This window comes from Pleurodeles waltl, chromosome 1_2 (genome assembly GCF_031143425.1).
Source record: "Pleurodeles waltl isolate 20211129_DDA chromosome 1_2, aPleWal1.hap1.20221129, whole genome shotgun sequence".
Taxonomy (NCBI): domain Eukaryota; kingdom Metazoa; phylum Chordata; class Amphibia; order Caudata; family Salamandridae; genus Pleurodeles; species Pleurodeles waltl.
The window spans coordinates 1,197,308,802-1,197,885,517 of NC_090437.1; the positions used below are offsets into that span (position 1 = coordinate 1,197,308,802).

Sequence of the window (576,716 nt, forward strand, 5' to 3'; positions counted from 1 at the left end):
GACATGTACATGGAATGTCATGTGCGCAATGCTTGTCATAGGTGTGGCACTTGTGCTGTCTATGTTCTGCTTATGTGGAACTCTAGTCACAGATAGTCCTTGCAAAGATAGGTGCTGTACGACTTACTGCTGATAAGGGTCTGGTCATACATTCCTGTTACCAATGCAATAGCAGATCCACTGCCTCATGTATGAGGCATTTTTTCCCTTATAGACTGATGGTGTCTTAGTTGTGTGCCATATGCTGCGATGGACCATATTGCCAACATGTATGTGTGAAATAGGTGTGGTCCTCTGCTATTGCCCTTCAAAGGTGAAATGTACAAGATGTATGTAATTTACAGTGTGTGTGTATGTGACTGTTGTGTAATACGCATCACAATTGCTTTGGAATGTTCTGGGTCCTGATCGGTATATCAGCAATGCTCCATGAGGCTACACTGTTATTCTGATAGTTAGAGATAAAGGTGAGCAAAAATGATTACCCAGACCATGATATGGTGATTATTATCTGTGTTTATTTACATATGTTGCTACAGTGGTGATGGTGAGTTGTTTTAAAAGAAATTGTTCACAATATGTTGGCACTTACGCAATCCAGCAGCTGTGTTTTGTTTTTCCCCCTCACGTTGCAGGCCTGATTCCTCCTCTTCCTCCTCTTCCTCCTCTTCAAGCATTTGTGGCTCTGGTTCTAATAGGGGAATGTTCCTTCGTATGCAAATGTTGTGCAGGATGGCACATGTTAAAATGATCTTATGGACCATTTCTGGTGAATATAGGAGGCTGCCACCAGTGATGTCGAGGCACCTGAATCTCGACTTGAGGATGCCGAAGGTCCTCTCCACTATGGTGCATGTCCTCCTATGTGCCTCATTGTAGGCACGCTCTGCTGCAGTGCTTGGGTTGCCAAATGGTGTCATAATCCATGGCTGGATCCCAAACCCCTGATCAGCTGAAAGAGAAAATGATTGGGATCATGTTGATGTAGCTTGCCCCATTAATATCACCTTGCATGGCAGTAGTTGTCTTGTGTTGTCTATGACTCTTTTGTGTTGTTGTGTTGATTGCTAGGCTTCTAGGATGTCCCATCTGCATTGGGTTGTTTCCTTGGCTGAACGAGTGTTTGCCTGCTGACCAGTTGTCAGCAGTATGTTTTGGGATTTGCAGTACAGTGTGAACTCCCTAGCATTATGACTTGTGATACAGGTGTCCCTGTGTCTTCACTGGGGGTGAGATGATAATTCCATACACAGATTCAAATTGATAGTGGTGGTAACACGTTAGCGTCTATGTACCCTGGACATCCCATACCTTTAGACACATGCAATGGATTCATTTTAACATCAGTGAGATGCTTACATTTTGCAAGGTGACAATTAGCCAAACCTCTCCATACGTTGTGATCATTGACGTATTGACATTAGACTGTACACTAATTTCAGATGTGTGACAGGTTCACTGCAGACCTATCAAACATGGCTAGCGGTGTCACAACCTCAGTGTGTTCCTGTCCATATGTTGCGGTCATGGTGTATGTGTTGTGTGTCCTAGAGGGTTGCTGTGCAGTGTGTATATAAGTAGGTTTCTGTACTTACCAACAAGTAGTCCATTGCCATATCGTCCATCCTGGAAGTGTTGATTGATGGTAGAGTGACGGAAGATGAATGAGTCATGGACACTCCCAGGATACTTTGCCACAATATTGGTGATCAATCCTTGGTGATCGACAATGGCCTGCACATTGATGGAGTGTGTGTGCTTCCTGTTGCGGTAGAGGTGTTCAGTTGCAGCAGGTGGCACAAGGCGTACATGTGTGCAGTCAATAGCACCAAGGACGTGTGGGAATCCACTAACAAGGTAAAACCCCTGTTTTGTCTCCTGCTGCTTCTGCTGTGTGTTTGGGAAGCAGATGTGGCGGTGTGTGAGTCCAATGATGGCATCCAGTACTCTGGGCAAGAAGGCAGAGAATTATGGCTGTGATATTCCAGCAACCAGGGCGCTAGTGCTTTGAAAGGAGCCACTTGCCAACATGTGAAGTACAGCTAGCAGCTTGTTTCTGTTGGGATGATGCGTGGTGTCAGCAAGGTGGGTGCCAACTGTGGCTCAATGTTGCGCAGCAGCTGCTGAATGGCCTGCCAGTTCAGCCTGTACCTCTGGATGATGTCATGTTCCCTGAGGCCATGAAGGGTAGTTCTGGTGCAGAATATCCTCTCCTGCCTTCTGCGCTGCCTTTGGGGTCCCTGCTGGTGTTGTGGTAGCTGCTGTTGTTGTTGCTGGGCTCTGCGTCTGCGTGTACGCTGGATGAGAAGCACCTCCATGTCTCCCTTTTGCTGCTCTGCTGTTGCTTCTGTGTGTTCTGATTAAATACGGGTGTGTTTGCCCCATTTTAACGCCTGCCCTGACCCAGACGTTAATTTTTGACGCTAATCAGGCTGTGCGTCATTTTCCGCCTCCGCCTCCCAGCCGTTCAGGATTTTTGCCCAGAAGCATAAATACGACGGACAACCGTTTACGTCTTTTTTTGGACGGGAACGCCAACCTTGCATATGATTAACGCAATGCAGTTTCCCGCATCCAGAAAATGATGCACATGGCGGGATTTTGTCGTCCGCGGGCTTGGGCGTCAAAGCTTAAATATGGGGCAAGATTTGTGCCGATTGTGTGTCAAAAATTTTGACGCACATTAGGCGCAGACGGAGAATAAATATGCCCCTTAGGGTGGCACAGTTTGGTATGGTTTCACTGTGTGTGTGAGAAAAATCCTTCAAAAGCAAATTCCTCAAACCTGAAACACAGGCATGAATGACATAATTTAAATCCAAGAGTTATGCTAATAGAGAAAGAAAAGTCACGTAAATGCTCTTTTAAAATTGCACTGTCACTTTTTGTAGTACTTGAACTTAATAACGCGTCCCTTTATGATAATATATTACACATCAGGACTCGTTTTAGGCCAATGAGTCTTTTGACCCAGTTGAGAGACACCTTAGGATGAGATAGCTAATCAATATGTCAAACAATACGTCAATAATGTAATTAATATTTATCACAACAATGCATTTCACTTCAGTCAAAGTCATTAATCAATTCAAAACACTACCATGACATTGCAGTCATGAATAACCACACCAGTTTAATAAACTTTTATGAGTTTTATTCCCTATTACTTACAATTCTAAAAGCAGATGTGTTAATCTCAAAACCAAGAAACATAATAGCATAGTCACGATATGGCAACTTTGAAAAGATTTCATTTTGGCGAGAAACACAAACATCCAAACATAACACGGCGTAAACATAGATCAATTTAGCAGAGTGTAAATAACGCGTCAATTCAACAAAACATAGATTCAGTCGTTTGTCTATTTGCGTCAGATTAATGAACACCTGTCCTAACCACTGATTAGCATTGGCATGTTGGGCTTCATGCAAAACGATTTAGAACATCAATTTGGAAAACATCTAAACTATGGTCCCCGTCAAAAGTAAGCAGTTGGTACCTAGAAAGGAAAAGCAAACAGACAAATTACAGTTTCAATGTCATAGTTACCCTCCAAGATTTAGGTCAGAGTACAGGCTCAGCCTTCGTCCTCAGGACACCCGTCAAATCGCCATCAATCAGAACTCAGCTCTGGGGCAAAAGGGGCACTTCCCTCATAGGGAGGTAAAGTATAAAATGGGCTGTTCTAAGTAAAGGATGGTTCAAGTAAAACCAAAGTAAGTCACCAAACAGAGTGACAAAGTTTCCGGATAAATCAATAGCATTCCCTAACCCACCTAAATGGCTCCCCGTGTCATGGGTTTTTATCCCTTTTTCGTTGTACATTCCCCTAAAATTCTATTGGTCATTGGTTATAACCCACTATCTTTACCCAATTAGAAGATGGATTATGTCATTAATCTTTCACCCCATATTATATTACAAGCTTTTTATTGGTCCATATGATTGACGTCTTCAGAGGTAGCACGTCCGGTATGATTTCATCCTATTGTAATTCTTTGCACATCTTTTGGTCAGTGACTCCATTGTCTTCACCGGTTTGAACGACCTTGTATATTATATTAATCTACACTGTTTCATTTTGTCTAATATTTTCTACAACCAATGTGAATTTCATGGGAATGGATCTACTATGGTTACATTCAGCTTCTAGTTTGGTGAAAAACAAGAGGTCATGTCCTTTTGTGAATCAGCACACTGCACGTTAGGAAAAATACATTTAATATGAGAGCCAGGCAGCTAAGCTTCGCTCATGCTAACTTAAGGCCTACAAGGATTTCAGCACAAATTCAATAACGCAATCATTAATAATTAATATAAAACTTATTCTTTTATAGTAATTTATAACATTAGTCATTTTTATTAGTCCACGTATACATTGACGGCCACTCCCCGTGGTCACATTTCAAGTGCATGTTTAAGCAAAACTCATTACTACAGTTTCTATACAGCATTATCACACATTAATATATAAACATTTCATGTTAATATAGATTCTATAAGCTACGCTCTCTCAGTCCCTCATCTGATGACGTTTGTCATCACACAAACCTTTCCCTTTTGATCTTTCATCTTTAGTTTTTCACCTTGCGCATAATACGCATTTCAACATCTTGTCCCTTGTGTGAACTTTCCCAAATTTAATTAAACATTTTCTCCCTTTCACTTTCCTCATTTCTCTTTGTCCAATTTCTTTTAATTGTGTCATTCATTTTGCATGCTCCCCATAAACCTAATAAACAGACCAGAACAATTAATAGACCCCCTAGTATTTTTGCAAAAACCCCATTCCAAAAGTTGCTATTCCTTTTCCCACTTTCTCCCACACTCCAGGTTCCTTCAAATCCTTCAAATCTGCACTATCTCTAGTTAGGTTAGTAAGCATACCTCTAATCTTTTTACTATTGTCTGGTATAAACGAGCAACAATGACGCTCGTTGAGCATCTTGCAGACTCCGCCGCTCTTTGCTAAAAGAATGTCTAAAGCAAGCCGATTTTGAAGAGTCATAGCTCTTTCCGCAGCAAGTTCAGTATCCATCAGGAGTATGGCCCCTGTGAAATTTGTCAGCATGTTATCCACAATAGTAGACAACTTTTGAATCTTTATGGAGTTTAGAATAACCCCTACTGAAGGAATTATGGCTCCAAATATGTCACCAACGACAGCAGCCACTGTTTCTCATTTTTGTCTAACATGTTGTAATTCAGACGCTTTAGGTATTTGCTTTAAGTCATCAATCTGGTAAATCTTTGGGAAGACTATCCCCAAATAACATGTCCCATACCATCCCTTAGGGAGACGGTAATAAGCATTTAGTCAACAGATATAATAGATCGCTGGATCCTGTCCATTTAACATGAATGTCCATATACTCTGAAACAAAAACGCTTGCCTGCATTCACTCGTTCCCACAAATAAAGTGTCATGCTCAGATTTTGGCCTATATATACAAAGCCTTCCTACACGTAATGCATCTATAGCTAATTTGCCTTTATTGCGGTGTAAGCATAATCATTTGCATATGTGCGTTTCTCTAGCCCTTTTTCTAATCTTTCTTTCAGTGCTTTGCGTCTATCATCAGTATGATCTAAGAAGCTTTTCTCTACAGGTGTTAATAAGCAAGTCAGATTGTTGCGGTGTGCATAAGCTGTCCCAAATGTAAGTGTCGGTTCAAAGAAGCCTCTAACTATTTTTATACTATGCTCCTTAGCTAATTTGTTCAGAAACTCAATCACAGGCACAAAGGAAAACACCACATCCAAGTTAGAATAAAAATATTGCAATTGCTCCTGGTCATAGAATCTTGTTAATAGAAAACTACAACTTATCCCATAGGTTAACGGCAAGCTATGGTAGGTGACCCCTTCTTGCACTGATGAAGGAATCTTTGTGCACACATAACTATTTCTCGCATCCAGGGTTTCAACATATTCATTCAGCAAGCGACAGAAGACGTTAGTGGAAAGTTCTCCTTTTGAATTAGTTCCCTCATGCAAGTGTTTTGTATCTTGTTCAAACTTTTCCCACGGTGTTAGTGTTGTAGTCTCAGGTTTTGAAGCATTGTTAGTCGCTTTCTTATCCAACCACGGCATTCCCACAATCACACCTACAATTATTATTGCACACACAATACCTAATGCAACGCTTAACCAACCACACACCTTACCCTTCTTGCTACTACCTCTATTATGAGCCATGGTCTGTAAAGAATCAGATAGCAGAACAAAGTAAAAAAATCAATCAACTTGAGGATGATTTAAAAGCTCTTTTTTTTTCTTGATGCAAAGTCTCCCTTTCTATCAGCGTGTATTTACAGTGTTCCACTCACTTCAGGATCCTTTTGTCAAATTAGGTTAGCAGCTTGTCATAATCGGGTTTTAAAGTCAATTCAGGTTATCAGTGTCACATCCAGTAATTTATAAGTCTCTTTCTCAGCTTTTAATTTCAATTTCAGTTTTAACACAGTCTCTTTCTCTGATTGATTTCAGGTACCTTAGTATTGGCCTGGTACTTCTCGATCAAAACAGAACGCTAAGAATTCTTGTTGCCATTCAGATGTCGTTGCATATGCCCATTCAGGACCTGTGTACCTTCTATTTGCGGTTCTTTTTCTTTTCAGCCTGCGTTCACTTTGCAATTCTCCTTCACTTAGATCCTCTATTCTGGTTGTATCGATTTCATCTGTTATTGTTTCACCGGGCACGACCTTTTCTTTGGCAACTTGTTTCTTTGGCCAGTTATCACCTTTATGCATCTTTTTCCAGCTTGGCCTTTCAGGACGCTGAACAGCACCCTCCTCTTGTGCTATGGTGTTTTCTCTTGACGGACCTGCAACTGGCTCGGGAGATGCTGATGTGCTTTGACCTCCCTCTATTATTTCCCCTTCTTCCTCTGGGTCTGTAACGGGTTCAAGCTCTAACCCGTATCCGTCTACTTCTGGGAGAAATTCTCCTTGGCTTAGTTTTCCTGCTGCCTCTACTGAGATAGGCTCACTGTCCCCTCTCTAGAACTCGTTTACTGTTTGAGGGACTAGGCTGTTCTCAGTGGGCTCTCCTGTAGTCTCAGTTCCCCCTTGGCTATTTTCTGGCCCTGAGACTTCCTTCTCTGGAATTGCTGAGTCGGAAACTTCAAGTTCCTCATCAGTCGGACATGTTACCTTCTTTGTGTGACTGGCATGTATCCAGTTTGGAACGCCTGCACATTTCACAGCAGTGGTTGTTGTCAGTATTACTTGATATGGCCCCTTCCAGCGTGGCTCCAAACACGACTTTCTCACATGCTTCTTGACAACCACCCAGTCACCGGTTTGCAGAGTGTGACCTGGATCACTGATCGGTGGCAATGTGTTGGCTTCCACCTGGTGGGAAAAAGAGCGAACCACATCAGCCAAGCCTTTGCAGTAGTCCAACACCATATCATCCGTGATATTCACAACAGCATTTGCGGGTACTGCGGGCAGCCTCATAGCTCTGCCCATAAGGATCTCATCGGGTGATAGTCCTGTCTTCTTATCAGAGGTGTTTCTCATCGACATCAGCACTAAGGGCAATGCATCTGGCCATTTCATATTGGTAGCTGCGCACATTTTTGCCGTTCTCGACTTCAAGGTACCATTCATTTGTTCTACTAGTCCTGATGCTTCAGGGCGGTAGCTACAATGCAACTTCTGTTCCATGTCTAATGCAGCACACAAGAGCTTAATCACCTCATTGTCGAAGTGCCTGCCCCTATCTGATTCTAAAGAGACTGGAAAACAGAACCTGGGTATTAGTTCTCTAAGCAACAGCTTTGCAACTGTGAGACTGTCATTCCTACGTGTGGGGTAAGCTTCAATCCAGTGGCTGAAAACACACATAATCACCAACACGTACCTCAATCCTCCACAAACAGGGATCTTGATGAAATCCATTTGCATCTTGCTAAATGGACCGCCAGCTCTCCCTATGTGGCTCAAAGTTACCACAGTCCCTTTACCTGCATTCATCTGTTGACAGATGATGCACCTGTGACAAGTAACTTCTGCGGCTTGTCTGAATTTCGGGTTAAACCAGTCAATTTTGAATAACCTGATCATTGCATCTCTCCCAAGATGTGCCTGTCCATGATAAAGCCTTGCAAATTGTGACAGAAGACTGTTTAGCAAAACCAGCTTCCCCTCCTCTGAGACCCACAAGTCGTCAGCTCTTTGTACACATTGCATTCTCTGCCAGGAGCGTTTTTCCTCCCTGCTTGCACGGCCCTGCAGTGATTTGAACTCATCCAGTGTGTCAACAACTCTAAATGCAAAGTTCAGACATGTTTAATTTTCTGTTTGCGGTAACAATTCCCACTGATCCTTGAACAATATACAGTTCAATGCGCAAAACCTTGCGACTAGATCTGCATAGCCGTTTCCCATTGACACAAAGTCTTGTGATTTAACATGAGCATTGCATTTCACCATGGCAATTTCAAGAGGTAACTGAATCGCATGTTACAAATCCTTAATCTGTTTGCCATTTCTGACTGGAGAACCAGAAGAGGTCATAAAACCTCTCTGTGACCACAATTAGCCAAAATCATGTACAATGCCAAATCCGTATCTGCTGTCAGTGTAAATAGTGACTTTCCGATTTTCAGCTGCGTGGCATGCCTTAGTAAGGGCAATTAATTCTGCCACTTGTGCGGAATATGCTCTCTCAAGCCAGGAAGCTTCAATAATACCAGCTATTGTACATACAGCATAACCGTCTCTCAGTATTCCGACTGAGTCTCTCAAACAAGATCCATCAACAAACATAATGCAGTCATTTTCTTTTAACTGCGTATCTTGAATGTCAGGTCGGGGCTTGGTACATAGTTCTGTTACCTCAAGACAATCATGCTCCACTTCCTCATCATTATTAATCTCAGTACTTTCAACAGGAAGTAGAGTTGCCGGGTTCAAAACAGTACATCTCTTTAAGGAGACATTAGGTGACCCCAAAATAATTGTCTCATATCGGATAAGTCGGGCATTTGTCATATGCTGGATTTTAGTTCGAGTCAACAGAATTTCAACTGAATGTAGAACCATCACTATGCCTTCACACTGTGTGAGGCTTTGACCAACTGCTGCAACTGCGCGCAAACAACCCGGTAAGGCTGCTGCGACGGGGTCCAGAGTAGCTGAAAAATATGCTACAGGACGGTTTGCACCTCCATGGACCTGTGTCAAGACAGACAAAGAACAAGCATCACGTTCATGACAAAACAGTAGAAAAGGCTTTGTATAATCAGACATACCTAAAGCTGGTTCTCTGCACATGCACTCCCTCAATTCCACGAATGACTCAAGCTCTTCTTTGGACAGAGTTATGGTATACGGGCCATCCTTAGTTTCCTTGCCTGTCAGCTTTATCAATGGTTTAGAGATAATTGAAAAGTTGGGTATCCACTGGCGACAGTAGCCCACCATTCCCAAAACCATCCTGACATCTGTCTTTGTTGTCGGGGGGTTAATCTGTAAAATGGCTGTCACCCTTTCCTTTGATATTCTCTTGGACCCTCTCTCAATCAAATGTCCTAAGTATTTCACCTCTCTTTGACAGTACTGCAACTTCTTTGGAGACACTTTATGTCCGTTCTTTCCCAAGTGATTCAGTAAGGCAATTGTGTCATATCTGAAGTCATCTTTTGTTCTGGACGCAATCAGTAAGTCGTCAATGTACTGCACTAGAGTCGTACTAAAAGGCAATTCTAGCAACTCCAAATCCTTCTTCAGTATCTGATTGAAAATGGACGGTGACTCAGAAAACACTTGAGGAATTCTGCACCAACTGTACACCTTGTCCAGTAATTTGAAACTGAACAAAAACTGGCTGTCCTCATGAAGAGGCACCGAAAAGAATGCTTGTGACAAGTCCACCACTGTGAATCATTCTGCATCACACGGAACCTGGAACATGATCACTGCTGGGTTCGGCACTATAGGGCAACATTTTACCACAATCTTGTTTATTTTCCTCAAGTCCTGCACAATTCAAACCTTCCCACAAGGCTTTTTCAGACCCATTATTGGTGAATTACATGGGCTGCTCAATACCTCCTTTAGAACTCCCTGCTTTACAAAATCTGAATTATCTGCGACACCTGGATAAGGACATCTTGTGCCATGTGGTACTGCGGCACCTGGGGAAACACTGCATTAGGCTTCACCTGTACTTTAACCGGTTCTACTCCTTTTATCAGTCCCACTTCCTTTCCTGTCAGGTCCCACACTTTCTCTGTCACAGTTCCCTGCAGTTCAGCTGGTAAGTCAGTCACTGTAAGCATCGGGAATAAGGTTATCAAAGGGTAATCTTCATTCTCTGTCTCCGTTTCTGATTCAGTAAATTGCCCATCATCCCCCTCATCATCACTGTTTGTCTGCACTTCAATTCCATCAGTGGAACAGGTAATCGAACATTTTGTTTTGCACAGTAAGTCTCTTCCCAGTAAGGACACAGGACTCGAATCACAGACTACGAACTTATGCAGTCCCTGTAAGTTGCCGATCTCAACTTGAACTGGGTCTGTAATTGGATTTGTTAGGTACTGGTTCGCTACTCCTACCACTCTTATGGTACGCCCTGATAGTGGTCATTTCAGAACCTCTGCACTTCTGACTGTAGAGCGTGTAGCTCCCGTGTCAACCAAAAATGAAACCTTGTGACCCATCACCCTTCCCTCTACATAGGTTCCCCTCTGATCTACTTCTAGGGACGCTGCAAGCCTGCACTCCTCACTGTCTGAACTGTCATCCGACCATTCATCATTCATTCCATCTTCACCACGCAATGGGAATTGCTGTACTGTATTATTTTGGCTCACTACTTGACCTGTGACCTGCTGAGGAAGCATTACCTGTTGCTGTCCCATTGGAGCTAGTGGTAATTGCATTTGCTGTCTAGGTACCATGGGAACCTGCTGTTGTACTTGCTGCATTTGTGCTGGTTGAACACGTAGCATTTGCATTTGCTGCATGGGCTGTAGCCCCTGCATCTGAACCATGTTATTCTGGATGTTCTGATGTTGACCTCTCATTTTTGGGCCTCTAATATTTTGAAACGTACCGACATCAGTACTTTGTTGAACAAGACCATCATGCACCACATTTGGGCATTCCCGCTTCCAATGGCCCACGCCCCGCACGCCTGACATGGTGACATCCTTTTCATCCCCTGTCCATCATTTTGGACCACAACAGTGTTCAAGTCTGGACCGCGATTCACAAAACCTCGGCCTCGGCCTCTCGGTTGTGCCTGAATCACGCTATTCCCTTGCGGTTGCTGCTGTACCATCTGCTGGATTCCATTCCCTTGCATACCTGCCTGCGCTGCCCTTATCTGCATCACCATCACTTTCTCCTTCAATTTTCTCTGCTTCAGCTCAATCTCGTCACTACAGTATTTCGCATACTGTAATACCTCATCAGTCGGCTTTGCGTGCCAACAGATCAAATGATTCTTAATCATCTGGCTAACCTCTGGTCTCAGTCATTCAACAAATCTGAACACAAGATGGTTCATGTATTTCGGCTCAATAGTCTCAGTGCCACTGTAATGTTTGAACGCTTTCAATAACCTCTCATAATAAGCATGGATTGACTCTTTAACCTCCTGTGAGGTCCGGTCGTTTTTCTGCCAATCAGTCACTTTCGGCGACACCTTCTGTTTCAAAAACTCAATCACTTCATGATAGTACTTCATCACCTCCTCAGATGGTGCTCCAGTCACCTTATCCCTTGCCGGCTCCTGTGTTGGCCAGTCTACACCTCTCTTGCACTCAAGCCATAAGTCAGGTGGAACAATGATCTCAAACAAGGTATTTAAATCTTCCCAGAGACACTTCGCAAGCTTCACAAACCTATCTATCTGCTGACACCACTCTATAGGCTTCTCCCTCAACCTGGGATAATCGTTTGTGAATGACAAAATGTCTCCCCTAGACCATGGTACATGAACTAGAACCCCTCCAGCTGTTTCTCTCATCGGGAGTATCTTTACTGTCCCAGTATCTGGTGAGGCTTTAGTCGGACTTGATCCCGGACTGTCGCTTTTTTCCTTATCTCTTTTCTTTGTCCATCTGCCTTCCCACTTTTCTAGGGCTCCCCAGATCTGAGCACTTTGCAGTATTTCTTTAAGGTCCGCCCTTATTCCAGCTGACCTCATGTGATCAAAATCTTTAGAGTCGAAGTCTAGTCTGTAACTTCTTTTAAAATGTTTAGTATTCTCAATGTCAATATTGTTTTTGTCTGCCAGGTTCGCCAACCTCTGATGCACCTTGCCCACCTTCTTTAGTAATCTTGGGGCACAGATACCTTAACTCTGCATCTGTGTATGATTCTAATCTGTTTACCCCTATTGTCCCTTCTACTAGTTCAGCAGCTTCCACACCCATTCTCACAAAGTTCAGGTACTCATCTTTTTCTGACCTTTCTGGCTTCTCTGCAGTTACTGCAGTCTTTTGTGAAGCGTAGGTTTTTTCTAACCATTCATTCAATTGTTGCACCGTAAAACCTTGCAGGGAAATATTCCCTGCATGCATCATTGGCGACTGTGAAGCATTCGTACTCATTGTCTGTGGGGTTAGCACACCTAGCCCTGCCTGTCTCATTGCCTCCAAAGGTGTTTCAGCTGGACCAAGGTCTAACAAAGACCTTGGTCTTTCGACTGATTGCTCTCCCGGGGCCATTAACTGGGGAGTTCCTATGGACCCTCCTCTTATTGCATCTTGGGTCATTACTCCATGGTCACACATACCAGGCTTACCTTGCACATACAATGGTACCGGTGGACCGACAGTAATTGGTAATGATATGGCAGCTGGTGTCTGACTGGTCCCAAACCCCGCGGAGGAGTAACTCCCAGAGCTTGATTCACTGAGGCTGGGGCAGGTACAAATGGAGGTCCTGCTGCTGGACTATACCCCGGAATCAGCTGTTGCTGCGGCAGCAATTGTGGAGTGGGCTCAATCTGCACTAACCTCGATTTTGTATATATCGGGTCAGGTGGCACTATCAGATTCGTAGTAGTCTCTAGTACTGGGACATCTGGATAGATTCTCTGTATCTGCGGTGGAGGTTGCAACTCTATCTGCATGTCTGGCGCAGTGGGTACACTGACACCATTCTGTATCAAACCCGTATCACTAGTCTGTACTGTATCAGTAACTCCCTTCTCCTGTGTCTGGTTCCCAGGACCCGCACTAGTGCTCGGGACATTGTCGTCCACTGCATAAGGTGGCAGGCGATCATGCAATTACTGATTAAGAAACTCTTCATCGTCGGAGTCATCTTCCTCTAGCCAAGACCTCTTAGTCTCTTTAGGCTTATTAGAGTCCTTGTCTGTCTTACAGGTGGCTTTCTTTCCCTGCGTCTCATCTCCCTGTACTATTGCTGGAAACTATTTGAGCCCGTCAACTATTCCCCGTCCCCACATTTTGCTCTCATTGTCCCATCTAGCCTCGGTTAAAGTCTTTTCTGCCCTTTTCATTCTCCTCTCGAATCTCTGCTGTCTTTGTTTAATAGCCATTAAATCCCAGACTGCTAATGCCTCGTACTGAGCTGGCCTTGAAGGTGGCTTTTGTACACTTAACATCCACCTCAAATTCTCTAAGATTCTCGTATTGAACGTTCTGTGCTTTGGAAATGCCAAACATCCCTCCTTTTCTGTCAGTTTGCGCCACTGTTTCATCCATAAGCAAGGCGCAACACCCTTTTCCTCCATGACTATATAAGCTGGAGTACCCTCAGGCGGTGTAGGCTCCCCTTCACTCGCCATAATGCATGCGTCTCCTTTCAGAGCAGTCCTAAAAGCTTTGATAAAGTTAATTTTTGCGTCTTTTCTTTTGCTTGGATTTAATCAGAAAGTGACTTTTAATTCCCAGGATACTCTTCACCCACATTTCTCAACCTATTGCCTCTCACGGACGGCAGCCAATCCGTGCGCGACCCCTCTCGGCAACTGACCGATCTCAGCGCGGCACCACTGACATCACACTCACGCACACTGCAGCTGACAAAGCCTTGCGGCTCATCCGCCCCTCACTAGATTCACACCAAACTAATGCAAATTTCTGCAAGCACCTTTAACAACAACAACAACTAAAATTTGTCGGTTTACTACAGGAAGGGTACACAATCGCTTCAGAACTTTACAGAGATTTCACTTGAAGCCTCAGCCGCTACTCTCTCCTTCTCAGTTCCCAGTCCCGCAAGCAGAATTCGACCTACAAATCCTACTCTCGACTTGTCAATGGTTTGTCCTAGTGCACTTTAGAACTTGCCAAATCTCCTTCTAAGTTTTCACACATACAAATTGACTCAAACTCGACTTGTCAACCACGCCCGATTGACCTAATTAAACCGAACATATTACAACATAAACCCAAGTGTCTCCTACACTTATCAATATACTCCGGAGTCTTAGACCACGACAGGTCCGTATATTAACAACCAACCACGTGGATAATTTTTAGCACAAAGCGCCACACTCACATGAAGTACGCCAACTTCCCTACTCTCATACTGCAGAGTACGCCCACTCCTATTGAAACAACATTACCTGGCCTAAGCACACATAATCTTCACAAATCAACTGCAAAATGCATAAGCTGAGCAATCGCAAATCCTACACCACACATGCTAAGACGCCGCAAACATTCCCAACTCACTTAGGCAGGCTCCGAGATCCCGGGAAAGTCATGAGGAATTTAGAAACACATCATATCTCCAATTTGCATTATCACAGAAAAACAATCTAAACAGTAATTGCCCGTCCTAGGGCCCCAAAGGGCCAAACCGTCGCTCTGCTACCAGAACTGATAACACGTCCCTTCATGATAATTTATTACACATCAGGACTCGTTTTAGGCCCATGAATCTTTTGACCCAGTTGAGAGACACCTTAGGACGAGATAGCTAATCAATATGTCAAACAATATGTCAATAATGTCATTAATATTTATCACAACAATACATTTCACTTCAGTCAAAGTCATTAATCAATTCAAAACACTACCATGACCTTGCAGTCATGAATAACCACTACAGTTTAATATAATTTTATGAGTTTTATTCCCTATTAGTTACAATTCTAAAAGCAGATGTGTTAATCTCAAAAGCAAGAAACATAATAACGAAATGGCAACTTTGATAAGATTTCATTAAGGCGAGAATCACAAACATCAAAACATAACACGGCGTAAACATAGATCAATTTAGCAGAGTGTCAATAACGCGTCAATTCAACAAAACATAGAATCAGTCGTTTGTCTATTTGCGTCAGATTACTGAACACCTGTCCTAACCACTGATTAGCATTGTCATGTTGGGCTTCATGCAAAACGATTTAGAACATCAATTTGGAAAACATCTAAACTATGGTCCCTGTCAAAAGTAAGCAGTTGGTACCTAGAAAGGAAAAGCAAACAGACAAATTACAGTTTCATTGTCAAAGTTACCCTCCAAGATTTAGGTCAGCGCACAGGCTCAGTCTTCCTCCTCAGGCCACCCGTCAAATCACCATCAGTCAGAACTCAGCTCCGGGGCAAAAGGGGCACTTCCCTCATAAGGAGGTAAAGTATAAAATGGGCAGTTCTAAGTAAAGGATGGTTCAAGTAAAACCAAAGTAAGTCACCAAGCAGAGTGACAAAGTTTCTGGATAAATCAATAGCATTCCCTAACCCACCTAAATGGCTCCCCGTGTCATGGGTTTTTATCCCTTTTTCGTTGTACATTCCCCTAAAATTCTATTGGTCATTGGTTATACCTCACTATCTTTACCCAATTAGAAGATGGATTATGTCATTAATCTTTCACCCCATATTATTTTACAAGCTTTTTATTGGTCCATATGATTGATGTCTTTAGAGGTAGCACGTCCGGTATGATTTAATCCTTCTGTAATTCTTTGCTCATCTTTTGGTCAGTGGCTCCATTGTCTTCACCGGTTTGAACGACCTTGTACACTATATTAATTTACACTGTTTCATTTTGTCTAATATTTTCTACAAGCAATGTGAATTTCATGGGAACGGATCGACTATGGTTACATTCAGCTTCTAGTTTGGAGAAAAACAAGAGGTCATGTCCTTTTGTGAGTCAGCACACTGCACGTTAGGAAAAATACATTTAAGATGAGAGCCAGGCAGCTAAGCTTCGCTCATGCTAACTTAAGGCCTACAAGGATTTCAGCACAAATTCAATAACGCAATCATTAATAATTAATATAAAACTTATTCTTTTATAGCAATTTATAACATTAGTCATTTTTATTAGTCCACGTATACATTGACAGCCACTCCCCGTGGTCACATTTCAAGTGCATGTTTAAGCAAAACTCATTACTACAGTTTCTATACAGCATTATCACACATTAATATATAAACATTTCATGTTAATATAGATTCTATAAGCTACGCTCTTTCAAACTCAAGCAGATTTCCTGAAGCACATTTAGGCAAGTAACTACAATAATAATGTAGAATGTTCAGAAATGCATTTGTCTCTTCAAGATAAGCACTCTGCCAAAATACGAGGTCTGATCTACACCAGCTGTTCTAGGAAAGCGTGGCGCTCAAAGACCAAACTCCCTGGAGAATACTAGTCACTTAGCTGTAGTCTTTTCTGGAGTGCTGGAGGAATGCCTGGTGTCAGCTGGTACAGGAAAGAAGAAAAGAATCGCCTCAAAAGTCCTGAATACGAAGATGACAGCAGGGGGTGGACTGCCAAATCAGATGCTGAGATCAGGAAGCAAAACAAAGCCAAGCAGCGAGGCATGCTTCACTCTGCTATTTATATCAAATCAGGAAAGCAGTTGAGTTTCTACATGTGGATGAGTCACCACACCCAATTAGAAGCACATGCCTTCACCACACCCAATTAGAAGCACATGTCTACACCTGCTCTCATTAGCAAACAAGCATTGGAAAAACAAGCATTGATAAAACTAATTATGTAACACAGCACATTATATTTACTTAGAAACATGAAGGTTTAACCAAGAACAGAGATATGATTTAACCCTAATCCCTTGGGATGCTGACAGATATTGCAGGAGGCACCTTGGGGATTCCTGACAATGTGGAGGCCACTTTGCAGTCAGGAGTCAAGTTGGGGCCATGGACATTGCCCCGTGTGCCTGAGGCACCTATTAAAGTTGGACTGGCTGGTAGGCCTATGTTGTTTCTGATCATGTTTATTTTGTAGTTTGCTCTTCATTATATCTGCACCAGGGATACCTTGGTATTGAGGATTGCATACTTGTCCTGGCATTCCTTCAAAATGTATGTGTTGCATATGTATGATATGTTGTGTGTGTGTGTGTTGGTACGGGTGTTTGTTCGCGTGACTGCATGGCAGCCGCTGGCCATGCCAGGTGTTTGTGTTGTGTGTGTGTGTGTACTAATATCTTTCCCTCCAGTGTGTGCTAGGCAGGTGTACTTACAGTTGGTGTCTTTGTCGCTGGTTCTGGAGTTGTATGGCCAGCAAGAGTATTGGGAAGACTTCCAGGTCGGGTTCCATGGCGGCTGCAGATGTGCCTGTGTTCCCTAAGGTGAGTGTCCCCTTTTATGTGGTTCGTTTCCGCCAGCCTTTTCGTGGCGAGGCAACCGCAGTGGAAATCCTGGCGGTGTGCAACCTCGTAATATGGTCAGCGGAAACATGATCCCCGCCGTCTTGGAGATGCCTACCGCCACCCACGGCGGCCAGCCCACACTAGCAGGAATGACAGCGACTTGGCTGTTTTCTGGTCGGAACATCACCATGCTCATAATATGCCAGTCTGCTCCACCGGGCCCGTGGCAATGCGACCACCACCTCCACCGTGGCGGTCCTCAGACCGCCAAAGTCGTATTGAGGGCCCCAGTCTTCAATTGAGAATTTGGTGGTAAAAACCACCAAACGTACACATTCTGTAAATACTGTTTCCAGGGGGATTTAGTAAACAAATTGTGCACTAAATAACACTGATTATGAATTTTTACTGTGTCCAGTGGAATTGGTATTTACCATGTGTTAAATACCGATTGTGTGCTACTTACCGAGTGTTGTAGATACCATACATGGTAAATACCACATGCACAAGACATGAGGGTGTGCCCGTTTACAGCAACAGGAAATTCCTGGAGTGAGAAAATCAATTCCTACCAGCAGAAACAGTCAGGGCACCCCCAAAGCACACCAACATCTCATTCCTGTGCCATTTTGTGTGGCTAGAGCACCTCAAAACAAGCTATACAGAATCCATTGCAATCCTCTGACTTCAGTCAGTCATCACAGCAGAAACAAGACAATCTCTTGCAACAGGAGCCTTGGCAATGTAAGAAAGTACAGGATTTTCAAATCCCCAATTGGAAGCCTTGGCCAAGGAGCTGGTATGACACCATGACTATATAAAGTGTCATCTCATGCTGAAAACAAGATGCCAGTGAAAGAAGATAATCAACAAAATCAAGGCAATTATCAACATACCCACAAGATGCTGAGACTGCCAAAACAGGTCCCAAACCATGAAATGCTAGGTAAGTATGCAAGTCCTGAGGCACAAAAATGAAACATGGCAACTGGTGGTGATTCTCCACCACAGCTCTACCTCAAGCCCTGCGAAGAAGGGAATTAAAAATCATGATCAACCTCAACATGTCAGTAGCGGAAACCATCAATGAAGATCTAAAGGTAGGAAGAATCCAAGGTATGAGACATGAGAGTTGCAATGGAAGAACATGTGGTTGTTAAAAGGTTGACTTGGCTGACAGTAGTCATCATTGTGAAGAGTGACAGATGCAATTTCTTACATATATTTGCAATGATCCATGCACTTGCTGCCCTAACAACTCTCTAATAGCACGACTGGCATGTATTGTGATTGAATTACAGCATTTATAACGTATTGTCAACTTGATGATGAAGGGTTCATTTTTCTGCTACTTGCGAAGCAACCAAGTACATTGAGGGTGAAGTGTCACCATACTATGACTAATGTTTCTCTTCCGTCAGAGCAATGCATTGTGGTTTGATCAGGGACACCTAGCACAGCAGTTTAGTATAACAAGATTAGCATCGCACAGCATTTGCCCATTAATGGTGTGTTCATTTTACACTTGCAGCACACTTGGGTTTTCTTATTTTAGGTCACCAGGTGTACATGAATGCAGTCAATTGACCCTGGGACATCATGAAATCTCACTGTACCATATAGGCTTCCCTTATTAATGATGTCTATGAGGGTGTCCATGTGAATCTGTTTGCTGTCCATCCAGCTTTTCCTAGATGCCAAATTAATTATGGGCAGATATAGAATAGAACATGACCTAAGGTTGACAAAGGTGTTAAAGGATTTGATTGCTAAAGATTTGACAGTTGAGTTTAATAAGTGCAAGTCTGATGTGAAATCATTGAGTTCCCTAGGTCATGAGTTCACTGATTGTGGCATTGTACCAAAGAAAGAGATTGTTGAATCTATAAAGGATTCAACTCTTTCTGCTCCAAAAGATGAAGTCAGATCCTTTTTAGGATTACCAGATTGTCTTTAGAAATTTGTATTTCACAAGTAAAACACATAATTTAGGCAACTGCTCAATGATCGCTAAGAGTTGTTTGCAATGACAGCTTCCATAAAAGTGTATGAGGCTATGAAGGAAGATATTTGTCTGGCTATTCCCTTACAGGTTTTCACTCTGATGCATGTACTGTGATAACCATGAATTCCAGTAGAGAGGGTTTAGGAGCTGTTCTATACCAAATTGCAAGAGATGGTCAAGAACATATCATCTCATTCACATCATGTTCTCTTTCTCCTGCAGAAAAGAAGTATTCTGTAATAGAGAGATAAATACTAGTGTGTATTTGGGGTATGGAGAAGTGTAGGCAGTATGTGTGGGGTTCCAAATTTATTCTTAGAACCAATCTCAAACTGCTCACAAAATTCTTGATGCTAGGTGGCATTTTCAAAACCACGCCATACATTGCAAAGACATTGGATTACAATTACGATTTTCAGTATTTGCCAGGTGCTAAGAATAACGTTGCAGAATACCTGAGTAGATCACCCTTACCCATAATGGAACATGTTCCAAGTATGCGGGTTGAATATTCTGTATCTTAAGTAGACATTAGTGATGATAGTGCAATCTCAGAAAAGACTGGGTTGCAGATTATATTGCAGATGTCCTAGGTAGGGCATGAGAATATTTAAAGAGGGCTGACTTTGTAATAAACAGCCACGTGAAAAATGGAAGAGTTTTGGAGGTCAAAAATGAGTCACCCATAGATGATTTAGGCTTCCTATTGAGGGGGGTGTAGAAATGAACTGCCAATAACTTGAGGCAGAAGATCTTGAGGATTATCCATGAAGGTCATTTAGGCAATGTCAGGTCAAAAAAGAGAGGGAAGGCTCTATGCTGGTGATTGTGTAGAGTGTACTTGTGCCGACAAAATCCCTGGTTGTGTTTAGACTCCATTTGAGTCTCGTGGATTGTCCTGAGAATCCTTATTGCGAAGCTTTAGCAATTGATATTACGGGTTCTATTTTGGAGTTGGTGTGTTATCTAAACATGGTTAGTTTCATTACAGCTTTTCTCTAAATTACCTGAAGCAAATTTTGTGAGTGAAGTTTGCTTGGAGGCAGTGGTCACATTCATAGGTGAGGTATTCTTACAGGAAGGAAATACCAAGTTGATCCTACAATGGACCACAATTATGCCCAGATTGTGAAAGCTGTCACCCAACTCAGCGCAGCAGCCAAAAATGCTGTGTTGCGTGACAATGAGAAAGCAGGAGAGCGCCATATTCACATAGAAATGGCACCCTCCGCCCTAGCGCTAGGGTGTGTGAGGGAGTCTGGCATAGGTTTTGTTCAAGAAATGTATCCATCCTGTACAAAATACAATGCCTAGACAAGTGGAAATGCTTTTCCTACTTTGTATGCGTTGGTACAGTGCAGCACACATGCAAAGTCAGAAAAGCACGGAGAAATAAAAACAGTTATCCATTTAACACCTGCTTCTCAGTGGCGTTAATTTGTGGCACCAAACCCTTTCTACTGATGTTTCAGAATAGGGTTTAGTGACAAAAAGCATGAGTAGTAACAAAGGTATGCCTGTGTACCACCCATGTAATGTCCCCTTGACACAAAGTAATGGAAAGCAGCATTTCATGCTGCTCTGCGTTACTTTGCGTTGGTCTGTGAATCGCAAAAAAAGTTTAGGGTTGGTTTAGCGTTACAAACGTAACGTTAATCCAACACTAAACCTTTGAGAATCTGGGCCTCAGTGTCTGACAATACTAGAAGTTTCTTGTCTCAAAATGGTATTACAGCTAAACCGACATCAGAGTACCATTCAGTAGATAATGGTGCCATGGAATGATTTAACCGAGTTATTATGCATAGTGTCCAGGTAGCCAATAGCAGTGAAAGTTCTGGGAGAAGATCTTAAGAAGGACATTTGGGCATTCAGCATTGCTACCACACTTACAGGATTAAGTCCCATCAAAATACTCAGGGTAGAAAACATTTGACCAGAGTGGGTTGGATATCTATATATAGTTATGAAAAGTGGTTCCCTTCACTTGTCAGGGACAACATTTGGAAAACACAGGTAATCTACAATAACAAACAAATGTCACAAATGTAATCCTAAATACTGGTGGTTGAGTCTGTGACAAAAAAGGGGAGTAGTAAGTTTACTACAGCACGCCAAGTTGTAGAAGTTTATTATAACTAAGCAAAACTGAGTGATTGTAGAGTATGGAAGTTTGGCAAGTTAGCTAGATGCAACAAGATACTGTTTTGGAAGGAAGAGCGAGGATGTGCTGATCTCAGATCCAAAGGCTGGATGTGGGAGCATGGCGTCAGTGACAATATGGATGTGGAAGTTCTGGGAACTAGAGAAGGCAAAGACACTAGTCAGAGCCATAACATTACGGAGGTGAAAGACAAATTTCAGCACTCGGAATTGGCACTAGTAATTTTACTTTGAGGGATGGTGAGAATATTAGTCCTGTAAAAGATAGCGAGGAAAGCGCCTGACAATCTAGTCATACAGCAAGTCAGGTTGGGTGGATACCTAGGAGCATATTTATGAGCACCATGCACCACCTAAGCATCATTTTTTTTAATGTTGCGGCGATGCAGACTACATAATCATATCCATGAGGCCACACAAAGCCAATCTGTGTGTGGCTTTACGTGGCCTCATAGGTATGGAGTAAGGTAAGGTTGTGCAAGTCGCTGAGATGTCTTACTCTGCGCAAGGGATGCGTTCCATGGGCGTTGCATGAGTTTTCCCACGCAACACCCACGGATTTTGACACTGCCCCAGATTTACAAAATCACCTTTGAAAATGTCATTAGGGTCGCGCATGCGTATCGCAGCGAGACGCTTTAGTATTTAGAAAAGGGCTCGGAGCCCTGTCAACTTCACGTCAGTGTTTTTTATTGGTTTGTGGGCTTGCCTAATAAAATCTGCTTGCTTTGATTAGTCGAAGGCACGCATACGTCATGCCTTTTCCGGTAGCTAGCCCTCCTCGAGCGCAGTGACCAAGTACAGAAAACATGCGAGGCTCACTGTTTTCCACCGGGCTGGTGGACTTCTTTTTCTCTAATTTACGAGCGCGATCTCGTTTGGCAGAAGTCGAGCGCTTTACATAGTTAATTTCACTTTTTCGGGTTATGTACATAAATGCACTTTTGCCCGATAGGTGAAAAGTAGGGTTAGGAGTTTACAACACGATCAGCTCTAACATGAGCAAATGCGAGACCCGTTGCATTGTAAATGCTTGTTTTTTTAAAGTTGGCATTTTTCTGTCCTTAGCCCTCTGTGCCTGTAACCTGCCTTAGGTCACATGACTGGGTGCAACTGACAATTGGGGCTTTGTGAATTCACCCCAGACAGTCACACAATAGGGGGATTAGCAGAGCCTGGATGGGCCATTAACTGACTTGATGTTAGGGGCGGGGCGGACGCGGAGCTAACCACAGCCCCACTTGCAACTGAATAGGCTGGGCTCTGCCACCACACAATAGGCTTAACGAACCTGTATTGTCAGTGTATCCAGCTAGGAGCCAGGGCAGGGAAGCCAGGAAATTACTGGAATTTCAGAGAACCCTTCTGGAAACATCTCCCATCTTCTAGGAGCAGGGCACCAGGGTATAAAAAGAGCGCTCTCAGACCTGCTCCTCAGTTCACTACTGGACCTGTGGAAGGACTCTAAGAGGAATGCCTGCTGCTGTGACCTGCTGTGCACTCTGCCAGGCTGCTTCTATACCTGGAAGGACTGTTTTTTTTATGACTGAAGCCTGTTTGGGACCTTCCAGAGACCACCCCTGCTGCAGAGCCCTGCATCACCACCTACACCCAGGACTCCAGAAGTGACTCCAAGGACTAGTTCAGCTGATCTCCTGTTTAGAGCCACAGGGACATAACAGGATCCCACCATCTTAAACCTGCTGCACCTGTATTCAGCCTGATTGAATCCTGCACCCCCAAGAGGTCTCCCCCTACTCCTGGACCCTTGGTTGTGGTGCTAAAAGTGCCCAGGTAGCTATTTTCTAAAACTGAGGACTTGCTATTTTGAACCTTATACTTTAAAATTTAATTGGATTTTGATGGTTTTTGTGTCCAATAATTTATTAAAGATGTATCTATTTTTCTAAATTGATTTGTGATTTTTATTGTGTTGTTTTTTCACTGTGTTTCTGTTTGTATACTGCATAAATACTTAACACATTGCTTCTAAGTTTATCCTGACTGCTTTTTGTGCCTAGCTACCTAGGGTAAAGCACAGGTTATTCTGGTGACGTTTTGGTGGTTCACCCTGCAAGGGATTGTGGCTGTTGCTTAACCAGGGTTCACACCCCAGTCAACCAACAACCCAATTTCTCACACTCATCCAATACTTCTGAATGTAGCACTCTCGGATACAGTTACTCACAGCACAAGTGAAATAAACACTGTTCAATGCATAGTGCATGTGTTGTGACGCCGTGTTTAACTGCGGCGTCTCTGTTTACAACCGCGGTTGGACCGCGATTCTGATTATCGGAGCGCCGTCCTCCGCTCTTTTGCCCAGTTCTTGCAACGCGTGCCGGGAAGCATTTTTTATGCTCCCGGTCGCAACGTCCTTACCTGTCTTTGTAATATTTTTTATTTTCTGTCGGTGGTGGACTCCTTTCCTTTTTCTTTTTCTTCTTTTCTTCTGTTTTTCTGTGCTCTATCTTTTTCTTCTTTCTGGTCTCCATGCTGTCTTCTTGCAGGTTTCCATGTTGTCTTCTTCTGTTCCTTTTTCCCAGCATGCCCTTTTTCTCTTATACTGCTACTTTTTTCCCATTCTCTTCTATGAGCCTTTTCCTAATCCAAGATGGTGTTTCTTTTTCCTGTGTTGTCAGTTCCAGTATATAAGTCACTCAGCCCTGATCTGCCTTGTGTTGCTAACACTTCCTCTTGGTGGTGATCTTCGCTCCTGTTCATCGTTTATTTTCCAGTTCCTGTTCCTCTGATTGTGAATTTTTCCTCTTTTTTCCAGTTTTCATTTCAGCTTTTTCCTCTTTTTCAGGAGTTCCTGTTTTTGATGTTTTTCCCATTTTGCTTTTTTTTTCCTCGGGGACTCCTTCTGGACGGTACGGTCTGCTTTGGCGTTTTCCTGTCAAGCAGCATCGTGGCCTCTATCTTGATCTATCCAGAACCAGGAGAAGACCGGTGCTCTTTCAAACCCTTCTGTCAAAGGTGAGAAATATCGTGCAGACCGTGACATGTGTGGGACTAGATGTGACAGAAGTTCACGTTGCCAATAATATACACCCCGACGGCCCCGCTTCGGTATCACCCATTGTTTAGCGTAGAGGTAGAGCCCAAAATGTGCACCAAACTTCACAAACTCAAATGGGGTGACCGCTACATTGATAAGAAATTCATTGATAAGGAAATAATTGCCCCACAGCACCCTCCACCACTGGCTATCTACTCCACAGAGTTAAAATGACCAGTAAGAAACTTGCTCCGGCATTTCCACATGAACCTGATAAATCTGTCCCACTCAAAGTTGCTGCTAACAGTCCTCAAAAATGAGTCTCATTCATTTATAGTACTATACATTATTCACTTACTAGTGTCCAGCTAGATCAGCCTGGGGAACACATCTAAACCAACAGATACCATACAAGGTGTGGGTGCACTGCTGTGCACAAACAGAACAACTCACCAGGAGCCGACTGCGTCTCATACATTTCTGATTCCTCCACCGTCTCCATTATAATCCGTGGACACTGCACAATTTGGGACTGAGCGACTACTCTAACTGTGGTAGATGTGGCCGGGAGGAAGCAGATTTTATCTACTTGGTGTGGCAGTGTGGGTTCATTATACATTTATTGCTAGAAATAGTTGACACAAGGGTCCAACTATCCCCACTCATATGGCACTGGTGGGGTGGGTCCAAAATATCCCCTCACACTGATCTCTGTAGCTCTTGGTCTGCTGTTGGCTAAAAGGTTAGTGGCTTAGCACTGGGGCCTTGGCAGAGCATCTGCAAAAGAACAATGGCTGCAAGAACGTACATACTGCAGCGAGCAGATGGAACTGTACAACGACCTGACGCCTGGACCCTGTAGACCGCGGGACATCTGGATACCATTTTGGAACTTTCTGCTTGCATCTTACAGCAATGCACAGGTAGAATCATTAATCAAAGCTGCAAAAAAGGACATCGCTGCTGATTCGAGCCACTCTGATGGGTGGGATACTATTGGCATTTAAATACTTATTGTTAGCAAATATATTTGCAATCATGGGGAATATATACTGTATTGTTCACGGCGACCTGCAGTATGCTGCGCCATAATGATGATGCTGTGCTGTGCCATGCTATTACTTAAATAAAAAGCAATTTAAAAAGTGTAGGATAACAGAAGAAAAAGATATGAGGTGGAATGAAAACTTGGCAGCCCTGCTAGCTGGTAATGAATGCATTTCGGCAATGTAACGGGTGTGTTGCTAATAAAAAATCTGTATTTCACATCTGTGTTATATTAGGGCCTGCATATAAACAGCACAAAATAGCACCAGGCATCTGGTCACGTTAAGTAAGACCCGCTTCAAAGTCTGGGGCTTGGACCAGGACCCCATCACGTAATACATCTCTATGCACAGGCCCCAGAGGGGCCAACAGTGCTACGATAACTTTGGAGGCTGTGTAAATAACACCAGTCTATCCTAATGTAATGAGGCAAAGGGGGAAAAAATACAATTTTTCAAAGAAAGGAGCCTGTAGACATGCGAAGTTATTCTCACAAGAAAAAGCCCTCAATCTACAATCATTTTTTGTATCCTCGAGTGACTGATTTTACCGAACTGAAACTTGGCACTTCCCGATGGTGCGTCAGAGGTACTTCTTATATCAGTAGGCAGAAATGATCATTTCGGCAGCCCAGTTAGAGTTCAAGAAAAGGCTTCAGACTTTCAACGTAATGAGGCTGTGGGACTGAAACCTTTTGCGTGTGTTGCTTCTCTGACAGGAAGTCGGGCCTGCTCGAGTTGCATCAGCAGCCAGTGCTGGGGCGCAGGCCTGAGTCACATGTTGGCTCTAATCTCTCCTCAGACGCAGTCATGCGTCAAGCGTGTTAAGGCATAGACCACCTGGGAGCTGGTTACAGGGGGTTTTAGCAGATATTTTGTATACTAAAAGCTTTTGAAAGAAGTTCCCACCACGAGTTTTACTCGCAGTGAAGACTGTAAATAGGCGATATTCGGGAGAAAATCCGAAATCACCATCCCGGTTCACTTTGGTTCTGGCCACATCCTGTTTACCGACGGTGCAAGAACATTTCAAGAATGGGGTGGATTGGAGTAGAATGGGGTGGATTGGATTGGGGTAGAGTGAGGTGGAGTGAATGGGATGTATTGGAGTGGGACGGATTGAAATGGGGTGAGGTGGTTGGGATTGTGGTGTATTTGAGTGGGGTGGGTGGATTAGATTGGACTGGAGTGGGGTGGATAACATTGGACTGAAGCATGGTGGATTGGATTGGAGTGGGGTAGATTGGAGTGGGTGGATTGGATTTGGATGGGCTGGAGGCATTGGAGTGGGGCGGGATGGATGGATTAGATCGTGGTGGACTGAACTGGCGTGGGGTTGATTAGATTGGGCTAGAGTGGGGTGGATTGGAGCGAGGTGGGATGGATTGAAATGTGGTGGGTGGATTGGATTGGGGTGGGGTGGGCTGCAGTGGGATCAATTGGAGTGGGATGGGGTGGATTGGATTGGGGGTGGATGGGAGTGGGATGGATTGCATAGAGATGGGGTGGATTAGAGTGTGGTGGAGCGATTGGATTGGAGTAGAGTGTAATGAACTGGGTTGGGGTCGGTGGGTGGGGTGGATTGCATTTGGCTTGGGTGGATTGGAGTGGGATGAATTTGAGTGGAATGGATTGGATTGGAGTGGGGTGAATTTGAGTGGAATAGGGTGGATGGATTGGATTGGAGTGTGGTAGACTGATCTGGGATGGAGTGGGTGGACTGGGGTGGAGTGGATTGAAATGGGATTGGGTGGAACGGGGTGTGGTGGATTGGAGGGGTGGATTGGGGTGGGGGGTTGATTGGGGTGGTGTGAATTGGACTGGGGAGGATTGCATTGAGGTGAAGTGGATTGAATTGGTGTGGGGTCAATTGGACTGCAGTGGGGTGGACTGGAATGTAGTGCTCTGGAGTAGGGTGGACTGGAGTGTGGTGGGATGTGGTGGATCAGATTGGGGTCAAGTGGGGTGGATTGGAGTGAGGTGGATTGGATTTAGTGGGGTAGATTGGATTGAGTAGGGTGGATTAGGGTATGGTGGGATGGACTGGATTGAATGTGGTGGATTGAACTGGGCGGATTGCATAGGGGTGGGATGGACTAGATTGAGGAGGATTGGAGTGGGTGGGTGGATTGGAGTGGAGTGGACTGTGGTGGATTAGAGTGGGGTGGATTGAATGTAGAGGGGTGTTCTGAATAGCACTGGGTAGATTAAGGTGGTTTGAAGTGGGGTGGACTAGACTGGAGTAGGGTGGATTAATGTGGACTGGAGTGGGTTGGATAAAATTGGTATGGACTGGAGTGGGGTGGATTGTATTAGAGTGAGGTGGATTGGGCAGCGGTGAACTTGATTGGAGTGGGGTGGACTGGATTGGATTGGTGTAGGGTGGGGAGGGGTGATTTGGATTGGAGTAGGGTGGGTTGGATTGGGGTGGGGTAGAATGGAGTGTGGTGGGTTAGATTGGAGTAGGGTGGGTTGGATTGGAGTGGGGTGGATTGGACTGGAGTGGATTTGGGTTGTTTGGATTGGTGGGTGGTAGACTGGATTGGGGGGGGTGGGCTAGACTGTAGTGGGGTGAAGTGTGGTGGATTGGTGTGAGGTGGACTGGATTGGAGAGGGGCGGATTGTTTTGGATTTGCGTGGGTTGTTTGGGATTGTAGTAGGGCAGGATGTTTTGGATTAAAGTGGGACAGATTGTTTTGAACTAGAGTCGGGCAGACTGGAGTGGGGGAGATTGTTTTGGATTGGATTGGGGCAGATTGCAGTGGGGCAAATTGTTTTGGATTGGAGTGGGCCAGATTGTTTGGGATTGTAATGGGGCAGACTGGAGTGGGACAGATTGTTTTGGCTTGGAGTCGGGCAGAGTGTTTTGGATCGGAGTGAGGCAAATTGGAGTGGGGCAGATTGTATTATGGTGGATTGGAGTGGGGTGGATTTGGTTGGTGTGGGATGGATTAGATGGAAGTAGGGAGGACTGGAGTGGGGTGAATTGGAATGTAGTGGGGTGGCTTGGATTGGGATGAGGTGGATTGGATTGGAGTGGGGTGTATTGTTTTGGATTGGATTTGGACAGATTAGGGTGCGACAGACTGTTTTGGATTGACGTGGGTCAGACTGGAGTGTGGTGAACTGGAGTGGGGCAGATTGTTTTGGATTAGAGTGAAGCAGATTTGAGTGAGGTGGACTGGAGTGGGGCAGATTGTTTTGGATTGCAGTTGGGCAGATTGTTTTGGAATGGATTGCAGCAGATTGCAGTGGGGCAGATTGTTTTTTACTGGGACAGATTGGAATGGGCAGATTGTTTTGGATTGTATTGGGGCATATTGTTTTGGAATGGAGCGGGGAAGAATGGATTGGGGCAGATTGTTTTGTTTTGGGGTGGGGTAGATTGTTTTGGATTGCAGTTGGGTAGATTGTTTTGGAATGGAGTGCAGCAGATTGCAGTGGGGTGGGGGGGTTGGAGTGATGCAGACTGTTTTTTATTAGAGTGGGGTGAATTGAAGTAGGGCAGATTAGATTGGGGTGTGCTCAGAGAATTGAAGCAGAGTGGATTGTACTGGAGGGAGTGGTTTGGATTTGAAGTGGAGTGAATTGGTGTGTGGTAAAGGGAGGTGGATTGTAGTGGGGCAGATTGAAGTGGGGTGGATTGTGGTGTGCTACGCATGAATAAAGTCAAAACCGATATGTAGCTCACACTTACACAATTTTAAACTCTTACAGTATTTCCTTTACATAACTTGCTAACCAGTTAAACCACACATCCAGTCCTAACTACCGAGCGTAGACAACAGGAGTCCACATTGGAAATTGGACTAATTTGGGATGCCTCCCAGAGCATGCATGAAGCATACTACATTATGTGGGTTAGGGCTCCTCATCCCATAAGAACTATAAACCTACTTTACTTCTGAGGTTGTAGTACAAGCCCCACTTTTTTTTTTTTTTTTTTGCAAGAAAGTGGAAACCTTTGACCCAGCGCCCTGCCAACTAAATAGCCGTCTAGTCACCCCTGGATTTCTCTGCCTGGTCCTCCTGGACAGACCAAACAAGCGTTGGCCCTGATGGCGCACACCCTGTGCGTCACTGCCATTGTTGCTTGGTATTCTGCTCTTCTCTCAGTGCAGTGGCTGCACTGATGGAGATACTGAAGGCACAGAGGTCGTTGCCAGGCAGGCGGCAGTCTCTACTAATGAGCGGTTTGCATTAGTCTTGCTTCATTGGTGGTCTTATTTTGAGAAGACTGGTATGCGCCTATGAACTTTTTACATGAGAAAAATGTCCTCATTTTATCAGACCAATGGTAAAATAAGGGACGTCATTTAATTTAGGCATTTAAAGGTAATTATTTATTAATATTTACATATACATCCTTTCTCAGGAACCTATTTTGTTCCTGTTTTGAAGGGTACTTCTGATGACGTGCTTACCGTAAGATTAAACGAGTAAGTGACATTTTCAAACTTACCTCATTCTCGGGCGGCATTCACTTTTTCAAGAATCACAGTAAATTGTATATGAGACATCACAAAGAAGAAGCTGACAGGTTTTATATAATGAAATGACCTTTGCCACCATGCTTGTTATTTCATTCAGCACGCTTCAATGCACAAGGCCACGTGTAGTATGATTGACATGCCCCGCAGGCACAGGTGAAAGAGCGTAGCTTAGCTTTGCCATTAGCCTCTGAAATAAGAACGTGAAAGGGTGGTCAATTTCTGGTGGTCACAATTTGGTGGTCATGTTTTGTATAACGATGATGTGCTTTTATATAATTACTGCACTGTAAAGCATATGATTGGAGTGCAACATATTAAGTAACGTTTCATGCATATCTATTTGAAACTAACACTTTGAAAGTATTATTCTGCATGATCATTTTGTATATTCTCACATCATACTTAGAATTAATTTAATTAGAAAGTATATTCATGTTTTATTACCGTGGTCGGAGTGAAGGCCAACACATATATTTTCTTCTTTTCACAGTTAACTTTCAGTGTGAAGATTGTCTTTCTTAATGTTTTCTCTCCGAGATGCAGGTGTTAGGAGTTGAGATGGAGTTAACAAGAAGCTTATTGTGTGTGAGAGATAAGAAAGCCAAAGACAAGCTATGCAATATGCAAGGACGATGAGGAATATTCTAGAAGTTAGTAGCCATAGCTGTTTTGAAAATGCTGAGACCAAAGAGTATCAATCTTAGAAATACAAAGTCTCTAAAGTTGCTTCTAATTAAAATTAATTGGGGGCTCAATCGAGAAGCTTCTACTATGATGTCATTGTCTTGAGAAACTTTGACTTAAAGAAGGTTTAGTTAATGAGAGAACACAGATTGTTTTCACCCTTTGAGCTGAACGGACCCTTCTGAGGTACAGACCTCATATTGTCTATGTCGGTTTATGCCTCTCACCTCTCTTAACAGAATACTATACTGAATTTCTGTTTGCGGACTCTTTCTCAAATACTCTTTTAGAATTAGAATAGTTAGGTTTTAGTTTACATTGTTAGGCAGGTGACGTTGGTTCTGGTGCCCAAGAACCACGTTATTTCTGATTTTCTGTATTGTGGCAATTGACGTCTTGGTCTTGTACATGCTGACTAAGTTTAATTATGTACGAGCTTTAATTCTCCATTGGTGATTTTATATTTCTATACTATGCTTTTGAGATTCATTTATTTATGTAACATTGACTTTGAGTCCGTCATAAAGCCCTGATTCTGGATATTATTGTGTGACTTATTGGGTTGCACTGAAATTGTTTAAATGATTTACTAACTGTATCTTTCTACCTTTTGGAAATGAGATTAAAAGATTCATCAGTCCCCAGAATTAGAGATCCGGCCTTAGGCTGCATAACAGGCCTGTATTGTACGGGGCATTGAAATCCGGACCTATACCCTGAATTCGAGGTTGATCGGTTACCTAGACCCTTACTCTGTAGTGTTATGCACACCTTCTCATGCTAATAAACAGGTATCCCCATTATCCCCTGGAAGTAGAAGGGTGGTCTGAAGTGACCTGTGCTAATGCCCCCATTGTGAAACAGTAATCAGCCAAAGCAGTTGGAGCAGTGTGCTTACCCATTGCCACTGGTTAGTGGTAGCCAAGGGTAGTGGAACTGTGCTTGCTACATAAAGACAGAAGCAGGTGAGATATTTGGACCCATATTTATGGTCTCTTGACACAGGCAGTGCAGCAAGTCACCTTGCTGTGCTGCACTGCCCTTGCCAAAGGGAAAGGGCAGGAGTGCACCGTATCTATGCAATACGGTGCATTTCTGTTCTTTCCCATTGTGTTGGTACCGTTTTGGCAATGCAGGCACCCTTGCACCATGGTTAGATTGGACTGGAGTGGGGTGAATCGGAGTAAAGTGGGTGGGTTAGGGTGGACTGGGGTAGACTGGAATGGGGTGGGTTGGACTGGAGTGGGGAGGGTTGGACTTGAGTGGGGGGGGGTGGTATTCTGTGTTTTTATGTTATCAGTATTTCCTATGCACTTGTCCTGCAGTTAAGAGTTGTATGTATTATGTAAATGTGGTTTACTTGGCTACCTCCTGTCTCTTCGAATTTAGAAGACTATGCTTTGAATGAGCTACAGAGACAAGGACAGGACTGGGAGCTAAGTGGATGGAGTATCCTTGTTACCTTGAATAAACTTTGGACACAGCTTTTCGTTTGCATCTGGAGTTTACTTTCTCACCCACATCTTCACAGGTGGATTGGATTGTAGTGGTTTGGATTGTGGTGGATTGGAGTGGGGTGGATTTGGTGGGGTGGGGTGGGGTGGATTGGAGTGAGGTGGATTGGATTGGAATGGGATGGATTAGAGTGTGGCAGATAGTTTTGGAGTGGAGTGTGTCAGATTGTTTTAGATTGGAGTGGGGCAGATTGTTTTGGAATGGAAGGGGGCAGATTATTTTGGATTACAGTTGGGCAGATTAGAGTGGGGCAGATTGTTTTGGTGTGGGGTGGAGTGAGGTGGGGTGAATTCTGTTGCAGTGAATTGGATTGGAGTGGGTGGATTGGATTAGGCAGGGTGGAATTGATTTGAGTGGTTGGATTGGGTTGGATTGGATTGGATTAGAGTGGGGTGGGTTGGATTGGAGCGGGGTGGGGTGGGTTGTATTGGAATATGTTGGACTGGAGTGGGCGGGTTGGGTAGGACTGGACTAGGATGGATTGGCCTGGAGTTGGGGTGTACTGGAGGGGGTTGAGTTGGACTGAAGTGGGTTGGACTGTAAAGGGGTGGATTGGAGTAGGGTGAATTGGATTCGGGTGAGGCAGGGTTTGATTTGGATTGGGGACAGATGGATTGGACTGGAGTAGGGTAGTATGGATTGGGCTGGATTTAGGTGGATTGAATTTGTGTGGGGTGAATTGGATTTGTGTGGGGTGGATTGCAGTGGGTTGAATTGGATGGCGCACATATGGTGGCGTTAGTGGGGAGCTAAGATGCACAAGAAAAGTGGCGCTGCACTGTGTACAGCGCCACTTTTCCTATATATGCCCCTAAGTACCTTAAAATTTGTTGCTATTTTATTATTTTATGCTAGGGTAATGCCATCATATATCCTTATTGCCTACATCCACGGGTTGTACCAATTGTTAAAGACACTCTATCCAAGTCATAGGCTTCGATTCTCACTATCACTCCAAACCAATTCGCTGATACCGCTGGACTGAATGGGTCATCCTCAGTGCTTAATTTGTAAATAAAACGTGCCAGTGCCCGAAGCTCTCCTCTGAAACACGTGGCTGCTGCATTTAAATGTGCGAGCACAGAATACTGAGGCAGCCTAATCCTGAAGCCACCTCGGGCCTCTTTAATCTGTTTACAGCCACTCTCTGCCCCTTCACCTAACTCTTGTAGCCAGGGCTGGCTTTAGCGGTGATGGCGCCCTGTGCAGCAGTCTTTTTTGGTACCCCCCAACTCCATGAGTGAGTGGAACCATTGTGTGGGAAATTCACCAGGACGTAGAAAAAACACATGAGACACATCATTTTGAACAATGCTACTCATCCTATGGGGTTTCGGGGTAGTCTACACCACTGTTGCAGGTCTCTAGGTAGCCCTGTCACGAGGGGCTGCAGGTTAAGATTCCACGTTAGCTCTAGGAGTATGGAAATATAGATGTAGAGGTACTTAAAGGAAGGTTATGATGCACTGGGTTCCCAGGGTACCACGAATTCCCTTCTGTGGCACATGACATTGGCACCAATATAGATTTGGATTTATTCTTCTGGAGCCCAGAGACTTCCTCATATAGGCGGAGAATGTCCAAACTTCAGGCAGGGGCTTGACGACATTGCGTCTTCCAAGAACAGTAAGAGGTCATCTGTAAATAGGGCTATATGCTTATCAGACCCCCTCCCCAGGACCACCACCTGTATCCAAGCATTGCATCTAATGAGGCGTCCCAGTAGTTCAATTGCTAGAGCCAACAGAAGGAGTGAAATGGGGCAAACCTGATGGGTGACTCTACGGATCAGAAAAGATGACGAGAGGATACTTTTAACCTGGACCCATGCAGTTGTCTTATCATAGAGAAGGGCGACCAGTTTACAGAAAAGAGGCCCAAAGCCAGTCCTCTGCAACACTACCCCCAAGAAGGGCCATGCAACAATGTCACATGCTTTCTCAAAGTCAATTAGAAGCAAGGGCAATAAGACAGTGTGCCTGGGACAGAGCCAGCTGAACTCTGTGTTTACAGTGACGTGTGCTCTTGTGTGTGGCATCAACCCACATTGGGCAGGGTGGAACAAATGTGGGAGGGCCCAACCCAGGTGGGCAGTCAAGATTTTAGTGAACACCTTGTTGTCTGCATTTCTGAGAAAGATAGGCTTATATGAGGAGCGCAGGTCAGATGTTCGCCCTGCCTTGAGTATTACAACAGTAGCCATATCTAAGTCCAGGGGGAAGGACCCTAGGTCTGGTGCTTCCAGGTATAGTTCCAGGAGATACGAAATCAGGAAGGTTAGATAGCGCTTGAGGAATTTGACTGGGAACCCATCCAGGCCATGTGCCTTACCTGAGGCTAACATGACACCATCAATCTCCTCGGCAGTGATTGGCTGAGCGAGGTCATGAGCCATTAACATCTGGGCAGTGGGATCTCTGCCAATAGTGGTGATTCAAGTTCCCGCACCGAGGTGGGTGTTGACGCATAGAGTGTATGGTAATAGTCCACAAAGACCTGTGACACGCTCACCACAACAACCTGAGAAGTTCCAAATGGAGGGTACAATTCTGGATGACACTTCCCTGGTTTCCAGCCCGTAGAAAAGTTTGCCAGATTTTATCTCCATGTTCGTATATACGTTGAGTTTTTACCCTCCTACATTGCCTGGCCTCTTACAAGGAGAGCTATTTTGGTCTGGATTTGGCCAGCATCAATTGATGGGCCAAATCAGCTGACCACCCACAGCATGCCCACCGTTACAGGCAGATGATCTGAGTCTCAAGGTCAGCCACTTGTGCGAATTTCTTAGTTTCTTTGCATGAATATAACCTTTGATCCGGCCCCAGAGGGCAGGTTAGCTAGACACACAAAGGGTTCCAGTGGAGGTCACCGTGCGGGCATTCATTGTGAAGAAGGTCTTGACCTCTTCCTCCACATATTCTGTGCATTCCTGATCCACCAGGTATCAGGGGATAAAACACCACATGAGTCGCAGGCTTCCCTGGAGTTAAATATGGGCTAGTAGAAAATTGACATTCCGGGATAGGACCTTAACCATTAAAGAATGGAGGTGGGTTAGTCAATGTGGTGACTGTGTGTGTAAAAAAGCACAACAAAGAAGCAATAACTACCCCTTCCCCAACTGCCCACACCCCACCCTGCCAACCCTGAAGTATCTGTCACCCAACAACAATTTCAATGTAGCATGGTCATATGGAGACAAAAGAATATTGTCCCTTCCTCTCCGCCCACCCTGTATTGGCTTTTCTAACATTGTCCTGCAATGGGCCATTTCTATACCTTAAAACCTGCCACATATTCGTCCAGGTGGTAATATAAACATCCCAGAAACTACCTGCCTCCTGCAAAGTGTTCCCCGCAGTCCATCCTGTTCCTCAGGATCTTCATCCTCTACTTGGAAACCGTGGCAACAAAGGCACTCAAATCTACCTGAAAATCTCTGCCACTGAAGACATCCAATGAATCAAAACAGATTTAATGTCATTCAGAAATAGATGTCCTGTGTCTTCCTAAACCATAATATGACTAAGGGCCTGATTTAGATCTTGGCGAAGGGGAATACTCTGTCACAAACGTGATGAATATCTCGTCCACAGTGTTACGATCCCATTATGGCCCATGGAGATCGTAATACGGTGGATGGGTTATCCGTCACGTTTATGACGGAGTATTCCATCCGACGAGATCTAAATAAGGCCCAATGTCAGTATTCTTCCAGTTCATCAATAGCAATAAGCAATCACAATTTCAACCCTGGTCTTCGGGAATGAACTTGGACGGGTTCATCCCCTAGTTGACACCAAACGCACAATGACGCAATGCTCCCTTTGACACCAACCTTCACTTCCAAGCATGTACTGACAAAAAGGCCAAGACAGACTAGCAATCATCATCCCTCCTGAAGAAAGCGGAAGCCTCCCTCGCTGAAACAGACTGCAGAACAACAGCCCAAGGCTTAGTCTCACTTAGATGGCCTGCACAGCTCCACACCACCTTCCGTAAAAGTAATCCTCCATACTGCAGCGAATGTCATCAAAGGCCTGAAGACATTCAGGTCTATCACCCCAACAACGATAGAACTTCACACGCTCCCATTCCAAGCCTGAATTACCTTCAAGAGAAACTGCTTCACATACGAGAACTAGCACCCTCTCATACCTGATCGAGAAATTAACTACCTTGGATGGATAGTACCCCATAAGAAACTAGGACAGTGTCAGCCTGAAAACAAAAAACGCAAAGACGACAAAACTAGAAGACAGTGATTCTCCATGAGTACTCCTAAGATCTGCAACAACATACTCATTAACTTTGGAACTGCTCGAACCCTTCAGCAATACAGAAAGGCTGAAAGACTGAAACTCTGCATCTATATACACTGTAGAATTTACCACCCATGGACATTCTTGCCTTACTGTAAATGATCCTGATTTGTAATTCAGTGCTCTCTGTCATTCTTCAGCACCCTGTTGCTGTCTAGCTAGGTTTGTGCTCTACAAATACCTATAAAAACATTCATACCACAGCTACTGAGCCATGTGTTGCAAAGCCACACCTTTATGTAGCTTTACAAATTTCACATGAAAATGGCAAAAATTGAAAATAATAATATAATAGTTTAGAATCCTACAGACCATTGATGTGGTCGCCACTTGTCTCAAGGCAACACGCCTGGGCCTGCAAGGAACCTAGATTTATGGATTGATGCACTTAACCATGGGAATGTTGACTCAGCAAAGTGCTGGAGAGGCGAAAGTGACATCACACACCCTTCACCTCCAGTGACGTCATAGGGTTGGCCCTTTGTCCTGCATTTAGCTTGACAATCCCCTCAGGTTTGATTTTGCCATGCTAGGGTGCGAGCAAGGCGTAGAAATGACAAAAGTAGCCAGAGGGCTCGTGCTAAACGTGTGTGTTTTTCTAGTGCTTTCACAACCCCTGAGGCTAGCAGCTGCAAACCCAGTGGGAGCCGTGTAGTTTACATAGGCGTTTAATATCCGGAATATTTGTATCTTTTCTCTCACGCTGTGTTTTTCACTTCGCGGTCATTTTCCAATTTTTCTTCTTGACTTCCCTTTAAATGTATACAGCACTTGTAATAGGTGACGCTGTTCTGCAGTTTTGCTTTAAAAAACGAACATTTTACTACAGAACATTTGATCTTTTTTTTAAAAAGGCACACAATAAACTTCAATGACCTCGGCCCTGCTGAACTCCGTGGCGCCTTGGAGCTCCAAATAGAATTAACTGACAGTTTACTGCACAAGGAAGTTCCCGCTCAGAAGCTTTGGTGCGTAAGGTTGGATCCCCAGTGCAATTTACAGTAAATCTTTTTTTTCTCTTAACTATTTCCGCAAAGCTCGAGTATTTTTTTTTTTTTGCTTTCAAAGGGTGGAATCCCAGCTTCCTTCGCTGGGCTGGATTCTGGAATGCTTTGAAACCCACCCCAACTTGTCTCAACAATACGTCTGAATTTCCAGTTTGTTTTCCAGGCTTCCCGGGCCGAGCGCAGTGTATCATCGAGAAATTCCCGACCCTTGCCACAGAGGCCTACTCCCTGGTGCCTCCTGAGGCGCGTGCCCCTGGAATCCCCATTTCCTCAAATTTGGCGTGTGGGCGAGATTAACATCATCAGGGTGTGGGAGGGCGGTGTGGGGGCGTCATAGCAAGAGGCAGGACACTGCCAGACTGGAAATGCAAGAGCATACGTGCTAATTAGGGTCCGTCCGTAAATTTCACGGACTGTCTGTAATTACGCCCTGTCGTCTGTTGTCCCTGATGAAAGGCTTAATGGACGGCATTTGTCTGTAATGTTAGCATTTCACCAAAAGGACAAGTAACAGCAGAGCGAGATTAGGGGCAGATCAGTTTCCCCAGTGGGATTGAAAGGCAGGGAGTCTCCTGTGCTCTGAGGGAGGGAGGGGCAGACAGATAAGAAAAGGTCTCTCTGGGGTGTGGGGGGGGGGGGGGGGGGGGGAGGTCTCCTTCCCTAAAGAAATGCAAATGTGCACAACTGCTAAATCTGCAAATGCAAAGGGGCTTGGAAACATTCATTGACTTTAATCAAGTAAGTCCACTTGAAGCTTTCTGATGGCAAAGATATTTTCTTTTAGAGAGGTACTGAAAGGGTGTTTCAAGGTGAGCTGTTGAGTGTGTGGTTTTAATGGAGTGTTATACAATTTTTTTTTAGTTCTAGGTATTAACTGTACATTATTCAAACCTGTATTTGAAAAGCACTTTTTTAATTTAACTTAAATGTATTTGCGCATTTTGTAGCAGCCTATATTATGATGTAATTGTTTTTATATAGCGCTTACTACCCCTGTCAAGGTGACAAATGCATGTTTAGAATAAGGACTACACATTCACAGCTCTTTCAGGGACCTCAGTACCTCATAGTACTAACAAACATTGAAAAAGCCAATAGGTCTCGTCTACGCAAGAGTTATTGGCTTTGCCAATGTGTTTTAGCCATGTTATACACCAGAGTGGCTGCTGTTCATGGCTTAAAGTTAGTGCTATTGTTGTGAAGAGTGGAGTAGAGTGGCATAGGAGCAGTGGCGTAGAACAAAATGGTGCAGAGTATAGTGCAGTTGTTTAGAGTGCATTGGCATAGAGTGCAGTGATTTAGAGTGCAGTGGCATGGAGTGGCGTGGGACAGAGTAGAGTGGCATAGAGTACAGTGGACTAGAATGGCATACAATAGAGTGGCAGAGAGTGCAGTAGTGTAGAGTGGTGCAGTGGCATAGAGTGCAGAGTAGACTAGCGTGGCAGAGAGTGCAGTGGTGTAAAGTGGAGTAGTGTATAGGGGTGCAGAGTAGAGTATAGTGCTGTAGAGTGCAGTTGCGTAGAGTGGAATGATGCAGAGCACAGTGGCATAGAGTGCAGTAGTACAGAGTAGATTGGTGTACAGTACAGTGGCAGAGAGTGCAGTGTTGCAGAGTAGTGTCCATGTAGTGATTTAGAGTGGAGCAGAGTGGCACAGAGAGCAGTGGCGTAGAGTAGAGTGGTGCAGAGTAGAGGGCAGTGGCGTGCAGTTTAGGGTGCATTGGCGCAGAGTGCAGTGGTATAAAGTGGCATGGGGTAGAGTAGCATAGAGTGCAGTGGGGTAGAGTGGCATATAATAGAGTGGCAGTGAGAGCAGTAATGAAGTGTCAGAGTGAAGAGCAGACTCATGGCATAGAGTGCAGTGGTGTAGAGTGGTGCATTGCAGAGTAGAGTATAGTATAGTGCCTAGAGTGCAGTGGCATAGAATGCAGTAGTACAGAGTAGAGTGGTGTTGAGTGCAGGGTTGTACAGTGTCAGTGCAGAGGTGTTGAGTGGTACAGAGAACAGTGGCAAAGAGTACAGTGGTGCATTGCAAAGGGCAGTGGCATACAGTGAAGGTGTTTAGAGTGCACTGGTGTAGAGTGCAGTGGCATAGAGAGGCATGGGGCAGAGTAGAGTGGCATGGAGTGCAGTGGAATAGAGTGTATTGGTGCAGAGTCTAGTAGTACAGATTGGTGGTGCAGAGTATAGTGGCGGCCAGTGCAGTGTTGCAGAGTGGAGTGTCAGTGTGCAGTGGTGTAGAGTGCATTGAACTAGAGTGCAGTGGTCGGAAGGATACTGTAAATGAGATTTAGGCAAGGGAAGGGAAGAACTCAACCTGCATAGCCTAAAACAAATAAAGCCAGCAAATTGTAAAAAACAAAATGTGAGTTACAAACCACAAGGCCAATGGCAAGCAACGTGAGGAATGCATTCCCAAGGAAGCACTATGAATGTACTTATAGTGACCGCGGTGGGATACTTTGTGGGGAAAGTCCAGTATTTTAGTCCAGTTCTTATCTTGCAGAGGTTTGGCCACATCAATCACTCAGGTAGTATGACGAGAAGACCTGGAGTAGTTTCCATGTTGCAGGAAAGGTCTGTACACCCATTCTATCAATTTGCAAACCAGTTCCTATGGTGTAGAGCTTCCTGCACACCTCTTGTAGGGTTAGTGCTAGGTGGCAGACATGAAATAGGGCATTTAATGATTATTTAAGGTGGTTGTAAGTAAGGAGTTTGACCGGGGTGAAGGTGGTAGTCTACCTCTAGGGTTTGGAAATTTAGTAGCTCGCAGTCCAGAAACAAATCTCCCAATTTTAAGACCCCTGCAGCCTGCCACTGATGGAGTTGCTCTGAGCACAGCCGTACTATGCAAGTGGGAAGGCTTAGCAAAGTTAGTGCAGGAGCACAGGGTTTCTTCATGTCAGTAAGTTTATAGGTTCCAACAAGGCAAGAGAAAGCTGTGCATGTTAACCCTGGATGGTGATCCATAAAATGGCCAGTAGGAAACAATGAGCAATGCATTAAGCCTTCCTTAAGTCTTTACTGATAAACCCCATCTCATGCAGGGAGGTAGGCATAAAGCCAGCACGCCACCCTTTGGACCTTTGCAGCAGAATAATAGCATTCTAAGTCCAGAAGACCTAATCCACCCGCAGTCCTGGGTAGCTTTAGAGTGGAAAGAGCTACCCGACGGCGCCGCATCGACCAAATCAGATGTGTGGCATGTCTGTGGAATGAAGGATGTGCAGGGGAAGGTTTGCAAAACATTACTATCATTGGGGTAGCACACCATCTTCACTAGTGCCACGTGGCCCACTACAGAAAACAGAAGAGAAGACCAAAAAGCAAACTGGGCTTGGAGGGACCATAACGCTCTACCGAGATTTCCATCCTGCAAATCAGTGGGAGAATGGTAGATATTAATCACTAGGTATCAAAAGGTAACTGGTTGCCAGTTCAATCTGAGATCCAGTTGTATATAAAGGGGAAAACAGTGCCATATGTTAAAGAAACATTAATTACATTTTAACATTTTTACATTTTGTTTGTTCAATTTACATGCCAAATATTTTGAAGATTCTATGTGTACTTGACACTTAGGGATAACACAGATCACTAGTTTGGCCTTTGCTCAATTTCAAAACCATTTAAATACATCGACAAAGCGGGTAATTGCCTTGCACAACCTTGACCCCTGCTCACCCTTCCCAGGCACAAACAGCGGCCCATTGCACTAGAAGAGTTTGCCAAGGTGGATGGATGTTGCTTGTTCTACCACTTGACAGTGCCTCTTCTGTTTCTCCTATGTGCAGAGACAACTCCCCAGGTACCCAATACCTTCCGTTAGTCTTGGTGGACCCATCTTGTCTGATTTTAGGAATTGTCCCCTGTTCTTCTCTTCCTTATTTATCCAGTTCTTTGCAACAACCCTTTTGCATTTTTGCAGTGGATCTCCCATTTGATCTCGATTTCTTCCTCCTCTTTTATTAGCTTTGATTGGTAGTCTGGGCTCCCATTTCTGAGATAAATGTAGAGCCCAAGACATACACTCTAGTGCTGTGAGACTACAGACAGGTTGTGGGTACCTCACATCCTGACATTAGGTGTGAGACTGTCGCCCACACCATCTACCCTGCCTCATTCTAATTTTTTTTGGTTGAAAGTCCATAGGCGGTTGGGGTGAGCCAGATGTTTTTGTTCAATTTGGTTACTTACCTTAATGTATCCCAAACTGTTTGCCCGGGGTTTTAAAGTGTTCAGAAACATAATCACAATTTTGCTGTTACTTTCTCTTCAAGAAAGATTTGGTAGATTTGGGTACGGGTGATGGCCTTGACACAGTGCTGAACTGCATTAATTTACTACTGAACAAGGATGTAATGTGACACCTGAATGTAGCACACCAGGAGGCAATCACAAAAAGACCACAGTGAATAAATAGTGCTATGTTAAAAAAGAGTAAATAAATGCACTGTCAACATAGTGAGGCATGGCCTCTCTTGGGTCTGTAGGCAAAACTGACGTTTGTTCTTGAATTATTGTCCTGAATTTTGACCCTTTGTCCTGAATGTTTTACAGTCCTGTCCAGAATTTGCCTCAATGCCAGGTGGTCACCCTAGTGCTAATATTTTAGAACAGGAAAGAGGGAGATTCTAAAAAAAGAAATTCTGAGAATGTATTTCGCCCCCCTGCCTTCTATTGTTGCAGTAGAAACAATTTCAGATGGGCGACAGATACAATTAAGTAATTTTTGGCTTAAACAAATATTTGCAATGTAATGGGTCTCGCGTTTGCTCGAGTTAGCGTTATTAGCGTTGTTTTCTTGCCACATAAAGTGAAAATATAAATAAAGTACAACAGCTGACATAAGCAAGTCAATTCAAATCGCCATGGCTGCCATAAGCATCAGCGCGAAGGAGAGATACAAAAGGAAAAAAAAGTTCACCCGCAGTCAAACATATCAGCAAACGTGCAATTATCCATGTAACAGGGTTGGTCCCCAAGGCGGTAACAAAACCGCCCCAGCAAGCATTTACCAATGTCATTAAAGGATTTTTGAAAGGCAAGCCCACGAATGAGTGAAAGTGATGGACAAGATTAAAAGCCCACATAGATACCAAAACGTCAGAAAAGCAGCGCTTGCGCACTACTATGCTCGACTTAAAAATCAGGAGTCTCCCATCTATTGGAATGCATGCAAAAGTTGCGGCGGGGGTGCTTCTTTCAATCTGTGCCGGAAGATTTGCAATAGCAAACTTATCAACATCAGAATTGCCTATACCCTCCCGCAATTCAGAAATATCCTGAAGATCTACCTTATCCAACAGGAATCAATCACCCTCAGACAAACCTGTCTAACTGTAAATGTCTATTAATATACACTAGGGCAGTGGTTCCCAACCTGAAGACTTCTGTGGACCCAAACGTTATCATTGCTGGAACCCGGGGACCCCAACTGAATCATTAGTGGAATCTGGGGACCTCCTACTCAGTCATTACTGGAAGCCGGGGAATCTGGTTTAAACACTGTCGATTATGTGAAATGCAAAAAATACACAAAATATACAGAAAAAAGCAGTCAATAAACACTTACACAAATGATAACGCATTTTATTTGCAAATTTGAATACAAAATTTAGGAGCTTTTCTAAATGCAACTGAAGACCATACTATATATGTTCCATACTATATTCTGTTTGATGCTCCTGAACTGCTCCCGTGAATCAATCTGGGAAACCTAATTTAATTTTTAGCCTCCAATTTCAAATTCCTTGACATTCATAGTACATTTTACAATTATATGCACGTTATTAATCTGTTAATATTATTTAATTTTCTATGCACTCCATGAGGAGGATTCACGGACCTCCAGAGTTCCCTGGATCACAGGTTGGGAATCACTTCCATAGGGTTCATGACCATCTTTCACATACATGCCAACATTTGCAAAGGTGAAAGAGAGAGATTTAAAAAATAATAATCGGGGAATATATTTTCCCCATTGACTTGTATTGAACTGCGGACAATTTCAGGTGGGGTAAAACAAAATTTAAGCCAAATTTGGCTTTAAAAACCGCGAGTCTCTGGCCTGAATTGGGTCTGTTAGCATATAAGTGTTCAGCAGTCCCTTACTCTCGAGCTAGACTACCTAGCATAATATAAAGTTTGCCATAGATGTACAAGCACCTGCAAACTGTAGAAGTACAGCATAAACAACAGCCCAATTCTTTTTTAACTAACCTCCAGGCACGTTTGTAAAGTTAGATGTTCTCATTGCACAGATTTCCCCACAAATGCTTAGGTTGTGTAGTACAGACCATCCACTAACAAAGTATATATCATATTCACGCAGGGAGACCTTTTAATTTTAAAATTAGATTCTGGCACAGCACCAACAGAAAAGATAGAGTATGGACAGGAGCAGTTTCTCTTTCTCGCTCTCTCTTTTTTGTTGTTGTTGGAATAGGGCAACCTCTTCATCTCCTCACACCAAGAATGTTTGGATATGACTCCAATATCTCAAAAAACATTTGTCTGGCGCAAAAAAATCACCACATCAAGTCGATACTGGTGTGCAGTGCACCATGCATACCCCGAAATGGAAGCACCCTTCAACAGAGGAAGACAATATGAAACCTCCGCTAACTAACGGCTTCATGGTATGTGATTTTGTAAATTCAGTGCAATAACTTATCCTCTTATGGCATTAACAATGGAAACGTGAAATGAAAAAAAATATGTAGCCTGAATCAGACTCTTCCATTTGTACGAAATCATCATAAATAATTGAAGAAACAACAAGCTTTGGCAAAGCCAATAGGTCTCGCCTATTCGATTGCATTATAGCCATTTTCTACACCAGTGTGGCTGCTGTTCAGCATGGCTAAACTTTAGTGGTGTAGAGTGGGTGGGGTAGATTGGAATATAGTAGATTGGTGGTAGATTGGAGTGGGGTAGAATGACGTAGAGTAGAGTGGGGTTAGAGGCGGGGAGAATGGTAGATTGGAGTGGGGTAGATTGAAATGGGGTACATTGGCGTGGAGTGTGGTAGAGATTGGGGTGGATTGGAGTGAATGGGATAGATTTGGCTGGGATATATTGGGGTAGATTGGAGTGGAGTGTGGTAGATTGGAGTGGGGTAAATTAGTGTGGAGTGGGGTAGATTGGAGTGAGATAGAGAGGAGTGGGGTGGATTGTGGTAGATTGGAGTGGAGTGCGGTGGATTGGATTCAAGTAGATTAGAGTGGAGTTAGAGTGGTATGGAGTAGATTGGGATGAGGTGAGGTAGAGTGGAGTGGGGTAGATTGGAGTGGGGTGGATTGGGTTACGGTTTGGTAGATTGCAGTGGAGTAGACTGGGATAGATTGGAGTCGGGAGGATTGGATGGGGTAAGGTGAAGTAGGGTGTGGAGTGGGGTAAGGTAGACAGAAGTGGAGTGGATTTGGATGAAGTGGGTTAGATTGGACTGGTGTGGAGTAGATTTGAGTGCCATGTGGCAGTATGGAATGAAGTGGACTGGGGTAGATTGGGTAGAGTAGAACAGAGTGTGGTAGATTGATATAGAGTGGAATGGGGTAGATAGGGTGGATTGGAGTGGGGTAGAGTGGAGTGAAGTGGAGTGGAGTTGGATAGATTGTATTGATGTTGAGATTGGAGTGGAGTGAGATAGATTGGGGAATAGTGGAGTGGAGTGCGGTAAATTAGGGTGGAGTTGGGTAAATTGGGTGGATTAGAGTAGGGTAGATTGAAATAGAGTGGGGGTATATTGGAGTGGGGTAGATTGAAGAGGGATGCTTGGAGTGGGGTAGTGTGGAGTGGGTTAGTTTGGAGTTGGATAGATTGGAATGGGTGGAGAGGGGTGGGGTACAGTGGGGTGGGGTAGATTGGGGAGGGTGGTGTGGGGGTAGACTGGGGTAGAGTAGATTGAAGTGGAGTAGATTGGAGTGGAGTAGATTGGAGGGGGGTAGATTGGGGTCGGTATATTGGGGTGGGCTAAATTGGGGTGGGGTAGACTGAAGTAGGGTAGAGTGGGGTGGGATAGATTCGAATAGGGTGGACTGGGATGGGGTGGGCTAGGTTGGAGTGGGGTAGATCTCAGTGGAGTGTGGTAGATTGGAGTGAAGTGGAGTGAGTTAGGTGTGAGTAGAGTGGAGTGTGGTAGAGTGGAGTAGGATAGACTATGGTTGTGGGGTAGATTGGAGTGGTGTGGGGTAGATTGGAGTGGGGTAGAGTTGGATAGAGTGGGGTAGGGTCGGTAAATTGTGATAGTTTGGAGCAGGGTAGATTGAAGTGGGGTGGGGTAGATTGGGAAAGAGTGGAGTGCAGTGGATTGGGGTAGATTGGAATGGAGTGGGGTAGACTGGAGGGAGGTAGATTGGAATAGCCTACACTGGGGTGGGGTCGATTGGAGTAGGGTATGGTGGGGTGGAGAGGGGTAGGGTGGATTGAAGTGGGGTGGAGTGTGGTAGATTATAGTGGGGTAGATTGGAGTGAAGTGGAGTGGGTTAGATTTGGGTAGAGTGGAATGTGGTAGAGTGGAGTAGGATAGATTAGGGGAGTAGGGTAGATTGGAGTGGAGTTGGGTAGAATGGCAGAGAGTCAGGTAGAGTGGGTAGAGTGGAGTAGATTGGGGTAGTTTGTAGTTGGGTAGACTGGAGTAGGGTAGATTGAATTGGGGTAGAGTGGGGTAGATTGGAGTGAGTGCAGTAGACTGGAGTGGGGTAGGCCACTGTAGAGTGGAGTGAGATATAGTGAGGTAGGTTGGAGCGGGGTAGATTAGGGAAGAGTGAAGTGCAGTGGATTGGGCTAGATTGCAGTGGAGTAGGGTAGACTGTAGTGGGGTAGAGTGGAGTGGAGTGGAGTGGGTTAAACTAGGGTGGAGTGGGATAGATTGGGTGGATTATGTGGGGTAGATTGGAGTGAAGTGGGATAGAGTTGAGTGGGGCAGATTGAAGTGAGATAGACAGGGGTGGGATAGTTTGGAGTGGATTTCTTGGAGGGAAGTGGGGTAGATTGGAGTGGGTGTATTGGATAGGGTAGATTGGAGTTAGGTAGTTTGAGGTGGAGTGAGGTAGGCTGGACTGGAGTTGGGTAGCTTGGGGTGGAGTTGGGTAGGGTAGATTGGAGTGGGTTAGACTGGACTGGAATGGGGTAGATTTGAGTGGCATGTGGTAGATTAGAGTGAAGTGGAGTGAGGTAGATTGGGTAAAGTAGAATGGGGCGTGGTAGACTGGGGTAGGGTGGGGTAGATTGGAGTGGAGCTGGATAGATTGGAGAGAAGTGGAAGGAACTAGATTAGGGAAGAGTGGAGTTGGGTAGACTGGAGTGGAGTGCAGATTAGGGTGGGGTATAGTAGGGTAGATGAGGCAGATTAGAGTAGGGTAGATTGGAATGGAATGAGGTAGACTGGAGTAGGGTAGATTGGAGTGGGGTAGATTGGGCAGGTGTAGGTTGGGGTAGGGTGAGGTAGATTTGAGTGTGGTAGATTGGGATGGATTGAGTTAAACTGGAGTGGAGAGGGGTAGATTTGAGAGGAGTGTGGTAGATTCAAGTGGGGTAGATTGGAGTGAAGTGGAATGGGGTTTATTTGGGTAGAGTGGAGTGGAGTGTGGTAGAGTGGAGTGGGATAGATTGGAGTGGAGTAGATTGTGGTAGACTAGAGCGTAGCTGATTGGAGTGGGGCGTACTGGAGTGGAGTGGGGTAAAATAGAGTGGAGAGGAGTTGGATAGAATGCAGTGGAGTGGTGTGTAATAAATGGGATAGGGGTAGATTGAACTGGAGTGGATTAGAGTACACTGGAGTGGATTATTGTGGATTAGAGTGGAGTGGGTTGAACTGAGGTGCATTTGAGTGGGGTGGATTAGGGTAGATTGGAGTGTGTTAGATTAGATTGGATGGGATTGATTGGATTAAATTGAGGGGAGTGGTGTAGTGTGGAGTATGCATTGTGGGGTAATGCACTGCAATTGCAGAAACACATTTAAATTGAAGTGACCCTTACATTCACACCGAAATATGGTTTTACTGCAGATAAACAATAATGTGTGCAAATGTCATCACCTAGTGAATTGATGTGCCTTGATTTGTATTCAAATATTTGTTTCCACCACACTCCAGAATTACAAATAAAATGCACCTCATCTGTACTAATTCTGATATATTCTGAAAAATCAGCACAGTTCATCTACTTTTTTTGTTGTGTGAGAGAGAAAAAAAGGACATCCCTTCTCATTTTACATGGAAACTCAACAGGTTTGCATACATATTCTCTCACTTTGAAGTCAGCGAAATTAAAATAAACACCAAGCTCCTTGGAAGAGAGAGCCTGACATTTGACCTCTGCCTTTTAATGCACAGCAAATATGACACAATAAGAACAAGATAGAAAGGGCTGTTAACAGAAAGCGAGTTTGTGGAAGAAAACAGTAAACACGATTTAGTCAATGGGAGAGTTGAACTGAACCTGGAGAGCCTAAAGCAAAAAAAGCCAGCAAATAGAAAGCCAGAAAGTGTGAGTTATAAACCACAAAGCCAATGGTAATCAACAAGCGGAATGCATTCCTCGGCCAACAATTTGAAAGTCCCCAAGATGTCTTTAGCAAGCCAGACAGCTGAAACCTAAAAAGATCACTACTGACCCCACAGAAAGTGAATTTTTCTACAAAAGAAACCTCTGCGCCTAGCATAAATCTGGGGAATTAAATCAAAGAAACAAAACAACTATTATGTAGGTTTCTCTTTCGGAATGAGTTGGGCTTTCACAATATCTGCTAATCCCTTTGTGGTATGAACAAAGTCATGACCCTGTACCAATCAGAGACGCATGAGAGACTGCTGTTTTATTTGTGAACGTTTATTGTTGCACATTTGCATAATTGCCTAAAAATATAAGTCATATTTACAAGCGCCACCGGAGCGTCACATTTGTTGACGCTTCTGTGGCACAGTGTGTCGGCCAACATGTACAAGGCCACTCAAAGCCACCTTGCGTGGCTTTTTATGGCCTTGTAAATATGGCTTCTTTTCACACATTACTCTGCATGACTGGGGCATTTCATGTGTGTTGCTGGGTGGGTGCTCCCAAGCAACACCCATCGAATCTGATGCATTCCCAGATTTACAAGGCTGGGAATGCGTCAGATTCCCAGACCACCCAGGGGTGGCGTAAAAGTGGCACCACGAGGAGAGATATCTTTATTTGTCCTTGTTTTTAGGATGAGCAGAGCAGTGTGCAAGCACTGTTTTTCAACCTGTTGTATTCTATTGTGTGGGCTTTAACCACACCTATCACTTTCATTAGCTCCTGGGCCTGCCTTTCAAAAATCCCTTCATTTCATTGGTAAATGCTTTACATTTGTCCTGCCTTGACGCTGTTTTGTTACTCCTTGCAGACTGACCCTGTTACATGGATTTTTGCACGATCATCCATTTACTTTACTGCAGGAGCACTTATTTTGTCTTTTGACTCTCCTATTCTCGCTTTACATGAGTCCACTTAAAGTATTCCTTTTACATTAGGCACAGGTAAATGGAGTGATTTGCCCAGAATGGGATGTTCAGTCGATGGACTCGAACCCTATTTCTCATGTCCACAACGATTAAGCCACATGCTCTTCCTTGGCCATGTAACTGCTTTTCGCAGATGTAGGCATTTTAACTTCAAGACGGCATGTTTTCTTTATTAGTATACTTGGCACTTACACTCACTTATTGTTTTTTTTTTTTTAAGACTTCAAAAGGATCTTTGTTCTCTTTTATGTGCCACCAGAGCCAAATAGCAGGAGCAGAGGCTTGTCTGCAAGCTAAGTTGTGTTTGTTTATTTTCAGTCATTCTGCTCAGATTGCCTTGTGTTACCCCACTGTCTTGACTGTTCTGCATGTCTAATGCTTTCTGTCTTATTCCTGTGGAAGCCCTTTGTACCATTTTCAGGGGTAATTCTGGTGGGCATTGTAACACTTACTGTACCTTCTGTGTAAATGGATTAAGCATATTTTTATATGAGCAAGTGATGCATTTAGAGGAAGTGTGGCTGTACATCTGTTTGAACCATCATTGTCGGGAGACTTTCTGTGACTGTATATTCACCTGTGTGTGTATATGAATTCATATGTTTTTGGGTATATATAGTATATACATGCGCATTTGTGTGCGTGTATTTATAGAAATCTACCTACTTCTTTATACAATACTGCACTGTCTAAGTCTGTTTTGTAGCGCCTGATCGTGATTTACTTTTTTCCCATTGTTTGATTTTTGTGTGCATCTATGGCTTAACTATAGAGTGTTGCGCTTTTTGTGAGAGATGTCTCAAATCCTGTGCGTGATACCTGAAACTTCTACTTAAGCAGTCGTCACTCTCCTGTCCTCTGCTGGACGCTGCTGGTGATGACGTGCCTCTCCGCCAGAGCCTCTGCCTGAAGACTGCGAAACATGTCAGCCACTCACTCTAGCCTCCGGTGGTGCCCGCGGCAGAGTGAACCCAGGCCTGGGAGGGTGAGGAATGAATACTCTCCACTTCTGAAAGTCTTAGAGGAACACCAAGAGGCGACGGCCTCTGACAGCTTCCTTAACAGCAGTCTTCGGGACATATACAAGTGACACCAGTCGTAAGTGTAAAAGGTCATTTATTAGGACAGGATTGTAACAATAACATCTTTAAACTTTAAACGCCTACCCCAACTTTAACAGATCCCCCCCATTAAACCTTTCCCGCTCATCTTTCTACTTCAAACCCCCCCCCTTTTTCCGCTACGCACTCCCCTTTTCTTTTCATGCCCTAGTTGTTTCGTGCATCCCCCACGCTGTGATCCTTTTCCTTGTTCTTTTTCTCCTGGAAGGGTGGCCAAGCCCGCACCTGACTCTCCACCCTCCCCTATCTACTGCTCCCACTCTTCTGTCTTACAACCTGCCCTAACTGACTCCTTCCGGACTTCCTGCCTCCTACAAACGTACCCTTGAAAATAAAACCTTAACTGACTCCTATAAAAACCTGCCGGGTGGGTGGGCCGCCAAACTTTCCCTAACTAGTTTTGGCACGGAAGAGGCAGAGCCCTCCCCCGCGCCGCCTTTTATTCCCTACCTAAGAACCACCCCCGCTTACCTAATATCCTGCCCTACTCCCCCATGTCACTTCCCTTCTGTCCCGAATATGCCCGCGGACACTAGAGCGCGTCTCCTCTCTGCGGGCCCCTCCATCGGGACATATACAAGTGACACCAGTCGTAAGTGTAAAAGGTCATTTATTAGGACAGGATTGTAACAATAACATCTTTAAACGCCTACCCCAACTTTAACAGATCCCCCCCTTTAAACCTTTCCCGCTCATCTTTCTACTTCAAACCCCCCCTTTTTCCGCTACGCACTCCCCTTTTCTTTTCATGCCCTAGTTGTTTCGTGCATCCCCCACGCTCTGATCCTTTTCCTTGTTCTTTTTCTCCTGGAAGGGTGGCCAAGCCCGCACCTGACTCTCCACCCTCCCCTATCTACTGCCCCATCCAGCACAACCCATTTGGCGTTGTGCTGCCCCACCCACATTTGTTTTCTTCGTGTCCCCTCTCTCTTTTTTTAATTTTTTTTTTATACTTTCCTCTGCCCCTCTAACCACATGTCCCCTCCCCACAGATCTCCTACTAGCAGTCTCAATTCCGTTAAATAATAGGCACTCCCCAACTGTGATAGATGCACTCCGTCATCACGGAAAAGACCCGCCTCCTGTTCTTTGATGTCCCCATGCTTCAACACCTTTATACCCTGTGACCAGCAAAAAACCCTCATGGCCCTATTGAGCTTTTTGCGAGCCCGCTCTATGGCTCCATTCCTAACCGCCCCTCTCCAAGCCCTTCTGGGCACAAATTCAGTCCAAACCAGGCAAGTACCGTGCATTTTTTGCTTAAGGAGTTCCAGATCTCTCTGCATGTGCTGCAACAAAACAATTCCTGACAATTTCACGAGGTCATTCTCCCCGAGATGAATCAACAGTAAGTCTGGACAGCCCCAGTTCGGCATGGTTGACGTGATGAACGGCAGCAGATTCCCCCATCTCATGCCGCTTTTCCCCCACCAGATAACTTCGTGTTTATCACTTGGCAGCCCTAAAGCCCGACCGTAAATCTGTCTTTCCGCAAACTTTGCTGCCCAATGTATAAATGAGTGTCCAACCAGCCATGTGGTCGCCTTGTCCCTCTGTGGTCCATACACGCACCCTGAAAAGAAAAAGAGCTGTAACAAAAAACACGTCTCTTCTCTGCCAAACCCTCCCCCTCAACCACCCTCCTTTTAAATTGCCTTCTTGCATGTAACCTACACCTAACAATCACTAAGGTCTCACGTAATGTTCGCAGCACCTAGACTTCCATCTCCCTATGGCCTTGATTTTAGCCCAGTCCCAACCCAGGTGCGCCGCAGCCGTCGCCGCCCCAATCCTGAACGAGTGAGTGCCAAAATCCATAGCCTGCCGCCCTGCTCGCCTAAGCGCCATACGCAACACCTGAAGCAGTTGGAAACTAGTAAGCTTCGCCCCTGACTCGTGCCTGAAAACCCCATTCTCTTCCTTCAAACGCCGTACCCCTTGAAATTGCCTCCACTCTGTTACTGGACATGCGGCCTGATTGCCGCCTCTGTCCAACCATACCCATTTTCCCCTACCTAACTGATCTGTCTTTTAGCGCCTGAGCCAGATCCCCAAACGGTGCCCGTGCAGATATACCTCATTAACTTTCACTCCAACGTCCTTACCTACCCCCAACAACTCAGAAACTCTAAAAGCCCCAAAATAGATCCATACCATGCATAGTCTAAATAAAGCCAGCTCCCATTCGTCAGTACAACAGACCGGTAACACATGTAAAAGCTCTAGTAACAAGTCAAAAGTGATAGGTTCTCTAGCTGGTCTAGTTGTACTCAACCTAATCCTTCCCCATCCCTTTAACATTTTCCCCAACAAATCGTTACGAGCTGGGTCACACCCAAAAAAGAGATTCCCATAAAAGGACACCCCCGCCAGTTCGCCACCTATGGTTGCCGGTGATAAACCTCTCTCGATTAGTGCTAATACAAAACGCAATGCGCGTAACTCTTAACGCCTCCGCTCTCTGACACCAAAATTGACCGTGACAGGATTCAAAGGATTGAAAATCCAACCATGCCAGCCTGTAACTCCGCCGGGTGGATTCCGCTAGGGACATCTCAACCAGTCCCGTGATCGTCACGCCCCCCACTCCCAAATGTCTGCTGGGACCTTGGTCTTGCTCCGCTCAGCTCTTGGCGCCAAAGTGCAAAACCGCTGCCACTGTGAACGAGACAGGGAATCCGCAATCTCATTGTACACCCCAGGTATGTGTGCCAATTTAAACATTACATTCAGCGATAGGCAACGGAGCATGAACTGACGCAACAAACGCAACACCCTGAGATCCCTCGCCTTCTGCCTGTTCACTAAATCCACTACAGTCATGTTGTCTACCTGGAACAGCACGGTTCTGTTTGCTAGCTCGTGTCCCCACACCGCCAAGGCCACCAAGAGGGGGAAAAACTCCAGAAACGCAATGCTCCTCCCCTGTTGCATCCACTGTGTCGGCCATGTTTCTGCACACCACCTCCCGTCCCAGAAAAGCCCGAAACCAGAGGCCCCTGCCGCATCTGAGAAAATTTGCACTTGCCAAACCGTGTTGGTGTCGCAGAAAAACATGGAAGCGCCATTGAAATCTGCCAAAAACTTTTCCCAGACTTTAATATCCTCCCTAACACCTACAGAGACGCGTATCCTGTGGTGCGGCAGCACCGCCCCTGACATGGCTAGCCCTAACCGCCTGCAAAAAGTCCTGCCTCCCCTCACGACCCTGCACGCAAAATTAAGATAGCCTAACAGCTTCTGTGCTGACCTTAGGTCGATCTTGTGGAGTACTTTTATTGTTCCCAAAAATTCCAGCATCTCTTGCACCTTGGGTCTCGGCAATCTCGCCACCATGGTGTCCGTATCCAGTTCAGTGCCTAAAAAGGTTAAAACTGACTGTGGCCCTTCCGTTTTTTCCGGGGCCAGGGGCACCCCAAAATCCTCTGCCAGGTTTTGAAACAGTGTGAGTGCCCTTGCGCAGTCACCTGAAGCGGCATTTCCTACAAAAAGGAAATCGTCCAAATAGTGCGTCACCGTCCGGTGACCACTCAGCTTAACAAAAACCCACTGAATGAAAGTACTAAAGTTTTCAAAAAGTGCACAGGACACTGCACACCCCATGGGAAGCACCCTGTCTACATATATGGCGCCCTCAAATTGCATTCCTAGTAAATCAAAATCATCCGGATGTATTGGCAGCAACCTAAAAGCTGATTGAATATCGCACTTCGCCAGTTCGGCGTGCCTGCCACACCCTCTGACCAATTTGATGGCATCATCCACCGAGGCATACACCACTCTCGTGTCCTCGGGCGCAATGAAATCATTAACGGAGGTACCCTCTGGCCAGGATAAATGGTGTATCAATCGAAACTCACCTGGGGCCTTTTTGGGCACCACTCCCAAAGGTGATATCATCAGCCGTGCACTTGGCCACTCATAGTAAGGCCCGGCAATTCTGCCCAATGCCACTTCCTTATCCACTTTCATGCGCACCATTCGTGGCATCTCCTTGGCAGACCGCAGGTTATCTGCCCATCTCCTTAAACGCGGGCCTTGGTAACCTACCCGAAAGCCCTCCTTAAAACCCCACTCTAGCTTGCAAGCTGCGTCGGTATCCGGATATCTTTATAACCATGGCAAAAGAGCCCTCAGCCTAATTGGCGTAGGAGCCCTTTGTCGCAGGATTGCCCTGCATGCCTCTGCCTTTGTACGCTCTCCATTGCTCGGCTGGGCTGGAGAGCGTAAAACATTGTGTGACCGGATGACGACCCCCGCACTTGGAGCAGTCATGTTTGAATTTACAGGGCTGTCTGGAACAGAAACCTTTATTGAAGTTCCAACACGCACCTGTTGTGGATACCGGGGGTCGCTGCCCCCCACCCGCCCCTCCCTGGGCGGGACGTGCCTGAAAAGGCTTGTATATTACCGGCAAGCCACTCGCGGTGTGCGTAGATGCCGTGGACTGTGCGGATGCCATCCACTGCATCCACAATTCTGGGTCCACGTCCCCCCAGGGCTTGTCTGGATTAATGCTCACCCTGGCCCTGAATTCTTCATCGTAGCTGAGCCACGCGAAGCCTCCAAAGTGCATCTGAGCCTTCCTTATGATATCCATATATTTGAAAAGTGCAATGGCCCTGTCCGGGAACTTCTCGCAGTATATGCTAGCGAAAATCAGAAAGGCTGATGTCCAATTGTCCATCGTTATTGGCACCCTGGGTCTGCGCGCTAGCTCCCATTCCTCCTCTTTTGAGCCCTCCTTTGCCTGAATATCCCTATGTAGCAGCTTGAAAACGTCTACATATTCGTGTCTCCAAATTTTGGCTTTTGTTTTTTCTGCTATGTGTGATCCCAAAGGCATCGCAAGGCCCATGTATGGAAGCCTCTTCTTGTGGCTCCCCCCACCCCTCTTTGTCTTCCGCCCCAGTGGCCCCCTCTGCTGTCTCCTTGCCCGTCTCCTTAGCCGCTGACGTCAAGGATGCTTTTGCTGAACCTTCTTCACCTCCCTTTTTCTCTGTCCCTTCCACCTTGTCATGCACTGAAAAGTCCCCCACTCCTATGGACTTGCTCGTGTGTGTCTCGCCCTGTCCTGGATTATTCCCCCACACCGACCACCATTGCCCCTTACCTCTGCCTTGCCCCGCCAGGGGCCTGGCCACCTTTCTTGCCCCCCGACCTCGGGCCGCGCCGCGCTGCGTCTCCTGTTGGCTGCCACCTTCCATGGGATCCTGTAAAACAGAAGCAGAAACAGGGTTTGCGCTGCACTTGCGCCCTTGTACTCTCCCCTGTGTTCTGTTCGCCTCTAACTCGCGGATTTCTCCCTCTTCCCATTCCTCTACATCCTCCTCATAATCAAGTTCAAGCACTTCCCCTTCAGTCATTTCCCCTGTGTGGCCCGTATTTTCATTCAAACGCATCATATCCGTGGAAAAAACTTCCCGTTCCTTGTGGCGCATACCACCTTTGCGTTCTCTACGTTCCTGCGGTGTAGAGAAGGCCGCCGGCGACCCCTCTAGTGCTTCTGGCCAGCGTTCTGGGGCCGTGCTGCAGCCCGCTGGCTTCAGCATTTTTCCGCCAGCCTCTGCCACTGGCATTGGATGTCCTTGCCCGGTGTGACCATGTGCGCCACTGGGGACTTCCGTGCCATAACTCCCTTCGACCGCCTTAGCCTCCTGCCCCCTTCCTGCACCTGCCTGTGGCACCCAAACCCAACTGCCGGGCCCCCTGTCTGTATACTGTGGGCCCTTGCCTTCCATCCCCACTGCCATCTCCCCCCACTGCCTCCTCCCTGTCCCTACACAACTGGGCCCACTGCTCCTCTGTTTCCGCCACCACTCGGCGCTGCTCTTTTATCCTGGCTTCTAACTCGGTCATCCCACTCTGGTCCCATCTGGCCTGCTGTGCCTCTCCTTTTTTCTTTTGCCCCAGTCTGCCCATCTTGGCCCGAGTTTCCCTTTCCTGACCTGTCTGCTCGCTCCTTTCAGCCTGCTCTGCCAGCTTTTCAACCTGGCTTTTGTCTTCTCCTGTTTTTTCAATGGAGCCCCAGGGCCACTGTGCTCTGACCCCTCCCCTTGGAATGACAGATCCAAAGGGGCCCAGTCCTGATCCTTGTCATCGGATGTCCCCTCCCCAGTCACCATCATTGGGCCCTGCCCCGTGCCCTCTGCCACATTTGTGAGGCCCTCTTGGGCCTGTTCCTCCCCACCGTCTCTCACTGCCCCTTGCCCCGCCTCCTCCGTCGTCCTCTCGGTGCTAACCCTTGCCTGGGTTGCCGTAGTATTGGGCCCGCTGCGCGCCCTACCCCCGCCGCCTTTTTCACTCTTTTTGCCCCCCCCACCCTCTCGGGGGATGTTTCCGTCGAGGAACACGCGGCAACTGCAGCTGCTACCCGGCTCGACGCTTTACGCGTCGCCCGCACCATGCCGACCCAGGCCTGGTCGAGCATAGGTAGGGACCTGAGGAGGTCGGCACGGCCGGCTTCGCCGATCAGGCGAAGCGTGGCCCGAACAGCCTCAGCGTCATGGCCTGTTGCCATGGCGCTGACGCGGAAGCGGCGCGGCCACCGCTTACCTGAATTCAAAAACGCCTGACACCGAGGCCTCGACTCGGGCCCCCTCCCCGCTACACTCACCGTACCAGCTAGTTGCTAGGTGCGCAACCGCGTCTCCCAAGGTGGCCTGCCGTAAAACGGGCCTTTATCGCCAAAAAGGAAACTCCCTACACCAAACTTTCCCTAACTAGTTTTGGCACAGAAGAGGCAGAGCCCTCCCCCGCGTCGCCTTTTATTCCCTACCTAAGACCCACCCCGCTTACCTAATATCCTGCCCTACTCCCCCATGTCACTTCCCTTCTGTCCCGAATATGCCCGCGGAGACTAGAGCGCGTCTCATCTCCGCAGGCCCCTCCATGAGGCCGGTGACAGTCTCTGTCCTACTTCATGCTAGTGCAACAGAAGGGAAGTGGCCTCTCAGCTGAGGAGTAGCGCTGGAAATGATTACGATGTATGAAGGGGTCCATCAACGCTATTTTAAGGTCAAGCATAGTGTGCAGTGTAGGTGTCAACAATGTCTAAACCCTTCCATTCAGAGTAGACACGGCCTGTCTGCTTCACGTCTTCAAGTGCTTGGAACATTATGTTTTCCTCGAGCTCTGTGAATGTTCACCTTATACAGTCTCCGGGGTCATTCTTTGAGACTGATCTTCCATTTTGGCTGGCACAGATCACATTGATGGACTTTATTATTGAGTTGGAAGTTGCACCTCCTCAGCCCAGTTTACTCTTCATAAACTTTGTAATTGTTCTGTGATTTTTGAGTATTTGAAGGCTTTCCAGTGTACTCACTTCCCACTGCATGTCTCCTTAAGGGGCTAGTTCTGACTGAAAACGTCAGTTAGCTAAAATAATGTTTTTTTGTTTCAGATATGATAATTTCAATAAACTGTATCATAAACCTTTACGTGTGCAGCTCATTTTAGAACTGTGCTAACAGTCTAATGCCAAACATTAATCTCTGATAAAGGTTTTTATTGGGTTTACATGATGATTGTATATGTTTTATTAATCTCTACTTATTGCAGTTATGACTATGGTTCAGGCCAATGTAACATCCTTATTACAATATGACTATTTGAATACTCTTGACATGTTTGGGTGACCCTTCTAGTTTATTGCTCTCGTTACTCCTCTGTGGCTGTCTTGTGTCTTTTTGGGGGGAATTGTGTTAGCCAGCCAGCATCTCTGGTGTGAGGTGTTGAAAATGGTATTCTATTGGAGTTAGCATGGCAGATTTAATGAGGATGCTAAATGGCAACATTTTCATTTCTGGCTGCAGATAGAGGAATAAGGTAAATAGAAATGCTTTAGTTATATGCAGGGACACTGGAATTATATGGCAGAAAAGGACCAAATAGTGAGGCATGGTTGACCAATTTATGTGGCAAGAAAAGTCAAATTATGCACTTACAACACCAATAGCTCTACCTCTCGCAAATATGAGACCTATTGCATTGCAAATGCTTGTTTTCTTTCCATTTTGCAGCACACATAGAAGGAGGAAAATGCCATTAATGACTGTTTATGTGCCATAAGCTGTCCCTTCCTGCACATTAAAAATCATCCCTGCAACGCAGTCACCCTTGCACCTTGGGGCAAGCGTGTCTGCATTGGCAATAGGCTGCCAATTGTGCGCCAGCGTTGAGGAAAGTACAGGGTTGTGTCGTAGTGCTGTGAAAGCGACACTTTCCTAATGGCGCATCTCGGTGCTGCAAGATGGCTTGCAGAGCCGGGCAGCGTCATTATTTTGTAAATATGCTCCTATATGCCATGGGAGCCCATAAATGCCTCCTTTCTGGGTCAGAGACACCTAGTCCTCGATTAGCTGATTACCTCCATGTTGTATCCATTAATAAATCTAGTATCCCCTGACCACAACGAACCCCAATATCCCATTCCTGATAGGTGTATGTGTTTTTTTATTTCTTGCCGGACTATTTGAGCTCATACAATTACTGTCCCTAAAAGTGACTTAAATAGTGAGAAGACAGCCTTCCCCAGACCATCAAACACATCCAGAGTAGTTTGGGGCAGTTACATTTTGTAAGGAGTCAGAGATGACTCTCCTTTCCTCCTCTCCCTCCACTTTCATCTGGGCCTCTTTTCTTCAGAAGCAGACACTGGAATGCAGCCAATGTATTTTTAATGCCAAGGCCTGGTGCACCACCTACATCCCTCCTTCCCTTTTGTCAGCGTTTATACTCTAACAAACTGTACATTGATGTATTTGTGTATTCAGTGTGATGAAGTGTGAACTGCTTACGTGTACATGTGTACAAGATGGTCTGGCCATCTGGAGCTACAAATGTCTCTATCCTCCATGCGTGCGGCTACAGAACCCCTATGGGTTGTCATAAACGATTCACCAAACGCTGGAAAGTTACAGGAGCCCCATGCAGCCCCAATGGACATGCCCTAAACTGATTCAAATCTAGGGGGTGGAAAAGGCTATTTTGTCCTTATCAATTGGACTAAGTGGTATCCCCCAGTATTTCTTTGTGAGTTCTTGCATGGAAAAACATTTGGCAGTTTTCTGTCCAACCATCTCACCCATCGAAGGCATCGGATACATATCAAACTAAAATTTCAAATAGATATTTTGAAAATCTTTGCAGACTTGATGCTTTGATCTTCTTTCTGACCAAGATCACTGGGTGTTTGATAAACTTCAGGTCAGTTTAGTAACCCCCATCTTCACCATTTTGTTTACTTCCACCTGGCCCACCTTCTACTCAGCTTCAGGAATTTAAGTGGGCTCTGCTTTCATATTCTTTGGGGTTTGGTGTTGATATAGAAGTAAACTAAATGTGTGCACCCTGATTCTTCCTTAAATACTTGGGATAATTCTTTTGTCGTTTGACTTAATTCTTCTCTTTGTTTTATTTAGATGATTACTTACATTTAGATTTGCTAAGTTATTTCAGGAAAGTTGTCCTCGGGATGATGTTGAAAATCTGTAACTCCTATATCTTAATTTCAGGCTCTTTTGATTGTTTCATTAAATTAACATGATATATATTGTATTCTTTTGCTTTCTGGCCTATTAGTTTAATAAATGACTTCAGTCACTCAGTTTATAACTTTACATTGACGTGAATTCACCAAAATCACAGCGGCAGTGAATGTGATATCACGTGGCATTTGAGTCTAGTGACATCACAGGAAGTGATGTCACATGGCTGTAGAGCCTGGTGACGTCACAAAAGTAATCCCACTAAAGGTTTGGAAAAAAAACATAACTATAAAAGTTTGAAAAACTATTGCAAATGCAAGATCATCAAAAAAGCTACTAAAGTAGACAAAAATATAGTTCCGTTAATACCCATCTACACACTAAGGTGCTGCTGTGATGTGCCATGGGACATCGAGTGCCCAGTTGCAACTGGTGAACTTTTTATCTAATGGGATATAAATACTTGTTCATGGAATGTAACTGTGGAAAATTCACAAGAAAGCAGACAGCTAAAGCATTAACTGTGAAGAAAAAAGTCTATGTGATATCTTAAGACCACTAGCAAAAGATGCAGTTGTTCAATATGTTGCTTAAGAAGTGCTCTAGACTATTTTGGTGATGATAAGGAACATGTACATAGGTTTGATTCGGGGTTTTAAATGCTGCAGACAATGGGGCTCTTTCTTTGGAAGTTGTAAGCACAGTCAAGACCACCGTATTATTGAGTCCAAATTGAGTGTTTTTATACATGGTTATAACTCCCATTCCTTACATTAAAAGGAAGCACAATATTGTATTCCACAAAGCATTGTGGCCATGGAAATTACCGGAGAACTTGTCAAATTTGTCAGCAAAGCTATTGCAATCTGACATTTTAGTCCAAATGAAGTAAACCAAGACTTCACTGGCAGAATACATATATATATTAAAAGGAATGCTCAAGGTTCACTGTTTATCACAATCAAAAGCATTCGTTTTGTGGACCTCCGACAAATGAAAGGTGGAATAGGCCGTGCCAGACATCGAACTTGTCCCCTTCAAGCTATGGGCAGCGGTGTAGCACTTCTCAGGAGATGAAACCACTGTGGGTAGCACATAATATAAGGAAACCATATGCTTCAAAATCAGTCTTTGTTGGCCAGGTGTCAGACCACAGCTGGCAAGTGACCTCATGCCGTGTGCGACACCGGCCAGCCAGTCCTGACTGTTTTTGCTGACAGTACTTTGGATTCTGTGATGCACAATGTTGCTTTTAAGTTAGCATTCTCACTCCTAGTAAACAGTAGTGTGATTTAAAAGGCAGATGTGCACGTGGGAGTCACACCAGCCCACACACAATAGGCAGCTTGATGCAAGTGCTCTTATGATTCCATGGCATGGAGATGATGTCATGCATAATGCATTTAACACATGCACAATTCTATTTACAACTTACTCTCTGAAAAATAATCAGGCTGAGATTTCCACGTATCGTTTTTCGACCCTGGAAAATTCTACTGAGTATTGAAATCTACAGCTTCATGTTTGTGATCTAAATCAAAAATATATATATTTTATAATTGATAAACCAGGAATCCTCGGTGTGTACTATTCCGCAGCCCTGCCAAGTTTCACAGGTCCCTGTGTGATGTGCTAATCTAGCCCGGGTATATTATTTGAATTCTGAGACTTGTAGTCTTGATTATTCCATTGTAGAACAGGACTACAAGTCCCAGAATTCAAAGGAAAATACTGGAGCAGCACATCAGCATGGACCTGGGAAACGTGGCAGATATCATTCTGCAAATTGTATTTTTCCCTTCTGCACAAAGGCAGATGTTGCACCAGTGAACAATTACAAGAAAATGCTTGCTCACAGGTGGAAATCATGTGTTTTCATTTACTGCTCCAAGTGGCATCCACCATCTTGGCGAGGTACAAAAAAAAAGAAAACAGTGCCTGCATTTTTCAGTAGGCACGTGCACCGATGGTGATGCGTGGGTGCACATACGTCATCACTCATAGACATGCCTACATGCCTCCAGCAGACATGATGCCTGCGTGCTCATGTGCATGTCACATCACTACTCCTGTTTTTCGTTTCTTTATTTCTCTTTTGCTGATGATGCACAGCATTGACAAATGCACTTTTTGTCAGTGCTGCACAACAATGGCAAAAAGCGTTGGCAAAGCCAACAGGGCAAAAATGTGAGGCATAATAACTGACAATATGTGTTATTTGCAGTGTCTGTTTTGTGGGCACGAGTCTTGGACTTGTTAAGCTGAGCCAACCTTTCTTCTTCGAAGGGGCCCCTTTGAAAACAGCAGTAAACACATCTCGAGCCGGGCAGCAACCTTCTAGCTTCATCGCCTGCGGCAAGCTCTCTGAGCATGGCACCTCCATGGAGCATAGACAGACATAACAAAGAGCTCTGAGAGGAGGTCACTGACTCTGAGCCTCTGAAGGTCACTGTTGACATCTAGAGCAGCAGTTTTCAGAGATGGCCAAAGGGTCGACACTGTGGAACTGTCATAGCCAAGTTCACCTTCTGATCACAGTACTGCCTTAAAGCCTGAGTCAAAAAGAAAATATTACACCTTCACCACGAGAAGTTTGGAGCACTCCTCTGACCTCTCACCTAACACCAAAACTCTCCTAAAATGAACTACTCTATAAACCAACATTCTACCTAACTGGTAAAACAAAAGGCCTGCTTCTAACTCTTCCCACCAGAAGTGCTTCAGGGCCTTGTTAGGGATAAGGGATGCTTTACAAATGTAACAATGCAATGCTCGTCTGTGGGTTCACTGTATACTGCTCTATGGTAAAGGCGGTCAATTAGTGATGTAGAGGAATCTGTTTGTATTCTCTACGTGCAAAGTGCAAACCTCTTTCACTCGGGCCGTTTATTTATCTCAAAGTGTTACACTTTCTAGATCTTATTTTAAATATTTTTCAATAGCGATACAAACAGGTTTAAAGAAACAGAACCATGTCATGGTCAGGCAACTGTGCACAGTGTGTAGTGTTCATAGGAATCCAGAATATTATACAAAACATACAGCTGTGCATCCATGCACAAGTTCCACCAACACCAGGGTGTGGTGTGGCAGTCTAGTGGCTACATTGTGTAGCCCTGTAATGGGGGCTATAGCTGTAAGGAGAGTATAATTGGGTGATTATATAACAGTTTCGTTTTACAATCAACTATTTGCAACATTTCGTTGCAGAGCAGGGGGTTAACGTTATGCATATTCTGTAAACAAGGATAATATGATTGTAAGAAATGGTTTTATTCATTGAGGTGGGCAAGTACCCATCGCAATTAATAAGTACAGTTATGTTCAAGGTGAACTAGTAAGTCACTGATTAAGCCTAAGATCAACAGCCTGGTAGCTATGGCATTTCATTTAGAGGCATTGTGTAAAGTATGTATGCAGTACTAGAACAGAAACTAAGTCAAAATACAAAACAATAGAAATCCCAATATAGATTGGAAAATTAGAGAAAAAACAATCATTAATAAACAAAATGACACCAAAATGACAAAATCCAAAAAGGGGAACCGGAGATATGAATTTTTAAAGTTTTAAGTAGAAATAGCGCCAAGAAGCTCAAAGTACCAATGATACTCAATGGTCGCAGTAGAACAGAGCTAGGTGCAATTTGACGCTGACTGTGATGGAGTATGAGTCAAACACACTAACAAGGTTTGTCCTGGTCAAAGATTTTACCTTCTGACTTTAGTCCTTTGTGTTCCATTCCAACACAGGAGTACAATTCTAAAGTCTGCCAGGACCTCAGGGGAGGCACTTAGCTACTCACAGAGCAGCAGGCAGAGTCCAGTCCAGGTCCAGGTAAAGGTGCAGGTAAGGCCTCTTGGAGCCTGTTGTATCCCTGTAGCTTGAACAGGAGGTCAGCCCTATGACACTTGGGCCCATATTTCTACTTTTTTAGCTCCGCATTTGCGTAGAAATATGGGCCTTGGTGTTCACTTTTTTGTGCTGGGTGCAAGAGGGAGAGCAGGTCCAATTGTCTAGGCTTTGCTCAGGTCTCAGGCAGCAGGCAGCAGGTTCAGCTCTCTTCTGATCTTCCACAGGTCCAGTAGTGTTCTGTAGTGGGTGCCTGGAGGTGCCACACTTATGCCTTGCCCGAACTAGTGGGAGGAATGACCCTTGGGGACACGTTAACCAATGGGACAAAGGTTCCCGGGGATAACCCTATACACCTTAAGCATTTTCAAGATGGCTTAAGTCTTTGACTACACTAAACTTGGGCTCTGAGGGTTGGGTGTATGTGGAGAGTGTACAATAGTAGTCCTCATATCCTCAATCATCCAACGCAAAAATGATTTTTTTTATACAGCAGCCCCTGCACCCTCACCAAACTAAGAGAAATAAGTCTGGTAAAATCAACTCTGAGCTTTAAGACACCAGAGAGCGGATATGCACAGTGTTTCGACATGAGACAGCTCCCCTTCTCACTGGGGTTGTGCCTGGCTGACTAGAAGGACAAACAGGGTGTCAGGCCCAGGTGTGAGCGACATCTGCCTGTGACCGGGGTTTGGCAGGGAGTCTCTTTTGAAGTGGACCCAGTGTCAGGGTACAGCCCACAAGCCATCCTGCCAAGGGGAGGACAACATCACTTTACACCCACTGTCCCTACCCTGGAAGCAGTTCACCCCTCACCACAGGGGAACCATCAAGCTGCTAAGTGACAATTGAATACTTACAGAAAGACTCCCAGAGGCCTTCAGACCTGCAAAAAGTAACTTTTCTAAATTTCCTTTTCTGTAATAGTTAGACACAATTCAACTTTACCATTACATTGGATTGTAACTATTAAAAAGAGTCTTTGAAACATTTCACTAGCTGTTACCAATCCAAAATTAGCATTTTAAGGTTTTGTAATGTAATCCAGTGTTTTCACACAGAATCAGACAGCCTTGCTATGGTGAATATAGCTTTTATGCTTTTTCACTGTAAGGACACGTGGAATATTACACTTCTACATGTCCTACTTTTAAATACCACGCATCATACACTATGGGCAATGTGGCATTTCTTAGGAGTTACATTATTATTTAAAAAGAAGGTTTAAGCCTATCGAAAGGTTTGTTTAACAGATCGAATTGGCAATTTAAAACAGCCAGGCTTAAATGGTAAGCCTGGAGACACGCTTTAGTCTTTCACTGTAGTGGTTGGCATAAGTGGTGACATTTAACTTACAGGCCCTGGGTTTGTACCATACATTAGAGACTTGGAGGTAACTTAAATGAGCTAATCAGGTGTATACCAATTTTAAACTCTTTTGCTGCTGGTTAACACGGGCAAAGTGCACAGAGTCCTATGGCCAATAGAAACAGGCAAGGCAAAAATCTGGGAAAAATACTGCACAAAAGATGGTCATTTCCAATAATGACCTTCTTGTAGATTTTCAGAACTAATGTGAAGGAACGTCTTGGTTTTATTAAAGATGCAGAGGTAAGGATTATCCCTCTGTCATGTAATCAGTTGATTTGGCCCAACCATTTCCTTAGATTTTTTCTTTATTACAACATGTCTTTCCTCAGAGAGACAGTTTCAAGGACTGAACACAAAGACGGTCTGTCAAATGCACTTCTAGAATGCCAGAGGAAGCAGTCACTCTGCATAATAAACACAGTACCATCCGATACAAAATAATACATATAAAAGGTGGCAGATGTCTCCCTTAGTGGATCACAGCCAGAATGAAATATTCCATTGGCAACCTTTGTGATCCTTTGATTGAAGATGTGCATAGTGCTAGTGATAACTGCAAGGCATCATACTCTTGGCACCAGAAAGGAGCTAAGAGTCAAGCAGAAGAACAGTTCCAAGGAAAGATCATCCAAGCCACAAGGAGTTACCAAACTGCTGGACGAAAAGACACCAACATATAGGTGGTGACAATGCCAAGCAGAAAACAAAAGACCAAAAGGATAATTCACATGGAAAAAAAGTCTGCTCAGGAACAATAAGGGGCAAAAATGAAAACAGGGCGATATAATTAGTGTACCACATGATGGTTTCATTTGTTGTTATATTATAAATACAGGTCAATGTACGAACTGTTTGCTCCTGTACTGCCGCTGGTGTTTCATATGTTATACATAAAATGATATGTAAACACACCTGTAGACAATGTCACCAGTTTGCCTTTTTGTACTGAGCTACACTTTTGTCTTCTCAACAAAAATGGCTTAAAAAAATGATTAAACAGCGGAGCGTTGAGCGTCACAAAAAAATCAGGGAAAGAGCTGCATTTCGATGCAGGAACTGACCTCACCGGAAAAAACTGCACCATCTTGGATTGGGATAGTCCAATTACTTCTGAATGGGCTGACCACCAATTTCGAAAGGCATTTTATAAGACAAAGCTGGGTCCCCGTTTGGAGATTCATGATGTCAGCTCTACCTCGGAGATGGAGCCCAAAATTGTGCATCATGCAGCATTACCCATCGTGCATAAGCGAGCCCCACGTTAGGCTAGGCCAGGGTTCTGCAAAGTCGGTCCTGGAGAGCTGGGTCCATGCAAGATTTTTAGCATATCCACATTTAGAAAAATTTAGTTTTCTGAAACATCTTGGCCCATATTTATACTTTTTTAGCACTGCATTTGCGTCATTTTTTTACACAAAATCGGCACAAACTTACAAAACACATGTATTTTGTAAGTTTGCGCAGATTTTGCTTCAAAAAATGATGCAAATGCAGCACTAAAAAAGTATAAATATGGGCCCTTGTTTCTAAATGTGGATATGCTAAAAATCTGGCATGGACCTGGCTCTCCAGAACCGACTTTACAGAACCCTGGGCTAGACGCAGCGTGCAGCAATGCGCTGATATGAAGCACAGAAGATGCTTCTTCCCCGTCTGAGGCTGTATGAGCCTGGGTAATCGATTAGCACAGCTCTGGGCATAAGAGACCCAGCACTTCTTCCTGCTATCAAGGATTGAACTGTGATGTTCATTTCTACTTAGGACAGATGGAGGGTAGAGTTCTTCAGAGGGATATCTATTCATTCTTCTGCTCAGCAAAGCTTCTTGTTGTAGACGAGGCTTTTAGGATTCGGTTGACTGTGGAATGATGTTGGGTACTCTGTCACCACTGGATCAATATTTTCCCAGTAGATATTGGGAAATGTAGTTCTTCTAGGTACCGTTTATTAAAGGGAGGAAAGAGAAACAACACTTGCCTCCTCAAATCTAGACAAGTCCTCTGGTACCAACATCCTGATTAGAATTCGTCCAAAAGCAAAACATGTAAAACAATTAAAATACAGTAACCAGGAAGTAGTTAAGCAATTGTAACAGCTGCTCTATAAGTGATTGAGTACCCCCTTAAATTGATTAAAACTTACTAAGCGCAGTACATCTTGACCAGCATGCACCCTTCTTTATACTTTTTTAGCGCCGCATTTGCTTCGTTTTTTACGCAAAATCTGCGCAAATTTACAAAATACAATTGTATTTTGGAAGTTTGCGCTGCTTTTGCGTCAAAAAAGACGCAAATGCGGCGCTAAAAAAGTATAAATAAGGCAGTGTTTATCAAGGGTATCTTTAACCGAAGGCGAGGGGACAGTGAACAAGACAAAACCACAAAATCCAATATTTGAGCACTGCTTTCATATGTAAACTCAGCTGAACTTTCAAACAGGATCCCAGGCTCTTGTTTGATTAAAACCGCACTGGTTGCGCCAGGTTGTCTAAGAATATGTGTTCTTTCCTCATCGTGTTTACCTTTTGTCTGCTTAGTAAACACACCTATCACACCATCTTTAACAGTGGTTAGCACTGAGTTTAAGGTATCAAACGTGGTGGCTGCTCTGAAATTTATATTTTTTTGCATCAGTTGTTGTATTTAGTGTTTCATACAGCACTTCTACTCAATGTATACACCACCGAAGAACAGAAGACAAAGTTGGGTGCTTGCTGGTATTCGAACTAGTGACCCACAGCAGATGTCAGTGGTGAGCATTTAAGTCAGTGACCCCTACACAAATCTATGTTTGCTTGCTTTAGTGTCCAAAAAGTGTATCAATAACCGCCTCCAGTGTTTAAGTAAACACGGATAGATCCATTCCAGTCTTCATGCACACTGATCGCCGCCCTTGTAGGTGTTTCCTAAAAATTCCTAGATTCATGTTTATGGCTATATTTTAAAGGAGGTTTGAAATATTTTACTATCACGCTATTAACGGTATGATTACCCCACACTTTTTAAAGCATACCTGTGATTGAGCTTTATACAAAGAAGATTTTGTGGTGAGTGTTAACCATATCCAGAGTGGGGTATTTTGTCTGTTTCTATGCATTCCAACAGGTTAGACACCCTACCGGTCTCCAAACGGCACGGACATATCCTTTGCGGTCCGATATTCTACTTTTGAGTCATCCTTTCCTTCTTAAAGACCTGGGACAGGAGTGGAGCTAATGTCTGCAGCTCCACCATCAGCCCCTGAAGGCAGAGAGACACGTTTAGGGCTTTACAAAACCCCTTAAATGAATAAATGAAGCAGACATACACTTGGGACCTCGTTACGAAAACCAGGTTATTGTGTTTAGTAATCCTGTAACTGGTAACTAACCCTTTCACTGGGCGTCCAACCCTGTTACTAGATGCTGCATTACATCATCAACTCTAGTTTGCACCTCTAAATGGGGGGTGCGTGCAATAATACCACTCTTTCACCACTCTAGGGTGCACAACTGAGAATGAACTGTTTTTACTCAGCATAAATGCCAACAAGTTTTGCCTGGTGGTCTTTGTTTTGAGCAAAAAGTCTACAATTATTGTATTGCGATTGCATTTACTTAGGGCACACTACCCCGCCAGTAGGTTGAATCGATTTACGCCAAACAGCACTGGGTATTAGGAGTAGTTTTGAGATATTAAGGAAACCATCCTGTGCATTTACTCCAGTTTCTCGTGGTAGATTAAATTATAAGGGCCATATTTATACTCCGTTTGCGCCGAAATTGCGTCGTTTTTTTTGACGCAATTTCGACGCAAAACTAACGCCAACTAACGCCATATTTATACTATGGCGTTAGAGGCGAATAGCGCCAAAGTTCCCGGAATGTGCGTCATTTTTTAGCGTGAACCCCTTCCTTGCGTTAATGATATGCAAGGGAGGCGTTCCCGTCTAAAAAATGACTCCCAGGCCTTTACGTGGTATTTATACTCCCGGGCAAAAGAGACGCCCGGGAGTTGGCGTGGCTAAAAACGGCGCATTTGCGCCGCTTTTTAACGCCTGGGTCAGGCATGGCGTTAAGGGACAAGTGGGCTCAAAATGAGCCCAGAGTGCCCTCCCCTGCCCCCAGGGACCCCCCCTGCCACCCTTGCCCACCCCAGGAGGACACCCAAGGCTGGAGGGACCCACCCCAGGGACATTCAGGTAAGTTCAGGTAAGTATTTTTTTTTTTTTTTTTAATAATATTTTGTGGCATAGGGGGGCCTGATTTGTGCCCCCCTACATGCCACTATGCCCAATGACCATGCCCAGGGGACAGAAGTCCCCTGGGCATGGCCATTGGGCAAGGGGGCATGACTCCTATCTTTACAATGATAGGAGTCATGTTGATGGGGGATGGGCGTCGTTAAAAAATGGCGCAAGTCGGGTTAAGACGATTTTTTCGACGTAACCTGACTTGCCCCATTTTAAGACGCCCATGCGCCATTTTCCCCCTACGCCGGCGCTGTCTGGTCTACGTGGTTTTTTCCCACGCAAACCAGGCAGCGCCGGTCTGATTGCGCCGTCTAACGCCATTCCATAAATACGGCGCCCGCATGGCGCTTCAGAATGGCGTTAGACGGCGCAAAACTTTTTGACGCTAAACTGCGTTAGCGCAGTTTAGCGTCAAAAAGTATAAATATGGGCCTAAGTGCGGTGAGTTCACCATCCCTATTCGAGCGCCCCTGCAATGATGCCCTTTGCCTGAATCTCGGTGAGTAGGACCTGTTTTTCGCAGCTGTTGAGGTTTTGTGCTGTCCCTATAACACTGTTGCATCTCAACTCAATGTCCCACCTACACCACCCTGGCCTATGAACAGTGTTTCATGTTTTACATGGCCCTGCTGCAATAAAAATGTTTGTTCTTTGTACAGTGCTGTGCTGCAGCATGGACGGAAGTAACCAGTGTAACTTCTGGCCCCCAGTTTTTCTACAATTAGGCTTCTCTGTTCTGGGAATTTATGCTAGATTCTTTCATTGTGTGTTCAGCACTATATAAATAATGCAACCGGACCACCCAGGAAAGCATGTTAGGCTGTGAAAGTGGTATTGCAAGCACAAAATAAATACCGCAGCAGTTTCTTCATTAGGGTGAGGGAGCATCAACTCACACCGGGTGGGAGCCACGATAAACGTGAAAAATAAAATGACAATGAAATTATTTAATTGCTAATTGTTTTCACCATGAAGCGCCACAGCCGCCAGCCTGTTCCCGAGCAAGGAGAAATGGGGGCGTGTCCCCTGCTGCTAACTGGCAGCAGAGGACTGGAGCAGTGGCTTGACTGTATGATCCAAAGTGCGCATGTCACTTTGGCTGACTGTCTTGCACCAGCCATAGTGACATCCGCACTTTGTAGCTCTCCACCCAGCTGTCTTAGAAAACTGGGTAGAGAACAAGCACAGTCCTCCAAGGCCTGAAGGAGCGTTCAGCCAACCTGCTCCATCTAATTCAGGGGCTTCTCTCATGCTGGTTAGCAGCCTGGGAGCAGCATCTGGATTGGTTAGGGGATCATCCTTAGTGCATCAAACTGCAGAGGAGCACCGTGGAGGACTTGGAACTCGTTGGTAAGTACAATTTTATTTTATTTATTTATTAGGAATATGTTGTGCATGTAAATGTAGTGATTAAGTTAGTAGTTATGTTTTTTTAGGGGATTTGAGTGGAGGGGTTGTTTTTATTTGGGCTTTTGGAGGGAGGAGTTGGTGGTTTTTGACTTTTGGAGGGAGGGGGTTGTTTAATTTAGGGTTTTGGGAAGTGGTGGGGCACTTAGTTTGCCCCACCACTTTCTAAGGCTACCAGCCGCCCCTGAATAAATACCAACATAATACAGACCAATATAAGTAGAGCGGATTTTGTCTGTAAATCACTATTACAATGTTAACGGATTAAGGGCAAGTGTACTAAGTGTTGTTACAAAGGCTCCCATTCACAAATGTGGAGGCGTTTACTTTTGTGAATGTTGACAACAGTTTTTTTCGGAGTAACCAGTAGTACATGGGACCACTGCTTACTCCTAAAAAAAGTTAGTGAAACTTTTCTTTTTTTTTTAAACACATCCTGTTTTCCTTTAAGGAAAAGCATCTGTATTAAAGTAGTATATTACTTTATTTAAAAGCAGTCACAGACATGGTGGTTTGTTGACCCCAGCAGGCCACCAGCCCTTTGATGGTACCCAATCATAGTGGGTCGCAATTTGCAAACTACCTCAAATTATTTTTGTAGTTTTATATCTACCCAAAGGTATTGGAGCACTTTCTGTATGCACCAATTATATTACACAAGTTGATATTCAATTTTTTATTAAGTGATTTACCCAGAACCACAGGATATTGAGCAAAGGCCAAGATTTGAACCTTACACAGTTCCAAAGTCTGCAGATCTGGTCGTAAGTCACACACTCTCCCCTTAATGAATTAATATTCACAAGGTTGGTCGAATTGCCTATGATTACCGTATTTTGTGAACCGACCCATTAGGTTCACAAAAAAGTCACTTTAATTGAATCTTAGTACATCTGGGCCGAAGGGCAGAGAAGATAATTGTTACAAGTCAATTGCTTTAGTGCCACCTAGTGGCACTCCAGGAAGGTGCACTCTAATGTTCAAGGACATTTTCTGTTAAACACAATGGATGTTCCTATTGGCTTGTGTGGTGGTTAATTAAGGTTCTGGACAGACATGATTGGCTGTGTTGTTTTGTACCGTATTACACTATATCGCATAATTCCTATAGTAGACGGATATAACCAAACAAGTTTGTCTGTGTACTTAATATTTCCTGTTCAGGCTCGCATTCCGTAGAGTGACGTACATTCCTATTTGAAAGAAAACATACTTTTGTGTAGAAATCGGAATCCCGTGTTGTCAGACAGTTTGCCACCTGCGGTAATAACTTCACACCCATAATATTCTGGGTACACATTTCGTCGGGAGAAAACGGGGAAAACTATCCAAGTGAAATAATATGGGACAAAAACAAAACAGCAACGCCTTGCCTAACTCCAAGCTGCAGAATTCGGAACAGGCCACATTGTCTACAACCGGTTAATACCCCATTCATGCTGCATCGAAAAATGCCATTATACGTGTGCAGCTCTGCTTTGTTTTAATTCATGGGGTAAACCCTTTTGTCCATGGACAAAAACACTTTCCATAACACCCTCCAATTTTAGGGACGCAGTATGCCCACCCATGCCCCAGAAACAATATTTCATGGTGGAAAATGTGTCAGAAAAAAAGTTTGCGCTCACGTTTGTGGATGTTCCTAAATATTACACAGTGACTCTCCACCAGGACACCCACTCCACACCACTATTGTAGAATTTCCTCGTACCCAATATTAGGCCATCGTGGTCAGTGCTTTAAATGGAAAAAAATAAGTGCAGGTACTCACCAAATTGAGTTGTGGGTTATGGGTGGGGCTTGGGGGTGGGGCTATGGGTGGTGCTAAGGGGCGTGGCCAGAAGCACATATTTAATTTGATTGCTATTTTCTTGGTGTGCAGGTAAGCATAATTATACAGAAGCATTTTTGGTATCTTTGGAGTATTTCATTTGTCCTTTTTTATACAAAATGGTGCATTTAACATTATCTTTTGAATTTTACATGTGGATAGATTGCTTCTCTGCTAGGCACATGAAGGACATTTTGAATGTTTACATTATGTGGATTAATGTATAGTATGGTCACTTTCAGGAGCGGCACCTCCATGAAAGCGGAGGAGCGTCACCCCACTGTTAAAATGCAACAGAGCAGCTGAAAAATAAAATGGTAATAAAGTTTATTTATCACCATTTTATTTTTCAACAACCCATCCTGAACCGAGCTTCAGGAAGGGGTAGGGCAATTGCTGCTGAGTGGCAGCAGGGAGCTCTGCACTTTTACTTAAAGTGCGCATGTCCCTTCGGCCGGCAATCTTGCAACAGCCAGTTTGACATGGGCATTTTAAACTTCTCTAACCAAGCTGTCTTAAGATGCTGAGTTAGAGAAAGCACATGCCTCCAGTGCTCTTAAGAGTGCTGAGAGATGCCACTCCCTCCAATCCTGACACTTCTCTCACGCTGCTTAACAGCATGAAAGCAGCAACAGGACTGAGTAGTGTACTTTCCTGGGTCCAGAGCTTCAAGGAGAGAAGACACCCGAGCAAGGAGGTCGTTTATTGCAAGTGAGGAAGGTAAGTGTCATTTCCTTTTTCTATTATTATTATTTGAATGCTACATGTATTTTGCCCGTCCCACCACTCTAAATACATGGCAGCCACCACTGGTCACTTAAGAAAGAAACCTTGAAAATTATACTCCATAATCTCATTCTATTTAAAAACAGCCTTATCTGTTTATAGCATTATAATAGATATATATTGTACTCAGTGCTCAAAAACTTCAAACCACCTTACATCAACCACGTTGTCTTTAAGCATGTTACTCCACTCTATGACCCTCACAATAGCCAGTGGCATGGTCTCTCTTTTGGCATTAAGATGAAATGTACACCCACCAGCCTATGTACCAAGGTGAAATGCTCCCACATGTTAAAAATTACAATTGTATTTAAAATGTTAATGTTTTCAAGGCTCGACTTCTGCACTTCTCTTAAAGCCAAGCCAGACTCTTAGTTCGGCTCTGACTGGGCTCTCCTTGTTAATTTGTTGGTTGCCCATCTCTGCCTCTCCCAGCTACTCCATTAACCCAAGAGAAAACGGACTATTAAAAACAAAGTACAGTGGTGTTGAGGCACTGCAGAAAAAAACATATCTGCACTTGAGAGACAGAGTGGCGTTGCACTTGCTACAATCGAACATTTTTACGTTTGCTTCACAGCCAAACTGTGTGAATGCAGGGCTTGTCGGGCTGGCAACTATAGAGTTACTGTGCTGGACACTGCAGACAACACTCACGCATACAAGAACACGCACAGTCACTTACAAGCACTCATGCACGCACACGGGGCATTCAATTGTTTTGTTTTTAGAAATGCTTACATAAGCTGATGTCTGTCCACATTACTAAACCTGGATTCCCACCCGCTCTGCCACAGAGTTACTATCACCACCTTCTTCCTCACCATGGCACCAAACAAGTGCTGGCTTACTCTGCTGTACAGCAGGAAGCCTTCACTTAGATTTACCTCAGTTACGATGTATGGCTGTTAGATGGCTCTACTCTCACACCTACAGCGCTATTGACTCCATTGAGCCTGACTGGACACTGTGTTAATAGTCACAGTGTGACTTGGGCCCCTCCCAAACTCCCTGGCACCTATGAATCAATGCATGGGGCCGATGCTTAATTAGCACAGTCTAATCTACCATTAGCACTCGATTTTCAGAGTGCTGCACGGAAACGGGCCGACTTGTTTTTCCGTTGTTTTGTGCTTCTTTCTGAGATACCCATTTGACTGAGGTTGCCTTGTTGCCCCGTGAGTACCGGTACTCTCTTTGGCCATGGAGAAGTTCCGGTACTCAAGGGCAGGAAATTCAGAAGTGCCGGTACTTAGTACCGGTGAGTACCGGCCCATTTAAAGCACTGATCGTGGGGGTAAATAAGTAAACTGATCACATGTGTAATGTGACCATTGTGAATAATTGTCATTGGCCAAACAGGCCATTTGGCACGTAGGTTGAACTTACATATCCACAAGGCTTTGAGAATGTTTTATCTTCGCATGAGCATCAGGAATGATCACCTGGAAAACTAGTATGCTGATGATTTACAACTCTGATTGAAAGTCTCCTCTCTTTCAACCATCCAGCATCAAACAGTGCCTGCACATCATTCAGACCTGGATGTTCAGTCCCTACCTGGAGATCAGCCCAACGAACAACAGAATTCCTATTACTTCCTCAGAGCAACAAACAAGAAACAGTACCAACCTGTCTCAATGACACAAAACTTGACGGCTTAGAACCCCAGCTTTCACAAACTACCAAGTAACCTGGATTCAGTCTGGACACCAAACTCCCCCTTAAGTAGCATGTTGACAGAAAACAAAGATGGCCTGGTACCAGCACTCTCTTCTAAAGAAAGTCAAACAGTTTGTTCCAGAAAGCCACTTAAAAATTGCTGTTTAATCCCTCACACTCTTGCATCTGGGTGGTGGTAATGCCCTGCTCCATGGCCTTGCAGTCTCCACACTGCACCCCAGAGGGGCATCTTATTTGCTATTGCACATCTCATCCAGGGCCTAAAGAAATATGATCACATCACTCCCATTCTGATGGAACTCCATTGGCTTCTCTTGCCGGCCTTCACCATTTGCAAACACAGCTGCATTATTTACAAAGTCATTACAACCAGAATCCAGGCTTGTCTTGCAGACAAGCTCAGCATCTCTGGTGTTTCCTGGCACAACCACAGCCAGAACACCAGCAGACTAAGAATGGAAAAAAGAAAAAAATCCAAGGCAGCAGGCCTTTTCCATCAATCAGGATCTGGATCAACACCCCGTAATCCATCAGGACCACCCCATTGCAGACTGAGTTGAAAATAGAGTTGAAAATTCACCTTTTTAAAGAACACTACATCACAATGCATTAACCATTTACAACCCAGTTTCCTCTACTACTAATCGTCAGCTTTATGCTTGTCTTTGTTCATAAACAGAAATACCAGAGACATACATACAATTATCTTCTTTATGGCATAACACAAGTCTGATGGAGCAGTGAGTTGGTGTCTGCTGGCTGACTCGCTGGGACAGAAGTATATATGATTTCAAGTCTCTTCCAAACACAGGTGCCTAGAAGGACTATGATGGAACAAAGGCAGGCCTCATGGGCTATCATAGGGTTACTTTAGGCCTTAGATCTAGATAGATTTTCAGTGTCTCAGCCTGTTGAGAGTAGGCAAAAGGAGGCCAGCCTATCAATGCTTATCATGCACCTTTGTGGCACCCTGTAAGGACCAAGGATTATGTGATTTTAACATTTGTGTTAATTTATAAAATGACGGTGTAATGCATGACCTTAGAATGAGGTTGACTAGTCATCTTTACCCGGCCAGGCACCACTATGCATGTGCTTTGAAGATAATATGTTGTCACAGTAGCCTCAAGACCACTTGAGGTGGTGTGTGTTTGACACCCAACAGAGGATACACAGGGGAACTGGTGTCATGGTCAGGAGAACCAAGACCTGCATGAAGGTAGCACCTTTCTCACCAAGGCCCATATTTATACTTTTTGACGCAAAACTGCGCTAACGCAGTTTTGCGTAAAAATAATTAGCGCCGGCTAACGCCATTCTGAAGCACCATGCGGGCGCCGTATTTAAGCAATGACGTTAGCCGGCGTTAGCCGCCGGCGCTGCCTGGTGTGCATTGAAAAAAACGACATACACCAGGCAGCGCCGGCATAGGGGGATATGGAGCTTGGGCGTGAAAAAATGGGGCAAGTCAGGCTGAAGCAAATTTTTCGCCTCAATCCGATTTGCGCCATTTTTTTCCACTCCCAACCCCCATAGAAATGACTCCTGTCTTAGCAAAGACAGGAGTCATGCCCCCTTGCCCAATGGCCATGCCCAGGGGACTTCTGTCCCCTGGGCATGGTCATTGGGCATAGTGGCATGTAGGGGGGCACGAATCAGGCCCCCCTATGCCACAATTTTTTTTAAAAAAAAATACTTACCAGAACTTACCTTATTGTCCCTGGGATGGGTCCCTCCAGCCTTGGGTGTCCTCCTGGGGTGGGCAAGGGTGACAGGGGGTGTCCCTGGGGGCATGGGAGGGCACCTCTGGGCTCCTTCCAAGCCCACAGGTCCCTTAACGCCTGCCTTTTCCAGGCGCAAAAAAACGGCGCAAAAGCGGCCGTACGTCATTTTTTTTGACCCGCCCACTCCCGGGCGTGAATTTTGCCCGGGAGTGTAAATACGGCGCACATGCCGCGGAGTCACTTTTTTAGACGGGAACGCCTACCTTGCATATAATTAACGCAAAGTAGGTGTCCACGCTAAAAAAGGACGCAAACTCCATGGACTTTGGCGCTAGACGCGTCTAACGCCAAAGTATAAATATGGAGTTACTTTTGCGTCGGAATTGCGTCAAAAAAAACGACGCAATTCCGGCGCAAACGGAGTATAAATATGCCCCCAAGTGTTTACCAAGCATGAGCAATGGAAAATCAATTGATTTGGCAATAATGTGCAGGACCCACCCACGGAAGCAAGTCAACTTACAGGAGCTGCTGAATGAAGTAGGATTATGGTTTGCCCAGTCTCATTGCTCATGACCTCAGTGATGTTGTTGTGTTCTCTGGTATCATTCATTGTGTCGCCATATGTCCCAGTATTAGGCAACCCAAATGCTTAGTCCCCATGAGTTGATCAAGCATCAATGTGATTAACATCATTGCCCCATCAGTTCATGATGTGAACCAAACTATAGTTCTGAAGCATAAATTCCGAACTGTGAAGATTTTCTTTCCTTTGAAGGTTGCCATTCCCATTCTGCCAGCAGGGACATTTGACACTGTGACCATAGATGAGTATCAGTCTTTTATGTCATGTGAATGTGAGCAAAGGCTCTTCCTAGCAGCCGAACTGCAGAGGATCTTGGTCTTATAAATTTTCCATAATTTCAAGAAAGTGGTGAGCCTCAAGCTTTGCTTGTAGAGTGTGGACATCCTTTGCTCATAGAACGAAGGCCAGTGGACGTGTCTTTACAATAAAAATACTGATTATCGGACTGCGTGTAGTTCAGCATAAAAGTCTTATTTTACTTTACAGTTCCAGCATAATTCAATCTGGATACATTAGTAGAAATGGGAAAATCCCATTGTCAAGATAAAAAAAAAGAGATCCACATAAGATATATGTGGTGGACCTGGCTCTCTCTACAGGGTCATCTGCAAACCTTTTGCCTTCATCTCACCTGTTTTGTGGAACTCTTTTTTGTTGGCATTAGGACTCTGTGCACTTTACCATTGCTAACCATTGCTAAAGTTTTGTGCTCTCTCCTTAAAACGTGGTAAAACCTCCTCGGCCCAAAAAATCCAGCTTCTCCCACTCAGAGCTTTTTCCCACCATTGTCGATAGCTTCATTGAGACTTTGGCCAGGACCCTCCATATTAGTAGGTAATTCATTGAGGTTTTGTCCAGCACTCCTTGGCAATGACGATTCCTCTGATATAATCTGTTGCCTTGCCACGCTGAAGTCTACCTTCTCCTTTCTTCAAGAAATGTTCTATGTCCAAAGCTAAGTCGAGACCGGGTCCAATCCACCCCTTGTATCCAACCTGCACTCCATCGCAGTCAGCTTTAACTTTTGACTTTGCCCCAGGCTTGCATGCCCAGGTCCCGCAGTTGGTACTTTAATCTTGTGGGTGCTGTGTTACACTATAAACTTTAGAAATTCATAACTCTGGCTCTGCTGGTTGGATTTAACTCATTTTGATGTAATTTAATTTATTACAATGTATCATATTTTTCTAAGTTGGTTTAAGATTTTAGTTCTGTCTCTGTACTGCATCATTACTTTACACAGAGCCTTTAAGTTAAAAAAACAGCTGTCAGGGCACCCATGAACATGTAATTAGAAGTGATTGCTGTATCAATCTGCAATGTATATTCGCATCAACACCATGGAGAGTTTCAAGCTCAATTTATTATTGAAACAGAAAAATTCATTATAACAAACACAAGGTTGTCCTTGAAGTCAGTGTTCGTGTAGCAAACACAGCATTGAAGTCAGTATCCATGTAGCACAAACAGCCAACACGTGTTTCGTCCTATGAGAACAGTACTCTCATAGACTTCATCAGGGCTGAAAATAAATGAGAACAATAACTACACCATAATATGTATTCCAAACTGTCAAGAGCAGACCATAGAATTATCTTATCGTGACAATTTGTGAGAACATAAGCTGAAAAACATGCAATTAGTGACTTCATGTGACCAATCTTCTAGTGGGAACTACAATGTTGTCATCCCACCGGAATACAAGTATCACAAAACATGCAATCCACGTTGTCCATACAGTAAAAACACCAAAATGTAAACATATATGTGGATTGACCAAGTGAACAAAGTTTAACATAATATGAGTGTGCATGTCTCCAAGATCATGGGAAAAACCACCTCAGAAAATCCGTCACCACACCACCAAAGTGCGCACTGAATACTAGCCAGCTCAGTGCACACTGTCCACCCCTATTTGAACCCACATTCGACTAACCATCAGAGCTCTTCATATTCACCAGTAAAAAACCCCATAATTCGACACATACCTTAACTTAATTAAGTCTACCGTGTGTAACCAGTCTCCTTAAGCCAAATCCATAGTCTGTGGAAATTAACCATAGATGAACTTTATAGACAACCATGATTTCGTGCATGCCAGAATAGAAAAACATCCCTAAAAAGGGTAACGTGCAGATATGACCAATGGTCTCACACTGACCTGAATAAAGTATAACTAATCCCAATAGGGACGTGTATGAGGTACTCTAAAAACCGTTTCCTAAATGTGAAGAATAAAGAAAACAGAAAGACAAGTTATAAACTAAGTTTTAGGCATGATAAGCCTAACTAACCATGATAACGAACAATCCCCACGAAAACATAATAAGCTAAAAGGTTACTGGGTCCCCAACAACCTAAATTGGTCACTCACCTATCGTCGAGGTCAGTATCAGTATTTCCGAAAGGGCAACACCCGCGGTCAAATTCTCCCGCGGCGTCCTCAGTAACCAGTAACAAAATACAAACGTCAACCCCCCTTTAAGTTAAGCCTGACTGCTTTTGTGTCAAGCTACCAGAGGGTTAAGCACAGGTTAATTTAGTGACTTTTGTGGTTCATCCTGACAAGGATGCTAGACCCTTCTAGAGTAGGGTTTTTAGGTTTTCACCCACCTCAACCGATAACCCAATTTCTTACAACACAAATTGATTTAACAATATAAATATATGGTATCTGTATGCTAATGTGTGCACATAGCTTTAAAAATGTCATAACAGTTTAGAAGTGACACCATTTAAATACCTTCAGCCATATTTCTTTAGTTTTGTATTGTAGTGACATTTATATGTAGTGCGTTCTACCTCCTCATACGGTTCTTTTTTACTGTGTGTAAAGATAGTAAAACATTGTATTGTGGTGGCAAACTGATCGATGAATCATTCATGTTATTGGGCCACAGATAAACGTGTACATCAGTCCTTAGTGGGGTAGGTCCGATTTATGTTCTACGTGAAGTGTAAAAGCATGTGGACTACCTCAAAGTAGGAAGAAGTGAGTTTCAAATGTTGAAAGTGCAGACAAATTAGGTATGTGCTGTATTTTAGGATTTCAAGGTGCAGTAGTTCTTCACTGTGCAACTCCTGTAGACCATCTGAAATTATGAGTTTTTGACCACGTAATCTTGCATATTGTGGCGGATGGGTTTGAAGGTTGTTCAGGATGGTATGAGGATAGTTCAAGCATAGGTGGTGGGGATCCTAGGAGATTTAGGTGAAACAATGAAATCTTAACAGCAGGCACCTGAAATCAGGCAAGCTGCTTTATGTTGAGAGGCATTGAGTAGTACACATCTGCGTCTAGGGAGGTCAGTCACAGTGTATTTCCTTATTCTGGTCTAGAGATACCAGAGTCCAATGATCATTCACTGAGATGCAGTTTTTAATTTGACGTTTTACGTAGTATGCATGGTTGACACTGTGCACCTTTCATTGTGTTTTATTGTGATGGCCAAGGTGACTTTTCGAACACGTGAAGAAATCCAGAGACTTAACTTTGCAGACAGTTTTGAGTGTGGTTTCATTTGATTGACGGTGGGTCTGCCAGTTCTACAGGGGTAGTTCAGAGGACATAGCTGGTAGTAGCTTTAGGACTGAGAGAAAGTCAGACTACGCCATCTAACAGATGCGTCGTACTGGTGATGTGATCCTAGCACAGTCATTGGGTAGGCTTTGTCAACAATAGGGTGTGGACTTCAAAAGGGGCAATGCTATGTGGGGCATTTAGTTAGAGACTCCATCATGGAGGGCTCAAAACGTCATACTGGTGGTCACTGTCCATGTCTGTTTCTCTTAGGATAATGGAAATGATGGCCATAGCTGAAGTAATACAGATACCGCCGGTGACTCTGGAGGTATGAAGTGTGGAGATTTGACATCTAAAAACTGCATAGATGCAATCTGTTCACCTTTTACAAAAAGAGCCTGCAGCATAATGCTATCCGTAGCCTTAGGTCAACGGGACCCCACGCCCAACCACTGAAGAAATCTAGCCTTCGAGTGTACTAGGACCACTTTATCACCTGACCATCACATTCTTTTAGATCATATATCTGGAGGTTGTACCACTTCTTTGTTGTTGTGAGACCCACATAGTGTGAGCGAAAAGGGTCGAAACGCCATCAATTTATTCTCCTTTGCATGAATCTTTGAAAACACCTTATGGGTGGTCATCTAACAAGGAACACATTGCTGCTTCCTGTCTCCTAAATCGATTCAGCCTGGACATGTTTGGCCCAAGTTATCACTAGCTGCTGATTTTTCTGTATTTTTCCTCCAGATCTCGTACCTATTGTAGTATATGCACATTTGTTTTTAAAATGTCCATGTATATAATTAATGACAACTAGAAGAGAACACCTCCCTATGTCTAAGATTATATATTGTAGGAGATACTGTGTACCACATACCATTCTAAAGACATAAATAGGAGCCAAATGATTATGTGGGAACCATCATTTACATTTCTATGTCTTTAAGCCCAGGCTCCCCTTTGGAATAAGGGGTTACCCTGCTTTTATTTTTGTTGACTTTATAGAAGGGATGTTAGACGTCTAGCAGGACAAGGAGGTAGACTTCATCACTGTCTGTGATTCCGCGTGTCGTGTCGCTGATCATCTGTAGTGTGGCTGTTCCCATACTGCATCCTAGCCGGAATCCAAACTGGTGCACCCCTACCAATGATTCATTAATACAGGGTGATCACACTTTTCTAGTCAAATAAGCCAATGGTTACAATAGCACTTACTTAACCCTCAGGCAAGATGGGAATTAGCCGTTTCTAAGGAATGCATTTAGTGATTTCAATGAAAGGTGCTAAAATTGAACTTAGCGGTGGTGTTAGAGAAACTCATCAAAAACGGAAGGCTATGGTTTTTTACAGGCTTTCCATCTATCTTCAATAAAGTGAAATCTGTCCGGGATTAGGTGCTGCCAGTGTTTGACATTTTTCAGGAGAGAGGATTATCTCAGCATAGAGGTTAGGGTTTGTTGTGTGTTTCACAGACTCCATGGGATTTCCATCCCATCTTCTTCAGTTTAGGTTTTGCAGTATTTCAGATGTAGCAGTTATAGATGATGTCCAGGCCATACTTGTGACAATATAGCAGTATACAGATTTCTGTTAATACTACCTGAGCTCCAAGGGGAAACAGAGTACCAAAAATTGAGAGAACCACACTATTACCTTAAATTATAATCCCCCGGACGCAAATTTTTTGAGCCACCTTTTTTTAAACAAACTGTTGCATTTTCAAGATGGCTCATCCACGGTTTTCAACAACAGTACAATAGCATCATTTCAGACTTACGACTGCCACTGTGCGCGTCACGTAGATCTTTCATCCGTCTCTGAATAGTTGTAGTGTTTTGGTTAGCGTGCACTCGTGATGTTGCACTCTGAAGGCATTATAATCACTGTGTGGCAACCCATCTCAAATTTGCATTTAATGTGTTCTTTGAATCTACTCTACCCTTCCCAAGCTCCATCCCCGTGGTGCATCAAGTGTTTTAATATTGAGTGACAGGACAATCCTGCTGGTTTCTTTCTGTGTAGGATGTATGGGGTTTGAACCACTGTGCCCAGCTCGCAGTTGTCAATAGTATCTCGAGGCTCTCTGCCCTTACAATAATCAGCAGCCTGTTAGAAGGGTGGTGTGGGGGGGGGAGGGGATATACATCTAGTGGTCAGATCTCTGGGTTCCTTAGGGAATCCAACAATGCCCCCCAGGTCCCCGCTACCTCCATGGATTTCCCCTCCCCTTCTGGTGTCCCGGAGTCTCACCTCTGCCTCATAATCCGCCCACTTTCTAAATTCTCGCTTCCATACTTGCAAGCTAAGACCTCTCAGGCTGTATCAAAACCTAGCGATCTCCCTTTGAGCAAGGATAAACGGCAAGACCTGTAAGCGGCTGGTGACTTTGTTCTTAGCTGTGTACAGGAACCACCCTAGAAGACAATGTTGAGCTATGCAGGGAACCTCATGCTGTATGCTGAGAGATAGCATTTCTGTGATGCCCTCCCAATAAGCGCCTAGCGTTTGGCAGCTCCAGAACATGTGTTGGAATTTCGCTCCCACCTCCCCGCAGCGTGGACAAGCAGTTTCAGACGGCAGAAAGTATCTTTTAAGTTTCCCCTGGGGGACGTATGCCCTGTGTAGTACAAAAAAGGTGATGAATGGAAACCTGGTGTTTTTGGTCACTTTAGTAGTGTTATAATAGGATATTCCTCCAGTCCTTTTCTCCCACAGCCATGAGGTCCGCTTCCCACTTGCCCTTCAGTGAGGTTTGCGTGGTTAGAATATCCCCTCGATTGTATCTATACAAAAAGGTGACCGCTCTGTATGTCCCTGATTCTGTCAGGATGTATTGGTAGTAAGCAGCTCCCTGTGGTTCAGTTATGCCGGATTTCCAATGCCTATTGATAGCTGCAGTAAGTGTGATATTTAATAGAAAGTGTCCATGAGGCAGGTCATACCTTGATTGTAGTTCATCAAAGGGAAGGAGCACCCCCTCCTCGAAGAGGGCTCCTACTGTAGTCACTCCTGCCTCCCGCCAGGTCCCCAGTCCATTCCACATTCCCCCATGAGGCAATTCCTCAATATATTTGAGCTGTATATTCAGCGAGTAAGGAACTTGGATTTGTGCCTTGCATAGACTGTGAGTCTAGCAAAGTTATGCCAAACGAAACTCCATGGTGTCCCCGGCTGTGGACAGTGGGAGGCCATGTGAGGCCCTAGTCAGTCTAAACATCTTAGAGGCTGATGGTAGAACCTCCCTGGCCGACATCTGCCCACTAGCCACCCACTGCGTGAGCCATTGCAACTGTGCCACCTGGTAGAAGGCTTCAAAATGTGGGATCGTCAGTTCACCATCCGTCACAGGGGGCTGCAGCGTGGCCAAAGCCACCCTATGTCGGCCCGAGCCCCAGATGAACCCGCTAATGATCTTATTAATGTCACGGAAGTAGGAGGCCGGGTTCCAAAAGGAGCATTGCGAAAATATAAAGCATGTGGGGTAATGCCACCATCTTTAGCAGGGCCAATCGTCCCGCACCGAGAGTGGCAGCGTCACCCAGAAGGTGGTGCTGGGTCTGAGAGACCCGATTGCTCTGCCTATGTTCCCTTCTAGTAAGTCGGTAGAGTTGTGGTAGATGAGACTCCTAGATATTGAAAGGAATCAGGTCCCCATAGCAGGGGTCCCAGGTCTTCCGGTAGTTGACCCGAATCAATGAATTGGAAACAGATAAGAATTGCGCCAGTTGACCTTGAGCCCCGATAAAGAGCCATAACGATATAACATATCACGGGCTTCTCTTAATGCATTAAGATCATCGCGAAGGAACAAGAGCAGGTCATCCGCATACAATGCCATATAATGGGTATGGCTTCCCGCTTCTCAATAGATGATTCCAGTGCAGGCCCAACACGCCAGGGGCTCCATTGCCAAAGCGAAGAGCAGGGAAGAGAGCGGGCAGCCCTGTCTGGTCCCTCTCTTTATTACACAGCCCTCTGAAATCAACCACCCTGTGCAGACTCTAGCCACTGGACCAGCATAGAGCAAGCGTGCCCAGGCTACAAAACTCCCTCAGAGGCCCATCCACTCCATTACGTTATAGAGGACGTGTCACTCCAGGCTATCAAAGGCTTTTTCAGTATCTTTTGCCAATATCAATGCTCTTCCCGCCGCTTGAGTATTAGCTCCCAGGATCGTGCCTAGCCGTCTGATGTTATGGGCTGTGTTGCATCCTGGGATAAAGCCAGCCTGGTCCCTGTGGCTAAAGGTCGCCATATGTGACGAGTCGTGTGGCTAATATTCTGCTCAGTATCTTGTAGTCTGTATTGAGCATGGAGAGAACGGTAGGCTCTCTTATGATGCGGCTCCTTCCCAAGTTTCAACAGAGTGACTATTAAGGCTTCCCGAGTGGACTGCTGGAGGAGGCCCCTAATCTTGGCGGCATTTTAAATGTCCACCAATTTAGAGATCAGTATTTCCTAGTTCGTGGCATAAAATTCTATACAGAGTCTATAGGGAGTCTATCCGTTCCGGGTGCTTTGTTCTGGGACATAGCTTTTATGGCCACTCTGACCTCCTGGGGGGTGAATACTTCTCCAAGTTCTTCTGTGTCTTCTCGGGCGAAGATTGGTAAACACAGTGGGTCTAATACCTCAGCTAGACGATACGCAGAGGGTTCGACGACCCAGCTGTATAGTTTGGGGTAGTAGTCGCAAAATTCCCCATTTTATGTCATCCTGATGATATATCCTGCTGCCATCGACAGTTAGCAGTTCTACAATTACTGACCCCTGCTTGGTCAGGTTCACAATCCATGCCAGGAGAGGACTAGTGCGGTCACGATTGTCATGCGTCTGTATCATGTGATTGCAATAATCAAAGCACCACAGACTTTCCACCTTCGTTTCCACCGCCTTGCTGCTTCGAGCAACTCCAGATGCCCCAGGCAATGTCTCTCAGCCAACCTAAGGATCTCCTCCACCTCCAAGGTCTCCTGGAGAAGTGTCTGTTGGACTCTTACTGCCTCCAATATACAGTGTCATCCGAGAACCACCTTGAAGGCATCCCATTCCGATAGCGAGGACTCGGCAGTGCCATGTTGCCCTCAAAATATTGTGTTATGCTTGTCCCGATCGCATGTCTGAAGGCCTGACCATCCAGAGAGTCCGGGCGCGGGCACCATGTGGGTATCTCAGGGTGCCTCCTCTCCCACTGTAGCCCCATCAACAGGGGATTGTGGTAGAGATTGTGCGGGATATTCAGTATTAGTCATCAGTGCGTGCACGACGGGTATGCACAGGAGCACATCTAGCCTCATGTGAAGGTCATGGAGTCCAGTAAAGAAGGAGCAGTTACACTCTTGCTGGTGCTGTTGTCTCCAGGAGTCGAATAGACCCCATTCCCAAGTCATCTCGTGAACAGCTGGGAGACTAATGTGGTGGGTGCCCCTGAAGCAGTGGGTGGGAACGATCCAGCTCCAGGTCTGCCACACAATTAAAGTCACCGCCCAGTAGTACCGAACGCATTAGGTATGGGGGAGCTCTTCATAGAACTCCAACCGTCTGACGTTTGGGCTGTAAATGCTGCCCAATACGATGTTGCGGCCGTCCAATCTTCCTGTTCCTATCATGTAGTGACCGGCTGGATCAATGATCTGGGCAGTGTGCTGAAATGGAACTCCTGCTCTAACCCATATTAGGACTCCATGCGCGTAAGCTGAGTAGGTCGTATAATAAAGTCGCCCTCTCCATCTGCGCTGTAAGGACAACCCATCTGCTGCGGTTAAGTATGTTTGCTGAAGGAGAGTGATCTCCGCTATCCTGTATTGCAAATATGAATGGAATTTGTATCTCTTGGCCATTGAGCACATCCCCTAGATGTTCCAAGTGATAATTTCTATAGGTCATGGGCATCGCTATGGGACTTAGTGAGTAAGTGTCCTACGTGCTGATGCAGCAAATGGCAGCCCCTACCAGCATCTCTCCCTATCACTGTCGTCATAAGAATCAAACACCCTTATGATGCACCACATCATAGTGTCCTTAACAACAAAGAACAATAACTCCTTGAACTCCCCCTCCCAAGGACAAGCAGGATTTCCCTCCTCATCCAAACAGGTGAACACAAATCAGTCAGTGAATTACGGGAGCATGTAGTGCAAGCCCAAATCAAGCTAGCTATCGCCCACAACTCCAGTCCCACCGGGTGCTCCCCCTCCCCCTGCCACCATGAAGGATCAGAGTAACCATCTACCTATTCTCTTTGACATTGCCAGTTCGTCTGCATATGTTCATGCTTGTATGAGGATATGTGTGTAAATGGATGGTCTGGCATGGCCCCCTTCAGTTCTCGGTGCCCTCCTTGTAAACAATCTTAGCAAACTTTAGCACATATGAGTGTCACAAGTGATAGTCCCCTTCGTGGTATATGCTACCTACCGGGCCAGTCAATAGTCTTAAGATTTGTGGTTAAAGTTGGTCCTCTGCAGTGCATAGTGTGATCTGGGGGAGTTCATCATTGGTCAGCCCAGATAGACTTTCAGCACCTGAGGTGAATGAATTTCTGGAGTCATTCCCCCCCCCGGTAATCAGGGAGAGCGATTCCTGGCCCCCTCCGCTTATCACTGCCACTTCCTGCACCGCATGCTGCTGGGCCTTCTGTGCTTCCTCTCCAGATGGAGCAAGCCCACCAGGTGGGCGTTGGCGCTTTTTCTTCTTTGTCATCGGCAGCCGAGCCCCACTGGGAGGCTCCCTCCTGGGTCCTGCGTGCCCCGTGCATGCAGCCAGGACTAGACCTTTTGGGACGTGTGAAAAAATTGCATTCCCTTCTGTGACACTACTCTCAGATTTGCCGGGAATAGCATAGAGTACTTTATCCCCAGTTGCCTGATCCTTCTTTTAGAATCTGTAAACGATGCACACTTTTTTTGAATGGCTTTAGTGAAGTCCAGGAAAATCATAATCTTCTGGTTGTCTGTTCGGATGTCTCCTTTGACTTGGGCACAGGCTAGTATGTGGTCTCAGTCATTGTAATGCAGCAGGCACTCCACCATCAGTCTCAGTGGCGGCCCCTGTGGCGGCAGCCGGGCAGAAGCTCTATAGGCCCGCTCCATGGCATAGAATGGGGAGAGCTCCCTTGGGGCCACCTCCTCGTGCAGCCACATTTTGATGCGCCAGAGCGTCCCTGCCGTCTGTCCTTTACAGTATGCCCACTAGTCATATATTGTTCCTGTGTGATCTGTTCTCCTCGTTCCACACTCTGGTCTCCAGTGTTCTCACCTTGGCTTCCAGTGTAGCCATTTGAGTTCACATTTCAGATTCATCCAGGTAAAGTTCGGATAGCGTGCATTCCGTTGTAATTACACGATTGTTAGGCGCCACTGGTCATCTTGTAAAAGGCTTAGGTCTGCCCCCAGTGTATCAGTTTTAGTTTTCAGCACTTCTCTGGTAGCTGTGACAGCCTGAAATATATCTTGGAGGGTAGGTCCTGGAGGAGAGTCTCTGGTCTGCAACATGTCCTGAGCTGACGATCTCCGGGTCTGAAAGTCTGTGTCGATGTCACGTTTTCTAGCAACCTTCCCCATCTAGGTGCAATTGTACGCCCCGTACCTCAGGGTGATGGGTACTGAGTCTCCTCTAGCTCATTATTGGGCCTTTTGAGGGGCAGCACACAGTCGCTCCTCTTCACCCACGTTATGGGCAGGCCCTAGTCAGCAGCAGGCCCCGCTCTGGAGGCCACCATGCAGGCCCCGCAATCTGCGCCGCTGCCTCTTCAAGTGTGGGTCCTTGATGCTCAGCTAGAGTCAGCTGCCAGGGAGGGCTGGGCCTCAAGTGCCCCGATCTTTCCCTCATCTGTTCTCTCCCATCCACAAGTCAAAGGCAGGGGTATAGCTCAATGCTGCTCGTTGTGGATGCTTGTAAGGGCTAGGAGGACTTGAATGGGGGAGTTCCCCCACAGTGTCCCAGGGCCCACAACATGTTTTTTGTCCCTCACAGTTCGCGTGCTGGTCCTAGAACTGGTGCCTAGTTGATTGTGCATTTGTGGTTGGAGGGTGCCCCCATCAGGTAGTTTGTGCTGTAGTTACTCCTAATCTCTTGGGAAGGGGGGACAAGCCTCTCTCTGTCCTTGTAGCATGGGCAGAGCCTCAGCTTCGTTCAGCCCCCGTGGACAGGCTGTCCCCTCTCTCCTATGGGTGGGTTACTCCATATAGCCAGTCTCTAATAATGGGGTCCATTGCAGTGCGCTTGTGTCCCGCACTCCCTCTTGTGGTCCTCTAGTTGGGGACCCACCACTCTGGGCCACCCCCAGGCCTGTCTCGCTTCGCGGCAGAGGCTGGATTGCGTTCCTCTTGGTCTATGCCCCTCTCTCTGAGATTGGGCCACCGGGATGCCTCTTCTGCCCTGGGCAGTCGGTCCACTACATCTCCTTCTCTGACAGGAGCCGCAGGCCTACCGTTAGCACGCCCTCATGCTCCGTGACTCCAGCCCACAGGAAGTTGCTGTTTCAGGCCACCCTCAGGCCCGCCCAACACAGCGGCCCTCACCTCTGTTCCGCTTGTTAATGAGGGCCAGGGGTCGGCCCAGCTAAATTGTCAGGCCGCAGCACCCAGCCCCCACCTCAGATCTCAGTCAGCTGCGGCCCGCCAGGTCAGTGCACTTATCTCCGCCCGTGGGGGCGCAATGCTCTTCAGGATTTCGATCCCCGTGGCTGATGGACCTGGCTCTGTGCCTAGGCCACAAGGATTCACAGGGTCACCACCATCCTCTGGTGGCTGCCTCCTTCATGGTCAGGAGCCGCGGGGCTGCTGTCAGTAGCCCAGGGAGCGATTCTCACCTTCCGCTGCCATCTTGTCTCACCCGCGGCTCCTCTCTCTTGGGGGCCGCGCCTCTTCTTGGGGCCGTTGTAACTGCAACTCATTCCAACTCCAGCAATTACGGGGTGAGCTTGCTTTTGTGGAGGTGCAGGGGGTTAGGAGGACGCAAAATTAGCCAGGATGTTGGTGGGTAGGGGGTTGCTGGGCGGGAGCCAGCAAGGATGCATCCTACTCCAATTAACACTAGCCACGCCCCGCGTATTTTCTCAGCCAGGCCAGATTTTCCCTCAGATTGTAACATACCTTCTTGGTCCACTGTACATCATTACCTGCTATTAAATATTAAATCAATTACCTTCAGAAGACTGGGATAAAACTGCTTCTTTAATCAGGTTTGATTGAGCCCTTCTAACAACTGACAGTGGCTTAACGCAAAATGATGGTCCCTCCTGCAGAATATGAAGCGGGGCCCTTAGTCTCCCATCTCTCACAGATATTCATTGGCTGTAGACTGAATGGGCCATCCTGAAGGGATGAGTGGCCCCTTGAGGATTGGTGGACTGCACCCCAGGGGCTTGCGTTATGCCCCTGACAACTGACCTTGCACCTAGGGGGCCACTCAGTGGGTCATAGAACTAGCGATTGCGGACCAGTGAGAGATAGCACACATCCATCAGCCAGGGATTATCACCACTTCTTGTTTGGATCTCATGGGGGATGTCTGTACATTAGAGAAATATGAACATGCCTAATATTACAAACGCTGCCTATTTGCAGATGGCTCAGACGCAGACAGTGTCTACTAACTATGCAGGAGATCTTTGACAGTCCAATAACAGATGCTCACGTAAGATTCCGGTTACTTGATTTCGGTGACCAAGCATGATCCATTTGCAAAGCCACCTATGTCACTTCCATAAATTGATAAATCTACAGACTTAGCTGAACATGCCTTGACAATTGCACCGGCTAACTTTGCAACACATTTATGACTACATCAAGTAACCAAGCTTATTCTAAATGTGAGATGTAGGTGTTCAAAATAAAATGTGCTACAGGCCTCCTTTGTATGAACATGACAGCCAACAAATCTGATGGTATGGCAAGTGACACAATTAACACTGGCAAAAATCTTTCTATTGGCCAAGTGAATGTTTTTAGATGGGGTGGTTGTATGTACTGATGTATAGATCAGTGTGAGAATTGAAATAGGAATGAATGAATGAATGTGAGGACAGACATGAAAATAGGGTAAAATGGTGAATGGATGAACAGTTGAATGAATGTGAGGGTGGCGGGATGAGAATATCATTCATAGGTGCAATAAGATTGTGAGCTTTCACAATCCACACTAAACTTTTTTCATACTTGTTAGAAGAGGAATTACTTTAGAGGCAAAAGGGAGATGTTTTCCAGTTGTCTGTAACACAACCTCACCACTTCGACAAACATCTTTGGGGCAAGCATGCCGGCCTGAGATTCTCACTAGAGTTGGCTTTATGGATGTAGCATTCATATGCTTTAATCTAATGGAGTTAATCACAGATGGGTAAAGAGACTGATTGGCTGAGCTGCCGCCATTTTGGTTCCGGCATAGAATTTGGCACTCCTAAAGCACACAACGTTTTAACTGGTTGTTGGACCTGACAACCTTGGTGTGGTTTTCCCCCAACGTTTTGCCTTCCATCCTCTTGTTTTTGATGACTTAGTTTATGCTGGCTTTCAGTCTCTGTGCACTTTACCACTGCTATCCAGTGCTAAAATGTTTTTGCTTTCTTCTTTAAAAATAGGAAAACTTAGCTTACACCCAAGTGGCACATTGAATTTACTTGTAGGTCCTTAGTAAGGTGGTACTACATGTACCTGGGGCCTGTAAGTTAAAAGCTACTAGTGAGACTGCAGCACTTGTTGTGTGATCCACTTACATAGCCTTATAAAGCATGTTTCAGGCATGCCATTGCAGCCCGTGTATGCAGGTTTAAATAGCCATTTCGACCTGGGAAATAAACCTTTTACCAGGCCTAATCCGTCCTTTTTGATACATATAAGACATCAATATGGTAGGCCCCAAACAGCCATATGGCAGGGTGCAGTGTAATTGAAAAGTTGGACATGTACTTTTAACTTTTACATGCCCTGGAAGTGAAAAACCTCTTAAATTAGTTTTTCACTGTTGCAAGACTTACCTCTCCAAAGGATAAGTTACCGTAGTACAATTAAGTGCTAACTTACAATTGAGAGAGTGGTGGAACATTGAGTTGGTGTCTAAAAATTGAATTTCTAACCCATTTGAATGATAAAGTTGGATCTTAAATCACAATTCTGAAAATGCCACTTTTAGAAAGTTTTCATTTTCTTGTCCTAACCATTTGGTGCCTGCAACCTGTATCCTAGGTCACATGACTAGGTATAGCTGACAGTTGATCTTTGTGTATTAATCCCAGACAGTGAGTCAAAGGGACAGTAGATGTTGACAGGATGGGCCTTTTTTGATTTAATAGGGGGAAGGAGCTTTCACCTACCCAACTTGCACATCACAAATCATGCCTGAGCACACTCTCAGTTTGACACTGGCCTTTTGTGCCCCCCAGACAAGCAGGGGCCAGGGTGAGGCGGCAGGAAATTCCAAGCTCTTACGGGGGTGGAAACTTCCAGAACCTTCTCCTACTTCAAAGCTAGCACCAGGTATAAATATTGGACCCTCAGACTCAACTCTTCAGTACACTTCTGAAAGACTCAGGAGGACTGCCGTGCTGCTCTATGAGGACTGCTACTCTGCTGCTTGAGTGAAAAGCACTGGACCTGCATCTTGAGCCCATCAAAACCAGAATGACTCCAAGGACTAACTGGCACATAATAGGGCAAAGGCACAAAGGCAAAGTGTTTCCTCCATGCTAATTAGGGACCAGCCCCTTAGATCTATGTGCACCGGCGCTATCTGTATTTCAGAAGAGGGAGCATAAGCATCTGTGCTTTCTTCTGTAATACAACAGTGCCCTGGGGCGCAGAAAACAGGCACACATGCTGTTGTGCCCCGGACACTGTTTGTAATAAGGCCCCTGGTATCTCTTTTATGAATGAAAAATTATTGTATGATACCAGAACACCCAAGCTCATCGAAAAGAACTGACCGAGGTAAGTGCCAGTGCAAAGTATGATGGGATATGGATGATGCTGGCTTCTTGAAAGATTAGTATACAGTTTTTAGCTTTGCTATAGTTGCGGCCTATCAGACTGCACAAATTGTATTAAAATATTGTCTGACATAAATATTGTGTCCTAGATTTTGTTTAGAAAGTTTTGTTCTGTGGATTAAATAATAGAAAATCTAAAACAACATGATGTCAATACTTAAACAATATTCATATCAGAGGGTATTTGTGCACATGATATTCTGACATACAACCCAGGCTGTATTTTCTCATCTGATTTTCTATGTTTGCTGTGGTTTATTTTCTGTGCAGCAAAGTTAAGGCTCATGCTGCAATGCAGTTTTTACGATTGTTTATCTGATTTGGAAAACAATACATTTGGAAAACAATACATTCTAAAAAAATGTTCTGGAACTTAAGACTAAGAAAGACCATAAAAGATATTTTTTAATTCTAAAATGTCAGTTTAATTTTTTTTAAATATTAGGATAGATTGGGAGTGTTCCAGGATCCCAGCACGCAAGTGGGAATATTAGAAGGTTTCTAGCTATCAATGAAGATCTTTCGATGCAGGACTGCCCACCCTTTGATAAATGGGCTAAGCATGGAATGAATTTGACTGCAAACTGCAACTGCTCTATAAAACCAGACAGAAAGCTTGGTTTCTCCTTCCTAATTATTGGTAGAATATAAATGTGGCAGGGACTGATTCCAGCTCTGGGTGTAACTGTGCCATCTGGTCGTGCATTGAGTCTTCAGGAGGTGGTTCCGATAGATATTATGCAGATCTGCCCGAAAGCTTTCATTTGTCTCACCCTTGAGGGCCGTAGACATTGTAGCGGTCACCCTAGTCTGCCTTCTCATCCCTTTGAGATCTAGAGGTCAGCAGATGGTAATTTTCCAGAATCTTAATTGGCATAAAGATTGGGGGTGCCTGTCCGGAAGGCGCCAGTGGAACCCAGTAGCAGTGTATTGCTGTCCCAATAAAGTAAAAAATTAGAAATAGAGAATGGCCATTTGTGGCTGGAGAGACTGCAGAGGCAGGAACCATGGCTGGACACTACAAGAGCTGGGACAGCTCGGCTTGCTCCTGGAAGGTGGTTTACAGTAGGCATGTTGAAAGAACTTTTCCTCCTCTTCACTCTCAATATATGCATTACCTTTAACTAGAGGTACAAAATGGATGAACAACTTCGCTGCGTTAGCGGTTCAAATTACTTCCCAGTGGGCTGTCTTCTTTTTCTCCATCCAGTGTTTAGAATGGGAACTCCTGTGGCCCGTGTATTGCAGTCCACAAACTTGAAGCAAAGGAGACTAGCCTCGCTGTTGACAAGAGGCTCATTGATGAGGGGGTTGTCAACAGAAGTGACAGTGAAAGGAGTCATCAGAAATCAGGTCATTTGTGAGAAAACGCTGAGAGGTCACCGACTGTACTTGTTGTGCTGGCATAAATAAATGTTCAAATATTTACTAGCTGGCAATGCAGATGTTGGTGGGAAATTTGTTTTTGTGCCTTTTTTCCCACTGATAGCCTATCTCTACTGAGAGGAGATCACAGGCACTTTTCCTCACATTCCGGCAGCCATGTTCTGTCATGCGCCTGTCACCAATTTATGTAAAATCAAATCCTCAACATGTACTTTTGTGATCTCTTGGGACCAGGAGACTGACTCCTCATCAGGGAATAAAGAAATTGTAAGCTCAAGGTTCAGTCTCTTTACCATGTCTTTAAACCGAATACCCCTCGGCCACTTGTGGGTAAAGGCAATACACTCAAAGTCACCAGCAAATATAATTTTTTCCACATTACATTTGGTTTTAGTATAATTTTTGTTTGTTGTAGGAGTCTCTTCCAAACTTTTTCTTTTTTTTATTTCTTTGGCGTTTGTGGCAATACGGAGGCACAATATGTCTTGGAAGACCATTACAGTCACCTCGTTCTCAGAGGAATCAAGGTAGTTCATTGATGTACTATCACCATAGAAACAATGGAAAAGCCTTGAAAATGAAGAACACTTCAGTGTCTTGCCATCAACAACTGGTAGGGAGGTCGGCTTAGGCATTTGGCTAACAGAAGTTGGAAAAGAACAAGGGGTATGAGCTAGAGAATACTTACACACCTATAGAGAGGAACACACTGGTCTTTAATCTGCTTCTGAACTTTCAGGCGAAGATGTGCTGGTAGGACATTCCAAAAGGTCAAGGATTGACTGAGAAGGAATATTCTATTTTTTTCTAAACATATGATCAAGCAAAAATAAGTTCTGGATAGCTGACATTAGATACCTGGGCAGATGCCAAAGCCTAGTAAACTTGAAGATCCTACAGTCCTTACAAGGAAGAGACTTGTTGCATTTGTACAATCTTTGCACAAAACGCCATGAGTGTTGAGTTCCATATAGAACTTAAGAGGCAGAATGCAGGCTGTGTTTGAAGAGACAAGACATGTGAAGCAGTTGTTGCTGTGTATCTTCAATAAACTTATAAATCATGTTCTTCGTGTCCTCATTACTTAAAACTGGCGGCAGGGATGGGATTATGAGGTCAGAAGAACAAGCACTAGAAGCATCTACTGGAAATTCTACAATTTACTTTTAGAAACGAACAACCCCTAATTCTTGCTAAAAACCCTGTTTTGGGAGAATCTTCAACCAGGGATTGGCCGAAGACGGGCCACAGCTGTGTGAGTCTGTAATCGTGTTTTGGCAGTGTGAGAGCTTGCAGAGGACTGGACTTGTCGGGGTCCACGGCAAAATTTGCTGGAAGTTATCCGTGCACACACCTGGACTGTTTTGACCAAGTGCGTGAAGAGAGCTGTCTCCCCTCCGGCCCATCTGAAAGAGGGGAGAGTCTCTAATTCTGTGTCAGGACCGGAGGCTTCAGATTATGCTTTCTCTTTCTTTACTGAAAGAAACACAGCAGCCAATAAACGTTTAAAACACACAAAAAATACAATACCCAGCATTCTCAGTAGTCCAATCCAACCAATCTCTGGTCCACAGTCTGTATATATGTCCGTGACCCTGAAGTCCTTCCTCTTTCTTTGCTGCTGCAGCCATTAAGATAAGTCCTGTCGTTGCTTAATATATGTTTTTTCTAAATAGTTAAATAATTGAGGTGTATTTATTGTTTTGGCTGTGGAGCGGGCTGAACGGCACTCCCTTTTTCCTTCATTCGAGTTTCTACAACGTCCGCACTCGCAAGCACGTTTATTCTTACTTTATTAGTGATTGTGTGTGCGGTGAGCGCGGGGTCCTCGGATACACTGCTCACGCTACGGGACTGTCCTGCGGGACTTCCAGGTGTCGGGCATGAGTTTTACCGCTTCTGCCTGAAGCCGTATGGAGTGCTGGCTTAGAGAGGCTAATCCTCTCTTTATTTTCATGATGTGCGCACGCTACCGAGATCAGATAGTAGCAGTTCTGAATCTCAAAAGCAGCGCAGTGTGAGCCATAAAATTGCTATTTTTGTCCCTTGAGAGCGCCCGGCGGGGTGGAAAATACAAGTTAGGGCTTTGCTCTAGGGAAATATTTGCAGTTACTCCCTCCACTTCATATTGGGCCTAAATTGAGAGATTTTTCTCTCAGTTGAGCTGGAGTTCCTCCTTCATTCTACCTGAAGGGCTGATTTCCCCACTTTTTGTTGAACTCCGTCTTGATTATACATCTTTTAGGATAGCTTATTATGCTGAAGAACATGAGTTATTTCAGCAAGAGGCCGAAGAGCTCTATGATAGCCAGATGGAGGAAAGATTGGTGCAGGCCCTGGGACATCACATGCAGGACTTTGTGAATCAGGCCCTCGTTAAGGCTTTAAAGCCTTTTACTCAGCCTTTAGTGCGTTATGGCCAGAGAGAATTGATGGGCAGGCCGTCCCAGACCAGAATGTCGAAATCTGAAAATCCCGATGCGAGTCGGACCCAGAAGGTCCCTGGAGGTACTAGATCCTCAGCTGACATACTGTCGCAAATGGCCTCTTCGGTCCTTAGAGCCCACGAATATGAACAGGATCTCTCGGAAATACCTGGAGAATTATCCTCTCACAGTATGTTGTGCCCAGAAGATTCTCAGTCTTCCGCTTCCAATTCTTGTGACTCAGAGAAGACTCAAGGGGAACCCAAGATGTCGGGAAAAAAGGAAACGTAAATCTTGTCATGTTTCGGATGAAGCATCGGTTCAGAGAAACCTGTTTTTCGATCCGGAGAGTATTATTCATCTGAGATCCACTGAATGGATATCCTCTGCGGAGGTGGCGCGCTATGTCCAAAATAGATTGCGTAAAGGATTCGACAAGGATGTTTGCAATACATTGCGTTCAGAGTGTCCTCGATCTTCCTTGACAGGTAAGGTGGCGGATACTCCAGAGCTAGGCCAGTGTATGGCCACTTTTCTTAAAAAGTTCTAAAAAGATACTAAAAAAGGACTAGACCGAGCCTGGAAAGGCTGCCAGGATAAGCTCCTAGATATTTCTGGACCGCTCACGAAGATCTTAGAACTGGCGGTGCAAGCCAAGGAGAGTAACTCGCCTTCGGATCCTGAGGCAGTACTGGAGGGGACGCAAAGGGCTGTTTGCCTCCTCTGCAATGCCAATTGCACCATGTCCACTGAACAACGCAAATCGTTCTTGATGAAGATAGATTCCAAGCTGGTGGAATTAGCTTCTTCAGGGAGATAAATTTGTTAAAGATCTAGGAAAATAAGTGTCCACCTTCTCCGCCCTAGACAAAGCTCAGTCCTCCATGAAGAAAATGTTTAGTGGCGGCCTTTTTAACAGGGCCGGACGCTACAGAGGCCGAGCGCCAGGCCGTTGATACTTTCAGGCCTCCTCTTCCAGAGGCTGGTGTTCATACCAAGCCCCTTCCGGATTCTATCCCTCCTGCAGGAGAGGTTGAGGTCGCACCAATAGAGGTGGAAACAGGGGCAGTTAAAACAATCCGGACCTGGCAGCAACAGGTGAGAATAATCCCCTTTTCCAAAGTCCATTTGGGGGGCAGGTTAAAGGACCATTTGCAGGCCTGGAGACAGATATCGCAGGATCCCTGGATCCTGCAGACAGTGATGGGTTATCACTTGAAGTTTTATTCTCCCCCCACTCAGACAGATGTTCCTCCCGTTCTACGTTTTTCCCAAACAGAGAGCAATGTAGATTTTCATAATAAATTATGACGGAAAGTCTTAATTTTATTAAAGACACGGAGGTGAGTATTATGCTACTCTATCTTGCTTTATTTTAACATCAGCAGTCAAGAAACTACGACTCCCATGAGGCTTGAAAACACAGAAAGCCAATGGGGAGTCAAAATGTAACAACCAGAGCACCAATCAGGATGTTAGGACACATGTAATCAATAAGCTTGACTGCAACCAGCCCTCTTTCTTGATGCGAGAAGGCTACTCAGTACGAGAAAACAAAGGAAAAATAGCCAGAACAATTGCAACTGCCAAAAATAGGGAACAGAGTTCTTGGATAAAGTTCAGGCAAGTGTGGAGTGAAGGAGATATCCGGAGGGTAGTAGGGAGAGATCGCTGGAACGAAGCTGGATGTCCAGAAGATACGCCTGGAACCGGCAGAACCATCGTTCGATCAGGTAGAAGGTTGAGATGCCGTGGAAGTTGCTGTGAGGGAGGGAAAGAAGAAGACAAAATCAGGAGAGTGTCCTTCCTGAGGTGGGATAATACTCGCCTCCGTGTCTTTAATAAAATTAAGACTTTTCATCATAATTTATTAGGAACATCTACATTTTATTTCAAGACCGGAGGCTCGTATTATGCTTTTTTAAAACATGTTAATCACCACTGAAGGTGCAGTATGCACAGGTTTACAATAGAACATTCTGAAAACATTATCGTTAGACCAGTCGGACGATCTCAGAATGTCTTCCAATCTGGAGCCAACCCAGATAGCTATGGATGCCATAGCCCCACTAGTGGAATGAGCCCCAAAAACGGAGGTATCTATACCTGCCAAGGACATTACCCAGCGAACCCATCTAGCGAGTGTTGCCGAAGACACGGGCTTATGGGGTTTACGAAAGGAAATAAGTAGCTGGGAAAGAGAAGACGTTCTGAGATTGGCTGTGCGTTCTTCATAACATTTAAGACATTGTCCTACACATAATTTAGGTTGGTTGGGGAAATATGGATAAAAAACTGTATGTAAATTAGATTTGGTATGCCTGTTAATGGAGAACAAAACCCCCGTAGGGGCAAACTGTCAAGAGGTGATCTCCAAAGCTCTAACGTCAGATAAACGTTTAATGGAAACTAAACAAAGCAACATAGTAAGTTTGGCAGAAAGCATTTTCAAAGAAATCTCGGAATTATCTTGCCAAGATAAAAACAAATTCAATACCACATTGACGTCCCATAGTTTTGAGTATTTAGGCAATGGAGGAATAGAAAATTTTACTCCCTTTAAAAGGCGACAAAGTAAAGTGTTCTCCCACTGGTTTCCCATTGACATAAGCATGATGCATGGAAATAGCTGATCTATATAGATTGATCGTCCTGTATGCTTTCCTGCACTAGCTTGCGCAGCTAAGAAATTATTTACATAATTTATATCTGTTGAAACTGGATCGAGGTCTCTTCCCAGACACCAGCTTGACCAAAGAGACCAGGTGGAATTGTATGCCTTCCTTGTACCTGGAGCCCAGTCCTCACTGATGAGGTCCGCAGCTTCTTCCGAAATTGGGACAGGAGGTCGGGAAGTCCCGACACCTTCCAAGCAGAAAGATTGAGTGTTTTTTTTATGACAAGGGGATGAGGGTTCCCTAGAGGGTCCCGTAGAAGGGAAGGGAAAAGAGGAAGAAGAATGGGGAAGTCGATTGTTAATTCCAAGAGAGGGGGAAACTAAATTTGTGATTGCCAAAAGGGCACCACCAGTACTACGGTTGCCTTCTGACGTCTGACCTGGGCCAGGACCCTGGTGATCATTATGAATGGAGGAAAAGCATAGCTGATCGCTTTGGACCAGTTCTGAAGAAAAGCGTTTGAGGCTAATGCTGAAGGATCCGGGCACCAGCTGAAAAAGAGAGGTAGCTGAGAATTGAGGCGGGAAGCGAAGAGGTCTATGCCAAAAGCACCCCACTTGTGAAGAATAGAATGGAAAACTGAGGGGTGAAGCTTCCAATCGCTGTAATCTTTGAGGAAACAGGAGTGCCAATCTACTGTTTGGTTTAGAGATCCCGGGAGATATTCTGCTGAGAGAGATATCTCGTTGAGAAGGCAAAATTCCCATAGACTTTTTGCCAGGTCTGCTAACGGCTTTGACCTGGTTCCTCCTAGATGGTTTATGTAATGGACAGCCGAAACATTGTCCATCCGGAGGAGGATGGTACACTGCACTCTGTCCTTTGCCAGGCTTTTGATTGCAAAGGAGCCCGCAAGCATCTCTAAATAGTTGATGTGCAATTTGGACTCCTCTAACGACCATGTACCTCCAGTCGAGATTAGACCACAACGGGTGCCCCAACCCATCAGGCTTGCATCGGACTCTAACACAAGATCGGGGTTGATGGAAAAATAGCCCTGCCGTTCCAGGCATCTAAATGGTCTATCCACCATTGGAGTTCTAGGCGAGATTCCTGATCGAGAACAATCATCTCTGAATAGGAAAGCCCTCTTCTGAGATGACGGATCTTTAGCCTCTGAAGCGCCTGGTAATGCAGTGGACCGGGAAAAATGGCCTGAATCGAAGCAGATAGAAGACCCACTATCCTGTCCAGAGCTCTGAGAGAAATCTGGGATTTGCGGAGCGTTTTTAGAATCTCCGACTTGATGGCATGTACTTTTTGCTGAGGGAGATGGAGCGTGGAGGAAGAGGAATCTATCTCGAACCCTAAAAAGTATATTCTTTGAGATGGGAGAGTGTTTGACTTTTCTTTGTTGAGTAGAAAGCCTAGCTGGGAAAGCATGGAACACGTTATATGTAAATGAGATAGAAGAGTGGAACGATCCGGATGTAATATGAGGATATCGTCCAGATAAATCAACAGTCTGATGCCCAAAGATCTGAGATGAGCTGTGACCGGCTTCATTAACTTGGTGAAACGCCAAGGTGCCGATGACAGGCCGAACGGAAGGGAAGAAAACTGGTAAATCTGACCTAGCCATTGGAACTGTAGGTACTTTCTGTGAGTTGTGTGAATGGGAACTGAAAAGTACGCATCCTGGAGGTCCAGACGAACCATAAAATCGAAGGGAAGAAGAATGTCCCTTAGATGTAGAATGGTTTCCATTTTGAAATGTCGATATACGACAAACTGGTTGAAATGCCTGAGATTTATGACTGGTCTGAATTCCTTGTTTTTCTTTTGAACCAAGAAGAGAGAACTGAGAAACCCAGAGAGATCTAGGGGTGAGAGTTGAATGGCTTGTTTTGAAAGAAGGGAACAGATTTCTTATGAGATGAGAACAGACATTTCTGTGGAAAAACGCAGAGGAGGGGGAAGATAAACTTGGTAAGGTTTTGAATAGGATTCTATTTGGTAACCTTGAATTGTGTTTAGAACCCATGGGTCTGTAGTTAGAGTGCGCCATTTTTTAATAAAACAACAAAGCCGACCCCCTATTGGAGGAAGGCCAGAAGCAGGGCTTACCTTGATTGTTGTTGGACCTGAAGCCACGCTGACCATGACCCCTGTAACCTCTGCCTCTTTGGGGGTAAAACTGGGGTTTGTAAGATTGAGATCCATAGGAGGAATATGAGGAGCCTCTGTATCCTTGAGGATGGAAGGATCGGCCGGTAGAGCGGCTCCTGCCTGTACCGGCCCTGGCAAAAACACATTGGTTGAAGACCTTCTTAATGTTTTGTTGTGCCTTATCAATGAAGGCAAACGTGGAAACAAATTTCCCCAGATCCTTAATAAAAGAATCGCCGAAAAGGCGTCCATCAGCCTTAATTCCGGGTTCCATGGTAGCTAAAATAGACAATTTAGGGTCTAACTTAAGGAGTAACCCTTTTCTCCTCTCATGGATAATGGCGGCATTTGCATTGCCTAGGAGACAAAAAGCTCTTTGGGTCCATAGCGAAAGTTCAGTAGGGTCAATCTCTGCATTGTCCATTTTTGCAGATTCTTCTAAATCCAACATACGGGCCAAGGGCCCTACTAAATCAAGTAGTTTACCCTGGCTCTTTGACCAGGCGTTGTCTACCCCTTTACGAGGGTCTTTCCCAAATTTGGAGAAAAAGGTAAGGAGGGGTTGGTCAATAGTTGGAGTTGAGGTGATACTGGAAAAAGGAGACGGTCTGGGACATTCCGATCTTAATTTGGATCTAGTCTGCTTATCCAGGGGGAGCCTTCATCTGGAAGCAATATATTCGCCAACATGGGACGAAGGGGTCCATGCTGTGGAATTGGGATGATGAAGGAGAGAGGGATCAAACATAGGGTTACCATCCGAATCAAAAACAGTTTTAGCCAAAAAAGGGTCAGAAACTTCCAATTTAGGCTTTTTTGCAGGGGAAACCTGAGATTGCGACCCCCAAATATCCGAGACGTCATCCGTCTCATCCACATCACCAACATCATCATCGGTATCCGAAATGTGAGAAATCACAATTTGTTTTGGCGCAGAGACAATATGTTTTGTCTTAGTTTTACATTTCCCATAAATCATTTTTGAATTCCCCTCCTGGGAACGAGGCCTGGGAGGAAGCTCGTCCTCAGTCATGGGTGAAGAAACGTCACCAGTCAATGAAGCGCCATCGGATGGTTTTTATGTAGACAAATCCTTGAATTTTATCTTTCTGCTATCCCCCGCAGAATGGGCCAAAAAGGATTTGTAAACCATGTTATGAACAGTGGTCTCAATATTTTTGGACATTTTTGTCATAGTGGCTGAAACAGCCTTAGCAACAGCCTCATTAATAAAGGTTCCAATTTCATTTCAGGCAAACTGGAAGAATCCTGAAGTTCCATTTTAAAAAGGGCAAGAAAAGAAACAAAGTCTGTGACTAAAAAATGTCTGGGCTGAAGGGGTTAAGGAAAAAACCAAGGAAGTGAAAACTAAGATGAAGTACACGCCCCCAGAGGCATGTCCGTGTGTTTGGAAAATCCCTAGGGGACGGAGACTTCAAGCGGAGCAGCAGCACGGGCTGAAGGCCAGTGGAAGTGGCAGGAGCGGTGAAAGCTGAGGCGCTGAAATGAAAAGAACCGAACGGTATGCAGCGCGACCGTTCGAACGTACATCAAAGGCAGTTAAAACTGCCTCAGGGGGCGCGTGAGTGATTGAGCGCAGACGGGCTTCGCAAAGCCCCCGGGGGAAAGTAAACGTGCACGAGCGTTTTGAGAGGAAATATTGACAATAAAATATAGTATACCACAAAAGCAATCTAGCGCTATTATATGAAAACCACAAGTAATTCAAATATTACATGAATTGAACATAAAACCGGAGAGAAAATAAGTGGTCACTTATCTGGAGAAAGAGGGCTGGTCGCAGTCAAGCTTAGTGATTACATGTGTCCGAACATCCTGATTGGTGCTCTGGTTGTTACGTTTTGACTCCCCATTGGCTTTCTGTGTTTTCAAGCCTCATGGAGTTTTAGTTTCTTGACTGCTGCTGTTAAAATAAAGCAAGATAGAGAAGCATAATACGAGCCTCCGGTCTTGAAATAAAAATTCATAGATGTCGAGATAGCTTCTCTTCTTCAGAAGCGAGCGATACTTCCCTCAGAATGTCACCCTTCTGGGTTCATCAGCACAATTCTTCTTGTGCAAAAAAAAGGAGGGGGGTATCGGTTGGTTTTCAATCTAAGGGACTTCAATTAATTCATAATAAATCGCCATTTCAAGATGGAGGGTATTCACCTTTTAAGAGATGTTTTGTTAGAAGGGGACTGGCATGTGCGTCTAGATCTCAAGTATGCTTATTTAACCGTACCAGTTTTTTTGCCACATTGCAGATTCCTGCAGTTTTGTTGGTGAAACCGGTGGTTCGAGTTCACAGTCCTTCCTTCGATCTATCTTCAGCCCCCTGGTCTTTCACCAAATTGGTTCGTCCTGTCGTACAATTTCTGCGAGAAAGGGGAGTACGTCTCATTATTTATTTAGATGACATTCTAATTATGGCCCAGACGAGAGAGGTGGTTCTGGTTCATCTAAATTAGACTATTCAAATTTTTAAAGATGTGGGTTTTTTAATAAACTCAGACAAATCCGCCCTCATCCCTTCCCAATGTATAGAATTCTTAGGCTTCCAAATAGATTCTATCAAAGCACAATTACGACTTCCTCTGACGAAACGGTCAATAGTCAAGAAAGAGTTACAGAGAGCCCTTGCCTCTCTGAGTATATCATTGAGGACGCTAGCAAGATTGGTAGGACTTCTAGCCTCCTATATTCAGGCAATATATCCGGGCCCCTTGCATTACAGGGCCCTTCAACGGTTAAAGATTCTGCACTTATGCAACGGTCTCTCTTATGCAGAGCAGATTTCGTTGACGGAAGAAGCCCGAGCAGAGATATCCTGGTGGTTGGAACACATGGGTGCCTGGAACGGAAGAACGATTTTTGCTTCAGTTCCAGAGGTTATTATAGAATTGGATGTCAGCCGATAGGGCTGGGGTGCTCGATGTGGGACAGTAGGGACGGGAGGCAGGTGGTCTCCGGCAGAACTCTCCCTCCACATCAATTGTTTGGGACTCCTGGCGGGAGCATTTGCAATCCGCCCTCTCTCTTCCCAAGAAAGCCAGTTGTTGCATACTATTACATATGGGCAACATCTCAGCGGTCCAATACATCAACTATTTGGGCAGGACCAGATCCCGAATTCTGGCAGAGATTGCCAAGGAATTCTGACATTTTTGCCTTCAACATGAGATTTCAGTGATGGCAGAATACATTCCGGGTCGTTCCAATGTGGTAGCGGATTGGAACTCTCGGTTCTTGAGGGACGGCAGCAATTGGAAGCTGCATCAGTCTGTGTTATCAGTGATTATGAGTCACTGGGGGACATGTGCGATAGATCTTTTTGTGTCTCGCCTCAACGCTCAAGTCCCCCCCTTTTACAGCTAGAGGCCAGAACTGTTGGCCCTAGCGACAGATGCCTTTCTTCAGGTATGGATAAACTCTCTGTTGTATGCCTTTCCTCCCTTCTCCATGATTCAGAGAGTACTCTCTCAGGTTCAGAGACAGGGGGCGGAGATCATTTTGTTCACACCTCTTTGGAGAGCGCAATCGTGGTTCCCAGTGGCAGTGATATTATCTTGTGTTCTTCCAATCCACCTGCCGGTGTTCCCAGCGTTGCTTCTGGATCTGGGTCATCTCCTTCATCCTCTAATATTGCAGGGGCTGTTGTCCCTTATGGAGTGGAGACTTTCAGGGGACATTGGCAAATGCCAACTGTTTCGAGAGAAGCTCTTTTCTTCTTATCACTGTCTTGGGCACCCTCTACCCACAAAAGATATGAAGCTTCTTGGAAACGATGGGTGGGTTGGTGCCGTGAACGTGTTGATCCTCTGGGGGCCCACATTAGCATGATTATAAATTTCTTATTGGATTTAGCTTCACAAGGATTAGCTAATAGATCTATAAATAATTTCTGGTCAGCTCTTTCAGTGGGACATCCTCATGTTGATGGTAAACCGGTGGTCTGTAAACTTCTAAGGGGAATCAGGATGGTGGAACCTCCTCAACCGAAATATTCAGTGCTGTGCGATGTTGATATTGTTCTTCAGTTTTTACAAAACTGGCCATGTAATGAAGATTTATTGCGTAAACAATTGTCGGCCAAACTCACAATTTTATTATGTCTCATATCATGCAGAAGACTTTTGGATGTCAAAGCTCTGGACTTAGCAGGTAGAGTGTTTACTCCTTCGGGGGGCTCATTTTCCATTTCAAGGCATACTAAAACTGCTTCCAAGAATATTTCTTACCCAGCCTTTCCACATCATCCTAAATTATGTGTGGTTCAATGTATAAAGGCATATGAGGATTGTACTCGAGAGTTTCGCAGAGATACTCGAGGTCAATTACTAATTTCCTTGCAGAGACCATTTTCTCCAGTGTCTTCAGCCACTTCAGCTAGATGGGTTAAATGGTTATTGCGTGAGGCTGGAATTGATGTTTCTTCTTTTGGAGCTCATTCAATCAGGGGTGCTATGGCCTCTTAAGTCATTTAGTGTTGGTTCTCGTTTGGAAGACATTATGAATGCTGCAGATTGGTCTTCTGATAATACGGTTAAAGTGTTTTCCCATAAACCTATTGTAGGTGTGGCTTCAATTGTGGTGGATCAGCTCTGAACTAGCATAATCCGAAGCCTCCGGTCCTGACATAGTATGAAACATTTTCTAGCTTAGGCGTCAAGAATTTTCAATTCTATCGAGGACACGGAGGAGAGGATTATCCCACCCTTATGTATCATGTATTTGAGTAATATTTAACAGAAAGAGAAAGCATAATCCTCACCTCCATGTCCTTGATAGAATTGAAAGTGCTTGATGCGTAAGCTAGAATTTTTTTTTATTGTGCATGCCTTGCCATAAAGGAGAATTTTGAAAGACTGGCGTATTTAGCGGTAGTGTTGTTTTGATGGGCGCTGTATTTTTCCAAGGTCCGGAGCATTTTTCTCTGGATGAACTGAGAGCACGCGACGAGCAGAAGGCTGTTTATCGCCCAACATGAGGAAGGATGTGCATCTCAGAATGATGACATCAACGCGTTGAGGTTGCTGTTATGACGGGTGCTATTCTAAGAGGAGAGATACTGCAGGCAAAGTTTACGCAGTGCATGAGAAGCAATATTTCTGGACTGTGATCAGTCGCAATATCGAACCTTGATTTGTTCAGCCGTGCAAGCAAAGAAATTCAAGGTTCCTGCTCAGACAGATGTCACTACTTTCCTTATTTTAATTGTTTCGAAATGAGATGAAGCAGTGATCGTTTATTAGTTTGACTGTCTGTATGTGTCATTTTGTTAATGTTGCTCATCTGAAATTCTTCATAAAAAAAAATTGACAAGAGGGACACTGATTTGTAGGGAAGTGTGCAAGGTGTAGGAAGAAAAAAAATTAACGGTCAGTGTGTGTACATTACTACAGTGCGCACGTACCTATGGAGGCTTCATCAACAGTAACTCATAACTTTTTACAGAATCCGCACACCCTGGTCATGCTGTGGGAGGACTGGTAGGAATACTTTGAGACTTACCTCAAAGCCATAGGAGGTGAAGTATTCCCATCTTCGTGCAAGTTGGCTATATTAAAACACAACCTGGGCATCAAAGGGAGGAAGGTTTTAAAAACACTGCCTAAACCAAAGCACACTGCGCAAACTAATCAGGATGGGGAAACATCAGATTCTGAGGAAACAAACAATGATGAGTTCAGGGATGCCATGAAGGCACTTGAAGACAACTATGGGAAAAAAACTTGGTAGTGGAGAGACATAGATTTTTTGCAGGTCACAACTTCCGGGGGAGAGTATTGAACATAAATATCTGTATTAAGAATGTTGGCTGCCACATGTACGTTTAAAGATCTACACAAGAAATAATTAGAGACCGATTCATTAATAGAACAAGCAGTGTCATGATCCAGGAAAAGTTGCTAGAATTAAAGGACTCTTCCTTGCAGAAGATTCTAAACTTTGCAAGATGAATAGAGAACACATCTAAGTATGTGAAAGAACTCAACGAAGATAACTGCAAGGAAAAAGTAGAGTGCGACAAGGTGAATGTGGTGCAGAAAGCAAAGAAGTCTTAAGGAGCATAAGGCAAGGGTCCCATTTATAAGGAGAAAAGGTCATGCTATGGGGCTGGAACCATGAGGCACATGGCAGATGTGGAAATCTTTCCTGCTGAAAAAGCAAAATGCTTTAAGAGGGGGTGACTAAATCGGATGCCCGTAGTGTTGGTAGGAAAGTAGTGAACATTATGAGTGATGGTTGTCATGAGCGTTCTGAAAAGGATGATGACGACAGTGTTGAAGTTTTGGTTGTTTGCAAAGACATTGTAGGTAAAGTTCAAGAAGGATATTGTCCTCCCAAATGCACAATAAGGATCAATCGAAGTGAAATTGTAGTGTGGGCATTTTTGTGTTCACCATATACTTTATTTGACAAAAGAACATGGGAAGAATTAGGTGCTGACAAATTACCTCCTCCCAATGGCGAGCCGGAAGGATACTGTGGGGTGAAATTACCCTTGCTTGGATATTTCAACATTAAGATCATTTACCAGGACAGAAAGGCTGAAGGGAAGGTCTATTTGGTGGAAAAGGGTAAGGCATTGCTAGGGTGGAGAGAGCCAAAGGCGTTGGGTATCATTCTAAATCCCAAGCAAGTTTTGCTGACTGAAGAGTCTAGTGGGCCGAATGCTGAGGGGGTAATGAACGCGAGGTGGAATTCAAAGTATCCCTATGTAGTTTAGTGATAAACTGGGATGCATGAAGAAATTCATACACTATACCATTTTGAAAGCTGGTAGCATTCCCAAAGTGCACAAAGCGAAGAATGATCCCCTTGTGCTAAAAGAGCAACATAAAGAACAACTTAACAGACTATGGGGGTGATTCTAAGTCTGGCGGGCGGCGGAGGCCGCCCACCAGACTTCCCCCCTCCAGAATACCGCACCGCGGTCGGAAGACCGCTGCGGCTATTCTGTGTTTTACACTGGGCTGGCGGGCGACCGCCAAAAGGCCGCCCGCCAGCCCAGTGTAAAACTACCTTCCCACGAGGACGCCGGCTCAGAATTGAGCCGGCGGAGTGGGAAGGTGCGACGGGTGCAGTTGCACCCGTCGCGAATTTCAGTGTCTGCAAAGCAGACACTGAAATTCTTTTTGGGGGCCTCTTACGGGGGCCCCTGCAGTGCCCATGCCATTGGCATGGGCACTGCAGGGGCCCCCAGGGGCCCCGCGACACCCCATACCGCCATCCTGTTCCTGGCGGGAGAACCGCCAGGAACAGGATGGCGGTATGGGGTGTCAGAATCCTCCATGGCGGCGCAGCTTGCTGCGCCGCCATGAAGGATTCATTTGGGCAGCGGAAAACCGGCGGGAGACCGCCGGTTTTCCACTTCTGACCGCGGCCGAACCGCCGCGGTCAGAATGCCCAGCGGGGCACCGCCAGCCTGTTGGCGGTGCCCCCGTCATTTTAGCCCTGGCGGTCTTGGACCGCCAGGGTTAGAATGACCCCCTATATGCTGTTGGGGTTATAGAGCTCATAGAATCATCTGAGAAGCTCAGCCCCATTGTCCTTGCACGGAAATCTGATGGCAAGTTACGCATGTGCGTTGACCTGAGAGATTTAAATCAGAACATATGGATAGATCAGCATCCTTTGACACATATCAACAAAATGATATCAAGTGTCAAGGGAGCCAAGTATTTTTTTTCCATTGATTTATCCAGCACATATCGTCATGTGCAACTGCATCCTGAATCTAAGCATTTAGTAGTTTATAACTCCTGAAGGAGTGCATTGCGAGTGCCGTTCGGATTGGCTTTGGCTTCTGCAGTATTTCAGAGGTTAATGGGCAGCGTGTTGAAAGCGTTGGACAAAGTGTTGATTTTCAAGACGACATCTTGTTATGGGGTGCCAATGAAGAAAAGCATAACAGCAAATTGGATATAGTATTAGAGAAACTCCAGGATGCTGGTCTTACAGTCAGCATTAACAAATGCAAATTTGGGGTAAAACAAATAGAATATCTAGGCCACGTGTTGTCCAGAGAGGGAATAAAACCCAAACTGAAACGACTTAAAGCCATAGAACGTGCACCTGCTCCCGTGGATAAGGCACAACTGCGTTTCATCCCGTGGTTAGCTGAATATTATTCAAAATTCATGCATTGCTTTGCTGAGAAGGTGCATGTGCTGAGGTCATTGATAAAAAAAGAAATAAGATTCAAGTGGCCAAGGGAATGTCAAGAAGCATTTGAAAGAATCAAAACAGCCATAGTGAAAGCTGCATCTTTAAAACCTTTCAACACCCACAATGAAATCATTGTGGTGGTAGAAGCTAGCGCGTATGGTCTAGGGGCAAAATTAATGCATGAGAAAGATGGTTGTGAGAGAGTAGTAGCGTTTGCTTTGTGCACGTTGAAGGGAACTGAAAGGACTTACTCAGTGATAGAGAAGGAAGCACTTTCATGCTGGTGGGGAGTGACGTATTTCAAAATATATGTGTGGGGAATTACTTTTGAAATGTGTACTGATCACAGGCCATTATTGGAAGTGTTTTTGACCAAAGGGAAGGGAAGACAAAGTACCAGAAGAGCCAAATAATAGTACCGCCTGCAGGAATACATTTTCACATTAAAATATGAACCCGCTGTCAAGAACATAAATGCAGACTGTTTGTCGCATCTGTCATTGCCTCAGCTAGACAATGCAGAGGATGAAACTGAGTGTGAGGAATGGTTGGTGACTGATGTTAGTGGATCATGCAAGGAAGCAATTACTGGTGAGGGATAGAAGGGTGCAGTGCAGGACGATGACACATTGAAGCAAATATTGTAGTGTTATCGCGCAACACTGGTCAAGTGGATCATGTCAAAAAAGGGTTGCCTAATTACAAAATGATATGGGCAGAATTATCACATGTGACTAGTATCGTAAGAAGGAATGAGAGATTGGTGGTGCCAGTTACGTTAAGACCTAGGTTACTTGAATTAGTACATGAAGGGCTGTAAGAATCCATTTTGAATTGCTCCTTTTCATTTAACACGTGTAAGTTTGAGCTCTTTCTCTCTGAACGCACTGCCTATCACATATGTTATCTTATGTATATTTGTTTAAGTAAAATAAGCCTGGCTCCACACCACAGGCTTGCAGCTGGTTTATTTCCCTAGCTGGGGCACGTTACTCATTATAATCATGTGGTAAAAATAACTAACCGACCTCGGCTGTTGTATTTTGGGGAGGGAAAGGCTGATATCTATACCTTTGAACCACGCAATCCTTTGAAGGGTCTCAAGAATGTGGGAAGTCAGGCAGCTGCAGAAGGGAGTCGAGGACAAAGCAGGGAATGGAACCGGTGTGTGGAAACTGATTACCTCCTTAAAATATCTGTATGACGTATATCATTATTTACATACTTTATGTATCCTTTGATGTATGAGTATAAATATCACTGTTAAACGCTCCATGCTAGCACACTTTACTTCGGGCCAGGGATGCCAGTGGTAAACCTGTCCTCTTTTGCTGCAGCAAAAATAAATAGACCTTTGGTCATTGATTTTTCACTCCGGCTCTCCGTGTCAAAACTCCTTTGTAAATGCATTTGTAAGTATCTACAAAAACGTGCCTGACAATTTGGCGCCCGAACAGGGACCTTCCAGTGGATGTCTTCAGTAGCGCTGTCACGAGACGTGCTGCCAGTGGGGGGACGCCGTTCCGGAGGTGTGGATTCCAGGGGCCCCTGCACAAAGACTTAGTTTCAAAGCAGCTGCATCTTATCCACCGGGCAGGCCTCTCCCCGCTTTTCAAGACGTCCCAGCGAAGACCCTGAACATCGGTTTTTAACTTGACTGATTAGTCTGACACGGGCGGCCGGAGAGAAATCCAGGAAAAGCAGATAGTCAGGTAAGACTGTTCCTCGCTGGCTATTTGTCTGCTTTAACTTGCATTTGAGAGAATAATTGTTTTTGGATAACTTATCAATTTTGGGAATGATTAGTTCTTGGTAAATTTGCATTTGTACAAGGTACCATTTGACAGTTTGTATTACACGTGTTTTGTTAATTTTGAATATTTTGCCCAGGCCTGGAGCAATTTGTAAGTTGGTAAACATTTGAAAAGCGGTTTAAAAAAAAAAAAAGTTTCTTTGTTGCATGTTACATTTTGAAATTTAAAAGGTTAGATATGGGAAATAAAAAATGCTGGCAAGGGTTATGTCGTTGTTTTCGCCAAAATCATGTTCCAAGTTTAGATAAAAAACAACCGATCCTAAAAGAGGGAACACCAGGGTGGGACATGTTAAAGGATTATGGTTTAGAGAATAATTTGTATAACACTATATGGCGCAGATATACTAGACATTGTCCTGACCTCCAGTGGCCGGAGGATGGTTCTTTTGATTTAAAGAAAATAACCTACCTATAGGAATGTTTGTTTCATAAAAAGGCTAGACAACACATGTTTGAGGTATACAGAAAATGGGAAACGGAGGCCACCAAAAGAAAAATTAAGACAGATCAACTGATAGAGAAAGAGCAAAGGAAAACCATCATGCAAAAAGCCGTACAATACCACCATTCCCAAACCCAGAAAAGAATTGAGTCTAAAGATAGAGTCCATAGAGCCCAGGTGGAGGGAAGTTATGTATCAAAGTCAACAGAATCCAAACATGCATTAGAGGAAGATGAGGTATTGCTACAGATATTAGATAATAGCCCCACTGCACCTCCACCTTACACACCCCCTGCAGTAGCCCAACCTATCATGGGCGCACAGCAACAGCAGCAAGGGCAAGGGCACAATTTGGGAAATCCAGGTGCACCACCACAGCAGCACGTGCCACAGCAACCACAGACTCTAGCCCAAGTCCAAATCCCTCCGCCACCTGCTCCACCACTACCAGCCAGCACTGCAAGTTTACCAATAATGTCCTCTGCCCCCAATACCCCAAATGGACAATGCCGACGATGTACAGCCATTCATCCACTTTCACCCATGTGGAGCACACCTATGCAGTCGATTTCGCCCACTAGTGCCCACTCCACTATTGGGGAGGAGGAAAAACGGGTTATCAAAAATCAGTCAGAGACCTGCATGGCACATCCTATTTACACTCAAACCGATATTATGCACACAATACAACAGATGTCACATTTTGGACAGCAATTAGCAATACAGTACATGATTGAAAAATTGGAAAGGGATTGGAATTCTTGTATTAGCAACTCTACCCCTCTCCCTTATGAACAAGAATTACACCAATTTTGGCGGGACATTGTGGCTTGTAAGCTTGATAGCAAGAGCATAACTGAGGGAGTACGCATTTGCGTTATAGCCAGAGAAGATGTTCTCAATACATATGACAAGGAGTACCCAATGAGGGAAGTACACCCTGATCTTCTCACTGCAGCTGCAATTACAGCGCCAGCTGCCGCCCACCTACCACCTCCTGTACCGGTGGCCCGATTTGTCCATATCCCATGGAAAAGGGAGGAGGTAATTGCTATAAAAAAAGACTTGCCAGATCCTCGAAAGAATCCAGCTGGATTCGATCGGGACCTTAGAATTGCTATTTCCACCACCACCATGACACTCAAAGACATTGATTACTTTTTTGGTGTTTTATTGGGCCCTGAAGTCTGGTATAAAATTCAAAGAGTAGATGATGCTCCTACTTTGGGAGCTACATGGGGGGGTTTAAGAAGCACATGAAGCACAGAGGGCACCAGGATCCCTGCCTCATCAGGATATTTTAAATTTACCTAACCGGATATTGACTAAATTAGAAACTGTTATTCCACTTCAGACTGTGGATTGGGGAAAACTTGCCACTTATAAACAGAAAGTAGGTGAAGATGTCCCAGATTATTTTACTAGAATTGAACAAGCTTTCATAGATTTTAGCGGTCAAGACCTCGCCACCGTAACAGGTGTCACGCTATTTATGGAACGCTTTGTTAATGGCCTTCTACCTGAAATATCACAAAAATTAAAAGCAACAGAGAGTTTGTGGATGACAAAGGGACAGGCAGAGATTTTACAGATGGCACAATATTATGAGAGCAGGTACAAGGAAGAATTAGAAAAGAATGAGAAGTCAGTAAAAGAATACAAAGAAAAAGGTGCTATTACAGCAGGCATATCCCCAGCAGGACACAACCCCTCAGCCAAGGGGTGGCCCACCAAGGGGACGGGGAAGGGGTGGAGGCCGAGGTGCATCTGCACCACCCCAAGACCGCCAATTGAATATCAACCAATGTGCCTACTGTAAACAAGATAGCCATTGGCGTGATACTTGCCCAATACTGAAAGGAAGGCAAAGTATGTCACTTGATAGAGGGAACGCATCAGGTAATGCACGAGGGCGAGGAAGAGGTAGAAATGGTCAGAATTTGCAGAATGAGAACCAGGTCCCGCATAATACTAATATTTTTGACAATGCATTTGAACGACAATATTATGCTGATGATTCCTTTTCTGAATCCTACAATTATTAGGACAGCCACAGACAGGGCCAGGGGCGAGTAAGTATTCCTGTAGATCAGAGTGGTCCCTATATCAATGTAAAAATCGAAGGAGAGGGCCATACGTTTCTCCTAGATACTGGTGCCACCAGAACATCTATTGCATATTCTGCAGTCCCCGGGGCTCCCCTGTCTGGGCTTCATACCACGTCAATTGAGATTTCTGGGATCCCCGTGGTGAGCCCCATCTCAGCACCTATGAGAGTAACTGTAGGACCATTTACAGTACACACGCCACTCTCTTTAACCTCAGGTTGCAATGAAAACTTGTTTGCATTAGATATGTTAAAGAAATTAAATGCAGTTATTCACTGTTCAATGGATGGTGTCTATGTAACTATGGATAGTGTTGCCCCTACTCGGTGCATGTTCTCACAGGAATACAACTTACCCCCAGAGCTAAAGGAAATAGACCCTAGCTTATGGGCCAAAGGCAAAAATGATGTAGGCATTATGGATATCGACCCTATTGTAATAAAAATAAAACCAGGTGCCCGGTTACCTCGTGTTCCTCAATACAAATTACCTAAAGCAAGCGAAAAAGGGCTCAAGGCAGTCACTTCTGATCTTGTGCATGCAGGTGTAATAAAGGAAATAGTGAGCAGCCCCTGTAACAGTCCAATTCTTCCTGTTGTAAAGAAACAAAATTATGCTAATAGATCAGATGGTGAGCAATCAGTTACTGATAACACGGTATATCGATTAGTTATTGATCTTTGAGAAATAAAGAAAATAGTAATTCCCCAGTTTCCTGTGGTCCCAGACATGAATAGTCGTTTCACCATGGTCCCACCCTCTGCGTGTTATTTCTCCGTTATCGATCTGAAGAATGCGTTTTTCAGTATTCCAATTGCCGAAGAAAGACAATATTTGTTCAGCTTTGCAATATTTGGTAGATCATTTTCACTGACAAGAGCTCCACAAGGGTTTGTGCAGAGTCCCAGTATATAAAATCAGTGTCTTAAACGTCAACTAGACCAATTCAATCCACCTTCAGGCTCTGCACTGTTGCAGTACATTTACGATATTTTAGTTGCCTCAGATTCCATGACACACTGTAAGACTGATACTGTTGCATTATTACATCATTTAGCATCCCTGGGCCATAAGGTGTCCCTCCCAAAATTGCAGTATTGCAGAGAGGAGGTCACCTATCTAGGACACCTCCTCTCTAAGGAGGGAAGGAGATTACATCCAGACAGAATTAAACTGGTTCATACAATGACTGCACCACGCACCCCTTCTAAAGTCCGAGCGTTTTTGGGATTTACATCCTTTTGCAGACAGTGGATTCCAAATTTTTCACTTATAGCAAAACCATTGACTGCTCTGACACTTTCAGATGTGCCCTCTCCTGTACCTTGGACTGACAGATGTGAGGAGGAGGAATTAAAAAAGGCGATGTGCTCTGCTCCTGTATTGTGTAATCCGGATTACAGCAAACCATTTGTTTTATTTGTGCATGAAAAGCATGGCTGTACATTGTCTGTTTTGACACAGGATCAAGGTGGGAGACCACGCCCTTGTGCATACTTCTCTTCCACCTTGGACACTGTGGCGTAAGCTTTGCCTACTTGCCTTAGAGGAGTGGCTTCTAGTAGGAGGCTGGACTAGCTTGTAGTGAGTACCAAGGGGTACTTGCACCTTGCACCAGGCCCAGTTATCCCTTATTAGTGTATAGGGTGTCTAGCAGCTTAGGCTGATAGATAATGGTAGCTTAGCAGATCAGCTTAGGCTGAACTAGGAGAGGTGTGAAGCTACTACAGTACCACTTAGTGTCATATGCACAATATCATAAGAAAACACAATACACAGTTATACTAAAAATAAAGGTACTTTATTTTTATGACAATATGCCAAAGTATCTTAGAGTGTACCCTCAGTGAGAGGATAGGAAATATACACAAGATATATATACACAATAGCAAAAATATGCAGTATAGTCTTAGAAAACAGTGCAAACAATGTATAGTTACAATAGGATGCAATGGGGAAACATAGGGATAGGGGCAACACAAACCATATACTCCAAAAGTGGAATGCGAACCACGAATGGACCCCAAACCTATGTGACCTTGTAGAGGGTCGCTGGGACTATTAGAAAATAGGGAGAGTTAGAAAAATAACCCTCCCCAAGACCCTGAAAAGTGAGTGCAAAGTGCACTAAAGTTCCCCTAAGGACAAAGAAGTCGTGTTAGAGGAATAATGCAGGAAAGACACAAACCAACAATGCAACAACTGTGGATTTCCAATCTAGGGTACCTGTGGAACAAGGGGACCAAGTCCAAAAGTCACAAGCAAGTCGGAGATGGGCAAATGCCCAGGAAATGCCAGCTGCGGGTGCAAAGAAGCTTCTACTGGACAGAAGAAGCTGAGGTTTCTGCAGGAACGAAAAAGGCTAGAGACTTCCCCTTTGGTGGACGGATTCCTCTCGCCGTGGAGAGTCGTGCAGAAGTGTTTTCCCGCCGAAAGAACGCCAACAAGCCTTGCTAGCTGCAAATCGTGCGGAAAGCGTTTTTGGACGCTGCTGTGGCCCAGGAGGGACCAGAAGGTCGCAAATTGGACCAGGAGAGAGAGGGGACGTCGAGCAAGACAAGAAGCCCTCTCAGCAGCAGGTAGCACCCGGAGAAGTGCCAGAAACAGGCACTACAAGGATGCGTGAAATGGTGCTCACCCGAAGTCGCACAAAGGAGTCCCACGTCTCCGGAGACCAACTTAGAAAGTCGTGCAATGCAGGTTAGAGTGCCGTGGACCCAGGCTTGGCTGTGCACAAAGGATTTCCGCCGGAAGTGCACAGGGGCCGGAGTAGCTGCAAAAGTCGCGGTTCCCAGCAATGCAGCCCAGCGAGGTGAGGCAAGGACTTACCTCCACCAAACTTGGACTGAAGAGTCACTGGACTGTGGGGGTCACTTGGACAGAGTCGCTGGATTCGAGGGACCTCGCTCGTCGTGCTGAGAGGAGACCCAAGGGACCGGTAATGCAGCTTTTTGGTGCCTGCGGTTGCAGGGGGAAGATTCCGTCGACCCACGGGAGATTTCTTCGGAGCTTCTGGTGCAGAGAGGAGGCAGACTACCCCCACAGCATGCACAAGCAGGAAAACAGTCGAGAAGGCGGCAGGATCAGCGTTACAGAGTTGCAGTAGTCGTCTTTGCTACTATGTTGCAGGTTTGCAGGCTTCCAGCGCGGTCAGCAGTCGATTCCTTGGCAGAAGGTGAAGAGAGAGATGCAGAGGAACTCGGATGAGCTCTTGCATTTGTTATCTAAAGTTTCCCCAGAGACAGAGACCCTAAATAGCCAGAAAAGAGGGTTTGGCTACCTAGGAGAGAGGATAGGCTAGCAACACCTGAAGGAGCCTATCAGAAGGAGTCTCTGACGTCACCTGGTGGCACTGGCCACTCAGAGCAGTCCAGTGTGCCAGCAGCACCTCTGTTTCCAAGATGGCAGAGGTCTGGAGCACACTGGAGGAGCTCTGGACACCTCCCAGGGGAGGTGCAGGTCAGGGGAGTGGTCACTCCCCTTTCCTTTCTCCAGTTTCGCGCCAGAGCAGGGCTAAGGGGTCCCCAGAACCGGTGTAGACTGGCTTATGCAGAATTGGGCACATCTGTTGCCAACAAAGCATTTCCAGAGGCTGGGGGAGGCTACTCCTCCCCTGCCTTCACACCATTTTCCAAAGGGAGAGGGTGTCACACCCTCTCTCAGAGGAAGTTCTTTGTTCTGCCATCCTGGGCCAGGCCTGGCTGGACCCCAGGAGGGCAGATACCTGTCTGAGGGGTTGGCAGCAGCAGCAGCTGCAGTGAAACCCCAGGAAGGGCAGTTTGGCAGTACCAGGGTCTGTGCTACAGACCACTGGGATCATGGGATTGTGCCAACTATGCCAGGATGGCATAGAGGGGGCAATTCCATGATCATAGACATGTTACATGGCCATATTCGGAGTTACCATTGTGAAGCTACATATAGGTAGTGACCTATATGTAGTGCACGCGTGTAATGGTGTCCCCGCACTCACAAAGTTCAGGGAATTGGCTCTGAACAATGTGGGGGCACCTTGGCTAGTGCCAGGGTGCCCTCACACTAAGTAACTTTGCACCTAACCTTTACCAGGTAAAGGTTAGACATATAGGTGACTTATAAGTTACTTAAGTGCAGTGTAAAATGGCTGTGAAATAACGTGGACGTTATTTCACTCAGGCTGCAGTGGCAGGCTTGTGTAAGAATTGTCAGAGCTCCCTATGGGTGGCAAAAGAAATGCTGCAGCCCATAGGGATCTCCTGGAACCCCAATACCCTGGGTACCTCAGTACCATATACTAGGGAATTATAAGGGTGTTCCAGTAAGCCAATGTAAATTGGTAAAATGGTCACTAGCCTGTTAGTGACAATTTGGAAAGAAATGAGAGAGCATAACCACTGGGGTTCTGATTAGCAGAGCCTCAGTGAGACAGTTAGGCACCACACAGGGAACACATACATATAGGCCACAAACTTATGAGCACTGGGGTCCTGTCTAGCAGGGTCCCAGTGACACATAACAAACATACTGAAAACATAGGGTTTTCACTATGAGCACTGGGCCCTGGCTAGCAGGATCCCAGTGAGACAGTGAAAACACCCTGACATACACTCACAAACAGGCCAAAAGTGGGGGTAACAAGGCTAGAAAGAGGCTACTTTCTCACACAACCCCCCCCCCCCAAACGAAGGACAATAAGGCTAACCTTGGCCAGTTGAGACTTTATTGTCTAAGTGGTGATAAGTAGAGAGTAGCTCTGCAATAGACTGGTTACTCCCTTTATCATCCACTATATGGTTACTTCCCTGTGGGGATGTAAACCACCCTGTTTGAAGTTTTTTAGCTAAGCAACAATGTGAAGATGTATTTTCAGAATTTCTATCAGTAAGTTTTAGTTTAGAGCAGTGGGAATTGTCCACTGAACCTATTTGTAATGATGGAAATGCCAGACAGGGATGCTGTCTCAGAAAAGCCATAGCTGGGCAAAAACTTTGTCCATATGGCTGGAAGAGAGAACAGGGATGCTGTTTCTCTTGAGTTGGAGCAGGGCAGGGATGCTGTCCTATGAGCTCCACACTAGGGCAGGAATGCTGTCCTAAGTGTTGTGAGGCAGTGCAGGGTTTCTGCACTAAAGTTTCTCTGGGAGGGTTGGAGGGATGCTCCATGTTAACTAAAATGGTGCTCTTTTTGTCACCAAATTTAGTTATCCCACAGAGAGGTACTTCTACCTCAGGGAGTACAGTTTTGCCAACTGATGATTCCCTTGGAACAGGTGCCACCCCAGGAGAGGTTTCTCCCACCACAGTAATGGTATCCTGAATGGCAGGGTGGTTAGGGGATACTGTGATTCCCTTTTTACCTGTTGATGGAGAGAGATCCTGAGTTTTCAGGCCTTCTCTCCTTTGCTTTTTCATTTCAGTAGAAATGAGAGGGAACAATTCCTCAGGGATGCCCAGCATGGCTGCATGGGCATAAAACTCTACATCAGCCCAACCTGAGGCCTCTAGGTCATTACCTAAGAGACAGTCTACAGGTAAGCTAGGTGATACCACCACCTGCTTAGGGCCAGTAACTCCACCCCAACTAAACTGAATTATAGCTAAGGAAAGAAACTTAGTGGAGTTATGGACATCAATAATCTTATACTGTTGTCCAATGATATGTTGATCAGGGTGCACTAGGTTTTCAGTCACCAAAGTGATACTGGCACCTGTGTCCCTGTAGGCCAAGGCCTCAACACCATTTATTGAAACTGTCTGCCTGTACTTATCCATTGTAAGGGGACAAGCAGCCAGTGTGGCAAGGCCAATGCCACTAGGTGTGACAGAAACTGTCTTGGGACTGACTACCCCAGTTTCTATGATGGACCCATAAGTGAACCCAACTACACCCTTTGCTTGACTGTTGCCAGCAGTCCCACCACTAGTACCACTACTGCTAGGGGCACTAGAGCTTGATGTATTAGTGGTGGTAGGCTCAGGGGGTTTACCTGGACAGGACTTATCCCCTGGCCTATGGCCTCTGTTTTTACACACAAAGCACCAAGGCTTTTTAATGTGTGTGGGTTGAGAAGAAGAGGAAGAATTTGTTTTATCCCCACCCTCTGAAGAGTGTTTAAGATTTGAAGTGGGATCTTTGGTTTTACCCTTATCCCCATGCTTATCTTGAGATTTTTCACCATCTTTCTTCTTATTGCCATCTTTGTCACCCCCTATATGAACTTTTCTGTTCACCCTTGTTCTGACCCATTTGTCTGCCTTCTTTCCCAATTCTTGGGGAGAGGTCAGATCAGAGTCCACCAAGTACTGGTGCAACAAATCAGACACACAATTATTAAGAATATGCTCTCTCAGGATCAAGTTATACAGGCTGTCATAATCAGTAACTTTACTGCCATGTAACCACCCATCCAAGGCCTTCACTGAATGGTCAATGAAATCAACCCAGTCTTGTGAAGACTCCTTTTTGGTTTCTCTGAACTTTATCCTGTATTGTTCAGTGGTTAAGCCATAACCATCCAGGAGTGCATTCTTAAGAACTTGGAAATTATTAGCATCATTTTCTTTCACAGTAAGGAGCCTATCCCTACCTTTTCCACTAAATGATAGCCATAGGATAGCAGCCCACTGCCTTTGAGGGACATCCTGTACAACACAGGCCCTCTCAAGTGCAGCAAACCACTTGTTAATGTCATCCCCCTCCTTATAAGGGGGAACTATCTTGTGCAGATTCCTGGAATCATGCTCTTTTGCAGGATGACTGTGGGGAATACTGCTGCTGCCACCATGGGTTTCTAAACCCAGTTTCTGTCTCTCCTTCTCTACTTCTAAAGTCTGTCTCTCCAAATCCAGCTGTTGCTTCTTGAGCTTCAGTCTGGTTTGTTCCACTCTCAATCTATTGAGCTCCCTTTCTAACAATCTGTCATCAGGGTGGGTGGGAGGGACATGCCTTGAAACAGAAGTATGGTGAGAATGGACAGAAGGAGACCTGTCCCTTACAGAAGCCACCCTAACAGCTTGGCTAACAGAAACATCACTACCAGTATGGTGAGAATAAATGCTTTTGCTATGATGTGAGACAACACTATTTATATGGTGTGGCTCATCATCATTACCAACTATGCTAGACTGTCTAGTAATGGGCAGGCTAGGAAGTTTCTTTCCTGAATCTTTTCCTGGGGGAGTCCCTGGATCAGATTGAGAACCATTAGCTACTGTTTCAACAGATGGGGCACTTCTAGCCTTATCCTGTTCTCTAAGCATGTTAAGTAACAGTTCCAAGGAAGGATTCTTCCCTACACTCAAACCTCTCTCTACACAGAGACTCCTTGCTCCTTTCCAGCTAAGGTGGTCATATGCAAGTTTGGACAGATCAACATTTTGGCCTGTGCCAGACATTTTTAGAGAGAGTTAAAGTGATAGTAAAAGATAAAAAGTTTGTCAGAGCTTTTAGAAAGACAGAGAAAAAAACTTTTAAAACTTTTTAGAACTTTTTAGAAAGTTAGGAGTACTTTTCAGCACTTAGAAAAGAGTGAAAAGAGGAAATGCAAAACTTTTTGGCTATGTGTATATACACTGACCTTGTTTTGTATATTTTTCTCTTATGAAAAGTACAATGACAAGAGTGGTAAGTAGTCTCAAAGCACTTATCCCACCGCTGCACAACCAATGTAGAAGGCTGGACTGGCTTGTAGTGAGTACCAAGGGGTACTTGCACCTTGCACCAGGCCCAGTTATCCCTTATTAGTGTATAGGGTGTCTAGCAGCTTAAGCTGATAGATAATGGTAGCTTAGCAGAGCAGCTTAGGCTGAACTAGGAGACGTGTGAAGCTACTACAGTACCACTTAGTGTCATATGCACAATATCATAAGAAAACACAGTACACAGTTATACTAAAAATAAAGGTACTTTATTTTTATGACAATATGCCAAAGTATCTTAGAGTGTACCCTCAGTGAGAGGATAGGAAATATACACAAGATATATATACACAATAGCAACAATATGCAGTATAGTCTTAGAAAACAGTGCAAACAATGTATAGTTACAATAGGATGCAATGGGGAAACATAGGGATAGGGGCAACACAAACCATATACTCCAAAAGTGGAATGCGAACCACGAATGGACCCCAAACCTATGTGACCTTGTAGAGGGTCGCTGGGACTATTAGAAAATTGTGAGAGTTAGAAAAATAACCCTCCCCAAGACCCTGAAAAGTGAGTGCAAAGTGCACTAAAGTTCCCCTAAGGACGAAGAAGTCGTGTTAGAGGAATAATGCAGGAAAGACACAAACCAACAATGCAACAACTGTGGATTTCCAATCTAGGGTACCTGTGGAACAAGGGGACCAAGTCCAAAAGTCACAAGCATGTCGGAGATGGGCAAATGCCCAGGAAATGCCAGCTGCGGGTGCAAAGAAGCTTCTACTGGACAGAAGAAGCTGAGGTTTCTGCAGGAACGAAAAGGGCTAGAGACTTCCCCTTTGGTGGACGGATCCCTCTCGCCGTGGAGAGTCGTGCAGAAGTATTTTCCCGCCGAAAGAATGCCAACAAGCCTTGCTAGCTGCAAATCGTGCGGTTAGCGTTTTTGGACGCTGCTGTGGCCCAGGAGGGACCAGGAGGTCGCAAATTGGACCAGGAGAGAGAGGGGACGTCGAGCAAGGCAAGGAGCCCTCTCAGCAGCAGGTAGCACCCGGAGAAGTGCCAGAAACAGGCACTACGAGGATGCGTGAAACGGTGCTCACCCGAAGTCGCAAAAGGAGTCCCACGTCGCCGGAGACCAACTTAGAAAGTCGTGCAATGCAGGTTAGAGTGCCGTGGACCCAGGCTTGGCTGTGCACAAAGGATTTCCGCCGGAAGTGCACAGGGGCCGGAGTAGCTGCAAAAGTCGCGGTTCCCAGCAATGCAGCCCAGCGAGGTGAGGCAAGGACTTACCTCCACCAAACTTGGACTGAAGAGTCACTGGACTGTGGGGGTCACTTGGACAGAGTCGCTGGATTCGAGGGACCTCGCTCGTCGTGCTGAGAGGAGACCCAAGGGACCGGTAATGCAGCTTTTTGGTGCCTGCGGTTGCAGGGGGAAGATTCCGTCGACCCACGGGAGATTTCTTCGGAGCTTCTGGTGCAGAGAGGAGGCAGACTACCCCCACAGCATGCACAAGCAGGAAAACAGTCGAGAAGGCGGCAGGATCAGTGTTACAGAGTTGCAGTAGTCGTCTTTGCTACTATGTTGCAGGTTTGCAGGCTTCCAGCGCGGTCATCAGTCGATTCCTTGGCAGAAGGTGAAGAGAGAGATGCAGAGGAACTTGGATGAGCTCTTGCATTCGTTATCTAAAGTTTCCCCAGAGACAGAGACCCTAAATAGCCAGAAAAGAGGGTTTGGCTACCTAGGAGAGAGGATAGGCTACTAACACCTGAAGGAGCCTATCAGAAGGAATCTCTGACGTCACCTGGTGGCACTGGCCACTCAGAGCAGTCCAGTGTGCCAGCAGCACCTCTGTTTCCAAGATGGCAGAGGTCTGGAGCACACTGGAGGAGCTCTGGACACCTCCCAGGGGAGGTGCAGGTCAGGGGAGTGGTCACTCCCCTTTCCTTTGTCCAGTTTCGCGCCAGAGCAGGGCTAAGGGTCCCCTGAACCGGTGTAGACTGGCTTATGCAGAATTGGGCACATCTGTGCCCAACAAAGCATTTCCAGAGGCTGGGGGAGGCTACTCCTCCCCTGCCTTCACACCATTTTCCAAAGGGAGAGGGTGTCACACCCTCTCTCAGAGGAAGTTCTTTGTTCTGCCATCCTGGGCCAGGCCTGGCTGGACCCCAGGAGGGCAGATGCCTGTCTGAGGGGTTGGCAGCAGCAGCAGCTGCAGTGAAACCCCAGGAAGGGCAGTTTGGCAGTACCAGGGTCTGTGCTACAGACCACTGGGATCATGGGATTGTGCCAACTATGCCAGGATGGCATAGAGGGGGCAATTCCATGATCATAGACATGTTACATGGCCATATTCGGAGTTACCATTGTGAAGCTACATATAGGTAGTGACCTATATGTAGTGCACGCGTGTAATGGTGTCCCCGCACTCACAAAGTTCAGGGAATTGGCTCTGAACAATGTGGGGGCACCTTGGCTAGTGCCAGGGTGCCCTCACACTAAGTAACTTTGCACCTAACCTTTACCAGGTAAAGGTTAGACATATAGGTGACTTATAAGTTACTTAAGTGCAGTGTAAAATGGCTGTGAAATAACGTGGACGTTATTTCACTCAGGCTGCAGTGGCAGGCCTGTGTAAGAATTGTCAGAGCTCCCTATGGGTGGCAAAAGAAATGCTGCAGCCCATAGGGATCTCCTGGAACCCCAATACCCTGGGTACCTCAGTACCATATACTAGGGAATTATAAGGGTGTTCCAGTAAGCCAATGTAAATTGGTAAAATGGTCACTAGCCTGTTAGTGACAATTTGGAAAGAAATGAGAGAGCATAACCACTGGGGTTCTGATTAGCAGAGCCTCAGTGAGACAGTTAGGCACCACACAGGGAACACATACATATAGGCCACAAACGTATGAGCACTGGGGTCCTGTCTAGCAGGGTCCCAGTGACACATAACAAACATACTGAAAACATAGGGTTTTCACTATGAGCACTGGGCCCTGGCTAGCAGGATCCCAGTGAGACAGTGAAAACACCCTGACATACACTCACAAACAGGCCAAAAGTGGGGGTAACAAGGCTAGAAAGAGGCTACTTTCTCACACTTCTGCAGCTGATGCGGTGAAACAAAGTGAAGGGTTTGTTGGTGGCAATCCGCTCAAAGTGATGGTTCCTCATGCAGTTGATATTTTGTTAAACAAGACACAGACGCAGCACCTCACCAGTGCTCGTCTAACGGGTTATGTATTAACATTGTTCAGTCCAAATATTACTTTGAAGCGGTGCAATGTCTTGAACCCAGCTACGTTACTACCCCTCCCTCAGGACAATGTGGAATTTGATCATAATTGCATTTTGTGCCACTGAGGAAGAAACCAAGGTACGGGTAGACTTAACAGATACTCCCCTATCTGACCCACAGGGAGAGCTGTTTGTAGATGGGTCTTGCTTCAAGTTACCAGACGGTACAACCACAGCAGCCTATGCCATCACCACATTAAAAACAGTGGTTGAATCTCATAGAATCAGGCAAAATTCGGCACAGGCTGCAGAATTAATTGCCCTAAACCAGAGCTTGTGAAATAAGTGAACATCTTAGTGTTAATATCTACACTGATAGCCAGTATGCGTTTGGAGTAGCTCATAATTTTGGGCGACTCTGGGCGAATGGAGGCTTTATCATGTCACATGGCACTACCATTCAGCATGGCAACTTGATTGTGACACTTTTGAATGCTCTCAGCCTGCCCCGTCAGGTCGCAATCATTAAGAGTAGTGCCCACAAGAAAATTACTGATGATATAGGACGAGGAAATGCTTTTGCAGATTCTACTGCGAAAGCAACAGCACGAGCATCATTTGACAATGCATACGTTGAGAGTAGTATCAGGGGGGAGCCCAAGAACGAAGTATTAGAAAATACCTTGCAGTGTGTGAGAGATATTCAAGCAGAAGCAACAGCAGAGGAAAGGGAACAGTGGGAGAAGAACGGTTGACTAGACAGTGAGGGTTGTTACACAGATGACACAGACAGAAGAAGATGGATGTTACCTAATTGTTATGTACACGCTACAGTTACTATGGCCCACAGTCCTGCACACATCAGTGACCAAGGCATCAAGACAACTTTGGACCACGTTTGGAGTAATCCCATGATATCCAAAGCTGCTAATAACCTGGTCAAAAGTTGTATGGTGTGTGCAGTACACAATGCAGGAAAAGGGAACCCTATGCCCCCTGGCCATTTTGCCCCTCCTGACCTCCCCTTTGAGGCTATACAGATGGATTTTATCCACATGGAACCATGTAACAAACTGAAATACGTGTTAGTGGTAGTATGTATGTTTTCAAAATGGATAGAGGCCTACCCATTAAAAGACAATGGTGCCCTCTCTACCGCCAAGATATTACTCAAAGAGTACTTCCCTAGATACAGACTGCCAAGATTAGTCTGGAATGACAATGGCTGTCATTTTGCTAATGAGGTAATGGGAAAAGCCTGTACCGCCCTTAACATCAAACAGCGATTTCATGCTGCAAATCACCCACAATCAGCGGGCCTTGTAGAAAGGTATAATTACACTTTGAAGAGCAAAATAGCTAAGATTTGTGCGGGGACCAATTTAAAATGGCCAGATGCTTTGCCCCTGGCATTAATGTCCATTAGGACGACTGCCAGTAACAAGTCACGATTATCCCCGTATGAGACAGCCATGGGAAGGCCAGCCAATATCTGGGGGGTACCACGACCAAAGAAGCTTTCTGAAGTACAATATCCTTTGTTTGTAGACTATTGTAAACAATTGACTAAAGATTTGCGTTTGATCCACCAACAGGTCAAGGCCAGCCTACCGACTCCTCTTGAAGGCCCTGGTCACCCTTTCAAGCCGGGGGATTGGCTTATGACAAAGAACTTTCAAAGAACCAACAGTCTTCAGCCCAGGTGGCGGGGGCCAGCCCAGGTACTGCTTGCCACACAGACGGCAGTGAAAGTAGAAGGAAGGAAAAAGTGGATACATGCTAGCCATTGTAAGCGTGCACCAATTCCACTGCAATCTACTCCAGCAGCAGAATTATCGTTGTCTCCTGATTACAGAGAAGTAGGGAGACAGGAAACACCTCCACACGATTCAAGTGCTACCATTTCTGCTCCCGAGGTGACACAGCAGCCCAGTGACGAAGGTTTGCTTTTTGAAGATCAACCAACTCATCGATACAATCTGCGTCCTTGCCCACCCAAATGAACAGAATTCTGAAGGTGCGTAAAGTGGTGACCCCTACGAAAAGCTACATTTACATCACCCTGATAGCTCCCAGCCTGGAACTGCAAACTGAGGTCTTTTCTGAATGGCCAAAGAATCCTTTGCTCAGCAGAATACGGCACGCTTGCCTTCATGAAATACAGTTCCTCGCTTTCGCCGCCACAGGCATTTCCGATGCCCCTGATGTACCAGCATTAAAACGAGCTATCCTCACTGTTGTTAGGCACACTTTGGGCGACGAGGTTGTAAATGACTGTGATGACTAAAACTTCAGCATGAACATGAACACGGGTGACTAGCCTGTGCAACGACACCAGAACATTGGTCAGAACAACTGTCTCAACGAGAACACAAACATAGTGGGATGCAGCTTGTGCAACGATATTATCTGTGATAAGAAAGTGTGTAAGTGGGGTTAACAGTTCTGTGACTGGTGAGAAAAACCAAGTACCAGTTCTACGGAAGCGGCCAGTCATTAGAGTTGGTGCGGTTTGTAGTCCCAGCGGGAAAGAAGGTGCCTTTTTCTGTTAAGTACCCAGCACACCACCAATCTGGTTGCAATTGCTGGCCTCTGCCCTCATTTTGCTGAAACACTGAACAAAACTGACAAACTATACTGAAGACGAACTTTGAAGTATCGCGACTTACTCACTGGGAGTTGAGTTCTCATCAGGAGTTAAAACACGACAAGGAGCGGTCAAGGGACCTAGGATCAAGCCAACATCTATTGTCCAGTATTTGAAAAACTAGTTCATTGACCAACTAGTGCAGCCGAATTGCTAGAGTGGGAAGCACGGCGTTGCTGAACCCTAGTGGGTTGTGAACATTGAAGGAAACTCACTTATTTGTATATATGATTATAAGTATAGTGGTCTCAATATTTTGCATTTGCATATTTGGTAATTGTGTGGGTATATTTTTGAACACACATAGGTGGTTGAGACGAGTAAAACGACACCATAGAAAGGTTGTAGGAACAAGGAGGAGAGTAGAATAAAATTATGAAAATATATCCATTTGGCAGTACAAATATCCCTCGAGAGAATAGAGAAGAGTGGTCTTATAACTATTTCTACAAAACAACAATGAAGTACCTAGTGACCCTCATGTTAATATGTATAATGTCCAGCGGTGTTGCATCATTGTTGCAAAATCCCACTTTACATCCATTGATAAAGGTTCATGGAAAGTTGGCTGAGACATTAAGTCTCACTGACTGCTGGATTTGCTGGCACTTGTCTAGACACCCTGAGGACCCTATAGGCCTTTATGAAGTACCAGTATCACCAAGCGAATATGAAAGAGGGCAAGTGTGTCTTGTACCAAGTACCACTTGGAGATGTGACCACCAAGAATATCAGTGGTACCCTAGGTGTGTTTTGCTCCCTAATACCCAGGCAGAATACAAGCTTTCCCCGATTCCTGGAGAGAATGCCACACTTAAAATGTTTCCCATATGTTTTGGTACCTATTTTTACGGGCAAAACCCAGAGGCAAAATACATGGGGAAGATCCCACCTGAACAATGTGTTTACACTTTGTTGTTTGATATTAAAACAGGGAATCAGGATCTTGAAGGAGAGGAGAAAATAGACAGAAATTGGACTGCATTAATTAATGGGACTCAGCAAAATTACACTGTAAATTATTGGAACCTGACGGTGGGAGGAAATGAGGTTCTGGTAGATTCAGAGGATTGTTATATGATCCCTCCAGGGAACGAGATAGAAATGGGAAGAATTCACCTGTAATATTGTCCCGGGTTTTCCTTGGCCCCCTCTGGACGGCTAGATGTTCTTATGTTGCACCCTGGGCAAATGTATCATTGCTAAATGAAATTTGGGTGGATTACAAGTATTGTGATAGTTCTGAGCATGACACACCCGAGGGTGTGGGTTTGCCCCGAATAAAATACAGTATTATAAATTCACAAATCCAGGGAGGCATGTATTTTGTATGTGGAAGAACTGCATATAAAGTACTCCCTCTAAACTGGGAAGGGATATGTTCACTGGCATATTTGGCACCCAACATTACTGTGATATCAAATATATCATCTTCCCAGCCCCTTAACATGGGGGGTTTTGCACATAGGTACAAACGAGGGACACCCATATTAGAGGAACGAAAGAACTGGGTATTTCAAGTACTACATGTTCTTATTCCAGGATTTGGAATTTTTGACTTACAGCTGGCAATGATGAACATGTCTGCAGAATTAGCCATTGCATTTAATGCCACCAGGGAGGCCATAGGAAGTGTACAGCTAGAAATAAACTCTGCAGCCCATTTGGCGATACAAAATCGGCTTGCTCTAGATTTGATTACGGTACAACAAGGAGGAGTATGTGTTTTAATCCAACATCAGTACCAGCAAAAATGCTGCTACTTTGTCAACAAGTCATCAAAGATCGAATTGGATATTGGGAAAATAAAAGAAGCAGTACAGGTATTTGAAAAGGGGGGCCAATATGAAGGAGGCAATTTAAGTTTATCATGGTTATGGTCTTGGCTTGGCGGGTTGGGCTGGTTGTTTAAAGACATACTTTTTATAATAATAGCTATTATATTAAGCTGTCTGTTAGTACAGTGCTTACCTGCTTTCTGTCCCTGTTTAAAATTGTGTAAACTTCCTCCAGTGAAAATACTAGAAACCAATCGAACTATGATGCAGAGAGAAGAGATAAATTCCCTAATGGCTATTGATCCCACTATTCTCACTACAGATACTGGTTGCTCCTACCCATCGGTTGTTTATGTCCCCATGAATGTCAATTCCAAGGAAGTAGGAGTAAAATTCAACATATATGAGGAAATCTAGAACTCCTTTCAAACGTTGATTATGTTCAGGGAGAAAAAAACTCAAAAAGGGTTGATTGTAAGAATCCATTTTGAATTGCTCCTTTTCCTTTAACACGTGTAAGTTTGAGCTCTTTCTCTCTGAACGCACTGCCTATCACATATGTTATCTTATGTATATTTGTTTAAGTAAAATAAGCCTGGCTCCCCACCACAGGCTTTCAGCTGGTTTATTTCCCTAGCTGGGGCACGTTACTCATTATAATCATGTGGTAAAAATAACTAACCGACCTCGGCTGTTGTATTTTGGGGAGGGAAAGGCTGATATCTATACCTTTGAACCACGCAATCCTTTGAAGGGTCTCAAGAATGTGGGAAGTCAGGCAGCTGCAGAAGGGAGTCGAGGACAAAGCAGGGAATGGAACCGGTGTGTGGAAACTGATTACCTCCTTAAAATATCTGTATGACGTATATCATTATTTACATACTTTATGTATCCTTTGATGTATGAGTATAAATATCACTGTTAAACGCTCCATGCTAGCACACTTTACTTCGGGCCAGGGATGCCAGTGTTAAACCTGTCCTCTTTTGCTGCAGCAAAAATAAATAGACCTTTGGTCATTGATTTTTCACTCCGGCTCTCCGTGTCAAAACTCCTTTGTAAATGCATTTGTAAGTATCTACAAAAACGTGCCGGATAGCAGTTGTGACAGTCTGCAGATCTTTAATTTGGGACCTTTCTACACAAAGGAAAAATGTCCATTCCACAGAACGGAGAGGTGGGAGGTCAGTGAGGTGAAGTATCCATCAGAAAGAGAATTGCTGTTCTTGTACTTCTAATGGATGCTTCTAACCACAGATTCCTCATCTTGTAAGTAGGTACTAAAGCAGAACTTTCTAAGGTGGTAGGTCTGTGGAATCGCTCAGGTGAAAAAGTCTTTCAGAACTGAATTGGCAAAAAGTCATTCCCGTCAGACCTGGCTGTAAAGGTAGTAGTACTTTGTGAACGTATGCACCAGTGCCCAAGTAGGAGCCTGACAGATGTCCAGGACAGGCAATCTGCATGTAAATGCAGTGGCAACAAACTTGGCTCTAGTGGAGTGATGCCTCAAACCTTCTAGAGACTGCTTCTTGGCTATTGCATAGCATTTACTAATACAGAGGGCTATCCGTCTTGATATGGTCCTTTTCTGCACTGCCTTACCCTTCTTTGCCCCAGCGAGCCTCACAAAAAGCAGATAATCCACTTGAAGGTGCTTGATACCATCAATAAAAAAAGCTCAAGTCTCTTCTGGGGTCCAAACAGTGAAGCCTCTCCTCCTCTTCTGAAGGGTGAAGTGGAGAAGAAAAACGCCAGAAGGGTGATGTATTGTCTAATAGGAAAAGGTGTCACAATCTTTGGAAGGAATGCTGCTCTAATCCATCATACCGGTTTGTCCAGGAAAAATGTGGTGTATGGGGGAATGAATGGATAGAGCCTGTGGCGCACTCACGTGACAAGCTGAAGTTTTCGCTATGCAAGACTGTATTGAGAGTCAGTAGATGCAAAGGACAGCTGTGAATTGGCTCTAAAGGGGTACACAAGAAAAGTGATGGTCAAATTGAGGTCCCACTGTAGCATAACAAAAGGCTTTGGTGGAAAGATATGGACCAGACCTTTAAGTGAACACATCACAAAAGGTAAATTTAAATAAGGATGGGTGCCCTGGCAAACACAAACGGCCTAAAGGGCTGACAAATACCCTTCAATAGTGCCCACGGCAAGTACTTGCTGGACTTAAGATAGTTCAAAAAGCAGAAACACAGTCAACTTTACCTATAAGGGGTCTGTGTGGTGGGAATTACACCAGGCCACGAACTTGTGCCAGCGACCAGTGTAAACAGACTGGGTAGATGGCCGCATGGACACCAGAATAATATCTACTACTTTGGGAGGGAGGTCAAAGACAGTCAACTGTCACCACTCAATCTTCATACACACAGGTGTAGACTGGGAATGCCCTGGTGCAGGAATCTGCCCTGCTGCAACAAAAGATCGTCCAGAGGCTGTCCTAATCCGATGCTCATGTCCAGACCTTCTGAGTACCACACTCCCCTGGCCCAATCTGGAGCCACTAAGATGAACTCAGGGGAGGATAGGAACTGCCAAGAAGACATACATGAGTCCAGTGCTCCACTTTAGGCGGAGCGTGTCACAGTGAACCTTCTTGGGAATTCTAATGCGCTATAATGTTGATACTGCACTTTTTCAACAATGGCAAAGAGATCGAGCCAGGGTTCTACTGATTGCTGGAAGAAGCCCTGCGCCTCTAGGTGTAGTTGATATTCTTGAGAAGCTAGGCATTACCATCTTAGTTCATCCACTCAGCATTTCAAGATTCAACCAGGTAGTACAAGACCAGGGAGATGCCCTGCTGACTAAGCCAGTTTCAGATGCGCAAAACATCCAGGCACAGGACACACAACCCTTTCTCTGCCGTGCTTGTTGCATTACCAAATGTCGGTGGTGGTGTCTTTGAGGTTCTGGACTAGCTACTCTTTAAGAGACAGGAAGGTCTTCAATGCCAAGTGAATAGTCCACATCTCCAAAAGGCTAATGTGGAGGCAGGTCTAAGCCATAGACCAGAGTTCATTGTTCTCCACCTCTCCCGGATTAACTCCCAAATCCAACAGCAATGCATCAGTCACCACCATCAGCTCTAGGTGGGGCAGAGAGAAGGGTCTGCCACCGATCAAATTACAGTTGAGCAGCCACCACTGCAGGTCTTGTGCTGTCTTCTCTGAAACCTATATGGAATCTGAGAGGTTCCCTTGGTTTTGAGCACCCTGATACTTCATGTGCCATCTAGAACAATCATCAATCTGGATGCAGAAGGCCAATAAGTCTCAGAGCCACAGTTACTGAGGTCCTAGGGCTGAGACTGAAACATTAGGATCATTGCCCAAATTTTGCATGGCAAATTAAAACTGCTTCTGGCCAACCTTAAACTGCAAAGTAGCATCTGTGGGACTGCTCAACAGGTACATGAAAGTGGATGTCCTGGAGGTCCAATGCCAGCATCCAGTCAATCCAGGGCAGGCAGAACATGGGCTAGTGTGAGAATCTTGATCTTTTTCCTTCCACAAGAATGGTTCTTAGAAGAGAGTTATCAGAAATAGGATAAAGGCCTCTGTCCATCCTCCTTCGACACGAGACAATAGCTGAAGTAAAAGACAGTACCTATTTTAGGGCCGGGACCTTTGCCAAAATAACCTGTGCTTATTGGAGCAAGATGAATAGGAGCTGCTCTGAAAGATATCCTGAAAGAGACAGGATGTGTGTTAGGTCTAAAAGGAATGGCAGGGCAGACCCCAGTTGAACAATCTGCAGGACCCACCAATTGGATGTTATCCTTTGCTGCCCTTGGAGGAAAGGTTTGATCCTGCCTCACACAGGGTGGTCATGTGCCACTAAGGGAAAACTAAAGTGGCTTGAATTGGATGACGGAGGGGGAGGGAACTGGTAAATTAGCTTCTCTTGATGGCCTGGGTGTTGTCTACTTGACCCCTGCTCCGACAGGATGTGGTGCCTGATGTGGGGTAGAGGCCTTAGCATGCGTGATGTACTAACCCTCTGGAGTAGCCTCAAAAAGGAAGAAACTGTTGAGGGTATTGGTTGCAGGTGTGGAAAAGCCTAGGGAACGTGTCATGGCCTGTCTATCTTTAAAACGTTCAAATGCCATAACTGCTGTCCCACCAAACAGGTCAGATCCACAGAATAACATGTCCATTAAACAGGCCTGCAAGTCTCTAGAGAAGACCATGAATTGCATCCAAATGTGTCACCAAAGCACCACGTTCATGCCAACTGCTCTGCCAAAGCAATCACTTGTGTCCAGTTCAGAGCAGAAGATGTACTTCCATGTACCTGATGTACCTGACCATCCCGGATGATTTGAGCCAAACTGGCCCAAAATCCTCAGGGACTGCTGGCAAGATCTCACCAAAGATGCCCCAAAAAGCACAGTTATGTCTCTCCAGCAATCAGCTGATGTCACTGACCAGGGGCTAGGCTGGCCTAGAAAAATATCCGCTTTCCAAATGTTTCAAGACACTTCGACTGTCATGAGTCATTGTGGGAAAAGGGTGAGGTTCCCTAAACTGTTGGAAGCTTGAACCGCCAAACATTTTGGTGTAGCGTGCTGCATCAAAATTTGCAGGTGGCATGGCACCAGCCTGCAGTATCTGGCAACCTGCCTGTTCAAGTCAGCAGCAGGGCTAAGACCAGGTGCACATATGGGTGACAGTCATGGGTTTCATTAAATGGAAGTAATGGTTCCAGCAAAGTTTGTCTTAGCTGCAAAACCTGTTAGGATATTGGTTTTGACCTCTATCTTTGGCAACTGTAAGCTGAAAGCATCAGCAGCCAGACTCATTATCAAGGCAAATGAGACACTCTAACCTGCTGGCGGGCCATGAGGAGAGCACAACACAGTATTCAGGGAAGTGTATAATCTACTGACATCCTGTACAAATCTGGGTACAAATTGTCATAATCATAATGCTGGGGAAAATACTGTCTGTCGTCAATCCCTCCCCCTATCCTCACTCCTCCCCCTCCTTCCTCCACCCCCCTCTCGAAAGCTGGTTGGAGCTGATCAGAGTCCGAGCCAAAATGTTTCTGGAGCACTGAGGTGCAGTTTCATGTCAAGGTTCTGAGCACTAACCTGCTTATGGCATGCAGTCCTTTGGGAGCTATGTGAATCCCCAGAAGCTGGATCCAAACTCCTCTGTCTCTGGTGACTGTCTCGGTCCCAGTGCCAAAAGGCACTTGCAAACTAAGCCAGTACTAAAGGGGAATGGGACTGAGAGAGTGAGCCCTTCAGTAGCAGGCCTCCTACTACCGGTCTGGGTATAGCAAGAAGTCCCTAACCATCATTGTGCCGCACTGTCTGAACTCAACCTGGTCAGCGTTGTATCAACTGTGTGTCCAAAGAAGTGGTAACAGTTGTGGCTCTGGAGGAGTGAGCCTGCAAGCCTTCAGAAGACTGCTTCTTGGCCAACGTGCAGCAGAGCTTAATGCACAGCACAATCCTGTGACAGACGGTCCACTTTGGCACAGTCTTGTCTTTCTACAGTCCAAAGAAGCGGGTTGTCCACCTTGTGATCTCTGGTACAATCAATACAGAAACTAAGAGCCCTTTTTCGATTCAAATGATGGAGTCTCTCCTCAGTGGGGTTAGGTAGAGCAAAAAAAATAAAACACAGAAAGGGAGAACTTCTGACTTGCATGAAAAGGAGTCACTACCTTTGGAAGAAAGGAGGCTTGAGTCCATAGGACTAACTTGTCTGGGTAGAAAGTGGTGTAGGGAGGGTTTACAAAGAGGGCTTGAAGCTCACTCACCAACTCTGCCAATGTTATGGCACCAAGAAAGACTGTCTTGAGGGTAAGCAGCTGTCGAGGACAGCTGTGAAGAGGTTCAAAGGGACTAGGGAGTTGAAGCTCATGGACCTTTGCTGTTCTACACACAACCATAAGAAAGGAGGTACTTTCCTCTGTAGTAAGAAGCGGAGGCAAAAGCAACCCAGTAATTGGAAGAAGTATACAGACCACTGGCATCTTGGCGGTCTTCATACCAACTGTCCTTCTGATAACTCATCTCCACCATCATAGCCATAGTTATCCAAATCTGTCCCAAACAATTTATCTAAGACATGAGCTTTTCAGAGATGCATCTGCAATGTGACAGAGTCAGAGAAGCGGCTAGTAGGCTGCAACTCTATGAGAGGTGCATAGCCTTAGTCAAGGTTGGGCAGCGCTGTCTCTGTGTCGGACAGCACTATGGGTTGGCCATGGTCATAGAGTCTATGGTGCTAGCGGATCGTGTGTGGGCATGGGATGTGGTGCTAAAGAGGGTTTGAGTACAGAAGTTAGTACTGAAGTCAGCCAAGAACTCAGAACAAACCCATAGGGCCTGAATGGCACCATGGGGCAACCTGCCAGCGGGAGCCCAGTTGGGAGGCCTCTCTATATCAGGCCCAAATTGTGCGCTAGTAGGAGTCAGTAACGTGCCAAAAAGCCACAGCACAGTATCACACAATTCTTCAATTTACTGTGGCATTGCAGAAGGCACCGTAAATTAGGGTTACTCAGGACAAGGGCCGGAATCCGCTCCGAGAGAGAACGGCTTCATGAGCGCGACTAGGAGACACGTTGATCCCCTCTTGCCTTCTCTGCAGATAGGGAGTGGGGAGAAAGGGCAGCTTGGACTTTGCGTTTTTATTCGACTTCCCCAAACATTTGGGCTACAATGGTAATATGTTGTGGGAACAACCTCGGGAGCAGGGTCCTCCCCATGGACCTTGACTGGCCACAACTTGCAGTCTTGTGGTGCTTCACAACAAACAGCTTTGATTCCTGATCCTGGATGGCCTAAGATGGCTTCTATAGATTTGGGTGGTGATATTTTCCATTGCACAGTGTACCAAAATTTGGTAAAAATTTAAATTACAGTCTCAAAAGAAAAGAAGGTTAGCTGTGGATCCGCATCTGTTTGGGCTGAAAGAAAGGAACTGATGCCAGCGTACATGGGTGGTGGGGCACAGGTACAGTGGTGCTGTCCAGCGTCAAGTTTTGGCAGCCCGGAGTCCTCTTCAGGGTTTCTTGGGTGCCAGCAAGACTGCAGGGAAGCAGCTCCACGACTCCACAAGGGTTCCTATGGCTTTGGTAAAGGTTGGCAGTCTTCCTGAGCTTTTGGAAGTTTCAGCAGCTGGAGGACAAGATGTCTTCCTCGCAGTTGTTGAAGTCAGCAGGCAGGCTGGCAGAGTTGGCACCAAGTCAGTTCAGTTCTTGCCTTTTGTATCTCTGGAGTGTCCTTCAGATCAGCAGGGGCTGATTTGTTGGTACCAGAGGTTCTCCTAAATACTGAATTTAGGGGAGTGTAGGGTAAAAGCCAATTGGCTACTTACCCCTGGGGTCACTACGCCACCCTACATGATCACTCCTGGGGAAGTGGACATAACCCTGTCACAGAATTCTTAGTTCTGCCATCAGCAAGATGGCAGACTTTCAAAAGTTGTGTCCATATCAGGCAGCTCACCAAAGGGGTGGCACTGACCTGAGAGGTGGGCACGCCTCTCTGATTACTAATTTCCCTGCCTGTCCAGGTGCCAAATAGGACCTGGGCAGTGGGTCTGCATCTTCCTTCTGAATGACGCCAGATCTGCAGTCCAAGGGCAGTGGGCTTCTTTTAAGCCCCCTGCCTTGGAATACAGTTTTGCTGGTCATCCTGTTCAGAGGGGTGTGTTAACACCCCTGCCAGAGCAGGCTTTGTTCCTGACCACCCAAGAGCAGAAACTCTCACCCTTGGGAGTGAGAAACCTGTCTGTTGGTAGAAGGCTAGTTGAAACTAGGCAGCCAGCACACAGGTAGATGGTAGGTTTTTCAGGGGTCACCTCTGAGGTGCCCTCTAGGTGCATGTATTAATAAATTAATCACTGGAATCAGTGTGGGTTTATTAATTTGAAATGTTTAATACCCAACATCCCTATTTTCAGTGAAGCCATCAATTAGCTGGGGAACGCATAATGACCAGTGTCCAGCACATGCACTAAAATGGCTTCCATGTTCACTCAGTATGTCTAAGAATCGACAAAAACATAGCAGGGGCACATCTGCTCTTGCAGATATGTCTTCACATGACCTATAATGTGCCCTGCCTCAGGTCTGTAAGGTCTGCTGTAGGGGTGACTTACATACATTGCAAGCGGTGGAAGGGGACATGGTGCACACGCCTTGTGCCATGTGTGTTTTCTCTTTTAGCTGCACCAAGACACGTAGCCTGCAATGGCATTCTGCATGTGCTAGGTGAGGGGTCTCTGAGGGTGGCACAATGTGTGCTGCAGCCCTTGGGGACCCTCTTTGGTATCCAGGCCCTAGGTACCAGGGATACTATCTAAAAGGGACTTGCAGGGGTGCCAGAGGTTTTACCAAATGGGGAATAACTGCACAGTTATTGGGAAAGAGATCGGTCAGAAACGGGCACTCTCCTACAGGTACTGCTTGAGATTTTCCCTATCCAGTCTGACGTCTGGGGAATATGCAAAAGGGGAGGAATCTGCAGCCACAAGTCTCTATCAGAATCCAGGCTACTCACTCTAAAAACATTTAAAAAAAAAAAAAAAAAAAAGACTTCTCCTCAAAAGATGATCTCTTAAACAGATGGCCCTCAATGTGGCGAAAATGGCATTGATGGCCTCTCAAAGGCAGAAATAAAAATCTAGAGTCAAAGCTCTAGTGGTTGACCAACAGAAAAGTAGCGACCAGGATGATTCCTATTGTGCCGGGTGGGTGAGGTTGGGGGGGGGGGGGAAGGGGGCAGGGCGATGTTCAGTCAGTGTGTGTTGTCACTGGTGCTTTGGCCACTGCTGTAGTAGTCACTGCATACTACTGTTGATACATGACTCACGTTCGCAGTCTGAAAGGAAGATTGACTCTTCTCGATAAAAGACCTATGCGCTCCCCTCATGGAAGATGAGCTCCTAGAGGCTGTAACAGAGAGGCAATCCAGGAAAACACCAGGACCCAACGGGCTCCCACTGAAGTTTTTGTTTTTATATATATTAAGGAAATGCCTGTGGCCCTCTCCCCATATGTTATGGCAATGATCTTTCTGTCAAGAGATTTAAAGCTAGCCATGAGAACAGTATTACTCAACACTGGGTGCACTTACTGACCAACGTGCATCATACTGCCAAACTTTCCTGATTAATACGGTAAGAAAAGATTACCTACCTTTGTAAAGCTATCTGGTGGATACTCTACCTGTAGATTGCTCACCTTTCAAAAGATAGCATAGCAGTCTCCCCTTCCAGGTGACAAGTCTGAAGAAGTGGTCAGATTATAAAATCCTACAGAACGAGTGAAACGGCCATCCCTTCTCACTTCTAACTCCAAGCAATAATGCTTTGCGAATATAACCGAGCCACCAGAGGTGACTTGGAGCCAGTGTGCACAGCCTGAAGAAAATATTTGCAAGCTGAACAGACAATTTAGTTCAAAACAATGTTGTTTTAAAAGGTTTGTATTTCTCAAAACCACAAGTATGGAGTAACAAAGGCTGAAAACAACATGCACAATTCAAAACAGTTTGTGTTCTATTGTTGCTGGAAACCCAAAAGGTATGTTGTAATGCTATATATATGGCAGGTTATCTTTGTATATAATAACCAGCATCTGCTATGTTTAGCGCAATTTAACCAGTACCACAAAGCCAAACAAATACTACGCAGGCTAAGATTGGCCTTTAAGCCCATGTTATTCAAATTCCAGTTCAACAAAAGTTTCATGGAAAAATGGTTTGGATACTTAACAAGTGCTCACTCGAGCTGATTCTTCTATTGATTGAGGAACTATCCCAGGTTCTCAACGAACTGCAGGAAGGAATACACAACATTAAAAGGGAACTGAATTCACGGATGGAGCCGGATATCTGGAAGACAATTCTGGAAGATATATCTGTGAAATTGGATTCATATGGTAAATAATTGCAAGAGAGGAAGCTGAAGAAGTTTAAGCATGATAGTATTGATTACAAACTCAACGAAGTATACACTTAGGCAGAGGAGTATGCACAAAGACGCAATGTCAGAAAGCCAGATGCTTCTTCGGAAGAAAGTATAGGTTCAGAAAGAGCTTGGTCCAAGGTATAAGCAAATAACACCCGCACTTCCAGGTAATACATCTCAACCCGGCCCGTCTTTTTTATCTATCAGTCGTCCAACAGCGAATTATCTACTGTACACAGGCATTCAGAAATCCAACGTTGCGGCAGGAAAACCCACAGAGGAAAAGGACAGAGTCTAAGGAAGGAAGAATTTGAGGAGCCAAAACAAAGTTTAGTGGTCCGTTTGCTATCAACGGAGTTGTCTGCACAACAAATAGATGTTTTGAGCAAAGGGACATCATTTACTCCCAATTATAACACCAATTTGCTGGAAAACGAAGTTGCTCGTTTTAGATTCATGAGAATGCTCTGATTACGCAATTTGTTTGACAAAATAGCACCTCCGCCGATGACCCAGGAACATAATAGCATGATTCGCAGTAAGAATTGCAACTATAATCTGGCAGCTCACTGGCTGGTAAGTCAACACAATGTAGCCCTACTACGTTTCCGGGTTCTAGAAGTCATCAGAGCTAGCCCAGAAACTAATTTATCCAGGCTATTGCCAGAGAGAAACCTACTCGATTAGACACACTAAGCCCGAGGGGCGTCAATGACAAACTTGAGTTGCCATGTTTTTAGCAAACTACCTACTACCATCATCTATTCGCACTTAATTCCCTCTAGGTTCTGCTACGTATGACTTGGTCACATTCCATCCATCTCATGCAGTACTGCTTTTTATATAGGTTTTTCATGTTGAACTCTGGGCCTTCCATTCAGAAACGTTTTGGTCACGCATGGGGTGTTCTGTTACGTAGATGGTCCAGCCATTGTCATATTGAGTCTTCATACCTCAGCAATTGTGCTGTATCGTAAAAAAAACATTCTGCATACGACTGTCTACACATGTTGAGTAGGACAATTTATATCACGCTGTTGTTACTGTTCAACTGTTGTACATATTTTACTTGTTTGTGTATTACAAGGTGCCATTGCTATATATGTGGTAGGTTATCTTTGTATATAATAACCAGCATCTGACAAGTTTGTCCTGATCAGCGCCCCCAGCCCCCGCTCAGGGTATTGGGCCATAGGATGTCACTGGCAGGCGAGCCCCAGTGACACATTTCCCGGGATAAGGGTGGCTGGGGGCATGGAGCTCTAGGTAGGAGCATTTGCCATGATGGTTGGTAAAGCCGCGCACCCTCATTCAAAACCTATTTAATGACAAATCCTATATCAAACAATCAAGCTAAATAATTCCTAATGTAGGTGCTCCATAAAACGGCACAGTGAACATTAACAATGGCTAATAAAAGTGCACAAGTGTTTTACAATATGTACAACCTAAGGGGCTGATGTTACAAGGCATCTTCAACAACAGGACTCAGGATCCGATGTACAAATGTGTAAAATTATATGTCACTGCTATCAGTCCACTAGTAATAAGTCAATGTTTCAACCCCACAAATAATTAGAACAAGGTCATCACCAGGACCACGATGGTGGCAAACAAAAACAGCACAAATGGCTGTATTTCATCAATTTGAAGAAAGATGCTTGGGAATGAATCTCAGGAAAAGGCCAGAGTGAGATGTACTGCCAGACAACCATGACCAAAAAGTGTCTGGGCCCGCTTCACTGATCTGAACACGGTGTTGCAGTCACTTCTTGGTCAGGATTGTCTGGAAGTACAACCCACTCTGGGCTAGGGAACTCTGTCCATATCTCTGGTCATATTTTTGATCTTAGCGTATTGTAGAAACTGTTCTCATTCAATCGCAAATGCTTCACATGCTTCCCAAATGTAAGGGATGCTTTTGCTGGGTATAAGTCTCCTAGGGTGAGGCATCCTCCCTCTCGCCATCAGGCCATGAATGTAAAGCTATAGACAGTAGAACATCGATGAAGCCATCATATCTGTAGGGATCTGGAAAAGGCTGTATGCATCAAAACCCTACCAAAAAGCCATTTCCTAAACAGGGGCAACTTGGTGCACTATCTGAGATGGTTCTGCCACGAGGCCGCCTGCCCTCATGACACATTCGAGTAATTCCCTTCATCCCCCAAAGTGCCTCTACCCAGTGCTTAATTTGTAAATAAAAACGTGGGGGTGCCCAAAGCACTCCTCTTAAACACGCGGCTGCTGCAAAGAAAGTGAGACAGCGTGATCCTGAAGCCACCTCGGGCCTCTTCCATCCTTTTAAAGCCACTCCCTCCCCCTTCACTCTTTCTGTTTTCTCCCATTGTGACGCGTTTTCCTTTTTCTCTTCATCAGTATTTCCCATATGTGTCTTTTGCTCGCAATAAATGCTTGAGGTAGAAAAATAAGCGCCGGCCCTCAAAAATAAGAGCCGGTGCTCAGCACCGGAAACAACAAGCACAAATTAAGCCCTGAGTTTACTGCATATCCGTCACATCTTGATGTCTCAATGTCAGTGATGGATCAATTATCAAACGCACGTCCAAGATTGTACATTATCGTTATGTTACCGACTGGTTTCATGTTTCTAAGTTCATGGCCTGGTGGCCACAGTACACAGTTCGGTTGTTTCACTTTTCACTTTTTCAGGAACTCGCCACCAAGTTTGCTCTCATGTCTTCTGTGTTTACTAATCTGTCATTAGCCTGCTTTCTATGTTCACAACTTTTATCCAATCCGGTTTCACGCCATTTATTTTTGACCGGTACGCGGTGGACGGGAAGCGTGACAGCTGCGGGGGGAACGAAGATGTACACAGCGGACTTTGGACAGTGATTAGGATATCTTTGAGGTCGACGGAGGTAAATCTTCCGCCATTTTAAGGTGCAGCGCTCGTGTTGTTGGAGACGTGTGTGCACTTGCTTATAGATTTTACGTATTTATTTGGTTCAGTCATCTACTCTGTTCCACGCCCGGCTGGGCTTTCAGTTGCGGAAAAAACAAGCATGTTTGCACCTCAGATGCCGGGATTCTTTTTCCTTCATTTTAATAAGGTATTATGTCACAAGAACGACACTATTTAACTCAAGTTCCAATCAATCAATCAAGTGGCTATGGTGGGCTCTGTGAGCCCCGGTGGGGGTGGGTGAGTGCAGAGGGCCACCAAGTGTCAGCCTGCTTGTTCCAGAATAAGAGGACCTCTGTTTTGTCTGAGTTGAGTTTAAGGAAACTGATCTTCTTCCAGGTAGCAGGTCAGTCATGGTGTTTTGGAAGTTGGCTGTCTGTGTAGGAGATGATATTGAGTACGTGGGTGCGAGCGATGTCTGCCAGTGGTGTCATGAAGGTGGTGAAGAGGGTGGGGCTGAGGAAGGAGCCCTGGAGGACGCCACAGATGATGTCTTTGGGTGCTGAGGTGAAGGGTGGTAGGTGGATCCTCTGTGTTCAGCCGCAGAGGAAGAGGAGATTCAGGTGAGTGCATTGCCTTGGATGCCAATGTGGTGCAGAGAGGTGACGAGTATGGTAGGAGAGGGTGTTGAAGACTGCCGATACATCAAGAAGGATGAGGGCAGAAGTTCCACCGAGGAGGGATCCAATGTCATCCGTTGCTGCAATCCGGGTGGTCTCAGTGCTATGATTAGGCCAGAAGCCGGATTGGGATGGGCTGAGTTGGATGTTTGAGATATTCTGTGAGCTGGCAGTTGATGACTTTTTCCAAGACTTTGGCAGGGAGGGGGCGTAGCTAGATGGGACAGTAGTTTTTTTAGTTTGCTGGGGTTGGCAGAGGGTTTCTTCAGGAGGGGATTAACCTCAGCGTGTTTTCAAGCGTCAGGGATGATAGCTGTGGTGATGGAGGGGTTGAAGATTTCTGCAAGGGAACATCCGATTACTTCTCTTTCTAGGTTGTAGATGTGGAGCCGGCAGGGGCCTGTCAGGGCTCTGGAGTGGACGAAGTTTATGATGGAGATGGTGTCTTCAGTAGAGCGCTGCTTCCAGTCGGTGATCCAGTGGGAGGTGTAGGTTAGGGTGCAGAGATGGTTGAGGTCAGTGGGGGGGGGGGGGGGTCAAAATTGCTGTAGATGTCAGAGATCTTGTGGTGAAAGTAGTCTGCTGGACAGTAGTTAATACATCCTCCTGCAAAGCGCTGCTAAGGTATACGTTTTTTCCAGCATACACAGTGGTGTATTACCTCGTTATCCATAGAGGACCCAGCCCGTGGCCATCCAGAGTATTGGCATTCTCTTTTGGAAACAGGGAGCAATTAGTAAGTTACATACAACCGCTTACCTGTGACAGCACGATGAGGATCATCATACTGATAGCCTAGTTTAGGCACTGTTCACAGAATTCTCGGTTGTTTAGTGTATCACGAAAATGGGAGCAATGAGTCTGCGTGTAATCTATGTCTTTCTGTTCTAAGCATTTGTCAGGTGCACATATCAGGTGCACTTCCTGAGGGCTTTAAGCATGTCAGCATTGTTCACTTGCGCTTGGAACTATTCACATTGGACACACATTGCACATGTTGTTTTTGATTATTTTTTTTTTAACACGGTTAGCATTTAAGTCAGTATCAGGAGTTGTCAGCAACTCTGAACATTGAGAAATGCAAACCTTGTTTAAAAAAAAAAAAACATTGTTTTTTAATGAATTGTCTGTTAAGCTCGTGAACATTTTCAGGCTGTGCACACTGGCTCCAAGTCTCTTCTCGGTTGTTTCTGAAAGTGACATGGGATTGGCAGAGCACGTTACAGTGTAGCATGCTATAATTTGATGAACTGTGTTGGCATCTTTTGGCATGTTTCCCCTGTCTTTTTGCCTTCTGACCTCCTGTTTTTATGGTATGCTGTACTCTGTTTTTGCAGGTTTATTGTCTCTGCGCACTTTACCACTGCGGATCAGTGCTAAAGTGCAAGTGCTCCCTATGTAAATTGTATTGGTGATTAGTTTTCCATGACTGGCATATTGATCTACTAGTAAGTCCCTAGTAAAGTGCACCGTGTATGCCCAGGGCCTGTAAATCAAACACTACTAGTGGGCCTGCAGCACTGCTTGTGCCACCCACATGAGTAGCCCTGTAAACGTGTCTTAGGCCTGTCACTGCAGTGTTTGGGTGTACTGTCTTGCACTGCCAATTCGACCTGGCAAGTGTACACACTAGCCAGGCCCAAAACCACCCTTTTTTATGTATGTGTAAGGCACTCCTAAGGTCGGTACTAGGTAGCCCCCTGGGCAGGGTGCGGTGTATTTAAAAGATAGAACATGTACTGGTGTGTTTTACATGTTCGGATAGTGAAATACTGACAAATTCAGTTTTCTTTATTGCAAGCCTATCCCTCCCATAGGTTAACATGGGGATTGCATTAAAATTCCTCTTAAGTGTAATTTCCCATTGGGAACAGATAGAGATATGGGAGTTGGGGTCTCTTAACTCATAATAATAATAAAAAAACATCTTTTGGTATAGTTAGTTTTTAGATTGTCTGTTAGATTTTTAGAAAGTGGGCATTGTCTTGCTTGACCTTCCAGTGCCTGTGGAATCCACTTCTGGGTCAGATGGACAGTTGGGCTGTTTGTGAATTCCCTCTGACAGTGACACAAAGAGAGCTGAGGTGTGTCCTGCATATCCTGATGAGTCTCCTGGGCTAGAGTGGGGAGGGAGGAGCTGTCACCTGCACCTGAAAGGGATGTGCCTGTCCACACACAATGCAGTCTCTGGCCCCCTGGAATGTGTCTGGGTCCAGGCCTGGGCAAGGCAGGATCTTGTGAACAGAGACTTTACTTTGACGTTTGCCTACTTCAAAGGCAGAAATGAGTATAAGTAGTGGATCCAAAACCCCAGACTATTAGAACACTTCTGGATCAAGAGGATCCTCTGCAAAGAAGAAGAGCTGGAGGAGGAGGAGTAATGCCCCTTTGCTGTGTGTGCTTTCATGGGTTGGCCTGGCTTCTGCCTTAAAGAAGGCAAAGACTGGACTTCGCTGTGCATCCTGCTTTTGAAGTTTCTCCAATGGCCTGGAGTAGAGCTTGCGTCCTGTTGGAAGTTTCAGTGATATCAAAGACTTCAGTTTCATCTACCTACAGCACTGGGAACTATGTTTTGTGCTGCAACAGAAGGAGAACCACAGCGATGCCGTTAACAATGTCACTGACTGCACCATGACTTGATGACGCCACACAGACCTGTGCCCCACCACAACCCCGGTCTCACCGACGCCATGACCTGATGCCTTCACTGAGCCGCTGATTGCACGTGATCTGTGGGCCCTGCACCGCGCATCGCCTTGCTCACACCGCAGCCTTGGCATCCATGACGACAACGCTCCATGCTGATACCGACGCACTGCCTGCACGTGGCCTGTGGACACCGCTCGTGAGGTACATGAAGCACCATCCCATCCCGCAGCCCCAGTACACAGACGCCAGTGCCATAGACTCCAGTGTTGTCAACAGACGCCCGTGTCTGCACCGTGACCCATGGGTGCCAACCGGAGCCCACCCCGCATTGTACCACCACCCTGGGCCTACCAACAACAGCGCTTCAGGAACAACGCCGCTGCCTGCACTGTGACCTGGCGACACGGCACTGCTGCACTTCACATCGTAGCCCTGGTCTGACTGATGCCGCAGGACGCCATCACTGAGCTGCTGCCTGCCCAGTGAACACCATACGTCGCACCGTCCCACTTTGCACCACAGACCCGACGCCATCATCGCCATTGCTCCTGACTTCATCATGAGCTCGGCTGGATCTGCAACGCATGTGACTTCAGGGGCCCGATAGCCCCAGACAGAGTGATCGACTTCAAGGTACTGTATTTTTAAGTTAATTCTTGCAAATATCATATCTTTATTACTGTATGTGGGATTTTTATCGTTTTGGTCTTGTTTTACATAGCTAAATATTGGCTATTTTTCTAAAACGGGTGTGGTGTCCTTTTGTTGCGTTTTCACTGTATTAATGCGTGTTATTTGAAATGCTTTACACATTGCTTCTGAGATAAGCCTGATTGCTCGTACCAAGCTAATAAGGGTGAGCAGGGGATATCTGAGCTGGGTATCTTCCTTATCCTGACTAGAGTGAGGGTCCCTACTGGGACAGGGTGCAAACCGACTGCCAACTAGAGACCCCATTTCTAACAAATGTGTAGTCTGTTGATTTTGGTGTGTATCATAAATGAATTCCCATTAGCAAAAATGTTTGCCACAAGAACTTTCCTGACCAAAACAGAGGTTGATGCTTTCGCTCTGGTGAAATGAGCAGGAATTATTTCTAGTGGTTTACTTTTTAGCAGGGGTATAGCAGATTTTAATGCAGGACTATCCATCATGACAAAGTCCTTTTCTTTACCACCTTGCCCTTCTTGTTGCCCAAAAATCCAATGAAGATCTGATCATAAGACCAAAACTCTTCAATCCAATAAATATAAAAACTGACTGACCTACAAGAGTCCAGACCAGTTCTCTCATCTTGGGTGAGATGGGGCAGAAGGCAAAATGTGCCACTTAGGAAAGAGGTTACCACCTTATGGAGCAAAGTCACTTAAGTTGTCAGAGTAAAATTGGAAAAGGGAATACAGACAACTCTTGCAGGAGTCATTGGAAAACAACAAAAGGAAATTGGGGGGGCATATATGTTAGCCCTTACAAACATCGCAACACACCAGGGGATGTGACTAGGGAAACTTGATCTAGAAGACAAATTAGTGTCGATAAGGCTGTACAACTTAGCTGTGCCCACTGCACAACATGGCAGGCCAATGAAAAAAAAAAAAATGTAAATCAGAAAAGAATGCCTCCAAAAGCTCCACACTCATGTGCACACCAAGCAACAAAAGAGTTCCACTGCCTGGCATAAACAGACTTCGTGGCAGGGTGATGAGCTGACAGGAGAAAGTCAACCACCTCTGGAGGCATGTAAAAGGAGCCCAGATGTCTATGTTTAATCTTCAGGCAGGAAGGTGGAGGCTCTGGAAGTTGTGTTGCAGAATCTGTACCTCCAACTGGGAAACCTACTCTGCAAGAGAACTGGAACAGGGGACCCAGAAAGAAAATCCTGAGGTCTTTATACCACACCCCTCATGACAAGTACTGAACAATCAGAATAACTTGGACATGGTTCTATCACAGCTTCCTCAATACTCGAGGAAGCAAAGAGTATAGGGGAAAAATAATCGGTAATGCAGAAAATTTGCCTCACAAAGCAAGGATGTCCTAAACCACTTCTATATGGAAGCACCACTCGTGAATGATAAAATGACAGACTCAAGGCTGTCAGCTCTCATTTTATGTCCAAGGAGCTTACCAAATGGTAGATCAGGCAGTTTCTATGCACAAGAGCCTAGTTCCAGAGTCTGAGCTTCCAAGAAGAGAAGAAGGGACCTCACACATCCCTGCTTGTTCACATATCACCTCACAAACTTGTTGCCGATCAAGATCTGGTACAACAGACAACAAATTGAAAACAAGAAAGTCTTCAAGGCCAGGGAAGTTGCCAATAGTTGGAGGACACTGATGTGCATTCTCTGCACGTCCAGTGACCAGAGGCCTCTGATCCAAAGTTCCTCCAGATGAGCACCATAGCCCTAAGGTGGAGGTGTCAGTCACTACTGCTGGTGGGCAAGAGGACTTTCAACTGAGTTAGGTTCTCAGAGATGGTCTGAGCCGGAGTCCCTGAAAATCCTGATGTGTCAGACTGATTGCCTTCATGTTGAAGCCAATTCAGATTGAGACTCCAGTGGAGAGCCCTAATGTGTCAGTATGCATAAGTGACCAGTTGGTTCCAGAAATCAAGCAGACCTAAGAAGCAGAAACCCTCTCTACCTCCCACCTGAAGCATCTGAATCATATTTCAAATATCCTTAATCCTCTAAGGGGAAGGGAAGGCTCAGAGCAACTTTGTGTCCAGTAATGCCCGATGAACAGGAGACGCTGAGAGGGTTCTAGATGCAACTTTGGCCTTTTGATGGGCAACCCCCAAGGATAATAGCAGAGAAGCAGTGGCATCCCAGTGGCCCGACAACAACTGCAGCAGGCTTGCCTGGAATCACTCATCCAGGTACAGCGAACACTGAGAATCCATGGTGTCCAGGCCTATTCTAAGTATCTGTCTGGAGAGATTCTGACCATCTTTGCAAAACTGTCCTTCAGGTGGTTAGGCAGACTGAGCACCACCGTGGGCATAGTGCATATGTGATTTTTTTTTTGCCAATTGCCTCCAATGGCATGGGCTCCATTACAGTGTCATTAAATAGGAGCAGTAGTTTGGAGACCGCCAAAGAGGGCTGAGGTATCTCAGTTGATATATTTGACTTGGCCTCAACTCTGAACTGGGCATAGGATTATAAATGATCGACACTGGTGGAAACCCCGCCTGCAGTATCCCAGTCAGGTATCTAAATAGTTCCATGGCACCCGGAGGTGCACTAGACAGCAACGGGATTCCTAAAAAAAAAAAAAAAAAAAAAAAAAAAAAAACACCATTATAGCATGCAGGATTTGTGCCATGCGGCGCCACAAATTCCAGGAAAGTCAGTAAGGGTACAGGCATTGGAGCAGGAAATGGGACAGGGGTCATTGCAGCCGATGGGCCTAGGGGCAGCAGCTGAGTGATAACCATCAGCTCCAGCACAGATAACTCCACTGAAGATGGAGGATATCGAGGTGATCTACCCCTCAAACCTTAGCAATGCCTTGAAGGAATCTTACTGTCTCTTCTTGCTATCTCTTCTAGTGCTTCTTTCTCTTTTTCTTCAAAGATTGAGGAAGGACAACAGCACAATACACAATGTCCAGAACTCATGCACACCACAGAGAAGTTTGTATCACACTCTTTAATCGCCTTAGGATGCAAGAGGCTTCACGTGTCAGACAACTTGGAGTTGTGCTTCGGCCCCAAGCACCAGAGGCTGGTCCTCGTGGAGGTCTGAAATGGACATCTGTCTGTGACAGGAGCAGCTGGGCTAAGTCTGATTTTTTTTGGGGGGTGGGGGGGGGGTGGGGGGGGGGGGGGAGGAAGGGATACATTATCAGCACTGCAAAAGTAGATTTTTATGTGAAAAAATTAAGGGGAAACAGCTCCAGATCCGCACTGAAGAGCACAGAAAAAGGTGGACTAATGTTGGGGCACCATGGTAGTGCTACACGGCTCCAGTTACATTGCATCCACGCTGCAATTGATGCAAAGATGAAGGCAGCATCACCTATCAATACAGATCTATTGCACCACGTCCGGATCCAATCTGGCACCTATGTTAGACCTGACAGCATTAGGGTGTTCATCCCCCAACTTTCTGCCTGCCTCCCTCCACTGTTCTGACACAGTTTTTGCTGGTTTTAGGACTCTGCGCACTTTACCACTGCTAACCAGTGCTCAAGTGCCTATGCTCTCACTCTTAAACATGGTAACATTAGTTCTTTCACAATTGGCATATTTGAATTACTTTTAAGTCCCTAGTAATGTGCACTACATGTGCCCAGGGCCTGTAAATTCAATGCTACTAGTGGGCCTGCAGCACTGATTGTGCCACCCACATAAGTAGCCCCTTAACCATGTCTCAGGCCTGCCATTGCAAGGCCCATGTGTGCAGTTTCCCTCCCCACTTTGACTTTGCATTTCAAAAGTACTTTCTTAGCCTTAAACTCCCCTTTTTCTACATATGTCACCCCTAAGGTAGGCCCTAGGTAACCCATAGGGCAGGGGCCATGTAGATAAAAGGCAGGACATGTACATATGCGTGTGTGTCCTGGTAGTGAAAAACTCGTTTTCCACTACTGTAAGGCCTGCTCCTTTCATAGAGTAGCATTAGGAGTGCCCTTATAAACGTTTTGAGTGGTAAATTCTGATCTGAAAGGGGTAACTTGGTCATATTTAGTAAGGCCAAAATGGTAATTGAAAATCCTGCTTATTGGTGAGGTTGGATTTATTACTACTATTTAGAAATACCACTTTTAGAAAGTAAGCATTTCTCTGCACTTAAAACCATCTGTGCCTTACAGTCTGTCTCCAATCAATTTCTGGTCTGTGCAGGCTAATCGCTCCGCTGTGCATTTCACCCAGACAAGCACAAACACAGGACACTCAGTCACATCTGCATACTGAATGAATCTTCCTGGGCTGGAAGGATGGAGGGCCAGACACATTTCGAAGGTCAAGTGGCCCGCCCTCACTAATGGACCGATAAATACCCGCCCCGCCCTGGCAGACAGGACTGGGCTGGGCTGTAAGGGGAACTTGTGCACTTAAAAACCACTCTTTGAAGTCTCCTCCACTTCAATGGCATTTTTGGGTATATAAACTGGGTCTCAGACCCCCACTAACTCAGAAACTTCTGGACCTGCACCTGAACTGTCAGAAGACCTGCCTGTCAGCCCAAAGGACTCTATGGACTGCTTTTCTGCAAAGGACTGCTTCCCTCTGACTGAGTTGGAAGGACTCTGCCTTCCCCCAAAGTGCTCTCCAAGGGCTTGGATTGAACTTGCCTCCTGTTCTGAAGTCTCAAGGACATCAAAGACCACTAGCTTTTTGCTGGTACCAGATTCCAGAACAACTTCAGCGATGCCGTAGCCTGCTCCCGCTCTGTGGACCTCGTTGCCCACAACAACCGCGTCCTGCAGCACAAGACCAACATTGGTGCGACTCAGCTGACTCACTCAGAGTCCTCACAACACTGCGAAGTCGACACATCACATCCTGACGGACCGGAACTAGTGACCCTGCCGGGTCACAAGGAATTAACACATCGCGGATCATACCACATCATCTCCCCCCCGCGCATCCAGACAGAACAGATACCTCACCTCCACCTGCTTCGCGGCACGGAACTGACATGGTAAGTAACAATCTGTTAGATGGCATGTGTGGCTGTACATACACATGCTCTGCACAGACTGTAAAGCAGTCCTTCCTTAGAAGCAGTGGCTAGTCTGTGGGAGTTGCAGTTGTCTGGAAAAGGGTATGTAGCACTGCCTGACCTACACTGGCTTGCTGGCATGCTAAAACATCCACACAGTGGTGTTTTGTGACTGTGTAGACCATGTGGCTGCCTTACAAATGTCAGCCATGGGAATGTTTTCAAGGAAGGCCATAGTATCTCCCTTTTTATGAGCTGAACGTCCTCTGAGAGAAACAGAAAGAAACAGGTCTTTTGGCCTAAATGTAGCAAGTTTGTATACATTTTACTATCCAGCTGGGTATGCCTGATTTTGATATGGGATTGCCAGTATGAGACGGGGAAAAGGCTACAAAAAGTTGTTTGGATTTCATAGTCTTTAGTTCTGTCTATATAGAACATCAGAGCCCTTTTGACATCTAATGTGTGAAGGCCTCTTTCCGCAACTGAATCTGGTTGCTTGAAGAAAACTGGAAGCTCAATAGACTGATTGAGATTAAATTGTAGAACCACTTTAGGATTAGTGGGAAGAACTACTTTGTCCCTATGAATTTGGAAGAAAGGTTCTTCTAAGGTTAGTGCCTGAAGCTCACTAACACGTCCAAGTGATGTGATGGGGCCTAAGCAAGCCACCTCCCAGGAAAAAAAATTGAAGCGGACATTAGTGAAGTGGTTCAAACGGTGACCCATGAGTCTAGTGAGTAGAATGTTAAGGTTCCTACGTGGAATAACTCGTTTGAGTCCTTCCATGAAAGCCTTTATTACTGGAATTCTGAATAAGGAAACGTGTTCTCTATTTTGCAGATATACAGCTATAGCTGCAAGATGTAAGCGAATCGAAGTATATGTAAGATTATTTTCTACCTGCTTCACTTGCAGAAAATAAATGTCCTGTACTGTGGCTTTGATAGGATCAATGTGATTGGGTTGGCAGTAGCACACAACGTTTCAATTTTTCAGCATATCAAGCACTAGTGATGGGTCTGTGTGCTTCCTTGAGAATGTTCATATATTCTGCAGGTAAACCTAGATAACCTTGCAATATGGCTCCTGAGGTCATAGTTTGGTTAAGTGATTTGGGATCGGGATGCCTGATTTGACCTTGATTTTGGGTGAGAAGGTTTGGCCTGTTGAGAAGTTTGTTGTGTGTGACTACTGAAAGATCTTGTAGTGTGGTGAACCGAGGCTGGTGTGCCCAGACGGGAGTCAGAAGGATCATGGTGAGAGATGTTTGCCTGATCCTTTGAACCAGAAATGGAATGAGAGGAAGAGGTGGAAAAGTGTAGACAAATATCCCTGACCAACTCATCCAGACAGCGTTACCCTTGGATAGTGGGTGTGGACACCTATAGGCACATAGTTTGGGCATTTTGCGTTTTCTGTGATGGCGAAAAAGTCAATGTGAGGATTCCCCACTTTTTGAAGTATAATTGGAGGACTTGTGGGTGGAGTTCCCACTCATTGACTTGTTGCTACATTCTGCTAAGCAGGTCCGCAAAGTCATTGTCCGTTCCCGAAAGATAGTCTGCCAACAAGTGAATGTGGTGGTGAATAGCCCAATTCCATATGGTTTGAGACAGGTATCATAGTTGTGAAGACTCACTCCCTCCTCCCCACGTTTTTGTAAGTGATACATGGCTGTCACGTTATGACAAACATGTGAGACAGGTGAGGAATGCAAGCTTTCAGTGCTAGGAATACTGCTGGAAATTACAGGTAGTTGATGTGTAGGGACTGTTGCTTGGCATCCCAGAGACCTTGAACTGTGAAGCCTTTGAGATGAGCACCCCAAACCCATCTGTGGTCTATGTAATGTGAGGCACAGGTCCTAGAAAGGGCTGCCCCTTCAAGAGGTTGTTGGTGTCCACTATTGCAGAGAATGGCGAGTGAAGTGGTCTAACACTAGATCTTCCAGGTGACCCTGTGACTGAGACCACTGACACTGTTGTGGGGGACACATATGTAGACTGGCATGGGGAACTATGGCAATGCAAGAAGCCATCATCCGCAAGAGACGCATGATGTTCCTAGCCGTATAGGATTGATTTTCCTGAAATTGAAGTAGATGTGTGTGAAAACTCTGAATATGAGCTGGACTGAGGTACGCTAACCCTGATTGTGTGCTCAAAATTGCTCCCAAGTTGAAATTGTAGTGGTTGGCGATGGGGTTCGGGAATACTGCGAGTGAAACCCAGTTTGTGAAGGAGATCCACTGTCATCTGGGTGTGTTGACACAGGTGCAGTGTGTACTGGCTTTGATAAGCCAGTCAATCAGGTAGAGAAAGGCAGGACTTTTTATCTTTGCAGGAATGCTGCAACTACTACTAAACATTTTGTGAACACTCTGGGAGCAGTAGTCACCCTGAAGGGAAGGACTTTGAACTGATAATGTTTGCTTGCAATGACGAACCTTAAGTATTTTCTATGTGCATTGGGAATTGGTATGTGAAAGTCGGCGTCCTTTAGCTCTGGAGCCGTCATAAAATTGCCTTGCTCTAGAAGTGGTTTGGCATCCTGAAGAGTGTCCATATGGAAGTGTTCTGATAGGATGCATTTGTTTAGAGGTCGAAGATCAAGTATTGGTCTGAGGGAGAAATTTTTTTGGGGAATCAAGAAGCATAGGGAGTATACTCCTGAACTTAGTTTTGCATTGTAACAGGCTCTATGGCCCCTTGGAGAAGAAGAGATTGAACCTCTTGCTTGAGAAGCGTTAATTGTTCCTGAGATAACTGGTGAGTGCGAGGGGGAATTGTTTGGAGGTGTGGGAATGAGCTCCAGACTACAGCCATGTTGGTTAATGGCAAGGACCCATTGGTCCGTGGTGATGGTTTCCCAGAAGGTGTGAACGTGCTGAATTCTTCCCCTGACATGTGTTGGATGGTCAGGGGAAGCAGTAGGTAGAGAATGTTTGGCAGCAGAGGAAGATCTGCATGTGATGGTATTCTTCCTTCTCCCTTTGTTCTGTGGCCCCCTGCAGGAGCCTGGGAAAAAGCCTCTACTGTAAAAGGACTGGGGCTGTCTGCTGTGTGATGTGAAAGCCTATGTAGTAGAGGATTTGTATGTCCTCCTGTACCCTGGGTGAGGAAAGGAACCTGTGTGAGAATTTGGAGGGCTTTCACGGTGTCAGTGTCCTTCATTTTATCAAGGGCTGTATCCAACTTGTGGTCCAAACAGGTGCTCCTTGCCAAAGGGCATGTTCAAAACTACCTCTGGCTTGAAGCTGGAACACCAAAGCCAAGCATGCCTTCTCAAAATAACACTTGTGTTTATCTCCCGGGCAGCTGTATCTGCTTCATCAAGGGTGCACAGGATAGAGTTATTTGTGGTAATTTAGCAATCAGATACAATTTGTTGTCCTTGTCTATAGCGCTCCCCAGGGAGGTAATGTAAGAATTCCTACTATCTCATCCCAATATGCCAGATGGTAAAGAAACAAAAGGGCTTCAGAATTGGCAATGTGCCAATGATTTGTGGCTTGTGCTGCGACCCTCTATCCTGCAGCATCAACTTGTCTACTCTCCTTTTTTGGGTGGGGGGGGGGGGGGTGGGAAGAGAGGAGAGTTCCTGGTGGCTTGACTATTCGCCTGTTTATGGTTGTACCTGTGCTCTGATGTAAAATGGGCCTGAAGGTACGCCTTATATTCCTTATCCACCTGTGGTGTGATGACTGGAGCGCACAAGTTCCTTAAATACGCCATCTGCATGTCTAAGCATACTAGGGAGCGTGGGAATGTACTGCGTGTCCCGTAGTGTGGAGGAAAGAGTATTAATTAAAAAAAAGTCCTGTTCTGTGGGCTCTTTGGAAAGCTCTACATGGTGTAAAGTGGCTGCTCTAGAGACCACCTGCTGATAGGAGGTAGCATCCTCTGGAGTGGAGGGGCAAGCAGGGTAGTGATCCGGGTCATTTGGGGCAATGTGCTCAGGGTCTTAAGCATCCCATGAGTCTGCATCATCAGGAGGACCCCCTCCACCCCCAAACCCCCAGAGTAAGATTGTCATGACTCTTGTGGTGTATTATTCCCTTGTATAGGTGACTGAGGTGGAGAGTGGCGAGGTGAAGGGGGTGAAGGTGATGGAGGAGGTGAGGTGGAATGGAAGTGGAGTTAGAGGAGAAGGTTGGTGAGTTGGACTAGTATCCTTGTCCTTTGTCCTAGTCTTTGGAGGGACAAGAATGTCCAGAGCCTCCTCAAAAGTTTATTTCCAGAAGTTGTAGCTATGATGTGGCCTGTGTCTTCTTGAATATGAAGTATGTGCTGTCTAGCATCCATCTTTTCAAGAATAGGTTCAAGTGGAGAAGGACTAGTGGAAGACTTGCATGATTCCCTGGATTCAGAAGTTTTCGGTTCCAAAGGCTTCAGCGCAGAAGATTTGTGCTCCAGGATCTTGGTCGGTGCAGAGGTCAAAGCAGCTGGCTGCCGGATTGGTCCAGATGTTTGAAACGATCTGAGTCCGAAGTGGTCGAGATCAAAGTCAATGTTGATGCTTTCGCCTTTGCAGCCATTTTCGTGGCAAGACTGAAGATGGGGCGGCCAAAACAGCCTTTCGGTACCAACCATTGCCGGATGGCAGTGGAGGACTGGCGACCTCTAGAACAGGTCTCATAAGGTGTTGACCGGTGTGCTGGAACGTAGCGTGGCACAGAGGACAGAAGAGAAATAGTTTGTTCCACCAGGGAACCATTTCTGTTGATACCGCAGCCATGGAGAAAGTAGGCCAGAGACAGGCACTAACACCACGAGGGGAGGTTGGTTGAAGCCCGAACTGACAAAAAGCATAGGGAACGCTGAAGTAGGAAACTGTGTAACAGGAAAGAGATTGAATAACCGAATGAAGTCGAAAGATGGAGCGAAGGCACACACGTCCGAACCAGACAGGAGAAAAAACAATTTAACAAAGGAGTCTATGCCCATGTGCAAAATCACAGAGTGGAGGAGTCACTTGATCTTGTGACTCTAAACACTTCTTTGAAGAAAAACAACTTGCACCACTCTGGACCCAACACTAGATGACAGGAGTATGCAGAGCATGTGTATCTACAGCCACACATGCCATCAAACACATAGTATACATTCTGTTAAAAATACAGACACTTGTATTATGTTATTGATGCAGGGGTAATGGTGAATTTAGGAAGGGGGGGTTGAGCGTGTAAATGAGACAGCTTCCAAATAAACCACTACGAAAGAAGTATTAGGCAAAGATATAAAGAACTCAAGACTCTTAAGGTATGCCTTCATGATATTGCAGTTAGACCTCATAAAAGATGATGGGAACAGCTGAACTACGAAAATGAAAGAAATTAAAATGTGTCCAATGTAGAACACAGAAATATTAAATAGCAAATCTATTGAAACCATGTAGTCTAACAGAGCCGACAGGGTAACAGGAAAGCTTCACAATGCACCTTTCTTGGTTCAATGGAGACAAAACATTAAAGTAAATAAGGCTACATTACCAACTGAAGCCTAGGAGGGTATTAAACACTACTCAGATGACATTTTTGACACCAAGATACTTTGGACATACAATGTCTGAAGCTTATTCTGCTAACACTGACCAGCAAAGTGACCACCATAAAGCAGTAAAGGTTTAAATAGAGCACATGATTTCAATTAAACATATCAAAATACCCTGAAGTTATCAATTTGTTTCTGCTAGCTTGGCTCACACATCCGCCAAGGTATTAATTTAAGTTACCACAAATACTCATTTTACATGTGATTGACATTTTTGAGTACAGCAACACCTAGCATTTCCTTTCCCCCCCCTACTCTTTTCTCTCCTGTTAGAAAAAACAAAACACAAGTCTTCTACCATACTAATGTATTCCATCTTTCAAAAAGAAAGACATGATTTTAATATTACTTAACAATATGTTAAAAAAGTAGCCAGTTCGGCTTCAGTGTTAATACAATTATACACTCTATAACAGATTGATAGTGTGAGTACTGTTCCTCAAACTCTCATTCTGCAAGTATTCTTACACAAGCTGGCTACAAGTCAGAAAAAAAAAATCAAACACATATAGCGTAACTTGTACACTTTTAAACAGTAGATCATGAAAGAACTTAGGAAATGCTTGTCCCGTATGAGCTTCTTTTGTAAAAATGTGGTGCAGAATTACGTAGCAGGTGAAAGCACATCTGTCAATGTCCATTCGTCTGTCAGTAGTCCGAATGACAAAATATTGTGAACTGCAGAAATGACAGGTGCCTCCATGAATGAAAACGGGTAGTTTGGCCTCCACCAGAGCTTGGGAAGCAGTCTGAAGTACTTAAAGCCATGGCATTTATTAGGAACTGGAAAAACTAGTGTTCCAACTCCAATAGCATACGGCTACAATCCATTAAGTCTCACTTTCAGACTACAAGCACACAAGCTAACAAATCCAGGTAGAAAGTGGCAAATTTCCAATCCGCAGCAACTGTTAGGCCAAAGGGTTCAGTGCAGATTCACAAAGCACTGGGAAAAAGGCAGGTCAGCGGTAACTCAAAGCCAGATAAGCCCTCCGCAAGGCAGGACTGAAGTCAGTGGAGTTGAAATTTCATAGTTTGACCAGGATCTTAATATTTCAGTGTGCTGCAAATGTGGTTTTCTTCAAACTAAAATTAGACCAATTAACAGAAAGCCTCTGCCTGGTCTGTCTAGCGGAATCCAGGCAAAACCTATAGAGAAAAAGAGAACAAGTTAAAAATTATGAAAAAAGGCAATTAAAAGAAAGCATTTTAAGTGTAAGTAATATAGAGTATTCAATATTAAAACATGCCACAATATTGCTTATCTTACCAATATCATAAAAATACATTCCCCTGATTAAATATTAACTGACACATGATCCAAAGTTAACATGTTTTGAGGGTTGGTCATTAATTTGGATAGTCTGTCCTCACTCTATCTTACAGAGTCATTTATATCCAGTGGAAATGAAAGCACAGAAACTACAAGACAATAGTAAACATATTTAAGGAAGACTTAAGGCAGATGTTCAGATCTTTACTAATATCCCTTAAAACACAACAGGAGTCCTTAGCCAAAAAATAATATGTTCCATCTCTCTAGAATTCAAAGTATAATTAATGCGGTCCCTTTCACTTTCAGGACTCTGGTTATGTTGTTTATTGTTAACTCGAAATTTGAATATTACAAATTGATCAGTATGCGTATGATGAAGTCTCATTATGCAGGGGGTTGCCTTAACATGGTGACTGAAGCTAAAAAAATAAAATACTACACTTGCTTTAAGTAGAAGCTCAATGAAATTTAAATTGTGTCTCATTTTCAAGTTGCAATAGGTGTTGACCTCCAGCTACTTACAGGGGAAAAACATAAGCTTTTAAAAATGGAAGAAGCACTTATCTAATTTTCACAAATGGCTTTATATCCATAGTCCTCTCTCTCAATGCTTGTCAACATTAGTGGCCATAGTAGAAGAAACCAATTTCCTCCTCTCTTTCAAGACATGACTGAAGGATTTGTTCTCAACCCCTCCAGCCAGACAACTCTTCGATTTTTTTTAATCACTATTTAATCATATTTGCAGGGTTAAATGTTTGGAAATTCCTAGGAATGGGCATCACTAGATCTTGCTTATGGCACTTATAGATCTTGCCAAAAATGTAAGATTTCCTGGAAGTTGATACTAGGGAAATGTCTGTGTGTTGATGCAGACATCTGATTTGTTTATTTTTTGTCCTAGGTGTATAACGCTAACCCAATCGACTTTAGACGCCTGAAACCAGCTACAAGTGTTTTGGAAGGTAGTGAGCTACCTCAGTTATCCACTAAAATACATTTTGTGAAAGATTTGACATTTTAGCTAAAGAGACTTGTTTGTCTTTCAGTTTACTATACATAATGATAGTCGAGACAGAATTACTTATTTAGGGTGTCAGTGTGTTTAAGCTGTACAAAAGGAGACAAAGTGTAACATTTTAAATTCTGATTTATGATATGGTTGAATGGATGATGCCCGTTGGCCCATATTTATTGACTGGTATTTGTTGAGCGTGCTGCACTTTCTGCATAGGGTCTACGGAATGTGCTGAAGCACACCATCAGTTAAATAACTTTGGAGACAAGTTACACTGAGAATAACCATGCCTTTGGCCTCTTCTGAAATTTCAGAAAAAATGTCCAACTCAATTTTGGAGAATGAAATGCCGTATAAGGGCACATTTGACCACAGATGGTCTCTCCTCCATCTCTCAGGTTACATTTGGGAATACTGAAGATAGGTTTGCTGCATAATGACCCCTTTTTGGGTGGTCACTCCTGTTTTTTATCCCCCTTTTTTCAACCCACTTGCAGTATTCAAACTTTTTAAGCTGGGACACTACTATCCAGTTCCCAGTGTGTGCGACCGCTAAAATGTTGAAACTGGCGAAAAACCCGATTGGCACATTCAACTTTCTTATAAGGCCACAGTATATGGTGAAGTACACCCAAGCATGGAAAGTAAAATGCCACTTGCGGACAACAGCAACTATTGTGTACTATAGCACATGGATTCAGGCCTCCTATGGATAGCCTGACAGCATTAGCTTAAACCCTGCACCACAGACCTGTCAAAACACCCGACAGGTTGGAATATCCGATTTTAAATATTACAATAGTCACACCCCTAAGCATATCTTACTGCCCACAAGCCTCTATTCGTGGACTTTTTATATTTAATAGCAAGCAAATCTTTTGATGAAGTTGGATTATTAATAAATATATTGGAAAATGAACTTTTAGAAAGCTGACTTTACCCTGCCTGAAGCTGCTGGAGGTAATCTACATTACCTCTTCAGCAACTGCCTATTACGAAGTTGGCCTGAATTAGGTGTGAAAATGATTTCAGAGCAGAGACAATGGCCTTGGAGTTGATTTCTTCCCCTGAAATGAAGAGCCGGTGAGGTGGGCCCAGGAACTCACATTACTTTTAAAGGACATTTCTGGTCACAAGCAAATGTCAGGTGACACCTGAAAAAGTCCCAGTTTTTGTTTCCATCTAGTCAGGCTGGCAACCAACCAAACTGGAAAAAGGCTCACCCAAAACCAGTTTTGAGTGACCACAGAGGAGGGGACTGCTCATTACCCTGGCCACACCTCTGGATGTGGGACAGAGGCTCTGCAAAAGGGGACAAGGGTTTCCCCAACCTGGATTTTGAGAGTAAAGGGCACTGTGAGATTGTTTGCAATAGAGCAAAAGAAATGCTGAAAAAGCGAGTAACGCAGCGCCCAAGAGATTTACTCCATTGGCTAGGAAGTGCTCCGATGTCACCCCCACTGGTGTAAGGCATAAATGCGGCACCCCAAGGCACCTACTTGGAACACCTACTGGACCTGAGGAAGCTTAGAAGAGGATTGAAACTGCTGTCTCTGACCTTAGAGAAGCCCTGAATGTCTGAACGTACTACCTCTTGCACCTAGGACAAAGAAGTGGACTTCAAGGGTCATTTGGCTGACCTAGGTGGCTACAGAGATACAAGTAGTGCAAGAGGCCATTTTTCTGGAAGTACCAAGCTGACCAGTGGCTGCTGGACCCGGTCTGGGCTATGTTGCGGCCCTCTGTCTGACACCCTGAGTGTCCTCCCATGAGGTCCTGAGGGCTCATAAGTGTACTCCTGTGGTTGATTGGGCACCAGAAGAAAGCGTGGAAAGTGGAACTTAGAACATTTTCAGCAAGAAATTTCCGAAGCTCCAGGGGGACTAAACTTCTTCAAACATCTGGCTTTCAGTCCCACAGCTACTTACATTTTTAAAAACTTTTTCACTTCCAGACTTTCACCGGAACCTATCCACTTGTTATAACCGGCCAGGGTTCCATCCTGGTCAGCCTCAAATTGTGTCTAAGTTCCAGTCTCCCACTTATATGAATGATAATAGGTGTGATGCGTGTTTTGGTGCTATTTTCACTTAAAAATCCAGTTAGGGGAACCAGAGAAAATAAATTTTAAATATTTGTCATTTTGGTATTATTTTACTTGTGAACCTGTTCTCTTTATTTTAATATTGTAGAATTTTATAGTTTTGTCAGACTTGTTCTACTGTGTATGCAATCCTTTACGTACTACCTTTGCAATACTTTACACATTACCTTGGATATAAGTCTGCTTGGTGTCATGTTAACAAGGGTTGAGCAAATCTAGCAAGAGGTGGCCTTATCCATTAAGGTGGACTCCTGTCCGCTTAAAATAATACTCCACTTTTGTACAGGGTTTATTCCTGTATCACCACAACTGGCAAGGGGCATATTTGATGAACCTGTTGCTCAAAGATTTTGGTCCACATGAATGGTAGATAAAATAAATTAAAAACAATTGATACACAGCCGATCAAGCTATCACAATGAGTAGGAGACATTATCACATTATTTGAAGCAAAAAAAAGTTCAGGTTGAAGCATTTTTTTTTATTTTTTTTTTACAATTATTGCAGCTTTGTGATGCTCTGTTTTGGAGGACTGATGTCAGAGTTCCTAAGGTGGATGCAGAACTTTATAAACACATTGACTGCCTTCTCTGTGTGTGGGAAAGAAGGAAGACTGTGCAAAGTTCCCCAAGGCAACAGAAGCAAACTAACTGTAGTAGCTCTCAGAAGAAACATGTCAACTCAGCATAAATCTAAAGAGTGCAAATTCTTAACATTAACGGGTCAATCGCACAGCCCCCACAGATTTCAGTCATAAGGTACCCAACTAACAGTTAGTATGATCCCCTTTTTTGAAGGATTTAGTTTTGAAAGTGTCACTCATTCACAAATAGCTTAAAATGCAACAGGAAACTTAGCTTTGACAGCCAGATCCTCTCCTTTACTTTTAGTTTCGGATGAAGCTCTATATATATGCCAATGTTACCCCGATCCGCCTCAATATTAAAGTCAGCTAGACAAAATTACGTAATAAAAATGAGGACAATCAGGACACACTCAAACCTCTACAGCAATGACAGTCTTGTGCGTGAATAAAACCTTTTGCCACACCACATGCAGTATTGTTTCAATTAGCATTGTGTGAATTGTAATGGGATGGTGTATATGCTTAAATCCCTGCAGCCTTGGAGAATGTCAAAGTAAGAAAACTCAAGGTGATCAGGAGCCAGGTTGTTCAATGCAGGGGTTTAAACTAATTTAGAATCTGTCCCCTACCCCCTCTCTCTCAGCATACAGGTGTTTGCGATGGATTTCAAGTGCTTTTAGTGGAGCGCTTGGGAATCCCAGAACTTCAATGCATCACAACTGTACAGCCATACAGCAACACTTAGTATTATCTAGGAAGCCTCTTCCCTTACTTTGAGAACCACCAGGACTAGGAAAAATGACAGAAAGGCATACACAAACTTGTTTGACCAGTACATCAAAAATGCTTCCCCTCGAGCCTGCTGGCAACGTATCAGCATTTCCAGTGTACCCGAGTCACAAATAGGTCCAGCTGTAACTGACCCGAGCATCTGACCAGCTGCTGCAATTAACTGTTTTAGCTCCCATTTGTTACATTCCAAAAGAGTTTTCTTGAAAGCATCCAAATGGTTGTTGTAAAGACTGGCAAGTGCTCTGCTTTCAGTTCAATGTTAGCTGTTGCCCAATGCCACAATGTTAAGCATCCTCTGGGAGGAGTCGAGATTTAGTTTGACCCTGCTTCAAGATGAAGTGCATATAAGTTGTGCGGTCTTCCGAACAGGACTGTGGTATTCCATTAGACAAGGAAGAAAAAGCTGAAGGCCCAAGCAAAAGGCTCAAAGCTTGCATACATTTATACACAGGTTCCTGTTTCAGACCACCTGCCCCCCTATGCTGCAAAATCTTCTATGTGCCGCCTTATCCTTTCATTGGTTAATCCATTGTTATTGTTTGATGCTATGTACTCTGAAATGATAGGCTTTGGCTATGACTGTGGGGCATCTTCCACCAAGCACCTGCTTTAGCTGACAAGTGAAAGACATCTAGTTTACCCTGATACTATTGCTTGGTGCCACTGAAAATCTATGTCCAGCTGCACAAGTCTTGTGTGAACTCTGCAATGTGAAATTACTGAAGTGGAGGGTGACTTTAGCCTAGGAGCGATTTGTATTACCAACTTTATACAGCTGATACAGGCAGAAATAGTTTTGGCCAAAATTCAGTGATATGAATGCCTTCCCTGTCAAGGCATGATCCGAGTTAAATAAAGGGAAGGATAGTGCGGCTGCTGATAGAGAATGTTCTACCCTCAACCAGAGTATGCCCCCAGCAATGGAAGAATGTTAAGCTGGCATTAGTTGAGGCTTCTGGCTGTCACCTTGTTGGCCCTTTATTGTGAAACGTTTCTTGAGTCTAGCAAGGAATTTCATGAAGACTAGGGCTTATTGGAGACCAAACAATGAATTTGAACTAATAGTGCAGACGGGCCACAAAGTCCTGGATATTGTATGTAGTTCAGATGGGATATAAAAATGTGTGCCCTGAAGACACATGAATGTTAGGAATAATTCTGGCAGTAGAAAGAGGACCTCCTGAAGAGTGAAGGTCCTTAAGGATGCAGATTCAAGAACTTGTTCAGATACCAAACATCCAGAACAGCATTCAACCAACAAACTGCGGTAAACGCAAAAGACAACATAAAATCTTCAGATTCTTCAAAGACTTCTTAATCAACAATCTAAAGCTTAAACTCCTCCCTTCCTACCCCCAACTCCACATCCGATGACAACTGTCTAGATGGCTCCTACGCTTTTCTGGAACCACATGAATGCAACTAAAATACACAGGTGTTACCTGAAACTTTCAGCACCCATGGGCCCCAAACAAAGCAACGTGTCTGTCACAATAGTGAACCTGGGGTGTGGGAAGCAGAATGGTCTATCACAGGGCAAGCTGGCGTCTACCAGCCACATTGCAGATCCTGCTCCGTCTTCTCGGAGATATCAATAGTGTAAGAGGCAGCCCTGTCCTATGCCCAATGAAGGGCCCACATGTGCCACCAGGCATGTGGGATGAGGATGATACACAAGGCCAGGAGACCAAGAAGCCTTAGAACTAGGCTCACCAAACCCAGGACCATTCTCAAATAGGCTGAAGTGCTTCTCTTTAAAGGATACTTGCATACCCCTGAGCACAACACTAATGCCAGTAGCTCTGCCGAAGCAGTCTCTAATGTCCAGACCTGCTCGGTATAGAGTTGGCCAACTCCTGGCCATTCAGTAGGCTTCGGGCTAGTGACGCCTTGAGGTCTTCCAGGTCAGCTGGCAAGATGTCACTGGCTGTACCCCACAGTATGCAGGAGTACCACCATTGAAGACAAACTGCATTACTTCATCTGAGTGACACACTGGTGAAAAGAAAACATTCTTCCTGAAAGCCTAATTTATTTTCAACTACCTATCTGGAGGGTTGGTTGGAAAGTGATTTTGATTAACCTTGCTTGTTGAAGCTCATACAATCAATCTCTCCCATGTTGGGTACTCAGTTAGAAAGCTCGGATCACCATCGCTATAGACACCATCGTGGTCTGCCTGTGCCGCCTAGCTACAGATCAACTGACTGGCGGGCATGAGCATGGTGTAGACCACACAGACAAAAGGGAATCCATAAGTGCTTCATTAAATGACAACAGCTCAGAAGAAGCAGTCCCTGACTGTAGAATTTCAGTTCATACAATTGTCTTCATTTCTATAGCGGACAACAGTAATTCAAGTGCCTCAGCTGTCCTCTGAGCCACAACAGCAAACAAAGCACTTTTATCCATTTGTAGCCAGGTGGTGAATCTAGCCCAGTTTCAAGAGACCCGTGTTGCCAAGAGACTGTCATTTTTGGAAGCCTGCATGTAATGAATCCTTAGTATACAAAGGGCAAAAGAAACTGGCCCCCTGCTCATCATCATCATCATCAGTGTCTTCAAAAGCATAGTGTGCTTTTTGCACTGGGCCCAAATCAGAACCAAAAAAAAACAACAAAAAAAACAAAAAAACAAAAAAAACACAGCCCGAATCCTCTGTTGGTACTGGCACTGGGGAAGAGGTACTGGACAAGACACTAGCTGTATAACTTCTGGTTCCGCCTTTGTGATTTTATAGCATGAAAAAGGCCTTCATAGGGGATACAGCCAGTTTGGGTTCAGATTGGAGATGATGAGTGACAAGTATCAGTGAAGCTGGTGTCAGCATGGAAGAAACTGTGTGGACCTCAGTGCTGGAGTCAAAAATCAGCTTGGTAATAGTCCACTTCAGGGGGAGACCTGCTTGCATAAGTCTGACTTAAGAAACCCTGCAGCTCTGTGGGTCCAAAGGCATGTCCAGAGGGAGCTGTGAGAGTACCTAGGATCTGCATTATGGTCTTCTTAAAGGTTGCTATCTGCTGTTGGGTCAACAATGGCCCAGGAACCTCAGGGCGCATCAGAGCCAACTGCAGGACTGCTTCCAATGCATTTGGTCAACATCTTGACACCCTCACAACTTCTCAATGGACTTAGAGTGGTGGGATGGGGGTCCTTCCAACTTAGCTTGTTGTGCTTTTGTCTAGACTTGATCTTACTGGAAGACTGACCAAGAAGTACATTTTTCACAGAACTGGTCTCAAGATTGGGACCACTATCAGCCACCAACTTCGAGCGGTAACCATGTTTAGACCATGAACTCTTCTTATGGATAGTGATAGAGTTTTGCCTCAGAGTCCCAAACTGTCTGGCAGTCCATGTAGGGACACTTGACACACAACTCTTTCAGAAGTCCAACAACCATGCCATGTGGGTCTGAAACTGGCTTCTGCGTTCTGCAGTCTATATGTTTTATTGTTTAAATCCTGTAATTTTCAGTTGAGACATTGTTCCCCTGGCACGCTGTTTTCAATTTTAAAGCAATTGGAAAACTAACCAAACTGGAAGCATAGCCCCAGATGGCCAATGGAGTGGAAAGAAAGAAACGTACGTCAGCATGCAAGAGTGGGGCTTAGATGCAGCTACACTCTGAGGCAGTATGCAGTCACATTGTAGACACCTGCCGCCACGGAAGCATTGCTGAAAAAAACCCTGGATTTAGTCTGGCACCTGGGGATGTTATAAAGATGAGGAATCAGCACTTAGAAGTATCCATCAGAATCAGTGGTGCCATCAGACTGTAGAGTTGTAATTTGGCTTATATCTAATACTGCTATAAAGGACATCATTGTAGACTGTGACTGTACCTAGACAAGAAGAGTTGGCACTCAAGAAACAAGTTGTTCACTAGGAGTGTTCGAAATTTGTGCAATCTGCTGTGCATCGTTACACGAAATTATGACAATGTAAAATGCTAATCTGGCATATATTTTAGAGCAAAATGCATCCTCTCACCTGTTTGTCCCTAGGATGCATTTAAATAAAAGCACCATGAGCAACATTCTCTCACGTTTTGTTGTTCCTGCACGCTCGCGATAATTTTATACAGAGAAATGTGCAATTTGTAGTAAGTATTTAGAGAAAATGGCGCTTAATTTTGTGAAGTGGCGTTTGTTTGGGAATTTTGCATAACAAGTGCAATGTGGATTTCACAAATTATACTTATTACAGTGGCATAATTTAAATTTCATCAACACCTAGCGCCATTAACAACTAGGCGGCCATCAACAATTACCTGTCAGCTGATATGATTTTACTTTTGGCCAGCCATGTTGTAGGAAGTTGGCTCTGTATGTACTATTTCAAAGTAAGAAATAGCATGCACAGAGTCCAAGGGCTCCCCTTAGAGGTAAGATAGTGGCAAAAATAGATAATTCTAATGCTCTATTTTGTGGTAGTGTGGTCGAGCAGTAGGCTTATCAGAGGGTAGTGTTAAGCACTTGTTGTACACACACAGGCAATAAATGAGGAACACACACTCAGTGACAATTCCAGGCCAATAGGTTTTTGTATAGAAAAATATATTTTCTTAGTTTATTTTAAGAACCACAGGTTCAAGTCAGCACAAAAAGTACACCCTCAGCGGCACAGGGGCGGCTGGGTGCAGAGTGCAAACAGGCGTCGGGTTTGCAATAGTTTTCAATGGGAGACCCAGGGGTCTCTTCAGCGAAGCAGGCAGGCAAGGGGGGGGGATCCTCGGGGAAGCCACCACCTGGGCAAGGGAGAGGGCCACCTGGGGGTCGCTTCTGCACTGGAGGTCGGATCCTTCAGGTCCTGGGGGCTGCGGGTGCAGTGTCTTTACCAGGCGTCTGGTTCTTTGAAGCTGGCAGTCGCGGTCAGGGGGAGCCTCTGGATTCCCTCTGCAGGCGTCGCTGGGGGGGATCAGGGGGGTCAACTCTGGCTACTCACAGGGTCGTAGTCGCCGGGGAGTCCTCCCTGTAGTGTTGGTTCTCCGCAGGTCGAGCCGGGGGCGTCGGGTGCAGAGTGCAAAGTCTCACGGTTCCGGCGGGAAACGTCCTGTCTTCAAAAGTTACTTCTTTGTTGCAAAGATGTTTCTTCTTTGGAGCAGAGCCGCTGTCCTCGGGAGTTCTTGGTCCTTTTAGATGCAGGGTAGTCCTCTGAGGCTTCAGAGGTCGCTGGACCCTGTGGAACGCGTCACTGTTGCAGTATTCCTTGAAGTGGGGAGACAGGCCGGTAGAGCTGGGGCCAAAGCAGTTGGTGTCTCCGTCTTCTCTGCAGGGCTGTCAGGTCAGCGGTCCTTCTTCGTCTTAGGGTGCAGGAATCTATCATGCTAAGTTCTGGGAGCCCCTAAATACTCAATTTAGGGGTGTGTTTAGGTCTGGGGGGTTAGTAGCCAATGGCTACTAGCCCCGAGGGTGGCTACACCCTCTTTGTGCCTCCTCCCTGAGGGGAGGGGGGCACATCCCTAATCCTATTGGGGGAATCCTCCATCTGCAAGATGGAGGATTTCTAAAAGTCAGAGTCACCTCAGCTCAGGACACCTTAGGGGCTGTCCTGACTGGCCAGTGATGACTCCTTGTTTTTCTCATTATCTCCTCCGGCCTTGCCACCAAAAGTGGGGCAGTGGCCAAAGAGGAGGCGGGCAACTCCACTAGCTGGAGTGCCCTGGGGTGCTGTAACAAAGTGGGTGAGCCTTTGAGGCTCACCGCCAGGTGTTACAGTTCCTGCAGGGGGAGGTGAGAAGCACCTCCACCCAGTACAGGCTTTGTTACTAGCCACAGAGTGACAAAGATACTCTCCCCATGTGGCCAGCAACATGTCTGGTGTGTGGCAGGCTGCTAAAACTAGTCCGCCCACACTGGAAGTCGGGATGGTTTCGGGGGCATCTCTAAGATGCCCTCTGGGGTGTGTTTCACAATAAAATGTACACTGGCATCAGTGTGCATTTATTGTGCTGAGAAGTTTGATACCAAACTTCCCAGTTTTCAGTGTCGCCATTATGGTGCTGTGGAGTTCGTGCATGACAGACTCCCAGACCATATACTCTTATGGCTACCCTGCACTTACAATGTCTAAGGTTTTGCTTAGACACTGTAGGGGCACAGTGCTCATGCACTTATGCCCTCACCTATGGTATAGTGCACCCTGCCTTAGGGCTTTAAGGCCTGCTAGAGGGGTGACTTATCTATGCTTATAGGCAGTGTGAGGTTGGCATGGCACCCTGAGGGGAGTGCCATGTCGACTTAGTCATTTTCTCCCCACCAGCACACACAAGCTCGCAAGTGTTGAGTGAGGGGTCTCCAGGGTGGCATAAGACATGCTGCAGCCCTTAGAGACCTTCCCTGGCATCAGGGCCCTTGGTACCAGGGGTACCAGTTACAAGGGACTTACCTGGATGCCAGGGTGTGCCAATTGTGGAAACAAAGGTACAGGTTAGGGAAAGAACACTGGTGCTGGGGCCTGGTTAGTAGGCCTCAGCACACTTTCAAATCATAACTTGGCATCAGCAAAGGCAAAAAGTCAGGGGGTAACCATGCCAAGGAGGCATTTCCTTACACATGTGTTCACCGAAGAGTGTCTGAATACTAAGGGGCATATCTAGATGTTTTCCGTGCACCTACTGTCGAAAAGACATGCTTTTTGGCCACCTCTGTAAACTGAGAATTGCCACTGCAGTCAGTAGGTGGAAGTAGCTTTAGGGCACATACATGGCCAATCAGTAACAGTGGCTGAGGCATTTCTCTCATGCATACTTTAGCAGTGTATCGTTTTTCACATAGAAGAAACTCTAGGAGCAGGCTGATGCAACTTCACATCCTTTGATCATTTGGGATAAAATGGTAAGAACATGTTAAGAGCAAGGCTGTGAATGCTGCAACCATAGGGCTCACTCTTTTGCCCAAGGTATCCATACATCTGCCTTCTTAACATTGACGTGTCGCAAACAGTCATGATCGACTTGCACATTCTTCACTGGGAAGAGGTCACAATGAAAGAGTCTGGGTCGGTGTCTGGTGTTCAATATATATATTCTCGATATGTGGAACAATAGATGGTAGGAAGTCCTACAGGAAAAAGTTGTTTTATCAACATTATTGGGAGGCTAAGCTTTGTAGCTCTCTCCAAGGGTGCATGGATTTTGGGAAGGTCATCCAGCAGTCCCGGTCCGTCACCTTGTGCCAGCACCTGTTCACCACCACTTGTTGCTCGCTCCTTCCAATGATCCTCTGACTTGATATTCACCATTTTCCTCTGAAGAGTCAGAATTTCAAGGGACTGCATCAAGAAACGTGAGACGTGGCTGTTTTAAATCACAAGGGATTCACAGCCTGATGATGGGGAATAATTCAAAAAAGTGCATCTATAAAGATCCAATGGAGGAGAACTACTTTGATTAAGGAGTTGAATGAAGGGTCTGAGAATAGTCACCCGCAAACAGGATACCCAGCCTGGAGAATTTCTGGTGGGCTTTGGTGGAGTGCCAATTTAGGCTGGTGAAATAAAAAATAAGAAGACTTCCATTTGAAGCTCTGCGGCAAATCCAGTTGTGATTCAGGCATTCTGGAATATGGGGATTGGTAGTTTCACAAGCTGTTGTGGTTTCCGGACTCATTTGTAGCATTAAATGCCATCTGCGTAAGTGCAATAGCTAATAATGTGTCTGGACTAGTGGTACCATGTACTATTCATTACACACTTCCTGCACCCATAATATAGGACTGAAGTAGCCTCTTTTTCTGTTTAGATTCCAAGTCATATAAACACAGCCATAACGATGACACAACCCAAGCATTCACTGTGCTACAAACTTTAAGCGCCCTCTAAATGTCTTCAAAGATCCTGTATGGAGTGCCTCAGAAATTCTCCCCAATACCCCAAGGGTCAAAGTGAAATTTTTTTTAGGGCGCAATGATACTTTTTGGACTTGAAGGAAGTTGCAGACTAAAGAATCGATGGATTAAAATGCCCTACAGGTAAACAACTAGAACAGTTCCATTCTATTTATTTGCAAAGAGAAACCCATCCCAAATGCCTTGGCCGTAGAACAGTTTATAGGGCTGTCTTTTTCTTTTTAGAGTAAACACAGACTAAGTGTCATCAGTAAGTCTAGACAACGCTCACATATTCAAGTTAACCTCATCCAATTATATCATCATCCACTTAAACAATCTCCACATACTGCCACTAAATGGATTGGTTTAATTTGCACACCTACTACATAAAGCAAAGACATCCATCACTAAATTTGCTTTCCTAAATCCAACAACAATAAATTACTCCTTCGCCAACAGCCCTCCTCCTACAAATTATACCCATCAACTGCCAAAGTGTGCTGGGCTCTTAAAACTGAACCCTTCAAACAGCATTTCATTCTTATAAGTTTTAACTTCTATTCAGACTATTAGATCTTTCAGAGCTGCAAAATTTAATCATGCACTTGCATCTTCAATATTTAAATGTTTTCCTGTATTCTGTCAATTAAAAAATTACTACCCCTTCCTTCCACATTAAATGCCTTCTATAATTTATATGCCACTTAAGGGATATTTGCACTGTGGCAAACTATTAAATAGAAGATAAAAGCAGTTACAATTACCTTTTAAAATATTCCACTTCTCGTTCAGTCTCATCCATCTCCACGCTGTCTAGGTCAATATCTTTGGGAAGAAACACGTCATCTGCAAGATGAAAAAAGCCCGTTATTTTCTTCGATTTCCCTATCGTCAGGTCGTAGTCAAGTATACACAAACTTAAAACTTTAACACATTCCCAACATGATTCAACTTCTCCAGTAATTTGCAACAATCAGATACAGTTTAGAAAGACAGAGAAAGGTAAACATGTTCCTGAAAAGAAATTAGAATGCAGAAATACTAAATCAGTATGACAGGTCCTCTGTGCAGTTCACATATGAATTCACATTTTTACATCAAGCAACATAATTATATGTACGCAGAAAATAGATAAGAAGTAGCCAATGCTGTATTAATGGCAAATGGGAATAATGACCCAATCACTGATGCTGAAAATGGTTGTTTAGCTACGGTATCACATTTAACATATTTTAATACTTCTGTGCTAGAAAGTGGACCCTCAATGACACTCCATGACACTAGAAACGTATTTTGCAAATATTGTGTTGTCTAAAAGGCTACAGTGTGTTCTGATGTGCCATAAACAACATTATTATATTTTGGCACAAGGAGAAAACTTGTAATGAATAGCAGACAGACCGCGGAGGTGAGTCGCCTCTGTACACTCATACGGTGGTCGTCCAGAATTTCCCACTACATGGTGTGTAGGAAGCTGGCCTGGTGTGTGGTGGGGCAGTGTCTCGAAGCCAGGCTCTCTAGAGGCAGCTGTGGATGAGCAGCCAACGTTTATCTAGGAGGCATGCAAAGCTCATGCAATACCACTGCAGCCACACAGCACTTACACACATGAAAGAAACCACACAGTGTTGCAAAAATAAAGGTACTTTATTTTAGTGACAATACTAAAATTACTAAAAAGGTAATAATCCCTTAGGAGATAAGTAACCACACTCAATATATACACGCATAGAAAAGGTTAGAAAACAGTGCAAATGTATATAACCAATAGTGACCCTGGGGGAGCCCAAACCATATACTATAAAAATGGAATGCCAACACTTGACCCCCACCTAGGTAAACGGAATGTGTAGAGGGGAGCTGGGAGTACTAGGAAACCACAGAGGTAAATAACAGTACACCCAGCGACCAGGAAAGCAGGAGTAAAAGACTGTAATTTCCCTAAACCACCCAGAGGAAGAAAAAGAAAAGACACCCAGACAAGACTGCAAGAAACCAGCAGCGGATTCCTGAAGACAGAAGACTTGTGGGGGGAGAGGACCACATCCAAGAGTCACAGCGGAGTCCAGGAGGAGTAGGAGCTACCACCCACCCAGTTGTACTTGCAGGAGTTGGTCAACAGTGAGGAATAACAGGTCAGCACTGCAGCCCTGGAGCCGGAGAAGAGTTCCTGATTGATGCAGAAGATGTCCCACGCTGGAGAGAAGATTGCAGACGAGTGTAGGTGCAGGAATTCCACCAACAAGCCTTGGCAAAGGCAAACTCGCGGTTAGTGAGAAATTTGTGCTGCCGGGGACTAACAAGGTCCAGGATGACTCACCTCAGGAGGGGGAGTCACATGGTACCCACAGCGTTGCAGAGTCTCCACAGGAGCAGAGGCAGCACCCACAGAGTCCCACAGGACAGGGGACACAGGAGTCACAGAAGGAGCACTACAAAAGAGGATCCCACACCGCCGAACCACGCAGAAGGCTGTGCATTGCAGTAAGGATTGCTAGAGATCCCTTGGAGGAGATGCCAACAAGCCTTGGCAGCTGCAAAAGACGCAGTGCACAAGGGTACTGTCCTGCGTAGGAAGGCGAAGGCAAAGGCTTACCTCCACCAAAGTTGGACAGCTGGCAGAGAGGACCAAGAGGACTACTCAGGACCACCACCCGTGATGCAGGATCTACGCAGCTCAAGATGAGGGGAGATCCACACAGCCAGTTGTTGCTTACTGTAGGTGACTGCAGTTGTAGGGGAGTGGCTCCTTCACTCCAAGGGAGTTTCCTTCTCCTTGTGCAGGCTGAAGAGTTGCAGTCTTCTAAGGATACACGGCCAGGAAAATGTTGCTAAGTTGGCAGGATTTGTGGAAACAATGTTGCAGAAGAGTCTTCTTCACTGATAGCAGCGTTGTCTGTTTCTGGGGGGTCCAGTCGCAGTTCCAGTGACCAGACGTCAAAGTGGAGGTTGCAGAGGAATCCTGCTTGAGTCTTGAAAACCGATTCTGAGGACCCCCACCCAAGAGAGACCTTAAATAGCCCTGAAAGGGAGTCTGGTCACGTAACCACCTATCAGGAGGGGGCTCTGACGTCACCTGCCTGGACTGGCAACTCAGATGCTCTCAGGGTTCCCTGCCAACCTTGGAAACAAGATGGCAGAACCCAGGGACCCTCTGGAGGAGCTCTTAGCACCACCACCCCCCTTCCGGGATGGTTATGGATAGGGGAGTGGTCACTCCCCTTTCCACTGTCCAGTTTCACGCCAGAGCAGGGACTAGGGGTCCCTGAATCTGTGTGGACTGGTTTATGCACAGAGGGCACCAAATGTGCCCTTCAAAGCATACCAGTGGCTTGGGGAGGCTACCCCTCCGAAGCTGTCACACCTATTTCCAAAGGGAGATGGTGTTATCTCCCTCTCCCAAAGGAAATCCTTTGTTCTGCCTTCCTGGGCTTGATCTGATCAAGAAGCAGGAGGGCAGAAACCCGTCTGACGTGTGGCAGGAGCTTGGGCTGCCTGGAAAACCCTGTAAGACTGGTGGTATCAATGCTGCGGGTCCTCTAAGGAGCCCCCAGGGTGCACAGAATCATACTTCCAATACTTGCAACAGTATTGGGGTACGATTCCGACATGTTTGATACCAAACATGCCCAGGTTCAGAGTTACCATTATGTAGCTGAACATAGGTAGTGACCTATATCCAGTACATGCGTAAAATGGCATCCCAGCACCCTCAAAGTCCAGGAAAATCAATCTGGAGTTTGTTGGGGGGGGCACCTCTGCTAGTGCAGGGGTGTCCTCACACACAGGTACCTGCACCCTGCCCTCTGGGCTAAGAGAGCCTACCATAGGGGTGACTTACAGTGACCTGTAGTGAAAACGAGTGCATGCACCTGTTTCACGCAGACTACAACAGCAGGCCTTCAGAATCCTTTGCATGGGCTCCCTATGGGTGGCAGAATAACTGCTGCAGCCCAAAGGGATCCCCTGGAACTCCAATTCCCTGGGTACCTAGGTACAATATATTAGTGACTTACACTGGGGACCAGTATTCCAATTGTGGGAAGAAAAAGGTACAGTTTACAGGAGAGAGCATAACTACTGGGGTCCTGGTTAGCAGGATCCCAGTAGACAGTCAAACACACTGACAAAAGGCAGAAAATGGGGGTAACTATGCCAAGAAATGGGGTACTTTCCTACATGGTGGTGCTGTGCTCACTTCGCTTGGCAGTATTGCTTTTTCCATACCAGAGATGGACTCAAGCACTCTGGTTTCAAACCACAACTGAGCCAATAAAAAACTGACAGTGGATATACGTCAGGCCATTCCTGAGCAGTACACTGTACGAACTACAGCAATATGGGCCCCGTTTAGTGCTGCAGTCAATTAGGAAGTAATCAAATGGTAAGCTAGTTTTTGATAGGTTGGCAGTCCAAAAGCTACATAGCCAAGAGTATGAACCTGGAGGAAGTTACTAATACAGGAGTCAGCTTGTACCCTATAACTGATGTCAATGGTACATGTCAATGGTGCAGCTCAGTCACAAGCATCAACTCAGAAAACCTTTCATAGCATCATGAGATAGGCTGAAGGAAGAAACGAGAAAAGTAAAAGAACAAAAGCAGGTTAGAGTTCCCTTTGAAGACCATCACTATGCTTAGGAGGTAGAGGACATCACAAGACAACATAGTATCAGCAAAGGATTTATGCCACTATTATGATGGCAACACTGCTCGTGAACAAAGCAATCACTGTTCCATAGTCACCCTGGAACTGTCATTTTGATATAAACCTGTCTCATACAAGTTGTTTTATTGAGATGAACTGAGGCTTGGGACCATGTGGTATCCGTGCCTCAATTTCCTTTCAACTGTTCACTTTCTATTAATGTTTGTACCAGTCGTGTAATTTAAAAAAATAAAAACTTGATCTAATCTTCATGCCTTAGAACGTGCCAACCTGGGGAGTGATCTGCTTATTTAAGTATAGTATGCACGTACCAAGCAGAGACTTATAAAAGTACAGTTTCACTTCTGGGCCCTGCAGTAGTGTGTTAACTGGACACACATGCACCCACACACCCAAACTGTCTAAGATCCAATGCATTGATTTAATTCACACACCACCTTAACTCAGCGTTCTTGATGCGCTTTGCACAAGCATAACATTGTTAACAAACCCTTTTTAAATTAGTCAATAATAAATTTCATACTAGTACTTATCTGTATGTAATTCTTATGTGAAACACAAAATAAAATGTCAACTAATGTAATCTGATGATGGCTAAAGGGTCCTCTGAGGGCGTACCACTAGCAATATATCTGCACTTTATTTGCTTAATGCGCACAACATCTGCCCCACGTATGGTGAGCAGCTCAAGCCATGTATTTTCACCTGCAAGTACTTGCTACCAGGTGTCTTAAGTCTAATTAGGTCAATATACACAAAACGACTACGATACTCAGAATGTCATGGAGCGAGGTGGTCTCCCTAACCCCTAGCAACTTCCTCCACCCTAGAGACATCTAGTATACAATAATTCATACACTGAATCTTTTCAGAATGGAACACGTCCACTATGCCTCTGCTAAATCACAAACGTCACCCTCTCTCCTTAGCCCCAATTGTTCTATATGTGATGTGCTAACAGACATGAATAAATACCTGCATACCCTAGCCAGGCACCAGCAGAGCTAGAGGCCGGGAGAACACTCCACATGCAATGAAGTGGTTGCAGATGCATAAGCACATCCCGCCAGAATTAATTTGTCATCCTGTCCTGGAAATTGCTCACCATGGCCACCTGGGCATGCCTTCTTAGAAAACAAATTCTTCAAAATATTCTTCTGATCACTTGGTATGTTTTCGGAGGCAGAGAGATTTGTGATACTATGTGAAGTGTGCAAATCCTCTCACAAAAATTCAGACTAACCTTGCTTTTGTGGCTAATTCTGCAGCCAACATGTGCATGGTAAAAGTTGGCTTTAGATGAAGTGGTTTCTTCCAAAATCTTTCTTGGGAACATGTGCTTAGCCTCTGTGCTCACTGGTCACACCTCTAAGTGTCTGAACTCAATTTAGTGACAGTAGTGAACTTCCTTGTGGTATTATTTATCAAACAAGGATTTGCTGAAACCATCATTGTGGACAACGGAGTGCAATATGTATCTGTGGCAACAGAGGAGATTCTTAAACAGATCAAATAGTGACCCACAGCGCAATGACACATTGAGAAATTTACCTCATTACGGGTAATCTTATATCTACACCCTGTGAGAGAAGGGATGTGGGCATACAGGATCACTCCACATTTAATTACAGGGGTTAGTTGTTTGAAGAGCTTTAATGTAGCATACCAAATATGTCCCTGGTGACTAAAGAAGATGCTAATCCAGTTGTATGAAGTTCCCATGCCTGTTCTAAATGCGAGTGATGTCAAAATGAGGGGACTCCTCGCCACATGGATAAGGTCAAGTGGGTGTTCTCTAGTTACTTGATCAGACATGCCTTATATGGAGGTCACTGCATCTGCCCGAGTCCCAATATTTATATATATATATATATATATATATATATATATATATGGAAAATGTCACTTACCCAGTGTACATCTGTTTGTGGCATGAGACGCTGCAGATTCACATGCTGTGCATTATCCTGCCATCTAGTGTTGGGCTCGGAGTGTTATAAGTTGTTTTTCTTCGAAGAAGTCTTCTCGAGTCACGAGACCGGGGGACTCCTCCCTTTCGGCTCCATTGCGCATGGGCGTCGACTCCATCTTAGATTGTTTTCCCCGCAGAGGGTGAGGTAGGAGTTGTGTATATAGTAAAGGTGCCCATGCAATGGAGTAAGTATGTATGTACATAATGTGTATAATAATAGTATATATTTACAAATTTCATTCAACTTATAACGGCTACAGGCTCCCGGGGAGGCGGGAGGGTGCATGTGAATCTGCAGCGTCTCATGCCACAAACAGATGTACACTGGGTAAGTGAAATTTTCCGTTCGATGGCATGTGTAGCTGCAGATACACATGCTGTGCATAGACTAGTAAGCAGTAATCTCCCCAAAAGCGGTGGCTTAGCCTGTAGGAGTTGAAGTTGTTTGAAATAATGTTCGTAATACAGCCTGTCCTACTGTGGCTTGTTGTGCTGTTAACACATCTACACAGTAATGTTTTGTGAAAGTATGAGGCGTAGACCATGTGGCTGCCTTACACATTTCTGTCATAGGTATATTCCCTAAAAAAGCCATTTTGGCGCCTTTTTTCCTAGTGGAATGCGCCTTTGGTGCCCCTTTTTGCTTTAATATAGCAGGTTTGAATACATTTCACTATCCATCTAGCAATGCCTTGCTTGGATATAGGATTCCCTGCATGAGGTTTTTGGAAGGCTACAAATAATTGTTTTGCGAAACTGTTTTGTTCTGTCAATGTAATACATTAGTGCTCTTTTGATGTCTAACATATGTAAGGCTCTTTCTGCTACTGAGTCTGGTTGATTTAAAAAGACTGGGAATTCCACTGTTTGGTGTAGGTGGAATGGTGTTATAATGTTTGGTAAGAATTTTGGATTTGTACGGCAAACCACTTTATGTTTATGTATTTGTATAAAGGGTTCTTATCCCGAATGGTAACACCTTCAATTGGTAATGCACTCCCTGTATTACAGACCTTCAGTATTTCCTGTGAGAAGGATGTATGGGTATATGGAAATATGCATCATTTAGATCTAACGTTGACATGTAGTCCTGTTTTTTGAGCAAGGGAATGACGTCTTGAAGTGTTACCACGTGGAAGTGATCTGATTTGATGTAGAGATTCAGAGTTCTGAGGTCTAATATGGGTCTCAACGTTTTGTCTTTCTTTGGAATTAGGAAGTGAGTAGACACCTGCACCTTTTTGATGTTCCGGCACTAGTTCTATTGCTTGTTTTTGTAACAATGCTTGAACTTCTAGCTGCTCTTGGGGGCCCATCTGGTGGGAAATTTATGAATTCTATGCAATAACCATGTTGGATAATGGCTAGGACCCATGCGTCCGTAGTTATGTTTGCCCAGCTGTGGTAGTATGCGGTAAGTCTCCCCCCCACTGGTGTTGAGTGGTGGGGGTTTGTGACATTGAAGTCACGGTTTGGCTTGAGGGGTTTTTGGGCTTTGGAATTTCCCCCTTGCTTTTGGGAATTGTCCACCCCTGTATGATCCTCGAAAACCACCTCTTTGGTACTGGCCCTGATATGTGGGTCTGGCTTGTGAGGTGGAAGGCTCTGTGGTTTGGGTACGAAACCCCTCTCTAAATTGTGGCCTTCTAAAAGTGCCTCTGTTTTGTGGGGAGTAGAGCGCACCCATGGCTTTGGCCGTGTCCGTGTCCTTTTTGAGCTTTTCGATTGCTGTATCCACCTTCGTCCCAAACAATTGTTATTGGTTGAACGGCATATTTAACACAGCTTGCTGGATTTCCGGTTTAAAACCTGAGCTCTGTAACCATGCGTGCCTGCGAATGGTTACCGCAGTGTTCACTGTCTGTGCTGCTGTGTCTGCCGAGTCCACTGCAGACCTTATTTGGTTGTTGGAAATCGCTTGTCCTTCCTCAACAACCTGTTGGGCACGCTTTTGGTGTTCCTTGGGCAAGTGCTATATTGTATGTTGCATCTCGTCCCAGTGTGCCCTGTCGTAGCAAGCCAGTAGAGCCTGCGAATTGGCAATCCGCCATTGATTGGCTGCCTGTGTTGCCACTCGCTTGCCTGCAGCATCGAACTTCCGACTTTCCTTGTCGGGCGGTGGTGCGTCTCCTGACGATTGGGAGTTTGCCCTTTTCCTGGCTGCTCCCACGACCACCGAATCTGGTGTCAGTTGCTGTGTTATAAACACAGGGTCCGTTGGGGGAGGTTTATATTTCTTCTCCACCCTAGGCGTGATGGCTCTGCCTTTCACTGGGTCCTGGAACACCTGTTTGGCGTGCTTTAGCATGCCTAGGAGCATTGGCAAACTTTGGTAAGAGCTGTGAGTGGATGCCAAGGCGTTAAATAAGAAGTTGTCTTCTATCGGCTTCGCATGCATGGCTACATTATGGAAAGTAGCTGCCCTTGATAACACCTGCATATATGCAGTGCTGTCCTCTGGTGGTGACGGCCTTGCCGGGTAGCAATCGGGACTGTTGTCTGAGACCGGTGCATCATATAAGTCCCATGCATCCGGGTCATCTTGTGTCATCCCAGTGTGAATTGGCGACTGCATTGGGGGTGTTGCTACCGGGGACAGATGTGGTGAGTGCAGTGGTGAAGGCTGTGGTGAAAACCTTGGTGGTGTTTTGTCTCTTGCCACTTTTGCTTTTGGCTGCATTTCCGCCTCCTGGAATGCTAGCTCTCTTTTTATTTTTATTGGTGGAAGAGTTTGAATTTTACCAGTCTCTTTCTGGATGTGCAGCCTTATTTGAGTATGGTCTCGCTCTCCCATACCTAATTCCTGCTCAAATCTGTGCCCTTGCATTTGGCTGGAAAGTCCGTGCTCTTTTGTGTAGGAGCCTGTTTTCGGCTCTGAGGCTGCATGTTTCGACACCAAAGGTTTCAGTACGCTCTTTTTCGGCTCCGACGAAACCTTTTTAACTTTGGGGGTGTCGAACTCTCGGCGCCGAGTTGTTTCAGAGCCGGTATCTCAACCGGAGTCGGATGTCTTCGGCTCTTGGGAGGCCTTTTTCGGTGCCGATGTTTGGTCACTGTGTTTTCGGGTTAAGCCATGGCCTGTTGGCGGTGGCATCCCCTTGGCCTTTATAATTTTGGAGTGAGTCTTGGCCGGGGCAGATTTACTCACAGTTTTTGGCTGCGCCTTCGGCTGCTCAGTTTTGGAGTCGTCCGAGTCCGATTCGTGAATGGAGAATCTCTCCTCTTCCTCGACGTCGATCTGTTCGGCCGGTGTCGACGCCATCTGAAGTCTTCTGGCTCATCGATCGCGTAGGGTCTTCTTCGATCGAAATGCCCAGCAGGCCTCGCAAGTATCCTCCCTGTGTTCTGGTGATAGACACAGATTACAGACCAAGTGTTGGTCTGTATAAGGATACTTTGCGTGGCAATTCGGGCAGAAGCGGAAGGGGGTCCGGTCCATGAGTTTCGACGATGGACGCGGTCGGGCCGACCAGGCCCCACTGAAGAGTGGAAGCCCCAAAGGGCCCCTGGAGCGCTTCTTCTTTCGGTGTCGATGTACTAACACTAGACCGGTACCGAGTGCGAACAATACCGTCAAATTTTCCGATAAATAGCTAACTTTCCCGATTCTAAATACGGAGCGAAGAGGAACACGTCCGAACCCGATGGCGGAAAGAAAACAATCTAAGATGGAGTCGACGCCCATTCGCAATGGAGCCGAAAGGGAGGAGTCCCTCGGTCTTGTGACTCGAAAAGACTTCTTCGAAGAAAAATAACTTGTAACACTCTGAGCCCAACACTAGATGGCAGGATAATGCACAGCATGTGTATCTGCAGCTACACATGCCATCGAATATATATATATATATATATATATATATATATATATGGTACTATATAAACTATTTCTGCCATTACAACTTAGGGCAAAAAAGCATTCAGCGACAACATGGTAGAAATGTTAAAGAGATAACTACAATTTTGTTTGTACTCAATGTTCACATTTGAAAATCTATAAAGAGGACATGGAACTAAACACACTTGGGCCATTAATACTAATTTGATATAATTTAAAAGAAAAAAAACCATGAACCAGATATAAATTGGTTGACTTAATACATTACATGTGAGCCTTTTTCCAAACATAGCTGAAATCATATGAAAAGCAAAGAAATTCTGATATACAACTTAGACATCTATCCTCAATTCCATGGCCTGTAGGATAAACAGAACAGATGTAATTTCATAGTTATCTAAAATTGTAGAGCTTGATGTTTCTTGCTAATTACCCAAACAGACTACTATGAAAAAACTGCCCGGAGACATTGGACATCTATTGAGGATGATTCATCTGTAGGCGGGCATGTGAGAAACTGCAGCAAAACAAAACATACGCTTTAAATTAAATTCTGCATGACCTAATTCCAGTGTTAAAACATCGATCTTAGCAAACACATGGAACTGCAATGCTTTCAGAGATTTTCATTTTAATTTTCTAAATTCACAGATGTAGCCTAAAATGAGAGCTGCACAACAATAACTGGCAATAGGTATAACGGTTGCTGGTAGGCTTCAAAGAGATGGTATAGAGCAGTGTTGTCCAACCTTTTTATCGCTGCGGACCGGTAAATGTTTGATAATTTTTCCGTGGCCCGCTTGTCCCATTGTGTGACAAGCGGGCCACGGAAAAATGATCAAACTTTTACCGCCCGCCACAGTGGGGCGGCCCGGTGCCGATTGATCCACGGACCGGCACCGGTCCGCGGCCCGGGGGTTGGGGAACACTGGTATAGAGTAACCACTATAACAAAGGTTACAGCTCGGCTGACCCAAAGCACTTGTAAATCATACTCCTGGATACCTGAACTGCTTGACAACCTTGAGCCTAGAGTCACCCATATATCCGGTAAATAGTCAGTTTATTACAAAGGTTCATGACCCAAGTTTTAGCAGTGTTGATCATGAAACATGCAAGGCCATAATAGGATGCTAATACACTTATCTGCCCGGGAAGTCTTACTGCAGTTTGTTTAATCAGTACAAGAGAATCTGTATGAACTGAAATGCCTAAAAGATGACCATTCATTTGAAAGAAAAAGACCTTGCTTTTTAGAAAGTTGGAGCAAAATAATACAAACAGAAACGTTAAAGAAAGGATCCAGCCTTACTTAAGGCTAGTCCACGTCATGACATTATCTGACATTGTCCTCTTGTTGTCCAACTGAACTCCATTCTATTGAAAATAATTCAAGGCCTCGATCAAATGTAAAAGCAACTATGGTAAACACATACTGTAGGAAAGTGCCCATTTTTTACATGGTCGCCCCCACTTTTTGCCTGGTACATAATGCAATTTTTTACTGAAAGTGCACTGGGTTCCTGCTAAACAGGTCCCCAGTGTCAGATCTCTTTCCCTAGAACTGCAATTGTTCACCAATTAGCAATACCTTTGGTCCCCCGTAGGGCCCTAGTAGATGGTTCCTCTGGTACCAACAGCACTGTTAGCAAACAGGGTTCCCAAGGGCTGCAGAATGTATTGTGCCACCCTCGGGGAGCCCTCACCTAGCACAACAGCCATGGCAGGTGCAGCTAAAAGGGAAAACATGACATTGCACAGAGCCTGTGTGCCCAGTCCCCTAACACTATGTGCAATATATGTGAGCCACCTCTACAGCAGGCCTTACAGCCTAAGGCAGGGTACATTATATTACATGTGGAAGCATGTATATGCAGGAGCAGATATGCCCCTGCTATGTTTTTGTTGATTCTTAGACACAGCGAGTGAACAGGGAAGTCATTTTAAGTACATGTGCTGGACAGTGGTCAATACGAGTTCCCCAGCTAAATGATGGCTTCACTGAAAATAAGTATGTTTGGTATCAAACATCTCATAATATTAAACACTCACTGATGCCAGTGATGGATTTATTAATACATGCACCCAGAGTGCACCTTAGAGGTGCGCCCTGAAAACCTACCAACTACCAGTGTTTATACTGACTAGTTTAGCCAGCATGCCACCACCAGACATGATTCTAAGCCACTAGGATGGGAGCCTTTGCTCTCGGGAGATCAGAAACAAAGCCTGCTGTGGGAGAGGTGTTTACACCCCCCCCCACCCAAGAGGATGACCTGCAAACCTGCATTCCAAGACAGGGGGCTTCAAAGAACCCCACTGCCCTTGGTATGCAGATCTGGCTTCAAAGAAGAGATGCCGGACCCACCCTGCCCAATTTGGCACATGGTCAGGCGGGAAATTTGGTATTCAGAGAGAACTGTCCATCCCACCCATAAGGTAAGCTGCTTGATGTGGACGCCACATTTGGAAATCTGCCATCTTGGTGTAGGCAGAAGTAGGAACTCTAGGACAGTGTCATGCCCACTTCCCACAGAAAGTGGTAATACAGAAGGCATAGTGACCCCGGGGGTAAGTAGCCCATTGGATACTACCCCACATCCCCCTAAACTCCCCTTAATTAAATATTTAGGAGAGACATTGGTGCCAGGAAACAAGATTCCTGCTGACCATCCACAGATCACCTATAAAAAAAAATCTCACTGGGTTATTATTTAGCAAGACGTTACATGGGACCACAAAACAAGGATGGCTCAAAATGGTTAAAACAGAAACAACTGAGATTTTGGAAATGCCTCAAATGTAAGCCTTATTCATTTGTTAAAAATATGATCGTTCAAATTACATGATGGGAAGGTGATGAAAATTAAAGAATGGATAAGCTGTGAGACCTCCGATGTGATTTATGTCTTGGAGTGTGGTTGCCGTAAGAAATATGTAGACAGCACACTTAACAAATTGAGATTACGTATTTTACAGCATCTCAAAGCCATTAGCAAAAAAGAGACAACCTATTCAATGGCCGAGCACATTTGGGAACAGCACGATGGTGACAATCGGAATTAAGATATTATGGCCTCCAGCATATTAACTAAGGCTCGAGAGGAGGTGATTGAGAGTTATTGTTACGAAGATCAGAATCTAAGTGGTTCATCCTGATGGGGACTGAGATACCAAGGGGACTTAATGCCTATATGAAATTACATGTGCACTTATGTTATGGGTAAAGACAATGCTCATGTATGTTATAAGAAGGATTCCAGGCTCGATATTATATGAAATCTATATAATGCAGATAGTGGGATTAAACTGAATTGGATAGCATTTTGCCTGAAAACTTTCCAACTATTCTCTAGGGGCAATACAGTCTTTTTGATCTCACTTACCCCTGTATTTCTATTACTGTAGGTAGGATTAAGCACTGGCACTTTTTCTATATCTAGGTTTTTGCAGTTAGTTGAATTAGATGTAATCAGACAGGAATCCCGCCTGCAAATCTCCAATTATATTTTGAAGGCAACATACTGGTTTGGATCATAAATAACCCCCTACCTTTATGCACTGTAGATGGGACTAAGCACTGGCACTATACTTAATTTCTAAAGCTCCTTTATTCTCACTGGGAATTTTCCCAAGATACACCGGTAGTACATTTACACAGCAACAGTTGTCTAGGCAACCTAATGTCATAGTAGCATTGACGTCTTAATATAGGTGCCTCTTGGATGGATGCATGGAATCTTGTGATACTTCTGGTAAAAAAATGTTGATCCCTTGTAAACCTTTGATCATCTGGGGGCAATTTTTAATCTTGGACTATGGAGATTCCCTTTTTGCACTTTAGATCAGAACAAGCATTGGTACCCTTTTTCCATATCTAGGCTTTTTTTGCCACTGGGAAGTTTATAAAAAAACATCTGGGGTATACTGGTAGTAATTATCATTTGTTAGAGGATATAGGTGCAGTTTCACATTTACCTCAAGTAGTATATTCTAAGTTTCCAAAAGGAACTAACAGCACTGACACTTTTACGGTGGTTATTTATGTTGTACTTGGCACTTAAAGTAAAACAATGGGTGCCAAATGTGTTATGCATACATATTTGGCTTGGAGTGACTTGGACAATTAGAAATATACTAATGAGGGAAGGAAAATGTGATTGCAATCTGAGAATTGTTGTTGTAGTGAACCATTGGGTCATCAGGAAGAATACTGTATTACAATGAATTAGGTACTTTACCAATGATTAGTCTATCTTGTGGTCTTATGAATGATGCCAATAGGTATAATAAGATATGAGGAAGTAATGTGTCATACATGCACACTTGACTATGAATGGTTATGGATAACTACAAATGCATACATGAGAGAAGGGACAAAGTATTTGTAACATGACATTTAAAGGCATTGTTGCTGCTGTAGCAAACTAATTGGGTCATCGTAGGGAATGCTGCTGAAAACATTTTCACATGGAAATGTGTTCAATTTATATACATCTATGTTTTTCTGTGTAAGATTATATATAAAAAAATGGCAGCCATTAGGAATCTCAATGAGTAAAAGGTTAGCGGTCTAGTATCAGCTATTTTTTAATTGGTGGTGAGATGAAGTCCACTGTTTACTACATACTCTACAATTGTTAAACTTTATGGCCAGTTGAAGGCTCTGGCCAAAATGCATCACCACTTTTTCTTGCACCATATGGCTATAGTTTAGAATAAAATTATAAGAATTGCAAACTTGGTGGTGCTGTCTGCTCTTACTGCGACCTCCACCTGCCCCCCCCTCCCCATGGCATGTGTAGCTGCAGATACACATGCTATGCATATTGTGCCATCTAGTGTTGGGCTCGGAGTGTTACAAGTTGTTTTTCTTCGAAGAAGTATTTTCGAGTCACAGGATCGAGTGACTCCTCCTTTTCGGCTCCACTGCGCATGGGCATAGACTCCATGTTAGATTGTTTTCTTTCCGCCATTGGGTTCGGACGTGTTTTTCGCTCCGATAGTTCGAGTCGGAAAAGTTCTATAACTCCTTAATTCTTGTCGGTATTGTTTCGATCGCGTAACATCTCTCGTCGACACTTCCATACCGTCGGATCAAACATCTTAACTCGCCCTTTGGGGCGCTCGTGCCCAAAACGGGCGAGGTCGGGCCCACCGCGTGGAAGCCTCATGGACCGGATCCCATTCTGCTTTTGTCCTTGGTGCCACGCCAAATTCCCATATACAGACCAACATCTCCTCTGTAATCTCTATCTCTCTCCCCAGACCATTGAGAGGAAAATTGTGAAGCCTGCAGATCCTTCCGTTCAAAGAAAACTCTCCGAGACAGAAGAGCACGAAGACTGGTGATGGCGTCAAAGAGCACAGAACGTCTCGACGTCGAGGAAGAGGAGATAGAGCACACAGCATTCTCCGTCCGGGGGTCCGACTCCGAGCAGCAGTCAGAGGAGGACAGACCGGTCACGGCAGGACAGCCTGTGATTTCACCTGCCCCTGTCCCAGCCAAGCCCAAACATAAGGCCTTGGGAACGCCACTGCCGGAAGGCCATGGCTCGACCCGCAAGAAGACCCTTGGTGACCAAGCAACAACTTTGGCACCGAAAAAGGCCACGCTACTGAAGCCTTTGGATTTGAGCCGAAGCACTGGCTCTGAAGCAAGCAGAAATCGAACGCTCGAGTCGAAACCGCGAAAATCACTTTCAGAGCAGAGGCCAACATCCACTCCCAGCCTTTCGATCCCCAAAAAAACCATCTTCGGAACCGAAAAGGCCAGTTTATGCAGAGGAGCATGGACTTTCCAAAGTACTTAAAGAAAGCCATAAATTTTCAGAGGAACAAACACAAATGGAGGACATTGATGAAAGCAAGCCAGAATTCACATTCACAAGGACACTGGCAAGATCATAACTGCACCTCCTCTGAAGCCTAAGATGAAGCTGGCCTTTCCGAACAACTGGACACTGCTCAGCCACCAGCTAAAGTGCCAAGGCCTAAACAAAAATCTCCACCTCCACAATGGTCTCCTCCTCATTCTCCTCACCTGCTTGTCTCTCCACCTACTACTCCCACGCCTGTACAATCTCCTGCACATTCTTTCGATTCACAAGACAATGTGGATCCACGGGATCTCTATGATCCAGATCCCACACCTGTACAGGCCAGACTGCTATCCTTCCAAACCATCACCACCAGACGATAGCACCGGATATAATCAGGTTCTGGCTAGGGCGGCATCCTACCACAATGTCGCCATGCACACCAAGCCTTTAAAGGATGATTTTCTCTTCAACACATTATCCTCTACGCACACTACCTACCAGTCCCTTCCCATGCTTCCAGGCATGTTAAAGCATGCACACCAGATATTTCTAAAGCCAGGATAATTACTCCCAGAGTGGAGAAAAAGTATAAACCACCTCCCTCTGATCTGGCATTCATTAAACAACAACTGCTGCCTGATTCTGTAGTTGACAGCGCAGCCAGAAAGAGAGCCAACTCCCAGTCATCTGGTGAGGTACCACCACCAGACAAGGAGAGCACAAAATTTGATGCTGCTGGCAAAAGGGTAGCAGCGCAGGCAGTCAACCAATGGAGGATAGCCAACTCCCAAGCACTATTGGCTAGGTATGATAGGGCCCATTGGGACGAGATGAAGGATATCATACAACATCTCCCCAAAGACCAACAAAAAAGGGCACAACAAATAGTCGAGGAATGGCAGGCTACTACTAATAACCAGATTAGATCAGCCCTAGATTCAGCAGACAGAGCAGCTAGAACAATTAATACTGCTGTTACTATACGGAGACACGCATTGCTTTGGTCTTCAGGGTTTAAGCCTGAAATTCAACAGGCAGTTCTTAACATGCCGTTCAATCAAAAACAGCTTTTTGGCCCTGAAGTAGATACGGCTATTGAGAAAATGAACAAAGATTCAGACACCGCTAAAGCCATGGGTGCTTTGTATACGACACAATACAGGGGATACTTTCGGAAACCCCAATACAGAGGTGATTTTAGAGCACAAGCACCTGAGGCATCCACTTCACAATCAAAGCCAACCTACCAACCTCAATACCAACGAGGTGGGTTTAAAGGTAATTACAGAGGCCAATTCTCCAGAGGTAGGGGAAAATATCAGCCAACAAAACAAGCCTCACAGCCAAAACAGTGACTTGCTCCATCTCTTCCCATCTCACACCTCACCTGTGGGGGGGAAGACTTCAAAGGTTTCACAACAATTGGCTACCCATTACAACCAACAACTGGGTATTATCCACAATGGTTATTGCATAGAATTAACACAAATTCCCCCAAAAATACCTCCAAAACCACACAATCTCTCCTCCCAATATATCTCAATGTTGCAAGAAGAAGTGAAATCGCTATTACTCAAACAAGCCTTAGAGCTTGTGCCACAACATCAGATAGGAACAGCGGTTTACTCACTGTACTTCCTCAACCCCAAAAAAGACGGCACCTTAAGACCAATATTAGATCTCAGAACTCTCAGTCTTTACATCCGGTCAGAACACTTTCACATGTTAACACTACAGGATGTGGTCCCACTGCTACAGCAGCAAGATTTCATGGCAACATTAGACCTCAAGGATGCGTATTTTCACATACCCATCCATCCAGCGCACTGAAAATCTCAGGTTTGTAATTCAAGGAACATTACCAGTTCAAAGTGTTAATCTTCGGGCTAACAACAGCCCCCAGAGTTTTTACAAAATGTTTGGCAATGGTAGCCGCCTACCTCTTCACAACACATTTATGTCTTCCCATATCTCGACGATTGGCTAATAAAGTCCACCAGTCATACACAGTGCCAAAACAGTGCCTCACACAGCAATGGTCCCAGGCACAGGGTCAACTCCAAGATGTAGTGTTGATAAACCGCCAAACATGCATATCACTTCAGTGGTGGAATTCCACAAATCTAAACAAAGGGCGGCCTTTTCAAGACCCTGTGCCTGACACCATACTTACAACAGATGCATCAATGATTGGATGGGGGGCACACCTCAAAAATCACAACATTCAAGGACAATAGGACACCAAACACAAACAATTTCACATAAATCACCTAGAATTGCTAGCCGTATTCCTAGCACTCAAAGCTTTCCAGCCTCTTCTCACTCACAAGAACGTCCTTATCAAAACAGATAACATGACAATGTATTACCTTAACAAACAAGGAGGGACCCATTCATCTCAACTGTCCCTCCTAACCCAAATGATTTGGCATTGGGCAATCCACAACAACATTCAACTAGTAGCACAATACATTCAAGGGATACACAACCAATTGGCAGACTTTCTCAGCTGAGATCATCAACAAACACACAAGTGGGAAATTCATCCCCAAGTGCTTCAGACATACTTTCACCACTGGGGAACGCCAGACATAGACCTATTCACCACCAGCGAAAACGCAAAATGCCAAAACTTTGCATGCATGTACTCACATCCTCTATCCAAGGGCAATGCTCTATCGATGAATTGCTTACGCTTTTCCCCCTCTCCCACTCATTCCATTTCTAGTCCACAAACTGCGTCAAAACAAACTCAAACTCATACTTATTGCACCAACGTGGGCACATCAACCCTGGTACACAACGCTGTTAGATCTCTCAGTGGTACCACATATCAAACTCCCCAACAGACCAGATCTGTTAACCCAAAAACAAACAACTGATCAGGCATCCAGTTCCCAAAATGCTCAATCTAGAGATTTGGCGCCTGAAGTCATAGAGTTTGGATATCTACAACTACCAACTGAATGTATGGAAGTAATTAAATAGGCAAGAAAGCCCACTACCAGGCAGTGTTATGCAAACAAATGGAAAAGGTTTGTATATTCCTGTCAATCTAAACAAATTGCCCCTCTTTCAGCATCAATACAAGACGTTGCAAGTTATTTGCTTCATTTACAAAAAGCAAATCTAGCCTTCTCGTCCATTAAAATACACCTCACTGCAATCTCTGCGTATTTGCAAAATATACAACACAGCTCTTTATTTAGAGTCCCTGTTATCAAAGCCTTCATTGAAGGATTAAAATGCATTATTTTACCTAGAACACCTCCAGTGCCTTCGTGGAATCTTAACATAGTATTCACACGACTCATGGGTCCACCATTTGAACCTATGCATTCATGTCAAATTCAATACCTAACATGGAAAGTTGCCTTCCTAGTTGCAATCACCTCACTAAGAAGAGTTCGTGAAATACAAGCTTTCACTAATCAAGAACCATTCATACAAGTACACAAACAAAGTGTACTTCGAACAAACCCAAAATTTCTCCCAAAGGTTATGTCACCGTTTCGTATCAATCAAACAGCGGAACTACCAGTTTTCTTCCCACAGCCAGACTCTGTAACAGAAAGAGCCCTGCATACATTAGGCATTATAAGAGCACTATTGTATTACATAGATAGAACTACATCATTTAGGAAAACTAAGCAATTATTTGTGGCGTTACAAAAAAACACATACTGGTAACCCTATCTCAAGGCAAGGGCTAGCTAGATGGATAGTAAAATGCATCCAAATGTGTTACCTAAAAACCAGCTATTAGTTACACCTAAGGCACACTCCACCCGCAAAAAAGGAGCTACAATGGCTTTCTTAGGAAACATACCAATGGCTGAAATCTGTAAAGCAGCCACTTGGTCAACACCGCATACATTTACCAAGCATTATTGTGTAGATGTGTTAGCAACACAACAGGCCACTGTAGGTAGACTGTACTAAAAACACTATTTCAAACAACTTCAACTCCTACAGGCTGACCACCGCTTATGGGAGGTAAAACTGCTTTGTAGTCTAATATATCTATATCTATATCTCTATATATATATATATATATATATTCCATTTGCATGGACATCTCTTTTCTTTATACTCTATCACTCCTACCTTACCCTCTGCAGGAAAACAATCTAACATGGAGTCGATGCTCATGCACAATGGAGCCGAAAAGGAGGAGTCACTCGATCCCGTGACTCGAAAAGACTTTTTTCAAGCGGAAGGATCTGCAGGCCTCGCAAGTATCCTCTCAGTGGTCTGGAGATAGACACAGGTTACAGACTAGATGTTGGTCCGTGTAAGGATACTTGGCGTGGCACCAAGGACAGAATCTAAACAAGGTTAGGTCCATGAGGCTTTGACAAGACTTTTGGTCGGGCCAACCAGGCCCAAGTTGGGCCAGTAGAGATCTGTGTCCGCCGGTACCGAGGTGTCGATGATAGATGGTACTCGACCGAAAACAATACCGACAAATTTAGAGAGTTTGTAATACTTTTCCGACTCGAACAACTGGAGTGAAAAGAAACACGTCCGAACCTGATGGCGGAAAGAAAACAATCTAAGATGGAGTTGATGCCCATGCGCAATGGAGCCGAAAAGGAGGAGTCACTCGGTCCTGTGACTTGAAAAGACTTCTTAGAAGAAAAATAACTTGTAACAGTCCAAGCCCAACAATAGATGGCAGGAGCTGTGCATAGCATGTGTATCTGCAGCTACACATGCCATCGAACATATGTATATATTCAAGATTTAACAGATGTGGAGTTAAGAATATGAGCACAACTATACTTACTTATATATACTTATCTTCAATGACGATGTAGTTGTTGATATTCTGGATATAATATTTTGGCAGGGCGATATTTAAAACTCAATACTGTGTTCGAGCACTAACTGCCCCACCAGCACTATCAGGAAAACCTTTATCAATATAAATTGCTTCTACATGACTGATAAAATAACAGCCATGGCAGGAGGTTCCCAATGGCACAAAGGAAATACCAACACCTATAAATCTCCCAAAGAAACCATGACCTATCATTCAAAGAGCAGCTTTATGAAGAGAGACAGGTGGTCATATTGCACGTCCCACAGGCTGTCACAGCATGCGTTTGTAAGCATGTCACCCTGCCAGTGCCACTTTAAGGGTCCAGAGATGTGTAGTGCTGCCTTGCTGAACGTGATTAGACCCTCTAAATTAAACACTGTGCTGGACTGCTCTTCAAGGAGCTACTTATGGTGTACTGCTGAGCTACCAGTAGCTTCAGAGCTATGAGGTGTAGATTCCAGTCTAACAGGATTCCTGCACTTGCAGTTTTCTTTGGCCAGATGCTTAATTATTGTAAGAGGAAATGTCAAGTATTCCTCCTTTTCTGATATTCACACAAGAGGTTTGTCTCTTGTATGCAGCATATGTCAGATGTTAGATTTCAGACTACTACGAATTTGCTTAACCTTTTTTACATGGTTATTCAGAGTCCTTACAGTAAAGGAGACTACCTTCAGAGTTGTTACGTTTCATGTTACCTAGTGACATGTTAGACAATTAACAAACTTGCAGGCTTAAGGGACTCTGAGATAAGTCTTTCCTCTGCTTTAACTCTGGCTGAGTGGGAGATTGAACATTTTAACTCTAGTTGAACAAGTTACTTACCTTAGGTAACGCATTATCTGGTAGAGAGAGGATCTAGACACAGATTCCTTACTATAGACTTTTCCACAGGCGTTAGCCTGGACCCAGAAATGTTTTCCATTGTACATCTGTGCGTCAGTAGAGGGTGTCGTGCAACTCTATCAACATTGTCAACGTCTAGAGTCCATATAACTCCCTCTCTGACATGCTGTCAGTTTCTTCTGTGACTATTTTCCACACTCAAAACGCAGAGCCAACATGGAAACTCCCTACTGAAACAGTGTGCTTTGAACAAGACACCTTGTGTCAAATAATCACCGAATTCTTAATTCTTGGTGTTGATTTCCCTAATTAAATTTTTTGAGACAAAAGAGGAACTCAGTTGATAGAGCGGTGAGGATGGGAGGGTTGTTAAGGAATCTGCAGCTAGATCTGGTCTCTACCAGATAATGTGTTATCGAAGCTAAGTAACTTGTTCATCTGATAGACATCTAGGCCCAGATTCCTTACTTTAGAATCACAAAACAAAGCATAGCAACCCTGAGGAGGCACTGTGAACTAAGACCATCAAAAGTCTTAGTATCACAAGAGAGAACAAAAGACCAAGAACAAGAGAGAAAAAAAAGACCAGACAAACATAATTAAGGAGAGTAATAATATACGCTACAACATTAAAACCTGTGGAAGTACCCACAGGTAAATAAAACCGTAGAACAAGATAGTATGGAAATAAGCTTATCCATGTTACTATATCAATTGTGTGTCAGAAGCGATTTAACAACATTGACAGTCTTCTATCCAGAAGAAAACTGGTCTAGTACAGGAAAAATAGTCTGTGCACTCGTAATAATACCCATGAAGAAGAACATCCTTGTTCGTAAAAGAACTGTGTAAAAAACCTTAGTAATGAAAAGTTATAAAAACGTTAAGAACATGGATGTAGCATTACCCATTATTGATATCATTAAAATGATGTTCTTAGAACTAAACCGGTCTGGAGTGATGCAAAAAGACAATCATTCATAAGAATGTAGGTGAGCCATAATATATTTCACGACTAAAGACTCTTGGGAGGAATCACTGATAAGGAGTCAAACAATGAAAAACATGGAAAAAATAAAATCCATGTTAATATGACCAATCCGTGTTAGAGGTGAACTAACAGAACTGAATATTAGACTACCTGCTCCCTTAACGGGGTAAGAACCCATGCACAAACACTCTGTCAATATTGTAATGTCATTATAAAGACCAAGAAAACATTGCTAAGAAACGGTACCCATGACGGTTGGGTAGTATTACCAAATGAGGTAGTGAACGAAAATCTATTTGTTCTTATATGTAGACTGAAACTGCATGTTCAACACTGTTGGAACACAGAACAGCTTAACATGCCATTGAGTATAACCTCCCTTGGAAATAGGTGTTTCAAGGCTGGGGAGAGGTAGCCTCCCCACGCCACAGGCTTGCTTTGAAGGGCACATTTGGTGCCCTCCTTGCATAATCTGGTTTGCACCAGTCCAGGGACCTCTGGTCCCTGCTCTGGCACAAAACCACACAAACGAAAGGGGAGTGACCACTCTCCTGTCCATCACCACCCCAGGGGTGGTGCCTAGAGCTCCTCCAAGTGGCCACTTGATTCTGCCATCTTGGAAAAAAATGTGCAGAGGCCTCTGAGAGCATATGGTTGGTCAGGACAGGTGACTGACTTCAGTGACCTCTTCTGATAGGTGGTCACTCTGCAGAGTGACTAAGCCCTCTGTTAGGGCTATTTAGGGACTCTCTTGCGGGTGGGTCCCCAGATTTGGCGTGCAAGACTCCAGCAGGACTCCTCTGCATCGACCTCTTCTGCTCCTGGCCACCGGAACCGCTGCTGGACTGCACAGGCACCAAACAAGCCTACAACTCCTCAGACGACTTCGCTTTGCAACAAAGTTTTATCTGGCTCCTTACAGCAATTGCAACATTTTCACGGCTGTGCATCCTCTGGGGTCTGCAAGACTTCAACTGCACCAAAGAAGCACAAAGGAATCTCCCTTGGAGTGAGGGAGTCACTCCCCTGCATCCGCAAGCACCTAGCAACAACGTCCTGCTGCTGGGATCTTCTCTCCACAGGAAACGTGTGGATCCTCCAACACAGGTTGTGGTTCAGAGTGGTCCTATTGGTCCGCTCTACCCTCTGTCCAACTTAGGAGACAGTGAGCCCTTGGCTCTCCTTGTAAGACAGTACCCCAGTGCACCGCAACTCTTGCAGCAACCAAGGCTTGTTGACTCCTGCTCCAAAGGAATCTTTAGCCTCCAAGGCCTCCAGCACTTCATCCTTCAAAAGACAGTCTCTCCTCTGCTGCTTAAGAGACGTGGGACTCCTCTCCATGTGTCCTGACTGGGCCTCACTGCAACTTACTGCTGCCAGTGGGTTGCCTGTGGGGGGTGTGACTGCTTCTAATGGCTCTACCGACTGCTGAGGGTCAGCCCGGAATCCCCTCCTAGGGTTAAGTCCCCTGAACCTTGCTGGTCCTCTTCTCTGCAAATCCTCTTCTGCTCAGATTTGCCAAGGCTTGTTGGTGGTCGTCTTGACCACTGACCATCTGCGACCAGTGTGGGACTTCATTTGCACGACTCCAAGGACCTCTCTGCAGCTCCTGTGCTCCACAGCTGATCTTAATCTTCCCTCGTCAACCCGGCTCTTCATCCATAGTAGGGTGGGTATTGGCTCCTGCCCCACCTGGACACTCCAGCATGGACAGGACTCTGTCCCCTTCTTTCGCAGGTTCTTTTCACCCAGAATCCATCATTGGGTTCCACTGGACAGATCCTGGTCTTGCCATCTTCTTTTTCCAAGTCCCCTTGTTAGTTTTTGGGAAGACCAGGTAACTCACCTCTGCTCTCCTGGTCGCTGGAGGTCACCTAGGTACTCACCTTTTGGGGTCCCGAGTTTTCCCAGCTCCCTTCTAACTATTTCACATCCTTGGGTGAGGGACCTAACTTCGCATGCCACTATTTTAATATATGGTTTGGCCCCCCTATAGGGCCCTAGCTATTTTCTGCTATTTCTTGCCAATGCTTGTTGCTTTTCTATGCTAATTCCTAATACTTACAGTGTATTGACCTACAATTGGGACACAAGAGAGTGAAACGCTTGGATTAGTTGTGGATTTGGGTAGGCCAATGCTGACTGAGTGTTCAGAATTGCTCCTAGATAAGGTTGAATTTGTGCTGGCTGAAGGTGAGATTTCTGATAATTTATTGTGAACCCCAATTTGTGTAGGTTATCTATTGTGTATTGTGTGTGCTGTTGACAGTTTCAAATGGTGCTGGCTTTTACTAACCAGTCGTCCAGATAAGGTAAGACATGTATGTACTGTCTTCTGAGATATGCCGAACTACTGCTAGACATTTTGTGAATACCCTTGGCGCTGTCGTTACTCCAAAGGGTAGTACTTTGAATTGGTAGTGCTTGCCTGCTATCACAAACCTTAAATACTTGTGGTGTGCTGTATGTATAGGAATGTGGAAGTAAGCGTCTTTTCAATCTAATGCCCTCATGTAGTCTTGTTTTTGTAACAAGGGAATAACATCCTGTAGAGTGACCATGTGGAAATGCTCTGACAGGCTATATTGATTTAGAGGTCTGAGATCAAGAACTGGTCTAAGAATGCCATCCTTTTTTTGTATGAGGAAGTATAGAGAATATACCCCGTCCCTTGCTGACTGATGGGAGCCATTTCTATTGCACCTTTGAGTAGAAGAGATTCTACCTCTTGTTTTAACAGAGCAATGTGTTTGAGAGAAAGCCTGTCTGAACTAGGTGGAATGTTTGGTGGAGTGTAGATAAGTTCTAGGCAATAACCATTGTGGATAGTTGCCAGTACTCATTGATCTGTTGTAATTTGTTGTCAGTGAGGATGGAAATATTGCAGTCTTCCTCCCACAGAAGATGGGTGCTGTTTGGGGATGCAGGAAAAGTCACTGCTTTGATGAGGTGGAGGCACCTCTTGCAGCAGGGGATTTACCTCTGGATCTGAAAGTGTGTAATTTATAAGAACTCCTGAAAGATCCCCTGGGATAATATTGTTGCCCCTGTTTTTGTTGGGACAGAGGCCTATGACGTTTGTGGCTTAAACCCTCCTCTAAATTGAGGTTTCAGAAATAAGCTCCGAAAAGGTCATGTATTAAAGGGCTCTCATGGCCTATGCGGTCTCAGAGTCCTTTGTAGGGGCGAGCGCAAAGCGCTCTGTCCCCTGTAGTAATCTCTCTTTGGGCTTCCAACCACGCCCATGTCACGTCAGTCACTTTCATTGGTTTGTGGGCTTGCCTTTTAAAATCTGCTTGCTTTCATTTGTGGAAGGCAAGCATACATCATGCCTTTTCCGGTGTTTAGCCCACTTACACAGAACCTGTAAACTACTGAAAACATACGAGGCTCGATGTTTTCAGCATGGGCTCCGGACTACTTTATCTGTTAATTTTCTACGCAGCGCGATCGCGCTGGAGTTTACATAGTGCGGTCGTGCTCGGTTTTTCAGTTTTCAATTTCAGCACGGTTGCGCTGCATTTTACATAGTTCAATCGCGCTGCATTTTACATAGTGCGATCGCGCTGCATTTTTTTTCTTTTAATTTGTGTGGCAAGAAAAGTCCGGTTAGGAGTTTACAACGCTAATAGCTTTAACTTGAGCAAATGCGAGACCCGTTGCACTGAAAATGCTTGTTTAATTTGCCAATGGTTGTATCAACCTGTGGTCCAAACAGTTGCTGCTTATTAAAAGGCATGTAAAGGATCATTTGTTGTATTTCAGGCTTAAAGCCTGAGGACTTCAACCAAGCCTGTCTCATAATTGTGACGCTAGTGTTTATTTCCCTAGCTGCCTTATCACCTGCGTCTAGTGCTGATCGGACCTGATTATTAGAAATGGCTGGTCCCTCTTCCACTACCTGTTGTGCTCTTTTCTGATGTTCCTTTGGGAGGTATTGCAGGAACTCCTGCATCTCGTCCCAATGTGCCCTGTCATACCTGGCTAAAAGAGCATGGGAGTTAGCAATTCACCACTGATTTGCAGATGGGATTGCTACTCTTTTGCCTGCTGCATCGAATTTGCAGCTTTATCAGGAGGAGAAGCATCCCCTGTGGACTGGCTATTTGCCCATTTTCTCGCTGCACTGACTACAGTGGAATCTGGCGGTAACTGCTGTGAAATAAAAACTGGATCCGTTGGTGCCGCTTTATATTTTTTATCTATTCTATGTGTGAATACCCTGGCCTTCACTGGTTCTTTGAAAATGTTGTCGGCACGTTTTAGCATACCCAGTAACATTGGCAAACATCCCAACAGAGAGCCCGGTCTCCTGCGACGAGGGGAGCAGCGCTCCCGACGGAGAGCCCGGTCTCCTGCGACGAGGGGAGCAGCGCTCCCGACGGAGAGCCCGGTCTCCTGCGACGAGGGGAGCAGCGCTCCCGACGGAGAGCCCGGTCTCCTGCGACGAGGGGAGCAGCGCTCCCGACGGAGAGCCCGGTCTCCTGCGACGAGGGGAGCAGCGCTCCCGACGGAGAGCCCGGTCTCCTGCGACGAGGGGAGCAGCGCTCCCGACGGAGAGCCCGGTCCTCGTGCGCCGTTCCGCAGCTTCGGATTACTTCAGAGGAAGCGTGCGGAAGCGTCCTCTCCTGGAGCAGTCTGACATCCGGGATTCTGCCGGGATCCGACATTCGCACGCAGCCTCCATCCATCTGGCCGAGGAAGGCACCAGTCGCAGTTGAGCATCGGGGAGCGATCAGGTACAGTCCTTTGTCCCTGATACGGCCAGAGGGAGGGCTGGGTTTCAGGGAAAGCCTCTCGGGATCTCCAGTCCTTTCAGTCCTGGGGTGGCAGCCAGGGCTGCCTGGGATTTCACCCCTTTGCTTGGGGCCGTAGGTCCCTGGTTCCAGCAGGGCACTAGAGCTGTTGCTGGCCCAGAGTCCTGGTGGAGTGGAGGACCCGCTGCGGGTCTCCGTGAGCCGCCGATCAGGAGAAGGTTTGAGGACTGCTCTGCATCTTCTCCTGGCAGCCATAGAGGAAGGCTGCTCCTTCGGGCTTGAGATCTCGATACCGCCCTGGCGCTGCTTCCTTTCAACTACGAGCTGCCTCTCCTTCCGGCCCTCTCTCAGCCCCTTGCCCACTGGGGTGCCCCCCCTGGATGTACGGTTTTTACCGCTGATCCTGGCAGCTTTAACAAGATGGCCGCCGTGACGGACGCACCGCGAGAAGCTCCTGAGGGTTGGGATCATTTTTTTATGTGAGTCCTGATTCTCCTCCTTCCCTCTTGGTGCCCCCCCCCCCCCCTTCTACTGACCGCCCTTGAACCTCCTGACTCGGTCAGGGTCTTTTGGGGGCTGTTGACACCTTTGAGCCCCGCACGTGAGAACTGAGTATTGATTGACGTCCAGGTCCCCCTGGGCCTCGCCCGTCCCCGCATTTGGGCCGTCTTTGCACTGATGCAGCCGTGAGCATTTTTCAGCATCTTTGGTCCCACCGGATGAGACTGACGCTGGACCTGGTCTCCGCTCTCCCAGAGCCTTGCCTGCCCCCGCAGGCGGGCTGTCTTTGCACTGAGGCAGCTGAGGGCATCTTCTTCAGTGTCTTTGGTCCCGCCGGGTGAGTCAGACTGGTCTAAGTCTCCGCTCTTGCCCCGACCTCTGAGGAGTTGTTTTCGCCCTCCGTCCCTGATCCCACTGCCGGGCCATGGGCGTTCTGCCCGCCCTGATCAGTCCGGGTCTAAGACAGGACTGGACTCACTCCTCCCGGAGTCTCATCTCTGGCTACAACGGTTAAGGAATCTCCTCCCCTGACTCTGACCTGCGAGGAGCCGCCTGACTACACCGTCCCTTGAGACCCCCAACCTGGGTTGGTCTACTAGAGCCCCTTCTCTGGCCCAGCCTTGGAGGTGCCCCCATCTCCGGCTTTCACCTATGAGGAGCTGCCCGTCAACCATCTCTGCCGACGCTGAAGACCCCTAACCTGGGGTAGTCCTCCTGTTGTCCTCGTCCTCCTGATGTCGCTCCCCACAGGATACACCTCCTCTCCCATTTCCCCCTTCCTCAAACCCCATGGGCCCAACTCCTCCTCCATTTCTCCCCCTAATCACCTCCTCCCCTCTGCGCTGAAAAACTTCAAACGCAAACTTTCCAGGCAACATCCGGAGCTTCTTCTTGTGGACACCTATTTCACTGCTCATAATGGCCCGAAAAAGACTGATCTGATCTTCACCAGACGCCCGGCTAAATGGAACACCCTCCTCACTACTCACCTCCACCCCTTTAAGACTACTAATATCCCTTACTGTTGCAAACTCTCTATCTCCAGTTCTCCGGCTTTCCAGGGAACTGTCATCATCTCCATCTTCAGAAATGGAACCATCATGATTCAAGCTAATGACTCCAACCTCTGTCCGTTTGAATCCTTATTCCCCGCCCTTAAGTCCACCCCCCCCCCCAATCCACCCCCAGCCCATTGACACCCCTCCCCACCCCCATTATTCCCCCTACCATCACCCCCTGCCCCCCCCCCCCCCCCGGCTCACAGTGCCGACAACCCCATCCTGTCTGTCCCATCCAACCCCATTTTCCCCTCTCACCTTAATCATGCCTCTTACTCCCGCAACCTCAATACCCCCAGTCACTACGCCCTTTCGGTCTCCTCCTCTACTCCCCTGATCCTCCCCCACATCACCTCTCCTCTCCCCAAACCCCCCTTCGACTCCCCCCCTCCATCGCCCCTCATTCCCCCCCTCTCCCCCAGATCTCCTCTAGACCCAACTTGTTGACCTGTAGTGACTTTCTTACCAAGCCTGCCCCCCCTTTCTCCCCTAACCCTCACTCTGACTCTAACCCCTCCCACCCCTCGACAGCCTCCCTTAACCTTCTGCCCAATGATCCTATATCCCATCGCAATCAATCCCCCCAGCCCCTTCCTAAGAAGAATTTTTCCTCCCACTCCTTCACCCCTAATTTCTCTCCCTCCACTAATATTAATTCACGGCTCTCCAACCTTGAATCCCAACTAAAACTCATCATTCAAGGCATTAACAAACTAGCGAGAAGCCTTGACTCTCTGTTTCCCCCAGTGCCGACCCAGACACTCACGCTTCTGTCGGCCAACAACTCTTCCCAGAGCATCCATTGGCCCTCTATACCCCTTCCTCGTAACACCCCGAGACCTAGAAGAACCAGCCCTCCTTTATCCCATAAGGAAGCCACTATCCTTGCTCTCTCCTATAACCCTTCACCCCCCCCCTCCCCCCCCCTCTAACATACCAGTCATCACCGGTTTCAGGAGACAACGTATACAACCTCCCTCTCCCAGACCCCCTGCCCAACTTGTTAATATCCCCCCTCACCCTTCCAATCCTGAGCCTAAGATCCATCCTCGCACCAACTGCATGCTCATAAACTGTAGATCAGCAGTCAAACACGCTACGGATCTCGCCGACGCGATCCTCAGTCATAACATTGACATTGCCTTCATCACAGAGACCTGGCTAACCGAACTCTCTCAACCAATCTTGGACACCCTTGTCCCTCCCGGCTACTCTATCTACAACAAAGAGAGAAAGAACAGACGGGGGGAGGTATTGCCATCATCCACAAAAATACCATAGAAATTGATTTCAAAGAAGCTCTCATTTTCAATTCCTGTGAACACTTGAACGCCTCCTTGAAGACCAGCGCCAACTCTAAGGTGTCCTTCCACCTTCTCTACCACCCCCCGGGTAATACCCAACCTTTTGCGGACCACCTAGCTGACCTAATAACTCACTGCTCCCTCTCTGACCCCAACTTTATCATCTTGGGCGATCTCAACCTTCGCTGGAATGATGAGAACAATGCACTCATTCAATCCCTTCATGACCTCCTTCACAGCAACAACCTCTCAACACTGCAAGGGCCAAACCCACAGCAAAGGTGCTATACTAGATGCGATCATAGCACATAAAGATTCCCTCAAGGTCGTTGACATCCTTCCTGTCGACTGGTCAGATCATCATATCATCCTTTTCCATCTCAACTTTATCCCCCAATCCATTCCTCATCCCCAAAAATCCTTTAGTTGGAAAAGAAATGTCAGCCAAATCCCCTTATCTACCTTTGAAGAAAAAATCACCTCTCTTCTTCCCCCCCCGCGACGGACTTAACCACCCACTACAACTCAACTATATCTACCATATTGGATCAGCTTGCCCCTTTAAAACTGAAAAAACTGCACCATCCCATCTAGAGCTTGGTTCAACAAGGACCTCAACTCTGAGAGAAGACAACTCAGAGCCATGGAAAGACTTTGGAGATCTGACCCCTCCTCCACCCACTTAGATCAGCTCAGAAGTGCACGGAGAAGGTACAAAAAACACATATATAATGAAAAAAGATCCTTCTTCCAGAATACCCTTGACAGAGCCAAAAACCGCCCGAAAGAGCTCTGTAACATCATTAAACAACAAACGACCAAACCTACTCCCAACCCCTTACCCACCGCTGAGGCCACCTGCGTTAACTTTGCCAACTTCTTCAACGATAAAATCACTGAGATTGAATGTTCTTTAGCAAGGGACTCTCCCCCCAACATTGTGCCCCCCCTTCCATCCACTGTCAATCTTACCCCCACTCTATACCTCTCCGACAACTCTTCCCCTCTAACCAAAATCACTCTCCCCACCCAGACGCTTCGGCCGGCCCCTGCCAACTGGAGTTCTTTCCAACCCCTCCTGGTATCGGACATCTCCAAACTCATGTCCTCCTCCAAAACCTCCTCCCACCTAGTTGACTCCCTCCCTTCCTCCTTGGCAAAAAAAATCCACCAGTCCCTCTCCCCTACTTGGACAATGATCATCAATAGTTCCCTTCAGACTGGCGTGTTCCCTGAATGCCTAAAACTAGGCAAAATCACGCCAATTTTGAAGAAACCGGGAAAAGACCCGAACAACCTCCACAACTACAGACCTGTCTCCAACCTTCCCTTCCTGGCCAAAATTCTCGAAAAATGTGCTCTCCAACAATTAACCCAACACATTGACTCCAACAGCCTCCTAAACCCTCTTCAATCTGGATTCAGGAAAGGCTGCAGCACTGAATCCGCCATCCTCAACATTGTAGGTGACCTCCTCATCTCTCTTGACTCTGACAGACCCTGCCTACTCATTCTCCTTGATCTTACAGCAGCCTTTGACACTGTCGACCATAAACTCCTTCTCGACACCCTCCAAAAGAGAGTAGGCATTGAAGGCACTGTCCTCCGCTGGTTTTCCTCCTTCCTACAAAACCGTACACAACTAGTAAAACTTCTAAACTCGACCTCGCCCACCTCCCCCATCACCAGAGGAGTCCCCCAGGGTTCTGTCCTCTCTCCAACATCTACATGGACCCTCTTACCACTATCCTCACCCGAGCTAATATCCCCTTCCACCTCTATGCTGATGACACCCAACTCTATATTGAACTATCTTCCTTAGATGACATCCACCACCTGAACAATACCCTTAATGAAGTCCTTTGCTGGCTCTCACATAACCACCTCAAACTCAATCATGACAAGACTGAAATACTCCTCCTCTCGAAATCTAACCAGCTTCCTCAACTGCACTCAAATGTACTCTCTCCCCATCTACCACGGTCAAATCCCTGGGAATCTCTCTGGACTCCAACCTGACCTTGCAGGACCATATTAAGTCAAACGCTAATAATGCCTTCCGCACCCTTAAACTTCTTCACAAAATCAAATCCTTCATACCCCACGATAACCTCAAACAGGCCACTCAAGCACTGGCACTCTCAAGACTAGACTATGGGATCTCTATCCTCACTGGCACGGCCAAATCCCGACTCGCCCCTATGAGGTCCACTCTTCATGCAGCAGCTAGACTAGTGACAGGAACTAAAATTTGACCACATCTCCCCAGCCCTGAAGAACCTGAAATGGCTCTTGATTGAGGCCCGCTGCCTGTTCCGCACTGCCTGCCTGACACACAAAGCCCTTCACACTGGGAAACCTGAATACCTCGCTAACAAGCTAGTGAAAGCTGGGCAAACTAGATCTCTGAGAAGCACAAGCTCTCTCCTCCTCCTCCTTCCGAAACCCAACAAGCAAAAAACTCGATCATGCTCCTTCTCTAACAACGCTCCGAGAATATGGAACTCCTTACCCATCCACATCAGATCGAACACCTCCCACCTGACCTTTAAGAAACTACTGAAAGAATTCCTCCTAAACCACCCATCTCATTAATAAGGGTCTCTCCCTCTCCACCCCCCCTTCCCCGAACTGCCACCCTTCTATTCTTGAGAACCCACTTGCACCCCCATTGTACAAAATGACTCTTGACTTGTGTGTCTTTTATGTTTATTCTTATGTTTATTTCCTGTTCTGATGTAAAGCGCTCTGTTACCCTCTCGGTCTTGCTAGCGCTATAGAAAACTCTTATAAATAATTTAAATAAAAAATAAAAAAATTGATATTGTTGTGAAGTTGAGGAAAGAGTGTTAAATAGAAAATACTCTTCTTCGTTTTTCATCCATGAACTCAAGAATGGGTCTAATGTTTGTTTCATCTGCTTCCTGTTCTGAAGATGAAACCTGTTTTCTGCCTGCTCTGAAAGCTTGGAGGCAGCATGCCTCATATGGGCCAAAAAAGTGGTCTGATCGGTAGGGGAAAGTAGTTTCGGCTTCGAAGTTTCGACTCTAAAGAGGAGCATGGATGTTTCGGCTCCGCTGTGGTATCAAGCTGACTCTGTTTTGAAGAGGAAGCTTCCATTTTTCGACTTTACGCTGAAACAGACGTGATAGTCTGTTCGTGGGAGAGAGTCTTGGCCTTTTTTGGTGCCGAACCAGAGGGTCGGTCGACGATTTGTTGTTTTTGGGTCGAACCATGGGCAGCAAGCAGTGGTAGACCCACGGCCTTCTGTGATTTCTTAGTTTGATTTTGATGGGAAGGGGCTGGTGTACACATGTACTGCACCGCAGGGAGTACTTGGCTGTCCTCATCTGAATGTCGGTTGGAGTTAGAGTCTCAAATGGAGACTGTAGTCTGTGCCTGTTCCTCACCAAAGATGACAGGCATTTGTTCGGTGGACTTTGACGCCATCTCCAACCGCCTTGCTCTTCCATCTCATAAGGTCTTCTTCGACTGAACGGACCGACACGCCTCGCAGGTCTCTTCTTGGTGGTCGGGTGACAGGCAGAGGTTGCACACCGAATGCTGGTTGGTGTAGGAGAACTTGGCATGGCACCGAGGACAGAATCAAAATGGAGTCTGATCCATGAGCCTATGACGCAGTAGGCCCGAGAACGGCACGGGCGCCCGAAAGGGCGTTTAATCGATCCTGACGCTACAGTGTTACTGTAATAAAGTACCTTTATTTTTGCAACACTGTGTGGTTCCTTTCATGTGTGATAAGTTACTGTGTGACTGATGTGAGATTGCAAGTGCTATACTCTCCTCCTAGACAAGTCTTGGTTGCTCACCACAGCTACCATTAGAGAGCCCTGGCGTCTTAGACACTGTCTCACTAATAGGGGTTGCCTGGACCTGGTATAAGGTGTAAACTCCATAGGTGTCCACCAGGCTAGCTTCCTGCATATTTATTTATTTTTTGTACTCAATAAAAAAGCAGGACTGTAAAAGTGGCCTTGGTAGAGTAGCCGAAACGAAGGCCAGTGTATGACTCTCATAATGAATAAGACTTATCTACAAATGTACTAGAAAGGGTATCAACGATGAAAACCCAAAAATGTACAAGATACTAAAATAAAAAGAATCTGTCCGATTTTGATTAATTCATCCCATAACAATTCCGCAAGTGTGAACTCAACTTACAACAAGTAGTCATGTACATATAAACAGTTGTACCTATATAAGGTATCAATAATTAACCTCGACTATAACATATATAAATATTTTCATAGAGAAGAAGTACCACCCCTGAAAAGGGTAAAATCCTTACAAAAAGAAGGAAGTCTTTAATGCAAGCGCAAAAGCGTATCATAACTCCTAAAGAGCCCATATATATATAAATTAGTCTACACAAGAGTCTGAACAAAACCAGTTTTAGATCGAATATTACCATATCATAGGTAAAGGTAATTTAGAGCAAACTAATTTAACAGTACAAAAGGTACTTGATAAACAGCCGTAGAGTTGTAGAATCCTTATAAGGAATCTCTTTGAACATAAACATATTGACGCTCCCAAAGAGCTGGTAATATTTCCAGTTACCTATAAGAGATAGCAAATTATTCCACTATTTCTCAAGTTAAAAGAACTCTCTGTAGAAGGAGTAAATCTGTATCCTCCACTGAAGGTGTAACAAATATCGCACAATCTCATATTGTGTATATTACATAAATGCTCTCTAGCTTTCTAGCAAATAATCAAATACTCCACTTAGAGTAACAAATCTTAAGCACAAGCTTTTCTTCAGAGTAAAGTAAAATATATCACCTTGATTCAGGTGTAGTAAAATGTGATAACCCTCTAAACAGTTTTTGACAGTCCAACTTGAAGAAGGTTATTCCTTTACATCAAGTAATGATGATAAAGAAAGAAGCCTTGAACATCAGCCATGGGTTTCTAGAATTAGCACCTGCAAAGCACGATCCACCAGGCATTCCAATGAGGTTATAAAAACTAAAAAAGTCTCACAGCAGTGCCATGCCCCTATACTAGCAGTACAGAAGTTGTGTACTAGCCAAAAGATAGAGAGGAACTAAGCTAATTCTGTGCTCCACTACTACTGTCTCGAAAACGCCTTAAAGCTGAATCAGCCTGAGCACCAAATAAATTGGTACCATCAAATGGCATGTCAATGTAGATTGGACTGGCTCTGAAAACCCTGAGGGACGTAACTCAGCACGGCGACGTAGCACAACTGAGGAAGCCATAGCTAGAACCACAGTCACTGCTGTCACGGCCGCAGTGAATGACTAATTTAGCGGTGTGCTGTCTGTCCTGGAGCATAGGACAAATAGTACTCCTGATGTCTTCCAGAAGCGAAGGTAAAATGTTCGGTAATGAGTCCCAAGAAGAATGAGAGCAATGTCAAAGAACTCAAGATGTTTTCACAGAGCGTTAAGCAGAACTTGTGGAGCAAACAATATGCTACCACTGACATATAGAATCCTGGACTCTGTATCAGGTGGAACACGTGGAAGAGACTCCATAAGATGGAAACCTAAAGCAGTAGCTAGGTCAATTAACCAGCTGTTGCGAGGATCTGAGTCCTGTATTGCCCGTCCACCATGTCTCTCATTGGGACCAACATGAAGGGATTATTGTTGAGGAAGGCCATGATAGGTGCATCCCCGATGTCACCCGACATCGAGAAGGTGATTCCCGGATGTCTACTTCGACTTCAGACGGAGAAAGGGATTCAACTTCAATTGGCACCGCCAGTGGAGTCATCAGAGTCGGCTGATCGAATACTGGCGCCGAAGGTGGAAACCGTGAAGGGCTGCATACCGGCACCATAACTGCTTCATCGACCAATGCTGAAGGCCTAACAGAAGCTGAGAGTGAACACGCCGGTGTGGATAGAGTTTGCACCTCCTTTGGGACCCACATGCACTCCAGAGGGAGGTGACTGACCAAAGACAGCAGGAAGGCAAGCATAATATTCATGCATTTGGTCTAGAGTTGCCCAGACTCCTAGAAAGGTAGAGAGATGTGGGGTAGACATCAATTATCTCTCCTCAACCGAGGAATGACAGGAGGTTGTATGTGGTTAAGTTGGCTACTTTTGTGACTTCGACTGCTTGCAAGACATACCTTTGGATGTCGAAGGAGAATGGCATCCACAAGAACAACTCCTCGAATGGTGATGTGAGCAAATATCAGTCCGAGAAGGAGACCTAATTTGAAGGGAAGATTGAGAGGACTGACATATGTGCCGCTAGAAGCTTCATCCAACGCTCTTAGAGCTTTTGGCCTAAGTTGCCGAACAGCGCCACACTCGTCAGCGTCATGGTGTTCGCAAATGGAATGGGGGCCCATAGTCTACATTTGGCATCCACAGGACCCGCAGACTTTAAACCCCAAAGACAGAGAAAGCACACGGTTTAAAACATGAAAACATTTAGGTACGCCGAGAAACCTGACGAACCGTTAATGGATCTGCATTGCAAGCACGAAAAGAAGAAACTGATGTTGGCAAGGAAGTTCTATGGACTCTGCTGACATTACATCTGGTGGATGATGTTGATACAGAACCGCAAGACGCTCTCTACTGACAGGCAGACATACTATGGAAAAAGTTTCCAGATCCAGCCTTGTGCCTGGGGAAGGTTGTAAAGTAAGGAAAGTGGGGCTAGATGTCTCTATCTGAATCTATGTTTACTGCTTCATTCACTCATAATGATTTTGGAACCCTAAATGGTGTCTGCCCTCTACCCCCTCCAACCACCCATACCATCTCCTCCATTCATATACCACATACAACACCAACCTAGCTCACAAAGTCATTTATTTCATCTATAAAATGCCGCAAATGGGTGGGCATGGGTGAAGAGGTAGTCACGAAGGGAAGGGAAGGGAATAGCCCCCTTGAACAATCTGAAGAAACTACTGGTCTGATGTTAGACCTCCAGAGGGACAGGTGACTGTGTATCCTGCCTCCTCCTGGGTGGCTATGATGGGAGGAGGGCAAGATAAAGAGGTTTGTAGGTTGCGGCTGTCAGGGAGTGGCAGACTGTCCCAACCTCTGGCTACCCAACCCACAGCATCTGTGGGAACCTCGTCCTTGGCCACGCACAGGCTGTGAAGTTTACACACAGTGGTGACTGGGTGAGTAAAGACATGTCTGGAAGCCTCTTTATGGCCACGAAAGGAGAAAAAGCCCCAAGAACCTGGCCGTTTGCTCTGCTTGAAGCACATCAACGCGGAGTCTGCCGTGTCTTTAACCCCTTCGCTGCCAGGCCTTTTCCCCCCTCAGGTCCCAGGCCTTTTTTTGGCTATTTGAGGCATTTCGCGCTAAGGCTCTCATAACTTTTTGGCCATATAAGCTACCCACGCCAAATTTGTGTCCTTTTTTTTCAACATCCTAGGAAATTTTAGAGGTACCCAGAGTTTGAGGGTTCCCAAGAAATTAACCAAAATACAGCGAAAATTGTATTTATGTTCAAAAAAAAAAAAAAAGGGAAGAAAGGGCTGCAGAAGAAGGCTTGCGGTTTTTTCCTTGAAAACGGCACCAACAAAGGGTTTGCGGTACTAAAATCACCATATTCCCAGCTTTCAGGAACAGGCAGGCTTAAATCAGAAAACTCAATTTTTCCAACACAATTTTGGCATTTTACTAGGACATACCCTATTTCTACTATTTTTGTGCTTTCATCCTCCTTCCAGTTAGTGACAGAAATGGGTGTGAAACCAATGCTGGATCCCGGTAAGCTAAACATTTCTGAAAAGCAGACAAAATTCTGAATTCAGCAAGGGGTAATTTGTGTAGATCCTATAAGGGTTTCCAACAGACAATAACAGCAGAAATGAAAAAATATTGAAATTGAGGTAAAAAAACAGGCATTTTTCTCCACATTTTCCTCTCTAACTTTTTCCTGCAATGTCAGATTTTTGAAATGCAATATACTGGTACTGTCTGCTGGACTCTTCTGGTTGCGGGGATATATAGGGCTTGTAGGTTCATCAAGAACCCTAGTTACCCAGAGCCAATAAATGAGCTGCACCTAGCAATGGGTTTTCATTGTATACCCGGCATACAGCAATTCATTTGCTGACATATAAAGAGTGAAAAATAGGTATCAAGAAAACCTTTGTATTTCCAAAATGGGCTCAAGATAAGGTGTTGAGAAGCAGTGGTTATTTGCACATCTCTGAATTCCAGGGTGCCCATACTAGCATGTGAATTACAGGGCATTTCTCAAACAAATGTCTTTTTTACACACTGTCTTACATTTGGAAGGAAAACATGTAGAGAGACGAGGGGCAATAACACTTGTTTTGCTATTCTGTTTTCTCCCAAGTCTCCCGATAGCGATAATGGTACCTCACTTGCGTGGGTAGGCCTAATGCTCGCGACAGGAAACGCAACATGGACACATCACATTTTTACACTGAAATCTGCTGTGTTTTTTCCAAAGTGCGTAGCGGTCGATTTTGGCCTCTAGCTCAGCCGGCACTTAGGGAAACCTACCAAACCTGCGCATTTTTTTAAACTAGGCAATCCTTTGCAAACCTCAAAATATGGCCAAAAAAACACTTTTTCCTATCATTTCGGTGACAGAAAGTTCTGGAATCTGAGAGGAGCCACAAATTTCCTTCCACCCAGCGTTCCCCCAAGTCGCCCGATAAAAATGGTACCTCACTTGAATGGGTAGGCCTAGTGCTCGCGACAGGAAATGCCCCAAAACACTATTGGGACACATCAAAATTATCCAATACAAAACTACCTGTTTTTTGAGGGGTGGGGGGGGGGGGGGGATGTAGGGCAGCAGAATTTTTATCGGTATAGATGAGACAATGTTGGGTGGTAGGAATTTTGTGGATTCTTGCAGATTCCAGAAGGTTCCATCACAAAAATGTGGGAAAAATGTGTGATTTCCAGCAAAGTTGGAGGTGTGCAGGGCATTGTGAGTAAGAAAATGACATGGAGTGGATGTGAAGCACACCACCCTGGAATCAACCAGATGCTTAGTTTTCAAATGTGTCTAGGTCTTGTAAATTTTTGTACGTGGCAGCGTCCCAAAGTCAAAAGTGCAGCCCTCACCATTCCAAGTGGGACATACCCCTTGGGGGCAGATGGGCTTTCCAAAAATAGGCCGATCTGCCCCGGGGCAGATATGGCCAACAGTAATGTGCCCTCATGGGGAGCGACGCTTGCCCAAGGGGTCGCTCCCCACACATAAAAAAACCCTGCACGCCCCAGGCACCCGGCGGTTAAAGAGATGGGAGTCAAAGGGCATGTCCATAAGCGAGGCTTGGACATCCTCTGAAAGGCTAGTTATTCTCAGCCAGGCGTGGCACTGTAAGGCCTCAGTTGAAGAAACCACTCTGCCTAGTGAGACGGTCTTATCCAGTCTATATCAGATTTTTACCTTTGCTCATCTCTCCGGTCAGCAACAGCTTGAGAAAGTAAGGCCCGGGCCTCCTCCTCAACCGTTGGCAGTACCTGCGTAACTGAATCCCATAGAGCATGAGAGTAACTGCCCTAATGGCCTCTTGGTTTACTTATCTTGCCTAAGATATCAAGCTTCTTGGATTACTTATCAGGTGGAGTGGTAGGGAATACGCCAGGATTTACACCTAAGGCGGAGGCCTGGCCGACCAAACTTTCAAGGGTAGGATATTGTGTGAGGAACTGGGCATCCCCTTGAGCGGGCAATGGCGGCCAGCAACTGTCCTGTTCACAGGAGCCCCTGAGTTGGGCTTGGACCAGGTCCCAAGACAGGACATCTGTATGGGCTTCATTAAAAGGGAGAAGTGGTTCAGAGGGAGGTCACTCCTCACTGAAGCACCTCTGTCAAGGCATTGCTCCTGACTGCCACCGAGCACAACTGAAGGTCCAAGACCTTAACCGAGCTTCTCCCCACCACAGCAAATTACATTCCCTCCGCCATGGTAGGTGGACAAAGCATGCCCATATCTGGGAGGGTGTCCAGTCCACCGACCTCCAACAAGTCCATACACCAGTGTACATTTGGATCTAGGGGCTGGTATTCTTCAGTCACTGAAAGGTGCTTGAATAATAACATCCATGAGATGATTGAGAGCAATGTCCTGCATCATGAGACTGGGCTTAGACAGCAATATAGTACAGATACAGTTACCATTTTGGTGGTTAATGACACTGTTTTGATCATCACCAGTGGTGAACCATGTTCTTTCATCCTGCGCAAGAACTCGGGGTTTTCAACAAATTCAACCAGCAAGCACAACTTGAGAACCATGATCTTCACCAGGGCTTCACAAAAATTGCCTTACAGTAGTCTCCTTCATAACTCAACAAGACATCCCAATTGACACTGATAGGGTTCCAAAGGTCTAAGATTAGCCTAGAGTACTCCAAGCCTCCTTTCTCTCATCGGTGATCTTCAACCTGTACAGTCCCACTAGTCAGCGATAACAAACATTCACAAACACCCAGGTGACGATCAGCTCTAAAGATCTCCTCTGTCATCAATAACGCCCATCTGAAGGGCTTCCTCTACACAATTTAAGTAAGGATGTCAAAAGAATACCTCAAGGCAGACCAAATCTGAAATGATTGAAAATAGCTACAAACAGTTTCAAAACTGAAATGTAACTAGGGAGCCTTCAATGAAATACAGTTAAGTCATTGGGCCTATATGTACATATTAAATTTAGCTGCAGGACTTAAATCATACACACAACGAAGGCCACCTACTACCAGTTGCTCTTGTCACACAGAACAAAGTCCTTCTTTCAGAAACCAGCCCATCTTAGCACTGGTCCTTTGTAATTTGAATTAAGGCAGCGCTATGCCACTTCACCCCCAGGTCTCACCTGACACTCTGATAAGCATCCTGTATGCACTGTCTTTTTATGCATTCTTTGGCTGTGGTGAATGGCCCAGGTCATATTTAAGACCTGCTGCAGTCAAAGCTGCCGCCACAGTGTAGCCGAGGACCAAGCTTAGGCTCACTGTTGGTACACAATAGATCTGTAGCATCAGCAGACTGAAAACTAGGCAATGCACTAAGACTAAATAATGGCAGAGATCCCTTGTACACAGTGAATGAAACTCCAACCAGTACAGATGTGAAAGCCTGCATGACCTCTATTCTAGAGAGTTGAAGACTTATCTCGCTTCAAGGTAGCCACATGATCGTCAAACACACAAAGTGATTAGCTTTCAATCTTATCCCTTTGCATTTCTCAGTGACTGTCTCGCATCACCCTCTACTCCCATTGTAGTTTCACACATTTAAAATACCCCAAAAATCTAAACACCGCACATTGAAATCCCAGTGTACGACTCCACTCAACTCAATACAACCCTCTCCACCTGCTCCACCCACCCAACCACTACAATACTCGCAACTGTCCATTGCAAAATTGGCCATGCTGCATTCTATACACCCTTCTCTACACATGGGACAGATTTTTGGTTCAAATAAAAAAACAATGTAGACCATAGAGTCTTAACAAAGTCATGCTTTTGTAAAGAAGCTTTTGATTTGACAGTGAAAGCCACCCTGCTCTAATCAGCAGCAATATAGCTCTTTAAAAAAATCTAAATCCAATAAAACTACTACTGCGCAAATTGCTTCCCAAAAAGCTCAAAACATGTACAGAAACAATTCTAGTAATTTTGTCCAAACCACTCACTAGTTTCACTTACCAATTGAATTATTGACCTTATCTCCTTTCTTCTTCTTGTTTTTCTTATTCTTGCCCTTAGGCTGCGGAGAATCTGCTTTTATAACTTTATTGTTCTGCTGTTGCTCAATTGGAGAGGGTGATTTATTCACAACCAGATTTCTCTCTTCTTTTACGTGATTAAGCTGTTTTTTGCTTGCTTTTTTCTCCTCTTTTTTCTGCTCTGGAAGCTGTGCAAGCTCCAAAATGTTAACTTTGGATTCAATTTGGTTTTTTGTTTTTGATGAAATGTCTGTGCTTTGAGGGGGATCTAGAGGTTTTTTAATTTGCACTGGGGGAGACTTATTTATCTGTTTTACTTTTGGTTTGCCACTGCCTTCTTTCTGAGTTACAGCATCAAAAGCACTGCTTTCTTTCTGATTCGGTGTATCTAAAAGACAGAGGTCTTGCTGCTTTTCCTTAACTTCCTCATGAAAAAGCTGCTTTGAGTCTACTGTGGTAGAAGTATTGTATAGTGTACCAGCTGTATCCAGAGCTGGCTTTAGATCTTCGTTTTTAACCAGATTAGATGGATGAATGCATTTTGCCACCCTATCGCACTGTTCAATTAGGCTATTCTGAATGTCTTCTAATGTGCTTTGCAGGGAGTCACTCTGTAAATGAGAGTTTGAACAAAGTGCATTGAGCTTTTGAGAGTCTTTGTTTATTCTTTCCTTTTTCTTTTTCTTGAGAGCACGTAGATGCTGGAATTCCTCAAGCCGCTGCAACTCGTGCTTTAAACGTTCTTCCTCTTCTGCGCGCAGACTATGTTCATCCGGCACATGATATTCCTCTGTTACCCTAGCTTCTGCTTCTTGACGGGCCTTTTCCTCTAGCTATAAAGAAATAACATTGGCGAAGAGGTTAATTATAAGAATATATAAAATAAAATGAATACATTTGCACAGGTTTACATGCCAAGTGAAACGCAGACACACACACACACACACCCACATTGGAACTGGGGTTTTTGGTTGGTTGTCAGAGTACGCACCCTGTACAAGCAGGAAGCACCACTCTAGTCAGGGTAAGCTAGACACACAATTAACCTGTTCTCACCCTCTGGCAGCTTGGCACAGAGAAGTCAGGCTTATCTAAAGAAGCAGCGTGTTAAGTATTTGTGCAGCACAGATACACAGTAACACAATGAAAACACCACATAAATACTCCACACAGTGTTAGAAAAATAGATATTTTTATTAGTAAAACAAGACCAAAATGACAAATCCAGTAAGCAGTACTGGAGTTACGATTTTTGAAGAGTAACTAAAAAGTACTACTTAGAAGTGAATAGGGCACAGAGGTTACTTGAGGTCATGCTTGACTGGGGTAAATCCAAAGTTCAGCCCAACACCGATGGAGTGCAGACTGGCTACTGGACCCATGCAAAGCCCAATGAGAAAGTACCTTGGATGGAGGTTAGCGCAGACACCGAGGAGCAATGCTAAGGTGATCAGTTGGTTCCAATCCATGCAGCCAAGGAATGTGTGGCGTCAGACCATTTGTGATGGAGGTGATGTGTTGTCGAGCCGCACAGCCCACGATGCGAAGGGCCGGGGCTGGTGGTAAAGCATCAATACCGCAGCACGCAGTTAGCGATGCAAAGTCGTCATCTTCGACGGCAGTGCATCGGCACCGAGGAGTGATGCAGGAGTTGAGATTGCTGCAATGACGGCGATGAATTGGTTTTTGGGGTTTGCAGCACAGATACTCACTTTCTAGGGCCCAGAACTGGACTGGCACCACTTGTCAGAGCAGGACTCTCAGCAGACAGGATCCAAGTGCTAGTTGCAGGCAGTCTTTGATGTCCCTGTGGCTGCAGAAGAACAGGGACAAGCCAGCAAGCCCTTAGAGTCAATCTGGGTTCAGGTGAGATGGGTCCAGTCCTTGTCCTCAGCAGGCAGGGATCAGCAGGGCAGCTCAGCACAGCAGAAAACAGTCCTTCCAGGGCAGTAGTCCAGCAGTGAATCCTTGTAGCACAGCAGTCCTTACTCCTGGCAGAGTTCTTCCCAGGCCCTGGAGCGTACTGATTTGGTAGGGTCAGAGGTCCAGTACTTACTAACAGTTGTGCCTTTGAAGTGGGGGTGACTTCAAAGTAGGGTCTTTGAAGCGCACAGAGGCCCTTTCTTTCTAGCACTGGCTCCAGACTGTCAGTAGGGGGTAACCAGCCCTTTGTGTGGGGACAGACACTCCCTATTCAAGTGTGTCAGTTTCCCTCCCTCTTCCTTCCCAGTAAGAGCTATCAGAATATAGAATAATGCAGATGAGTTCTTTGTCGCACCCACCTTTCCTGGGTTTGTTGCAGTGTACAGGAAATGCACAAAGTGTAGCCGTCACCTACCCCAGATGCATATTGGACGCAGGGTCCTAGGCACACAAATCAGTAAGTAACTTTCTAAAAGTTGCATTTCTACAACAGTAAAGCTAAATCCAACTTTGCCATTAAAGATGATTTATCTTTACCATTCTAAAATATGTACCATGATGCAGCTACTCCTTTCTATTCTGTAATAATAGTTTAAAAGTGTATTAAGGAATTCCCAATGCTAGTTTATGAGAGGAGTAGGCCTCACAGTAGTGAAAAACAAATTTGGCTGTATGCCACTACCAGTTCATGTAAAACCTACAAGTGCATGTCCCACATTTTATTTTCACAGCACCCTGCCCTTTGGGCTGCCTAGAGCCTACCTTAGGGGTGGCTTATGTGTAATAAAAGGAGAGTTTAAAGCTTGGCAAATAGTTTTAAATGTCCAGTCAAGTGGCAGTAAACTGCACACACAGGCCCTGCAATGGCAGGCCTGAGACCGGGTTAAAAGGCTACTTGTTTGGGTGGCACAATCAGTGCTCCAGGCTTACTAGTAGCATTTAATTTACAGGTAATGGTATGGTATACAATTGTACAAGGGACATACAAGTACATTAAATATGCCAATTTTATATACACCAGTGCTACCATGTTTAGGGGAGAAGCTCATGCACTTTAGCACTGATCAGCATTGGTAAAGTGCTCAGAGTACTAAGACCAACAAAAATATTCAGCAAAACTGGAGAGTAAAAGGCTAAAAGTTTGGGGTGACCCCCTCAGAGAGGGCCATTTTCCAACACAAAATATCTATATAGATCTTACTGTGTGGGGTATGAAAATATTTGACGTTAGTCTTACTTTGGAACTGCTTTGTGGGTACATCTATGCTTCAAATATGCTTATCAAACATGCAGTGCCTCATGCACATTTTAATAAAGGTTATTAGACTGCCAAAACAGCTTACAAGAAAGATACTTGCAAATGTATAGCTATAGCTAACACAGACAACTGAGATTTAAAACCTGGGAGTCTGAAGTGAATTGGATGATAAGCCGAGGACAACTGGAAAAACCAAGGGGTCCGAGGTCTAATCTTTCTAACTGAAGTGCCAGAAATTAATCTCTCAGAAACATACCAGAAGCACTAAATTATTCCTCAGAATCCAAAAGTGCCTAGGTTTTGAAGGAAGAGGCACAAACGATTAGACTACAACCTCCATAGTGATGTGAGCAGACAAACATTTATGTTTTTCAGGACCCAAGACTGAAGTGTAATATCCCTCTCATGCTTTAGAGGTTTGCTAAACTGAACAATGCATTCCCAAAGCATGTTCTGGTTGACGCTTATGTGCCAGTTTAATTTTGATAACCTTTCTTTACACCACCTTGTGGTTTAACTATATGAAGGTTCAAGGGAAAGATGGGGTTATTTTAGCATGGTTGTCCCAGTCAAACCTATCACAAGTAACCCCAGAATTGATGAAGCGTAACCAGCACCCTTGAGGGAAAATTCTATCTATTGAAAGGAGGACTGCGGCAAGAAACACTTCAACTTCCTTAAGGGAAAAGCACTCCAATGCTGTGGAAGCACCATTATTAAATTCTGCAATAGACTGAATCGTGTGACTGATTTTGAGTCCCCGAGGTACTCAAATGTGTGTGCTTTGGGAAACACACGCCTCAATTGGTGGCAGAAGTCACCTGTATGGAGAAGGCAGTAAGTGGACAAGTACCAATAGCCACCATTGTCCACAGAGAGAACAATGTATTACAATACTCCTGTTTAATTCCAATAACTTCCATTTAGCTTCTGGTCCAGGGTTTCCTTAAGTACTGGTCCATTTGTTGACAAATAGGAAATGGTTTTGTGGCAACATCAAAACAATTCTATCAAGAACTCATTGGATGGTAGTGTCACAAGCTTGAAAAACCAACGGTTTGGATTTGCCACAGGGAAGAGCTTCCGGCATCCAACAAAATATTTGATGCAATGTTATTAAGTCAATTGCAAGTAAAAACATCTAAACTGGAAAGACATGAGCTTTCAAGAATTGGGTGGCATGAAAGAACAAATGACATCCCCACAGAAGCAAAATTACGTCCTACATGACAAGCAGAAAGAACAGAAACTGGCTGTGGGTGGTTGATGTGAGGAAAAGGGCTTGAGCAATGGTGAGATCCAAACAAATGTAAAGTTGTAAGGCCCTGTTTGAGAAGCTTTCCAGTTCTGCAGGTGGTGCAGTCAATACACAATCAGTTGGGAAGGCAGGGGAGAATTAAGGCAGATTAAGGATGGGCAACTGCCAAGCTATGTGTTGGGTATCGCCTGGTCAATTCACCAGAGTAATACTTCAGGAGTCACAGTACACAAGCAGACAACCTGTACAATGCAACTGTTGGCTGCCCTACAAAAGATCGATCATTAGAGATAACGGATAACCTAGCTGCCCATTCCTAACTCAACAGGACTTTTGAATGACTGTCACAATGAGCCCCATAGCCAATGCATCCTTGACAAGTATCATCAGGTTGGTTGAGATAAAAGAAACTTGCAAGCACAACCACCAAATCGCTGGGTTATATAAGTGTCAACTGTTGGTCAGAGTTGGAAGTGAATCTCCACTGAAGCATAAGAAATACTGAAGAGACGGTCAGAAAATGGAAAATCACTGGCAAAAAGGGATGCAGGCACCAAGATGCCCCGTATGTAACACAACACAAATACATAAGTGCATCACATAAATGCTCATATTACGTGTCCAATGGCTAGAGGTTCTTGGCTGACATACAAACTCACCAAATAGGAAAATGCAACAACAGGATGGTACAAACATGGGTGAAAAATACAAAGTCTTGGTATCTGTAACACATGAGAAAATATTAAACCAGTGGTGTTGGCCACGATGCATGTATCTAGGGCATACATTTTGGTGAAAATGGTTTGGTGAGTCACTATGGCAGAGTCCAGTAGATTATCCAATGTATCTCAGGAGTTAAGTTTAACAATATTTTAAACAGTATGAATTGCCAGGAAGGTGTCCTTAAAAGAAAACACACTAATGTGATGCAACAGCAATAGTATTTAGCAACACGAGTGCTGAATTGGAGAACAGAACAAAGTTATTTGGACTGAAACCTTAAATACCAAGAATAATGACAAGTAACTTGAACATGACTTATGCTATAGCAATTATGTTTGTGATGAATACTGAATTCCTCCTACTCTAATGTAACCTTCAGCTTATCGATCCAAAAGTACCACTCCTGGACTTAAAAGCTTTAATTTATCCTGGGCTACCTTCAACTCACAGATCCTCAAGGGCTTGCAAGGCAAAATGGATAATGATTTTCACAAAGGGGAACCTCCAGATGAGCGGAGGCAAATATGAGGATTCAGCAGTAAAAGCTAGAATATTTATCACAGGAAACATTACTTGTATGTAACAGGAGATTTGTAGTTCGATTTGTATTACATATTCCACCAACAAGTGGGTCGGTTGGAAATGATCACTTACCAACATCTCAAATTAAATTACTAAACTGGCCCACAGACTACAGAGGCCAACACCTTGACGTCACATACGTGACTTTTCCACCCAGAACCGTTGTCATGTGTGAGGCAAATGAAAGTTGACTTCATTCATCTTTGGCTTTACATATGTACCCATAAAAGTTGCATGCTGCATGGCTACTGTTGCAATTAACATTCCTTCTGCAGTACATTACAGTTTCACATGCAAATCTATCATAAATTTAATAGGCCTCGTTCTTTCTTCTTAAATTGAAGGAGAGTGGCTAGTACCAGCAAAGAAAATATTACTTACCCTGTAACACCAGCAAGGGAATATTACTTACCCTGTAACCATCTTTTCCTAGCATGTAGTACTGTGCTAACCAGTGTTTGACCTGGTAGTTTGCAACTTGTTTTTTAAAACAAGCATATGTTCCCTGTTCTTGACGTATGCTTGGCGTATTTAACTGTAGTCCAATGTAGATGGAAGGAAGTGTATGCTAACTTAGTCTTTAGGAGATTTAGCAGGCAGCAGATTATATCTTCCACAAAGACCTTGCTAGGGTCTATGCTTTTACTGATGCAGTAGTGAACAACCAAACACACAAAAGGTGTTAGGAGAATGCCTGCATAGTGTCACAGTGGGCAACAAAAAGATAGGTTGGAATCCTACCCCAAGCAACTGCCAGTGGTTAGGCTATTCCTCCCAACATTTTCTGTGTGTTTCATGGAATGCCCTAAATGGCAAAGGATATGCCCAGATGTGAGTCCTGTGTTCACTATGCCACAGGAACCAAACTGTTCCCATGTCAAGAGGCCCAATTAGGTCTAAACTGGTCTTGCGTTGCTTATGCTCTGGTTCAAGGAGGACCTGGCTTGGCCGTTTCAGCTGAGCTATTCCTACTGGAGCAGGACCAATGGAGTATATGACTGGGTGGAATCTGAGGTGGCATAGTGGGTAAAAAAAGAAGATGGGTTGGAATGCTATCTCAAACGACTGCCAGTGCTTAGATTATTTCCAAGCTTTCTTCCCATCACCTTCTGTGAGCTGTGCAGTAGTGTACAAACCTTTTTCACTTTGACACATGCAGGAGCATGCACTCCTTTGTGAGACTGAATTCTAGGACCTCATGAGCTAAATAGTTAGGTTGAGCCATATGGAGTCTGGGTGTCTGAGCAGACACTGGTGCTGAGTGAGGTCCACCTTCAGCAGCTGTTTTTCATGTAGGCTGACCAATAACTTCCGGAAGAGTACCAGGGTGGTGCCACTAGGATGAGGGTCATAGATCCCTGCCCATTTTCCTCAACATGTATGAATGACTGGGAGAGGAGGAAAACGTGTGAGCAAGTCTCCTCAACCACATCCCCTTTAGTACATTGCATGTAGAATTGTGGGTGTAGATACTTAAAGGTAAAGCTTTGGCATGTTGCCTTTTTAGGGGGTAGCAAATAGTTCACGGGTCTGGGAGCTCCATTGACAGAAGTATCTCTGGAGGACTTTTAGGTTCAGTTGCCCTTAACGGACTTGTTATTGTGTTCTGCTTAGCAGGTCTGCAAAGCAGCTGCCGCCCTGCCCCCATAATCTCATAGCCACCACCGCTAGACATTTTGTGAACACCCTTAGAGCCACAGAGACCCTAAAGTGTAAAACTATAAACTGGTAGTGCTATCCACTTACCACAGAGATACCAGTAGTGGGTAGGAAAACCTCAAATTGTGCACAATTGTTTTGCTCAAGCAAGAGGGCTGCCACTTCATTTTTTGCCCTGGATTGGAGGAAGGAGTTGCACAAAAAAAAAAAGGAGGAGGAGATAGAGGGCAGCAGAAAGACATTAAAGAAAAATCAAGGGAAGCAAAATTATTGAACCAATATGAGCAGAAGGTTGACAGCTGTCAAGGACAACTTTACATTTTCAGAGAAGGCCAGCTAGCAGAAACGAGTTCCATATGATCGAGACCAAAACCTTATATTTCCATTCTCCACTTTGAGAATCTGGCAATTGTGAGCATGGAGTTTACAGATTATATTGCCTAGTAGGAGTGTACTCAAAAGTAGGGTGGTCACAGGGTTGTAGATGGCTCTACAAATAATGGAAAGGGGATATCTGAGCACATAGATTAGTGTTTCACCAAACGCCAACCAGTGACAAGTCAAATCTGTGGGAGTCTTCAAATTTCAAAAACCATACCTCGAGCCAAATCACATAAAAATTATTTAAAAATCCTACGAAAGGATAATAATTCTCACAACAAGGAACAAAGAGCAAGACCCCACAAGATACCAAGAAAGCCAGTAGGTTTCCATGTGGTCACCAGCATATGCTAAAGCATTTCAGAGGAAAGGAAAATCCAAGAAAAGACTAACAAGAGTTCATACTTATTAGCGCATGGAAAATGATTGAAAACAAGGAAGTTGAGCCACATGCAACGAGCTGTCCATTTGTTTCTGGCACTGATTTTGCCACTTCGGAGGCCAGGGGTCGCAAGGGGGTTAGCTCAGGGGGTGAGCGGGGTCACAGCTGTGGCCCATGGCGACCCCTAAATTATGTGCATGGGTTCTCCTATTTTATCTATCCCAGTCTTGTATTAATGCCTATGCCCAAAGTGTTCTGAGACTACGTTAGATGGTATACAAAGCAGCAAGATTCACTTCAACCACCATTATTACTATCCAGGAGATCTGAAAGATAAACACTAATAATAAATTATGGGATTAGGACAATCAAAAGAGGATTTGTGCGAGTGTTGATAAACCAGTTATCACAGGTTGGGTTGAGATTCGTCCTGTTTATTACCAAGTAAAACATCTGGTATGGTGTTCAAAAGGGTATGGGCCTAGGTATCTTAATGTATCATAAATGTATAATATATGTGACAAGTGACTCTTGAAAGTGCTTGTATTGCACAAAGAAGTAAAAAAAAAAAAAAAACCTCTTACACACTTTCAGAAATAGACTTTCACCACCATTGTTTGCTATTTTTTAAGTGGTGCTCAATATATGCTATTTGTATGGCTTTTACCTACTTGCAGTTTGTGGGACACAGGGGAGGACAGACATGTGAAACCCATGGGTATGTCCAAAAAGCCACACATTTCTCAAAATTCGAAATTCAGCAAGAGGTAATTTGTGTAGATTGCTCATGGGTCTCCCAAAGAAACTAATCAATGCACAAAAAAAAAAGCAAAGTGCAATACAATAGAAATCAGTAACAATGTTTTTATCTGTACGTTTTACCTCTAAAGGCTGATCAGTAAAAGCAATATAGCAATGTAAATCAGACTCTTCCTTCCAATCGCAGAGATAGTTTTTTGGTAGCCAAAAAACATGCAATACTAAAAGCCATCAAACAAGATACAGCTCAATGATTTCCAATGTACATTGGCCATGCATCAATTTATTCTAGTGAATAAAACATTGGTATGAAAAAGGTATACATTTATTAAATGTGCCCAAGAAAAGAGGTTACTTTATAATTCTGAATTTCAGGTTAGCCATAATATCTGGCGATTTGGAAGGAGTTTGACAAAATGTGTTTCTGTGCAAACTGGCTTAAATTTGGAAGCCAGGAATGTAGAAAAATTCAACTATGTGTTCCAACAGGGAGTAGGTCTGTACCATGGGACTGGAAAGCCCTCAAAAAAGCCAAAAGCCCCAAATCACACCACAGCAACAATGTGATTTGAATTAAATCGATTCATGGAATTGGATTAGTTGTGGCATTTGTCCTTGGGGATGGCTGGAACCTGAGATAACATGACAACTTTGAAAACAAGACAGCCAGGGAAACACAGGGTCGCATGGATTGTGTGGATTTCACTACTTTTTCACATTAAGAATGCACTGCAAATGTCACATTTAGACTAAAGTCACAAATTTTCTCATATTTCTGTGACTGAAACTTGCTGAATCTATAGAGCTTGGCAGAAGTCTTACCACCCAGCATTCCTGCACTGCTCCCGATCAAAATATTCCCCCCACTTAATGCCCAGAATAGCAACGGCCCCAAAATGCAAAGTGGAAAGTGGAAACACGATTTTCCTTTGAATTTGAACCATTCTGTGAACGTGGGTATTTTTTTGTATTTGGGCCCAGGGATCACCTATCATTCACAGAAATCTATCAACCTCAGACATTTCTGAATACTAGATGCTCAGAAGAGTCGAGGGTGGTGATGGCCTGCATGGATCCCAATACTACTACTACTTATGCCGAATCAAATTACAAACATCAAACCTTGGCTAAACTTGCAGAATTTCCACATGTTCTGAAAGGTCCAGAGCCTGCAAGGATCAACAAAAGTTCCAACACCCAAGCATTACAACACCTTTCCTAATAAAAACAATACCCACTAGCGTAGGTGGGCCTAGCACATGACAGGAAAGGCCACAAATGCAACATGGAACTATCAAGATTCTTCGTTTCAATTTCCATCACTGTAGGTATGTAGGTAGGTGTGAAAGTCAAGCCAAGGATCGCCTGACACCCAGAAAATCCTACCAACCCCATCAAACACTATAACTATGCCTAAAATCACCCATATTCCTTGCACTGTCCATGAGGAGCGACTGCAGAATCGGGCCATGGTAGATCAGCACTCATGGAATTCTACCAACTGCACTAATTCTTAAAAGTAGACACCCAGGGATGTCCAAGAAGATGTAATAGACTGCATGGATCCCATTATTTTTTGACTCTAGAATGCCCTGCAAATTTCAAAGTATGGACAACAAAGCTGATTTTCTAAAATTACAGACCTTGCAGCCAACAGCAAACTTCACTTTCCTGAATTCCCACACTTCTCTTAATAAAAAAAGCTACCCCACATTTCACGGTGGATCTTTCATACTGGATAGGACAAGGATAAAACTTAATATGCGGGAAGTCAATGTACAGTTCAAGTGATCTTCCGATTGTTAACGTTTTGACCCATTCCCACTGCGTGCATTAGGCCCACCCACACAGTGCAATGTTTTTTTGGAGATGTGGAAGTGCAGGGTGGTAAGACCTTTTCCATTAGCAGAGAGAGACAAAAGATTTCTGTCACAAAAATGAGAGGAAAGTGTTTCCAACCTATTCTTCCATATTTACAGGATACTCTGAATAAGAAAACATACAGGGATTCAGGCAAGCCACATAACCCTATATTCCTGATCATCTCTAGTTTTCAGAAGTGCCCAGGGTCAGTGGGGTTTCCTGGGTGCCAGCTGATCCAAGGGCCAAATGCTGCAGCCATCTATAATGAAAAGAGGAAACTGGGTGCTTTAGGCACAGTTGTGATGTTCACAATACATTTAGAATAAAACAAAATCCAGGGATGCAATCCTGCCCTGCTACACGACCATGGATTCCACTAGAGCTCTAGTTTTCAGAAAGACCAAGGGTTCTTCAGGTAGAGGCCAAACCTAGAGCTCGGATACTGCAGGCATTCCCCATGGCAAGTGAAACGAAACTAGGATTTCATATGACGTAAATTTTACATTTGATGGCAGAGAGGAAGGTAAACTTACCATCCTGCCTGGGGCAGACAGCTTGTCTAAAACCAAAGGAAGGGCCATGCCTTGCCACTCATACTTTTTAAATGGTTCACCTAGTGCTCTAGGAAGCTTTGTCTCTCTGAGGCAGATTAGAGATTGGTAGGTTTGAGGTTGGGAGGGAGTGGGAGGGGGGGGGGGGGGGGGGGGGAAGGTGGGTCCAGGACAGGCTGGCTTCTCACCACACAAAAAAAAAAAAAAAAAAAAAAAAGTAATTAGTCACTGAAATCCATTAGCACAGTCATGTCCTGCTAGGACTGGCAGATGTTGGGCAAATCCAACAGTCTGCCCCAGAGGGTGCACGGGGGAAGGGAATTAATGAGACTATCTGGGCCCTGCATTTCTCGGGCCCCGCAATGCAGAAGGGCTGGCCCCTACCCCAATCCTTTTGGTCTCTTCTTTTAATTGTTTTCTCTGGCGCCTAGGATTGGGAGGTAGCCCAATGCCGGAAAAACCATCCCCAAGCTTGTCTCATTTTTTTTTGCTTGCTGTCAGCTGTTTTTCTGTCATCATAGGACAGGCAGATTGGGTGTAAATACCTAAGTAAATTCTCAAATGCTAGGTAGGTCATGTGTGGAGGTTGGGGGGGGGGGAGGAGGAGGGGCCGGCGGGCACCAAAAGCAGTCTACTAGGGATAATAATCTATCCATCGCAATGGTTCCTACCCAGTTCAGATGGAGGATCAAACTGGAAGCAGCCAGAGCTAGTTGGTCCTATTAACGCCCCCACCCCTTTTCTTGATCCAGATGTATCCAAGCACCAAGTCTTATCTTTAGTGAAAAAGGTAGCTTAGAAACTGATAGGTCTATTACAACTCGTATTAGACAAGGAAAGCTCTTTCAGAAGCGTGCACGACTAACTCAACCTCACTCCTCCTTCTGTTTCTCCTTACCATTAACATCAACACCAATACTCAATCCCTAGCCATCTCAGGGTGTGATCACACCAAGGTTCTATTTGCGTTATCAGCTACACCTTTATCTTTTGTTATAGACCGACTCATTACTAGGACATGAAATATGATCAATTTATCTGTATTCTTTTTTAACTGCATCATTTAACCCTTCACTTTCACAATATTTCCAAACTGCCCTATGCCAATTCAAAGGACAAAGATATATTGACACCAAAATATCTAATTGATAAAATAGATGTTTTCTGAGGACTCCAAGGACACTAGAGTTAGGAAAATCTTGCATATAATCATATATAAGTGTTCCATGTCACAATATATGCCCAAATTATTTCTTCTCGTTTCCTCTAGTAGGAAGTTTACGTAGGACTCTAGTTTTCAGAGGGCGTTTAAGTGTGATTTTTGAGAATTTTGTTACGATTTCAATCAATTTATTTTATTTGAATTGTCAATTTATGTTTTAAATTATTTTAAATGTTAGTGTTACGCTACTCTCTGTAGTTTGGCCTACATTTTAGCAATGATAACCAGGTAAAAATACTACATGTCCTAAATGCTGGCACAATCTTGAAAACTTTTTTAAAAAAAAGAAAGCGAAAGAAGAAGTATTTGCTTATAAAATGTTTTCAAAACAGTGCTAAAAAATGAAATAAAAATATGGATCACAGAATCACTGGAATAAAAATACATTCAAAATTAAATGTTTGAGAAGATTTGTGTTACTCTAGAGAGAAATTAAAAATATAAGAAACCACAACAAATGCGTGATATTGCCAGCAATCATTATAAAGCCTAGAATATAACTTAAGCAGGCTTCAAATATTTACAAAAAAATAAACAAAAATAGATTTTAATGCTGTAAGAGATAAGGGGTGCAAGGCACCCAAGGGTGCTCCCAGACATTGCTGGTCCAATGCTAACCTGCTGCTTCTCCGGTCCGTGTCTGTCCGGCTCAGCTGCTGCTTTGTCTGCTGGCTCCACGGCTCCGCCGGTGCAGGTTCCCTGCATGCTCCCCTCGGAGTCGAGCACATGGCTAATTATAATATTGATTGCTGGGCTCGACCCACATTCCTATGCGGTAGCACATGGGTAATTATGATAAAATTAGCAAAGAACATTTGCAACATAAAAGTATTCATAATTATAATATTAGCATGTTAATATTATAATTATTCATTGGGGGTCAACCTGATCTCGGTGGAAGAATCCCACTGAAGACACGGCAGGGTAACTCTTTGCCTCCCATTGAGATCAGACCCCCACAAATCCCCCCACAACTGGTACAACTCAAATAAACGTCCTAACTGCTCTCGCCAATTTGCATATACCAGAATCTTGTATTGTTCAGTAATGCATCCTTTCAGTCGGACAAGAATTTAATTAAGTGTGCATACATGTTTTCAACCTCTTATTAAGCATTGATTGCTTGACGTAATCTGTATCAATCAACTATACATCATATAGAAGACTACTATTACCAGAATATTCAATCTACTACAATAGAGAGCAGAGAAGCATATAGCCATCAGCAGTAAAGCCTCTGCCATTATGGGTGATGAAACTTAGTTAGCAAAGCCTCTAAAATCCACACTTATGTTCAAAATGTGCTACTTTTGAACAAAAGCCTACATTAAGTGATGCAGTGTACAGTGCTGTTTTACAAAGACTGATGCTCACCTTTCTTTGCTTATGTCTTGCTCGTTTAGCTGCCCGAGAGCTGCTTACAGGTTTGGCTTCTGAGCTGTTTATGAACTGTAGTAAGTCTTCCACCTTTCGATGATCAACTGCACTATCTCTTTCGGATATCTGGTCTGGTTTCTTGGGTTGTTCTTCTTTCCTTTTTGTGAGGCGTAAACGAAGCTTTTCCCTCATTTCTGCATAATTTCGACTAGTTGGTGCCGCTGGTGGCTACAGAAATTAAGTGACAATAATATAATACAAATGTAAATATGTGTTTTGTAGGCAGGTGCTTACAGGTTCAAGATGCATTGTGCTTTCAGATAAACATATCAGTAAACCAAGCTGTTTGAATTACAGCATAGATGTCTTCCACGGAATAAGAAAGTGCAAAAGCTATACAAAGTGATGAAAGTGCTGCCCTAAAGATTTCCACCTCGGTTGTGACGACATATGGGTGTATAGAGGTAGTCCATTAGAAAAATGTTAACTGGCCGTTCAACAAAGGTAGGATCCAGAGATGGGCTATCAGTGCAATTCATACAGACTACTAATATCACCCTACTGTTCTTGTCTCAGTCTGCAGGGTTTGTACTCTGGTGCCATCTTTCTTTATCAAAGAATCAAATAAGCAGCAATATATACAGCATGGTGTGCGCGAACAGCACCCCCAAAGTGTTATCCAAAGATTTTCTCAGAACAACTATGGAAGCGCTGGAAGCACAGCCTATTTACACAAAAAGCACCTTCAGGATTCACAACTGTAGTACTTCCATTCAGGACATTGCATTGTAAATTTATGGTTTTAATTAAACTCCATATTCTTGTTATAAAATAATGTTGCTCGTACAACTGCAGCAGGTACCGTCAACATTTTAAAAAAATGTCACTGACATCTAACCTTATTGCGTATTCTGGGGCTATTACACCTTATACATTTAGTAGCCTAAAGGTAAGAACACTAGTTACTTTCGATGCGTTGTAGGGAATTAGGATTTAGAAGTACAAACTACTATAAAGAGAATTCTATGGTGTTGGGGGACGTAGCCAAATCATGGCTAGACAGCTGTCTAAATGTATGCTTTGGACCAACACTGTGATCCATTCTGAGTGGTGTCCAACTGTATAATGCAGAATAGATCCATTATCACCTTGACTGGTGTACAGACAGTCTAGACACCAAGAGACATTTAAAATCACAGAGGGAGCTGTGCCCACCAGGAGACACTAGAGTGAGAGCAGTGCATAACAGGGCTGCAGCGGCAACAAATTGTGGTGCTGGTGCAATGATGCCAATGTGCACCAGACTAGAAACTGCCTACTTGAAGAGGGAAGCCACCAGCATCAGTAGGAGCAGCCGGTTATTTGGCCTTTACAATATAGCCTGGGTTCCACCCACCCAGAAGAGACTTACCTGGGGTCGAACCAGCATACCTGGCAGGGCCGCAAATGGTGATGGAGGCACAGAACTAATATACATCAGACTTCGATGACTGAAACAGGTTCTGGCATTTGGTGTATACCATCTATCATAAGTGTCCTTCATGCCTGCTCTAATATTCCAGACAAATAGTGTGGGCTAGAATGATAGCATGCAAGTCATACACATGGCCTCCCCCTCGCGCCACAATATCTGCTTTATGGGGTTTCTGAAGAAGGCAGAGGGACAATCTGCGGAACTGTTCCTGGATGAATGGATCACAACCGTCCTTATGCCAAAAAGACTGTCAACGTTTTTCCTCGATCAAGAGAGTCCCACAGGGCGCTGCCTCCTCTGCCGAAAACAGGGGATCTCCAAAGAGCTATCATCGCCCGCTTATTCAATTTCCACAATGTTATACTTGTGTATCCGCGTACCAGAACTTCCATTGTATCAGGGAAAGCCCATTTCCAGATTACACCCGAGTGCAAGAACAAAGAAAACTTTTATCGCTGTCAAGAAAAGAATGCACAATCTCAATTTGAAATATAGCCTCCTCTTTCCAGCATAGCTCTGGGTCCAACACGGAGGGTCAGCTCTGTTCTTTTTCAGTCCCACTAAGGCTAATGATTGGCTAGACACTCTTCCCTCAAAACTCTGGTCAGAGTATGGATCAGCAGACTCCTCATTCAAGGCAACAATCTGCCTGTCCCAGTAGAAGAGTAAAACAAAGATAAAGCATGGATGTTACTGGGCGTTCAGGGAAGCCCGTAGTATGCCCAGATGGAACGCTTCAATCCACAGACGTGATTGAAAACTCGAGGGAGTTGTTTCCACAATGCCGCAGCGGGCACAGCTAGACATAGCACTGGCGTGAAATAACCATAAACGTTTGCCCAGTGAAGAGTGAGTACTGTGTGTTAAATTTGAGACTATGCCCCCACTGTATAGAAGACTGATCACTGTAGCTGGGCTGGCTGGAGTGACATCGGGTCAAGAGAAATATTCAATTGAACATAAAGACTAGTACTGTACTTAGCTAAGGGGGAAAGCCTGGTTGGTTAATACCATTGTAAATTGTATGTCTATCTTACTGCTGGATTCTAATAACGGGATGCTTTAGGAGAGAACTGTGTGGTACAGTGAGGAAGCTTGAGTGTGTTTGACCACGCACTCTCTCTGGCGCCCACATCTCTAGCATAACAAGACATACCATAAGTCTATTATTTCTGATTTGAAATAATTTGCCTTTCTATTTGGGAAATAGGATAGCCGTTGCCACCCCCTCCCCTCTCCAACTGCCACAATGCTGGGTGGGAGATGGGGCAATGATACACATGGGGGTTGTTTGTTGAATGGGATGTTGTATCTTGTTCTTGTGCACCACAAACACAATTGCTACCTCAGCAATGCCATCCAGAAGGGACAATAGGGACATGGCACTCCCATACTTTGGAAAGGGGGGTTTGGGGAGGAAGATGTGTACCACTATTTACAGATGGCGTACAACACTGCTAAATTTGTGACATGGAATGTCCACAGTATTGCCCAACTAGAAAAATGCTAGAGGGTAACGCCTACTTAAAACACTATAGGAGATCCACTGCATTCTTGCAAGAAAGCCACATCTGGGGAAAATGCATTCCTGCTCTTTGGAAGCGTTTGAGAGGACAGCTATATGCCACATCCTACTCCGTTACGCCTGAGGGGTATTGATTTGGGTGGCCCGGTGATGCCCTGTCTCTATCAAAATCACATCCTGGATCTGGAGGACCGCTACGTGAACCTATATGGCACCCTGGATGGATGAGAGATGTGTCTTATTAATATTTATTCCCCTAACAATGATTTTGGGGATTTCTACATAACTGTGGCACATGCTGCCTTCCCATATTTAGCAGTCGATATTCGGGCACGGGACTGTAAATGTGTCCTAAATGGTAACCTCGACTGTGTCCCACCCTGGACTCACACCAAACCTCGTTTGACAGGGCATTACATGATCAAATTTGTGAATTACACCAGTGACCTCTGGCGAGTTAGGTGCCCACACATACTAATCAATTTCCCTGCTATCCACCAGCCACAGACACCCACAGTCGAGTAGACCACTGCTTTGTCTCTGCTACTTTGGCACCTCTAGTCTCTGGAATTTCTTACATGCCTAGATATCAGTCAGACCACTCTCCAGTTTTGTTGGTGCTTGGGAAAATGAACGGTAGACTGCTCCGGCAACTGCACAGGGGCACTTACAGACACCAAGGCCCCCCCCCCCACCCGCCACAGGTACAATCACAGACACACTAGCACATTACTTCCAGGAGAATTGGGGTACCTCAGGCAGTAGGGCTACAGATTGGGATTTGATGAAATCCATCCTTACTGGAGTGTGCCTGAAGAGAACTAAAGGAGTCTGACGGCAGTTGGAAAAAGATATAAAGAAACACTATCGGATCTTGTGTGACTGAGAGACTTCTTCCCTCACACCCAAGACACCTGATCGACTGGCAAAAGACCCTTTTAGATGACTGGCGCAGACTGGAAAAACATACCTTCACTGAACCCTGCCAGAGACTACACGCAGATGGAGATAAGACCAGAGCAATGCTAACCCACCTAGTAAAACAGGAAAACTCCCTGACCCCAATTCTCCGTTTACATGACTGCACAGAACATCTCATTCGCACACATGACCATTAATGAGGTTTTTCATTCTCATTTAAGTGACACTTATGACAACCGGGGACAAATTCAGGCGTGCACTGTTACAGATTACTTATTGGAAACTCCGCTCCCCAACCTTACTTATGACAACCATAATAACCCAGATGAGCCAATTACAAGTGAGGAGATATTTGCAGTAGTTCAGACATTGAAGACCTCCAAAACACCTGGGAATGATGGTCTTCCTGCTGAGTTGTATCTTAGATGGAAAATGTTACTTACCTAGTGTACATCTGTTTGTGGCATGTAGTGCTGCAGATTCACATGCAGTGCATATTCCGCCATATAGTGTTGGGCTCTGAGTATTACAAGTTGTTTTCCTTCAAAGAAGCTTACACTACATGCAGCACTACATGCGACGAACAGATGTACAATGGGTAAGTGACATTTTCCGTTCGATGGCATGTGTAGCTGCAGATACACATGCTTTGCATAGACTAGTAAGCAGTTATCTCCCCAAAAGCGGTGGTTCAGCCTGTAGGAGTTGAAGTTGTTTGAAATAAAGTTCGTAGTACTGCTTGTCCTACTTTGGCTTGTTGTGCTGTTAACACATCCACGCAGTAGTGTTTGGTAAACGTATGAGGCGTAGACCATGTGGCTGCCTTACATATTTCAGTCATTGGAATGTTTCCTAGAAAGGCCATGGTAGCACCTTTCTTTCTAGTTGAGTGTGCCTTTGGTGTTATAGGCAGTTCTCTTTTTGCTTTGAGATAACAGGTTTGAATGCATTTAACTATCCATCTAGCAATGCCTTGTTTGGATATTGGGTTTCCTGTATGAGGTTTTTGGAAAGCAACGAACAATTGTTTCGTTTTTCGAATTTGTTTTGTTCTGTCAATGTAATACATTAACGCTCTTTTGATGTCTAATGTATGTAGTGCTCTTTCAGCTACAGAATCTGGCTCTGGAAAGAACACTGGTAGTTCTACTGTTTGATTCAAGTGGAACGGTGATATGACTTTTGGTAAGAACTTAGGATTTGTTTGTAAAACTACTTTATGCTTGTGTATTTGAATAAATGGTTTTTGTATGGTAAATGCTTGTATCTCACTTACTCTTCTTAGAGATGTGATGGCAATTAGAAATGCTACTTTCCATGTTAAGTTTTGTATTTCACATGAGTGCATGGGTTCAAACGGTGGACCCATGAGTCATGTTAAGACAATGTTAAGGTTCCACAAAGGTACTGGTGGCGTTCTTGGTGGAATAACTCTTTAGGCCCTCCATAAATGCTTTTATGACTGGGATCCTAAATAATGAAGTTGAGTGCGTAATTTGTAGATAAGCTGAAATTGCAGTAAGATGTATTTTAATGGATGAAAAAGCTAGTTTTGACTTTTGTAAATGCAGTAAGTAGCTTACGATGTCTAGCAGATGCGTGTAATGGTTGAATTTGATTATCATGGCAATAATAAACAAATCTTTTCCACTTATTTGCATAGCAATGTCATGTGGTTGGTTTCCTTGCTTGTTTTATGACCTCTATACATTCCTGTGTAAGGTTTAGATGTCCGAATTCTAAGACTTCAGGAGCCAAATTGCTAGATTCAGCGATGTTGGATTTGGGTGTCAGATCTGTTGTTTGTGTTGGGTTAACAGATCTGGTCTGTTTGGTAGTTTGACATGGGGCACTACTGAGAGGTCTAGTAGTGTTGTATACCAAGGTTGTCTTGCCCAAGTTGGTGCTATTAATATGAGTTTGAGTTTGTTTTGACTCAATTTGTTTACCAGATATGGAAGGAGTGGGAGAGGGGGAAAAGCGTATGCAAATATCCCTGACCAACTCATCCATAATGCATTGCCCTGAGACTGATCCTGTGGGTATCTGGATGCGAAGTTTTGGCATTTTGCATTTTCTTTTGTTGCAAATAGGTCTATTTGTGGTGTTTCCCATTTTTTGAAGTAGGTGTTTAATATTTGGGGGTGAATCTCCCATTCGTGGATTTGCTGGTGATCCCGAGAGAGACTGTCTGCTAACTGATTCTGAATCCCTGGAATATACTGTGCTATTAGACGAATGCGGTTGTGAATCGCCCAATGCCATATTCTTTGTGCCAGGAGACACAACTGTGTTGAGTGTGTCCCTCCTTGTTTGTTCAGATAATACATCGTTGTCATGTTGTCTGTTTTGACAAGAATGTGTTTGTGTCTTATTATAGGTTGAAATGCTTTCAACGCTAGAAACACTGCCAGTAGTTCTAAGTGATTTATGTGAAACTGTCTCTGCTGAGTGTCCCATTGTCCTTGGATGCTGTGTTGGTTGAGGTGTGCTCCCCACCCTATCATGGAGGCATCTGTCGTTATTACGTATTGAGGCACTGGGTCTTGGAAAGGCCGCCCTTGGTTTAAATTTATATTGTTCCACCATTGAAGCGAGGTGTATGTTTGGCGGTCTATCAACACTAGATCTAGAAGTTGACCCTGTGGCTGTGACCATTGTGATGCTAGGCACTGTTGTAAGGGCCGCATGTGCAATCTTGCGTTGGGACAATGGCTATGCATGAGGACATCATGCCTAGTAGTTTCATCACCATCTTGACATGTATCTTTTGTTTTGGATACATGGCCTGTATTACATTGTGAAATGCTTGTACCCTTTGCGGACTTGGAGTGGCAATCCCTTTTATTGTGTTGATTGTCACCCCTAAGTATTGCTGTGTTTGACACGGCTGAAGGTGTGACTTTGTGTAGTTGATTGAGAAACCTAGTTTGTGAAGGGTTTCTATGACATACTTTGTGTGTTGTGAACACCGTTCTTGCGTGTTGGGTTTGATTAACCAATCGTCTAGGTACAGGAACACATTTATTTGCTGCCTTCTGATATGAGCAGCTACTACTGCCAGGCATTTTGTAAAAACTCTTGGCGCAGTTGTTATCCCGAATGGCAACACTTTGAATTGGTAATGTACCCCTTGGAATACAAACCTTAAGTACTTTCTGTGTGAAGGATGTATCGGTATATGGAAGTATGCATCCTTTAGGTCTAGTGTTGTCATGTAGTCTTGTTGTTTGAGCAGTGGGATTCCGTCTTGTAATGTCACCATGTGAAAGTGATCTGATTTGAAGGTATTTAATGTTCTGAGATCTAATATGGGTCTTAGTGTCTTGTCCTTTTTGGGTATGAGAAAGTACAGAGAGTAAACTCCTGTTCCTTTCTGTTGAATTGGTACTAATTCTATTGCTCCTTTTTGTAGCAACGCTTGGGCTTCTAGTCCTAGAAGATCCATGTGTTGTTTTGACATAGTGTGTTTTTGGTGGGACGTTTGGAGGGAATTTGAGAAATTCTATGCAATAACCATGCTGGATAATTGCTAGGACCCAAGTGTCTGTTGTTATTTCCTCCCAATGTTTGTAAGACTTGGTTAGTCTTCCCCCCCACAGGTGTTAGGTGTTGGGGATTTGTGACGTGGAAGTCACTGCTTGTTTTGAGGAGTTTTGGGACTTTGGAACTTTCCTCTACTCTTTAGGAATTGACCCCGAAAACTTCCCCGCTGATATTGGCTCTGATAAGTGGGCCTTGTTTGTGAAGTTGTGGGTTCTGTAGTTTGTCCTCGAAACCCCCCTCTAAACTGCGTTTTGCGAAATGTGCCTCTGCTCTGTGGGGAGTAGAGTGCGCCCATGGCTTTGGCCGTATCAGTGTCTTTTTAAAGTTTTTCGATAGCAGTGTCCACCTCCGGCCGAAACAACTGCTGTCCGTTAAAAGGCATATTAAGCACGGCTTGTTGTATTTCCGTCTTGAATCCTGATGTACGCAACCAAGCGTGTCTCGTTATGGTTACTGCTGTATTTACTGTCCTAGCAGCTGTATCTGCTGCATCCATTGCTGACCGTATCTGAATATTTGAGATACTTTGTCCTTCCTCCACCACTTGTTGTGCCCTCTTCTGGAACTCCTTGGGTAATTGTTCAATGAAATGTTGCATTTCGTCCCAATGAGCCCTATCATATCTTGCTAGCAGTGCCTGTGAGTTGGCAATACGCCATTGGTTGGCAGCTTGTGCTGCAACCCTTTTCCCCGCAGCGTCGAACTTGCGACTTCTCCTTGTCTGGAGGTGGTGCGTCTCCGGAGGTGTGAGAGTTTGCTCTTTTGCGAGCTGCCCCTACTACCACAGTCTGGTGTTAATTGCTGCGCGATATATACAGGGTCTGTTGGCTGTGGCTTGTACTTTTTTTCTTCTCTTGGAGTTATGGCCCTGCCCTTCACAGGCTCCTGAAACACCTGTTTGGAGTGTTTTAGCATTCCGGGTAGCATAGGTAAGCTTTGGTATTGGCTATGAGTCGAGAATAGTGTATTAAACAAAAAGTCATCCTCAATTGTTTCTGCGTGCAAGGTGATGTTATGAAATGCAGCTGCTCTTGACACCACCTGTGTATAAGCTGTACTGTCCTCAGGTGGCGACAGCCTAGCTGGGTAACAGTCTGGGCTGTTATCGGACACTGGCGCATCATAAAGATCCCATGCGTCGGGATCATCCTGACTCATTCCAGTATGAGTTGGGGATTGCATCAGTGGTGGAGTAGCTACCGGTGATATGTGCGTTGATGGTGGTGGGGATGGTGGTGGTGTTGTTTGTTTTGCCACCTTTGACTGTGGCTGATTGTCCTTTTCTTGAAAGGCAAGTCTTCTTTTCATCCTAATTGGGGGGAAGAGTACTTATCTTCCCTGTGTCCTTTTGGATATGGAGCCTTCTCTGAGTGTAGTCTGGCTCCATTGACTGTAGTTCTTGTCCGAACTTATGTCCTTGCATTTGGGAGGACAGTCCCTGTTCCTCTGTGTAGGAACCTGATTTCGGTTCAGAGGCTGGATGTTTTGGAATGGAAATCTTTTCGGTAGCCTTTTTCGGCTCCGACAACACCTTTATTTTCGGCGTCCCGGTCTCTCGGTGCCGACTTGTTTCGGTGCCACCCTCTCGGTGTCGAACCTGCTCGGTCCCGCTGTCTCGGGCTCAAGTTTGCTGTGTGCCGGTATCTCGACCGGAGTCGGATGACTTCGACACATGCGTGCCCTTTTTCGGTGCCGATGGTCGGTCACCTATTTTTCGGGTTAAGCCATGGCCTGCTGGCGGTGGCGTCCCCTGGGCTTTTGTGGTCTTCTCGTGAGTTTTGTGTGTCGACGTCTTACTCACGGTTTTAGGCGTCTCTTCGGGATCGAGCTCTTCCGAGTCCGAGTCCTGGATGGAGAAGGTTTCTTCTTCCTCCTCCAAGTGTCTTTGTCCTGTCGGCGCCGACGCCATTTGAAGTCTTCTTGCTCTTTGGTCTCTTAGTGTCTTCCTCGACCGAAATGCTCGACAGGCTTCACAAGTATCTTCCTTGTGTTCTGGAGACAAACACAAGTTACAGACCAGGTGCTGATCTGTATACGGATACTTGTTGTGGCATTTGGGGCAGAAGCGGAATGGAGTCCGTTCCATCAGCCTTGAAGAGACACGTGGTCGGGCCGACCAGGCCCCGACGGGGGAATCGAAAAAACCCCGAAGGGCCACCGGAGCTCTTCAAAAGTCGGTGTCGATCTGTTGTAACTAACCCGATACCGAACGCAAACAATACCGTCAAATTTTCCGAGATTCTAACTATCTTTCCAAACCGAAACACGGAGCGAAAAGGAACACGTCCGAACCCGATGGCGGAAAAAAAACAATCTAAGATGGAGTCGACGCCCATGCGCAATGGAGCCGAAAGGGGAGGAGTCCCTCGATCTCGTGACTCGAAAAGACTTCTTCGAAGAAAAACAACTTGTAACACTCCGAGCCCAACACTAGATGGCAGGATGTGCAAAGCATGTGTATCTGCAGCTACACATGCCATCGAGCATATATATATACATATATATATATATACACACACATATACACACACACACATACACACACACATACATATCTACATAATAAAACATTACTACAACGGCTACAGGGTCCCGTTGAGGAGGGAGAGCGCATGTGAATCTGCAGCACTACATGCCACGAACAAATGTACACTAGGTAAGTGACATTTTCCGCTCGATGGCATGTGTAGCTGCAGATACACATGCTGTGCATAAACTGAAAAGCAGTCCCCTCCTAAATAAGCTGTGGCTAGCCTGTGGGAGTTGGATTAGTTTGAAATTGTGTTTTAAGCACTGCTTGATCAACATCTGCTTGTTGTCGGGATAGTAAACCCAAACAGTAGTGTTTAGTAAATGTGTGTGGTGTGGACCATGTGGCTGCTTTACATATCTCTGCCATTGGTATATTCCCTAAAGATGCCATTGAAGCTCCTTTCTTTCTAGTAGAATGGGCTTTAGGAGTTACTAATAGTTGCCTTTTAGCTTTAATATAGCAAGTTTGGATACACTTTCCTATCCATTTGGCTAATCCTTGTTTTGAAATAGGATTACCTTAATAGGTTGTTGAAAAGCTACAAAAAGTTGCTTAGATTTTCTAAAGTCTTTTGTTCTGTCTATATAATAATGAGAGCTCTTTTGGGACCAAGAGTGTGGAGAGGTTTTTCAGCATCTGAATCTGCCTGTGGAAAGAAGACTGGCAATTCCACTGACTGATTGATGTGAAAAGGTGAAACCACTTTGGGTGGAAATTTTGGATTTGTCCTAAGTACTATTTTGTGAACTTGAAAGAACGATTCTTCTAAAGTGAATGCTTGAATTTCACTTACTCTCCTTAAAGGAAATGAACTTTCCATGAGAGAAATTGAAGAGAGCAAGAATGCATGGGTTTAAAATGGTGGACCCATAAGCCTTGTAAGCACAATGTTAAGATTCCAGGCAGGAGCTGGTGGAATCCTGGGTGGACTAACTCTTTTAAGACTTTCCATAAAAGCTTTTATGGAAGGAATTCTAAACAGAAAGGTACTCTGTCTGCTTTGGAGGTATGCTGATATGGTTGTTAAATTAATCCTAATAGATGAATATGCCAGATTTGCTTTTTGTAAATGAAGCAAATAACAGACAATATCCTGTAATGATGCTGTAAGTGGATTAATGTTTTTGGGTTGACAGTAATAAACCAATAATTTCCATTTAGCTGCATAGCAGTGTCTAGTTGTAGATTTACGTGCTTCTTTTAGAATGCCCATACATTCTGATGGAAGCTGTAGATATCCAAATTCTAGGACTTCAGGAGCTAAATCGTCAGGATGAGCACACTGGGATGTCTGATTTGACCTTTGTTTTGAGTTAATAGGTATGATCTGTTTGGAAGCTTGCGATGTGGTACAACAGACAGATCCAACAGTGTTGTGTACCAGTGTTGACGTGCCCACGTAGGAGCTATGAGTATCATAGTGAGGTGGGTGTGATGGAGGTTGTTGACTAGAAATGGAAGTAGTGGGCGTAAGCAAATATCCCTGACCAATTAATCCATAGAGAACTGTCCTTGGATTGAGGGTGTGGGTACCTAGATGCGACGTTTGGGCATTTTGTGTTTTCGTTTGTTGCGAAAAGGTCTATGTCTGGTGTTCCCCATATGTGAAAGTACGGTTGAATCACTGGTGGGTGAATCTCCCATTCGAGTATTTGTTGCTGTGTCCTGCTTAAGAGGTCTGCTAGTTGGTTATATATTTCTGGGATATACTCTGCCAATAGAAGAATGCGATTGTGAATTGCCCATTTCCAAATTGTCTGTGCTAGAAGGGACAATTGGGATGAGTGCACCCCCCCCCCCAACCCCTGTTTCTGCAGATAATACATTGTTGAAACATAGTATGTCCTTAACACTGTCTTCTGTGTGATCTGTGGCTGGAATGCTTTGAGTGCTACAAACACTGCTAGCAGTTCCAAGTGGTTTATGTGATAAGTCTGCTGTACAGAGTCCCATTCTCCCTGTATTGTAAGATTGTTGTGATGGGCTCCCCAACCAGTCATTGAGGCATCTGTAGTGATTATGATCTGTGGCCCAGGGTCCTGAAATGGCTGCTCTTTTGATAAGTTGGTGTGATTCCACCATTGCAGAGAGTTGTAAGTCTGGTGGTCCAACAACACTAGATCGTGAAGTTGACCCTGTGCCCGAGACCATTGTTGTGAGACACTGTTGTAGGGGTCTCATGTTTAGACGTCGTACTATCGTTATACAGGGTGCCATCATTCCTAATAGCTTCATGGTAAACCTTCCTGTGTAGGTTTGATTGTATTGTAGTTGTGATATGAGATTGTGGAAGGCTTGAATTCTCTGTGGGTTTGGGTATGCTAATGCTGACTGAGTTCTAAATTGCTCCAGATATTGTTGTATTTGCGCTAGTTGGAGATTAGATTTTTGGTAACTGATCGTGAACCCTAGAGTGTGTAGGGTATCGATTGTGTATTATGTGTGATGTTGACAACTTTGCCTGTTGCTGGCTTCTATGAGCCAGTCATCCCGATAGGGGAAGGCATGAATATGTTGACTTCTGGAGGTATGCTGCAAATACTGCAAGGGTCTTAGTGAATACTCTTGGTGCTGTTGTTACTCCAAAGGGTAGGACTTTGAACTGGTAATGTTTGCCTGCTATCACAAACCTTAGATATTTGCGATGTGCTGGATGTATGAGGATGTGGAAGTAAGCATCTTTTAGATCTAATGGTGTCATGCAGTCTTGTTTTTGAAATAGGGGAATGATCCTGAAGAGTGACCATGTTGAAGTGCTCTGAGAGGTTGTACTGATTGAGAGGTCTGAGATCCAGATTTGGTCTGAGAGTACCATCCTTTTTTAGTATAAGGAGGTATAGAGAATATACTCCTTTTCCCTGTTGATATGTAGGTACCACTTCTAATGCACCTTTGAGAAGTGATTTTACTACCGGTTTGAATAAAATGAGATGTTCCTGAGTTAGTTTGTGTGAACAAGGTGGAATGTTTGGTGGAGTGGAAGTGAGTTCTAGAAAGTAACCATGTTGGATAATTGACAGAACCCACTGATCTGTGGTGATACTTTGCCACTGTAGATGGAACTTTACCAGTCTCCCCCCGCTGTGTGGGGATGGTGAGAGAGTCACTGTTTGCTTGATTGTGAGGAACCTCTAGATGTGGAGGGTTTACCTATTCCTCGACTGTTGGATCCTCTTTAGGAACGTCTAAATGATCCTCCTATGTAGAATTGTGAGGATTGTTTTTGATGGGTGGTTGCTGTTTCAGAAGCCTGTGGTTTGAAACCCCCTCTAAATTGTGGTCTATGAAAATTACCCCTGGTGGGTGTGGTATACAAATCCCCCATGTCCTTGGCTGTTTCTGAGTCTTTTTTAAGTTTGTCTATTACTGTATCTACCTCAGGGCCAAATAAATGCTGCTTATCAAAAGGCATATTTAAATCTGCCTGTTGTATTTCAGGTTTGAAACCTGAACATCTTAAACAAGCATGTCTCCTAATAAGCACACTGGTGTGAACTGATCTGGCTGCTCTATCAGCCACGTCCATAGCAGACCTAATAGCATTATTGGATATTGCTTGCCTCTCATTAACTATTTGCTGTCCCCTTTTTTGGTGTTCTGGAGGGAGCTATTGGAACAGCTCCTCCATTTCATCCCAGTGTGCTCTGTCGTAGCTAGCCAAAAGAGCTTGTGAATTGGCTACCCTCCAGTGATTTGAAGCTTGTGAGGCCACCCTTTTCTCAGCTGCATCAATTTTCCTGCTTTCTTTATCCAGAGGAGGGACATCCTGTGGACTGACTGTTAGCCCTTTTCCTGGCTGCACCAACTACAACAATCAGGAGGCAGTTGATCTCTTATAAACATAGGGTCTGAGGGTGCTGGTTTATTTTTCTTGTTCACTTTTGGAGTAATAAGTATGCATTTGCACATTATGGTAAGCTACAGCTCTAGCTACTTCTTAATTATATGCTGTAGTGTCCTGAGATGGTGAGGGTCTAGCAGGATATAAGTGAGGGTCATTTGGTAAAATTGGATCTGCATCATATGTATCCCATGGGTCTGTGTCCTGTTGGTCATCACTAAGATAATCCCTATGTGGTGAAACTGAGGATGTATGTGGTGATAACTATGCCTCATATGTGGGTGATGGTGGTGTGGAAGGATGAACAGGAGAATGTGGTGGAGAGATGTGTTTCTGCTTTGAAGTCTCTCCTTGTTGTTTTAGCTTGACCTTCTTTGGTGGAGGTGCATCTTTTGAAGTGTCTTTAAAAGTTAGTTTTCTCTTAAAGGACAATGGAGGGGAGGCAGTTATTCTTCCTGTGTCCTTCTGAATGAGTATTTGTGTTTGTTTGGCACCTATCACCTCTAGAATGGGTTGAATGTCTGTTTGCTCCCAAGTAGTTTCTTTACTACCCATGGCTTTCGACTCCGAAAGTTTTTGTTTTGGTCGAATCAAAATGCTCGGCTCCAAAGATGGCATAATCCTTTTCAGCTCCGAAGATATTGTAGATGTTATCGGCTCCGAAGATGCGCTTTCGGATTTTCGGCTCGACTCAGACTGGTGTTGGAGTCTGTTTGGTCGAACGTGAGTGCACTTTAGTCTTAAATCTCAATGCTAAACCCAAAAGGTTAGTCATCCAGACTTTCTTTTCGAATCCTACCATGACCCGAAGGCAGTGGAGGATCGATGGCTAGTGCTGGAGTCTTTTTAGTGATTTTTGTGTGGTATGATGGGGCAGTTGTACTCACGTACTGCGCCGCAGGCACATAGTGGCTGTTGTCATCTGAATGGTCCTCAGACTCGGAGTCTTGGATCAAAAAGATGGGCCCTTGCCAAACTTCTTCTTGGGCATGTTCTTCGCCGAAGATGTTTGATGTATCTTCTGTTGATTTCAACTCCATCTCAAGACGACGAGCTCTCTGGTCCAGAAGAATCTTTTTAGATCAAAAAGATCTGATGGTCTGGAGATAAAGACTGCACACAGAATGTTGATCCGTGTACAGGAATTTAGCATGACACCCAGGACAGAATCGAAACGGAGTTTGTTCCATCAGACTCACATTGAAGTAGGCCCTTAAAGGGCACTGCCTTTGTAAGGGTGAGAAATTGGACCCCAATGGTCTAAATCGGATCAAGTACAGATAGAAACACGATCAAAAACAATACTGACAATATTATAGAAGAGTAGAATAAGTTTGAATTACCGAATCGAGGTTCACCAGATCGAGAGGAAAACACGTCCGAACCCGACAGCGGAAAGAAAACAAAGAACTCAATGCCCATGCGCACTATCACTGAGAGGAGGAGTCACTCGACCTCGTGACTCGAAAAAAGCTTCTTCGAAGAAAAACAACTTTTAACACTCCAAGCCCAATACTAGATGGCGGAATATGCACAGCATGTGTATCTGCGCTACACATGCCATCGAACATATAGATATCCTCGCTGACAAGCTCCTAGAGGTCTTTGAGGAAGCTCTCTAGAAGGGTAGTGTAAGGAAATGCCTCCTTGGCATGGTTACCCCCACACTTTTTGCCTTTGCTGATGCTAAGTTTTGATTTGAAAGTGTGCTGAGGCCTGCTAACCAGGCCCCAGCACCAGTGTTCTTTCCCTAACCTGTACTTTTGTTTCCACAATTGGCACACCCTGGCATCCAGGTAAGTCCCTTGGAACTGGTACCCCTGGTACCAAGGGCCCTCATGCCAGGGAAGGTCTCTAAGGGATGCAGCATGTCTTATGCCACCCTGGGGACCCCTCACTCAGCACAGACACACTGCTTGCCAGCTTGTGTGTGCTGGTGAGGACAAAACGAGTAAGTCGACATGGCACTCCCCTCAGGGTGCCATGCCAACCTCACACTGCCTATGCAGTATAGATAAGTCACCCCTCTAGCAGGCCTTACAGCCCTAAAGGCAGGGTGCACTATACCATAGGTGAGGGCACCAGTGCATGAGCACTGTGCCCCTACAGTGTCTAAGCAATACCTTAGACATTGTAATGCAGAGTAGCCATAAGAGTATATGGTCTGGGAGTCTGTCATGCACGAACTCCACAGCACCATAATGGCTACACTGAAAACTGGGAAGTTTGGTATCACACTTCTCAGCACAATAAATGCACACTGATGCCAGTGTACATTTTATTGTAACATACACCCCAGAGGGCACCTTAGAGGTGCCCCCTGAAACCTTAACCAACTACCCGTGTAGGCTGACTGGTTTTAACAGCCTGCCACAGTCGAGACATGTTGCTGGCCACATGGGGAGAGTTCCTTTGTCACTCTGTTGCTAGTAACAAAGCCTGTACTGGGTGGAGATGCTTATCACCTCCCCCTTGCAGGAACTGTAACACCTGGCGGTGAGCCTCAAAGGCTCACCCCCTTTGTTATAGCACCCCAGGGCATTCCAGCTAGTGGAGTTGCCCGCCCCCTCCGGCCACGGCCCCACTTTTGGCGGCAAGGCCGGAGGAGATAATGAGAAAAACAAGGAGGAGTCACTGGCCAGTCAGGACAGCCCCCAAGGCAACCTGAGCTGAGGTGACTGACTTTTAGAAATCCTCCATCTTGCAGATGGAGGATTCCCCCAATAGGGATAGGAATGTGACCCCCTCCCCTTGGGAGGAGGCACAAACAGGGTGTAGCCACCCTCAGGGCTAATAGCCATTGGCTACTGCCCTCCCAGACCTAAACACACCCCTAAATTCTGTATTTAGGGGCTCCCCAGAACCTAGGAACTCAGATTCCTGCAACCTAAGAAGAAATGACTGCTAAGCTGAAAAACCCTACAGAGAAGACGGAGACACCAACTGCTTTGGCCCCAGCTCTACCGGCCTGTCTCCCCACTTCTAAAGACACTGCTCCAGCAACGCTTTCCCCAGGGACCAGCGTTCTCTGAATCCTCAGAGGACTGCCCTGCTCTAGAAGGACCAAGAACTCCCGAGGACAGCGGCCCTATTCACCAAAGACTGCAACTTTGAAACAACTTGTGTTTCCCGCCGGAAGCGTGAGACTTGCTACTCTGCAGCCGACAACCCCGGCTCGACTTGTGGAGAACAATTACTTCAGGGAGGACTCCCCGGCGACTGCGAGACCGTGAGTAGCCAGAGTTGCCCCCCTTGAGCCCCCACAGAGAAGCCTGCAGAGGGAATCCCGAGGCTCCCCCTGACCGCGACTGCCTGCTCCTCAGATCCCGACGCCTGGTAAAGACTCTGCACCCGCAGCCCCCAGGACCTGAAGGATCCGAACTCCAGTGCAGGAGTGACCCCCCAGGAGGCCCTCTCCCTTGCCCAGGTGGTGGCTACCCCGAGGAGCCCCCCCTTGCCTGCATCGCTGAAGAGACCCCTTGGTCTCCCATTGATTTCTATTACAAACCCGATGCGTGTTTGCACACTGCACCCGGCCGCCCCCGCGCTGCTGAGGGTGTACTTTCTGTGTGGACTTGTGTCCCCCCCGGTGCCCTACAAAACCCCCCTGGTCTGCCCTCCGAAGACGTGGGTACTTACCTGCTGGCAGACTGGAACCGGGGCACCCCCTTCTCCATTGAAGCCTATGCATTTTGGGCACCACTTTGACCTCTACACCTGATCGGCCCTGAGCTGCTGGTGTGGTAACTTTGGGGTTGCTCTAAAACCCACAACGGTGGGCTACCTTGGACCCAAACTTGAACCCCGTAGGTGGTTTACTTACCTGCAAAAACGAACAAACTCTTACTCCCCCTAGGAACTGTGAAAATTGCACTGTGTCTAGTTTTAAAATAGCTATATGTGATTTATATGAAAACTGTGTATGCTATTTTGATTATTCAAAGTTCCTAAAGTACCTACCTGCAATACCTTTCATTTGAAGTATTACATGTAAATCTTGAACCTGTGGTTCTTAAAATAAACTAAGAAAATATATTTTTCTATACAAAAACCAATTGGCCTGGAATTGTCTTTGAGTGTGTGTTCCTCATTTATTGCTTGTGTGTGTACAACAAATGCTTAACACTACTCCTTTGATAAGCCTACTGCTCGACCACACTACCACAAAATAGAGCATTAGTATTTTGCCACTATCTTACCTCTAAGGGGAACCCTTGGACTCTGTGCATACTATTCCTTACTTTGAAATAGTGCATACAGAGCCAACTTCCTACAGGTAGCTACTGATGAGTGGCTTTGGGTACCCCCTGACATGCCTTATTTGATATGCCAAGAGCAGGAGGTTTGGAAGGGAGCGGTGAAAAGGGTGCTGATAAGGGCCCCATATGCTTCAGACTTGCCACTCTGGATACTGCAACCTTTCTGCAAGATAGCGGAATCCATGTAGCTCCAACAATGGAAAGACGGAGGCTGTCAAACACTAGGAGACCTAACCCCGCAGCAGCATTTTGTCACGTATTTTCGAAGCAGTGGAATTCTTTGGCCTGTGCCCAGATCAATTCCTACAATACCAAAAAACTCTCTGCCATGGCAGGAAAGATATGGCCCACATTCCATGAAGCCCCCTCCCAGCTATGCCACTCTCACTACGTTGCTGGAGATGGCCAAAGTTTGCCACTTGACATCTCATCTATATAGGGCATTGCGTGAGGACCTCCTGAAGGGACCCCTTCAGATTCAGGCTAATTGGGAGGGATTACTACTGGACCCACTGACTAGGTGGGGGGAAGAGAGGGAGTGTTTAATGTGTTGATATGATCTTAATGATGGAATGTTTGACACACCTATCTTCTGTTTCTACGTGTGGCATGGTGGTGGTTGTCTCATTACAAAACTTAATAAAGATCATTAAAAGAAAAGAAAAAATATGCCCACATTGCTGCCTTCCAGGACTGAAACTCTGCATGCTAATGCAGTGTTTGCAGCTTTAGCTCTGGTAGAATGAGCACGCAAACCCTCAGGGGGTTGTTTCTCAGCCAATAGGTAGCACATTTTAATGCTGAGTACGACCCATCCGGAGATTGTTCACAATGACTTGATTATCTACCCGGAACTCTTTAGTACGATCAACATAGAACACCAGCGCTCTTCTTGAGTCCAGGCGGTGGACTCCTCTCTTCCTCAGAAAAATGCAATGTGTGTAAACATTAGGCAAGGTAGTAGACTGGCCTAAATAAAAAAGTGTGTCCACCTTTGAAAAAAAAGGAGGCCTGAGTGCAACCGTAAATAACCCGTAAATAAAGCAGAGATAGCAAATAATCTTGGAGTGTAGGACATACTATCTATCTAGCACATGTAACCCCCACTTTTTGACTGTGTGTTTAGACTGTAGTTAACTGGGATCCTGCTAACCAGGACCCCAGTATCCGTGCGCTCTCCTCCAAATTTGGTTGCTGGTTATTGTTTTACACCCACAATTGGCATACTTGTGCACCTATGTAAGTCCCTAGTATATAGTACTTAGGTACCCAGATCATTGGTACACCAGGGGACCCCCATGGGCTGCAGCATGTATAACGCCACCAATGGGAGCTCATGCAAACTGTGTGTGCAGGCCTGCCACTGCAGCCTGCATGAAATGGTGCAGGCACCTTTCACTTCAGATAAAAGGATTGCCTTATATCATGGTCACTCTGACCCTGTAAGTCACCCATCTGGTAGGCCATTCAGCCCAAGGGCAAAAGCTATTTGCCTTTCAAATGCAACTTTGCCCAAAAGCCGGTCTTCAAAGGGTAACACTCTAAGTAGCCATTCTGGGAAAGGAGGCAACACCTCACTCTGCGGCAACTGCCTTTATTCCTAAGCCTGGGGCTAACATGCAAAAAAAGTAATTCCCTTACAACAGTATTTTTGCTTTATAACCTGTACTCAATGGGAAAAGGTAAAAGTATTATCTACTGTTAAAATGTTAATTATTCTAATGTTTAATATTCTGTATAATACTGCATATCTAGAATGTTCTTCAGGCAGCTCTACATCTTTTCTATCTCGGCGCATGCCAGTTAAGTGTTTTTCTGTATTGTGTAAAATAATAATAAAATAAATATAATTTGAATAATATCCAGGTTGATCTTTGGTACACCTCATTACACTGATGAAGGTCAGGGGAGAGATGGAGGCAGAGAACAGATCTACTAAGAGACCACAAATTAAATCCTATGTTTTTAGGGACTAACAGTGGGGAGGGCACAAAATTGATGCTATATTTTGACTGGTTGAAGAGAAGAAACCTTTGTATGGATTTAATACATACAGACAATATTTGCCACTTGCTTCTACCCATTTTGGCAGGGAGAATGGGAAGCTTTACTCAAGTTTAGCGGAGATGGACCCTAAACTGCCTGTAAACCAACTTATTTTGCATTAAGTCACGTATACCAGCAGCACAGGATGGACATTATATTTTCCACCAAAACGGAGGCTCAGCTACTCATAGCTATGCTCCAAGAATTTAGGCACACGTCTAAGTATGTGTTTCAACAGCCATCAGCTTGTCAATTATAAAATTCTTTGAAGGTGGTGGCAGAACCGGAGGTAATTCTGGAAGTTGCACTTGGTGAGTACTGTGTCCACATTTGTTCTGATGAAAACATGTTTCCAATTAAATTGCCTTAGCTTGAGAACAAAGATGATCTTTAACAATACTGACGATTATGTGGCATTGTATGCAATACATGAGACGTGACATATGCCAGACCTTGATAACATTCTCAACCAGAGAGCAACAATGGCCTAATCAAGCATAGGAGACTGGATTTTCTAGCATGAAGTTGTGAATTTTGTATTAGTTTAAAGTGCTATGTTTACACCAGACACACAAATTTAACTGCCCATATAATATTTACACTATTCACAGACACCAACATACTTACTCCTCCATGGCCAAAGAACTCGCAGTAGCAGCAGTCACAGTATTTTCCTTCTTTCTGGTTTGTGGATGTTGAAGTGCTAGAACTGTGCTCCGAGCAGCTGTCATCATCTTGGCTTTCTTCTCCATCATACTGTTGATGGTCATATGCAATGCTATTCTCACAGCGATGGCCCTCACAATCAGGATCACTACATTTGCACAAAAGAGATGCTCTCTCAGTAATCACAAGTTAACTCCCACTGTTTTAAGTCTTAACATTATACTCCATCTGAAGTTAATGTTATTAACAAAGGAAGCATTAAATACAAGAGAAGCAAAAACTTGTAAACATACACTTCAGTCTGTAAGTGATGGTTTGTAGTGAGCTATTTCTCATAGGACTAAAATATGTCACATCACCAACACAATTATTCGTAGAGGTGCAAGACTGGAAGAAGAAAGACAAAACTGCAATGAACTATATCGTAATGGTTTCTTACCTGTAGAAGTAGTTTTTCAGTTTCAAGATTGTTCTGGATTCACATGCTGTGCATTATTTCACCATCTACTGGTTGGGTCCAGAATCTTTTGTATAGTAGTAGTAGTACTTCCTTTTTTTGTTTTTGTTGGGGGTCAACGGTCCCACCATTGAGTGTCTAATCCAGCCCTTTCGGATGTCATATGCCCTCCCCGGAAGCTTCGCACATGGTCGTCTTCTGCATGTGAATCCAGAAAATTCTTCAAGCTGCAAAATTACTCCTACAGGTAACAAACCATTTCGTTGTGCAGTGTTAATCTTTACTGGATGATGTGCATTGAATTTGTAGCACTTTATTTAACCTTGTGGTGTTTGGGTTGAAGATGAATTACAGCTTGCAAATAAACGTTTCAGTACCCTCCACTTGAGCTTCTTTGTTCATTTAAATGTCGGTGCAATAGTGTCTTGTATAGGTGTGCACTGATGACCAAGTAGCAGCTCTGCAAATATCCTGGCTTGTGTGAAAGGCTATTGTTGCTCCTTTTTTGCAAGTTGAGTGCGGAGATGTACTCCTGCTGATTCATGACACTTGTATAGTTGGTTAGCTCCACCTAATAATGATATTCTTTAGAACTGGTTTTCCTTTGCTGTTGTCTGCAAAAGACACAAAAAAGTTGTTTTCTTCTTTTGATTGGTCTGGTTTTGTCCATATAATAAATTATCGCTCTTCTGGCATCTAACATGTGCCGCACTCTTTCCGCTAGAGTTTTTGCATCTTGAAAGAAACTTGGTATCTGAATTGACTGATGAGGAAAAAAAGATACAGCCTCCGGCAGGAAATCCAGATCTGCCCTCATGACTATCTTATCTTCGTGTATTTTGCATGTATGGTTCTTGTATTGTGAGTGCTTGCAATTCACTTACCCAACGCAGAGATGCCACTGCTATAAGCAAAGTTGTTTTCTAAGTAACCAGTTTCAAGGATGCATTGTGAAGAGGTTCAATAGGTTTCCTCAGTTGTATTAACACTAAATTTAAGTTCTATGTCAGTGCTGGTACTTTTCTTGAGGTGCTAATCTTATTGCGCCCTCCAGGAACCTTTTGATTACTGGTGTTATGCAGAAGCTCCTTCCTATATGGCCTCTTGTGTAGGCCACTACAGCTGCCAAATGAACTTTTAAAGAATCATAATTCAGTTTGCACACCAACAGATGAGTATGGTGTCATAAGACTGTTGTGTCTTTTGTATTGTCTTGTAGTAAGGTATGTCTTAGGCACCATTTTGAGTATCTTGCCCATTTGGTAATATTTTCTTGTTGTTGGTCTAATTTCTTCTCCGAGAACCACCACTGTGTTCAAATGTCATACAACCGGAATAGCGAGCCAAAGGCAAACGCACCTCCCCCTTGTCCCCTGCGTCTCAATGTCGTGCTCCCAATCAAAGCACCTGCTACTCCAAAGATGCCACCAGACAAGTCCAATGTTCACATATTAGATTACCAACATTGTGTTCTCTGGTAGGTTTAACGGTCGAAACTAAGTTCTCAGGGCCCAAGCTGCTAGACTTAGCATTTTTGGTTCTGGATTGAGAAGTCTCCCGCTTGCATGGAGAGTAGATCCTGCAGGGAAGGCCTGGTAGTTTCTGTACATTGTCTTGTACAATTTCCATTAAGTCTGCAAACCAAGTCTGCCTCATCCACTGTTGCACGATCAAAACCAGTGTCACTGGTGATTGTTTGCATCTGTTGATCACCTTGTGTAATAGTGGGATCAGGGGAAAAGTGTAAGCACATTTTTCTGACCAATCTATCAACAAAGCATTCCCCAGAGACTGGGGGTGTGGGTGCCTGGACGCAAAGAATTGGCATTTTGAGTTCTCCAGTGTTGCAAACAGATCTCTCTTTGGCATTCCCCACTGTCTGAACATCTGCTTGGTTACAGTTTGAGTCCCCATTCGTGTGATGTGGACCCTTGCCTGCTCAGCCTGTCTGCTTGTACATCATCCTTTCCTGACAGGCATATTGCAGTTATGTTTGTCTGTCTCTGGATGGCCCACCTCCAGATCTCTTGTGATAGCCTTGACAGTACAAAGGATTTTGTTCCATTCTTTTAGTTGAGATAGAACAGTGTTGTTGTTCTGTCTGTGTGAATTAACTATGATTTTCCCCACAGCTATTTCTGAAAGGCTTTTTTAAGGATAGGAACACAATCTTCAGCTCCAACACATTGATACTTTGGACTGCTTTCTGTTCTCTCCAAAGTCTTCTCATTTTTAGTTTCCCCCGTATGAGCTCCCCGACCTATATGAAAGGGAGTCTGTGATAATAGTTACTTTGGCAGTTGAGCCTAAGAATGGTCTAACAATTGCTATATTTGTGTTGTTCTACCATTTCATTTTTTCCTGTACATTTCTCTCTTTAATGAAAATCTCAGATTGTTTAACGTTGACATCACTATGTCTTTGTGCATTTGTGTTGTGAATTTCCTTTTACCAGCCAATCGTCTAAACAGGGGTATACAGTACTACACATCTTCTTAAATGAGTTGCCACTGCTGTCAAACACTTTGTAGCCACTCTGTGCAGGCTTGACTCCAAATGAGAGCACCTTGAACTGGAAATGTTCTCTGTTTACCAAAAACGCGCAAGCATTTATTGTGCTGGTTGTTCATTGGGATATGGAGATATAGCTCTTAGATCTAATGCCGCCTTAACATCTCCTTTTTGCAGTTGTTGTATGACCTCCTGCAGAGTTGTCATTTTGAATTTTTGTGTTTTTATGAAATTGTTTAGGAATCGGACATTCAGCATTGGACGAAGAGCTCTATCTTTTGGTATCAGGAGGTATGCAGAGTAGTTCCCCTGATTGATCTCGTCCTCTGGCACGGCTTCTATTGCTTTCCTTTGAAGTACTTCTTGTACTTCCTGTAACAATCTGATAATTTCCTCTTTTATTTGGACCACATTCTTTGGGCTCTACTGTCCGGTAGGTAGGTAGGTGTGTGTGTGTGTGTGTGTGTTCCTTTGTACAGTCAGTTATTAGCTGGAGTTGCTGCACATCTCTGTGGCTGTGGTCTCACTCCTGCTCTCCCTCGAAAGGGTTGCTGTTGTGTAGACTGATGCTGCCACTGTTGCGCCTGTATTTGAGTCTGACTGAAGCATTGTATTCCCTGATGTGAGGTTGCGCCTTCGAAACCCCCTATCCCTACAGGTCTTTGGGTAGGTGTGGATCCTCTACTTAGGAATCCACTGAACTGCAAGGCCCTCATGGATTTTGAAGATTCATTATCCTCTTTTAATTGTTGCAATGTGTCATCCACTGCACTTCTGAAGAGTTGTTCCTCATTAAAGCAGGTGTTAATTATATTTGCTGGGACCTGGCTCTTGAAACGAGACGCCCTTAGCCAAGCGTGCCTTCTTAGGGTGGTCCCTGCCATCATCTGTCTGCTTGCTGTATCTGCACCATCTAGAGCTGATTTCAGACAGGTATTTGAGATATTTGTTCTCTCTATTGTGAGGGATGCTGCTCTTTTACGGTATTGCTCAGGGAGATGTTTCATAAGCTCGGCCATCTCCTCCCAATGCTGATAGGCATACCTATTTAGCAGTGCATCAGAGTTGGCAATGCTCCACTGCGTAGGTGCTCCCCGTTCTAATTTCGTTCCTACCATATCCATTTTCTTGCTCTTTGTCCAGAGGCGGGCCAGATGTTGTGGAAATATTTACTCTCCTTCTTGCTTTTGCTACACTAGTTGAGTCTTCTGGCACTGTGCCTCTGATGTAAAGTGGGTTCTTTGAGGAGTGCTTATATTTCTTTTCGGATCTTGGTGTTACATACCTGCTTGTCACTGATTCTTTGGAGGGCTCTACACTGGTCCAGTATGCTGGGCATCATAGGGAGATATGGAGTTTTGCTTTGAGAGGGTAACAAAGTCTTAAGTAAAAAGCATGATTGTGCTTTTTCTTCCTCCAACTGTACATTATACAGACCTGCAGCCCTTTTGAAGGGCTGACTGTACATTCCCATGTCATCCCGGGGTGAAGGCCTCGAAGGGTGTCTATTCCCTCTTCAGAGGAGTCTGCTTTGAGCTTTTGCCACTGTGTCTCGGGGTACTCGAACTTTTCTGTGTCCTGGAACATGTCCTGCGAGTCTAGATCTTCCAGAAAATGTCTTGTACTTCCTCCTCCAGAGGTTCAGGTATTGTTGGGCGTTGGAGTTCTTCGACACCTTTTATTCCCCTATGTCTGTCCCGTTTAGGCTTTTGTCAGAATTCTGTACATCTTCAGAAAAGCATCAAACTCTTCTACTGAAGAACTGCAGCCACCTCGGCTTCTAGATGCTTTTTCTTGCGTTCGATTTGGGGTGACTGAGCTTCACCTTTGAGCAGGGGTGCAGCATGTCTTTTTGACGTTGAGCATTCTGTTGCTAAGGTGTTCGCTCAACTCCTTTTTTGATCTTCTCCCAGCTTCGCTCATCTGTCGATGCCACAGCCTTCTCTGAAGCCATGCCACCTGCTGTATCCTTCAAATGGGACCTGAAGGGTTATTTCAACTTTCGCTTACTCTTGGTCGGCGAAATTTTCGACACAGAAGTAGCTTTTACAGATTTGGAGTATGGTGAACAAGACTCACCACTAACATGCTTCTTCAGTGTTACCAGAGATCTTTTTTCCTTCGACTTTTGATGTTCTTTCATCAAAAGTCATCTCAATTGTACGTGCCCTCTCCTTCGGTCACCCTCTGCAATATTATCCTCCCCCTTGCTTGACAACCACAGGTCTCTCAGCAATGGAGTGTCTTTCTGGCCCTGCATGGCATGGTTGCCTGCCTCTGCTTTTCTCTAGCCTTCAGGGTCTTTGGTATGAACACTGCACAGGTGTCGCAATGGTCATGCTTCGTGATCTAACAGAAGACAGAGGTGATATACCTGGTGGGTACCTTGTGTAAACTTGTGGTGGCAACCTTATGCAGAACCGAAACAGTGTATTTTCCATATCACTCGTAAAAGGGTGCCTCTGACAGGCAATCTGCCGTGTTACCCGGTGTGTTGATTCCAAATCCAATATCTTCTCTTGTCTGTCACTGAACTCTCAACAAAACTTGTTTTCTCCTTGATACTTGAAGAGCCTTCAACAATGCTTCTAGACCTAACGGCGGGAAAAAAAAAATCTGAAAATTGATACCACAGATGGGAGGGCGTATGACACCAGGAAGGGCTGGATTACATACCAAATGTTGGGACCGTCGACACCCCAAAAAAAAATATATATCCAGAGAGTAAGAACTACTACCATACAAAGGATTCCGGGCCCAACTACTAGATGGCGGATTAATGCACAGCATGTGAATCCAGAAAAAAGATTCATGCAACAAAACTGCATTCAATGGTGCTGCCAGCACTAGTCATGTCTTCAATGTGAGATGAAAAAGAAAAAACAACTTAAGACCAGGTTGTATTGTAAGACAGACACAAGCAATTTAAAACAGTGGGCTTCCACAGCACACTACTAATCAATTTACATCTAGCAAGCTGCAATGAAATATAGAATCTGTTACTTACCCTGTAAGCATCTGTTTGTGACATGTAGTGCTCTAAATTAACATGATCTGCATACTACTACCATCTAGTGTTGGGTCAGGATTTGTACAGGTTGTTTTTCTTCTAAGAAAGTCTTTTGAGTCATGAGGTAGAGTGACTTCTCCTTCTCTGTCAATCTGCACATAGGTATCAACTCCATTGTTGTTAGATTGTTTTCCCGCAGGAGGAAGAGAATGCTTTGTAGAGTAAGTGTAAGTCTTAGATGTTCATGTGCGAGGGTAGAATAAACTGCAATGGCCACAGATGTCTGGGGAAGGGGGTGGGCGCCTGTGAATCTTCAGCACTACATGCCACGAGCAGATGCTTACAGGGTAAGTAACATATTCAGTGCAAGGCATGTGTGCCTGTAGATACACATGCTCTGCACAGACTGTAAAATAGTCCCCCTAAAAGCAGTGGCTAACCTGTAGGTGTTGCAGTTGTTTGGAAAAGGGTAGGTAGCACTGCCTGACCTACTTTGGCTTGTTCGTGTGCAAAGACATGGTGTTTGTTGAGAACTATGTAGCCGCTTTGCAAATGTCAGAAATGGGAATTTCTCCTACAAAAGCCACGGATACCCCCCCTCTCCCCAAGTAGTGTGCTTTAAGAGTAGTAGGTGGAGGTCTTTTAGTTTTGGCATAACATGTTTGAATACATTTTACTAATCATCTGGCTACTCCTGATTTGGATGGAAAATGTCACTTACCCAGTGTACATCTGTTCGTGGCATTAGTCGCTGCAGATTCACATGTTGTGCATAGTCCGCCATCTGGTGTTGGGTCGGAGTGTTACAAGTTGTTTTTCTTCGAAGAAGTCTTTTCGAGTCCCGAGACCGAGGGACTCCTCCTCCTTTGTTCCACTGCGCATGGGCGTCGACTCCATGTTAGATTGTTTTCCCCGCAGAGGGTGAGGTAGGAGTTGTGTATGTTAGTAATAGTGCCCATGCAATGGAATGAATAAGTATGTACCAACTAAGGTTTAAGTAATATATTTACAAATGTACAAATGTTGAAGATAACTTCCAAACGGCTACAGGCTCCCGGGGAGGCGGGTGGGCACATGTGAATCTGCAGCGACTAATGCCACGAACAGATGTACACTGGGTAAGTGACATTTTCCGTTCGGTGGCATGTGTAGCTGCAGATACACGTTGTGCATAGACTAATAAGCAGTTATCTCCCCAAAAGCGGTGGCTCAGCCTGTAGGAGTGGAAGTAGTCTGAAATAAAGTTTTTAGTACGGCTTGACCTACTGTGGCTTGTTGTGCGGATAGCACGTCTACACAGTAGTGCTTAGTAAATGTGTGAGGCGTAGATCACGTGGCTGCCTTACATATCTCGTTCATTGGAATGTTTCCTAGGAAGGCCATGGTAGCGCCTTTCTTTCTGGTTGAATGTGCCCTTGGTGTAATGGGCAGTTCTCTCTTTGCTTTAAGGTAGCAGGTTTGGATGCACTTAACTATCCATCTGGCTATACCCTGTTTTGATATTGGGTTTCCTGTATGAGGTTTTTGAAATGCAATAAACAGTTGTTTTGTTTTCCTAATTTCTTTTGTTCTGTCAATGTAGTACATTAGTGCTCTTCTGATGTCTAATGTATGTAGTGCCCTTTCAGCTACTGAGTCTGGCTGTGGGAAGAACACTGGTAGTTCTACCGTTTGATTTAAGTGGAACGGCGAAATAACTTTTGGTAAAAATTTGGATTGGTTCTTAGGACTACTTTATTTTTGTGTATTTGAATAAAAGGTTCTTGTATAGTAAACGCCTGAATTTCACTTACTCTTCTTAGAGATGTGATGGCAATGAGAAATGCAACCTTCCACGTTAAGAATTGCATTTCGCATGAGTGCATGGGTTCAAAAGGTGGGCCCATGAGTCTTGTTAAGACGATGTTGAGGTTCCATGAAGGAACAGGTGGTGTTCTTGGTGGTATAATTCTTTTTAGGCCTTCCATAAACGCTTTAATGACAGGTATCCTAAATAGTGAAGTTGAATGGGTAATCTGCAGGTATGCAGATATTGCTGCGAGGTGTATCTTTATGGAAGAGAAGGCTAGATTTGATTTCTGTAAATGTAGTAAGTATCCCACTACATCCTTTGGAGATGCATGTAATGGTTGAACTTGATTATTGTGGCAGTAGCAAACAAATCTTTTCCATTTGCTTGCATAGCAGTGTCTAGTGGATGGTCTTCTAGCTTGTTTTATGACTTCCATACATTCTTGGATGAGGTTTAAATGTCCGAATTCTAGGATCTCAGGAGCCAGATTGCTAGATTCAGCGATGCTGGGTTTGGATGCCTGATCTGTTGTTTGTGTTGTGTTAACAGATCTGGTCTGTTGGGCAACCTGACATGGGGTACTACTGACAGGTCTAGTAGTGTAGTGTACCAAGGTTGTCTTGCCCATGTTGGTGCTATTAGTATGAGTTTGAGTTTGTTTTGACTCAATTTGTTTACTAGATAAGGAAGGAGAGGGAGAGGTGGGAAAAGCGTACGCAAATATCCCTGACCAGTTCATCCATAGAGCATTGCCTTGAGACTGCCTGTGTGGGTACCTGGATGCAAAGTTTTGACATTTTGCGTTCTCCTTTGTAGCAAATAGGTCTATTTGAGGTGTCCCCCAAATTTTGAAGTAAGTGTTTAGAATTTGGGGGTGAATCTCCCATTCGTGGACCTGTTGGTGATCTCGAGAGAGATTGTCTGCTAGTTGATTTTGGATCCCTGGAATAAATTGTGCTATTAGGCGAATGTGGTTGTGAATTGCCCATTGCCATATCTTTTGTGCCAGGAGGCACAGCTGTGTCGAGTGTGTTCCCCCCTGTTTGTTTAGATAATACATTGTTGTCATGTTGTCTGTTTTGACAAGAATGTATTTGTGGGTTATGATGGGTTGAAATGCTTTCAACGCTAGGAATACTGCTAACAATTCGAGGTGATTTATATGCAGTTTTGTTTGATGTACGTCCCATTGTCCTTGGATGCTGTGTTGATTGAGGTGTGCTCCCCACCCTGTCATGGAAGCATCTGTTGTTATCACGTATTGTGGCACTGGGTCTTGGAAAGGCCGCCCTTTGTTTAAATTTATACTGTTCCACCATAGAAGCAAGATGTATGTTTGGCGGTCTATCAACACCAGATCTAGAAGGTGACCCTGTGCATGTGACCACTGTGATGCTAGGCACTGTTGTAAGGGCCTCATGTGCAGTCTTGCGTTTGGGACAATGGCTATGCATGAGGACATCATGCCTAGGAGTTTTAATACCGTCTTTGCCTGTATCTTTTGTGTTGGATACATGGCTTGTATAACCTTGTGAACATTTTGAACCCTTTGTGGACTTGGAGTGGCTATTCCCTTTGTTGTGTTGATTGTCGCTCCTAAGTATTGCTGTGTTTTGCATGGCAGAATGTGAGATTTTGTGTAGTTGATGGAGAAACCGAGTTTGTAGAGGGTTTGTATGACATAATCTGTGTGTTGTGAACACTTTGTTAGGGAGTTGGTCTTGATTAGCCAATCGTCTAGGTACGGGAATACGTGTATTTGCTGCCTTCTGATGTGTGCAGCTACTACTGCTAGGCATTTTGTGAATACTCTTGGTGCGGTTGTTATACCGAACGGCAACACTTTGAATTGGTAATGTATTCCCTTGAATACGAACCTTAGGTATTTCCTGTGTGAGGGATGTATCGGTATGTGGAAATACGCGTCCTTTAGATCTAAGGTTGTCATGTAGTCTTGTTGCTTTAGCAGTGGTAACACGTCTTGTAGCGTGACCATGTGAAAGTGTTCTGATTTGATGTAGGTGTTTAGTGTTCTGAGATCTAGGATTGTTCTCCGTGTTTTGTTCTTTTTTGGTATTAGAAAGTACAGTGAGTAAACTCCTGTGTTTACTTGTGTACATGGTACCAAAGGATTTGTAAAACTGACTTAGTCTTCCCCCCACTGGTGTTGTGTGAAGGGGTTGAGTGACTTGTGAGTCACTGTTTGGTTGTAGGGGTTTTTGGACTTTGAAATTTTCCCCGGTTTCTAGGGAATTGTCCTCCTCTGTACTGGCCCCGAAAGCCTCCCCTTTGGTACTGTCCCTGGTAGGTAGACGGTGTTGATTGTGAGGTGCTGGCTTGACCCCGAAACCCCCCTCTGAAAGTTGTTTTGCGGAAGGTGCCGAAAGTGCCTCTGCCCTGCGGGGAATAGAGTGCGCCCATGGCCTTGGCTGTGTCAGTGTCCTTTTTCAATTTCTCAATTGCCGTGTCCACTTCGGGTCCAAACAATTGCTGTTCATTGAACGGCATATTGAGCACCGCTTGCTGTATTTCCGGTTTAAAGCCAGATGTGCGCAACCATGCGTGCCTTCTTATGGTTACTGCGGTATTTATTGTTCTTGCAGCTGTGTCCGCTGCGTCCATAGAGGAGCGTATTTGGTTATTGGAGATGTTTTGTCCCTCCTCAACCACTTGTTTTGCCCGTTTTTTAAATTCTTTGGGCAGATGCTCGATGAGATGCTGCATCTCGTCCCAATTGGCTCTATCATATCGCGCTAGGAGCGCCTGAGAGTTCGCGATGCGCCACTGGTTTGCAGCTTGTACTGCGACCCTTTTCCCAGCTGCGTCAAACTTGCGGCTCTCTTTATCCGGAGGTGGTGCCTCGCCTGATGTGTGTGAGTTGGCTCTCTTGCGAGCTGCCCCTACCACGACTGAATCTGGTGGCAGTTGTGAGGTGATAAAAGCAGGGTCCGTGGGCGTTGCTTTATATTTTTTCTCCACCCTTGGAGTTATCGCTCTACTCTTGACCGGTTCTTTGAAGATCTGCTTTGCGTGCCTTAGCATTCCTGGAAGCATAGGCAGGCTTTGGTAGGTGCTATGGGTGGAGGAGAGGGTGTTGAAAAGGAAGTCATCCTCGACAGGTTCTGCGTGTAACAACACGTTATGGAACTCTGCTGCCCTAGCTACCACCTGTGCATACGCTGTGCTGTCCTCAGGTGGCGAGGGCTTGGTAGGGTACGACTCAGGACTATTGTCTGATACTGGGGCGTCGTATAGGTCCCAAGCGTCTTGGTCATCTTGGCTCATGGTGGTATGAGCGGGTGAATGTGACGGAGTCTGTGCCGGTGATGTGTGAGTTACAGGTGGAGGAGAGGGTGGCGGAGTTACCTTCTTCACCATTTTTTGTGGTGTTTGCTCTTGAGTTTGGAACTCGAGTCTCCTTTTTCTCCTGATTGGGGGAAGAGTGCTGAATTTCCCTGTCCCACTTTGTATGAAGATCCGCTTTTGTGTGTGGTCTACATCAGTGGTCTGTAACTCTTCTTCAAATCTGTGTTTGCGCATTTGAGAGGACAGTGATTGTTCCTCTGTATATGAGCTGGCAGTTGGTTCGGTTGCTGGTCGTTTTGGCACCAAAACTGTGTCTCTGCTTGTTTTCGGCTCCGAGGCGAATTTTTTCTTTTTCGGCGTCGAGCTTTCTCGGCGTCGATCTTCCTCGGTGCCGCTGTCTCTGCGCCGAGCAGCTTCGGTTCCGCTGTCTCGGCGTCGATCTTTTTCGGCAGCACTTTCTCGGTCCCGAGATTGCTGCGTGCCTGTGTCTCGACCCGAGTCGGACGATCTCGGCACCAGTTCGGCCTTTTTCGGTGCCGATGGACGGTCACCTACTTTATGGGTTGAGCCATGGCCTGTTGGCAGTGGCGTCCCCTGGGCCTTGTCTGTTTTCTTGTGTGGTGCTTGCTTCGACGTCTTACTCACGGTTTCTTCGACGTCGAATTCCTCCGAGTCCGATTCATGGATGGAGAAGGCTTCCTCTTCTTCTCCTTGTCCCTCGAACTCTCGGTGTCCTGTCGGCGTGGACACCATCTGCAATCTTCTGGCTCGCCGGTCACGGAGCGTTTTTCGGGACCGAAACGCACGACAGGCCTCACACGTTTCTTCCTTGTGCTCGGGCGACAGGCACAAGTTACAGACCAAATGTTGGTCTGTATATGGATATTTATTGTGGCATTTAGGACAGAATCGGAACGGGGTCTGTTCCATCAGTGTTGATGTTACACGCGGTCGGGCCGACCAGGCCCCGACGGGGGATCGAAATTACCCCGAAGGGCTACCGGAGCTCTTCACGATTCGGTGTCGATTCTATTCTTACCCGATCCCGAGCAAAACAATACCGACGTAGTTTTCCGAAGTTAAGACTATCTTTCCGTCCCGAAACCCGGAGCGAAAAGGAACACGTCCGAACCCGATGGCGGAAAAAAAACAATCTAACATGGAGTCGACGCCCATGCGCAATGGAACAAAGGAGGAGGAGTCCCTCGGTCTCGGGACTCGAAAAGACTTCTTCGAAGAAAAACAACTTGTAACACTCCGACCCAACACCAGACGGCGGACTATGCACAACATGTGTATCTGCAGCTACACATGCCACCGAACATAGGGTTTTCTTTATGTGGAGGAGAAAAAGCAACAAGAGTTGTTTAGTTTTCCTGTAGCTTTTAGTTCTATCAATGTAGAATGTAAGAGCTCTTTTAAAATCTAATGTATGTAGAGCTCTTTCAGCAACTTTTTCTGGTTGAGGGAAGAAAACCGGTAACTCAATGGATTGGTTGAGTTGGAATTAAGAAACCACCTTAGAGAGAAATTCAGGATTAGTGCGGAGAGCCACTAGATCCCTATGTAGTTGGAAGAAAGGTTCTTCCAAAGTTAAAGTCTGGAGCTCACTATCACATGTAAGTGAAGTGATGGCAATCAAAAATACCACCTTTTAAGAGATTAATTGAAGGGGATATAAGTGTAAGGGTTCAAACAGCAGGCCCATGGGTGTAGAAAACAATACTGAGATTCCATGAGGGTATTGGTGGAACCCTTGGTGGAATAACCTTGAGACCCTCGATGAGGGTTTTAATGACCGTCACCTTGAATAAAGTGATGTGTTGCCTATTTTGTAAATAGGCAGCCATTGCACCGAGATGTAATCTTATGGATGTGAACGCTAACCCAGCATTTTGTAAATGAAGCACATAGCAGACAATGCCTTGTAACATTAGCTTTGAAAGGGTCAATGCGATTTGAATGACAGTATCAGACAAACCCTTTTCTATTGTGCCACACAGCAAGCTCTAGTGGTAGGTCTACAGTCTTCTTTAAGAATGTGCATACATTCTGGTGGCAAATTAAGGTAACCAAACGCTATGACCTCAGGAGCCAGATTGCTAAATTGAGAGTTTGGGATCTGGGTGCCTGATTTCTCCATGGTTCAGAGTGAAAAGGTCCAGCCTTTTGAGGAGCTTCTCATGGGGAACTACACAGAAGTCTAGTAGTGGCGTGTACCTGGGTTGGTAAGCCCAGATGGGAGTTATTAGAATCATTGTGAGAGATATCTGCCAGAGTTTCCAAACCAGAAATGAAAGGAGCAGGAGAGGAGGAAAAGTGTAGGCAAATATCCATGACAAACTTATCCATAGTGCATTGCCCTTGGATAGTGGGTGTTGTAAACTGGATGCGAAGTTTGGGCATTTTGCATTCTATGCGGTTGTGAAAAGGTCTATGTGAGGGAACCCCCACCTGTTGAAGTATGAACGGAGGACTTGTGGGTGGAGTTCCCATTTGTGGACTTGTTACTGCATCCTGCTTAGCAGGTCTGCAAAGTCATTGTCTGTACCTGGGAAATACTCTGCCATTAGGTAAATTGTGACACAGAGCCCATTTCCATATGGTCTGTGACAGTTGTGAAAGTCTGTACGGACTACGACAACCTTGTGAACCAGGAAGGAAAGCTTCTAGGAACAGCTTGAAGGTCAAGGAAATTGATATGGTGACCCTGGTGCGTGACTCCCAATATACCCTGTATCATGAGATTGTTGAGATGTGCACCCCATCCCATGAGTGAGGTGTCCATTGTGAGTTAGGTGGAGAACTGGGTCCAGATAAGGCCACCCCTTATACATGCTGTTGGGTTTCCATTATTGCAGAGAGTGATAAGTCTGGTGGTCTGCCAACACTAGATTTTGCAAGTGACCCTGTAATTGAGCACTTATGAGCTAGACATTGTTGCAACTGAGGCATTTGTAGATGGGCATGGGGTACTACAGAGCTACCGGAGGCCATCATTCCCAGAAGACGCATGACAGTCTTTACTGTTAGGTGTTAGTTTATCTGAAAGAAATAATAGGGACTGAAAAGTCTGAGAACTGGGGTAGGCTAAGCCGATTTTTGTGTTCAGAAACACTCTTAGATATGGCTGTACCTGTAGAGGCTGGGGTGGGATTGGGGAAGATGGATTGTAAATCAGAGACTGTGAAGCTGGTATATTGTTACCTGGATATGCTGGTGACATTTTTCTTTGGTTGTGGCTTTTATAAGCCAGTCATCCAGATAGGGGTAAGACATGCATTTGTTGTCTGCAGAGATGGACTGCTACTACTGCTAAACATTTGGTGAAAACCTGTGGTGCAGCTCTGACCAGAATTTGAAGGGCTTTAAATTGGTAGTGCTTTCCATCCACTAGAAACCTGAGAAACTGGTGTATGTGCTGGGTGTATTGGTATGTGAAAGTATGCATCTTAGATCTAGAAGAGTCAAAGTCGCCCTGTTGAAGGAGTGGAATGACATCTTGCCAGTGACCATGTGAAAATGTTCTGATAAGATGTAATGGTTTAAGGGACTTAGATCCAGAATAGGCCATGGAGAATTGTCCTTTTTGGGTATGAGGAATTATACAGAGCATACTCCTTCACCTTGGTGCTGTAGAGGGATGGGTTCTATTGGTCCTTTGAGAAGGAGAGCCTCAACCTCCTGTTTGAGTAATGTCAAATGTTCTATTGAGAGCTGAGGTGTGCGATGTGGGACGCTGGGAGGTGTGGTAATGAGATGCAGACAATAACCATGTTGGATAACGTCCAGCACCCACTGGTCTGTTATGTGCTGACAAGTTGGTAAAATGTTCTGTATGCGTCCCCTGAAAGGTGTAATGGGATTAAGGGCGAAAGCGAAGTGAATCACTGCTTGCTGGTGGTTGCACCATGTGGAGAAGTACTCTTGCCTCTACCCTTGGTGATGTTTCCTCTATAGGAGCCACTACGGTAGAATTTAGTGGGAGACTACTGGCTTTTATCACATTGGAAGGAGGTGGATGTTTCTGGGGTTGTGGTCTTTGAGCCTCCATGGTAGGTGGAGGGACATAAGGAGCCCTTAGATGTAGGAGATTGAGGAGCTCCCATGGACTTGGCAATCTCTGTCTTTTTTTTTTTTTTTTTTTTTTACACTATTCTAATGTCGTATCTACCTATTGGCTGAAAAGATGCTGTGTGTCAAAAGTGGGTATTGAGAATATTCTGCTAAACATCAGGCTTAAAGCGAGTAATACGCATCCATGGGTGTCTATGAAGGAGTACTCTTGTATTAATACTCCTAGCTGCTGTGTCAGCAGACTCCAGGGCACATATAATGTCCCCTTTTCCTGTGCTCATCTGGGAGATGCTGGAGGAGTGCCTCCATTTAATCCCAGTGAGCACAGTCGTAGTGGGCTAATAAACCCATTAACAGACTGAATTGGCGATGAGCTACTGACCTGCAGATTGTGCTGCAACTCGTTTACCCGCAGCATCAGTTCTTACTTTGTTTGTCAACGGGGTGGGGCCTGACACTTGAAAATTAGCTCGCTTCGAAGCACCTGTTACCGTCAGGGATTCAGGTGGTACTTGCCCCAGTATATATACTGGGTCTGATGGTGAGGCACTATATTTTTTGTCGAGCCTGGGGGTGATAACTAGTGCCCTGGAAGGTTCCTTATAAATTTCTTCTGTGTGGTGAAGCATGCCTTTCAGCATGGGCAGGTACAGAGTGCCTCTGTGAGTTGAAGAGTGTCTCAAATGAGAAATCCTTCGAGGCGTTATATCGGGAAAAGCATCCAGGGGTTCCCTTACCAGTGGACAAAGGCTTGCTCTAGCAATCCCAAGGTGCTCTTTTTAGTGGGGTAGTGTGGTTGAGCAACCATCGGCTTATCAGACAGACATGCGAGACATCTGCAAATACACACACTGTCAATAAATGAGGCACATGACTCAAGAAGGAGGTCCACACCAATTTACAAAATGATCAAGTGTCTTTATATTTGTTTTGACACCAGAATCAATACGCTCAGGCAAGTACGTTTTTCAAGAGGAATCTTTACAGTTTTGAAAATTAGACAGTGCAATTTTTGTAAGCTGCAATGTTACCCTATGGAGGAAAAACAAATACGGCAAACAGGTACAGCTCTGCTACTTACATGACCAATCTCATGAACTTAAGGTGAGTATTGGGCAGGGTTCAGGACCAACAGGTCACACCAGGGAGAACTGGGACGGCTGGGTGCAGGGGTGCTTTCAGGTATCAGGTCTGCAGCCATCCAGCATCCTCTCAGTTTTTCTTGGAGTGCTCTACAGGAGTTCCTGGGTATTTACTGAAGGCTGGCGGTCCTCCCAGGCTTTTGGAGGCACAGCAGCTTACAGGACGAGTCGACGTTGGTGCAAATCAACGGGAGCAGCAGACAGGCTGGCAGGGCTGGGGCCAACTCAGGTGCTTCTTCCAGTCTGTTTTAGCAGCTTGAATGTCCTTCGTAAGTCAGCAGGAATCTGCTTTCCTGGTGCCAGGGGCTCACCTAAATACTGAAATTAGGGGTCTTTAGTGGCTGTATTACCCTGTCCCAGAGTTCCTACTTCTGCCAAAACCAAGATGGCAGATTTGTAAATGTGGTGCCCACATAAGGCAGCTGACCTTAGGGCATGGGTACTCACAAACATTTTCAAGGGGGCCGCAGAGTTTGGTGTTTGATGTGACCGAGGGCCGCACTGATGGCAGCAGGGTGGCAGTCGGGGGTTGGTAGTAAAGTGGGTGTAAGGGACGGAAAGCTATACTTCTAGTGTCTGAATAGCACAACCTGAAACCATAAACTTGGGAATAATCACGGCTTCTCCACCTAACCAAACTGTGTGATCCTAAACAAATGTTTTATTCACTTTCCCTGCTGTTTGTTCATTATCACATATGAGGACCTCACATGACTTTAGGATGTGTGCTGCACAAAACCTTTTTGTGTTTGATTTAATAAACTATAATGTTTTTGTATAATTGAAATCTAGGCCACCGAAAGAGTGCACATAGCTGACTTGCCTCTTAGCTAACCAAAGGCATTGTTTTTGGAGTGGGAGATGGAGAAGTGAATGTTTCTAAATTCTGGTTAGAAAATTATCACTTTGAAAAAATATATTTCTTCAATGCACTGATATAATCTGGTGTACTAAGGTGAAGTTTCTGCGTGTTAATGAAATACACTTTGAATTTTGAGCAGACTTGATCGTGCTTTTACATTTTTGCTTCAAATATGTCTTTAAAAATGAAGGTTTTTCTGATGTCACATTTTACAGAACCCCTCTCTTATCTCTCTTCTTTACCTTCAACTCACCTCAAATAAATGCTTGCCTGTTTATTTACATTTTTTTAATGTTAGTGCTGAGTCTAGTTAAGAGCAGCCCAGTGCTGCTGGGCCGCATGTAAAGGTCAGGAGGGCCGCATGCGGCCCCCGGACCGTACTAGGAGTATCACTGCCTTAGGGGTTGGACTGACCTGAGGGGTGGACACACCTCTCTGAATACCAAATTTCCTGCCTGTCCCGGTGCCAAATGAGCCCTGCTTCCAGACCCAACCACTACATGGCGGAATAATGAACAGCATGTGAATCCAGAAAATTCTTCAAACTGCAAAACGTACAGGTAAGGAACTTTACGTTACTAATACATGCACACCTCGGGCACGTATGAGGTGCCCCCTGAAATCCTACCAACTACCTGTATAGGGACTGAAAAGGTTTAGCCAGCCTCCCACAACCAGACAAGTTTCTGGCCCTGAGGTGAGGCCCTTTGTTCTCGGGCGGTCAGAAACAGCCTGCTCTGGGCAAGGTATTTACCCACCCAACAAGATGACCTACAAATCTGCAAGGAATGTTGTCCTTGTTCCACCACGCAATTTCGTCTTCTTTCCTCTGAGTGGCAACCACTAGATCTTCCCAACTCCCTGTTGACTATGACCATTGGTTGTGCAGTCATTCCTGTACAGGTCTCAAATCAAGTCTACCATATGAGATTAAGGGATTGCATGAAGCCATCTTTCCCAGTAACTCCCCCACTGTCTCCGCTGTCAGAGCTTGCCCCCAGAGGTAACTGAGTTTCTTCCAGCAATGACTGCATCCTCTTCTCGCTGGGAAAGGATTCCCCTTGCATAGTGTTTAGCTTTGCACCAAAAAAATACCTTTTCTTGTTCTGGTTCTGGGGACGATGTATCTATATTTAATGAGAATCCTAGAGTATGCAGTGTTCTCATTACTTCTTGGATGTCTTGTTTGCATTTTGTGTATGACTCTGCTCTGACCAGCTAATCATCGAGCTACGGATACAAATGTATTCCCATCCTTCTGAGGTGTGCTGATACTGCAGCAAGGCATTTTCTAAACACTCTTGATGCAGATTTTATTCTGAAGACTGGGACAGTGAATTGATAGTGTTTTTAGCACCACAAATTGTAGGCCTTTTTTTTTTTCAATGGAATGTGCAAGTAAGCATCCTTTAGGTCTATGGTTGCCATGAAATCTCCCTCTTGTATTTGCGGTAAGAACTCCTGTGGGAGTTGTCATCTTGAATCTGTTTTTTTATACATTTGTTTAAAAACCTGAGATCTAGAATTAGACGCAAGGATCTGTCTGGTTTTGGAATTAGGAAGTATGTTGATTAAATTCCCTTGCACATTTGTATTTTTTTTCGGATCGGTTCTATTGCATGCTTGTCTAACAATTCTTAAACCTCCTTGAGAAGTTGTTTTGTCTCCTCTTTGAGTGTAACTTATTTGTTGGTTTCCTTACTGAAGGGAACTTTGTCAGCTCTAGGCAGTACTGTGCTGTGTTTATTATCCATTGGTCTGAAGTTATTTTCCTCCACTCCTGGAGGAAATTTTGTAATGTTTCACCCACTGCTGAGATGTGACTTAAGTCTTGCTGTGTGTGCACTGTTAACTTGTGCCCGTTTTTCCCCTCTATGTAGTAACTTATTTGGAGTGGTTGTACTCCCCCCCCCCCCCATTTGATTGACCCCTTCCTCTAGGTCTTCCTCGAAAGAAGCCACGTCCTTGTTGTTGATAGTGCCAACCTTGTTGTTTTGTCATGCCCTGTTGCCCACTTTGAAAGGTTTGAAGGTTGAAAGGTTTGATGCAACTCCCTGCTTGAAAACTACCCCTTGCAGAGGGTCATCTTGATGTGAATGTGGCTCTTTTCACTCCTCTTCGAAAATGTAGTGCCCCCATGGACTTTGCTGTTTCATTATCTTTTTTGAGTTGATTTAAACTTTCATCCACTGAACATCCAAATAACTGCTGTCCGTTAAAGGGGATATTTATAACATTTGCCTGTACTTCAGGATTAAAAGCCTATAGCCATGAATGTCTTCTGAGTGTAATTCATATCATCATTTGTCTACTTGCAGTATCCGCTACATCCAACCAGATTATGCATTTGCAATGTTTATCCCACTCGCTCTTAAATGCTCTACTCTTTTTTTCTATTGTTCTGAGAGGTGTTTTAGTAATTCTCCTACCTCCTTTCAATGTTGATGGGCGAGTCTATTGAGCAGTGTGTTTGAATCTACAATGTGCCATTTATTCGCCGCACTACGTTCAAATCTGCGTCCCATGAGGTCCATTCTTTTGCTCCCCCCTTCTGGTGGTGGCCCAGAAGTGGATGGGATATTGGCTTTTTCCCTAGCTGTGGAGGTAACTGAATTGCCTTCTTGTAGAGGATTTATGAGGAATCCTGAATTCTTTGAGGCTTAAGTCAAAGTCTTTCTTTGTAGAAGCGCCAACACTTCGACCTCAAGCCTCTTTCTTTTCCTCTCTATTTTGACCTCCTGATCTTCTGGATTTGTGGTCCTTAATTTCAACGATGATTTAGTCTTAGAGAGTTTATGCTCAGCCTTTGATTGTACAGTTTGACACTGAAAAGTCTTTAACCCCTTTGCCCTTCTGGATATTTTTGGAGTCCTGCTCCCCAAAGAACCCCTTTCAACGTTTTTATCAGACTCCTTTTCAAGGGTACTGCTGAAGCATTTTTGAGAGAGAGTCTTTTTTCGAATCAGAGGATTCAGCGGAGTGGCCGCTGTCTCTTACCTCTGACTTTCTGCTTATCTTGTCTATCTGTTCTTTGCCATCAATGATGTCTCGATCTCCATCCGAAGTTTCACATTCAGTTCCCTCTGCAACTTTCTCCTAGTCATCGCTGGCAGGCCCAAATCTTTAGGGACAGCGGTGACTTGTGGCCTTTCAACACGCGGTGGGCCATTCTCTGTTTTGATCTTACTTTTGGGGTCCTCGGTGCGAACACGCTGCAGGCCAAGCAGTCTTCACTCCTGTGACTTAGTGGGAGGCAGAGGTTACACACCTTATCTTTTTGCGTGTATTTATAGTGGCTCTTTTTGCAGAATTGAAACAGAGTTCCCCATTATTGTGAAAGGTCATTCTCTCCGTTCCGTCATGCAACACTGCAATTTCTGCTGCCTTCTTTCTTCCACTGTTCGTCAATATTTTTACTTCCATAGACGAGTCCTGGTACGAAAACTCGTCGAAATTTCAGCTCCTTCCTCAAACTCTTCCTCATGTTGGTGCCCTCTTCAGTAACAATGGTGGAAAACAGAATCTGAAGATGGCGGCTAGGGGTGAGATCATTTGGAGAAAGTAGAATGACGCCACCTAGGGACACCAAATGGTGTTTTCTTTGACGCCCACCAACAAACAAAATCAACAGAGAAGGACTAAGAAAAAACAATGGACAATTCCGGACACGTATTGACCAGTGTCCAGTACGTGTACTTAAAATGGTTTCTCTGTTCACTAACTAAAAATCGATATAATATAATGCACCCTGCCTTAGGGTTGTAAGGGTGACATATATATTGCATGCAGTGTTAGGGGACATGCACACAGGCTGTGTGCCATGAAGTGTTTACACTTTTAGCTGCACCAAGACTTGCAGCCTGCAATGGCAGTCTGCATGTGCTAGGTGAGGGGTCCTTCACGGTAGCACAATACATGCTCCAGCCCGAGGTACCAAGGGTACCATATACTAGGGACTTGCAGTGGGACCAAAGGTCTTGCCAACTGGGGAACAATTGCAGAGTTCTAAGGAAAGAGCTCTGGCATTGGGGACACTGTTAGCATGAACCCAGTGCACTTTCAGTCAAAACTGCATCGAATACAAGGCAACAAGTAGGGGTGACCATGTCAAAAAGGGGCACTTTCCCACAAGAGTTTTTGTGTAGTTGCACCCCAAGGAATGTAGCTGCCCTCACTATAAGCTCATGATGGGGAGTGATGGGCGTGCTAGGAAGAGGTCTGGGTCAGTATCCCTATGTGGATCTAAGTCATATGAGTTCCAAGGGTCAGTGTCTTGGGGCACATGAAAAGAACCATCTGCTGGATCTGGGAGACGGATGTTGTCTGCAGGTCAGCACAGAGGGTAAATCTCTAATGGCTCTATATCAGAATGTGGTGATAGAGGCATGTTTGGTATAGGTGGTGGAGCTGGTGTAGGTAGTGGAGGCATCTGTGGTAACGTGGTGGAGAAGGCAGTGTTGGAAGCAAAGGGCTGGAGGCCTTGTCCAAATTCGTCATTTTGGATGCAATGGGCACATCCAAAGGCTCCTTAAAAGAGCTGCCTTTTGGAAGGTGGTGGCTGAGAAGGAGATGGTTTCTGCAATATCCTTCCAGTTTTTGGCTAAATCTGGATTTTTCCTTTTTTTTTTTTTAAATAAAAATAAAAAGTGTCCAGTCTTTTGTAATTTGTGGAGGATTGGCTCCATAGATATTTCAACAGTCTTTTTCGGGACTGCTTTAAGGGATTTTGGATCCAAACTGTTTTTCGGTTTTGGCACGCATCAAATCGGAGTAAGTACAGGCTGAAGAGGTGGCGGGCAATAAAGCTTTCGGTCTAAGTGGTGTTTCAGCACCTAGCCAGAAGGTAGAGCGTCCAGACTGGATTCTCAGTGCAGACAATGGCCTACAGGCAGGGGTAGCGCGAGGGCTTCTTGCTGTGGAGGCATGAGTCTTTTAGTGGTTTCCACTCAAGGAGTAACAGCGGGGGTAATGTATGCACTGTGCCAGTTTGTATGGATACGTTGGAGATCTCGAATTCGAACCTGGGATTGGATTCAGAGCTTGCATCAATGAAAAGGGCCTCTTCCTCTACTAACGAATCCTCTGGATGGTGTTCCTGATCGATATCCTGCTGCTCAAAGTTCCCCCCACATCAGCAGATCTTTGTCAAGCACAACATCTTGAAATGCAGCAATCACAGTGTTTTCTTCGAGCGAAAAGCTTGACAGGGATTCACAGTCAGCCTCCCTATGCTCAGGGTAGAGACACAGGTTACAGAACTGGTGGGAGTATGCCCTGGGGTATCTTGCATGGCACCGGGGGCAGAATCTAAAAGGCGTTTTTGCCATCACAGAAAGGTCATGATTTGGAAGACGGATCTGGAGATGAAGACAGAAGGACAACAATGAATCTGTGTCAACTCGACGCCAAGTTGTAGCTTGATGCACAAAGGAAGATAATGCGATCGATAAGACTGACAGAAATAGAATAGGACAGTTAGGAAGAACCACCAACTGTCTTGACTTGGAGCAGAAGCACACACGTCCGAACCCGACGGTGGAGAAAAAATAACTTAACAATGGAGCCTATGCCGATGTGCAGTGTCACCGAGTAGGAGTCGCCGCTCTATCTCGTGACTTCAAAGACTTTCTTCGAAGATTTAATCTGCACACAACTGTACCCAACACTAGATGGCAGAAGTATGCAGAACGTATCTATCAAAAGCCACACATGGCTCGAACATTACTTACCTGTATTTCCAGTTCTCTAGAGTTGATATCTACCATAGATTGACAACCTTGACTCATTCCCCCACAGTCAAGCTAGGGATCCTGGTAACTTTAAAACACAGTGCACATCTGAAGTATAAGACGTCCTTCTTCTCCATGTAGAACCTGATGCATAACCGGACATCTTGGTAATGCAAAGATGTTTCTGATTAAGTGGACTGATAAGGAAAAAAAGGGAATGAAGGATTGCAGGTTCATTCAGGTAAAAATGCAAAGGGACTCTGGGCATGAAATTAGAGCAGGTGTGTCCTTTCTAAAGAGGAGATAAGTCTCTTTTATGGTGAATGTTTGCAGCTTTCCAACTCTCTTAACTGAAATGAGATCCAGCAGCAGCATGAATCATATTTTAGAAGAATTATGTGGACTGGCTCAAGAAGAGGCATGATCAACTGGCTTAGGGCCTGATTTGGATCTTGGTAGCTGCACCTCCAAGCCAAGACGGCAGCAGATCTGAGAAGACGGTCAAGGTGACGGTGTTGCGCCCACCGTACAGATGTTACAACTCTGCAACCGGTGGACTGGCGGCAGTTCGCTGACAGAGGGAGGACATTGAAGAACCCATTGCACAGCAGACAAAGGCAGTCACTGTGGAAAAGAGGTAAGTGACACACACCCACTGTACCTTTCCCATATGTGTTCCCCTGCACTACACACAACACCACAAACACACAATTATCCATTCCACCACAACCAACACGTACATGCCGCAAAAACAGAGACATCCATGACACTGCACCCACACACGACACAACCACAACAACCAACACAATTACACACTTATCTACACACACACAAGCACAATTACACATATCAAGAAAACGACAACCACACATCACTCACCTGAATGTTGCATGCAGCAACACATCACAGCCATATGTATGTAGTGCACACACACAGACAACCACAGCACCCACTCCAGTTCCCTTCCTCACCCAGCCAATTGCAATGCTTACACATGACATGACATGTACAGGTTCCCTGGCAATGTGTACACATGGATACATTTGACAGGTGCAAATGTACAGTCATTGTGATGTCAGCATTCATTTGCCAATGAATACTGGCACCATAATGACAGCTGTGTATGTGCGCGGTAGGTGTTGTGTTCCAGTGTGTTCCCATCGTTATCTGGCCCAGTAACTTTAAAAAATGACTGACATGTATATGTCTGCAGTGGCCCTGACCTCATCGCAGTGCCTACACCCACCATACCCTTGCAATACAGCATCCCTACATTTGAGTCCAAAGGGATAGGGTTGTGTTTTTCTGTGTTTTGGTGGCAGCAGTGACAGGCAGCTGTTGCCCAATAGTGTCCAGTCAAAGATGGGGGTGAAATGGGGAAAAATGGTGAATTTCCACCCCCAAACCGCCAACTCTGACAGGGAGGTCAGACCGCCACTTTTTTCTTGATAGTAAGGCACATCCAAATCTGCATGGTGGGAAGGGTGGCAAGGTTCCCGCCGGCATCCCCTCTTCCCTCTCCCGCCATCGACACAGGCGGTCTTTCTTGGTGAAGTCAGTTTGGTCCTACACCACATACAGAAACATTTCAATTTAGTTAATATGCCTTTTTTGTAGCAGGTGGTACTGCTTGCACCAATCTCTACACAAGCAGCTAGGATGTCAACATGACAAATCTAAGTAGTCAGGAACCATGCTGGCTAAGTGACTTCAGGTCAAGGTGGATGATCTGTCCGTTGTGACTAGAGAGGAACTTGGGATGGTTCTTGAACTACAGTGGTGGACACTAAATCTCACCAGGTGAACCTGCTTGCATTCCAACAGGGTGTTGCTGATGGTGTCTGTATTTGTTGTTCTGGACTCTAAACCAGAGTTCTACTGAAATATTCATTTTGTTCGCTATAGCAAAATCACACAACATTAGCACCTCTTCTGAGAGGTTACGAAACCTTATGCCTCCCTGTTTTGTGATGAAGTACATCAAGATTGTGCATTTGTTCAAAACACAACTTGACCGCAAGACCTAAACAATCCTGTCGGGAATGCCTGTAAGCCTAGTTTGAGGTTTTAAAATTTCAACATATTTATGTGGAGGGACTTCTCATCTTACAACCAGGGGGCCTCTGTTTTTTTTTAACTCCTTTTAATAATATTTTACATGTTGTATTACACTTAAATTCAGAACATGGCAAATATTATGTATCAAGTATTCGGATAAACCTATACTGACATGATTCTCTCTTAATTAGACTTATTTATTTAGCTTTGCATTTTTATTTTTGGGCGACAATGAGGAACAAATATCCAGAACTGGGCAGGGTCACTGTGGCTGCGCAGATATCCTGACAGAGAAAAACCAATAAGAGTCACTGTTGCTATATTCATATGTTTTTGATGCACAAGTGCTAATGTGCAAAAGCATAAATAAAAAGGTTAAAAAATAAAATTAAAAAAAAAGCAAAATATAGAAAAAGGAAAATCCCAAAACTAAAACTGTTGGTCACTTGTATCGGCGTTAAGATTTCCATTAGTGTTATCTATGTTTTTGAGGGAGGACAGGACGGAGGATTGGGGGTAGAGCATGCAAGTCTTCCTACCTATTCTAGCTACTGTTACAGGTATGCAACTGCTTTGTGAAGGGCCGATACTGTGCTGGAGGGAATAGCCCAACAACACAAGAGACCCTGTTGCATCAATGAAACCTCTAACTTGTTCTGATACAGTTCCCGCAAACAACCACTTTCGCCTCCCACTCTATCAATGTGTAAATGATGTGGGGCTTCAGTCTCACAGAAGTAAATGTTGGTAGTGTTCCTAAGTATCTCCTAAAGCTCTGAAGTTTAAACATAGGTATTGCAGTGCACTCCCAGCCTGGATTAGACTTTGCAGGATTTAGAGCGCATATAATTTTGCCTGGTTACTCAGAACATGTAAAACAGTGCTGTATATTCTGAATGCACTTGCGAGTAAAATGAGTATTCCCTTAGATCCCTCCTCCAAGTGTCAACCATTTTGCTGACAGCTTACTTCGACTTGAGGCTCTTTCCACCAAAGTGCCTGAGGAGGGAGGGGGGAGTGATCAAGGTTAGAGTTTAAAATGTAGTTAAAGACCTGCCCCAAGAGCACTGATACCTGTGGATACTTGGATAGTCTGGATGAGAAGTCTACTAAGAAGGCATACTGGTTCGAATTTGTGGCATAAATGCTTTCGAAAACCAGGTCTATGCTAAACAGGAATTATTACAAGTGCATATCTATCATCCCAAATTATGCATGTTATCACATGGCTTAAACACAGTGTAGTGCCTGACCCATATCAATGCGCCCCTGGTATAAGAGTACCTTCTTGCAATTACTTGGCCTCACCATCAACACCAGAGTGAGTGCTTCTTGCTTTGTGAGGCATTTTTCTTGATGAAATGCTATTTGTGTTCCTTTACATTTCAAGTAGCTAAGTGTTTGGTGCCTGTCCCCCCTAACATTCCATGTCAGTAGTCTATATTTATGAAGATGTCTCATCTGTACAAAGTTTTGCATTTTTATTTTACCCTTGTGCCGCTTGCCCAATCCCTATATTAATTCTCACCCTCAAGCTGCACTGCATATTTTCTCCCGTGCCTAGATTTCTAATGTGCCTTAGATCAGATTCTCCCCAGTGGTGCTTAAGTACCACACAGAAAACCTGTTCATGGGCACAAACAGAAAGTACAAGTTGCTTAGAGTATCCTCCAGAAGGAGTTTTATCTATATGCAGATTCCTCACCTTTAGAATATTTTCCAGACATTAGACTGAATCGAGATGCTTTTCGTAACAGTGCTCTAGTGCACCGATAGTTTGCAGAGATCAGTGGGTCTGCACTGACTTTGTTCTGTCCGGGAAGTGACGGCGCAGAGCAGATATAAGTGCACCCTTTGAGCACTGACATCAGTTTCCTTCTCGACTCTGCCTGCACCCACAGACACAGAGCCCAAAAACTGATCAGCGGTACCAGTGTGTACCATTATCCAGATCTATAGATTGATACCATATAGGATGGGAAAGGAAATAATTCCAAAGGACATAGAAGGCATGAAGGGATCTGTAGGTAGGGTATACAGCGTAAAGAGTTACAGATGTAACTTGTTGTACTAATGGATACTTCTAACTTCAGATTCCTCACCATAAAAATAGATACCAAAGCAGCAACCCCCAAGGTGGCGGCTCTGAGGAATGGCTCAGAACAAAAAGTCCTGCAAGACCCAATGGACAATGGGTGTTAAGGCAGTAGTGCTTTGTGAACATGTGCACTGATCCCACATGTCACTGCCTGACAAATATGCAGCACAGCCACTCACTGTGTCAACACAGTAGTAGCAGCCTTGGCTTGGATGACATGAGGTCTCAGACCTTCTGGAGGATGTGAATTGCCAATGCATAGTCAAACTTAAAGCACAGGCATATCCACCTTGACAGAGTCCTTTTCTGCACAGCCTTTCATTTTGTTACCCCAGATAACCCCACAGAAAAGCTGAGCATCTACCCAATGGTCCTTGTTATCATCGACATAAAAGCATAAAGCTCTTTTGAGGGTCAAGTGCAGTCAACTGCTCCTGCTCAATCTCCACACATGGAGATGTGGATTGCCTAGAACTGAGAGCAAAATCGATGCCCTGCTGCAGAGATAGAAGGTACCCAAAAGTAGTAGGCTGATCAGAGGGCAGAGGCTCATGTCTGGAACTTCAGTGTATCACACTCTTGACCCAAACCAGAGCTACTTCAATGACTCCACAATAAGCATGTCAAACACCAATTGTGGCTTTATAGGTGTGATATATCTAATTCCAAAAATAAATATTATGCCCATCTGAGCTTTATTTTATTTTCTTATATCTCAATTATCAGTAAAAAAAAACAAAAAAACTATTTTCCTCAATTCCATTTTCAAAATTGAAGGGAAAAAATAAATATATAGGAAGTCAACTTGAACCTCATTGACAGAAGTCTTATTGAACCCAACCTTAGCTAGATTATTTTCATTCAAAATGGACTGGAGCTTACTGGATGTAACTTCCTAAATAGAACACCGAGTACTTGTGAGGATGCTAAGTGAAGAAAGCACAGATCCTTATGCACTGTTTGTGGTCTGTCTTTTGTGCATGTCTTTGAAAGAGGAAGAAGGTATTTTTTTGGTCAGTCAAAAGAAAAATCCAGTCCAAAAGAACACATCAAAGACAGAGATACAGCAAAAACAAGTAAACGCCCACAGAGGATGGTGCATCATAAGCGATTTTCTGCAGGAAAGGGCAGAGTCTGTATCCCAGGAGAAGATGATTAAGCTGGGCCAAGCTGTGTTTTTACCATTTTTTTTTTAAAGCAGCAGCAAAATAACTTGGAAAACACTTTCTCTGAATCATATCAGAAAGGAGGAGGGAAGATATCATTTCTCAAGATTCCTGAATATACAAGTTGCAAGTTAAGAAATATTTCCTGACTAAAAGGGGCTGTAATCTTCCCCAGCTTTATAGTATGGAATGAACTATACCCATTCTTGTAAGCAAAGGTCTTGCATATACAGCAATTTACTAGAAGAGCTCAGAGAAAGGTTAGTTTACAAATACATTTGCCTTTGATCACAACAAGCTATAAATACAGAAAAATCAACCATTTTAACTATACCTGCAGACACTTGGCGGTGCACTCAACGAACTGTCCGCTGATATAGGTGTTGCAGCTGTAGTCGTGCAAAGAACTGAATGTTGATCTACAAATGAAGGTGCTGTTGAAGCAGTTTTGGGAAAAGATGGCGTTGTATGATTGGGAAGATGGGTGGTAGATGTCGGAGAAAGTCCAGAAGGGGAGAGCGGGGGGAGAGATGCTAAACCTGTTGGACTATTCCTTGGAGCAGCTGGTGCAGAATGTCTGTGGTCCTCTTTACTAATATTGTGAAACACATCACCTGAATGTATAAATGACAAGTACTGCATTACCTTTTTATTTTTACAAAATCTCAATTATTCATTAAATCAACCATGTATTGGCACTGCATGCACGAATCACACTAATTTCTATCACCGGTAACAACAAGACAACTCATGGAAAAAGTTACCATTTCATACATATCACAGTGAATGTACATACTGCATCTACAGAAAGGGGAACATTAAAAGCACAGAAGTCATCTGTAGAACCTTTTGCTTCAATTTTAAACGTCCCAGCAAGGGAATCCACCCCATTGCTAAAGGAGCATCTCCACCCTTCCCCTCAACTTGTTTCTGCATGCCCAGCACCGTTCTTGATCCAAGACAAAAGATACAACCACACAGAAGGCTCACTTTCACCGCAAACATGACCACAGAGAGGAGGTAGTCCCCATCAATGGAATATTATAAGGAAAGGATTTCCAGACTTTGCAAGTTGAAAAAAATAGTTTCACCTCTTAATGCTTTGCCCCATGGAAAATAAATACTGTTCAGATTTTTTAGATACCTGTTGGCAGTAGAAACTCCTTGTTTCAATGCTATTCTTCTATTTACAGACTGTATCCTATGCTACCTAGCAGCAAAGCTGAATTGGGTGGCCAGAGAAAAGAGTGACTCCTAGATTCAGGCAGGTTCCACAGAGCTGCCATTTAAAGACAGTTGCACTCTGACTGCAACAAGAAATCCCAAAGGTTTTACTGTGCATTCTTCTGATATAACCCATATCTTTTGAAGTGAACTTCCTAATTATGGTCCAGTATCCAGTTGGTACTAGATAGCAGGTAGTCATCTAGACCAGAGTTGTGTGGCGCTTGAACAGAATACCTGGTATGGAACGTGGGCGCAGCTTTGGAAATATTTGCTTTGCATTGCAGGGCCATGGCATGGCTCACCCTAAATTGTCCTGGCACACACTGGAACAGGAGCTGTGATATCTGTGATGCCCTGAGGTGCTCCATTGGTCACAATGGTTTCCACCCATGCACGGCACATTAGCTTTTGGTCCTTCTGCCTACTTACGGCATCTGCGATGCCTCAGTACTACTCCTCCATTCACCACTTCTGGGCGCTCCCGCTTTCACATCCTGCGACATCCCTGCTTTAACACTATGGGGTGTGGGGAGCCTAAGCAGAAGCAGCTGTCGTTTGAGTCTGCTAAAACTTCCCAACGACAAAACTCAAGAGGAACCTGCTGATGGGGATCCCATGACTGATTACTGCTGCAGCCATATCTCCGAGGTGTACACCACCACGTTTGGTTGTTTGATTTGTTGGGAAGTTATCGGGATTGACTGGTGGTTGTCTACTCCATTGAGTATGGATGGAGGGGTTGAGAATTGTTGTCTTTGTTATGTTTATCAACGGGTGCCTCAATACTCTTTATCCCACAACATTTCATGAAAATTACGCTGATTCTTATATGTCACACACCCATTGTTGCTTCTATGATGCCATAGGATGAAAGAAATCGACCTTTTGCCCTATCATGCATGACGTGGAATATTAGAGGCCTAAACAATCCAAAGGAAGGGAAAAAAAGTCCTTGCTTACTTAAATAGACATGGCATTTAATTGGCATTCATGCAGGAGAATCATTTATTGCCCATGCTGACTGTTCTTATGCTTCACTATGGGGTGCTAATCGTTTCTTTGCATACTAAAGCTCATACACCCGAAAAGTGTGCATGCTGATCCATAACAGCATCCCCTTTGCGAGACAACAATTTGTTTCTGATCCAGAGGGGAAGCAAGACCGTTTTGATGGTCAACGTGTATGCAGCCCATGAATTATCTGCTGAGTTCTTCTATGAACTTTCAGCTCACATTGGTCGATTCCAGGTTGACCATATGTAGGAGGCTGGACTGGCTTGTAGTGAGTACCAAGGGGTACTTGCACCTTGCACCAGGCCCAGTTATCCCTTATTAGTGTATAGGGTGTCTAGCAGCTTAGGCTGATAGATAATGGTAGCTTAGCAGAGCAGCTTAGGCTGAACTAGGAGACGTGTGAAGCTACTACAGTACCACTTAGTGTCATATGCACAATATCATAAGAAAACACAATACACAGTTATACTAAAAATAAAGGTACTTTATTTTTATGACAATATGCCAAAGTATCTTAGAGTGTACCCTCAGTGAGAGGATAGGAAATATACACAAGATATATATACACAATAGCAAAAATATGCAGTATAGTCTTAGAAAACAGTGCAAACAATGTATAGTTACAATAGGATGCAATGGGGACACATAGGGATAGGGGCAACACAAACCATATACTCCAAAAGTGGAATGCGAACCACGAATGGACCCCAAACCTATGTGACCTTGTAGAGGGTCGCTGGGACTATTAGAAAATAGTGAGAGTTAGAAAAATAACCCTCCCCAAAACCCTGAAAAGTGAGTGCAAAGTGCACTAAAGTTCCCCTAAGGACAAAGAAGTCGTGTTAGAGGAATAATGCAGGAAAGACACAAACCAACAATGCAACAACGATGGATTTCTAATCTAGGGTACCTGTGGAACAAGGGGACCAAGTCCAAAAGTCACAAGCAAGTCGGAGATGGGCAGATGCCCAGGAAATGCCAGCTGTGGGTGCAAAGAAGCTTCTACTGGACAGAAGAAGCTGAGGTTTCTGCAGGAACGAAAAGGGCTAGAGACTTCCCCTTTGGTGGACGGATCCCTATCGCCGTGGAGAGTCGTGCAGAAGTGTTTTCCCGCCGAAAGAACGCCAACAAGCCTTGCTAGCTGCAAATCGTGCGGTTAGCGTTTTTGGACGCTGCTGTGGCCCAGGAGGGACCAGGAGGTCGCAAATTGGACCAGGAGGTAGAGGGGACGTCGAGCAAGACAAGGAGCCCTCTTAGCAGCAGGTAGTACCCGGAGAAGTGCCAGAAACAAGCACTACGAGGATGCGTGAAACGGTGCTCACCCGAAGTCGCACAAAGAAGTCCCACGTCGCCGGAGAACAACTTAGGAGGTCGTGCAATGCAGGTTAGAGTGCCGTGGACCCAGGCTGGACTGTGCACAAAGGATTTCCGCCGGAAGTGCACGGAGGCCGGAGTAGCTGCAAAAGTCGCGGTTCCCAGCAATGCAGTCTAGCGAGGTGAGGCAAGGACTTACCTCCACCAAACTTGGACTGAAGAGTCACTGGACTGTGGGGGCCACTTGGACAGAGTTGCTGGATTCGAGGGACCTCGCTCGTCGTGCTGAGAGGAGACCCAAGGGACCAGTAATGCAGCTTTTTGGTGCCTGCGGTTGCAGGGGGAAGATTCCGTCGACCCACGGGAGATTTCTTCGGAGCTTCTAGTGCAGAGAGGAGGCAGACTACCCCCACAGCATGCACCACCAGGAAAACAGTCGAGATGGCGGCAGGATCAGCGTTACAGAGTTGCAGTAGTCGTCTTTGCTACTATGTTGCAGTTTTGCAGGCTTCCAGCGCGGTCAGCAGTCGATTCCTTGGCAGAAGGTGAAGAGAGAGATGCAGAGGAACTCGGATGAGCTCTTGCATTCGTTACCTGAAGTTTCCCCAGAGACAGAGACCCTAAATAGCCAGAAAAGAGGGTTTGGCTACCTAGGAGAGAGGATAGGCTAGCAACACCTGAAGGAGCCTATCAGGAGGAGTCTCTGACGTCACCTGGTGGCACTGGCCACTCAGAGCAGTCCAGTGTGCCAGCAGCACCTCTGTTTCCAAGATGGCAGAGGTCTGGAGCACACTGGAGGAGCTCTGGACACCTCCCAGGGGAGGTGCAGGTCAGGGGAGTGGTCACTCCCCTTTCCTTTGTCCAGTTTCGCGCCAGAGCAGGGCTAAGGGGTCCCCTGAACCGGTGTAGACTGGCTTATGCAGAATTGGGCACATCTGTGCCCAAGAAAGCATTTCCAGAGGCTGGGGGAGGCTACTCCTCCCCTGCCTTCACACCATTTTCCAAAGGGAGAGGGTGTAACACCCTCTCTCAGAGGAAGTTCTTTATTCTGCCATCCTGGGCCAGGCCTGGCTGGACCCCAGGAGGGCAGATGCCTGTCTGAGGGGTTGGCAGCAGCAGCAGCTGCAGTGAAACCCCAGGAAAGGTAGTTTGACAGTACCAGGGTCTGTGCTACAGACCACTGGGATCATGGGATTGTGCCAACTATGCCAGGATGGCAGAGGGGGCAATTCCATGATCATAGACATGTTACATGGCCATATTCGGAGTTACCATTGTGAAGCTACATACAGTATAGGTAGTGACCTATATGTAGTGCACGCGTGTAATGGTGTCCCCGCACTCACAAAGTCCGGGGAATTGGCCCTGAACAATGTGGGCGCACCTTGGCTAGTGCCAGGGTGCCCTCACACTAAGCAACTTTGCACCTAACCTTTACCAGGTAAAGGTTAGACATATAGGTGACTTATAAGTTACTTAAGTGCAGTGTAAAATGGCTGTGAAATAACGTGGACGTTATTTCACTCAGGCTGCAGTGGCAGGCCTGTGTAAGAATTGTCAGAGCTCCCTATGGGTGGCAAAAGAAATGCTGCAGCCCATAGGGATCTCCTGGAACCCCAATACCCTGGGTACCTCAGTACCATATACTAGGGAATTATAAGGGTGTTCCAGTAAGCCAATGTAAATTGGTAAAATTGGTCACTAGCCCGTCAGTGACAATTTTAAAGAAATGAGAGAGCATAACCACTGAGGTTCTGATTAGCAGAGCCTCAGTGAGACAGTTAGTCGTAGTGACACATTCAGGCACACTTATGAGCACTGGGGCCCTGGAGAACAGGGTCCCAGTGACACATACAACTAAAACAACATATATACAGTGAAAAATGGGGGTAACATGCCAGGCAAGATGGTACTTTCCTACACCATATCATCTTTGGTGGGGACTTTAACATTAAATGTCACCCTAATCTGAATCCTTAGAATTGGGTGTACGCCCTCCCACTCTTCAGAAAGAAGTTATTACTCTACTTCTTAAACCCGGAAAAATCCCTTCTCTATGCACATCGTATATGCCTTTGTCATTACTCAAACACAACCATAAAATACTAACCAAGGTTATTGCTACACAAGACACTTAGGACCGCCGGGGTCGGGGATGCGGGAGCACCGCCAACAGGCTGGCGGTGCTCCTCAGGACATTCTGACCACGGCGGTTCAGCCGCGGTCAGAACAGGAAAACCGGCGGTCTCCCGCCGGTTTTCCACTGTCCTGCAGAATCCTCCATGGCGGCGCAGCTTGCTGCGCCGCCATGGAGATTCTGACACCCCATACCGCCATCCTGTTCCTGGCGGGTCACCCGCCAGGAACAGGATGGCGGTATGGGGTGTTGTGGGGCCCCTGGGGGCCCCTGCAGTGCCCATGCCAATGGCATGGGCACTGCAGGGGCCCCTGTAAGAGGGCCCCACTTTGTATTTCAGTGTCTGCTTTGCAGACACTGAAATACGCGACGGGTGCCACTGCACCCGTCGCACATACCCACTCCGCCGGCTCCATTCGGAGCCGGCTTCCTCGTGGGGAGGGGTTTCCCGCTGGGCGGGCTGGCGGGCGGCCTTCTTGCGGTCGCCCGCCAGCCCAGCGGGAAAGCCAGAATGGCCTCCGCGGTCTTTCGACCGCGGAGCGGCCATATGGCGGCTCCCTCCGGGCGGGCGGCTCCCGCCGCCCGCGGGGGTCAGAATGACCCCCTTAATGGATCACAAACTCCCCCAAGTAGTCAGGGTTTGTTCCTCATCACTACCTCGATCAATCTCTACACAGTGTCTGGGGTCATCAATCTAATTTCCTCAGATTTCCCAGCAGTGCAGCACTATTGGATGCTGAAAAGGCATTTGATTCCCTTGAATGCCCATTTTTACACGTTACTGTAACTAAATTGGGGATCCCCAGAGGATTCAGAGACCTGATGAAACTGTTATATGCAGCTAGGCGTGCATGTCTGAGGGTTAATGACATACTCTCCAAGTTCATTTCCTTAACACGAAGCACCCACCAAGGCTGCCAGCTTTACCTCCTTCTTTTCATTATAGCCATGGGTTCTCTTGACCGTCACTTTCAAGAACGTCATTTAGATTGGGGTCTTAGGATTCCTCGGGGTCTGTTATTGGCCTCACTATGCGGATGATGTATTATTTGTTCAGGACTCATCGGTTAACCTCACCCCTCCACCCCAAGAGAGGTGGTGCACTTTGGGGCCTTTTCTAGCTTGTCCATTAACTGGAGTAAGTCAGAACTCTACCCACGGACAAATGGTCCGTTGTACTGTCAATTACCCCCTAAAATGGTGCCAGGGTTCTCTAAGTATCTTGGCATCTACTTGCACAGAGATAGCTCCGAAGAGATTCGGAGCATCTATGGCCCAGCAGTAGAATAGCTCTCCACCCATGTTAAGCGATGGGTTAAACTACCTATGTCAGTGGTGGGGCAAATTACCATAATTAAAATGGTGGTTCTTCCTCGGTTTCTATACTTGTTTCTACATATCTCTATTGCCCTACTGGTTTTTGTTCCTGCACTTATCTTCAATAATATGTAAGAGCATTTGAATAAAGGAGTTTCCGCGTCATTACAAGATGGCGCCGGTTTTTCTCAAGTATTTTCTGTCTTGCACACTGGCCAAAATGGCGGACGGGCCCTTTAAGAAACTGTTGAAGTCTCGTGGGAACGAAATCGGTCCTGCGATACCTTAACAGTGGCAGACAGAACGCCGTCGGAATACCGATGGATCGGAGCTCTGACGCTCGGCTCCGTAGCACATTATATTGTGCTTTCATTTCGTAACAAGGTGAGCGGGGGTTAGATTATTTATACACGCGTTGATCGCGTGTAAGGGGGACCCATGTCGGTTAACCTTATAAACATGGTGCTGACTTCTTCATTCTCCCGCAGTTTGGAGGGTGTGTATTTTCACACCACCTAGATTTACCTTACACGGATTGCGCACAAAGACTAGAAAATACTTGGTATGTTACTCTTAGCATACACCACGCATTTGGTATCTCTTTTGAACTCTGCTTTCTTAATAAGTATATTTGGCAATTTATTTCTGTCCCATAATTAGGAATTCGAAATGCTTTTGGAACTACACATAACCATTTATGGTTTTAAACAGTTCATTTGGCCTTTTTGAGGTATGTTTCACTGTTTTAGACTTATTAGCCACACAACATGATTTGGAGCATTTTATTACTTAGAGGTTCTTGTAAATGGTTTTCTGACGGCTTTTCCTTTCCTTGTGAGCATTCTTACTGGTTGGTTGGAATCTGAGGACATAATGGTTCTTCTCTTTTCTTAACGTGGCATTGGGATGTCTGTCGCCTTCACCAGTTCAGACAGTTTTCTCATGTTTTTTAATCTTCTTATTTTGAGAATAATGTCTATTTTAAGTATATTTGATTATGCATATTGTTATGAGGCACACTTTGTTGCACATAGTGTGATTAGCACTGAGTTACTGGGACTTTTCTCTTTTGTGCTTATGGGATCTGTGACTGTAAGCTAACTTACCTTATGTATATACTATGTATTCTTTATATCTGTTTCGTTTCTGGTATCTTCTGCAGCCTTGAGGAAGTCGCCAGGAGTATTCTCTCCTATGACGAAACACGTGTTGGCTGTTCTTGCTAGTTTTCTGTTTCAATAAAGGACGAACCTGATAGATTAAGGACTCAATTGGATTTTCTGCCAACCTGTGCATCTTTTCAGACTTGTTCACCTGGATATTGATATAGCACCTAGGAACTACAGACTATTTATTAATTCACGTGTGCCTTGACCTTTGTTAAGTTACTGTTTTTTTTTGCACACTGCGCAGCTTGCAAACAAGACTCATATGGACAAGGCTGTCAACCTTGTATACATTGCGACAAGTTAACACTTCCTTATGCCTGACTGCTTTGTGGTTCCCAACCTGTATCTTTATTATTTGGTTGCCCAATCATATTTTGCTTACTTTTGGTACCAACCAGATACTAGAAACCAGCATATTAGTATTCAGAGAGGATGCAAGCCCTTCCTTTACCCCTCTCTACCATACTACCTCATGGCTTACCCAGGAACCCAGCGGAGATTCAAACACTTCAAACTAGCTGCTGGGCATGGTTCAAACACCTTCATTATTTGGGTTACGAATCCTTATATTCCCCACATAACCCTCTTCTCAACAACTAATGGCTCCCACTTAACCAAGAGAGACTGACTCAACGCTAACTTACTGCATTTTAACTACACACTGTGAGTGACCTGTTAATGCCACCTTACAATAGGTTTACGCTTTGACAGAAGGACGAAGCACCTCACACATATATAGGTTCATACTTCATTGTTTGCAGAGTATGTCATGTGTGGTTTTACCTACTTACCCTGAAGAACCAAAGACATCTACCCCTCCTTTAATTATTTCTGCCCCTGATAACACTCGCATGATATCTAGGATATCCTGATTATATCATACCGCTTCACAGTTGAGACTTATTGGGGCGGAGAAGTCAAGGACTGCATGGGAAAGAAATTTGGAGCACCCCATCCACGAGAAAACATGATATAATTGCTGTGTGCAAACTAAGCTGATTTCAAATAACAATCCTCATAAACTGGCATATTATAAATAACTGCATTGTGCTTACACCACCTCTAAAGCACTAACTAAACTAGACCCCTCCAGATCACATCACTGCCATAAATGCACAGAATGACATGCCGCTTTTGCTCATTTATCTTGGAACTGCACCCCAATCCACACATTTTGGAAGGGCATTAATTCCACTTTATTTCACATGACAGAATAAGTGCTTATTCCTGAACCGCTTTTAGCCCTACTTGGGTATGTTTAGCCCCTGCCTGTGGGCATATGATGCTTTACTGCTCTTGCACTGTTAATGGCTAAACAGGCTGCCCTCCACTAGGGTGGCAGCACACTCCCTACCATAGCAGCCTGACTGCAAGACATGTCTTACTGTGATACCACAAGGGAAATCTATGCGTTACTACAACATCCATCTTCGAGGCCAAAAGTCATATGGCAGCCACTCAGAAACTATTAACACTAACACACATTGCTGATGACGACGGGGAAGAGGTTTCTTCATCCCCATAATGGAGATGTTTTTTCCTTTGTTCATTATTTATTCGCTTGTGCCGTAATCACACTGACCCAATCTAACTCGTACCCTTATCTCTTTTCATGCATGCTAAAAGTCTGTCACTCTCCCTCCTCCTCCATTTCACAGCGCCCCTCCCTCCCCTTTCTAGCTCCTCGTCTCACTTTTATTACATTGATTTGGAATGTCGTAAATTGTACCCATGCTTCTATTCTAACCTTGTACCCTCAGTTTCTTTTGTTTTATAAAATGTTTCCAATAAAGTTTTTTTTTAAAGCATATCCATCAAAAATACACACATAAGAACAATAAATGATTTCTTCAGTTTGAGAAAGGAGACAATTAGTATACACCTTCACTCCTATTTGACTCCTTTGATGAGGGTGAATGGGGAGGGCTCTTTTTGCGTTAACACCACTCAAGGTTTTGTAATGATGATGCTGGTTTTTCAAATCTGTAGCCCTGTTACACAGGGCCCAGTGCATGTATTCTGACTCACAAAGTAAATACCCAATAGGCGTATTTAACGTAACTAAATGTCCCTGTTATGCGGTACAAGAAGTACCCACAGCTAATAAGATAAAAGTCACTAATGGACTGCAGCACTTAATTGTGTCAGCATTACAGTGACCAAGATGAAAACATGACTAGGCCTGCCTCTGCAGCCAAGTCGGGCAGCATGACAATGCCAACCCGACATGGCAAAATAAACCATTGTGCTAGGCTAGGCTAAACGTTTTTTTAATTTCGATAAGCCACCCCTAAGAAAGGCCTTGGTAGAAAACAGGGCTGGGTGCTAAATAATAATTTTAAAAAAGGGCATGTTCCTCTTGGGTTTAACATGCAATGCCAGTGTAAACACAAAATTGCCAATTTCACTGTAGAAAAGTTGGTAGTCCCACTGACTAAAATAGAGTTTCACTAACCACTGCACTAAGTGCTCATTTCTATTTAGGCCACCAAAGATATTACTCAAAAGTATAAATTTAATTGTTACATTAAAACGGACTCCTTGCTGAGACCGTTATTTAAGGTAACTTTTAACAGAAAAGTTACTTTAGAAAGTCACCTCTTGGCTGCCCAGACTTCTGGTAGCCTCTCCTGTCTATCTGCAGTCGTCATCCTTGACATTTTGCTCTCCTGCAGGAAGTGTGAAGCACTCACCAGAATAGACAACGAAGGAATTGCTGGAGCAAAGCAGTGTGGCCTCCACCAGCAGGATGACCACCAGGAGGTGGCCACAGATGGCTGAACCTGAATGAAGCTACCGCCTTAGTGAAGCAAACGGCGATCACACCTCCACCTGCTCACGCCTTTGATTAGGCAGAAAGGCTGGCATGTACTCCAGAGGGCTGAAAACCCATTGTAGAACTGTTTTTTCAGGAGGGATGGCTCATTATGCTCGGTACACCCCAGGTGTGTGCTCAGCACTCCTCACCGGGGAAGAAGTCTTGCACCATCTTGGATTTGGGTTAGGGGTATCCTTGGTTTTTGGTAGAGGGGTATCCTTGGGATTTGTTTTGATAAACTCCCAAGAAGTGATGTAATGAGGGAATGCCTGCCTCTTGAGAACTATTGACCCACTGGCTAGAAAGTCCTCCCCTCCCAAGGAAGAAGATGGCATAAACGTGGCACCCCAGACCTACAGTACTCAGATCACTACCTGACAGAATAAGCATTTGCAATGCAATGGGTCTCGCATTTGCTTGAGTTAGAGCTATTAGCGTTGTAAATTCCTAACTGGACTTTTCTTGCCACTTAAACTGAAAATGAAAAGCTAAACAGCTGACATAGGCGAGACGATTGAAAGCACCATGGCCGCCTTGAGCACGAACGCAAAGAAGAGACACAAAGAAATAGAAGTTTGCTCGCAGTCAAATCTATTGGCAAGTGTGCAATTATCCCTGTAACAGGGGCAGTCTGCAAGGTGGTAACAAAACCACCTACAGGAAGGACAAACAAATCAATTACCAATGATAAAGGATTTTTACAAGGCTAGCCGACAAACGAGTGAAAGTGGTGGGAGTGCAGTGGGCATTATTAAAAGCTTACAATACTTACATGTCAAAGCACTTGCACACTCGACCTAAAAAGGACTGCCCTGCTGCTATTTGGACCCAGCACAGAGAAGTTCCAGCAAAAAGCGGCTGCACCAAAGACTGGGCTGCAACTGCTGAACTCAAGGGTCTTGCAAAGAGGAGCATGCCTGCTCTGCTTACTAGGGGAAAACAGCTCCTCTTGTACCTGGACGGAATATGTGACTCCAAAGGCTAGGTGCTTAACCTCCTCTTTCTAGGATTCAGGAGCACTAAAATCTAAGGAATCCTGCACACACAGAGTCAAATCTCCCAGTGCCTACTGGAGACTGATTCCTGAACTTCCTAAGATACTATGGGACGTGTAGCTGAAGAAGACCCTGGTCATCAGAAAGTAACAATTTGCTTACCTGTAAGCAATCGCTAAGACAGCTGTAACCAGGAGACCAATTGGCCAGTGGAGACTGGGCATGCACTGAACTCCCCTGCTGTAATACAGGAGCTCACTTCTTGAGGCTGGAGACAACCCCTGGAGCTCGTGGATACCCTAGTGGACCCAGGAACTCGCAGCGCATCCCATCAGCATCTTGCATTCCTAGCATCATTGCCACTTCTTTGCTGGACGGATGTAATGGACAAAAGTGCACTGAGGACTCTAAGACTGCTGAATTAGACATGTAACTTTCTCCCTGGACTAAGTGGCCCCTGTGACTGGCCTGGGCCCTGTCCTCTTGCGGCCGGTACAAATAAAAAAAATAAAAAGCAGCTGTTTTAGTAACTTGGATACTAACTGCTAAACCACTTACAATCAATTGCATTCCTTAAAAAGAGAACTACAGTGATTTAATTAACTTTGAAAATGTATATCTCCTGTTTCCCTCAAAAGATATTTGTCAGTTTGGTGTCTGTTTTAAGATACAAGTAGTCCTTATTTATAAAATAGCGCTGGATTTTTCTTGTGTTGTGTTTCTTACTATTGTGGTACTTTATACTTGCGCCTTTGATTTAGCCTCACTGCTCTGTGCCACAGTTTCCAAGGACCGAGCTAAGAATTTAATTAAAGAAACCTAATTGGACCTGATAAAGATTGTAACATTATTACATGGTAAGGTCACAAAACCACACCACCTAATAAGTCACTTTCCTACAATTGACAATATAGACTAGGAGTAATGGCAGCAACGTTATCATACTCTTATCTCTTCAGCAGACAGGATGTAGTTCTCAGTCGACACATAAAAGCACTGTGCATGCTTCATATTTAAAACTGTGCAAGGTCTCCTCAGTTGTACAGTCGCCTTCCTGAGTTGGCGTGGGGGATGGTGCTTAGTCCACATGCAAGACACTGGAATTTCTTGCCCACTGCTGAGGCTAGGCGAATGGGCTTGTTCAAGAAACACACAAGTGAAAAGGAACTGCTCAGTGGTCAGGGAGCGAGGTCTTAGGGCATCGTCAGTATCTGCTCCATAATATTTTCAGAAGGATAAATAAATAAATCTTTCTGGGGCAGTCAATTGCTCTAGCAAAAGCTGGAGGACTGGTATACTCTAACCACAAGTCGCCAGAATCTCTGCCTCCTCCTCAGTGTGGAAAGACCCCAGATTCTGATGAGGGATTCCCAGATTCAAAGACGGAGCAAATCTCTGGGGCCCAGTTCTTACTGTCTTTCAAAATGGACAGCAGTCCCTGGGACAGGCATCTTCGAAATCTCCTGAACCTACTTCCAAACAAGAGATTCTAAGGCCTTGGTGGATTAAAATGGCAATGCTGGAAAGTGCAGTGGTTTGGTTAAGGGGCATGAAGTAGGTTTTGGAAGACCATCTTGAGTACTGCATACTCAATCTTGCAGTTATTCGCGCCTATGAACATGAACAACTAAACTATCAATAAACAGGCTTCTGGATCTTACAACAATTAAAATGTAATATTTACAAGCAAAACTTTCGTATATCTGAGAACCGAGGACAGTTCAAGTAAGCGTTTTGACCAATAATCACTTCAATAAATATCAGAAAAAGATACAGTGTAAACATTTTGTTCATTATTGCCCGTAAATCTTTCATCAAGTGTAATGTGAAACTATTTTGACAATATAGTTAAATGCATCAGAATTTAATCTGTACCCTACATATGCACTTTTAGATGTCGTGCAGGTGAATACCTGATTAAAGTAATGGTGCACACATTTTTCAAAGGCTTCAAATAACACTTAAACTGTAAAGCAGACCTAGCACAAAATGCAAACAGTTTCTTACCTATCGAAGATGACCTCTTGGATGACACTTTAAATTGGTTGCTGCTCGACTGCACTGTGGTAGCTGTGCAAGAGACAGAAGAGGTGGCAGAAGAGGTTGCCATGACAACTTTATTTGCTTCTATGAAGGCATCTTGGAAATTGTAAAGACATTTCTTCTTTGCAGTGTTTTTTTTCTCCTTACTATCGGTTACTGCTGTGGTGTCGTTGCTAGTTGTGGTAGGAAGTGCTTCTGGTCTTATTTCAGGGAGTGCTGGTCCTAATATATCACCCCCTTCGGTTAAAAATAAAAGCAACTAATAAGATCTCAATTTTCTATAAACACAATAGAAAAGTGTGAAAATCCTCAAGGGTTCCTGATCTGTGTGTGAATAACTGGGATACACATTAATTAAAACATATATGCAACTATCATTTTACAAAAAATCTTTTGATCGAAAGCAGAGTACAAAACTTCCCACCACATATAATGCTCAAGTACTGCTTATACAGTTCACCACAAATTGCCAGCATTATCCAAAGAAGGCTAGACACAAGAGAGGTAAATCAACGTAAATACTGCCTCAGTATGACAGAGCAGGAACATTGACAGATGCTTAAGCATGCACTTCCTGAAGGACAATAACATGAGAACTAAAGCACACTGGACAGGGAGCACATACAAACAGTAAGGCAGAAAGGCAGAAAGGGTCATACAGTGGGATAGTTAACAGACCATGAAAGATTAAGTACTAATGTGGAGACAGGGAGGTGTCAGTAAACAAACCTACAAAGAGTTACTGACATGATGATATGATGGGCAATCTAGTACAAAACACAATGACAACTCCTACAACTAGGGCAGACTAGTTGTAGGAGTCAAATGTTAGGCGAAGTAATAAATGTAATGCACTTCAATAGGCAATCTTAATTCTCAGCATTAATTTTCTACTGCTCACAATATGAAAACCCCTCCTTAGTCTGTTCTCCCTCTATCCCTAACTCACCCTGCCATCACCCTTACCTTCGCTTGCCACCTTTTTATTTATTTCTGCCCTCCTTACTGTCCCTCCTCTTCCTTTCAGCCCTTTGCCAGAGTTAAAAGCCAATTAAGTCTATAGTGTATGCTCTCTTAACGTTCACTTACTCCCTTAGCACCTTTCCCACCTCATTTTATATTCTGCACACTCTGTTACGACTCGGTCGTCCCATTTCCAGGGGGCGCTGTAAGGGGACTGTCAGAAGCCTGGGAATCACCTTGAACACCTATCTAGAGTCCCTTGCTGACGCCTGTTTGTTTCTCTTTTCTCCATGGTACACTTGTGTAGGACTACTTTTGCTTCTTGGGACTGCAAATCCCATAATGCACAGCTTGGTAGTCAGGAAAACCCGGATTCTGTTTCCCATTGTTTTCAATGGGAGAAGTCCAGTTGCTCCTTTTCACTGGATCCTCTCCTCCAGGACTTGCAAGTGTCCGAAACCACACACACCTGAAACCTCTCCTGTGCAGCCCAGCTTGGAACTGCTTATAAGCAGCCATTTCCTCAAGCTCCCCGTCGTGCATTGGACTTCAATTCCTTTGTGTTACAGACCCCTTGTTGGATGGTGTTCCAGTTTTGTTCCTGTTCTGTTCCAGCCTGATCCTGTTTCTCTGCCCTGTTCCTGATTGTTCCAGCCAGAGTCTGCTCCCTACTTCTTAGCCTTGCACCTGTTTGTTTCTTCCAGAGCCTGCTCCCTGTTTCTCTGCCCTGCTCCTGCCTTGCTTCAGCCTGAACCTGCTCTCTGTTTCCCAGTTCTGTTTACTACTCATTCCTACTCCCTGTATTCCAGTCCTGTCCTTGCCTGTTCCAGCCAGAGCCTGCTCTCAGTTTCCCAGTCCTGTCTCTGTTTGTCCCAGCCAGAAGTTTGCGCCCTGTTTTCAAGTCCTAGTCCCGCCTTTGCTTCAGCCTGAGCCTGTTCCTAGTTCTTGCCTCTGCCTCTTTGTTTGTTCCCTTCTGTTTGTTTCTTCTTGGTTCTTTGTGTCTGGTAAGTGTTCTATCAGTCTTCACCAGTATATACCTGTCCTGTGTACTGGGGTTGGCTCCTGGTTTCCAGGAGGCAATTCCAGCCCCCATCCTTGTCCAGTGTTATACGTTGTATTTCGTGCCTAACAGTGACAGTGTGCTATTGCTGTTTTCTCAGGAATCGCCACTGTGTTTCCAGCTGGACCCACAAGAGCGTGTCCTGTGTATGTAAGTACTATCCTTGTTTGTGCTCTAGGGTCCAGAGACAGAATCACTTCTGCTGCCTCCTTTCTATGGGGCTGGTAGGGTGACTATCTGTAAGAGCAAACTGCACAGAGGCATTGAGATTCCCTGTCACTGTGGGAGGTTCTGCGCCTTACTCTGTGTACAACCCCAGCGTGTTTGTCCACTGGTAATCCGTTTCCTGTTTGTTCACACAAGGGTTGCTCTGCTTTTACTTTCCTGTTTCCTGTGCCTATCCATAGCTGTCCTTTCCGTGTATGCCTTTAGCTGCTCCTCTGCCCCAGTGTACTACCTCTTTAGGATATTCGGTGACCTCAAGGGGTGTCCCAACCAAAGTCCTGATCAGCCCCGTCCGAAACCGTGACAGAATGCACGACCCAAAAATGTCAAGCTCCCCAGGCAGTAAAGGCACACACAGACCTAAAATGCTTTCCTATCATGTTAAGACACCCCTTTCTAAGCCTATACATTCTCTGAAATCCTCTAAAAAAGACCTTAGTTTAAAGGATAGACTTGTTAAAGAAAACCATAACTTGCAAGTTCAGTACTATACTGAGTGGCTTGCTAATCTTTCAATGATAGACTATTATGTTATTTGTGGCTATGACCCCCAGTCCCTGTCTGTAGAAGAATTACAAGGACGTAATGAGTTTTTGCAATATCTATTAGCTGAAGCCAGTAAGAATGTTCGTAACCGTGGAAGTGCTTTTGCTACCTCTGCACAAGACGTTTACTCTCAAGAAAAGATGGTTAATTCCTTGCCTCATGCTAGTGCATCCCAAGTTCACCTCCAGGACTCTGCCATAACAAAGAACCCTGACACTGTTCACGAAGCCACACTAGGGATTCCCTTGTTTTCTGTTGAGTGCTTCAGCCCATCTAGGCCAGTTTCTCAGAATTCAAAGTGCAGTGCTGACTCTTATAAAGATCTATCAGTCCCTCAGAGCTTTCAAGTCAGCAGGCTAGACCCTGTATCTAAGGGATCAGTAAAAACTGTGGGATTCCTTAGTTCAACTCAAATGGCTTGTGCTCCTCCCAAATTGGATGACAGTACATCAGTCTCAATTGCTAAGTGTTGTGCTGACTCTTGTAAGGATCTACCAGTTCCTCAGTGCTTTCAAGTCAGCAGGATAGAACCTGTATCAAAGGGATCAGTAAAGACTGTGGGATTCCTTAGGTCAACTCAAAAGGCTTGTGCTCTCCCCAAACTGGATGATAATACACCAGTCTCAATCCCTAAAAGCTCTGCTAAACCCTTTTCTATTCTGAGTGGGTTTGATAACAATATGGACATACACACACTAAAAGAGCAGTTTTGGCAGATTAAAAGGCAGATATCGGACTTCTATGATGAATATGTTGTAACATACACAAGAAATCGTGCACGTGGGCTCTTTTCATCAATGCAAATTTCACTGTTGCCAGAACCAGACATTCTGTTTATCTGTAAGGTAGAAGAAGTAACAGAGCAGCTGAGGGAAACTACTGCAAGGCAATTTGAAAACCTGAAAAAAGAAAATGATCACCAGCTTTGGCTTAAAGAACAGTATGCTACTTTGTGTGCCTCTCCAAAGACTTCTATCGAGCAGATTGCCCCTTCTATTTATGACAGTCAAAAGACAGCTCCAGTTATATATAGATCAGCCTCTTCTTCAGACTCTCTCTCAGCTTGTAGTTTTCCAGAGAATATCCCTGTGCAGTTGACTGAATCTCTGACATCTCTGAGAGATTTGACACCTCTTGATTCAAAGGATAGATCAGAGTCTTCAGAAGGAAGTGTCTCAGCCCCTCTATCAGAACAAAAAGCCAAAGGAAGAAGAGAGTTCTGATGCAGACTCCAATAGCTGCACCTTAAGAAACCAAGATATGACTTTACTGGAGATTAATGGCAAGTTGTGCAACAGTGTTGAAGAATCTGAATCTAGTGATGACAGTGGTTCCTGCCTTGCCGTGAACAAACCTGCAGATAGTGCTGTACAAATGGCGCACACACCAGAATTTTCAGATTGTGGGAATACTCCTGCCCTTTCAAACAATATCATAGAATTTTCAGACAATAAAGAGACAGTTCCTGTTTCAAGTGAACTAATGGATTTTTCTGACCATGAAGAAATACCCGCAATTACTAAGAATGTAATGGACTTCTCAGAAAGTTTAAAAATCTCTTCTGTGTCAAAGCAAACCGTGGAGATTTCAGACAAGGAACAAAGCCAGCAATCTGAAATCAAGCAGCCTGTCATAAGAAATGAGATCCTTCGCCTAGAACTGGACACAGTTGCAGCCTCAACCACTGATCCTGACCTGCTGATCCCTGCCAATGTGTATCCTGTTTCCAGCTCCACGATTAGTGAAGACAAGATCTCTGAGCTACCGGTATCTGATCTTGATGTAAAACCAGCCACACCAAAGTCACCTGCTGTGTCCCTGAAATTAAAGACTCCTGAAAACCAGCAATCTGAAACCGAAGCTCAAGTGCTGAAAGATGTAATACTTCCCACTAAAACTAAAGACTTGAATTTGAATCTTGTATTCGAAGATCTGATGATAAGTACTGTTCTTAGTGTTTTATTGCAAGAAACCATCATCAATACAAAGGCTAAAGCTGAAGATTTAGATAACAATATAGAGGCGATTTCTGAAGAGACTCCAGTTCTATTTCAATTCAAAGAACAACCTTTCAGTGTTAACAGAGCTGAAGATCAACTACCTGTAGTAGAAACACCTTGCAAAGAAACCATTTCTGATACCACGAATACACCACAGAGCACTTGCAATGAAGAAATCTCAGTCTTGTCAGAAGATCACCCTAAAGAATTAGTTTGTGGAACTTCTACATTTTCAGATGTTAATCCAGTTTCTAAAGACTTAAAAACTCTTGTTGATCCTGTGATTGATACTCCGAAGTCATCCAAAACTAAAGAAAATTCTGAATATTTCATGTTCACCTTGAGAACACCAGTTACCCATGTCTCCCAAGTTTCTATGCTTTGCAAGCCTCAGACCACAATCAATGCAAATACTGCTGCAGAAACAGACATATCCTGCTTGTCAGAAGGAGTTACAGACCTTACTAATACGCCAATTATGTCCTCCAAAGAAGACAGTACTGAACAGGAAACTAAAGTCCTAAAGAATACCGCCCATGATGCAATTCCAGATCTCCTTGCTCCTGAATCCACTTCACCATAAACCAACTCCATGCACTCCTCCTGTATCACTCGAACAATAAAGAGGAAAGACATCGGAGCCCATATGGGTATTAATACATGCTTTGCTCATTGGATGATTCATCTGTGGCAGGACTGTAAACTTATCAACCAAGGTTGGTGTTGGATTTTCTTGCTTTGGCTTTTCCTCTTCAACTTTTTTCAGCCAAAGGATCGCCTTCTCTTCTTGAGCGGACTGGTGGGAGAGGGTATACTGTTACGACTCGGTCGTCCCATTTCCAGGGGGCGCTGTAAGGGGACTGTCAGAAGCCTGGGAATCACCTTGAACACCTATCTAGAGTCCCTTGCTGACGCCTGTTTGTTTCTCTTTTCTCCTTGGTACACTTGTGTAGGACTACTTTTGCTTCTTGGGACTGCAAATCCCATAATGCACAGCTTGGTAGTCAGGAAAACCCGGATTCTGTTTCCCATTGTTTTCAATGGGAGAAGTCCAGTTGCTCCTTTTCACTGGATCCTCTCCTCCAGGACTTGCAAGTGTCCGAAACCACACACACCTGAAACCTCTCCTGTGCAGCCCAGCTTGGAACTGCTTATAAGCAGCCATTTCCTCAAGCTCCCTGTCGTGCATTGGACTTCAATTCCTTTGTGTTACAGACCCCTTGTTGGATGGTGTTCCAGTTTTGTTCCTGTTCTGTTCCAGCCTGATCCGGTTTCCTGTTTCTCTGCCCTGTTCCTGATTGTTCCAGCCAGAGTCTGCTCCCTACTTCTTAGCCTTGTACCTGTTTGTTTCTTCCAGAGCCTGCTCCCTGTTTCTCTGCCCTGCTCCTGCCTTGTTTCAGCCTGAACCTGCTCTCTGTTTCCCAGTTCTGTTTACTACTCATTCCTACTCCCTGTATTCCAGTCCTGTCCTTGCCTGTTCCAGCCAGAGCCTGCTCTCAGTTTCCCAGTCCTGTCTCTGTTTGTCCCAGCCAGAAGTTTGCGCCCTGTTTTCAAGTCCTAGTCCCGCCTTTGCTTCAGCCTGAGCCTGTTCCTAGTTCTTGCCTCTGCCTCTTTGTTTGTTCCCTTCTGTTTCTGTTTCTTCTTGGTTCTTTGTGTCTGGTAAGTGTTCTATCAGTCTTCACCAGTATATACGTGTCCTGTGTACTGGGGTTGGCTCCTGGTTTCCAGGAGGCAATTCCAGCCCCCATCCTTGTCCAGTGTTATACGTTGTATTTCGTGCCTAACAGTGACAGTGTGCTATTGCTGTTTTCTCAGGAATCGCCACTGTGTTTCCAGCTGGACCCACAAGAGCGTGTCCTGTGTATGTAAGTACTATCCTTGTTTGTGCTCTAGGGTCCAGAGACAGAATCACTTCTGCTGCCTCCTTTCTATGGGGCTGGCAGGGTGACTATCTGTAAGAGCAAACTGCACAGAGGCATTGAGATTCCCTGTCACTGTGGGAGGTTCTGCGCCTTACTCTGTGTACAACCCCAGCGTGTTTGTCCACTGGTAATCCGTTTCCTGTTTGTTCACACAAGGGTTGCTCTGCTTTTACTTTCCTGTTTCCTGTGCCTATCCATAGCTGTCCTTTCCGTGTATGCCTTTAGCTGCTCCTCTGCCCCAGTGTACTACCTCTTTAGGATATTCGGTGACCTCAAGGGGTGTCCCAACCAAAGTCCTGATCAGCCCCGTCCGAAACCGTGACACACTCCACATTCTCACATGCTCTTTCTCCTACCCCACTGCCAATGAGCCAATAGAAGACATGCACACATGTTCATGCATGAAGATTAACTACAACAAGGAGGAGCTAAGTCAAACAGGGCAAGTAGACATTCACATTGTGAGAAAAAAATTTGGACAGAAAGGGGGGTGGGGGTGTCGAGAATAAAAATCCCATAATGACTGAACAGCAGTCAGGAGGAAGGACAACTCCTAATGTTCTCAGATGCAAGAATTAAGTGAAGGAGTGTCAAAGATGCTACAGGGTTGCTCACCAATTCCTAGTTTTCTCAGTAGGACAAGCAAACCTGGCCACTAGAAAACAGTGTTCACTAGCAAAGTATGAAGTTAGATTAGCTTTCTATTAAAATAATGTAAACGGCCCTAAAGAAGAAAGCTTTAAAAGGTGTGAGGTCAGAAGTGTCAACATAAATCACTGATCAACTCACCTTTCATTAGCACAATGTATAAAAAATAAAAGCATTACCTGACACGTTATCGGGCAAGAAAGTAGCAGGGTTCCAGTTCTTGTCGTTCATCATTTCTGAGCCCCAAAGACTAATAAATTTGGAACTGTTCCAGTCTGGAGTGCTACCAAAACAGCTTGGATAAATGTGATCTTGAAGCGATGCATTAAAAGGCTGATGCTTATTTGTATGATTCTGAACAGAAGCTGGTGGCAGTGCCTGTAAATTATTCAGGATATTATTTTAAGAAACATTGTATAAATCTTTGAAGATAATTGTAAATTAATTAAACATTAAAAGTTTCACTTATTACAAGTCATGAAAAACCATCATAGTAGGAAGATATAAATCCCCAAAACAATGTGCTTACTTCCAGTCTGGATGCTTTCTAATGATTGCAGAAAGTCAATGTCACACAGTTTCTGTTAAGATGTATCAACATTGTTAACAACCACATTTTTAAATTCGATCTTCAATGAAGGCATGCTGTATGTATAGTCAGTGGCTCAACATTTAATGGAAAAATGTGGTCAAGGTCTAATACATGCCCCCAGCCTCAATTAAAAGCATGCAAACTTCCTTCCTAGTACCTTGCACTAGCCCCAAATTCGAGGATGACAAATCATAAAGAGGAGGTGTCTAAAGGGGCAAGAGGAAGAGGAGGGTTCACTAAGGCACATGGGGTACTGGGGGAGTAAAAAATAAATAAATATTGAGTGGGAGGAGGTGCATGGTTAAGTTGCACAAAACACTGACATTTTTATGTGTGGTGTGGGCCACTCGCATACTGCACAATAAGAATATTTGTCACCTCCCAGTCCCATGTGAAAACAGATGCATCATCAGTTTTTGTTGACCTTGGGCAGAAGCACAAATGCATTCACTCAGACTGTTCTATACAGAGGTCCAGAAGAAAATATTTACACTTGGAGCTACAGCCAGGGCGTCTTATATCCCTCCACATGCCAGGATGCTACCCCCCTTTAAAATCTCCTCCCCAGTTGCTAATAACTTTGGAGCCATTTGACGCTTCAGCACTAACACTGAGCTGCCAGAATTGGGAATAAAATTAGTAATTACAGGAGCATTAGGGGACTGGTTACATGGGAGGTGGCTGCCTGCGTCAAACAACCACTGCTCAAGGAGGAAGGCTATGTCCAGTGATGATCAGCCACAAAGTGGGTTTCAAGAAGGGCCTATAATGCGGTCATGCCTTACAGTCAAGAAGGGCCTATAATGCTGTCATGCCTTACAGTCAACCCCTTCTGTGAGCACATGAGAGCTAAGCACATCAGGAGCTGGCTGCAACAAGAAGTGATATTTGTAAACAACTAAAGAAAATGTTTAGCTTAAAAAAAAACAAAAAAAACTGAAATTAAATGAAAAAACACAACAAATTAGTTGTGTTTGGAGTAGTGCAAATGCTAATCTTTTCATTGAAGAGAAAAGAAACTTAAAGCAAAAACCATAAGGAAGTGAAGTTATTTTTCTACTGCAAAATTTAACCACTTGAAGTTCACTAGTTATGGTACACTATGCAAACCACAACTCCCACCCTGCAATGTACTGCTTATGATCTCGCACATGACATCACTGATTACATTTCATATGGCATTACTGATATAACAGGTCAATAACTGGTGAAATCCATGTCAAGATCGCTGATGTTCTCATTTTTCATCAAAAAAAGGAGCAATTAACAAGCAGTCTTGACCAACCTTCGATCTTATGAGTACCTCGGACACCCATATATCTACTATCATCCAATCATAAAGCCAGCTGCAGTCAACCACCATCACACATCCAAATAGCTAACATCATATGTGCCATCATCTGGTCACACACCAATTATCAAATACCAATGCATGATCAACAGCCCATGACAACACTCACAAGACGGCCACACCCCCTCTGAAACAAGGCCACAGAACTCAACATTAGTAGACAGCACTATATACTACCATATAACAAATGACCTAAGTCAACACACCTTCCAGACAATGACAAATACACCCAGTATATTTAAAGGAACACCATCATATGGCCCATATAGTTGCTATTATGTACAGCCACTTAACCACCAAACACTTACATATCTTCATCTACCAATAGCCAACACAGCATCATATGTCAAAACAATCACACACTCAACACAATATATGACAACAAACACCCACCACCATAAGAGTGCCACACAGCCTCCATCAGACATCGGCACAATATATGCATCAAGTTTAAATCTGTAAAATTGTTTTTGAAAAACTGAATGTGACAAAGATTGGCAGTTGATGAAACCAATAAGCACATCTGTGAGGTTGGGCATTAAGTTATTCACAGTGGTAGTGGTGTGAGTTATGTTTTGCCTAAGTTAGTCACATTAAGAGTCACGATCAGCCACTGTTCCCAAGAAAATCTCAGTTTTTCCTGTTGGAGTCCATGATCAGGCCTCGAAAAATCTTAAAATTGTAACTAGACCTGCAGGTCAAGTAGCTTGAATAATCTACTCAACCTAACTATAATGTACTGGACCTGGAAACGGGTCTCAAATTGTGTGATCCTAGGCAAATATTATTCTTTACAGTCACTGTGTTTTTCATTTTGAGTGCACCTTCAAATATGTGAGTTCAGCATTTCTGCTGTAAAACAAAGTCCTCTTTTGTTTGATTAAATACACTTAACATTTGCTCCATGTATAATAAATCTAGCCCACAAATAGGCTACACATGGATCCACGCATGACTTGCCTCTTAGTTTACTAATAGTTTTGCCATCCGGGCAAAGGGGTATTTCTCAGTTTATGTTTCAACACTCACTTTTAATAAGTATATTACTAAAGCATGCTGTGGTAGTGCACGGTCATTTACAGACTGAAATTTCCAAGAATTGTCCAAAAACCTTCCCCGTAACTTGCAGTTTTTCTAATAAAACTATATTGTGCAATCTGTGAACACGGGGTTTCAGAAAACATTTATCATTTGCACATCACCAAGTAAAGTGTTCTGACTTGTTTTCATCCTATTAAAATACTTTTTTTACAATTACACAGAAGTACTAAAAATGGTCTTTCACAGCTACTGAAATATATTTTGAAATGTTTGTAAAGTTGACTTAGCTATATAAATGTTGTGTGTTAGGAAAAACCTGATACCAAAAGCCTCTCATTTCACATAGGTCAGACAGTTCACCTTAGTTTTGAAGTCACAAGGAAAAGTATTTGCACTGCAAGAAGACAAACTGACTTTTGACCTGTGTCTTAGAACACAGAGCAAATGTGACAAGAATAAGATATAAATGGAATCTCAATTGCTAATTCAGTTTCTGACTGAACAGAACGATTGTTCTTTGTCCACTTGCCAGAAGGGTCGAGTGGAATCTAAAAATAGCTCGACCTCATAAAATAAAACTCGCCATAGTGAGTGTGAGTAGATTTTTCAAACCCTGAAAGATGTGAGTAGTTGCCCAAGATGTATTCTACTGTATTGTTTTGTGTGTGTGTGTTTATGCGCAGATCACACACATGGTGTGATGCTCAACAGCATTTGAGGACAGGCTGCATGCTACTTCATGGGAAGGCAATGTTTGGATGAGTGTTGGTGTGTTGTGTGAACTCTATGGTTAGTGTTTTGATGATGGGCTTGAGAATCTGAGTTGTGCTCTTCTCTTCATTTGTCACTGTGCTTAGGTAAAAAGTTGAAACAAAAAGGAGTGTAGGATAGAGCACGTAAGCATTACTACTGGTGAATGGATTTGTTGAGTGTGTGCATGCATTATGATGTCCATGGGCAGGGCTTTCAAGTTGTGGCTATTTGGACAACAAAAATCAGTACTGTAATGATGAGGCTGTACATATGCAGTCATGCAAACATGCACATATCTACCATCTTACAGTGTTCTGTATTGGACCCAAAAAAAAAAAAAGAAAAACACACACACACATTTAGTGTGAACCACTCCCTCAGTTATGCTTTCTTTTGAGGACTATGGGAAAGTCCAGCATTCACACTAAGGTGGCAGATAATCACCCGTGTGACTAAACATTACACAGCGGATGCAGGGTACAATCCACTTAAATGGCAAATATATCACCAGCTATGCCATTTACTTGGGCAAATCTGCTAAGAAGCTGCAGAGGTGTGTAACCCATGTGAACGTTAAATAAGCCACCAGCTCTATTAAATCTCGTGTGACTACCCAAGAGCAACGGACGAGCGAACAACATGAATGATGTACAGCACATCACACTGTGATTATACAAATAACGGCAGCACTGGTTCCTTTACTGGTGGATGGGTACGTCCACAAGGGTTAGAAGCAGATCAACCAGTATTAATAGCCAGTATGCAATTAAACTTAGTTTGTGTAATGCAGGTTAGTCCAGGATTGACAGAAGAGCAAGTTGGCAATTTTCTTTTTAATTCGAATGAAGTTCAATTCAATTAAACGGTGTCAATGTAATAGTCTCTATAGCTGGGCCACACTGTTTACACAATTTGAATTCAGGTGGCATGTAAGTAGGTTTAGTCAAACGTGTACATCAGAAAAACACTGCAATAAGCTAGATAATGTGCTAATATTTAATGATTATATTTTAGGTGAGGTTTAAATGGAATGAATGTAGCAGCTAGCGGTACTGCTGATAATACTTCATTGTGGTGGTATGGTTTAAACAAACCTATCCATTGAGTATACTTTCACTTACACACATTTGTGTAAGTGATAAATTTAAGTGGTGCTGTTTATACAGTGCTTTTTACTGTAGTGCCAAGTACTCTGTCTTCCTCAGATCCCTGGATGTTTTAGATCACAGGTTTACAAACTATGACTGTCGCAACTTGCCTACCTTTAATGGACTTGAGGTGGGCGATTTTCCAATGCAACTAAAGCATCATGTGGTAGCACACTGTCATTTACAGACCGCACATTTTCAATTGAAATGGCCACTAAATTTGAAGAGACATACCTTTTTACTGATAAAACTATATACTACACCGATGATCATGTGTGGAAATAGAATTTTTGTGATTTATCCTTTGTGCTTTATCAAGTGCCTCAAATAAAAATAGTGCTCAATTTTTGCTAACCCAACTACTGGATGCATACCGTTCATTTGCAGGTATTCACATGTTGTGCATTGCAAACACATCCTTCATTGTCACACAATTCACTTAAAAAACCCTGCTCGTTTTACAGTGAGAGAAAGAAAAATGGACACAAATCTCCACGTTAAAACACATGAAAGAGGTCTAACCTCGGTATTTGAATCACTGGCAAACGTGATAATTTAAACACTGAATATAAAGGCAACTTTATTTATTGCTCTGACCTTTGCAACCCACTACAAATCAGCTTACGGCCAACACACAGCTTGGAAAGCACTGTGTCAGGTGGTACTCATGTTTGTCACAATACAATATGGATTATGAGTGCAGTTGCTAAATAGGATACTCTTCCTATAAGCAAGCAAGATCCGGTTTGGTGCCATGCTAGATCAGAATGAGCTCTGAATCCCTTTGAGGCTCATTTAAGAGGGGTTTGGGCTTCTGTCGAGCTGGTTGAGCTGGGCAACATCTCAAGGTCACTGAATGTTTCAGGAGTTACAGCTGTCAGCAGATAGAGAATAGCCCCAGTACAGTCCATAAACCAAAATTGGCATGAACCTAATGGTTTCTCCTTACTCATTAAGATGCCCAAAACAGTGGGAAAAGATGGTTGCGCTAAGGCAGTTAGTTGCAAGATACAGGTTGATACCTAAAGTTCGTCACCAATGGGAAATTTCTTCTGGATGACCCCTCTATTCAGTCTGCAAATCTCCTGTAATGACAAAAGGCCATTGAGCCCTTTTGTGGTTTGGCGCAAGGCCGAGTTTCTTTTACAGTCTCGGTCTGTAGCTTAGTCTCCAAAGCTGCCACTTGCTACCTTACTCATCTTTTTTATGACTCTAAAGTTACATGTCAGATCAGAGTATCATTGTTAGCTAATGGGAATGCAACACAACATGTGACCTATAAACACCAGTTGTCAACGACTAGGCTATGCACATTAGCCACAGATAGTCCTAGTACTCGAAAAGAGGATCCTAAAGAGATTAAGGAGACAGGATGCAAACTACTTGAGAATTTGCAGGTGTAGCCTAGGGAGAGGATCATCTGGTACATTGACTGTTGGCAACCAGTGTTGAATGGTGCTGCTTTCCCCTCCGCTGTGTCGACTGCCTCGACAGAGTCCTGCCATTACATCATTTTAGTGTCGTCATTACTGTAGGTCACAGCCGTCCTGGAGTATGTTTCTGCGTTTTGCTCTGGTTTAGTGCACCCATCTCTTCTTACTTTAAAGGGTCTTTGGCTGAAAATTAGCACAGGCATCGCACCCCTCCAAAGCACGGTTTCTGGCCAGCACACATTGCTGACTTGGTGACTATCCTTCTGCGCTAACAAGTCTGACTTGGTTGCTACCCTTCTGTGCCAACTTATGTTGGCATCTAGTGCAGAACCTGAACGCCATATGTTTCACACTCCTTGATACATTCTCCGCACCATGCGGTAGAACTAAGTCTTGCAGGCTAATCCAATCCTAAACTTTCAGAAATTATCAGCGTTCATCAGTGGTTGTACTTGGTGTTCAGAAAGTTTGCTTTCAGTGTTTTTGAGGCCCTAAAACTTCTCCAATCCGTACTGGAGCTCAAGCCACTGCATCCAGACCCAACAGCAGAAAAGTGGAAGATGGCAATCAGACAATGGAATATGCAGGGCATAGGTCTAACATCATAGGGGATGGAAACGCCACCAAATGGTCTGTGACTACTACTACAAATAATAATAATAATAATAATAATAATAATAATTTTAAAAAAGGAGAGAGAGAAAAGAATTAGAGCCAATTCTCAAACCCAACCACTAGATGGCAGAGTAATGCGCAGCATGTGAATCCAGAAATATTCATGCTGCAAAGCTAATGAAGCAGTACAGTTGCCAAGGGTAAGTTTGAAGTGAGATCTGTGGAATAGACATCTAAGTAGTGTTCAGAAATTGCTGAGTATAGTGTCAGTAAACTATGAAGGCTGCTAAACAAAACTGCTGGTTCTCAGGAGTATGTGCTTTCCTCAACTTGTGAAGATGAGTATTTATCTATGGGGGTGGCTTAAATTGGGCTGAAGGGGCAGAAAAGTTAAAGGTATGGGCTAGTTTTAGAATGTCACTTTAATTATCGAACGACTAGGTGTGAATATAGTTAGGCATAATTTCAAGTTTTTTAAAAATATATATTTTAGACTAGCCAATGATGCAGAATAAGGGGTTGAATAAAAAAAAAGTGCATGTGCTTGTTTGCAGAACCAAGATAAATTCTATTTACCACCTGGTGTTAATGCCTTTTTAACCACCTCTAGAAACAAATACTGCATAAGCACAAATTAAACCGGGTTAGGTAGAGTTTTAACAATGTATTATTCTAATTGTACTACTGCAAAACATGTTCAAAACATACCTTATTGTGTGCAAATGGTGATGCTGTATACAAACTGGGATGAATTATCGGTCGAGGCAAGTGAGGAACAGTGTGCAATGGTAAATGTCCATGAATATGGGGGTAAAGATGAAGTGCAGGATGCGGAGGTTTGTCTGGATTCATAAACTGATGTCCAGCAGAAAAACGTCCAGCAGTTAGTGGGGATGGAGGTAGACCTGTTGTTTCTTGCTTGCAAACATGACATTCACAAGCATGTGGATTTTGGTCAGCCTACAAAATGAAGAGAACAGTTTACACTTATCACTGCTGTTTTGTCAATTGCATCAAAACAAGTACAACATTTAGAATATACCCAGCAATTACCCTCCAAAGAATATTTCTCCTTTAAAACAAGATCCTAAGTCAAGAAAAGATACATTACTATTAAAAGAAGAGGAACTGAGCTGCATTTACTGAACACCCCTAAACGCATTAAGTGGCACAAGTATTATAACTTGTGGTGTTTGAGGGAGTGGACGAAAGGTGGTGTTGAAATATGCCCCTCTCAGCCATCAGAAATATCCACACTATCGCTACTTTCTGAAGATATCAAACACTTCTCTTCAATAAACTATATGCTTGCACTGATCAGACTTCTTAGTCTATTACGCCACCACACCACTTTATTTGTTTAAATCTTGGCAAATAAACTCCCCAAATAAAATATATAAGAGCACGAAAATACATTGTGATAAAGAAGTTAATTACCTTTGCTATTCAGCACAGGTCTCTCTACTGGAATTATTGTCACGGCCCAACTGAATAAACCCTGCTTTATAGCACTATGTAAGAGTTTTTCATTGTGGGGAAGGACTTACACTGAAACGCTGTCCTTCACAGCCCCGTACACACACACACCTTTCCACCATTCTCCCTCCTTTTCCATCAGCCTCCCACACAAAAAGCTAGGCACCATACAGAAAGAGGCTGCAAAGTGAGAGCACTTGTGTCCCAGATCAATTGTAGAAACGTCTTTATCTGAACAAACTCAGCCTTCGAATATGGATTCAACATTCTTGAGAATGTTCAATGAATCAGCGGAATGCACGCACTATCTGTCTACACCACCAAACTACAAGGATGTCCACTCCCATGTTAATCCCTACAAAATAGGAGGCTGGCGGAAATCTGTCCTATGGTCGTGTCTGGGTAGATCATCACTATCTGCATCTGCACTAATCAACATCAGCTCCTAAGTGTTGAAGTTCAGTGATGAAGTACACATGTCCCAATAAACACAGAGTGTTCCCCTACAATGTACCACCCACCATATTTTGAGGACTCAGTGATAACTAGAAATTGTGGACAGAAAAAGCTAGAGGGGCATCCCAGGAGTGAGAGTCCAAAAAGGATAGACTGACTTGGATGAACTTTGACAAGACATACAGCAGCTGGTCCCAAAGTTTAAACAGATAACGGTGCAGGAAACACCACCTGCCACTTCCTTCCACTTACTCTTCATGTTAGGACTTGTGTTTCAGAATGTAATGTGCATCACACTGGCATAGATAAGGTTTAGTAACTTTTGCACATAGAGGGCTGACTAACATTTTTTACCAGATTACCAAACAAATGTTTTTGCAACATTAATTTAGAGCACCCAGGACTAATTTTAATTGCAAAAATAAAGCTGTTCCTGATATACATGCACAATACATAAAAAAAATGAAGACAAGGACCAGCACTACTAAGCAGCAGAGTGTGAGGAATCGATTAAAGCTTCGGTGTTGAGCTTTCCTCAATAAATGATGTGATTACCACCAATGAGGTTAAAGGCAAAGCACTGAATTTCATAATCTCAATTTAGCTATGATGGGGCAATTACACAGCTCGTTCTAGAATGAAAATGTCACTTACCCAGTGTACATCTGTTCGTGGCATCAGTCGCAGTAGATTCGCATGTTCTGCAATAGCTCGCCATCTGGTGTTGGGCCGGAGTGTTACAAGTTGTTTTTCTTCGAAGAAGTCTTTCGAGTCACGGGACCGAGTGACTCCTCCTTTTCTCTCCATTGCGCATGGGCGTCGACTCCATCTTCGATTGTTTTTCCCCGCAGAGGGTGAGGTAGGAGTTGAATTGTAGTAATAGTGCCCATGCAATGGAGTGACTAAGTATGCACCTATTTAAGGTTGAGATGATACATATATAAATAATTGAAGGTAACTTCCAAACTGCTACAGGCTTCCGGGGAGGCGGGTGGGCACATGCGAATCTACTGCGACTGATGCCACGAACAGATGTACACTGGGTAAGTGACATTTTCAGTTCGATGGCATCTGTCGCTGTAGATACGCATGTTCTGCATAGACTAGTAAGCAGTTATTTCCCGAAAAGCGGTGGATCAGCCTGTAGGAGTGGAAGTAGTCTGAAATAATGTCCTTAATACGGCTTGACCTACTGTGGCTTGTTGTGCGGATAACACGTCTACACAGTAGTGCTTGGTGAATGTGTGAGGCGTAGACCATGTGGCTGCCTTACATATTTCTTGCATTGGGATGTTTCCTAGAAAGGCCATGGTAGCACCTTTCTTTCTGGTTGAGTGTGCCCTTGGTGTAATGGGCAGCTGTCGTTTAGCTTTAAGGTAGCAGATTTGGATGCATTTAACTATCCATCTGGCTATACCTTGTTTTGAAATTGGGTTTCCTGCATGAGGTTTTTGAAATGCAATAAAGAGTTGTTTAGTCTTTCTGATGTTTTTTGTTCTGTCAATGTAATACATCAATGCTCTTTTGACATCTAATGTATGTAGTGCCCTTTCAGCTACGGTATCTGGCTGTGGAAAGAACACTGGAAGTTCCACTGTTTGATTTAGATGGAACGGTGAAATAACCTTTGGCAAAAATTTAGGATTGGTCCTTAGGACGACTTTATTTTTGTGTAGTTGTATAAAAGGTTCCTGTATAGTAAACGCCTGAATCTCGCTTACTCTTCTCAGGGAAGTAATGGCGATGAGAAATGCCACCTTCCAGGTTAGGAACTGTATGTCGCAGGAGTGCATGGGTTCAAAAGGTGGACCCATAAGTCTAGTTAGGACAACATTTAGGTTCCATGAAGGAACAGGTAGTGTTCTTGGTGGTATAATTCTCCTAAGGCCCTCCATGAATGCTTTAATGACTGGTATTTTATATAGGGAAGTTGAATAGGTAGTCTGCAGGTATGCAGATATTGCTGCAAGGTGAATCTTAATGGAAGAGAAAGCTAGGTTAGATTTTTGTAAGTGAAGCAAGTAACCCACTACATGTTCTGGAGTTGTGTGTAATGGTTGTATTTGATTAATATGGCAGTAGCAAACAAACCTCTTCCATTTACTTGCATAGCAGTGCCTGGTGGATGGCCTTCTTGCTTGTTTTATGACTTCCATACATTCTTGGGTAAGTTGTAAGTGCCCGAATTCTAGGATTTCAGGAGCCAGATTGCTAGATTCAGCGATGCTGGATCTGGGTGTCTGATCTTTTGGTTGTGCTGTGTCAACAGATCTGGCCTGTTGGGCAATTTGATGCAGGGTACCACTGATAGGTCTAGTAGCGTTGTGTACCAGGGTTGCCTTGCCCAAGTTGGTGCTATCAATATGAGTTTGAGTTTGCTTTGACTGAGTTTGTTTACCAGGTAAGGAAGGAGAGGGAGAGGAGGAAAAGCGTAAGCAAATATCCCTGACCAGTTCATCCATAGGGCATTGCCTTGGGATTGTTTGTGTGGGTATCTGGATGCGAAGTTTTGGCATTTTGCGTTCTCCCTTGTCGCAAACAAGTCTATCTGAGGTGTTCCCCAGAGTTTGAAATAAGTGTTCAGAATTTGGGGGTGAATTTCCCATTCGTGGACCTGTTGGTGATCTCGAGAGAGATTGTCTGCGAGTTGATTTTGTATCCCTGGTATAAAGTGTGCAATTAGGCGAATTTGGTTGTGAATTGCCCAATGCCAAATTTTTTGTGCTAGCAGGCTTAACTGCGTGGAGTGCGTCCCCCCCTGCTTGTTTAGATAATACATTGTTGTCATGTTGTCTGTTTTGACGAGAATGTATTTGTGAACTATTATTGGTTGGAAAGCCTTTAGTGCTTGAAAAACTGCTAGAAGTTCTAGGTGATTGATATGCAGTTTTGTTTGATGTACGTTCCATTGTCCTTGTATGCTGTGTTGATCGAGGTGTGCTCCCCACCCTGTCATGGAAGCATCTGTTGTTATTACGTATTGTGGCACTGGGTCTTGGAAAGGCCGCCCCTTGTTTAAATTTATGTTGTTCCACCACAGAAGCGAGAGGTAAGTTTGGCGGTCTATTAACACCAGATCTAAAAGGTGACCCTGTGCTTGAGACCACTGTGATGCTAGGCATTGTTGTAAGGGCCTCATGTGCAGTCTTGCGTTTGGGACAATGGCTATGCATGATGACATCATGCCTAGGAGTTGTAATACCATCTTTGCCTGTATCTTTTGTGTTGGATACATGCGTTGTATGATGGTGTTGAAATTTTGAATTCTTTGTGGACTTGGAGTGGCTACTCCTTTTGATGTGTCTATTATGGCTCCCAGGTATTGTTGTACCTTGCGTGGCAGAATTTTGGATTTTGTGAAATTGACGGTGAACCCTAGTTTGAAGAGAGTTTGTATGATCTGATTTGTGTGATTTGAGCACTGTTTGAACGAATGGGCCTTGATTAGCCAGTCGTCCAAATATGGGAACACATGTATTTGCTGCCTTCTTATGTGTGCAGCGACTACCGCTAGACATTTGGTAAAGACTCTTGGTGCGGTTGTTAATCCGAAAGGCAGTACCTTGAATTGGTAATGTATTCCTTTGAATACAAACCTTAGGTATTTCCTGTGCGATGGGTGTATTGGTATATGGAAATAAGCATCCTTGAGGTCTAAAGTTGCCATGTAGTCGTGTAGTTTTAGCAATGGCAATACTTCCTGTAGTGTGACCATGTGGAAGTGGTCTGATTTGATGAAAGTGTTCACTACTCTGAGGTCTAGGATTGGTCTCAGTGTTTTGTCCTTCTTTGGTATCAGAAAGTACAGTGAGTAAACTCCTGTGTTTATTTGTGTGTTTGGCACTAATTCGATTGCATTCTTTTGCAATAGTGCCTGCACTTCTATCTCCAGGAGATTGGAATGGTGTGTTGTTAAATTTTGTGCTTTTGGTGGTAGGTTTGGAGGGAATTGTAGAAATTCTATGCAATAACCATGTTGGATAATTGCTAGAACCCAAGTGTCTGTAGTGATTTCCTCCCATGCTTTGTAATAATGGCCTATTCTTCCCCCCACTGGTGTTGTGTGGAGGGGGTGAGTGACCTGTGAGTCACTGTTTAGTAGTAGGGGCTTTGGGGCTTTGAAATCTTCCTCTATTTCTAGGGAATTGCCCTCCTCTATATTGTCCCCGAAAACCTCCTCTATACTGTCCCTGGTAAGTGGACGGTGTGGCTTGTGAGGTGCTGGCTTGTGTGCTTTGACCTCGAAACCCCCCTCGAAAGGGCGTTTTACGGAATGTGCTGTAATTCCCTCTGCTCTGCGGGGAGTAGAGTGCGCCCATGGCTTTGGCAGTGTCCGTATCTTTTTTGAGTTTCTCAATCGCTGTGTCCACTTCTGGACCGAACAGTTCTTTTTCATTAAAAGGCATATTGAGAACTGCTTGTTGAATCTCTGGTTTAAATCCAGACGTTCGGAGCCATGCATGCCTTCTGATAGTTACAGATGTATTAATTGTCCGTGCAGCTGTATCTGCAGCGTCCATGGAGGAGCGGATCTGGTTGTTGGAAATGGTCTGTCCCTCCTCAACCACTTGTTTTGCCCTATTTTGTAAGTCCTTGGGCAGATGTTCAATGAGATGTTGCATCTCGTCCCAGTGGGCTCTGTCATAGCGCGCAAGTAGTGCCTGGGAGTTCGCGATGCGCCACTGGTTTGCAGCTTGTGCTGCGACTCTTTTACCAGCTGCATCGAACTTGCGACTTTCTTTATCTGGGGGTGGTGCATCTCCAGATGTGTGAGAGTTGGCCCTTTTCCTAGCTGCTCCTACAACGACAGAGTCTGGTGGCAGCTGTGTAGTGATGAAAGCCGGGTCTGTAGGAGGCGCCTTATACTTTTTTTCCACCCTTGGTGTGATTGCCCTACTTTTGACCGGCTCCTTAAAGATGTCTTTTGCGTGCCGGAGCATACCAGGGAGCATAGGCAGGCTTTGGTAGGAGCTGTGGGTGGAGGAGAGGGTGTTGAATAAGAAATCATCCTCGACCTGTTCTGAGTGGAGGCTTACGTTGTGAAATTGTGCTGCTCTAGCCACCACTTGAGAATACGCGGTGCTGTCTTCTGGTGGAGATGGCTTTGTAGGGTATGCCTCCGGACTGTTATCTGACACTGGGGCGTCGTATAGGTCCCATGCGTCCTGATCTTGGTCACCCTGGCTCATGGTGGTGTGAGCTGGGGAGTGTGATGGAGTTTGTGCTGGTGAGACGTTAATCACAGGCGGAGGAGAGGGTGGTGGGGTAACTCTTTTCACCACTTTTGGTTGTGGTGTCTGTTCCGTCTGGAACTCCAACCTTCTCTTTCTCCTAATGGGGGGAAGGGTGCTTATTTTTCCTGTCCCCTGCTGTATGAAGATACGCTTTTGCGTATGGTCCACATCAGTTGCTTGCAGCTCTTCCTCAAACCTATGCTTCTGCATTTGGGAGGTTAGCGAGTGCTCTTCTGTATAAGAGCCTGAAGCTGGGTCGCTTGCAGTTTGTTTCGGCATCGAAACCCTGTCTGCGTGTTTTTTCGGCTCCGAGGTGACTCTTTTCTTTTTCGGGGCCGAAACCTCTCGGCGTCGATCTGTTTCGGTGCCGCTGTCTCAGCGTCGAGCCGTGTCGGCACCGGCATCTCGGTGTCGAGGCTTGTCTCCAGCACTTTCTCGGTCCCGAGAAGGCTGCGTGCCGGTGTCTCGACCGGAGTCGGACGATCTCGGCACTGTTGGGGCCTTTTTCGGTGCCGACGGGCGGTCACCGAATTTATGGGTGGAGCCATGGCCTGGTGGCAGTGGCGTCCCCTGGGCCTTGTAAATGTTCTTCTGAGTGGATTTCGACGTCTTACTCACGGTTTGTGTATCGTCGAATCCTTCGGAGTCTGAGTCTTGGATCGAGAAGGTACCTTCTTCTTCCTGTTCCTCGAACTCCCGTTGGGCTGTCGGTGCGGACGCCATCTGAAGTCTTCTGGCTCGACGGTCTCGGAGTGTTTTTCGGGACCGGAACGCACGACAGGCCTCGCAGGTGTCTTCGCTGTGCTCAGGTGACAGGCACAGGTTGCAGACCAAGTGTTGGTCTGTGTAAGGGTACTTATTGTGGCATTTGGGGCAGAAACGGAACGGGGTCCGTTCCATCGGCGTTCTTCAGCACGCGGTCGGGCCGACCAGGCCCCGACGGAGGATCGAAAAACTACCCCGAAGGGCACCGGAGCTCTTCGATCTTCGATGCGGTGTGGAATCAAAGTACGCCGATCCCGAACGCAACAATACCGACGAAAATCTTCCGAAATTAGCTAATTTTCCGTTCCGAAACTCGGAGCGACAGGAACACGTCCGAACCCGATGGCGGAAAAAAAACAATCGAAGATGGAGTCGACGCCCATGCGCAATGGAGACAAAAGGAGGAGTCACTCGGTCCCGTGACTCGAAAGACTTCTTCGAAGAAAAACAACTTGTAACACTCCGGCCCAACACCAGATGGCGAGCTATTGCAGAACATGCGTATCTACAGCGACAGATGCCATCGAACATTACATTAAAGTAATTTCACTGGGATTAACAGTGTCAAAACTATGGTTCCCAAAGTAATATATCTTCCAACATTTTCCCTTAACAAGCCACATTAGTGGGACACTATACACAAGGAAAAATGCACCATGACGAGGCTAATAATGCTTCTTCAATGCCCACTGATGGTAGGAAGAAGTTGTCAGTGAAAAGGTCTGGTCTCTTGAATTGAACCACAGGAAATGTAGCTGTAACTGGCAGACAGTTTTTGATTATAGATCAGATTTAAAAATAAATTTAAAAAAGGCATGACGACACCTGTTTTTGCTAGTCGGCACTCAGTAGGCATGCTCTATGCATGTACGCATGTATGCACCTACAGAATGACAAAGCCGCCACTTTCCTGATTTTATATTGGCTGATTTAAGATGGCAGATGGTACTAGATCAGTTCAAATAAAATAATGCGTGCGCAAAAGAGCTTTTGGTGTGGTAGGATGTCTACCAGCAATTAGCAGTTGTGGGGCCCTTCACAAAAACAAACAAAAATAAAGATTTAAAAAAAAAATTGTAACTGTCCCTGAGGAGTAAGGGCACAACAGAGGAAATGGTGGTGGCAGATGCGTCAAAGAGGAGGACGAGCAAATAACATACAAAACAGAGAGCAACATGCAGCGAGGGGGCAGGAGAAGAAGCAGATCAAATAGCTACACATGATGGAAAAAGAAACAGAGTGAACGCAGGGCAACTGGTGTTTGGAGGAGGGAGGATGGTAAAGAGCCTATGCTCCAGGTGAGGAACAAACAGACGCAGGGGAGGCAAACCACTGAATATGAAGCAAGTGATAATAAAGTCATCCAATGATGAGCTTTAAGCCCACTGTAGGTTTTTGGCATTTGGCAAGCCCCAAAAAAAGTATTTCGCATCCAGACAGCATAATCTATACAGGACATCAAAATCTCATTCAAGGGTCTGATAAACCATAGCAAATTGGTACATGGGTACCCAATCTTGACCACAAAAATGTAAACTGAACAAACGAGGGATACAGTTGCCAGCTTTACTACGGTAAACAACTAAAAATCATTTTCTGATTTAGGCCAAGTTTCAGATATTTTCTATAAGTAATCGACTTTAACAACAAAGTTTTAATGAGTTACCTAAATGCTGATGCACTGCACCTTCCAAATATAACAACTACCAAATTCCACAAAACACACCTGCTGACTGGGATACGATGGCGGTGGACTATCCATCTTTGCTTCCTTACTCCTAGACGGCCTTTTTCCGAGAGAAAGGTCTTCCTTTTGAGTCACTGATTGTTCACCACTGCTTTCTCCATCTGCTTCGTCGTCATCTACGTCTGAAGAACTACTACCAGTGCTACTCATTTGCGGAGACTAGAAATGGATTTAAATAAAGCAGCAAAATAATACAGTAGCAAAATATTTGTCCAAATAACTACACAAAAACAGTTTAATGCCACATAAAATAAAGTAAAGTACCTCATCTTTCAGTGCCATGTTTTCACCCCCGCCGTTTAGTTCAGTATGGACTCCATTCATGTTGGCTACAATTTCTGCGTCATTGTAGTTATTGAGCGGGTAAATATCAGCAAATTTTGCTGATAATGGTGCAACATCTTCATCATCACTACCACTAAAAACAAATGTTTCAATGTGCAGATTAACTTTTGTTTACTTATGTAACACATACATTATTTCGTGAAAATCTCATAACTGGCCACAATGTGTTTCACACTCCGTGTTTACAAGAGCTCCAACCTGGATTTAAGGATCAAAGATAAGCAACATTAATAGCACATTAAGGGCCAGATGTAGGTAGCTGTTTGCATGTCGCAAACTGCGAAAAACACAGGCTGCGCCATGCAAACAGCCTAACGCGATGCACCCCCCCAAATTGCGAGTCGGTACTGACTCGCAATTTGGGGATGCTGCTTGCAAATAGGAAGGGGTTTTCCCTTCCTATTTGCGACCGCATCGCCATGCTGAGTTGCTTTATGACCGCGAATGGACCACTGCCTACTCTGAAAAAACCGAAACCAAATGGTTTCAGAAATTTTTCTTTTTGCAACTCGTTTTCCTTTAAGGAAAACGGGCTGCAAAAAAATAAAAAATAAACTGCTTTATTCAAAAAGCAGTCACAGACATGGAGGTCTGCTGTCTCCAGCAGGCCACCATCCCTGTGAGTGCATGGACTCGCTATGGGGTCGCAAAATGCGACCCACCTCATTAATATTCATGAGGTGGGTCTTTGCGACCCCATAGCGAGTCGCAGAAGGTGTCTGAGACACCTTTCTGCATAAAATTTTGCAAATTGCGAGTCGGTATGACTCGCAATTTGCAACTCGCAAAATTTTACTTTGCTACATCTGGCCCAAAGTGTTTAAATACATGCCACCCAAGCATCCGATCTTTAAGTGAATGAAGAGTCACATGGATCTTTTCATTTACAATTCAAATTAGACCTGTGCTTTTAGCTACAAAGTTAATAAGAAGGCATATTGTGTCATGACCTGCTGGGTCATTTTGCTTGAATATTCCAACATAACACAAATCCTTCAAATAATCTAGGCCTGGCTTGATCTGGAGAAGTGAGGGGCAGTCTTTTACCAGACAAACATGAGTGCCTGTGTATGGGCTGCCTCCTTAGCAAGGGTCAACATTGTTAATCACCTGGGTTGAAGTTAGAGTTGCCTCTTAATTTTCGTTCTCAAATTAATTGGTAAACTAGTGTTGGTCTATATCTTTTACTTTCATCTTTCTAAGGAGCAATTATATTAACAAGGGTGGTTGTCAGATGTATTTCCCGGGTTTTCCTGGTTTGTCTATGCTCACTCTTATAATTTTCTCCATCTTGCAAGCCATTTGGAATATCAGGCTTAAATTTGATATCAATAATAATGGTCTTTTTTCAGTTACACAGGTTATCTTTGCAAAGCAATACACACACACAGCATCATGGAAGGTGCTTGCCCTTAGCTATCCAAATTCCTAGAGATGCTTGTAGTCAGTATATCCTTCCAAATATCTTTCACCTGCTGATCACAAATTATCAACAAAAAGCCTAAGCCCTGATGTTCAAACATTTTTGTCTTTGGTACTCTACGCACTCAAATTGTTTGGCCAGTGCTCAGTCAATCAGTAAACAAAAAAACTGTCAGGTTAACGTCCTACAAACACCCGCAACCTATTGGAGGTTCAGGAAGACATCATGACTAAATGGATCAAACTCACAAAAAAACAGAATAAAAGCACAGACACTACGGACAACTACCCTGGTGTGCATGTTACCCAAAGGAATTAACAGAATTTATTTTTTCTCCCCTCCTCCTTCTGTCTTGGTGTAACAAAGTCTGAACAGATGATGTTACAATTACAGCACCACAATAACACCTCAGTGCATAGTTTCTTTCCCTTTTAAAAGCAATATGATTAAGCTACCATATACTAGCAATACCAAGAGCTGTTTAGCTTTGTTAGGAGGCACCATGTGTGGCCCGCCTCCATTTCCCAGTACATATGGGCAGCCTATCCTTGAAAAAAAAACAAGCAGTGTGTGGGGGCTCAACTGAGCATCAATAAATGGAAAAAGTTGGAGGACTAAGGGTAGCTCAATCATCATAAAGGTAACAATCTGGTTCTGTCCCATTCTCAACCTTGTGAACTGAAGTCATAGCATCTAGCAGCGACGAGAAAACAGCATTAGGAGCATGGGCGTTGGAAATTAAGGGACTCAGAACTTCCTGGCCAAACATATAGAAAGAAGTCTCAAAAATCAGTGTTGGCAGAATGAATGTGAAGTAGATCACGTAGCCGCAAAAGAAAGCCCATCAACGGGTACATTCTTGGAGAATACCATGAAAGCGGATTTAGCTTCCATGGTACGGGCATGCGCACAGGTTGTAAAACATGATACACTTGGCTTAAAACCAAGGCGTTATACATTAAGTTAATCAAGCATAACAAAAATGGAAAGAAAGAAAAGAAAAGCCCCAAAAAAGTGTACAAAAACTAAACACAAGTATGGGGGCAGGGGCCCCATATATGAAATAAGTGAACACATGATAAACAAGTTGCTTACCTTCGGTAACACTCGTTCTAGTGGATACTCTAAATGAAAGTTTGTCACTTTGTGATTTTCCCGAGGCACCAGACTGCATCTGGAAAACGCAAAGCAGTGCTCCTGCAGACCTATAGGTGGAATCATGGGACTCTGCACGAACGCCGTTCCACTCCTGGAAATGACGACAGGGCTGCATATAAGCACCACCCATGCATGCTGAATTAGATTCCTTCCTTCAGTTCCTCTTTCGAAGGATGAGGCAAAGCGAATAAGTTCAGGAATGTTGGTTGACCAACATAAAAAGGCATTACCACCTTCAGTAGGAGCACAGCTCAAGACCTTAACACCAGTTTGGCTGGGAAAAAAAGGTGCTATGGGGAGGCTGGAGCAGAGGGGGATAAAGTTCACTCACCCAGCATGCAGAAGTTATTGCAACTCGGAAGCCCATTTTCTTTTAGAGTGAGTAGGCATAATGGACAACTGTGCAGTGGTTCAAATGAGGTACACATTACAAACATAAGAAACAGATTTAAGTCTCACTGTGGCATCAAAAATGGCTTGGGTGGAAATATACATTGAAGCCTTTTAGGAAACACATCACAGCTGGTGATTAGAAAAAGGACAAATTGATAGAGCAAATGTGATAAGGCTGAAAGAGCAAACAGATAACCTTTAACTGTGCCCAGAGTAAGACCTTGCTGAACCAAAAATGAAGTAAACAATAATACATATGACAGATATGCCTGAAATGAGTCCAACTGGCAGGTACAGCAACAAACCACACATTTTGTTCCCAGTGCCCTGTATACACAGATTTTGTTGAAGGATGCCGGTCTGTCAAAATGACCTCAATAACCTCAAGAGCCAGAGCAAAGTTTATCCACTGCCACTACTCAATCTCTCAATCTCCACACATGGAGGCGCAGGCTGCACAGGCTCAGGTGGAAGACCCTGCCCTGCTGATGCCAGGAAGCCTCTGCTAAATAAGAGGAGCTTCTGTGAAGGAGTAAGGTATGACTGAAAGGTGGATGGAGAACCCCAATGAAGTCAAGAGGTTCACCATCACCTGGAGGTGGTCTGCAACAGTTGTCAAGGAAAGAGAAGACTCATACCCTGACCTCTGCCGATGGGCAGCAACCATCACCATCACTTTTGTGAATATTCGAGGGGCACCAATAAGCCAAATAAGAAGCACAGCAAACAAAGTGCTTGTAGCCTAGCTTGAACCCTTGGCAGGCTTTAGGCCTGTAAGACAAGATACGAAAAAAAGTTCCCTACATGTCCAACACCAACATCCAGTCTCTGGGATCCAGGGTAGAGAGAATCTGAACCAGGGTGAGGATTTTTAATTTGTCCTTGTGAAGGAAGGCATTGAGAGGTAGAAGACGTAGGATAAAACAGAGGCCTCCATTCTTCTTCAGCACAAGGATGAAACAGGAACAGCACTACCTCTCTGCTTCCAAGATGGTACCCTGTCTATGGCTCCTTTAGCCAAAAGAGCGTACATTTTCTGGTAAAAAAATACAGACAAATGGAATGGCAGAGGGCAGTCTCCGTGAACAATCTGCAGGACCCATTTTTCAGATGCTTTTTAACCCCAGATGTAATGTGTTGCCAGACCTGCACAAAGTGGCTGATCCTGCTTTCTACAGAAACAATGTGCAGCATAAGGGTGCACTAACTGGGCTTGGAGGTTGCAGCCAGAGGGGCAGAAGATGGTGATGGCCTAAAGGCCATGTTGTTACCTTTTGGAGCAAGGACAGAACTCAAAAGAGCTGGGAGGCCTGCTGTATGTGCGGCGGAGAAAGACATCAAGCATCTGGCATATGCCTGCAAAAGGTCAAAATTGTTTCAGGATTGTCCGACGAGAGCCTCCCAAAAAAATAAGCAGTTGTTCTTGAAAAGGCATGTCCATCAAGAATGCCAGGATGGACAGCACTCGATGGGGGGTGGGGGGGGAAGGGAAGAAAAGAGGAGCGAGCGAGAGAGAAAGAGAAAGAGAAGCAAGCGAGCGAGAGAAAGAGAAGCAAGCGAGCGAGAGAAAGAGAAGCAAGCGAGCGAGAAAGAGAAGCAAGCGAGCGAGAAAGAGAAGCGAGAGAGCGAGAGAAAGAGAGAAAAAGAGAAGCGAGAGAAAGAGAGAAAAAGAGAAGCGAGAGAAAGAGAGAAAAAGAGAAGCGAGAGAAAGAGAGAAAAAGAGAAGCGAGAGAAAAAGAGAGAGAAAAAGAGAAGCGAGAGAAAAAGAGAGAGAGAAAGAGAGAAAGAGAGAAAGAGAAAGAGAGAGAGAAAAAGAGAAGCGAGCGAGAGAAAAAGAGAAGCGAGCGAGAAAGAAGCGAGCGAGAGAGAAGCGAGAGAAAGAGAAGCGAGAGAAAGAAAAAGAGAAGCGAGAGAGAAAGAGAGAGAAAGAGAAAAAGAGAGAGAGAAAGAGAGAAAGAGAAAAAGAGAGAGAGAAAGAGAAAAAGAGAAAAAAAGAGAGAAAGAGAAAGAGAGAAAAAAAGAGAGAAAGAGAAAGAGAGAAAAAAAGAGAAAGAGAGAAAAAAAGAGAAAGAGAGAAAAAAAGAGAAAGAGAGAAAAAAAGAGAAAGAGAGAAAAAAAGAGAAAGAGAGAAAAAAAGAGAAAGAGAAAAAAAGAGAAAGAGAAAAAAAGAGAAAAAAGAGAGAAAAAAAAAGAAAGAGAGAAAGAGAGAAAGAAAAAGAGAAAGAGAGAAAGAAAAAGAGAAAGCGAGAAAGAAAAAGAGAAAGCGAGCGAAAAAGAGAAGCGAGCGAAAAAGAGAAGCGAGCGAAAAAGAGAAGCGAGCGAAAAAGAGAAAGAGAGAGAAAGAGAAAAAGAGAGAGAAAGAGAGAAAGAGAGAGAAAGAGAAAAAGAGAGAAAGAGAGAGAAAAAGAAAGAAAAAGAAAGAGAAAGAGAAAAAGAGAGAAAGAGAGAAAGAGAGAGAAAAAGAAAGAGAAAAAGAAAGAGAAAGAGAAAAAGAGAGAAAGAGAAAGAGAGAGAAAAAGAAAGAGAAAGAGAAAGAGAAAGAGAAAGAGAAAAAGAGAGAAAGAGAGAAAGAGAGAAAAAGAAAGAAAAAGAAAGAGAAAGAGAAAAAAGAGAAAGAAAGAGAAAAAGAGAGAAAAAGAAAGAGAAAGAGAAAAAAGAGAGAGAAAAAGAAAGAGAAAGAGAAAAAAGAGAAAGAAAGAGAAAAAAGAGAGAGAGAAAGAAAGAGAAAGAGAAAGAGAAAGAGAAAAAGAGAAAAAGAGAAAAAGAGAAAAAGAGAGAAAGAAAGAGAAGAAAGAGAGAAAGAAAGAGAAGAGAAAGAAAAAGAGAAAAAGAGAAAAAGAGAGAAAGAGAGAGAAAAAGAGAAAAAGAAAGAAGAAAAAGAGAAAAAGAGAAGAGAGAAAGAAAAAGAGAAAAAGAGAGAGAGAAAGAGAGAAAGAGAAAGAGGAAAAAGAGAGAAAGAGGAAAAAGAGAGAAAGAGAGAAAGAGAAAGAGGAAAAAGAGAGAAAGAGGAAAAAGAGAGAAAGAGAGAAAGAGGAAAAAGAGAAAGAGAGAAAGAGGAAAAAGAGAAAGAGAGAAAGAGGGAGATAAAGAGAGAAAGAGAAAGAAGAGAAAGAAGAAAAAGAGAAAGAAGAGAAAGAAGAAAAAGAGAAAGAAGAAAAAGAGAAAAAGAAAAAGAGAAAAAGAGAAAGAAGAAAAAGAGAAAGAAAAAGAGAAAAAGAGAAAAAGTGAAAAAGAGAAGAGAAAAAGAGAAAGAAAAAAGAGAAAGAAAAAGAGAAAGAAAAAGAGAAAGAAAAAGAAGAAAAAGAAAAAGAAGAAAAAGAAAAAGAAGAAAAAGAGAAAGAAAAAGAGAAAGAAAAAGAAGAAAAAGAAAAAGAAGAAAAAGAAGAAAAAGAAAAAGAAGAAAAAGAAAAAGAGAAAAAGAAGAAAAAGAGAAGAAAAGAGAAAGAGAGAAAGAAAAAAAGAGAGAAAGAGAAAAAGAGAAAAAGAGAAAAAGAGAAAAAGAGAAAAAGAGAAAAAGAGAAAAAGAGAAAAAGAGAAGAGACATTCACACACAGGAGAACTGATCGATGGTCCCAAACGACCAATCATAACTTTGCTGTCTTACCCAGCCAGAGGCTGGGCGACCCATACAGCCACATCAGTAACTACATTTGAGACCTGGATACTCCTCAGATGTGGTTGAACCTGCTAGGGCGCCAATACTTATTGTTTTGGGTGTGGGGGGGGGGGGGAGGGGCGGTAGGTGTTTCAGGGTGGAAGTTCAATACGGTCTACCTGCAGTTCTGAAAATGATTTGTTACACAAAGGGGGTACAATATGCTGCTGTGCGGCTAGATGTGGCAGTACCGGCCAACCCTAGATAGTCTATATGTTTGGGCGACAGGCACTGTGCAAATGGGAAGTGGGCAGTTGTCGGCCTCCAGTGCATGGTTGCGGGTGTTTAAGGGACAACAGTTCTGTTACTTCACAATGTTGAGACTATGTTTTATCTGCTCGTAGCTTAGCAACACTAGCCAAGGGGACACAGGAAAGAGTGCTGCGCGACAATATGGCAAAGGGAATTTGTCAGCAACACCGACTTAAGAATGGGTCACCAACTCCGCCTTAAGCCACAGGAATTGAGGGACCTTGCAGGAAATAAAGCCCAAGCACATGCGATAGCGACACAGTGTAAACTGTAGGATGTGCGTGACAATGCAAACAAACTAACAGCCTGGCTTGAGAAGAGGGATAGGGTAGAAACTGGGTCCTAGAAATCCGAGACGTAAGTGGGACACAATGGAGACGGGGCCTTTGCACGATACTACAGGAATGTCTACTCGTAGGCTACCAGCAGATCGGGGATGACTGAGGGACCTTCTTAAGGATCTCTCACTTCCTACTCTCTCTGCTGACAGGGAGGAAAAGGAGAAAGATCTTACAGTGGAGGAGCTCGGAGGGGGCATCCGAGAATTACAATCGGGGAAAGCAGCAGGATCTAACGGCCTGCCGGTAGAACTCTACAAATGCATAGCAGACAAGGTAGCAAAGCCTGCGTTAAATATGTTTAAGACTGCTAGAAAAGAGGGCTGTTTGCCAGAAAACCAGAGGTTGGCAACCATTGCAGCTATCCCGAAAGCAGGTAAGCCGGCAAAGGCGTTCATCTCATACAGGTCCGTCTCACTTCAACATTTAGAGGCCAAGGTGCTGGTGAAAGCCTTGGCAAACAGACTGAAAACGCCAATAACCTTGATAACACATCCTGATCAATCAAGCTCATGCCTCACAAAGCACCTGTCTCAATCTAAGATGCCTATATGGTGTATTGCACATGAGTGCTGCCTAGCCGTTGGAAAAGGGTGCACTTCCTTCACTGGACGCCCACCTGGCTTTTGATAGCATTGAGTTGACCTATCCATTTGCAGCCTTGACCTAACTGGGGTTCGGACCTTGGTTCTGTACTTGGATCAAGCTTCTTTATCGAGGGTCACAGTACCTTGTTGTGTTCATTCATCCTGCACAAGGGTGATTGGCAGGAATGCTCCCTGGCACTCGGGCACTAGAGCTTCCTGTCACTTGGATCCGCCAGGATCCACTCATGAAGAGTATTAGAGGGGAGGAGCATATCTCTCTGTACCGGATGACATTGTTACACGCCGCAAAGCCCCATCTCACAGTAGACCGACTACTACATATCTTTCAAATCTTTGCTGAGTTTTCTGGGCACCAGATCAACTGGGATAAATCCCTGACCTTTCCCCTTGCTGGGGGGCACCCCGCCCTGCCATTAAAGTGTCAGCCCTGACAATATGAAACGGGTTAAAATACCTAGGCGTCTATATAATCAAGTCGCCGATGAAGTCCTGGCTAAATGCATGTTCCCCCAGCTAGACGGATTGTGGAATGATGTGGCTCACTGGAGGAGGCTCCCAGTATCCCTAATAGGTAGGGCTGTACTCTAAGATGATGGCCCTTACGTGCTTGCTTTGTCCTGCAAAACACCCCTTACAGAATACCACCAGATTTCTTTCATAGGATCAACACTGAATTGCACAAACTCCTTTTGGTTGGAGGGAGGTCACATATACCATTGCGTAAGCTCCACAGAGGAGTATTTTAAGGGGGCATGTGAGGAAATACTACTGGGCAGACCAATTAATTACTATTAATGACTGGGTGTTTGAGGATAGAGATGAGCCTGCATACAGAGTGGACCTCCAGGCAATGAACTACCCACCTCTGCTATATCGCAGGGGAAAGGAAAGGGAACTTCCAAAACACACACAGACAGTGGTACAGACATGGCATGACGGTAAGAGATTTCTGGGCTGGGAAGACAAATTAACGGAAAGAACCCCTTTATGGGACAGTGATGCTGGAAGTTGGGAACCAGCAGGGCTTCCACAAATGGTGGGATTATTGAGCATTGACTACTTGGGGAACATCTGGAGGGACCAAGATGTGATTACTCTTCGAGGCACTGCAAAGGTAATGAGAGATTGAAAGGTTTCACTAATTACAAGTAGGACATGCACTGAGGAGACATATTTTGGAGGGAGAACAGCTGCCAGAATATACACCTTTAGAGTACCAACTGCTGTTGGATCCTACGACGATCAAAGCAACCTCATTAACGCATAAGAAAATAATGAATAATTCTCCCAACTCCTTGAGAACCCTGAGGGAGGCCTGGGAAGAAGAACTGGGCCAAGCTAGAAGATGACTGGGTGGAGGCAATCCAGAGTCTTAGGGAAATAGCAATTTGTGCCTGTTTCTGACTGATACAATGAAAATGTCACTTACCCAGTGTACATCTGTTCGTGGCATCAGTCGCTGAAGATTCACATGTTGTGCATAGCCCGCCATCTGGTGTTGGGTCGGAGTGTTACAAGTTGTTTTTCTTCGAAGAAGTCTTTCGAGTCACGGGACCGAGGGACTCCTCCTCTTTGTCTCCATTGCGCATGGGCGTCGACTCCATCTTCGATTGTTTTCCCCGCAGAGAGTGAGGTAGGAGTTGTTTGTTAGTAATAGTGCCCATGCAATGGAGTGAATAAGTATGTACCTATTTAAGATTTAATATATTTACAAATGTACAAAGTTGAAGCTAACTTCCAAACGGCTACAGGCTCCCGGGGAGGTGGGTGGGCACATGTGAATCTTCAGCGACTGATGCCACGAACAGATGTACACTGGGTAAGTGACATTTTCAGTTCGATGGCATCTGTCGCTGTAGATACACATGTTGTGCATAGACTAGTAAGCAGTTATCTCCCCAAAAGCGGTGGCTCAGCCTGTAGGAGTGGAAGTAGTCTGAAATAAGGTTCTTAGTACGGCTTGACCTACTGTGGCTTGTTGTGCGGATAGCACGTCTACACAGTAGTGCTTGGTAAATGTGTGAGGCGTAGACCATGTGGCTGCCTTACATATTTCGTGCATTGGAATATTCCCTAGGAAGGCCATGGTAGCGCCTTTCTTTCTGGTTGAGTGTGCCCTTGGTGTAATGGGCAGTTGTCTTTTTGCTTTAAGGTAGCAGATTTGGATGCACTTAACTATCCATCTGGCTATACCCTGTTTCGATATTGGGTTTCCTGCGTGAGGTTTTTGAAATGCAATAAACAGTTGTTTCGTTTTTCTGATGTTTTTAGTTCTGTCGATGTAGTACATTAGTGCCCTTTTGACGTCTAATGTATGTAGTGCCCTTTCAGCTATGGAATCTGGCTGTGGGAAGAACACTGGTAGCTCTACCGTTTGATTTAGGTGGAACGGTGAAATAACCTTTGGCAAAAATTTAGGATTGGTCCTTAGGACTACTTTATTTTTGTGTAGTTGGATAAAAGGTTCTTGTATTGTAAACGCCTGAATTTCACTTACTCTTCTTAGAGATGTGATGGCGATGAGAAATGCAACTTTCCAGGTTAGGAATTGTATTTCGCAAGAATGCATAGGTTCAAAGGGTGGACCCATGAGTCTTGTTAAGACGATGTTGAGGTTCCATGAAGGAACGGGTGGTGTCCTTGGTGGTATAATTCTTTTGAGGCCTTCCATAAACGCTTTAATGACAGGTATCCTAAATAGTGAAGTTGAATGGGTAATCTGCAGGTATGCAGATATTGCTGCGAGGTGTATTTTAATGGAAGAGAAGGCCAGGTTTGATTTTTGTAAGTGTAGTAAGTAACCCACTACATCCTTTGGAGATGCGTGTAATGGTCGAATTTGATTATGATGGCAGTAGCAAACAAACCTTTTCCATTTGCTTGCATAGCAGTGTCTAGTGGATGGTCTTCTAGCTTGCTTTATGACTTACATACATTCTTGTGTGAGGTTTAAGTGTCCGAATTCTAGGATTTCAGGAGCCAGATTGCTAGATTCAGCGATGCTGGGTTTGGATGCCTGATCTGTTGTTTGTGTTGTGTTAACAGATCTGGCCTGTTGGGCAACTTGACGTGGGGTACTACTGATAGGTCTAGCAGTGTTGTGTACCATGGTTGCCTTGCCCATGTTGGTGCTATCAGTATGAGTTTGAGTTTGTTTTGACTCAATTTGTTTACTAGATATGGAAGGGGAGGGAGAGGGGGAAAAGCGTACGCAAATATCCCTGACCAGTTCATCCATAGGGCATTGCCTTGAGACTGCCTGTGTGGGTATCTGGATGCGAAGTTTTGGCATTTTGCGTTCTCCTTTGTTGCAAATAAGTCTATTTGAGGTGTTCCCCAACGTTTGAAGTAAGTGTTTAGAATTTGGGGGTGAATTTCCCATTCGTGGACCTGTTGGTGAGCTCGAGAGAGATTGTCTGCAAGTTGATTCTGGATCCCTGGAATAAACTGTGCTATTAGGCGAATGTGGTTGTGAATTGCCCATTGCCATATTTTTTGTGCCAGAAGGCACAGCTGTGTCGAGTGTGTCCCCCCCTGTTTGTTTAGATAATACATTGTTGTCCGTCTTGACAAGAATGTATTTGTGAGTTATGATTGGTTGAAATGCTTTTAATGCTTGGAAAACTGCTAGTAGTTCGAGGTGATTTATATGCAGCTTTCTTTGATGTACATCCCATTGTCCTTGTATGCTGTGTTGATTGAGGTGTGCTCCCCACCCTGTCATGGAAGCATCTGTTGTTATCACGTATTGTGGCACTGGGTCTTGGAAAGGCCGCCCTTTGTTTAAATTTATATTGTTCCACCATAGAAGCGAGAGGTATGTTAGGCGGTCTATTAACACCAGATCTAGAAGGTGACCCTGTGCTTGTGACCATTGTGATGCTAGGCACTGTTGTAAGGGCCTCATGTGTAGTCTTGCGTTCGGGACAATGGCTATGCATGATGACATCATGCCTAGGAGTTGTAATATCATCTTCGCCTGTATTTTTTGTGTTGGATACATGCGTTGTATAATCTTTTGGAAATTTTGAACCCTTTGTGGACTTGGAGTGGCTATTCCCCTCGTTGTGTCTATTGTCGCTCCTAGGTATTGTTGTACTTTGCACGGCAGAATGTGTGATTTCGCATAGTTGATGGTGAAACCGAGTTTGTAGAGGGTTTGTATGACCTGATCTGTGTGGTGTGAGCACCTTGTCAGTGAGTCGGTCTTGATTAGCCAGTCGTCTAGATACGGGAATACGTGTATTTGCTGCCTTCTGATGTGTGCAGCCACAACTGCTAGGCATTTTGTGAAGACTCTTGGTGCAGTTGTTAAACCGAACGGCAATACTTTGAATTGGTAATGTATTCCTTTGAATACGAACCTTAGGTATTTTCTGTGCGACGGATGTATTGGTATGTGGAAATACGCATCTTTGAGATCTAAGGTTGTCATGTAATCTTGTTGCTTTAGCAATGGTAACACTTCCTGTAGCGTGACCATGTGAACGTGTTGTGATTTGATGTATGTGTTTAGTGTTCTGAGGTCTAGGATTGGTCTCAGTGTTTTGTCCTTCTTTGGTATTAGAAAGTACAGTGAGTAAACCCCTGTATTTGTTTGTGTATCTGGTACCAGTTCTATTGCGTTCTTTTGCAGTAATGCTTGAACTTCTATTTCTAGGAGGTCCGAATGTTGTTTTGATATATTCTGTGATTTTGGTGGTATGTTTGGAGGGATTTGTAGAAATTCTATGCAATAACCATGTTGGATAGTTGCTAAGACCCAAGTGTCTGTTGTTATTTTCTCCCACGCTTGGTAATACTGACTTATTCTTCCCCCCACTGGTGTTGTGTGGAGGGGATGAGTGACGTGTGAGTCACTGTTTGGTTGTAGGTGTTTTGGGCCTTTGAAATTTTCCCCTGCTTCTAGGGAATTGTCCTCCTCTGTATTGGCCCCGAAAGCCTCCCCTTTGGTACTGTCCCTGGTAGGTGCACGGTGCTGAATGTGAGGTACTGGCTTGTGTGGCTTGACCCCGAAACCCCCCTCTAAAGGTTGTCTTGCGGAAGGTGTTGAAAGTGCCTCTGCTCTGCGGGGAGTAGAGCGCGCCCATGGCTTTTGCAGTGTCAGTGTCCTTTTTTAGCTTCTCAATTGCCGTGTCCACTTCAGGTCCGAACAATTGTTGCTCATTGAATGGCATATTGAGCACCGCCTGCTGTATCTCTGGTTTAAAACCAGATGTTCGTAGCCACGCGTGCCTTCGTATGGTTACTGCCGTGTTAATTGTTCTTGCTGCTGTGTCCGCTGCGTCCATAGAGGAGCGTATCTGGTTATTGGAGATGTTTTGGCCCTCCTCAACCACTTGTTTCGCGCTCTTTTGTAGTTCTGTGGGTAAATGCTCAATGAGGTGTTGCATCTCGTCCGAGTGGGCTCTGTCATAGCGCGCTAGGAGCGCTTGAGAGTTAGCGATGCGCCACTGGTTTGCAGCCTGTACTGCGACCCTTTTACCGGCTGCATCGAACTTGCGGCTCTCCTTATCTGGGGGTGGTGCATCGCCCGATGTGTGAGAGTTTGCTCTCTTGCGAGCTGCCCCTACCACAACCGAATCTGGTGGCAGTTGTGAGGTGATGAAAGCTGGGTCTGTGGGAGGTGCTTTATATTTCTTTTCCACCCTCGGTGTTATTGCCCTACTCTTGACTGGCTCTTTGAATATGTCCTTTGCGTGCCTTAGCATTCCTGGGAGCATAGGCAGGCTTTGGTAGGTGCTATGTGTGGAAGAGAGGGTGTTGAAGAGGAAGTCATCCTCAACAGGCTCCGAGTGTAGAGACACGTTGTGGAACTCTGCTGCTCTAGCCACCACTTGTGAATATGCCGTGCTGTCTTCTGGTGGTGAGGGCTTTGTAGGATACGCCTCTGGACTGTTGTCCGACACTGGGGCGTCGTATAAGTCCCTAGCATCTTGGTCCTGGTCACCTTGGCTTAAGGTGGTGTGAGCCGGTGAATGTGACTGAGTCTGTGCCGGTGAAATGTGAGCTACAGGTGGAGGAGAGGGTTACCTTCTTCACCAGTTTTGTTTGTGGTGCTTGTTCTTGTTGGAATTCAAGTCTCCTCTTCCTCCTAATAGGGGGAAGGGTGCCTATTTTCCCTGTTCCACTCTGTATAAAAATCCGTTTTTGAGTGTGGTCCACCTCAGTGGATTGTAATTCCTCCTCGAATCTATGCTTTCGCATTTGAGAGGACAGTGATTGTTCCTCTGAATAGGAACCGGTAGTTGGCTCGGTTGCGGGTCGTTTTGGCACCAAAACTATGTCCACGCTCTTTTTCGGCTCCGAGGCGACTTTTCTTCGGAGTCGAACCCTCTCGGCGTCGATCCTCCTCGGTGCCGCTGTCTCTGCGTCGAGCAGCTTCGGCTCCGCTATCTCAGCGTCGATCTTTGTCGGCAGCACTATCTCGGTCCCGAGATGGCTGGGTGCCTGTGTCTCGACCCGAGTCGGACGATCTCGGCACTATTTCGGCCTTCTTCGGTGCCGATGGTCGGTCACCGATTTTATGGGTTGAGCCATGGCCTGATGGCAGTGGCGTCCCCTGGGCCTTGTCAGTTTTCTTATGTGCTATCTTCGACGTCTTACTCACTGTTTCATGGTCGTCGAATTCGTCCGAGTCCGATTCATGGATCGAGAAGGCTTCTACCTTTTCTTGTTCCTCGAATTCTCGGTGTCCTGTCGGCGTGGACGCCATTTGCAGTCTTCTGGCTCGGCGGTCACAGAGCGTTTTTCGGGACCGGAACGCACGACAGGCCTCACAAGTTTCTTCCCTGTGCTCGGGCGACAGGCACAGGTTACAGACCGAATGTTGGTCTGTATATGGGTATTTGTTGTGGCATTTAGGACAGAATCGGAACGGGGTCCGTTCCATCAGCGTCGATGTCACACGCGGTCGGGCCGACTAGGCCCCGACGGGGGATCGAAAACTACCCCGAAGGGCAACGGAGATGTTATCGTATCGATTCGATGTCGATGCTATCTAATCCGATCCCGAACGCAACAATACCGACGTAATTTTCCGATTTTAAGCTAACTCTCCGTTCCGAAACCCGGAGCGAAAGGAACACGTCCGAACCCGATGGCGGAAAGAACACAATCGAAGATGGAGTTGACGCCCATGCGCAATGGAGACAAAGAGGAGGAGTCCCTCGGTCCCGTGACTCAAAAGACTTCTTCGAAGAAAAACAACTTGTAACACTCCGACCCAACACCAGATGGCGGGCTATGCACAACATGTGTATCTACAGCGACAGATGCCATCGAACTTAAGGTTACTGCAAAGATAGTATTCATCCAGATCACTGATGCACCGTATTGGGAGATGCACCACTGAACTGTGCACTAGCAGGGTGAAAGCGAAGGCTCTTTCTTTCACATACTATGGCTATGTCCTAAAATCCAACAATGCTGGAGGGAAGTAGTACGCGTCATGACAGTCACTGGCCTTGTTAGACCCTTGGAGGCAAGTTGGCATATCTTGTGTATAACAGAGGAAGACGTGTACCACAAATACCAAAAGATATGGTTTATGTTCGTGGCAGGAGCGGCCATAAGGAACCTAGCAAGGGCCTGAGGAGCGGATCGTCCTTCAAGAGTGGCAGATCTGGACTGGTGCCAGCGAGCCAAGAAGGTAATTTACCAGAGTCGGGTTGCCAGAAGAAGTGGGGGAAGGTGTGAGGCTAATGGAGTGCTTACGGAGGACAACAGGGTGTTGCTATTGTGAAACCGCAGTCCAGGTCCTGATCGGGGTTGGAAGGCATTTTGAACTGTAGTGGAATGCAATTGACAAATCACTGCATGCCATTATGGGATGTTTGGCTTTAGGAGATGTTGAAAACGTGTTAAACTACACTCCTTGTAAACCCAGTCGGGATATTGATGGTTTGAACTTGTCTGTGTATGATGAGCAATTGTTTAATAAAAAAAAGAAAAAAAAGAAAGCCAGTATCAGATGAGATGTCCAGCTCACTTATCTGGCAGAGCTGTGTACCCCTTATCATAAGGTGATGAAAACTCTTCCCTGTCCTCACCATTCTCATTTCCTTAAGCGCAGCTCTGGTCTGTAATGTCTGTGTGCAGGTACGCAGCAGTGGAATCTCATCTTTCTCAGAGGGATTCAGTGTGGAGGCTGTGGCACATCAAATCTGGACTCGGCCTTCGTAAAGGTTGAGACGACGATGGCTCAGAGTCGGACGTCACAAATCACAAACAATCGCAACTTCGCACACCAACACAACCCAACCCGAGAGAACTCCTTGCTAACCTACTCACCACCAAACAAGACAGCCACCTGACTGGATGGACAACCCTCACCAGAAAGGACACCCTGGCAATCATGGGGACCATCCAATTAGGGGCCCAAACGCCCCCGCCACATCTACAACCTGGGAAAATCACTAATCAGCACCACCCTGACCAACATCATCAACACCACCTCTTTCCTTGATGAATGGAAACTTGCAGAAATCAACGCCCTCCTCAAGAAGCCTGCAGCCAACCCGAATCAACTGAGCAACTTCCGACTTATCTCCCTGCTTTCCTATCCAGCCAAAGTGATTGAGAAGTCCATCAGCAAGCAACTCACAACCCACCTCAAACTTCACCGTCTTCTAGACAACACTCAACTAGGATTCAAAAAGAACCACAGGACCAAAATAACACTCATCACGACCACCAATTACATTTATATCATCCTGGACCAAGAAGATACAGCGGCCCTCATTCAGCTCAACCTCTCTGCGGCCTTTGGCACCGTCTTCCATCACACCCTCATCAGAAGACTCCACAAGATTGCATTCAAGGGTCTGCACTCAAATGGATCTGTTGATCTGCTCCTTCCTCAGAAAAGAACAAAATGGGTCAGTCTGCCACCCTTCACATCAGAGACAAAGAAAGTGATATGCAGAGTCCCACAGGGATTGTGATCACTGAACCTGATGGCTCAAGTCAACACAGTGTGAACCTCCTACTTCCACATCCTACACGCATGCTGCGAAAAATCTTCAAATGGTTGCCGCAGAAACCCAGATGGACCTTCATGCAATCAGGCTGAACTATGGCAACACACAATACACCGGAATCTCCAAACATCTCCTACACAGACTCCAGATTATTCAGAACACCACTGCAAGACTCCCATTTGACCTCCGACGATGCATCCACATCACACCGCACGAAGTTTCACTGGTTCCCCATTCACAAGCGCAGCCAATTTAAACTTCTGAAACACACATATTACACCCTACACAACACAGGGCCAGAATACCTGAACAGCTGCATACAATGACACCAAACCACCAAACACCTACGCTCGCTCTTCCTCACTCTCACTCAAGCACATTCCCCATATCCACAAAAGTAAAACTGGAGGTTGCTCATTCACTTACATAGCACCCAAGACAGGGAACAACCTCCCTCAACACATCAGAGCCTCCTCCTTACTACTTAAGTTTCGCAGGCAGATGAAGACCTAGCTCTATAAGCACCTTGGGGGCCCGAGCGCCTGGATACCCTCTCAGATGAATGATACAAGTCAATATAACAGAATATTTCATTGGAGGATACCTGTAATTCTAATGCCTAGGCTGCCCTCCAAACTCCTACCTCAAACAAGGCTTTCTCCTCCATTGGAGGCCCAAGTGGGGAATCAAGCTCTATCTCAGACAGTGCCTAATTTGTGCAGCACTTCGTTTTGAGGGCCGCACTTATTTTTCTGCCTCAAGCATTTACTGCGAGCAAAAGACATATATGGGAAAGATGGAGTAAGAGAAAAATGAAAAAGCGTCACAAAGGGGAAAAGCAGAAAGCTGCAAGAGTGAGCTGAATGGGAAGGGAATGGCTTTAAATGGATTGAAGAGGCCCAAGATGGCTTCAAGATTACACTGTCTCAGTATTCCGTGTTGGCACATTTAATTGCAGCAGCCGCTTGTTTATGAGGAGGGCTTGGGCATCGTCACGTTTTTATTTACATATTAACTGGCCTCAGGTGAGGTGTCAAGCCCACTGGCATTCAGTAAACCAATGTTTAAGGCATCATCAGTGTAGGGGGGAAGCAAGCCACCTCTATCACCCTTTAAACTCCCAGATTTTAATCAAGCTAATGTTAAATGAAGCATTACGTGTTCAAAGTAAACACTGCAAATATATTCAAACAAGCATGATTGTCACATTGCATAACACAATATTAACTAAATGTGCATTATATTAATCACACGCATTCAGCATTTTACTAATCCAGCATATTCACTTTTGACTGATAGGCTGCCACATATAACTTAAGCAGGGGAAAGCACAGAACAGAAAAGACATAATATTAATAACACCAGTTTAATGTAACAAAGGAAGCCAAACTGCCTTCCCTTAAAAGATTAATGCACAAAACCATTATTAGAGGACAGGTGACATGCGTAGAATGGTGCTACCCATTATTTTGGGAACAACAAATTAAACCTGAATTGCTAGGGGTCCCAGACATTATGAAGACCTTTGCAACATTGTAGTACCAAACAACACGCAATGCTCAACATTTTTTCCTTACATATGAATTCTTATAATAATGGGACTTAAGAACTATACTCTATTTTAATTTCGCCATTTACAGAGATGTTTTATGGGCTACTATTGGCAAACAAAAAATAATGCATATAAATGGGAGAACATGAAAATATTCCTTCTACATCACAAAGGTCATCCAAGAAAAACAACAGACCGCTATGACTAACATCAAGTTTAACTTAGATGTCAGATCAGGATCTAAAGGCTCTGGTAAAAGTCTGACAGGAAATTATGAAATCTGCAAAGCCCAAAGTTTAGCACCATGCTTACCTGACAGCTTGAAAGTAACTTATGAAGTGTAAAAATATGTACAATTTTTATTTTATTTTTTAAATCGAAAACGAAATGTCACTCACAATGTAGGTGCAGAGCCACTGTCTGCAAGGATGAGTCTGGGATGTTGCTGAATGGTAATGGGAGAGCTGGACCCTGAACTCGCTGAAGACATACTAGGCGGCCGTATTTCAGAAAGATAGTCTGGAGCAGATTCTACTTGCAGTGGTAACTGGCTAATGTGGATGTCATCTGTGATGGGAGAGTCCATGATGCCACAAGTGAGGATATGCGAAAGGCTGCAATCATCACACGTACACCTGCTCGAAAATTGAATAAAGATCCAATTACAACACGTTTGCACTTTATGGCCACAACAGACATTTCAAGAAATGCAATCACCTTCAAATGCTATGCAGAGGAGAAGTTATCTCGAATAACTCTGAAAAAATATCATATGAAAATTAGCATGGAGTGTTACAAGAAGTCTTTCGAAGAAGTCTTTTCGGAGTCACGGGATCGAGTGACTCCTCCTCTCGGTTACAGTGCGCATGGGCATTGACTCCATTGTTAAGATTGTTTTCCCGCAAAGGGTGAAGGAAGGAGTGATAGATTATAAGGCTATAAAGAGATGTCCATGCAAGTGTAAATGTATCTACATATGAACAAATGATAAACCTCAACGACTACAGGCTTCCGGGGAGGAGGGACGGTGCATGTGAATTTGCAGCACTACATGCCAAGAACAGATGTACACTGGGTAAGTGACATTTTCAGTTTGATGGCATGTGTAGCTGCAGATACACATGCTATGCATAGAATACAAAGCATTTAATCCTCCTAAAAAATAGCGGTGGCTAGCCTGTAGGAGTTGAAGTTGTTTGAAATAGTGTTAAGACAGCTTGGCCTACAGTGGCCTGTTCCTGTGAGAAAACATCCACACATTAGTGTTTAGTAAAGGTATGAGGAATAGACCATGTGGCAGCTTTGCATGTATCAGCCATTGGTATGTTTCCTAAAAATGCCATTGATGCACTTTTCTTTCTTGTAGAATGTGCTCTAGGAGTGATCAAACATTGTATTTTTGCCTTGGTGTAGCATGTCTCTATGCATCTAACAAGCCATCTGCTAAGCCTTGTTTAGATATAGGATTGCCTTTATGTGGTTGTTGAAAAACAACAAAAAGTTACTTTGTTTTCCTAAAGTCTTTAGTTCTATCTATATAGTACATAAGAGCACTTTTGAGGTCTAGAGTATGAAGAGCTCTTTCTGCAACTGAGTCTGGCTGTGGAAAGAAGACTGGCAATTCCATTGTTTGGTTGATGTGAAAAGAATATACTACTTTTGGTAGAAATTTGGGATTTGTCCTAAGTACAACTTTATGTTTGTGTACTTGGAAAAAAGGTTCCTCAATAGTGAAGGCTTGTATTTCACTAACTCGTCCTAATGGAGTAATAGCTACAAGGAAGGCAACCTTCCATGTTAAAAAACAAATTTGACAAGAGTGCATGGGTTCAAAAGGTGGGCCCATGAGTCTGGTAAGTATGATATTTAGATTCCAAGAAGGAACAGGTGGTGTCCTAGGTGGAATATTGCGTTTTAATCCTTCCATGAAAGCTTTAATCACAGGAACTCTGAATAGAGAAGTGTGTTGAATATTTTGTAAATACGCAGATATTGCAGTAAGGTGGATTTTGATGGATGAGAAAGTTAAGTTACATTTTTGCAAATGAAGTAAAGAGCATACAATATTTTGTATAGCTGCTGTAAGTGGGTCAGTGTTTTTGGATTGACAGTAGTAGACACATTTTTCCATTTGTTAGCATGACATTGTCTAGTAGTAGGTTTACATGCCTGCTTAATCATTTCCACACATTCTAATGGAAGTTTTAGGTAACCAAATTCTATGACTTCAGGAGCCAAATTGCTAAATTGAGAGCATTGGGGTTTGGGTGCCTCATTTGACCTTTGTTCTGTGTTAACAAATCTGGTCTGTTTGGGAGTTTGGAATGAGGTACTACATCAGGTCTAGGAGTGTTGTGTACCAGTGTTGACATGCCCATGTTGGGGCTATGAGTATCATGGTTAGAGATGTCTGACGTAGTTTTTTTGAACAGAAAGGGAAGGAGTGGGAGAGGGGTGGAAAAAGCGTAAGCAAATATCCCTGACCAATTGATCCATAGAGCATTGGCCTTGGATAGGGGATGTGGGTATCTGGATGCGAAGTTTTGGCATCTTGCATTTTCACTTGTTGCGAATAGGTCTATTTCTGGTGTTCCCCACTTTTGAAAGTACTTTTGAAGTATTTGGGAGTGAATCACTCATTTGTGAGTTTGTTGGTGATTCCTGCTTAGGAGATCTGCTAACTGATTGTCTATTCCTGTAATGTATTCTGCTAATAGATGAATGTGATTGTGAATTGTCCATATTGTCTGGGCTAGCAGAGACAGTTGAGATGAATGTGTAAAACCCTGTTTTTTGAGGTAATACATGGTGGTCATGTCTGTTTTTATCAGAAAAGTCTTCTGTTTGAGAAGGGGTTGAAACGCTTTTAGGGCAAGAAACAGCCAATAATTCCAAGTGGTTTATGTGAAATTGTTTCTGTTTGGGATTCCATTCCCCATGAATGGTATGATTGTTGAGATGAGTTCCCCAATCTATCATTGATGCTTCTGTTATTTTGGTTTGAGGCACAGGGTTTTGAAATGAGCGCCCCTTCATTAGATTGCTGAGACTCCACCATTGAAGGAACATGTGCGTTTGGCGGTCCATCAACACTAGATCTTGAAGATGACCGTGTGCATGAGACCATTGTTGTGAGAGGCATTGTTGTAAAGGCCTCATGTTTAGTCTTGCATGTGGAACTATGGCTTTGCAAGATGCCATCATCCCTAGAATTATGATAAATTTTACAGTGCATTGTTGATTTGGTTGTATTACTCCAGTCAATCCAACTAACAAACTCACATATCCGCGGCTCAAATTAACTTATAATAATACTAAAACTATACTAATCCACCACTAATTCCTTTTGGGTTCCGAAGTATCGTGCTACTTGCCAAAAAGAGCTTCGACGCCTTGTCAGGGGTAGTAAGCGCTATATAAACACAATTACAATACAATACAATTACAATATATGGGATGAGATTCTGGAAAGCCTGTATCCTTTGTGTATTTGGATATGCTATGGCTTTTTGAGTATTTAGAATAGCACCTAGGTAAGGTTGTACCTGTGGTGGTTGAAGGTGTTATTTCTGATAATTTAGAGTGAACCCTAGTATATGCAGGGTTTCTAGGACATACTGAGTGTGTTGTTGGCATTGTGTTAAATTGCATGATTTTATTAGCCCATCATCTAGATATGGAAAGACGTGAATGTGTTGCCTTTTTAAGTAGGCTGCTACTACTGCTAGACATTTTGTGAACACTCTTGTAGCTGTTATGCCAAATGGCAACACTTTGAACTGGTAGTATTTTCCTGCTATAACAAACCTGAGGTATTTTCTGTGGGCCGGGTGGATGGGTATGTGGAAATACGCATCTCTGAGATCTAGAGCAGTCATAAAATCTTGTTTTTGCAGCAGTGGAATAACATCTTGCAGAGTTACCACGTGAAAATGTTCTGACAAGATGTAAAGATTGAGGGGCCTGAGGGTGCCATCTTTTTGGGGAATTAGGAAGGATAGTGAATATGCTCCTGTTCTTTGTTGGTACTGTGGAATTCATTCCATTGCTTGTTTAAGTAGTAGAGTTTGAACCACTTGTTGTAACAGAACTGTATGTTCTGGGGACAACTTGTGATATCTTGGTGGAATGTTTGGAGGGGTGGTTATCAATTCTAGGCAATAGCCATTGCGGGTAATTGATAATACCCAGTTGTCTGTGGTGATATTTTGCCAATTAGAGTGGAGCTGCTGTAGTCTTCCCCCAACAGGAGATGTGTGAAGTGGAAGGAAGGGAAGGAAGTCACTGCTTTGGTTGTGTTGTTGTTTAGAGGTTTGGAATTCCCCTCTATTCCTAATGTATTGACCTATATATGTTCCTCCAAACCCACCTCGTTGATACTGAGTTTGATGTGGTTGCTTTGTTTGGGAGCCTCTGAGGATTGTGCTTTAAAACCTCCTCAAAGCAGAGGCCTGCGAAATTAACCTCTATATGGTGTGGTGTACAAAGCGCCCATTGCTTTCGCAGTATCGGAGTCCTTTCTCAGTTTTTCAAATGAAGTGTCAACTTCTGGGTCAAAGAGGTGCTTCTTATCAAAAGGCATGTTAGGTACAGCCTGTTGAACTTCTGGTTTAAAACCAGAGGAGTGTAGCCATACAGGTCTTCTGATTGAGATGGCCGTGTTTACGCTCCTTGCAGCTGTATCAGCAGCATCAATAGCAGATTGTTACTAATGGCTTGCCCTTCCTCTACCACTTGCTGTGCCCGCTTTTGCTGTTCTTTTAGGAGATGCTGTATAATATCCTGCATCTCATCCCAATGGGCTCTATCATAGCGGGCTAGCAGTGCTTGAGAATGAGCAATTCTCCATTGATTTGCTGCCTGAGAAGCAACTTTTCCACGCTGCGTCAAGTTTTCTGCTCTCTTTATCAGGAGAAGGTGCATCTCCTGAAGACTGGCTATTCGCCCTCTTGACTGCTGCACTAACTACCACTGCATCTGGAAGCACCTGATGAATAATATAATCTGGCTCAGAGGGTGCAGGCTTATATTTTTTCTCTATTCTAGGTGTGATAATTCTAGATTTTACAGGCTCACTAAAAATTTTGTCAGCGTGTTTTACCATGCCTGGTAACACTGGGAGACACTGGTACTTGGAATGCGTTGAAGATAGTGTATTAAATAAAAAAAAATCTTCTTCCAATGGCTCTGAATGAATTGTTACCCCATGGTAAGCTGCAGGCCTGGATATGACCTGGTTATGCAGTGGTATCTTCAGGTGGAGATGGTTTCGATGGGCATCTGAGATGGGATCAGGGTCATAAAGATCCCACGGGTCTGCTTTATCTTCTTGTGAATAAAATGAGTGTTGGAGAAGGCATTGGTGGAGGGCTGGTGTGGGGTGAGAGATAATTGTGGAGAATGAGGAGGAGAAGTATGAGGAGATATTGGCTTCTCCTTTTGCACCTTTGCTGGTGGCTGTGCAGTGTCCAGTTCCTCTTGGAAAGCCAGCTTTAAAGGAAGTGCAGTAACAATCCTTCCTGTGTCTTTATGGATGTGTATCCTGGATTGTCTCTCATCCATAATTTGTAGAATGGGCTCAATGTCCGACTCTTCCTCAGAGGTGTTATTGCTTTCTCTCAATTTTTTTGAAAGTCCTTGTTCCTCAGTATATGTGGGGTTTTTCGGTTCCGAAGTTTGTTTTTTCGGTATAGAAAATGTTGTGGTCTCAAAAGCCAACTTTCGAATTTTTGACTCCGAAGCTTGGGGTTTCCTGCTGGAGTCCGAAATGGAGCCTTTGAAAGTTTTACTAGACTCCTAATTCGACGGAGGAATGGCCTTTTTCAGCACCAACCCCGAAGGACGGTCGCCTGGAGTCTTTTCTTTTTCCAGACCGAACCATGTCCTTCCAGCAGTGGTGCACCCAAGGCCTTAGAATGTTTTGTGTGCAGGGGGGTGTAGGGGCAGACGTAGTCACATGCTGGCCAGCTGTGATGGGTCTGTCATCCTCGGATTCCTGTTCAGAGTCTTTGTCTCAGATGGAGACTGCTGTCTGTGCCTGCTCTTCTTCAGTGATGTCGAGATCTTCACTGCTTTTCGACGCCATTTCAAGTCTTCGGGCTCTGCGATAAAAGAGTCTTTTTTTAACAAAACGATTGACAGGCCTCTCAGTTTTCCTCCCGATGGTCCGGAGAAAGGCACAAGTTACAAACCAAGAGTCAGTCTGTATGGGGTACTTCGCATGTCACTGAGGGCAGAATCGGAATGGGGTCCGATCCATCAGGCTTTCCACGTGGTAGGCCCGAGCTGGGTGCACACGCCCCGAAGGGTGAACAAAAGTATGTTTCCGACGGTACTACCAGTTCAATGCTAGATGGAGAATGCAATCAAAACAATACAGACGGAAAGGAAGGTTTTCTAAGGTTTTCCCCAATCAAAATCTCAGAGCAAGAGGAAACACGTCCAAACCAGACGGCGGAAAGAAAATCTAACAATGAAGTTGATGCCCATGCACAATGGAACCGAGAGGAGGAGTCACAGGATCGATCCCGTGACTCGGAAAAGACTTCTTCGAAGAAAAACAACTTGTAACACTCCAAGTCCAACACTAGATGTCGGAATGGATATGCATAGCATGTGTATCTGCAGCTACACATGCCATCGAAAATATATCTATGGAAAATTTAACTTACCCAGTGTACATCTGTTTGTGGCATGTTCCGCTGCAGATTCACATGCTGTGCACTGTTCCTGCCATCTAGCGTTGGGCTCTGAGTGTTACAAGTTGTATTTCTTCGAAGAAGTCTTTTCATGTCACGGGACCGAGTGACTCCTCCCTTTCCGCTCCATTGCGCATGGGCATCGACTCCATCTTAGATTGTTTTCCCGCATAGGGTGAGGTAGGAGTGGTAGAATGAGAATAGTAAAGATGTCCATGCCATGGGATAGAAATGTATGTACATAGTTTGTGCTAAAAGAATGTTTATTTACATATATACAATTTCTACTTGCAACTTAAACGGCTACAGGCTCCCGGGGAGGTGGGAGGGCGCATGTGAATCTGCAGCGGAACATGCCACGAACAGATGTACACTGGGTAAGTGACATTTTCTGTTCATTGGCATGTGTAGCTGCAGATACACATGCTGTGCATAGACTACAAAGCAGTAATCCTCCCCAAAGCGGTGGTCAGCCTGTAGGAGTTGAAGTTGTTTGAAATAATGTTCTTAGTACAGCCTGTCCTACTGTGGCTTGTTGTTTTGCTAACACATCTACACAGTAGTGTTTGGTAAACATGTGAGGTGTGGACCAAGTGGCTGCCTTACAAATCTCTGTCATTGGTATGTTACCTAGAAAGGCCATTGTTGCTCCTTTCTTTCTAGAGGAGTGTGCCTTTGGTTTAATGAGTAGCTATCTTTTAGCTTTTAGGTAACAAGTGTGTATGCATTTGACTATCCATCTGGCTATGCCCTGTTTGGATATAGGGTTACCAGCATGGGGTTTTTGGAAAGCGACAAACAATTGTTTAGTTTTACAAAATGGTTTTGTTCTGTCTATATAGTACATTAGTGCTCTTTTTATGTCTAATGTATGCAGTGCTCTTTCTGCTACTGAGTCTGGCTGTGGGAAGAACACTGGGAGCTCCACAGTTTGGTTTAAATGAAACGGTGAGATGACTTTTGGCAGAAATTTTGGATTTGTGCGGAGAACTATTTTATGTTTGTGTACTTGTATGAAGGGTTCTTCGATAGTGAAATACAAGCATTCACTAACTCTTCGTAGTGAAGTGATAGCTACTAGAAATGCCACCTTCCAAGTTAAGAATTGGATTTGGCAAGAATGCATGGGTTCAAAAGGTGTACCCATGAGTCGTGTAAGTACAATATTAAGGTTTCACGAGGGTGATGGTGGGGTTCTTGGAGGTATGATCCTTTTTAGTCCTTCCATAAAGTCTTTAATAACTGGTATTCTAAATAGTGATTTTGTGCGTTTAATCTGCAAGTAAGCAGAGATTTCAGTGAGATGTATTTTGATGGAAGAAAAAGCAAGATTTGCTTTTTGTAGGTTTAGTAAATAACCTACAATGTCTTGTATGGAGGCATCTAACGGTGTGATGTGTTTTGCTTGGCAGTAGAAAACAAACCTTTTCCATTTATTAGCATAGCAATGACTGGTGGTAGGTTTTCTTGCCTGTTTAATGACTTCCATACACTCATTTGGAAGCTTTAGATAGCCAAACTCTAAGACTTCAGGAGCCAAATTGCTAGGTTGAGCGTCGCTGGATTGGGGTGCCTGATCTGTTGTTTGTGTTGTGTTAACAGATCTGGTTTGTTTGGAAGTTTGATGTGAGGTACTACAGAGAGGTCCAACAGTGTGGTGTACCACAGTTGGCGTGCCCATGTTGGTGCTATGAGTATTAGTTTCAGTTTGTTGACTAGAAAAGGAATGAGTGGGAGAGGGGGGGAAAGCGTAAGCAAATATCCCTGACCAATTGATCCATAGAGCATTGCCCTTGGACTGAGGGTGTGGGTACCTGGATGCGAAGTTTTGGCATTTTGCGTTTTGTTTGGTGGCGAACAGATCTATGTCTGGTGTCCCCCCACTGGTGAAAGTATTCTTGTAGTATCTGGGGATGTGTTTCCCACTCGTGAGTTTGCTGGTGATCTCAACTGAGATTGTCCGCTAACTGATTGTGAATGCCTGGAATATATTGCGCTATTAGGCGAATGTTGTTGTGAATTGCCCAAAGACAAATTTTTTGTGCTAGGAGGCATAGTTGTGATGAGTGTGTTCCCCCTTGTTTGTTTAGGTAGTACATTGTTGTCATATTGTCTGTTTTGACAAGAATGTGTTTGTGAGCTAGGAGAGGTTGAAATGCTTTTAGTGCTAGGAAGACTGCTAGCAGCTCTAAGTGATTTATGTGTGGTTGTTTCTGTTGACTGTCCCATTGTCCTTGTATATTGTGATTGTTGAGGTGTGCTCCCCACCCAATTATTGATGCATCTGTTGTGAGATTGACTTGAGGCACAGGGTCTTGAAGAGGCCGCCCTTTGTTTAAATTTACAGGGTTCCACCATTGAAGCGAATGGTGTGTTTGGCGGTCTATAAACACTAGATTTGGAGTTGACCCGGTGCCTGCGTCCATTGTTTTGCAAGGCACTGCTGTAAGGGCCGCATGTGTAGCCACGCGTTTGGGACAATTGCGATGCAGGATGCCATCATGCCTAGGAGTTTCATGACAAATCTGACTGTGTAGTGCTGATTTGGTTGTATCTTTGGTACCATGGTGTGGAATGATTGTACCCTTTGTGGGCTTGGACTGGCAATCGCTTTTTTTAATTGTTGAGTGTTGCTCCCAAGTATTTTTTTTTAGTTGGGATGGTTGCAAGTGTGATTTGTGGTAATTTATAGAAAACCCTAGTGTGTGTAAGGAATCTATTAAGTACCGTGTGTGATTTTGACACTGCTGTTGAGTGCTGGCTTTTATTAGCCAATCGTTGAGATATGGGAATACGTGCATATGTTGTCTCCTTATATGGGCCGCTACTACTGCGAGGCATTTTGTAAATACTCTGGGGGCTGTTGTTATCCCGAAGGGCAATACTTTGAATTAGTAATGTTTTACTTGTATGACAAACCTGAGGAGATGGATGGGTATATGAAAATACGCATCTTTTAAATCCAGTGTTGACATGTATTCTCCCTGTTTTAGTAAGGGGACTACATCTTGTAGTGTCACCATGTGAAAGTGTTCTGATTTGATGAATAGGTTGAAAGTCTTGAGATCTAAAATTGGTCTTAGTGTTTTGTCCTTTTTGGGAATAAGGAAATGTAGGGAATAAACCCCTGTTCCTTTTTCTTGGTGAGGTACTAGTTCTATGGCTTGTTTTGTTAATAGTGCCTGCACCTCTATTTGTAACACTGCTAGATGTTGCTGCTTGTTATTAGTGGCCTGGTTAGTGCGCTGAAATTTCCCTCTTGACCTTGGGAATTGTCCCTTGAAGGACCCGCGAAACCCCCCATCTCGGATATTGTGATTGGTAGGCGGGTTTTGTTTGAGAGGTGGATGTTTCTGAAGGCTGTTGTCTTAAACCTCCCATCTATTGCGGTTTTCTGAATGTCCCTCTATGTTGGGACGAGTAGAGAACTCCCATGGCTTTGGCCGTATCAGCGTCCAGCTTCATTTTTTCGATGGCTGTGTCCACTTGTGGTCCAAACAACTGTTGTTGATTAAATGGCATGTTTAGGACCGCCTGTAAGATATTGCTTGTCCCTCCTCTACCACTTGCTGAGCTCTTTTCTTATATTCCTTGGGAAGATGTTGGATGATATTGCTCATCTCGTCCCAATGAGCTCGGTCATAACGTGCAACAAGGGCCGGAGAGTTTGCAATGCGCCACTGATTGGCAGCTTGTGACGCTACTCTCTTTCCTGCCGCGTCAAACTTCCTACTCTCCTTTTCTGGAGGTGGTGCATCTCCAGATGACTGCGAGTTGGCTTTCTTTCTCGCAGCTCCCACCACTACAGAGTCCGGGGGCAACTGTTGTGTGATGAACACTGGGTCTGACGGTGGTGGCTTGTATTTCTTTTCCACCCACGGTATAATGGCTCTCCCTTTCACGGGCTCCAGAAAACCTGTTGGGCATGTTTAAGCATGCCTGGGACCATAGGAAGACTGATAGTAAGCATGCGTTGTGGACAAAGTATTAAATAGAAAATCGTCCTCCAATGGCTCTGTATGCATGCTCACATTGTGGAATGTGGCTGCCCTAGCTAAGACTTGAGTATATGAGGCGCTATCCTCTGGTGGAGAGGGCTTTGAAGGATAGCACTCTGGGCTATTGTCCGAAACAGGGGGATCGTAGAGGTCCCAGGGGTCTGTATCCTCTTGTGACTGCACAGTGCGTGTGGGTGACTGTGCAGTGAGCGTTGCAATAGGTGACACTGTTCTCTGCGGAGAATGTGGCGGAGAATGTTCTGATGAAAAATGGCGTGACTGAGATCTTTCTCTGGGTACTTTAGCCCTTGGCTGTTCAGTGTCTGTCCCCCCTTGGAAAGCTAGTTTCCTTTTAAATTTTAGAGGAGGTGCAGTTTGGATCTTCCCAGTATCCTTATGGATCTGTAGCCTTGTCTGTGTTTCATCAAACTCCTCCATTTGAATTTCCTCCTCAACTCTGTGCCTCTCTTTTAGTTGCTTTGAGAGTCCAGGTTCCTCGGTGAACAAGGCTTTTTTCGGCTCCGAAGATGGTTTTTTTCGGCACCGAAATGCCCATGCTGACGGTAGGCCTCTGCTCCGAAAGACTCTTTCGAGGCTTCACCGACTCGACGAGTCGATGTCGAGGTTTCTCGGTGGCAGGATCTCAGCTCTAGTCCGAAGACTTCGGCACGATTTTGGCCTTTTTCGGTGCCAAAGGTGTTGCTTGGTCACCGCGGATTTTTTTTATGGGGTCGGGCCATGGCCAGTGGCATCCCCGAGGCCTTATGTTTCTTCGACTGACTGTAGGCTTGGGTCGGGGCAGGCGTACTCACGTGTTGGTCAGTCTGCGTCGGAGTCTTCCGAGTCCGAACCTTGAATGGAGATAGCCATCTCCTGTTCTTCGACGTCAAGGTGCTCGGAACTTTGACGCCATTTGCATCCGCCTCGCCCTCCGATCCCTCAAGGTCTTCTTCGATCGAAAGGACTTGCAGGACTCGCAAGTATCTTCTCTGTGCTCCGGTGACAAACACAGATTACAGACCCGATGTTCGTCTGTGTAGGGATACTTGGCGTGGCACTGTGGGCAGAAACGGAATGGGGTCCAGTCCATTGGGCTTCAACGGTTTCTGTGGTCGGGCCGACCAGGCCCCGGCTGGGCGCGGAAGCCCCGAAGGGCCACCGAAGCTGTGTTTCGCTGGTGTTGCGGTGTCGATGCAAGATGTTTCCCGATCGAAAACAATACCGATGCTTTTCAGTGAATTTTTTTCTTTTTCCGATTCAAATAACGGAGCGAAGAGGAACACGTCCGAACCCGATGGCGGAAAGAAAACAATCTAGGATGGAGTCGATGTCCATGCGCAATGGAGCCGAAAGGGAGGACTCACTCAGTCCTGTGACTCGAAAAGACTTCTTCGAAGAAAAACAACTTGTAACACTCTGAGCCCAACACTAGATGGCAGGTACAGTGCACAGCATGTGTATCTGCAGATACACATGCCATCGAACACACACATATATGTGTATGTATGTATGTATGTATGTATATATATGGAAAATGTCACTTACCCAGTGTACATCTGTTCGTGGCATTAGTCGCTGCAGATTCACATGCTGTGCACATCCCGCCATCTGGTGTTGGGCTCGGAGTGTTACAAGTTGTTTTTCTTCGAAGAAGTCTTTTCGAGTCACGAGACCGAGGGACTCCTCCCATTTAGACTCCATTGCGCATGGGCGTCGTCTCCATCTTAGATTGTTTTCCCCGCAGAGGGTGAGGTAGGAGTTGTGTATGCTAGTAATAGTGCCCATGCAATGGAGTGAATGCGTATGTACATAATGAAGTTTCAAGTAATATATTTACGAATGTTAAAGATCTACTTCTAAACGGCTACAGGCTCCCGGGGAGGCGGGTGGGCGCATGTGAATCTGCAGCGACTAATGCCACGAACAGATGTACACTGGGTAAGTGACATTTTCCGTTCTATGGCATGTGTAGCTGCAGATACACATGCTGTGCATAGACTAGTAAGCAGTTATCTCCCCAAAAGCGGTGGTTCAGCCTGTAGGAGTTGAAGTAGTTTGAAATAATGTTCTTAGTACAGCTTGAGCTACTGTTGCTTGTTGTGCAGTTAACACATCTACACAGTAGTGCTTGGTAAATGTATGAGGCGTAGACCATGTTGCTGCCTTACATATTTCGTTCATTGGAATATTTCCTAGAAAGGCCATGGTGGCACCCTTCTTTCTGGTTGAGTGTGCCTTTGGTGTAATAGGCAGTTCTCTTTTAGCTTTAAGATAGCAGGTTTGAATGCACTTAACTATCCATCTAGCAATGCCTTGTTTTGAAATTGGATTTCCTGTATGAGGTTTTTGAAAGGCGATAAATAGTTGTTTTGTCTTTCGAATTAGTTTTGTTGTGTCAATGTAGTACATTAGTGCTCTTTTGATGTCTAATGCATGTAGTGCTCTTTCAGCTACAGAATCTGGCTGTGGGAAGAACACTGGTAATTCTACCGTTTGATTCAAGTGGAACGGTGAGATTACTTTTGGTAAAAATTTAGGATTGGTCCGTAGAACAACTTTATTTTTGTGTATTTGAATAAATGGTTCTTGAATGGTAAATGCTTGAATTTCACTCACTCTTCTTAGAGATGTGATGGCAATTAAAAATGCAACTTTCCACGTTAAGTATTGCATTTCACAAGAGTGCATGGGCTCAAAAGGTGGACACATGAGTCGTGTTAAGACAATGTTGAGGTTCCATGAAGGAACTGGTGGTATAATTCTCTTTAGGCCTTCCATAAACCCTTTTATGACTGGTATCCTAAACAATGAAGTTGAGTGCGTAATTTGCAGGTAAGCTGAAATTGCCGTAAGATGTATTTTAATGGAAGAGAAAGCTAGTTTAGATTTTTGCAAATGTAGTAAGTATCCTACTATCTCTTTTGCAGATGCGTGTAAAGGTTGAATTTGATTATTATGGCAGTAATAAACAAATCTTTTCCACTTATTTGCATAGCAGTGTCTAGTGGTAGGTTTTCTAGCTTGTTTTATGACCTCCATACATTCCTGTGTGAGGTCTAAGTGCCCGAATTCTAGGATTTCAGGAGCCAAATTGCTAGATTCAGCGATGCTGGATTTGGATGTCTGATCTGTTGTTTGTGTTGTGTTAACAGATCTGGTCTGTTTGGCAGTTTGACATGAGGTACTACTGAAAGGTCTAGTAGTGTTGTGTACCAAGGTTGCCTTGCCCATGTTGGAGCTATTAGTATGAGTTTGAGTTTGTTTTGACTCAACTTGTTTACTAGATATGGAAGAAGTGGGAGAGGGGGAAAAGCGTACGCAAATATCCCTGACCAGTTCATCCATAGTGCATTGCCCCGAGACTTTTGTTGTGGGTACCTGTATGCGAAGTTTTGGCATTTTGAGTTTTCTTTTGTTGCAAATAGATCTATTTGTGGCGTTCCCCACATTTTGAAGTAAGTGTTCAGTATTTGGGGGTGAATTTCCCATTCGTGGATCTGTTGGTGATCCCGAGAGAGATTGTCTGCTAACTGATTCTGAATTCCTGGAATAAATTGTGCTATTAGGCGAATGTGGTTGTGAATCGCCCAATGCCATATTTTTTGTGTTAGGAGACACAACTGTGTCGAGTGTGTTCCTCCCTGTTTGTTTAGGTAATACATTGTTGTCATGTTGTCTGTTTTGACAAGAGTGTATTTGTGGGTTATTATGGGTTGAAATGCTTTCAGCGCTAGAAACACAGCCAACAGTTCTAAGTGGTTTACATGAAACTGTCTTTGCTGAATGTCCCATTGTCCTTGGAAGCTGTGCTGATTGAGGTGTGCTCCCCACCCTGTCATGGATGCATCTGTCGTTATTACGTATTGTGGCACTGGGTCTTGAAAAGGCCGCCCTTGGTTTAAATTTATATTGTTCCACCATTGAAGCGAGATGTATGTTTGGCAGATCTAGAAGTTGACCCTGTGCCTGTGACCACTGTGATGCTAGGCACTGTTGTAAGGGCCGCATGTGCAACCTTGCGTTTGGGACAATGGCTATGCATGAGGACATCATGCCTAGTAGTTTCATTACTAATTTGACCTGTATCTTTTGGTTTGGATACATGGCTTGTATTACATTGTGGAATGTTTGGACTCTTTGTGGACTTGGAGTGGCAATTCCTTTTACTGTGTTGATTGTTGCTCCTAGGTATTGCTGTGTTTGACACGGCAGAAGGTGTGACTTTGAGTAATTGATTGAGAAACCTAGTTTGTGTAGGGTTTCTATGACATAATTTGTGTGTTGTGAACACTGTATTTGCGTGTTGGTTTTGATTAACCAATCGTCTAGGTACGGGAACACATGTATTTGCTGCCTTCTGATATGTGCAGATACTACTGCTAGACATTTTGTAAAAACTCTTGGCGCAGTCGTTATTCCGAATGGCAACACTTTGAATTGGTAATGTATCCCTTGGAATACAAACCTTAGGTACTTTGTGTGAAGGATGTATTGGTATATGGAAATATGCATCCTTTAGATCCAGTGTTGTCATGTAGTCTTGTTGTTTGAGCAGTGGGATTACTTCTTGTAATGTAACCATATGAAAGTGGTCTGATTTGATGTATGTATTTAATATTCTGAGATCTAGTATAGGTGTTAGAGTTTTGTCTTTTTTGGGTATCAGAAAGTACAGCGAGTAAACTCCTGTGTTTAGTTCTTGTTTTGGTACTAATTCTATTGCCTCTTTTTGGAGCAATGCTTGAACTTCTAATCCTAGAAGATTTATATGTTGTATTGACATACTGTGTGTTTTCGGTGGTACTGTTGGAGGGAATTCGAGAAATTATATGCAATAACCATGCTGGATAATTGCTAGTACCCAAGTATCTGTTGTTATCTCCTCCCAATGTTTGCAAAATTGGCTTAGTCTTCCCCCCACAGGTGTTATGTGATAGGGATGTGTGACTTGTAAGTCACTGCTTATTTTGAGGACTTTTGGGGCTTTGGAATTTTCCTCTATTTTTTTGGAATTGTCCCCCTCTAGATTGCCCCCGAAAACTTCCCCGCTGATATTGGCTTTGGTAAGTGGGCCATGTTTGTGATGTTGTGGTTTCTGTAGGTTGTCCTCGAAACTCTCCCCTAAAAGGTGTTTTGCGAAATGTGCCTCTGCTCTGCGGGGAGTAGAGTGCGCCCATGGATTTTGCTGTATCAGTGTCTTTCTTGAGTTTATCAATAGCAGTGTCGACTTCCGGCCCAAACAACTGCTGTTCATTAAATGGCATATTTAGCACGGCTTGTTGAATTTCCGGCTTGAAACTTGACGTGCGCAGCCATGCGTGCCTTCTTATTGTTATTGCAGTATTTACTGTCCTTGCAGCCGTATCTGCTGCATCCATTGAAGACCGTATCTGATTATTAGAGATACTTTGTCCTTCTTCCACCACTTGTTGTGCTCTTTTTTGGAACTCCTTGGGTAAGTGTTGTATCAAATGTTGCATCTCATCCCAGTGAGCTCTATCATATCTTGCCAAAAGTGCTTGTGAATTGGCAATGCGCCATTGGTTTGCTGCTTGTGCTGCAACCCTTTTGCCCGCAGCATCAAATTTGCGACTCTCTTTGTCTGGAGGTGGTGCGTCCCCCGAGGTATGAGAGTTCGCTCTCTTACGAGCTGCCCCGACAACTACTGAGTCTGGTGTTAACTGGGTTGTAATATAAACAGGATCTGTTGGCGGTGGCTTGCACTTTTTCTCCACCCTTGGAGTTATGGCTCGGCCTTTAACAGGATCCTGAAAGATTTGTTTTGAATGTTTTAGCATTCCTGGGAGCATAGGTAGTCTTTGGTATTGGCTATGAGTGGAGGATAGCGTGTTAAACAAAAAGTCATCCTCAATTGGTTCGGAATGCAAGGTGACGTTATAGAAAGCAGCTGCCCTTGCGATCACCTGTGTGTAAGATGTACTGTCCCCAGGAGGGGACGGCCTGGCAGGGTACGAGTCTGGGCTGTTGTCCGATACTGGAGCATCGTAAAGGTCCCATGCATCGGGATCATCTTGACTCATGGCAGTATGAGTCGGGGAGTGCATCAGTGGAGGAGTTGCTACTGGTGATGTGTGCACTGATGGTGGTGGAGACGGTGGTGGAGTTGTTTTCTTTGCCACCTTTGCCTGTGGCTCCTTGTCCTTTTTTTGAAAGGCAAGTTTTCTTTTTATTTTAATTGGGGGAAGAGTGGTTATCTTCCCTGTGTCTTGATGAATGTGGAGCCTCCTTTGAGTATAGTCTGGCTCTACAGCTTGAAGTTCCTCTCCAAATCTATGTTTTTGCATTTGGGATGACAATCCTTGTTCCTCTGTATAGGAACCTGTTTTCGGCTCCGAGGCTGGATGTTTCGGAACCGAAACTTTTTCGGACGTCTTTTTAGGCTCCGAAGAAACCTTTGTAATTTTCGGCGTGGTGGTTTCTCGGTGCGAATTTGTTCGGTGCCGCTGTCACAGTGCAGAAATTTCTCTGAGCCGATGTCTCGGGTCCGAGATTGCTGTGTGGCGGTATCTCGACCGGAGTCGGATGACTTCGACACCAGCGTGCCCTTTTTCGGTGCCTTGGCTCGGTCACCTATTTTTTGGGTTAAGCCATGGCCTGTTGGCGGTGGCGTCCCCTGGGCTTTTGACGACTTCTCGTGAGTCTTATGTTTCGACGTCTTTCACGGTTTTCGGCATTTCTTTGGCCTCGAGCTCTTCCGAGTCAGACTCGTGGATAGAGAAAGCTTACTCTTCCTCCTCGAAAAGCTCTTGTCCTGTCGGCGTCGACGCCATCTGCAGTCTTCTGGCTCTTCGGTCTCTTAACGTCTTTCTGGACCGAAACGCTCGACAGGCCTCACAAGTATCTTCCTTGTGCTCTGGGGACAAGCACAAGTTACAGACCAGATGCTGATCCGTATACGGATACTTGTTATGGCATTTTGGACAGAAGCGGAATGGGGTCCGTTCCATCAGCCTTGAAGTCACACGTGGCCGGGCCGACCAAGCCCCGACGGGGGATCGAAAAACACCCGAAGGGCCACCGGAGCTCTTCAAAATTCGGTGTCGATCTGTTGTAACTAACCCGATACCGAACGCAAACAATACCGACGTTTTTTCCGAGATTCTAACTAACTTTCCGACCCGAAACACGGAGCGAAAAGGAGCACGTCCGAACCCGATGGCGGAAAAAAACCAATCTAAGATGGAGTCGACGCCCATGCGCAATGGAGTCGAAATGGGAGGAGTCCCTCGGTCTCGTGACTCAAAAAGACTTCTTTGAAGAAAAACAACTTGTAACACTCCGAGCCCAACACCAGATGCGGGATGTGCACAGCATGTGTATCTGCAACTACACATGCCATCGAACATAATATATATATATATATATATATATATATATATATAAATATATATATATATATATATATATATCTCATGCTCATAAAAATGGAAGTTAACGTATGCAGTAAAATTCAAACTAACCCAATGACCGTAAAATTTAAAAGCAAACTATTTTAAAAATAACACTTTTATCTTGCTTTAGTTACATCTTCAAATTTTGTTTCAGTAAAATTCAAAACTAGATGTTTGCCTATTTAATAACTATGAATAACAAGGGCTCACCTTCTCCTATAGTTACAGTTGGGACAGTCGGGCATGCTCAGGCGAGTTGACAACATGTGCCTCATTGTGTCTGTGAAGTTGTTCTCCCCCGATAGTGCTTTCTTGTTATTTAACTAAAAAAAGTATAAAACATAATTTTGCACATTTGTTGGACTACAACTTCAGTTTCAATGTACAGTGCAAGCAAATGAAGGCGCTTCTAGTTGGGATTTGGTAGCACAGGTCTGTAGCAGCAGCCTTTTCCAATTCAATGCACTACCTTCTTGTCCAACGAACGGCAATTATTCATAACTTTCAACACAAGTTCACTAGGTTTGAACAACTCAAGAAAAGTGCACCATTTATCACTCTTGTTTGCAAGACTATGCGCAATGGACTGTGCAACTGTGGAACTCAATCTCATATCTCTCAAATACTTCTCTCTAGGAGGGTCAGATCCTGATTGTAAAACCTACATATCTGTAATTAGTACAATCATTTAATTAATTTCTGAAAATCCATTATTGAAATGGATATCAATTATGTTTATGAAAACGTTGAAAGTTAACATTCAAAGCCACTTTTTGGCTTTTGAAAGTTAAGAGATGCCACATTTATTTACTTATCATCACATTGTAAGCTAACCACATACCAGTTAGACTAAGGTCCCTATTCAATGATATATTTTGGTGTAGAATAGTTGTTTGAGTGATGTGCATCAAGGTTCTTTCGGAAAGAAGACCACACGTACTTAAAAACACAAATGTTGAAACATTAAAAGACATTCTTATAATGGAAACTATATGCCTCATCAGTAACTAAAGCATACAGCTCAACTAACCCTCCTCGCCAAAATTATGGCTATTAAGAACGTGGCCATCGAATACAAACACAGGCACTCCACATTCTGTACTATATTCGATTACCTATAGCAAACTCCTGTTAGAAAAATGTTTGAGGTTTTCACAGAATATTGAAAACAAATGTAATATAAAGTAAACGCAATAAAATGTATCTCAATAGAAGAACACTCAGATTTAGACCAGTAGATAGTATGAAGTTCTTCTTGATGCACCCAACGCAGAAATGTTACCCACTGGTGAGCGTAAAGGCACTGTCAAAGTGTGCTTTGGAGCTTTAAAGATCCTCTAGTAGGCATCTGCAGATGAAAACCACTTTGTAAAGTCTCAGACCCAGCTTAAGAGCTGCTCTTACTAGGGTGCTTCAAAGCACACCCATTGGCAGAATATCAGATTCCCTTAAGGGAAATTAGAAGTTTCTTCCTCCAAGTTAGTTGACGTAATAGTTGTGAAAACGAGATATAAATCGATAGTGCACATCCAATACCACTGTTGTAGCCAATGATACATCTTGTATAGAAGAAAATATTTATCAATTTGCATGTACTGATAAAAAACTGGTTGGAATTCTAGTTTCACCCCTTGTTCTAATAATAAAAAAAAAAAGGTATTTGTTCCCAGTTAGTGTTACTAAGCATTTTTAAGATGTAGCCATTAAAGTATCTAATTAAATTATGAAATATCTGCATTCTGAAGAGCATCTCTTTCCTTCTAGGGGTCCTGGAGGAGGCCATAATACACAACATGGGAGGCAAGGACATCATTAAAATAAAAAAGCTCTTTAAGGAATCCACTCATGATGTTGAGCTTTGAGGGTCACAAAGAGTTTGATGCTGTGGTAGCACACACAAACCTGACATTAAGCTAAACAGAGCTCATCAAATGTTACCTCTCCCTGTTAAATAGTTTATTGGGCAACTGCTTGGATCACATTTGGAGGGAAACTGCCTAAAGGCTGGACAAGGACCAGCATCTTACTACCTTCTGAAGGGAGGCAGAATCCTCCCAGTTAGATCATTGACTGTTTAATAATTCCTGTACTGGTGACATGTGCAGCCCTACTGTAGGAAAATTCTTGGCATGATTACATTCTCTGCTTGTTGTCGGTGTGTTGGACTGTGTCTACCGGGATCCTGCTAACCAGGACCGCAGTAGTTTTGATCTCTCCTGTAAAATGTACGTTTTCCATCATATACGTCTTTGGCCTCTCACAGAAGGGAAGAAATGGGAAGTAAGGAGGATTGTCAGTGCACATTTCTTTGTTACAAAAAGAACTACACATGCCCTCATGTTTCTCAGTAGCTCCAGCAAAACAGTTTGAACTCTCCCTATTTTGAGGGGTGGACTTTCCTCGTCCACAAGAGAGAAGTTGAGAAAATGAGGGTAAGTCTTAATGAATAAATAAATGTAGTTTAAGTGCCCTTTTGCAATGGCATGTCCTCTGCACGGTATATAAGTGTGTACACTTGTCTTAGGTGCCCACCTGTAGGTGTATATGGTATTCTGATTTTTATTTTGGCACCTGCATCATGCTAATCTAGTGTGTGCACAGAGGCCTAGGATTATCCATGAGTATGTCCCAGAAAAACAGAGCCCTCACTGAGGGCAGAAGACTACTGTCCCTGTCTTGCTTTTAGCACATAAAGATGTGACAGCACAATGTTTTGTAGGGATCAGTAATGTTACCATTCCTTTCTACCTGGGCCTCTGGGAGTGAGGCCTACCCGCCCCACTCATGTAAAGTTCTGCTACTATGTGTGCACAGAAAATTGTTCAGGCATTGGATCAGTTTGTTAATTATGTGTACATGCATAGGACATGTAACGTTTCTCTGCCTGCCTACGTACTGAAGCCAAGGGGAGTGTCCATGGCTTCACATAATACAAGATGAAGTGTGAGGAGTGTTCTCCCCTTAAGTATAAGTGTATTACTTCATTCATGAGCCTGGAGGGAAGGGATCCAGATATTGAAGTGAGGACGATAGAGAAAGGGTTACCTTGAGAAATTCTCAAAAGCCTTTTGTTAGTAGGGTGCTGCTGGTTAGTGCTTCTTGAGCACTTTTGTAGGAAAGTAAGAAATAGTGTGCACAGAGTCCAAGGGTTCCTCTTAGAGGTAAGATAGTGGCAAAAAGAGACTACTAATGCTCTATTTTTTGGTAGTGTGGTCGAGCAATAGGCTTATCAGAGGGTAGTGTTAAGCATTTGTTGTACACACACAGGCAATAAATGAGGAACACACACTCAAAGACAATTCCAGGCCAATAGTTTTTTTTATAGAAAAATATATTTTCTTAGTTTATTTTAAGAACCACAGGTCCAAAAGTGGACACAGTACTTATAATGAAAGGTATTTCACTCAGGTATTCTAGGAACTTTGAATAATCACAATAGCATGTACAGTTTTGACAAAAATGGCAATAAGCTATTTTAAAAGGGGACATAGTACATAAATCAACAGTTCCTGGGGGAGGTAAGTATTTGTTAAGTTCACAGGTAAGTAAAACACTTACAGGGTTCAAAGTTGGGTCCAAAGTAGCCAACCGTTGGGGGTTCAAGGCAACCCCAAAGTTACCACACCAGCAGCTCAGGGCCGGTCAGGTGCAGAGGTGGTGCCCAAAACACATAGGCTTCAATGGAAACAGGGGTGCCCCGGTTCCAGTCTGCCAGCAGGTAAGTACTCGGAGGGCAGACCAGGGGGGTTTTGTAGGGCACCGGCAGAGACACAAGCAGGCACAGAAAGTACACCCTCAGCGGCACAGGGGCGGCTGGGTGCAGAGTGCAAACAGGCATCAGGTTTCAGATAGGAATCAATGGGGAGACCTGGGGGTCTCTTCAACGATGCAGGCACAGGGGGAGCTCCACGGGGTAGCCACCACCTGGGCTAGGCAGAGGGTCGCTCCTGCACTGGAGTTCGGTTCCTTCAGGTCCTGGGGGCTGCAGGTGCAGTGCTGGTTCCAGGAGTCAGGTTCCTTGTTACAGGCAGTCGCGGTCAGGGGGAGCCTCTGGATTTCCTCTGCAGGCGTCGCTGTGGGGGCTCAGGGGGGTCAACTCTGGCTACTCACGGGCTCGCAGTCGCCAGGGAGTCCTCCCTGAAGTGTTAGTTTTCGGCAGGTCAAGCCGGGGTCATCGGGTGCAGAGTGGAAAGTCTCACGCTTCCGGCGGGAAACGTGGAGTCTTTAAAGTTGCTTCTTTGTTGCAGAAAGTTGCAGTTTCTTGAACAGGGCTGCTGTTCTCTGGAGCTTCTTGATCATTTAGATGCAGGGCAGTCCTCTGAGGCTTCAGAGGTCGCTGGTCCCTGTTGGATGCGTCGCTGTTGCAGTTTTTCGTCGAAGTAGGGGGACAGGCCGGTGGGGCTGGGGCCAAATCAGTTGTCGTCTCCGTCTTCGCTGCAGGGCTTCAGGTCAGCAGTCCTTCTTTAGGTTGCAGGAATCTATCTTCCTCGGTTCTGGGAGCCCCTAAATACTGAATTTAGGGGTGTGTTTAGGTCTGGAGGGCAGTAGCCAATGGCTACTGTCCTTGAGGGTGGCTACACCCTCTTTGTGCCTCCTCCCTGTGGGGAGGGGGCACATCCCTAATCCTATTGGGGGAATCCTCCAAAATCAAGATGGAAGATTTCTCAAGGCAGGGGTCACCTCAGCTCAGGACACCTTAGGGGCTGTCCTGACTGGTGGGTGACTCCTCATTGTTTTTCTCATTATCTCCTCCAGCCTTGCCGCCAAAAAAGGGGGCAGTGGCCGGAGGGGCGGGCATTTCCACTAGCTGGGATGCCCTGGGGCGCTGTAATAAAAGGGGTGAGCCAGGTGTTACAGTTCCTGCAGGGGGAGGTGAGAAGCACCTCCACCCAGTACAGGCATTGTTCCTGGCCACAGAGTGACAAAGGCACTCTCCCCATGTGGCCAGCAACATGTCTGGTGTGTGGCAGGCTGGCAGAAACTGGTCAGCCTACACTGGAAGTCAGGTATGTTTTCAGGGGGCATCTCTAAGATGTCCTCTGGGTGTATTTTACAATAAATTGTACACTGGCATCAGTGTGCATTTATTGTGCTGAGAAGTTTGATACCAAACTTCCCACTTTTCAGTGTAGCCATTATGGTGCTGTGGAGTTCGTGTATGACAGACTCCCAGACCATATACTCCTATGGCTACCCTGCACTTACAATGTCTAAGGTTTTGCTTAGACACTGTAGGTGCATAGTGCTCATGCACATATGCCCTCACCTGTGGTATAGTGCACCCTGCCTTAGGGCTGTAAGGCCTGCTAGAGGGGTAACTTACCTATGCCACAGGCAGTGTGAGGTTGGCATGGCACTCTGAGGGGAGTGCCATGTCGACTTAGTCATTTTCTCCCCACCAGCACACACAAGCTGGCAAGCAGTGTGTATGTGCTGAGTGAGGGGTCCCTAGGGTGGCATAAGACATGCTGCAGACCTTAGCGACCTTCCTTGGCATCAGGGCCCTTGGTACCAGGGGTACCAGTTACAAGGGACTTACCTGAGTGCCAGGGTTGTGGCAACTGTGGAGACAAAGGTACAGTTTAGGGAAAGAACACTGGTGCTGGGGCCTGGTTAGCAGGGTCCCAGCACACTTTCAAATCATAACTTGGCATCAGCAAAGGCAAAAGTCATGGGGAACCATGCCAAGGAGGCATTTCCTTACAACTGCTCTCTGGTTGATGGTAGTAGTGAGTAGTGTGTCTGTAGTTTTTTGTGCAATGTGAGGAAATTATTTGGGTCAGGCCTCCCCTTTTGGCACACCTCTCCTGATTACTGCTTCAGTCAGGCGGATGACAGCCAGGTGATGAAATCCCACAGTTGATTTTGCTTATGTTGTGGGTGCTCTGGTCTGCAGACAGCCCATGCGCAACCTGCTTTGTGAAGCATCAGTCTATATAAAAGGTTGTGTAGGAAGGAAACCCGATTAGAGAACCAACTCAAACATTAACTCTGAGACAGTGGATCCAAATACTTTTAGAAAATGTTTATAAGAAGTGGGATCCAGACCATTTTTACTTTGATCCATTTCCAAATCCTTCATGTCCAAAGAAGGGAGTGATTGAACGACTGCTGTGCCGCCAGGGCTGATGTTTGCTTGACAGTCTCCCACTGGTGTGGGGACAGCACCTCATGGCTGCAGTTTCTGCTGGAGAAGGAGAGGATCTGTCTTTAGTACCAAGAGGCCTGCTGAATAAAGGAAGGAGTGTGCCTGGCCCTGCAGGAGAGACTGACCAGGAGGAGAGAGATCTTGTGTGTCCCAGGGATTGAGAACCATCCAGGGAGAGCTCACTATATGAACAAGATAAGAGTGACCCACGTTGCTGAGGGTCTCTGAGCTGGGTGCTGGCAGGAACCACCTCAAGTATCTGGCCCATCAGTGAGGGCTGCATCAGGTGTGTGAATCGAATTGCCTACATCTGGACTGCAACTGCCATTGACCCCATCAAAGCTGTATCTATTGTGACCCTGGACTACCTGTCTGCTAGGATGGTGTCCGCAACTTACCCATCAACCAAGAAAGCTGCAGCAGCCAGGAATGAACCTGCAATGGGACAACTGCTTGCAGGAATAAGCTTGGTGGGTGATTAGATTGAGACACGCACTGCGCCTGGCCTACCTATGGTCCTTGGCTATCTTTATTCATTGCTGCCCCTGCCTACAGTAAAGCAGAGGGGAGATACTATGTTCTCTGAAGGAGCAACAAAAAATACTATCTTTTACCCAAACTTCTACCAGGTGGCTAAGAACTGAGAAACCCATGAACTAAATGCATTTATCTGAGGTGGGTGATTAAAACTGCACATGATTAGGATTCATGCTTTCATTCAATTTCTAGAATGGGGCCAGTCTACAATGCACAGGAGTGGAACTAGCAAGGGAACTTTGTAGGTGTAGAACCGCAAGAGAGGATCACTACTCTGTATACTAAGCAGAATTGTGTAGTATTTAGTACTGCTGTGGGATTAAAAGTATTGTTTTCTTAGAAAGACAAGCACTGTGCTGGACACATTAAAGAAAACGTGTCTGTTGCTTAATTGCTCAGGGCTAAACTCGAGCATTCCAAATTACCCATCTGAGGTACCTCTCTACTTGTCCCAAGTTGCGGAGCCATAGTAGGATGGACTGCAAGATATCAGAGGCAAAATACCTCAAACCCCCCCCCCCCATAGCTTAAGCCTAGTGTCTTTCCTGTGCATTCCTCTTCCAACAGGGTCTGATATGCCCTATCCTGTATATAGAGATGTGCCATAGATGTCTGCTTCTTTTGTGTAAAAAGCAATAATAAAAAATGAAAAATAGGGACCCGGGTAACTGCTCCACTGGGGCAAAATAAAGCTAGAATTCCTCTGCCATGCAAGTTTGATAATTATTCATACATACTTACAACACAAAGAACTATGATCTCCTTTCACACACTGTTTAATACAAAAGCTTTGTTAATCTCCTTTAGCATAATGTTATACCAAAAGATAGAAATCAGAAAACTAGGAATTCATGGCAGTAGAATCACTTTACTTTTTAAAACTCAACACAACCACATTGCAATTATGACAAACCAAAGTATCTATAATGGATATTAATATTGAAGTGGTAAAACGTACTTGTTCTTCAATAAATCTCCTCTGTTTAAAAAATTCCCAGTCTTCTTTAAGCATTCGCTGTTTGGTTTTCAAGGCCATCTAAAGAAATTTAGAACAGATCTAAGAATTTTGAAAAAACGCAAATTTGTCTGCAATAAGTGTTTCTTCATAATGGCAGGGAAAATGCATTAGGAAAACATTTCTGAACAAACAGCAGAATAGTTGCATAATATTAACTGCAACAATTAGTTTGCACGTAATAAAATGAATGGTCAGATCTGTTCTGTCGAAAACTAAAACTGCATTATCCTTCAAAAAAAAAAAAAAAAAAAAACAACTAGCCAATCCATTTTAGAATATTTAATCTGCACCTGTAGATTTAAGTAAAGGTATATTTTAGATTTTAGTCAAATGAAGACATCGGATAAATACCCTCAGGACAAGACCCCATAAATCTCCCTAACAGACAGGGAACATCTTATAAAATTAAGAAAAGCACAACATATTTTAACATTTCAACAAAACCAAGTTGTTGCAAGGAAGCAAAAGCAGGCTTATAGTATCTAATTTTAGCTTCTCAAAGGATAGGAAGTTAAAAACAAGTCCGTGGGCATGTATATAGAGGGCAAAATAGCATAAAGGTTCATGTGCATTGTTTGGGAGCATTATAACAAGGTCAACTTGGGAGTTGTGGAAACCACAATCCCGAGTTGGAAAGACCACTAAAAAGTGAATAGTGTTAAAACAGAATCTAGTCAAATAAAATCTATACTCGGTGTTCGTAAACAGGCATAAATAAAACTCAGGACCTGGGGCTAACTTGGTTTGTGTAAAATCTGTGCTGGACTACATCGTTTGAAAGTCCATACAAAGTAGTTCAACTCGCCAATTGAAAAATAAAGCTTTAATCTCACTTTTAGATTCTGCATTAATGCAGTCAGGGTTACAAAAAAGTTCTGGCATCCCCAAGGTATTAAAAATAGATTTTACATATCTAAGCTAAGGGCTAGCCATAGCATTGATCAATGCAAGACAATCAGATAGAATCTCCCTGGCGAACTCCAAACCCTTTGCAATAGTAATAAAGGGCTTAAGCTAATTATATCTTTTAATAATAAGTCCAGCCCCTTTTCAAAATGATTTAAGAATGCAGAAGTCAATTTAGGAACAGCCACTAATCTGCATAAAAATGTACTCTGCACCCTCTGTAACAACTCCGCTGCTTTGCTGCCCCACAACTCTGCACCATAACACCCTATAGCCACACATCTACTTGTATAAATGTTAATGACCTCCTTCACTGTTTTTTGGGCCAATTTCTTAGTGAAGTTAAAAACAAACTCAAATGATCTCTGAAATTGATGGACTCTTGCTTTAAGTAAAAACTCCTAATTCATACTAGAGTCCAAAACAACGCCAAAATCGAACAAGTGTTTAACCCTGATAAGCTGAACCCCACCCAATTCAAAGTTCTTTGTTTTAGTATTTTTTTTTAGGCCCTGCAGTTCTAGGTATTAGGATTGCATCATATACATACAATAGAAAAGGGACAGGATATTGTCCAGATTAACAAGATGCCTGTCTAAGAAGTAAGAAAAACAGTGAGACCAACACACATCTCCGTTAAATGCTTAGTGTAGATCGTATTTTGGGGACAGTTTACCATCAATCTCATATCTAATGCAAACTGTAGTTTCTTGGTGCATCTAACGTAACAAATCTATAATGGGCAGATCTAGCCCTTCCCTTTCCAAAATCGCCTAAAGTTCAGAAGGAATTAACAAGTCAAAGGCACAGGAGAGGTCCATAAATGCTAAATGAATGGACCCACTCCTGCACTTGATATTGGTCACTAAAATTAGTGGAAGATTTAGGGATTGTGGCACTGTGCCCACTCCGAGATGAGAGCCAAACTCCACACAAAATAAAATCTGATTATCATCCACCCAAGTTTCGAATTTGGAAACTAAATTTCTACTTAACATCTTACATTGTCAATTTCTTCCAACAAAAGCTTTCTCCAAAGTGCTATTATGGCAAACGTAATGTTGCAGAAGATGCTATGTGATAATGAACAAGATGCTAGCAAGAGGCTCACTGATTTAGTGTAGCGTGGCCAACCGCCGAAGATGGCGGATGTCTAACCGTGGGGCTCCCGATCCAGGCCCGCCAGCTGCACATTATCTGGCGCTTTGAGGGGCCATCCACGCAGAGGGGACACCCCACGAGCGATACCAGGGCTGATTAATGGTGCCACTGACCGGAGCATACCGAGGCCCTCTGAGGCAGAGAAACAGAGCACGACGGGCTGCATTTGATGGCGGGCTGGGCCTGCCCGGCTGTGGCATTCCCTGGTGGCTGCCCGCGCTGATAGTGTGCAACAGAGTGCGGTGGTGCCGCAAAGTAAAGGAGAGAGGGGGCAAGACGGAGAGAGAGGGGGCAAGACGGAGAGGTTGGGGGATGCACATTGACCTGTCCTAGTCGTGCTGCCGGCCCGGACAGTGGGGCGGATCCGGAGCGCTGTGGTGTCTGGGAGGACTCCACAGCACTACCTGCCTGAGACTGCTGCTGGATTGTGGAGAGATGAAAGGGATGGTGACGGCTCCGAGTGGTCCCGGAGGGACTGGTGGCCCGTCCTACGTTGGGACTCCTTGGCTGGGGCCCAGGAGGTTGCTGTTGCGGGGGAGCAGGCCCTGGAGGGCCTGGGTTTGAACCCCAGAGGCTGCAGGGTGGTGCTGTCAGGCGTGCCCATAATGGCACCAGTATGGGGCAGACCTTACTGTTGGTATGACCTACCGGTAAGGAGGACAGTTGTAGCGGCAGACTCCACGCCACATACCCTGGCTGTGGCACCCCCCCCTCTCTCCACCCCATCTGCCCCAGATTGATACGCAATTGGTGGTGCCTGAGGGGCATTGCATTCCATTACTGGCCTTTTTACCCCCGCTGGATTTCAGTGAGCCTCGAGCATCTGACATACTTGCTTGATGTTTGATGACACCTAGAGAAGCGTGGTCAGTGGAACTATAAAGCTCTCTCCCACCTGGCATACATACCCTCGGCTCCCCTGCGTCGAGACCGCACTGACCTGCTACCAAACATGCATTTAGCTAGGAGTCTCACAAAAGGAAAGCATGTGGACCCCAAAGACCATGGCCCGCAATCTACACATTCAGAGAGCTCCCGGGTGTCCATGTCCAGACTACATACTGCCCACAATCGCTGATCCCTCCCCCCCCCCCCCATGGATAAGCTGGATGTCATCCTGAAAGAAATCCGCGAGTCACATTCTGCAATAGAGCAAAGACTAGGGTCCATCACTACTGAACTCCGCCTCCTTAAGGATGAACGTGGAAAACTGGAGGACAGGGTGAAGACCGAAGGGACTGAAATTGCTGCCATCATACACGGGCAGAAAGAGTGCGGTTGTAATCAACCATCTATGGAAACAGGTGGAAACTGTACAGGAGAGGGTGGAAGGTGCAGAGGAGAAGTCATGCCTCAACAATATCCGCACAATTGGCCTACCAGAGGGTACAGAGGGGGTGCGACGCCACACAATATGTAGAGACTTGGCTACGGAACATAGCAACTTCTGGACTGTCAGCCGCCTTCACAGTGGAGAGAGAGAGCACACCAAGTTCCAACAAGGCAGCCTCCGAGGGGGGCGCCACCCGGCTCAATGGTGGCTCGTATACTGAATTACCAGGGACCGCGACGCTCTCCTGCGCACGGCACGAGAGACAGATTCTCTCATCGTTGACAATGCTCAAATTTCTATTTATCTGGAATACACACTCAGAATTCAGAGTCAGAGAGCCTCCTTTCAAATTATAAAGCAGCGACTCAGTGTGGAGAGCCTTCCCTATGCATTGCTGTTTCTGGCCCAGTTCAGGATCACGTATAAACAACAACAAAAAAGCCCTCTTATTTGACACACCTGAGGCGGCGTGGGACTGGCTAAACAAGAACTTCCCTCACTTGAATCACCAGGAGTCCTCCCATTCTTTACGGCCCAAGAGACGTTGGCTGCCGTAAAAAGAACGTCAGTCTCTATGCTGCCCACACACCAGGGAAGTACTGGACCCACACCTACGCAGGCTTTGGAGAGCATGAAAGCAGCAATATAATCTGCATATTTCCTACAGAGAGCCCGTTCTCCCTCTCCTAGCGTTGTTTCCTCTACGGATAGTACTGTTGCTTTAGACTCAGAGAAGTGTCACGTGGTGGTGGTGGTGTGTACCTAACAGTACAGTCTGTGCTGATTATCGTGATTGGCCTGCCGTTGTAACTTCAAAGACACAGGCTTAGCATGGACCTCTATTCATGTTCATTTGTAGGCTGTAACCTCTTACTCACAAAGCAGACAATCATTCTCTTGGGAAATCCCTGTAATGATAACCCTCATAGGGACCTAAGGGTCAGTCTTCCTACATCTTCCAGAGTACTTACATGGGATCTCGATTTTTAACCAGACTCATGGATCACACTTTGAGCAGTTCCTCACGCTAGCTACATGCATTAACATAGATTTTAGATTTTCAGATATCAGTTGCATCCTTATGTAGAGTAAGTGAACAGCAACACCAAGAGCAGCAGAGCCTTTTATTCAAATCCGCAAAGAAAAAATTGTCTTTTTGTGAAAAGATGTCACCAAGTCTGCTTTCTGTCCGCCTCATATTTTAAGGAAGTTAATTGTTTTTTATCTTTGAGCAAAGCATTTGATCTAAAACAACACATATTGTAAATTTAACATTTAACTTCACTGGAATCATCTCATTCCCAGCTTGTCCTCTTGTAGAGTTATACTCGCCATCCATCTTTTTGTAGATCCATCTGGTAGTCTTACGCTTCACTGAGAATTATTCATCCTGTTTAACAGTTTTGCCTATGATAAGGCAGAAACACACAAATTGTAAGAAAGGTAATTTTGTGTTTCTACTGATTTGCACATCTGTTGTCTCACAAAACGGAGGTTGGGTTGCAAACCAGTTGCAGTGCAATATATAGCCACTGCTTAGTTGCCCAGAAAAAAAACACTTTGCCACTGGTCTGAAATTTAGTTTAGGAACTCGAGGAGGCAGATGGACTGATGGACAGCATTTTTCTCATACTCTGCTGAGATTATGCATGTTGCAGCTTTTTTTTTTGTTGGGATCCATAGGCTGTAGTAATTGTCAATGAAATTGTCACTTCATGCATATGACTATGGGGTAAGAGACCAAAACCATGATGTGTTTCTTATGAAAGTAATTGGAATGCCTTGATGTAGGAAGCAGTTTACTAATGTAGGGGTACACTATGCAGATAGTACAGGTGACCCTTATTGGCTGACAGAAGTTAAAGTAATAACCATAATGTTCTCTCTTTTTTGGTATTGTGGGCGAGCAGTTTAGGCTTATGAAATAAAATAAATGAAATCCAGGATTTGTAAAGCTCGACAAATGACCCTTGAGGGGTTCCCATGTGCTGAATTATGGGCAATGGGATATAAAGTGATTTGCCCAGAATCACAGGATGTTAAGCCGACGCTGAGACTCAAACCTGGTTCCCCCAACTCCAAAGTCAGCAGCTCAGGCCATTACGCCACATCCTATCAGAGGATATTATTAAGCATTTGTTCAACACCGATTCAATAAATGAGACACACACTCAAGAAGAAAAATAGCACAGATTTTTATATCATTTTAGATACCAAGATCATCAGCATCGGGTAAGTACTTAAGGAGTTATTACTTTTTATTTTAGACAAAAATACTGAAATAAGACTTTTGAGAAAGTAGGCTCCAATACAGTAATGTCAACCTATGTAGAAAACATGCATTGCACAGGTTCACTTGCAATCGACATACAGGGCTGTTTTTCTGGATTTAAGGCAAGTAGGGGCCAAGGTCTCTAAAACCGCCAGCAGTTTTGGGTTAACTGCCCTGCTGTGTCTGGGTTTAGTGGTGGTAGCCTTGGACGCTATATATTGGAGTCAATGGGAGCAGTACCTGGAAGAAAAAGGGCTTAGAGTGGGGACTGGGTGACCACTCCAGTTGAACCCAAAGGGGAGCTGAGTCCGTGAGGGTCTCAGCTCCGCAAAGACACTGTCTGTTTCAGTGGTCCCAGGCTGGAGGGGCTCCAGTGCATAGGTGTTTTGGTTGGTGGGTCAGCAAATTAAAGGCTCTTGAGGTTCTTGAGTCATCTGTCAAAGTGGAAAGAAGCACAGTAGAAAGACGTGGCATGAAGCTGGCCTCTGTTGAAGACCATCGACATGCAGGTAAGGTTTTGCGGTGGTTCTCTGGCTGAACACAAACAAACCTTTGTGCTTGCATCTGACATTGGTACCCTTGGTAGTGGTGCAGGGAGGCTCCGGGCAGGCTCAGCACCTTGAAGGCTGAATGGGTTGATGGTGCTGCGCTCCTGGACACTCTGGATCCTCTTCCTGTTGAGATGCTGAGACCCGATGGTCAGCACAGAGGGGAACTGGACAGTTGTGGTTGGTGCCTGCTGCTCTATGGAAGCGGCTCCTTCACTTCAAGAGAGATGCTGGCTGGTTGGCGAAGTGCTAGCAGGCCTCTAAGGCTTTGGGACGATGCACAGAGGCAGGATGAATGAAGCTTTGCAATTGTCAGGACAGGAGCAGGTAGGCAGGGTTTGGCGCGAAAGTTTACAACTAGTCCACAGTCTCCACCCCCCTCACCCAAGATGACCAGTTCCTGTGGGGAGTGGGCATTTGCCTGACCCAGAGTTCCTAGTTCCACCAAAAACAATATAGCAGAACCCTTCTTTCGTGGAGCACATCAGGCAGCCCACCTTAGGGGTGCGACTATCCTGGAAATGCAACACACCTCCTCCATACCTAATTTCCTGCCTGTCCTGGTGCCAAATGGGCCTCAGGGCAGGGTGTTGCATTTCCTAGGTCTGGGCGAAGCCAGAGTTGCATATCAAAGGGCAGCAGATGCTTTGAAGGCTCCAGTCCAGATATGCTGATTTGCTAGCTGTAGGACTCTGGCTCTCCATATAGTGCACTAAAATGAAGAACACTGTGCAGAGTCCAGTGAATCCCCAAAGGCTTGCGGAGGCAAAAGTAAATAGGTCTCTTTGTGGTAGTGTGGGCAAGCAGTTAGCCTTATCGAGGAGTCATGTTAAGCATTTGTTGTATTCACAGAGGCAATGAATGAGACACACACTCAAAGAATAAGTCCGAGACCAATTAAAAAATATAACTGTTGCTTTTATTTATGCATTGAACCAAAAAACTGTTATAAGGTAAGCAGTTTTTATATTAAAAATATTTTACTGTCTCAAAAATCGACAGTGCAATTTTCTGAGTCTTCAATGTTAAACTATGGGAGGAAAGCAAGAATGCAGTTTCACAGGTAAGTATATGACTTACAATCCCAGTCTTCAGGAAAGGTTCAGGTTGGCACAAAGAGTGCGTCCAAAGTGGCACGGGACGGCTGGGTGCAGAGGTCAAAGTCGGAGTTGGTGCTAAATGTTAATCAATGAAGATTGGGGGGAATGATGATGTACTGCTCCCAGGTAAGTATAAGCAGTGTCTGAGATTGGTCTCCAAGGGTTGAGGCGAGCACTGAGGGCGGGCCACAAGTTAGCACCAAACTTACACCCTAGGCAGCCAGGTGCAGAGGGCCAACACAGCGTCGGGCACCCAATGCTATCCAGTGGAAACAGGGGTATCCGCTAAAGCTCTGCTTCCTGGTGAGTAAAGCAGGGCCAGGGGTCAATCCCCTGGAGTTGAGGTAAGTACAAGGGGGGCCACAATGCAGCACCAAACTTACACCCTCTGTGGCACGAGGGCAGCTGGGTGCAAAGTGCCAACATAGCCTCGGGCGCCCAATGTTATTCAATGCAGGAAATTACTTTCAGAAAGAGGCTGCAGGCTCTGGCCGGGAGAGGTCAACCCACAGCTGCCCAGTTAAGCTGAGATGCCAGAGGTCCTAGGGACTCAAACTATACAGGTCCCAAGCCCCAAGGGCTCAGCGTGCAGGGGTGCCTTTTGGCATCAGAAACGCCTTACCGGGCAGATTGCGTCAGGGGGAGTACTCATATTTAGACTGCAGGCATCGCTGTGGAGTCTGGCAGCGGTCAGCCCATGGTGGACGCTTGGTCAGAAGCGCTGGGGAACCTTCACTAGACTGGTAGGTCCCTTGGACTTGGGCCGAGAACATTGGGTTCAGAGGTGGCTCCAGGCAGCTGTTACGCAGGTTCCTCAGGCAGACGACTTCTTTAGAGATGGTTTATTTTGGATTGACCCACTGTCCACAGGAGTTTTTGGTCTTTATCTAAGGCAGACAGTCCTCCCAATGTTTTAGAGGTCGCTGGGCTGCAGGACGGTCATCTTCTGGGTGCATGTTCTTTGATGGTTGCAGACAGGCTGGCAGTCGTGGCTCGCAGCGTGGAAAATGGGCAGGTCAGTGTGTGGCGGGAGGGGACGACAACCAACGGAATTTTTTATTTATTTTTAACTAGGTTCACTCGCCGCTGCCGCGCCGCTCCCGCGCCGCTGCTCTGGCTCCTCTGCAGGCACAGGCTCCCAGCCTGCCCTGCAGCCAATCCAAATGCTGCTCTCATGCTGCTGGCAGCATGAAAGCAGCATTAGTACTGGCAGGAGTGCCCTAGCTCCTTGCTGCCTGGCAGACTGGGATACTCTGCCTACTCTCAGCACATTGCGCATGGGTGTTTGGCCAGCTCGAGATAAGTTTATTATAGTTTTATTTTTGAAGTTTTGCAGCTGCCACTGCAGGCCGGTAGGGCTGGGGCCAAGTCAGTTGGTGTCTTCAGTCTTCCCTGCTGGGTGAAATCTGTTTTGTCTTCTTAGGTCGACAGGAATCAGATTCTAGGGTTCAGGGGTGACACCTAAAAATACCAAATTCAGGGGTGTTATAGGAAGTGCCAGGTGGTAGCCAATGGGCTTCTTACCTTTAAGGTGACTACCCCCTTCCTATGATCATTTCCTTAGAGAAGTGGCACAGCCCTAACCCTATTGGCCTAATTCCTTCCATGCAAGTCCTGTTGCCAAAAGTGGGGTCAGGTACTGGGAGCGGCCTCCTCTGCCATTTGGAGAGGCCTAGGTTGCATTTCAAAGGTGGCAAGGCCTTTGAAGTTCCCCGCCCTGGAATGTCCATCCTGCCTGGGAGTTGAAGTCACACCTCTGCCCAGAGCAGGCCTTTGTTTTGAGCCCCCAAGAGCATTGGCTCTCACCTCAGGGGGCCAGAACTCAGTCTAAGGTGGCTGTACTGGTTTTGGCAAGACAGTGCCCACGCTAGGAGTTGGTAGGATTTTCAGGGGCCACCTCTGAGTGCATGTATTAATACATCCATCACTGGATTCAGTAGGGGTTTATTAATACGAGATGTTTGATACCAAACATCCCTATTGTCAGTGAAGCCATCTTGTAGATGCAACATCATTCACTCTCCGCCTCGCTGTCTGCTTGAAAAGATTCCAAATGAGCGACCCATTGCAGCGCTATTGGACATCTCCGCAGCACTCTGTACTCTTCTCTACGAAGGGCTGTGCTTTTAGGCAGACCCCATTTTCCCACCTCTGCCATCCACTGTGTCACTTAAGGTGCCGTATTGGCTTTCCAGCACCTAGTAATTAAGCAATTCGTTAGTATTAAGTCTAAATCAGCAAATCGCGATGTCACCTTCCTATTCTTGGTGTGTGAGAAAAGAACTTAGTCAAGATTCTGCCATTTGCCATTCATCTCTCCCTGTTACCTCCTCCAGTATCCAATGTGAGACCAGTAAGAGATTATACTAGGGCAATTCCAGAGTATATGGAATAATGTTGCCTCATCCCGCCGTGCACCTTGGACATGCGGATGATACTGCTGGGAATAAAATGTGTAATCTGTGTGGTGTAAGATGAGCTCTGTGCAGTACTGAGTATTGTATACATTTAAATCTGGAGTTTCGTGATACTTTCGTAGGGTATGCTAGTATTGAGGCCCATTCTTTATCCAGGATGTCCTTTCCTACATCACCCTCTCATTTGATTCTCAGGGGCATCAAGGGCGGCGACTGGTGTGCCCGTAGACCTCTATAGAGCCACCCTAAGTGTTTCCCGTGTCCTGTGGTACAGACCGCTTGGATAAATTCATGTGTCGGGGGTTCAGTCCTGTCAGGTGCCCAATAATAATTGATATAATGTAATATATTAGCGTGTATCAAAAACAGTAAGGTGGGCAAGTTATGTTCATGGGTGAAGTCAGTGTGAATGAGCATTGTTCGATCCCAGAATAGCGATCCAATCGTCTCCACTCCCTTCTGTGCCCATAGTTGTATCCTAGTTTGTGTAAAAATTCCAACGTTTGTGGGAAGGCCAAGTATTGGAATATTTGGTGCGTATGGCTCTATGGCAGAGATATACCTTAAGGTTAACTTCCAGTATTGGAGGGCTATACACCGCAGGAGCTGTAGATTGTCTGGGGGCCAGACCCCGGGCATATCAGATAATGATGCCGACCCCTGCTTAGTATGAAGTGCGTAAATTCTATTTCCTTTAGGTTTTGTCCAGCCAACCAATATGCTAGCCACTGTAGCTGTCCTGCTATGCAATAGGCCTTAAAGTGCGGTGCTCCCACTGCCCCCTGATCTGCTGGCATCTGCAATTTCGCTGAACTGATCTGTCGCCTACCGGCACCCCATTTTAAGTCAGTCAGGAGGGAGTGCTGTGTTTTCCCTATATCAGTACTCCAGAACCAAAATGTGATTGATTTACTATAGTTTATTTCAAGTCCAGATAAGGGCGCAAAGTCTGTAAATATTTGGGCTGCTGCTGTTAGGTTCCGCCCCAGGTTGTGTGCATACAAAACAATGTCGGCAGCGTATAAGGAAACTGAGTATGCTGTAATTCCAACCGCGATGGCCCATCTCGCAGCACACTGCTTAAGGTGTTGTGCCATAGGCTCCAATGCCAGGACAAACAGCATGGTGGAAAGTGGGCATCCCTGCCGAGTGCCACGAAATATGGGGTAGGAATCCGATATACACTGTCCAGTGCATGCCCTTGCCGTGGGTGAGGCATAAAGTAGCTGCCCCCAATGTATTTATGCTAGTGGGAGCCCAAAACGCTCAAGAACCGCGAACATGTAGTCCCAGTTCAGTGTATTGAATGCCTGACGGAGATCTAGGGAAAGACAACCGTCCCAGAGCTATGTCACCCACTTGAGCCACAATGTGGTGCAAGCGGCGAATATGAAGCAATGCGTTTCGATTTGGTACAAATCTACACTGATCTGTGTATCAATTTGTGTAGTAGTGGGAGGAAACAGTATTTTGTACTCTGTGTTTAATAATGACAGTGGTCTATAAAAGGGCATATCAGTTTCGGGTTTTCCAGGTTTTAGTAACAAAGTCACTAATGCCTGCTTTCTAAGGTCTGTCCCTCATTAGTCACGGAAGCTGTGATCTGAGTGTCAGCACTGGTTAGTCGAGGGGTAAGTATGTGAAGGATGGGAGTGAGAGTGGTTGCCTCATATCATTTGTTCCAATAATGTGTCTGCTTTATTTCCTTCACTGTGAGTTTGCTGCCTGTATGATCTATAATCTACAATGCGCAGTCTCCGAGTTCCATTTACTCGGCACAGGCCGCCTGCGACGTTGCGGTCTGTGAGGCATTGAGTGCTGCACCTGTTTCTGTCTGGCCTAAAGTGACTTCTACGCCGACCAAATTTTTTGCTGTTGTTGCTGGGGCATTCACAATTGCTCCCATTGTCGCCCCTCTAACCACCACCTTAAATGCCTCCCACTCCACTAATGGGGAGGAAGCTCTACCTGCATTTTCTGTAGTATCTATTACTGCGCTAAGTTGTCTTTAAGAACCGCATCTTCCAGGAGTTGTGATTGTAACCACCACATAGGGATAAGAGTGGGCACCTTCCCCCAGGACATTGTCAATTCTAGCAGGTTATGATCAGACAGTGTTTTTCCAAAGTAAGTAGTGTGGGTTATATGGGTCTGCAGTAAAGTAGTGTATAGTATACGATCAAGGCGGGCATGCAAGCAGTGTGGAAAAGAATAAAATGAATATTCACGCACCCCTGCATTCCTAGCAGGCTGTATATCAGTTAGTGTCCAGCCCTGTATCCAACCCTTTAGTGCCTCGGCCTGCCTATGGGCAGTGGTGCCAGGCAATGGGGAAGGAAGGGGTTGATCGGTTGAATGTGTGCAATACTGCGTTATAGCCGTCCCCCAGCAACCAGGGTAGATGTGCCCAATTTACCAGGGCAGTATAAAGATGTCAGAAAAGTATCTTGTTAAGTGTTGGGGGCATAGAGATTTCCCAGCACCACATGCCCTCCATCTAAGGTGCCCCAGAGCAGCACATATCTGCCATTATCTATTTTAGTTTTGGTCACTTCAAAGGAGACTCCGGAGCACAGCCATATGGCCGTTCCACAGGCAAATGCAGAATAGTAAGTGTGGAATAATTGCCTTCTCCACTTCCTACACAATATAGTCGCCTCATGTGTAGTCAGATGTGTCTCTTGTAAGTACAGTGTGTGTGCTTTGCGGCGGTTTAATTGAGCAAGTATTCTGTGTCGCTTATGACTAAAGCCCATTCCGCGCACATTCCAGGTAATGATATTATAGTTACTTGTGGACATCATCGAAGGTCCTTCGAGTGACTGTGTGTGGTATACAAAGCATGTGGTAAATGTGTAGATGTCCAATGAGTAACATAGTAAACATTTTCCCAATTTCAATTCTAGGCTAAGCATAAACTCACTTAGCCAAACCAGTAATAAAAAAGAAACATTAAATCACAAAGTAAAACGAACAATCGCTAGTGGGGCAATTGTCCTGGAAGTATTAGTCTTCACAGTAATGATAAACAGTTGGTTCATCGTAATAACAAGTTTGTGGGGCCCGTCCACGCCCGACAATGGTTCATGCTAACATCAATCGAGAGTGAGCTTAGTCCTCAGCTGTGCCTCCTGGGCCTTCATGAGTGTGCTGTGCCTCAGAAGGCTAGGGACAGATTTCTGGACCTGTCCCCGAATCTTGCTCATAGGCAGATCGCAATGAGTTGGAAGATGTCTCGGGGATGGAAATACATAGATGGAGTTGACGAGATGGGCAGAATATGAGAGGGAGGCCCTTTGCAGGGAAAGGTCAGGGGAGTGCAGAAGATGCCGATTTTGCCAGCCTGGGACATTAAGATGGCTTGTCCTTGAGCGAACTGGGATGGTCAATTTATTGTTGATGACCCTATTTCTGAGGTCTCTTCATCTGCTGCTGCCCCACTAGTCACAGCAGGGGCCGGGCTGTCTGCTGCTGAAGGCATATGGTTGATGTGATGGTTGGGGTACGGAATGGTTAATAAGGCCATAGTTTGTCTGGGAGTGGCTGTGGGCTTGGATGACTATGATGAATATTGACATTGGGGAGCAGGGGTATACTAATGTGGGTCTCTATTCTTCTTTCTAGGCGGTGTCAGTTTCAATGTCACTGGCCCTTTCTCCCCTACTTATGATATTGGTTCCAAGTGTTACCGATTTTCTTGTCTTATTGTTTTCTTATTATTTTATTTGGCTTTTTTGTTGCAATGGAAATTGATAAAAACATTTTTTTAAAGGATGCAGACAAATACTGAGTTGGCAATGTGGCTCTATGGACATTTCCAACATTTGGTGTCAAGGCAAATGTATCCATGTTCCCATAAGGGCTCAATTAACGTGGAAAGAGGGCTCTTAATAACTTCTACCATGCCGGTTGAAAGAAAAGTGGACAAAAACTAGCAGTTTTGGGAGTGCAAAGGATAAAATATAATAGGGAAATTGCCACGGTCTAACTATAAATAAATGAACACTTCTCTCCTTATCTGCAGGATACCAATAGTATTATGAGGTAAAAGCCAGTTTCCTCTCTAGCTACAAGCTCACCTTAATTCTTTGGTCCACTCTCTTGACACTTCTCAAGTGATGACACATTGTAGACTATTTGATGTTTCTGGGTGTATCTGACATCATTTCAAATCAGTCTCTGGAATGACAGTACTCTCTCCATTGTCAGTCTGAGCCAGATTCAAGAAAAAAACATGTATGGGCAAAGATTTACATCTCCACCTGAGCTTTTTCTTATTTTTTCTTAATAAAAAACAAGCAGTCTCTAAAGTACAACTGGAAAGCAGAGACAGGTGCTGGTTTCCAGCCTTCCAGCCTACTTCTGGAAATGTCAAAAGACCGCAGTGTTCCAGAACTCATGTGGATTTCTACAGGGTGAACAATTGCACCCACAGAGAAATGTGCCGCAGGTATAAACATTTTTTCCTTTGCAAGCAAAATACATCTTCCCCCAGCCCATATTAAAGGCCCTCCCTCTAAACCCCCATCAAATAAGAGGATGATCCATGCCCCTTCCTATCTTGGAAGGGAGTACTGCAGCTTTTGGTTGTCCTAACTTGAGGAGGCCCACAGATGAGTTATGCATCACCGTGTTGCTGCTCCCACTACAACACGCTTTCTGGCTACATCTGTGTTACCACTCTTTATCCGGACTTGGTGAATCTCCTGTTCTACCACCAGTATGCACTACCATGGAGTCAGATGGTACAAGATCCCACATTCAAAGCGGGTCATCCAGCACTGGCTTAAATTTTTTTAAATCTATTTTAGGTTTGACAACCCTAGCCTTCACTGGCATCATAGAACTTTCTACTGTCCATTTGGCCATGCTCAGAAGCATAAGCCAAAACTGGACAGACCTCAGTTTTAAATAAGGTCTCCACCAGGAACTAGTTTTCATCCTCTGTAAGGTAACACTGCACATCACAGAGGTTTGCTACTCTTTGAATGACATGAAGCAGTCGAGCCCTGCAATGGTAAAGCCTTACTCAGGAAGGGCTGAAGATGGCGACATCTTGAGTGTCCACATTATATTCCTGCCATGGATCTTGTAGGAAGCTGGCCTATTGGTGGACACCTATGGTGTTTGCACCTTCTACCAGGTCCAGTAGGTTAGTTTAGTTAGTTAGTGTGTGTCTAGGAAGCCAGGGCTCTCTAGAGGTAGCTGTGGTGAGCAGCCAATACTTATCTAGGAGGAGTGTAAAGCACTTGCAATAATATTATTATTATTAGGAATTATCATAGAAAAATAAGCATTTGTAAGAAATAACAGAAAACAGCTGGGGGCCTGGGGGGACCAAACCATATACTAAAATAGTGGAATGCGAAGTTAGGATGAGGGATAGTTAGAAGGGAGCTGGGAGAATTAGGGACCCAAGACGCGAGTACCTTGATGACCCCCCCGGCAGCCAGGAGAGCAGAGGAAAGTTACCTGGTCTTCCCAAAGAATAACAAGGAGACCTGGAAAAGGAACTTTGCAAGAACAGGACCAGTCCAGTGGAACCCAACGATGGATTCTGGAAGAGGACCCGCAAAAGAAGGGGACAGAGTCCACTCTACACAGGAGTGTCTAGGTGGGGCAGGATCCACTGCCTACCCTTCTGTGGGTGAAGATCTGGGTCGAGGGTGGAAGATGAAGATCAGCTGTGGAGCCCTAAAGCTGTAGCGGACTCCCTGAAGTCGTACGGCAGCTGTCCCACGCCTGACGCTAAGTTACAGATGGGTCAGTGATCAGGTGCACCACCAACAAACCTTGGTAAGTGCACATCTGGACAGAAGAGGATTTGCAGAGAAAAGAAGGACCAGCAAGGTCCAGGGGACTCAAACCTTTAAGGGGAGTCTGGGCCGACCATCAGCAGTCGGGGGAGCCAGCAGAAGCAGTATTAACCCCCATAGGCAACCCACTGGCAGCAGGCACACTTAAGTTGCAGTGAGGCCCAGTCAGCACACCTAGAGAGGAGTCCCACATCCCTGGAACAGCAGAGGACAGACTGTCCTTGCAAGAATGAAGTGCTGGAGGCCGGGGCTACTTGGAGCCAGAAGACGCCTCAGAGCAGGAGTCAACAAGCCTTGGTTGCTGCAAGAGTCGCAGTGCAAAGGGATTCTGCCCTGCAAGGAGAGACAAGGGCTCACTGTCTCCCAAGTTAGGCAGAATACAGAGGACCAAGAGGACTACTCTGAATCACCACCTGTGTTGGAGGACCCAGCAGTTCCTATGGAGAGCAGATCCCAACAGGTGCCTGCGGATTCACAGTAGTGATTCTTTCTTGCTTATTTGGTGCAGCTGAAGTCTTGCCGACCAGAGAGGATGCACAGCTGTGGAAATATTGCAACTGCCAGAAGGAGCTAGAGAAACAATATTCTAAGGCAAGGTTGTCTCTGGATTTGCGGCTCCCATGGCCAGGAGCAGAAGAGGTTGATGCAGAGGAGTCCTGGTGGAGTTTTGCACTCCCAATCTAGGGACCCACCCACAAGGTAGTCCCTAAATAGCCCTAACAGGGGGCTTGGTCACTCTGCAGGGTGACCACCTATCAGAGGGGGGTCACTGATGTCAGATACCTGCCCTGACCTACCAGATTCTCCCAGGGGCCTCTGCACATCTTGTTTTTAAGATGATAAAATCAAGTGGCCATACACCACTGGAAGTCCTTTAACAACGAGGTTGAGTCCGCCCAGGTAGTACTATCTTACCTGGGTGGGGCTAGGTGGTCAAATGATGAAGCATGACACTATTAAGTGTGGAAGACCACCTAGTCCATAAAAGGAACTCCCTCTTGTAGACACAGCCACTTCCATAGACACTCTCTACACACACCTCCCATAGAACTAATCTACGCCTAATCGGCATTATTAGCTGAGGGTGCACTAATCCAGTTTCACCCTTAACTCCGACCACCCCACACTTCCAGTGGTATATGGATGTGTAAATTCGTATTGGGAGTACGTGTGGGGCGGTATTACTCCCACCACTCTCTTGTGTTTTAATAATCAAGTGGCCACCTGGAAGAGCGCTAAGCACCTCCCCTGAGTTGGTGATGGGCAGGGGAGTGGTCACTCCCCTTTCCTTTGTGTGGTTTCACACCAAAGGTTTCTGGACTGGTGGAAACCAGATGATGCAAAGAGGGCACCAAATGTGTCTTTCAAAGGAATCCGAGGGCATGGGGAGGCTACCCCTCCCCAGTCTTGTAACACCTATTTCCAAGCTAAAGGGTGTTGCACCCTCTCTCCCAATAGGAAATCATTTGTTCTGCCTTCCCCTGCTTGAGCTGGTCAAGCTGTAGGAGGGCAGAAACCTGTCTGAGGGGCTGTAGCAGCATGGGCTGCCCACAAACCCTGGAAGACTGGTGGGTGCAATACGCGGGGGAAAGGAGGGTCCTCTAAGGAGCCCCCAGAGTGCATGGAATCATACCACCAATATGGGCATTAGTAGTGGGTTATGATTCTGGAATGTCTGATACCAAATAAGACTAGGTTTGGAGCTTGAATTATGTAGCTGGACCACACAGACCTGTGGCCAGTACACAGGTAAAATGGGTTCTCTGCACTTACGAAGTCCAGTGGATTGGTACTGGAGTTTGCAGGGGCACCTCTGCTCATGCAGGGGTGCCCTCACACACAGGTACCTGCACCCTGCCTTTTGGACTGAAAGGGCCTACCACAGGAAAGACTTAGTGACCTGGTGTAGTGACCAGCAGCGAAAGGGTGAATGCACCTTTTCATGAAGGCTGCAATGGCAAGCCTGCAGACACAGTTTGCATGGGCTCCCATGGGTGGCATAATACATACTGCAGCCCATGGGTGACCACGGTATACCAATGCCATGGGTACCTAAGTACCATATACTAAGGAATTACAGGGGTACACCAGTATGCAAATTGTGGGGTTAAAGGACAAAGCAACCACATTTTCAGGAGAGAGAACAATCACTGGGGTCCTGGTTAGCAGGATCCCACTGAAAACAGTCTAAGCAAACCGACTACCTTGGTCTAAGTAAGTGTGTACAGGAAAGAGAAAAGCAGTGTGACTGTGGTGGAGAAGCAGAGATTGGAGGAGATTGAGGAAACAGGCCTGGTGTCTTTCTGTTTGAGTCTCTTTGGTATGTGAAATGTGAGCATTCCCTCAGTAACAGCCTCTTCAAATGTCAGCTTCCTCTTCTTAAGTGTTGAGCCTGGTTCTTGTAATGGAGGACGAGATAACATCTTACTACACTGAGGATGAAAAATCATCTTCTGTCTGACATCAGGCTGTTACAGAAAAGCAGTTGCTCGTGTAATGCAACTTACCAGCAAGGATGGCACTGAGATGTGTTTGGTTGTCTACTTTAGTGTCAAAGGTTTTGGCTCAATGGCTCCGGGCCCTGATGGCATGGCTTGGTTTAGAGGCTTGGAGCTTTTTACTTGAGGCTTCTCAGGTGCCAGAAAAGGCTGTCAATGCTGAGTGAGCCCAGGCCCAGTGGCAAGCGTAGACTATGAAAGGCTCTTTGTGAATGAAGCTTGGCTCCCTCTGGAGCAGTGCTGGTCTTGGAAGCAGGACTCTTCTCGGTGTCAAACACTGGAGGGACTGAAACCTCCGAGGACAAGTGAAGCGCTGGTATCTTCAGTGTAATCAGTGTCTTGTATGCCACAGGACCTAAGATGGCTACCAGTGGCACAAACAATGTAGTTCAAGACCCCTTGCTGATGTAGAGCCGTATACAATATAATAGTAACCATACTGTCGCGTAGGCTCTCATTCTACTGGATTTTGAGCAGGAGAATCGCCCGCGGTGTGGGAGACTAAGTCTAACCCACGGCAGGTGACATCTGTAGCTCCAATCTGGGTTTTGCTCCAGCTATCTAGCAGTGCCTCATCTCTATCCAAGGAGAGAGATGACTGGGCAGCCGAGCGCATGACATACTTGGCTTCTCAGGGAAGTCGTAGTCACTCAAATCTCATCCGTTTCTCTCATTTACAATTCAGTCTCATATATAAATGACAAACAGAAGCAGTACATGTTTCAATAATGAGTTTAATCAAAATAACTGCATCTTAGAGGGCAAAGCATGGGCTGCAGTAACCAGAACGACACAACACGACTACTAAAATTGTGACGAGAAGAGTGAAGCATAAAAACAGCGCTATCATATTGTCACTATAATCAATGGACTAGCTCCTACCTAGACATACTGATTGGTCTCTTTGTAGAGGCCTGGCCACCAATAACGGGCTTGCAAGATCAAAATTGTAGCCACCACACCAGCATGGGCGGATGCCACCCCCTCATGCGCTGCTTTAATCAATTGTGATCTTATCTCTTTATTGGGAATGTCTCGTACCCCTACGCCTGGCATCTTAACCTCAGCGTTCAGCATACCTCCCATTTGGTAGGAATATTTGTCAGGAAATCCTTTTGGATAGGGAGTACCATCAGCCGTAGCGGTCACGGCAGCCCATATGTCTGCGTCCGGTTTTGAACTCAAACGAGTCACTGTAGCTACAGCAGCCACAGCAGAATTTGCGACTTCATCAGCCAATGTATTTCCAGCAACGTGTATCCCAATGCGCTGGTGTCCAAGTGTATGTACAACATGGACATTTGGTAGCGTCTCTTTCAGATCTGCTACTTTCCCCTCCACAGAAGTCTGTGTTTAATGGTGTTGCCTTTGGAATCAAGTATGGCCGCTTCCCCTTTAAGGTTACTTAAAATGATTGAGGACACTGTGGCAAAAGTTGCCAATCAATTGCATCCCCAAATCTAGGGCCGGGGCAGCCCCGTATTCATCTTGAATGTGTTTCAACACCTCTGGTAAATTAGCAAGTGTCGGTATACAGTGTGCGGATGTATAGAGCGCGGCAAATACCATGCCCCATGTATTACAGTTATCCACTGTAAGGACCATCCCAAATGGCAAGCACATCGTTAATATTCTATGTTTATCCTGAGGTCCCGTATGGAGAAATACTGCCTCCAGCACATTTATTTTTTGTGCTAACCAAAACGGAGTTTCCTCTCGTTTGGCGGGTACTTTAACCATGATTGAATGTACAGTTGCAGGGTTTATACCTGTCGTTACTGCATGTGGATGTGCTGGAGCAGCACGTGCTGGGTTTGTATTTAATGTTTGCATTACGAATTGTACTAATAGTCTATATATTGCTGTTAATTCTCTATATAAGCGACGAAAATCAGCTACCGCTAAATTTGCAACTGCAGGATGTGGTGTATAGGTGGCCAAAAAAGGCCAGGTTGGACCATCGTTACTTAGAGGACCCCCACCCCAGCCATTAGGCCATTTGCTAATATATGTGCAGTGTCAGAGTTTGTCTCATATTAACTACTATTTGTATCTGCTGTGGATTCGCCATCATAGACAGACTATGGGGGTTATTACAACTTTGGAGGAGGTGTTAATCCGTTCCAAAAGTGACGGTAAAGTGACGGATATACCACCAGCCGTATTACGAGTTCCATAGGATATAATGGACTCGTAATACGGCTGGTGGTATATCCGTCACTTTTGGGACGGATTAACACCTCCTCCAAAGTTGTAATAACCCCCTATATGTTCAGAGAAGGCACACCAAATGAGGTTTTTCCTTTTAAAGTTCAAGATTGAACAGCCTCAGATAGGATAACCTACGTAGCTGGGGTTGAAATCCTCAGTACCACTGACGTCTCTGTATACGGTATCGAGGAGTCATTGTATATAATGAGACAGATACTCCGGAGGACCCGAAAATTAGAGCCTGACCAAATATTGCTGGCGCCATGTTGCATAGGCTCTCATTTTTCTAAGGAGACTACTGGATTTTGAGCGGCAGAATCACTCGCGGTGTGGGAGACTAAGTCTAACCCACTGCGGGTGGCACCTGTCGCTTAAATCTGGATTTTGCCCCAGCTAACTAGCAGTGCCTCATCTCTACCCAAGGATAGAGATGACTGGGCAGCCGAGCACATGACATACTTGGCTTCTCAGGGAAGTCATGGTCACTCAAGTCTCATCCGTTTCTCTCATTTACAATTCAGTCTCATAAATAAATGACAAACAGAAGCAGTATATGTTTCAATAATAATGAGTTTAATTTAATAAAACAACTGCATCTTAGATAGCAAAGCGTGGGCTGCAATAACCAGGACAACACAACATGACTATTAAAATTGTGACGAGAAGAGTGAAGCATAAAAACAAAGCTATGATATTGTCACTATATTCAATGGACTAGCTCCTACCTAGGCTATGATATAGCACAGCATGTTAAGCTCTAATTCTGCCCTTCAGGTTCCCCTGGGAAGACATCAACCCCCATACCTGAGCAAAGAACTGCGGTCTGCGTTAGCATCTGTAGCAAAGCATTCAGCAAACAGTTGTGGTCCCCTGGCTGGAATCTCCCTCTAACGTGTAAGGGACAAGGAAGTGTTTTTATAATAACACAGCTGATGTTCTCAGAAAATGTCCCTAAGTAGGGATGCGTGTTTTCTAAAAATGTTGGAGACTAAACTTCTACCACCCCCGGCAATGTACCGTACTGTAGCCTTGGAAGAAAAACAGAGTGATCAAGAATGTCTTGTTGGAGAACAGAGTGATCGCCTAGGCAAAAACAGTTAGATAAACTGAATAAAATATATCTAGGTTAAAGTGCACAGCGGCCTAGTGTGTTAAAATAACGTGCATGGAGCTATAACTAAAATGGTTACACAACAGTACTCTGCAGTAAACTGAACCCCTGCAGTCCAGTATGGACACTATGCTCATCCTCCACATTGTTGGGGGTAGTACATGTTTCAGTTGTGAAAGGTAAGGAAACAAACCTGAGCTGGGCAGCAAGATAAGGAACTAACTGCTCAAAGAATCCTTGGATCATCAATGACTTATTGTCCATTCAAATTATATTTTCTGGTTAATTTCTATATTTTGTTTTCTTTTATTTATTCCTACTGCAGAGATGATTGTGTGCATAATAAATATAACATTATTATCTGGTTACAAAGAAGGGTAGGTCATTTTTTAGTAAAAAAAAAAAAAAAAGGTAAAACACATCATTATTAAAGCAAACAGTGATTAATAAAAAGTCTACCTGCTCATCTACATAATCATCAATTCGCTTCTGGCATTCATGCCATTGTTCAGCAACTTGACCCATCTCCTGTTCCAATTGATGATACCTTTGTAACAAGGTAGTATACATATCTTCACTATAAGAGTCGTGTGAAGTTGTTCCAAGCCTGCAATACAAATATATGGAAAGTAAGAAGTAATGTATAAAATCTAACTAAGCCCAAAGAGTCACAATGTTTGCTTGGCCATTAGATGATTATCGACATACTAATCAGCACATTTTGAGGAGGTATGTTTTCCATCACATATCTATGCTTAGAAATCTAGTTATGTCTGCAGGTTTGAGGGCAAATTCAAAACGACAATTAGTCTGGTTCAGACAGACTGGAAAATACATTTTATGAATCACACCACTGCACCATTAAACCATCTAGACTACTACACAATAGCATGGATTATAAGAAGATAGTATTAAACTTCCCCAACATCAAGTGAAATGACTAAAATTAACAACCATTTCACACCACAGTAAAAAGGAGAATCAGAAATAGCATCAACAGAAATTGTGACTATTGCAATGTCATCTACCTAAACCTCTGTCAGAAACGAATCACCAGTTTGAACAAACAATTAAAAGAAATTACATAAAAAAATAATTTAAAAAAAAGCCTGCAGGACTAGGTCTATAACCAAAAAACAAAACCAAGTTCTTTCAAAGAGAGACTGTCTTCTGCAAATATATAGATAAGCCAACATTGGCAAAGCCAATAGATCTGCTGTTGGCTGCGAGCCTATTTACTTGGCCAATATTAGATTTTTCAATATTTTGTACATGTTTATTACAGAAATACTCAAATATGACCAATTATACATACACACATGCAGACAAGTGTCTTTAAATGCCTTAGCAATTATGTTTAACACTATTCAAATTTGACAGTCCGTGTGTCCATGGACAAAAAAAAAAAAAAGATTAAAAGAATAAATTGTATAATGTTTTTGCAGAAAGCACACAATGCTCCACAAGTCCCTGTCACATGTTCCACACGTCACTGCAACTGCCTAAGAATCAATAAATATTCACATCAAGCTAAACAAAGCCTTTGCCTGGCCACTCACTTTCTGCCAAACATACACAGGCATATCAGAAATATCCCCATAGAAAAGTAGTTTGTCTGGCAAAAAGAATATTAAGTGTAGATTTTCAGTTTAAAGCAATTAGGATAAAACATCTAGGCTGTTATAACTATCAACCAAAGTTGTTCAGGGTATCTTATCAGCAGATGTTCTTATCTGGAAATCACCACAAATTTATGACTGATCAAAAGTCACACCCTTGCTCTCTCCAAGCAATGATGAGATTTTCCTAACATTTTAGACCTATTCTGTTTCTGTGTGAAAAAGTGGACGGCCACAGCTAGCTCAACAGGGACTGAAGTAACCACAAAATATAAGGGCAACTCAGTACAACTATTCAACCAATTATGCAGGACTACTACTTATCTAACATTCAAACACATTCATTAAATTATTACAGCAGCTTAATAAAAAAAAAATGATTACAAATGTTCATTTTTATTATCAATCAAGTTGCTGGGACGTCTAAAGTGAGCACCCTGTTATGTATGTTACAGAGTGTAGGAAGTTGGCTCTGTATGCACTATTTCAAAGTAAGGAATAGTATGCACAGAGTCCAAGGGTTCCCCTTAGAGGTAAGATAGTGGCAAAAAGAGATAATACTAATGCTCTATTTTGTGGTAGTGTGGTCGAGCAGTAGGCTTATCAAAGGAGTAGTGTTAAGCATTTGTTGTACACACACAAGCAAAAACTGAGGAACACACACTCAAAGACAATTCCAGGCCAATAGGTTTTTGCATAGAAAAATATATTTTCTTAGTTTATTTTAAGAACCACAGGTTCAAATTTTACATGTAATACTTTAAATGAAAGGTACTGCGAGAAGGTACTTTATTCAAAGTTCCTAATCACAATAGAATATATACTTTTCAAATAAATCACATATAGCTATTTTAAAACTAGACACTAGTGCAATTTTCACAGTTCCGAGGGGGAGTAAGAGTTTGTTAGTTCTTGCAGGTAAGTAAACCACCTACTGGGTTCAAGTTTGGGTCCAAGGTTGCCCACCGTTGGGGGTTCAGAGCAACCCCAAAGTTACCACACCAGCAGCTCAGGGCCGGTCAGGTGCAGAGTTCAAAGTGGTGCCCAAAACGCATAGGCTTCAATGGAGAAGGGGGTGCCCCGGTTCCAGTCTGCCAGTAGGTAAGTACCCACGTCTTCGGAGGGCAGACCAGGGGGGTTTTGTAGGGCACCAGGGGGGGGGGGGGGGGGGGGGGGGCACAAGTTAGCACAGAAAGTACACCCTCAGCAGCACGGGGGCGGCCAGGTGCAGTGTGCAAACACACGTCGGGTTTCCAATAGAAATCAATGGGAGACCAAGGGGTCTCTTCAGCGATGCAGGCAGGCAAGGGGGGGGGGGGGGGCTCCTTGGGGTAGCCACCACCTGGGCAAGGGGGAGGGCCTCCTGGGGGTCACTCCTGCACTGGAGTTACGATCTTTCAGGTCCTGGTGGCTGCGGGTGCAGAGTCTTTTCCAGGCGTTGGGATCTGGGAGTCAGGCAGTCGCGGTCAGGGGGAGCCTCGGGATTCCATCTGCAGGCGTCGCTGTGGGGGCCCAGGGGGGGCAACTCTGGCTACTCACAGTCTCGTAGTCGCTGGGGAGTCCTCCCTGAAGTGTTGTTTCTCCACAAGTCGAGCTGGGGGCATCGGGTGCAGAGTAGCAAGTCTCACGCTTCCGGCGGGAAACGCAGTTGTCTTGAAGTTGCTTCTTTGAAACAAAGTTGCAGTCTTGGGTGAACAGAGCCGCTGTCCTCTGGAGTTTCTTGATCCTTCTAGAGCAGGGCAGTCCTTTGAGGATTCAGAGGTCGCTGGTCCTGGGGAAAGCGTCGCTGGAGCAGTGTCTTTTAGAAGTGGGGAGACAGGCCGGTAGAGCTGGGGCCAAAGCAGTTGGTGTCTCCGTCTTCTCTGCAGGGTTTTTCAGCTTAGCAGTCCTCTTCTTAGGTTGCAGGAATCTGAGTTCCTAGGTTCTGGGAGCCCTTAAATACTAATTTTAAGGGTGTGTTTAGGTCTGGGGGGTTAATAGCCAATGGCTACTAGCCCTGAGGGTGGGTACACCCTCTTTGTGCCTCCTCCCAAGGGGAGGGGGTCACATTCCTATCCCTATTGGGGGAATCCTCCATCTGCAAGATGGAGGATTTCTAAAAGTCACTGGCCAGTGACTCCTCCTTGTTATCCTCATTATCTCCTCGGCCTTGCCGCCAAAAGTGGGGCCGTGGCCGGAGGGGGCGGGCAACTCCACTAGCTGGAGTGCCTGCGGTGCTGTAACAAAGGGGGTGAGCCTTTGAGGCTCACCGCCAGGTGTTACCGCTCCTGCAAGGGGGAGGTGATAAGCATCTCCACCCAGTGCAGGCTTTGTTACTAGCCACAGAGTGACAAAGGCACTCTCCCCATGTGGCCAGCAACATGTCTCGAGTGTGGCGGGCTGCTAAAACCAGTCAGCCTACACAGGTAGTTGGTTAAGGTTTCAGGGGGCACCTCTAAGGTGCCCTCTGGGGTGTATGTTACAATAAAATGTACACTGGCATCAGTGTGCATTTATTGTGCTGAGAAGTTTGATACCAAACTTCCCAGTTTTCAGTGTAGCCATTATGGTGCTGTGGAGTTCATGTTTGGCAGACTCCCAGACCATATACTCTTATGGCTACCCTGCACTTACAATGTCTAAGGTTTTGCTTAGACACTGTAGGGGCACAGTGCTCATGCACTGGTGCCCTCACCTATGGTATAGTGCACCCTGCCTTAGGGCTGTAAGGCCTGCTAGAGGGGTGACTTATCTATACTGCATAGGCAGTGTGAGGTTGGCATGGCACCCTGAGGGGAGTGCCATGTTGACTTACTCGTTTTGTCCTCACCAGCACACACAAGCTGGCAAGCAGTGTGTCTGTGCGGAGTCAGGGGTCCCCAGGGTGGCATAAGACATGCTGCATCCCTTAGAGACCTTCCATGGCATCAGGGCCCTTGGTACCAGGGGTACCAGTTACAAGGGACTTACCTGGATGCCAGGGTGTGCCAATTGTGAAAACAAAAGTACAGGTTAGGTAAAGAACACTGGTGCTGGGGCCTGGTTAGCAGGCCTCAGCACACTTTCAAATCAAAACTTAGCATCAGCAAAGGCAAAAAGTCAGGGGGTAACCATGCCAAGGAGGCATTTCCTTACACAGAGCAAAAGCAATAAAGTGAGGCTTCAGCAGAACAGCATTAGGACTATGGCTTGGGGCTTGCAATTTCCAGGGTAGACACAGGGAATAGCAAGATTTTAGGCTTACAGCGCTCTATTACAACCCTTACTACCGCAAAGACAGTAGTTACATAACTGACTGTTTAAAATAGTATCAGGAAGTGGGAGCAGTCATCAATACTGCGAGTGCTCCACTAACTGCATGACTGCTATTCTATACAGCTGAAATTCACATATTACCTTGCAGAGTATAAAATATGTAAAAAAAAAAAAACAAAGAAAAAAAAAAAAAACCAATCCCCACCGAGGTCCATTGGCTCCCCTATAAACATGACTGCCGTCCTAGACAGTAAAAAATAATAATCATAAGCAGGGAAGCACTCCAGAAATGCCCTTATTTTTGAAAAACAAACTTTACACGAAGGTTTCTCAGCTATGGCCTAAGTAGTGTGGAACAATTTGCACTACTGCTCCAAGAACAATACTCAAACTTTCAACTGAGGGGTGAACTCAGATATTTTTCATTATTTTCTGAAGACGTACTCGGTTTCTACACAGCCCACAACAATATTCTTTCCTTGATGGTCACCATTCGCAACAGCATTTTCTTTTTTTTGCATGGCTTATTGTTTTCTTGATTATATAGATTCATATGCAGGGGTAAATACAAAAAAGGGCCTACTGACAGTCCATACAACTATTTTAATGTAATCACTACCAGTATTTGTACGCATATATCAGCAACATGTGTTTGAATAAGCCTTTTTCCTGTAGGCAGTAGGCAACGGACTTCTCCCCTACACTATTCAATGCTGCATTTATTCTCCAGATTGTATGTGTGTATATATTATATGCATATTTTAGATTTATTTAACGCTCTTACCTCTTAGATCCCTCTTTACAGGCATTAGGACAAGCCTGCAGGAAGCCCGTGCATCCTGTTGCTATGGCGAGGATTTCATGTTTATTATTAAAAAAAAAAAAAAAAAAAAAAACACGACTATAAAGGGGCTTTTAGCCTGCACCTTACTTGCTATTTGTTGACATCATGCTTCTTTGCTGCCTTCTAATTGGGCACTGCTTGGGACACGTCACTTCCAGCATCACTTAGATTAATTAAACTTTAGTATTGTCCCTCCGCTGTGATTGAAGTAGAGTGTTCGTGTGATATTCTTTGCAAACTTATTATAATAATGACTACAAAAAGCATGTGTGAATTATGTGCCAAAAGGGTAGAGAGGTTTAGTTTTGTACCTGCTAATGGTGATGCCCGCAAAAGAATATGTTCCTCACTTTGTTACTCTTCCTCGCCCCTGTGCTTCTTCCTACACCATGCTTTCTTGCTGCCTCCCTTGTGAGCGGCTCCATCAACCCCCGCTGCTCTTTCCGTTCTGCCTACACCAAACCCCTGCTCCATTATTTTAATCCACTCCCTATGTTTATTTTTGCAGTTTAGTATAGTTGGAACAGGTCATGATTATTTAGGTACAGGATATTAGAGTGATTTGTCCACAATCACAAAATGTTGAGCCAAAGCAGAGACTCTCATGGCTAAAAACATTATTAAGCCAATAGATCTTGCATCAGCAACACCTATTGGCTTTGCCCATGCTTTTCTTTAGCCTGCCATTTGTCGAGATGCACTCATGGTGGTCTGCCATCTATTGGATGTGTCAATTTTCTCAGTATCTCCAACCATTTTTCCATATCCTTTCTAACCTTGTCGCCACTTCTGGCAGCTTTGATCATGGTTTCCTACCCCAATGCCTAATCCTCAAAATAGTTTTCCCAAGCAACTTCGGGCTGCCAGGCTATAACCAATGTGCGTCTATGAGATGCTTAGCAAGGAAAGCAGCCAGGGCCACTAATTCACATTTCATTTTGTTTAATTGATAAAAGTGGGATTTGTCTTCTAACAGAATACACAGCTTAATAACTAATTGGGCCCAATATTCAGCTATAATCCTGCAGGACAACATCCTATGCAAGGAGTCAGCAGTTGCATCATGACATCTTGGACAATTACTTGCTATCATTTTAATATGTTTTGCTCAGTTTCAGAGGGGTTCAACTGGGTCTAGGCAATACAATACACTGGCCCTATTTGAACCTGCCATTATTTGACACTAGACAAGAATTCCTGTTCTACGTCTGAAAATGGCTTGTGCGTGTCAGTGTCTTCAGCCTAACTTTAAGTGGCCCTCTAATCTCGTCACTTCTCAAAGCTTTGTACAGATTTAATATGAATTTCGCCTTTTGCCCATCTTAAGCAGGACATCCATAGTTTTAGAATATCCATGGATTTTCAGGAAGTGAGCCCACACTTCACTCTACTGTGATATAGTACACAAGTTGGTCAGCTTCCAATCCAAAATGTTGCCTGTACTTTTTCATGTTAAATGTGCTTATTTGGTAGTGGTTCACGAGTTCTGCACTCACATATTTCCCCACTGGTCCATCAACATGTGTGTACCTATTTTCCTTAAAAGTTGTATGGCCCACATCTTCATTTCTGAAGCACATGGAAGACTCGTTCATTCACCATTCATTGGCACACCCCCTCACCTGTTTGATGGGGCTAGGGTAATCTGTGGGGACCACATTTTCCCATGAAAAGTAGTTTGCCCGGTGATTTTAGGCCACGCATGCCAACAAGTCATTTTTCTCATTGCGCTTACTATTCTTGAACCATCTCACCATATTTCTAGCTAGAAGTTTAGTTCTAACTTTGCAGGTTCAAGACCTCAAGTTTCCAAAGTCCATTTGGGTACATAGCTTTACTCTGCGCCTCTTTCGTGACAAAACCAGCAAGAGCAGAAATTGTCTAATTGTTAAAATTTAGTGTGTGGGACTGGTAACACTGCATCATGTACAGGCATGTAGGGAAGAACATCATTTTCGACAAGCCAATTGGCCCATAAGTGAGAGCAGAAGAATACTCCAGATTCTCTCTGACTGTTCCAACCACAACTTTACCTATTATATATACTAATGGGTGTTTCTCATGTGTATGCGTTACCTATATGCCACTATCTGTTTCCCATCTAAACAGCAGACCCAAGTATGCCTTGGAGTTTAATTTAGTCGGTCCACCCATTGGCATTTCTGGAATCTCTGGGATTTCATATCATTTTATGGATTACTTACATATCATGGAATTCATTTAGTTATTGCAGGAGGACTGGTGTTGAATCTCTTGAAGATACACCAGTTTCATCCACTTCCACAGTTTATCATTTTAACTCACTGCATTTAAAAAAATAATTTTAAATAGAGCTGCTGTTGGTTTTCATTCGATGTGTCACTTCTCATCCTCTTTCATATACTGCTATTTTCACTACACATCACCAAATTTACAAGCATCATTTGATGTAACCGTGGTACACCATTTCTATTATATGCTCAGACAACAAACCAATATGAATACAAACAATCTGCAGGATTTTCCTTTTCAATGTCTGGAGTTACGTTAACAATACATGAAGTCAGTTTAGGAGTTTTACCATACTATCAGCAGTAATATATAATGAACCACTTCCATTAGTTTATATTTCACAATCTTATCTATAGAACAGACAGACAGACAGATAGATAGAATATTACCTCACTTGCGATATCAATGTTGGTAAACTATTCTGCAGAAGTGGCTCCGAAAAAACCAGATTTTCAAAAAGGTGCTTGTTGTGCAATTCCCACGTCACCTGAAATTTCTTCAAATGTTCATTTTCCTATTTACATTAGGGAAAAAACAAAAAAGTAACACTGCAAACAAAAGAATCAACTTCCTTTCAGATGGTGCTCTTCAGAAGCAGTTTAAAATTAGCAAGAGGGATCGCGTACATAGTTTGTACCACTCAGAGATTAAAACTAAACCACAATGCCAACACATTAGCTAGCAAAATAGTACAGTAGGTTTAACTCCTATGATAACTCATAGAAATAGTGACGCCTGCTATAGACTGTGTACAAAATGTTATTTATCTAACCCACACTTGCAACTAGATCTATATTTTGTAGCACTGCAATACAGGGTATTGGGTGCTCCAATACCAGGATTAATGGTAATGCTTATTCCAATAATGAAGAGTGAATGTCTAAGGCATTCATAGTTATATAAACTGTAATTTACACACACCTTCAATACGTGCTCAAGCATACAGGCTAGCAGCATACCCTAGACAGCTAAGAAACGTTCACCCATCTACTCTTCACTCAGAGTTTCCACATTATGCCTCATTAGCCAGGTAACATGTAGTTCATGCAAGGCTGTGGTGGGTATGGAAGATGAAACTAGGTAACAGGAATGATGTTGTGGGCTCGAATCACAAAGTTACTGGGAATTAACACATCCTGACTATTGGAAGGTTTCCTCCTAGCCCCCATTGAGCGTAATGCACGGTTGGGTGAAGATGGCTTGTATGCATGCTAGGACTCGGGCAATCAGACTGCAAGAGCTGCTTAGTAAAGTGAATATACACTGTGGAACAGATACGTACATAGTTCTTTCAAAATAAGTGCAGAGTAGCCAAGGCAGATAGTGTACAGCTATCTTTAATGAAAGCATGTTTTGAGAAAGCCACAAACTATGGCGTTGCACTAATGACAATGCAGGAAAATGGGGCTATGATATAGCTGATTTTAACAATGTTTAAGTACTTTTGTAGGGGTGTGGCTTGGTAAGCCAAGATGGTGGACGCACAGGCCCTGCACTCCGCTACAACAGCCCAATATGTCATTTAACTGCGCCATTCTCCTAATTCTTGCTTCTTCCTCGACAGCCAAAGCACTGCTTCTGTACCCGAAGAACACAAAGCTGAAAGGTGCAGGGGTCCTGATAGGGACTGAAGGGAAAGGCTGACTCCCCTGAGAGCAGCCACCTTGCCGAGCCTTCTCACCAACGTGACCTGCACATCCCTCTGTGTGAGCCTTCGGCTGGATCTTAAAGATCACTGCAGGGCGAGTGCTGCAGCACAAGAGCTGAGAGGACCCGCCACTACAACCATTTCTCATGGTGGAGGCTGGGCTGGAATAGGGCCCAGCTGTGTGGAGTGTCACTGCCTGAGGCTTGCGAGTTCTGGGCCTACACCATCTATTCAGGCATCTGCCGAGACAGGGACGAGCTACACTGAGCAATGTCTCCATTTGGCCCTCTGCTGCTGTGGGCTGGACTGTGCCCCTGACATGCAGTGGTTCTCGGGTACCCCTGGACTTTGCAAATAGACCCTGCTGCATTGGGCCTGCAATGAGAGTGGATCATGCCAGGAAGGGAATCACATGGGCTGTGAGGGGTATTTCACCCCCTGACTGAGTGAACCTTGCAGTCAGCTTAACTTAAGGCTACTGGGGCCCGAATAGTGCAGAGGCTTGCAATCCTGCAGAGGGGTGTATTGACTCTGCAACTGCTTCGCCTCACATCCTGCTGTGTCCTTATGATGATGACCTGCAGGTCCCCTTGACTCTTCAACCGCCCTTCCCCCATACCTTGGAGCCTGAAAGATCCCTGCCAGCAGCCAACCCATGGTGTTTTGTGGGTCTTTGTGGGTCCATTGGCCTTGACCCCCAATGCGCTGGCCTAAATGGGCAGGAGCAGACTGACTGTGCGGTGCCGTGAACTGCCACCCCAGCTCCAGGCAATGCACCAGCACAAGCTGGTGCACACACTGACTCTACAAGTACTGTATATAACCTTCATGATCCAGCCACTGCTGTCCATTACGCACAGAAGATCATGGGGAAGGCATGGGCAGGACCTGCTATTCACCCATCTGGTGGCTCAAAGCAAGTAGGCCCAAATGTGAGGCCTCAGTTCCAGGACACCGACGCCGACCCCTACCCCACAGAGCAAAACTCTAGATCAAGGCTCACAATACATTGCACTTCTATGACGATCCAACTGGAGCAGTTCTCCTCTTCACCTGAATCGGGGTCTGTCTGGAAGCGGTGTACAGCCGCCATGGGAGCTGGCAGTAGAGGGGCCCGTCGCAACAATAAACTGATGGAATGAAGAGATATGGACTCCAAAGACAGCCAAGTGGAGGAGACCCAGCGCTCTGCTCTAGAAACTGCAGCGATGTTTCATACCAGCTCTAAGACACTGCACTCAGACCATAAAATCTCCAGAAAGACAGAACACTACTCAGAGTAATCTCCCAAGATGAAGCAATTTTAAAGTAATTGATTAATCTGAAATAATGACGTGGAACTGACACAAAGTTTCAGATAATAAACACTGGGACACCCAAAAGATATGGCCTACTCGACCAGTTTGCTGTGCCTTTACTTTTTGTCAATGCAGCACTGCATTTGGAAACAAACGTTGACAAAGCCAATAGGTCGTGCATATCCAAAAGCTCATAGATGTCAATGTGTTTTAACCATGTTGAACAGCAGCGTGCCTGCTATGCAGCATGGGTAAAGGTAAATGTAAAGGAAAAAAGCGCTATGTCACAGTCCGCACTGACCATGTTACATCAATATTTTTTCTATTTTCAGCCAGGCTGCACACTAACTGCACTTCTGTGCAACATAGCTAAACAAACACTGGCAATAACCAATATATCTTGCATAGGCTAGACCTACTGGCTTTACCAATGTTTATTTTTTTCCATTTAGTTGAATGTGTGCCTTTAATTAGAAGGGACTTCTCATTTACCAAACAAAAGGCACAGAATAATGAAAGAGCCAGGGAAAAAAACAATCTAACCATGATGCCTCTACGGTTAGCTCTTTTATGGTGATTGTATTTAAGATTAGAGAGAAAGGTCTTGGTTTTGGGCACATGCATGCAGATTTTTGTGTGCAGGTGGAGCTGGATGAGAGGTGCCAGTTCCACCCTAAAGCCCCCCATGGCTGTAGCTGCTGTTCCAATCGTTCCCTCCTTCAGTGCAAGGAATTAGTGCATTTCAAGTCCAACCCTACTCGGGTCAAGCTGGCTAATAAAGCAAACAAACAGTACCCCACGGGCTGGTCTGATAGGCCAGTGTGAGAGTCAACTTTTTGGTTATTCATGGGCGTGTTTTATGATCTGCTAGGCTGCAGGTCGACCTAAAAAGTGAGAGCCACCAATGCAAGCGAGCTGCTGGACAAAATACCTCTGCACCCAAGTCCCACAGCCTAAGTCTGAGACTACCAACGAGGCGCCCTTGCACCAGAGACCCTCAAGAGCAGAGTCAACCCTCAACCCCACTTCTTTGGGTTCTGCCCAATGGTCTCAGAGTCCCCACTTGCAGCCTTTTTCTGTTACAGGTTTCCCCCATTGATTTCAAACGTAGCATCCAAGGCTACCCTTGCAACTAGCAACTCTGCACCCAGACACAACTGGGCAGGTAACCCAAAGTTGCTGGTGGTTCTAAGGATCTTGGTCCTTACTTATCTGAAGTCCAGAAGATCAAACCTCTAAGTCGTTTGCAAGTGACCCTAAGGAGTGTATATTTTATTCATAGTATACCATTACCAAGTTTGAGCCTCATGCCTCGGATCTGACACCTGTATTTACTTTGCCTTTTAATAAAAATGCTAACTCAAAAAGTACTAGCCCGATCTTGTAGATCTTGGTGTCTACATTAATATAAAAATGTGCGCTATTTTTCTAAATTGGCCTCGAGTTTCTTCTCGAGTGTGAATCTCATTTATTCACTCTGTGTTCAACAAATGCTTAACACTACCCTTGGATAAGCCAGAGCTGCTCGACCACTGTAGGGAGCTAGGTTCTGGGTGCAGTAACACCCCCCCCCCCCCCACACACACACACACACACACATTTTTCCTGGTTTTTAGATGCAAGTTTGACTGAAGTGCCTGGGTTCCTGCTAACTAGGTTGTCATTGCCAGTGTGCCTTTCCTAAAACAAGACACCTGGTCATTTGATCCCCAAGTAACCAGGCCCTTCAGTCCCCCTGTAAGTCCCTAGTAAATGGTACTCCTGGTACCTAGGGCATGGGTTCTGAAGAGGGCACTTCAGAGCTGCAACACAACTTATGCCACTTCCAGGGACCCAGCAGCAATATTATGCAGGCTGAGTGACAAGGTGCTCCCAAAATTGAAAACACAACATGACAGACTATTGTGCCATGTCCCCCTAAAACACTGCTTGTAATATCTGTAAGTCACCAGTACAGCAGGCCTTCAGCCCTAATGCAGGGTGCATTATATTACAAGTGAGGGTATATACGCATGAGCAAATATGCCCCTACTATGTCTTTGTCAATTGTTAGACAGTGGGGGCACTGAAGCGACACAGGGAGGGTGGGGGCACTGAAGCAACACCTGCACAGCAGCAACACTGGGAGGGCGGGTGAGGTTCATGGAAAACAACACTGGAAGGGTAGGTGAGGTCACAGAAGCAACACTTGGGGTCACGGAAGCAACAGTGGGAGGGAGGGCCGAGTCACAGAAGCAACACCCTTGGGGTCACATGGGATCACTGTTGCAACACTGGGAGGGCGAGAGAAGGCCCGGTAGCCACACTGGGAGGAAGGGAGAAGGCCCGGTAGCCACACTGGGAGGAAGGGAGAAGGCCCGGTAGCCACACTGGGAGGAAGGGAGGAGGCCCGGTAGCCACACTGGGAGGAAGGGAGGAGGCCCGGTAGCCACACTGGGAGGAAGGGAGGAGGCCCGGTAGCCACACTGGGAGGAAGGGAGGAGGCCCGGTAGCCACAATGGGAGGAAGGGAGGAGGCCCGGTAGCCACAATGGGAGGAAGGGAGGAGGCCCGGTAGCCACAATGGGAGGAAGGGAGGTGGCCCGGTAGCCACAATGGGAGGAAGGAAGGAGGCCCGGTAGCCACAATGGGAGGAAGGGAGGAGGCCCGGTAGCCACACTGGGAGGGGGCCCGGTAGCCACACAGGGAGGGGGGCCCGGTAGCCACACAGGGAGGGGGGCCCGGTAGCCACACAGGGAGGGGGCCCGGTAGCCACACAGGGAGGGGGCCCGGTAGCCACACAGGGAGGGGGCCCGGTAGCCACACAGGGAGGGGGCCCGGTAGCCACACAGGGAGGGCAAGAGGGGACATGGAAGCAACACAGGAATAGTTAGAGGGGGGCACGGAAGCAACACAGGAAAGGCCGGAGGGGGCACAGAAGCAGCATGCAAAGAAGCATCACACAGAGGGTGGGAGGGGCACAACAGAAACACTGGGGTTGGTGAAGAAGCAGCAAGAGCTAGAGAAGAAGGCATGGGTGGGGGGAAACAATGCAGAGGACCACACATGTGAGATCAACATTGAAAGCAGGGGAAGAGAAGCACATTAAGGAGATAGCTCAAAAACACACTCATGCAGTGCTTAAAACAAAAGAAAAAAAAAGTTACAGAAACCACAAAGTGGAAGCAGTGAAGGCAACTAATCACAAGCTATGTAAAGGGGCAATGCTCCATGGAAGGGATAAATACAAGACTTACAAGAAGAAACAGGAATAAGAAGCAGGCAAATGAGTGACAAGGAAAGCTAACCAATGGTAAGCAAAAGGTGGACTTCCAAGCCGCTATGTATTATTGATGTTCATCAACGTATTTCATAAGAGACAGCTCACGCGCTGTCTAATATGCTTTTAAAACAAATTTAACAATGAAAGGAAGGATTGGATAACGTTTGCACAGGAATGAAAGTCAGTTTCAGAATCAGTGAACCTATGACTGAAATTATAAAAATAGTTCTGCAGGGCACTCAATCTTAATCCATATTTACAGAAAAAACCCTAACTATAAGTCAAAAAGAACCCAAACTGAAAGACCCTACCCTAAAACGATCGTATAGCACCTTTAGGCCTTGGGTTATGTAAGCAGGGTAGTTAAAGGAATGCACTTGGGTTTATAGCCACAACTAACTATCAGACAAAAGCAAAGTATATTAAAAATATGCTAGTTAGCTGCAAAACAGAAAAATAATGTGTGGACAAAACTTGAATCTTTCAAAGGATACATATGAATGTACAACACTCTTCAGAGCAATTGCATTATATTATTATAAGAAATAAGTGATACTTCAGGATTAAATCATAAAAATGAGCTTGGCAGCCAAATTAAAAAAGTTTGAGTGATATAGAATACCACATGAGAGATGTGATATGCTCCAAAATCAAATAATCAATAGAATGGATCCTGCTCAGGACTACAATAAATATAAATTAATACTCATTATTTCTATTAATCATCTTGAGAAAAAAGTTGCCTTACCAGAGTGAAAAGGAAAGTGCTGATTGTACGTGCTGCTTGACAAAGTGCTGTATATTCTTCAAGAAGCAATGAGATGAACTGATGTGCTTGTGGTGGTCCTGGAACCGATGAAGTTACTTTTGTTCCAAAAGACAAATGCCTGAGCAAACGAACCTTCATTTCCAGGACATACTCCCTTGCTTGCTGCTCCAACCTCTGGTACAGCTGATAAGGATCTCTCTCACAAAGCCTGCACATAGAAAATTAACAGTTAACGTGATTGTAGGTTTCAACCAAATACTAGACCATCATAGACATAACAATCATGGACATAATAAGTCCTTTAGGGAATCAATGAGACTAAGGCGAAAAACCACAATATCACAAAAAAACAACTGGTATAGTACGTATTTGCATGTTAACTAGTGCACAAAAGCTCATATAGTCTGATAAACATAATAGACTACATTGTGGTGAGTTTCATTAAGAAAATAAAAATGGCAGATCTCATAACACCATTTTCTCTTCTAGAGTAATTGCAAAACAAAAAGGTGGTTTAATGCACTTATATGTTGTTCAAATATGCACTGTCAGCAAAATTATAAAGATATTTAAAAGCTGTGAAAGCCAACAGACACGACGTTGCTAAAATTAATTCTCGTTCTCCAACCAGTTGTCCATTTATGGGCACAGAACTATTGCTAATGATGTGCTCCTACAATCGCAAGCATTTAGTAAACGCTCTACAACAAACGTTATTCCAAACAGCAGTCATTAAAACCTATAACACTTAACACTCAGAGTGTAGGTGGCCAGAATGTGGGAATACACAGTTAGGTACATCATCAAGAAGTCTTCTTGTTTGGGCACAGGAATGACATCCTGCAAGGTCATCAGCTATAGATTGTGGTGCAACATAACATTTTTCTTTGGGATAAGAAGTTCACAAAATGCACTCCGTACACTTATTGTACTTCTTAGACAGCAACTTCAGCAGTGCCTCTATTTTTTCCAATAGGAAAATTATATAAATGAACTACATGAAAATATTGCTGTCATCTGATTTGTGCCATGTTTGGCACAAATCTGTACAACAATAGTAATAGATTATCAATGAAAAATAAGTTATATTTTAAATTCCTCTGCCTGCTACACAGGGATACTTTGTAGGTCCAAACCTGTGTTCGTGCATTCCTTTCAGTGTTATCTGACGGGATAGAAATCTTACGTCAGCTTCTACCGACTGATGGGGCAGCAGGGCTTTTATAGTGGGCTGAGCTGGCATCTGGACGTCTCCTTCTATGCCCCTTGATGTGAAACCAAATATCTTCTTTGCAAAAAGTGAATAAGGCTTGGCGAGCTTCAGCAGCAGGTAGAAGCAAGGTCAGGTATGCTCACTGAAGTTAATAGGTGGGATTCTGTATGAGACTGTGCTCCGAGGCATGCCGCTGAGTTCCTGTGAAGGTTGCAGCTGCCACAGTTTCAATTCCCCAAAGATGCTCAGGGCCTTCATCCCCGCACTGATTTGATGCCTTGAAGGGAGGCGGTGAAGAGTCTGGATTGTGGTGGACTGTATAACAAGTTGACAGTTTAGTGCCAGTGCAAAGCACTGGAAATCACAGACTCAAATTTTGCACTATTGTACTTGAAGGGGCATCTGCGGCAAAGGATGGACGCATGACAGACAATGCAAAGTAGCAGCTCTGCCAAGCACCACACGTCAGGGTTAGACTAACGCATTCAAGAGGCACTTTAAAAGCTGCAGCCCGGGTGTGGAGTTTAATGTATGAAATACTGCTCTCAGTGCTGGTCCTGCCTGTCAACAATTGCCTGCTGCGGGACCGATGTATATGACTTGTTCCTATGGTGACGCAGATTTCAGTTTAGGATATATTTCATTATCAGATAGGCTGCTCAATCATCAGCCGGTTGGCGGGGCAGGTAAATTAGCAAGAGCCGGGTCCAGCCTCACATGGATCCGGCACCTTTTGCTGTTTTCCCAGGCCTTCTGCTGCTGATGATCGGTCCAGGTTGGCAGCAGGCATGTCCAGAATGTGTTCCCTCTGCTCTGTGCCACCCTCACCAGACAAGTGGCACCACAGGCGTGAACGACCCTGTGGTGCCCGGACTCTGACGGCAGGCAGGCATGTGGTTGAGTGGGCAGATGGGCGCCCCCACTCAGGGGCATCGTGGAAAAACAGGGGCATCAATGGATGAGCACCAAGTGCTTCCCAGCACATGCTCAGAATTCTTAGATGCCAAACGCTGAGAGGAGCCACATGTAAAGAGGCCTCTGTGCTGATTAGGCCAGCATGGGGAGGGGGATTTGGAAGTGCACAGATGACACAGGGAAGGCACCAGTCAACACCTGAAGCCATGTTGCCGCTAGAGATGGCCTAAGTGTGAAGAAGTGAGAAGGCTGGTAAGATCAATAGGCACTACGAGATATTCTGGGCAGGGTAGTGTCATGGCCCCGGGCTAATGGTAGAGTTACCACCTCTGTTATAACCTATGCATGCCATCTCTGACATACGCCTTACACAGACTTGGGCACATTCTTCGAACCTAAAGAGCAGTTTGAAAAAAAAACGAAATAATGAACATACATGTGTTTACTTATCTGTGCAAAAGACCAGCAAACATCAACAGTACTATTGCATATATGTTAGTATTTTAAGACCATATTAAAATACAGTAGTAAACGAGGCATGGGCCATAATGCAGATGTAACCATTGGATCGTTTTTGAAAGCTGTTTTGGACCTGCTGCAGTCTCTTCTGATGCCCACTTAAGTACTTCTAAGATTTATATTTCCCTAACACATAAGAATTATGTAGGCCAGCACATCATCTTAAAGCATGTAAAACTGCAAGTTTCAGAATGTAATCTGCTTTTAGAGACACTGTACATGATGATGAGAAATGGTTACTTTTGGTAGTGCATCACAAGAATGTAGCCCACATAACCATGAGATCTAGCCCACATAACCTAGGACTTTTTAGTTAACTAACACTGCCATCAGGACCGGAGTGTTTCTCAGTTTGTATAAACACTAAATTTTAATAAATATATTACTCAACCATGATGCGGTAACAGTCATCTACACACTAACTTTCCAAGAAATGTTGAAAAAACGCTCCACTAACTTGCAGCTTTACTCATAAAACTATATAGTAAAGTATTCCAATTTGTATTCATCTATTAAAATATTTATTTCATTACACAAATATATAAGGGCTTTCACAACTACTGAAATATATTATGAAATGTTTGCTCAGTTGACTTAGTCATTTAAATGTTGTGTGTTAGGTAAAACCTGAACTCTGCAGTCAGAAGGAAAATTAGTTGTAAGAAAAACTTACTTTTGACCTCTGTGTGAACACAGAGCAAATGTGACATAAGAATAAGACTTAAAGGCATCTTTTATTGCCCCTCCACTTTTCAACTGAACAGAACACCTATTCAGTGTCAACTCACCAGAAGGGATGAGTAAGTATTAAAAATAGCTCGACCTGATCAAATAAGACTCGCCAATGCAAGTGGATTTTTTGAGCCCTGTATTAGCAGTATACAGCGCGAAAAAACACCAAATTTAAAAGTTGAAATTCCCAACCACCAGATGGCGGAATAATGGACAGCAAGTGAATCAAGAAAAGTTTCATGCTACAAAACACCATCAACATTTTTTTGATGAAGGGTATGCTTTCAAAAGCAGCAAAAATGAGATTACAGTGTGGTTAATGTTGTCAGGAATAACACCAATTCCACCTACTGTCAACACTAAAATAATACATTAAACCAGAATGCTTTTCTAGTGGTTTATATGGTAAATAACAGTTCTAATATAGGTCCATAATACAAAAATAAACATCTGACGAAACTCTCCAATTACTGCATATGCGCATGGCTAATAAGGAACAGGAGATTTCAACTATAAAATTTAAAATGAGCAAACAGCACATCACAGTTTTGATAAGTTTCATGCTTCCAGATGTCATTACATATTTTAAATGGTCACTTTACATAGACAAACCTATGCTTACTGAAGATGGAAATTCCTTAACGTTAGAGGATGACAAATAAAATCATGGCATGTGAAACACTGCACACAAACCACTGGGAAATATGTACCTATCAACCAAATCTTTCATTCCATCTTTATCTGGCACCAAGGATTGGTCCTGGTCATCTGCAAGTGGAGTGCCAGCTTGTCGATATATACAGCGGACCATGTACCTTACTTCTGACCAGTAATTCTGAAGCTGATGAGATTCTCGTTCAGTCTCTGCTGAAATTTCTCTGGGAAAAAAAATTTAATAGAAATTTAAATTTCTAAAGTAAAAACGGTAGTGACCCTAAGAACACCAAGTTTAAAAGATGCGAAGAAAGCTTTTAAATCAAGTACAATATGTCAGAAAAAGCTGCTTAGTACTGCTCAAAGGCAAGTGTTAACGTGATGGGATGCAAAGAACAAATTGAATAGTATAATACATCTATTGAACAAATGTGATAAAATGGGACCTTGTATCAAAAAAGGAAATGGCCAATGTAACGCTTGCAGGCCAGGTCATCAGTTCAGTTTGAGGACACCTTAATATTTAAGCCACAAAAATACGACTCACATGGAATGATATATCTGCATAACTGAATGGCATAGGTAAAGAAAACAGCTAGCCAAAAAATGTATTAACACAGCCATTCTGAGGGAGAATTAGTAAAGTTACCATACTCCATTCCTTCCCTAACTATCAGTGTAGCTCAAATACAACAGTCATAAGGCATTAGCAACCTATTAAACGGTTTAGAAGGAAGCCTATTTCCTTCAGAAATATGAACCAACTATAGTAGATACTTTTTCAAAGTTTCATGGTCCATCTACAGTGACTGGAACAAAATTCAGAGCTACGGCACATTTTTTAGTGAGTAGCCTTGACTGATTTGGTAGTACAGACATTTGCAACCACTGTATGACTTCAGCCTAATTAGCTTTTTATTGTGGTGCAGATTGTGCTTTAATTTCCATTACCCATAGAAAACATTGCTCAAGTTTACTATACCCTTATGTGACTTAATTTTAACATTAGCAAGCTTATTTTCTACACATTGGTTCATGACGCAGTTCTGATATTACCAAGGGTATATGGTATTACAATTACCAAAATTTAATTATATTTCAACCTTAAAATAATAAAAGTGAACATCCAATCAGAGCCTATCCTAGCAGCAAGCATTTAAATCACAGAGTAAGCATCTAGCCAGTCATGCACAATTGACTAGAGAGAAATTAAAAATATTACCACATCTCAAGCAGATAAGAGTGGGAAGTAGTGATACAAGAATTAGGACCCTTGGAACTTAACCAATTTCCACCAAAAAGCATTTTGTTGCAAGACATATCAGGTAGCAGTAACTGTATTTAACCCATTCAGGAGGCATTTAAAGGAATAAGTACATGAATGTTCAATTTCAGCATGTCACAGAAAATTGAACAAATACATGGCATACTGGTTTTATAAGGTTGAGTAAAACAGCCATACGTCATGGTCGCAGCGGTCCCACAGACTAAAGTCTGATCTTTGTGTCACAACTAAAATAGGCACGGTTACCATCCAACACACAAAATAATCCCAGAGATGATTGCCTTCTGAAAACAGAAGGTGGTCAGAAGCGCAGATTAGTGATCCAAGAGTAGGTACAGTAATTAGATTTTTTTTATTTTTAATATTAGAGACCTCTTACAGCAATCATATCAGATTTTGTCCATAATACCATTTGTATAGCACTTTCTTCAAGGGCACGATTCACCAAAAGTGTATACCCAACTCATTTCATATTAGGGTAAGAAGAAAGTCTGGAATTATTTCACATTACTTGCAGAACAAATATTTGCGTGAGGGCAGTTATCTCAGAAAGGAGCATGCAATATTGATAATGTATTATTGCTGTGTAACACCAGAGTTGAGGTCCCATATAAGTAGATTAATCAAACTACCAATTTGTACAAACCCCAACACAATCAAGAGTGGGAGCAGCAAGGATAATCTCTAGTTTCACTCTCCAGTATGATTTGTGGAGAACAGCATCTCGCTTAGTACGACATAAGAAACCATAACAGTATGAAGACTCAGGACCATGTTAATAAACACCACTCACCTCAGTTTATATTCTAAGGACTTTTGTGCTGCATGAACCTCGCTAATACAAAACCACGTCACAAGGCAGGCGAGTGGTCTAGTAACTATAATTTGGCAAGAATGTTATTGTCTTCATTCAGGAGTGATAAGTGACTTTAAGAATTGCACTCCATCACTCCATCTGTTTTTTTCGATTTAAGAGGAACTATGACAACAGAGGCAAAATACCAGGGACTCTGTGACCAAGTCTTAGGAGTACTCCTTAAAGAGCTGCCACACCAGTAGTTTCACAAATGATTTGTACAAGTCAAGTAAGAGCCCATCAAGACCAGGTGCCTATCAGGCAGCCAGGCTAGTGACAGCAACACTGATCTATGCTAATAAGAAATGTACTTTGAAAACTGTCATCACTTTATGATCGAGGACCATTAGTTTTACCTAGTCCAAAAAATCTCCTTTACATGATCATGGCAAGGTGGCCTGAAACTACACTACTTTCACTGTTGAGTACTAGCTCCTCATCTGTATGTGACCAATCCTGTTACTGCCTCCTTCAGTAGGGATAAGCCAGGTCAGGGGCCTTATTAGGTGCTCTAACATACCATAGTTCTTAGCAACAACATCTTTCACACAAAATATAAACTCCCTTTTCGGCATTCTCCAAAAAGATATGTGATGCAATCTCAAAATGTGTGAGCAGAATGAGTAGAGGCATCCCCCTTTAGAGTGCCCCAAATTATTAAATGATCCAAATGTCATGTCAATGTAGTTATGGTATCATAAAGCCAATCAAGAAAAGCAACATTTTACAGTGGGTGTTGCTTAAACTGCTATTACTTGTATGTGTCCTACTAGATAATCAATACCCAAATGGAAAGACTGTCCACAACACATATGTGGTCAGCCCCTCAAGGCGGTGACATGGACCAAAGTATGAAAAAACAAATCCTTAGTAAGACGCAGTGAGGTGTGCCAAGTGTCAATTTGGATGGTACATAAAAAATGAGTTAGATGGAATGCTTTGTTCACCGCAAAGATAGCATAGATAGGATGCTGTTAAATGCTGCCAGGGCTATAAAGAATCATGACTGTGCTATACAATGCTACCATAAAGGTCAGATGGGTCACATAGCTATTTTGGATTGTCAAATTATATTAAAGCACATCACATATTTGACACTGCACAACCATGTTGTACGCTAAATTCTCATTTCTACATTTCATGAGGAAAATAACTTGCCTTCGTTCATTACATGCTTCGCAGTTGCAAGCTACGTCTGGTGTTGTCGTATTATTGAGATCTGAAGAAGATGGGCCACTCTGTGCACCAACAGTAATTCTCCCACCTCCTAAAGATTCCTGCTGCGGTCCGCTGTTAGCAAGTGGCATATGCAAGAGGAAATCTTGATTCTAAAAAAACCAAAACAAAATACATATACAAGACTGTTAGCCAGTAGAAACAAAGCATTGTTTTGCATGCAAGTATGTGTACTCACCAAGTGCTGAAATACAGTAACAACCCAATTTTTAAACATGTTTTGGAAAATATGAGTGTGTTTGTGTGTGAGAGAGAGAGTGTGTGTGTGTGTGTGTGTGTGTGTGAGAGAGAATGCATGCATGTGTGTATGTATGTGTGTATGTATGTATGTATGTATGTATGTGAGAGCGTGTGTGTATTTGTGGCCACAGAACGAAAGAACAAAAAAAAACAAAAAACACAACAAAAAAAAAAAGAAATCACACACTTTACTAGTTTCTTCAGTACAATAAAACCTGTATTGGAAGGATGAGATGCTCATTTTTTCCTGTCTCCAAAAATCTTTGTACCCTGCTCTCACTTGCACAGCATTCTCTCTTTTTGCTCATCTCATACACACAGCATTCTCAGTGATTTATTATTTATTTGCATACCTCTGCATTCTACGCAGCACACAGTATTTAGGGGAAAGGTTTTAGATGGGAAATAAACTTGCGGTCTGTTTGGAGAACTGCTGTCCAGGCTCAAAGGTAAAATAATGGACAGCAGCTCTTAGGTCGGTTTTGATAGGAGACTGCATCAGAAGGAAAGGTTCATGGATCAGAATCTCAAACTGATTTTTCAGCTGGATGACTTCTCTTCCTGTGAATCTTAAAATCATTGACATCCAGCATGGCAGTTGTGATCTCATTTAACAAGTACAGCCTGTGCCAAAGAGACAATGGGGGTGTAGCTTAATCTGGACTGCAGGCACGTACTATGGACAGCACAGCAAGAGCGCTCCATTTGGCAGCCTCCTAGTTTATTTCACCCTCTAATTCCTCCTCTCACTGGAGATACTGGTGCTGCATAGGCTCTCATTATCCTAATGAGACTACTGGATTTTTTGGGCAGCAAGATCGTTCACAGTGTGGGGGACTAAGTCTAATGAAGGACCCTTGTCACCCCAAATCCGGGTTATGCTCCGGCTAACTAGCTTTGCCTCATCTCTCCCGAGCGCATGAAATCTTAGTACTTCTCAGGGAAGTCGTGGTCACTCAGGTTACAACCAGTTCTCTCATACAACGTGCGGTCTCATATATAAATGACAAAGGCAGTTTGAGTTTTAAAGATTAGTTTAATAAAACAACTGCATTTTAGATAAGGCGTGAGCTGCAAAAAACAGAACCATACAACACAGTAAGATGGAAATAGTAACGAGGAAAGTGAAACATAAAAATAAGGCTATCATATTGTAACTAAATTATGCTCTCTGTAAGTTATATTTCGAGCACAGCATGTGAAGCTCTAAACCTGCCTTTCTGGTTTCAGCGGAAGGACATCAACCCTCATACCTGAGCAAAGGCCTGTGATCTGGATCAGCATCTGCAACAGGGCAGTCAGAATCTAGTTGTGGGTTCCTGGTCGGAATCTCCCTCTTACGTGTACTGGGACTAGAAACTGTTTTTATACTATTGATGTGAACTAACACCCCGATATTCCTGCATAAGAATGTGTACTGTCTACGAACCATAAAGACTAAACTTCTACCACGTCTATAGGCAATGTACCAGACTGTATTCTTGACTGAAGCACAGAGTGAGCAAGAATGTATTGTTTGCGAACACAGCACTGAAGTAAGCTAAACAGTGTGATAGAAGAAAAGAAAACAAGACCGTGAAACTGGTTATTGTAAAATAACAGTGTGAGGATAAAATAAAATGCATCTAGGGCAAAGTGCACAGAGGCCTAATACGTTAAGCTAACGCACATAAAGCTACAATAAAAATGGCAACCCCACACCCTCCCCTTGTCAGTAGAAAGTGGTTTAAGCCGAAGCTAAAAATTAAAACCCTATCACATTTTAACAAGTATACATCAAAGCATATTAATCCTAAATTTAAAACGTAAGCATGCAGCAAAAATGCCGAATCTCAAAGCACAAAGTCAATTTAAAAAAATTCAATTCGAAAGTGTTGTCATGGAAAGCAGGAGAGTCTCCACTTCGGCAGATGACAAAACCGGAAAATCCACGCCAGAGACTATTAAGGAGCAGGTGTGTTACGAAGCCCCAGCGTCAACCAATGCGGCATCCCCTGCAGAGCCTGTAAACAAGTTAATATCAACTTCCTCCAGGAAGGGTATCTCGTAATTAGCTTCTCGAAGCAAACGCAGCTGCAGTGCGCATGTCTGGTAATCAGCCCTCATCGGGAACATCAACAGCTCAGCATCAACCACTGGGGGGCGTTGCTGTGAGAGACAGACGTCCAGTGCATGTTCAAAAGAGCACCAAAGGCACCGAAACACAGGCTGCACACAATCCAAAACCGGTCTGAATGTCAGAGACCAGTCACACCCCAAATGTTCCAGGAGTGTTGCTCCAAAGTGCTGCATTATGCGTTCACGACACAGCCGCGTTGATGGGAGCACCCACATTCGCCCTTGTTGTGGCGGAACAGCCATTGCTTAAAAACAACAGCAACACCAAAATGCCGGCTAATAAAGCCAAAGTTATCGGAAATCCCCCAAAAATGCTTCCGAAAATTTAATGAATTGCCAAAGGTATCAAACCGAACATGGAAGAGAAGGTATGAACGAAACCAAAACCAACGGCTTTAAAAAAAAATACGCTAATTCATCCGTGCTGGACGCATTAAATATACTTCCCACGAGTTCACCAAAGTGGCTCGGAAAGTTGGTATTTAACAGGGACTGTATTTCCGCAGATGACCTTGCCACCTGAAGTGCGTAGGTCTTGCGTGCAGATGTAAGGGCCACATGCTTCTGAAACAATAAAGCCTTCAGTCTACTTAACTTGTCGAAATTCACCTTGGAAGTAGCAATGTGAGGCCAAATATCTGCTACCTCCCTAATTTTAGTGGGGGGAAACAACACACTTCCGCAGCAAGTAACGACCTTAGTGACCGAAACAACGTAAACTATTCCGGCCCGCATGCCACAACAGTCTTCACTATTGAGGAGGACGTAGCTGCCGTTTGAAAGCATCTGGAATGTGCTTTTAATCAAGGGGACTGGAACTCCCTTCAGATAGCAAGTCAAGTTCGCAACCGAGGCATTACACGCCCCATGCAAGGACAGCTGCTTACAAATCATCGAATGGCTGACTGAAGTCTCGCATTCACTACAGCTAAAAAGACTTCTCTCATACCACTGAGACAGTTGTATAAGAAGGGAAGCTCCCACACCTCATGGATGTAACTAGATCCCAACTTCTCGTATCTGCCTACTGGAACATGTTTCAGAAAAGAAGTGAACTGTAATGTAGAAATAGGCAGATTAATAACCCATGTATTAACCACTCCTCAGAGGGAACCTCAGCCACGGTAAAAGGCAATCTTTCTAACTTCTCAATATTGAGCATGACATAAGTCGCCTCCTTTTTAGCCATTAGCTGTTGTTGTCGCGTTAAATTAAAGGAAAATAATATTTCCCTGGCACTGATGTGCTGCCACGGAACGCGACCCGCCTTCAACGTCTGAAGCGTCCAACCCAACTGCATAATGGACGTGGTCTGACTTTGCCCATGATATAAAGAAGACCTATCAGATCGTATAATGTCTATAGCAGAAGAAACAATGTTGCTAATCGTATATATCCGGTCGGATAAAGTGTGAATTCCATTATCTACAACAGCTAATGCCTCTTTCAGATCTTCCTGATCTATCTGCCTTAACCGGGCTGCAGCCTCTTGTTGGGAAAGTTTCCATATCTCATTGTATAATTCATACAAGAAACGCTTCCTACGTGGTATCTTCGGGCCTGACAAAAATTCCTGTAAGTCAGTGTTATTAGACATGAGAGTGAGATGTGTCTTAACTGCATCTAGCGAGGATGATTTTAACCATTGTTGGCACAATTTTCCCACACTATATGTAGTAATTATGTCAGCATGTTCTGGCGATATACAGCAAGGGTCTGACCTACTCGTCCGGAACCCCCCCCCCCGAGGAGGTAACAAAACGTGGATGACACTCTGTGTCTATTGGCCACAATAACCACCCACCTGGACGTGTCAATGAAGTGTTAAATGTACCAATATGGACCCAATCTGTAAGTTCACTAAAAGTGGCATTGACGTATTTCTGCCAGTTATTAAATTTTGCAGGGACAGGTATTTCAGGCAAGTTCAATTCTCTGATCGTGGCTAAGCCCAAACAGCTAGTCTGTTGTACTGTTTCATTTAAATAAATCATTTGGACGGGAATTAGACACACGTTAAACAATGTTTCTCTACCCCTCGTTTGCCAATGTTTTGTTCCCCAAACACTTTTCAAATCAACATTTTTTGACCAATATTCATAACCTTCAACTGACAGCCGGGAAACAAAGGAATCCGAAAAATATGAATTTCGTATTAGTCAACAACATTTGTTTATCTTTAGATGGCGTTAATCGAAAATAATATGACTTAGCACTCATTTGAAGATGCCTAGAACAATACGTAAATTTATCAAAATAAGTTTTGGAACTCCCTTTAGGGGGAGTCGGGCAATGTTCCCATTGTGTATAGTCAAATATTGATTATGGACTACATGATTTGTGGATGAAATGGTGCCCATAATAATTATAGCAAAACATGTCACCATAATGGTCTTTAAACTGTTAAACATCTTCATTTTCATAAACAGTACAATATTGCAATTCTGTCATCATTGAATCCACTGTTTTCACATCCCAATCATCAGAAACAATGCCTGGTATAACTATATCATTCATAGATAACTTTAGGACATACGGTATTTGAATTATCTCAGTGGGACCGTATATATCAAACATCACTTTATCCCACACAATCCCACCCGGAATTGGTATCGCAGAAATGTTCACAGAAGACAAGTCTCTTTGGACCCTATGTGATGAAAAATGTGGTGTCAACACCTCCTCCACCTGTTCAACCGCTGATCTCAGGAAGAAAATGACCATGTAGTAACTGAAAAAAGGTAATTACAAACCCAATCCAAAGAATTTTTTTTAGCACAGTCATTAAGAGCCACAGATAGTTCCATGGAAAAACAAGATATGTATCTTGAACCCAACATATCAGCTTACGTGGACCTGACAGGTCAGTAGTCGATGAGGCAAACGAGTCTGATAGTTCATTGTCTTCGGCCAAGTCACCAGAGGCAGTTTGTGTAAAAGGCATCGCCGCATCCAACGGAGGAGATGGTGGCGCACTGTAGATCGCACCAACCGTCACATCAGTATTCATGATGACATGATCAAAAGTGTCTAAGTTATTTGTTGACAGTGGAACCAATGCAAGATCATCATCCACCCTCCCCATGCTCGGAGAGGCAACAGTGTTGGTAAAGACAACTTGAAGCGGAACTTCTTCTCCAGTAGTGAGAGGGATTCAGGAACTACTGGACGTTCCTCCTGGTCTGCTGTGTAGAATCGGCCACATGTTGTAACTTGACATTGTCAATAGAAACAAAGCGATTTTCTTTGGCACCTGGCAACGGTGGTAAAATAACAGTTCTCGTTCCGTGTATTCCCAAGACAGGGACTGGTACTCGATAAGAAGGTCCAAATTATTTTTTCACTGTGACCTTTTCACGCACAAGATCCCAAACTCTGGGAATCCAGCCGGTGGGTGTTACTGGCACACCCTTAATTCCTGTGGAGGAGGCACCGTTAGAAGAGTTATCTTCACGGAACAGCTGCAATTCCTGTAAAACAGTGACACGATCATTTATGTCAAAAGGCATTTCTGCCGCCTCCACACCAGGACCATCAAGATCCGGAACAAACATTTGTGTTCCAAACAGGCACTCATATGAAGTAGGACCCCCAGGGACCTTCTAGGCAGGTTACTGAGTGCTCTCTGAACTCCATACAGGTGGGTTAGCCAACTACGACCTGTACCTAAGACCCTGGCTGTTAAGGATTGCTTTAAATCACAGTTCAACCGATCCACAACAGAATTTCCCTCGGGATGAAATGGAGAAGAGTACTGAAGCTGGACCCCCAACGAAGCCATGGCGTCCCTGAATGCCCTTGATGCAAAGGCAGGGCCCTGGTTCGAATGGAACGCCGCAACTGCATATATACCGACAAAGACTCGCAAATCTTTCATAAAAGTCCGAGCATCAGCCGAGGGCTGTGGCCACACCCACACAAATCTGGAGCAAGAACCAACAGCGACTAGTATATATTTATATGCACTATCTGGTGTTAGCGGACCACAATGATCCAAGTACACACATTGTAAGGGTCTATTGGATATTAGGAGGGGCGTATGCTGTGGGCGCTTAGCTGTAGAAACTTTAATTTGTTGACAGATGTCACAACAAAGGACATACTGCTTAGTCTCTTTACAGAGACCAGGCCATCAGTAACGGGCCTGTAATAGCGAAATCGTAGCAGCCACTCCAGCATGTGCAGATGCCACTCCCTCATGTGCTGCTTTAATCAATTGTGGTCTTACAGCTTTATTGGGGATGTCGCGTACGCATACGCCTGGAATTTTAACTTCAGGGTTCAGCATACTACCCATCAAGTATTGATATTTATTAGGAAATCCTTTAGGATAAGGCGTGCCATCAACCGTAGCTTTTATGGCAGCCAAAGTGTCTGTGTATGGTTTGGAACTCAAACGAGTCACTGCAGCTACAGTGGCCACTGCAGACTTTGTGGCTTCATCTGCCAAAGTATTTCCAGCAACGTGCATTCCAAAGCGCTAGTGTCCAAGTGTATGTACAACATGGACTTTCGGTAGCTTCTCTTTCAAGTCTGCTACCGTCGCCCACAGCTGTCTGTGTTTTATGGTGTTGCCTTTTGAATCTCTGAACCCATTTAAGCACCAGTAATGTAGATATTCATTAAAAGACTGGATGCAATAATACGAATTACAAACTATCAGTGTGAACTACGTCAGATCTGTATGTTCTAGTGCCAGCAGTAGAGCCTTTAGCTCAGCTAACTGTGCTGTACAATCCCCTAAGGTCTGTGTATAAGTATGTTGGGGGCAGAACTTCTCCCCCTCCATATAGCCGCTCACTACCACACATGCAGCCGAATATTGGTGTTTCGTCCCAATCGCTGGTTGTGCAGAACCATCAGTATACATGACTACTCAATATTGATCAATAGGCAATGTGTCAGCGGGGACTGGATATTCAACTTCATATTGCAGAAATTCCTGAGTTTGTAACTTTTGGTCAAAAATGTAATCTACATCAGTGGCTGTCAAAGACGTAGCCCATTGTATCCATCTCAGATGAAGTGCTTTTGCATTCGGGATGCTAGCCTTTGTAACAGCCTCTAGGGCTGGAATAGGAGAAACAACAATAATGAGTTTACCCTGGGCAAGAGGTCTTTCTTTAATAACAGCCATCTGTACAGCAGTTAGTATTTTTTCAGTGGGAGCAAATCGTTGTTCGGCAGCAGAATACAATCGTGACTTGTATCCAATCGGGACTGTCTCACCTTCATTAAATGTGACATATGTAAACCCAATGGCCCCAGTTATCACCCTGATGACCAAATGCGTCTTACTGTCCCGTGTATGTAGATGTTTCGCTGCCAGCGTATCTGCTTGCAACTCCCGAAGAGTATGTGTATATTCTATTGTCCAGTATTTGCTCGAAAAATCAGAACGTATTAATTCATATACAGGTTTAATGTGTGTAGCATAATCTGGAATGTATGTTCTGCCAAAATTGAGGAAGCCCAACAACGATTGGAGTTTCTTAACTGTATTAGGAGGTTGCAGCTGTGCACACTTTTCCAAGAAACGTGACGCTAGGCTCTTACCTTCATTCGATAGCTCATTTCCCAGGAATGACGCTGAGAAAAGCAATTTTCAACTTTTTAAAGTTACATTTGTAGCCGACTTCGGCAAACCCTACAACAATGCAGCTACCTGTCTTAAATATTGTAGCAATTCGTCATCCGTGAGATATATATCATCCACGTATGACAACGCTCCGGGGTCCAGTCCTGGGCTGTTCTTATACCCCTGAGGCAAACAACAGATTTTTTTCTGGGAACCTAACGCGCTAAAGCTCGTTAAATCCCTGCTTTCCGTGCAATATTTTGGCAGAAAAATCCATTCGAGATATCCAAAGTAGTTTTATATTTTTTCCGCACTATGTTGTTCATCAGTGCAGCACTATGTGAATTCTGTATAGCATATGTACGTGTATGTCCGTTCAAATGTCTGTAGTCTAAGACTATTCTATATGAATGGTCCAGCTTAGCTACAGGGAACAAGGGATTATTCATCGGTGAGACACAGGGTTCAACTACTCCCTGGTATTCTAATTGTGTAAGTATTTCTCTCACTGGTGCCCTAGCTTCATGTTTTATGGGATACTGCGGCTGTGGCTGAGGTTCACCTTTAATCGGAATTACATAATATGGAGAATCCCTGTCCCACCCTTTCTCATTTCTATATAAGGCAGGAGCTTGTGCCAGAGCCCATTTTATGCAATATGACTCTGCGATTTCCCCTAGAACAAGGGGCGAGAAGGAAGGTCTAATAACCTCCTCCCCTACCAGGCAGGTGCAGACAAAGTCAGGCAGCCAATCTTGTTCAGCCATCAAAATGTCATATCTTAGCTACACGATCCCAAAATATTGGGCGTATAGTGCGTTCAATGTCTCCTTCCAATTGTAAAAAGTCACTGTATACACCCTATCGGGTTCGGAGACACACATGTCTGCTGTTTTTACTTTGTATTAAGAAGTCATCAGTTGCTTTCACCTCCAGATGCTCTAGAAGATTCCAGCGAACTATTGTGACCTCTGCTGCGCTGTCTAGCAGCGTCAGTGCCCATGTCTTGCTCTTCAAGAGAACTCTCTTCCTTAGTGGCATGTCTAACTGAGACTGCCCCACCTTTTTCTTTTTAAACTGTTTTTGTTGTACCGGTTTCTCTTTCTTCTTGACAGAAACCTCAGAAGAGCTTTGAGTCCAGTCTTGGTTTCACGTACTCTATTCTCCGCTCTGACCGCCCACCTCTCTCATTTCTCTTTTCCGATGAGTCCTGAAAGGAACGAGATTGGAGTGTATCAGTATATTGATATCTATCAGGCGTTTTTATATTAGCTCTATTTCTGAGATTATATCTATTCTGTGGGGTCTCCGCATGCAGAGATTTTTCCCTTTCTTTTTTAGGCGTTGTTTTTTTTCCCAGCACTTCTTATTACCCTCAGGTTGCTGTTTAGCATTTTTACTAATTTTCCCCTGAAATTGAGGTTTTTGTGGTCTAGCCCCTAGGCTATCTCGACCAATACTTCAATACGTTCCTGCTATAATTTTAGGCAGTTCCCGCTCCTGATCTTGTTGCAGTACGTCACAAAGACGCATGCACACCGTAAGTGCAACTGCTTCTCCTTTAAGGTTACTAAGGATTATAGAAGAGACTGTGGCAAAGCTGCCCATCAGCTGCATTCCCAAATCTAAAGCCAGGGCTGCCCCGTATTCATCCTGTATTTGTTTAAGCACTTCCAGTAGGTTGGCTAATGTCGGTGTACCGTGTGCCGTGGTATAGAGCGCAGCAAACACCGTGCCCCATGTATTACAATGTTCCACCGTGGGAACCATCCCAAAGGGTAAACAGTCAATATCCTAGGTTTGTCCTGAGGTCCCGTATAGGGAAATACTGCCTCCAGCATATTAATTTTCTGTGCCAGCCAAAATGAAGTCTCCTCCCGTTTCGCCGGCACCTTACCCATAATAGAGTGGACAGTCACCAGGTTTATACCTGGTACTCCTGCATGTTGTGCTGGAGCAGCACACGCTGGGGTTGTATTCAGTGTCTGCATCACAAATTGTACTAAACGTCTATATGTATCCGTTAGGTCTATATACAAGTGTTGAACCTCAGCCACCGCCATATTTGCTACCGCAGGATGTGGTGTATATGTAGGACCATCATTGCTAAGTGGACCTAACCTTACTGGTAATATGGTGTGTTGTAGGGCGCCATCAAGCCAATTATTATGTTCTTGATAAGATAGAGGTATTTCCAAGTATGCGTACGCCCTGTGCTGTGCAGGCACGTTCACAACGGTATATGTGTGGAATGTATTTGTGTTTCCATCAACTGCTGGAAATGTGACCCAAGAGTAAAAGAGTTCTGTTCTATATGCTGCATGGGCGGCCACCACAAACGTGACTTGACCACCCTGGACCGTAAGGCCATTAACTAGCAAATGAGCTGTGAGCGGTTGTCTCATATTAAGAGCTATTTGTAATACCTGGGGATTTGCCATTGTTATAACAGCGATAGTTCAGAGAAGGCACACCAAGACGGGGTTTTTCCTTTTAAGGTTCAAGCTTGAACAACCATCCGCTGTAAATAGGATCACCTATACCACGGAGGCGGAAATCCTCAGTGCCACGGACGTCTCCGCTAAAGGAACTGAGGGATCATTATATGATATGAGACCAAGAGAAACTGGTGGACCCGAAAATTAGAGCCAGACCAAACGTTGGCGGCACCATGTCGCGTAGGCTCTCATTATCCTAATGAGACTACTGGATTTTTTGGGCAGCAAGATCGTTCACAGTGTGGGGGACTAAGTCTAACCCACGATGAAGGACCCTTGTCACCCCAAATACGGGTTATGCTCCGGCTAACTAGCAGTGCCTCATCTCTCCCGAAGGGAAGAGACAATTGGGCAGCCGAGCGCATGACATCTTAGTACTTCACAGGGAAGTCGTGGTCACTCAGGTTACAACCAGTTCTCTCATACAATGTGCGGTCTAATATAAAAATGACAAAGGCAGTTTGAGTTTTAAAGATTAGTTTAATAAAACAACTGCATTTTAGATAACAAGGCGTGTGCAGCAATAACCAAGAACCATACAACACAGTAAGATGGAAATAGTAACGAGGAGAGTGAAACATAAAAATAAGGCTATCATATTGTAACTAAATTATGCACTCTCTAAGTTATATTTCAAGCACAGCATGTGAAGCTCTAAACCTGCCTTTCTGGTTTCAGCGGAAGGACATCAACCCTCATACCTGAGCAAAGGCCTGTGATCTGGATCAGCATCTACAACAGGGCAGTCAGAATCTAGTTGTGGGTTCTTGGTCGGAATCTCCCTCTTACGTGTACTGGGACTAGAAAGTGTTTTTATACTATTGATGTGAACTAACACCCCGATGTTCCTGCATAAGAATGTGTACTGTCTATGAACCATAAAGACTAAACTTCTACCACGTCTATCGGCAATGTACCAGACTGTATCCTTGACTGAAGCACAGAGTGAGCAAGAATGTATTGTTTGCGAACACTGCACTGACGTAAGCTAAACAGTGTGATAGAAGAAAAGAAAACCAGACCGTGAAACTGGTTATTGTAAAATAACAGTGCGAAGCTAAAATAAAATGCATATAGAGCAAAGTGCACAGAGGCCTAATACGTTAAGCTAACGCGCATAAAGCTACAATAAAAATGGCCACACCACACTGGATAAAGCCAACAAAGTAAATGTTTTGTCAATGAACTACCTCCAACTTTTTTTCAATGACGCTTTCGTCAAGGCTATTGGGAAGCCATAAATCTACATGGTAAAAGGAGTTTGGAGGCACTTTGGCACCTCATTCTAGGGTACACCTGTGGACTCCCATTCCACTTGAGGATTTCAAAAAAACAGTAGGGCCTTACATCGTTCCTGGGAATATTGCAAAAACCATCAGTATATTCTTACTGGTCTACCATGGTTTGGGTAACACACAGCCTCCTATCTGTCATTCGCAGAGAATGTGATTGATTCTGCAGCGTATGCATTTCAGTTTCAACTCTGCAGCATTGCCACGGGACCATGCAGACCATAGAAGATGGTTCAAAATGCGGTCTGTTTTGAAATATTTCTCTGCCACTTATCCTCATATTTATGTGCCAGGAAAGACTATAGCAGTTGATCAATCTTTGGTCATTTACAAAGGACAGCTGCTGTTTAGACAGTATATACTAAACTAGAGAGCCCGGAAGGCCATTAACTTTTACATGTGCAAGAGTTTCCCCAGCCTGAGAGTCTACACTGTGACAGGGAAAGACTCCAGAATAAAGTCTGCAGGCTGCTCTTAGGAATAAATGTTTTTTTTTCCTTCCTTAAATCACTTTCATAAAAGTTAGAAACTTTATGTAGACAATTTCTGAACAGAAGTCGCCAGAAAGGGTCAACTCAGGAGGGCGCCTGTAAAAACCTCCAAAAAGATATGGTACTGTGTTGGAATAAACTGTGAAATACTGAAACAGGTGAGAAATACATGTGTGCACTACAATTCATGATAAGAGCACTTCTCTGGTCACAGCTTGGGTCAGCTGGCAGCAGTGCTGAAGCCCAACTGTTAATTTGATTATAAACAAGTACACAGCAGATTTGATAAACCCTACCAAACTATTCCAGTCACCTAATATGACTTGAAAACTCTCACATCGGTACAATAAGTTGGCTATTCTCCTGATCCATTTGACTGGGTATAACGCATATTTTGTTTATTAGACAAACACATGAAAACGGTTCTACTTCCTTGATTACAAGTTGGCAGTTATTAATTTTGCTACTGTAACAGTGGTAGCTTCTACTTCATATAATACGGAGGACAATGCAAGTCTGTAGGATCTACACTTTGTAGGCCTCATTCCTAAAACAGAGAAGAACAGTAAACTAGATGCAGACTTTGCTCTGTATTCTGCAAAGAAAGAATGGCCCATCTCAGCTGTCCTGCGCTTTCAAACTTGCTTCACTTTATACCACAAAAAAAGTGAAGTTCTAGGAAACACACTTGACCTTAATAGCAGTCCATGGATATATACCTTTCATGACTCATAATCCGAGTTGCCAATGCGTCCTTCCTTTCAATTGTCCCACATAAATTGGAAAGTCTTTCTAACAGTGCTCAACAAAATAATTACAATAATCCATATCAGTTGTTCTTCCTAAATTAGATCTGAGCCACTGAGTCTTCACTAACTTCAGTAAAAAGGTCTGCAGTCATAATTGTAGCACGCTTGCAGTATTCATCCTGTCAAAACGTGGTGGATGCTCCATATGCGATATTACATGTTCATTGTACTCAATGCAGTGCATCTAACATTTGACAAAACAGCTGCCACATTTTGAGGGAGCACTTTGTCCACCAAACTGCAAGATCATTGGCGTTTCTGGAAATGCTGTTAGGGAACTCAGGACAGTCTGTCCCACAAATATTAGCACAGTTTTCAAATGCAGATATGCTCACACTGTGAGACATCAGTCATCAGCACACCCTCTAACACCCCAATGGGATTTGGAAGTTGTTGACTGCATTTTTTTTTAGCAGCCATGATGCCAGTCAGGAACCACATTTCACCTGAACAGAGCAACTGCCAAGCACAGTAAGTACACCAAAGGTGCAAGAACGAAGGTCCTCCGAGACGGTCATGGGGGATAGTAAGTAAATGTTCTAGCTGCCAATTTGACAATACTAATCAGGACTTACAGTAAGATAAAGACATGAAGAGCAAGTCAAAGCTTGGCCTAGACTTGTTTTCAGAGGGATCTTGTGTAGGTAGAAGGCAGCTGCGCAAGGTAGGAGCGACATGTCACTGTATCTGATGCTCACTGCTCTTATGCGCTAAACAATGGGCAGATAACAAAAGGAATTTCTCAAATGCCAGATGGGAGGACCAGATGAAGCATGACACTATGTGGGTAAGGGTCTACTTCCAACACAACTTTTATCCTATAGTCAAGAGAATAAAAATAACCCACAACAATAAAGTGGAGAAATAGAAGTACATCACAAATGGGATTTAGACATCTGTGAGGCAAGTCTTACGTTGTCTATAAGTGAGGAATGTTTCACTATTAAGCTTTCTCGTACTTCTCCCAACTAGAACTACACTATCAGGTATATAGGGACTTTCTCTATGGAAGAGGAAAGATTTGACACTGCGTCCAAATGCAGTCAACAACGTAGGGTGCAAGTGGAGTATTTGGGCACAGGGTCAGCCAGCACCCAGGAAAATGTACCAGCCCAGATATTTATAAAAATCAGACACTCTGGGGTGTCTGGATTAAATGACTTGCATGGATCCCACCGAGTTTTCATACCCAAAATCTCCTGCAAATGTCAAACTTTGGCTACTATCACTGCTTTTTCTCACCTGTATGAGAAAAAGTTCCACAACCTGCAGGGGTCAATGCCTCTGCAGGTTACCAAGTAGCTAAATGTGTTCATCTAGTTTAAGCTCTACCAAAAAGCAGCACATTTATTGCCCACTCTAACTTTATCCCAGTGCCTCCAAGGCTATCTGTGGCTCTGTTAGTACAGTGGCTTCTCCTGGGTCTACAAATTGTAGGCATCCCAGCAGCTACTCAGATTCAACCTCCACATCTGGTTCGGTCTTACAGAGGGGCCAGTTAAAGGAGTGTCACTCCGCTCCAGCAGTCAACATGCCACCTCCAGTCCGCATGGAAGGCCTCAAGCCACTAGGGGCATCTCATGCCACCAGCCCCTCCTCTAGTTTCAAAACATCAAGATTATCTCTTAATTCGGCACAAGATGCTCCGGATACTTGACAAAAGGACAGATGATTGAACTGTAGCCTCACAGACTTGCTACCATCATACTTTCCACCTGGCATGCCCCTTGTATTACAAATTTGTAAACCTTGAAGGACTCAAGAATCCAGGTCCATGAAAAATCCATCTAATCAAAAGAAAAAGATGCTACATTTCCTAGCTAGTTAAACCTAACCAACCTAACAAGACTTCTCTTATTTGACTGTAAACTTCAGGATGGGGTTTGTGAAGTTACAAGAAAAAGTCTTAAACTAATCAATATATATATATATATATATATATAAAATATATATATGCACTGTTGTGAGGAAAATAAATGTGCCCAAATAGCAACTAGAGCACATTCACTATTAAGTACACATTACTACAGTTCAAAAGATCAAATGTCAGTTTATTACCACAGTAACACACTCTCATAATGTTCATGAGGTCTCGTCAATGTGTTTTTACCGTACTGTAAAAATGTCATGCCATGGATCATAGTCTGGTTAAATATATTTTTTAAATACAAATAAACATGAAAAAATATCATGTCTAAAACCATATACAGATGTGCGGAACGTAATATGCTATTATTTTTGAGGGAGGGGACAGGAGAGGCATTATAACCCACAGCTTCAACCCTAATGAGTCATGGCCCCTCCCTACACTCAACAATGGTAATAAATAATATGACACACTGTGCATCTAGACAGGCAGACTAAAGTGACCAGGTGATATATGCTGGCAGTGTTGGCTATGCCAAAGGCAGTTCTCCTCCACCCCGCATTCAGATAGGCACTTAACCCTTACCTGCTGCTCCTTAATATGGATAGATTTTGCCAAACATAATTTGGGCTCCTATTCCCTACTCAAGTGCACAATCACAGTTACTGACACAAACACCACAACACATACAAAATAAGCTAACCTCTCTAAGGAGGAACGCTGGCATCACCATTGACTCACACATGGGCTAACACCTAGGGCTATCACACACATCCAAACCTAAACAACAGAAAGCAAGATTTGTCTCTCCAAATTATAATTAACAAGCATGTACTGCCTGGGTTGGCCTAATTAAACAGAGGCATTGGCATAGTGTTCGCATTTACCCACAGAGAAATAAACAAAATACTTACCCAGAAAACGGGTATCACTTACCACTAGAGACTGCTCTAAGGTTGCATGTGTTTCCTCTTTTTCAACTGTCCGTCGACAGTCTGGACATACCCACAATGGAAGATGCAGCATACTGTTCGTTTTTGGAGATGTTGAAAGTGCAGTTTTGCTAGAGTTTTTAATACCACTCTCTAAAAATGAAATATCTTTACGCTCGCTTCTACAAAGTAGGCAGTGCTCTCCTGTGGTGTATGGTGCCCTTTGACCCAAACCAAAGGTAAAGGGAGCCTGTTAAAGGAAACATTTTTATACTCAAAATCATTCATAAAAAAAAAGAAGAACACATATTTTAAACAAAAGAAACAATAGTCCAGAATAACGAAATGATTCACAATGAAGCAGGAGCATTCACAAAATGGCTAAAAAGGGAGAAAGCCTGCTTTTTATACAAATTATTCTGAAGCAATGAATAATAGTATTCACAACTTGGTCCAATTATTCTGTTCTGCACCTGCAAGACTCTGATGGAAGATTCCCATCACTATTTTTCTTTTTGCAAAGAACACTGTGTAGGAAGTTGGCTCTGTATGTGCTATTTCAAAGTAAGGAATAGCATGCACAGAGTCCAAGGGTTCCCCTTAGAGGTAAAATAGTGGTAAAAATAGATAATACTAATGCTCTATTTTGTGGTAGTGTGGTCGAGCATTAGGCTTATCCAAGGAGTAGTGTTAAGCATTTGTTGTACATACACATAGACAATAAATGAGGTACACACACTCAGAGACAAATCCAGCCAATAGGTTTTTATATAGAAAAATATCTTTTCTTAGTTTATTTTAAGAACCACAGGTTCAAATTCTACATGTAATATCTCATTCGAAAGGTATTGCAGGTAAGTACTTTAGGAACTTCAAATCATCAAAATTGCATGTATACTTTTCAAGTTATTCACAAATAGCTGTTTTAAAAGTGGACACTTAGTGCAATTTTCACAGTTCCTAGGGGAGGTAAGTATTTGTTAGGTTAACCAGGTAAGTAAGACACTTACAGGGCTTAGTTCTTGGTCCAAGGTAGCCCACCGTTGGGGGTTCAGAGCAACCCCAAAGTCACCACACCAGCAGCTCAGGGCCGGTCAGGTGCAGAGTTCAAAGTGGTGCCCAAAACACATAGGCTAGAATGGAGAGAAGGGGGTGCCCCGGTTCCGGTCTGCTTGCAGGTAAGTACCCGCGTCTTCGGAGGGCAGACCAGGGGGGTTTTGTAGGGCACCGGGGGGGACACAAGCCCACACAGAAATTTCACCCTCAGCAGCGCGGGGGCGGCCGGGTGCAGTGTAGAAACAAGCGTCGGGTTTGTAATGGAAGTCAATGGGAGATCTAGGGATCTCTTCAGCGCTGCAGGCAGGCAAGGGGGGGGTTCCTCGGGGAAACCTCCACTTGATCAAGGGAGAGGGACTCCTGGGGGTCACTCCTCCAGTGAAAGTCCGGTCCTTCAGGTCCTGGGGGCTGCGGGTGCAGGGTCTCTCCCAGGTGTCGGGACTTAGGATTCAAAGAGTCGCGGTCAGGGGAAGCCTCGGGATTCCCTCTGCAGGCGGCGCTGTGGGGGCTCAGGGGGGACAGGTTTTGGTACTCACAGTCTTAGAGTAGTCCTGGGGTCCCTCCTGAGGTGTTGGATCGCCACCAGCCGAGTCGGGGTCGCCGGGTGCAGTGTTGCAAGTCTCACGCTTCTTGCGGGGAGCTTGCAGGGTTCTTTAAGGCTGCTGGAAACAAAGTTGCAGCTTTTCTTGGAGCAGGTCCGCTGTCCTCGGGAGTTTCTTGTCTTTTCGAAGCAGGGGCAGTCCTCAGAGGATGTTGAGGTCGCTGGTCCCTTTGGAAGGCGTCGCTGGAGCAGGATCTTTGGAAGGCAGGAGACAGGCCAGTGAGTTTCTGGAGCCAAGGCAGTTGTCGTCTTCTGGTCTTCCGCTGCAGGGGTTTTCAGCTGGGCAGTCCTTCTTCTTGTCGTTGCAGGAATCTAATTTTCTAGGGTTCAGGGTAGCCCTTAAATACTAATTTTAAGGGCGTGTTTAGGTCTGGGGGGTTAGTAGCCAATGGCTACTAGCCCTGAGGGTGGGTACACCCTCTTTGTGCCTCCTCCCAAGGGGAGGGGGGTCACAATCCTAACCCTATTGGGGGAATCCTCCATCTGCAAGATGGAGGATTTCTAAAAGTTAGAGTCACTTCAGCTCAGGACACCTTAGGGGCTGTCCTGACTGGCCAGTGACTCCTCCTTGTTGCTTTCTTTGTTCCCTCCAGCCTTGCCGCCAAAAGTGGGGGCCGTGGCCGGAGGGGGCGGGCAACTCCACTAAGCTGGAGTGCCCTGCTGGGCTGTGACAAAGGGGTGAGCCTTTGAGGCTCACCGCCAGGTGTCACAGCTCCTGCCTGGGGGAGGTGTTAGCATCTCCATCCAGTGCAGGCTTTGTTACTGGCCTCAGAGTGACAAAGGCACTCTCCCCATGGGGCCAGCAACATGTCTCTAGTGTGGCAGGCTGCTGGAACCAGTCAGCCTACACAGATAGTTGGTTAAGTTTCAGGGGGCACCTCTAAGGTGCCCTCTGGGGTGTATTTTACAATAAAATGTACACTGGCATCAGTGTGCATTTATTGTGCTGAGAAGTTTGATACCAAACTTCCCAGTTTTCAGTGTAGCCATTATGGTGCTGTGGAGTTCGTGTTTGACAGACTCCCAGACCATATACTCTTATGGCTACCCTGCACTTACAATGTCTAAGGTTTTGTTTAGACACTGTAGGGGTACCATGCTCATGCACTGGTACCCTCACCTATGGTATAGTGCACCCTGCCTTAGGGCTGTAAGGCCTGCTAGAGGGGTGTCTTACCTATACTGCATAGGCAGTGAGAGGCTGGCATGGCACCCTGAGGGGAGTGCCATGTCGACTTACTCATTTTGTTCTCACTAGCACACACAGGCTTGTAAGCAGTGTGTCTGTGCTGAGTGAGGGGTCTCTAGGGTGGCATAAGACATGCTGCAGCCCTTAGAGACCTTTCCCTTGGCATCAGGGCCCTTGGTACTAGAAGTACCAGTTTACAAGGGACTTATCTGAATGCCAGGGTGTGCCAATTGTGGATACAATGGTACATTTTAGGTGAAGGAACACTGGTGCTGGGGCCTGGTTAGCAGGGTCCCAGCACACTTCTCAGTCAAGTCAGCATCAGTATCAGGCAAAAAGTGGGGGGTAACTGCAACAGGGAGCCATTTCTTTACACACTGCAAGTAGTGATATTTTTTTCAATAAGAAATCTACAGTTTCTATTTTGATCACAGGAGTGCGCCCTGGTGTAAATTGAATGCAATATACCATTATAACAATACAGTCAAAAATGAAACGGGGCAACAGTTTCTTTAAGTGCGTGCAATTTGTTGAAATATTTCTAGATCTTTAACCTTCGCTCTCCAAGTGTGGCTGTTCGCTTTAATCACCGAACGACGGCCATCTTCCAAACTTTATCAGTAGAAACAAAAGGACGCAGTCTTTATTCCTACGCAACGCATGAGAGTGTGTAGTTAGACTGCATTCATTAGAGAAAAAAAAAAAAAAAACTATAGATGCAGTATTTCACTAAGCTATAACGTTAACACTTCTTTGTTCTTTGCAAAATGAGGTGGATCAATTAACACTTCAAAAAAAAATTCTTTAGTGTGCGATCTGCATGTTGAACGAGACAAATAAAGGTTGTGGCTTACCAGGAACAGCAATTGTAACACAGCAATAAGGGACAGTTTACTTTTCTGCAAATGCTACAATACTGCAAGTACAAAAGTCTTTGAACCCATCGGCTGTAAAGAGACCCTTACAATAGGCTTATCTAGAAAATGCACCTTTTACAAATTCGAGGTGCAGAGGCCCAGAAGCAGTGCAGGAAAATGAAGGAATAAGAATCTAAAATGAGGTGGCAACTTGCACCTCATGCGTATATCAGCCAAAAAAACTTGAATTTACAGTTATATATATGGTGAATGAAACCTAAAAGACAAAGCTGAAGATTCACGAGTGGTGCTAGTGTGAGAAATAAACAGGTCACCCAAAGGCATGCCATCGCACCTATGAACAAACTACACAGCAGGATAAGAGAGAAAATGGAGGGAGAAAAACCTGACAGAATGATCAAGATGATCTTAATGTTCACTTGGGTTAAAAGCTGTGGAGAATGCTAGTACAATCCACTATATGAAGATCAACTAAACCTTTAGCATAGAAGGGAACTGAATATTAAGAATATCAAGAACAAAAGAGGGGATACATATTAAGAAGATTGTATTCAAGGAGGGAGGACAAATTAGTTTGGACTTCATAAACTAGTTATTAAAAAGAGCTCCAGCCATGCAATTAAAGGGAGCCATTGTAGTTTGCTTGCGCTCAGGGGTTGTAAAAGGAAAATCTATGTTTACATGCACAAGCACTTTCCTTCAAAAATAGATACAACTACGTAAAAGACAGATTTACAATTACATCTTGCTCACCTTGGACGTATTTCTCACAAACAAGCAAACACATCAGTGAGTCAAATTCTGCTTGTCTGCAATTCAATCGTGGACGATTGAATGTTTTGACACACTCGCCTCAGAAGCACCACCAAACATTTATAAAATATGTAACCCAATTTGCTGAAAACCAATAAATGAAGCAAGTTTGAGAGCACAGGTGTCAGTCACCCTTGAATCAAAATTGACTTGGCAACGGTCATATATTTGAACAGCACAGCCTACTACTCCTTAAAAAAATGTCTCCCCTCACACCGTCCCCTCTACCCCACTGCGTCTCCACCCCCCAAGAGAACAGCCTAGCCCGTGTGGAAGGTGGGGTGGGAAATTAAACCCCACCTAACCTCTCTACTCACTACCTCAGTCTGGTAGGATAAAAAAAAATCCCCCATTCACAAATTCTAGAACTGTTCCACCAGGCTGGTAACCTTAAAATTGAATGGAGGACTCCATATCTCCGAAACGTAAGTTACATCAAGGGTTCCAGACAGCAACAGAAACACGTTTCCTCACCTATATAACCGAATCCCATTCCTCAGAATGGAGTCTCCCCGTCTTCTGGCCACACAAGAGGTACAGGATACGAACACCTCATTAAAACAGATTTGAATGTTTAAGTCTGGTGCCATTCAAGAGGGCATTTTGGCCCCGAAGTGAGCAGTTGACTTGGGCCCCAGCAGGAGCGGACATAAATAACAAGTCTATGAAAAGTAACTTTGGGAATCCTCAGAGTTAGGGGAACTCCATCTGCCAGGTCTAAAGACTGTGAATCAGAATCACTCCCAGGTGCAGCTGAATTCTTTAGATTTTCTGGGACAGCACAGTCTGTATGCAACTGTTGTACAGTGCGCTTCATTTACTGAATGTGCACGCACTGAGCTTACTGTTCTAATTGTGCATTTAAAACCTGCAAAACCAATAGCTACACAGCTGTATTCTGCCAGTGGAATGTAGATTTGGGTAGCAGCTGTTGAAAGTCCACATCGGTTCAATACATTTCATGTGAAAATCCCATTTAATGAATAGCAAATAATCTAAAACTAATCTCAATTATTAGGTTGTGTAGAATTTATTCTCAAGGGTTCAGATGCTCACTTCCTTGGACCAATCAATTCACACACTGGTACTGGAAGTGTGTTTTTTCATTTCTTACGGTGATTAAACGTTAAGTGTTATTGCTAAGGTAGAAAGACATCTTACACAGTTTACAATTAGCAGAGTAGCTTAAGATCTTGCTGACATATCTGAACTGCAAATACAATAAATATCCATTATACTTTTTTAAAGGAGAAGAATCCAATTTTGCTAAAATATGTATCAGTGTGTTTTATGTGCCCTACTCAGTGATATACGTCAGTGGCATCCACTTCTGTACTGGTAAATTCAAAAGACTGTCAGGATACCATCTGGTGCATCCAGGAGGAGGGGGTCAGTGATGAAAGTCTGACAGAAGGTTGATGGTTTACATGACTGAAAAGCCTCAATCATTACATATCTCTAATGACACAAGCAACACTAATTTCAATCCACAGATTAGATCTTACAAAAAAAAACTCTTATAACATTCAGTCACACTCAACAATCTTAGGGTTTCCAGCCCAAAATTGGACTTCCTCAATAGTATTAACTCCCAACATCAGTTTATAATAACCTGTTGACTCTTTTCAGAATGGAAAAGTTACTTATCTCTAACACCATTTCCCTAACCATGCATTCTAATTAAATTAATAAGCAATGAACATCACACACACAATCTCCCCAAACAATTTTAAAAGTAAGAAATCTCTCCAGTTAAAAGAAAATATTGTGACTATTTAAAGGAAACACTATTTCTACAGTTTATCATTTAATTTAAATATGGAACCATCCAGGAAAATTAAGATATTCAAAACTAAGGTAGATAATCATATTCAATGTATAAGTTCTTCTAGAAATGTTTAAGAAAGTTATTAACAGATAACATTTCCAATGCAATCGTCAGAGAGGGCTGCTCTCACTAAAATGATTACAATTCGAAAAGTTTGGATTTTATCAAGGTTTTGGTTCTTGCTTCAAAAAACGTGAAGTCTGTATGTAAACCATTACAGAAGGTAGTGTAACTAGGTAAGAGCTTAGGGGTTTCTAAACTACTCAAATATCTGACTGCTGTACTGCCACAATAAAATACTCAAAGATATGACTATATTATGTAAGGCCACAGCCATCCCACGCAGCAAGTGGCACACTCACTTTCTTTGGATCTATTAGGGCCCTGTCAAGGGTAAACATATTAGATCTCAATTGATGCATGTCCCCATTTGTCAATGTGGAGTTGTGTTAACTACCCATATGGACAGAGGTTTAAACTTCATTATTGAAAGGGTGGGGGCATCCCCATCAACTACAATGTGGTATGTGCAATTCCATCCAGCTCCTACTGACAAACGACTTAAATCAGCGCATCAGAGGCAGAGATTTTAATGCAGACAGCTTTTGTACATTGCTTACTAACATATATTAAGAATACACATAACCTACTCAAATCCACCCTCTGCCCGATTTTATACCAGATGCTTGACCAGATAAAACCTAATGTTCTTTAATGATGCTTAGGCATGCTTCCAATGACAGGTGACAGGTGTCCTAATAGTTAAGAACCAAAGATATTTGTGGGGCATACATGAAATATGTAAACCAACAAGCAGCTAGAAGGTCATCAGATGAAGGGTCAATCAAGGATGTGGCGGGAAGAAACTCCATGGTGGTTATGCCTCCCTTTCAATAATACCAATATTCTCATTATGACTCCTATTGGCGAATTCTCTTTTTATCGTGGTACCTCACATTTTTTGTAATTGACACACAGGTTTTAAACAGTGGTTAAAACAAGTTGCGCTTTTTCAATAAACCTTTCACAGAGCACAATGCTATGCTTCAATGTTTTTTTATTGATCCGAAAAGCAAAACCAGAAGGTTTCTTACCTGAGATACACTGTTGAAATCCGAGCCAATGGATCTATCCATAAACTGTGTACCATTTATTGAAACCTATGCAGGAAAAACATGAACATGTTTAGAAGATGTTTTCTTCAGTAAATCATAATAGACTAAACTTAATTAATTGCTGCAGCACTATACTATGAACCAGACAACAAGCAATGGTCTGTTTACATTATAGGAATGCTCAGGATAGTGTAGAGTTAAAAACAAATGCTAGATATGAAACCTAAGCCTAGTCAAAACCAATAAAACTCCAGCAAAATGATGTATCGAGAATACCTCACAGCATCCAGACTGAATTTATTTTATCGTAACTTTTTACACATGTGGGGGCCAGCCAAGATGGTGACTAGAAGCCCTTTACAACAGCTCCCGCCACTGAGTATAAATCCTGCTGAACCTCTGGTTGGACAGCAACCCTCTCCCTTCTACAACCACTGAGACACTTGTTCGTGTTGTGGACCTGCAGGGATCCAGGGGGGCCCGAGATGACCTGTGGCCCAAGTGTGTGATTGCGGGACCCACAGCCAGGCCCTGGTTCAGAGAGTGCATGGCCTCCTAGGAGAACTGCTGCCACTGCTGCACTGCTAAAGAGCCCTTCGGCAGACCCTGTGAGGGGAGACGCCAGAGCTGTGGATGGCATTGGGGCCCAACCGCAGCCTCCCCGGAACGCTGTCAGGGGTGTAGGTGCAGCTGGTGTGGCACCTGAGGCCTGCTGGAGGCGGGGATACCTACCAAAGAGCCTGGAGGCTCCCTAGAGAATGTTGATGAAGTCTGCCAGCCCAGGCAATAGAAGACCGGTGCAGTAGACTGCATCGGAGACGGGCTGGCTGCAGCACCCCTGGAGTGCTGCTGGAGGTAAGCGTTGGTCCAGCGTGAAGCCGCCCAGAACCATGGAGCAACTGCTAGCAGGGACGAGGGCTAGAGTGCGCAAACCTCCAGTGTGCTTAGAAACTCCTGGGTGTTTTGCTGGGCTGCGCAGCAACAATGAAAAGGAGGCGGTACGTGGAGTAGGCTGCGACACGAGAACCGATGGATGCTGAAACAAGGTACTATATATATTTAAAAAATAAAAATTAAAAAGATTATCTTGCTCTGGGTGCTCTTCCTGGAATCTGCGTGGGGCTGGAGACCATATCCCTTCATGATTGGGCCATAGGAAGTATACTCCTATTAAACCCCTGCAGAGGAGACACAGGAGGCTGGAATATTTCCTCATACAGGGGGAGGCCATGCACTGCGTGCACAACACAACATATTTGGCCCCGCACATGTCGGCTCATTGGCCCAATACTGCAGATTAAAGACCCAACGGGACGCATAATGCTCACACAACAGACAATAAATGAAACACTGGCACGCTATCTGGCTTGCCCAGGACTGATTTGGTATCTGCAGTGTCAGCCTATCTGGACTTGATACTGCTGCTGCTGCTCGAGGAATATGAGTAGGCTAAATTAGAAACCCCCCCTCACTAAGCAGGAAATCCTACAGGCAATAGATTCTCTTAAAACAGCCAAGGCTCTGGGTTTGGATGATCTACCCGCTGAGTTATATAACGCACTACCAGAGACCACGGCGGAAAAAATGCTGCTAATATATACGCAGGCCCTGGTCCGAGGAGTACTGCTTAGCTCTTTGAGAGAAGCACATATCGTTCTGATGCCCAAACCAGGAAAAAACTTTGGATTCAGCCTCCTATCACCCTCTGTCTCTACTGAATGACGACGGAAACATTTTAGGGCAAATACTGGTGTAATTCTTGCTCTACCACCTCCCCAGGCTGGTCCACCCTGACCAGTCAAGATTTATACCCTGTAGAAACACCTTTTGCAGCCCGCAGCAGTTTTCGCATGTGATGGATGCACACTGCCAGGTACATGACCAGTATGCTCTTGCATTTTTAGATATAGAAAAGGTGTTTGACTCATTTATTCCTGATCTGGAATTTTACTACTATGCTTCCATTCTGCAGCATGCATTACACTGGCTTGATGCTGAATCCAACTGGGAGTGATCTTTGCTGGCTGGCACTACAGGTGCTGGTGAAGTAGGATCCCTCCTGCTACACGGTGTGAGGGTGCCCAGGAATTTGCTGCATGTAGTGGCTCTTGTCTGCAGGATCTGGGAATGAGCAGTGCGAAGGGTGCTACGTAGGGCACCATTCGTGCCAGGTTTAGAAATATGGCACATCAGACATTTTATGCAAATTGGCAAAACTATGTCGGTGGTTGGTGGGGGTGCTGCATACAGACTACGGTGGCATTGTTATCACTAGCAGAAGGTAGGAAACTCATCACTCACATATACAGTTAATTACAGGTGGGCAAACCCAGGATCCCCCTAGGGTGGAAGACAGATGGCAGCAGCTAAGAAAAAACCCAATAACAGCCACAGAGTGGACTAGAACACATGAAGGGGTGCAGGAGGTCTCAACACATGCATGCTTCAAACTCGCTCAATATAATGTGATCCATCTCATCTACCTCACACCCAAGTGACTACACAAGACATACCCCACAAAGAGTGTAGAACGCTCAGGATGTCGGTAAACACCGGTAGATTTCTTTCATATGGTATGAACCTGTCCACCAATCACAGACTACTGGGACACTATCCTGGCCCACTTGTAAGGGCGACTGGACGACCTCAAACATGTGACCTTAAAAACACATACTGGGACTGAACCTGGATGGTGGAAAAAAAGGAAGCTGGGTAGAAAATTTACGCCACTGGGCTCGACTTTGGCCGAAAGACGGATAGCCATTAGGTAGCTCAGCCTGACACCTCCATTGACGAACGATTGGTTACGGGACATGACTGAACTGGCTGGTGCTGAGGAGGCTCATATGAAGAGTCAGACAACAGGATAAAGTAGCAGACAACCTGCTTGCATGGGCAGCGATGATACACGACCTTGCAGGCGACACATGCTACGCCAGAGGATATACTGGACGACGAGATGGGGGTCCCCATAAAGAAATGGACTTGTGGGCATCTGGAGGAAGGGGGGGGGGGAAGAAGGGGGACCCCACTGAATGAGGATATAGGGGTGCTGATCCACTGCTTAACATGCAGAAACCTAGGGATATGCATATCCGACTGATGCGGTCAGGTACAGTGAGCTAAGCATCAGGGTAAGGGAGGGATTGTTTGAACAGTGTAGGAAATGTTAACCAACACAGCTTTAAAGTACGTAATTTTTTTACTCATGTGTTGGTGAGGTTGTATGTATCTTGACCATGTTACACATCTGATGGGAATGAGAAAGCATAGGCTAGTAGTCTCCTGGAAGCTCTAGACACTATTTACACAATGAATGTCTGCTCTCGCTAGATCATCACACAACTCTCATTGACAGCTCAAAGAAAATGAATTTATAATAAATAAATTTTAAAAAAAACACAGAAAGAGTATGACTGGGGAGGAAGCAAGATGGCAGACTGATCGAACAAGTCCTGTGCTTGCTCCCCACCAGCCACCCATATTTTTGGCTTAAAGGCACCCACAATGACTGATTTCCCGCTCCTGACACAAGCGGTGGTCATGGTGCTGCAGAGAGACCTCCACCTTTTTCTTGTAAACAGCCTTGACCCAAGTACAAATTCACTTGATCTAATGCAACCTTGTATGAGACTGACTGACAAATATCTCATGATGGCTTTTAATAATCTACCGGACAGTAAGTGTTCAACTCCCTAGGGACAACATGGGAAATCCAGCACACCTGTATTGAAGTTTGGCTTATGAGACTTGCTTAGTTCCAGAGGGTGGCCTGCAGGGATCCCTTGCACGGATTCACCTCTTGTGATGGCTGCCCCCACTCAAGAGACCTCCTAAATTAATCTACTGATCCATGCCAGGCAGGTAACACCTGCATACACAGAGTCTGAGTGCATTTTATCATCTGCTGCTCCATCCGTATGCATGCCACCGAAAAAAAAAAACTAAAAAAACACAACACCAAAAAGACCTGAGATCTTTCCTTAAAAAACCACAATCTTGAAGCCACCTATACAAGACCATCCTTCAAGAGTTGATGCATGCCACAATGGCACTCACAGAAACTGAATTCCAACAGTCTGGCAACTTTGCACAGGGACCTTAGGGAAGATTTGAAAGTGGACCTTGACAAACACGAACAAACCCTGCATGATGAACTAGCCCCGAAATTGGACACAATGAGAAAAGGCTGAGTCATTCATGACAAGAACAGAAGACCTTGAAAACAAGAGGGAGATGTGGGAGATTTGCAGATATGCAGCAGGACCTCAAAGGGACATCCATCTGCTGAAGCAACACGGGCCTTGGCCAGATGTGAAAAGCTGTAAAATCACCCCCATTGAATGAACACACATTTAAGTGCATTCAGGAGGGAGCAGAGTGTCCAGACCTAGAAGTTATCATAGGCATGTTTTCCTCCCTGTGAGGTGACAATAGTGATCCACAGAAACTTACATAGTTACCCCCGGCAGACTGACTTAGGCAAACAACCTAGGGCACCTAGCCAAGCTTCATCAGTTCAGTCAAGGAGAAGATAACAGCAGTTTGAAATAGACCCTAGGTTTACTTCTAGAAAAAATGAAATGATGTTTTAGCACAATATGTCGGCGCGCGCTCTGCATAGACAACGGACATTCCACACTATGACAAACTTCCCATGAGGAACAGGGTCAAGACTGATTTGCATATAGCTGGGTCCAAACTGGGGTGGCATGGTGAGCAAAAGAACGAAGGATTAAACCCAGATCTATGACTGGGGGTGAGTGTTTGACAATGTTCAGCATTCCGTCCATCACTTGTTGTTTTTACTTTGGGCTGAAAACATCAAATATAAATTGACTTTTCCTTTTGGCATATACTTTCAAAAAGACATCAGAGTTTACCACCTCACGACATGGAGGCACCAAAGGTGCTGAAACTGAAGGTTCCTGGCACATCATCCCAGACTGCAGCCTCCCTAGCCGTCCTGCTACCTCACCTAGCCGAACAGCAAAGGAATAAAACAAACATGCAAATCTACCAAGAAACCAGACAAAATAAGTGATACTATGCGGCCAACTCAGGACTTGTAGCCAGAGCTGGGCGGACAGGCGCAGCCTCACTCTGCCACTATTATCACATTTGCATGAAGGCACACAGCTCTATGGGTTGAGCACAGGTCTTTTCCGGCAATTTAACTTAAAGTACTCAGGTAGCAGGCACTGCCTGATCACTTTTATCTCGTAGGATTCTATACCTTACAGATAGAGGAGGTATTGCTTGTTCTGATCAACTGGCTCATGTATAGGTGCCAAGAATTGCATTTAATTGCATTTAATTGAGGAGAGGATGGGGGAGAGATGGAGAGTACTGGATTGGTCATCACTCTCTACCGTGGTATTGTGTGTTGAGTGAGAAAGTTCTCAAACTCTGCTTGAACCTTGGGGAATTTACCCTTTCTCCCCCCTTGGTTCATAGCGCACCTGTTTGTTTAGTCTTAGAATTTAATGAACTGTCTACATACACTTACATACTTCCGTTTTGTTCAAGTTTAATGGTTTATTACTTGTCCCTGGTACGAAACTCACAAGAAGCACCATTTTCATCATTTTCCACTTTCAAAATAAAGGCAGGAAACACATTGTTTTCAGTCAGTATTTATCTGTAAAAATTGAACACTGAGAGCCTTATTTATAATATAATTACTTTCAGTTCATTATGCAGCATGAAAGCTAAAAATGATAAATGTTGGCCTGTAACACCTGGGATGGTAACATGAAGCATATCTTTTTACTGGTGCTAAGCTTCCTAATCATTGGTTGAAAATTTTATTACAGGTTAATTTATTTATTAATGTTCATATTTTATTTCTTCTTTTAATGTTTTTAGGCTGTTTAGTTAAAGATTTGGTTTTTTTGTTTTATACGTAAAGGGCAAAATAATTTAACAATAGGTCTATTGCAATAAATAAATGACAATAACAAAAATATATCTTATGAATCGATCCAATTTAAATTGGTGTGAAGGGGGTTGTTGTAACAGTAGATTAAATAAAACATATGTAAACCCTTATCATCAGTTTGTCCACAAGAGTTACACAATTCAAAACAAAATCATAATGCAGGAGACAATATATTAAATGTAATTCATAGATAGGCATGTAACATGGTTCTACAATACCATTGATGGTTACTGGCAAAATTATAACCCATCGAGCTTTAAGGCAGAGTGGTTTGTAAATGTAACCAGAACTCCAAGATTGCAGTACAAGACCAAATTACAGGTTACTCTTTATGCATTTTTACTGTGAGTTGATTTTGTGGCATTTAACACAAAAATATATTTTTTTTTAAAAGGGAAATGTTTATTGAAAATAGTACTGTGATACAGTGTTTGGTTGTCTGCAGTAAAAGGAAAGAGAAAACAATTATGTAAATAATCTAGAATTCTATAATTTTGGCTGTAAAAGGTCTGTTGAAGTAGTCCGCTTCTAAGTGAAACTAACAGAGTTTTGGCTAAAATTAAAATGTTCAGTTTTTTTTTTTTTTTTTTTTTTTTAATGTAGAAAGGCCAGTAGAGTTATGAGATCCTATGACTTTAGGGTTTCTCCCTTAGTTATGTATTTACTGCAATTGTCACAAAATTTACATATCAAAAAGCTTTTGCTATTTGCAGCCCAAACAAATCAAAAGAATGCCAGTGATTGACCTGCCTACTTAGACAACCATGCAGCATAATAGCTATGCAGAGAACTGTGCTGACAAGCCAGACCTAAACACTACTGGATTTACAAATAAACTTAAAATGTTGAATAGTTGGATAGTGTGGCAAACATGTATACATAAACAGGACCTGTAAATAGTGCCATGGGTCACCTTACAAATACACTAATCAGACCGTCTACATGCTGAAAGTCATAAAACAAAGAAGAAAATGCCAAGCTAACAAAAAAGGAATAGGAAAAAGCACACAAAACAAGGATTAGTTACTTTTCAAAGCACTGCCAATACCAAGATTATTTAGACATTGACAAATGCCTTAAGCCAGGAAAGATACCATGAAAAGCAGACACACCCACCTTCAAATGAGCATCCATCTTAAACTCACACAGGGACAATCCTAATACAACAAACCCACCATCAGGACAAACAGTATCACAACCTCACAATATCCACAATACAGAAACATACACACATTCATCATCATATGCCAATACAATAAGTCATAAACCCACACAACCAATGCTAAGCATGATCTACAAAAATGCTTTCTTACAGTCATACATTCTTTTATGCACTTACAAATATAATTAATTATTTTCTCACACATTACATTTCAACCTGACTCAAATAACACATTTGTTTCCTCATCATTTACACACACAGGGCCCACAAGCATACAAACAGAACTAGTGTAAAATATCCAAGCACCCACATTATAGATACTCAGCTACAATCATACAACCACCATTATATCCCAAAACAACAACTATAGTGCAAACACGCAGTCACTACTTAAAAATGCCCTGTGTTACGTCACAAATATTAGTCATGACATCAAATAACTTAAGACATTTATAAAGTCCAATAAGTAAATATTATCTCAAACTTTTTCAAGTAAAAACAGGAATGGAATTCAAATCGACTTGAGATAGCAGGGCTGTTACACAATGTGAGGGTAGCACCTTAACTTGTGGAGGTCTTTACTGTTTTTTGGTGAATTCAATATCAACATTAGTCAACAGTAAGTCATTCAACATCAGTTTTCAGTGTATCTATCAAAGTCCTGGAAGGGCTCCAGTACTCCGGTGGATTATCCATACCTGGTTAATGCTGCACAGCTACAGAAACATCACTCAGCCATAAAAGAAACAAAATTGCAAACAAAAACAAACAAAAATTCAACTTTCTTACGGTTCGTTGGTATAACTGTCAGTCTTTTCTTTTTTCAAACAATTTTAGCTTACGGCTTTAGTGAGCAACTTTATCTTCAACTTTATCGGTTCACAATTTTGTCAGTGCACCCAGTGGACTGACACGCGGTGCACTGTGGAGTTACTATTAGATTATACATCATTTCCCAAGAAAATGTTTGCCTACACCTCATTGATCTACTCTAACACTGGAGTGTTTAGGTTTCCTTTATTAAAGAATAATCTTTACCATGTTTAAGATGAAGAGTTGCATTAACAGTCAGCTGACACCTTACCATCATTTCAGCCCTCCCTCCCCTTCTTTATCATTCCCACTTGTAAGGATAAAAATCTAAATAAATAAAAATCTTAAATATTGATATGTTGTTTTTAGCATATGAAGTTATCAAAATGAATCTCGAATGTTTTATAGGATCTACTAGTATAAGGGTGAGCAAGGAGATTATTATACCTGTTGCTGACAAGAATGGGTGACTGAGTGGCCACCACACAACTCCACTTGTCCTTTTCGGGGCCATAGAGTGAGGTGACAAATTATAGCAGAATTCTCATAATATCGGAGCTCCAACAATACCTTCTCTGAGTAGATCAGTCTTTGTTTATCTGGTTCAGGAGTGATAGTTTGCTTGAACTACTAGCAGTAATCTGACCTACTAAGTAGGTTATCAACTCAGGTAATTGGAGAAAATGGACTTAACTTTTACTCTTGACGGATGGAGATACTTAATATCAAATATTTTTGAAGGTTAGCTTTGAAACTTGCCTTTATTCTGGTAGTTCCAGTATCATGTGGGGGAACGGAGTAGCAGGAACCCACAAATGAAATCAAGACATTAACTGCCTACATTATCATTGTAAAGATTTTGCCTATCCGCAACACATCAAAAACCCCATATCTAGGAACCTGCTCCACAAATTACCCCAAAGTAAAACCAAATAGTAAGGAAGAAAGCAGACATCCCTGTCTAATACATATACATACTGGAAAAGGTGAGGAAGAGACACTATTAACCACAACCAAAGCAATGCTCATCTTCTATCCTGTTGTCACTCACCAATGATGGGAAGAGTCCCAAGGGCCCTGAAGGTTTTTCTTAGGAAATACTAATTTTCTCAATCAAGAGCCTCTTCAGCATTTAGTGAGAGTGGGGTGTTGATTTTGGTTGCTCTATGTATGGTCTTATTATGTGCAAAATCGTTTTTGTATTGTCCCCACACCTTGTCTCAAACATAAATCCAGACTGACCAGGGTGCATCAGATCTGGCAGGATACTGTATCTTGCTGCTAGAATGTCTTAGAGATAAAGGTGCCAAGTTACGTAAGGAGATTGGTCTGTATAAAGCATCAGGTCTGCCTGGCTTCACATTTACCAGGGGCACAGCTCATTTTTACACAATCTCAGCCTAGAGACGGAGAACTTCGCTGCACCCGCTCGAAGATCTGTTCTTTATCCTGTCCATTACCTCCATCATTATGTCTCCCTCTAGAATTATTAGATCTGCTGTTGCAGCTTTGATACTGCTTGCTTGCCCAAAGGTGATTGCATATATTAGACACAGTGTAAACATGAATCCAACCTCAAGTGTTAAAGTCATTGAGCAGCCGGTGTCACATGCCACAACCTTCAGAGACTCAGTGGAATGCCTACAATATACAGATCACAACTCCATAATTTTTAGTGTCAGAAATCAGATAGTTTCATGAATCCACTGCATTATTTTAATAATAACAGGTGGCTGCTTTCTCTCCAAACCCCCGCAGTTTTATGTTTTTGCACGTTATCAGTCAAAATAGAAAATAGGTTGCAACGTGAAGAAAATATTTTTATAAAATCTAGGTCATGAAACTCAATTCAGGAGGTATGTTTCTATAAAGCATCCCACATTTCCCTAGCTATGAACTTAATATTTTAAAAAGACAGAAAATAAAATTTGAGCAAGATGTATGCACCTGCATATTTATCCAAATGTTTATGTTTGCAAAAATATATACTGCAATATCTCTGACCCACTGAATTACGAAGAAACAAAATACACCAAGTTTGAGTAATCAGACAATACCCTTAACAGCTTAATATACACAATACTCTAGCTCGGTTTTTTATTGCCTACCAACCACGTTCCCACATGAAATAAAAAATAATTTGGTTACCTAACAAAGACAAACATTTAGGAAAAGAAGGTAAAGGTCGAGTTGACAAAGCCCATATAGTTAAGTAGGAACATCAGGTTCTGTCTCCTAATTAACTGATCTTGTTAACATATGCTTCCAAGAAGGGAAAACCCCAGACTCACTCAAACAGGCCTCCTCACCTTTACACAATCCATGGTCCAGGATCGACTTTTGGCTAGATGTCAGCACGGATGCGCAGTCTATTCAACACTTTACTAGAAAGTTCTCAGATGACTCACCTGTTCTCAATGTAAATAATTCCTAGATAAGCCTGGTTTCCCCCCACATGTGTGGAAGTTGAACCTGGAGGTGCTATCAGGCACAGTATTCTGCAAAGAACTTAATGCTGAAAATTTAGTTTACTTCAATACCAATGATGGACCAGTAGATGGTATGAGCACATAATGGGAAGCCTTTAGGTGGGAGTAATGGGTCTGCATTGGAAAACAGGGTGGAATCCTCAATAAATTACAAAGTCATCTGAGGCTATGAGGGCATGGCTAAAGGGACCTGGCAACAAAGCACAAAATTGTGACAGACTACCAAGTGAGTTTTAGAAAGCCTAGATGTGAGCCCAGCTTTTTCCCCGCACCCTAATACGGCCCAGTGATCAAGGAATCATAGGAGACCTAGGTAAGGAGTCCCAGACATTTCTGAGGAATATTGTTATTTGTTAAAAAGTGTTCAGTACTGCTACCCATGCCTGTTTACTGTAGGCTCCTTGTGTTTCAGGCAGCTTGGCCTTTTTAAACTGATGTTTTTTTTTTTTTTTTGCAGTGACTGTTTGAAATTTCCCTCCTAGTCTGTGGCAAAAGACTGCATAAAGCTCCCCCCCTCACTTTTTTTTTTTTTTTAAAGTAAAAAGGCTACATAAACCTCAGTGGCTAACCGAGTGTGTTTAGGAGACTGCTTAATCTGTCTCTTCGGTTTAAATTGTGTTTAGAAAGTGTCTGCACCACCCGTTTTGCCCTGAATAAGCCAAATATCTGAGTGTGCGACAAGCAGTATTTCAGTGTTTTTACAATCTCTCTCTTACCTGGAAAGCTGACTCTGCTAGCTTGGAAGTGTGGATTCAGCCGGTCTGTATCCAAGGAGATTCTGAATAGAGTAGCAGCTCCCTCCTCCCTTCTCACAGGGGTTTGGGCCTGCTGATTGGCTCTCACACTCCCAGGCAACCCAAGCCCTCCTCTAACACCTGCACAGGGGCTTTAAGTGTGTGGAGGGAGCCCAAAGACAGCCACCTCACTTTTGTGAGCGCAGCTTTTTCCCTGCACCATAATACAGCCCAGTGACCAAGGCATCCTAGGAGACCTAGGTAAGGAGCTGCAGACTCTTCTGGGAAATCGTATTTGTTAAAAAGTGATTTGTACTGCTACCCGTGCCTGTTTACTGTAGGCTCCCTGTGTTTCATGCAGCTTAGCCTTTTTAAACTGCTGTTTTTTAGCCATGACTGACTGAAATTTCCCTCCTAGTTTGTGGCACAAGATTGCATAAAGCCCCCCCCTTTTTTTGTTTGGAAGTACAAAAGCTACATACACCATGGTGGCTAACCAGAGTGTGTTTAAGAGATTGGTTAATCTGTCTCTGTGGTTTAAATTGTGTTTAGAAAGTGTCTACATCACCCGTTTTTACCTAGAAAAAGCCAAATATCTGAGTGTGCGGCAAGTAGTATTTCAGTGTTTTTACAATCTCTCTCTTACCCTTAACTTGGAAGTGTGGATTCAGCCAGTCTGTATCCTAGGAGATTCTGAATAGAGCAGCAGCTCCCTTCTCCCTTCCCTCAGGGGCTTGGGCATCAGCTAACTTGGTCCTTATATAAGTTTATATTGGTTATTGCACATTTTGTTGTGATTGGTTGTTGGGCTTAGTATTTATATTGGCGTAAGGATTAGGGATGGTGTTGTGATTAGTACTAGGGTTGAGATTATGATTGGTTCATGAATTTAGGGTTGGTGTTGTGATTGGCTGTATAGGTTAGGGTTACAAATCTGATTGGTTAGGGTTAAGACTAGGTTTCTACTGGACAGCAGGGCTATTTAAGCCTAGGGCTCCGGGCGTCTCGGCTCCAGGCGTCAAAGCTAAAGGCGAAAAGGACAAGGGCATTTGCCTGTTTGGGCCACGTCACGTCGGGCCTAGGGCCAGAAATGCTGCCCAATTTCCTATTTACCAGAAAGGACCTTGCTCCCTACACATCTATCAACATGCAAGCGCACTATCAGCAAAGACATCCTGCATCACAAACTGACCTCATACAGATTGCAATGCCTCATCAATCAACACAAAACCCCCACATACCACATCTAAACACATATCTACCACACCTACAACAGTAAAATACCTTAATTCTCACAGCAAACGCTACTCTGTCCATTCCCAGTAACACAACCTGCCATAGCCCACACAACCACACCATACATTACTTTCAGCCATCCAGATACACACTCCCTGTTGATACAAACCAACTGCACTATCCTCTATTTGCTCCACATGGACCCCCTTTTATCATGACAACACCTAAACCCAGCCTTCCAACACACCATCTACAAACTCCCTCCCCCCTCTTCACCAATTACACACAACCATACAATCCTTACACTCCACAACTCATATTACCTCTTCCAGTCATCGCAAATAAAAAACACCCCTGACCGACATCCATCTCCTCTTGCACACCTCATATACACTCTTCTCCAAAACACAACACCCCCTGTAATATTCTAATACCACTCACCAGCACCAATTCACATACAAATCCTTCACAGAAAACCACTACATCTTTTTCTCCTCTCACTATTCCTCAAAAACAAAACATACCACACACACCAGCACATAAAAAAACACAAACTTTCATAATACTTTCCATCACACCACCTCCCATCCTCATGACTACACAAAAAATACAAATCCTGACCAATCTTTACCCCTACATCCTCACTCTTCACAAACATCTAACACAAGCACCCCAACACAGCAACATTCATTTACCAGACTCTCATCCATTGCACAATTGAGAGCCCTACATTATGATCCACATGCTCCTCCACCATCCCAAACCCATACGCCTTCCACAATAGACAGACGCAAAGAAAACAAACATGCCACTCTTCACAACTTCGCATTCCCTTGTCTATTTCATAAGCTAATCTACAAAAAATGTATACTCTTCATGTCGCTCGCAGATTCCAAGTCCACCACAAACACACACAGACCCAACAAAATGCCTCGTAAGGATGCTGGAAGAAGACGTACACTATATTGAAAAAACAGGACTATTGTAACCCTCACACAGTTATCACAACTAACACACCTGCTACAAGCTCAAAATAAACTGCCTACCCTCTCCAAAACAAAACACTGCCACTAACACACATTTTCGAAACTGCCTGCTCATAAATGCTCAATCACTCCCAAAAAACACACACCACATCTATAACCTGCTCACGGACACAACCTGACTTACTGTTCCTAACAGAATCATGGTTGGGAGATGACATGACCCCAGTGTTGCATGAAGCCGTTCCTTCAGGCTATCAAACCATCACACAAAACTGTATAGGCAAGAGAGTAGATGGACTAGCTATTATATTCAAACAAGCAATAAATCTCAGTAAAGCAGACATTTCCATACAAGGTAGTGAGATCCTCCTCACCAGATGCAATCCTACAACAACTTCCTCCTTTAACTTTCTCCGCCTTTACAGGCCTCACCTAACTCAATTTTACCAGGCACTTTTCTAGATACAGTCTCAAACCTTATAACATTATACTGAAACCTATGCATTCTTGGGGACCTAAACATTTGGTTTGACAGACCCAATATGCCCCATCCAAAAGCTATCACCACTGGCCTAGTTGTACTGAGCCTAAATCAGATTGTACACAATCCCAGACACATCCTAGATGTCATTTTTACAAAGCCTGAACTAGTTACCGTTCATAGCATCACGCCAATCACATGGTCAGACCACCATCTGATACATTTCTGACATAAAACACCACAAATCAACAGACCCCTTAGCAACTTGCATATGTGCATCTATCGACCATGGAGCAAGAAAATTTGAAGACTTGGAAACACAACTAACAGCCAACACAGATCTAGATACAATTAATTCTGTTCCAAAACTTTAAGAGTGGCTACAGGAAGCTTTTGATATCCTAATACCACTCAGAAAAACTAAACAGGACAAAAGAAAACCTACACATTGGAGAAGCACAGAACTTAAAAAGAAAGCAACAAATCAGAAGGTTGCAATGGACCGGACATTGAATACCTACAAATATTCAGTTGCCTCAGAGGCGTTGATCAGTGAATTACTTGAAGCCATCTCAAACTAAATGCTTCCAAAATGGAAATTCATGAGGCGACTGGAAAAGTTATGACTCACTGTGTGCCTGGCCTGACTATCTCGGACCACCTCCTCAAGTATCCAAGGAAGTTAAAAACCTTGGAATTACCATGGACTCCAAGTTAACAATGAATGCCCAAGTGGACAAATTTGCACGATCAAGCTTCATCACCTTAAAGACTCTGCGACGCATCAGGTTTACACAGAAGGAACAGGCTACTATCTCCCTTGTACTATCCAAACTGGATTATGCCAATGGCCTCTACCATGGATCATCTCTATCTATTATGAAAAAACTACAATGTATTCAGAACTGAGTTGCAAGGCTACTATTACATGTAAAGCCACAAGCCCACATATATCCTGCCTTGAGAACACTAAACTGGTTACCCGTTGCCAGAAGATCCATCTTCAAGCTGCTTTGTATCACCCACAAAGCTATACATGGAACAGGCCCTCTTTTCATTAGAAACAAAATAACCAAATACATTCAACAAAGAAACCTCCTATCAAAATTGGCACCGTACTAGGAACACCACCGTTCAAGAAAAATACAATAGGTGGTACATCCTTCTCCGTTCAAGCAGCCAAATTATGGAATTCATTACCCCAAATATAAGATTCACAGATAACTATCTTGCTTTCAGAAGACTACTCAAGAGTTGGCTCTTTCCTTCATAATCACTATATTGAAACAGCAAAGAACTGCATAAGCCTGTGTTGATAAATATTTATAATCTGATGTGTATATTCTAGATTTGTATAGTTCTTTAAGAAATATGTATTGTTACTATTTCATAATACTAATTTAACACGTACTCTTTAAGCTGGTTTAACAAATGTATATTTACTCACGGTTAAATATATATGTGTGTGTGTGTGCGTATATATGTGTGTGTGTGTATTATTCTATGATTAATATGTACATAGGTCATTGCATAGCTCCTAGATAAGTTGTTATATTAGATACTTATGAATCCCTGCTTTCATTTTGATATCACAATGATCAAATGTTTTATTATCATAAGCATTTCACTGAAAATTGAGGGAGGATAAATGAATGTTAGATAAGTACACTTATTAATTAACTTCAAATATTAAAATCTTGAGTTTGTTTATACAATACTACTTTTCTTCTCATATTATTATACCCCTTGCACATATATTCCCTTACTATGTATTTACACATCTATTACTCTATTCCTACTGTACTAGAGGAAAATAATAAAAATCTATAAATAAAATTCAAATAATAAATCATTAAATTAAAAAATAAAACAATAAAAAGATATATATATAGAGATATATATATCTCTCTCTCTCTCTCTCTATATCTCTCTCTCTATCTCTCTCTCTCTCTCTCTCTATATCTCTCTCTCTCTATATCTCTCTATCTCTCTCTCTCTCTCTCTCTCTCTATCTCTCTCTCTCTCTATATCTCTCTCTCTCTATATCTCTCTCTCTCTATATCTCTCTCTCTATATCTCTCTCTCTCTATATCTCTCTCTCTCTATATCTCTATATCTCTCTCTCTCTATATATCTCTCTCTCTCTCTATATCTCTCTCTCTCTCTATATCTCTCTCTCTCTCTATATCTCTCTCTCTCTCTCTATATCTCTCTCTCTCTATATATATCTCTCTCTCTCTATATATATCTCTCTCTCTCTATATATCTCTCTCTCTCTATATCTCTCTCTCTCTATATCTCTCTCTCTCTATATCTCTCTCTCTATATATCTCTCTCTCTATATATCTCTCTCTCTATATCTCTCTATCTCTATAATAAATACATATAAAAATGTACTCTTGTAAGCTTTACTTTGTCTCCCCATCATCCTATGTCTCTATCAAGCTATCCTTCATCCCCACTCTGCTCATCCCAAACCCATTCTACTACTTTCTTCTCTAAAATAACCCTGCCTACGCTCCTACCTCCTCTAGCTCACCCCAAACCTCAGTTTACTACCATGATCTCCCAAACAGCCCAACTAAATTCTTCCTCGTTTATCTCACCTTTGACTCATCCAGAACCCCTCCTGCTACTATTATCTCCCTAGCACTTTCCACAGACACTTCTCTCCCTCTCCTTTACTCATCCCAAGCCTCATCCTATTACTATAAACTCCCAATCAACACTTCTGGATTCTTCCCTCCTCTATCCCTACATTACTCTAGTCAATCCAACTAACAAACTCGCATATCCTCTGCTCACATTAACTCATACTAATATTAATACTAATACTGTACTCATATTTCCTTATATTAATCCACCACTAATTCCTCTTGGGTTCAAGAGTAGCGTGCTACTCGACGACAAGCAATTTGAAGCCTCGTCAGGGTAGTAAGCACAATTACATTATTAGCCCGACATTTAGTACGGTTATTTGAAAAGATTTGCATGAATGGAATACTTACCACTCTGGTATGAGAAGCCCTTATTAGTCCACATCTTAAATCTTGCAAGATGGCACACCTATGTGACTCTTATAGAAGACTATCATTTATTAACTGGATGCTAAAATCATGGTTAAAATCCTTGTCAACATGCTAATATTGATGATACCAGACGTCGTATAGCCTGATCAGTCTGACCCTGTGCCCATCAGCTCCAAATCATACTACCTGTGTACAATCTTTGCTTTAATCAACTGAACCTGGGCTTGAAAATGGTAACTGTACTTTTAAATGCAGCCAAGGTATTTGATTCTCTGAAGTGGAACATTCTCTTTCCTTACTTTGCAAAATGGGAATGCCACACCCCTTCTTTGCCCTAATTAAGACACTCTTCACTAGCCACTCAGAGTGAGGAGACACAAATGGTTTGATCACCAGCGCAATAGAAATAGCATAAGGCACCAGACCTGGATGCCTGTTTTCTCATATTATTTGTGTTGGCAGTAGAACCACAATATTAACAATCTGCTCTGACTTTTATGAGCTTGAAGCTATGAATATCACTATATGTTAATACACATTCGAGAACCCACAGACAACCTGGCTCCAGCTATAAGAAAGTACATACTATGGGTGCCCTCTGGTCTGCACATCAATTGGACTAACTCCCACATTTTGCCCATCATGTCTAGCTCGAACCAGCCCACTTGACTACCCACCTGGCTCTGTAAAATACTTAAGGATATGAAAAGATCAGAATCCAGACAGCCTTACTCAAGCAAATTATGGAAGTGCCATCACTGAACTAGAAATACAAATCAGCCATGGAATTGGCCACCCACTGTCCTAATGAAGATAGTAATCTTGCCTAAATGTTTCTCTTTTCAATAACACACCATATTACTGCTGAATCTCATTTTACCTGGACCTGTTTTATGAGTGAGCAAGCACAATATGCTCAATATCTATCCCTCCCCACACCACAGCCCTCCACATGTGGCAACTGAGAAAGTTAATTCGGCACCGATCCACCCTGCAGACACTTCTGCCATCACCATTTGAAACCCAAGCAGTTAGAATTAACCTTTGTATAAAGTATGTTTACCGCATGGACGAACTTGAGGGTTAGAATCCACCTAAACCACCCCTACTCACCACAATTTCCTCTCCTCCATTATCCTACTATTACTCCTACTTATGAGTACAAATCCTTGCACTACTATATAAATTGTACACATCTAGTGACCTCTTTCCTGAAGGCCGACTTATTCAATTGCAGGAAATAGCTGAAGACAGATCAAACCGCTGCAATTGCGGACTGCACGGCCAATAGGATGTGAATTGTGATCAAAGAGACTACCCTGACATGGGGCAAGTCAGTTTAACAAACAAGTGAAGGCTGCATCTTGTGGAAGAAACATAATGCGCACAAATACAATTCCTATCTTTCACTTGGACACAGAATCTCCTTGGCCAGCATAGTCAACCACTTGGGCAACAATGGTACCCATCAAGGACCATATAACTACTGAGACTGGTTCAAAACAAGGCAGATAGTTCTACGTTTAAGCTGAAAATAAGCGACATCTGTCTGAACAGAACAACTGGCCACAAGTATAATGTGAAAATAAATGACTTAAAAGCTATGTATAAAGTCTATAATACCCTACTAAATAAGACCTTACAATACCCAATATCCACATTCACCAAGAGTATAGTGCCAGATAAATCAAGCGGATGTGCATGAATATGGTCATCTTTTGGGTGGGAGGTAGCATCCATGCAGGGAGTGGGATTATCCTATAAACTACCCAACTTCTCTCAGACTCAACCTAAATACCCTTTTCCAAGATCTATATGCACCTAATTAAGGATGCCAAAGCTAACTAAATATAGAACACGTGCATATGTCGATAACAAGACATTTGGAGTCATTTGTCATTAGCAAAAGGTTAATAAACAGTGTAAATTCCAATCCATCCTTCTGAAAGACGTAACAATCAAGTTTCTAACTCCACTACAGTACTTAAGCACCGACACAGACTATCAGAAGTGATACACCAATCACAGACAAAGGGTATCACTGCCTCCCAATTCTCATCTGACACTCTTTAACAATGTCAACTACCAGGTGCTTTTCCTTTCACTCTTCATTGGCATGTCCTCTAAAACAGAACAAATAAACACTTAACCTATGTAATCAACATTTACACTGAGCTCTTCCATGTCCTTCTTTCAAACCAGACATCAATTTTCCTAAGCATGCTAATAACAAAGAAATGTTACCTCCTAGTTCTATCTGACTTAAGAGCAGGAAGCTATGAATATCACTAAATGTCAACAATATTGCAATAGAGATTCAAGATCCCACAGATGATCTGGCTCCAGCCATATGGAGTACAAACGATTCAGTGCCCTCTCTGGTCTGCACATCAATTGGACTAAGTTCCACAATTTACCTATTGTGTCTAGCGCCAAAGAACGCCACTTGACTATCCACCCGGACTGTGTCCAGACTCTGTAAAATACACATGTTTATGACTGTGCTTGGCAACTGGTGAAAGTCCGAATGTTTGTTCTATGCTAAGCTAAATCCACCCAAAATCATTCACAACAACAGGGGCAACCGCCAACACATTAAGCTCCATTGTGTATACAAGGACTTGTTCTATCTCAAACTGACATGGGCAATGACTTCCTAAATTACTCTCGTAGTTACATCCCTAGCATACCTGCCACATGCAGCTGTTTTCACTCGTCAACAGAAATAGGAACACATTAGTAGGAATCTTGCAAAACTCCAAAGGACTCCACCAACACGTGTATTTCAAATTCAAATCAATCTACATAGGACCACCTACACCAAGAAACCTGACCGGTCTATAAAATTCTTAAATAAATTGTTACCATGTTGGTAAGCTTCCATGAGATATCCTGTTATTTCCATCTCTCTTCCTCTGATAGAAGTCGCCTTGAATACCCTTTTAACACTCATGCAATGATACATCACTTAACATTCTTGCATTTGAAACCAGTTTAGCTGTACACTGTCCACATTTACTTGCCACTTTATAATTGCCCCTCACAGTTCATGCTGCTTCTGTTTATATCTTGCATGAATTATTAAGCATTTGTAATTTATGCCCCTTTTCAAACTAGAAACCTTTTATTAATTCAATATATGCATCTTTATGCATGCACCTTAACACAACAGTCTATCAGGTCTGGCCTATGTTATAGAAAAAAGCTCTGATATTCTATGTTGCTTAGGTTCTTATCTTGCTTATTTATACACAGTAACTAAAACGTATTATTCTGTGCTATAGCATCCATGCCTCCTTCACACTATACAAATACAATATAAAACCTAAAAAAAACAACAACAACAAAAAAAAAAAAAAAAAAAGAGAAACATAGTTGTGCCCTATAAGGTTTTGTGAGGAGTGAGGTGCATGGTGTAAAATATTAGACTGGGTTGAATTTTAACACCGGGGTACTGAACAGATGTATAAAGCCAGTGCAGAGATCTGGGAATTTGCACCTACTTACCCAGCAGGAATACAGTCAATCAGAAAAGACTTCACTAACATGCACAATAGGTACAGTATGAGCAGCAGCACAAGCTTTCATAATACACACAGGTCATGGGCAGCAGTTCATCTTATGTGTATAGATAAGCTACAATTACAACAAGAAGGCAACGTGACACCACATTAACAAGTAGCATAGGGATGAGAAAAAGGCAAGACCACCACAGAGACTGTGAAAATAAAGAGGGCATGTAGGGTCTTACCTTTTTGGAATGTAGTATGCTTTATAAGGAGGTTGCCATACATTTAGTGAGGAGGAGGGCAATTTATAAAGTGATGCTGGAGGGGTTCATAAGACACAAACTTCGGACGTCATTTGAGGAAAGTGACTAGCTATTATAGCAAAACATAACCGTTCAGTATCCTTCTGAAGGAATTCTAGAGCTTGAGCTTAAAATACTGGACTGATATGGAAAATGAAGGTTTTACGTTCAAGGAAGCTTTCCATGTTCAAGCAGCAACTTAATAGCCTGGCTACAACCGGACAGAGCTAGCTAGAAAATCTAAGAGTACTGCAAACATTCTTAGGAAAAAAAGAATTTCCCAAACACACAAGTCAGGAAAGCATGAGCACAGACATCCAAAAGGAGAAAAAGTTGAGTTCTTAGAGTGACTTTTATCAGACACTTACAGAGTTGAAATGGCATACAACTGACAGCTTGGCGGGCCTCAATACAATCTTGGTGTCCCATCCCGGTCACCATCTCAAACTGACAAAGTGAACAACCCATCACAATAGACAAGGCATTGGTAGCAATAAAGTTGCTTAAAAATTAATAAAGTGCCCAGGATTCTGTAAAACATTTGCTAGCATTATGACTGGACCACCGACCAAACTTTAGAATCATTTTCTTTTCGAGGAAAAGGTGTCAGACTCCTTGGCAGAAGCAGAATTGACACTTATACCCAAATCAGGGGAAAACCATAAGTGTTTCTTTGAAACCAACAACACTGATTTAATTTACAATTTCACACATATATTGTCTAAGAGGCTGGAACCGGTTCCACCCTAGTTACTAGCCCAACCAATCCAGGATCATTCATGGCAGACTCCATGACAATACAATGACTTTCAAGCCATCTGGTCACTAAAGATCAATGGAACAGCAGACAGACAGGTAATTCATAAGTGCTAAAAAGGTTATAGATTTCATACGATGGGGCTTCGTGGGAATGTATTCTAAAAGGTATGCTTAGAGGACATAGGAAAATGGTAGGCTAGCAAGCGATAACTGATAGTATGAACTCTAACGGATTTTCTTCGGGCAAAATTCATCGGATACTGAACAAAAATGTCCGGACACCACTCCTCTTTGAGTTTACGAATAAACCCCCTTCACTCACAAAAAAGCAAAACAAACCTCAGGAGAATTAACTTAAATTGATCATTTTTGCCAATTACATAACAGAAGGACTGGGTTTCAGTGTGTAATCTGCATTGACAATGTCCTTTAATGTACACTGAAAAACATTACATTTTGGGCCACCTGCTATACGCATTCCAATCATTTCTGCTCCGTATTCAAAGGGATATATTCAATCAAAAGAATGAGGACAACAGGGACCCTAGTAAGACTCGTATGTGCCATGGACTCCAGCTACACAAGAGATAATCTATGCATAAGGGTTAAAGAGGGACAGAAAAAAAAACATAATGCACAGGCAGCCTGTAGCTGCAGGTAAAGATTGCATGTAGACTTCCTGAGAATGACGCTACAAACTGTCATTTCAGGAAAAACGTTTGTAAAGCCATAGGAATTGCATGCTGTTCTGATGCAAAACATTTGGCCTCGTCTGACAAAGTTTTTACTGCAGTGACAAAGATAGTCCTAACAGAATTTTTGTTGAACGATGCTAAAATATGTATCTTAAAGCTTTCACCTTGTACTCCTATCTTCAGCTCCACAGGCTGTAGTAAAAGTCCAAGAGTTCAGATAAGGCTGTGATGGAGACTAATGATTAATGGAGCATAGCAACATCCACAAATCAAATTTAACTGTCTCCTTGAATAAATGTTCGAAGCTACCTGGTTTATGGAGTAAGACATGTCTAAATTGCCTCATTTCAACATCTGTGTAAAACACGTAGTCCTAAAACTTATTAAAAGCCACTTAGCAAGGGCTTGAATAAGACAAAGAATGTAATTTCAAAATTTAGGGCCCAATTTAGGGTTTGGCGGATGAGTTACTCCATCACAAATGTGACAGATATCCCATCTGCTGTATTATGATCTCCATAGGCTATTGTAGGATCCCAATGTGGCAGAAGGGATATAGTCATGGTTCTGACTCAGTAACCCAGTCTACCAAACCAGGCCCTTAGATTATTTCAGAAATCCATATCCGGCAGCACACTTGCAAATTTACATGAAAATAAATAAATGGGAATGTTCACTGTTACTGGGAAATGGACTTCAACTGGAAATTATATGAAATTTAAAACACTTATTATATAAAAAGTGAATTTTTAATTTGATCAATTATTTGAATCAACAGGAAAAGTTGTTCTATTTCAAAGGCAACAGATTCTAGTTGTTTAGAGACTCCCCAGTACTGGCACAGATCATTACACATACAGGTCATCATTACAACCGTGGGGGTCTTAAGACCACAAGAGTCGCAGTGGCGCTCGGACTGCTACCAATGCGGTGGTCCGACCGCTACATTACGACCATGGCTGTAGCGTTACGGTCAGACCGCTAGTTTTCCTCCACAGGAGCGTCTGGCAGTGCCGATGGACCTAATCTGCCAGGGCAGCGCTGCAAGCAGTGCTGTTCAACGTGCCATTCACCTTCTACACAGTACCGAAACCGCCCTGTCAATATTCAATGACTTACATTTTTCTCAAGGACACCAAGGGCAGCTCTGCTGTTCCATTCCTACTCATTCTCTCAGAGTAGTTCAATACTGTATCTATTACTCTACTTCACTCCCGCCTCTAACATAGGTATTGTTAACATTGCCCTTAGCTGACTTGCATCTTAACTCTCATGTCAGATTAAAGTTATTCATCTGCCTTCCTTTTCATTCGTTCTGTAGAAGTGGTCAAGCAAAGAGTCACACTAAAGCTCAACCTTCTAACTTGTATATTCTTCCTTTAGCTAACGCAATGCATTCCTATAGTTTTTTTCTTAAATTACCCATGCAGATGTTTCCAGAATTGGCATGTCTTTACAAACAATTTAAATTGGTAACAGAAAACTTCCAACAATATTTGATAGATGTTATCTCCAGAACCAGTGCTAATTCACACAAGCTCAAAACTGAGGTTCCGATAAACACCGACATATCTGAAAGGGCAACTGAAGGTGGCCGGACAATCTTGATCTTATGCTAGTTCCCGTCACTTAAGTCTTTAACTTAGGTCTCACTTCTAATCAGCTGCTTTTTCTTTCAAAACCAATCATTTCTTCCACCTATTTTCTTTACATCTTTTTCTGAAAATTATTAAGTGTTTCCCTTCATCTTCTACAAAGTCTGTGGTTCAGGCGTTAATACTGTCTAGGTTAGACTGTGGTAATTCTTTTTACATGGGCGCCTGGCTTGTCTGAGAACTACTCTCAGACTACAAAATGCAGACTGTCCTCAGCCTTCTTTGTCATTCAAACATTTCTGCCCACTTTGATAACTTGAACGGACATCTTGTGTCTAAATGTATAAATATAAAATATTTAGAAGCATTTGACCTATCTACAGTGCTTTCCATAAACTTGTGGCCTGGTACTTGCAATCACATTTCAAACCATATTTTCAGTTTTTTTTTTCCTTTCAGAACGTCCTCTCTTCATTTGCTGGTCCTCCTATCCATCACAAAGTCACGAACAGGATAGCATAAATGTTATGTAGGTACAAATTTTCAAAATAGTTTTCCAGGCTCTACTCGTTTTATAGAAGACCACCTTGCATTTCATAAACAGTTAAAGCATGGGCATTTCCCAATGCCCCATTACTTAAATGCACTTAATCTAACTCTCCATAACTATGAGCAGGCTGTTACATCTTCATAGTACTAGAATACCTTTATCAGTCACAATTTGTGCAGTATACATATTGTTTATCATATTTACATGAATGTATCACACTTCTTCCAGGTATACCACTTGATAATTAAGATGTTTTCTAGAAGTGAAACATTTGCTGTTTCTAAGCAGATAGCTTTACCACTTCCTTCTAGCTACCCTTTGTATTTATTTAGGTCAAGTACAGTCGGTTACTGTAATTGAGTCTGAAAGAAACCAACACATTTAGTGCTGCCACCAGATCCCTATGGGATAGACAGGCTTTTATAGACTAGACTTTACAACTGTTAATCTGGAAAACATTTCATACATCTACTTTCATGTACATTTTAAGATCTACAGCCAAAAATCGAATGAGCTATTTTCTTGATATGCAATTAACTAAATCACCTGACATGAATATACACCAGATATATCTAGTTTAGCAGACACCAACAAATAAAGAGGAATCTATCCACCATGTAAATAGTCAGTCTATAGGAGAGGTTGTGATTTTATTAGTTACAAGCTTGTGTTAAAAGTCAACTCTTTCCACATTTAGTTAAATACTGTGGGAAAGTGGAACTTTTTGAAAATGGCCACCCCCTTTTTACTCACTGGGACTGAGGTTTTTCGACTGATGTTCACTGGGTCCCTGCTAAACAGGTCCTAAGTGCCCTTTCTCCAAAACAAGGTAAATTATGCACAATTGGCACACACTCTTGTACCTCTGTAAGTACCTAGTAAATAGTACACCTGGTACCTACAGCCTTGGTACAGGGCTGCAGCATGTATTGTGCCACCTTCAAGGACCTCCATAAAAAGCATGCAAAGACTGCCATCACAGACTGCGTGTCATGGTGCAAGCCATGAGAAAACACAACATGGCACACAAATTGTGCACCATGCAACACTCACTGCATCTTGATTATATGTAAGTCACCCCTACAGCAGGCATTAGAGCCCTAAGGAAGGGTGCATTATATTTGGTGTGAGGACTAATTTGATTACTAGATGTTGCAAGTGAACAGGGAAGCCATCTTAAGGTATGTACTGGACACTCATCATCAGAATTTCCCCAGGTGCATAATGGCTTCACTGAAACCTATGGTGTTTGATAACAAACACCTCATCTTAAACTCAGGCTGATGCCAGTCTGGGATTTATTCTGATGTATACCCAGAGGGCACCTCAGAGGTGTGCCCTGAAACTGACCAATCATCTAGTCTGCTGGCTGACTGGTACTGACTAGCCTGCTACCACAGATGAATTTGACCCCTTGGAGATGACAGCCTGCGCTCTCAGAGGCCAAAAACAAAGCCTGCTCCAGAGAAAGGTGTTATCACCTCCACCGGCAGGATGGCTAGTGAATCTGCATATCAAGGTTAGTGGCTTCAAAGGCCCTACCGCCTTTGGTAGGCTTCCCCCAGACCTGAAGAACAGATTTGTCTGACCAAAGAAGAGGACAAAAAATAAAAGCCAAAAAGGTGAAAGAACTGTGGACTGCTGGTACATCCAGACAATCGCAACATCCCGATCTGGACTGCAGCTGTGCATCCGCCAAAAGCCTTGGAGGGCCTCTAGCACTTCACCAAGTCGTCAGCATCTCCCTTGGAGAGGAGGAGCCAATTCTCTGCATCATGCAAACACCAACTGCAACCCCCAGTTCACAGTTCTGCTGACCACTGGGTCCACTGATGCAGCAGCCATCCAAGAATAGGTCACCAAGTTACAACAGTGCCAACCCGTATCCCCATCATGTGAGAATATCCCAGGGCCTACCAGAGCTGAACTTTACCAACACTACCACCCAAGTACCAAGTCCCTTGCAGCTACCAATGCTTGTTTAAGTCAAGACCAGACCACAAACGCCACAACTGAGAAGCAGCCGTTAAGGGATGTCAACAACGCTGAGGACATCACCGAGGGTGACCCAAATGCCCTGTTCATCTTTTGCAGGTCCACCTAAGAGCTGTGGGTGTCTTAATGCAGGAGCACCAACCACCAAGACCCACTGCACCCGAGCTCCACTCCCCGAGTCCATGATCAACGACAGTGTCCCTCTCGTCCCAGGACCCCCACCGACCAAGCGTCTTCCACTCCAGGCACCCTACAATCTTCAGGGGACTGAGGAGAACTATTTGCAAGGACCCCCTTGCAGTAAAAGTACTTTCAAGTCTTTACCGCCCATGTGAGTAAAAGTGTTACTTATGTGCTAAACCGATATAATTGCAACATTAATTAACTTCTTTGAAGTTTTCTAGTGTGGAAACCTTATATAAACAAAATAACTATCTTTCCAAATATTGGTCTCGAGTTTCTTCTTTAGTGTGTGTCTCATTTATGGAGTCTGCGCGTTCAAGAATGCTTAGCATTACCCTCTGATATGCCTTACTGCTCGTTCACACTACCACAAAAGAGAGCTTTTTGCAATTATTACTTTTATCCCTATAAACCAATAAGGGTCACCTGAACTATCTACATAGTGTACCCATGCATTGGTACACTGCATAGGAAGCCTGCTTCCTACAAATACTTACCCAAAATTGCCAAACAAGACATACACTTGCTTTACCAGATTTGATTCAAAGTTTCTCAGAGACAGGACGCATATTCTGCTTTGTGGAATGATGTTAGTGGAAAATATAAGAATTAATTTACATGGTTTATAAAGCGCTACACAAAGTGGAAAGCAATAGAGAGGGCTTTGTAGCTGGTGTCACAAATTGACTGCCACATCACACAGGCCAACACAGAGAAAAATAAAATAATGAAATCAATATAATACATACAGGTGCGAAGAAAAGGGTAACCAAGAGGTAGTTCATGTATGTAGAACTGGTCTTTTCCGAGTCTGCCTTGAGACAGCCCATATAAATGTGGTGTGATAACAGAGCTTTGTATGTGGATAGAAGGAATTGAGGACCAGAATCTTTAAAGAAGCTTGCTTTCCTCCTTTTCTGAGGCTTTTGTATCAAGATATCACTTGAATACAGAAAATTTACAACAGCCCTATTTTAGCTAGGTTTCCTATAGAAAGTAGCTACTGAGCCATGCCACTCCAAATGCACACTGAATGAGACAATTGCAAGCCTGAAATCTGGCTGAGGAGTAAATTAGGATGAAAAGCAACTAATCACAACCACACATCAAAAACTAAGAGACCAGTCTGTCTCTTTTTGTTTGGCATTCAACATTTAGAACATTTAGAACTCAGTGAATCAAGTTTAAATTCCTGTGAGCCAATTTTGGAGCCCAAATAAATCTCTACAATGTATTCCAGAACTGTACTTTCTCACATAGCGTGATTTCCAGTGAAGCTAACCTATTCCCACAGCCCAGACTCATATACAAGCCACATGGAAGCAAAGGTTTCTGAGTTCTGGTAGGATGCTCCAAAACACTGTGCACCCACATCAGAGAATGAATCAATTTAGCTACTCTAAAAACACCACCAAAAAGCATGTAAACAAAGCAAAACACAACAGTATCCTCCTCAAAAGTATTTTATTCCCGTCCCAATTTAGTATGAAAACTGACTCAGCGCACCACAGGTACGCTCTTTAGGACTGCATGCAACTACAAGTATAAATAAAACAATTAAATACTGCTGTCTGTAAACTCACTGCAGACTTATATCTCCTCAGCAAAAGGAACACAATGGTGTAAAGAAGTAATTAGATTTGTACAGTGTTTGAAAAGCACTTACAAAGAACAAAAATATTTGGTTCTCAATTTGTATTGTGCCAATATAAACCACAGTGAAATATGTCAATAAAAAAAAGGAAAATAAGAATCCGATCAATGATTTCAGGATAAAAATTAAACAGCTGAGGTTGACACTCAGATATGGACATAAAATACTGAGTAGGTCAAATTATTTTGGAGAGTGGTGAATGAGAGAGAAGACGGGGGACAGGAGCACAAAGAAAGGACTCTACACAATGCTGGAGCAATTATTCAGAAAATGGTAACCCACTCACTTTCATTTAGGTCAATTATGACATTAAAATCTGAGTTGACTAAACAAAAACAAAAAAAAGAGTGAATATTTCAAATTAATGTAATCTGGAGATACAGAAGGAACGTGACGAATTAGTGTTTTTTATTTTCAAATGTACCCGTTCAACTTTAAAAGCATCTACAGGAAAAAATAAAGAAGACATAAAAACGTATAGAATTATATATTTTATGGATACGTAAGATTATAAGACATCCACTTTGTATTACCATGGATCAGAGATGAAGTGTGCGTATCTTGTGTCAGGGGAGACTTCTCTACACATAAGAGCTTTGTCGGTCCCCATGACTGCTAAACAACCAATGCATCTCACCTGAGCCCGTCTCTCCCCAGGGGCAGATACTGAGCTACAATGTAAGCAGTTGTGCTGTCAGGGACTCAGTCCTGCCAGATGATAGCAACTAGCATCCATGGCAGGGAAATCTATGCCAAGTGTTGTGCAGAAGTAAAACTCTCTGGTGTGGTAGAATGCACCTCGGCCACTTTGACAATCAAGTCAGTACACTGCAAAGCAGCACTCGTCCTAAAAGAATAGCACCTTACCACAACTCAAAAGCGGGATCATAATTCTGCTGGGAATTGGCACACTGCAGAGTTTTATTAGTCCAAAGAAGACTATCCATGCTGCTGCCAAACAGCATGGGTTTCTTTAAAAGGGACTGTAGGAAGGTATCTAAAACATTCTGAATATCGCTTTACCAGATATGTACAACATAAACAAAAGCAATTATACAGTTAATGCAATTGACAGGAGGCGGCGGCAGCCACTTGTTAAAGGGCAGGAGCCCATTAAATTTGAACACTCGTGCCCCCGCCCTGCGGGAAGCGCGCAATTGACGGGAGGCGGCGGCAGCCACTTGTTGAAGGGCAGGAGCCCTTTAAATTTGAACACTCGCGCCCCCGCCCGCGGGACGCGCGCCGGCGGTGCCCGGGTGAAGCCCGGGCCAAGTGCGGGCCCGTCCTGCGCCAGTCATCGCCCGTAAGAGGCTGGGCTGGGCCACCCCTCCTTCGTTTTCAGTGGAAGGTGACTATTCATATCTAATAACACTTGGAGTATAAACTGGTGGTTTTTTTTTGCTTTTACTGGGTTTTTGACAGCTTAATTAGTCTGTTTTTGTTTGTTGCTCTGCTGTTGCATTGTTTTTATTTATTCTGCTATTTTTGTAGTAATGGGCAGGAAAAAAGGTCCATTAACTGGTCCACTGGGGGGTGGTGGTGGCGGTAGCAGACAGGGTAGTGGCACTACCACATTGGATTCCTTCCTCGCAAGAGCTGTCGGGGTTGTTACAAAGGAAATTGATTTGGCACAGAGGAGGTTATCCATGGAACTGGAGGATTGGCGCCAGGCCCCAATAGACAATGGTCCTCGTGAGGCCGTGGATGTGGAGGTGGCTTATCTGGGGGAGGATCAAGGTGCTGTTATAGCTGCTGAGTATGTCCAGGTTGAGCCAACAGAGTCAATAGAGGGTTCTGGTGACCAAGGCCCCTCTAGAAGAAGTAAAAGACTTATTATCTTCTCCCCCGGCCTACCCCATGGATAAATGTAGCCCTCCCCCGAGGAAAAAAAAAAAAAGGCCCTAAAGAAATTGATATCCAAGCCAAAAACATCTTTCTTGGAGCTCCCTAAAGGTGCGAGCGGTGACCCCGCACCTTGTCAGCACCTGGGGTGTGATGCAACTAATTTATTGTCCAAATTTCGGGAATTGATCCAGGAGATTTTGTCCCCCGTTTTGGTGAAATTATCAGCCATAGAAAAAACAGTTTCGCAGATATGTGTGCAAGGAAGACAAGGAAGGCATGGGGTAGGTGGATGTGTGGCCTTGACTAGGCATCCCCATCCCGGTGATGAGTTGTCCCTACCAGAGGAAGTTGCGGGGCCCCTGGGAAAAACGTCCAATCCAGTGGTAAATCCTGTAAATTCTGGGGGTCAGGGTGTTTGTGCTGAGACTGCTCCGGCTGCACCGACCTCTCTATTGAGGGCGGGTAGGACTGTTAACATGTCTAGTTGCAGTAGGCAGCCTGATCCGGATTTTGTGGCAGCCGGGGGGATTGGCCAACAGCTGATTGGAAACGATAATTTAAACTTGCCGATGGCCAGGCCTTCCCTGGCCTGTCTGGATCTCCCCCCAGCATGTGCCCCCTATGTGGTAGTGTTGACAAATGTGCCTGTCCTTGCTCCTGGGGCAATTGAGTCTACGAACCAACTCATAAATAAGGTGGGCCATTGGCTGAGTAACAACTGTGATTTTTCATGTAAGGACTTTAAGGACATTCTGTTTGCTAGAAGAATTGGCTGGGTCGGCCCCAAAAATAAGGTGGGGAAAGAAGACTGTATCATTATAAATGTTAGATATCCTGCTCTGACCCAAAGGCTCCTTTCTACCTATCGTTCTGCTGTCCTCAGAGCAGGCTCAATGAGTATGGTCGCTCTGGGCTTTTTTTTTTTTACAACCACATGCGATTGAGTACTGGGGTGTCTCTTGGCTATGGCAAGAATCCCCGCCAGGGTCAGAATAACCTGCAGGCGACTAGGAGAAGAACTGCTACCAATAGCAATTTATCCTTGGATGGGGTGGAATGACAATGCGCCAATGCATTGGCTGTACAGGAAGAGGTTCCTCCCCAATATAATCTTATCTCATGGAATATTGCGGGTTATGATGCTAAGTTATCCGATCAAGCATGGGTTGGGTGTGTGACTAACTATGATATTATCATGCTTCAGGAAACCTGGTCGGAGGGGCTGTCTGTGTGGGATGGGTATGATAGATATGCAGTTCCAGCTGTGCAGTCTCTTGGTGGCCGCTCGAAAGGTGGCCTGGTTACCCTAATTCGCCTCTCCAAGATAGTGGGTGCCTTTCAAATTAACTGCAACCACCAAGGTATATTGTTGGTATGGGTAATCTTCTCCAATAATTTTAATATTTTATTGGTTAACTTCTATAACGCTGTGTGGGATGGGGGGTGCCAAATTGGGGCTCTGTTCTCCGTTCTTCAGGTTCTGAAATACAGAATGGAGAAGGTGGAGCTGGAATTTTGTGCTATCGTCTCTGGAGATTTTAATGCCAAGCTGGGCAGGTTCAGCACTGTGGTTAATCCCTTTATTTGTGACTGCGAGGACTACTCAGCGTATGGTCTGCAGGACTCAAGAGGTAGGGAGCTAATAAAGGAACTCAGGAAGATGGGCTTTCTGAATTTTTATGACATAGAAGTAGTAGGTACCCACCAACTTCCAACTTATGTGGTAAGAGGGTCTGGATCCACCATTGATTACATTTTTGTGTCTCCCCCTATCAGAGACTTAGTGACTGGGGGTGAAGTGCTAGGGGAGTGCTTTAGCGATCATAATCCCCTTATAGTGTCCTTTAAACTGCCTGGGGCCCTACGTAAACTAGGACGAGGTAGGCCTGAAGCAATGGTGATAAAGGACCAGGGGAGGCGGCTTGGGTGGAAGCAAGTGGACCCCCAAAAAGTTGTAGGAAGGGTGGTGGGGGAAAATTTACATCTATTTATGGAAATACTCCTGATAGAGGCTCCGAATCCTAAGACTGTTTTGGATGCTATAACAGTGGTAAATGCAGCAGTCAGAGACTGCCTTCTCTCAGTAGGCAGCCTCCCCAGTAAACGTAAATGTGGCTGGTATGACAAGGCCTGCTATGATGCAAGGGCAAACCTAAAGATGGTTACCAAGAATCACACTAGAGATTGGGCCCTTGTAAAAGAAGCTAGAATGAGGTATAAAAGGGCCCTGAGGGATAGTAAGCTAAAACATAAAGATAAAGCCTGGGATGAGTTAGAGCGTGCCACTGCTCTGAAGGACCCTGGCCTGTTTTGGAAGGTGGTAAATAGAGGTTCCTTTGAAACAGAAACATCTGAGGGCCTTGGCTGTAACATCGCCCCGGAGGCCTGGGTAATTCATTTTTGTAAAATCTTTGAGGGTATTCCTTTAAGAAATATCCGGGAGAACGTATATGATGTGGCTCTAACCTAGCAATCAGGTTTTCGCTCCAGGAGGTTATTGATGCATTACAGAATAGCGCGAGCAATAAAGCTCCGGGCCCGGACTCAATCCCTATGGATTTATATAAAGCTAACCCCCAGCTATGGGCACCTATTCTCCTAAATGTTCTCAATGCAGCAGTTACGGTGGGCATTCCTGCCTCTTGGAGACTGGCATGTATTGTCCCAGTGTTTAAAAAGGGCGATCGTAATGACCCTAATTCTTATCGCCCTATATCCCTCCTGGACTCTTCTGCGAAGATTCTGGGACGGATCATTCTAAGGCGTCTGGAGGCCTGGATGATAGGAAATGACATCTTAAGCCTGGAACAGTATGGTTTTAGGGAAGGCCTCGGTACGCGAGAACAATGTCTTAACTTACTGATGATGATCGGTAAATACATGCAGGCCAGGAAAGGTACCCTTTATCTTGCTTTTATGGACCTTAGTTGTGCCTTTGATAAAGTGAACTAGATAAAGTAATATGAATTAAACAAAAAGTGAAAAAATTAAATGATGCATCCTGGCACTGGGATAAACAATGAAAATTCACTGGATCATCTTAATTCATATACCATTCATGTGTACGTAGGGGGGTATGAGAGCCAGTTAGTGCCTTTCACAGGTATCTTTGGATAACAGGCAGCATCTTGGAAAACCGAGGCTGATACAATGATTATCATTGAGGTATCAAGAACACTTTATTTACAGTGCTAAAACACACAATATAATGAAGAAAGCACGACATATAAAACTTGTTGTATGTTTCATTAAAAAAAAAGTTTCAGTTGTGATGAATACAAAAAAGATCATGCTTATGGTGTACTGTAATATGTAGGTTTAATGGCTTTAAAAAAAAAAAAAAAAAAAAAAAAAAACACGAAGCAGTATTGAAAATTTGTCTTTTGAACCACGGATCAATGTTCATCAAACATTATATGCAACCACACATGCATCTCAGGAGCTATACGAAAGTTGGTCAACTTTAATCAAAGATTTCATTAGTATAACCAAAAAAAGGATTTTTAATTCTCTAAGAAAATTGGAATATATAGTCTGCTACAGTAGAACTAAGGCACTGTTGAAGTATTATTTTATCTAGATCAGTGCTTCCCAAACATTTCAGAACCACAAACCATTATTAAGAACGAAAAACTTTCACGACCTACCAAGCTTCAATAAACACGAGGTGGGTATTGTGTTGCAGTGCACTGTCATTTACAGACCACATATTTTCCATTGAAAGGGTCCTTAAATTTGCACAGGTGTACAGTTTTACTGACAATACTATACACAAATGATAATGCGTGGAAATCAGGTTTAGGTGACTATTCGTCATTCGAGCATCACAAAGTAAAGTGCATTGACTTGTTTTGATACTATTAAAATATTTGGTTCAAGCAAACAATTACAAAAGAATGTACTTCATTTTTGCTTTACTAACTGCTGAGTGTTTACAGTCCATTTGCAGGTATTCACATTTTCTTATTTGTTACATAAAATAACATCATACAGCATTGCCTTTTTAACCTGTCTCCACCCCAGCAAGACTGGCACATAATTCACTTTATTTAAATTCTTTTCACCCAGCATTCCAATTGATTACAAAACCTTTGTTAATAAGAGTCCATTTTGGTGTGTCAATTCATCCAAGGTCAAATATTACACTATATATTTGAAGAAAATAGAGTAGTCAAAGTTGCAAAAAAGGATCCATTTTTCATTTTACAATTTTATTTTTAATAATCAGTTGTAGCCGGCTTTAAATCCACTATTTTCCGATCTTTGAAAATCCAGTTGTAGCCAACTTTGCCTACAACTGTTTTTTAAAAGACTGGAAAATAAAATGGATTCTTTTTGCAACTTGGGCTACTCTATTTTCTTCAAATATATGATGTAACACTTGAAATTGAATGTGTCTCAACACCAAATGAACAAAATGATTGTATAGTTTTGTGATCAATTTGAGTGCTGGGTAAAAAAAAAAAAAAAAAAGTTTACATTTTGGTAAACTGGACTTTTCCGGTTACAAAGTATCTGGTGACTGTTTTCCAATACTCGTGCCCTAATTTTCAACCTTTAGAATGACTTTGGTGGTTGGTACTGTAGGGAACAGTGGACATGTGCGGCGATTCTTGTTGCCTCAGTCACCTTTTGTAAAAACATAATTCACTGTACTCATCTTCTGTGACTGAGAAGTGAGCGCTTTGTTATCACCCATCCCCATGTATATATATATATATATATATTTATTTTTTATTTTTTTAAACAGCAATTTGACAGATGATAGCCAAACATCATTTGACTTCTGTTTTTGAAACGCAGCAAATTTGACAAGATAAATGCAGAATTCAAAGCTATCTTTATTTATTGATTGACCTTTCACGGCCCACCAAAAAATTGGCTTGCGATGGATGGCCCATACTTCTGGAAACACTGATCTAGATGCTTGTTTGCAGTTGTGTGTACACATACAGGTTTAAAGGTAGGCACCTATGTATGGCTAAAACATTTTTTTTTTTTTTTTATATTTAGAAAAAAATTCACACCTTCACTAAGTGTTGAGCCGGCAGCAGCGGGTAGTTTCACTACATCAAAAGTCCCCGAACAAACTGAATCACACTTGCTCACGTACCCAGACGCCGGAAGCTACAATGCAGCAGCAGGGAAGGGAATGTATGCAGCTTATAAGGAGATGACTATTGTGTTCCAATCATTTAGGGCTGGATGCCTAAATGAGAGTCAAGAATACAAGTTCTTTCCGCCAGCTTTCAAACTGGACTTTCATCCGCAGGTAATAAATAGGGTGGCAATAACGCAAAACTATGTGAGGCAAATTTATATTTCTTATACCCTTAGTTCTGTAATGTTAATATGGGTTTCACGTAAGATGAGAATATGTTATATAGCAGAGATGTTTGTAAATATTACCAGTACTCCATGATTAGTTATACATAATGTATTGTTGATTTAAGTTACTTTGAAACATCAAATGCTCACGGAAAAAACTACTACCACACGTAGCAATATACAAAAACTACCTTCAGACCCACTCATTTGTTAAAATAAGTAATTCACAGGGCAAATGTAATTTCTGTCAATTATTGAAAATAGTTCCTACTGAAACCGTTCATAATTAAAATGGTTGTTTAAATCATAGCTGGAAAGAAAGTCATATTCCCAAATAAAAAATAAAAACATTGTTTTGCCATTACATTAAGCTATATTACAGCTGATTTCATGAGTTCACAGCTCGTATACTTAAGAAATTTCCTGTAGTGAAATTCTGTGCTTAATGTAATATTTGGGGGATGGTATGCCTAGTGGTCACAGGACAAGGCAACTGACCATGCCATGTACGTTATTCTAAGGACCCACTGGGCACAGCATGTATCTGTGCCTCGAAGAAACAAGGCATAGGACATGGTCTACATCCATGGCTTGTACTCACTATTCTAGCTTACCTTGTACATTGGCCACAGCTCATGGTCAATGTCCCTGTCCATTAAATCTAACACTACTAAAGGTGTGCAGCCTTTGCTTCTTGGACATGTCAAAACTCATTACCTAAAACAGCAGATCTCTAAAGCCCTTTGTTGATTTCCACCCGCTCCCATGTGCAAATTCATGGTCCACTTGTGCTTCTTCTAAACCCTCCCACACCCACAGTCCTAGAACTGGGTGTGGTCCAGTGACTGATTTACCATTGTAGTGGTTAAGGGTCGTCAAAAACGGCATCGGCGATCTTAATCGTTACCAGAGGATTTTGGTAAACCTGGGATACACGATTGCAAAACGCGACATTGCACAGAGATGGGGGTGTGGAATCTCTCCCAGACACACAATTGGAAGTCGGAGATGGAACACTGCAGGGTAATAGAATGCAAGGTTTATGTGGGACAGGGCCGGCCTGCTTGAAGAAATTTGGGATGGCTGGGAAATGAACAATGAGGGGGAACAGGAGTGAAAGAACATGCATAAGACCAGAAACATCCAGAAGCAGGGGGGGGGGGGGGGGGGGGGAGGTTGTGGGTGATGGATGGTGCTATGGACACCTTATTTCTCCAGTGTACAAGGTTTAGGCGTATCATGGTGGTCGGTGGGGGTGGTGGGCTGTTCACTTTATTGTTTATATAGATCAATAAAAAACCATAAACATACTTCATAAAAATGATATCGGCCTTTGTAACTAATGGAGGATCGCAGGAATGGTAGGCTGAATCATGCTAGTATATAATAATAATTTAACGAGAAAATTGTTGAGCCCTGATAAATGCATGCACGCTACAGCACTTAGTGAAGCCACCATCAGGTTAAAACCGACACCTATCAAAGAATCGATGCAAAAACTTACTCAGATGACAACTCGTTTAAGTGTTAGCCTTCATGTTGCACCAAGTGACGCCACTGCCATTCTCTGTAATACAACTGCAGCACTTGACTACATGTCCACAGCACCAATTTAAAGCAAATACCCTATGCCAGCTGCAGTTGTTGTCCCCCCCCCTCCCCTCACTTATGCAGTGCCCAAGAGTGCCTCGTCGCTAGAACTCATCGTATTCGATTTTCATAACTTATTACGGTTTATGAAAAAATGACACGTTTGCCGATAAGAACCATATCGGTAATTACATAATCCACTTCACGTTATTGCAAAGCTCAGGCTCAACCAAGAGCTGCACAAATATGGTACACTAATTACAACACAGTTAATAACGGTTTTGCTTCCAACAATGACCCCACCGACAGCAAGCACCCGTCCTCCACAGCACCTAGGACAGCAACCTCCTCAAACTCCCACTACTCCCTTCTCAGCACCCAAAAAAGGGCGCATCCGTTCAGAGGTCACGGAACTACACAAACAAAAATAGACAGCAGATAGAGCACCTCCTCAAAAAAGCTGAGATGACAGCCCCCACCACACCCCTCCAGGGTGTCACTTCACACAACAGCACATAAGACAACGCCTCTCCCAGGCTGGGGTGCAGGTCAACAGAGACAGCAGCATCCAAAACAAATTAACTGGACTTAAGGCAGTGCCCAGTCTGATCAGATCTGCTCTCCTCTGCTTTCCCGGCCCGCTCAGTGCATCCAACCTTCTACCATCTCCACTAGCTGCCTCCTTCACTCCCGGTACGTCCTTCTACCTGTCTCCGGTGTGTATGCGCCTCCAAGTCTCCGCTCTTCCGCTGTATCCAACCCGCTGCCTCTCTGTCCACATCCCCTCTCCCTACCCAAGACTCACCTCGCCAGGATGCATACTGGCAGTGCCGGGACCACTGTGCTGCTGGCTGCGGACGGCCGCCCCGGCCTTGCTACTGGCTCCAGTGCCTGCGCTGCCACCGCCCCTCTTGTTCTTCCTGCGCTTGGCTCCTCGCTTAGCGTCTGCAGGGCTCATGGTCAGTGGCGGGGCTGGCGAGAACGCTGGAATTCAGCCGGCTGGAGCAGACCGGGCAGGAGAAGCTGTCAGCGCCCACGGGTTCACGACAGCAACTTCCAGCCTCAGCGACAGAAGCAGAGTTGGACTCCAATATGGCGGACACAAGGGGGAAAAAGTGAGACCAGCTGACGTCAAGACGCTCACCTCAGGAACGTCAGTACGCGAAGCTACACTGATAGATACAAAAGTAACACGAGCCAATGTCACTGAAGACCCCTAATTCAAAAAGCATTATTAGCATCTCCATCTTGAAATGTCTACATTCTTGTCTCGACATGGAAAAACACCTCATTGCGCCAAGATTTAAATAGTACACGTGTAACTTGTTGATATATTTTAGTCACTCTAAATGTTATCCTTATATTTAGGTTAGCTATATTTCTATAATGTCTTTCAATTTTGAACGGTCACAGGCATAACATTTCATAACATTAAATATACATATAATTGCTATCACTTTTGTTTTTTTAGAATCTTTGAGCTAAATTATAGTTTTTCTTTGTTTTGAATACAATATTTACCCTAAAAAATACACTAAAAAATGGCCGTCTGAATGACACGTTCCGTGCGAGACACCATAAGCGCCCTAGTCAATGTCCTACTACTGTTTTTGAAATTCCGGGAATGCCGCAGGCCTCTCGGCAGCTTTCACGCCCTTGTCAGACGAGAGGGAAAAGACACTACGCTTCCCGTCGTGCATCCTCAGCATTTTCACTGTAACTGCCCTGCTGAGGTTTCCTGGTGATGCTGGGGGTTGTAGTTTTGTTTTGGCACTTTTACCACAAGGAACTGTCGAACTTTTGTTTTGTCAGCTGGTAAATAAAGCAGTGATGCTAAACACTGTTGCTGTCAAAGTGTGAGCCTGGGCTTTCCCGAGAAGGGGCGGTTCCAGACGGAAGCTGTGTCTGAAGGGGAGCTACGTCACTGGTGTGTGTAGCGAATGAACGATATGAGCAGTGATACAGATTGGGTGTTAATTTTACCGGTTGATGCAATCCGATAGTCGTCCAAATTTCTAAAACTGCATGTGTGTGATAAAGGCAAGAACACGCCAGCCCCAGAAGGAACGCCCACTTCCCCAGTTTTTCGAAAATCCTTTTGAAAAAAGTCACAATTATCTAAAACAGGCTAGCTTGATTTTTTAATATTTATTTTAAACTAGGATTTATTATCATACTTCGGGTTTCGTCCTAACCAGCAGTTGAATGACATCGCTGGTATTTTATTTCTGGACCTATATAAAAATGGAAAAATAAACACAACCCATTATAGCTGGCAAGCAGATATAAGAATAAAGAAAACATTTTAAAAGGTGTAGAAAATATGCATATTGTGTATTTCTGGGTATTACCCCATAAAACACAAATTATAAAATATATTCACTCCATAAAAATAATTGTATACAGTGTGCAATATATACAGCAAAGAAGCTAGTTTACTTACTAACACATCTTATTTCGTCAATTGGGAAAATAACCCTAGTCATTTCCTATAAGTACATGCAGACTATACAAGTTAACATAGGTCATGCATATTTCCTATCTTACTGACAGATTTAAAAATTCAAAAGCGAACCCTTAGTGCCCGCAACCCACATCACGGCATGAGAATCATATCCGTTTCCTACCTGCTAATATAACAAAATAATATAATCCAGTTAAAGGAAAATGAGAAATTTCCTAGCTATCAAGATTGAAAGTTTCAATTCTATTAAGGACACGGAGGCGAGGATTATGCAGATCATTCTTCACATGTAGTATAACAGCCAGTTCAAAGTTGAACATTAAACAAAAAAAACTACAACACCCATGAGTCCATCACATCTCCATGGTAACAAGTAACCAATCCATTCCTTCCCGGATCGTTCATATATATCCTCCGTTGCCATAATCCTTCTTCGACTTCACTGCAATCAGAAGTTAAGGCATCCTCAAGTTGTCGCTGCATCAGATCCTAGGAAAACAATGTAACATATGTGAGAAATGACCAAATCTTGTTCATAAAAGAATAGACATTCCTTAATCATTAGACAGTCTAATTCCACCAAGTGTTAGAGCCGTTAATATATATACTAGCAGATAATGTCAAGGAAACCACAAGAATTATCATATCCAAACTGTAAGAACGTCAATACCACCTCAGTAATGTTTCTGATTCCAGCAATCTTCCGGGTGGGAGATATTACTTGTGGCAGGAGGGATAATCCTCGCCTCTGTGTCCTTAAAAAAATTGAAACTTTCCTTCTCAATAGCTAGGAAATTTCTCATTCTATGTCAGGCGAGGATTGTGCATGTTTAAAGCTTACTCACCACCAACGAGGCCACCTCATGAATGGGTTTAAAATAAAACATTTTGAAAGTGGATTCAGATGACCAATCAGTGGCATTCATGATATCTTCTAACCTTCCACCTACCTGGACCCACCTACCTTTGGATGTCATGGCACCCCTAGCAGAATGTGCCCCAAACACTTTCACATTAATACCCACTTCCATCATAATCCATTTCACCTACCTAACAATGGATGGGGATGATACTGCCTTAAAAGGTTTCTTTATATAGATCAACAATTGTCTCTCCTCAGAGGGTCTGTGTTCAGCTGTCATCCCCTCATACGCCTTCAGGCATCTGACCACACACAGTTGGGGGGCCTGTTCAAAAGCTGGGTATGTTACCGACCCGGTATTACATTTGGTCCTTCTGGAAACCGTGAAAGTAACTCCCTCAGGTGAGAAAGTCCGAGCTGATATGTCGAGGGCTCTCAAATACAAAACTCCCTTACAGGATATAAGGCAGAGTAACATGGCAAGCTTTGCTGATAACTCTTTCCTGGAGAGATATTGATTATCTTGCCAAGAGGACAAAAGTTACAAAACCACATTGACATCCCACAGTTCCAAATATCTGGGTTCTGGGGGATTAGATATCCTGATACCCTTAAGCAACTTGCATATCCAGGGATGTTCCCCTACTGAGCAATTGTTCAATGGGGGATGACCTGTTGATATAGCCGATCTGAAAGAATTGATAGAACAATAAGAAAAAACAGACTCTGCCAACCCTGAAATTTATGATATCTGTAATATGGGACCCCATAGGATTGAGAACCCAGCGGTTCCCGGCAGACCTATATCTCTTACATGTTCCTGGTGCCCAGACCTGGCAAAGAGTCTCTCAGCCTCCTTTGAAAGTCTGCTGTCTTCCCAGCAAAGCGATTCCTGAAATCTGCCACGCCATGAGGTTGAGATGGTCCTGGAGAACCATGGAATGCGGTTGTTCCAAAGGGCTCAAAAGTGTCCTTTGGAAATCCGGAAGAAGGATCGGGAAATCGTAGGAGAGTTCCAGCAGAGTCAGAAACCACACCTGTGATCTCCACACAACGGTGTTACAAACACCACCGAAGCACTCTAACGACGCACCTGAGCTGACACTCTTGGAATCAACAGGAAGGGGGGGAAAGCGTGGACTTGACCCTGCCCCCAATCCTGCAAGAATGCGTCCACTGCGGACGCCCCTGTATCTGGGCGCCAGCTGAAGTATCTCGGCAGCTGAGCGTTCAGTCTGGATGCAAAGAGATCCACTGAGCATGGTCCCCAGCGTTCCACCAATGCTGAGAATGCTCCTCTGTCCAGTCAACAGTCTCTGGTATCCTCCAGAAATCTGGAGTTCCAGTCTGCTTGCACATTTTGGGAACCTGGGAGGTACCCTCCCCGTCACAGTTATTTGATGTTGAAGGCAATAATGCCAGATATCCTTTGCCAGCCCTGCTAGGGCTTTTGAGTGAGTGCCTCCCAGATGACTGGTCTGCGGAGACATTGTCCATTCTCCGAAGGACACAGCAAGAGATTTTGGGCCATATGTACGAACACATTTTCCCATAGACACAGAATGGGTAAAACCCTTTGCTACATCTGGCCCCTTGTCTCATGTCAGGGACTTGATTGCAAATGATCCCACTAAGAGTTCCAGGCAGTTGATGTGGAGGTTGAGCTCCTGAGGAGTCCACCGTCCCCCCATCAAGATTTCCCCCCACCTGGCTCCCCAGTCCTGTCAGCTGGCTTCTGATTTGATTATCAGATCTGGCAATGATCCAAATATCGCCTTGCCATTCCAAGCCTCCATACGGTCCAGCCGCCACTGGAGCTCTGTCCTTTCTCCCTGAGAAAGGGTTATCAGTTCTGAGTAAGTTACACTGCGGTCTGAGATGATGCTCCTTCAGGTGTTGAAGTGCTCTGTAGTGTAGGGGGCCCGGGAAAATGGCCTGAATTGAGGACGAAAGAAGGCCCACAATTCTGGCCAGTTGCCGGAGGGATATCCTGTCACATCTCATGACCTTCCTCAGTTCCTTCTTGATCTTAGTCATAGCCCGAGAGAGAATAAGGTGTGACTTCTGTTGATTTATCAAGAATCACAAGTCTTGGAGTAGTGTAATAGTCATGGTCGCATTGGAAATCAATTGCAAGCGGGCATGGTCCATCAGGAGGATATCGTCCAGATAGATTATCAGGCGTACCCCCTGAGACCTGAGGTATTCAACTGCTGGTTTAAGCAACTTCGTGAAACGCCACAGTGCCGATGATAGACCGAATGGGAGAGCGGTGAACTCGAACACTTGGTTCCTCCTTAAAAATTGTAGTAATCTGCGATGTGGAGGGAAGATCAGGACCGTAAAGTGAGCATCCTTGAGGTCCAACCAAATCATACAGTCCCCTTGCAAGAGGAGGTCTCTGAGCATGAGGATGCCCTCGATCTTGAAGTGTTTGTATACCACCCATTCGTTGAAGGCCCTGAGATTGATAACCGGTCGAAACTGTCAGAGTCACCAGATCCTGGGGGTCTGCGCACGTTCCCTACACGTCCACCACTGAACAGCTCCAAGACTCTGATAGATAAATCAAAGAGGCTAAGAGAGTTCAAGAGGGGAAGAGGGGATTAGGAAGGGAAACAGCTGGGAAGGAGACCTGTAGTAAGAAACAGGTTAGAACACACAATATGAAAATTATATCTCCTGAAATCAATACTAAACTATGATTCTAAGCATTGTCATTCTGAAAACATGAACAATCTAAGAATTACATTTAAAATGACTGAGGTTCAAGATGGCCGGATACCTGTAAGGGAATCAAGATGGATTAAATGAAAACTTTCTTATTCAAGTACTTTCCTTTACATGAGAATCAGAAAAAACATTCTGACTAAATTTTAAACCAGTCATATAAATCCTTTTTTGAGAATGCATACTAGGACCATACAATATTGCATCTAGAAACTCTGATCTTCTGTGTACTCTTAAAATGTTTCAACACAAATTGCGCATATTGTAGATTTATATATAAATATATATATATAGTAAACACCATAAAAGGATTGTGCACCATGAATAACACAACATGGATTCAGGAAAACAAATCACATAACTTGTCAACTCAAATATTTCATGATAAATATCTTAGAATAGTGGCATACAATAAACAACATGAATTAAACTCGAGGAAAGAAGCGTGCGTCTTGCCGATTCGAGTGTCACCATGTAAAATGCCAAGAAATGGTAGTACGCAATGAATATCAAAGTCAAATCATCATTAAACGAATCGCGCGTCTTGCCGATGCGTAAACCACAATGTAAATGCTAAGAAATAACAGCTCACAATGAATAACAAGATCAAAGTACAATTAAACGAATTGCACGTCTTTTGCCGATTCTTAAGCCACCATGTAAATGTCAAGAAATGGTAGCGTGCAATGAAGAACAAGATTAAATTATCATGAAACGAATCGCGCGTCTTGCCGATTCGCAAGTCACCCTGCAAATGTCACAAACACTTAAGCGCATATTTCACACGCGCAAAGTACTCTGTCAAATCCTAAAAGAATTAGGCCCAAGAACATGAGAGTTCTCGATAACGGCGTCGGGAGGCCAGCCCAACCACCGTCTTACCGCCCAGAACAAGGATCTCCAAATGAAGAATGAAAGTCAGATGTCTGGAAGATCAAATAGGCCACCGGCACAGGAGCTCAGGAAGTAGCTGCTGCTCTGCACCGGGACCTCTGAATAGTGAGCACTTGGAGCTGGGCTGCCTCCTTTTTATAGAGTCTTGGCCCAGCCCACAACCACACCCAGGCATGTTGCAGGGAAAGTCTCTAGAAGGCCCTGGAAAGGGACCACACCCTAACACACTCTGAAAGCCTGCAACAATACATTGCAAATGAACAGCATTTGTGAGCACATTAAAAATAAGTCTTCAGGATTGAACTCTGCAATGCAAAAGGTTAAACAACAACATATCAGCACAATGCATAAATTACGTTGTTTTGAGAGTGCTGGGTTTTTGCATTCTAGTCGCCAATAGAGCGCGCACTGCCCTGGTGTTGACAGAAACCCTTTGTCTTTTTGCTCCACCGGGAATATATTGCTCAAGAACCCTCTGGGGTGGAGAAGTGAACTGCAGATTGCATCGTTCCGCAACAGGTCTTGAACCTCTGAATCAATCAGTTCCATGTCTGCATCCGAGAAAACCAAAGGTCTCTGGAGTTATTCCTGGACCGGGGTTCCAGAGAATTCTATGTGGAATCTGTGATTGTCTGCAGAACTCAAGCATCTGAGGTTATTTGTGCCCACTTGTGTGCAAACCACTGTAGTCTCCCACCTAGAGCCCAATGAGAAAAAGGGCTAAGCCTTACAGTTAGAGACTTCTGGGACGTTTGCTCCACTGCGGGCACCTCTACCAGGTCTGTTCTTCCCTTTTTCTTGGTTAGGGAAGAAGGTGCCTTGACGGCCGTCTCGCCTTCCATTGTTTCTATTTTTGTAGCTGATGGAGCCTTGTTGATTGAAGCGGCTGGAGGAGCAACCCCTGCCTCTTCCAGCCCCGCCAAAAACCTTTCTGGGAAAAATGTGTTTTATTGATGTTTGTGCTTTGTCAAGCGGCAAAAACGTGGCTCGGAATTTGCCACGTTCCTTCACGAATGGGTCGCCAAAGAGGTTTCCCTGGGTGATAGTCCCTGCCTCTAATCCCGAAAGTTCCCCCAGTTTTGGGTCTACCTTTATCAGGAGGGAACGCGCCTCTCTGCAGAGATGGAGCAGTTGGCGTTTCCCAAAAGACAAATTGCCCTCTGGGCCCAGCCTGCTACGATGTCCGTCGTCAGGGGAGTATTCACTTGTCTTGCCTGTTCGGCTAGTTGTATGATTTGTATTAGGAGTCCTAACACACCCAAAAGTTTATCCTGGCATGCCCTCCAGGAATGGTCTATGCCCTTTTTAGGGTATTTTGTGTACTTTGAAAAGAAGATACACAGTTTGAGATCTAGGTCCGGCGTGGCCGCTACCTTGTCTGGCAACGTAGGGCGCAGACATTCAGCCTTCAGCCGGTCTCAAACCTCTTTATCCAGGGTTTGCCGGATTTTGCTGGCTACATAGTCAGCTACCCCTGCTCCGGTATCCATTCTGATGATCTAGGATGGTACATACCATCGGGGTCAAACATGTCCGAAGTGTACATGTCCACTTCCTCTGGACACCATGGTCACTCGGAATCTTATTCCTCACCGGAGGGAGTCTTACCCTCTGTGTCGCCCTCTGCCCATGTGGAAGACCCCATTTCAGGGTCAAATATGGGATGAACCTCTTCACCAGTCTCTCTGGGCCATACATCCTCCCAGAAGGGTGCTAGCTTCAGCGCGCATGCACTCTTATGGAAGGCTTCAGTGAGTCGTCAAAGCCTTCCAGGTGCCCTGCGTTGCGCTTGTGCGTTTTCTTGGGAGCCGTCGCTGTGGAAACACTAGGGCCTGCTCCCATCCCCTCGAACATGCCTGTCCCCTTTGATACTTGTTCAAACAGTTTGGCCACGCTGTCTTTTAGAGGGGTCAGGGCTTGGCTATAGCCTAAGACTGTAAGGCATCCATCTCAGGGGGAATGTGGCGGTGGGAAGGCCTTTCCCCTGGGGACAGGGTGGGGAAAAAATCGTTTTCCTGAAGGGACTGCATTCCTATACCAGAGGGGACACAGTGGGTAATAATGACAGGCAAAAAAACACCCTGATTTATTTCTTAAGGGCAACCCCCCTGTGTTCCTGTCAAAAGAAGGCCAAAGGTCTTTGCGCGTACTTAACACTGTCCGAACTATGGGTCCCAGCAGGGGTTCCGGCTTACTGTTCGTACGGTGTTTTGCGGGGGTTGGAGAGACTTCTATTGAGCCACAGGCTCTGTTAAAACCGCAATTTAATCACTGAAGACGCGCTCGGGATCACCACAGCGGCGCATAAGAGCACCCTCTGGTGGACCCGACACGTCACCGTATGACGAATCTGCGCTCGGGCCGATAGTGAAGCCTAACATGCGATCGTCCGGTGAAAGCAGTATTCCAGCAGGAAAAAGGCAGCACAAAAACCACGTACAATCACACTGACAAGCACTTAATAGCACACAGAGGCAGTGAGGCAAATAGTGACTTAACTGGCGCAATGAGCAGTGAAGAAAGAGGAAGGACTATGGCAATGGAGGATATATATGGACGATCAAAGAAGGAATGGATTGGTTACTGGTTAACATGGAGATGTTATGGACTCATGGGTGTTGTAGTTTTTTACGTTTAATGTTGAACTTTGAACTGGCTGTTATAATAGAGGTGAAGAAAGATATGCATAATCCTCGCCTCCGGTCCGGACATAGAATCACCATCCAACTACAATAAATAACCTCCGTAAACAAATTATTTCATTCCATTTCATAAAAGCATATAATGATAATCACTAGAACGTACCGTCAAGCTATAATTATTAGCCATCACTCACTTTGGTGCTTTTGCACAGGTTTTTTTGTGAATGTTATGCATATGTTTTCGCTCCTAAATAATGCCTGGTCAGACACGCAATGTCCTTAGACCGTTGGACTTGTGAATTTACTTAGTTATATGTTTAGTTTATTCATAAAGCATTGCACTAGCGAATCTTAGATCTATTTTACATGCAAATGAATTCTGTATTTTAAAACTGTGTATCACAAATGTTTTTGTTTCATACATTAAATTACTTTTTAACAAAGGTCTTTGATGTTTTATAATTGACATTATGTACTATAGCGCAGGCTCGGCTTCTCCTCTGTGGCGGAGGTGCGTCGCCCCCCCAAGCAGCAGCAGCTGTAAACCTTTTACCAAAACACAATATTAAACTACGTTTGTTATTGTTTTTTGGTAAAAGGGACTGGGCCACATACTGTGATGAGCACTGAGGCGGAGTGCACAGCACTCCCCCTCACTTCGCATTTATGTTTGGCCCGCCATCTCGGGCCAGCCAAACATACATGCACAGTAGGGTCTCTCCAGCCCGGCACTGTGATGCGGGGCTGGATAGAGCAGGCACAGGCTCCCAGTCTGCCTGAGAGCGCCCTGGCTGGGCGTTCCCAGCCAATCCTGACGCTCTGAACAGTGTCAGGACTGGCCACAGGGCAGACTGGGAGCCTGTGCCTGCAGCCTGTCTTGAGGGGAGAGGCACAGTGTGGCAATGGTGGCGGCGGTGGCGGCGGCGGCAGCAGGAGCGATTCAGGTACGTTTTTTTATTATTAATTCCCCCCACCCCACCCGTGCGCGTGCATCCCCATCCCTCATTTGCACAGCAAGCTGCTCCATACTTCTGCTGCTAACCAATGTTTGAAACTTATTGCTTTTTAGACTTTTAGATTGACCAAATTATCTGGCCATATGAATTGCAATAAGCATGTATAAATTGCTAGAGTAATTTCTTATCACATGCTGCTAGGAAATGTTCAGTTATGCCTCTTTATTCATTTGCACTTGCACTATTATACTGTGCATTCGTTTTCCCATGATTCCAAATCTTGGGAAATTGCAATTTGTCTTTTAAAATTGCTTACTGTGAAAGCAGCACTCCTGGGTATGTTTTAAATGGTACTGGTTATTAATGTATTTGCAATGATTTTAATTAATCAAACAATAAAATCAATCACACTCTATAACTTGCATACAATTTAAAATAATGTCCATGAAATATACACTGAAACAGCAGAAAACTACTATTCAAGTTCATAAGAGTAGTAAAAATCAGAAAATCTAAGTTATATAATAGAAATCTAAAATTGATTACATAGAGCACTCCATTATGGCACCTTTGTGACTCCTCCTTAGTCGTCAGGCTGAATACAAACAGATACTGAAAAAACAATCATCTCATTGGTGCCCACCTTGAACAGCCTCAATGGAATCTGATAATCCCTTCTGTTCAATATCTGACAAATGAGTATAGTCCGATTCCTCTTGTGTGTGGTAAGCAGTGCAAACAAAACAGCAAATGGGCCTCTGTTTCTGAATGTGTCTTACAAAAAGGACATTAATCGGAAACTATTACCTTTGTACACCATTTTCAACAGAAGCAATTCACTGGAAGAATTCCTATTCTAAATTTCAATTATATGAATCTGGTTTTTGGTGGTTTAGTTCTATCAAGTATGGGCTCAAACTCCCAAGTTGATTTGATATCAAAGAACTTCCCAGATCCATCTCCTGAAATATCTTGTCAGAGACAATCTGCCAATACCTGTTCTTAACTATGGGTATCACCATCTTAGATATAGAATCATTTTTTCCCCAATATTTCGGTGAGCCCAGTGTTAGAAATGAGGGTTTCTAGTTGGCTAGGGTAGGCACCCAGGCCAGGCAGGAGCCACCATTCTACTCAGGGCAAGTCAGATACACAACTCATTTAACCTGTGTTTACCCACTGGAAGCTTGACAGAGAGCAGTCAGGCTTATCTAAAGACACAATGTGTAAAGTATTTGTGCAACAAACACACAACAACCCATTGACTACACCACAGGTTTATAAAAATTAGGAATATTTATATGAATAACATAAAACCAAAATTACAACAATCCAATAAGTAGATCATGAGCTATTCACTTTTAAATACATCCAAGCAGTGCTTAATTCAACTGGCCTCTTTTATAATCAATCAATCAATCAATGCATTTATAGAGCGCGCTACTCACCCGAGAGGGTCTCAAGACGCTGGGGGGGGGGGGGGGGGGGCGGGGGGGCAGGTTACTGCTGCTCGAAAAGCCATGTCTTGAGGCGCTTCCTGAAGGCAAGATGGTCCTGGGTAGTTCTTAGGTGTGCGGGAAGGGAGTTCCATGCTTTGGCTGCCAGGTAGGTGAATGATTTTCCTCCTGCGGTGGTTCTGCGGATATGTGGGACGTTGGCGAGGGTGAGGCTGGCTGAGCGAAGCTGACGGGTGGGCGTGTAGAACGAGAGGCGGCTGTTGAGGTATTCGGGGCCCATGTTGTGGAGAGCTTTGTGTGCGTGGGTGAGGAGCCTGAAGGTGATCCTCTTGTTGACGGGGAGCCAGTGCAGCTGTTTCAGGTGGGCGGATATGTGGCTGTGGCGAGGGATGTCAAGGATGAGGCGTGCGGAGGTGTTTTGTATGCGTTGGAGACGTTTCTGTAGCTTTGCGGTGGTCCCTGCGTATAGGGTGTTTCTGTAGTCCAGACGGCTTGTGACGAGGGCATGGGTAACTGTCTTTCTGGTTTCGGCGGGGATCCATCTGAAGATTTTTCGGAGCATGCGTAGGGTGTTGAAGCATGATGACGAGACGGCATTGACTTGCTTGGTCATAGTGAGGAGGGGGTCCAGGATGAATCCGAGGTTGCGTGCGTGGCCTCAGGGGGTTGGTGTGGTGCCCAGAGCCGTGGGCCACCAGGAGTCATCCCAGGCGGAAGGGGATTGTTTGAGGATGAGGACCTCCTTCTTGCCTGAGTCCAGCTTTAGGTGGCTGAGCTTCATCCATTCCGCGACGTCTTTCATTCCTTCCTGTAGGTTGATTTTGGCAGTGGTTGGGTCTTTGGTGAGGGAGAGTATCAGCTGGGTGTCGTCGGCGTAGGAGATGATGTTGATGTTGTGTTTGCGTGCGATGTCGGTGAGGGGGCTCATGTAGATATTGAAGAGGGTTGGGCTGAGCGAGGAACCTTGGGGTACGCCGCAGATGATCTCGGTGGGTTCTGAGTGACCCTTGACCCAAGGGTAGGTCGCTCCCCCTGCCGCTGCAGCTCCTCCAGGTTCCTGAGTTCCTGAGACCCACCCCACAGTAAGTACCCCCCACCTCCCAGCCCCTCGTTCTGCCCCGCGCTACTCACCCTCTCTCCTGCTCCTGCTTCTTTTCCTCTTTCCTTCTTCTCTGTTCTTCCTCCTCGCTCCTCGTCTGTATTCTTCTTCTGTACTCCTCTTCTCCCCGTCTTCTCTCCTCTTCTCTTCTTCCTCATCTTCTGCTGTGGTATTCTGCACCCTGTTTCTTCGTTTTTTGTATCTCCCTCCATGTTCTTCTGTGTTCTTCTGTGTTCCTCTGTCTTCTTCTGTCTTCCTCTGTCTTCTTCTGTCTTCCTCTGTGTTTTTCTGTCTTCCTCGGTGTTTTTCTGTCTTCCTCTGTGTTCTTCTGTCGCCCTCTGTGTTCTTCTGTATTCTTCTCTGTTCTTCTGTCTTCCTCTGTCTTCTTCTGTCTTCCTCTGTGTTCTTCTGTATTCTTCTCTGTTCTTCTGTATTCTTCTCTGTTCTTCTGTACTCCTCTCTGTTCTTCTGTACTCCTCTCTGTTCTTCTGTGTTCTTCTGTGTTCTTCTGTGTTCTTCTGTGTGTCTTCCGCTCTTCCGGTCTTCTGCTCTTCCGGTCTTCAGTCCTTCCGGTCTTCTGCTCTTCTGTTCTTCTTTTCTTCTTTTCTTCTTTTCTTCTTGTCTTCTTGTCTTCTGCCTTCGGCTCTTCTGCCTCCTCCGTCCTCTTCTCCCCACGCCTGCCCTCCTGCTCCTGCCTCATCCCCCTCCGCCACTCGCATCCCCCCCTCTATCTCCCCTATCTAACCCGTTCACTTTCTACCTCCCTCACTCCTCCTATCTACCTATCTCTCCATCTCTCTATCCCACTATCCAACTCCCTCACTCTCCACCTCCTCCTATCTTCCTATCTCTCTATCTTTTTCCCTATCTATCGATTTCTCTATCTACCTTTTCTCTCTACCTATTTCTCTATCTCTCCCCCCCTCCCGCCACCCCCTCTATTACCTATCTTCCTATCCCCTCACTCTACCTCTCACCCTCACCCACCTCTACAACCCCCCCTCCCCTATCTTCACAACCCTACACCTATCTTTCTCCCTAATCTCCTAAACCTCCTAACACTCTCCCCCCTCCACCCTTAAACCCCCCTCCCCCAGCTCTTCTCACTCTACCTGTCCCCCCCCCTCCCTCGCGCTTTCCCGCCGCGACCTCCTGCACGCCCCCGCCCCCCAGCTCCCATTCGCCCCCAGCTGACCCCTCCCCCCCTCCCACCTCATATGGCGGCCGCTGCGCGACAGTGGTAGCGACCCTTGACCCAAGGGTAGGTCGCTCCCCCTGCCGCTGCAGCTCCTCCAGGTTCCTGAGTTCCTGAGACCCACCCCACAGTAAGTACCCCCCACCTCCCAGCCCCTCGTTCTGCCCCGCGCTACTCACCCTCTCTCCTGCTCCTGCTTCTTTTCCTCTTTCCTTCTTCTCTGTTCTTCCTCCTCGCTCCTCGTCTGTATTCTTCTTCTGTACTCCTCTTCTCCCCGTCTTCTCTCCTCTTCTCTTCTTCCTCATCTTCTGCTGTGGTATTCTGCACCCTGTTTCTTCGTTTTTTGTATCTCCCTCCGTGTTCTTCTGTGTTCTTCTGTGTTCCTCTGTCTTCTTCTGTCTTCCTCTGTCTTCTTCTGTCTTCCTCTGTGTTTTTCTGTCTTCCTCAGTGTTTTTCTGTCTTCCTCGGTGTTCTTCTGTCTCCCTCTGTGTTCTTCTGTATTCTTCTCTGTTCTTCTGTCTTCCTCTGTCTTCTTCTGTCTCCCTCTGTGTTCTTCTGTATTCTTCTCTGTTCTTCTGTCTTCCTCTGTCTTCTTCTGTCTTCCTCTGTGTTCTTCTGTGTTCTTCTGTGTTCTTCTGTGTGTCTTCTGCTCTTCCGGTCTTCTGCTCTTCCGGTCTTCAGTCCTTCCGGTCTTCAGTCCTTCCGGTCTTCTGCTCTTCTGTTCTTCTTTTCTTCTGTTCTTCTTTTCTTCTTGTCTTCTTGTCTTCTGCCTTCGGCTCTTCTGCCTCCTCCGTCCTCTTCTCCCCGCGCCTGCCCTCCTGCTCCTGCCTCATCCCCCTCCCCCACTCGCATCCCCCCCTCTATCTCCCCTATCTAACCCGTTCACTTTCTACCTCCCTCACTCCTCCTATCTACCTATCTCTCCATCTCTCTATCCCACTATCCAACTCCCTCACTCTCCACCTCCTCCTATCTTCCTATCTTCCTATCTCTCTATCTTTTTCTCTATCTATCGATTTCTTTATCTACCTTTTCTCTCTACCTATTTCTCTATCTCTCCCCCCCTCCCGCCACCCCCTCTATTACCTATCTTCCTATCCCCTCACTCTACCTCTCACCCTCACCCACCTCTACAACCCCCCTCCCCTATCTTCACAACCCTACACCTATCTTTCTCCCTAATCTCCTAAACCTCGTAACACTCTCCCCCCTCCACCCTTAAACCCCCCTCCCCCAGCTCTTCTCACTCTACCTGTCCCCCCCCCTCCCTCGCGCTTTCCCGCCGCGACCTCCTGCACGCCCCCGCCCCCCAGCTCCCATTCGCCCCCAGCTGACCCCTCCCCCCCCTCCTACCTCATATGGCGGCCGCTGCGCGACAGTGGTAGCGACCCTTGACCCAAGGGTAGGTCGCTCCCCCTGCCGCTGCAGCTCCTCCAGGTTCCTGAGTTCCTGAGACCCACCCCACAGTAAGTACCCCCCACCTCCCAGCCCCTCGTTCTGCCCCGCGCTACTCACCCTCTCTCCTGCTCCTGCTTCTTTTCCTCTTTCCTTCTTCTCTGTTCTTCCTCCTCGCTCCTCGTCTGTATTCTTCTTCTGTACTCCTCTTCTCCCCGTCTTCTCTCCTCTTTTCTTCTTCCTCATCTTCTGCTGTGGTATTCTGCACCCTGTTTCTTTGTTTTTTGTATCTCCCTCCGTGTTCTTCTGTGTTCTTCTGTGTTCCTCTGTCTTCTTCTGTCTTCCTCTGTCTTCTTCTGTCTTCCTCTGTGTTTTTCTGTCTTCCTCGGTGTTTTTCTGTCTTCCTCGGTGTTCTTCTGTCTCCCTCTGTGTTCTTCTGTATTCTTCTCTGTCTTCTTCTGTCTTCCTCTGTCTTCTTCTGTCTTCCTCTGTGTTCTTCTGTATTCTTCTCTGTTCTTCTGTACTCCTCTCTGTTCTTCTGTGTTCTTCTGTGTTCTTCTGTGTTCTTCTGTGTGTCTTCTGCTCTTCCGGTCTTCTGCTCTTCCGGTCTTCAGTCCTTCCGGTCTTCTGCTCTTCTGTTCTTATTTTCTTCTGTTCTTATTTTCTTCTTGTCTTCTTGTCTTCTGCCTTCGGCTCTTCTGCCTCCTCCGTCCTCTTCTCCCCGCGCCTGCCCTCCTGCTCCTGCCTCATCCCCCTCCCCCACTCGCATCCCCCCCTCTATCTCCCCTATCTAACCCGTTCACTTTCTACCTCCCTCACTCCTCCTATCTACCTATCTCTCCATCTCTCTATCCCACTATCCAACTCCCTCACTCTCCACCTCCTCCTATCTTCCTATCTCTCTATCTTTTTCCCTATCTATCGATTTCTCTATCTACCTTTTCTCTCTACCTATTTCTCTATCTCTCCCCCCCTCCCGCCACCCCCTCTATTACCTATCTTCCTATCCCCTCACTCTACCTCTCACCCTCACCCACCTCTACAACCCCCCCTCCCCTATCTTCACAACCCTACACCTATCTTTCTCCCTAATCTCCTAAACCTCCTAACACTCTCCCCCCTCCACCCTTAAACCCCCCTCCCCCAGCTCTTCTCACTCTACCTGTCCCCCCCCCTCCCTCGCGCTTTCCCGCCGCGACCTCCTGCACGCCCCCGCCCCCCAGCTCCCATTCGCCCCCAGCTGACCCCTCCCCCCCTCCCACCTCATATGGCGGCCGCTGCGCGACAGTGGTAGCGACCCTTGACCCAAGGGTAGGTCGCTCCCCCTGCCGCTGCAGCTCCTCCAGGTTCCTGAGTTCCTGAGACCCACCCCACAGTAAGTACCCCCCACCTCCCAGCCCCTCGTTCTGCCCCGCGCTACTCACCCTCTCTCCTGCTCCTGCTTCTTTTCCTCTTTCCTTCTTCTCTGTTCTTCCTCCTCGCTCCTCGTCTGTATTCTTCTTCTGTACTCCTCTTCTCCCCGTCTTCTCTCCTCTTCTCTTCTTCCTCATCTTCTGCTGTGGTATTCTGCACCCTGTTTCTTCGTTTTTTGTATCTCCCTCCGTGTTCTTCTGTGTTCTTCTGTGTTCCTCTGTCTTCTTCTGTCTTCCTCTGTCTTCTTCTGTCTTCCTCTGTGTTTTTCTGTCTTCCTCGGTGTTTTTCTGTCTTCCTCGGTGTTCTTCTGTCTCCCTCTGTGTTCTTCTGTATTCTTCTCTGTTCTTCTGTCTTCCTCTGTCTTCTTCTGTCTCCCTCTGTGTTCTTCTGTATTCTTCTCTGTTCTTCTGTCTTCCTCTGTCTTCTTCTGTCTTCCTCTGTGTTCTTCTGTGTTCTTCTGTGTTCTTCTGTGTGTCTTCTGGTCTTCCGGTCTTCTGCTCTTCCGGTCTTCAGTCCTTCCGGTCTTCAGTCCTTCCGGTCTTCTGCTCTTCTGTTCTTCTTTTCTTCTGTTCTTCTTTTCTTCTTGTCTTCTTGTCTTCTGCCTTCGGCTCTTCTGCCTCCTCCGTCCTCTTCTCCCCGCGCCTGCCCTCCTGCTCCTGCCTCATCCCCCTCCCCCACTCGCATCCCCCTTCTATCTCCCCTATCTAACCCGTTCACTTTCTACCTCCCTCACTCCTCCTATCTACCTATCTCTCCATCTCTCTATCCCACTATCCAACTCCCTCACTCTCCACCTCCTCCTATCTTCCTATCTTCCTATCTCTCTATCTTTTTCTCTATCTATCGATTTCTTTATCTACCTTTTCTCTCTACCTATTTCTCTATCTCTCCCCCCCTCCCGCCACCCCCTCTATTACCTATCTTCCTATCCCCTCACTCTACCTCTCACCCACCTCTACAACCCCCCCTCCCCTATCTTCACAACCCTACACCTATCTTTCTCCCTAATCTCCTAAACCTCGTAACACTCTCCCCCCTCCACCCTTAAACCCCCCTCCCCCAGCTCTTCTCACTCTACCTGTCCCCCCCCCTCCCTCGCGCTTTCCCGCCGCGACCTCCTGCACGCCCCCGCCCCCCAGCTCCCATTCGCCCCCAGCTGACCCCTCCCCCCCCTCCTACCTCATATGGCGGCCGCTGCGCGACAGTGGTAGCGACCCTTGACCCAAGGGTAGGTCGCTCCCCCTGCCGCTGCAGCTCCTCCAGGTTCCTGAGTTCCTGAGACCCACCCCACAGTAAGTACCCCCCACCTCCCAGCCCCTCGTTCTGCCCCGCGCTACTCACCCTCTCTCCTGCTCCTGCTTCTTTTCCTCTTTCCTTCTTCTCTGTTCTTCCTCCTCGCTCCTCGTCTGTATTCTTCTTCTGTACTCCTCTTCTCCCCGTCTTCTCTCCTCTTTTCTTCTTCCTCATCTTCTGCTGTGGTATTCTGCACCCTGTTTCTTTGTTTTTTGTATCTCCCTCCGTGTTCTTCTGTGTTCTTCTGTGTTCCTCTGTCTTCTTCTGTCTTCCTCTGTCTTCTTCTGTCTTCCTCTGTGTTTTTCTGTCTTCCTCGGTGTTTTTCTGTCTTCCTCGGTGTTCTTCTGTCTCCCTCTGTGTTCTTCTGTATTCTTCTCTGTCTTCTTCTGTCTTCCTCTGTCTTCTTCTGTCTTCCTCTGTGTTCTTCTGTATTCTTCTCTGTTCTTCTGTACTCCTCTCTGTTCTTCTGTGTTCTTCTGTGTTCTTCTGTGTGTCTTCTGCTCTTCCGGTCTTCTGCTCTTCCGGTCTTCAGTCCTTCCGGTCTTCTGCTCTTCTGTTCTTATTTTCTTCTGTTCTTATTTTCTTCTTGTCTTCTTGTCTTCTGCCTTCGGCTCTTCTGCCTCCTCCGTCCTCTTCTCCCCGCGCCTGCCCTCCTGCTCCTGCCTCATCCCCCTCCCCCACTCGCATCCCCCCCTCTATCTCCCCTATCTAACCCGTTCACTTTCTACCTCCCTCACTCCTCCTATCTACCTATCTCTCCATCTCTCTATCCCACTATCCAACTCCCTCACTCTCCACCTCCTCCTATCTTCCTATCTTCCTATCTCTCTATCTTTTTCCCTATCTATCGATTTCTCTATCTACCTTTTCTCTCTACCTATTTCTCTATCTCTCCCCCCCTCCCGCCACCCCCTCTATTACCTATCTTCCTATCCCCTCACTCTACCTCTCACCCTCACCCACCTCTACAACCCCCCCTCCCCTATCTTCACAACCCTACACCTATCTTTCTCCCTAATCTCCTAAACCTCCTAACACTCTCCCCCCTCCACCCTTAAACCCCCCTCCCCCAGCTCTTCTCACTCTACCTGTCCCCCCCCCTCCCTCGCGCTTTCCCGCCGCGACCTCCTGCACGCCCCCGCCCCCCAGCTCCTATTCGCCCCCAGCTGACCCCTCCCCCCCCTCCCACCTCATATGGCGGCCGCTGCGCGACAGTGGTAGCGACCCTTGACCCAAGGGTAGGTCGCTCCCCCTGCCGCTGCAGCTCCTCCAGGTTCCTGAGTTCCTGAGACCCACCCCACAGTAAGTACCCCCCACCTCCCAGCCCCTCGTTCTGCCCCGCGCTACTCACCCTCTCTCCTGCTTCTTTTCCTCTTTCCTTCTTCTCTGTTCTTCCTCCTCGCTCCTCGTCTGTATTCTTCTTCTGTACTCCTCTTCTCCCCGTCTTCTCTCCTCTTCTCTTCTTCCTCATCTTCTGCTGTGGTATTCTGCACCCTGTTTCTTCGTTTTTTGTATCTCCCTCCGTGTTCTTCTGTGTTCTTCTGTGTTCCTCTGTCTTCTTCTGTCTTCCTCTGAGTTTTTCTGTCTTCCTCTGTGTTTTTCTGTCTTCCTCTGTGTTTTTCTGTCTTCCTCGGTGTTCTTCTGTCTCCCTCTGTGTTCTTCTGTATTCTTCTCTGTTCTTCTGTCTTCCTCTGACTTCTTCTGTCTTCCTCTGTGTTCTTCTGTATTCTTCTCTGTTCTTCTGTACTCCTCTCTGTTCTTCTGTGTTCTTCTGTGTTCTTCTGTGTGTCTTCTGCTCTTCCGGTCTTCTGCTCTTCCGGTCTTCAGTCCTTCCGGTCTTCTGCTCTTCTGTTCTTCTTTTCTTCTTGTCTTCTTGTCTTCTGCCTTCGGCTCTTCTGCCTCCTCCGTCCTCTTCTCCCCGCGCCTGCCCTCCTGCTCCTGCCTCATCCCCCTCCCCCACTCGCATCCCCCCCTCTATCTCCCCTATCTAACCCGTTCACTTTCTACCTCCCTCACTCCTCCTATCTCTCCATCTCTCTATCCCACTATCCAACTCCCTCACTCTCCACCTCCTCCTATCTTCCTATCTTCCTATCTCTCTATCTTTTTCCCTATCTATCGATTTCTCTATCTACCTTTTCTCTCTACCTATTTCTCTATCTCTCCCCCCCTCCCGCCACCCCCTCTATTACCTATCTTCCTATCCCCTCACTCTACCTCTCACCCTCACCCACCTCTACAACCCCCCTCCCCTATCTTCACAACCCTACACCTATCTTTCTCCCTAATCTCCTAAACCTCCTAACACTCTCCCCCCTCCACCCTTAAACCCCCCTCCCCCAGCTCTTCTCACTCTACCTGTCCCCCCCTCTCCCTCGCGCTTTCCCGCCGCGACCTCCTGCACGCCCCCGCCCCCCAGCTCCCATTCGCCCCCAGCTGACCTCTCCCCCCCTCCTACCTCATATGGCGGCCGCTGCGCGACAGTGGTAGCGACCCTTGACCCAAGGGTAGGTCGCTCCCCCTGCCGCTGCAGCTCCTCCAGGTTCCTGAGTTCCTGAGACCCACCCCACAGTAAGTACCCCCCACCTCCCAGCTCCTCGTTCTGCCCCGCGCTACTCACCCTCTCTCCTGCTCCTGCTTCTTTTCCTCTTTCCTTCTTCTCTGTTCTTCCTCCTCGCTCCTCGTCTGTATTCTTCTTCTGTACTCCTCTTCTCCCCGTCTTCTCTCCTCTTCTCTTCTTCCTCATCTTCTGCTGTGGTATTCTGCACCCTGTTTCTTCGTTTTTTGTATCTCCCTCCGTGTTCTTCTGTGTTCTTCTGTGTTCCTCTGTCTTCTTCTGTCTTCCTCTGTCTTCTTCTGTCTTCTTCTGTCTTCCTCTGTGTTTTTCTGTCTTCCTCTGTGTTTTTCTGTCTTCCTCTGTGTTTTTCTGTCTTCCTCGGTGTTCTTCTGTCTCCCTCTGTGTTCTTCTGTATTCTTCTCTGTTCTTCTGTCTTCCTCTGTCTTCTTCTGTCTTCCTCTGTGTTCTTCTGTATTCTTCTCTGTTCTTCTGTACTCCTCTCTGTTCTTCTGTGTTCTTCTGTATTCTTCTGTGTGTCTTCTGCTCTTCCGGTCTTCTGCTCTTCCGGTCTTCAGTCCTTCCGGTCTTCTGCTCTTCTGTTCTTCTTTTCTTCTGTTCTTCTTTTCTTCTTGTCTTCTTGTCTTCTGCCTTCGGCTCTTCTGCCTCCTCCGTCCTCTTCTCCCCGCGCCTGCCCTCCTGCTCCTGCCTCATCCCCCTCCCCCACTCGCATCCCCCCCTCTATCTCCCCTATCTAACCCGTTCACTTTCTACCTCCCTCACTCCTCCTATCTACCTATCTCTCCATCTCTCTATCCCACTATCCAACTCCCTCACTCTCCACCTCCTCCTATCTTCCTATCTCTCTATCTTTTTCCCTATCTATCGATTTCTCTATCTACCTTTTCTCTCTACCTATTTCTCTATCTCTCCCCCCTCCCGCCACCCCCTCTATTACCTATCTTCCTATCCCCTCACTCTACCTCTCACCCTCACCCACCTCTACAACCCCCCCTCCCCTATCTTCACAACCCTACACCTATCTTTCTCCCTAATCTCCTAAACCTCCTAACACTCTCCCCCCTCCACCCTTAAACCCCCCTCCCCCAGCTCTTCTCACTCTACCTGTCCCCCCCCTCCCTCGCGCTTTCCCGCCGCGACCTCCTGCACGCCCCCGCCCCCCAGCTCCCATTCGCCCCCAGCTGACCCCTCCCCCCCTCCTACCTCATATGGCGGCCGCTGCGCGACCGCGCAGCGGGCGCGTGCAGCAGGTGCGCCGCTGGCGCGCCAGAGGCGCGCCAGAGGCAAGCCCGTCTGCGCCCGTGCGCGCCTGGCCCGCGCCCAGCGCCATGACCCCGGGTCCCCAGCGCTCCCAAGCCCCGATGATCCGCTATGACCCCACCACCCTCCATGCCCTCAACCCAGGACGCTCCAACACCTGCTTCCAAGCTCACCCCAAACGCACCCATGGACCCTTCGCCTGCAACTCCTGCAAACGCATCTTCCACCATGCAACAACTACGACCACAAGCCCACGCGCCATCAACCACCTCAAGTGCATCCTAGTCAACGCTCGCTCCGTTCACAAACACGCCGTTGAACTCTGGGACCTCCTAGACTCCACAGCACCGGACGTCGCCTTCATCACGGAGACCTGGATGAACGCCTCCTCTGCTCCAGACATCGCCACCGCCATCCCCGAAGGCTACAAGATCTCCAGGAAAGACCGCACCAACCAAGTAGGAGGAGGCATCGCCATCGTCTTCAAAGACTCCATCAGCGTCACCACCTCCACTGAAGACTCCCCTCTTGCCGCTGAACACCTGCATTTTCAGATTCGCACCGACCCGAGGACCACCCTCAGAGGATCCCTCGTCTACCGTCCTCCCGGACCTCGCGCCCCTTTCAGTGACACCATCGCCGACTTCATCTCCCCGCACGCCCTCGCCTCACCGGACTACATCCTCCTAGGCAACCTCAACTTCCATATGGAACAAAACAACGACCCCAACACCACCACCCTGCTCTACAACCTCGCCAACCTCGGCCTCAAACAACTGGTGAACACTGCCACCCACAACGCCGGACACACACTCGACCCTATCTTCTCCGCCAGCAAACACGTCTTCTTCAGCCACGCCTCCGCCCTTCATTGGACCGACCACAGCTGCGTCCACTTCACATTCCGACGCGAGACCCGCCACCTCCGCACTCAACCCATCCCTCGCCGACAGTGGAACAAGATCCCTGAAGAGCAACTCTTCGCCGCACTCGCCGACAACCAACCCACCCTCACCACCGACCCCAACGTCGCAGCCCTCAACCTCACAAACTGGATCTCCAACTGCGCAGACAACCTTGCTCCCCTCAAACGCTCGCAGCGACAGAACAACACCAAGAAACCCCTCTGGTTCTCTGACACCCTCAAAGAATCAAAGAAAACTTGTCGCGCACTTGAGAAAGCCTGGCGCAAGGACGGCACCGCTGACAACATGACCGCCCTCAAGAACGCTACCCGCAAACACCACCACCTGATCCGCACTGCCAAAAGGAATTTTTTCACCGACAGACTGGACAAAAACAGCCACAACAGCAGAGAACTCTTCAGCATCGTCAAGGAGTTCTCCAACCCCAGCGCCAACGCCAACGCCGTCACGCCCTCACAGGATCTATGCGAATCCCTCGCCACTTTCTTCCATCGCAAGATCAGCGACCTCCACGACAGCTTCGGACACCAGACCCAACCTAACACCACCGAACCCACATCCCCGACCATCACCCTCAACAACTGGACCCACATCAGCACGGAAGAAACCAAATCCATCATGAACTCTATCCACTCCGGCGCCCCTTCGGACCCCTGCCCGCACTTCATCTTTAACAAAGCCGACAACATCATCGCCCCGCACCTCCAGACCGTCATCAACTCTTCTTTTTCTTCTGCTACCTTCCCCGAATGCTGGAAACACGCCGAAGTCAACGCCCTACTAAAGAAACCTACGGCTGACCCGAGCGACCTGAAAAACATCCGCCCCATCTCCCTTCTGCCTTTCCCAGCCAAAGTAATAGAGAAGACCGTCAACAAACAGCTGACCACCTTCCTGGAAGACAACAACCTGCTCGACCCCTCACAGACCGGATTCCGAACCAACCACAGCACTGAAACCGCCCTCATCTCAGTCACAGACGACATCAGAACCCTGATGGACAACGGTGAAACAGTCGCCCTCATTCTTCTCGACCTCTCGGCTGCCTTTGACACCGTCTGTCACCGTACCCTAATCACCCGACTCCGCTCCACCGGGATCCAAGACCAGGCCCTGGACTGGATCGCCTCCTTCCTCGTAAACCGCTCCCAAAGAGTCTACCTCCCTCCGTTTCGCTCAGAACCCACTGAGATCATCTGCGGCGTACCTCAAGGCTCATCACTCAGCCTGACACTCTTCAATGTCTACATGAGCCCCCTCGCTAACATCGTACGCAAGCACGACATCATCATCACCTCCTACGCCGACGACACCCAACTTATACTCTCCCTCACCAAGGACCCCGCCAGCGCCAAGACCAACCTACAAGAGGGTATGAAGGACGTCGCAGATTGGATGAGGCTCAGCCGCCTAAAGCTGAACTCTGAAAAAACTGAAGTCCTCATCCTCGGCAACACCCCGTCCGCCTGGGACGACTCCTGGTGGCCCACGGCCCTCGGCACCGCACCGACCCCCGCAGACCACGCCCGCAACCTCGGCTTCATCTTGGACCCCCTTCTCACCATGACCAAGCAAGTCAACGCCGTGTCCTCCGCCTGCTTCCTCACCCTCCGCATGCTCCGCAAGATCTTCCGCTGGATCCCCGCCGACACCAGAAAAACCGTGACCCACGCCCTTGTCACGAGCCGCCTGGACTACGGCAACACCCTCTACGCTGGGACCACCGCCAAACTCCAAAATCGCCTGCAACGCATTCAAAACGCCTCAGCCCGCCTCATCCTCGACGTACCCCGCAACAGCCACATCTCCGCACACCTGAGACACCTGCATTGGCTCCCAGTCAGCAAAAGGATCACCTTCCGACTTCTCACCCACGCACACAAAGCCCTCCACGACAAGGGACCGGAATACCTCAACAGACGGCTCAACTTCTACGTCCCCACCCGCCCCCTCCGCTCCTCTGGCCTCGCACTCACCGCCGTCCCTCGCATCCGACGCTCCACGGCGGGTGGGAGATCTTTCTCCTTCCTGGCGGCCAAGACCTGGAACTCCCTCCCCACCAGCCTCAGGACCACCCAGGACCACTCCGCTTTCCGGAGACTCCTAAAGACCTGGCTGTTCGAGCAGCGATAACCACCCCCTTTGTCCCTAGCGCCTTGAGACCCGCACAGGTGAGTAGTGCGCTTTATAAATGCTAATGATTTGATTTGATTTGATTTGATTTGAGCAGAAGGGCGGGAGGTAGACTCTTTGGGTTCTGTCGGAGAGGAATGAGATGATCCAGTCAAGGGCCTGTCCTAGGATTCCAGTGGAGCGGAGGCGGGTTATTAGGGTGCGATGGCACACGGTGTCGAAGGCAGCCGAGAGGTCCAGGAGGATGAGGGTGGTTGTTTCTCCGTTGTCCATCAGAGTTCTGATGTCATCGGTGACTGCGATGAGGGTGGTTTCTGTGCTGTAGTTGGCCCGAAATCCTGATTGAGAAGGGTCAAGCGAGTTGTTAGCTTCAAGAAAATTGGTCAGCTGCTTGTTGATGGTCTTCTTGATGACCTTGGCCGGGAAGGGGAGAAGAGAGATGTGGCGGAAGTTCTTCAGGTCATTGGGGTCAGCCGTGGGTTTTTTCAGGAGGGCGTTGACTTCCGCGTGTCTCCAGCTCTCGGGGAAGGTGGCAGATGAGAATGAGCTGTTGATGATGCTCCTGAGATAGGGGACGATGATGGAGTCGGCTTTGTTGAAGATGTGATGGGGGCACGGGTCCAAGGGGGAGCCGGAGTGGATGGTGTTCATGGTGATTCTGGTCTCCTCAGAGCTGGTAGGGGTCCAGGCGTTGAGTGTAGTGGTGGGGGCTGTTGGTTTAGTGGTGGGCAGCGGGGTCTGGGGTCCGAAGCTGTCGTGTAGGTCTGCGATCTTTCGGTGGAAGAACGTAGCGAGGGAGTTGCAGAGTTCTTGTGAGGGCGTGATGACGTTGGAGCTGGCGCTGGGGTTGGAGAGCTCTTTGACGATGTTGAAGAGTTCTTTGCTGTTGTGGGTGTTGTTGTCTAGTCGCTCTTTGAATGATGTCTTTTTGGTGGAGCGGATCAGCTGGTGGTGTTCACGGGTGGCGATGTTGAGGGCTGACATGTTTTCTGTGGTGCGTTCTCTGCGCCAGGTTTTTTCGAGGGTACGGCAGGATTTCTTGGATTCTTTGAGGGCGTCCGTGAACCACAGGGGTTTTCTGATGCTGGTCCCGCTTGGGTGGCTTTTAAGTGGAGCGAGGTTTTCGGCACAGTTGGTGATCCACTGTGTGAGGCTGAGGGCTGCGTTGTTGGCGTCAGTGGTGATGGCTGGTGGGTTTTGGTTCAGTGTTGAGAGGAGCTGCTCTGTGGAGATTTTGCTCCAGTGACTGCAGGGGATTTGTTGTGTGCGATGGTGGTGGGTCTCCCATTTGAAGGTGAAGTGTACGCATCTGTGGTCGGTCCAGTGTAGTTCAGAGGAGTGGCTGAAGGATATGTGGTTGCTGGCGGAGAAGATGGGGTCGAGCGTGTGGCCAGCGGTGTGGGTGGGGGTTTTCACCAGTTGCTTGAGTCCGAGGTTGGCGAGGTTGTCGAGCAGGGTGGCGGTGTTGTTGTCATTGTTTTTCTCCAGGTGGAAGTTCAGGTCCCCGAGGAGGATGTAGTCTGGAGAGGCTAGGGCGTAGGGGCTGATGAAATCTGTGATGGTTTTGCTGAATTGGGCGCGTGGGCCCAGGGGACTGTAGACGAGAGTTCCTCTGAGGGTGGCTCTGGGGTCGGTGTGGATCTGGAAATGTACGTGTTCGGCGGCGAGGGGGGTGTCTTCGGTGGTGGTCGTGATGTTGATGGAGTTCCTGTAGATGATGGCGATTCCTCCACCGGTTTGGTTGATGTGGGAAAAAGCGGGAAAAAGTGGGAAAAAGCGGGAAACCACACAGCAAAAGAAAAAGAAACAGTGGAAAGCAAAGAGCAAAAGGGAAATGGCAAGAAACAGTGGAAAGCAAAGAGCAAAAGAGAAATGGCAGGAAACAGTGGAAAGCAAAGAGCAAAAGAGAAATGGCAAGAAACAGTCGAAGGTCAAGAGAAGAACCTGAAATACCTGAAATACCTGAACACCCTAGCAAGGTGTGGCAGGGGTCTGGGCAGGCGGAGCTGCAGCGGTGGGGAAGCGACCTACCCGAGGGTCAAGGGTCGCTGTCTCTGCCGTGCAGCGGCCGCCATAAGAGGGAAGGGGGGGAGGAGGGGTCAGCTGGGAGGCAGGAGGCAGGAGGGAGGACAGCGAATGGGAGCGGGTGGGTGGTAATCTTGATGTGAGAACTATAGTGTTAATGTTCGCAAAACAAGACTCAACACGTCCTTATGTGGTTTAGAGAGGGGACGGAAATGTGGGCAAATAACTTCCCTGCAGCTGGCTGCAATGTCGCATGGTCAGCAGGAAGAACAATACGACCCCTAGGTTCACAGTACCTTCGTAGATGAGTGCAGCACTGGGCAGTGAGCCGCACTTCAGTACAGCTCATCTATGAAGGTGAGGCGCACAGCAGTTTGTTCCCCGTTTAGATCAGAGTGTGCACCCAGAGCGTCATGGTCATCAGGGCAACCGGGCGGGGCACCCATGCATACCGAAGCTCCCAGCGGCGCCCGTGTCGAGAAGCACTGCTTTTCAGGCATTCAGAAACACTGAGGTGCTCTTCCGTGGCATGCGGAAAACAACAAAACACAAAAGGAAGGCGGAGGTGAAGCACCACACTTTCTTTGGACGCTTGGGGAATAACAAAGGAAGGTTCCCTCTTGTGGAACAGTGCAAGGGGCTATGATCAAACCCGTGCCCGCTCCTCATATGTGTCAGCAGAAAACAGGCACACTCTGGTTACATGGTGCGCTTGAACTGGATTTGCAAGGTCTTTGATGCCCCTGAGACCTCATGGAGGACAGGGGGCAAGCCAGCAAGCCCTTGGAGACACTCTGGGATTTTAGATGTTAGTCCTCTAGCAGGCAAAGGTCAGCAGGCTCCAGGGCAGCTCAACAAAGCAGGACAGCAGTTCCTGGGAAGACTCAGGCATAGCATAGTGGCGATCCTTCTAGCACACAAACCTTTACTACATTAGAGTTTCTTCCAGGTCCAGTAGTGTACTGCTTTCAGGGGGTCAGAGCCCCAGTATGTATACCCAAAAGTGCCTTTGATGTGGGGATGACTTCAAATGATCTCTCTGAAGTGCACATGTCTCCCTTTCAGCCCAGCCCTGGCTCCAGACTATCAGTGGGGGGTAATCAGCCCTTTTGTGGGGCTCAGGCCACTGCTCTTTGAAGGTGTGAGCCCTTCCCATCCTCCCTGCCCTGGAAGACCTATCAGTATGCAGATGAATGCAGATGCACCTGTGCTGTGGGTGTCTGGAGGGAATGCACAAATGTAGCTATCGCCCAGACCAGACATCTATTGGAGACAGGCTGCCAAGCACAATGAGCAGTGACAGTAGAGAAATGTCCACTTTCTAAAAGTAGCATTTCTAAAATAGTAATGATAAATCCGACTTTACCAGTAAAAGGGATTAATCATTACTGTTAGAAATGGGGTCTCTAGTTGGCAGTCGGTTTGCACCCTGTCCAAGTAGGGACCCTTATTCTAGTCAGGATAAGGGAGATACCTGCTCAGATAACCCCTGCTCACCCCCTTGGTAGCTTGGCACCAGCAGTCAGGCTTATCTCAGAAGCAATGTGTAAAGCATTTGCACATAACACAGTAATACAGTGAAAACACTGCATAAGGACACCACACCAGTTTTAGAAAAATAGCCAATATTTATCTATTTAAACAAGACCAAACACGATAAAATCCAACATACAGTAATTAATGTATGCAACATTCACTCAAAAATACAGTTCCTTGAAGTCGATAGCTCCAGCTGGGGCTATCACAGCGTCATGATCAACAAAACCAACAGTTCAGGCTGGCGGCACCGCAGCGGGCCAGCTACGGTGTCGAGAAGACCCGCAAACAGTACCTTTGGAATTGCAGGGCATCGTGATCCTGATGGTGAGCTCCAGAGAGCGGTGTCGCTGGCGTCGCGGTATCGGTTTCTGGAGTCGGTGCGGGAGTCGTCAGGCCTTTGAAATCACGCACCTCGGGGATCGAACTCCGAGCTGATGAATTCAAGTGCGCTGGCGTGGATGGAGTCAGGGCTGCGGTGCGAAGCGGGAGGGTGCGACGCACAGGTCACGGTGCAGGCAGCGGCTCAGTGACGGTATCCAGGAGCATCAGTGAGACCAGGGCTGCGGTGTGAAGCGGAGCGTGCGATGTGTGGTGTCAGCAGGTCATGGTGCAGGCAGTGGCATCATATTTGTAGAAGCGCTGTTGTCGGTAGGCCCAAGGCAGCGGTGTGGGACGGGATGGTGCTTCGTGTACCTCACGAGCAGTGTCTTCAGGTCACGGTGCAGACAGGATGCCTGGTGACGACACTGGAGTAGATGATGCTGGCGTCGGTGAATCAGGGCTGCGGTGCGGGACGGGGTGGTGCTTCATGTACCTCACGAGTGGTGTCCACAGGCCACGGTGCAGGCAACGGCACCGGTGTCAGCAGGAGCGGCGGTAAGGCCCAGACTATGGTGTGAGCAGGGGATGCCGGAGTGTGTGGCCCACAGGTCGCGGAGCAAGCAGTGGCTCGGTGAAGTCATCTGATGACGGCGTCAGTGAGACCAGGGTCGCAATGCAAAGCGGGGCATTGCAGCTCTGTGCGGCATCAGCTGGTCACGGTGCAGGCCAGCGGCTTCGTTGCTGGCGTCGCAGTGGTTTCTCATCTTGAACAGCACAAACACACATTTCCCAGTGCTACAGGTCAAGGAAACATAAGTCTTTGGTGTCCCTGAGACTTCCAACAGGAGTCAAGCTCTACTCCAAACCCTTGGAGAACTTTCTCAATCAGGACACACAGCAAAGTTCACACTTTGCACTCTTTTCAGGTAGAAGCAGCAACTGCAGGCCAATGCAGCAAAGCAACAAAGCAATGAGACAGTACTCCTCCTCCAGCTCTCCAGCTCTTCTCCTGGGCCGAGTTTCCTCTGGATTCCAGAAAGATTCTAAACGTCTGGGGTTTTGGGTCTTCCTCTTATACCCCTTTCTGCCTTTGAAGTTGGCAAACTTCAAAGCAAAGTCTCAAGTATTTGCAAGATCCTTCCTTGTCCAGGCCAGGCCAGGCCCCAGACGCACACCAGTGGGTTGGAGACTGCATTGTGTGAAGGCAGGCACAGTTCTTTTAGGTATAAGTGACCACTCCTCCCTCCACTCTGGCTCAGATGGCTTATCAGGAAATGCAGGCTACACCCCAGACCCCTTTGTGTCACTGTCTAGCGGGAATTCACAAAAGCCCAACTGTCAAACTAACCCAGACGGGGAATCCACAAACAGGCAGAGTCACAGAATGGTTTAAGCAAGAAAATGCCTACTTCCTAAAAGTGGCATTTTCAAACTCACAATCCAAAAACCAACTTCACTCAAAGATGTATTTTTAGATTGGAAGTTCAGGGACCCGAAACTCCAAATTTCTATCTGCTCTCAAAGGGAAACTGAGCTTTAAAGTTATTTAAAGGCAGCCCCCATGCTAGCCTATGAGAGAGATAGGCCTTGCAACATTGAAACCCGAATTTGGCAGTATTTCACTGTTAGGACATGTAACACACATAAGTACATGTCCCACCTTTAACATAAACTGCACCCTGCCCATGGGACTACCTAGGGCCTACCTTAGGGGTGCCTTACATGTAGTAAAAGGGAAGGTTTAGACATGGCAAGCAGGTACACTTGCCAAGTCGCATTGGCAGTTTACAACTGCACACACAGACACTACCGTGGCAGGTCTGAGCCATGTATACAGGGCTACTAATGTTGGTGGCACAACCAGTGCTGCAGGCCCACTAGTGGCATTTGATTTACAGGCCTGAGGCGCCTGTAGTGCACTTTACTAGGGACTGACCAGTAAATCAAATATGCCAATCATGGATAAACCAATCCACAGTATCATTTACCTAGGGAGCACTCGCACTTCAGCACTGGTCAGCAGTGGTAAACTGCCAAGAGACAATAAAACAGCAAAAACAGAGTCCAGTAAACCATAAAAACAGGAGGTCAGAAGGAAAAAAGACAGGGGAGACATGCCAAAAAGCTGCCAGGTCTAACACATGTCCCCCTCCAGCAGAGAGTATGGGGAACTACCCAACCACGGGGGAGTCCTCCTCACTAAGGCAGAAGAACCTAGACAGACCATCAGCGTTGAGTTGTTCTGTGCCAGGGTTGTGTTCCACCGTAAACTCCATCCCCTGTAGAGAAATTGACCACCTCAACAGTTCTCACCCGTCATCTGCATTAACCATCTGAGGGGCTAGTGGTCGGTCTGAACCCTGAAGTGAGACCCAAACAAGTAGGGACTTAGCTTCTTCAGTGCCCAGACCACAGCTAACTCTTCCCTTTCAATTGCACTCCATCTCTGTTCCCTGGGGAGAAGTCTCCTGCTAAGGAACACTGCAGGCTGGTCTAGGCCCTCCTCATTCAGGTGTGAAAATACTGCTCCCACACCATGCTCAGAAGCATATGTCTGTACTACAAACTCCTTGGAGAAGTCAGGGGCCAGCAGCACAGGCGCTGTGCACATAGCTTCCTTCAGGGTGTCAAACGCGGTCTGGCACGCCTCAGTCCAGATCACCTGCCTCGGCTGATTCTTAAAAGTCAGCTCTGTCAAGGGGGGAACAATGGTGCCATACCCATTGACAAATCTCCTGTAGTACCCGGTGAGACCTAAGAAGGCTCTCACCTCTGTCTGAGTCTTGGGGGGTGCCCAAGCCCAGATGGCATAAATTTTGGGTTGTAGGGTCACCACCCTGCCGCTCCCTACCTGGTGTCCCAAATACACCACTGACCCCTGCCCTATCTGGCACTTACTGGCCTTTATAGTGAGGCCTGCAGCTTGCAGGGCCTTCAGCACTTCCCACAGATGGTGCAAGTGGTCCTCCAAATTGGAGCTGAAAACAGCAATGTTGTCCATGTAGGAGGCACTGAAGTTTTTAAAGCCCAGCCAGGACCAACCTCTGGAAGGAGGCAAGGGCGTTCTTCAACCCAAAGGACATGACACAGAACTGGAAGTGCTACTCAGGTGTTGAGAACGTGGTCAGGGAGAGGTTCTCTCTCTTCTTCTGTCCCATCATCCGTAGCCAGAAGCATGGTTAACTTGGACCTCTCAAAGTGAGGTTTGAGGCGGTTCACATGTAGGACCCACAAGTGGTTCTTAGGAGTCTGGAAAGTCCACCAAGTAGGTGTCGTCACTCTTGCGCTCCTTCACCTCAAATGGCCCTGACCACCTGTCCTGCAGAGCACAAGGCTCTACGGGGGCCAAGACTCACACTTTTTGGCCAGGCTGAAACTCAACCAGAGTGGTATTCTGGTTGTACCAGCATTTCATGTCCTCATGGTTCTCTTGTGCGAGCTTCCTGAAACGGGCGGTCTGATTTCAGAATGCCAGCATGTAACTAAATACATCCTGGGGTCGCTTCCTAAGAGCTTGCTCCCAGCCCTCTTTCACCAGACTCAGTGGTCCTCTTACCGGGTGCCCACTCAACAGTTCAAAGAGGCTAAAGCCAACCCCTTTCTGTGGTATTTCCCGGTAGGCAAAGAGAAGTCATGGTAAGAGGACGTCCCACTTACATCTCGTGGAGTCTGACAGACCCTCAATCATGCCTTTAAGGATTCGGTTGAATCTCTCAACCAGGTTGAATCTCTCAACCAACCCATTACTTTGGGGGTGGTAAGGAGTGGTGAATTTGAAGTTCACTGCACATTCCTTCCACATGGCCTTTATGTACATTGACATAAAGTTGGTACCCCGGTAAGATACCACCTCCTTGGTGAAACCCACTCAGGTAAAGATCCCCATCAGTGCGCTGGCCACGACGGGCGTGGTCACTGTTCTCAGAGGAATAGCTTCCGGGTATTGGGTGGCATGGTCCACCAAGACCAGAATGAACTTGTGGCCTACGGCTCTCTTGGGGTCTAGAGGCCCCACTTTGTCGATGCCCACCCGCTTGAAAGGGGTCCTCACGACAGGAAAGGATTGGAGGGGGCCTTACCTTTCCCTCCACTTTTGCCACGTGCTTGGCAAGTCTTACAGGATCTGAAGAACGCATCAGAATGTTTTCTCATCTGGGACCAATCAAAGTGGGTGACAAGCCTGTCAAAGTTCTTGCCTTGCCCCAAATGTCCTGCCAGAGGCACATCATGAGCCAAACCCAGTAGGAAGGCTCTGGAGTGCTGGGGTACCACCAGCACACAGGCTGCCACTGGTACAGAAACATTAGGCTTACTATACAGGAGATTATTCTCCAAGTATATCAGGTGATCCTTGGGCTCAGCACCAGCTGCCTGTTCTTCGGCCTACTGCCTAAGACCCATGAGGGTAGGACACACCTTCTGCTCTGTGCAGAACTCCTCCTTGGTGGGACTCCCTCCTGCTGCCAATGGGTCAGATCAGGTAAGTCTCCCAGTTGAGCCACTTGTTCACCCGTATGTGCCGGGGCTTCCCTCGTGAGGTCAGTCTCCTCCTGGACCATGGGAACGTCTGGGGTGGGTTTCCAGTGCCCCTTGCCCTTTCTCTTGGAAGCCACCTGAGCCACTGTTTCAGGCTCCAGGTCTGTCGGACCACCCTGACTGGCTGACATGGACCGAGTGGTCATGCATGCCCACTCTGGTAACCCCAACATCCCCAAGTGCGACCTGAGCGCCACCTCCTTCCAAGCAGAAGTCTGCAGGTCGTTGCCCAGCAGACAGTCAACTAGCATGGTGGGACTCACAGCTACCCTCAGGGAACCTGAGACCCCCCACTCAAATGGAACCTGCGCCACCTTACATTGGCACTTCGAGTTGTCAGTGCAACAAATTGGTGGAATACACCAGGGAGTATGTACTCTTCAGACACCAGGTGACACCGGACCCTGGTCACACTGGCTCCAGTATCTCTGAGAGCCTCTACCCTCTGCCCATTGATGGTCACCCATTGCCTGTATTTCTTAGTGTACTCAGGCATTAGGTTTCTCTGGACCATCTCACCGTCCCCTAGTGAGACAAGGGTAATCTCTGCGGGATCCCCACAGCCACATGGGGCCCCCTCCTCCCGAAGCGCTATACTGGCCAACCCCTTGGTTTGCCCACTGCTGGGTGGTAGTGTCCAATTGGGACATTTGGGATTGCCCTTCATGTTGTAGAGAATCCTAGTTTGTTTTAATGGGATACAGAAGTTAGCTTGGCCTTTGGCTTGCAGACTCGTGCCCCCATCACCCAGTGACATTTACTCTACTTAGCTTGCTCTGTTTTAGCACATTTATTTAATTAAATCTTTTAAGATGGCTGGCTTGTTTTTAGTTAGGCCCATGTTTTAGTTTGCATTATCAGTGCCACCACGCTAAGGCGACAAAGACAAACAAACTGTAGGTGTTCACATTAGGTACTTTCTCTCTTCACGCCTTTGAGGGAATTGTTTATATTAATTGACGCCCCAAGCACGCCTTGTTATCTATAGTTTGGGAACAAACCTACCTCAGGGGTCCAAGTAGATCTGTATAAATACTCCTCACTTTAAACAGATAATCAGAGGAATTCCGACCAGATACCGTCGCTGCTATCGATGCTGCATGTCGCCTTGACGCTGACCCGGACTTCGTATTCCTATGGAGTCTGAGCCAGAGACCTCATTCCAAGGTAACACAGGTTGGGGGCTCTTCTCAGGAACATGGCATTGCAGATTAGGTTTAACATGCCCAGCTCTCCTTTAGGTAGAAGGTTAGGCCTATCAGAATAGGGTAATAGGATATATTATATACTCTATGTCTTTCTATGTTACTGCAAGATGTTGGGGTCTTCATAATCATGACTCTTGTCTTCACAATTCTGTCTCTTGCACTGTTCATTATCCTAATCATTGCAGCCCATACAATTTACCGCAGATTGCAGATTGTGTTGAATAAAAACTAATAAACCTTACTGCATCTTCAATATTACCTGTGTTTGGTTGAGACATGATGTCTCTGTAAGAAAGGGGTAATCTCTGTTTAAACACGACACTCCCTGAGATGTCATACTCGAGTCCATACGTAAAGGTTGCCACAAATCACCTTTAACTGTTTGGGTTTTTGTTGAGGTACTGCTAGTGAGCCGGAAGGGTTGGGACTACTGTTGCGACTTGTTGTAGGATAGGCATAGTCACATACAAACATAAGTACTGTCATCCTTAAACTAGCAGTCTTGCCCAAAGCAAGAGTCCAACTATGACAGTGGGAGGCTCCTGCATATCCCCTGCACCGTCGGATGGATGCACTGTGGTGGTGGTGGTGGGAGGCTCCTGCACATCCTGTGTATTCTCAGATGGATGCACTGTGTTGGTGCTGGTGGTGGTGGGAGGGTCCTGTACATCCCCTGCACCCTCAGATGGATGCACTGTGGTGGTGCTGGTGGTGGTGGGAGGCTCCTGCACATCCACTGCACTGACAGATGGATGCACAACCATGGTTAGTGGTGGGGGCTCTGTGACAGCTGCTGGTGCAGGCTCCTGGCACTTCTTGCCTACTTGGGCAGGCTCCTTGCCCTTTTGGGTGGCAGGTGCAGACTCCTTGCCCTTCTTGCCTGCTGGGGCAGGCTCCTTGTCCTTTTGGGTGGCAAGTGCAGGCTCCTTACCCTTCTTGACTGCTGGGGAAGGCTCCTTGCCCTTTTGGGTGGCAGGTGCAGGCCCCTTCCCCTTCAGTATATATGGCCTGGATTCATTTCCACCAAGAGTAGGTGCGGATGGAACTGGGCCCGTGGACTGTCTGGCTGAGGTGCTTGGCTGGGTTCTTCCTACCCTGGCCATACATGCAGGATGGGGGGAGGGGGAGGGAAGAGGTCAATGGTGGATAGGAAAAGCTTCTTAGGGACATTGGGGTGGGAAGAGGGAGAAGGAATGGGAGTGGAGGATGAGGGAGTGGCTGTTGAAGGTGTATGTCTGCTGGATTTGGGTGCAGGTGCATAGGCTGTATGCTGTTGTGAGGTGGATGGCTGTTGGGTGTCTGAGTGCTTGTGTTTGTGTACTTTAGGAGGGGGGACCGGCAGGGTGTGAGAGGACACAGGGGAATTGTGCATGGATGTTGTGGAGGTTTCTGCCTGTGAGGTGTGTGTTCTGCTTGGTGTGGTGATGAGGCTGGTATTGGATGATGATGCAGTGCATGCAGGTGTGGGTGTGGCTGGGAGGGAGGTGGTGGAGGGGGAGGAGGGGTAGACAGTGGAAAGAGTGGATGTTGTAGTGTCTGCAAATGAATGGTGTTTGTGTGAGTGCCTGCGGGATGAAGTGTGGTGCTTGTGTTTGCGTGTGACACTCTTAGGCAGTGGTTCCCAAACATTTTCGACCCACGGCTCCCTTGATCTATTGGCCACTGGCTGCGGCTCCCCATTATGTTACTTTTTGTTGGCGGGTGGGGGATGTAAGCCTGGCCTAGGGAGTACATCAATTTTTCTCCCTGAAAAGAATTGGGATGACGCCAATGAAGGTATTGTAATTCTATATATAACTGTAAAAAATAAAAATGTAACAGTTGTTTAATTACAGCATGCATAGGGTTTTTTAGTAAGGGGAAAATATTGGTTGACGGTAACCCTAGTAAAATGGGCAGGTCTCATTTTTATGTAGTTATAACATAACTGTTTAAATATTGTGAAATGTAGAATCCCTTTAGTTGTGTTTAACCACCAGAGGGCGCTCAAGGACAAAATTAAAAAAGAGCTGCTACAACTGAGTAGTTTTATTTTGTACGAACTGGCCCAAGGGCTATAAATAGCTCAGTGGTTCCCAAACTGTGTGCGGCGCCCCTGGCTAGTTTTGATGGCGCACCAGCGAGCCGCGGCGCACAGATTGGGAACCACTGCTCTTAGGTGTTGTTTTGTGTGCATGCTCGTCTGTATGTGTGCCTTGGATGGCTTGGGTTTGAGGAGAATGGGACTGAGAGGTGGAAGTTGGAGGGGGGACGGTAGAAACAGGGACAATGGCTGCCATCAGAGAGGAGGCCAGAGCCTGAATCGATCTCTGTTGGGCCGCCAATCCAGTGTGAATGCCCTCCAGGAATGAATTAGATTGTTGCACCTGGGCTGCCAGCCCCCGGATGGCATTTACAATGGTTGACTGCCCTACAGAGATGGATCTCAGGAGGTCAATAGCCTCTTCACTCAGGGCAGCAGGGCTCACTGGGGCAGGGCCTGAGGTGCCTGGGGTGAAGGAGATGCCCACCCTGCTGGGTTAGTGGGCACGGGCAACTCGCTGAGTGGCTGCTGGGAGGGCGGTGCTGGTACGGGGGTGGCAGCTGTACCTGTAGCTGGGGTGGTCACAGAAGTATCCGCCACCACCAGGGAGCTTCCGTCGGAGGAGGTATCTGTGTCTGAAGTGTCCCTCCAGTCTCCACCATGGTGCTCCCCTCCCCTCTGTTCCACTGGTGCCCTCAGCATCAGTGGGCTCTGCCTCCTGGGTCCTGATGGATGCAGCTCCCTCTGTCGCCGGTGCCTCTGCCAGATGATGCTAATGCACATAAGGATAGGATGACAAAACAAAAAAGGGGGGGAGAGACAAAGGATACAGTGAGTCAATGACGACACCAACACCACGGTTGGGGTACACAGCACCTCACACACAGGGAACAGGCCTACGTACTATGCATTACACCACCACTGAGGCATGAGGAGGGGCGCACCCCGCCAACTGCAGCACACCTGGGACCCACGCAGCCCAGACCAGTAGTGGATGCTTACAAGATAGGTAGGCAGGATTATCCCTTCAGAACCCTAGCCACCAGAAGACCTATGCTGCTATGTCGGGCCTGGCCTAGGGGCACCCAATGACACACATCCACCACCCAGATACCACCTCACCAGGCGTATGTTGTAATGATGGGCACAGTACTCACCCCCTTGTGGCTGCTGTGTTGCCCTTAAGCGCCCATCCAGCTCTGGATAGACCACCGCCAGTATGCGGGCCATCAGGGGGTCAGGGTTTGAAGGGCACCCCTTCCTCATTGGGAGGCCATCACCAGCTGGGCCTCCGCCTTCTTCCGTTTGCGACAGTGGGTGCTTCGCCTGCCATAGACCCCCAGGATCTGCACCTCCCTGGCTATGGCACGCCATATACCCTTCTTTTGATGGGCACTGACCTGCAGAGGTAATACACACAGGAAAATATCATTAGACAAACAGTCCAGCCTGTTACACATATGGCCCACCGCCATTGGCACACACATAGCCCAGCACATAAGCTGTACGCAGCTAAGAGGACATCCACCCACCCCCCTTACACAAGGCCTTCACACACACCACTCCACGCAACCATGCCACATGCATTGTGCCCACAGTGTACTCACCTGTTGGTCTGGAGGCCCATACAGCAGTCCATACTGGGGTAGGACCCCATCCACCAGTCTCTCCAACTCCTCCGAAGTGATGGCTGGGGCCCTTTCCCCAGTCACACAGGCCATGGTAGGTTCCAGACACAGGTCACAGCAGCACATTCAGTGTAGGTCCTCTCCTGTGGAAGGTCAGGTAGCAAGTGAGTAATATGAAGAAAATGGCTGTCACGTCCGTGGCGGTGCATACTGCCACCTCCAGCTTAGATCAGCATTGGCCTCTGTACCCCATAGAGGCAAATATTAACCAATGAGGAGTTGCACGGCGGTTCCCGACCGCCTCCAGTCACTGTGCACAACGTCAGTGGAATTACCTCACTTCCACCTGTCACTCCACACAGGACGGGCGGACGCCATTTGGGGGGGGGGCAGCCCTATGGATTCTTGCTGCGTCACAGGAGAAATAGGCACATACTGGACAAATCACACTGACCCATTACAAGTATACAAATTGCAAACGCCTGTTGTGGCTCTAATGTTCAGTTTGTGACAGCCTCCTCACTCTTGTGTCCCTTAGATACCTACCGCTGGGGATGAATAGGAGATGGAGACATACCCCGCTGTACAGACCCCTGGTGGACATGGCAACACTGGAGGACAGGCACATTATCCTCACCTATAGACTGGACAGGGCCACAATCACAGAGCTGTGTGCCCAATTGGAGCCTGACCTAATATCTGCTCTCCGTCACCCCACTGGGATTCCCCCTCTTGTGCAAGTGCTATCTGTACTCCATTTCCTGGCAACTGGTTCTTTCCAAATGACAGTGGACTTGCCAGCAGGAATGTCAAAGCCAATGTTCTAAAACGTGCTGACAAGCGTGTTGTCTGCCCTGATGAAACACATGTGCAGCTACATTGTTTTCCCCCAGGTTGAGGATTTGGTCATAGTGAAGGCCGAGTTTTATGCAATGGGACATATCCCCAACATAATTGGTGCGATTGATGGAACACATATTTCATATGTCTCCCCCCGGCAGAATGAACAGGTGTTCAGGAATCTTAAGAGTTTCCACTCCATGAATGTTAAGATGGAGTGCTTGGCGGACCAGTACATCTCCCACGTCAATGCTAAGTATCCTGGGTCGGTGCATGATGCCTTTGCCCGAGAATTAGCAGCATCCCAAGTGTGATGTCCCAACTACAGAGGCACAGGGTGTGGGTAATAGGTGAGCCCTGGTTCCCACCCAGTATATGTTGGTGTATGAGTATGGGGTTGGCCATATAGGATAGTGTGTGGCTAAATGTTGTCCCTCAATATTTGCAGGTGACTCTGGTTACCCAAACCTATCATGGCTGCTGGCCCCTGTGAGGAATGCCAGGACAAGGGCAGAAGAACGTTATAATGAGGCACATGGGAAAACCAGAAGTATAATTGAAAAGACCTTTGGCCTCCTGAAGGCCAGGTTCAGGTGCCTCCATCTGACCGGTGTTGAGACGGGCCACTCACCTGAAAAGCAGGATGTCTGCAGGGGCGATGGTATTCCCCCGACCTCCTGGAACACCTCTCAGAACTTCCTGGTGGACACAGAAACCCTAGCAGGTGTCCCAAAAGGAAAGGGGGAGTGGAAGAGAAAAAGACAAAACACTGACACGTCTTGCCGGTCCAACCAGGCACCCTGTATCTTCGGGGGCGGGGCAGGTCGTTGTTGACAGAGTGATAGTAGAGTTAGTGCACTCAACTTCCTTGAAACTGAATCTCTCTTTCTGATATGGGCACGGGAGCGGAGAAGAACACCGGGATGTTCCAGCACTTTTCTTGGATAATAATAATAACTGTTGGCACAATTACTAAAACTGCTTTACCTAAAACCCAGACTGAGTACCATAATAATAAATACTGCAACAATAGGGCTAGCTTCACAGAGATTCACTGTTGCCCATTACAATTAGAACTGTGGTTGCAATTATCATGTACAAGAAAGACAAACAGGCACATTAATTATATCACGTATAACTTTCCTGCATGCATAGGGTTAAACTAAAAGGAACCAAAACAATCCAAGAAATACAAATGTACACTCTGGGTTTAAACAATTAGGGTGGCACAGTTTGGTTTGGTTTCACTGTGTGTGTGAAAAACCCTTCAAAAGCAAATTCCTCAAACCTGAAACACAAGCATGAATGACACAATTTAAATCCAAGAGTTATGCTATTAGAGAAAGAAAAGTCACGTAAATGCTCTTTTAAAATTGCACTGTCACTTTTTGTAGTACTTGATCTCAAGCAGATTTCCTGAAGCACATTTAGGCAAGTAACCACAATAATAATGTAGAGTGTTCAGAAATGCATTTGTCTCTTCAAGATAAGCCCTCTGCCAAAATACAAGTCTGAAATACACCAGCTGTTCTAGGAAAGCGCAGCGCTCAAAGAACAAACTCCCTGGAGAATACTAGTCACTAAGCTGCAGTCTTTTCCGGAGTGCTGGAGGAATGCCTGGTGTCAGCTGGTCCAGGAACAAAGAAAAGAATTGCCTCAAAAGTCCTGAATATGAGGATGGCAGCAGGGGCTGGACTGCCAAATCAGATGCTGAGATCAGGAAGCAAAACAAAGCCAAGCAGGGAGGCCATGCTTCACTCTGCTATTTATAGCCAATCAGGAAAGCAGTTGAGTTTCCACATGTGGATGAGTCCCCACTCCCAATTGGAAGCACATGTCTACACCACACCCAATTAGAAGCACATGTATGCACCTGCTGACATTAACAAACAAGCATTGGTAAAACAAGCGTTGATAAAACCAATTGTGTAACACAGCACATTGTGTTTACTTAGAAACATGAAGGTTTAACCAAGAACAGAGACATGATTTAACCCTAATCCCTGGAGATGCTGACACATAATGCAGGAGGCACCTTGGGGATGGGATTCCTGACAGTCCTCCCCACCAAGGACCCTCTCAAAGGGCGGGGCTTGGAAGGGTGCATGAGATGGAATTTTTTAGGAAGACATGGAGCATGAACTGTGGACGCGGGTTCCTAGGAATTGTTCTCAGGCCCACAGCCTTTCCAAGCCAATAAATAGTGTAGAACACGGACGCATCTGGAGTCAAGAATTTTGGCCACTTCAAATTCCCATTACCCATGTACTTTTACCAGGGAAGGTGGTGGGGCATCGCTGGTATCAGGGAAATAGGGATGGAGTAACAACACATGAAACACAGGGTGTACCATGAAATCATATGGCAATGTCAGTTCTACTACCAAGGGATTGATGATTTTGGCAATAGGAAAGGGGCCTAGAATTCGGGGGTTTAATTTTCTGGATCCTGCAAGATGGAGATTTTTTGATGAGAGCCACACCTGATCTCCTATCTGATAAGAGGGAGCAGGTCTCCTTCTTTTGTCTGCTTGTGTTTTTACTTGAGCTTGGTAGAGTTTTAAATAGTGTTGTACTTGTTTTTGAATCTCCTGTAACTCTTTATGGTGTTTCTGTACTGATGGGACTCTTGTGGATGTTTGGGACCCAGTTATAGGTAGCATTCTTGGGTGCAGACCAAACAAACAGTAAAATGGGGATATTTCTGTAGCCATGTGGACACTGTTGTTATATACAACTTCAACAAGAGGTAAAGCCTTATCTGACTCAGTAGGCCATTTGTCAATGTAACATCTCAGGATTTGCTCCAGCGATTGGTTGGCACGTTCCGTCTGTCCGTTTTTGGATGATATGCAGAAGACAAGCGGACGTCCATACCGATAGATGAACAGAAGCTACGTCAAAACCGTGATATAAATTGAGGGCCACGATCGGAAACAATTGTGGTGGGCGACCCATGAAGCCGTACAATGTGTTGGACAAACAAATCAGAGAGCTTGGAAGCCGTATGGAGGCATTTTAATGGAACAAAATGAGCCATTTTAGTTAGGTAATCTACAACCACCCATATGACAGTGTGTCCATTGGAAGCTGGGAGATCAGAAATAAAATCCATACTTATGGTATGCCATGGGGCCACCGGAATTGGCATGGGAAGTAACAATCCTGTGGCTGGAGTATGTGGGGTTTTAGCCCGATCACAGTTGGAACAAGTCTAGACGTAGCTTTTGACATCCTGCACAAGTGTGGAACACCAAAACCATCTTTGACAGAAATCTAACATCTTTTTCTCACCCAGGTGACCTGCAAGGACAGAATCATGTCCCCGATGTAACACTGTATCCCGTACTTCTTTGGTAGGGACGTACAACTGATCAGCATGGTATAGTAAACCCTCTTTTTCACACACATCAGTTGAACAGGGAACCTTGTGGTGGGCTAACCGTATTTTCTCAAGGAACTCTTGGGAAGTGCGCACAGCCACCATTTTTTCTATTGGTAAAATGCTTCTGACCTGTTCTAGCGCAACATCAGAGGAGAAACCCATCCTAGACAACGTGTCTGCCTTTTGTTGTGTAGTACCGGTCCTATAGGTGATTACGAAGTCAAACTCGTTAAAGAATAGAAACCAGCGCAATAGATGAGGTGCCAGGGCCTTGGTCGCTTGAAAAAATTGTAAATTGTGATGATCTGTGTAAATAGTTACGGTGTGTCTAGCTCCTAGTAGGTGGTGACGCCATTTCTGGAAGGCAAGCTTGATGGCCAGAAGTTCCCGCTCCGCCACCGTGTAATTTTTCTCTGCGGGTAGCAATTTCTTTGAGAAGTAAGCTACTGGATGGAAATGCCCAGGCTGTGGATCTCGTTGGGACAAGACACCATCCACTGCCATTTGGGAAGCATCTGCTTCCACGAAAAATAGCTGAGCCGGTCGGGATGATGGAAAATGGGTGCTTCAGTGAATGTGTTTTTAAGATGTTGGAAGGCTTTCTCAGCTTCTGCATCCCAGAGGAACTTAACCCCCTTTCATAGGAGACGAGTTATGGGAGATACCACAGTAGAAAAGTGGGGTATAAATCTCTGATAAAAATTTGCAAAGCCCGAAAACTGTTGCACTTCCTTGATGGATCTTGGGGCTACTCAATCCAGGATGATCTGTACCTTGGACCTATCCACGGAAATTCCATCATGAGTGATCACGTATCCCAGGAATGTTACAGTTGTAGCGTGAAAAACACATTTTTCCAGCTTGGCGAAGAGATGATGCTCACAAAGCCATTGTAAAACTGCTCTTACATGTTCCTCAGTGGAAGACGAATAGATCAAAATGTCGTCTATGTATAGCCAGAAACTCTATCCAGACACTCCTGCAGCATTTCATTGATGAAAAATTGAAACGCTGCAGGAGCGTTACACAACCCGAAGCGCATCACTGTGTACTCGAAGAGTCCAAAAATGGTTCGGAACACCATCTTCCACTCATCCCCCTTTATCACTTGGATCAAGTAGTAGGAGCCCCGGAGGCCGAGTTTAGTTTCAATGGTCGACTGACGTACCTGATCTAAAAGTACAGGGATCAAAGGAAGTGGATACCGATTTTTTATGGTAATTTTGTTCACTGCGCAATAATCTATACAGGCGCACAAATCGCGATTCTTCTTGGGCACGAAGAACAAAGACGACGATACTGGTGACGTTGAATGATGAATGAAACCCTTAGCCAATAGATCATCTAGTTAGTCTCGCAGGTATCGATTCTCAGGCTCAGAAAGAGCATACACCCAACTACATGGTAGCGTTGCCCCTGGAATCAAGTCTATACGACAATCGTATGACCTCTGTGGCAGCAGCTGGGTGGCCTTCTGTTCACTAAAGACATCATTGAAGTCTTTAACGGTGCAGGAATGGCCAGTGTGTCGTCCAGCTTGATAACCGTACTATGTGTGGACCCACAATGCAAGGGTGTCACTGGTAATGGTTTGTCTTGGTAACAGGAGTGCCAGCAATGTTTAGATTCTAATGTCACTGCCCTTGCTGCCCTGTCACTTTTGGGAATGTGTAACTGAAGCCAGGGTATCCCCATAATGGTTTTAAATATGGGGTATCTATGAGGTCAAACTGAATTTGTTCTGTATGGTTGTTTGCACAAAGTATGGACATGGGTGTTGTTTGATAAATAATAAGCCCGGAGGACAAATCTGAGCCTTCCACGGCTCTGACTGGTTCAAGGACGTCTTTTCTGACAGTCGTAATATTTAGGGTTTGAGCCAAACCCAAGTCTAAAAAGTTTCCGGTAGCCCCAGAGTCAAGCAATATGGGAATGACCCTATGAACCTGAGGGGACAACACTAACATCACAATAAGAGTTAGATGTTGAGGTACTGGACTGGTGGTATTAGCCAGAAGATGTGAGACCATATTGAAAGAAGCACTCTGTAAAATGGTCTCAGGCGTTATCGAGCCAGTTAGTTTTCTGGCTGGTTAGGAAGAGAGAATTCAGGCCCTGTTACCGCTCTGATGGCTTTCTTCGGAGCAGTTGGCTTGTTAGGACATTCTTGAGCAAAATGCCCTGCCTTACCGCAGTATAAACACAGTTAAAACATTTTCCTATGTTCTTTCTCTTCCTTATATAGTGGGCCCCGCACACTGCCAATTTCCATGGGCTCAGGTGTATCATGAGTGGGAATGGTGGACTCCTTTTTCTCAGTTTTGAGCACCACTAAGCGTGTGTCACCCCAGAATTTTCCTCCCTTACGTTCACTCAAGCGGTGATCCGTAAGACTAGGCCAATGATCTCGGAACACTCGATAGGAGGTTCCACAGTTTGGGTTAGAACATCCTTTACATCGTCCCAAAAGCCACGATAGAAGAGGGAGGCCCTCTTCTCCTCGGGCCACTCAGTCTCTGCCACAAACCAATTGAAAGAGGTGATGTAGGGCAATATATTCTTGTTTCCCTGGCGCAAATTCAGCAACTCATTGCCACTGGCTTGCATGAAGAGGTGTTTGGCGAACAGTTTCCGCAAGGCTTCCTTGAACCGGTTGAAATCATACAGTATAGGGTCATTGCACTTGTAAGGAAATGCCTCCTTGGCATGGTTACCCCCTGACTTTTTGCCTTTGCTGATGCTAAGTTATGATTTGAAAGTGTGCTGAGGCCTGCTAACCAGGCCACAGCACCAGTGTTCTTTCCCTAAAACTGTACCTTTGTTTCCACAATTGCCACACCCTGGCATCCAGGTAAGTCCCTTGTAACTGGTACCCCTGGTACCAAGGGCCCTGATGCCAGGGGAGGTCTCTAAGGGCTGCAGCATGTCTTATGCCACCCTGGGGTCCCCTCACTCAGCACAGACACACTGCTTGCCAGCTTGTGTGTGCTGGTGGGGAGAAAATGACTAAGTTGACATGGCACTCCCCTCAGGGTGCCATGCCAACCTCACACTGCCTATGGCATAGATAAGTCACCCCTCTAGCAGGCCTTACAGCCCTAAGGCAGGGTGCACTATACCATAGGTGAGGGCATAGGTGCATGAGCACCATGCCCCTACAGTGTCTAAGCAAAACCTTAGACATTGTAAGTGCAGGGTAGCCATAAGAGTATATGGTCTGGGAGTCTGTCATGCACAAACTCCACAGCACCATAATGGCTACACTGAAAACTGGGAAGTTTGGTATCAAACTTCTCAGCACAATAAATACACACTGGTGCCAGTGTACATTTTATTGTGAAATACACCCCAGAGGGCATCTTAGAGATGCCCCCTGAAAACATACCCGACTTCCAGTGTGGGCTGACTAGTTTTGCCAGCCTGCCACACACCAGACATGTTGCTGGCCACATGGGGAGAGTGCCTTTGTCACTCTGTGGCTAGTAACAAAGAATGTACTGGGTGGAGGTGCTTCTCACCTCCCCCTGCAGGAACTGTAACACCTGGCGCTGAGCCTCAAAGGCTCACCCCCTTTGTTACAGCGCCCCAGGGCATTCCAGCTAGTGGAGATGCCCGCCCCCTCCAGCCATGGCCCCACTTTTGGCGGCAAGACCGGAGGAGATAATGAGAAAGACAAGGAGGAGTCACTGGCCAGTCACAACAACCCCTAAGGTGTCCTGAGCTAAGGTGACTCTGACTTTTAGAAATCCTCCATCTTGCAGATGGAGGATTCCCCCAATAGGATTAGGGATGTGCCCCCCTCCCCTCAGGGAGAAGGCACAAAGAGGGTGTAGCCGCCCTCAGGGCTAGTAGCCATTGACTACTAACCCCATAGACCTAAACACACCCCTAAACTGAGTATTTAGGGGCCCCCAGAACCAAGCAAGATAGATTCCTGCAACCTGAGACAAAGAAGGACTGCTGACCTGAAGCCCTGCAGAGAAGACAGAGACACCAACTGCTTTGGCCCCAGCCCTACCGGCCTGTCTCCCCACTTCAAGAACAACTGCAACAGCGACGCGTTCCCCAGGGTCCAGCGACCTCTGAAGCTTCAGAGGACTACCCTGCATCTAAAAGGACCAAGAACTCCAGAGGACAGCGGCTCTGCTCCAAAGAAGAAACAAATTTGCAACAAAGAAACAACTTTTAAAGGACTGCACGTTTCCCACCAGAAGTGTGAGACTTTCCATTCTGCACCCGACGTCCCCGGCTCGACCTGTGGAGAAACAACACTACAGGGAGGACTCCCCGGCGACTGCGACCCTGTGAGTAGCCAGAGTTGACCCCCCTGAGCCCCCCCAGCGATGCCTGCAGAGGGAATCCAGAGGCTCCCCCTGACCGCGACTGCCTGCTCCTAAGAACCCGATGCCTGGTAAAGACACTGCACCCGCAGCCCCCAGGACCTGAAGGATCCGACCTCCAGTGCAAAATCGACCCCCAGGTGGCTCTCTCCAATGCCCAGGTGGTGGCTACCCCGAGGAGCCCCCTCCCTTGCCTGCCTGCTTTGCTGAAGAGACCTCTGGGTCTCCCATTGAACTCCATTGCAAACCCGACGCCTGTTTGCACTCTGCACCCGGCCGCCCCCGTGCCGCTGAGGGTGTACTTTTTGTGCTGACTTGTCCCCCCCAAGTGCCCTACAAAACCCCCCTGGTCTGCCCTCTGAAGACGCGGGTACCTACCTGCTGGCAGACTGGAACCAGGGCACCCCCTTCTCCATTGAAGCCTATGTGTTTTGGGCACCACTTTGACCTCTGCACCTGACCGGCCCTGAGCTGCTGGTGTGGTAACTTTGGGGTTGCCGTGAACCCCCAACGGTGGGCTACCTTTGACCCAACTTTGAACCCTGTAGGTGGTTTACTTACCTGCAAAACTAATAAATACTTACCTCCCCCAGGAACTGTTGAAATTTTCACAGTCTAGTTTTAAAATAGCTTATTGCCATTTTTGCCAAAACTGTACATGCTATTTTGCTGATTCAAAGTTCCTATGATACCTAAGTGAAGTACCTTTCATTTGAAGTATTGATTGTAAATCTTGAACCTGTGGTTCTTAAAATAAACTAAGAAAATATATTTTTCTATACAAAAACCTATTGGCCTGGAATTGTCTTTGACTGTGTGTGAGTGTGTGTTCCTCATTTATTGCCTGTGTGTGTACAACAAATGCTTAACACTACCCTCTGATAAGCCTACTGCTCGACCACACTACCACAAAATAGAGCATTAGAATGATCTCTTTTTGCCACAATCTTACCTCTAAGGGGAACCCTTAGACTCTGTGCATGCTATTTCTTACTTTGAAATAGTACATACAGAGCCAACTTCCTACATTGGTGGATCAGCGGTGGGGTACAAGACTTTCCATTTGCTGGACTACTCAGCCAATACCTGATCACACAACTAAATTCCAAAAATTGTCATTAGAAACTGATTTTTGAAATTTGAGCTATTTTTCTAAATTTTTAAAAGTTCTGCTAGGGCCTTGTGTTAGTCCCTGTTAGCATTTCTTTTAGAGTTTAAAAGTTTTGTAAAAGTTTGAATTAAGTTCTAGAGATAGTTTTAGATTCTTAAAAAGTATTCCAACTTTTAGAAACTGTGGGGGTCATTCTGACCTCGGCGGTAAAAGCCGCTTACCGCCGGTCAGAAGGCCGCCACAATACCGCCGCGGCCGCGGTCAGCCGCCACGGACATTCTGACCCACAACTGCAAAACCTCCGAAAATCCGCCCTCCACTGCAGTCCGCCACATCAGCGGCCAGCGGTAAACTGGAGAAGACCAAACCTCCACCGCCACGCCAACAGAAATACGCCCATCCCATTATGACCCGCAAATCGACGCGGCGGTCATTCAACCGCGGTATTCCATTGGCGGTAGACCCCGCCGCGGTCAAAATACACACACCTTTACAAACCCCTACCACATTGGACAATTTGAAAGGCACACACCTGAAACACATACACACACCACTCCCACACATCCAATACCATATAAAACACACACCCACATCACCCACAAACCCCTACCAACAAAAACCAGAGACGAAGGAGAGAGAGAGACACATCAGAGAATAGATAGCCAGACACACAGAGGCACACCGCAACATCACACACACCACATAGAAGCACAAAGCACCACACACCAACACACACATCATCACATACACCACCCCACACCTCATACACACCACCCCATGGCACCACAAAGGCACCCACGCTTTTTGGACCAAGAACTCCGGGTCATGGTGGAGGAGATCATAAGAGTGGAACCCCAGCTCTTCGGCCCCACAGGTCCAGCACACCACCATAGCAAGGAAGGCGGAGCTCTGGCAGCGGATCGTGGACAGGGTCAACGCGGTGGGACAGCATCCCAGAAATAGAGAGGACATCCGCAAACGATGGAACGACCTACGGGGGAAGGTGCGCTCGATGGTCTCGCGACACAACATTGCAGTGCAGAAGACTGGCGGGGGACCCCCACCCACTCCACCCGAATTCACAACATGGGAGCAAGAGGTACTCAACATCCTGCATCCTGATGGCCTCGCTGGAGTACACGGAGGGATGGACTCTGGTAAGTACAAGGCCAACCACTTCACCCCCCCCAGCATGCTAACCCCCACCCTCACCCCCAACCCCCCAGCACACATCCTCCCTGAGAATGTCTCCCCAGCACAACCCACCCAACACCAACCCCTGCATGCCACCCCCAAACTATGGACACCCATCACCTAAGCATGACCACTGCACATACCCATCACCCCCCCCACAAAACACCCTCACAACACCTCCCCCAAGGGAATGCCAGCACTGGGGGACAAGGGCACCTATAAAACGCAAGCTAATGCACACACAGAAACAATAACCATACCCTCTTACCCCATGCAGGACCCGAACGACAACACACCGGTCAGGAGGGACCAGAAATGTCCATCCCACCCCCGGAACAGGCCACTAGTGATGACAGCAGCTCTGTCGACCTGGAACCTGACGACCAGCCCGGACCATCGGGGACCTCTGGGCAGTCGGTTCCCCTCACCCAGACACAGGCCACTGCAGACCCAACCCCCTCTGGGAACAACCGCACAGCTCCCACCCAGCGGGCCCATGCCTCTGTCTCTAGGACAGGTCAAGCAGCGGTGTCTCTACCACTACAGGGCCCCCAGGGTAACCCACCAACCCAACAACAACAGGGACCTGGGGGCAGTGGGAGTGGGCACACCGTCCAGGGGACAGAGGCCCAGGGAAACAGGGCAACTCGGAGGGCTGCTGTGCGACAGGGGGGGGAGGAGAGACCCAGGGAACCCACTCTCCAAGAGGCCCTCACCACCATCATGGCTGCCTACCACCACTCACAAGAGACGATGGCGACGGTACTGGCCAGGTTCCAGGAGATCCAGGCACAGCAGGAGCAACGCTACATGGGGTTCAGCGACCAACTCAGCAACATCTCAACCGCTATGGGGAGCATAGTCCAGGCCCTGAACCGCATAGAGGACACGTTTCGGGACCATGTGGCATCACACAGGGCCCCTGTCACTAGCCAGGAACAGGAACAGCCTACCACCTCCACCGGCGCTAGTGGACAGGAGGCCCCACCACAACGACAGCCCACCAGAACCCCACCTCCTGCTGAAGAACAACCGCCCCGCAAAAGGAGCCTGAGATCCAAAAAACCGACAGAGTAGGATGTCAAGTCCCCCGCCAGCATCACATACCCCCTGAAGTCCTCCCACTGTCCCACATTGCCACCCTGTCAAACCTTGAACTGCCCCTGCTCCATCCTGCCACAGGCATATGGACAATGCACCTGTGAGACTGAGAACTGGACTCCGCCATGGACATTACTCCACCCCCACCCATCACTGTTTCACTATCATGTACCAATATCTATGCACTAATAATAAATCACACATTGCACTGAAATCAATCAGGACTCAGCCTGTCTTATTTACAAATGTATGACACATTACATATCAATAACTTATTGTGAACATTGTGAATTACACATACCGAGGTAACTTAGCATTAGTCCATGGGCCAACCAAGCCGAGGTCACGCAGTGGCTCATACAGCACAGAAAAGGGAAGGGAAAATCAAACATCATGTTCATAGGTCTGGGGGAAAACCAACAAAGTTGAGATGCAGGAGGCTTTCAGGAAATGTAAAATGGCATGGGTGATCATTACCTGTGTGCTACTGGAAATACTGTGCTATTACTCTGTCCCTGTTGTCTGTGTCGTCCTCTGAGTCTTCCTCCTCTTCACTCTCCGCAGGCTCTACAGCTACTTCAACACCACCATCTGCACCATCCTCCTGCAGGAAAGGAACCTGACGTCGCAATGCCAGATTGTGAAGCATACATCAGGCCACGATGATGTGGCACACCTTCTTTGGTGAGTACATCAGGGATCCCCCAGTCTTATGCAGGCACCTAAACCTGGCCTTCAGGAGGCCAAAGGTCCTTTCGATGATCCTCCTAGTTCGCCCATGGGCCTCATTGTACCGTTCCTCTGCCCTGGTCCGGGGATTCCTTACTGGGGTCAGTAGCCAAGGCAGGTTGGGGTAACCAGAGTCACCTATTAGCCACACATGTTGTCTCTGTAGCTGCTCCATCACATAGGGGATGCTGCTATTTTGCATCACATACGCGTCATGCACTGACCCTGGGAACTTGGCATTTACATGGGAGATGTACTGGTCAGCCAAACAGACCACCTGGACATTCATCGAATGATAACTTTTTCTGTTTCGGTACACCTGCTCATCGTCTTTTGGGGGTACCAAAGCCACATGGGTCCCATCAATGGCACCAATGATGTTGGGGATATGTCCAAGGGCATAGAAATCACCCTTCACTGTAGGCAAGTCACCCTCCTCTGGGAAAATGATGTAGCTCCGCATGAGTTTCATCAGGGCAGACAACACTCTACTCAAAATCTTTGAAAACATAGGCTGAGACATTCCAGATGACATGGCCACTGTGGTCTGGAATGACCCACTTGCCAAAAAATGGAGGACTGACAAAACCTGCACCAGAGGGGGAATCCCTGTGGGTTGGCGGATGGGGGACATCAGGGCTGGCTCCAGCTGGGCACACAGTTCATGGATAGTGGCACGGTCAAGTCTGTATCGAAGTATTATATGGCGTTCTTCCATTGTCGACAGGTCCACCAGCGGTCGGTACACGCGAGGATTCCTCCTTCTCATCCCAAGTCCCAGCGGACGGTGCCTAGGAAGGACAACATGGAGCACAGAGTCAGCCAAACCACAGGTACGTACAGACAGCTTGCACAGTTAAAGAATGGCAATGGGTTGAAAGGCGTGTATGTGTGGCAATGCAAGGCCTAGGCCTGTGTGTCGCAGTCAAAATTAAGCCATGTAGGCCCTTGAAATGGCGGCTGCCTGACCTGTGAAGTGGGACAATGGGATGTGAGGTCAATGCGCTGGCGGGGCACACCGTGGCGGTCGAAGACCGCGGCGCAACGCCGCATTGGTTAACATTGAAGCCTATGGGTTTCAGGAGCCAATGACGAAGTGCGCCGGCGGTCGCGGTACGCACCGCCGCGGTACGCACCGCCGCGGGCGTGACCGCCATTTTCTATCTGCTTAATCACTCGAGACCTGATCATCCACAGGAGAGGACCTATACTGCAAGTGCTGCTGTGACCTCGGTCTGGAAGATACAATGGCTGCTGCGACTGGGGAAAGGGCCCCTGCCTTCACGTCTGAAGAGTTGGAGAAGCTCGTGGATGGGGTCCTCCCCCAGTATGCGCTACTCTACGGTCCTCCAGACCAACAAGTGAGTACACCGGGTGCACATGGAATGGGCTATGCCTGTGTGGATTGGGGTGGATGTAAGTTGGTGGGGTGGGGGGCGAATGAGGAGTGCAACGCCCGACAGATGAGAGCATGTGCCATATGGCAAAGTTGGTGGGGGGGGCCAATCACATCTAACATGCAGGTCATTGATGATTTCCTCCTTTCCACCCTGTACATGTCAAATAGGTCAGCGCCCATCAGAAGATCGAGATTTGGCGTGCCATCGCCAAGGAAGTCCGGAACTTGGGGGTCCACAACAGACGGGGCACCCACTGCCGCAAGAGGTGGGAGGACATCCGCCGCGGAACAAGGAAGACCGCAGAAACACTGATGGGGATGACCCCCCTGATGTCCCGGATCCTGGCGGTGGCCTACCCAGAATTGGATGGGCGCTTTAAGACATCACAGCAGACACAAGGGGGTGAGTATCAGCACATTCTCCTATCTTTCTGCGCAGTGGAGGAGTCTGGGTGGGGGAGGAGGGCTGTGGGTGACATTAGGCCAGGGCGCTTTCTGTAGTGTAGTCCTCTCCCTTAGGCATGGCCCTGTGCCCCCGGCCCCCACCTCGGTAGGGTGACAAGTACAGCCATTGAAGGTCCAGCATCTCCCATGTGCGCGTTTGACGTCTCTTGGCCTGTTGTCCTAGTCAGTAGTACTGAGTAGTGTACCCCGAATGCGCGGCTTAGTGCATTAGGCTCCTGTGTCTGTCCTCTCCGCCAACGGTGTTGACATTGCATGCACTCAACCTGGTCTTCTTTTTTCTCCCCCCACCCTTTCTCTTCATCTTCTTGTGCATGTGTGCATTAGCATCATCAGGCGGAGGAGATTTGGCATCGGAGCACGAGGGAGCTGCAGGACACAAGGCCCCGGTGGGCCCAGGAACAGACACCGAGGGCACCAGTGATCCGGAGGGCGAGGGGAGCACCACGACGGGGACCGCTGGTGAGAGCAGCGAAAGCGGCACGTCCTCGGATGGGAGCTCCCTAGCGGTGGCGGCAACATCCGTGCCCCCCGCCTCTACAGGTACAGCCGCCACCCAGCGCACCAGCCCCGCCCTCCCAGCAGCCCCTCAGTCTTCGCTCCGTGCCGGTTCGCCCAGGAAGGCGCGCGTCTCCTTCGCCCCAGGCACCTCAGCCCCTGCCCCTGTTGCCCCTGCTGCCCTCAGTGCGGAGCTCATTGACCTGGTAAGGACGCTCATTGTTGGGCAGACAACCTTTTTGAATGCCATCCAGGGTGTGCAAAGGGAGGTGCAACAGAGCAATGCGTACCTGGAGGGCATTCATTCGGGTCAGGCTGCCCATCAACGAGCGTTCACTGCTCTGGCCTCAGCACTGACGGCAGCCATTGTCCCTGTTTCCAGCCTCCCTCTTCTTACTGCCTCCAGCCTTTCTCTGTCTCCTGTTCCTCAGCCTATCCCATCCACACCATCAGACCAGCCTGCACACACCTCAACACCCAAGAGCAGCTCATCCAAACACAAGCACCACAGATCCCACAAACACTCACCCAAGCAACACCCAGATGCAGACATGCCAACAGCCACTGCCACCCCTGTGTCCCCCTCCTCCTCGTCTCCCTCCTCCCTCCCTGTGACGTCTACACTCACACCTGCATGCACCCCAACATCAGCCAGTGCTTCCATCACCACCTCACCCTCCAGTACAGTCCACACTCGTGCAGTCACCACCCCCACTGCCATTTACACGTCCCCTGTGTCCTCTCCCACTGTGTCTGTCACCCCCTCTTCCAAGACACACAAACGCAGGCAGCCACCCACCCAACAGCCATCCACCTCACGACAGCCTACAGCACCAGCACCTTCACCCAATGACAGCACACCTGACTCTCCTACAACCACCTCCTCTACCTCCACTTCCATCTCCACTTCTCCTACCCTTTACCTTGGCCCTAAAAAACTTTTCCTGGCTAACCTTGACCTCTTTCCCCCCGATGAGCTCCCCCATCCATCTTCAAAGAGTCCCAAGAGCACCGCAGCCACCACCAGCCCAGCTTCGGGTGTCACTGTTGTGCATTGGTTCTGGAGCCCACCCTTTGCCAGCAGTGACACATCGATCAGCAGCAAGGACACGTCCAGCCCCCCCCCCGGCAAGAGGACCCGCAAAAACAAGGGCCGCCGTGCGAGGACCGACAGGGCTGCCCCCAAGGAGCAATGTGCGGCCACTTCACCACCCACACCATCTAGGGGAGGCAAGGGCCCAAGAGCCCCATCAAAGGAGCGGAAGGGCAGCAGGAGCGCGGAGAAGGTGGACCCCACATGCCACATCCCAGCTGGGAAGGAGGACACTAAGGAGGCCAGGAGTCCGTCCCCGAAGGGTCCAGAAACGTCACGGTCCGAGGGTGACTGAGCCGGGAGTCCAGGCCAGGTCTGGCTCCCTTGACCTGCTGGATGAGCACCGCTGAACAGGGCCCGCGGGGCAGAAGAGCACCGCTGAACAGGGCCCCGCCGTGCAGAAGAGCACCGCTGAACAGGGCCCGCGGTGCAGAAGAGCACCGCTGAACAGGGCCCGCCGTGGAGAAGAGCACCGCTGAACAGGGCCCGCCGTGGAGAAGAGCACCGCTGAACAGGGCCCGCGGTGAAGAAGAGCACCGCTGAACAGGGCCCGCGGTGCAGAAGAGCACCGCTGAACAGGGCCCGCCGTGGAGAAGAGCACCGCTGAACAGGGCCCCGCCGTGGAGAAGAGCACCGCTGAACAGGGCCCGCGGTGCAGAAGAGCACCGCTGAACAGGGCCCGCGGTGCAGAAGAGCACCGCTGAACAGGGCCCGCCGTGGAGAAGAGCACCGCTGAACAGGGCCCGCCGTGAAGATAGGCACCGCTGAACAGGGCCCGCGGTGCAGAAGAGCACCGCTGAACAGGGCCCGCCGTGGAGAAGAGCACCGCTGAACAGGGCCCGCGGTGCAGAAGAGCACCGCTGAACAGGGCCCCGCCGTGCAGAAGAGCACCGCTGAACAGGGCCCGCGGTGCAGAAGAGCACCGCTGAACAGGGCCCGCCGTGGAGAAGAGCACCGCTGAACAGGGCCCGCCGTGGAGGAGAGCACCGCTGAACAGGGCCCGCGGTGAAGAAGAGCACCGCTGAACAGGGCCCGCGGTGCAGAAGAGCACCGCTGAACAGGGCCCGCCGTGGAGAAGAGCACCGCTGAACAGGGCCCCGCCGTGGAGAAGAGCACCGCTGAACAGGGCCCGCGGTGCAGAAGAGCACCGCTGAACAGGGCCCGCGGTGCAGAAGAGCACCGCTGAACAGGGCCCGCCGTGGAGAAGAGCACCGCTGAACAGGGCCCGCCGTGAAGATAGGCACCGCTGAACAGGGCCCGCGGTGCAGAAGAGCACCGCTGAACAGGGCCCGCCGTGGAGAAGAGCACCGCTGAACAGGGCCCGCGGTGCAGAAGAGCACCGCTGAACAGGGCCCGCGGTGCAGAAGAGCACCGCTGAACAGGGCCCGCCGTGGAGAAGAGCACCGCTGAACAGGGCCCCGCCGTGGAGAAGAGCACCGCTGAACAGGGCCCGCGGTGCAGAAGAGCACCGCTGAACAGGGCCCGCGGTGCAGAAGAGCACCGCTGAACAGGGCCCCGCCGTGGAAAAGAGCACCGCTGAACAGGGCCCCGCCGTGCAGAAGAGCACCGCTGAACAGGGCCCGCCGTGAAGATAGGCACCGCTGAACAGGCCCCCGGTGCAGAAGAGCACCGCTGAACAGGGCCCGCCGTGGAGAAGAGCACCGCTGAACAGGGCCCGCCGTGGAGAAGAGCACCGCTGAACAGGGCCCGCGGTGCAGAAGAGCACCGCTGAACAGGGCCCGCCGTGGAGAAGAGCACCGCTGAACAGGGCCCCGCCGTGGAGAAGAGCAACGCTGAACAGGGCCCGCGGTGCAGAAGAGCACCGCTGAACAGGGCCCGCCGTGGAGAACAGCACCGCTGAACAGGGCCCGCAGTGCAGAAGAGCACCGCTGAACAGGGCCCCGCCGTCTCAAGCACCGCTCCGCTGGGCACCGCTGTTTCGCCACCTCTCCGCTGGGCCCTTCCTGTCAAGCACCGCTCCGCTGGGCCCTTCCTGTCAAGCCCGCTCCGCTGGGCCCTTCATCTCAAGCACCGCTCCGCTGGGCCCTTCATCTCAAGCACCGCTCCGCTGGGCCCTTCATCTCAAGCTCCGCTCCGCTGGGCCCTTCATCTCAAGCACCGCTCCGCTGGGCCCTTCATCTCAAGCACCGCTCCGCTGGGCCCTTCATCTCAAGCACCGCTCCGCTGGGCCCTTCATCTCAAGCACCGCTCCGCTGGGCCCTTCTTCTCAAGCACCGCTCCGCTGGGCACCGCCGTCTCAAGCACCGCTCCGCTGGGCCCTTCATCTCAAGCACCGCTCCGCTGGGCCCTTCATCTCAAGCACCGCTCCGCTGGGCCCTTCTTCTCAAGCACCGCTCCGCTGGGCACCGCTGTCTCAAGCACCGCTCCGCTGGGCCCTTCATCTCAAGCACCGCTCCGCTGGGCCCTTCATCTCAAGCACCGCTCCGCTGGGCCCTTCTTCTCAAGCACCGCTCCGCTGGGCACCGCCGTCTCAAGCACCGCTCCGCTGGGCCCTTCATCTCAAGCACCGCTCCTCTGGGCACCGCTGTCTCTCCACCTCTCCGCTGGGCCCTTCTTCTCAAGCACCGCTCCGCTGGGCCCTTCATCTCAAGCACCGCTCCGAAGGGCCCTTCATCTCAAGCACCGCTCCGCTGGGCCCTTCATCTCAAGCACCGCTCCGCGGGGCACCGCTGTCTCTCCACCTCTCCGCTGGGCCCTTCTTCTCAAGCACCGCTCCGCTGGGCCCTTCATCTCAAGCACCGCTCCGCTGGGCCCTTCATCTCAAGCAAAGCTCCGCTGGGCCCTTCCTGTCATGCACCGCTCCGCTGGGCCCTTCATCTCAAGCACTGCTCCGCTGGGCACCGCTGTCTCAATCACTGTTTATGGTTCACTGTGCCCACCATGCCTCCTCCTTGACCAGTGGAGACTGTCATCCACCTGATGGACTGTGGCTTTGCACTCCCCAGGATGGTACAGTGGGCAGCCCACCCACTGTAGAGACATTGAGAGACTGTGGCTTTGCACTCCCCAGGATGGTCCAGTGGGCAGCCCACCCACTGTAGAGACATTGAGAGACTGTGGCTTTGCACTCCCCAGGATGGTCCAGTGGGCAGCCCACCCACTGTAGAGACATTGAGAGACTGTGGCTTTGCACTCCCCAGGATGGTCCAGTGGGCAGCCCACCCACTGTAGAGACATTGAGAGACTGTGGCTTTGCACTCCCCACGATGGTCCAGTGGGCAGCCCACCCACTGTAGAGACATTGAGAGACTGTGGCTTTGCACTCCCCAGGATGGTACAGTGGGCAGCCCACCCACTGTAGAGACTTGAGAGACTGTGGCTTTGCACTCCCCAGGATGGTACAGTGGGCAGCCCACCCACTGTAGAGACTTGAGAGACTGTGGCTTTGCACTCCCCAGGATGGTACAGTGGGCAGCCCACCCACTGTAGAGACTTGAGAGACTGTGGCTTTGCACTCCCCAGGATGGTACAGTGGGCAGCCCACCCACTGTAGAGACATTGAGAGACTGTGGCTTTGCACTCCCCAGGATCGTACAGTGGGCATGGTGGCTCCTCGTGGATCTGGCGTCGTGGACTCATGTGGCTGTGGTGCCCCCCCTTCCCTTCCCCCTGAGGTGCCTGTAGTTTTTACATCTGATGCCCCTGCAGTGTTCTCTCCAAAGGACTCAGGTCTCCTGTGTGGGCTTTGCCCTTGTTTCTCAAAACTTTGGCCCACGGACATGATGAATTCGTAGGATGTGCAGGACTTGTTACTTCAGTTATACACTGATGTGTATGTCATTAGTTTTGTTGTGAATATCTTTCATGGTTGTACGATAATTTTCAGGAGCTTTTGGTACAGAAATATTTATTCCAAATTTGATTATGTCCTAGCATTTTTCAGGGGTGTTTGGGTGGTGTCACTGTGACTTGTTGCTCTGCATTGGTGTGTACATAGTTGGGGGGGGGGGGGTGGGGGTCGCATATGTGTGTGACCGTAACCTTTCGTCCTCCCCCCTCCCGTGTGTCGTAGGTGCAGTACTCACCGTTGTCGTCTGCGCCGGACTTCGTACTCGTGGTAGATGAGAAGGTAGACGAGAGCAGGTAGGATGTTTAATTCGGGTTCCATGCTGTCCTCCTTCCTCTTTGAGTGCGTAGTGGTGAGCGTTTTCCCGTCCGTAGTCTGTTTCCGCCGTGTTTTTATCGGCGGTGCTCCCGCCCCGGAAAAGGTGGCGGATTGGTGAGTTGTGATAGTGTGGGCGGTACATTGGCTGCCGCCTGGCTGTTGGCGGTGACCGCCGCGCTGTTTGTTTGTACCGCCGTGGCGGTCGGAGTGTTAAAGTGACTGTCTGTGTTGGCGGTTCCCGCCAGGGTCAGAATCCCATATTTTATACCGCCAGCCTGTTGGCGGGTTGGCCGCCGCTTTAACACCGACCGCCAGGGTTAGAATCACCCCCATAATGTCTGCTGCAGAAGAGATAGTGATGGAACTCAACCTCACCCCTTACCTGCATCTTAGGATGTCAGAGTTAAGGTCTCTCTGCAAAATCAAAAAGATAAAGACTGGTTCAAACCCTACCAAAGTACAGCTCCAGGAGCTTTTGGCAGAGTGTGCTAAAACAACCCCTCTGATGAGATCTTCACAGAGGGAGAAGCTAGCGATGAGGAAGGAAATTTCCCACCCCCTCTCCTAGTTAGGGAGCTCAGGGTTTCTCCAACCCTGACTCCAGAAGTGATAGTCCGAGATGTTGCTTCTCTCACAGGAGAGTCCAACAGCTCTGCAAGCATTGAGGGCAGCCTCAATGAAGATGACCTCCTGCTAGCCAGGTTGGCCAAAAGATTGGCTTTAGAAAGACAGATCCTAGCCGTAGAAAGTGAAAGACAAGAGATGGGCTTAGGTCCCATCAATGGCGGCAGCAACATAAATAGGGTCAGAGATTCTCCTGACATGTTGAAAATATCTAAAGGGATTGTAACTAAATATGAAGATGGTGATGACATCACCAAATGGTTCACAGCTTTTGGAAGGGCTTGTGCAACCAGAAAAGTAAACAGATCTCACTGGGGTGCTCTCCTTTGGGAAATGTTCACTGGAAAGTGTAGGGATAGACTCCTCACACTCTCTGGAAAAGATGCAGAATCCTATGACCTCATGAAGGCTACCCTGATTGAGGGCTTTGGATTCTCAACTGAGGAGTACAGGATTAGGTTCAGAGGGACTCAAAAATCCTCGAGCCAGACCTGGGTTGATTTTGTTGACTTCTCAGTCAAAACACTGGATGGTTGGATTAATGGCAGTGGTGTAAATGATTATGATGGGCTGTACAATTTATTTGTGAAAGAACACCTGTTAAGTAATTGTTTTAATGATAAACTGCATCAGCATCTGGTAGACCTAGGACCAATTTCTCCCCAAGAATTGGGAAAGAAGGCGGACCATTGGGTCAAGCCTAGGGTGACCAAGAATTCCACAGGGGGTGACCAAAAGAAAGGGGTCACAAAGACTCCCCAGGGGAAGCATGTTGAGACATCCAAGGGAAAAAGTAAAGAGTCTTCTACAGGGCCCCAAAAACCTGCTCATGAGGGAGGGTCCAAAGCCTCTTCACAATCCAATTTTGGGTACAAGGGTAAAAACATTAATCCCAAGAAGGCCTGGTGTCGTAGCTGTAATCAGCAGGGACACCAAACTGGAGACAAGGCCTGTCCCAAGAAAGGTTCCACTTCAAACTCTACTCCAGCTAACACTGGAATAGCCAGTCTCCAGGTGGGATCAACAGTGTGCCCAGAGCAAATCAGGGTTCACACTGAAGCTACATTAGTCTCTGAGGGTGGGGTGGACTTAGCCACACTGGCTGCCTGGCCCCCTAATATGCAAAAATACAGGCAGCAACTCTTAATTAATGGGACTAGTGTAGAAGGCCTGAGGGATACAGGTGCCAGTGTCACCATGGTGACAGAGAAACTGGTTTCCCCTGGTCAATACCTGGCTGGACAAACTTATCCAGTCACCAACGCTGACAATCAGACTAAAGTACATCCCATGGTAACTTTAGAGTGGGGCGGGGTCAATGGCCTGAAACAGGTGGTGGTCTCCTCAAATATCCCTGTAGAACGTTTGCTTGGAAATGACCTGGAGTCCTCAGCATGGGCTGAAGTAGAACTCAAAACCCATGGAGCCATGCTGGGTATCCCTGAACTGGTGTGTGTGAAGACAAGGGCACAGTGCAAGGCTCAGGGTGAAAAAGTGGTGTTGGAGCCTGGAAAAAGGGCCCAACCCTCCAAGAGAAAAGGAAAGAAGACTGGGGAACCAGCTTCAACACAACAAGAGAAAGAGAACCTCTCTTCCCAGGAAGAAGTTCTGCCCTCTGAGGGAACTGAGCCCATGGAGTTGGAACCTTATCAGGTTGAACTCTTAGGCCCAGGGGGACCCACAAGGGAACAGTTGTGTAAGGGGCAAGAAACCTGTTCCTCTCTTGAAGGCCTTAGGCAGCAAGCTGCTGAAGAGTCCAAAGGAAAAATAACAGGAACACAGAGGCCCATATTTATACTTTTTCAAAAAAATTAACGCCGGCTAACGCCATTCTGAAGCGCCATGCGGGCGCCGTATTTAATCAATGACGTTAGCCGGTGTTAGCCGCCGGCGCTGCCTGGTGTGCGTGGAAAAAAACGACGTACACCAGGCAGCGCCGGCGTAGGGGAAAATGGAGTTTGGGCGTCAAAAAATGGGGCAAGTCAGGCTGACGCAAATTTTTCACCTCAACCCGATTTGCGTCATTTTTTTTCACTCCCAACCCCCATTGAAATGACTCCTGTCTTAGCAAAGACAGGAGTTTTGCCCCCTTGCCCAATGGCCATGCCCAGGGGACTTATGTACCCTGGGCATGGTCATTGGGCATAGTGGCATGTAGGGGGGCACAAATCAGGCCCCCCTATGCCACATAAAAAATAAAAAAAATACTTACCTGAACCTACCTTAATGTCCCTGGGATGGGTCCCTCCAGCCTTGGGTGTCCTCCTGGGGTGGGCAAGGGTGACAGGGGGTGTCCCTGGGGGCATGGGAGGGCACCTCTGGGCTCCTTCAGAGCCCACAGGTCCCTTAACGCCTGCCTTTTGCAGGCACTAAAAAACGGCGCAAAAGCGGCTGTACGTCATTTTTTTTGACCTGCCCACTCCCGGGCGTGAATTTTGCCCTGGAGTATAAATACGACGCACATGCCTCGGAGTCAATTTTTTAGACGTGAACGCCTACCTTGCATCTCATTAACGCAAGTAGGTGTCCACGCTAAAAAATGACGCAAACTCCATGGACTTTGGCGCTAGACGCGTCTAACGCCAAAGTATAAATATGGAGTTAGTTTTGCGTCGGAAATGCGTAAAAAAAAACGAAGCAATTCCAGCGCAAACAGAGTATAAATATGCCCCCTAGAGTCTATTGGGAAGATGGACTCCTCTACACTGAGGTAAGAGATCCCAAACCTGGTGCCACTAGGATAGTGGTAGTGCCTCAGGAGGTTAGGGAGTTCATTCTAACCTTAGCTCATGATATTCCACTTGCTGGGCATTTGAGACAAACCAAGACTCGGGAAAGGTTAGTTAACCATTTCTATTGGCCCAACATGTCCCAGAAGGTAAAGGAGTATTGTGTCTCCTGTACCACCTGTCAAGCCAGTGGTAAGACAGGTGGACACCCAAAGGCCCCCCTCATTCCACTCCCAGTGGTGGGGGTCCCCTTTGAAAGAGTGGGTGTGGACATAGTGGGTCCACTTGAACCTCCCACAGCCTCAGGGAACCAGTATATCCTAGTGGTAGTGGATCATGCCACTAGGTACTCTGAAGCAATTCCCCTTAGGTCCACTACTGCCCCTGCAGTAGTTAAAGCGCTCATTGGTATCTTTACTTGAGTGGGATTTCCTAAGGAGGTGGTGTCTGACAGGGGTACCAACTTCATGTCAGCATACCTGAAACATATGTGGAATGAGTGTGGGGTGACTAACAAATTCACCACACCATAGCATCCACAAACCAATGCCTTGTAGAAAGATTTAACAAGACATTGAAAGGCATGATCATGGGGCTCCCTGAAAAGCTCAAAAGGAGATGGGATGTCCTCTTGCCATGTCTGCTTTTCGCCTACAGAGAGGTGCCTCAGAAGGGAGTAGGGTTTTCCCCCTTTGAACTTCTGTTTGGCCATCCTGTAAGGGAACCACTAGCTCTTGTAAAAGAAGGCTGGGAGAGACCTCTTCATGAGCCTAAACAAGATATAGTGGACTATGTACTAGGCCTACGTTCCAGGATGGCAGAGTACATGGAAAAGGCAAGCAAAAACCTTGAGGCCAGCCAACAACTCCCGAAGATGTAGTATGACCAAAAGGCTGCTATGGTTGAATTTCAGCCAGGGCAGAAAGTCTGGGATCTGGAGCCTGTGGCTCCCAGGGCACTTCAGGACAGAGGAGTGGCCCTTACCCAGTGCTAGAGAGAAAAAATCAGGTCACCTACCTGGTAGACCTAGGCACTAGCAGGACCCCAAAATGGTGATCCATGTGAACCGCCTCAAACTCTTTCATGACAGGGCAGATGTGAATCTGTTGATGGTAACAGATGAGGACCAGGAAGCTGAGAGTGAACCTCTCCCTGATCTCCTCTCCACAGACCCTAAATATGGCTCAGTTGATGGAGTGATCTATTCAGACACCCTCTCTGGCCAACAGCAATCTGACTGTAGGAAGGTCTTACAACAGTTTGCTGAGCTCTTTTCCCTAACCCCTGGTCAGACACACCTTTGTACCCATGATGTGGACACAGGAGACAACATGCCTGACAGGGGTACCAACTTCATGTCAGCATACCTGAAACATATGTAGAATGACTTACAAATTCACCAGACCATACCATCCACAAACCAATGGCCTTGTAGAAAGATTTAACAAGACATTGAAAGGCATGATCATGGGGCTCCCTGAAAAGCTCAAAAGGAGATGGGATGTCCTCTTGCCATGTCTGCTTTTTGCCTACAGAGAGGTGCCTCAGAAGGGAGTAGGGTTTTCCCCCTTTGAACTTCTGTTTGGCCATCCTGTAAGGGGACCACTAGCTCTTGTAAAAGAAGGCTGGGAGAGACCTCTTCGTGAGCCTAAACAAGATGTAGTGGACTATGTACTAGGCCTACGTTCCAGGATGGCAGAGTACATGGAAAAGGCAAGCAAAAACCTTGAGGCCAGCCAACACTCCAGAAGATGTAGTATGACCAAAAGGCTGCTATGGTTGAATTTCAGCCAGGGCAGAAAGTCTGGGTTCTGGAGCCTGTGGCTCCCAGGGCACTTCAGGACAGATGGAGTAGCCCTTACCCAGTGCTAGAGAGAAAGAGTCAGGTCACCTACCTGGTAGACCTAGGCACTAGCAGGACCCCCAAAAGGGTGATCCATGTGAACCGCCTCAAACTCTTTCATGACAGGGCAGATGTGAATCTGTTGATGGTAACAGATGAGGACCAGGGAGCTGAGAGTGAACCTCTCCCTGATCTCCTCTCCCCAGACCCTAAAGATGGCTCAGTTAATGGAGTGATCTATTCAGACACCCTCTCTGGCCAACAGCAATCTGACTGTAGGAAGGTCTTACAACAGTTTGCTGAGCTCTTTTCCCTAACCCCTGGTCAGACACACCTGTGTACCCATGATGTGGACACAGGAGACAGCATGCCTGACAGGGGTTCCAACTTCATGTCAGCATACCTGAAACATATGTGGAATGAGTGTGGGGTGACTTACAAATTCACCACACCATACCATCCACAAACCAATGGCCTTTTAGAAAGATTTAACAAGACATTGAAAGGCATGATCATGGGGCTCCCTGAAAAGCTCAAAAGGAGATGGGAAGTCCTCTTGCCATGTCTGCTTTTTGCCTACAGAGAGGTGCCTCAGAAGGGAGTAGGGTTTTCCCCCTTTGAACTTCTGTTTGGCCATCTTGTAAGGGGACCACTAGCTCTTGTAAAAGAAGGCTGGGAGAGACCTCTTCATGAGCATAAACAAGATATAGTTGACTATGTACTAGGCCTACGTTCCAGGATGGCAGAGTACATGGAAAAGGCAAGCTAAAACCTTGAGGCCAGTCAACAACTCCAGAAGATGTAGTATGACAAAAAGGCTGCTATGGTTGAATTTCAGCCAGGGCAGAAAGTCTGGGTTCTGGAGCCTGTGGCTCCCAGGGCACTTCAGGACAGATGGAGTGGCCCTTACCCAGTGCTATAGAGAAAGAGTCAGGTCACCTACCTGGTAGACCTAGGCACTAGAAGGACCCCCAAAAGGGTGATCCATGTGAACCGCCTCAAACTCCTTCATGACAGGACAGATGTGAATCTGTTGATGGTAACAGATGAGGACCAGGAAGCTGAGAGTGAACCTCTCCCTGATCTCCTCTCCACAGACCCTAAAGATGGCTCAGTTGATGGAGTGATCTATTCAGACACCCTCTCTGGCCAACAGCAATCTGACTGTAGGAAGGTCTTACAACAGTTTGCTGAGCTCTTTTCTCTAACCCCTGGTCAGACACACCCATGTACCCATGATGTGGACACAGGAGACAGCATGCCTGACAGGGGTACCAACTTCATGTCAGCATACCTGAAACATATGTGGAATGAGTGTGGGGTGACTTACAAATTCACCACACCATACCATCCACAAACCAATGCCTTGTAGAAAGATTTAACAAGACATTGAAAGGCATGATCATGGGGCTCCCTGAAAAGCTCAAAAGGAAATGGGATGTCCTCTTGCCATGTCTGCTTTTCACCTACAGAGAGGTGCCTCAGAAGGGAGTAGGGTTTTCCCCCTTTGAACGTCTGTTTGGCCATCCTGTAAGGGGACCACTAGCTCTTGTAAAAGAAGGCTGGGAGAGACCTCTTCATGAGCCTAAACAAGATATAGTGGACTATGTACTAGGCCTATGTTCCAGGATGGCAGAGTACATGGAAAAGGCAAGCAAAAACCTTGACGCCAGCCAACAACTCCAGAAGATGTAGTACGACCAAAAGGCTGCTATGGTTGAATTTCAGCCAGGGCAGAAAGTCTGGGTTCTGGAGCCTGTGGTCCCAGGGCACTTCAGGACAGAGGAGTGGCCCTTACCCAGTGCTAGAGAGAAAGAGTCAGGTCACCTACCTGGTAGACCTAGGCACTAGCAGGACCCCCAAAATGGTGATCCATGTGAACCGCCTCAAACTCTTTCATGACAGGGCAGATGTGAATCTGTTGATGGTAACAGATGAGGACCAGGAAGCTGAGAGTGAACCTCTCCCTGATCTCCTCTCCACAGACCCTAAAGATGGCTCAGTTGATGGAGTGATCTATTCAGACACCCTCTCTGGCCAACAGCAATCTGACTGTAGGAAGGTCTTACAACAGTTTGCTGAGCTCTTTTCCCTAACCCCTGGTCAGACACACCTGTGTACCCATGATGTGGACACAGGAGACAGCATGCCTGACAGGGGTACCAACTTCATGTCAGCATACCTGAAACATATGTGGAATGAGTGTGGGGTGACTTACAAATTCATCACACCATACCATCCACAAACCAATGGCATTCTAGAAAGATTTAACAAGACATTGAAAGGCATGATAATGGGGCTCCCTGAAAAGCTCAAAAGCAGATGGGATGTCCTCTTGCCATGTCTGCTTTTCACCTACAGAGAGGTGCCTCAGAAGGGAGTAGGGTTTTCCTCCTTTGAACTTCGGTTTGGCCATCCTGTAAGGGGACCACTAGCTCTTGTAAAAGAAGGCTGGGAGAGACCTCTTAATGAGCCTAAACAAGATATAGTGGACTATGTACTAGGCCTACATTCCAGGATGGCAGAGTACATGGAAAAGGCAAGCAAAAACCTTGAGGCCAGCCAACAACTCCAGAAGATGTAGTATGACCAAAAGGCTGCTATGGTTGAATTTCAGCCAGGGCAGAAAGTCTGGGTTCTGGAGCCTGTGGCTCCCAGGGCACTTCAGGACAGATGGAGTGGCCCTTACCCAGTGCTAGAGAGAAAGAGTCAGGTCACCTACCTGGTAGACCTAGGCACTAGCAGGACCCCCAAAAGGGTGATCCATGTGAACCGCCTCAAACTCCTTCATGACAGGACAGATGTGAATCTGTTGATGGTAACAGATGAGGACCAGGAAGCTGTGAGTGAACCTCTCCCTGATCTCCTCTCCACAGACCCTAAAGATGGCTCAGTTGATGGACTGATCTATTCAGACACCCTCTCTGGCCAACAGCAATCTGACTGTAGGAAGGTCTTACAACAGTTTGCTGAGCTCTTTTCTCTAACCCCTGGTCAGACACACCCATGTACCCATGATGTGGACACAGGAGACAGCATGCCTGACAGGGGTACCAACTTCATGTTAGCATACCTGAAACATATGTGGAATGAGTGTGGGGTGACTTACAAATTCACCACACAATACCATCCACAAACCAATGGCCTTGTAAAAAGATTTAACAAGACATTGAAAGGCATGATCATGGGGCTCCCTGAAAAGCTCAAAAGGAGATGGGATGTCCTCTTGCCATGTCTGCTTTTCGCCTACAAAGAGGTGCCTCAGAAGGGAGTAGGGTTTTCCCCCTTTGAACTTCTGTTTGGCCATCCTGTAAGGGGACCACTAGCTCTTGTAAAAGAAGGCTGGGAGAGACCTCTTCATGAGCCTAAACAAGATATAGTGGACTATGTACTAGGCCTACGTTCCAGGATGGCAGAGTACATGGAAAAGGCAAGCAAAATCCTTGAAGCCAGCCAACAACTCCAGAAGATGTAGTATGACCAAAAGGCTGCTATGGTTGAATTTCAGCCAGGGCAGAATGTCTGGGTTCTGGAGCCTGTGGCTCCCAGGGCACTTCAGGACAGAGGAGTGGCCCTTACCCAGTGCTAGAGACAAAGAGTCAGGTCACCTACCTGGTAGACCTAGGCACTAGCAGGACCCCCAAAAGGGTGATCCATGTGAACCGCCTCAAACTCTTTCATGACAGGGCAGATGTGAATCTGTTGATGGTAACAGATGAGGACCAGGAAGCTGAGAGTGAACCTCTCCCTGATCTCCTCTCCACAGACCCTAAAGATGGCTCAGTTGATGGAGTGATCTATTCAGACACCCTCTCTGGCCAACAGCAATCTGACTGTAGGAAGGTCTTACAACAGTTTGCTGAGCTCTTTTCCCTAACCCCTGGTCAGACACACCTATGTACCCATGATGTGGACACAGGAGACAGCATGCCTGACAGGGGTACCAACTTCATGTCAGCATACCTGAAACATATGTGGAATGAGTGTGGGGTGACTTACAAATTCACCACACCATACCATCCACAAACCAATGGCCTTGTAGAAAGATTTAACAAGACATTGAAAGGCATGATCATGGGGCTCCCTGAAAAGCTCAAAAGGAGATGGGATGTCCTCTTGCCATGTCTGCTTTTCGCCTACAGAGATGTGCCTCAGAAGGGAGTAGGGTTTTCCCCCTTTGAACTTCTGTTTGGCATCCTGTAAGGGGACCACTAGCTCTTGTAAAAGAAGGCTGGGAGAGACCTCTTCGTGAGCCTAAACAAGATATAGTGGAGTATGTACTAGGCCTACGTTCCAGGATGGCAGAGTACATGGAAAAGGCAAGCAAAAACCTTGAGGCCAGCCAACAACTCCAGAAGATGTAGTATGACCAAAAGGCTGCTATGGTTGAATTTCAGCCAGGGCAGAAAGTCTGGGTTCTGGAGCCTGTGGCTCCCAGGGCACTTCAGGACAGATGGAGTAGCTCTTACCCAGTGCTAGAGAGAAAGAGTCAGGTCACCTACCTGGTAGACCTAGGCACTAGCAGGACCCCCAAAAGGGTGATCCATGTGAACCGCCTCAAACTATTTCATGACAGGACAGATGTGAATCTGTTGATGGTAACAGATGTGGACCAGGAAGCTGAGAGTGAACCTCTCCCTGATCTCCTCTCCACAGACCCTAAAGATGGCTCAGTTGATGGGGTGATCTATTCAGACAGCCTCTCTGGCCAACAGCAATCTGACTGTAGGAAGGTCTTACAACAGTTTGCTGAGCTCTTTTCCCTAACCCCTGGTCAGACACACCCATGTACCCATGATGTGGACACAGGAGACAGCATGCCTGACAGGGGTACCAACTTCATGTCAGCATACCTGAAACATATGTGGAATGAGTGTGGGGTGACTTACAAATTCATCACACCATACCATCCACAAACCAATGGCCTTGTAGAAAGATTTAACAAGACATTGAAAGGCATGATAATGGGGCTCCCTGAAAAGCTCAAAAGCAGATGGGATGTCCTCTTGCCATGTCTGCTTTTCACCTACAGAGAGGTGCCTCAGAAGGGAGTAGGGTTTTCCTCCTTTGAACTTCGGTTTGGCCATCCTGTAAGGGGACCACTAGCTCCTGTAAAAGAAGGCTGGGAAAGACCTCTTTATGAGCCTAAACAAGATATAGTGGACTATGTACTAGGCCTACGTTCCAGGATGGCAGAGTACATGGAAAAGGCAAGCAAAAACCTTGAGGCCAGCCAACAACTCCAGAAGATGTAGTATGACCAAAAGGCTGCTATGGTTGAATTTCAGCCAGGGCAGAAAGTCTGGGTTCTGGAGCCTGTGGCTCCCAGGGCACTTCAGGACAGATGGAGTAGCCCTTACCCAGTGCTAGAGAGAAAGAGTCAGGTCACCCACCTGGTAGACCTAGGCACTAGCAGGACCCCCAAAAGGGTGATCCATGTGAACCGCCTCAAACTCTTTCATGACAGGGCAGATGTCAATCTGTTGATGGTAACAGATGAGGACCAGGAAGCTGAGAGTGCACCTCTCCCTGATCTCCTCTCCACAGACCCTAAAGATGGCTCAGTTGATGGAGTGATCTATTCAGACACCCTCTCTGGCCAACAGCAATCTGACTGTAGGAAGGTCTTACAACAGTTTGCTGAGCTCTTTTCCCTAACCCCTGGTCAGACACACCTGTGTACCCATGATGTGGACACAGGAGACAGCATGCCTGACAGGGGTACCAACTTCATGTCAGCATACCTGAAACATATGTGGAATGAGTGTGGGGTGACTTACAAATTCACCACACAATACCATCCACAAACCAATGGCCTTGTAGAAAGATTTAACAAGACATTGAAAGGCATGATCATGGGGCTCCCTGAAAAGCTCAAAAGGAGATGGGATGTCCTCTTGCCATGTCTGCTTTTCGCCTACAGAGAGGTGCCTCAGAAGGGAGTAGGGGTTTCCCCCTTTGAACTTCTGTTTGGCCATCCTGTAAGGGGACCACTAGCTCTTGTAAAAGAAGGCTGGGAGAGACCTCTTCATGAGCCTAAACAAGATATAGTGGACTATGTACTAGGCCTACGTTCCAGGATGGCAGAGTACATGGAAAAGGCAAGCAAAAACCTTGAGGCCAGCCAACAACTCCAGAAGATGTAGTATGACCAAAAGGCTGCTATGGTTGAATTTCAGCCAGGGCAGAAAGTCTGGGTTCTGGAGCCTGTGGCTCCCAGGGCACTTCAGGACAGATGGAGTGGCCCTTACCCAGTGCTAGAGAGAAAGAGTCAGGTCACCTACCTGGTAGACCTAGGCACTAGCAGGACCCCCAAAAGGGTGATCCATGTGAACCGCCTCAAACTCTTTCATGACAGGACATATGTGAATCTGTTGATGGTAACAGATGAGGACCAGGAAGCTGAGAGTGAACCTCTCCCTGATCTCCTCTCCACAGACCCTAAAGATGGCTCAGTTGATGAAGTGATCTATTCAGACACCCTCTCTGGCCAACAGCAATCTGACTGTAGTAAGGTCTTACCCCAGTTGACTGAGCTCTTTTCCCTAACCCCTGGTCAGACACACCTGTGTACCCATGATGTGGACACAGGAGACAACATGCCTGACAGGGGCACCAACTTCATGTCAGCATACCTGAAACATATGTGGAATGAGTGTGGGGTGACTTACACATTCATCACACCATACCATCCACAAACCAATGGCCTTGTAGAAAGATTTAACAAGACATTGAAAGGCATGATCATGGGGCTCCCTGAAAAGCTCAAAAGCAGATGGGATGTCCTCTTGCCATGTCTGCTTTTCGCCTACAGAGAGGTGCCTCAGAAGGGAGTAGGGTTTTCCTCCTTTGAACTTCTGTTTGGCCATCCTGTAAGGGGACCACTAGCTGTTGAAAAAGAAGGCTGGGAGAGACCTCTTTATGAGCCTAAACAAGATATAGTGGACTATGTACTAGGCCTACGTTCCAGGATGGCAGAGTACATGGAAAAGGCAAGCAAAAACCTTGAGGCCAGCCAACAATCCAGAAGATGTAGTATGACCAAAAGGCTACTATGGTTGAATTTCAGCCAGGGCAGAAAGTCTATGTTCTGGAGCCTGTGGCTCCCAGGGCACTTCAGGACAGATGGAGTGGCCCTTACCCAGTGCTAGAGAGAAAGAGTCAGGTCACCTACCTGGTAGACCTAGGCACTAGCAGGACCCCAAAAAGGGTGATCCATGTGAACTGCCTCAAACTATTTCATGACAGGGCAGATGTGAATCTGTTGATGGTAAAGATGAGGACCATGAAGCTGAGAATGAACCTCTCCCTGATCTCCTCTCCACAGACCCTAAAGATGGCTCAGTTGATGGAGTGATCTATTCAGACACCCTCTCTGGCCAACAGCAATCTGACTGTAGGAAGGTCTTACAACAGTTTGCTGAGCTCTTTTCCCTAACCCCTGGTCAGACACACCTATGTACCCATGATGTGGACACAGGAGACAGCATGCCTGTCAAAAACAAAATGTTCAGAGAGTCTGACCAAGTTAAGGAAAGCATCAAAGTGGAAGTCCACAAGATGCTGGAAGTGGGAGTCATTGAGCAATCTGACAGCCCCTTGGCTAGCCCAGTGGTCTTAGTCCCCAAACCTCACACCAAAGATGGAAAGAGAGAGAAGCGGTTTTGTGTGGACTACAGAGGACTTAATTCTGTCACCAAGACAGATGCCCATCCCATTCCAAGGGCAGATGAATTGATTGACAAACTAGGTGCTGCCAGATACTTAAGTACCTTTGATTTGACAGCAGGGTACTGGCAAATCAAAATGGCACCAGGAGCAAAAGAAAAGACAGCATTCTCCACACCTGATGGGCACTATCAGTTTACTGTTATGCCCTTTGGTTTAAAGAATGCCCCTGCCACCTTCCTAAGGTTGGTGAATCAAGTCCTTGCTGGCTTGGAGTCCTTTAGTGCAGCTTATCTTGACGATATTGCTGTCTTTAGCTCCAGCTGGCAGGATCACCTGGTCCACCTGAAGAAGGTTTTGAAGCCCCTGCAAGCAGCAGGCCTCTCTATCAAGGCATCCAAATGTCAGATAGGGCAGGGAACTGTGGTTTACTCGGGACACCTTGTAGGTGGAGGCCAAGTTCAGCCACTCTAGCCCAAGATCCAGACTATTCTGGACTGGGCAGCTCCAAAAACCAAGACTCAAGTCAGGGCATTCCTTGGCTTGACTGGGTACTACAGGAGGTTTGCAAAGGGATATGGATCAATAGTGACACCCCTCACAGAACTTACCTCCAAGAAAATGCCCAAGAAGGTAAACTGGACTGTAGAATGCTAACAGGCTTTGACACCCTGAAACAAGCAATGTGCACAGCACCAGTTCTCAAAGCTCCAGATTACTCCAAGCAGTTCATTGTGCAGACTGATGCCTCTGAACATGGGATAGGGGCAGTTTTGTCCCAAACAAATGATGATGGCCTTGACCAGCCTGTTGCTTTCATTAGCAGGAGGTTACTCCCCAGGGAGCAGCGTTGGAGTGCCATTGAGAGGGAGGCCTTTGCTGTGGTCCCTGAAGAAGCTGAGACCATACCTCTTTGGTACTCACTTTGTAGTTCAAACTGACCACAGACCTCTCAGATGGCTAATGCAAATGAAAGGTGAAAATCCAAAACTGTTGAGGTGGTCCATCTCCCTACAGGGAATGGACTTTATAGTGGAACACAGACCTGGGACTGCCCATGCCAATGCAGATGGCCTTTCCAGGTTCTTCCACTTAGAAAATGAAAACTCTCTTGGGAAAGGTTAGTCTCATCCTCTCTCGTTTGGGGGTGGGGTGGTTGTGTAAGGAAATGCCTCCTTGGCATGGTTACCCCCTGACTTTTTGCCTTTGCTGATGCCAAGTTTTGATTTGAAAGTGTGCTGAGGCCTGCTAACCAGGCCCCAGCACCAGTGTTCTTTCCCTAAAACTGTACCTTTGTTTCCACAATTGCCACACCCTGGCATCCAGGTAAGTCCCTTGTAACTGGTACCCCTGGTACCAAGGGCCCTGATGCCAGGGGAGGTCTCTAAGGGCTGCAGCATGTCTTATGCCACCCTGGGGACCCCTCACTCAGCACAGACACACTGCTTACCAGCTTGTGTGTGCTGGTGGGGAGAAAATGACTAAGTCGACATGGCACTCCCCTCAGGGTGCCATGCCAACCTCACACTGCCTATGGCATAGATAAGTCACCCCTCTAGCAGGCCTTACAGCCCTAAGGGAGGGTGCACTATACCATAGGTGAGGGCATAGGTGCATGAGCACCATGCCCCTACAGTGTCAAAGCAAAACCTTAGACATTGCAAGTGCAGGGTAGCCATAAGAGTATATGGTCTGGGAGTCTGTCAGACACGAACTCCACAGCACCACAATGGCTACACTGAAAACTGGGAAGTTTGGTATCAAACTTCTCAGCACAATAAATTCACACTGATGCCAGTGTACATTTTATTGTGAAATACACCCCAGAGGGCATCTTAGAGATGCCCCCTGAAAACATACCCAACTTCCATTGTGGGCTGACTAGTTTTGCCAGCCTGCCACACACCAGACATGTTGCTGGCCACATGGGGAGAGTGCCTTTGTCACTCTGTGGCTAGTAACAAAGCCTGTACTGGGTGGAGGTGCTTCTCACCTCCCCCTGCAGGAACTGTAACACCTCAAAGGCTCATCCCCTTTGTTACAGCACCCCAGGACATTCCAGCTAGTGGAGATGTCCGCCCCCTCTGGCCACGGCCCCACTTTTGACGGCAAGCCCGGAGGAGATAATGAGAAAAACAAGGAGGAGTCACTGGCCAGTCAGGACAACGCCTAAGGTGTCCTGAGCTGAGGTGACTCTGACTTTTAGAAATCCTCCATCTTGCAGATGGAGGATTCCCACAATAGGATTAGGGATGTGCCCCCCTCCCCTCAGGGAGGAGGCACAAAGAGGGTGTAGCCACCCTCAGGGCTAGTAGCCATTGGCTACCAACCCCCCAGACCTCAACACACCCCTAAATTGAGTATTTAGGGGTCCCCAGAACCAAGCAAGATAGATTCCTGCAACCTAAGACGAAGAAGGACTGCTGACCTGAAGCCCTGCAGAGAAGACGGAGACACCAACTGCTTTGGCCCCAGCCCTACCGGCTTGTCTCCCCACTTCAAGAAAAACTGCAACAGCGACGCGTTCCCCAGGGTCCAGCGACCTCTGAAGCTTCAGAGGACTACCCTGCATCTAAAAGGACCAAGAACTCCTGAGGACAACAGCTCTGCTCCAAAGAAGAAACAACTTTGCAACAAAGAAACAACTTTTAAAGGACTGCACGTTTCCCGCAGGAAGCGTGAGACTTTCCACTCTGCACCCGACGTCCCCGGCTCGACCTGCGGAGAAACAACACTACAGGGAGGACTCCCCGGCGACTGCGACCCTGTGAGTAGCCAGAGTTGACCCCCCGGAGCCCCCCCAGCAACGCCTGCAGAGGGAATCCAGAGGCTCCCCCGACCGCGACTGCCTGCTCCTAAGAACCCGACGCCTGGTAAAGACACTGCACCCGCAGCCCCCAGGACCTGAAGGATCCGACCTCCAGTGCAGAAGCGACCCCATGTGGCCCTTTCCCTTGCCCAGGTGGTGGCTACCCCGAGGAGCCCCCCCCCTTGCTGCCTGCTTCGCTGAAGAGACCTCTGGGTCTCCCATTGAACTCCATTGCAAACCCGACGCTTGTTTGCACTCTGCACCCGGCCGCCCCGTGCCACTGAGGGTGTACTTTTTGTGCTGACTTGTGTCCCCCCCCGGTGCCCTACAAAACCCCCCTGGTCTGCCCTCCGAAGACGCGGGTACCTACCTGCTGGCAGACTGGAATCGGGGCACCCCCTTCTCCATTGAAGCCTATGTGTTTTGGGCACCACTTTGACCTCTGCACCTGACCGGCCCTGAGCTGCTGGTGTGGTAAGTTTGGGGTTGCCCTGAACCCCCAGTGGTGGGCTACCTTGGACCCAACTTTGAACCCTGTAGGTGGTTTACTTACCTGCAAAACTAACAAATACTTACCTCCCCCAGGAACTGTTGAAATTTTCACTGTCTAGTTTTAAAATAGCTTATTGCCATTTTTGCCAAAACTGTACATGCTATTTTGCTGATTCAAAGTTCCTATGATACCTAAGTGAAGTACCTTTCATTTGAAGTATTGATTGTAAATCTTGAACCTGTGGTTCTTAAAATAAACTAAGAAAATATATTTTTCTATACAAAAACCTATTGGCCTGGAATTGTCTTTGAGTGTGTGTTCCTCATTTATTGCCTGTGTGTGTACAACAAATGCTTAACACTACCCTCTGATAAGCCTACTGCTCGACCACACTACCACAAAATAGAGCATTAGAATGATCTCTTTTTGCCACTATCTTACCTTTAAGGGGAACCCTTGGATTCTGTGCATGCTATTTCTTACTTTGAAATAGTACATACAGAGCCAACTTCCCACATTGGTGGATCAGCGGTGGGGTACAAGACTTTCCATTTGCTGGACTACTCAGCCAATACCTGATCACACAACTAAATTCCAAAAATTGTCATTAGAAACAGATTTTTGAAATTTGAGCTATTTTTCTAAATTTTTTAAAGTCTTGCTAGGGCCTTGTGTTAGTCCCTGTTAGCATTTATTTTAGAGTTTAAAAGTTTTGCAAAAGTTTGAATTAAGTTCTAGAGATAGTTTTAGATTCTTAAAAAGTATTCCAACTTTTTGAAACATAGGCGGTCATTCCAACCGCGCCGCCCGCCATGCGGTTACCGCCGAATGACCGCACCGCGGTCAAGAGACCGCGGCGGCCATTCTGGCTTTCCCGCTGGGCCGGCGGGCGACCGCCAAAAGACCGCCCGCCGGCCCAGCGGGAAACCCCCCTCAACAATGAAGCCGGCTCCGAATGGAGCCGGCGGAGTTGTAGGGGTGCGACGGGTGCAGTGGCACCCGTCGCGATTTTCACTGTCTGCAAAGCAGACACTGAAAATCTTTATGGGGCCCTGTTAGGGGGCCCCTGCACTGCCCATGCCAGTGGCATGGGCAGTGCAGGGGCCCCCAGGGGCCCCACGACACCCGTTCCCGCCATCCTGTTCCTGGCGGTAAAAACTGCGCCGCCATGGAGGATTCCCTGGGCCAAGGGTAAACCGGCGGGAAACCGCCGGTTGCCCTTTTCTGACAGAATGGCCCAGGAAGCACCGACAGCCTGTTGGCGGTGCTTCCGCGGTCCCCAGCCCTGGCTGTCATGGACCGCCAGGGTCGGAATGACCCCCTTAATGTCTGCTGCAGAAGAGATAGTGATGGAACTCAACCTCACCCCTTACCTGCATCTTAGGATGTCAGAGTTAAGGTCTCTCTGCAAAATCAAAAAGATAAAGACTGGTTCAAACCCTACCAAAGTACAGCTCCAGGAGCTTTTGGCAGAGTGTGCTAAAAACAACCCCTCTGATGAGATCTTCACAGAGGGGGAAGCTAGTGATGAGGAAGGAAATTTCCCACCCCCTCTCCTAGTTGCAGCATTGTTGGGGAATGCAGTTGTCCGACACAAAACTGTAGCTGGCACTGGTTAAGAAATATGTTGAACTTGGCACTATCTCCCCAAAAACTTTTTGGAGGAGCTAAGGGCACAGGGGTTGGTGTTGTGACCATTACCTGCATGGGTTGTGTGGTGGAAGTCGTTGGGCCTGAATCGGGTCTAGGAACATGATTAGATGGGTCAAACCGAGGGGCCTGTAGTAATGGTGATCTTTGTTTTGGTTTGACTCCTCCCCCGGGGTGTCGTGTGGTTTATACCGCTGTAGTTTAGTGTGCAACTCTAGGTTCTCTTCCTTTAAGGAAATAACTTCCTTCTGTAATCCCGCTAGGGCCCTAGTTAAATCTAATAAAGATGGAGCATCCTGATCAGCTGGTAAAGCCTGTGCTAAACCCTTGAAAGTACCCATTGAGGAATCCATCGCCCAGGCAGCCCTGTATGTTGTGGCATGGCTTTATGTTGAGACGGGGCCACTCACCTGAAAAGCAGGAAGTCTGCTAGGGCGATGGTATGCCCCGACCACTTGGAACACCTCTCAGCACTTCCTGGTGGACACAGAAACCCCAGCAGGTGTCCCAAAAGTAAGGGGGTAGTGGAAGAGAAAGAGACAAAACGCTGCCATGTCTTGCCGGTCCAGCTAGGCACCCTGTATCTTCGGGGGCAGATCGTTGTTGACAGAGTGATAGTAGAGTTAGTGCACTCAACTTCCTTAAAACTGAATCTCTCTTTCTGATATGGGCTCAGGAGCTGTAGAAGAACACCAGGATGCTCCTGCACTTTTCTTGGATAATAATAATAACTGTTGGCACAATTACTAACACTGCATTACCAAAAACCCAAACTGAGTACCATAACAATAAGTACTGCGACTCTAGGGCTGACTTTATAGAGATTCACTGTTGCACATTACAATTAGAACTGTGGTTGCACTTATCATGTACAAGAAAGACAAACTAGGGCATTAATTATATCATGTATAACTGCATGCATAGGGTTAAACTAAAAGGAACCAAAACAGTCCAAGAAATACAAATGCCCACTCTGGGTTTAAACAGTTGGGGTGGCACAGTTTAGTTTGGTTTCACTGTGTGTGTGAAAAACCCTTCAAAAGCAAATTCATCAAACCTGAAACACAAGCATGAATGACACAATTGAAATCCAAGAGTTATGCTATTAGAGAAAGAAAAGTCACGTAAATGTTCTTTTAAAATTGCACTGTCACTTTTTGTAGTACTTGAGCTCAAACAGATTTCCTGAAGCACATTTGGGCAAGTAACTACAATAATAATGTAGAATGTTCAGAAATGCATTTCTCTCTTCAAGATAAGCACTCTGCAAAAATACGAGGTCTGAAATACACCAGCTGTTCTAGGAAAGCGCGGCACTCCAAGAACAAACTCCCTGGAGAATACTAGTCACTTAGCTGCAGTCTTTTCCGGAGTGCTGGAGGAATACCTGGTGTCAGCTGGTACAGGAATGAAGAAAAGAATTGCCTCAAAAGTCCTGAATACGAGGATGACAGCAGGGGCTGGACTGCAAAATCAGATACTGACATCAGGAAGCAAAACAAAGCCAATCAGGAAGGCATGCTTCACTCTGCTATTTATAGCCTATCAGGAAAGCAGTTGAGTTTCCACATGTGGATGAGTCACCACACCCCATTAGAAACACATGTCGACACCACACTCAATTAGAAGAACATGTCTACACCTGCTCACATTAGCAAACAAGCATTGGTAAAACAAGCATTGATAAAACCAATTGTGTAACACAGCACAGTGGCCCTCATTACAACCCTGGTGGTAAATGCCACCGACTGCCGTGCTGACGGCCGCCAACATACCGTGACCACAGCGGTATACCGTTACGGGTATTATGACCCACACAGAGAAATCCGCCACTATACAGACACTCTCACAGGTCCGCCAGACCAAAGGTCAGTGATAAACTGGTGGTACCAGAACCCACACCGTTACATCAACAGAAATACGGTCACTAAATCATGACCCACAAATCACTGCGGTGGTCATTCAACTGCGGTAAACCATTGGCGGTACACACCAAAGCGCTCAAAATACACACACAGTAACAAAACTACACCACATTGGACATTTCAAACTATACACACCTGACACACATACACACACCACACCCACACACTCAATCCAGTATAAAACACACACCCACAACCCCTTACAATGAAAAGAAATATAGCCAACTGAGAGAGAGAGACAAGCCAGGAGCACCCACTGAATCTGAGCCACATAACACCATCACCCATACACCATCCACACACCTCACAGCACACACCCCAACACATCACCTCACACACCCTCACACATACCACTCACACTACACCCATGGCACCACAAAGACACCCCAGGTTCTCTGACGAGGAGCTAAGGGTCATGGTAGAGGAAATCATCCGGGTAGAGCCACAGCTATTCGTATCACAGGTACAGCAGACGTCCATTACCAGGAAGATGGAGCTATGGCGGAGAGTCGTGGACAGGGTCAACGCCGTGGGACAGCACCCCAGAACAAGGGCTGACATCAGGAAGAGGGGGAATGACCTACGGGGGAAGGTGCGTTCCATGGTTGCAAGACACCAGGTAGCCGTACAGAGGACTGGCGGTGGATCCCCACCTCCTCCCCCACAACTAACAACATGGGAGGGGCAAGTCTTGGCAATCATGCATCCTGAGGACCTCACAGGAGTAGCAGGAGGACTGGACTCTGGTAAGGCAAATCTTTACTACTATATCCCCCCCACCCTACCTGCATGCCATCACATACTCCCACTTTAACCTTCACACCCATCACCCCAACAACCCAAAGATACCCCACCAACACAACCCACACATCCCAAAACCAAGCCCTGCATGCAATACCAATGCATGGACACCCATCACAGACCTGCATGGACACCCATCACCACAGCATGCACCCTATTGACAATCACTTAGTCAAACCAAGAACATCTCACACAACCCAAGCGTGCCTTGCTAATAACAACCATAGAAACATATCCATGCACAAGATGGCACACGCAGATACAATAACACTGCATTTACATCCCCACAGGCCCCCACTCAAAGTCACCGGAGAGGAGGTGCCACCAACATCCAGTCCCCCCACAGAAGAGGCCTACAGTGATGACAGCAGCTCTGCACACCTGGATCACAATGACCAACCTGGCCCATCAGGGACCTCTGGACAGTCAGTTCCCCTGCCACAGTCCCAACCCACCACAGAGCCTCCTCCCTCAGGAAACACCATCACAGCACCCACCCAGAGGGCCCATCCCTCTGTCCCCAGGACTTGTCAATAAGCTGTGTGTCCAACACTACGGGGACCCCTGGCAACCCCACAAACCCAAGACAATCAGAGACCTGGGGTCAGTGGGCACACAGTTCAGGGGACAGAGCCACAGGACAACAGGGAAGCTGGGAGGACTGCTGTGCGACAGGGGGAGGACAGGCCCAGGGAAGAGCCACAACTATTCAGATCACAGGTACAGCAGACGTCCATTACCAGGAAGATGGAGCTATGGCGGAGAGTCGTGGACAGGGTCACCTCCCTCCACGAGGCACTTTCAGGGATCCTGGGAGCATACCACCATTCCCAGGAGACCTTGGGCCAGATGCTGTACAAGTGGCAGGAGACCCAGCGGATGCAGGAGGGACAGAACCTGGGGATCAGGGAGGACCTCAAACACATCCACACCATCCTGGTCACCATTGCAGGGGTGCTGGCAGACATGGGCAACACCATGAGGGAGGCAGTGGCACACCAACCATCCCCTGACACTAGCCACACCGAAGAACAGCCCTCCACCTCCACCGGTGCTAGTGGACAGGAGGCCCTGCCACAGGACCAACAGGCCACCAGCACCCCACCCCCTGCAGAAAGAGAACCACCCCGCAAACGGCCCCTTCGATCCAGGCAGAAGCCAGAGAACATTGCCAAGACCCCCACCAGGAAATAAGACTCACCTAAATGTCACCCTTGTGTCCCATTCTGTCACCCTGTCCAACTTGAACTGCCATTGCTCCACTTCCTATGCCCCCTTGGACAATGCACCTGTGATACAAATAGACTGGACTCTATCCTGGACATTCCTCCACCATCACCCCCGCCCATTGCACAGCCCCCTCTACTTTTTAGTACTGAAATAAACACACTTGCAACAAATACAAGTATGGAGTCTGTCAATTGATTTAACTATGTATTCGTTTAACAAGCTGTAAACATTGCTATTCATATGTACAGTTATATATACATAGGTATGACCTGTAGTAGGCAGCAGTAAACACACCAGGAGCCAGAGTGGGCCACAGAGATCTGGAAAATAGGCATGCCAAAGGGTACAGTAAGTGGCCATAGACCTAGGGAAATCAGGCTGCCATGTCGAATGTCTAACACAAAACTGCAATGGAAAGTGAAGTTACAGTGTCTTACCTGTTTGTCACTGGAAGTACTGTTGAATAAGAGAACTTCTGTTGTCAACATCTTCATCCTCTGCCTCCTCTTCCTCACTGTCCACAGGCTACACCACTGCCACAAGACCATCTCCAGGCTCATCCTCCTGAAGAAAAGGCACCTGGTGTCTCAAGGCCAGGTTGTGCAACATGCAACGATGATCTGGCACACCTTCTTGAGTGAGTATTACAGGGATCCACCTGTCAGATGGAGGCATCTGAACCTGGCCTTCAGGAGGCCAAAGGTTCTTTCAATTATCCTCCTTGTCCACCCATGTGCCTCATTGTAACGTTCCTCTGCCCTTGTCCTGGCATTTCTCACTGGGGTCAGTAGCCATGAGAGGTTGGGGTAACCAGAGTCATCTGCAAATATCGAGGGATACCTGTAAGCCACACACTCACCCTTAGGGCCAAACCCACACCCATATACCTACATCAACTGGGTGGGGACCATGGGCTCACCTATTAGCCACACCTGGTGCCTCTGGAGTTGAGACATCACGTATGGAATCCTGCTATTCCTCAAGATAAAGGCATCATGCACAGAGCCAGGACACTTGGCATTCACATGGGAAATGTACTGGTCCGGCAAACATACCATCTGCACATTCAGAGAGTGAAAGCTTTTTCTATTCCTGAACACTTCTACATTTGTACCATCAATGGCACCAATGATGTTGGGGATATGTCCCAGGGCATAAAAGTCAGCCTTCACTGTGACCACATCCTCCACCTGGGGGAATATGGTGTAACTGCGCATGTGTTTCAGCAGGGCAGACAACACTCTGGTCAACACGTTGGAGAACATTGGATGAGACATCCCTGATACAATGGCCACTGTTGCTTGGGAGGAACCACTTGCCAGGAAATGGAGCACTGACAGGACCTGCTCTAGAGGGGGATACCTGTGGGCTGGCGGATAGCTAAAATCAGGTCTGGCTCCAATTGGGCACACAGTTCTTGGATTGTGGCCCTATCAAGTCGGTTGGTAAGGATAATGTGCCTGTCCTCCATTGTCGCCAGGTCCACTTGGGGTTTGTACACGGGGGGATGTCTCCATCTCCTATTTATCTGCAGCGGTTGAACCCTAGGGTGGAAAACGGTGAGCAGAGGGTCATATTCACACATAAGTCATAATAAAAATGCATCTCTTCCTTTACAGAAACAGTATGTGACTACGAAAGTCAGTTGATGTGCCAGTGTCTGCTTTGATGCAGTTAGGTGCCATGGCCTGTGCCCCCCTGAAATGGCGGCTGCCTGACCTGTGAGGAGAGGCAAGTTGAAATGAGGTCATTCCGCTCTGTTGTGCGCCGTTACGGTGCATTGGTTATCATTGGGCCCTATGGGTTCCAGGAACCAATGGCGATGTACGCCGGCGATGATGGTACGCACCGCCGTGGACGTGACCACCATTTTCTATCTATTCAATCACTTGCTACCTGACCTTCAACAGGAGAGGGTCTACACTGCAAGTGCTGCTGTGACCTGTATCTGGAATCTACAATGGCTCGAGTGTCTGGGGAAAGGGCCCCTGCCTTTCACTTCGGAGGAGGTGGAGAGACTGGAGGATGGGGTTCTACCCCAGTATACATTACTCTATGGTCCTCCAGACAAACAGGTGAGTACACTGTGAGCATGATGCGTGGGCCATGAATGTATGGATTGCTGTGTGTGTAAGCCTCATGTAGGAGGGGGCTGAGGGGTTCTGGGCAGAGTGCTGCATGTCTGGTGGTCAATGTCTGTGCATAAGGGGATGGGAGGGATATTGTGGGCCATGAGTGTAACAGTCCGGATGGTATGACCAATCCCTTTTTATTATACATATTTTCCTACAGGTCAGCGCCCATCAGAAAAAGGGTATTTGGCGTGCCATCGCCAAGGAGGAGCGGACCCTGGGGGTCTTTGACAGGCTGTTGGGTTCAGGTGTTCAGCCAATGGCATTGGGCAATGTACCCCATGGGCTGGTGACTAGCTTTGTAACTGGTAGTGCATGGCCTAGTGCATAGGGCTGATCCCTGTGTGTTGTGTACGCCAACGGTAGTGTTGTTGCTGGCATTGACCAAGTGTATCCTCTGTCTCTCCCCCCCTTCTTGTTTTGTCACCCTGTCCTTGTGTACATTAGCATCATCTGGCGGAGGAGCAGAGGCACCGGTGACGGAGGGAGCTGCATCCCACATGGACCTGGAGGCTGAATCCACCGACGGTGAGGGCACCAGTGGGGTTAAGGGCAAGAGGAGCACCACGACGGAGACAGGAGGGGACACTACAGATAACGACTCCACCTCTGATGGAAGCTCTTTGGCAGTGGCGGACACCTCTGTGCCCACCCCAACAACAGGTACTGCCGCCACCCCCGTACCAGCACCGTCCTCCCAGCAGCACCTCAGCGTGTTTCCTGTGTCTGCTCAACCACGTGGGTGGGCATATCTTTCGCCCCAGTCACCTCAGGCCCTGCCCCAGTCAGCCCTGCTGCCCTCAGTGAGGGGCTATTGACCTCCTGAGATCCCTCACTGTTGGGCAGTCAACCATAATGAATGCCTTCCAGGGTGTTGAGAGGTATTTGCAACAAACAAATGCACACCTGGAGGGCATTCATTCTGGCGTGGTGGCCCAACAGAGAGCATTTCAGGCTCTGGCCTCCACCCTGATTGCAGCCATTGTCCCTGTCTCCAGCCTCCCCACTCCAACTTCCTCTACCCAGTCCCATTCCCCTTAACCCCAACCTATCCCAAGCACACCTTCAGACCAGCATTCACCCAAATCAACACACAGAAGTGGCTCAGGCAAACACAAGCACCACACTTCATCTCACAGGCACTCACACAAGCACCAACCCCATGCAGACACACCAACATCCACTGCCTCCACTGTGTCCCCCTCCTCCTCGTCCACCTCCCTCCCAGTAGCGTATCCACTCACACCTGCATGCACTACATCCTCATCCACTACCTCCACCACCATCACGCCTATCACTACATGCCCCTCACTGCCAGTCACCACCCCCACATCCATGCACACGTCCCCTGTGTCCTTTCCCACTGTGTCTGTGACTCCTCCTCCCAAAGTACACAATGCAAGCACACACCCACCCAACAGCCATCCACCTCACAGCAGCATCCAGCTCATGCACCTGCACCCAAACACAGCAGACTGACACCTCCTACAACCACTCCCTCTTCCTCCACTCCCAAACGTTCACCCTCTTCCCGCCCAAATGTCCCTAAGAAGCTTTTCCTAGCCAACATTGACCTCTTCCCTACCCCCCACCGTCCTTCACCTAGGGCTAGGGTGGCCAGAACCCAGCCCAGCACCTCAGCCACCAAGTCCACGTCCGCTGTGGTTTCTGCAGCTCTGAGAGGCTCTAAGGAGGCACCCGTCAGCCCAGCCAGTGTGCCACCAACACCTGCCAAGGCCAAGAAAGTTTCATCACCAGGAAAGGGCAAAAAGGGGACAGCATCCAGCAAGGTGAAGGAGGCACAATCAGCCAGCAAGGCCAAGGCAAAGACTCCAGCTGGCAAAAGCAAGAAGGCACCACAATCTGCCAAGGGCAGGAAGGGGCACAGAACACCAGCCAGGGCACTTCAGCCGTCCGCAGATGTAGGGGAAAGGCTGGAGCCTCCCCCCACTACTGGCAGCACTGCCACCTGCACCGCGGCCAGCACCGCCACCTGCCCTGCCGCAAGAACCGCCACAAGCACTGCCGCAAGCACCACCACCTGGACCACCACAAGCAGCACCACGGACAGCAGCAGCCACAGTGGGCAGCCGTCCGAGGCTGCAGGGGAAGGGCTGGAGCCTCCCCCCATCACTGGCAGCACCGCCACTGCACCGCGGCCAGCACCACCACCTGCACCGCCGCAAGCAGCACCATCTGGACTGCCACAAGCAGCACCACTGCCAGCAGCAGCAGCACCAGTGGGCAGCTGTCCGAGGCTGTAGGGGAAGGGCTGGAGCCTCCCCCCACCACTGGCAGCACCACCACCTGCACTGCGGCCAGCACCACCACCTGCACTGCTGCAAGCACCACTGCAAGCACAGCCACCTGGACCGCCGCAAGCAGCACCACTGCCAGCAGCAGCCCCAGTGGGCAGCTGTCTGAGGCTGCAGGGAAAGGGCTGGAACCTCCCCCACTACTGGCAGCACCGCCACCTGCACCGCGGCCAACACCCCCACCTGCACCACCACAAGCACATCCGCATGCACGCCACCTGGACTGCCGCAAGCAGCACCACTGCCAGCAGCAGCAGCCCCAGTGGGAAGCCGTCCGAGGCTGCAGGGGAAGGGCTGAAGCCTCCCCCCACCACTGGCAGCACAGACACCGGCACTGCAACCACTATACAGCCATCCCCGCCGGCGGATGGACTGTAGTCCTGCCTCCATGGTGTGTCATGCATCCTGCCCACAGAAAATCGTGTGGGTCTGACACCCAGGTGTGTGACTGTGACCCTGCACTCCCCATGTGCTGCATCACTGGGCACAAAGCCCCCTCCAGAACCAGTGGCAGAAGGCATCCACTCACCCTATTCTTGGCAGGATGAAGCAGACTGGGCACAAAGTCCCCTCCAGAACCAGTGGATGAAGGCATCCACTCACCCTATCCTTGGCAGGATGAAGCAGACTGGGCACAAAGCCCCCTCCAGAACCAGTGGAGAAGCCATCCACTATAGAGACTGTGGACTTGCACTCCGCAAGACCAAGCAGTGGGCAAACCACCCACTTGAGAGACTGTGGCCTTACACTCCCCAGGACCAAGCAGTGGGCAAACCACCCACTTGAGAGACTGTGGCCTTGCACTTCCCAGGACCAAGCAGTGGGTATGGAGCCCCCTCCAGGGGCAGTGGGGTTTTCCCATTTTCCAGCTGAGGTGCCCACCCATTCCACGTCCCCCTGAGGTGCCTGTGTGTTTTCGACCTGATGCCCCTGCACTGTTCTCTCCGTATTGAGGCAGGAGTCAAGTGTTGGCTTGGCCTATGTGTATTGGCCCAGTGGGCCACTGACATTTTTAGTGGACATTGTCCCGCCTTTTGTATCTATTGTATATATTGTAAATAGTGTTTTTGATTTCTGCACTTATTTCTAACTATTTCTAATATTACACTAATTTTACTCCATTCCTTTTGCCCTTGCGTTATTCCAGAGGGTTACAGGGTGTTTATGTAATGTTGTTGCATGTGTTTGTGTGTATGGTGTTGGGTGTGAGGGTGGGGATGTTGCGTGTGTGTGCCACTCTCTTTTTCCTCCCACCCTCCCTTGTGTGCTAGGTGCAGTACTCACAGTGGTCGTCGTTGCCGGCGTCGGTGCTCCTGGTGTATGAGCAGACACACTAGCATGGGGAAGACCTTCAGCTCGGGCTCCATGTCGTCGTGGTTCTTCCGTGAGTGTTGCGAAGTGAGTCGTTTTCCTTCAGAATACTGTTTCCGCCGTGCTTTTGATGGCGTTGGTACCGCCCTGGAAAAGGTGGCAGATAGGCCTGTTGGAATACAGTGGGCGGAACCTTGTCTTCCGCCTGTCTGTTGGCGGTTACCACTGCAGTGTTCGTTGCTATCACCATGGCGGTCGGAGTGTTAAAGTGGCTGTATGTGTTGGCGGTTTCTGCCGTGGTCATGATTCCATTTTCCTTACCACCGACCTGTTGGTGGTGTTACCGCCGGTTTAACACCAACTGCCAGGGTTGTAATGAGGGCCATTATGTTTACTTAGAAACATGAAGGTTTAACCAAGAACAGAGATATGATTTAACCCTAATCCCTGGGGATGCTGACAGATAACACAGGAGGCACCTTGGGTATTCCTGAGAACAGGTGAATCCCTGTGCTTTTCTGCAGGAGGAGGAGACTGGAGATGCCCGTGTGGCAGCAGTAGACCCTGTCGACAGTGAGGATGAGGAGGCAGAGGATGAGGATGAGGACAACAGAACATCAGTTATTCGACAATACTTCCAATGACACACATGTAGGACAGTGGAACTTTACATTTCAATGACTTTGGATGTAATCTGTGTGGCAATGGCATGCTTACATTTCCCACTGCTATGCCCACTTACTGTTCCCTCTGGCAATTCATTTGGCAGATATTGGTGACTTGACATATATTCCTTGTGTGATCACTACAGCCAGCTACAGGTCATAAATCTATGCTCATTCTATGTACAGTTAATTTTCAATGTTTGTACCTGTTTCAATCAATACATACTTGATATACATGACATACTCCAAATTGTTTTTTTTCAAAGGGTGTTTATTGAAGTGCTAACATATAGGGGGAAAGTGCAATGGGATGGGGTGATGATGGAGGAAAGTCCAGGATATTGTTCCAGTCTTTTTGTAGCACAGGTGCATTGTCCAAGGGGACATAGGAAGGGGAGCAATGGCAGTTCAAGGTGGCCAGGATGACTGAGTAGGACACAAAGGTGACAGTCAGGAGAATCTCTTTGCCTGGCAGGGGTCTTGGCAAGTGTCTCTGGCTTCTGTGTGGATCGCAGGGAACGTTTGTGGGGTAGTTCACCTTCTGCAGGGGGAGGGGTGCTGGTGGTCTGTGACTCCTGTGGCGGGTCCTCCTGGCCACTAGCGACAGTAGAAATGGAAGACTGTTCAGATGTCTGGCTAGTGGCAGGGGCCCGCTGGTGTGAGACTGCCTCCCTCATAATGTTCGCCATGTCTGCCAGCACCCCTGCTATGGAGATCAGGGTGTTGTTGATGGCCTGCAAATCCTTCCTGATCCCCTGGTACTGTCCCTCCTACAGCCGCCTGTTCCCCTGCACGTTGTCCAGGATCTGGCCCATCGTGTCCTGGGAATGTTGATAAGCTCCCAAGATCTCAGAGAGTGCCTCCCGGAGAGTCCGTTCCCTGGGCCTGTCCTCCCCCTGGTGCACAGCGGGCCTCTGAGTTTCCCCGTTTGCCTGTGCCTCTGTCCCCTGAACCATGTGCCCACTACCACTGACCCCAGGTCCCTGATTGTCTTGTGTGTGAGGTGTGGCCTGGGGTCCCTGTAGAGGTGGACACACTGCTGATTGACGTGTCCTGGGGACAGAGGTGTGGGTATGCTGGGTGGGTGCTGTGGTGGAATTTCCAGATGGGGGAGGCTCTGTGGTGGTGTGTGACTAGGCCTGGGTAACCGGCTGTCCAGAGGTCCCTGATGGGCCAGGCAGGTCATCCAGATCCTGAAGACCAGAGTTGCTGTCATCACTGTAGGCCTCTTCTGTTGGGGGACTGGATAGTTCTGGCACCTCTTCTCCGCTGACATTGGCTGGGGTACCTGTGGGGATGTAAATGAGGTGTTATGGTTTATGTGTCTGACATATTGTACATTTGTAGCTTCCCCTCTATGGTTGGATTTGCCCTGCCAGCTTTCACTTGTGTATGTTAGTGTATGGTGGGATTGTTAGTTCTCTATGCTGTGCATGCTTTAGTGATGAGAGTCCATGCAGGGCTGTGAGGGGTGTCCATGCATTGGTACAGCATGCAGGGCTTGGCATTGGGATGAGTGAGATGTTATGGTTGAGTGTGTGGGATGTAGTGGAGTGATGGAAGTGAGGGTGAGGGTATGTGATGGCATGAAGGTAGGGGGGGTGATAATAGTAGAGAGTTGACTTACCAGAGTCCAGTCCTCCTCCGACTCCGGCCAGGCCTCAGGATGCAGTATTGCCAAGACTTGCTCCTCCCATGTTGTAAGTTGTTGGGGTACACCGCCAGTCCTCTGGATAGCTAGCTGGTATATTGCTGCTATGGAACGTACCTTCCCCCGTAGGTCATTCCACCTCTTCTTGATGTCATCCCTAGTTCTTGGGTGCTGTCCCACGGCGTTGACCCTGTCCGGGGTTGTCTTTGTGGTGCCATGGGTATAATGTGAGGTATGTTGGTGAGGGTGTGTTGGGGTGTGTGATGTGCAGTGCGTGAGTGGTGTATATTTGTGAGTGGTATGTAGCTCTAGTTGTGTCAGTGGTCTTGGTGTCTCTCTGGTGGCAATGCTTTGTATTTGTAAAGGGTTGTGGGTAATGTGGGTGTGTGTTTTATAGTTATGTGGGTGTTGGGGGGGGGGTGTGTATGGATGTCAGGTGTGTATTGTTTGAATTGTCCAATGTAGTGTTGTTTTGTATGTGGGTGTCCATTGTGAGCGCAGCAGTATGTACCGCCAATGGTTTACCACCATTTAATGTCAGCTGTGGTGATTCGTGTTGTCATAATGTGGTGGGTGTTGTTCTGTTGGCATAACGGTGTGGGTCTTGATACCACTAGTTTATCACTGACCTTTGGTCTGGCGGATTTTTGTACGTGGCTGAATTCTGTCGGATTGGTGTGTGTCATAATATGGTGGACGGATATCCGCCGCCGCCGCGGAAAGTTGGCGGTCGTCAGCGTGGCCGTAAGTGGGATTTACCACCAATGTCATAATGAGGGTCTATATCTCTTGGTATGTTTTTAGCTTTTAATTTTAACACGTTTTAAATGTGTTTTTTTTAGCTAGTTGTTATGCTTTTAGCTTTTAGTCCAGAGCGTTTTAGCATTTGGATTAACTCCAAATGGCTTCGAGTCACGGCATCATACTTGTTACGGCAATGGGGAGGGTGTAGTGAATCCTAGTTTGTTTTAATGGGATACAGGAGTGAGCTTAGCCTTTGGCTTGCAGACTCGTGCCCCTGTCACCCAGTGACCTTTACCCCAGTTAGCGTGCTCTGTTTTAGCACATTTATTTAATTAACTCTTTTAAGATGGCTGCCTTGTTTTTAGTTAGGCCCATGTTTTAGTTTGCGTTAGCAGTGCCGCTGCGCTAAGGCGTCAATATCAAGCGACAAAGATAAACAATCTGTAGGTGTTTACTTTAGGTACTTTCCCTCTTCATCCTTTTGAGGAAATTGTTTATATTAATTACCGTCCCAAGCATGCCTTGTTATCTATTGTTAGGGAACAAACCTACGTCAGGGGTCCAAGTAGATCTGTAAAAAATACTCCTCCCTTAAACAGATGGTCTGAGGGATTCCAACCAGATGCGATTCCTGCTATCGATGCTGAACTTCGTTTTGACACTGACCCAGTCTTTGTGTCCCTACGGAGTCTGAGCTAGAGACCTCATTCCAAGGTAACGAGGGTTGGGGGCTCTTCTCATGGACATGGCATTGGCAGTTTAATGTTTAACATACCTAGCTCTCTTTTAGGTTAGAGGTTAGGCCTATCATACCAGGGTATTAGGACATATTTTACACTCCATGTCATTTCATGATATTGGAAGATGGTGGGGTTCTTTGTATCAATGACACTTGTCTTTACCATTCTGTTTCTTGCACTGTTCATTATCCTAATCATTGCAGCCCATGCAACTTATCGCAGATTGCAGTTTTGCTAGAATAGAACCCATTGCAAATTTACCGCATCTTCTTTATTTGTGTGATTGAGACATGTTATTAATGTGAGAAAGGGGTAATCTCTGTTTAACCACAACACTCCCTGAGATGTCACACTCTTGAGTCCATGCGTAAAGGCTGCCACAAATCACATTTTACTGTTTGGGTTTTTGGTGAGGTGCTGCTTGTGAGCTGGCACGGTTGGGACAACAGTTGCGACTTGTTGTAGGACTGGCATAGTCGCCTACAACTATAAGTACTGTCATCCTTAAACCAGCAGTCTTGTCTGGAGCAAGAGTCCAACTAAGACAATATAACCCTCCTGGTCACATGCAAAGCACTTACGGTTCCCTAACTCTGCAGGCTTTCCTGAAGATGCCCATTGTTTCTTCTCTCCTCGGGGTGGGATTTCTTACCCGGGTTACTAGATTGGGGCCCTTTGGAAGACTCCTTTTGTTTACTCTTGTCCCCCGACTCTGCTGCTGGGAATCTTGCCTCCTTTGGCAGAATCTCCCCCATACACCTTCTTGTGGACTCTGGTACTCACCCAGTGGTCTGCCTCTATAGCAAGCTTCCTGGGGTCAGTCAGCTGACTATCAGTCAAGTGCTGGTGCAGCTCTGCAAAACACAGACTAGACAAGTGGTCTCATGCAATTAAGTTGTACAGCCCTTGAAAATCTGTCACATTACTATCCTTCACCCAATCATCCAGTGCTCTGCAAAACAAATCTACACATTCTAACCAGGTCTTACTCTGCCTAAACTGATACCTGTACTTGTCAGGAATGAGACTATACTGAGTGAGAAGAGCCTCCTTCATGTCAGCATAGGTGAGGTTGTACCCCTTACCCAAAGCTAGCAAAGTGTCTCTCCCTTCCTCTGTGAAGTGGTTCCACAATCCGGCCCCCCAATTCTTCTCAGGGACCCCATTCATGTGGATGGATGCCTCATATCCCTGAAACCACCTCTGTATGTCGTCTCCCTTATTGTACTCTCTCCCTACATTCTTAGGAATGTTCACAATTCTATCTGACTGCACTGAGGTATTGCTGCCCCCATACTGGCTGGACCTGCTCCTCACATCCAGCTCTTTCAGTTTGAGCTCATGGTCCAAAAGCATCTTTCTTTCCTCCATTGCTCAATGCTCCCTCTGAGCCTCCATTTCTAATCTCTCCAACTCAATCGGGTGCCTCCTGGCTTCTCCCCTGTCCTCCAGATCCTGTGGAGTCAGGCCTTTTGTTCCACAACTGCTGCTTGGTACAGGGGGTGCCTCCCCCCCGGCAGCTCCTGCACCCTCAGTACATCTTCCCTAGAATTTGTGTCAGCAGACTCTCCATTTGGATCCTTAGACTGCCCACTGGCAGCTCTGGTGGCTACCCAGGCCCTCACAGCCTTTTGTAGCCCCTCCTTTTTGGTCAGGCCTCTAACTGAACTTTGAGGTTTTAACAAACTGCATTCAGCTCTTTTACGGTATAGGTTTCCAACCTATCCTCCTCAAAAATCGAATCCTGGGATGCAACTAAAGATGCTATGGATTGAGACATGATGTTGTTGGGGTTCTCTTGAACTCAAGATCAAGAATAGGTAAAAGAGAAAAATTCAAAAACTAAAAACTCTGTGTGTGGCACATAGTGGTCTGCGATATGGTAGTAGTGTACACCAATCACTGTAAGTCAAGTGCAAGTACTATCCTCACCACTGACAACCAATGTTAGAAATGTGTTGTCTAGTTGGCAGTCGGCTTTCACCCTGTCCAAGTAGGGACCTTTATTCTAGTCAGAATAAGGGAGATAGCCGCTTAGATAACTCCTGTTCACCCCCTTGGTAGCTTGGCACCAGCAGTCAGGCTTATCTCAGAAGCAACGTGTAAAGCATTTGCACATAACACACAGTAACACAGTGAAAACACTACAAAAGGACACCATACTAGTTTTAGAAAAATAGCCAATATTTATCTATTTAAAGAAGACCAAATACGATACAATCCAACATACAGTAATAAATATATGCTTTCTACAAGACTCACTCAAAAATACAGTTCCTTGAAGTCGATAGCTCCACCTGGGGCTTTCACGGCGTCATGATCAACAAAACCAACAGTTCAGGCCGTCCGTGGTGCCGCGGGCCATCTACGGTGTCGGGAAGACTTGCCAACAGTACCTTTGGAATTGAAGGGTGCCGTGATCCTCGCGGTGAGGTCCGGAGAGCGGCGTCGCTGGCATCGCAGTGTCAGTTCTGGAGTTGGTGCGGGAGTCATCGGCCCTTGAAGTCACGCACCTCGGGGATCGGACTCCGGGCTGATGAAATCAGGTGCACTGGCATAGATGGCGTTGGGGCTGCGGTGCCTACCGGGAAGATGCGACGTGCGGTGCCCACAGGACACGGTGCAGGCAGCGGCTCGGTGACGGCGTTCAGCAGCGTCAGTGAAACCATGGCTGCAGTGTGAAGCTGGGCAGTGTGACGTGCGGTGTCACCAGGTCACGGTGCAGGCAGAAGCGGCGTCGTTGTGGAAGCACTGTTGTCAGTAGGCACAAGCCAGCGGTGCTGGACGGTGCTTCGTGTACCTCACGAGCGGTGTCCTCAGGTCACGGTGCAGGCAGGATGCCAGGTGACGACACTGGAGTCGATAATGATGGCGTCATAGCTTTAAGACCTTTATTATATTGGATTAGGATCTGGACTGTCCCTGAATTGGACATGTATAAGTCCTCATTTCTTGATCTATCAAAGAGACCGAATGCCATTACTATTCCTTGGATCAGACCTATGTCCAATTGGCTCCGCATCCTGGGTGTGGGAGAATATTGGGAGAATCCTCATAAATTAGTGAAATCCCATAAAATTGTCTTGAAATCTGCATACTGGTCCCATGTATGGAATGATTATAGTTGTCACAAATCTCACGGGCGATTAACTAATCTTTGTATCAATTTTAAGTGGTATCCGCAGTATGAATCTTATTTAGACATTATACATGACTTACTGGGCAAAGGCCTATATGCCAGATTTCGTTTTGGTAGCTTACCGCTGATGTCCTTAACAAGTAGTTGGGGGTTAACTGCTGCTTCTGACATATGTCCAACATGCGGTGGGGCCCCCCGGAAACAGTTGAACATTTTATGTTCTTCTGCCCTGGTTATTCTTCTCCTCGGTCAAAATGGATCCGCAAAATCTGTCGAGAAATGGGGCTGAAAAAATGTAACAATGCAATAAGGGTCTTAAAAAGCCATAGTTCTAATGAGTTAATTCTTGCAGTTAGTAAGTTTTTAGTGGCAGCACGGCATATTTACATAATCGTTTTGTAAACAAGGACTAATGATGATTGATTATGTGGGATTTTAGATATGAGCAGCTTAAGATTTTATGTATTTATTTGTTCTATTTAATAATTGTATAGGCTACAAAATGAGTTTTTAATGTATTGTGATGCCTCGATGGTTGATTTGACCGAATAAAGTTGCTTTTTCGGTCAAAATGGATCCACAAAATCTGTCGGGAAATGGGGCTGAAAAAATGTAACACAGTACTAAGGGTTTTAAAAGCCATAGTTCTAATGAGCTAACTCCTCCAGTTAGTAAGTCTCTAGTGGCAGCATGGCATATACGTAATCGTCTTGTAAATAAAGACTAATGATGATTGATTAGGTGGGATTTTAGATATAAGCAGTTCAAGATTTTATGTATTTATTTGTTTTATTTAATAATTGTATAGGCTATAAAATGAGTTATAATGTAATGTATTGTGGTGCTTTGATGGTTAATTTGACTGAATAAAGCTTGTTTTGATTGATTGATGGCGTCAGTGGATCGGGCTGTGGTGCAGGGTGGGATGGTGCTTGGTGTACCTCACGAGCGGTGTCCACAGGCCACGGTGCAGGCAACAGCGCCGGTGTCAGCAGGAGCGGCGGTGGCGGGGAGGCCCAGGTTGCGGTGTGAGCAGGCGATGCCGGAGTGTGGGGCCCACAAGTCTTGGTACGAGCAGTGGCTCGGTGAAGTCTTCTGATGATGGCGTTGGTGAGACCAGGGTCGCGGTGCGAAGAGAGACAGTGAGGCTCCGTGCGGAGTCAGCAGGTTGCGGTGCAGGCCAGTATGTTTGTTGGCGGCGTCGCAGTGGTTTATCCTCTTGAACAGAACAAAACAAACAGTTCCCAGGGCTGCAGGTTGAGGAAACTGAAGTCTTTGGTGTCCCTGGGACTTCAAACAGGAGGCAAGATCTACTCCAAGCCCTTGGAGAACTTTCTCAATCAGGACACACAGCAAAGTTTACCCTTTTCACTCTTTTCAGGGAGAAGCAGCAACTGCAGGCCAGTCCAGCAAAGCAACACAGCAAAGGGACAGCACTCCTCCTCCAGCTGTACAGCTCTTCTCCTGGGCCGAGGTTCCTCTTGATTCCAGAAAGATTCTAAAAGTCTGGGTTTTTGGATCTCCCTCTTATACCCCTTTCTGCCTCTGAAGTTGGCAAACTTTAAAGCAAAGTCTCAAGTGTTTGCAAGATCCTTCCTTGTCCAGGCCAGGCCCGCAGATGCACACCAGTGGGTTGGAGACTGCATTGTGTGAGGGCAGGCACAGTCCTTTCAGGTATAAGCTACCACTCCTCCCTCCACTCTAGCTCAGATGGCTTATCAGGTTATGCAGGCTACACCCCAGACCCCTTTGTGTCACTGTATAGCGGGAATTCACAACAGCCTAATTGTCAAACTAACCCAGACGGGGAATCCACAAACAAGCAGTCACAGAATGGTTTAAGCAAGAAAATGCCTACTTCCTAAAAGTGGCATTTTCAAACTCACAATCCAAAAACCAACTTCACTCAATGAAGTATTGTTAGATGGGGAGTTCAGAGACCCCAAACTCCAAATTTCTATCTGCACTCAAAGGCAAACTACACTTTAATGTTATTTAAAGGCAGCTCCCATGCTAACCTATGAGGCCTTGTAACAGTGAAACACAAATTTGGCAGTATTTCACTGTTAGGACATGTAACACACATAAGTACATGTCCCACCTTTAACATACACTGCACCCTGCCCATGGGGCTATCTAGGGCCTACCTTAGGGGTGCCTTACATGTAGTAAAAGGGAAGGTTTAGACATGGCAAGCAGGTACACTTACCGAGTCACATTGGCAGTTTACAACTGCACACACAGACACTGCTGTGGCAGGTCTGAGCCATGTTTGCAGGGCTAATAATGTGTGCTGCATGCCCACTAGTAGCATTTGATTTACAGGCCCTGGGCACCTGTAGTGTACTTCATTAGGGACTTACCAGTAAATCAAATATGCCAATCATGGATAAACCAATCCACAGTACCATTTACCTAGGGAGCACTCGTACTTTAGCACTGGTCAGCAATGGTAAAGTGCACAGAGACAATAAACCAGCAAAAACAGAGTCCAGTAGACCATAAAAACAGGAGGTCAGAAGGCATAAAGACAGGGGAGACACGCCAAAAAGCTGACAGGTCTAAAAATTACTCTACCAATTATATGAAACATGATGTATCTACTACTTTCTGATCAGGAATTATAGCTTAAAAGTATATTAAGGAATTTCCAGTACTTGCCTATGAGAGAAGTATGCCTTACTGCAATGAAAAACGACTTTGGGAGTTTTTCATTACCAGGACATGTAAAACGTTAAAATACATATGTTGCCTTTTACTTACATGGCAACTTGCCCTCTTTTACTTACATGTCACCTTGTCCTATGGCCTAACTAGGGCCTATCTTAGGGGTGTCTGTTAGAATTGGGGTCTCCAGTTGGCAGAGGTATACACCTTTGTCCAAATAGGGACCACAATCCTAGTCAGGGTAAGTCACACACAATCCAAATTATCCTGTGCCCACCCTCTAGTAGCTGGGCGCTGAGCAGTCAGGCTTAACTTAGAAGGCAATGTGTAAAGTATTTGTGCAATAACCCATAGAGTAACACAGTGAAAACACCACAAAAATACACCACACAGTTTTAGAAAAGATATTTATCTGATTAAATTAAGGTCAAAATGATAAAGATTCAATAAGCAAGCTGAGTTATCACTTTTGTAAGATTAAAAAGAGTCTTAAATCTTAGAAATCAACAGTGGTCTCTTGTTTGCAAAAAGTGCCTGGTTTGCGTAAAAAATAACACGCACGGGGACCGTAGATGAGGAAATGTGTTGAAAAATAGGGTGTGCGTTAGAATTTCCAGCATGTCGCAGACGTGGCACAGATGCCTTGTTTCTTTCCACGCTACAAGGGGCTTTACGTTGATTTTCGGCACACAGTCTTGGTTCCTCACTGCGATGCAGGAATCTTTTTGATGCCCAGGGACGATGCGTGGAAATCCTGGGCATGCAGACAAATTCACAAGCGTTGCGTCGATCCGGTAGGTGATGCTTTCAATTTTCCGTTGCACGGCAGGCGTTGCTTCGATTCATCACTCGGGAAGTCGGGCTGCGTCATTCCGGTTCAGCTGTGCTCCGAGCCAATAGGCCTGTGTGTAAAATATCCTGTCGCAAGGCAGGCACTGCGTCGATTCTTCACTCGGAAAGTCGGGCTGCATTGTTCCAGTTCGGCTGTGCGGCGATTTCTTCATCGCACCAAGGCTGTGCGTCGTTTCCGGCATGCTTTGCGTCAACTTTCACCGCACAAGGAGTTCCTTGAAGAGATGAAGTCTTTTTGGCCCTGGGACTTCAGAAAACAGGAGGCAAGCCCAATCCAAGCCCTTTAGAGCACTTCTCAGCAAAGTCAGAGGGCAGCAGGGCAACAGCAGGGCATCAGTCCATCTCAGCAAAGCAGTCCAGATGAGCCCTTTGGGCAGCCAGGCAGTTCCTCTTGACAGGTTACAGGTTCAGGTCCAGAAGTGTCTGAGTTGGTGGGGTCTGGGACCCAGTTTATATACCCAAAGATATCTTTGAAGTGGGGAGAGACTTGAAAGAGTGGTTTTGAAGTGCGCATGTTCCCCTTTCAGTACAGGTCTGTCTGCCAGGGTCCCAGTAGTGGGTTTGGCAGTCCATTGTGTGAGGGCAGGCCACTAAGCTTTGAAATTTGTCTGCCCCCTCCACCCTTCAAACCCAGGAAGACCCATTCAGTATGCAGATGAGTGCAAGGGCGACTGAGTATCCTGTGTTTGCGGTTGTCTGAGTGAAATGCACAAGGGAGCTGTCAACCAGCCCAGCCCAGATGTGGATTGGAGACAGGCTGTAAGGCACAGATTAATTTTAAGTGCAGAGAAATGCTCACTTTCTAAAAGTGGCATCCCATGTCAATATCATGGACACACAAGTGTGTGAGTCCAGGGGTGAGGGAAAACAGAGAGGAGTACTGCTCCAGTAACTGGTAGCAGTCCCCTTGCTGGTCCAGGGTCACTAATGCTAGCCTATGAAAGGAGCAGGCCTCACAGTAGTGGAAAATGAATTTAGGAGTTTACACTACCAGGACATATAAAAGACACATCCACATGTCCTGCCTTTTGCCTACATAGCACCCTGCCCTATGGGTTACCTAGGGCCTACCCTAAGGGTGACTTATATGTAGAAAAAAGGGAAATTTATGGCTTGGCAAGTACTTTTAAATGCCAAGTCGAAGTGGCAGTGAAACTGCATACACATGCCTTGCAATGGCAGGCCTGAAACATGATTAAGGGGCTAGTTATGTGGGTGTCACAGCCAGTGCTGCAGGCCCACTAGTAGCATTCAATTTACAGGCCCTGCGCACATGTAGTGCACCTTACTAGGGACTTATAACTAAATCAAATATGCTATCTGAGAATGGACCAATATTACCATGTTTAAGGGAGCGAGCATATGTACTTTTTAGCACCGGTTAGCAGTAGTAAAGTGCGCAGAGTCCTAAAACCAGCCAAAACAGTGTCAGAAAAGTGGAGAAAGGCAAGCAAAAAGTTGGAGGATGACCACCCTAAGGATGTATGGTCTAACGGTGACTTATATGTAATAAAAGGGGAGTTTATGGTTGGCAAGAGGTTTTAAATGGCAAGTCGAAGTGGCAGTGAAACTGCCCACACAGGCTCTGCAGTGGTAGGCCGGAGACATGTTTACACAGCTACTTAAGTGGGTGGCACAATCAGTGCTGCAGGCCCACTAGTAGTATTTAATTTACAGGCCCTGGGAATGTGTTATGTCACTTTACAAGGGACGTACAAGTAAATTAAATATGCCAATTGTGGATACACCAATGTTACAAAGTTTATGGGAGAATCGCATGTACTTTGGCACTGGTTAGCAGTGGTAAAGTGCTCAGAGTCCTTCGGCCAACAAAAAGAGTGAAAAACAGGAAGTGAAAGGCAAAAAGTCTGGGGTAAGACCACCCTAAGGATGCCAGATCTAACACCAAGTACATAAAAACAAGATGACATATCTGAGCCATAGTAATCTGCAATCGCTGTCCAATCCTCCTGCCTCCTGAAGGGAGTTTCTATAAGGTTTCAATTGATTGCAAGACCACAGTGTTACCCAATACAGAAGAGGTTTTAGGTTTGCAACATGAATAACATTTCTTATCCCAAGGTCTAGCCTCACAGAGCTGTTGGAGCACTATGGGGCATTCAAAACAAAGCCCTAACAAATTTATTTTCAACTTTCTCCAAATCGTTCAAATTACAATAACACCAACCTCAGCGCCATATAGTGCTACCCCTATCCCTTTTGTCGATACATCTCAATCATTTGGGAAACAGGTTGAAAAGTTGAAGTTTAGTACAGCTTCAAAGTGGCAGAAACTCAATGTTGCAGTGTCATTCTGCTCTTAGTGATCTGGAAAGACCAGGACATTGAGTTAGCCAGCCTCACCCCCAAATAATCAAAGTCCTTCACCCTTTCTATTTCAGTGTCCCCAGACTCAGTTTCCTTTAAAAGCCTCTATGCGGTTTAAAGGTCATACATTTTGTCTTATGAGAGTTAATTTCCAAACAACGTAATTTACAAAAAGTGACAAAACGATCCAGCAAAATTTGAATCTCCATGGGGTCTTTGAAATTAACAGGACCATCAGCAAAGAGGAAGGTTGTGACTTTTTCACCAGTGATTCTGGGGGAATCATTTTGCCAATCATTAATACCGTTGGAGCAAGCAGCGCTGATGGATTCCTCTTTCTATTTTAGTTGGTTCAGTCAATTCACCATCCCTCCCCCATCGTACCTGAGCATGGTTTCTGCTGTGTAGTTTAATTAATATATTAAGAAGATTGATTGCCATGCCCAAGTGTCCGAGCACCTCCCACAATTTACCTCTGGGAACTAGATCAAAGGCTTCTCTAAAAACAACAATAACTACACAAAGGTTACTTTGCTTCAAACATACTTCTTTCCAGATCAACATACCTAATCAGAGAACCTGGTCTATGGTGCTAGTTTCAGCTCAGAACCCCGCCTGAAAATAGGATTGAAGATGGCAATCCTGTAACCACTCCTGCACCTTCTCTAGAACTTGTCTCGTGAAATTTGTTTGCGAATTGTGAATCAGACTTGTTGGCCTATAATTTGTTGGGCTATCTCTTGTGTCTTTCTTATAAATCTGGATAACTTCTGCCCCTTTCAACGTCTCGGGGATATTAGCCCCTGCTGCTGCTGTTGCATTAGAAAGTATGTTCACATAAGGGCCCCACAGAGTTGGCTCAGTTTTATATATGTTTCCTGCTATCTTATTCAAGTCAGGTGCCTTGTTTGCTTTTAATGATGCAATGGCTTTTAATGTATTGGTCAGAGTAAAACGAATAGGGAGCGCTGGCTAGTAATAGAGTTGATATCATCAAGTGCTAAGGTCTATTGGATATTGAGCTTCGGCTACGTAGGGCAGAAAACTGCTGATGCCAAATGTGTGGCTGTGTGAAAAATTCCTCGCTCCTAGCGATGTCCTTGCATTTGGAGCTTCGAAGTGCATGGATATGCCAAGATGTTCTGCTATCTCGACTCGTTAGAGTATTTAATAAGTCATCCCACCTATTTTCCACCCATTTTCTTCTGCTGACAAATTGTGTACTTTTTAGCTCTTTTCTGCATTCCCTAGTAGCTAGCCTGTCACCATCTTTGACCAATGTTCTCACCTTAGATCTAGCTTACCTACATTCCCAATCAAACCACACAGTTTCTTTGTGTCTAAGAGGTTGTCGTTTAACCTCTTTATGAAAAAGTCCTTTGAATGTCTCAAGTAGTACCAAATGTATTTCCGTAATCGAAACATCATTCTCTGCCACTTGTGCATATGGCTCTAAACTATCTGCTAAAGTAGTTTCAATTTCAGACAGTATGTAAGGGTGCAGCCTGATATAAGGCCAGTTAACGCTCCTCCTATTATTAGTATGAAAGACTGGTATTTCAAATGCATTTCCGGTTGAGGTCAGCAAGGAGGTTGGAAATCCTTTATGTGTTAGAGATAGGACATTCTGATCACTGTTCCCTCTTTCAACAACGTCCGTGTCCTGAATATAACACCATAATCATAAATCTGACAAAATATAATCAATTTTTCTAGATTGTCCCCTCCTAAAAGTATACCCATCTTCCCTATCAGAGGAGTTTGGCCATTACTTGCACGCAACCTATATATCAATGCAAAGATAGCTCCCTGAAGCACAGAGCCCAAGGGGTGTTTTTTTTTATTGGGGGTGCGAATAGAGAGGGGTTACCCCATTATTCACCCTCTATGTTAGTAATCATGTTCATTATATCTAGGGATTCAAAAGATCCATTAAAATCACCAACAACCATTATCGGGCAATTGTATCGAATATGCTCCAGAAAATTATCAAGAAGACGTAAAATAGGTGATTCTTTATTCTGCATAAAGCTTCTGTTGTACACATTAAACTATCTGACAAGCAGTGCTGAAGGGGAAGAAAATAAGTGTCCCAAAATATCTGAGGAAATGAAATCAAGTATTTTAATTTTTGTAATCTAGGGTGATTTTAATCCAAATCAATAGGCCTCCAGAAGAATGGCCTGTTACAGGAGGTCTGGCCTCATTGCTAAAAGTTACATATCCAGACCTACGGTGGGGGACGATAATAGCCAAGTTGCCTGTAGGACACAGCTGTGATGTCCGTCTATAAATTACTCCTGCTAGGATCATTGAGTTTGGCTCTTAACCCGGCCACGTTCCATGATAACAGCTTGATCAGAGGTTGTTCCACTCGCTCATGACAATAGGACAGATTACAGACTCACAGACAGTTTTTTTGTTCCCTAATAAATTATTTAATTACCCAGTTAATTGGCCAGCACCTTCCCATGGATCTACAAATACAGATTTAGTACTAGGAGTAGTGGTTAATTGAGATGTCAAATATATTTTTGTTCATGATTTGTCATTCAAATTATAAAGCATAGAAGATAGGAGCATCATGAAAATATCAGTGAGCACTTACAAGAATCCAAGAATTCCGTACAATCCCTTAAAGAAGGAGTTGTTTGTGGGGTTTGTCAGCAGACATTGGGGGACTCGCAGATTTCTTCATTCCTAATGCTTGCTTCCAAATGTGGTAGGATGCACAGAGGATAAAAACATTTCCAGCTATCATGTCATTAATTGTCAATTCCATTAAGGCCAGGGCAGCGAGAAGGAGAAAAGATAGCGTCGCTGCTGCCTTCATACACATACGGGGATCCTCAGTCTGCTGGTAATTGTGAGTCACAGAGCCAATCAAGCAGGCGAACCTGGCAAAGAAATATTGGTTCCTGCTCCCCGCTAAACCTTGTGCTGCCACCAAAACTCCGACCTCGCTATAGCAGAGTCTCTGCGTGGGCCTGCCTTTCAAGAACTCCACACCATATTTCAAAAGGAAAGAAAAATTTAGCCGCCGAACCACCATCTGGTGATTCACTCTGCAATAGTATGTGAGGTGGGTGGACAAGGTGCCAGGATGTGTGCTGGAGGCTTATTTGTAGGGGGCATGTTCTTTTAGCTTGGCAATTGGTCTGGGGAAGAAGCTAAAGCGCAATGAATTAGGCCTGACAGGGAAGAGAGACAAGGAGGTAGTAAACAGTGCCAGTGAGTGGGCTTTTACTTGCATACCTATCTTTTATAGAATTTAAAATTCTCCACGCAATAGATATTTTGTATGCTATGGCAAGACCACGGGCTCAGATTATGCTTGTTTACAGGCTTGAAAGTTGACTTCAGAGGACCAGTCCACATCCCTTATATTGTGATCCAGTCTAGAATTCAAAGATTAAGGTTTCTAGGCAATAGCACCTCTTGTCAAGTGCACCCCAAAAGTATAGATGTCAACCCCCACTTTTGATAAAAGCCATTGCATCCATCCAGCCACAGTTGCCGCGTACACTCTTTCAGACATCGCACCACACATATTATAGACATTCTGAAAAGCCACAGAAACAATACATTCGGTATTTGTTTTCATACACTTGAAAACATGAAATAAAACTCCCAGGGGAGGAAAAATGCTACCTGTTAAATCAATAGTTCGTAGTCCAAGACTGTTCTGTAGCAAATCAGGAACAACAGTATAGTTAACTCGGAGGATAAGTGTTTCCTTGATGCATCATTATTATCTAGCCACCATTCTCAAAACCTTAACATAACCTCTGCATGCCATAACACAGAATAGAGAGGATGTGCAGGGATAACAAATCTCAACCCTCTCATATGCTTACTGACTAAACGATGATCACACACAGCTTTGAAATCTACTGAGATATGCCCTGCCAAAATGGCGGAACGGAAATTATTCACTGACTTGTATGCCAAACTTCTGGTTGAAAATTCCAATAAAAAGTTAATTACCAAGTACAATTCAGCCTCCACGGAATCCACACCCTGTTCTTGCTCCAAAGAAATCCATCTTTTCCAGGCTGAAGAATATCTTTTATGAGTATTGGATGACAATGCTTGTTGAATGCAGTAAGAACCTTGCTGCGTAAGGACCTGCATTTGCCAATGACTCCTGAAACCCTCCAGACCATGAGTCTCCAGTGACTGGACTGCTTCAAATGATGCGGTTCACCCACAGAGTCCATCAAACGGTCCAGAAAATACAGGAGTTTGATTATACGATCACAGGACATCTTCAAAAAGACTGAAAACTAAGACTGGGACCTCCATATCGGAGTCACCAGAATCAAATCTACCCCCGTCTCATCATCATCTGTGCTGAGATTCTCTGAATCATCCTGAAATCATCATTTAGTAAGAGTATATAAAAGTTAGCCCTGCAATGGTAGTAGACTCATACAGGAATTCCTGGGAAATATTAGAACCCCCAGGCCCTTAGGCAGGCTGATAAATTAGACTAGGAACTAATGAAAGAGGAAGTAATAGAGGCCATTCAGGGAATGTAGAGTGGCAAAATGCCTAGCACAGAAGGTCTGCGCTCTGAATTCTATTACTTTTTTCTGGCACAGGTCTCAGAGAAGCTTCTAGAGGTGTGTACTGCAGCCAGATCACTGTGACGGATACCAAACACCACGAAAGGCAGTCATTTTAATGATGCTTAAGCCAGACAGATACTCTGAGAAACTCTTTCAATGATTAATGTATGTAGGAAACTGCCCCTTTCGGCCTGGTTACCCCTCCATGTTTTGCCTGATATTAATGCTGCCTTGACTGCGAATGTGCTGGAATCCCCTGGCACACAGCTAAGTCCCTTGTAAAAGGTACCAGTAGTACCAAGCGCTCTGTCACCAGGGAGAGTCCCTAAGGGCTGCAGAATGTATTGTGCCACTCTAAGGGAACCCTCACCAAGCAGATGCACACTGCCATTGCAGATTGTATGTGCTGGTGGGAAGAAAAAGGTAAAGTCGACAAGGCATCCCTCCCCACAAACCACTGCCTGTGGCATAGGTAGGTCACCTCTCTAGCAGGCCTTACAGCCCTAAGGCAGGGTGAACTACACCACAGGCGAGGGCATAGGTGCATGAGCAGTATGCCCTCACAGTGTCTAAGTCCATTCTTAGACATTGTAAGTGCAGTGTGGCTATATTGAGTACATGGGCTGGGAGTTTGTCATCACAAACTCCACAGCTCCATAATGGTTTCACTGAATACTGGGAAGTTTGGTGTCAAACTTCTCAGCACAATGAACCCACACTGACGCCAGTGTGGGATTTATTGAAAAATGCACACAGAGGGCATCTTAGAGATGCCCCCTTTATGTTAGCCGAACTGCTAGTGTAGGACTGATCGGCCTCTGCCAGCCTGCCACTTTCAAACAAGTTTCTGACTACATGGGGTGAGCACCTTTGTGCACTCTGTGGTCAGAAACAAAGCCTGTCCTGGGTGGAGGTGCTTCACACCAACCCACTACAGGAACTGTAACAAAGGCGCAAGCCTCGGATTACAGTGATCCAGGGCAATCCAGCTAGTGGAGATGCCTGCCCCCCCGGACAAAGCCCCACTTTTGGTGGCAAGTCCAGCAGGAAAATTAGGGAAAACAGGGAGGAGTGACCACCCCAGCCAGGACCTCCTTAAGGTGTCCAGAGCTGAGGTGACCCCCCTCCGTGCAAAATCCTCCATCTTGGTTTAGAGGACAAGGACCAATAGGATTAGGTTTGTGCCCCCGTCCCCAAAGGGAGTTGGCAAAGGAGGGTGTAGTCACCCTCAGGGACATTAGCTATTGGCTACTGCCCTCTGACCCCTAAAAACTCCCCTAAATCTAGGATTTAAGGGCCTTCCTGAACCCAGCTCGCCAGATTCTTGGTGACCTGAAAGGAAAAAGGACTGCTTAGCGACAACTGCTTTTGCCCCAGCCCTCCCGGCCTGTCTCCTGCTTCAAAGAACCTGCAAAAGACTAGCGATGCTTCCAGCGGGATCAGCGACCTCTGCCCAACTCCAGAGGACTGCCCTGTGACCAAAAGGATCAAGAACTCCTGAGGACAGAGGCTGTGTCTAACAAAAAACTACAACCAAGGACTTCCACCTCACTCCGGATGCATGAGTCCTGACCCCTGTGCACCCGACGTCCACTGCCCGTTTTCAGGTGGTCCACCTAGAAGAGAGAGTCCCCAGGCAATTGTGAGCAAGTGCCCATCCTGGGTTGACCTCTCCACCCCTCCATGATGACGCCTGCAGAGGGAATCCCGAGGACCCCCCTGACAGTGAAGCTCCGGACGAAGATATCTGACACCTAAAGACACACTGCACCCACAGCCCCCAGGCCTTGGAGAAACTGAACCCCGGTGAAGCTACGTTCAGCAGGCGGCCCTCCTCCCTGTTAGACCACTGGTGTGCCCAAGACACCCCCCTGGACCTCGCCTGTAGCCTCTGAGTGAACCCCGGAGTCTCCTCATAGACCAGTATTGGAAACCCAACATTCTGTTTGCTCCCTGCACCCGGCAGCCCCTGTGCCGCTGAGGGTGTGTGTTTGGTGCCTACTTGTGGCCCCTCCAGTGCTTCTCCAATCCCCCTGGTCTGCCCTCCGAGCTGCAGGTACTTACCTGCAGACAGGCCTGATTCCGAGTACCCCCTGTGTCTATAGGATCCCACGTTAAATTTGCTAAACTTTGACCTCTGCACCCGTCCGGCGCAGTGTTGCTGGTGGTTAGTGTTTGGGGTTAACTTGAACCCCAACCGGTGGACTTCCTAAAACACCTGGAGACTGAAACTGTAAGTGTTGTACTTACCTGTAAACTGATCTAACTCCCCCACCCCCGGGAACTGTTTCTGAAAATTGCAGTGTGTCCATTTTTAAAACAGAGAATTGCCAATGTTTCAAAAACTGTATTACTTACCTATTTCAAACAAAGTGTTGATGATACCTGTATGAAATTCGAATCTTTTAACATACTTACCTGATACTTGAATCTTGTGGTTCTAAAGATAAATTAAGAAAATATATTTTTGATATATAACAACCATTTGTCTGGAGTTACGTCATTTAGTGTGTGCTTCTTCTATTGTCTGTGTGTGTACAACAAATGCTTTGCACTACCCTCTGTTCAGCCTAACTGCTCAACCACACTAACACAAAAGAGAGCATTAGTATTATCTACTTTAGCCTCTGTTAAGCCCCCCAGGGAACCCCTGGACTCTGTGCACACTATGGCCCTCATTACAACCCTGGCGGTAAATCCCACTTACCGCCGTGCAGAAGACCGCCAACATACCGCTGCGGCCGCAGAATACCGCCACAGGTATTACGACCCACAGCCCGGAATCCGCCACAATACAGACACCCACACAAGTCCGCCACACCAAAGGTCAGTGATAAACTGGCGATAACAAAACCAACACCGTCACGCCAACAGGAATATGCCCACAGTATCACGACCCACGAATCAACGCAGCGGTCTTTCAACTGCGGTAATCCATTGGCGGTACACACCGCTGCGCTCAAAATACACAAACATATACAAAACACAACCACATTGGACAATTCGAAATACACACTCCTGATACACATACACACACCACACCCACACACCCAATTCAATATAAAGCACACACCCACATCACCCACAAACCATTACTACCAGAATTTTGAAAGCACGCCAGAGAGATACACTCCCAAAAACAACACCAGCATCCACAGACACACAACACCATCACTTACACAACATCCACGCACCTCAAACAACACACACTAACACACCCCCTCACACATCACAACAGACACCACCTCACACATCACCCACACCACATCATGGCACCTCAACGACACCCCAGGTTCTCTGAGGAGGAGCTCATGGTCATGGTGGAGGAAATCGTCCGGGTAGAGAGACAGCTATTCGGATCACAGGTGCAGCAGACGACCATTGCAAGGAAGATGGAGCTATGGCGTAGAATCGTCGACAGGGTCAACGCAGTGGGACAGCATCCAAGAACCTGTGATGACATCAGAAAGAGGTGGAACGACCTACGGGGGAAAGTGCGTTCCGTGGTCTCCAGACACCAGATTGCTGTACAGAGGACTGATGGTGGACCCCCACCTCCTCCCCCACAACTAACAACATGGGAGGAGCAAGTCTTGGCAATACTGCATCCTGAGGGCCTCGCAGGAGTAGCAGGAGGACTGGACTCTGGTAAGGCAAATCTTTACTACTATATCCCACCCACCCTACCTGCATGCCATCACATACTCCTACCCTTACCCTCACACCCATCACCCCAACAACCCACAGATACCCCACCAACACAACCCACACATCCCAAAACCAAGCCCTGCATGTGACACCAATGCATGGACACCCATCACCCAAGCATGTCCACTACAGAGACTCACTCATGCCTCAAAATCACCAATCACACAAGGACCAAGCCAATAATGCAAGCACTGGAGTACAGGGTCAACCACCCATTGCACACGATGGCACACACACATACAATAATTATGCATTTACACCCCAACAGGACCCCTACCCAACATCAGCGGACAGGAGGCGCCAGACATATCCAGTCCCCCCACAGAAGAGACCCATAGTGATGACAGCAGCTCTGCACAACTGGATCAAGATGACCAGCCCGGCCGATCTGGGACCTCGGACAGTTGGTTCCCCTGACACTGTCACAAGCCACCACAGAGCCTCCCCCCTCAGGAAACACCAGCACAGCACCCACCCAGCGGGCCCATCCCTCTGTCCCCAGGACACGTGAATCAGCAGTGTGTCCACCACTACAGGGAACCCTGTCACGACTCACGTGCTGCTTGCGCCTGGAATTTGCAGATCTGGTGGCGTGAATCTTCAATGTTCGGCTTTGGCCCAAAAAGGGGCGACTCTTTCTGGTAGCCACGGTGCTGTAGGCAATGGAGACACCAAGAACAGACCGTGCCCTTCAGAAAGTAGCGCCAGAGGGAAAAACCCCTTCCAAAGGGGAAAAACCTCCAAACAGGAAAAGTCCTGGAGAAAAACAAGAACAACAAACAGGAATCCAAAAGGAGCAAAAATCAGAAAATACAGAATGCTGAGTCCAAAACCAAAAGGCAAGGAAATCAGGAGCGAAGACACCAACTGAGCAGAAAGTGTTGCAGCGCAAGGAAAGAGGAAAAACACAGCCCTTATATACCAACAAACAGGAAGTGACCCACAGGAAGTAAAAGGACACCATCTTAGATAGGGAAACAATATATAGAACAGAATAGTAGAGGAACCATAGAGAATAGGGAACAAGGAATGCTGGGAAAGCACATGAATCTGGGAAGGAGGAAAAGACATAAAGAAAGGCACACAACAGACTGCAAACAGAAGAAAGGACAAAGAAACGAAGAAAAACAGGTAAGAGGGTTCAGAGACCCCTGGGACAGTGAAAGGCAGAAGGAAGAACGAGGCCCCAAGCAAATCTGGGGCCTCGAAACGCGCAGGAGAGGCTGGGGGCGCGCCGCGTCTTAATAACGCGGTGCGCGGCCCGAGCCGAACGCCCGGCCGAAGTCGAGCTCTCGGCTCGCGCCGCACCGCGCGGCGCGACAGTAGGTCCCCCTCCCGAAGGCCCAGGTTTAAGAGGGAATAAACAGTGAAAGCGTTGAGTCAGGAGAGGAGCGTGAACGGAAGAGGCATCTTCCCATGAACATTCACTGAGATGATAACCCTTCCAATGAATCAGATACTGAAGTCGTTTATGAAAAAGACGAGAGTCACAGATTTCCTGCACTTCATATTCAGGAGCATCATTCACAAGGACAGGAGGTGGACAAGGAAACTGACGTGAGTAAGGATCAGGCACATAAGGTTTAAGCTGAGAAACATGAAAAACCGGATGGATCTTCCATGTATGGGGTAAGTGAAGACGGACAGTGACAGGATTGACCAACTGGAGAATACGGAAAGGCCCATAGTAACGAGGTGTGAACTTGTTTTGAGAGAGACGTGAGGGCAAGAATTTGGAGGAGAGCCAGACTTTATCTTGCAGATGATAATTTGGATTGGTTGTACGTCTCTTGTCTGCAGCCTTCTTCATATACCTCTTGGTATGTAACAAATTAGATCGAATTAGTTTATGGAGTTGGAGAAGGCGTTTGGAGAAATAGTTAATAGCAGGTAGAGGAGAGTTGGATTGTGGAGAAGTAGGGAAAGAGGTAGGATGAAAACCATAGGAACAGAAAAAGGGAGTGACCTTGGAGGCACTATGGACTGAGTTATTGTAGGAAAATTCAGCTAAAGAGAGGTAAGTGCTCCAGTTACTTTGGGTAGAATTGCAAAAGCATCGAAGATATTGCTCTAGTCCTTGGTTCAGACGCTCAGTCTGTCCGTTGGTCTGAGGATGGAACCCTGAAGACAGGGCTCTATTCATATTCAGTGTTTTACAAAAATGCTTCCAAAATCGGGAGATGTACTGAGGTCCTCTATCAGAGATTATGGTATGTGGAAGTCCATGGAGACGGAAGACATGATCTATGAATATTTGACCTAGTTCTTGGGAAGTAGGCAGCTTTTTTAGGCCAGTGAAATGAGCCATCTTTGTGAAAGAATCCACTGTGACCATGATAACCCGGTTTCCTGCTGATGGTGGGAGCGAACACATAAAATCAGTAGAGATAGTATGCCATGGGGCCGATGGAACAGGCAAAGGTTGTAGTAATCCTGCCGGTCTGGTGTGAGGTATTTTGACTTGGGCACATATGGGACAGGCCTGAACGTATCTTTCCACATCCAGTTTCCAGGTAGGCCACCAAAAAAATCGTGAAAGTAATTCTTGTGTGGCTTTGATGCCTCTGTGACCAGCTACAGGGGAATCATGGCACATTTGTAATGCTTTCTTTTGCACCTTGTTTGTAGGGAGGAATATCAGGTCTTGGTAATAAAAATATCCTTGTTTCTTGTACAATAATGGTCTTAGTTCTTCTATGTCATGGTCCGATAGGTTGGCGTATTCTTGTTGTACTTCTTCCAGGAAAGACTGAGCCACTCCAATGATCTTACTGGGTTCTAGAAGATACTGGGATGAGGAAGGAGAACACTCTGGATATCGGCGAGACAGAGCATCAGCCAGAATGTTTTGGGATCCTGGAATATATGTAATATAAAAATCGTACTGACTGAAGAAAAAGGCCCAGCGGGCCTGACGACTATTCTGGCATACAAAATTTCTTAAACATTGTAAATTACGGTGGTCTGTCCTCACCTCAAATGGTTCCTTGGAACCCATCAGAAACTGCCTCCACTCAAGGCAGGCTGTTTTCAGAGCCAATAATTCCCTTTCAAGTACGGAATAATGTTGTTCAGCTGTGGAAAGGATATGAGACAAATAGAAAACAGGATGTTCAAGGCCATCATCCTCTTGTCGTTGGAGTAAGACAGCTCCGATGGCTCTCTCAGAAGCATCAGTTACTACTATAAATTGCTTGGTGGTATCTGGATGTCTTAAGATGGGGGCTTGGGTGAAGGCTCTCTTTAAGCTTTGAAAGGCTGCTTCAGCAGCCTCAGTCCAGACAAATCCCTTCTTTAAATTGTCCTTCTTTAAGGTGTGAGTTATGTGGCTAGTCTGACTGGCAAAGTCTAGAATGAATTGTCGATAGAAGTTTGCTAAACCTAGGAAACATTGTGTTTCTTTTATGGTAGAAGGAGAAGGCCACTCTAGGATAGCTTGTACCTTTTCTTGGTCCATAGCTATGCCGGTGGGACTTAAATGATAGCCCAGATATTTGACTTCCGTTATGTCGAACTCACATTTCTCTGGTTTGCAAAATAGTTGATGATCACGAAGTCTTTGAAGAACTTGTTTCACATGGGAAGTATGGAGTTCAGGATTTCTAGAATAAATAAGAATGTCATCTAGGTAGATCACGACTGTCTGATTAAGTAGGTCTGAAAACACTGAGTCCATAAATCTCTGGAAGATTGCCGGGGCGTTAGTAAGACCAAACGGCATAACCCTATATTCAAAATGGCCAAATGGGGTCCTGAATGCTGTCTTCCATTCGTCGCCTTCTCTTATGCGTAAAAGGTGGTAGGCTCCTCGTAAATCCAATTTAGTAAAACGTTGGGCCCCTCTGATTGCTTCCAGTATGTCCCTGATGAGAGGCAAAGGATAACGATCTTTAATGGTGATTTTATTCAGACCTCGAAAATCCAGGCACGGACGAAGATCCTTAGTCTTCTTGGGCACAAAAAAGAGAGGGGCCCCAGCCGGAGACGACGATGGAACAATAAGACCACTCTGTATATTTTCGTCCAGATACTCCTTTAGAACTTCCCTTTCGGGTTCCGTGAGGGAGTACATCCTCCCAAAAGGAACAATTGTGCCGGGTTCTAATGGAATTGCACAATCATATTCTCGATGTGGAGGTAGCACAGGTTTTGACGGTTTTTGGAAAATATCCTGAAACTCCAAATAGTGGTCTGGGACCCCTTGGACCGTATTAATGGACATACCAGTGGCACCTTCAGTAGCTAAGGATCTTTTCGGAGACCAATACTTGTCGGAAGTAAAACAGTTCTCGTGACAAAATTGCGAAGACAAAGAGACTGTCCGGGTAACCCAATTTATATATGGGTTATGTCTAATGAGCCACGGAATTCCAAGAATGATGGTATGGTTAGGGGACGTAATAAGATCGAAGGAGATGTGTTCTTGATGGTTTCCCACCTGTAGACTTAACATCAGGGTAGTGGTGTCTACAGGACCAGAGGATATCAAAGATCCATCCACAGTGTGTACCTGTTCGGGTACTTCTTTTGCTTGAGTAGGAACTAGGTTAGCAGCAGCCCATGTCTTGTCCATGTATATACCACTAGCACCACAGTCTAGTAATGCCATAGTCTTTTCTTGACGACCGTCAGGAAGTTGTAACAGGACAGGAAAGATGAACAAGGCAGTTGTATTGTCATTAAAGGAGCTGATGGAAGGTATAGCTGTAGATCCCGTCCCCTCCCTTCTTACAGAGGACGGGAGGTGGCGTTTCCCGAAGGTCTGGACGGACGTACTGGACAGGTACGGAGTATGTGACCAGCAGAACCACAATACAGGCACAACCCTCTCTTGCGTCTGTCTTCTCGTTCACTAGCAGAGAGCGGACCTCGGGTAGTATCCACCTGCATGGGTTCCCCTTCGATGTCTCTAGCAGGAGTGCGAGGTTCCTCGGAACGCTGCAGGTATGCACGGGAGCTACTTGGTTGGGTAAACCCTCTACTCCTTTTCTTTTCCGATCTCCGTTCCTGAAGACGATATTCGATGGACAGTGCTTGATCCATCAGGCCACGAAGATCTTCCGCTCTGGTAGAATGCACTAGTTCATCCTTTATTTCTTCTTTGAGTCCTCTACGAAATAATGTTACCAGAGTACGTTCCACCCAAGTGGTCTCTGCCGCCAGCTGACGAAAACGGGTTATATATTGCAGGACGTCTTGGGAGCCTTGTTGGATGTCGCACAAGGCTTCTTCAGCGGAGGCTTCCAATCCAGGACGGCTAAACATTTGTTTGAAGCGACTCACAAAGGCGGAATAGTCTGACAATACAGGGTCGTCGGAGGACACCATCGGGGTTGCCCAGGCCAAGGCTGGGCCGGATAAGGCACTGATAAGATAACCCACCTTGGTCCTGTCGTGGGAGAATTGAGTAGGTCGGAAGGCGAAATACACCGTTAAAGCATCCAAGAACTCGCGAAGCTTGGTTGGTTCACCAGAGAAACAAGGGGTAGAAGCGGAGATTGTCGGAACATCACTGGTGCGGAGGGCCAAAGCCTGTCGTAACGCAGCATTTTCATTACGTAGTTGTTGCAACTCCTGGGCTTGTTGCTGAATCGTGGTTAACAGAGATTGCTCCGGATCTGCAGCAGCCGCCACTGTATTATCCATGGTGTTTGAGGACGTCGGAATGGTTAGGCGCTGCAATCTGTCACGACTCACGTGCTGCTTGCGCCTGGAATTTGCAGATCTGGTGGCGTGAATCTTCAATGTTCGGCTTTGGCCCAAAAAGGGGCGACTCTTTCTGGTAGCCACGGTGCTGTAGGCAATGGAGACACCAAGAACAGACCGTGCCCTTCAGAAAGTAGCGCCAGAGGGAAAAACCCCTTCCAAAGGGGAAAAACCTCCAAACAGGAAAAGTCCTGGAGAAAAACAAGAACAACAAACAGGAATCCAAAAGGAGCAAAAATCAGAAAATACAGAATGCTGAGTCCAAAACCAAAAGGCAAGGAAATCAGGAGCGAAGACACCAACTGAGCAGAAAGTGTTGCAGCGCAAGGAAAGAGGAAAAACACAGCCCTTATATACCAACAAACAGGAAGTGACCCACAGGAAGTAAAAGGACACCATCTTAGATAGGGAAACAATATATAGAACAGAATAGTAGAGGAACCATAGAGAATAGGGAACAAGGAATGCTGGGAAAGCACAGGAATCTGGGAAGGAGGAAAAGACATAAAGAAAGGCACACAACAGACTGCAAACAGAAGAAAGGACAAAGAAACGAAGAAAAACAGGTAAGAGGGTTCAGAGACCCCTGGGACAGTGAAAGGCAGAAGGAAGAACGAGGCCCCAAGCAAATCTGGGGCCTCGAAACGCGCAGGAGAGGCTGGGGGCGCGCCGCGTCTTAATAACGCGGTGCGCGGCCCGAGCCGAACGCCCGGCCGAAGTCGAGCTCTCGGCTCGCGCCGCACCGCGCAGCGCGACAGAACCCAGGCAAACCCACCAACCCAAGAAAATCAGGGACCTGGGGGCAGTGGCAGTGGGCACACGGTTCAGGGGCAGAGGCACAGGATAACAGGGAAACTGGGAGGACTGCTGTGCGACAGGGGGAGGACAGGCCCAGGGAACACACTCTCCACAAGGCACTCTCCAACATCATGGGAGCTTACCATCATTCCCAGGAGACGATGGCAACGGTACTGGCCAAGTTTCAGGAGACCTAGCGGCTGCAGGAGGAACACTACCTTGAGATCAGGGAGGACTTGAAGTCCATTAACACCACCCTGGTCACCATTGCTGGGGTGTTGGCAAACCTCACCAACACCAGGAGGGACACATTGGCACAACAAGGGGCCCCTGACACTAGCCTGGACGATGAACAGCCCTCCACCTTCGTCGGCGCTAGTGGACAGGAGGCACCGCCACAGGAACAACAGGACACCAGCACACCACCCCCTGCAGATGGAGAACCACCCTGCAAACGGTCCCTGAGATCCAGGAACAAGACAGAGAACATTGCCAAGACCCCCACCAGGAAATGAGACCCCCCTGAATGTCACCCTTCTGTCCCACTATGCCACCCTGTCCATCCTTAAACTGCCATTGCTCCACTTCCTATGCCCCTTTGGACAATGCACCTGTGAAACAAATAGACTGGACTCTGCCATGGACATTCCTCCACCATCACCCCAGCCCATTTTCCAACCCCCTCCACTTACTAGCACAGGAATAAAAACACTTCAATTACAAAACAATCTGGAGTCAGTCTGTGCTTTCACAAATGTGTAATTGCAATACCTATGGAATATAGCAGTG

The 576,716-nt window shown here is 45.4% G+C and overlaps 1 protein-coding gene and 1 pseudogene across 5 annotated transcripts; one reads left to right on the forward strand and one right to left on the reverse strand.

The window, feature by feature from the left end:
- Positions 1-157,011: 157,011 nt before the first annotated feature.
- On the reverse strand, positions 157,012-463,097 carry FAM193A (family with sequence similarity 193 member A). Of its 5 annotated transcripts, none has more exons than XM_069203644.1 (23): positions 462,783-463,096; positions 425,081-425,146; positions 417,626-417,871; positions 401,719-401,888; positions 398,476-398,643; positions 394,366-394,594; positions 387,800-387,924; positions 379,902-380,049; positions 358,010-358,087; positions 350,577-350,689; positions 332,657-332,893; positions 313,818-313,971; positions 313,533-313,712; positions 304,584-304,835; positions 297,122-297,320; positions 289,543-289,605; positions 275,879-276,158; positions 247,298-247,484; positions 226,523-226,753; positions 225,767-225,916; positions 212,568-213,420; positions 171,078-171,159; positions 157,012-157,854 (listed from the first exon to the last, which is right to left on the reverse strand). In XM_069203644.1, the coding sequence occupies exons 1-23, from the start codon at positions 462,933-462,935 to the stop codon at positions 157,761-157,763; spliced, it is 4,458 nt and encodes a 1,485-aa protein (XP_069059745.1). In that variant the 5' UTR covers positions 462,936-463,096; the 3' UTR covers positions 157,012-157,760. The 5 variants fall into 5 exon arrangements, with proteins under 5 accessions (XP_069059745.1, XP_069059726.1, XP_069059731.1 ...); XM_069203625.1 differs by having other exon boundaries at positions 289,543-289,815; XM_069203630.1 differs by lacking the exon at positions 358,010-358,087 and having other exon boundaries at positions 289,543-289,815; positions 462,783-463,097.
- Positions 318,341-330,670, forward strand: LOC138253215 (trichohyalin-like; annotated as a pseudogene).
- Positions 463,098-576,716: the final 113,619 nt, after the last annotated feature.

Bases quoted from the DNA above. Each gene is read 5' to 3' on its own strand.
- FAM193A (XM_069203625.1), bottom strand. From the start codon at position 462,935: ATGAGCCCTGCAGACGCTAAGCGAGGAGCCAAGCGCAGGAAGAACAAG. The intron at 358,088-379,901 runs GTAGACTTTTTA...AAATTTCTTTAG, and splicing joins ATGATTATGTAGATGAGCAG to ATGGCCTTGAAAACCAAACA. The intron at 226,754-247,297 runs GTAAGTATGTTG...TAATTTCTGTAG, and splicing joins AGTTCTTTGGCCATGGAGGA to CCACCAGCGGCACCAACTAG.